Source organism: Capra hircus, chromosome 7 (assembly GCF_001704415.2).
Source record: "Capra hircus breed San Clemente chromosome 7, ASM170441v1, whole genome shotgun sequence".
NCBI lineage: Eukaryota > Metazoa > Chordata > Mammalia > Artiodactyla > Bovidae > Capra > Capra hircus.
The window spans coordinates 38,006,548-38,577,499 of NC_030814.1; the positions used below are offsets into that span (position 1 = coordinate 38,006,548).

The 570,952-nt window shown below is 42.0% G+C and overlaps 1 protein-coding gene and 1 non-coding gene across 3 annotated transcripts; one reads left to right on the forward strand and one right to left on the reverse strand.

The window, feature by feature from the left end:
* ATP10B (ATPase phospholipid transporting 10B (putative)) lies at nt 47,492-379,827 on the forward strand. Of its 2 annotated transcripts, XM_018050084.1 has the most exons (23): nt 47,492-47,549; nt 238,770-239,064; nt 240,463-240,657; nt 259,493-259,697; nt 287,973-288,058; nt 291,936-292,042; nt 296,027-296,158; nt 299,908-300,035; nt 302,300-302,552; nt 303,702-303,940; nt 321,861-322,052; nt 323,458-324,058; nt 326,790-326,899; nt 329,680-329,806; nt 332,893-333,077; nt 340,860-341,181; nt 343,469-343,545; nt 344,843-344,968; nt 357,386-357,586; nt 358,926-359,006; nt 360,316-360,420; nt 369,957-370,144; nt 376,707-379,827. In XM_018050084.1, the coding sequence occupies exons 2-23, from the start codon at nt 238,790-238,792 to the stop codon at nt 377,149-377,151; spliced, it is 4,380 nt and encodes a 1,459-aa protein (XP_017905573.1). In that variant the 5' UTR covers nt 47,492-47,549; nt 238,770-238,789; the 3' UTR covers nt 377,152-379,827. The 2 variants fall into 2 exon arrangements, with proteins under 2 accessions (XP_017905573.1, XP_013821194.2); XM_013965740.2 differs by lacking the exons at nt 47,492-47,549; nt 238,770-239,064; nt 240,463-240,657 and adding an exon at nt 241,819-242,430.
* MIR146A (microRNA 146a) lies at nt 514,592-514,690 on the reverse strand. Its single transcript, NR_129594.1, is given in 1 exon segment — nt 514,592-514,690. It is a non-coding gene; the product is annotated as a microRNA 146a (primary transcript).

Below are 570,952 nucleotides of genomic sequence, written 5' to 3' on the forward strand. Positions count from 1 at the left end.
TTCATACTCCACCCTGATGGAAGCATTTTCCTCCTGTTAAAGCATGTGCATTCCTCAGTGGGGAAGGTGTGGGCTTGTGGTTTCAGGAGCCTGGCTCAGTCAGTTGCTAGCTGTGTGACCTTAGGTAAGTTTCTCAAACACTCTGTTTCACATTTTGCGTCTATAAACAGAGATATTACTAAACTCTTCCCCTAGATGTTGTGGGCATTGTCTAAGTGAATACATGTAACGGGCTGAAATGGTGCTTGGTATGAAATGTCGTCTCAAAGTTGCTGTTGCAGCTGCTTTTGCCTCAGCCCTTCTGTGAGTGACATCCTCTCATTCCCATCCTGCATGTGTAGAAACTGATGAAGAGTCAGGTCACACAGCTAAAATCAGGATTTGAACCCCCAGCTGTGTTCATCCCAAGCCTTCCCTTTTCTTTGTCCTATTTCCTCAGTAAATCCTAAAAGAAACACACATTCCTCTGAGAACTCAGTTTGACAGGAATCCATACTCCAAAACGCAACCTACATTCTCTCCATACATGTAGCTACTTAAGTCATCTTTAGGATGGTGAGTGAAGTGTCCTGTTGCAGATGTCTTAAGCTCTGCCTCTAGGCTATCATCAAACCAACCAGAATTAATTCTCTCCTCTATTCAAGATTTGGTCTCTGGGCAGGCAGCCACACTAGCCTTGAGGTGGTAAGTTTGCTTATTAAAGACAATCAATGACATTCCTCTTCCCTCAGACAGCGTGCTGACCTGGCCAGTGAGGGGCCTTCCTCCAGCTCTGTGATAACATTGCTCTGTGCTGGCTGGCTGAAATCTGTGGCTACACAGTCTCTTGAGTTAGCATCTGTGTTGGCATAAGGGACCAGAAGAAAACAGTCCAGGGCTCTGTCCTGAGCTGGTCAAAGACAGATGCCAGCCCTTGTGCCCTTTTGACCATGGTACCTGGTTGGATATTGGAGTTATGTATGGGTTTGTTCTCTCTCGGTGAGGACTCGCTTCTGCAGAGTCCCAGTATATAGTGAGAGAGCATGAGATCCTGGGAAGTCCTCCTCCTTCCACTGCCAGCGCTGAGTATGCCTGGCTCCCAGCTGCCTCCCAAATCATGACTGTCATTAATAATGAACAGCTTCCTTTCATTGAGTACTTGCTATGTGAGAGTTCACGGAATCTTACAATACTCTTAAGCAGGTTTCAGTATTATCCTATTTTAGGGAAGCGGAAGATGACATCAAGGGAATGCCTTGGTCAAGGGCACCCAACTGAGTGGTGCCACCAGGATGTGCCCCCAAACCTGTATGACTGAACATGTGCTCTTCACCTCTGTGCTCGTCAACCCCAAACTCCTCCTGCCTGAGTCACCCTCTCTGAGATGCTGTGATAACACATTCCCCATTAGCTATGGAAAAACCAGTCCTGCTGGGCCAACCCCATGGGGTATATAGACAAACCCGCCTCACCGGGTTTCCCTGGGCCATGAGCCTGCTCTCTTTTTGCTGCATCTTCTCCAGACACAGTTGAGTACCTTAACCACTCCGGTTGGCTTTCTCCCCATAACTGTGTGTGTGTGTGTGTGCGCGCGTGTGCGTGCGCCCTCAGTCACGTCTGACTCCTTGCAGTCCCATGGACTGTAGCTCACTGGGCTCTTCCGTCCACAAAATCTTCCAGGCAAGAATATTGGAACAGGGTGCCATTTCCTACTCCAAAGGATCTTCCCAACCCAGGCATCAAACCCATATCTCTTGCATATCCTGCATTGGCAGGCAGGTTCTTTTCCACCGTGCCACCTGGGGTTCATAACTCTGTAGTCACTGGAATATCACAGTAGGAGAGAATGAGAGTGGAGTTTCTCTGTCTGCCAGTCCCCCTCAGTACCTATCCTTTTGAAGAGTAAACCTTCTGAGCTATTCTAACTTTTTTGTCCTTCTTTGCTCACTTTTCAGCTTGGTTTAAGAGCAAACCGAATTGGATCAGTTATAAAGCATATTTTCAGTGCTGCAAGGTAACTCGGTAATTGGCATCTTAGCCTGAGGACCGGCCTGTGAATTGTGTTATTTGCAAAAGCAGACAAAACAGTATGCTGCACAGTGGCTGCCTGTCAAGAAAGCGTCATCCCTCGAAAGTGGTGCCTGTACAGCTGGGCTGTTAAAAGGAGTAAATGCAGGAAGGAGCTGGGAAATCTAGTTAAATCTTAGACATCGTGACCTTTTGCTATCCATGTGATCTTGCACAAATTAGTTATTTTCTGCAGTAGCATAACACTGCTTTCATTTTGCTCAGCTCTGCCTACATCTAGTAATAAGATTTCTACAGTGTCCCAGGCATTATACTGACCCCTTTATGTGTACCATTTCCCTTAATTCACTCCATCAACCTAATGAGTTAAATAGTGTGAACATCACTTTACAGATTAGGAAACAGGTTTGTAAGGTTAAGTACCTATTAACAAAGTGGTGGAGGTGGGGATTGAACCAGTTCTTTCTCTTTTTTTAGCTTTACTTATTTTTGATTGAAGGATAATTGCTTTACAATGTTGATTTGGTTTCTGCCATACATCAACATGAATCAGCCATAATACACATATGTCCCATCCCACCCCATCCCACCTCTCTAGGTTGTCACAGACCTCTGGTTTGAGTTCCCCCAGTAATACAGCAAATTCCTAGTGGCTATTTTACATATGGTAGTGTAAATGTTTCCATTAATGTCAGAATCTGTCCCCCAGACTTGGCTACTCACTCCAGTATCCTTGCCAGGGAAATCCCATGGACAGAGGAGCCTGGCAGGCTACAGTGCATAGGGTTGCAAAGAGTCAGACATAACTCAGTGATTAACACTTTCACTTTCATCCCCCAGACCAGCATAATGCCACTGGTTGATGGTGTGATATTAAATTCTTCCTTTTCTGCCATGAGAGCATGCCTAAGTCTTTCTCTTGAGTGCAGTCTGCTTTTGCAGCTCATGCTAAGGACTTTTTCCAGGCCCTGTCTCATGACACTGCTGCTCATCTGCCAACCTCCCGATCAGTGACCCATGTGGCTCCAGCCCAAGCCCGGCCATCACTCATTACCCCTGCTGCTCTGCCTGCTCTCCTCACCACAGAAAGATATCTCATCTATAAGCATGAATCTTTTCAGTTTCTTAACATTTGAGAGAGCCTCCAAACAACTACTTGTGGTTACCTCTGGGAAGCCATCCATTTTTCCTTTCTCTGCATGGCAGAAGGACCCCCCAGATCCCACTGCCTTTCCAAGACACTCAGAGAGAAGCAGGGGTTGTGTGTGGGCAAATTGAATGCGCCCTGGAGTCAGGGCTGGGAGTGAACCCGGCAGGATGTATGCCTATCAGTGCAGGGGGCTCCATCCTGTGTGTCGCTGTCCCCAGGACCCAGTGCAATTCCAGGCACATAGAGGGGCTCAAGCGTTTATTTCCTGAATCACTATGTTAGCTTCAGGGAAAAAAGTACATGTTTATTTCAGACACTTGTTTGTTTTGTTTGAATAGGTGCTTAGCACTCAGTCATGCCCTACACTTTATGACTCTTTGGACTGTAGCCTTCCAGGCTCTTCTGCCCAGGGAGTTTTTTAGGCAAGAATATGGGAGTGGGCTGCCAGTTCCTTCGCTTAAGAAGAAACAAAGAAGGGAGAGGGTTAAGCATTGGGTCAATGGAATGACTACATTTGGGAACACATTTTCGTCTCTCAGCTTCTCGGAGTGTTTCTCCGCTCAGCTACTTTTTGAGTTAGTCTGGACTCTATTTGGGAGTGGAGCTCATCATTTCCATCCCACTAATGGTGCCATTTATCCCTCACGGCTCACCTGGGAGGCCCGTCACACATGCTCCGCCTCTTTCCATCACAGGTGGAAGCCTGGCTGAGCGGTGACCACATGAGTGTCCCTAGGCCCCAGTCTGCCCCACATCTCCTTTAGTTCCTCTTCAGGAAGAGTCCAGGATGATAAGCTTTTCAGGTACTGGGTGCTAACAATGTGCCAGGCTCAGTGCTAAACACCTCCCTGAAAAATAAAAGTGAAAGTCACTCAGTCACGTCCAACTGTTTGCAACCCCACGGACTGTGCTCCATGGAATTCTCCAGGCCAGAATACTGGAGTGAGTAGCCTTTCCCTTCTCCAGGGGATCTTCCCACCCCAAGGGTCAAACCCAAATCTCCCGCATTGCAGACAGATTCTTTACCAGCTAAGCCAAAACACCTCCCTACTGTCTCATTTCACTGTCACAAGACCTCTACCTCACCATATTGCACTGAACGAAACCCTGCCACTGACAAGGTGAATTGACCTGCTGGAGGTCACAGTGCTGGTGGCTGGTGAGCCCTGGCCTCCATGCCAGGACTATGAGTACCCAATCTGAGCTCTTTCCATCGTGGGCTGTACAGTGGATCCACCCCTGCCTTCAGCCATGGTCTATTAGGCACCCTACCATGTGAAACAGATGCTGGTCCTTCTCTGACTTCTCTCCAGCAAGAAATGGGCACTGCGTGTGTGCGTGCTCACTCAGTTGTGTCTGACTCTTTGCAACCCTATGTACTGTAGCCCACCAGTCTCCTCTGTCCATAGCATTACCCAGGCAAGAATACTAGAGTGGGTGGCAATTTCCTACTCCAGGGTATGTTCCCAATCCAGGGACTGAACTCGAGTCCTCTGTGTCTCTGGCATTGGCAGGTGGATCCTTTACCAATAGTGCCACCTGGGAAGAGAAAATGGCACTAAATTCTAGTAGGGCAATCTCCTATTGCTTTAGTGTAAGGAGCCGGGATTGTGTTCCCTATTTGCTTCCTTTTTTTAAACCGTGTGTGTTATATTGGGGTATAATTGACTAACAATGTTGTGTTTCAGGTATACAGCAAAGTGATTCAGTTATATATATATATGTATTATTCTTTTTCAAATTCTTTTCCCATTTAGATTGGTATAGAATATTGAGCACAATTCTCTGCACAATGTAGTAGGTCCTTATTAGTTACCTATTTTAAATATAGCAGTGTGTACATGTACATTCCAAATTCTTACTATTTCTCCTCCCAACCCTTCCCCCTGGTAACCATAAGTTAGTTCTCTAAGTCTGTGAGAAATTGTGGTGCATATATATACCATGGAATATTATTCAGCCATTAAAAAGAACACTGGGCTGGATGAAGCACAAGCTAGAATCAGAATGATAACCTTAGATATGCAGATGACACCACCTTTATGGCAGAAAGTAAAGAACTAATGATCCTCTTGATGAAAGAGAAAGAGGAGAGTGAAAAAGTTAGCTTAAAGCTCAACATTCAGAAAACGAAGATCGTGGCATCTGTTCCCATCGCTTCATGGCAGATAGATGGGGAAACAGTGGAAACAGTGTCAGACTTTATTTTTTGGGGCTCCAAAATCACGGCAGATGGTGACTGCAGCCATGAAATAAAAGACACTTACTCCTTAGAAGGAAAGTTATGAGCAACCTAGAGAGAATATTAAAAAGCAGAGACATTACTTTGCCAACAAAGGTCCATCTAGTCAAGGCTATGGTTTTTCCAGTGGTCACGTATGGATATGAGAGTTGGACTATAAAGAAAGCTGACCGCCAAAGAATGGATGCTTTTGAACTGTGGTATTGGAGAAGACTGTTGAGAGTCCCTTGGACTGCAAGGAAATCCAACCAGTCCATCCTAAAGGAGATCAGTCCTGGGTGTTCATTGGAAGGACTGATGTTGAATCTGCAACTCCAATACTTTGGCTACCTCATGAGAAGAGCTGACTCATTGGAAAAGACCCTGATGCTGGGAAAGATTGAGGGCAGGAGGAGAAGGGGACAAAAGAGAATGAAATGGTTGGATGGCATCACTGACTCAATGGACATGAGTTTGGGTAGACTCTGGGAGTTGGTGATGGACAGGGAGGCCTGGTGTGCTGTGGTCCATGGAGTTGCAAATAGTCGGTCATGACTGAGCGACTTAACTGAACTGAAAAAGAATTAGTTTCCCTCTTTCTTGCAGAAGGAAGGTCTGCTACAAAACTGCCTATAAAAAACTGCCTTTGGGTACATGAGGCCTTAAGGGAAGACCAATTTCCCAGTTAGTGTGTGGAGAGAAAGGTCATAGGTGGCAGCTCAGAAAGGGGTGTCTTGTGCTTCAGTTCTTCTTGAACTGCAACTTTCTGATCTGGAGCAAAACCAGGAGCAGCCTTGGCTAGGTACCCTGACCTAGCTAAAGCTCAGTAGACCTCATTATTCCAATGGAACTTTGGTTTATTTAGAAGGGAAATACTTTAAGTGAAAAATCAATATTGTTCATCACAGAAGGTTGTTTCTGTTGTGTAGTTGCTAAGTCATGTCTGAGTCTTTGTGATCCCACGGACTATAGCCCACCAGACTCCTCTGTCAGTGGGATTTCCCAGGCAAGCATACTGGAGCAAGTTGCCGTTTCCTTCTCCAGAGGATCTTCTTCCCAACCCACTGATTGAACTCAGATCTCCTGTTTGGCAGGCAGATTCCTATACCACTGAGCCAGCAGGAAAAATCAGTGCTATTTATCACAGAAGGTAACGATAGTTAAACACACTGAATGCAGAGCACCGCGAGTAAACTCCTGTCAAACATCACTGTCTTCTATAAGCTCTGGCCCTAGACCAGTTCTTACTTTGTTTCAAAGGAGAGTTAAATATTACCTGGCACCATTTCATGGGTGTGGAGTTTCAGTTTGAGATACTCTGGAGACGGGTGGTGATGATGGTTACACAACAATGTCAATGCATTGGATGGTAAATTTTATTATATATATATTTACCTGTTAAAAAATTCAGCAGCTCTTTATGTTACAGTTAAGAAACAGTGTTCAATGTGCATTAAGTGAAAAATGCAAAGTGCTGAACAGTGTGACCTGAATGCTGCCATCTCTGAGTTGTTTTTAAAGGAATTATGTACATATACATGTATCTAGGCGTGTATATGCAATGATCCCTCTGGAAGGATATCAATACTGGATTCTGTAGAGGGAATGAAAAATAGAGAGGGAGGGTCATTGCTATTTGATTTGTGTTCCACATGCATATATAACTCAGTCTAGTTTTTTTAAACATTTAAAAAGCTAGGCACCAAAATGAAATTCTCTCCTTAAAGCAACGCTTCTCAACCTTGCCTCCACCTAGACTCCAACTGCTCAAAGTCAGGTACCCTGACCTAGCATCGTTATCCCCTGTGAGCTTGTAACTTGTTAGAAATAGAGGATCTCAAGGCCACCCAGATGCGAGGAATCCAAATCTACATTTAGCAAGGTCCCCAGTGCCTTCCCTCATGGCTTAGATGGTAAAGAATCTGCCTTCAATGCAGGAGACCCAGGTTTGATCCCTGGGTCAGAAAGAGCCCCTGGAGAAGGAAATGGCAACCCACTCCAGTATTCTTGCTTGGGGAATTCCATGGACAGGGGAGCCTGGCTGGCTACAGTCCATAGGATCACAAAGAGTCAGACACGGCTAAACAATACTTGCCCGTTCACTTTTCACCAGTGGCTCACAGGACATAAAAGTGTGAGAAGTAAGGCACAGGACTTACTAAATCAGAATCTCTGAGGTGAGGTTTGAGCCTTGGAGTTCATTAAGGTGGCCAGGTCACCCCGTGGAGACAGTTAATACTGCCAACTTCAGATTTAATGCAATAGTTTCTATATTAGCCCTTTCATTTTTCCCAATAGTCTTACTACATGCTTCAGTCTTCTTCATTGTGGGTTCCATGTGCCCCTTAGAAATCATTATGTGTCCCATACTTCAGAGCACCGGCCAGGATGACTGTCTAGGCCACGTGAACGTCACACAGGAACATAATGTTCGATTCCCCTGAACTTGACAGGCAAGATGTTTCTTCCTCATATAAAATAGACTATAATTTTTCATCAAGACACATAACAATGACAAGCCTTCTTTAATCCATGGGTGGAGCATAAAGTCACGCCTTTTAATTTATTTATTTGATAGTTGTTTTATTGTTTATTCATTCCTTTGGCTGCACCAGGTCTTCGCTTGGCACGTGGGGTCTTCCGTCCCCATTGTGGCATCTGAGATCTTCAGTGTCATGTGTGAACTCTTAGTTGCAGTGTGTGGGCTCCAGTTCCCTGACCAGCCTAGGCCCCCTGCCTTAGGAACACAGAGTCTTGGCCACTGGACCATCAGGGAAGTTCCTGTCAGGTCTTTTAAAATCAGATTTTAGAGTTAGAAATATAGGGAGTTGAATTTACCTCTCTGAGCACTAGCCAAATGGGCTTAACACCCGCCTTATAGAGCTGCCATATTTAAATAAGATGATCTAGGTGCTTGATCATTTTTAGGCGATAATGATGGTTATGTCCACTTCCCTTCCCTTCCCCACTTGTGCTGGGCTCCTCTCACTGTCACACCTCCCTTCACATCTGTTTCTTCTGCTTTGAGTGTCTCACATACAGATGATATTTCTCACATTGCAACTGAATGTGAGAAAGTTCAAGTTCCACCTCCCCCATCCCTTGACAAATAGTACAAACTCTGCTGTCTCTTAGCAAATTATCTGACACTTTTCTAAAATGCAACTGAAACCTCATTACATGGATGAACAGCTTTCCATCAGCTCATTCCTAGCTCTGATATTAATATAATTGTTGCCAAGACATTGCAGTTGGCCTAGAGGCACTCAGCAAGGCGTCATGGTTAGTAACCCGAGATGACTGCAAGTGCGAAGAGCTAGTGGAAACTGCTAGGGTTTCCGCGTGGCCAGGTGATGCTTGAGAGTGGTTTCCAAGCTTCCTTTCTGTTGCCAGACAGGTGTGAGATGGGGTGGGGGGAGGTGTCCAAATCAGAATAGCTGACCCCCTCTGACAGCATCCACCCCAACAGTACCTAGAATCATCTTCTTCAAATGTTATTCTGAACATGTTTAGAACTGCTGTTTAAAACCCTTTGAGATGTAATTTCAAAGTGTAATATGAAATTATCTGATTTTTGTAACAAAGGCACAGGTACCACTAATACTACTGTGGTTTGTTGACTACATTTAAAACTCAAAGAAATGCTATATTTCAGTTAGTGACTAGGGAAAGGAAAGATATATCTTGTCCAAAAATAAATAAAACCTTTGCAAATAAAGACCAATGCTCTAAACAGGGTCTAGAGGGTCTGGCTTCTAGATTCTTCTCCCAGTCACCTCCCCAACTTTCAGTGGTCTGTTTATTGGGTTGTCTTTCTCATCTGATTGAGTCCTTGCTCTGTGTGAGTCCAGATTCCCAGGCTATAGACTAAGTCTCATTTTGTGCAGTGTCAGCCCTAGGGTCTAGTTTGTAGCAGTTGCTCAATAAATATTCATTGAAAAAATAAATGCATGCAAGGATGTCATACAAAAGCTTCCTGCCTAGTCTTCCCCCCTCTGCTTGCAATGTGTTTCTCGGTAATGCCGAAATGCTCCAAGTTGCCTGCACAGGTACCAGGCTGTGTTCTACCTTTCATCTTTTGGTTAATTTTACCCCCTGCTTAAGATATCATTGTGTTCCTCACTCAATCTGTGTAGGAAATTGTACTCTTAGATGAGTATTTTCCTCCCATTAACTTCCATTGTCTCATCAAATTTCTAGGCTATTATGGCCCTCCTTTATGTCCCCATTATGCCACACACAGGGACTTCCCAACTGGCGCAGTGGGTAAAGAATCCACCCACAATGCCAGAGATGTGGATTCGATTCCTGGGTTAGGAAGATCCCCTGGAGGAGGGCATGGCAACTCACTTCAGTATTCTTGCCTGGAAAATCCCACGGACAAAGGAGTCTGGTGGCTACAGTCCATGGGGTCACAAAGAGTCAGACACGACTCAGCATGTAGAAACACACACACACGTGCCACATAGATGATCTCTGATCTCACCTAACACTTTCATATTTGTGTCTGCCTCTCTAACACCTCGCGAAAGAAAAAATGAGAAAGTGTAAGTGTGTGGTGTAGCAGGTGATGATGAGTAAATAGGATGTGTACATGTAAATACATGTGTATATGACGGGTCACTGATATTTCATGCTGAATAAGGAAGTATGTCTGATAGCCTCAGTGCTTTTGTACTTGGTGTTCCCTCCATTTTGGATATTCTTCTTACCTTTTTTCCTAGTCATTTTACCTGCCCTGCAGACCTCAATTCATATATATTACTGCCACAGACAAGTTTTTTTCCTGCCCCAATCAAACCCACAGTTTTATGTTCTAGCTCCTTATGTTTCCTTTATGAAGGTTGCTATCAATTATAATTAGTGACTCTATTATCTAATGTAAGTTTGCCTCCTCCTTTATACCTGAGGCCTCATGAGGACTGTCTGTCTTCATTTCCCCCCAGTATCTAGCAACGTGCCCAGCATCCTGTAGGTGCTCTCTGGAATGAATAGCTGATGATCTGCAGCACTTATTAGAACCTCGAGTCTGAAAAGAGAGAGTAAGCAGAAGGGGAGGCCTGGCCTCCCTTCTCTCAGTGTTCCTGGAGGGTGAGCCTCCACTGCCTACATACAGAAACTCTGCCCAGTCATTCAGTATCATGGGGACTTGCTGGGAAGCACTGTGGCTGCTGGGTCCCAGCCTGCCCCACGGTGCTCCCCTCCCTGTTTAAATCAGGCCACAGCTCTCCTGCAAGCTTGTTCCTTGCAACACTGAGCTGGGTCCAGATGCCAACTGCTGAGGCAACAGAGGATTGTGATCGCAAATCCAGAAGGGGAGGCAGGTGGAAGGGAGGGCAGCAAAGTTGTCTTGTAAGTAGGTCTGACATCCCAGACACGTTCTGTCTGGAAAAATGAGTCTCACCAGAGTCTGTGGACTGGTGGAGGAGAAGTGTATTCTTCCCCTGATACTGACTACCTCACTCAAAGTGGACAAATAGTGTGATGTAATTTGAATATAAGGAGTTTTTTATGTGAGCCCCTACCCCACCACTTGGAGCTGACCATTTTCCTGTCATTGACACTCCTGATATTACCAAGGCACTCCAAAGCTTTTCTTCCATTCATCCTATCCTTGAAAGTGTTTTGGTGATTGTTCCCGGATAGCTTTTAAGTTCAGTTCAGTTCAGTTGCTCAGTCATGTCCGACTCTTTGCAACACCATGAACCGCAGCACTCCAGGCCTCCCTGTCCATCACCAACTCCCGGAGTCCACCTAAACCCATGTCCATTGAGTCGATGATGCCATCCAACCATCTCATCCTCTGTCCATCCCCTTCTCCTCCTGCCCTCAATCTTTCCCAGCATCAGGGTCTTTTCCAATGAGTCAGCTCTTCGCATCAGGTGGCCGAAGTAGTGGAGTTTCAGCCTCAACATCAGTGCTTCCAATGAATACCCAGGACTGACCTCCTTTAGGATGGACTGGTTGGCTTTTAAGTTAGAAGCATTCAAACATCCAGGCAACCCAGGGAGAGGCTTGAAGGGATAATGGAGTGTGTTTGTCGTTGACTAGTAATAACCCTTTGGCCATGAGTTGGGCAGTAACCTGGTAGCAAGGAGATCAGCAGACAAGAAACAGTGCACTGGGATGAACAATTTGTGCTGGGATCAAGAATTTGGGGGCACACCCGGCTGCCTGCTCCTTGGGCTCCATGTTACCCGCTGGGAGACAGAAGGGCAGGCAAGCCGAGTGATCTTCACATTCTGTCTCTGAAGCCATAGGGTCCTGAAGCGATAACTTGGAGCCACTGTGGAGAGCAAAAGAGGACTTTGAGACACTCACACTTCCCCTTCACTGGCCCCTACATCTCTCACACAGGCACACACACTCCTACATACACTCATACCCACTGCAAGCACTCCCGCTCTTTCTTCTCGGACGCGCTCATCTGTTTCATGCACCAGCGTACCGTGCACATGGCACCGCAGGTAATAAGAATAGGGTCCAGTCGAGTATGAAAAAGTTAGGAAGCCACTGAACCAGATGAGCTCTGCGCTCTTTCAATCCTTTGAACTTTAGGCTCTCACACTGGGAGGCACAGTCCTGTTCCACATGTCTGTTGGGAAGTAACAGATGTGTAGTAGTTTAAGAGTGTGGACTCTGGAGCCAGACTGCCTGGCTTCAGAATCTGGCTTCTGCTGCTTACTGTGTGTCCTTAGGAAAGTTACTTAACTTCTCTCAGCTGTGATTTACTCATCTTTAAAAGGACTATAAATGAGTACCTATCAGAGTTGTTATGAGGACGAAATGAGCTAAATATATAAAATGTGTAGAATAATACTGAACATTACAATGCATTCATAGATATCGGCAGTTTATGATTTTATAGCTTAGCATTGCTAAACTAGTGATTCTTAACATATTGGAGGATGCTGGATCCCTCCATAACTCTATTAAAGCTATGGCTCCAGGGCTTCCCAGGTGATGCTAGTGGTAAAGAACCCACCCGCCAGTGTAGGAGATGTGGGAGACTCGGGTTTGATCCCTGGGTTGAAACGATCTCTGGAGGAAGGAATGGCAACCCACTCCAGCATTTTTGCCTGAAGAATCCCATGAACTGAAGAGCCTAGCAGGCTACAGTCAATAGGGACGCAGAGAGTCGGACATGACTGAGCTGACTTAGCACACACACACGTATAGTCATGGCTGCTTATAGCCTTGCATTTTTCATCTAGTTCACGTTTATATGTCTTAAGTCCCCAGTTTAACTTGTAAGGTGTCCCTGAGAGTAAGGCAGTATCATATAACCCCTTTGCCTTTGGATCCAGGACACTTTTGAACATAGAAGAAAACTTAATCTAACAAAGTTGCTTTTAAATCTTCAAAAAAAATTTTTAGTCTAACCAAGCAAAACACAAAAGTTTGCTTAACTTTTTTCATAAATAAATACATATGGTATAACATTCCTGACCTATGTGCATACATGTATATTGAAGTGACACATAGCTTGCCTTTTTTGAACTATTTTGGTGATTCAACCTGCCAAACAATAAACAATTAGGTAATTAACAGATCTTGATAGATGATAGCTAATTAAATTTTATGATACATGGAACAGAGGCCATTCATTTTGATATTTGAAAGAATCCAATATGTCTTTCAAATTGCTGCAAATCTCTCAAGCAAGGTATACATTTACTTAAGCACTTTCCAGAGGGACTTAGTTTCAGGGATTGCAATTTACTAAGAGATTGGACTGGGTATTTCCACGACAAATAATTCCATTTACATTATACTCAGCTCCAGTAACACTGCATGCCCTGAATAACTCATTGCTATCAATATGAGGCTTCCAACCCTGTAAAAATTGCAAAAGCATAAATGATACATAAAAGAGATAGAACATGCAGGATCTTTACATTTTTCCAGTCTCTTCCTTTTTTTTTTCCTTTTGCCAGCACTTTTGTCTTAGAAGCCTTTAGATGGGGGAAATGAAAGACATGAGTTGCATAAACAAATTGGGATGGGAGATTTGGGCCAAGAGGGTTGAGGTGAAGCAGATAATGGATGGACAGAGAAAAAATGAGCTCAAAGAGGCCAAATTGTGAATGCAAACACTAGGAATATACATGCAGCTTTCACTTTGCTAAAGCTGGTTTTATAAGGCTGCAGGACCAACACCTCTGGTGGCAACGCAGCCTCCATAAATCTGGTAAAGTTCTGATGGTGGAGAGGAAATAAAAGGAGACAGAAGGGAATCCCCTAGCCATCAATCTTGACTCCTTGGATTTCAGAAGGAGGTCACCAGAGACTAGTAAGTCCCACTGAGTTTTATTAACATAGTTCAGAGTTCTGCCAAAGCTGCAAAAAGCATGGAGCTAGGATTGGAAAATGCATATGCTAAGTCGCTTCAGTCATGTCCAACTCTTTGCAATGCTATGGACTGTAGCCCACCAGGCTCCTCTGTCCATGGGATTCTCCAGGCAAGAATACTGGAATGGGTTGCCATCCCCTCCTCCAGGGCATCTTACTGACCCAGGGTTTGAACCTGCATCTCCTCCGGCTCCTGCATTGCAGGCAGATTCTTTACTGCTGAGCCATCAGGAACTGGAACTGGAAGCATGTATCTCTTAATTCCCATTCTGGTGCTAATTTCATGAAAGATAAGGAAGAGATTGCTTACCTATTTATCTACCTGGAGACTTATTAAAAGGAATTTTTTGGGGTGTGTGTATGTATGGTTCATTATTAACTTGAAATATAATTAACACAGAATATATTAGTTTCAGGTGTACAACATGGTATCTGTATATATTGGGAGATTAGAATTAGTCTACTAAGTTTTGATGTATCTTTTGGCACCCAAAATCATGTGTTACAGAACAGAAAGAGGCACAGAAAACAAACTTGTGGTTACCAAAGTGGAAAGTGGGTGTAGATAGATGAGTTTGGGAATAACATATACACGCTGCTACTATGTATAAAATAGATAATTAACAAGGACTTACTGTACAGCATAGGAACTATAAGGGAAAGAATCTGAAAAGTATACACATGTCTATATATCGCTATGCCTTACACCTAAAACTAGCATGATATTGTAGACCAGCTATGTTGCTGTTGCTCAGTCATGTCTGACTCTTCTGCGACCCATGCACTGTAGCCAGCCAGGTTCTTCTGTCCATGGCATCTCCCAGGCAAGTGTACTAGAATGGGCTGCCATTTCCTTCTCCAGGGGGTCTTCCTGACCTAGGGAACAAACCTGTGTCTCCTGCATTGGCAGGTAAATTCTTTACCACTGAGCCACCAGGGAAGCCTTTAAAATCAACTGTACTTCAATTAAAAAAAAAGAAAAAAAAAAAAAACAGATTAGAAGTGACCTTGAAAGGCATCTACTTCAGCCTCGCACTTCCAGCCAACTCTGTACTTAGGCACCCTGGCTACATTTGCAGAAGGGAAGCTTTCTTCCTTGTGATTCATTTCATCCTTCATTCTCAACTTCTAGGTCAACTGAAGCTCAATTTTTTTTTTTTTTTTGAATTTTCAAGATACAGCACAAGAGTTAGTTTTGAGTTGTATCTCCTTTGTCCTCTGAGCCTTGAAAAGGTACCACAACCAGATAATGCTGGTCCTGGGTGTTTAACCTAAAATACAAAGACACCAGAAGTTTAAACATCAATTTCTACCACTAGCTTCCTTCAGGGTTTGGGGAACGTTTCTTCCTCATTTTTAAATAGTTATAATGATGTTATCTTAATTCTAAGTTACACATTTTTTTATCATCAATGTTTCTTAAGCATATCCAGCCTTATAAATTATAAATATAAAATTATATATAATATAAATACATATAAATATATATTATATATAAATAAATATATAATATATAAATATATATAATAAGTACTTATAAATGTAAAATATATAATTATAAAACACATTCAATGGAATGGTTTTTCCTTTCCCCTTAAAATCTTCCAAATTATAAAATTAATTATCTTATCACACACACACAAACACAAATCATCTTGGTATTGAAATATAATAATTCTTAATTAAAAGAATAGTAATATCTCGATAAGACTAAACTTAAAAACTATAGAAACCTTATTATCCAGTTGACTACTAGATATTTACCACCCATACACTATGAACCAATGGGTGGGCTTCCCAGGTGGCACTAGTGGTAAAGAACCCATCTGCCAGTGCAGAAGACAAAAGAGATTTGTTTGATCCCTGGGTTGGGAAGATCCCCTGGAGAAAGAAATGGCCACTCATTCCAATATTCTTACTTGGAGAATCCCACGGATGGAGGAGCCTGGCCGGCTGCACTCTGAGGGGTTGCCAAGAGTTGAACATGACTGAAGCAACTTAGCACTTAGCACATGTACCAAAATTTGTTATTAGTCTAGAGGTTGCGTGCATGTATACTAAGTCGATTCAGTCGTGTCTGACTCTTTGTGACCCTATAGACTGTCGCCTGCCAGGCTCCTCTGTCCATGGGACTCTCCAGGCAAGAATGCTGATTCCCTTCTCCAGGGGTTCTTCCCGACCCAGGGATCGAACCCAGGTCTCTTATGTCTCCTGCTTTGGCTCATGGGTTCTTTACCACTAGTGCTGCCTGGGGAGCCCCGAGAGGTTAGAGCAGTGGGACAGAAAACCTGAAAGTCCCTGCTCTTATGAAGCTTTCCTGCTCTTAGGAAGGTAACAAGAATTATACACACAAGCAAGGGAGATTATAGAAAGTGGGAGATCCTATGAATAAGACAAGGTAATATAACAGTACTGTGTGGAGGAGGATCATTTTAGCTAAGAGAGTCAGGGGAAGCCTGTCAGAGTTGAAACCTGAATGTCAAAAAAGATATCTGTCTCCTCTTGAAAGGAAGAGGATGGGAAAACAGTGAAGGCAGAAGAGGAAACACAAAGGCCTTGGTGCAAGTCCTCAGGAGGGGAAACAGAAAGCAGAGAAACGAGCCAAGGCTGGATCGTACCCACTGTCTTGGGTTATGAGAATGAGTTTGGACTTTGATTTGTCCTGCCCCTGCTTCTCACTAACTCAGGAACTAAAGCGCAGTGACTTGTTCAGTGCCACTGAAACACTGGATGGTTCTGGAAATGAGATGGTCTTGCTTCCTTACAGCTGTTCTGTTTTATCGAGCTGCTTGCAGAAAGTGGCGTCCGTTGGTCAGCTAAGGCCTTCAAGATGGAGCCTGACACTCTTCTGCACTGCTGTGATTTTTCCCAATTTTTTCTAATTTATGACTTTCCTCCTAATTAGAGATGAATATATTCTTATCACTTCACTGTATTATAAGCAAAAACAAGAATAGAAGTGATTCCAAACCTTTAGGGTGTGTGTGTATGTATACTCAATCCTGTCTGACTCTTTGTGATCCCATGGACCATAGCCTGCAAGTCTCCTCTGTCCAGGGAATTTTCCAGGCAAGATTACTGGAGTGGTTTGCCTTTTCCCAATCTATTTGGTTAACTTCTAGCTTTTCAAATACTGAATTAGTCAAGATGGAGACAAGAACCTGGTGAGTGACTCTGCAAACCAGCTCATCTATGTGGTCTCTCTGGCCATTCCACCAGGAATATTACAGTGACATGCCTAACGAGATCCTGTTCTTATTTTTTAATAAGGTCTTTATTTTTTTTAGTTTTTATTTATTTATTTAATTTTGGCTGTGCTGTGCGGGCTTTTATCTAATTGCAGAGGGTGGGAGCTACTCTCTAGTTGGCAACGTGCGTGCTTTTTCTCATTGCAGTGGCTTCCCTTGTGGAACACTGGCTCTAGGCACATGGGCTCAGTAGTTATGGCTCCCCCGGGCTCTAAAGGTCAGACTCAAGATTTGTGGTGCATGGGCTTATTGTTCCTCAGTGTGTGGGATCTTTTCAGGTCAGGTATTGAACCCAGGCCTCCAGCACTGACAGCTGGATTCTGTACCACTGACCAACCAAAGAAGCCCGAGAGCCGCCTCTTGGTCTAGGACACTGACTGTCTCGAGATGAGCCTGCTGATGCTATTTGTAGTCCTCTGCCAAGTTCCTCTGCTCTCCTTATAGAACACTGACCTGGAACTAAGATTATGTATCATCAGAGACCAGCCCATGTTAGGTACACCCAGCAGGGAAACCAGTGTTCTGTGTCATAAGACCAAGACTCTGATGTCACATTTGAATTTGAATCATGCTCCAGTGCCGTGTTATTTTTCTTCATCTATTAAATCAAGTTAATATTACTCAGTGCTTCCCTGGTGTCTCAGATGGTAAAGAATCAGCCTGCAATGTGGGAGACCCAGGTTCGACCACTGGGTTGGGAAGAACCCCTGGAGAAGGGAATGGCAAACCATTCCAGTGTTCTTGCCTGGAGAATTCTATGGACAGAGGAGCCCTAGAGGGTGGTTATTGTAATGAACCTGGACAATGAATACAAAACAATATTTTGCCTACATAAAGTATGCAAAGAGAAAAAAGTTCCTAACAAACTATCTGGCACAGTGTCCCTTCTCTTCCCACAGAATGTCTTAGAGTCAAAGGCTCTTAGTGTCCCAGATCAATCTACCTTTTTCTGTTGTTGTTCAGTTGCTCAGTCATGTCCAGCTCTTTGTGACTCCATGAACTGCAGCTTGCCAGGATTCCCTATCCTTCACTATCTCCCAGAGTTTGCTCAAACTCATGTCTACTGAGTCGGTGATACCATCCAACCATCTCATCCTCTGTTGTTCCCTTCTCCTGCCCTCAGTCTTTCCCAGAATCAGGGTCTTTTCCAATGAGTCAGCTCTTCGCATCAGGTGGCCAAAGTGTTGGAGCTTCAGCTTCAGCATCAGTCCTTCTAATGAATATTCAGGGTTGATTTCCTTTAGGATTGATTGGTTTGATCTCCATGTAGTCCAAAGGACTCTCAAGATTCTTCTCCAGAACCACTATTCAAAAGCATCAGTTCTTCAGTACTCGGTCTTCTTTATGGTCCAACTCCCACATCCATTCATGACTACCGGCTCATGCATGATAATATTGGTCCCAAAACTATTTAATAAGCATCTGTGGGATGCTTTGAATGTACCATATACATCCATTCAATCAATATTTAAGAAGTGTCTACTAAGTGCCCTTCAGTGAACAAAACATTATGAAGTCTTTAAGAGATATAATGAAACATAGTTTCTATCTCAAAGAGTTGAACACTTATAAGGAAAATTTCCAGATAGAATGTTCTTTAGGATTTAAAAAAAATATTTATATATTTGGCTGCTCTTGGTTTTAGTTGCAGCATGTGGAATCTAGTTCCCTGATCAGGGATAGAACCTGGGACCCCTGCATTGAGAGCACAGAGTCTTTGAAACAGGACCACCAGGGAAATCCCATAGGATTTTATGCTTAAATTTTCCAAATTCCAGAAAATGTGTTCTTGGGAGAAAGAGAGGGGAGAGGGATGCAAATTACAACAACCAGAAGGCTTCATGGAAAAGAATAAGTGGAGAAGGAGGCTTGAGCTGGGCAGAATGAGGATAAATGAAGTGAAGTGGTGGTCTTTCTGGCCAGGGGAGGCAGGGTGAGCATGGCCCGGGGAGAGGATGGTGAGATGACAGTCCCTGCCCCTACCTGGATGAGATGCCTTGGAGGAAACGGCCTTTTTAGAGAGTTGGAGACAGAGACATTTTGGGGGGACACTTGGCTACCAGCTCTGCTTTGTGCGTTTGATGATAATGTGGTCTTGTCGTTACAGAGCTAAGGAACCTGGAGAGACTGATACTGCACCTATAAGTATCCTAGTTCTTGCTTCTCCCAGAATGTGAGCGTAAGTCCCAACCAAACTTGAAAGGGCAGTTTGAGTGGCAGAAACCTCTCTATCCACACTGTGTAGAGAAGCTCCCAGCGTTACATGCCCTGTTGGGGAACTGAATTCAGGAAGAATAGCCAGCATTTGGTGCCTCTCAACCTAACACTTCTGTTCATGTTTTAAATTCTTGGCAGAATCACCTGACTCCTTATAATGCTGAGGACACCTTCCTGGTAGTCTGGGTGCAGTGCCTCTGCTAAAGTATTTAGAGCCTCTTCGGCTTCTCTCATCAGAGCCCTCATCACACTGTATTGTGATGGATTATCTGTGTCTTCCCGCCACCCCCAACCCCCTCCCCCTCCCCCCTCCCTGCCCAGGAGACCATAGACCATTTGATGTGAACAAGTACCATATTTCTTTCATGTCCACCATTCAATTCCCAGACCCTGGCACAGTATCAGGCATATAGTAGATACTCGATTAATATTATATTGTGTTGAATTAAGATCAGCTTTCCTAGAGGAAAGGGTGGTGGGTGGGAAATAAGGGAGCTGGGCTCAGAACTTGCAGAGCAGTAACCCTGAGGGAGAGTTGGGTTTGATGAGAGAGCAGAAGGAGTGTTCACCAAAAGAATAAAAGAATAATAAGCATCAAACTGTACTGCCTGCTCCCCTCCCAGCAGAGCAGTGGGGATAAATGGAATCAAATTAGCAAAATCATTAGCTTGATGATAGCCAGAATCCCCTCATGCTGGGAGCTGGGAGGTAAGCAGAGGTGTTTTCTGCTCGCAGCCTCCATGCCTTTCAGATCCCTGCTCCCTTCCTGCTGAGGACAGAGGAAGGGATGCTCCAACACAGCTGGCCTCAGGGTTCTCTCTGAGATGAGGTCTCTGCGGGGGAAAGAGAGGGAAGGCATGAAAAAGTAAGCATTGTCAGCTGATTCCAGTCCTTCAGAAGCAGATGAGCAGTCAAACTTAGAGGACACTGAGATGTGGAGTCTAAATGTGGGCTTTGAAATCTGAACTTCCAGGGTGTGAATTCCTATCTGCCACCTACTAATTCCATGGCCAATGGCAAGTGAACACTCAAAGAACAGAGCTAGTTATTTCCTTATGTGATCACGGTCATCACTGCACTAGAAGGAATCATACTGGCACGCATTCAAGGCAGGAAAAGAGAAAGGGAACATTCCCAGAGACCCAGGCTAAGACCAAAGAGCTCCAATAGGATTGTTTTCAAATAGGTGTCTTTTCTATCTCCTCTTTCAGTTCTATGTTGTTTTTGTTAAAAGATAAAACAGAGAGAAGTAAACCAGAAGTAATTTCAACTCACTCTGCACTGGGCAGGACAGCTAACTTGAAGTGCTCAAAAACACATCTTGAACTCTCAGTGGCTTAATGGGCAACAGTTCTGTTCTCTCTAATGTCACAGCCCTGTGTGGGTTGCGAGCCCATCATTGCACCTGCAATGAAGCCATCCTCAAAGGCCACGGAGGCAGGGAGTGAGAACAGGGACGATGCACCAGCTCTCACCGGCTTCAACCTGGTAGTGTATATGTCATGGCCACTCAGGTTCCATTTGGTCAGTCCTGGTTATTTGCCAGGGCCCCACCTAAATGCCAGACGGCTCAGTAATACAGAATAGCAGGTGGATGTTAGGTGAGTACTAGCTGTCTCTGCCACAGCTACACCCTTGCTGTATGACATTGGAGAAATCGCTTAGCCTCTTTGAGTCTCAGTTTCTCCAACTCTGCAGTGGCCTCACAGTTTCTACTCTATGGAACTTTGTAAGAATTATATAGGATACTGCAGGGGAAGGCTTTAGCATATTACCTCACAAAGAGTAGATACAAAGTGTTAATTGCTCAGTCATGTCCAGTTCTTTGCAACCCCATGGACAGTAGCCTGCCAGGCTTCTCTGTCCATGGAATTCTCCAGGCAAGAATACTGGAGTGGGTGGCCATTCCCTTCTCCAGGGGATCTTCCCAACCCAGGGATCAAACCATTATTCAAACTTTTTTGTGTCTGTCCCAGAGGTGTGTGTGTGTTAGTGTTAGTCGCTCAGTCATGTCCAACTCTTTGTGACTCCGTAGACTGTAGCCAGCCAGACTCCTCTGTCCATGGATTTCTCCAAGCAATTGCTGGAGTGGGTTGCCATTCCCTTCTCCAGGGGATCTTCCCAACCCAAAGATTGAACTCTCATCTCCTGTATCGCATGCAGGTTCTTTACCACTGGAGCCGCCAGGGTAGAAACAATTCAATACCAATGTTGTTGTAGAGATTAGTATGCATCAAGAAGGACTCTTGGGCTGCAGGTGACAGAAACAGGTTCTAACTCACTTCAGAAAATACATAATTTAGTGGAAGGATTTGGGGTACCTTTTAGAGTTGGAATGAAGACTGAAGGACCAGCTGTAAAAGACAGGCAACTGAGACTCTGTGGTAGGAAACACTTAAAACTCTGACTTGGTGCCATCCCCTTGGCAGACCCAGGGCTAGACATTTTGACAGCTCCTCTCTGGGGAAGAAGTAGTTCTTTAAAAGGAAATCTGTCTCCTGCTGCAGAAGAGAGGAAGTGGAGCCTGAGTAGCCACAGATGAGTAATATCCAGTCACTATATGCGTTAGGGGTAAGTCATATACAAATAAGATGCAATGGCAGTGTAGAGGGAAGCAGTCCGGTGCTGATGCAGGGACTCAGTGATGTCCTCCGAGCCCCATGCTCTCTACCCTTCCTCCTTGTTTCCTTAGCCCATCACTCTCGTCCCCATTCCTACAGTCGCAATAGGAGGAAGGAGAGTGTTACCAGCAGACCTCCACTCCACCTCCCTGGACAAACTGTGACACAGAGCTAACCCTAGCTGCAAGGGAACCTGTGAAATTCTGATTTTTTAAGTACCCTTTGGAAGATTTAAGGAAAGAAGTTGTTGAGCCTGGAAAAGGTGTGCTAACCTATCACATCTGTCAAACGTCCCCAGTTGAACATCAGTGTTACAAGAGGGAGTGGGGAGGAGGTAACAACTGACCTGAACCTGAAGAATTCCTTTCACTGACTCTGCTCTCCATGATGCTTATAAAAAGTAGAAAGGTGTGAACATTGTTCCATGGGATCTGCAGAGACCCTTCCTGGCCCAGGAGAACTTGAGTAGTATTGGGTATGGAGAGTGGACTGGTTGATAGATGTTTTTCCAGAGGCTATTTCTGGATAGATCTCTCGGTTAAAGCCTCTTTCTATAGTAGGTCAATTATTTCTCAATAAAACTGGAAAGAAAAGAAGCAAGAGCTCCTTCTGTAATGAAATGTCTCAAAGATCCCAGGACAGTCCTTTTCTGTGGTCATATGTTAAAAGGAAGAAAAACGTTCTAAACCTTCAGCACAGTGCCTGACCCATTCTAACTTCTCAAAAAAATAGAGGCTATTTCCCAAGTTCCTTCAGAACTTACCTCACCAAGCTTTAGATTTTCTAAAGCTGAAAATCTAAATCTGAACATCAGGTGCTGAAACATCCCGAGATAGCAACTGGAACAGGATTCCAGCGTAAGGGCAATAAAAGGGAGGGAGGGAAGGTACATCTTGGAGAGTTAAGTCCTGCATAAATTGTCCCACCTCTTTCTTAACCCTTTCCCCACCCCTACTCTAACCACAAATGCTTTTTTTTTTTTTAATTCCAGTGAAGTGAGGTAGGCTTGAGAAAAAAGCCCAGGCAGAAATGCTTCAGCTTTTTAATACTTTAATGAAACATCTTACTTTTCCATCATTTAACAGCCAGATTTTATTGAATGTCGGGCAGTGTGTCTCCTGCTGTAACAGGGTCTCATATACATTGTAACTGTAATATTAGCTGACCTTTAGGAAGTGCTCACTGAGCTCCAGCCTCGGTGCCAGTGCTTTGCATAAATGATCCTCTTGATTCATCATGAGAACCCCACCAGGTTACAGGCGCTCTTTCTTAACTTGTTTTACAGATACAAAAATTGAAGATCCAGGCAAGTTGAGACATTTGTCAAATATCACAGCTACAAGCGGTCGAGCTGTGGGTCAGACTGGTTCTCTTAATCACTAGACTGTGCTGCTGTAGAATTTTCTCAGCAGCCCATGGGACACAGGTTGTCTCACCTTACACCCAAGGAACCCAGGGCTTAAGGAGGTTGGTGACTTGCCCACAGTCAACTTCAGAGCTATAAAATGGCAGGACTGGGTTTGAACCTGGGCCCATCTGTCTTACATACAAAGCTGGACTACCTCCCAAGGTGTTTTATCATTGGCTAAACATATCTGGTGGCTTCCCTTCCCTGCTGGCTCAGTGGTAAAGAATCCACCTGCCTATGCAGGAGATGCAGGTTCGATTCCTGGGTCAGGAAGATCCCCTGGAGAAGGAAATGGAAACCCAATCCAGTATTCTTGCCTGGGATATCCCATGGACAGAGGAGCCTGGTGGGTTATAGTCCATGAGGTTGCAAGAGTCAGACACGACTTTGTGACTACACCACCACCACCAAACATAACTAATGCCCTAACCCCCTACCTGTAACTCCACCATCAGGATTTACTCACACAGGGTGGTGAATTAGTCAAGAACATGGAGCCCTCTTTCATTAAATTTCCCCAACTCTCTAAGCCTCAGCTTCCTCATCTGTAAAATGGGATTAATAACAGTAACTAATTTATAGGTTTGTTGGCAGGACTTGATATAATAATCCAAGGTTACTGTTCAATAGCTGTAATTTTTTCTTTCCTACCTTGATGGAATTTCATTCATTTTCAGCTCATTGTTTAGCTATGAGGAATTTTCTCCTCTCTCCAGGTCTCATTTGTGAAATAGGAGGGAATTATCTCAATGTTCTCCATGCCTCCTTCTGTCTGTCATTCCATGCTTTTCACAGTTCATTCAGGTGCCAAGGGCAGCTAAACTGTCTCACAAGGAACCAAAGAAAAGCACAAGCTCTCCTAAGAAAAATCACAAGGCTTACTGTTGGCACAGGAGTTCCAGCAGCCCCCCGAGTCTCAGGATAATAATAGCTCTTATTCACAGGGTACTTGCCTCATGCCAACTGCTCTTCTAAACATTCTAGATACATCATCGTATGTCATTGAAGAGTCTGTTCATCCTTTTCCTCCTCTCTTGCTGATGTTGGCAAAATATATATTTTGTCTTAAATTATCTATTGCAAGTTGGGCAAGCAGACTTGACCAAGTTATCACATTAACTAAATATATGTGTGTGTGTATGTGTGTCTATACACACACACATACATATATGCCAGTATGAGTGCCTACACAAATCAGTATTGAGTGGGAGAGGCTAATGTGATTCCCTGGTGAGGACTGTCTGCCCATCCTGCTCTCTCTAGATGGTGAAGACCCAGAACAAGAAGAGCTAACATGTATTGGGTAACAACTGAGGTTCAGACGTTGCTAGAAGCACTTCACATGGGCTGCCTCGTCTGCTCCTCACAATAACCCTGTTGGAAAAGTACTGGGGATATCTTTATTTACAGATACACACATGAGGCTCAAAGAGATGAAGCAGCTTATCCCGTTAGGAAGTGGGAAACCTAACCTGCAGTGTAACTACAAAGCCTTGGTACTACCACCACACACAGAACTTTAGTTTCTTTTTCTTTTTTAATTGTCAGACATTATGCTTTATAAGGTATGCACAGAAGTTCAAGCAATAAATAAATACATTAGTTCAAAGCCTTACAATAGCTATGCAAAGCAGATGCAAAAAAGCAGATTTGCTGTTACTTAAGCCCCTTTAACAAACAAACGAAAAAACAGGAAACTATTTCCAGCTTCCTCAATACTAAAGTCCTGAGAGATCTCCTGGTGCTGTGGAGAAGAGTCCAGGCGTGGTATCCTCAGCAGGGAACTGAGAGCCTCAGACCTAAAACCTTTGGTGATGGAAACTATCAGGTGAGATTTCCCCATGGAGATCCTGACCTCCCAGAAGCCACCAGGTAGACACTCACTTCAGGGCCACTAGTCAAGGATGACCTTCTGGTCCAGAAAGTCTGGTCCCACCCTCCATGACCTGGGGAGAGTGTAGAGTGCAGCTTCTAGCCACTTAGCACACCTGCACACCTTTCTGAACAAGGGAAATAGGAGGCTGGCAGGCAGGCAAGCAGGGCCACACTCTGTTCCTGTTTCACTGTTGTCGGATGTGGGAAACCTGCAGGGAACAACCAGGATAAAACTTGTCAAGCATGTGGCAGAGGCGCCTCAAATGACAGCCGGGATCATCCTGTTGTCAGCTAAATGGGATGACAAAAAGGATATTAAAATGATATCAGCGCTTCTGTGATATTTCATTTGCAGTAGACCATCAAACACTTGGGTACTTAGTGTTTTGTGTAATGGGAAAGAACAGATTCATGTTGTTACTTGTTTTCCATTTACCGAGGAGATGCTGGAAGGCGCTGGTCCCTTGATGGCTCTGTGAAGCCCATTTGCCATGCAGAAAATGCAGTGGGCCTTGGAGAGCCTGTCTGCCAAAGCCTGCTAGAAGCCCCTCTGCCTGTATTCAAGGCATGGAGAGCTGTGGACCACATATAAGCACCTTCAAGCCCCGCTGCCTGCCAGGGCCTCAGCATCACTGCATTGGGAACAGGGACAAACTTCTTTGAGACCCAGCCTAGCAATGTAAAAACTTCAAGTCATCAGACCAAGTTCTGGTCTTGGGACTCACATCAACAAGCTATGTAGCCCTGAGCAAGGTGGGCTTCCGGAGCCTCAGTAACGCCATTTGCAGCAACATGGATGGACCCAGAGAATATCATATAGGGTGAAGTAAGCAGACAGATAGACAACTATTGCATGATATCTCATACATGGAATCTAAAATGAAATTATACAAGTGAACTTATTTACAAAGCAGAAAAAAGATTCACAAAATCAGAGATTGGACTTACAGTTGCCAGAGGGAAGGGATAGTTAGGGGGTTGGGACTGACGTGTACAAACTGCTATATTTAAAATGGATAACCAGCAAAGTCCTTCTGTCTAGCACAGGGAGCTCTGCTCAATGTCATGTTGCAGCCTGGATGGGAGGGGAGTTTGAACAGGAGTTGATCCATGTATACGTACGGCTTGAGTCCCTTTGCTGTCCAGCTGAAACTATCACAACATTGTTAATCAGCTATATTGCCAATACAAGATAAAAAGTTTAAATTTAAAAAAAAGAGTTTTAGACTATATGGTCTAAGACACCTTCACTTTTAAAAGGTCACACGACCTCTCAGCCATTCGCTGTTTTTGTTAATAGTTACTTGTATTATTAACTTCTGAGGCAAGGTAATTGATCTCCTAGGTTCTTGGTTCCAAGAGGCAGATGTGTCTTGTCCAAGATTCTGTCTCCACTGTTCAACAATGCCTGACACAGAATAAGTGTAAATAAATTAATAAATGTCAGATGGAGGGTGGTAGGATAGGACCAGCTTATACTCTGAACTGCCTGCCACGGACACTCGTGGTGTGTACTCACACCAACCCATCAGAGAGTAGACTCGCCCTCCTGTGCGTACTTCAGCGTGTGAACTGTGTCCATGCCAGCTGCTGGTGACAGATTGCTGAGGCCTACACAGTGGCTCTCTATACTTATCGGACTTTGTCTACTTCTTACTTTTTAATCATTTATTAGTCAACCTGTCTTTGTAGTAAGCATCCTTTCCATCTCTGAATGTTCCAAATTATTGAGCAGTCAATGAATCACATACTATGTGCTGGGGCCCTTGAACAGGTCCTGATTATTGTTCAGCCACTAAGTCACATCTGACTCTTTACAAGCCCATAAACTGCAGCCCTGCAGGTCTCCCTGTCTTCCACTATCTCCCAGAGTCTGCCCAAATTCACATCCATTGAGTCGGTGATGCCACCCAACCATCTCCTCCTGCCCTCAATCTTTCCCAGCACCAGGGTCTTTTCCAATGAGTCAGCTCTTCATATCAGGTGGCCAGAGTATTGGAGTTTCAGCTTCAGCATCAGTCCTTCCAATGAATATTCAGGGTTGATTTTCTTTAGGATTGACTGGTTTGATCTCCTTGCAGTCCAAGGGGCTATCAAGAGTCTTCTCCAGAACCACAGTTTTAAACCATCAGTTCTTCAGTGCTCAGCCTTCTTTATGGCCAACTCTTATAGCAAAAAAAAAAAAAGGAAAGGAAAGGAAGGAAGGAAGAAATAGGCACTACCATCAGGAAGTCTATGGCTATTTGGGAAAACAAAAAATGTTCTCATTTTTCTGTCTGTCACGTTCTGTTCTTGTCCTGTTATTTCTTTTTCCTCCATCATGAGCTCCATTCCTTTCTCCCAGAGCAGACTTCAAAACTAGGTTCTCTTCTACTATTCTTTATCCCACTTTGACCCACTTGTTCTCACCCATACATTTGCCACAGTCCCTCACATTAGTGTGTTTACTAGCAAGGGTGTCATCAAGGACTCTGAAACAGAGAGATGTGGATTTATTTCTTGAAGATTATGTAGCAAATTCCTCGAAAAGCCAATCCAGGACACAGGCTCATTCAGTCCATGAGTTCCTGAACCTGTCATAGCATCATTCTCCTCTTCTATGAAAGAGGAATGGTTGATGGCAGTTGTTCCCTGGGGTGGTTTAAAGGATAAAATAGAATAATGTAAGTGGAGAAGTTGGCTGCATAGTGTTCAACCAATGTTAATTTATTTTTACATTTAAAGAGGGGATAGAACAAGAAGAGAAAGGAAACATGAGCAGAGTAAAAAGGAAAGAAAAAAGGCGTGGTGGGGAGAGATGCCTTGTCCATAAACAGGAAGGGTTCAGCAGGTGAAGGTGAGCTGGGAGATGGAAGGCAGCCCTGAGAGAGGAGAGGTCGATGTCTGTGTGGGAAATGATGGGTTTTCTACAGGAGCTGCTGGTCTGTTGTCTGAACTCCTCACTGCTTTAGGCAAAAACAAGACACAGTAATGGCCCAGCTTGCTTCTTGTCTGGGCTGGAAGGTTCCCTCTGAATGCTGGTGCACATGACAGTCCTGATTTTACTCCCCCAAGGTGCCTCTTTGAAGATAGAGATGAGGCCTGGACAGCAACCACTGCGCCACAAGGGCTGTTCTGTCTCTCTTGCATCTGCAAAAGGGACCCCACCAGTATCCCATCCCCATATTCCCAGAACAAATGGGATGCATTAGCTGTATCTTCAGAAATGTAGACTCTGAAACTAATCAGCCTGAGAAAATTCATGATGCTGTTTTGTTGTGGAGATTATTGTTATTTTTTCTCTAATCTTGTTAATGTTTTGAGTAGCCTTCAGTTTAGTGCCATCACTCAGTCATGTCCGACTCTTTGCGACCCCATGAATCACAGCCCCCCAGGCCTCCCTGTCCATCACCAACTCCCGGAGTTCACTCAAACTCATGTCCATTGAGTCAGTGATGCCATCCAGCCATCTCATCCTTGGTCGTCCCCTTCTCCTCCTGCCCCCAATCCCTCCCAGCATCAGGGTCTTTTCTAATGAGTCAACTCTTCACATGAGGTGGCCAAAGTATTGGAGTTTCAGCTTCAGCATCAGTCTTTCCAATGAACACCCAGGACTGATCTCCTTTAGGATGGACTGGTTGTATCTCCTTGCAGGCCAAGGGACTCTCAAGAGTGTTCTCCAGCACCACAGTTCAAAAGCATCAATTCTTCGGTGCTCAGCTTTCTTCACAGTCCAACTCTCACATCCATACATGACCCCTGGAAAAACCGTAGCCTTGACTAGATGGACCTTTGTTGGCAAAGTAATGTCTCTGCTTTTCAATACACCGTCTAGACTGGTCATAACTTTCCTTCCAAGGAATAAGCATCTTTTAATTTCATGGCTGCAGTCACCATCTGCAGTGATTTTGGAGCCCGCAAAAATAAAGTCTAACACTGTTTCCACTGTTTCCCCATCTATTTCCCATAAGTAGCCTTACTGAGGTATAATTGCCATACAATAAACTGCACATATTTGAAACATTAGATGCAGGTTATGGCACATGGATTAACCTGTGAAACCATCACCACAGTCACCTCAATGAACACATGTATCACTGCAGTTTTTTTGTGCCCCTTTGTAGTTCTTCCCACTACCCTTGCCCCTAAAAGCTTTCTACATGACTATACTGTTTTTCCACCTTATTTCCAGTAATTATAGACAATTTGATGTTATCAGATCCTTATGGTTTTGTTTGCTTGGGAGTGGGAGCTCACAGTATTTTTCTCAGTATTCCTCTAAACACTCTGATGTCATTCCCACACCCCCGCCCCCTACCCTGCCCTCATGTCAAAGCTGCTTCCGTGAAGGCAGACGCATCTCTCTGTATATGTCACTGCAATTGGGAATGATTTTTAAAATTGACCCTTACTATCACTCTTGCTCTCTTTATGGAATTGGAAATAAGGCTCACCAGAGATGATTTTGGCACCAGGGTGGAGGAGAAATTATGGTTCCATTCATTCAACAAAAGAGAGGCTTCTCTGTCTCGGTGATTTGTGTGTGAAGGGCAAAACTGACCAGGCTCCTTGACTCACGAAGCTCACAGCTTAGCCGGGTGCACTGACCACCTCTAGGTAAACAAATATTAAAGGAAAATAGAAAGCATGCAGTGACAAAAAAATTTGTGATTTTGTTTCTATCTTTAACATCATGTATAAGGAATGAAAGGGAGTTAAGGGAGTTGATAGCAGTTTCTTTCTTACCCTAAAGCTTGGGGAAGCCTGGGAGATAAATTTGAAGGCTGCGTCATCAGCAGATGCTAAGGACCTAAAGCAGGAAAGAAGCTGGAGCCTCAGGGGCACAGCTACCCTACAAGGCTAGAGCCAGGCTTGAGGCCTGCTAGGTTTGAGCTTGAGAAAAATGGAGACATGTCAGAGAATACAGCTAGAGGGAAAGGTAAGGACCAGATCAGAAGGCCTTGGAAGAAGTTTGGATTTTATTCTAAACACAGTGAAAAGTCATAGGAAGTTCTCAGAGGAAAGTGAAAGTGTTAGTCGCTCAGTCGTATCTGATTCTTTCGCAACTCCATGGACTGTAGCCTGCCAGGTTCCTGTCCATGGGATTTCCCAGGCAAGAATACCAGTGTGGATAGCCATTTCCTTACCCAGGAGATCTTCCCAACCCAGGATTGAACCCAGGTTTCCCATCATACAGGCAAATCCTTTACTGTCTGAGTCACCAGGGAAGCCCAGGAGCACATTTAACTGTTTAAAGATTATGACTTCTCGCTAAAGAACTCATAAATGAAGAAAATATCAACCTTCTGATTAAAACAAATAACTAGGAATCATTATAAAAATGATATTTAAAATAATTATAATAATGAAATTCTCTCTCTACTATGGCACCTTAGCTTGGATAAAAATAACAGATGAGTATTTTATAATGACGCATGATGTCTGCTGGGCACAACTCCAAGCTTTGACCTATAGTTCTCATTTGCCTCAATAAAACAAGTATCATTCCTATTTTACAAATGAGAAAATTGACTCAGAGGTTTAATAATTTTCCCAAGTTTTTAAAACTTGGAAGACTAACTTACCAAGGTAAATGAATAGAGCAAAGAGAAATGTCATTTTCTGTTGAAACTCATCTGTAACTTTTTGCTGCAAGGGCACATTTCAACCTGTTTCCTAGGCTGTGCAGAGGCTGATGGCTTTTAGAAAGACAAATAGGTCATGTACTGAAAGGCGGTCTTAGCTTCAGGAGTAAGATTCTCTTATCAGCTGAGCACTCTGGCCCCTTGATTCTGACGACCCTGTTGTTGTTGAGTCGCTAAGTTGTGTCCAACTCTTTTGAGACCCATGGGACTGTAGCCTGCCAGACTTCTCTGTCTGTCCAGGCAAGAATACGGGAGTGAGTTGCCGTTGCCTTCTCCAGGAGATTTTCCTGACCCAGAGATTAAACCCACATCTCCTGTATTGGCAGGCAGGTTCTTTGCCACTGAGCCACTATGGAAGCCCTTCTGACCACCCTAGCAAGAGATTAAATGGTCAGAGGTCAAAGGGTAGGGGAAGCTTCCTTCAGTGAGGAATGTTGAAAGTCTGGAGTCAGCTGACAGGTTAGTGCACTTGCTGAGAGCATTACGCTGGTGTCCAGGGACCAGGATTCTGCTGCAGGGCTCTTATCTCGCCACGAGACCTAAATGTCTCTCCATCTCTCTAGTTCTCCATCCTGTTAGGGAAGTAAATAATGAACTTGACCTAGATGATTTGATTTTATCTAATGTGCTAATAGCAACTGATTTATTTGAGCCATTGTGACAAATGGTTACTGTGTTAGGAGTATTAAATCAAACCACTCAATGAATTCAGCAACACTTTTAATAGGATTCATATCTCATTGTTTCCAGGAACACCCATGTCTCAAAATAATGTGTATTTATGTGTATATATATGTGTGTGTACACATATGTACATGTATATGTACATGCACATATATATATATCTGATATTTATTCACTCTAATGATAACGTTTGAGTGAGTGAGTGAAGTCGCTCAGTCGTGTCTGACTCTTTGCGACCCCGTGGACTGTAACCTACCAGGCTCCTCCGTCCATGGGATTTTCCGGGCAAGAATACTGGAGTGGGTTGCCATTTCCTTCTCCGGGGGATCTTCCCAACCCAGGGATTGAACCCGGGTCTCCCGCCTTGCAGGCAAACGCTTCAACCTCTGAGCCACCAATGATAATGTTTAGTTCTCATGAATTTTCAAATCCCTGGCACTAATTCCATGACTTCATGAGTTAGGAGCTGCTGGAATGAAAAAAAAAAAAAACATAAAAGATCATAATCTTAGGAACAAGGGAAAACAAAGCTGATTATAGAAGAGGAAATGAAATGACTTCACAGCCTAGTTGATTGAACTGCGTACTTCTGACCCCTCCCCTCTGCTTCCTAATCCCAGACAGGTGATTATACTTAACACCCTGGCCTCCTGCAAGAACAGTCCCCCAGACTGAAGAAGCAGATTGCCTTATTCCCCTTGTCAGATGAAAGATTATTTCCCCAGCATGCAGATCCTGGGCTGGTTTCTAGAATGGCTCACAAAATGAGGAAAATTCAAAGAAGCTGCCTGGGTGTTGGAGATTTCTGTTGGCTTCTTAATGAAGGTTATCTGAGAAAAAACTTCTGGATCTTTGAAGCGGAGAAACCCAGTTCTAGAAACTGGTATTGCCCTCTCCCTTGCCTCTGCTGTGTTTGTTTCTCTAACAGATTCCTTTGTCAAAAGCACTGATTTTCTGTTCTCCAAGCTCATTAATTTCTCAGCATTAATATGTTTACCATATCCTCTAATTAGTGCCACCTCTCACATATTTATGGTAGTGAAATGCCCATGAGCAAGGGTTGCCCCTTTCTGTACACAGAGGGCAGTCCCCACCTGTGGTCTCTGCTCCTACTGTATGTATGAGCAGTGTGGTACCACTCATCAAGGGTGACTCACCAAAGGGTCCTTTGCCCACAGGCTTTTATTCAATACATTAAACAAATATTTGAGCAACTGCTGCATTCCAGGTACTATCCTAGATGCCTAGGAGTTTTGCAGAAAACACAGCACAAACATCTCTGTCTCCTAACCCAGGTAAATTGTATCATAGGTTAGCAGTTAGTAGATGCCTAGGAGGGAGAAGCAGAGACTGGAGTGACAGAGGCTGGGAGAGTTCAAGCGTGGCAATGGGGTGGGATGTATTTGTAAACAGGGTGTTGAGAAGTTGGCTCTCTTTCTTGCATAATTTTATTTATTTATTTATGGCTGTACTGGGACTTCATTGTGGCATGGGCTGCTCTCTGGTTGGAGTGAGCAGGCTTCTCATTGCAGTGGCTTCTGCTGATGCTCAGAGAACAGGCTCTAGGGCTTGAGGCTTCAATAGTGTGGCTCAAGACAGGCTCAATAGTTGTGGCACACAGGCTCTGCAGCATGTGGGGTCTTCCCAGATCAGGGATCAAACCCATGTCTCTCCTGCATCAGCAGGCAGATTCTTACCACTGAGCCACCAGGGAAACCCAAGAAGTTGATTCTTAATAGGGACTTGTATCAGGAAAGACTTAGCCATGCACATATTTGGGAGAAGAGAAATCCAGACATAGGATAGTGAGCAAAGATCGTTAAAAGGATGCATGACTGATACATCCATTCAAAAAATAGTAAGGAGCGATGTGGCTGAAGTTATAGGAACAAGGGGATCACAGGTTGAATTCAGAAAAGGATTGGAGGCAGGTGATGTGAGTCCTTGGTGGCCTCTGTAAGAAGCTGGGTTTTAGAGTGAAAGGGGCCAATGCTGAGTTTAGATCAGAGGAGCTATGAAATCTCACTTTTGTTTTGCTCATTACGTGTCTACAACGTATTTCCATTCACCAAATAGGTTTAACACCAGTTGAAAATTCTTGCCTGAATCAATTACATGAGAGCTTACAGACATGTTTTCTAATCTTGTCACTCATTCTATCTTATCAGCTGACATTCCTTTGTGAAATATAGCTTTCTCATCAATTCTAGGTATTTGATTGCACAGGAATACATTTCCTGCTGAAAAGTAAAAATAAACACTTAAATCACTCCCTTTAAGGGCATATGTTCAAGGGAAGCTTTACAAAAAGCAATTAGCCTCTCAAATTGAGACAAATGTGGCTTGTGCCATAGAAGGATGCCCACACTGTTTCCCTCTTGTGCTGTCCTTACTTACTGGGATGAAATTCCAGCAGGGAGCCATTCCTTGAGTCTGCTGTCATCTTCTGGAGTCCCCTTTTGGATATGCACCTATGATATCAGGGAGGAAAAGAATGACCTTGGAGGAGGGGGCGTTACTAACTCTCGCCTAAATTTGTTGGTCAGATGAGCTAATTGTTGTGTCCAGATCCTAAAGAGCAGCTGAGATTTTTCACGTTCCTGCTCCATGACCTGCATTATTTAGTTAACTCCAAATGGCTTCAGTGAGTTCTTAAGACTCTGTGAAATCTGTGCCCAGATGGCCTTAACTCCTTGATTCTTGCTCTCTCTTTGTCCTTTCTTCCCACTTCTTTCTCTCTCCTCTCTCTCTCTAACACTTGCACACACACACACAAACATACACATCCCTACGTTGTAAACATTATTATCGCCCCTCTAAACGACCCATCACCCCTCCCCCAAAAAACTGTTCTATCCCATCTCAAGATTTTGTCTGGGATATAATCTTCCCTTGGGACATCCTTCTCCAGTGTTACCTACACCTGTTAAATTTCATCCTTCAAAGCTTTCAACAAATGCTCCTTCCCGGATCTCCACCCTCAGCAATCCCCAAACTGATTCCTCTTTCTCTGTGCACCCACACCCCTTTACCATATCTCCCTCTCTCTTTGTTTCTCCTGATCTCAGTTGTATAAATGTTACTAATGTTCATGGCAAATCAGCCTCAGGTCTACAAATGTCTTTACAAATGATGTTGTTGTAAAATTTCCCCCAGTGAAAAAGTTGTCTGGTTCATGGTAAGCACTCAAATATTCATGGAGAATAATTTAAACAGCAGCCGTAGCAATTTTCAAATGTCTATTTTCATTCCTCATTTCAATTGCTCAGTCGTGTCCGACTCTTTGCCACCCCATGGACGGCAGCATGCCAGGCTTCCCTGTTCATCACCAATTCCCCGAGCTTGCTCAGATTCAAGTCCATCGAGTTAGTGATGCCATCCAAACATCTCATCCTCTGTCATCCCCTTCTCCTGCCTTCAATTCTTCCCAGCATCAGGATCTTTTCCAGAGAGTCAGTTCTTCTCATCAGGTGGACAAAGTATTGGAGCTTCAGCTTCAGCATCAGTCCTTCCAATGAATACTTTAAGATAGACTGGTTGGATCTCCTTGCAGACAAAGGACTCTCAAGAGTCTTCTTCAACACCACAGTTCAAAAGCATCAATTCTTCTGCACTCAGCTTTCTTTATAGTCCAGCTCTCACATCCATACATGACTACTGGAAAAACCATAGCTTGACCTTTGTTAGCAAAGAAATGTATCTGCTTTTTAATATGCTGTCTGGGTTACTGAGCATCTGTTGTGTCTTAAATAATGGGTACCATGGGACAACAAAAGTGAATCAGGAAACAGATCCTACCTTTGGGCAGAGTGCAGTTTAGGAGAGAGGGAACATACATGTAAAGTTCTATGTTACAAAGGAAAGTGAAGTGAAAGTGTTAGTCACTCAGTCGTGTCTGATTCTTTCAACCTCATCGACTGTAGTCCACAAGGCTCCTCCGTCCGTGGCATTCTCCAGGCAAGAATTCTGAAGTGGGTTGTCATGCCCTTCTCCAGGGGATCTTCCCAACCCAGGGATCAAACCCTGGTCTCCCACATTGCAGGCACATTCTTTACTGTCTGAGCTACCAGAGAAGCCCCATATTACGAAAGAAGATGTGTTGAAAACTAGAGCCAAGAACAATAGGTTTAATTCACTCATATTTCTCTTTGCTCTGCAACAGATGTTTTTCTCCAACAGCCTATGAATCTTCCCATCAACTAGGATGAAAACAGCTTCCACATAGACACCAGGGAGTTTCTCTTGTTCCCCCAGAAGAGCTTTCAGTGTCACACTGATGGACTTCCTGAGCAGAGAATGAAGATATGGCATGTTGTCTCTCTCTTATTAATTCAGGCTGGATTCCCTCTCAGATGGACTTTTATCACTTTCCTTTCCACCAACAACCAGGATTTTATTTTCATGATTCCTGTAAATTAGGATCGATACGTTTAATCCGAGATACAGTGAAGGTGAACATCAGCTTCAGTCTCCTCTGATTGCCTGAAAAGTCATTTCTGGATCCATCTGGGATTATCAGGCAGTCCTCCAATGCATCTAGAGAGAAGACAAACAATCGCTAAGGGGTGTTTTCTCTAATTTCCTGCCTATTCAGACCCCATGTTTCCCTTCTGGGCCATGCATAGTGCTATCTTCCTTGTTAGAATCACAGTGTACTCCTTGAATCAACTCTCCTTATTAAAACAGGAGAGCTAAGAACAATCAGAGCTTTGCAAATTCTTCCTCTTAGTCTCTCTGTTTTCTCTGTTAACTTATTCACTTATGTATTCATTTATTCAACAAATACTGATTAATCACCTCCCTTTTTATATACTCTGCCTATTCCCAAAAGGAACAGAGGTGGCTTTTGGCATCAAGCATAATGCAAACCAGATAAGCTGGGATGAAAATAGAAAGGAAGAAAGAGGGCTTGCCACCAGCTCCTAAGGTGGTTGGAATTTAGTCCTTGCTCTATTCCAGCAAGAAAGAGATCTGTTGGATTTCCCTGTTTTTGCTTTCTGGCCAACCAAAACATGCCAACTGGGTGTGGAGGACACCTTTTTCCTGCAACTGAATGCATTTATTGAGCATCCAGTGGAATGTTTTGTTCGTCTATGCAAATGCCTTCAGGTAAAAGAAAGAATCATTAGTTCCCATATTTTAGTTATTTGCATGCTATCTTTCAAATGTTTGTCGAGCTTCATGACTCTTACTTATTTCATAGTTTCTTTCTAAAAAATTGACTTTTAAATTTATTTTTAAAATACTTTTTAAAAAATTTTAAGGGAATACTTATATCAAATACCATAGTTAGATAATAATGTTAAAATAAACATAATTAAAAATAGCATCACATTCTAAATAAACAAAACTAAAACTCAGAACTATGGTATCTTCCTCTGCATTACGAGGGAGATTAGGATGTATTAATAATTAAAATCACACTAGCACCAGATTGATAGCCAATTCTTTTGATTATTCAATACAAAATGAAGCTAAAAAAGAATAATCTCAATGTGAACATCAATGTCACATTACCACTTTCAAGAAGCATCCTCACTTTGCTCAAAACCCTTTTGAGTATTCTCCCCCAACCATGGAAAACATTGGTCAATTAACTGAAGCTGAAATTTGTGTGGGAGAGATTTTTTGGTACCTGGAAGCTATGAAAGCTCTTGGTTCGTGTTCATATTAGGTTGACTTTTTTTAAAAAAGTAAAACATCAAGTCCCATAAAAGTAGAACCTCAAGCTACCCACCCCTACACCCTTTGTTATCAGCAAAGAATTGTTGCAATATAGTTGGCCCCAAAATAAAGCATGTGTATCTCTGGGAGGAATTAATAATTCTGATGAAGCTAGGGTTTTGGAAGACTTGCTTAGGTTCAGCAACAGTGAATTACACTTATTTAATAATATAAGGCTGCTTATAAACAATATTCCAGAAAGAAAAAGGAACTATTAGTAAATTTGAAAGTCTTATGAAATCAGGTATGTTTCCATTCCCTGATTAGATGTCCTAGTATCAGTGTGCTTGGACTTGGATCTTAATTTCTTTCTCTCATACTCTGAAGTACTCATATGCCTTCTTTCATATCACTGGGCTTCCCTGGTGGCTCAGTAAGTGAAGAATATACTTGCAATGCAAGAGATCTGGATTCAGTCCTTGGTTCAGGAAGATCTCCTGGTGAAGGGAATGGCTACCCACTCCAGTATTCTTACCTGGAGAATTTCATGAACAGAGGAGCCTGATGGGCTACAGTCCATGGGTTGCAAAGATGAATATCAGTAAGCAGAATCATCTACATGGTAGATAAGAAAACTGCAAAAAGTGCCAGTGACATTCAACATGTATACCAGCAATGACACCTATTTTAAAGAGTATCTAGCTAGGTTTTGTCTACTTTGACAGGTTGGATGGTTTGCTCTACCATTTCAGAAGCAGTACGTTCTCTTCTGTCTTGCTAGGTTTAATTGCGTCTCCCCCAAATTCATGTGTGAGGTCCTAACGCCCAGTACCTCAGGAAGTGACCTCGTTTGGGAATAGTCTTGCAGATGTAATGAAGCTTTGATGAGGTCGTTCTGAAGTAGGTGAGCTCCCAAGCTGATAAAACATGCTGTTATACAAAGTTGAGATATGCGTGTAGAGACATGCGCAGAAGGAGAATGCCATGTGAACATGGGGGCAGAGATCTAGGTGACGGGTCTATAGGCCCAGGCACATCCCGGTTTGCAGCAAAACACTGAAGCTATGAAAGGGGCACGAACCAGATTCTTTCCTCACAGCCCTCAGAAAGGACCAACCCTGCTAACAGCCTGATCTGGGCTTTTAGCCTCCAGAACTGTGAGACTATAAAGTTCTATTGTTTAAGCCACCCACTTGCGGTACTTTGTTATAGCAGCCTTAGCAAATTCAAAACTCTCTCTTTTTCCACTCTCATTGTAGGAGTGAAGGCTTGGAAACAGCATCACTTTACTTTCTAGAAACTACTGTTCCTTGCTGAAATAACAAACCTTGTCCCCTATTATTTGATATACCACATGCCCAAATGTACACTTGGAAGAGTCTTCTGGCAATCTGAAGAAAATATGGTCTTTCTATTAAAGAAGTTGCTATTGATTTGGGTATAGTTATTTTTACTGATGAGTTAATGACAATTTTATATAATTTCAGGGACAAGTAAAAGGTTTGTCTCTTTAATATCTTCCTCTCACTAATCCTTTTCAAGTTGCTTTTCCCATTCTAGTATACTGTGGTTTACTGCATTTGTAGCAGTTTTTGTTTTCCCTTGATGTTGCTTCCCAGTTCTATACCAGTTATTTGCAGGAGGTTTTTATGAAGGAGGTTCTAGGAAAAATTTTAAATGGAAGGTTTTGTGAGTAGGCTTGTTCAGACTTTTCTTTTCTCAACTGAAAAAAAGAGGCAATTATACAACTATTTTCTGTCCCACAGGCACTATTTCCTTGAAATTAGACATTTGTATGATTTTTATAGTTAATCCTACTCTCTCAACTTCTCTTAAACAAATAGAAAGTGAGGGTGAACTGATAAATGATGGTATCCTAGGAGATGAATTTCATTGTCTGTTTCTCATATTGATAGGAGAAACGAGAGCTATTAGAGTATTTGAGTTTACAGTTGGGTTGGGTACAGTACAGTGATAATGAAATTGCCATTGATTACTCATTATGCCAAATATATATATGCAAACACATTGGATAGATATATATAGAGAGACAAGGGGGGTCTCTTATAATCATGTTAAGTAGCTATTATTTTGCTTATTTTTCAGAAGAAACTTAAGGCTAAGAGATTAAGTAGTTTTACAAGGTCAAACAACCAGGGAAAGGTGGCAGAAGTGAAATTAGAACCAGGTCGGTCTGTGTGAATCATTTTCAGTGAACATTCATAATCTCACTGACTCCTAGTGGTTAATACATATTTAACTCTTACAGGAATCACTTGGCTTCCCTGCTTAATTAATGCAATTGAATAATTGTAGATTGGGTGGGTAATAATATATCCCTGGCTTCATAAACTAATCAGGGCCCCAAATCTTGATTCTCCCAATCTGTATAGGTATTGTGGTGTGAACTCTAGGATTCTCCTCACCAAGCATTCCTGGAAATTTAAATCCATGTGTAAAGATTAAATCCCAATAAAAGCTAGCTAGTCCTTACTAATCTGTGGGTCTTAGAAAAAGTCATTTGCTTTCCCAAAGTTTAGGGCAGTATCATGTAGTTGATTCGTTGAGGAGAAAAAGATTTCGTTATAAGCATGATAATTCAATCTCTGGCATTCAGATTAGAGAGACACATATAAGTAAAACAGCAGATTTTAGATGGTGTGTCTTCATATTGGGATATGAATTGTTATCATATGCTTATACGCCTTAAAATGGGGTTACTGGAAAAGATGCCGTGTTTTGGTGGGGTTTTGGTGTCCATGTTTTTGTCTAAAGAAAATTATAAACTTCATAGCAGTGGTTTCAACAAGTAAAATGTTGAATGCAGATAGGGAAATGAAGTAAAGCCTCATTGTGAACCCTGGAATGTTTACTTGTAAATTTAAGTATGAGAAAAAGAGTAAATGGGATCAGATGAAACAGTTTTCCCTGAGAAAATAACCATCTAGTCAACATGTTTACATTGATTGGAATGCCAAAAGAACTTGAGAAAAAAGTCAAATAGGCACTCTTTCTGTGTAAAATTAGCTGCTATTCGACCCCAGATGTGATGATGTTCTGACTGCTTCTCCTGATAAGGAATGGTTGTTGTTGGTTTTGTACAGAAGCTTAGAGGGCAGGCCAGACACATCTGTGCAAACCAGGCTCAACACTCTTCTAGCCTGTGATGCTCAGGATTTGGTTGCCTTTCATAGTTCTTAAATTTATCACCCTTTAGCTCTGTTAAATGGCATGCATTCAGTGAAATAAAAAACCAAAGCCATAAAGTGTACTTGAGAACCTCTAGTATGAGATGTTCACAAGTCAGATCTAATCCCTTGAATCTGTTTGTCACAGGATTATATCTGATTTGTGAGCTCCAATACATTGGCCCCTGATGCAAAGAGTCAGCTCATTGGAAAAGACCCCAATGCTGGGAAAGATAGAGAGCAGATGGAGAAGGGGGTGACAGAGGATGAGATGGTTGGATCGCATCACTGACTCAATGCATATGAGTTTGAGCAACTCCAGGAGCTAATGAAGGACAGGGAAGCCTGCTGTGCCACAGTCCATGGGGTCATAAACAGTAGGAGATGACTTAGCAACTGAACAATAAAATATGAGTAGTCATTTTAACCTTGACGTTTAAGATGCAATCAATTATATATTTCTTTATAAATTTAATGATAGCATTTGGAGATTAAATATCTCATTAAAGGTGCATATCAAGTGTAAGAGGCACCACAATTTCAGAAACATTAGAATGTGAAAAAAGTGAGAATATGTATAGTAATAGAGCTTTGATCTTATGAAACTAATCTGAATGGATCATTCCCACAGACTTTCTTGGAGCAGTGAAAGATACCAAGGGTAGTGGAATATTAGTCACTGCTGAAGTTGATGGCAAATCAGACATGGGCCTCTCATCCTATACTCTCTGCCCTGATTCAAACTTAGTTGCAGTGGAGAATTGTGGAGAGAGCCATTTATTGACATACAGTTGAGGAGTTTCTATATGATGTTACTGATGTGATTGTAGAGATGGGATTTGTACCCTGCACAGGCACCAGAGGTCAAGGCAGATCCTGGAAATCAGAAACAAGACTGACAATATAACAAAGTGAAAGAGACAACAAACGGAAGAGGCAGTGAAGGGACACCAAGATATGGGGATTGCTGACTATTGAGGAGTAGTAGAAAGGAGAATAATTCTGGCATTGTTGAACAAGGTTTTGAAAGTCTTTCCCAAGGCTATTTGTATAAAAAGTGTCCTTAGCAAACATTTGGTGCCTGGGTTTTTCTTCCTGTTAAGGCACAATTTGAGATACCCTTACATCTGATACTTCTGCCTTTGCCATCCTATTAAGGAGATGCAACAAGGAAATATCAAATTGAATGCTTGAAACTACTAAAAATGTAAACTGCTCCTGGACCAAAGTCCCAGGAGACACTTTATATACCACTGTTTATAATCGTCGTTTGAACATTCCAGCCTTTAGCCAAACCATAAAGCTAAAGATCACAGGTAAATTATCAGAAAGTCCATCCTCCATTACCTTTCTCCTTCCATATCTTTGATAATAGAAGAATATTAAAAGGTAATAGAAATAAGACATAGATTTATTTCGGCCCTGTGAGCAAGTGAATAATGATATGAGATTTATGGACCTTAGACACGTCTATACCAAAGGGAAATGGCAAACCACTTCCGTATTCTTGCCTTGAAAACCCCATGAACAGTATGAAAAGGCAAAATGATAGGATACTGAAAGAGGAACTCCACAGGTCAGTAGGTGCCCAATATGCTACTGGAGATCAGTGGAGAAATAACTCCAGAAAGAATGAAGGGATGGAGCCAAAGCGAAATACTCAGCTGTGGATGTGACTGGTGATAGAAGCAAGGCCTGATGCTGTAAAGAGGAATATTGCATAGGACCCTGGAATGTCAGGTCCATGAATCAAGACAAATTGGAAGTGGTCAAACAGGAGATGGCAAGAGTGAACGTTGACATTCTAGGAATCAGAGAACTAAAATGAACTGGATGGGTGAATTTAACTCAGATGACCATTATACCTACTACTGTGGGCAGGAATCCCTCAGAAGAAATGGAGTAGCCACCATAATCAACAGAAGAGTCTGAAATGCAGTACTTGGATGCAATCTCAAAAACGACAGAATGACCTCTGTTCGTCTTCAAGGCAAACCATTCAATATCACGGTAATCCAAGCCTATGCCCCAACCAGTAATGCTGAAGAAACTGAAGTTGAACGGTTCTATGAAGACCTACAAGACCTTTTAGAACTAACACCCAAAAAAGATGTCCTTTTCATTATAGGGGACTGGAATGCAAAAGTAGGAAGTCAAGAAACACCTGGAGTAACAGGCAAATTTGGCCTTGGAATGTGGAATGAAGCAGGGCAAAGACTAATAGAGTTTTGCCAAGAAAATGAACTGGTCATAGCAAACACCCTCTTCCAACAACACAAGAGAACACTCTACACATGGACATCACCAGATGGTCAACACCGAAATCAGACTGATTATGTTCTTTGCAGCCAAAGATGGAGAAGCTCTATACAGTAACAAAAACAAGACCAGGAGCTGACTGTGGCTCAGATCATGAACTCCTTATTACCAAATTCAGACTCAAATTGAAGAAAGCAGGGAAAACCGCTAGACCATTCAGGTATGACCTAAATCTAATCCCTTATGATTATACAGTGGAAGTGAGAAATAGATTTAAGGGCCTAGATCTGATAGATAGAGTGTTTGAAGAATTATGGAGTGAGGTTCGAGACATTGTACAGGAGACAGGGATCAAGACCATCCCCATGGAAAAGAAATGCAAAAAAGCACAATGGCTGTCTGAGGAGGCCTTACAAATAGCTGTGAAAAGAAGAGAAGCGAAAAGGAAAGATGTTCCCATTTGAATGCAGAGTTCCAAAGAAGAGCAAGGAGAGATAAGAAAGCCTTCTTCAGTGATCAATGCAAAGAAATAGAGGAAAAGAACAGAATGGGAAAGCTAGAGATCTCTTCAAGAAAATCAGAGATACCAAGGGAACATTTCATGCAAAGATGGGCTCGATAAAGGACAGAAATGGTAGGGACCTAACAGAAGCAGAAGATATTAAGAAGAAATGGCAAGAATACACAGAAGAACTGTACAAAAAGATCTTCACAACCCGGATAATCACGATGGTGTGATCACTCGTCTAGAGCCAGACATCCTGGAATGTTAAGTCAAGTGGGCCTTAGAAAGCATCACTATGAACAAAGCTAGTGAAGGTGATGAAATTCCAGTTGAGCTGTTTCAAATCCTGAAAGATGATGCTGTGAAAGCGCTGCACTCAGTATGCCAGCAAGTTTGGAAAACTCAGCAGTGGCCACAGGACTGGAAAAGGTCAGTGTTCATTCCAATCCCAAAGAAAGGCAATGCCAAGGAATGCTCAAACTACCACAAAATTGCACTCATCTCACATGCTAGTAAAGTAATGCTCAAAATTCTCCAAGCCAGGCTTCAGCAATATGTGAACCATGAACTTCCTGATGTGCAAGCTGGTTTTAGAAAAGGCAGAGGAACCACAGATCAAATTGCCAACATCCACTGGATCATGGAAAAAGCAAGAGACTTCCAGAAAAACATCTATTTCTGCTTTATTGACTATGCCAAAGCCTTTGACTCTCTGGATCACAATAAACTGTGATCCACAATTCTGAAAGAGATGGGAATACCAGACCACCTGACCTGCCTCTTGAGAAATCTGTATGCAGGTCAGGAAGCAACAGTTAGAACTGGACATGGAACAACAGACTGGCTCCAAATAGGAAAAGGAGTATGTCAAGGCTGTATATTGTAACCCTGCTTATTTAACTTCTATGCAGAGTACATCATGAGAAACGCTGGACTGGAAGAAACACAAGCTGGAATCAAGATTGCTGGGAGAAATATCAATAACCTCAGATATGCAGATGACACCACCCTTATGGCAGAAAGTGAAGAGGAACTCAAAAGCCTCTTGATGAAAGTGAAAGAGGAGAGTGAAAAAGTTGGCTTTAAGCTCAACATTCAGAAACGAAGATCATGGCATCCGGTCCCATCACTTCATGGGAAATAGATGGGGAAACAGTGGAAACAGTGTCGGACTTTATTTTGGGGGGCTCCAAAATCACTGCAGATGGTGACTGCAGCCATGAAATTAAAAGACGCTTACTGCTTGGAAGAAAAGTTATGACCACCCTAGATAGTATATTCAAAAGCAGAGACATTACTTTGCCGACTAAGGTCCGTCTAGTCAAGGCTGTGGTTTTTCCAGTAGTCATGTATGGATGTGAGAGTTGGACTATGAAGAAGGCTGAGCACTGAAGAATTGATGCTTTTGAAGTGTGGTGTTGGAGAAGACTCTTGAGAGTCCCTTGGACTGCAAGGAGATCCAACCAGTCCAATCTGAAGGAGATCAGCCCTGGGATTTCTTTGGAAGGAATGATGCTAAAGCTGAAACTCCAGTACTTTGGCCACCTCATGCGAAGGGTTGACTCATTGGAAAAGACTCTGATGCTGGGAGGGATTGGGGGCAGGAGGAGAAGGGGACGACCAAGGATGAGATGGCTGGATGGCATCACGGACTCGATGGACGTGAATCTGAGTGAACTCCGGGAGTTGGTGATGGACAGGGAGGCCTGGCGTGCTGCGATTTACGGGGTCTCAAAGAGTCGGACACAACTGAGCGACTGAACTGAACTGAGAAGATTTTAAGAGGAGCTTTTGTCCCAGTCCATGTATCTATAGTAACTGTATGTAAGTCCAGTTCTAACTTAATGTAAAATAGTCAAATTTCACTTCAAAGAGATCACTTCAAAGAGCAGGAAATGATGTTCCTTTCCGTGGTCAGTCCATTGTCAAGTATTTACTGATTTCTTATACTAAGCTCAGGGTGATGATATAGAGACTGTAATTTCCACAAAGAAGCTGCTTAAATTTCAGTTGAAAAGAATACTATGCAACAGTTTATGTTCCAAGCAGTCTGTAATTAGTACTTAAACTGTGTTTGTGAAACAAGCCTTATTCCTTGTTCATGTATTATTTGCCACTCTGTTCTACGTTATCCTCACTCCAGAACTCTCAACTGACAGCATCTCTGCATTTTGGAAGGTTGGTGGTCATGTTAACAAGGACTGAACGAGAGAAACCACACACGTGAGCTTAAGTGCTTCCACCTGGAAGCACACGGGTCACTTCCACTGTTACATCAGTGTCGTGGCCACGCATTTCTTTAAGGCATGGGAAAGGCTGATCTTCATAAATGCCCAAAAGTACAGTACTGGTGGGCTTCCCAGGTGGCACTGGTGGTAAAGAACTCACCTGCCAATGCAGGAGACACAAGAGATAACGAGTCTGATCCCTGGGCCAGGAAGATTCCCTGGAGGGCGGGCGTGACACCCCGCTCCAGTATTCTTGCCTGGAGAATCCCCAGGGACAGCGTAGCCTGGCAGGCTACAGTCCATAGGGTTGCAAAGGGTCAGACATGACTGAAGCAACTTAGCACGCATGCGCAGGAGATGACTGTTGGTGACCAGGAGCGGTGACCACCACAGGATGCAATCACAGAAGCGGAGAGAACAGCAGGGAGCAGGCAAGAGAAGATGTAGCCTGGACTCAAACAGGAGAGACGGAAGAAATGAATAGATTTTAGAGACAAGCAGCAGTCACAGAGAATTCTGTATCTGCTGGCAATCTGTCTTAATGTCTTATTCTTAAAAAAAAAAAAAGCTAAACAAACAATCAAAATAATCAGACAAAATGGAGAGAAGTTGGTCAAATGGTACAAACTTCTACTTATAAGATGAAGAAATTCTGAAGATTGAACTTACAGCATGGTGACTGTAGTTAATAATATATTATTAATTACTTGAAAGTCACCAGGAGAGTAGATCTTAAGTGTTTTCACCACACACACACAAAAAGGTAACTAAGTGAAGTGATGGGTATGTTAACTGGCTTGGTTATGGTTATCATTTGTATATGTATATCAAATCATTTTGTGTACCTTAAATATAGACAATTTTTATTTGAGGTACAAGGTCAGTTGTACCTCAAAACTATTTTTAAAAAGTGATTATAAAGAATCCAAAAGGAGGTGGACAAATGAAAACAAAGAAATGTGGGAAGGCTTCTTGGGAAAAATATAAAAATTGTCTATCTGTAAAATCAGCGTTCACAAACAAATATGTGCATTTTTATTTTGTGCTTGCAAACTGCAGCAGATGCTATTTCTGCTCTTTATTTTATTGCCCATAAATAAGCTACTTCGGATTCTCCAGGCAAGAACATTGGAGTGGGTTGCCATTTCCTTCTCCAATGCATGAAAGTGAAAAGTGAAAGTGAAGTCGTTCAGTCGTGTCCAACCCTTAGCGACCCCATGGACTGCAGCCCACCAGGCTCCTCCATCCATGGGATTCTCCAGGCAAGAGTACTGGAGTGGGGTGCCCTTGCCTTCTTCAATGGCTATCATAATAATGATTAAGCTGTATTTAGAGTTCAAAGAGTACCATACCCTCTACATGCATTACCTATGAATTAGATAATGGTGCTGTCCCACATTATAGATGAGGTCATTAAGTCTTATTGTGTAAACTAATTTGACTAAGACCAGCCAGCCCACTCCTGTGTTCTTGCCTGGAGAATCCCAGGGACGGGGGAGCCTGGTTGGCTGCCGTCTCTGGGGTTGCACAGAGTTGGACACGACTGAAGCGACTTAGCAACAACAGCAGCCAGTAAGATGGTAGGATTTGAACCCAGAACTGTTTAAACAGTCCTGTCTCCTAACTATGATCATACTCTGCCTCATTGATCTCCAATGAAATTAGACAGGTGACAGTTTCTTAACAATTTGTGCTTCATTTAAGTCTGTGGTTATTCTCGAGTGACATTGTAGAAACCTAATTTTACCAGATGACAAAATTTGAGCTATAGTCGTGAAATTCTCAGACATAATAACCAAAGTTCATGTCAATTGAAATTAAGAAAGAAAATCTGAATAATAGAAATTCCACTGAAGTATAAGGAGAATGGGGAATATGTGCTGTGAAATCCCAGAGCAAGTGGCAAGTCATTCTGGAAATTGTGGCATTCAAAAGCTCAAACATTGAAAATCAAAAATATGGAACAGCGTATAGCCCATGGTGTCTTTCAACTGAGACTTCATGACGTGAATGACACTGTCAGTGTGTGGTGATAGAAAGGTGATGCACAAATCAAGCTCTGTATTGTATGTGTGCAAAGAATGAGAATGAGCATTCACTGAATGCCAGACCCTGTGCAGAGAATAGAAAATATTGTATGTTGAGTGTGTATAAAAACAATTATTATGATGTAAGCCATAGTGAATCAATCCTTCATCTCCTGAAATGAGATTTTTATCTTTGTCATTACAGAAATTGACACAAATTATTTAAAAGAAGAAAAGCAACACCATTACCATAGTTGACGTCCTGTGTTTGGTAAGCTTCTGTTTTTAGATATTTCTTTCCATATGGTTTTGTTTTAGAAGTACGTTTATAATATATAGCTGTTAATATAATTTTATAATATATATTTGTTGCTTGCACCTGTTTTTAAAATCCCTGACTTCTTTTTAATTAGATAATCCTCTTTTCTGTGAATAATATATTCAGTGTGGTTTAAAAGACGTTGGCACAGAGAATGTATTGCTGTATGAGCTGGTGAAGTTGGGTACCCAATCCAGAATGAACCAATCAGAGGTTTTCCTGAGACTTTGACAAGATAAAATGTGTCAGGAAAGACTTTCTAATGAGGCTTCTGAGTTGAGTCAGTATGAGTCTGGAGTTTACAAAGGCCATCTGGCCACCGCATGGAGAAAGCCTGCTTAAAACATGCAATGGAGCCCTTGGGTCTCAGGACATTCCAGTTCTCTGAGCCAGTAAATTTTTCTTTTTTGCTAAAGTAGATAGGTAGAAAACAGCTGGGTAGGAAGACAGTGGTCATGTGACCACATTGAGACAGGGTGAAGTGGCAAAAGTACATTTGATTGAAAGTTACAAGATACTCCTGGTGGAAACCTTGATTCATGACCCTACTTAACTTCCCTGAGTCTTTGTCTCCTTTATCTGTGATATGCTAACATTGGATTACTTAAAACCTAAGGCCTGTTTCATTTTAAGTTGTTATTCCAAGTTCATTGCTTTAACGCTATTTTGTTTACCCATTCTATGTACTGTTTAATAGTTTACATCTGCTAATCCCACACTTCCAATCCATGCCTCTCCTACCTACCTGCTTGACAACCATATCTGTTCTCTATGTCTGTTGAGTCAGTTTCTGTTTTGTAGATAAATCCATCTGCATCTTATTTTAAATTCTACATAAAAGTGATATCATGGTATTTGTCTTTCTCTGTCTGACTTGGCTTAGTATAATAATTTCTGGGTCCATCATATTTCTATTAATGGCATTATTTCACTCTTTTTAATGGCTGAGTAGTATTCCATTGTATATATGTACTGTATATTCTTTATGCATTTATCTACTGGTGGATATTTAGGTTGCTTCTCTGTGTTGGCTATTTTAAATAGCGCTGCTATGAACATAAGGATGCATATATCTTTTCAAATTACAGTTCCTCGATATATGCCCAGGAAAGGGCTTGCTGAATCTTAGGGCAACTCTATTTTTAGCTTTCTTAAGGAAACTCCATATTTTTTTCCATAGTGGCTGCACCAATTTGCATTCCCAACAACAGTGTAGGAAGGTTCGTTTTTCTCCATACCCTTTCCAGCATTTTTCATTTTTAGACTTTTTAATGATAGCCATTCTGACCGGTATGGGGTGGTGACTTATTGTAGTTTTGATCTGCATCAAAAATAAAGATGAAACATCACACTAAGACTGAAAATTGAAAGATGTGTTTATTACTTATTGGATACAGGCATAAAAAGACTAGTGCTATATTAACAAGAAGAGTGCTTGTTCATATATTGTGACCAGTGCCGTGTATTGGCAAGTGAATCCTCCTATTAACCTACTAGTCTACTTACCTGTCGTCAGCTGATTTTACTGCCAGCATACCCAGATATTAACATGCGGGTTTCCCTGAATGTGAATAGCCACCATTTGTAAGCTCTGTAGATATCACATATCCAGCTATGTTTCTCTCTTAGAAGATCCTAGACGTACACAAAGATGTTTATGTGTCTTGTAAGCAGTTTTGCTTTTTATTATTAGCCTAGACTGGTGCCTCCTTAGCAGTTCATTTCCTGGGAACCTCTAGTTAATTTGCCATGTAAGCAGAGAGAACTTGAAAATGTAATAGGTGTGTCAGAAAGTTGACAATCTAAAATTTGCAACTTTCAGCTTCTAACATTCTCCCCTAAATCTGACCAATGATGTACTGAATTTAAACATGCTTGCAAAATTTTATACAGTTTCTCTTTTCCCAATTATGCTTAAAAAGAGAACTTTTGCTCCTATTTAGAATAATGAAATGCAAAAGTCCAATCTGTTGTGTATTGGCTGATCCAGTGGAAGGAGCGGTGGGCTAGAATATTAATTACCCCTGTCACTTCTTTGTGCTTGTACTATTAAAGTAATTTCCTGATTGTTTTGGCTTCAATATTTCCCTTTAATGATTCATTCTAACTAGCATCATATATATTTTCAAAATTGACAGGTGTCTCCCTGTCACCATCCCAGTTAAAAGCCCCCCATGGGCTGCATACTGCCTCTAGAATTAATAATAATTGCAGTAGTAACATTAATAATCATGGCAGTCAACACTCACTGGATTTACTCTATGCTAAACACTATGTGATGTACTTTATATGTACTTCCTTAATCTTCACAGTAACTGAAGTTCATGGTTGTAGAAACTGGGGCCAAAAATGTTAGGCAATTTACCCAAGATCATATAGCTAATGTGTGATGTAACTAAGACCCAAACTCACATCTGTCTGACTAAAGTTTATTCTCTCAGTCATGATATTATTCTGCCTCTTCTTCCTACCGAAAGACAGACTCCTTGGCAAGTCTTTCCTAGAATGGAAGCCTTTCATTTGTTCACATAACTCTTGTATTAGTCTTGGATACACACTCTTGTCTCCAGTTCAGTTTCCTCTTTTTTAAAAGCCATAGTCCTTCTTTAAGCTCTTTGGTTTTTTCATTTCTCCAAACTTTCTCACTTTTGCTCTTTGTTTTCATGTCTGGATATTGCACCATCCTTGGCATCCTCAGTCATTCAGTGAACAGGTTATTATTACTAAGCACCCGCTGGTCAGTGACTATTCCTGTCTTCCATAAATTCACTGAGTAGTGGGAGCATCAAATATATGCATAGGGGATCCATTCCATAATGGCAGTAGCTGAAAAAGATGAAAACAGCCCTATTCCAGAGCCTGGTACTTAAAAATTATTGGTAAAGAATCAAATTCCTAATCTCATTGAATCTCATACCTTTAGGAGTGAGTAATCTTATTCTACCGGGCACATTATAAGCTGCTTGAGCATTAAACAAAGCCCTATGTTTCTTTAGTATCACTTTTTTGTAGGAAACCAACTTAAAGGTTTTAAGTCCCATCTACTTTTTCTAAAGTATTTCTGTGTGGTGTGTGTGCATTAAGTAATATGACTGTCTAGATCTGTGTTGTTGTTCAGTCGCAAAGTCCTGTTCAGCTCTTTGCAACCCCATGGACTATCACACACCAGGCTTCCCTGTCCTTCGCTATCTCCCAGAGCTTTCTCAGGCTCATGTCCATTGAGTCAGTGATGCCATCCAACCATTTCATCCTCTTGTCACCCCCTTCTCTTCATGCCCTCAATCTTTCCCAGCATCGGGGTCTTTTCCAATGAGTTGGCTCTTCACATCAGGTAGCCAAAGTATTGGAGCTTCAGCTTCAGCATCAGTCCTTCCAGTGAATATTCAGCATTGATTTCCTTTAGAATTGACTGGTTTGATCTCCCCGCTGTCCAAGGGACTCAAGAGTCTTCCCCAGCACCACAATTTGAAAGCATCAGTTCTGGGCTCACCCTTTTTTGTGGTCTAACTCTCACATATGTACATGACTACTGGAAAAACTATAGCTTTGACTGGAGGGACGTTTGTCAGCAAATGATGTCTGTTTTTTAATATGTCATCTAGGTTTGTCATAGCTTTTCTTGCAACGAGCAAGCATCTTTTAATTTTGTGGCTGCAGTCACCATCTGCGGTGATTTTGAAGCCCCAAAAATAAGTCTGTCACTGTTTCCATTGTTTCCCCACCTATTTGCCATGAAGTGATGGAACTGGATGCCATGATCTTAGGTTTTTGAATGTTTAGTTTCAAACCAGCTTTTTCACACTCTTTTTTTAACCCTCACCCTCATCAAGAGGCTCTTTAGTTTCTCTTCACTTTCTGCTATTAGTGGTTTCATCTCCATATCTGAAGTTGATATTTCTCCTGGCAATCTTGACTCCAGCTTGTTATTTATCCAGCCCGATATTTTGCATGATGTATCTGCAGGGAAATTAAATAAGTAGGATGTCAATATAAAGCCTTGACGTACTCCTTTCCCAATTTTGACCAAGTCCATTGTTCTGTGTCTGGTTCTCACTGCTGTTTCTTGACCTACATCCAGATCTGTGTGTATACTTGCAAACATATTGACAGTTATTTTGCTGAAGGATAGGAGTACTGGAATTGTTGCTGTTGTTAAGGATCGAGACTAAGAGCCTCTGATGGGTATGTGAATTTAATAAACATCATCTCTGGGGATAGAAATAATGATTTCTGCCTTTTACTTCATAGAATTATTCAGTTCAGTTCACTTGCTCAGTTGTGTCCAACTTTTTGCGACCCCATGAACCATAGCATGCCAGGCCTCCCTGTCCATCACCAACCCCTGGAGTTTACCCAAACTCATGTCCATCAAGTTGGTGATGCCATCCAGCCATCTAATCTTCTGTTGTCCCCTTCTCCTCCTGCCCCAAGTCCCTCCCAGCATCAAGGTCTTTTCCAATTAGTCAAGTCTTTGCATGAGGTGGCCAAAGTACTGGAGTTTCAGCTTCAACATCAGTTATTCCAGTGAACACCCAGGATGGACTGGTTGGATCTCCTTGCAGTCCATGGGACTTTCAAGAGTCTTCTCCAATACCACAGTTCAAAAGCATCAATTCTTCAGCACCCAGCCTTCTTCACAGTCCATCTCTCATATCCATAACAGACCACTGGAAAAACCATAGCCTTGACTAGATGGACCCTTGTTGGCAAAGTAATGTCTCTGCTTTTGAATATGCTGTCTAGGTTGGTCATAACTTTCCTTTCAGAGAGTAAGCGTCTTTTAATTTCATGGCTGCAATCACCATCTGCAGTGATTTTGGAGACCCCCAAAATAAAGTCAGACACTGTTTCCACTGTTTCTCCATCTATTTCCCATGAAGTGATGGGACCAGATGCCATGATCTTCATTTTCTGAATGTTGAGCTTGAAGCCAACTTTACTCTCCTCTTTCACTTTCATCAAGAGGCATTTTAGTTCCTCTTCACTTTCTGCCATAAGGGTGGTGTCATCTGCATATCTGAGTTTATTGAGATTTCTCCTGGCAATCTTGATTCCAGCTTGTGCTCCTTCCAGCCCAGCATTTCTCATGATGTACTCTGCATAGAAGTTAAATAAGCAGGGTGACAATATACAGCCTTGACATACTCCTTTTCCTATTTGGAGCCAGTCTGTCATTCCATGTCCAGTTCTAACTGTTTCTTCCTGACCTGCATATAGGTTTCTCAAGAGGCAGGTCAGGTGGTCTGGTATTCCCATCTCTTTCAGAATTGTCCACAGTTTATTGTGATCCACACAGTCAAAGGCTTTGGCATAGTCAATAAAGCAGAAATAGATGTTTTTTCTAGAACTCTCTTGCTTTTTCCATGATCCAGCAGATGTTGGCAATTTGATCTCTAGTTCCTCTGCTTTTTCTAAAACCAGCTTGAACATCAGGAAGTTCACCATTCACGTATTGCTGAAGCCTGGCTTGGAGAATTTTGAGCATTACTTTACTAGCGTGTGCTGCTGCTGCTGCAAAGTCGCTTCAGTCATGTCTGACTCTTGTGACCCCATAGACAGCAGCCCACCAGGTTCCCCCGTCCCTGGGATTCTCCAGGCAAGAACACTGGAGTGGGTTGCCATTTCCTTCTCCAATGCGTGAAAGTGAAGTCGCTCAGTCATGTCCGACTCTTAGCGACCCCATGGACTGCAGCCCACCAGGCTCCTCTGTCCATGGAATTTCCCAGGCAAGAGTATTGAGATGAGTGCAATTGTGCAGTAGTTTGAGCATTCTTTGGCATTGCCTTTCTTTGGAATTGGAATGAAAACTGACCTTTTCCAGTCCTGTGCACACTGCTGAGTTTTCCAAATTTGCTGGCATATTGAGTGCAGCACTTTTACAGCATCATCTTTCAGGATTTGAAATAGCTCCACCGGAATGCCATCACCTCCACTAGCTTTGTTCACAGTAATGTTTCTAAGGCCCACTTGACCTCACATTCTAGGATGTCTTGCTCTACGTGAGTGATCACACCATCATGATTATCTGGGTTGTGAAGATCTTTTTTGTATAGTTCTTCTGTGTATTCTTGCCACTTCTTCTTAATATCTTCTGCTTCTGTTAGGTCCATACCATTTCTGTCCTTTATTGAGCCCATCTTTGCATGAAACGTTCCCTTGGTATCTCTGATTTTCTTGAAGAGATCTCTAGTCTTTCTCATTCTGTTGTTTTCCTCTATTTCTTTGCATTGATCGCTGAGGAAGGCTTTCTTATCTCTCCTTGCTATTCTTTGGAACTCTGCATTCAAATGGGAATATCTTTCCCTTTCTCCTTTGCTTTTCACTTCTCTTCTTTTCACAGCTATTTGTAAGGCCTCCTCAGACAGCCATTGTGCTTTTTTGCATTTCTTTTCCATGGGAATGGTCTTGATCCCTGTGTCCTGTACAATGTCATGAACCTCATTCCATAGTTCATCAGGCACTCTGTCTATCAGATCTAGGCCCTTAAATCTATTTCTCACTTCCACTGTATAATCATAATGGACCTGATTTAGGTCATACTAAATGGTCTAGTGGTTTTCCCTACTTTCTTCAATTTAAGTCTGAATTTGGCAATAAGGAGTTCATGATCTGAGCCACAGTCAGCTCCTGGTCTTGTTTTTGCTAACTGTTTAGAGTTTCTCCAACTTTGGCTGCAAAGAATATAATCAATCTGATTTCGGTGTTGGCCATCTGGTGATGTCCATGTGTAGAGTCTTCTCTTGTGTTCTTGGAAGAGGGTGTTTGCTATGACCAGTGCGTTCTCTTGGCAAAACTCTATTAGTCTTTGCCCTGCTTCATTCCACATTCTAAGGCCAAATTTGCCTGTTACTCCAGGTGTTTCTTGACTTCCTACTTTTGCATTCCAGTCCCCTATAATGAAAAGGACATCTTTTTGGGGTATTAGTTCTGAAAGGTCTTGTAGGTCTTCATAGAACCGTTCAACTTCAGCTTCTTCAGCGTTACTGGTTGGGGCATAGGCTTGGATTACCGAGATATTGAATGGTTTGCCTTGGAAATGAAGAGAGATCATTCTGTCGTTTTTGAGATTGCATCCAAGTACTGCATTTCGGACTCTTCTGATGATCATGATGGCTACTCCATTTCTTCTGAGGAATTCCTGCCCGCCGTAGTAGATATAATGGTCATTTGAGTTAAATTCACCCATTCCAGTCCATTTTAGTTTGTTGATTCCTAGAATGTCGACGTTCACTCTTGCCATCTCCTGTTTGACCACTTCCAATTTGCCTTGATTCATGCACCTAACATTCCAGGTTCCTATGCAATATTGCTCTTTACAGCATCTGACCTTGCTTCTATCACCAGTCACATCCACAGCTGATTATTGTTTTTGCTTTGGCTCCATCCCTTCATTCTTTCTGGAGTTATTTCTCCACTAATCTCCAGTAGCATATTGGGCACCTACCGCCCCAGGGAGTTCCTCTTTCAGTATCCTATCATTTTACCTTTTCATACTGTTCATGGGGTTCTCAAGGCAAGAATACTGAAGTTGTTTGCCATTCCCTTCTCCAGTGGACCACATTCTGTCAGACCTCTCCACCATAACTTGTCCATCTTGAGTGGCCCCACATGGCATGGCTTAGTTTCACTGAATTATTTCATAGAATTATTTTGTTAAGCCAATTGGGTAACTGACATCAAAGACTTTATAAAGTATATCTTATATCAGTGATTCTCACAGTGTGGTGTGAGGACCCCCAAGAGCGTTCCTGTGTCAGAGTTCAGCCAGAGGAACAGAACCACTATGTTTTATACGCACACATAGACACACACACACACATGCACACACACACACACGCACACACACACACAGAGAATTTATTGATTTATTGCAAGTATTGGCTTACATGATTGGTGGGCTAGCTATGCAAGTATGACATTCATAGGGAAGGCCATTAGCTGGCCTGCTGGAATTCTCAAGTATGAGTTGAAACTGCTGTTTATAGATGGCATTTGTTCTTCTGAGAAGACACAGCTGTGTTTCCTAGTCCTTTCAACTGACTGAATCAGGCCCTATTTTGGATGGACTGATTATGGGCTTTAGTCACGCCTACAAAAACACCTCCACACCACCTAGACTAGTCCCTGGTTGAATAAACAGACACTGTAGCATAGGCAAGTCAACACATAAAGGTAACCACAGTTCTCAAAGCTCTTTTGGGGGCCCATGAGTGCTCCGCCTTATAACTATGTATAAGGCTGGATTTTCTTGGATTTCAAGCAAAACAACGTGATGCAACAGAACGAGTGGATAAATGTATGTGAGAATGCAGATGTCTTCTATGAATCCAAACAACTAATAAGATTTAGAAAAGTTCTCACTAATTATTTTAAAGAAATGAATAAATAATTTGGATTTTTCTAATTTTAAATTTCTAATACAGTAAGTGTAGATGGATATAGCATGCATAAACAAAAAACCCTAAATAATTTTTAAGAGTATAAAGGAATACTGGTTCACAAGCTTCTTTTGTGACCTTCTAATGACTTGATCTGACAGTATAAAATATCTATTTGAACTTTGTTTCTCACTTTCAATATCACTATGCAGTATTTTATTCTAAAACTAATTTTATATAGATCTCAGTAAATTATGCTTACCAAGTTTCCTTAAGTGATGGTCAAAATATTTGTTTGGGAACTATTTTATTCATGTTTTATGTATCAAAAATTATTTAGCTAACAAAATGGGTAGGACAGGAATTGTGGTGGCTTTCCATCCCAGTGGGTTAACAGTGAGTCATTTTTTACTATTTAGTCACCTTTTGAGTAACCAGAAAAATTGAAAGAAAAAGAAAAACAAAGTCATCCAAAAGTCATAATTGTAATTAACACAAACATAGCCAAAAGATGGTGCAAAAGTGACTGAATGAAAATCAATCTAGGCAACACTGCATACATTGCAAAAGACACTATCATTATATAGGGTCACCCTAAAGAGGAAAGTAAAAGAAGAGTATGAATTTTTTTAAGACAGAAGTTGCAAGCTAAGATTGTGATCAGGACCAGACAGGTAATATAACCTCCAGAAGCAGTTCAGCTGAGGAATGGGGCGGCTCATGTCCTGTCCAGGCAGCACCATTCAGCAATGGACAGCTCTTGACTGATGAGAAACAACCCACAGTTGTCAGTTCTTTGGCTAATTGAGTTCCACAAAAAAAATAATAATAATAATCTGTATTACCATGAGAAGCATCCCAATGTTTAACACTGCCAGTGAATCTAAAATTTAACTCTGTGCAGACCAAATGAAATATTTGTGCAGGTAATTACCACTCTGTCGCATCTGGTTTAGGAACACTGCATATCACATAAATTACTTGATGACAAATGACCGAGAACTCATCATCCACTGAGGTTTTCTGTAGTTTCTGCTGTTTTACAGCTGAGCCTGCCCTTGCCCCCTCAATACTTCTTACTATAAAGGCTTTTCATCATTATTTTGTCTTTGCTTTTGAAAATTATTTCAGAAATCAAATTAATTGCTAGCAACCCAGCCTAAGACTTCATACTCCTTCAAAGTGCTCATCTTTAGAAGTTTGTTCAATAACTGTCTAGAGAAAGAGCAAAGCCTAGGTTGCAGAAAGGTAAACAAGACTCACCAAACTCATTTAGTCAGTGATTCAGTTCTGTGGTTAGCTTGACCCAGCACCTCAGGAATTTAGGGAACAGTTTTGTTTTTTTTTTTTAATTTAAATGTACTTCATTTTAATTGGAGGATAATTGCTTTATGACATTCTGCTGTTTTCTGCCACATATTGACATGAACCAGACATAGGTAAACATATGTCCCCTCTCTCATGAACCTCGCTCCCACCCCTCCAGATTGTCACAGAGCACCTGATTTGATCTCCCTGCTCAGAGAACATTTAAGGCAGAATTTCTCAACCTCAGCACTATTGACATTTTGGGCCCGGTAATTCTTCATCATAAGAGGATGTTCTGTGCAGTGTCAGATGTTTATCAGCATCTCTGGGCTCTGTTCACCAGATGCCAGTGGTTTCCCCGTCACAGTATGATGGTCAAAGATGTCTCCAGACAGCGCCGAAAGTCCTCTGTTGGGGGGAGGGGGTGGGTAAAGTCGCCTCTCTTTGAGAATACTGATTTAGGAGGAGTGTCCATGCCTGGCCCTTGAGGGCATCTCACCTCGTTCTCAGGCTGCTTGTACTGTATTCTTCCCAAGGGGAGAGCTGGTAAATGAACCATGTTCCATCATGTTACGTCTCCAGAGATGTAACTGTCCCGGGCTACTGCCCTGTGGTCCATCCCCATACTTCAGTCCTGAAGGCACTAGTTTCACAGCTAGTCTCTCCTGTAACTAACTCCTCCTCATGATCTTGTTATTACTCAGTACTTCTTCCAACGCTTGTTCATTAGTCCTCAACCAGTGTTGCATCTGGTTAACCAGCTAAAAGGCCTCAAGTTATTTTCCATTCCAAGCACTTAAAACATTACTCGGCATCTGGTCCCATCGCTTCATGGCAAATAGATGGGGAAACAGTGGAAACAGTGTCAGACTTTATTTTTGCGGGCTCCAAAATCACTGCAGATGGTGATTGCAGCCATGAAATTAAAAGATGCTTACTCCTTGGAAGAAAAGTTATGACCAACCTAGATAGCATATTCAGAAGCAGAGACATTACTTTGCTGACTAAGGTCCGTCTAGTCAAGGCTATGGTTTTTCCTGTGGTCATGTATGGATGTGAGAGTTGGACTGTGAAGAAGGCTGAGCGCTGAAGAATTGATGCCTTTGAATTGTGGTGTTGGAGAAGACTCTTGAGAGTCCCTTGGACTGCAAGGAGATCCAACCAGTCCATTCTGAAGGAGATCAGCCCTGGGATTTCTTTGGAAGGAATGATGCTAAAGCTGAAACTCCAGTACTTTGGCCACCTCATGCGAAGAATTGACCCATTGGAAAATGCTCTGATGCTGGGAGGGATTGGGGGCAGGAGGAGAAGGGGACAACAGAAGATGAGATGGCTGGATGGTATCACTGACTTGATGGACATGAATCTGAGTGAACTCCGGGACTTAGTGATGGACAGGGAGGCCTGGCGTGCTGCGATTCATGGGGTCGCAAAGAGTCGGACACGACTGAGCGATTGAACTGAACTGAACTTAACTGCTTGCTCAGTGATGATTTGTCTAGACCTTTGACTTTCTCTTGACTAAAATCAAGACAAATAAGCACTGACTTATCCAAGTGACTACAAGATTTTTCCCTGCAACTACTTCTGTTAACATATGAAGAATTTTATGAGTTTTTTTTTATAGGAATCATTAAGTCAAACTGTTAAGGATATTCAGGAATTAAAAGAGTCTAATTATGTAGATTACTTACCCCAGTGCTTGGCACAGAGTAACCACTCATTAATAGTTACAGTTACCACCAGTAAAATTTGCACAGCATGGAGTAAATAATGGGCCTTAAGCATATGAAATTTATCCTGGTCGTGTGGTATGGGTGGGTGGGAGATGAAGAAACAAAAGTTTCTGTCAACCACTGCTTCTTGCTTTGACAGATGGATACTTTACCACTGAGCCACCTGGGAAACCCCAACTATTGCCTCTTAGTTGGTGATTTGGGGCTACAAGAATATAAGGGCTAAACCATGACAAACTCTAAAAATTACACATGAAGAGCATGATACATCCAATGAGAAATCCAGATACAAAAATGATTAATTCACTTAAGTGTAGAAAAGTTGATGGCAGGCAAAAGGAACTACATAAAATGCTGTCATGTGTGATCTTTTAGTGTGATTTATTGAGAAATTCCAGCAGCCAGATGAAAGAAATATAGCCTCTCTAGCAAAAACTGAACAGAGTCTCTGCTATCTATTACTTGTCATTAGGGTTCCAATTAGCTGGACAGAGATATTTAATTTCAACTTCATGATGCAAATAACTTGGCACATGCCTGTTAGTATCAATATTTACAGTTTCTAAGTAGCTTGGAAAATGAGCTTATGCTTTGAGTACTCTGTAGCCATTGGTCCCCATGATTATCAAGAGATTGATATGCTAAATCTTCTCATCCCAGCTTTGTGCGCACCTCTCTGTTCATCGGGGAAGTGGTGAGAGGAAGAGCACTGGCTTTAGAAGTGAGGAGATGTGGTTTGTGGCCTGTCTCTGTTTCCTGTGTGCCTTGAGCAGATTTGTTAACTTCTCTAAGCTTCAGTGTCCTCTGCCACAGCACAAGGAAGCAGAGCCAAACAACCTCCAATTCTGATGCTAACACTCCGTGATGTACCAAATCTGTGAGTCCAGGTCATGCTAGTGCCAAGAAACCATGGAGCTCTGAGAAAAGGGAGAGAAAGAAACCAGGACTTGCAAAGCATTCTTCTTTTTAGCAGATGGACAGCTGTGAAATGTCAAGTGCTTTCTGAAAATTTTCTAGACTGTCTCAATTGTTAGGCAGATTTTATGCTCTCAAAAGTTGCTAGCTTGTACCTTACAGCTATTTAAAGTTTAGATGTTTCGGATGTTTCAGTCCTTCTAAAACGTTTCTTGTGTCCATGTTTCTTCTTAACAGTTTCTAATAGGATCCAACTGTACATGTAAGTTCACAATTAACATGGACACCTTATCTTTGACAAAGGAGGCAAGAATATACAATGGAGTAAAGACAATCTCTTTAACAAGTGGTGCTGGGAAAACTGGTCAACCACTTGTAAAAGAATGAAACTAGATCACTTTCTATCACCGTACACAAAAATAAACTCAAAATGGATTAAAGATCTAAATGTAAGATCAGAAACTATAAAACTCCTAGAGGAGAACATAGGCAAAACACTCTCAGACATAAATCACAGCAGGATCCTCTATGATCCACCTCCCAGAATTCTGGAAATAAAAGCAAAAATAAACAAATGGGATCTAATTAAAATTAAAAGCTTCTGTACAACAAAGGAAAATATAAGCAAGGTGAAAAGACAGCCTTCTGAATGGGAGAAAATAATAGCAAATGAAACAACTGACAAACAACTAATCTCAAAAATATACAAGCAACTTCTGCAGCTCAATTCCAGAAAAATAAACGACCCAATCAAAAAATGGGCCAAAGAACTAAATAGACATTTCTCCAAAGAAGACATACGGATGGCTAACAAACACATGAAAAGATGCTCAACATCACTCATTATTAGAGAAATGCAAATCAAAACCACAATGAGGTACCACTTCACACCAGTCAGAATGGCTGCAATCCAAAAATCTGCAAGCAATAAATGCTGGAGAGGGTGTGGAGAAAAGGGAACCCTCCTACACTGTTGGTGGGAATGCAAACTAGTACAGCCACTATGGAGAACAGTGTGGAGATTCCTTAAAAAATTGCAAATAGAACTACCTTATGACCCAGCAATCCCACTGCTGGGCATACACACCGAGGAAACCAGAATTGAAAGAGACACATGGACCCCAATGTTCATCGCAGCACTGTTTATAATAGCCAGGACATGGAAACAACCTAGATGTCCATCAGCAGATGAATGGATAAGAAAGCTGTGGTACATATACACAATGGAGTATTACTCAGCCATTAAAAAGAATTCATTTGAATCAGTTCTGATGAGATGGGTGAAACTGGAGCCAATTATACAGAGTGAAGTAAGCCAGAAAGAAAAACACCAATACAGTATACTAACACATATATATGGAATTTAGGAAGATGGCAATGACGACCCTGTATGCAAGACAGGAAAAAAGACACAGATGTGTATACCAGACTTTTGGACTCAGAGGGAGAGGGAGAGGGTGGGATGATTTGGGAGAATGGGAATTCTAACATGTATACTGTCATGTAAGAATTGAATCGCCAGTCCATGTCTGACGTAGGGTGCAGCTTGCTTGGGGCTGGTGCATGGGGATGACCCAGAGAGATGTTGTGGGGAGGGAGGTGGGAGGGGGGTTCATGTTTGGGAACGCATGTAAGAATTAAAGATTTTAAAATTTAAAAAAAATTAAAAAAAAAATAAAAAAAAAACTAAAAAATAAAATAAAATAAAATAAAATAAAAATAAAAAGAACTGGAGAAAAAAAAAAAAAAAACATAGCAACCAACCAAGGGCAGGTGGAAACATTTTCATGAAATTGGTATGTTGATTTTTCATCTCCTTTTATCCCCAAGCTTCTTAGTATTTCGTTATTGCTACCATCAACAAAGGCTTGTTGCTTGCTTTACCTTCTTCTTTATGGGCTCACCAATAACTGTCCATCAGTGTGACACCTGGTTTATAGCTGCTGCTGCTGCTAAGTCACTTCAGTCGCGTCTGACTCTGTGCGACCCCATAGATGGCAGCCCACCAGGCTCCCCGTCTCTGGGATTCTCCAGGCCTGTAAACAGAAAACTCACTTTTAAAAAATGTTATACATGAAAATCTCCTTTTCAGGGAGTGACTCAAATCTCTCAATAAGCCCATAAACAATTCTGATTTTCTGTATGTCTGAAGAATTCACATGATCCATAAGTACAATATTCTGGTCCCACTTTCCTTATTTTGTATAATCAAACAGTAATCAATAAGAACTACAACTACTGCAAAATGGGACTTCAGAAGCTTTGAGGGTAAATTCATCACCAGCATGGATATAACAGTCACTGCAGAGAGTCTTTTCTTCCTTAAGTGCCCTTGAAACACAGCAACTAAATTATATTTCAAATCCCCAAGGAGAGGTACAAGGTTATAATTGTCTCACACTTAATTTGTGCGTTGCAAAAGGTAAATGGACAAAGTCATTTTTGTTCCATGTATAGAGAATAGAATCACTTATGAATTTTTATATTGCTGGCTCAGTGATTCACAGAAAGCAGAAATTTATGCAGGAGCCATATCTAACAGTGATGGTGCTGTGTGAATGCGCAGCCGAGTTGAGAACACTGCCTTCACTGTTCTGTTACTGGGCCCCACACTCAGAGTCAGGTCATTCTTCTCTTTCTCACAGGGCTCTAGTGAGGCAGCTTATTTGTCTCCTTCTTTTATTGGTCAGAGTTGTTTCTTTCCAGGCCTCCTCCTTTTCTGAATTTCCAAGGGAGTGTTAGCTTAAGGCCTCACGTTGACACCATCAGATATAATCAGAGAAATGAAAAATGCAATAGGAAAGAGAGGTGATATTTTAGCCAAGCAGCACAAGAGAAATATGCCGCTTTCAAGCCCAGTTTTCCATAGTTTCTAATGGAGCCCGCTCAGGAGAGACGTCATCTTTGCTGGGGTGAGTAAAAGCAACTTGGCCCTTCCGTATAATAGGGAAATCATTGCCTCCTCTGGTCACTAATTCTAACTTGTGAGTCATGCCCAGCTCATAACTACTTTTCTTTTTATCACCTTGGAAACTGCATTTGGTTTGCTGAGTGTGAAATCCACATTTCTTTCGTAACAGAATGTTGTATTTTTCTGCAATTGATTTCATTAGGATAAGCTACTTCCTCATGCAATAAAGCTTGCAGTTTGAATGGACCTGAATATGTTTTACGATAATCTATCCCTCTCTCAGCCATTGCAGCCTGAGGAAACAGATGTAGTTTGTGTCTGCTTCTCAAAACAGTGAGAAAATACAGCTTTGAGGAAGAGAGTGAGACCATTATGTGATTTCCCAGTTTCATCTCGATACACCCTGAAGCTGCCACATTGCAGTGGTTTTCAACTATAGGTGGCAACACCTTGTTTTCCTTTGAGTTCAAAAGAGAAAATTGATGCTTAAAGAAAAATACATTTACTCCCTAAATTATTAACTACTACCTGCCCGCCCCCCTCAAAAGAGCCTCTTGCATACGAGTAGTTTCATGATGCGTACCTTTAGTAAAAATCCTACTGTGGCATGCCTTCAGGGCTGGGGTAACACATCTCCAACCACAAGGTGCAAAGTAAAATTTCTGCAATCTCTCTGAGAAGCTAGTTGGTTAGCCTGCAGAAGTTCATATACCTGGTAGAGCTCATTTATCCTCTGAATTAGCTATATAATTCTGGTCAAGGTAGCCAGAGGTGAGTCCAAAATTCTCAGGAGGAACTTAACCACCAATAACCAATCTGGAACCCTGCTCCTTTCTTTTCCACCAGTCCTTTCTTTATTTCCAGATCTTGCAAACATACAGTCGAGATCGCCAGGAGTGTTAGTCCATTAACAGATGCCCTGATACATTAAGCCATTAATCAGGCAAATCACAGATGTTGTTTTCTTTTCAGATATTGCCATAATTACTCCTAATAACACCTACTGAATTTGTCATTTCATTGTTATTGATGACTTTAAAAATTAATCAGATAATTAAATTTCTTCTTCTTAACTTCTATTTATATGGATTTAAATTTTGGTTCTACCTTGGAGGATTCAGATTCTCTCTTCCAAGTTGTGCTATATCCCAAAGAATGTAGCAGGGTAACCTCACATATGGACAGATTAATAGGCTCTTGAAAGACGGTAGGCTGAAACCCACTGCTGAGTTTGCAATCAAACCATATTCCCATTATGCTGAAAGAGGAGCATAATCATTTTGAAGCGTATGGTGCTAATAAATCCAGTTGAAGGAGTCTGCCATTCTGAAAGGGAGAATTAAGGGAACTTGGGCCAGCTGCTTGGTTTACAGATGGTGAACCTGGGACTCAGAGAAATAAAGCGAGAGTTACTGAGACAAAACAACAATCAGAATTCAAGGCTCGTGGGTCTCAATCCAGTTTTGAATGTTCTACCACAGTTGTCCTCCAAAATGGCCCTTAACATATCAGAAGGGAATAAAACCCTCCTCTTGACTCGAGTACACTAAGCCAGGTTGGATTTCTGAAACTGGTTCTACACACTTATTCACTCTCCTAAGAAGAAAACTTTGACATTCTTCCATCCTTGAAACTAGGGAACTCTATCTCCATTGCTGATTAAATATCACTGATTTCTCTCTTCCAGTGACATTGTTTTAAAATTTTCTTTTAAAAGTTTCAAGCATCTGGAACCCTTTCTCCTTATTTTTTAGTTCTCTATAAAATACAGTTTTATTAAGAGATTGATTAAGAGGGGACATACATATGTCTATGACAGAAACATTAGCAATGTTGTAAATATGCTTTAATTTAAAATAAATTAAGGAAAAAGAAATTGAATAGTAACAATAGCATGGTATGACCTTAGATAAGTTACTTAGCCTCTCAAACCCTCGCTTTGAGAGTGAATGAGTGAGTGACTGAGGGTGCGTGTGTAATTACCTAGTACAATGCAATGACTGATTCAAAAATGGCATTTTACAATTATTCATCATTACTATTAACTGCAACCAAAAGAGAGGGAATATTAGCTGTCATAGCATTTATTAATATTATGTAACATCTTAACATGTGGAAGAAAGAAGGAGAGTCTCATGTTTTGCTTTTGAGATTAATGATCACTGGTTGCTGTTAATGCAAAGAGCCTTGCAGATAGTAAGTTGCCTGGAATTGACCTGAATTGTTGTATCTGGGGGAAGTACTTCCATCCCTCAACTAATACTACCTCAGACTGCTCAGATGTGGCATAGTGTCAGTGTGAGCTCATTGGACTGAAGAAACCACACAGGAACACAAGAATGTATTGTTTCTTGGCTGCATCTGCCTATTTCAATAAAAATACCAGATCCCTCCAATTACTATCAAACTTTTGGTGAAATTTGCACACACGTGCCATTGTGTATTCTCTGCCTGCTCCCTGCCAAGTACAGCCCAGAGCAGTGGTTCTTAAGATGTTGTTCCTGTTTGGATTGTTTCAGCAATAATGAGGAATGTGTTAAAAATGCAAATTCTCAGGTTCTACCCCAGACAACCTAAATCAAAAACTTGATAAGACTCAAATCTGTGTTTTTAACAAGCCTCCTGACTGGACAAACTTGCTGACTGGAGTTAGAGTATCATGGTCTGCAGAACCTGCCCAGATGCTGTAGGTATATCAGTTTTTTTAAAGTGAGAAGGTACCAGGATGGTACTCAAAATGATCTGAGATAGAGTGAAGATGACTTTAGGAGACACTGATGTGGCATCAAACAGCTGAATCACGTAAAGAAAGTTTTCTGTCTTGCTTGTCTTTCAAACCTTAAATCTCAGTTTGGTGTTGCTGGGCCCTTAACATCTCTGTAACCAAAGACTAGAATGCAAATCCAATGTAAGGAGCAGCAGAGTCTAACTAAAGTTTGTTAATATTTTTGCTGGTTTGTGTTTACTTTTATAAATATCTTCTGCTTATAGCACATGAAATTTGTTTTACATTTAAGTATGATAAAAAGCTTCCTTTATAAATGCTTAGTCTATTTAAGGAAAAGGTTAAGAAAACAGTAATCCATTTGGTATGTGGATATAGGAAAAAAACAAAACAGGGATATGGAGGTGAGTGCATTCAGAGTACTGAAAGGAACCCAGATATATCAAACCTTTAATTCCATTTATGGTCATTGTTAGTTATACTACTTTCTTAATCTCAGTTTTTTCATCTACCAAATGAGAATGATGATACCAACATCATAGAAATGGTATGAGAATTTATGTACAGAGAATGCTTGCTGCAGTCCTCAGAATATGATAAGTGCTTTCTACAAAGTTATTTCCCCAAGCTTTGTTTAGAAGCCAATTTGCTTCATAGCCTTCAGAATAGCATTTCTTTCTGGGCTTCAGAGTCTTCATTTACAAGACAACAAAATGAGACTTGATGATCTCAAAGGCCCCTTAGTTAATAGCTAAAGAATGTGTACATTGTATATGTGCATATATGCATATATATACATATATAATAACTTCTGTATTCCTTACCTTTATGTAAGCATGGCACATTGCCCAGACATAAACCTTGAATGCTTGAGAATAATATTGAGAGTGGATGAGCCACGTTGGTAAAATAAAAACTCAAGTCATGAGGAATCTGTAAGCTGATGTACATTTCAGAGCTCAGATGTAATTTCATTGTATTTTATTATCATCTGTCAAACTTAAAGCAATACTGAGACTAGAAAATAGATTGTCACAGAGGTTTCTAAGGAAAATGGTTTCCATGAGTTGGTGTAAATATATCCAGAGAGACTTGTTCCTACTTAATAATCCGCGTTTTCCTTCTGAATTGCTGATGCATTTGCTTATAGCATGTGAAAGACAGCTTGTCCTTTGCTGCCAGATGAACTTGATAGAATAATAGAAATTTCTGAAAAATTCAGTCAGATCTTGTTGCTTCTCAAGGGAATTTCTTGACTACTTATTCTATTTGAGAAGAAACGACAGTGTTTCTTAGGTCTTGTACAAAATGCTGACCAAGTTGAACAGCTTGGGTTCCAGGCAGCAAGTGCCACATGGAGTTTTCCCTCCTCAGCATCTGGAGGATGATGCTGCTGGGGTTTGGGGGCCCTTTGGGACGTGAAAGAAATACTTATGGGGTTACTACAAGATTGCACTATTAGGAAATCGGAGGTGGTAACCATTACCTTGTATATTGCTTACAGCATTCTTGTCCATCAGGAGAGCTAAAAACAACAACAACAAATGGTGACATTAGTTTCTCTTAATAGAATATGAAAAAAGCTTGCACTGCTTTCACATAACTGACTATTAAAGAGTCCCAGATGCTTGATCTGCTCAAATATTGACAATTCTGCTGAAACACCCCAATGAGGTTATTTGATTGAACTGTCACTTAATTGAAAATTGCTCTGTAAGACATATGTAAGGGCATGTGCTTGAACTCAGGTGGCCAAAAGTTCAAACTGGTACCTTCTCTTAAAGCTCTGTTATCCTCATCTATAAACTGAGGATAAAATGTTCCTGTTTCACAAGATTGTTCTGAGATTATTTCCAACATCATCTCCTTGATTAATCAGAACAAGTAATACACACTAAGCACTTACTTCCTGCCAGGTGCTCTTCTAAGGGCTAGGATTGTTTAAGCCTCAATAAATATTAATATCTGAGGTTATTATTATTAACTTCAGGTTAGGGATGTGGGGACAGGCCCCAGAGAGAACTTACCAAACATCATGTACTCTGGCTGTAGATGCCTCTTCTTTAAGGCATAAAAACACATATGAGTTAAACCATGTGAAATTATGGACATGACAGTTTTTTAATATATAGATAGCCATTTCATGTGGTTGTGGCTATTAAGCACTGAATATGGATAAACAGTAGCTACAGTAGCTACTGCCAATAATGGCAGGAATAATATGCTGATTTTATCTTTGAATCTTTTTGTTAATATTGGGAATGTTGATGGCATTGTAGTATAAAGACCATTAACTTGGCAATCAGGAGCTGGGTAAAATCTACCTCTTAGTTTCCCCACTCATAAAATAATGAGGTTGGTCTTTTCCAGCTCGAATAGTCAATGGCAGAGCTTTAAAAACTATTCATGGAAAAGGACCAGTTTTTTTTGTTGTTGTTATTCAATCCATCTTCAACCCATAACTAATTTTACTATGAATGACTAGAACTTAATTCATGTCATATTGCAAACTTAATCACATTGCAATATCTTAGTAGGGTTTCTCAACTGAAAAAATAGGCGCAACCTAAAAGTTGCAAGTTATGTTTTATTCAGTGGAAACTTTTAGGACTTAAGTTGGGGAGAGAGCAACTCAAGTAACCCTGAGAGACCTGCTCCAAGGATGTAGGGATTGGGGGAGCCAAGTTATATAGAAATTTTGCAACAAAAGACAGTCAGTCTGAATGTCAAAAAATGATTATAAATTAAAGAAAACCAGATACCTCAAGTTAAGGAATTTAGGGCTGCTCTCTGTATGGGAAGATACAAGAGCCTAGGCTCAGTGAAATCATTCCTGTGATATCATGTCAACTACTGGGGCCAGTATCCGGCTATCATACCCTGCTTTCCTCAGGACTCAGTTTGGGAGCGGCTACAGTCTGATGGCTGCTGGATGGCAGATATTCCTCTTCTTCCTGCGTTCCCTTGGGGCTCACTGGTTCGCTGTCCCTGGTGGCTGCAATTGCTGATAACTGTGACATCCTTTGTTTACTGATATGGCAGGAAATACTCCATTTTTCAGAATATATTGATATAATCCAGATTATATTATGTACTTGTTTCTGAACATACATTCTCAATTTCTGTACTTAACTTGCTGTAAACCAGTAATCGACAGTTCATGGACTAGTACTGGTCCATGGACTGTACTGAGTAGCATTAGAACTTTATAATAACATAAATTCCTTAAAAGAGAATGGGGGTATGTCAGCATGCAATGGTGGTGTTTAGCCGCTAAGTCATGTCCAACTCTTTTTTGTGACCCCATAGACTGTAGCCTGCCAGGCTCCTCTGTCTATGTGATTCCAAGGCAAGAATACTAGAGTGAATTGCCATTTCCTTTTCTAGGGGATCTTCCTGACCCAGGGAGAGAACCTGCATCTCCTGCATTGGCAGACAGGTTCTCTACCACTGAGCCACCAGGAAAGCCCTGGGTGTGTGTATCTATCCCTTTAAAATGTATTCTTTGAAGATGATAAATGATTATTATAAAAACAGGAAATTTTAAAAAGGAAAGCCGCAAATGTATTGTGATACATACAGCATCATTCGGGGCATTTGAGTAAGACAGAGAAAAGACAGCAAGTAAAGAAAAAGACCTGAGTTTATACTTTTATTTTGAACAATTGTTTTTCATTTCAAAATGCTTAACCGCCTTCCATGTTGTCATGTTTGAAGCACTAGGAAATTAAAGATAAATGAGACATAGCCCCATCCTCCAGGAGCTCACATTTAGCCAGAGATGCCATTGATAATTGCATAATTATACACCAGTATGTAAAGCTCTAACAGAAAACAAAGGATTTGACTTGGGAATCAGAAGAGGTTTCATCCTTAAGGGGTAACTTCTTTTATTTTGCTGCTTAGATTGTTTCTTTCTGTATTAAGGGCTTCTGTATTAAAATACCATTTTATTCATGTATAATTTATATATACACAGAGTGGATTAATCTTATGTATACAGGTTGATGAATTATAACAAAATGAACACTTCCACACAGTAACTTGATTAAGAAGCCACCACTAGGTCAAGAAATAGAATGTTTTTAGGAGCTTCCCAGAGATTCTGATGTGCCATTCCCAATCATGGCCTCTCCCCTCTTCACCAAGATAAACATAATCCTAGTTTCTAATATCAGGGATTATATTTGCCTGTCTTTGAAATCTTATACAAATGGAATCACACACATATGCCTTTGTGTTTGGCTTTTTTGTTTAGTGTGGTGTCTATACTCATGGGTTCCCCTAACTATGTACCAAAGCATTGCAGAGCTCTGCAGGGTATTTTTACATTTTACAGAAACATGACAATACTCAACACCTAGGGGACAGTGAACAAAACTATAGTTCATGGCAGTTTAGTTTCAACAATAAGTTGTGGTACATTTCTTTGCATGATTTCATACCTTTGCAGACATTCAGAAGTTTATTCAAGCTGTAATTAAAAGCAAATATGTGTAAAAATCACCGTAGAACAAAAAATGAGGGTGGCAGTTTCCAATCTGACTTCAAGATTTGAGAAGCTGTACAATATCTATCAGGTATATACTTCCCTTTAGTAAGATACTATGGTTATTTAAGGATGAAATAAAAGTACTAATTTGTTTTCTTTCAATTTATGTGTATTTTTTAACATGGCTGCAGTCACTAAGTCGTGTCTCACTCTTTTGCAACCCATTGGACTGTAGCCCACCAGGCTCCTGTGTCCAAGGGATTTTTTCAGCAAGAATACTGGAGTGAGTTGCCATTTCCTTCTCCAGGGAAAATCTTCCTGACCCAGGGATCGAACCCAGATCTCCTGCATTGCAGGCAGATAGATCCCTGCTGAGCCACCAGGGAAGAAGGTGAGGAATGCGGCTCAGATGGTAAAGAATCCGCCAGCAATGTGGGAGACTGGGCTCGATCCATGGACAGAGATTCCATGGACAGAGATTCCATGGACAGAGAAGCCTGGAGAGCTACAGTCCATAGGGTCACAAAGAGTTGGGCATGAATGAGCAACTTTCACTTTTATTAGTACATAAATAGTAAGTTTGGGGGACCTAACTACTTAATAATCAGACCTGTTATATTTTTCTTTTGGTGTGGTGACAGTTTAAACTTTTTGCTGAGGTAATAAGTAACCTGAAGAGGTTTGTAAAAGTCTGGTCTATGAAATTCATTTATATTGTGTGCAGCAGTCATTTATTTTCATTTGTTTGGTTTTCTACTGTGAGTACACAACTTATTTATGTATTTTATCAATGGAAATTTGTACTGTTTCCAGTTTGGAGCTATTGTCAACAGCGCTCCTATGCACTGTTTTGAACATAGATTTCAGTACACATATGTGTGTTTCTGGTAGGTATATGTTTTGGACTAACTGACTCATAGGTTACGGGTATTTCAACTTTAGTAGATACTGCTAAAAAGTATCCTAAAGTGGTCATTCCAGTTTATACTTCCACCAGGATTGTATGAGAGTGTAAGTTTTCCATATCCTACAAACATTTACTATTTTTAGTAATTTTAACACAAGCCAATTATAGTAGGCACAAATCCAGACTTTGTGCTGTCTGATGGTTAGTTCAATTTGGAAAGTCTGATCCAAGGAAGAAAATAATTTATAAATACAAATTAAGAATGAATAATTATTGACTAGAAGAAAATAAATCCCAGCAGATCTTAAGATTTAAAATTCAAGGAATAAACCCAAATACCATTAAATCAAGAAAAATTGTGAAAAATCATTTGAATTCACTGCCCATCACATCCCCTACAATTTTTCATTTCTGTGCTTTTAGATGCTTTTTTCAGAATTACCCCTTCATAGGGTAATAATTTTGCATTTTCACTTTCTTTAAAGAAAATAAAGAGAAAGATTTTCTTTAATAAAAACTTTTAATACAGGTAGTTTATAAAAGTGTATTTAAGTTCAAAAATTTGTCAAATTTGAGGACTGTCTCAGGTTCTTTTTCAAAAATGAACTGCAGTATTTTAGGATGTTGCAGGTTGTACGGTAGGTAGTCTTAAATAGTCTTTAAACTGATGAAACTTACTATTTTCTTTGTCATCAGTTTCCTGGTTGTGGTGACTTATTATGTATTGAATCATCAATAGATCATCCTATTTGTTTTGAATTGCTGTTGAAATCCAGCATAGCAGACACAATGTCTACGTGGACGTCATTCCTGCTCTAAAACAGCTAGCAATTAATCATTCAGTTTCAGTTTCAGTTGCTCAGTCGTGTCCGACTCTTTGTGACCCCATCATTGCTAGCTATTAATTATATTATATAATTCTATAAAAATATATCACTAAATCTAAACTACAGGTACCCTCAATTTGTCCATATCTCACATACACCCATATCTGCTTCTGTTGAAGTGATCATATGACTTTCCTGCTGCCCCTCAGCCCCTCAACTACATGTTGAAACAGTCCAGTTACTTTTCTAACTTAAAACCACCCTTGCATTCCTATGCAACCTGATCATGATGTATTTTCCTTTTTTATAAATCTCTAGGTTTTGTTGGGAATCTTTGGTTTAGGATTATTATTCTGTGATCATAAAAGATCAGTCAATAGTATTTACCTTTTTCCAACTTTCTTAAGGTAGGATTAACAAATAAAAATATAAGATACTTAAAATGTACATTGTGATGATTTGATATGCTCACAAATAAATACACTGTGAAAGAGTTCCTCCTGTCTAGTTGGTTAACATCTCCATCACTTTACTTACTCATTTCACTCAGATGATGTTGACTGAAAAAAATAGATGTAAGCTGAAAGTTGAGTGTTATGCTTTGTTTGTCGGAAATTTTTAGGACTTAAGCCCAGGAGGGAGCATCTCAAGTAACCCTAAGAGAGCTACTCGGAGGAGGTGAAGCAGGGAGCCAGGTTATACAGAAGTTTTTCAACAAAGGGCAGGTAGTTTGAATGTCAAAAATTGATTGTAAATTAAAGAAAACCAGATATCTCAAGTTAAGGAATTTTAGTGCTTTTTTATGTATGGGAAGATGTGAGAGACCCGGCTCACTGAAATCATTCCTTTGATACATACTTCAGCTATCGAGGCCAGTACCCTATTTTCTTATCCTGAGTTCCTCAGGGCTCTCCATAGGGAGTATGGCTGCTAGATGGCCGGCATTCTTTCCCTTCCTGAGTTCCTTCAGGCTCACTGGCTCATATTGGAGGGCTGGGATCGCTGATGACTGTGACATTCTTATTTTCTGATATGGCAGGAAATGTTCCATTTCTCAATGAGAGCATTCAAGTTCTACTCTCTTAGCAAACTTCAACCATACAGTACAGTGTTATCAACTATAATCACCTTTTATACATTAGATCCTCAGAACTTATTCATCTAATGGCTTAAAGTCTGTACTATTTCTCCATTCCCTCCCTTTTCTCTCACTCCCTAGGCTCTAGCAGCCATTTTTTGTTGTCTGTTTCTGAGTTTGAGGGGCTTTTGTTCAAGATTCTTCATATAAATGATGACATGCAGTATTTGTGTTTCTTGTATGGCTTACGTCATTTAGCATAATGGCCTCAAGGTCCATCCATGTTGTCACAAACTGCAGGATGTCCTTCTTTCTCATGCTGAACTACATCCTATTGAATACATACGCAATACATTTTCTTTATCCATTTATCTCTTAATGGACACATAGATAGTTTCCATATCTTAGCTTTTGTGAATAACGCTGCAGTAACTATGGGAATGCAGATATGTCTTAGAGGTTGTTTTCATTTCCTTTGGATATAGACCCAAAAGTGGGAATTCTGGAACACATACTAATTCTATTATACTCTTTTTTTATAGTGGTTGTACCAATTTGCATTCCCTCCAACAGTGCACAAAGGTTTCCTTTTCTCCACATCCTCCTCAAGACTTATCTCTTGTTTTCTTCATTACAACTGTTCTAACAGATGTGAGGCAATACCTCACTGTGACTTTTATTTGCATTTCCTTGATAATTAGTATGTTAAGAACATTTTCATATACCTGTTGGCCATTTGTGTGTCTTTTTTGACAAATGTCTTTTCAGTTCCTTTGTCCATTTTTAAATACGATTGTTTTTCTTTTGCTATTCAGTTGTGTATGAGTTTCTTTACCCATTTTGAATATTAACTGCCTAATCAGATAAATAATTTGCATATATTTCCTCCCATTCAGTAGGATACCTTTTGTTTTGCTGATGGTTTCTTTTGCAGAAGTTTTTTGATTCGGTGTTGTTTTTGTTTTTGCTTTTGTTACCTTTGCTTTTGGTATCTAATTGAAAAATCATTGCCAAGACTATTAACAGGAAGATATTTTTCCTATGTTTTCTTCCAGGAGCTTTACAGTTTCAGGCTTTATGTTCAAGTCTTTAATCCATTTTGAGTTTATTTTTGTGTTTGGTGGAAGATAGGGGTCTAGTTTCATTCTTTTGGCATGTGGCTGTCCAGTTTTCCCAACACCATTTATTGACCGAGATTATCCTTTCCCCATTTTATATTCTTGACTTCTTTGTCATAAATTAGTTGATCGTATATACATGGATATATTTGAGTTCTTGCTTCTGTCGTGTTGATCTCTGTGTCTGTTTTTATGCCAAAATCATAGTTTTGATGACTATAGCTTTGTAATATAATATGAAACAAAGTATGATGCCCCAGCTTTGTCTTCTTTCTCAAAGTTGTTTTGGCTGTTCACATCTTCACAATTCCATTCACACTTTAAAATTCTTTTAAATGTCTGTGAAAAATACCACTGGAATTTTGATAGGAATTGCATTCAATCAATAGATCACTTTGATTAATATGGACATTTCAACAATTTTCTTCCAATCCATAAACATGAAATATCTTTATTTTTATTGAAGTATAGTTGATGTAAAATACTATGTAAGTTTCAGCTGTACACATAGTGATTCAGTTTTTTAAAGATTATATTCCAGTTATAGTTAAAAATTGACTATATTCCCCATGTTGTACAATATGTCCTCGTTCAGCTCAGCTGCTTAGTCATGTCTGACTCTTTGCAACCCGATGGACTGCAGCACACCAGGCTTTCCTGTCCATCACCAACTACCGGAGCTTATTCAAACTCATGTCCATCGAGTTGGTGATGCCATTCAACTATCTCATCCTCTGTCATCCCCTTCTCTTCCTGCCTTCAATCTTTCCCATCATCAGGGTCTTTTCAAATGAGTCAGTTCTTCGCATCAGGTGGCCAAAGTATTGGAGTTTCAGCTTCAGCATCAGTCCTTCCAGTTACTATTCAGGACTGATTTCCTTTAGGATTGACTCTTCTTGCTGTCCAAGGGACTCTCAAGAGTCTTCTCCAACGCCATAGTCCAAAAGCATCAGTTCTTCTGCGCTCAGCTTTCTTTATAATCTAACTCTCACATCCATACATGACTACTGGAAAAACCATAGTTTTGACTAGATGGACCTTTGTTGTCAAAGTAATGTCTCTGCTTTTAAATATGCTGTCTAGGTTGGTCATAGCTTTTCTTCCAAGGAGCAAGTGTCTTTTCATTTTACAGCTGAAGTCACCACCTGCAGTGATTTTGGAGCCCCCCAAAATAAAGTCTGTCACTATTTCCATTGTTTCCCCATCTATTTGCCATGATGTGATAGGATCAGATGCCATGATCTTAGTTTGCTGAATGGTGAGTTTTAAACCAATTTTTTCACTCTCCTCTTTCTCTTTCATCAAGAGGCTCTTTAGTCCTTCTTCAATTTCTGCCATAAGGGTGGTGTCATCTGTGTATCTGAGGTTGTCCTTTTCATTACAGGGGACTGGAATGCAAAAGTAGGAAATCAAGAAATACCTGGAGTAACAGGCCAATTTGGCCTTGAAATACAAAATGAAGCAGGGCAAAGGCTAACAGAGTTTTGCCAAGAGAATGCACTGGTCATAGCAAACACCCTCTTCCAACTGTTTTGTGGTTACCATGAGGTTTATGTATAGAAATATGTGTGTGTGATTCTTTTGAATTGCTCATCTCTTAATTTCAAATGCATTTTAACAATCCTACATTTGTACTCTCCTCCCCTCAAAATTACTTTTGATATCATGTTTTATATTTACTTGTTTTATGTATCTCTTTAATATCCTTATTATGGATATAGATGATTTTATTACATCTTTTAAACTTCCTACTGGCTTTGTGCATCCATAATGGTTTCCTTTATCCTTTAAACATACCTTTACTGTATGTTTTCCTTTATGAGATTTTCCTTTTGTAACTTTTGTGTTTCTAATTGTAGGCTTTTCTTTTTCACTTAGAGAAATTTCTTTAACATTCTTGTAAAGCTGGTTTGGTGATGCTGCTGCTGCTGCTAAGTTGCTTCAGTTGTGTCTGACTCTGTGCCACCTCATAGACGAGAGCCCACCAGGCTCCGCCATCCCTGGGATTCTCCAGGCAAGAACACTGGAGTGGAGAAGGCAATGGCACCCCACTCCAGTACTCTTGCCTGGAAAATCCCATGGACGGAGGAGCCTGGTGGGCTGCAGTCCATGGGGTCCGAAAAGAGGCAGACACGGCTGAGCGACTTTACTTTCACTTTTCACTTGGTGACGCTAGACGCTTAAATTTTGCTTGTCTGTAAAATTTGATCTCTCCATCAAATCTGAACAAGAGCCTTGCTGTGTAAAGTATTCTTGGTTGTGGGTTTTGCCCTTTAATCACTTTAAATGTATCATTCTACTCCCTTCTGGATTGCAGCATTTCTGCTGAAAAGTCAGCTGATAGCCTTATGGGAGTTCCCTTATATGTAACATCTTGTATTTTCCTTATTTCTTTTAATATTATCTTTTTATCTTTAAAAGTTGCCATTTCAATTACAATGTGAATTGACATGTTCCTCTTTGACTTAATCCTGTATGAGACTTTCTTTGCTTCTTGGACTTTGATGTCCTTTCCTAGGTTATGAAAGTTTTCATTTATTATATCTTAGAAAATTACATTATCAGTCCCTTTCTGTATTCTTCTTCTTGGATCCCTATAAATATGCAAATATTTATGTGATTGAAGTTGTCCCAGACAACTTTAGGACCAGTTGTCTTAAACTGGTCTCACTTCATTTCATTCTTTCTTTTTCTTGATCAGCATCAGTGACTTTTGGTACTGTCTTCCAGTTTGCTGATCCACGTCTTTGCATCATTTAGTCTATTGTTGATTACTTCTAGTGTATTTTTCATTTTAGCTATTGTATTCTTCCTCTCCATTTGGTTTTTCTTTTTATTTTCTAACTCCTTGTTTAAAAATCTTAACATCTCTGTGCATTCATCCCAGGGGATTCTAGGGCTGGTGCCTTCCCACTGGCAGGTAGAGTGTCCCAGGGTCTCTAGCTGGAGGGCCTTGGGGATTCCACGTCTAGGGTCTGTGCACTGGTATATGGGGGTGGCTCTTGGTCCCTCTGGAATACAGCACCATGTCCAGGGGCAGCTCTGGGTCAAGGGTTCTTAAGCAGCCTTTTTGGTAATGGGTGGGTCTGTGACCTTGCCTGATTAGTTGGTTGGCCTGAAACGTCCCAGCATTAGTGCCCACAGACTACTAGGCCTGGTTGGAGCTGGACCTTGTGGCTAATAAGCTAGAGAAAAGATTCCAAATGGTGCTTGCCAGCTGAAATCCATGTGGTAGAAGGAGCTCCCACAAGAGCTGCTGCCAGTGTCTATGTCCGCAGGGTGAATTGGCTCCTACCTCTTCAGGATACTCTCCATGGTCAGCAGGTAAGTATGACCCAGGCTCCTATCAACCTACAGTTTCTGCCCTGGGTCCCAGAGCATTTTGTGTATACCCTCTGAAAGTGAAGTCTCTCTATCCCCCAACCACATGGAACTTCTGAAAGTAAGCCCACTGGCCTTCAAATTCAAATGGTGTGAGTGCTTGTCTTTCCAGTAAAGGACCCTCCTGCTGGGGAGCCAGATGTGGGGCTGAGAACCCTCATTCCTATTCTCTTCTTTGTAAATCATCCACAAGGGGTATGGGTTTTGACTATATCACAACTCCATTCCTCCTATATATCTCCATGTAGGAAAGGTTCCTACATAGGAACCTTCATATGGAGGTTCCTTCTCTATATCTTTATCTGCAGAATATCTTTCCTACTAGGTTCTCATCTTTTTCATCCATAGTTGTTCTGTAAGTAGTTGCAGTTTTGGTGTTCCCGTGAGAGGAGGTGAGCTTAGGTTCTTTCTACTCTACCAGCTTGGGAACTCAGTATGTTTGGCTTTTGATTGGAGATTTCAGTCTACTTACACTTAAAGGAATTATTGATAGGTATGGACATACTGGACTTCCCTCGTGGCTCAGATGCTAAGGAATCTACCTGCAATGCAGGAGACCCAGTTTCGATCCCTGGGTCAGGAAGCTCCCATGGAGAAGGGAATGATTACTGCTCCAGTATTCTTGCCTGGAGAATTCAATGTACAGAGGATCCTGTTGGGCTATAGTCCATGGGGTTACATAAAGCCAAACACTAACTAATGGGAAAAAAATGGAGTTACTATTGACATTTTCTTCATTTTCTAACATCTTTGTAATTCCCTTTTCCCCATCTTCTTTTCTTACTTATTTTTTTGTGCTTTGATAATTTTCTCAAATGTCATGCATAGATTTCTTTGTGTTTATACTTTGTGTATCTACTACAGATTTTTGCTTTGCAACTATTGTGATGCTTACATGCAATGTATTATATTTCTAACAGTCTTTGTATTCTTCACCTCTGTGATTTCTGCTTTGTACTTTCTTATTTATTCTGTTTCTTTGTTGATATTCTCACTTTGTTCTTGCTTCTTGACCTCAGTGAGCATCTTTATGACTGTTATCTTGAACTCTTTATCAGGTAAATCACACATTTCCATTTCATTCATTAAGATATGATGTTGGAGTTCATCTTGCTCCTTTATTTTTGAACACATTTCTCTATATTCTTCATTTTTTTGGTCTCTATTTTGTTTTCTGCACATTAGATAAAATAGCTACTGCCTCTCCTAGTCTTGATGGAGATGTCTTAGTTAGGAAATGAATTGTTAATCGGCCTAAGCCCAAGCTTTTGGTTATTATTCTAACCTTTGTCATCTTCCAAGCCTCGTTTCTTGTTCTTAGTGGCTCCCAGTGGTTTGCCAAGACCTGTGCCTGTTGCAAAAGGGAGGGTCACAATGTCGACTGAAGAAAGAAAAAAAAAAAAAAAAAAAGCACAACCCAAAAGTTGAGAATTAAGTTTTATTCAAGGCATTATTGAGGTCTAAGCCTGGGAGACAGCCTCTCAGATAGCTCTGAGAAGGTGCTCTGCAGAGGTAAGGGAGGACCCAAAATATATGTAAACTATTTTGCTGGGAAATCCTCTAGTCAAGTGTACAAAGATTACTGCTAATAACAAAGAAGAGATATCTCAAGTTAGTTATTTTAGTGCTTTTCTATGTACGGGAACATGCAAGAATCTGGGGACATTTAAAAATTTTCCTTAGATAGACATCTTAACCATCTAGGGCTAGTATCCTATTTTTAACCATCCTGAAGTCCCTCCCCCCCCCCCCGACTGCCCCCGCCCCAGGGAGTACTGTTAGATGCAGCTGCAATGGCTGATGGCTTGATGGGGCAACATTTGTCATTTACTGAAGTAACAAGTCACGTTCTTTGTCCCCAGCAGGCCACAGCTAGATGCACGCTGATCCTCAGGCAGCAGGTGAGAGAGTCTGTAGCTAGGGCCCTGCTAGAGAGAAACTGGGAGATGGTCTTCTTCGCCTGCTTTTTTTCTGGCATGTGCTGGGTCTGGATGTGTATCTGTGCAGTCTACTCCTGAGCCTGTCAGTGACTCTTTCTTTGTTTACTACATTCCTGTAGGACTTTTGAATGCAAGCACCTTTGGCTCTCTAAGCCATGTGATTCGGGGGCCCATCACTTGGGTGCCTTCACCAAAGTCGCAGTGCCAGACCTGTGTGCCAGTACCTCCAGGGAGATGCTGTCAAACTGGAGCAAGCTTAAAGGTGTCCACATTCTTCCCTGTTGCCCAGAATGGGTCAAAGTCAAGCCCTAAATGTGTGCTAAATTAAAAGCTAAGCCTTCAGGCAGCAGCTTTTAAAGTATGCAAATAGGTGTCTTTCAGGGAAAGACTGGGAAATAGATATTTCTGTTTGCCCCCTCTCTGCTGAGCCCTGGAAGGGCTGAGCCAGGTAACTGTTGTTTCTTTGTTTACTACAGTCCTGCTGCTGCTGCTAAGTCACTTCAGTCGGGTCTTACTACAGTCCAGATGGACTCAAATACAAGCCCCAGGGGCTGTTGTAGCCAGGCAGTCCTAGGGTTCTGTCCCTTGGGCATCAGATGCAACAGCAGGAGGACCAGACATGTGTATAAGCTTCCACGGAGATGTTGGCAGTTTGCAGTGGACTCAGATGAGAAGCAGAAGGTGGTGTTGCTGGTTTCTCTGGTCCAGGAGGGGAGAGATTGTAGTCAGCCCCTAGAAACCTGGCTTTCAGGCAGCAGCTTTCAAGTATGCAAATAGATCTCTTTCACAGAGAATTTCTGTGGGAGATGGGAGTTTTGTGGAGCTTTCCTGGTGGCTCAGATGGTAAAGAGTCCACCTGTAATGCAGGAGACCTGGGTTCAATCCCTGAGTTGGGCAGATGCCCTGGAGAAGGAAATGGCTACTCATTCCAGTATTCTTGCATGGAGAATCCCATGGACAGAGGAGCCTGGCAGCCTATAGTCCATGGGTTTGCGAAGTCAGAAACGAGTGAGCGACTAACACTTCCACCTTCACTTTCTGTGTTGAGCAGTTTCTTTGTTTGCTTTGGTCTTGTGGGCACAAGTCCCATTGGCTTTGAGAGGTAGATGTTTTGGGGTGCCTCCCTCAGTTGGGAGTCTTACAAGCTGGGATGCTAAATGTGGGGTCCAATCCCTTCACTTCTCAGGGAGAAACTGGGAGGTGGGAGTTCTCTCCCAATTGTATGGGACTATGACTAGGGTCAGGATTACGGCAAAAGTGTGTCTCAGTCTTTCCTACCCATTTTGATATGGTCACACGGGTATTTCCAGCTAGTGGAGGTGATGGAATTCCAGTTGAGCTGTTTCAAATCCTAATAGATGATGCTGTTAAAGTGCTACACTCAATATGCCAGCAAGTTTAGAAAACTCAGCAGTGGCCACAGGCCTGGAAAAGGTCAGTTTTCATTCCAATCCCAAAGAAAGGCAATGCCAAAGAATGCTCAAAATATTGCAAAATTGCACTCATCTTACATGCTAGTAAAGTAATACTCAAAATTCTCCAAGCCAGGCTTCAGCAATACGTGAACTGTGAACTCCCTGATGTTCAAGCTGGTTTTAGAAAAGGCAGAGGAACCAGAGATCAAATTTCCAACATCCGCTGGATCATGGAAAAAGCAAGAGACTTCCAGAAAAACATGTATTTCTGCTTTATTGACTATGCCAAAGCCTTTGACTGTGTGGATCACAATAAACTGTGGAAATTTCTGAAAGAGATGGGAATACCAGACCACCTGACCTGCCTCTTGAGAAATTTGTATGCAGGTCAGAAAGCAACAGTTAGAACTGGACATGGAACAACAGACTGGTTCCAAATAGGAAAAGGAGTATGTCAAGGCTGTATATTGTCACCCTGCTTATATAACTTCTATGCAGAGTACATCATGAGAAATGCTGGACTGGAAGAAACACAAGCTGGAATCAAGATTGCTGGGAGAAATATCAATAACTTCAGATATGCAGATGATACCACCCTTATGGCAGAAAGTGAAGAGGAGCTAAAAACCTCTTGATGAAAGTGAAGAGGAGAGTGAAAAAGTTGGCTTAAAGCTCAACATTCAGAAAATGAAGATCATGGCATCTGGTGCCATCACTTCATGGGAAATAGATGGGGAAACAGTGGAAACAGTGTCAGACTTTATTTTTTTGGGCTCCAAAATCACTGCAGATGGTGACTGCAGCCATGAAATTAAAAGACGCTTACTCCTTGGAAGAAAAGTTATGACCAACCTACATAGTATATTCAAAAGCAGAGACATTACTTTGCTGACTAAGGTCCGTCTAGTCAAGGCTATGGTTTTTCCAGTGGTCATGTATGGATGTGAGAGTTAGACTGTGAAGAAGGCTGAGCACTGAAGAATTGATGCTTTTGAAGTGTGGTGTTGGAGAAGACTCTTGAAAGTCCCTTGGACTGCAAGGAGATCCAACCAGTCCATTCTGAAGGAGATCAGCCCTGGGATTTCTTTGGAAGGAATGATGCTAAAGCTGAAACTCCAGTACTTTGGCCACCTCATGCGAAGAGCTGACTCATTGGAAAAGACTCTGATGCTGGGAGAGATTGGGGCAGGAGTAGAAGGGGACGACCCAGGATGAGATGGCTGGATGTTATCACTGACTCGATGGATGTGAGTCTGAGTGAACTCTGGGAGTTGGTGATGGACAGGGAGGCCTGGCGTGCTGCGATTCATGGGGTCGCAAAGAGTCGGACATGACTGAGCGACTGAACTGAACTGAACTCAGCTAGTTTCTGGATTTCTTCCAGAGGAAACTGCTTCATTATAAGCCTGTGGATTTGGAGTGTCTGTGGAAGGAGGTGCATTCACAAGGTTCCCATGTCACCATCTTGGATCAGACCTCCAGTGATAGTCTTCTGTTTGTCTTTCATTTCATATAAGATGTCCATCTAGCCCTGGTATCAAGGCTCTGTGACCTCATAAAATAAACTGAAAAGTGTTTGCTATTTTCTAATTTTTGAAACAGTTTTTATAAAAATCAGTGTTATTTATTCCTTAAATTAAAAAAAAAAATCACCAGGAAAAACACAGGTCCATAAATTTTCTTATGGGAATGTTTTAAATGATGAGTTCAATTTTTTAAATAGTGATAGGATTATTCAGATTTCCTGTTTCTTCATATGTCAGTTGGTAGGTTTATTATTTTGAGAATGTCCATATCACCTTAATTTTATTGGTATAAAGTTGCTCATAATATCTTCCAATGATTTTTTGTCAATGAAATCTTTAATGATGTTCTTTAATTTCCTTTGGGGCTTCCCAGGTGGTGCTAGTGGTAGAGAACGAGCCTGTCAAAGCAGGAGATATAAGAGAGGTGGTTTCGATCCCTGGGTCAGGAAGATCCTCTGTAAGAGGGCATGGCAACCCACTCCAGTAATCTTACCTGGAGAATACCCATAGACAGAGGAGCCTGGCGGGCCATAGTCTATGGGGTTGCAAAGAGTCAGACACGACTGAAGCAATTTAGCATGCAAAAATTTCCTTTACATTATTGGGTTTTTGTGTTTTCTCTCTTTTTTTTCTCTTGATTAGCCTTTCCAGAGGTATATAAGGTTTGTTAGTTTTTCCTAAGCCACCTTTTGAAAATTTAAAATTCTATATACTATACAGTACAAAATTGTATTAACTGTCTTCAATTTACAGTCTTTGGGTTTCATTTGCTCTTTTCCCTACTTCCTTGAGAAAGCTACTTTGATAAGATTTTTAGAATTTCCTCTTTTCTAGTATTTGCACTCAAGGCCATAATTTCCCTCTAAGCACAGCTTTAGCTGTATCCCACAAATTTTGAGATGCTGTATTCTTTACTCAGTTCAAAATATTTTCTAAACTTTCATAATAATTTCTTCTTCTTGGCCCATGGATTATTTAGTAGTGTATTGCTTAGCTTTCAGATTTGGGGAAATCTTTTCTAGATATCTTCTTTTATTTAGTTCTAGTTTTATTCACTGTGGTCTGAGACTGTACTCTCTCTGATTTAAATCCTTTGAAATATGTTGAGACTTGCTTTATGGCCTGCAAGGGTACTATTTTGGTAAAGTGTTCCACATGCACTTGAAATCTTGTGCAAGACTGAAAGTATATAATCAAATACTCTTGTTCATAAATTAATTGGATTTGTTCTTTCTCTCCTTCCATTTAGCATGGTTATATTATTTATTGGAAATGCAGTTGGGTTCATTTGTTTTCAATTTGCTTTTGCTTAGAAATTTTCTTCCTTCACATCCTTATCAATTTACTATTTTAATATGAAGAACATTAATATAATTCTAAAAATCAAACCTATGCAAACAAGGATACTCAGAAAAGTACCATTTCCTCCTGTATTCCTACCTGTCTTCATCTAGGTAACCAACATTATCATTTTGTAACTTATTCTTCCTCCGTTTTTTTAAATGATAAGTAGTTGTACATTGTTACTTTATTACCTCTTCTTTCTTTTATGCAAGGTTGCATGTAGCTCTTTCACAGTTTGCCTTTTTCATTTAATAGTATCTCCCAGAGATTACTCCACTTCAGTTTATAGAGATCTTTCTCATTTTTTGTTTACACATGGAAGTATTCTACTGAACATATCATCCATATATTCAATCAGTTTCTTGTGCTTAGACATTTAGGTAGTTTCCTAAAAATAATACTGTAAGTAATTGCTTTGTGCTTATGTATTTTTGTGTTAGTTGCTCAGTCACGTCGGACTCTTTGCAACCCCATAGACTTTAGCCCACTAGGCTGCTCTGTCCATGGGATTCTCCAGGCAAGAATATTGGAGTGGGTAGCCATTCCCCACCCAGGGATCAAACCCGGGGCCTCCGGCCTTGAAGGCAGATTCTTTATAGTCCAAGTCACCACGGAAGCCTTTTTTTTTTTTTTTTTTAACTGTTGTGGGCTATATCTTCAGGATAAATTCTTGGAAGTGGGATTGCTATACTGAAGGTTAGATGCATAAGTAATTTTATTGCTGCTGCTGCTGCTAAGTCGCTTCACTCGTGTCTGACTCTGTGAGACCCCATAGACAGCAGCCCGCCAGGCTCCCCCGTCCCCGGGATTCTCCAGGCAAGAACACTGGAGTGGGTTTCCATTTCCTTCTCCAATGCATGAAAGTGAAACGTGAAAGTCAGTCGTGTCCAACTCCCAGCAACCTCATGGACTGCAGCCCACCAGGCTCCTCCATCCACGGGATTCTCCAGGCAAGAGTACTGGAGTGGGGTGCCATTGCATTTGCTGGTGCCAAATTGCTCTCAGTAAGGGTTTTACATTCATACCCTTTTGCATTTCTTCCAACAATGTATGAGAGAGTCTGTTTTCCACAGCCAAGAAACAAAGCATACCAAGCTTTTGAGTTTTTGCCAGTTTGATAAGAGAGATACAGTATTTCAATGAGTATTAACTTGGATTTATCTTCATATGAGTGAAGTTGAATATATTTTCAGATGTTCAGAGCTCATATTTATATTTTTTTATAAACTGCCTCTTCAGGTCTTTTATCCATTTTCTATTGAGTTATTAGTATTTACTTTTCTTCAAGTGTTAAAGGTTTTTGTTTATTAACAACACTGGCCCTTTTCTGTGATATCCACTGCAAGCACTTTCTCTTAGTCTGTCATTTGTACTTTAACTTTGCTTATGATGTTTTGTTTTGTTGCCATATATTTCAATTTATCAATTGGTTGTTTACAACCTGGACTTTTTAGTTACAATTTGAAACATTTTCCTAAATCTAGATTATAGAGTAATTCACCCATACTTTCTTCTTATTACTGGTAAAGTTTTATTTCCTTCACTTACTTTTCTAAATTTAGAGTTTTTTCTTTTATATGACATGAGGATTGAGTCATTTTTTTTTCACTTAAAAAGTGTTAATCCAATTATTCCAAGATTATTTATTTATAAGATCATTGTTTCCCCAATAAGTGTAGATACCGCCTTTATAATATACTAGATTTCTGTTCCATTACATTCTGTCTCCTCATGAGCCCAATACTGCACTGTTCTAATTATAGAGGCTTAGTAGCATTAACAGCCAGAGGACTAGATCCCACCCCCATCTATAGCTCTTCCTTTTCACTCTTTATCTACATATCCTTGTATATTTGTTTTTCTTTTATAGCTTTATTGAGGCATAATTGACAAAATTATAAGATATTTAAAGTATACAATGTAATAATTTGACATCATGTGAACTTTAGTTTCAATATGTCTGGCTTAATAATAAATTGTGTCAATATTTCTGTTCGGTTACATTAAATTTGCAAATTAATATAGTAGAAATGAGATTGCAATTATGTTGAGGCATCCTAAGCAGTAGGATTATTTTCCTACTTGTTCATATCTACTTTTATGTCCTTCAGGAGCATTTATACTTTGCTTCATATAAAGTTTTATTTCTCATTATGTTGGCTTCTAAATGGTTTATCTTTTTTATTGCTATTATTATAAATAAGATTTTCTTATTCATTCTGTCTTCCACCTATTATTTATGTATATGAATGCTAAGGAGTTTTGTTACATTTATCATTGAGAAATATGGCTTTTAACATTATAAAATGTCATCAGCCTCATTTTATGCTTTGGGCTTCAATTCTACTTTATTATGAAATTTTCAATTTCTGACTTACTGTTTTCGTTTGCCTGTGGTTAATCTGTGCATATATTTTTAGCCTTGAATCACTGCAGTTTGGCTGCATCTCTTACATTCAACACTGAATTTAGATTTTCAGTACTGGATAAACGTGAGAATCATATTATTTTAATAGATGAGTTAAGCTCTTTCATGTTTATTGATATGAGTTATGTTTGGAGAAGGAAATGGCAACCCACTCCAGTATTGTTGCCTGGAGAATCCTATGGACAGAGGAGCCTGGCAGGCTATAGTCCATGGGGTTGCAAGAGTCGAACATAACTTAGTAACTAAAGAGAGAGAGCAATGTTTGATGCCAGCTGTGATTTATGTTGCAATTTCTGTGAGCATCATATTTTCTCTCTTCATTCACAGTATGGTCTTTGCTTTTATTTTTTATTGTTTGCCTTTGGCTATTTATGAAGTTTTATGTTACTCTTGTAATGTTTAACCTGATATTTATAATAGCTTTGATTCCTTTTTTCTTATTTAACCCTTTATTATCTCAAAACGTTTAGCGGTTCCCCAATCTCAGAATAGACTCCAGTATCCTTGCTATGACCCACAAAGCCTTCCATAACCTTCTTTTAAACTGTTCCTCTGAGGTTTTTTCTTATGACTCTCCACGCACTCACTGAACTCCAGTATCATGACTTTCTTGATCTGTCTCAAACATGTTCTCATCGCAAGGCCTTTGCAGTTGGGTTACTTCTTTCTGAATGCCCTTCCTCGAAATTTTTATACTATTTACTCTCTCACTTCATTCAAGTCTAGAATCATATTTTTTTCTCATCATCAAAAGAATTCCTGACCCTATATTTAAAAATCACTACTGTATTGATCTCTAGACCCTTGTCCGACATGATTTCTCTTCAAAGCACATGCCACAACTTGCCATTGTTAATAAAAGTCACAGATAGATACTAAAGGCTAAAGAAAATATTTGAATGTTCCCTTCAACTAAAGAACATAATTCTCATGGCATCTTGGCATTATTAAAATGCTGCCCAGCTAAAGTTCTAAAACTCAAAATCCTGGGTCAAGTATATTGAGGGTCTCAAATAGGCAACAATACTAGAAACACACTTGGCAATGGCTTGATGCTGCCTAGCCACCAGATGAGAGCCCTGTTGACGTTTTTCTCTAGGCTGTTTCCATATCACAAATTGGAACTTTTACCCACATCTTGTTTTGATTGAACCTGTGAGCCTGTTTTCTTTCATTCCCTCAACCATTCCAACAGGAATCTAGAATAAGAGTAATTCTGAACCCTAAAACTAACAGTGTGAGACCCTCCAGAATGGAAGCCTAGCACCAGCTGCCCCATTTTCCAACTTCATGCTACATAAAGCAGAGAAGAGAGGCAGGTGGAGTTGATGAGGTATAGCATAGTAACCCAAGGCTTCAAAATGTGTGCCAGATGAAAAGGCAGTTGGAGTGGGCTTCTAAGTACCAGCATAATCTTGTAATTCTGGCAAAAGTTTGTGAGTGAAAGATAGCCCAGTCCCAGATGGTTTGCCTGTGGTCTGTGGCTACACTGTAGAATCCTGTCATGGCAGAATCTGGTTCTCATAACTTTGTTCAAACTTCCGTAGGTAATGAATACCTTTCTAAACAGTAGTGGTTATTGTATACCAGTGAACTAATAATAAGTATAGGAATATCTCCAGGGCAAGGATAGGCTGGAGAATGGGTCATGGGGAAATAATTTTTAAAATGGTTCTCCAGGACTAAGAGATTGAACCAGATGGCACTGTATTTGAAAAATGCAGGAGAACAAATTATAGCTATTTACATTTCTGCTCTGAAGGCAAAGCTTGTGTTTTCTGTAAAAGGGCTTCTTGCTAAGGACTATTAACTTGAGGGGAGATTTACCACCAAATGATAGTTTAATGGCCAGCATCAAAACTGTGTTACTTTGCTGTGATTTCATGGAAAAAATAAATGTATCTCAGTAAAGAGACCTTAGTCATATTTTAGAAACTCAGGCCTTTCTCATGATATAAAACAGTGATGACATTTTAGGAAGAGAAACACTAACATGGATTCCCCTTTTAGAAACTATTCAGTTCAACAAGTGTTTAATAAGCACTTGCTGGTTCATGGCACTCTACTAAGTACCAAGGGGGTATAAAGAGAAATAAATATATCCCTTTATCTCAAAGCATTTGTAACTTTGCAAAGAATATTCCAACAGCTAAATTTTCTGCTGTATACGGTAAGAGAGAGTAACCATATATAAACGACCCACCTCACCCACATTTATAGTAGCTGATTTTTTATCCCTGCTTCAAAAGGACCTTTCTAGTTGAAAAAAGAAAACCCCACAAAATGATCTCTTAGAACTGCCAAACAACTTAGTATTAGACAAATATAATCAGCAGTGATGAGAAAACATGATGGACTGACTGATGAGGTGGAAAGATGTTTGATTGCTGGATGTGTGATAAGACAGTGAATCTGTATGCCTAGAAGCCAAATAGTGATTTCCCCAAAGGGTTGTTATACTTTTAAACTCCTAAGAAAAAGAAAATTGAAACATTAAAGACATTTTCAGTTTGAGCAAGGGAGTATTTGAGAACTCGAGGAGTTGAGTCTATTGACAGGACCTCATAGTTCTGGGAAAAATTACAAGAAATAATAGCATTATGTAATGTAAGGAAGAGGAAGAAGAGATGGCCAGGGATGGAGTATAAGTAAAGATCCTTGGCGGAGGTGGCATTTAATTGCAGCTTGAAGATTATGGTTGGATCAAGTCCTTGGGAAAGAATGATTGAGTCAGGGGGACCAGGGTGAGCAAGCACGAATCTCTGAATTTGCTAGAAATCTTGCGTGGAGACATAATTTGTCTGTTGGGTTGGTAAGAGCTGAGGAAGCAAAGAGTTTGCAGCTAGTTCACTGAGTGTGCTCATTTGAAATTGATTGAATACGCAATGAAGGAAATGTAAGATGTCAAGAATAATGTGACAAAATTAGGATTTTGGAAATATAACTTGGATAGAGTAATGTGAAAACAGACAGAGTACATGTGACAGTCAGCTAGACCAGAAAGGAGAACACAAGGACTCTATCTCAGCTTGTTTCCCGCACATTAACTAGCATGTTGCTGAGCACCTGGTACGCCTTCCAGAAATCCTTCATTCACTCAGTACTGAATTACAGAATGTTGTTGTTCAGTCGCTAAGTTGTGTCTGACTCTGGCCCCATGAACTGAAGCACGCCATGCTTCCCTGTCCTTTATTATCTCCCAGAGTTTGCTCAGACTCATGTCCATTGAGCCAGTGATGTCATCCATCCAACTCATCCTCTGTCACCTCCCTTCTCTTCTTGCTCTCAGTCTTTCCCAGCATCAGGGTCTTTTCCAATAAATTGGCTCTTCTCCAATAAATTGGCTCTTCACTTGAGGTGACCAAAGTATTGGAGCTTCAGCTTCAGCATCAATTTTTCTAATGCATATTGATTGCCTTTAGGATTGACTGGTTTGATCTTGCTGTCCAAGGGACTCTCAAGTCTTCTCCAGCACCACAGTTTGAAAGCATCAATTCTTGGGCACTCAGCCTTCTTTAATTAAAGCCTCAGTTCAGTTCAGTTCAATTCAGTTGCTCAGCTGTGTCTGACTCTTTGCGACCCCATGGGCTGCAGCACACTGGGCTTCCCTGTCCATCACCAGCTCCAGGAGCTTGCTCAAACTCATATCCATTGAGTCGGTGATGCCATCCAACCATCTCATTCTCTGTCGTCGCCTTCTTCTCCTGCCTTCAATCTTTTCCAATATCAGGGTCTTTTCCAAGGAGTCAGTTCTTCACATCAGGCGGCCAAAGTATTGGAGTTTCAGCTTCAGCATCATTCCCTCCAAAGAAAACCCAGGGCTGATCTCCTTCAGAATGGACTGGTTGGATCTCCTTGCAGTCCAAGGGATTCTCAAGAGTCTTCTCCAACGTCACAGTTCAAAAGCATCAATTCTTCGGCACTCAGCTTTCTTTATAGTCTAACTCTCACATCTATACATGACTACTGAAAAAAACCATAGCCTTGACTAGACAGACCTTTGTTGTCAAAGTAATGTCTCTGCTTTTTAATATACTGTCTAGGTTGGTCACAGCTTTTCTTCCAAGGGGCAAGCATCTTTGCATTTCATGGCTGCAGTCACCATCTACAGTGATTTTGGAGCCCAAGAAAATAAAGTCTCTCACTGTTTCCATTATTTCCCCATCCATTTGCCATGGCTATTAATTATAATTTATCTATTAGTTACAGAATGGCTACCACATTTAAGCATTTCTAGAGGATAAAGAAATGGAAACATACCATTGTTTCCTAGAAACTTAAAATCTTTATTGATTGGTTATGAATTCAAATGTTTTAAGGGTTATCCAAGGTTCAGTTGCCCAGGTGTTTTGACATGGATATCAAAACACTCTCCAGGATATCAGTAGTCAGGACTAAACCTCAAGAATTAGTTAAGCAAAAGATTATAAACTGCGTGAAACAAGAAAAATTGGCTCTCTTTTTATTTCTATATTGTTCTTGCATTTTTTTTTAATTGAGATTGAAAGGATATCTAGGAAACCAGAATGGAAAATATTGGATCTGACTACAGGGGACAATCAGGAACCCTATGAAAGATTGTGTTTCTTAAGGCAGGGTTGTATATTTCCAATGCATTAAAAAAAAAAAAAATCCCTCTCTTAGCCAAACTCCTAAGCCAATGTCCAATTTGCTTCATAGACATTATCCAAATATGTATAATATAGACAATAGCTGCTTGACAGATAGGACTTTGCAATCAGGACGAGGAAGAGACTTTGTGGTTGAAAATATAATGGTAATCTTTATTTTCATAATGCTGAGCATGCCCATGGCTTGCCTTCATCCTAACCCCTGAGGAGAGAAATAACTGGACTCAAGCCAGTGGGTCAAGATCCAGTGTAGCACACATGCTTATTCCTGATGTAGGTAGGAGGTCCCAGAGAACAGCATATTCCGTAAAACCTTGGGCAGCAGAGAGAGATGACCATATGCTCTTCTTACCACAACTACTAGTCATTTTCCACTCCTCTTCCCCCTGCAGGTGACTGACAATCAGAAGTTTAACATTTCTTCCAACAAAAAGCCACCACAAGCAATACAGCTCAGCTTGTTTTCCAGCAAGCACTGTTTCTGAGCCAATGTTTGGTGTTAGAAGTGACAAGTCAAACCTATGATGTTATTTCCCTCTCCCTCAATCACAATTTTTTTTTTTTTGGTCACATCTTAATCCAGGGTGTTAGAAACAGGACTCTCATAGAATGAAAAAAAGAAAAAGTCTTGCTAAGGAATTCTGTCTCTTTTTTGCATATTCTCCCACTGAACATGTGTTCAAAGGAACTTCTCACCTCATCAGTAATCTGTATCTCAGCTATCACTTCATTTTAAGGAAAAAAACTTTGATTTCTTTCATTTTTTTAGAGAACACACACAGTCTTGTAGGAAGTGAGAGAAGGAAGCAATCACAAATTCTATTCAAGGATGCACTGAGATATACTAAGCTTGTTGTGGTCATTACCTTTACTGAGAAGAACTGAGAAAGCTGAGGTTTTACAGATCCTTAATCCTCAAGGAAAGATTTATCATAATATCTATGTTTGGACTAGGAAGCGTGTATTAAAACCTCTGAAATGTATACCACAAGGATCATGACCAAAGAGCTTCTCTGCTTGATGAGAGTTTGTGTGAGAATCTGGATACATGCTGTAAATTGAGAAGATGCACCATCACTAAAGCCCCCAGATTAAGGTTTCATTTAATTTAGTGTTAAACATGGTTCGTCCTATTGCCAATCACTCTGCCTATTTTTCTGTTCCATCTGTTTTTATCTCCACCAATAACATTATATAAAGAATGTTGCCCTGAAAATACAATATCCTTTCATACAGATTAATCAAATCTTTTAGAAATGAACACATATTAGCTTCTGCCACATCCAGCTTAGACTGAACTTGACCATCATGGACAGCATGCCCATTACTCTGTAATAGCATTATGCCTATGACAGCAAACGAATCTACTGTTACTTCTTAAAAAGATGAAAAAGTTCTTCCCAGAGAAAGCAGTGATTCTCCCTCTCCCCTCAGGATATTGTTTATCTTGGAATCATACTGCTGGGATTGGAAAGTCTACCTCCGATACATAGGCTTTTAGAAATACTGTTGATGTGGTCACTATTGTAATGTCTAGATGTCCATCTAGAGACCTTGATTCTTTGCCTCCAAGTATGGTAGAACCATTATTGCCAATAAACCCCAGTGCATAGATCTTCATTGAAGGTTTTTTTTTTTCCATAGAATTGAGGTTTCCCTCTAAAGTGTTTCAATTATGCTTGAGCCATTTCACATGGAAAGAGTCATAAACTTGTTTTTAAAGTCACTTAAAAAGATTTTTAAATGTCTTATCACTGCCCAAATGTAAAGGATAAAATGCATACAATGTAAAAATATGGTTCTTTCTTAGTCTTCATTTTTTTGCTTAAAATTCTCTCTGAATTTTTCACTTTCCTCCAAACTAAATTCTATAACCTATTTATTACATTTAAAGTCCTTGTCTTCTGATTCCAACATCTGAACTACTTCTACTGACTGTTTTTTCTCTTCATTGTAAATCACCTTCTCCTGTTTCTTTGCCCATCACATAATTCTTGGTTTCATGCTGGACATTGTACATAAAAAAAAAAAATAGAATGAAACAAACATTAACTCCTTGAAAAGAGCATAACCTTTGTCTTCAGACTGCTAGTGGAAAAAGTTGAGTCAGTTGGATCAACTAATCTATAACTGAACTGGATTCGGGATTTGTTGGAACTTTTGTTAAATTCAGTTTACCACTTACTTCAAAGATTTGAGGGTAAGATTGGAGCTTTGCCTTCCTCAGGGCTTAGGATTTCATTATTAGTGAGAATCTTGAGTTTCCTCTGCATTCTATCATCAAGCTGTCAGCTCTTGAAATTGGTGGAGATCCTCTTGTTTTATGATACAGCCATCAATCTTTTAGGCTTTTGTGCCTTGTGAAATCTCCCCATCATATGACCCTGCCACAAGGTAGCCACCTGCCATTTGGAAGACTAATGCCTTTAAAAAAAAATTAAAATGAAGCATTATACTTGATGAAGGCCCATGCTCCTTAAAGTAAGTCTCTATCAGATCTCTTGGCCCCCCCCACCACAGATTTGGGCACTCTAAACCTGCACACTTGATTGAAGTGCTATAGTAAAGAGTTGACAGGTGAGAGTATTCTTGCTTGGGTTTGGATTTGCTCAGGATTCTAATCTATCATGCCATTCCATAGCTGGCCATGGAAAGATTACTACATATTGTACTTGTTTCTCCTTGCCCCCATCTGTGGCAGGTTTCCTTCTTTTTCTACCATGTCTTCAAAAGTGAAAGGAGTGGTGGTATTCTTTTCTCCTAGGAATTGCTTATCCCTTTCTGTTTGTTTTATTTAGATTTCTTTGCATCCTCAACTCTCCAATGACTTTTTTTAGAAATAAGATTTTATGACCTATCTAGTTTCATCTGACTGTCAGAGTGGGAGCAGCAGTCTCTTAAAACATTCTCCATTCTAACTGGAAGCAGAAGTTATACATAAAAAATGGAAAGTTGTCTTTCTTGTTCCCCAGGTGCATCCATGAGAGTGTGTCAATAAACACACACACTTTATTCATTTATTAATTCATTTCTTTCTCTCTGTCATAAGTATTTAACTTTTAAAATAAATGTATAGTCTGCCATGCATATGCTCTACAGCAGTCTCTTTTTTTTCCCCAATAGTATGTTATGTGTATATTTCCCTACCAATACAGGTGAAAGTACTACATTCTTTTGAACATCTGTTTTCCATCATATAAGATGAATTATAATTTATCCAAGCAATTTCTTACTGATGGACGTTTAGTCATTAAGTGTTTTAATATTATAAATACTGTTTTTGTGAGCAATCTTTAAAATGGTATGCAGGGTTTTATGAGCATTTCTAAAGTTGAATTTCTCAAACTAAAATAATTACTTTGAAGGTGTTTCCTACTTCTAAAACATGACATTAATTAAACACAATCTAATTTTTCCAAATGGCTCTGTGATGTCATTATGACTCTATCCCCCTCTACAGTGAGAGATAGCCCTCTACTGTGATTCCCTTATCACTTGTTGACAAGTGTTGGACTGTTTGACCAATATGAAAGCCAGAGGTCACAATAACCCCAAGTATGCTCTATGGAGTAGTGATATGAATATTCCATTAAAGGGGGTTCTGTGATCAAGTTAGATGGGGAAACCCAGTATACACTAGCTACACACCCTTCTTTCTTAGAGATTCAGAGTATATTTCAATATACTACAGACTTCGTGAAGCCATGAAGAGGAATGATGATCTTTTTAACATTATTTAACCTAGTGTTTTCCACACCTATTGATCAAGTAACTTCTCATTGCCTATTATATATTTACATCCTATAAAAAGAATGCAATATCGGACATACTGCTCTAAGTAATTGTTTCCTTTAAAAATAAATCCAAATGTTCTGTTTCTTCTATCTCTTTCCTTGTGATTAGACTTTGAGCACTTTTCATAATGAGTTACCTGTTTTTCCTAATCTCTGAGTCACCAAGTCCAGAAAGACTACTCCCCCTCAGAGATGAGTACACGTCCTACTTGTTAGAATTGTTTATAAACTAAAAATAAGTGAACTTTAAAATCAGAGGACCTGATGAGCTCTCCCATGAGTCAATAAGGAGAACTCTAATACCTAAACTCTACCAAACTTATTCGGCCTTCCCACAACCCTTCTTTTCTTCTTTCATGTCAGTCATCTGTATTTTCCCATAAGTGAAGCATGATGTACTTGCTTATCCCCTGAATTCCTGATCTAGGCTGTTCTCTTGCATATTAAAGTCTTAAATAGAATGTGTGTATCCAACAGAAGGAAAATTCAGTAATCTTATTTGTAATAAGGTATCAGAAGAAAGTTGTGGAATTAAACAAGTGAGACTATGTGCTAGGCAGTCAGCATTAACTGCTTAATCCCAACCGTGATGCTAAGAAGTGCCCCTGAATCATCTTACTGACTTCACTCAACAATAGACCAAGATAATACTATTTTTGTCCGAACAGATAAAGAACCGAGCACCAAGTGAAACTAAAAACAAATTTAAAAAAAAAAAAAAAAAACCCAGTTCATTTAAAGTCACAAAGAAAAACAACCAAAAAAAAAAAAAAAAAATGTGGCAGGACTGAGATCTAAATTTGTGTAATTTCAAAGACTGTCTTCAACCACTATAATATTCTGTCTGCTGAGATGATGCAAGTGTGAGAGAAAGACAGAGATGGAGAAGGAGAACAAAACTAGCCAAAGTGTCTTTCCTAATGTGTCAGATTCACTAGAATGAGAATCAGAGACTGGAGGCCAGATCAGCAGGGTTAGGATGTCCACTGTGAGCCATCCATCTGGATCCCATTGCATACATTGCCCCATTTCTCCTCTGGAGCTTCCATTGACATTATAGACTCAACAGTAGAAATCTGCACTGCAGATGAAGGCAATACAGAGTGTCTCTGAGCTAAGGGAAAAAAGGTCCAGAGGGTTTCACACATAGAAATTTGGCTTGATTCCTAATGAATTTGGATTATGTGAATTCAACACTGTTTTCTCTGTGGATAACCAATCAATGCAAGTATAAAAGAAGGCTTAGGTTAATCTTCAGCTGCAATCACACTTGACAAAGCAAAGCACGGGTTTTCAGGGCTCAAAAAATATTAGGCCTACTTGGTCTAGTGTTATGATAACCATTTGTCACATGCAAAAAGCATATTTATTCAGCAAACATGTATTGGGCACTTCACTTTCAAGCACCATGTCAGTTGTCACAGTGCTTACACACACACTCAGTCATTGAAAAAAATTAAGGAACTAACTGCTTGAGTGCTTCTGGGAAGATTATTTTTTTTTTAATGGAAGATTAAAGAAAATATAAAAATATGTAAAATATATATATATAATATAGAAAGTTAGTATACTACTAACTTTTGACTTACAAATAAACATTAGCAGTAAGTAATGTAAATGGCATCAGTGAAATAAAATTTTACATTAGAAATCTCATATTGATCCAACAGATATTTGCTGAGCAATTCCTACATGCTAGGTATGTGTTTTGGGGGAATATGGGGGATGTGTAGGACAATTTTCAACCCCAAATAGCTTACTGCTCAGTGGGGAAGAAAGACAAAAAGAAAAAGATAACCACATAAGAGGTATAATAGTGGTATAAATCAAAAAAAGTGAAGAAAAGTCCTAAAGAATTAACCTTTCTAAAAATGCATAAAAGCTAGTTGACATCTTATATTTAGTCTTTGGAAATGTTAGTAAAAATTGGAGAGATCACAGGTAAGGGTCCTCTCTTGCTGCTGCTGCTAAGTCACTTCAGTCACGCCCCACTCTGTGTGACACCATAGTCGGCAGCCCACCAGGCTCTTCTGTCCCTGGGATTCTCCGGGCAAGAATACTGGAGTGGGTTGCCATTTCCTTCTTCAATGAATGCATGAATGCTAAGTCACTTCAGTTGTGTCCAACTCTGTGTGACCCTATGGACAGCAGCCCACCAGGCTCCTCTGTCTACGGGATTCTCTAGGCAAGAATACTGGCTGCTACTGCTGCTAAGTCACTTCAGTCTTGTCCAATTCTGTGTGACCCCATAGAGGGCAGCCCACCAGGCTCCCCTGTCCCTAGGATTCTCCAGGAAAGATCACTGGAGTGGGTTGCCATTTCCTTCTCCAATGCATGAAAGTGAAAAGTGAAAGTGAAGTCGCTCAGTCATGTCTGACTCTTAGTGACCCCATGGACTGCAGACCACCAGGCTCCTCCATCCATGGGATTTTCCAGGCAAGAGTACTGGAGTAGGGTGCCATTGGTGGGCCGTCATTTTCTTCTCCAAGTGTCCTCTCTTACCAAAGAGGAAATCAGGCACAGAGGGAGAAGGTAGTTTGCTGAGGAAAGTCCTTGACCCCCAGGCTAACGCCTTAATCACCCTTTGTTAGAGACAGTCAAAGAAGGCACTTGTCCTCTGGTAGACTTCTCACCCAGGAAGTTGCTGTATCTGATTTTCTACTGCACATCTTCTGAGGTTGGGGTGATCATTTGTGAGCAAGACCAAGTACTTACCTGAAATCAAAGGAAAATGCAAACAGTTAGAAATAAACAATTACAGAATATAACAGAGGGTACTTTCTTGAAAACTGTTTTACATTAGAACAACCTGCAGAGTGGCAACTGCTGGCATTGACTGAAAGCCTCCCCTCTTCTTGGCATAACTGGAATGAAAAAAGCAGCTGCTCTATTTCTGCCATGTCACTGCTCAGAGGTTTGTTCATGTACCTCTTGTTTGTGCTGGACATATCTCTAGGTCACTAAGAGCTACTATCTTTTCCAGGAATTAGTTTAACTCTCTTTATTATTCATAAAATAATGAAACCTGGAAAACCAATATCCAGCTGCTATTCAGTCTGAATCCCCTTTCAGTTTTAGTCATTAAACTACAAGATAAAGAGACAAGAAAGTTGTAGAAAGTAGATGGGAATCCTATTAAACAGGTTTGTGAATTTCAACCCCAAAACTATACTTCTTAAAGTTTATCTGGAGAGGTTACTCAAAAAGAGAAAATATTCATTGTATTAAACAAACTTGTAAGACAATAAGTTATAATAATAGTAAAAATCATGCAACCATCTTAAATATCAAATATTGGTAAGTTAGATCAACTTTTAGAACATTTAAAAGCCATTAAGAATACTAATGAATAACTCTATAATTTCATGGGAAATTGTTTAACATAAGGTTTGTTTTCTGACGTAATGGCCAATAAGCTAAAAATTTTGTAGACAATGTAACTACATACTCTGAAAGTCACCTAGAAGTGAAAATATTACAAACACGCTTTTAGTGCTAGCTAAGCACCCAGGAGAGTAAGGAAAATCCTAAAGGGTCAAAACCAAAAATGTGACCAAAGAGAAAGCATGGGTATTAGTCTGAGTGCCTGAAGTGAGATTGAGGAATGGGATGCAGCTGGTAGTCTCTATAACATAAAAACTTGATTTTTAGTGTGCAGAAACCAACATCTTGAGTCTCAACTATTTGAGGAATTTTGAATTAAGCTCTCTGTATAAAACCATGGGGTCGCAAAGAGACAGACATGACCGAGCAACTGTACTGACTGACTGATATAAAACCAATAATTTCAAAAGACTCTAACTTCAGTGAAAGGCTAGAATTGAAGGGAAAAAATCTGCCCATCAAAAAAGGGACACTGGAAGTTTATGTATTATACAATGTCCTAAGCTCAAGGAAAATTATATATGTGAAAAAACAAAAAACCTCTGAAAACTCATAATGAATCTGTCTTCACTTGTGTTTGGAGTTCAGTTCTTTTTAGAGCTTTATTTGGCTGCATTGGGTCTTAGTTGTGGCATTTGGGATCCTAGCTGTGGCATGTGGGGTTTTTTATTGTTGTTGCGGCACCCTGGGGTTCTCTTTTGTTATGGTGCGCAAGCTCAGTAGTTGGCATGGACTGAGTTGCCCTGCGGCATGTGGGACCTTAGTTCTCTGACCAGGGTTCAAACCTGTGTTCCTTGCATTACAAGGCAAATTCTTAACCACCAGACCACCAGGGAAGTCCCTGGAATTTGATTTTTATACCATCTGCTTGGTCCAGGAAACAGGAAGCTGTAACATGCACATACGCAAATGGTCTTGGGATCTTCTGTTTCTGATCATGCTGGAGGAGCCAAACTAGACTTGCCTCACTCCATGAAAGCTCAGAAAATTGGGCAAAATACACAAAACAGTTCTTTTCAAACAGTGAACACAAAGTAGTGTAGGCCTATGGTCCCTAATAGAAGGGAAGAAAATGAGGTAAACTTTTGATTCCTCTAACTTCTGCTTGTAGGCATTTCCTAGACCACAGAGGAGGGAGAAAAAAACACCCAAGCAGAACTCAACACACTCAGTGATTGGAGTAGACTGAAATAAGGGTTCAGGAAGGCTAAGGCGAAAGGAATTTGTGGGCTAGGGCACCAGAGAAGAGGAAACTACAGAGAACGCATTCCAGAAGGTTTCACAGGGGTCCCTCTGATTGTGTTCGTGTGTGTGTGCATGTGTGCTCAGTAGCACCCGACTCTTTTGCCAACCCATGGACTATAGCCCACCAGGGTGTTGCTAAATGTCAAAGTGCACATGTGCAGGATGAAACTACATGAGACCAACCAAAGGAAAACTTGGGCATCAGAAGCTGGCCCATTCAGAGCACATACAAGGCTGGGAAATAATACTGTTCTGAAAACTTAGAGGAGAGTAAGCGTTAGACCCTGAGTGTACTCGGTAGCAACCCCATGAGACCACACCTTACACCCTTTAGTGGGTGAAATAACTTAGCACTAGAGTAAAAGTTACTTTAGCCTATAAAGAATTTTTAAAATATAGTCCAGAAAAGTAATGTGACCTGCAACTAATTAGCTGACTGTTAGAACAAAGTCCAACACTCTTTAAAAGGACAAAAATAATCCAGATATCCAACAATGCATAATATTCACAATGTTGAGCATTCAGTCAACTCTAATAGAGTTAGAATTCAGTACGATAACAGGACCCATTTCCAGGAGAAAAATCATTCTATAGAAACAGATCCAGAAATGACAAGAGATCATGGAATTGGTAGGCAAGGTCCTTAAAATAGCTGCCATAAATATCCTCAGTGATCTAAAGGAAATTTGAACACAGTGAGGAGAGAAATAAAAAATATAAAGAAGAAACATAATTTTATAACTGAAAGTACATTATATTAAAATAAAATATGCACTAGGTGGGAGTAACAGCCAATTTTATACTAAAGAAATGATTATGAAACTAAAGTCAAAAGAGTAAAATTATTCAAACTATAAAGCAAAGAGAAAATAATGGAAGGAAAAAAGAAAGATTCTGTGACCTGTGAGACAGTAATGAGTCAACTAACCATGTATACTTAGAGTTCTAGAAGGGGGAACCTGCAAAACAATGTTTTGGATATTTTTTAGTTGATGAAAACTATAAAGCTAAAAATCCAGTTAATGAACTCTATGGGGAATATATAAGGAAAATCACACTACAGCACATAAAAATTAAATCTCTAAGAACCTATGATATAAAGGAAAATCTTAAAAAGCATAAGAAAAAAGATATATTACCTAGAAAGGAATAAAGATAAATTATGAAGCAAAGAAAAGAGGATCATGTACTGGAAATCCCTCAAAAAAACTACTATAAGTAAATTTAGGAATGTCATATATAAATATAGAAAACTCATTTATATTTTTAAAAATTGGGAAAATGCTTAGAAATAAAATTTAAAATACTGTTTACAAAGATCAGAAAAACCCACTAAACAAAATTTTACCTAAAATCTCTGCTGAGAGAAATTTTTAAAACTCTAAATAAATAGAAAGACATATTAAAGTCATTAATTGGAAGACTCGGTGTTGTTAAGATGTTAATTCTATTGGAATTTGTGTGTGTATTCCAAACAATCTCAGTGAAAATCCAATCAGGCTTTATTATAGAAATTTGGCTAACAAACACATGAAAAGATGCTCAACATCACTCATTATTAGAGAAATACAAATCAAAACCACAATGAGGTACCACTTCACACCAGTCAGAATGTCTGCGATCCAAAAATCTGCAAGCAATAAATGCTAGAGAGGGTGTGGAGAAAAGGGAACCCTCCTACACTGTTGGTGGGAATGCAAATTAGTACAACCACTATGAAGAACAGTGTGGAGATTCCTTAAAAAATTGCAAATAGAACTGCCATATGACCCAGCAATCCCACTGCTGGGCATACACACCGAGGAAACCAGAATTGAAAGAGACACATGTACCCCAATGTTCATCACAGCACTGTTTATAATACCCAGGACATGGAAACAACCTAGATGTCCATCAGCAGATGAATGGATAAGAAAGCTTTGGTACATATACACAATGGAGTATTACTCAGCCGTTAAAAAGAACACATTTGAATCAGTTCTGATGAGATGGATGAAACTGGAGCCGATTATACAGAGTGAAGTAAGCCAGAAAGAAAAACACCAATACAGTATACTAACACATATATATGGAATTTAGAAAGATGGCAATGATGACCCTGTATGCAAGACAGCAAAAAAGACACAGATGTGTATAACGGACTTTTGGACTCAGAAGGAGAGGGAGAGGGAGAGGGAGAGGGTGGGATGATTTGGGAGAATGGCATTCTAACATGTATACTATCATGTAAGAATCGAATCACCAGTCTATGTCCAATGCAGGATACAGCATGCTTGGGGCTGGTGCACGGGGATGACCCAGAGGGATGTTGTGGGGAGGGAGGTGGGAGGAGGGTTCATGTTTGGGATCACATGTACACCCGTGGTGGATTCATGTCAATGTATGGCAAAACCAATACAGTATTGTAAAGTGAAATAAAGCAAAAATAAAAATTTAAAAAAATAAATAAATAAAATAAAATAAAATGTGGTGTCAAAAATTGTATCAAAATGCAAAGATCTAACACTGGCAAAGAAACTTTTAAAATTAATAATAGAGTTGGAGAACATGTACAATCTGATTTCAATAATTACTGTAAAATTGTTGTGATCAAGATAGTGTGGTATTGACATACATGTGAACATACAGACCAATAAAACAGATGGTCAATTGTTTTTTGAAAGTCAAAGTATTTCAACAGCAACAAAAAAACTGTCTTTTCAACAAATATTTCTAGAAAAATATGACTATACAGGAAAATAATGAACCTTGAGAAATGAACTTGAATAAAGTGAACTTACATCAGACATAAATCTGAAAAATTTTCAAAGGAAACATTCTTCTGTGTTTGAAATGTTAAAGCTTAAAAATTGTGACAACAATTTATCAAGAATAAAGTTTATTAACACAACAAATATCAGAATTAAACAAGAACTTCAGATGATAGAAGGCAAAGGTTATAAGATTAAAAAGCACAACAGAAGGGACTAAAAAAATATATATATATATACACTCATATACACACATATGACCAGGCAGATATATAAAAAGAACCAAATAGAACTTCTGAAGTTAAAAACAAACAAACAAACAAAACAATGATTTTTAAAACTAATTGATGAACTGGAATGGAGAAGTGAACCAGAATATAGTTATAAAGACATTACCCCAAAAACAGTGAGTTAATGAGATAGCAACTACAGGGTAAAAAAAATTAGACATGAAGGAGAGACAGAGAAAGTGAGAGTGAGATCACTAAAACTGTTGTTTTAATATTTCACATTAACTAGAATGAGATCAGAAATTAAAATGCCATATTTAGATAGAAAATAGACAAAAATCTCAGAAAAACATTTAAATATGTATATTATCTGCAAAGAAAGATTTCTCATTATAAAAAGACTATAAAGAAAATGGTGCTACAGAAAAATAACTTAACCTCAATATATATACAGCTAGTGTAGTATTTAAAAGTGAGAATAAGATTGCTTTGGCAATTCGAGGTTTTTTGTATTTCCATACAAATCTTGAAATTATTTGGTCTAGTTCTGTGAAAAATATGGCTGGTAGCTTGATAGGGATTGCATTGAATTTGTAAATTGCTTTGGGTAGTATACTCATTTTCACTATACTGATTCTTCCGATCCATGAACATGGTATATTTCTCCATCTATTAGTGCCCTCTTTGATTTCTTTCATCAGTGTTTTATAGTTTTCTATTTATAGGTCTTTAGTTTCTTTAGGTAGATATATTCCTAAGTATTTTATTCTTTTCATTGCAATGGTGAATGGAATTGTTTCCTTAATTTCTTTTTCTACTTTCTCGTTATTAGTGTATAGGAATGCAAGGGATTTCTGTGTGTTGATTTTATATCCTGCAACTTTACTATATTCATTGATTAGCTCTAGTAATTTTCTGGTGGAGATGGCTGCAATCCAAAAATCTGCAAGCAATAAATGCTGGAGAGGGTGTGGAGAAAAGGGAACCCTCATACACTGTTGGTGGGAATGCAAACTAGTACAGCCACTATGGAGAACAGTGTGGAGATTCCTTAAAAAATTGCAAATAGAACTACCTTATGACCCAGCAATCCCACTGCTGGGCATACACACCAAGGAAACCAGAATTGAAAGAGACACATGTACCCCAATGTTCATCGCAGCACTGTTTATAATAGCCAGGACATGGAAACAACCTAGATGTCCATCAGCAGATGAATGGATAAGAAAGCTGTGGTACATATACACAATGGAGTATTACTCAGCCGTTAAAAAGAACACATTTGAATCAGTTCTGATGAGATGGATGAAACTGGAGCCGATTATACAGAGTGAAGTAAGCCAGAAAGAAAAACACCAATACAGTATACTAACACATATATATGGAATTTAGAAAGATGGCAATGATGACCCTGTATGCAAGACAGCAAAAAAGACACAGATGTGTATAATGGACTTTTGGACTCAGAAGGAGAGGGAGAGGGAGAGGGAGAGGGTGGGATGATTTGGGAGAATGGCATTCTAACATGTATACTATCATGTAAGAATCGAATCGCCAGTCTATGTCTGATGCAGGATACAGCATGCTTGGGGCTGGTGCACGGGGATGACCCAGAGAGATGTTATGGGGAGGGAGGTGGGAGGGGGGTTCATGTTTGGGAACACATGTAAGAATTAAAGATTTTAAAATTTAAAAAAAATTTAAAAAATATAAAATAAAAGTGAGAACAAAATAAAGATGTTTTCAGACAAAGACTAGAAGAACTAGTAAGAGACTCCACTGAAGCAATTAGTAGAGACATTAACCCAGTAGGGGAAAAATGGAATAAAAGAAAACTGCTGAGCAAAAGTTTAAACATTCAAAAAATTTAAATAAATACTGACCATATGAGAAAGCAATAGCATTTATTTAGAAGTAGTAAAAAACAAAGGTAGAATTAAATTCTGGGTGGTGGTGGTGGTGGTTTAGCCACAAAGTCGTGTCTGACTCTTGTGATCCTATGGACTGTAGCCTGCCAGACTCCTCTGTCCATAGAATCCCAGGCAAGAGTATTAAAGTAGGTTGCAATTTCCTTCTCCAGGGGATCTTCCCCACCCAGGGTTCAAGCCCAAGTCTCCTGCATTGCAGGCAGGTTCTTTACCAACTGAGCTATCAGGGAAGTCCTAATTTCTGGGTAACAACTGGTAAGACAGATGGGATGGGGGCAGAACAGAGATGAGCAGAGTCAAATAAACCTAAATTCCACAGCGGACATAAATACATAATTAATTTCAACTTTTTATGTATCCATGTTAGATTTTTAAGAATAATCGTTGAAAAAGATAAAAATACATTGAATAACATCCAAGTCAGTAGAATACAAAAACTAGAGACATAAGAAGAGCAAATGTTTAACTAGAAAGTACTGAATAAAGTGGAAAAATTAAAAAGTGTGTCAAATCACAAAAACATAAGTTAAACTTGCCTTATAGGCAAGTTTAGATAGACTTAACATACTGGATTAAAATTGCACACATCAATCTAAAGCTCTTGATTTTTAAATTAAGGACATAAAGTGACTGAAAGTGGAAGAATATAAAGAGATTCTAACCAAAAGAAAGTTGCCACAGCAAGATCACATAAAATAGACATTAAAGCAAAATTATTAGAAATAAAGAGGCTCACAACACTGGAAAAGTTACAATTCACCAGGAAAACTCAAATTTTCATACAACTAAGGGCATAGCCTCATAATAGGTATAAACAAACTTACAGAATCTTAAACCACAAACTTTTCATTGATTTATACAAGTATAGTTGATTTTCAATGTTGTTAATTTCTGCTGCACAGTAAAGTAACTCAATTATACAAATATATATAGTTTTTCATATTCTTTTACATTATAGTTTATCATGGGACATTGAATATGGTTCCCTGTGCTATACAGTAGGACCTTGTTGTTTGTCCATTCTATATATAATAGTTTGCATCTACTAATCCCAACCCCCAAATCCATCCTTCCCATATGCCCCCCTCCCAACGATGCAACCCCTGGACAACTGCAAGTCTGTTCTCTATAAGTCTGTTTCATAGATAGGTTCATTTGTGTCATATTTTATATTTCATGTGTGAGTGATGTCATATAGTATTTGTCTTTCTATTTCTGACTTACTTTACTTAGTGTGATAATCTCTAGTTCCATCCATATTGCTGCAAATGGCATTATTCCATTCTTTATGGCCAAGTAACATTCCCGTGTGTCTATGTGCAACACCACATTTATCTGTTTATCTGTCGATGGATGTTTCGGTTGTTTCCATGTCTTGGCTGTTGTGAATCATGCTGCTGTGACCATTAGAGTGAGTGTATCTTTTTGACTTAGAGTTTTCTCCAGATATGTGCTCAGGAATGGGATTGCTGGATCATATTTTTTGTTGTTGTTGTTCAGTCACTAAGTCATGTCCAACTCTTTGCAACCTCATGGACTGCAGCACTTCAGGCTTTCCTGTCCTTCACTATGTCCCCAAGTTTGCTCAAACTCATGTCCATTGAGCTGGTGATGCCACCCAGCCATCTCATCCTCTGTGTCCCCTTCTCCTCCTGTCTTCAATCTTTTCCAGCATCAGGATCTTTTCCAATGAGCTGGCTCTTCACATCAGGTAGCCAAAGTATTGGAGCTTCACCATCAGTCCTTCCAATCAATATTCACGGTTGATTTTCTTTAGGTTTGACTGGTTGGATCTCCTTGCTGTCCGAGGGACTCTCAAGAGTCTTCTCCAGCACCACAGTTTGAAAGCATCACTTCTTCAGAACTCAGGTTGCCTTATGATCCAACTCTTACATCCGTACATGGCTACTGGACAAACCATAGCTTTGACTCTGTGGACCTTTGTCAACAGAGTGATGGCTCTGCTTTTTAATACTCTGTCTAGTAATACTCATCACTTTCCTTCCAAGGAACAAGCATCTTTTAATTTCATGGCTGCAGTGACTGTCCACAAGGATTTTGGAGCCCCAGAAAATAAAATCTGTCCCTTTTTCCATTTTTTTCCCCATCTCTTTGCCATGAAATGATGGGACTGAAATGATGCCTGTTTTTTTGATGTTGAATTTCAAGCTAGCTTTTTCACTCTCCTTTTTCACCCTAATCAACAGTCTCTTTAGTTCTTTGCTTTCTGCCATTAGAGTGGAAAAATCTGCATATCTGAGGTTGTTGATATTTCTCCCAGCAATCTTGATTCCAGCTTGTTCTTCATCCAGCCTGGCATTTTGCATGATATACTCTGTATAGAAGTTAAATAAGCAGAGTGACAATATAAAGCCTTGATGTACTCCTTTCCCAATTTGGAACCAGTCTGTTGTTCCCTGTCTCGTTCTGTTAGTTCTTAACCTCATTTGGTAGCTCTATTTTTAGTTTTTGAGGAACCTTCCTACTGTTTTCCATAGTAGCTACACCAGATTACATTCCAACTAACAGTGTAGGCGATAAAACCACAATCTTGATGGGATATTATTGTTTTTTTCTAATTAATTTCCACCTGAAGCACATAAAAATTTAATAGGAACATATAAAGATTAGGGCTTCCCCTGTGGCTCAGCGGTAAAGAATCTTCCTGCAATGCAGGAGCTACAGGAGACACAGGTTTGATCCCTGGGTCAGGAAGATCCCCTGCAGAAGGGCATGGCAACCCACTCCAGTATTCTTGCCTGGAGAATCCCATGGACAGAGGAGCCTGGTGGGCTACAGTCCATGGGGTCGCAAAGAGTCAGACACGACTGAGGTGACTTAGCACGCATGCACATAAATATTTGAAGAATACGTTTAGCAAGCTTGATGAAATGAGCACACAGAGAACCCATCACCTCAATTAGATAAGAGATATCTTCTTTAAGAATACACAGTTACTTAAAAAATGTTCCATCCCCTAAACATAAAATAAATCATAATAAATACTAAACAATTGATATCATATTCATCAATTAGAAAAAATTATTAAGCAGTTATTTAAAATAGCATTAACATTTTAATATTTGAACAGAAACTAAAAATAGGTCAAAGAAGAAATAATAATAGAAATGTTTAGATAATTAGAAATATGAAGTAGTAAAAATGCTATGTATTGAATTGTAAACCTTTAAGAAAAACTAATGACTGAAATTTTCATATTATGAAAAATGGACATAAAAATAAGCTAACAGAAGAGTTAGTATAATAGGAGGAAAATAGGGAAAAAAATTTTAAATAGCTGATAAACTAAAAATGAAATGGGACAAAAAGTCAATAGTTGGTCTTTGAAAAGACTTATAATAAGCCATACGTACTTCTAGGAAAGTTAATACAGAAAAGAAATAGAAAATATGTAGAGATTAAAAAGACATACAAAATATTACTTACACCTTGAGGTCAATAGTTTTCAAGGTTCTCAATTACAAGATCAATTTCTTTAAAAATATAATTTATCAAACCTGATTAAAAAGAAAAACAGAAAAGCTGAATGATCATCAAAAATCCTAATATACAATGAAAGATCTTAACCACTAATGAAAATGGAATTAACAGTTTAAACTATCTCTTTTCCCCATCCCCAAACCCTTCTATTCATACCAAGTGAGTTTTTCAGGTAAGTTTTGACTGGATGTTCAAGGAACAGATAATATCACTGAACACTTCCAGTTTATATTCAAAGCTAATATAAGCTAGAAGTCAAAATCAGACAAGTACTGGAAGAAAGAAAAATCACTGGCCATCTCACAAATGAACATAGACTGGTAATCTGAATTAAAACAAATTAAAACTGTCAGTGAGTTTTGAAAAGATATCTCAAAAATTAAAAAGCAAGTCACAGACTTGGAAATTTATTTGAATTTCATCTAACCAACCAAGCATTATTATATAGAATAATAGATACGAAATAATTGTACGAAATGTACAATTGTATGCATATGTACAAATAATACATAATAATTGTACATAATAGTACATTTATATTTAATTTAATAATTGTATGAAATGTACAATTGTACAAATATGTACAGACAGTACATGATAATTGTACATAATTTGTACATAATAATGTACAAATAATTGTACAAAAATGTACAAATTAGCAACAATAAGAGACAAGCTAACAGAAATGAAGTCCAATTGTATTGTGTGCAAAGCACTTTGGTGAATACTCAGCTTACAGAAGGGAAGGAAAATGTCATCTCTGCCCCCACGATGCTCACAGTCCAGTGGAGGAATAAGAAACAATAAACAGGTAAACAAATAAATCAAGTTGAATATATTTTATTATGGATTGAATCATGTCAACCAAATTCATGTGTTTAAGTCCTAACTCCCAGTACCTCACAATATGACCTCATTCAGAAGTAGCATCATTGCTACTTCATCACTGCTAATTAGCTAAGATAAAGTTATTAGGGTGGGCCCTAATCCAGTGTGACTGATGTCCTGATAAAAAGGGGAGACTTGGATACAGATGCATACAGGTAGAATATGTTAAGATGAAAACAGAACTGATGGTGTGATGTTTCTACAAGCCACAGAACCCCAGAGACTGTCAGCACACCACCAGAAACTAGGACAGAGGCAGGGAACACAGCCCTCAGCAAGAACTTACCCTGCCAGCACCTTGACCTTGGACTTCTAGCCTCTAGAACTGTGAGACAGTGCATTTCTTCTGTTTAAGCCACTCAGGTACTTTGTCACAGCAGCTGTGACAAACTAATACACATTGATTTAGGGATAATAAATGAGGAAATGTATTGGAGAACAGTGGAGAATCTTGCCTGGATAAATGGTCAAGGAAAATCTTCCAGAAAATGTCATAGTTAAGCTGACATCAGAAGGAAAAGAAGGATGCAAACTTGCTGAGAGTTTGGGGCAGGACATCCCAGTGAGAGAAAACAATGTAGCCCAAGCAACTAAGGTAGAGAAAAGCTTATTTACAACAGATTAAAAGGAAATAGGATTGTGGAGGCAGTGGCAGGAATTGATGATAGAATATAGGTTCTTGGGCCTTAGCCTTTTGAAGGATAAATGACCCAAAATAGAACACTCAAAGTCAAGTTTGTTCTCATCTATTTGGGAGTCTCCAAGGTCATGGACACCCTATAGGATCCCCTGACCATCCTTAGACAGAGATAACATGCCATCCTCAAGGTATTTTCCCCGTAGGGAGTATGGTGGAAGTACCACTTCCAGGGACAGGAGTATAGTATAATCAAAAGTCATTAGAATACCTCCAAGCCCCAATCTACCCTCCGAAGTATCTTTACACCAGCTCTGGTATCTTTAGTGTCTATTTGAATATTCCTTGTCCACTCACCACCTCAAAGTACAGTCCATTCTGTTTCTTAGCTCTAGCTTAAAAGTTCATTTCAACTAGGTAATACAAACACATGGCACAAAGGTTAAAAAGATAAAAAAAAGTTTACAGTGAAAATTACATCTCTCTCCTCCCCTGCTCCCTTCAGAAGTTTCCCTTACAGAAGCAATCACTACTACCAGCAAAGTCTATGCGTTGATAAACATACATGAATATTTTATTTTTGTAACATAATTAGAGCAATTATACACCCTCCTGCCTGGTACTTTTTCTCTCATAGCTTCCATATTGGTAACTAGAGAACTATTCTTTCATAACAGGTGTATGTATAGTTTTCTTCTGTGGTTCTAATTTCTTAAATTTTCTCTTTGACTGAATCGAACTCTCATCTCCTTATATTTTTCCTCATCTGTCTGTTCTCTGAAGTCCTTGAAAATGGGGCTAATCTCACTTGTGCTCTACTTCCCTCTTGAAGTAAGGAAAGTTTCCCTGTACAGTAAGTCCCCTACACGCAAACCTTGAAGTTTCGAACTTTAAAAGATGCCAACATGTATCAGGCATGAGAGAAACTGCAGCTTGCTCTCCATCTCCTATTGCTGACAATCCCTTAGCTCTACCGTCTCCCGCCTCCTGTCCCTCCTCCAGTCAGTAACTCTTCCTACCTGTTCACTCAGTACCAGCCCCTGTGTGCCAGCTGTCATACTATACTTGTACTTTTCAAGGTAGTGCATTGTAAGACTAAAAATGTTCTCTTTATTTTTTGTTTGTTTGTATTATTTGTGTGAAAAATACCTATTACAGTACTATATGGCTGATTGTGTTAGTTGTATATCTAGTTAGACTTATAAACAAATTGCACTTACAAGCACACTCTTGGAGTAAACTCCTTCATATGCAGGGGATTTACTGTACTATGTGGAGACTGATAGAGTACTCTGCTGCCATAAATAGCTATGAAAATGATGAATTCCTGAAGACACTATAGATATTGGTTAAGACAGGCTGTTTTCAAATCTGGACCCTACCACTTGCAGCTAAGCAATCTTGGACCAGTTACTCTAACTCTGTGTCTCCTCAATTTCTTCAACTGGAAAATGGAAATAAAAATAGCACTCAAGAAGACAGAGTTGTTGAGTAGATTAAATGATGTTTGTCAAATGTCTAGCACGTGGTAAGAAATCAATCAATGCTAATTGCTGCTGTTATCTCCATCTTCCTTAGAGGATAAAGATCGACTTCCCAAGACCTCTTAGATGATGCTCAGAGAAAAAGACAACAATGAAAGGAAACCTCTGCTCTCAGCTAGCATCTCTGTCTCTTGAATGTTATCTCTGCAGGGGATAATTGTGTGTGGGTATATGCACATTGTTATTAAGGAAAGATGGCAGTGCCAGGTTGCCCTTCAAAACTCTGGTAGCTTGTTTTCAGATCCAGTCCTTACTGACACCAAAGGCAGTTGACTTTGGCCTGTGTCAGGAGAGTGTCACTGGACTTGCAACTATCTTCCCACAGAACTGCCCCCACCCCACCATCTCAAACTAGGGGCATCTGCTCACACACACAGCTACAGGCTCCAGGGACCCAGAGAAATTATCTGAGGCCCTTGGGGCTATGGCAAGCCCTACACAAATGCACCCTATACTTGACTTTGCCAGAGTCTTTGCAGGCAGCAAGACAGGTTTCTGGCTCTGAAAAATGTGGGTTAGTCCCAGGTGGCCTTTAGGTGGTTAGGTAATATTTCTGGGTGGCTGCACTAACTGGGTAGAGTTAGCGTAGTCATCCAGAAATACCCTTGTGTGCTTGCCAATCCTCAACTCAGCAGCATTGCAGGCAGCTTTGGTTTGACTTCTAAAGTGAGCAGGCAACTTGAAACCTCGATGATGATGTAATGGTTTCTTAGAGATACACTTAGCAAGACAGCTCAAATCAATAAGATCCTGCTAAATACCAGTGATTGTTTGAATGAATTTGTGGAGGTGCTGCCATGTAGAAAATGCACATTCATATTAATTACTGTTAAGAGATTTTCATCAGTAGCATTTAAATTTCAACATTTCTTGTCAAATCAGAATACTTATGTGCAGAATCCTAAATATAATATAGAAGCAGTAGTAAATGTTCTGTAAAGCCATTTATCTTCATAGATGAAGATAAAGCCATCTTTCTTCATAGAAAGAGAATAAAAGTGGGTATGTGGCCACATATGATATGCCAAGCTCTAAATACTTTGCAAATAATACAATTAACCCTCACAATAACACCAATGAAATACTATTATTTTTATCTCTGTTTTACATATAAATAAACTCAGGTACAGAAGGGATAAAGGACTAAAGATCAAACTCCTTTTACGTGAAGGGTGATGGATCCAAGATTTGAACCCAAGTTGACTGACTCTGGACCCCACATGCTTTACTGCTGATTGTAACGTCTCCCACATGACTGCAAATTTGTAAATATCTAGTTTTCAAATTCTAATCTAATACTAAGGGAACATGGGGCTTTGGATCCAGATGAGTCTGGGCTAGTATCCTGACTCGACACTTACTAGCTGTGTGAAGGTGAACTCCTAAACCTGTTTCTTTATCTGCAAAACATTAGCACCAATGCATCCCACACGATAAGATAATACAGGCAGAATGTACAGTAAGATGGTGCTTCCAGGCCTATCCTGTCCCATAAATTCCAGTTTACTCACTTGACTTATTTCTGGAATGATATATACAACACTGTGTTAAACACCGGTCAAAAATTATCAGCAAAGGCTGTTCAACATGGTTCACATTCTTATCACACATATAATGCAGACTGGACATTACTGAGTCAGGAGGTACATGCTGCTGTGAGACTATATAAAAGGGACTTTTTCTTCTAACTTTTTGTTTTATATTGGAGTATAGCTGATTAACAATGCTGTGATAGTTTCAGGTAGACAGGCAAAGGACTCAGTTGTACATACACATGTATCCATTCTCCTCCAAACTTCCCTCCCAGGGGGACTTTGACCAGACAAAAAAAGGTTTCCCTGAAGAGATGAAGAACACTTGTAGCTTCATCATTCATAGAAGTAGCTATTTAGCCCAACAGATTTGTGTCTCTGCATGGTCATGGGTGTAGGACATTGGGTGTTCTTTCTGCTGTGAATCTGAGCACTGGCACTCAGGAGGCCATCAGAGAAGAGTAGGCTGGTTCAGGGACTGTGTTAGAAATTTGATCTCTACCTCCCCATGAATCCTGCAGGGACAGTGCTGGAGAAACCTCAGTGTGACCTTCTCTGGGACAGTCTGTAGCACCTAAGAGCTGCTCAGTACATATTAGAAAAGTATAAAGAAGAAATACAAAGTGCAGAGGGGAAATTCTGGGATTTACAGAGTACCTCACTTTATTCAGAGTTCTTTCTCTTTATCAGTAAGGCAGAGCTCAGTGTAAATTACCAGGTTTGAATGATTCCACTATAGGCTGCCTGATCTCGAGCAAGTTCGCTCTTTATGTGCCTCAGTTTTAGTTCAGTTCAGTCGCTCAGTCGTGTCTGACTCTTTGCGACCCCATAAATTGCAGCACACCAGGCCACCCTGTCCATCAGTTTACTCCTCTTAAAAATAGATTATCAGTTCAGTCGCTCAGTCGTGTCCATGTCTGACTCTTTGTGGCCCCATGGACTGCAGTGCGCCAGGCTTCCCTATCTATCACCAACTCCCAGAGCGCGCTCAAACTCATGTCCAGCGAGTCCGTGATACCATTCAACCATCTCATCCTTTGTCATCCCCTTCTCCTGCCTTCAGTCTTTCCCAGAATCAGGGTGTTTTCCAATGAATCAGGTCTTTGAATCAGGTGGCCAAAGTACTGGAGTTTCAGCTTCAACCCTTCCAATGAATATTCAGGACTGATTTCCTTTAAGACTGACTGGTTTGATCTCCTTGGAAGAAAAGCTATGACCAAACTAGACAGCATATTAAAAAGCAGATTTTACTTTGCCGACAAATGTCTGTCTAGTCAAAGCTATGGTTTTTCCAGTAGTCATGTATGAATGTGAGAATTGGACTATAAAGAAAGCTGAGCAAGGAAGAATTGATGTTTTTGAACTGCGGTGTTGGAGAAGACACTTGAGAGTCCCTTGGACTGCAAGGAGATCAAAAATAGATTATGGTGATAATTAAATAAGATAGTGTGTAAAACACGTAGCACAGTGTTAGCATATGGTAATCTTCATCACTGTGTTAATGGAGTGGTCAATGGCAGATGATGTTTTGTTTTTTCTTTTTTAATCCATGTAGCACAACTAAAATGATTGGTCACAGCATTCTCCTTTTACACAAAAGGAATACCTGAGGTTCAGAGGTCTAAAGTTACGCAGCTAGTCAAACCCAGGTCATCAGGATCCAAACCCAGCAACCCAGGTGAACCAGCAGAAGCCTTTAGAGCAGGCCGGTGCCACTGGGAAATCATCAAATAAAAACCCCCCTCAGGGAGCAGGCGCAGAAGCGTGAGGTCAGCTGAAACTAGTTCCTTCTATCTAAGCAAGTGCGGAGCACACTTAAAAATGTTGAGCCCTAGTTATTTCCCCTCCTTCCCTTTTCTGGAATAGGGTGAAGGATGCCGAATTGTCGAACTGGAAAGAGACAGATTTCACTCCCATGAGCTCAGCAGGGAAAAGGTGAGACACCAGGCAAAGGTGTCCCCCTCTCACAAGACTGTGCTACCCTGAGTGTGAGGTGGTGAGCAACACATGTTCAATTCATTCCCCCATAGTTTACCATTTAATGGGACTCTGGCTCCTGCCACAATAGAGGCTGAAATTCTAAACTCAGGCTGCCCCCTAATGTGCGAATGCCACATCCAGGAGGCTGCAGCTGGGAGAGTAGAGATGATGTTGCCTGAGCAGCCGACGAAAAGCAGGAAGAGAGGGGAAGGACCCCGGTACAGCAGTGGGCTCTGTGTGAATTCAGTGTGTCACTAGCTCTGTGTTTGATCTATGCCAAGGATTCTCAGCACTAGTGATTTTGTGAGCCGAATAATTCTTTCTTATGAGGGATTGTTCTTTGCATCCATTGTAAATGTTTGGCACTATCTCAGGGATAATGCTAAAAAGATATTTTATTGATATCTTTTCATTTAGACACTAGTTAAAATCTTCAGCCGTGACAACCAAAGATGTCTCTGGACATCGGCAGAAGTCTTCTAGGAAAAAACTGCCCCCAGTTGAGAACTAGTACTTGACATCTGACTTGCAAACGGACCATGGCTGTGGGTTTGGCATACTCCTGACTTCATTTAAGGACGCAGCCAAGAGTTCACGGCCAGACTGTGCCTAAACAAAAAGTCCTGCATCACTGGGAGAGATATTTTTGTTCTGTCTTTGCAAATTGAGGCAAATCAGGAAGCATTTGGCTTATACCCTTGTCTCCCATGGAAGGAAGCAGTCATGAGGCACTTAGCTTCCTCAGCTAATTTTCAGCTTTCTAAGGCCCACCTATATTTTTAGGAAATAGTTTCTCAGCACCTGATATTCAGTGGTATGAATCATGTCCAGAGAGGTGAACTGAAGGAAAAAGTTGTTGCAGAAATCCCTGCCGCGCCTCCACCTCCACACACAGGGCTGGGGAACAGCAGCAGATCAGTAACAATCTAGCAGATGTTCATCTTGAAAATCATACTTAGCTCTATCCCACAAGTATTTCTTGGCCCAATTTCTTATATTAGGCGTTGTGCCAAATAAAGTGGAAGGTGCTGAGATGAAAGAAGCATTGCCCCCAGATCCAAAGCTTCCAATCTATTTGGAAGGACCACATGGGCTACATATCTTCTAAATTCAAGACCTGCAGTTTGAATCCAGATTTGGATACTATCTGATCACCTTGTAAACTTGGAGTATGCATTATTCCAGGGGCCAGAATGTGAACAATGTGAATGTGTGGGCTCTTTCTAGATATTGATTTGCATTAGATCCTCTGTCTTCTTTGTCTGAATCCTTGGTTTGGAAAAACAAGGGTTCAGGAGAACAGAACAGTCATTTATTCACTCAATTCCTATTTATTGATCACAATTATATTCAAGACTGTGCTCCCCTGAGTGTGAGGTGGTGAGCAAAGCTTGTTCCATTCATTCTCCCGTAGTTTACTATCTAATGGGGAAGACAGACATTAGGCAGAAATGTCACAAAATAATGTGTATTCACCATTAATAATAGCTACAATAGAAAAGATCAAGTATACCCCTATGTCTGAGCCTGGTTACAGTCTGAGAATGATGGGGAAGGTATTACAAGCAGTGGTGTTAAGCAGTGGTGTTAAGCAGTGGCTGTTAACATGGGCTTTGTGAGATGAGATATAAGCAGGGTGACTGCAGGACCAGTGAGACAGGGAAGTGACGAGTTGCATTTCTGTAGAGGAAACAGCACCATGTTAGTTCCTGGTGGGGTTTGTGCTTAGGAAGTTCCCTGGGCAGGGAATGTGTTCACAAAGAGGATCCTGGGGTTGGGTTGGTGGTTAAATACATCTCAGTGGATTCTTGGGCCCCAGAATTCAAGGAGGAGGGGGCCAGAATTGCACAAGTTCCTGTGAAACTCCCCCAAGGATTCCTGGAAGTAACTCTGGGACATTCTGACCTAGGGCTGACCAGGGCTTTACAGTGTGAAAGTGGAACCAAAAGTCTTCAAATTACATCACAAAGTTGTTTAATAAGAGGCAAAGGAAAGGCCTGGGCTCTGAGGGCCTTGTAGCAGAGGGCCCTCCAGATGACAGGGAAGTTTTGAAGATTCCTGAAAGAGGAAAGGCTTTACCTGAGCCTGGAAATATGAATGTTTTAAAAGTATTTCTTAAACTGATGTCATCATTCCCAAATATTATCTGGAAAGTATTTTCTGCTCAGACTGAAGAACTACTGAGATTCAAAGGGGAATGCCCTCTCTCTACAGAGCACAGTGGAGGGAAAAAAGAAGCCAGTTGTATTAGGAACCTAATTAAATATGTGGGCTAAGCCATTTCAGTCGTGTCCAACTCTGCAAACCCATGGACCCATGAACCCATGAACCCACCAGGTTCCTCTGTTTATGGGATTCTCCAGGCAAGAATACAGGAGTGGGTAGCCATTCCCTTTTCGAGGGGATCTTCCCAACTCATGGGTCTCCTGTATTTCAGGCAAATTCTTTACCCTCTGAGCTACCAGGGAAACCTAAATGGAGGTTACTAAGTGAGATCCAAGAGTCTCCTCTGGAAGGAATATATTGCCTGTAATTTATCAACCTACAAATATTTATCTGGCATGTACTTGTGCAAACCAAGAGTAATGAGAACTCTAGATCACAGTGCTAACCATGGATCAAATCCCAGCTCTACCATGTTTTAGCCATGTGATAAAGGGCAAGTTTATTAACCACTCTACTTTTTAATTTTCTCATACATGAAATAGGAATAATAATATCAATGTGTAGAAGGATGCTTGGCATATAGCAAATACTATACAGTTGTTACTATTATCTTTTTAATTTTAAATCATCACCATTATTGTAATAGGCCAGACTATATTACAGGAATCCATTTAGTCCTCATAAAATACACAGTTTTATTGTTTCCATTTGTTTACAAAGCAAGAAAACTGAGGCCTAGAAAGATGAAGCAGTTAACTCACCTAGCTACTGAGTCGCAAGTCAGTATTTCAATCCAGGGTGTTGGACTCCAAGTTCATACTCCCAACCACTACCCTACAATGACAGGACTATAAGAAATAATGTACATGAAGTACCAACCAAGATTTTTGACACTCAATAAATGACAGTTATTGTCATTTTCATCCTTATCACTGGTGTGTGATTTCCTTCTTAAATGAGATAGTGGATATACAGTCTTTGGTGCAATCACTGGCACACATTCAGTGTTCCAACTCAAAAGGCTTTATTCCAGCTGGCAAGGAGTGAGGTTCAAATTCCTAATCAGTAAGCTTTGCATCTTGAATGGAGGAGAACTATGGGTGAACCCTGAAAAGGATAAGCCTGCAATGCAGAAGATACGGGTCTAATTCCTAAGTCAGGAAGATCCCCTGGAGAAGGGAATGGCTACACACTCTAGTATTCTTGCCTGGAGAATTCCATGGACAGAGGAGCCTGATGGGCTACAGTCCATGGGGTCGCAAAGAGTCAGACACGACTGAGCAACTAACATGTTCACTTTTCACCATTAGTTGTAAGGGAAAAAGAAAATTATTTTCTCCCAGGTGCTAAGAAACTGAGAACTCCAAATCTTATCAGGTTGCAAAAAGCTGTGAACTCCAGAACTTTCTGGTTTATGCCCTATTTTCCCATTTGACCATTCTCATCCCCAATGCATGTGTTTTTCCACAAGCGTCAGACAGCCAGCACTCATGAATTGCTTAATTCAAACTGTAATTGGGCACCTGAATCCAGCCATGCATTGATTTTTAGGCACATACTGAAAGTTGTGTTCAGAATTAGAAGAACCCTTCATCCCTTAAATAAGCACTTTTTACAGCAATGTCAGCAAAGCAAACATCAGCTTTAATTAACAGTGACTTTGCAATGTGTGATGTTTTCCATTAGATCTGAAGGGGGTTGGAAGGAGGAGGGGAAAGGACAGCACATGTCATCACCACATGTCCAGAGAGAAAAGGAGATAATCCAGAACATAGAAGTAGACCCCAGTTTGCTTTAAAATAGAGGGGAAATGTTTAGAAACCTCAAGTGGCTAATGGTGGAGATGGTTAAACAGATGACTCATCTCCCAGAGTGCCCCATCATGCATGGTCAGTGGTATCAGTGCTGTGGGCATCTCAGCTTTTAGGGAATTGTTCTGAGCATGAGGACTTTTCTCATTCATTTGATGTACCTTTATAAAATACAAATCTGAAAAAAAAATCAGTTCTTATTACTGTTTAATGCTTTTGAACTGTGGTGTTGGAGAAGACTCTTGAGAGTCCCTTGGACTGCAAGGAGATCCAACCAGTCATTCTGAAGATCAACCCTGGGATTTCTTTGGAAGGAATGATGCTAAAGCTGAAACTCCTGTACTTTGGCCACCTCATGAGAAGAGTTGACTCATTGGAAAAGACTTTGATGCTGGGACAGATTGGGGGCAGGAGGAGAAGGGGACGACAGAGGATGAGATGGCTGAATGGCATCACTGACCCGATGGACTTGAGTCTGAGTGAACTTCGGGAGTTGGTGATTGACAGGGAGGCCTGGCGTGCTGCCATTCATGGGGTCACAAAGAGTTGGACACGACTGAGCAACTGAACTGAACTAGACATTCTTTGATGAATCTCTATTTCATTGATAATAAAATGTAGACTTTCCCTTACCTCCTGTATTAATTTCCTAGGGTTACCATGGCAAATTCCCAGTTTTGGTGGCCTTCACCTATAGAAACTTATTCTTTCATGGTTCTAGAGCCTAGTTGCCCAAAATCAAGGGGTCAAGGTCTTGGGAAAGATCCTTCCTTGCTTCTTCTCGAGCTTCCAGTGATGGCCAGTGGCCCCAAACATTCCTTACCTTCTAGATGCAGGACTGTACTCTCTGCCTTTGTCTTCCTGTGACCCTTTTCCCTGTGTGTCTCTCAGTCTGTCTGCTTTCTTTTCTTCAAGGATAACACCCACTGGAATAGGGCCCATCTTACTTGTGATGTTGTTGTTCAGTCGCTAAAGATATGTCTGACTTTGCAGCCTCATAAACTGCAGCACACCAGGCTTCCCTGTCCTTTACTATCTCCTGGAATTTGCTCAGATTCATGTCAGTGATGCCATCCAACCATCTCATCCTCTGTTGCCCCCTTCTCCTCCTTCCCTCAATCTTTCCTAGCATCAGGGTTTTTTCCAGTGAGTCAGCTCTTTGCATCATGTGGCCAAAGCATTAGAGTTTCAGCACAAACACTTCCACTGCATGTTCAGGGTTTATTTCTTTTAGGATTGACTGATTTGTTCTCCTTGTTTCCAAGAAACTCTCAAGAGTCTTCTCTAGTACTCACGCAACTTCATTGTAACCAATTACATCTGCAAAGACCCTATTTCCAAGTAAGGCCGCATCTGGGGTGCTGGGAGGACCTGAATTTTAGGGAAACCCTTCAACCCAGTTCATACTTCATCCCACTCTCCACCTTTACCAGCTGAGACTCAGCCATAGTAGCCGCCTCTCAATTCTCTGAATATGTCAAACTCTTTCCCACCCTTTGAGCTTCTGAGTACTCTCAGCCCAGAATGCTCCCTGCCTGCCATCTCTTCACCTGACTAGCTCCTTCACACCCTCACATCTCAATTTAAATGTCACCTCCTCTGAGAAACCTGCCCTTACCCACCTGTCTAATCTCCCTGATCCCATCAACTATTCTCAGTCACTATATATGTTTCTTTTCTTGTATTGGTATTTAGCATCACGCCAGTGCTCTGTGTATTTTCTTAGCCTTCTCACTGAAAGTCAGCTTGTCCACAAGTAACTTGTCCCCTCTGAGCTTGTTCTCCCAGAACCAAACAGGGCCCTGTCACCAGATCAGGTTCCAAATGGAGAGCTGATCATTAAAGAAACAACTTGGGTATCTATTCTGTGCAAGACCAGGTGTTGAGGACTTGGGGGACATGGAATATGTGAAATATAACTTGTGCTTTCAAAGAACTTAGACTGGGGGCACAATCAGATACCCAAAACTCTAAGATAGGATATATTAAGTTCAAGCAGAGAGGGACTGAAAAAGTACCATAGGGAAAACTCATTTTAGCAAAGCTGGCAGTCTCAGGGGAACAGAGGGACACAGGTGGGGAGAGACTTAGACAGTTGCTATCAGAGCAAAAGGGAGCTGGTATGGATGCAAAAAGTGAGAGTAATTCAGGATGCACGTACCTAAGGGAAAGCCCCAGGGCATCAGGTGCATTTGCAGGCCTGGCCCAGGGAGCCAGGTGGAGTCATGAGTGAGCCCAGCTGCTGCAGCAGACAAGGCAGTCAAGAAGAAGGCACAGCAGATGGCGCCTTCCCAGCCCTGGCCTCCAGCGGCCTGGTGCCCGGGCCTCCAGGGGCCCGGAAGCCATACCTGTTTAATGAGTCTAACACACACTGGAGTCTCAGGGTGAGTTTTGCTCCCCACCCTTGGGTGCCCCTCGCAGCTGGGGCAGGTCCCCCATGACAGTTTTCTTTAGATCTCTTTCTCCCCCCCGTCCCTCCCCTCCAGGTGCCAACCTAGAATGGTTCATTTAATCCCCAGGTGAAATGAAATCCCGATGCTCCCAGAGTAAATGGCACTCCACTTTTAGTACACTAGACAGCTGGCTTAGAAAGAGCTCCTTTCCTCCCTTTTCTCCTACTCCTTCTGGACGCCCTTCTGGTCCCCTAGCTGCAGGTGGTGGTACCTGGCTGAAGTGTTCATGCTCATGGTCTTCACTTCCTGTGAGAGTCTACAACAGACAACCTATCAGAGAACAAGGTGATCCTTAATGTCCAGTGAATATAAAAATGTAGTTTCCTCTGCAGTCTGCCAGTCATAATCAAAGGTCCTTCTGGAGGAATTATATCATTCAGAAGGGCATGTGTAAACATGAAGCAAGACAACTTAGGTAACCTGGGATACAGTAGTGGGCCTTGAATATGGTCTCCTGAGTTGTAGACAGGTCCTTTACTGTCTGAGCCACCAGGGAAGTCCAAATACATTTACTGACCGTTGTTCAGTTAAGTCGTGTCTGACTGCAACCCATGAATGGCAGCATGGCAGGTTTCCCTGTCCTTCACTCTCTCCCAGAGTTTGCTCAAACTCATCCACTGAGTCAGTGATGCCATCCAACTATCTGATCCTCTGTCACCCCCCTCTCCTCCTGCCCTCAATCTTTCCCAGCTTCAGGGTCTTTTCCAGTGAGTTGGCTCTTCACATCAGGTAGCTAAAGCATTGGAGCTTCAACATCAGTCCTTCCAATTAATATTCAGGGTTGATTGTCTTTAGGATTGACTTGTTTGATCTCCTTGCTGTCCAAGGGACCCTCAAGAGTCTTTTCCAGCACCACAGCTGGAAAGCATCAGTTCTTTTTTTAAATTAATTTGTTTATTTTAATTGGAGGCTAATTACTTTATAGTATTGTAGTGGCTTTTGCCATACATTGACATGAATCAGCCATGAGTGTACATGTGTTCCCCATCCTGAACCCCCCTCCCGCCTGCTTCCACATCCCATCCCTCAGGATCATCCCAGTGCACCAGCCCTGAGCACCCTGTCTCATGCATCGAACCTGGACTGGCAATCTATTTAACATATGATAATATACATGTTTCAATGCTATTCTCTCAAATTGTCCCATCCTCACCTTCTCGCACAGAATCCAAAAGTCTGTTCTTTACATCTGTGTCTCTTTTGCTGTCTCACATATGAGGTCATCGTTACCATCTTTCTAAATTCAATTTATATGCGTTAACGTACTGTATTGGTGTTTGTCTTTCTGACGTTCTTCACTATAATAGGCTCCAGTTTCATCCACCTCATTAGAACTGATTCAAATGCATTCTTTTTAATAGATGAGTAATATGCCCCTGTGTATATGTAAACAGCTATAAGCATCAATTCTTTGTTGCTCAACCTTCTTTATGGTCCAACTGTCACATCCATACATGACTATTGGAAAAACTATAGATTTGACTATACAAACCTTTGTTGGCAAAGTGATGTCTCCACATTTTAATGCACTGTCTAGGTTTGTCATAGCTTTTATTCCAAGGAGCAGATATCTTTTAATTTCATGGCTGCAGTACCATCCACAGTGATTTTGGAGCCCAAGAAAATAGACTTTTTTTGTTTCTATTTTTTCCCTGTCTCTTTACCATGAAGTGATGGGACTCGATGCCGTGTTGAGTTTTAAGCCAGCTTTTTAACTCCTCTTTCACCTTCATCAAGAGGCTTGTTAGAGGCTAGTTCCTCTTAGCTTTCTGTCTTTAGGGTGGTATCAGCTACATATCTGAGGTCACTGATATTTTTCCCAGCAATCTTGATTCCATCTTGTGCTTCATCCAGCCTGGCATTTCACATGATGTACCCTACATCTAAGTTAAATAAGCAGGGTGAAAATATACATCCTTGATGTATTCTAATTCAAACTCCTAGTTTGAACCAGACAGGGAACAGCAGACTGGTTCAAAATATTGTTTCTTGACCTGCATACAGGTTTCTCAGGAGGCAGGTAAGGTGGTCTGGTATTCCCATCTCTTTAAGAATTTTCCAATGTCTTGTGATCCACACAGTCAAAGTCTTTACATAGTCAATGAAGCAGAAGTATATGTTTTTCTGGAATTCCAGAATTTCAGAATATTTTTACTAGAGAATTCATTTAGGAGGTCCTGATTTTGGAGGCTGAAAGAGACAATACATGAAAAATACTTCACACCTCGGTTGCACACGGTAAACAACCAGTTAGTGTTAGCTACTATTACCCCTGTTATTACTGATACTATTCATGTTTTCGCATCTCTTATGGAAGCGGAAACCTTCATAGCACCTAATAGAAGACTGACCCCTCCTCAAACACCTGATGCTGTGTCATCTGAAGGGAGTTGGAGAGGGAGTGGGGATGAAGGAGAGGAGAGAGATGCTATATGACTGAAGGTGGCTAGAGAAGAGAGGTCCCAGGGAAAAAAGGGAGAAGTAGCTGCAGTGGGAGATAGAATGTGAAAGTTGACTATTTAAGGAGACTGCGGTGTGATGAGGATTAGATGGTTCCCCATATCTCTTTTCACTGGACTATACATCAATTTTTAAGCTTCTAGAGTGGATCTAGTGGGGTTACTAGATGTGATGAGATTAGAAACTTGGTTCTGGGCTACAGAGGCCCAGGGACCATCAGTCACAACTGGGCTTAGAGATGAATACTTTGTTAATTTCCTAGGGGTGCCAGAACACATTACAATAAACTTAGGAACTTGACAAAAATGTGTCCCTTCGCAGTTCTGGAGGTCAGAAGTCCAAAATCCTGCAGGGCCACAGTCCCTCTAGGGGTTTGAGGGAAGAATCAATTATTCACCTCTTCCAGCTTTTGGTGACTGTTGGCATTCCTCAATGGATGGCCACCTCACCCCGTCCTCTGTCACTGTGGTCATATAATAACCTTCTCTATCTCAAATCTCCCTCTGCCTTTCTCTTATGAGGACACTTGTCATTAGATATAAGGCCTGTCTTCATAATCCAGTATGATCTGCTCATTTTAAGATCTTAAGTGAATAACATCTGCAAAGACCTTTTTCTAAACAAGGAAACACTCGTGGGTTCCAGGAATCGTGATGTAGGCCTATCTTTGGGAGGCTCTCTGTCCAGCCCACTGTATGTATCCTAGAGCTGAGAGGGATTAGGTGATTTGCTGAAGATCTTGGCAATAGCACATAGAGGAGCCCAATGCAGAAATTTGAGGAACAGAGACAGAAAATAACTTAGCCAGGATAGTATGGTAGATACCAGAATCAAATCTTCTCTCCATACCAGTCTTCAGTGGTTTTACCCAAAGATATGAATAATATGGGTATTTTCTGCAATATTTAGAAGTTTTTTTTGGTCTGGGTAATAGAAACTTTAAGCAAGATTATTTTACTACTAGATAGCCAATCTGAGATTCAACTCAAATCTTATTTTGTAATAAAGATTTAAAAGGATGGCTTGTAATCAGATAAAGGAATGGACTGGCCAGTATATCATGTCAATGTCAAAACAAAAATGGGATGATTTCTGTATAACATAGATCCCCATCGTTACCATCAGTGAGAAACATTCCTCTGTTCATACACTCTCTTGTTTATTTGTTTAGCAAATATTGAGGCAGTGTGCTTAGGGCTAGGGAGACAATAGTGAACAAAATGAACATCCTCCTTGTATTTATGAACTACAATACAATATGGGAGAGACAGACAACAATCATAAAACAAAGGAGTGCTTTTTTGAAATTTGGGAAATTGCTAGGAAGGAAATAGAGTCCTGTGAGAAAGTCTATTGCTGAAGATGCTACTTTAGAGGAATTAGAGAGGGTCTCTGTGAAATTGAGGTAAGATTTGGAGAAACCCTGTCTGCAAAGAGGCTAGAGAAGGCATTCCCTCCCAAACACAATGCCCTAAGGGGCCAGGGAACTTGGCATGTTCCGGGAAAACACTTATGACCAGAACTTAGAGCTGGATGAGGAAGGTGAGTGGTATGAGATGGCAGGTGGCATTTTTCACTTTGTAGGCCTGGGAAAAGGTGTGAATGACATTCAAAGTATGATGAAGTGATTTATGTGTGTGTGCGTGCATGGGGGAAGGATCTAATTTGCGTTTTTCAAGATCTCTGTATGGAGGAAAGATTATGGGATGGTAAGAGGGAAACAAGAACCTTTTTGGAGTCTATCAGTTTTCATTTGAATCCCAAGGAAGGCAATGCTAAAGAATGCTCAAACTACCGCACAGTTGCACTCATCTCTCATGCTAGTAAAGTAATGCTCAAAATTCTCCAAGCCAGGCTTCAGCAATACATGAACCATGAACTTCCTGATGTTCAAGCTGGTTTTAGGAAAGGCAGAGGAACCAGAGATCAAATTGCCAACATCTGCTGGATCATTGAAAAAACAAGAGAGTTCCAGAAAAGCATCTATTTCTGCTTTATTGACTATGCCAAAGCCTTTGATGGCGTGGATCACAATAAACTGTGGAAAACTCTGAAAGAGATGGGAGTACCAGACCACCTGACCTGCCTCTTGAAAACCTATATGCAGGTCAGGAAGCAACAGTTAGAACTGGACATGGAACAACAGACTGGTTCCAAATAGGAAAAGGAGTATGTCAAGGCTGTGTATTGTCACCCTGCTTATTTAACTTATATGCAGAGTACCTCATGAGAAACGCTCGGCTGGAAGGAGCACAAGCTGGAATCAAGATTGCCGGGAGAAATATCAATAACCTCAGATATGCAGATGACACCACCCTTATGGCAGAAAGTGAAGAGGAACTCAAAAGCCTCTTGTGAAAGTGAAAGTGGAGAGTGAAAAAGTTGGCTTAAAGCTCAACATTCAGAAAACAAAGATCATGGCATCTGGTCCCATCACTTCATGGAAAATAGATGGGGAAACAGTGGAAACAGTCAGAATTTTTTTTTTTTTTGGGAGGGGGGCTCCAAAATCACTGCAGATGGTGATTGCAGCCATGAAATTAAGATGCTTACTCCTTGGAAGGAAAGTTATGACAAACCTAGATAGCATATTGAAAAGCAGAGACATTACTTTGCCAACAAAGGTCTGTCTAGTCAAGGCTATGGTTTTTCCTGTGGTCATGTATGGATGTGAGAGTTGGACTGTGAAGAAAGCTGAGCACTGAAGAATTGATGCTTTTGAACTGTGGTGTTGGAGAAGACTCTTGAGAGTCCTTTGGACTGCAAGGAGGTCCAACCAGTCCATCCTAAAGGAGATCAGTCCTGGGTGTTCATTGGAAGGACTGATGCTGAAGCTGGAACTCCAATACTTTGGCTACCTCATGCGAAGAGTTGACTCATTGGAAAAGACCCTGATGCTGGGAGGCATTGGGAGCCAGAGGAGAAGGGGACAACAGAGGATGAGATGGCTGGATGGCATCACCGACTTGATGGACATGAGTTTGGGTAAATTCCAGGGGTTGGTGATGGACAGGGAATCGTGGCATGCTGCGATTCATGGGGTCACAAAGAGTCAGACATGACTGAGGTACTGAACTGAACTGAGCACCATTCTAGGCCGAAGGTAGTGAAGATTTTTTTTAATTTAATTTATTATAGTTATTAATTTATTAAAATTGTGTTTTATTCATTTTTGGCTGTACTAGATCTTTGTCACTGTGTGGGCTTTTTTCTAGTTGCAGCAACTGGGGACTACTCTTCATTGCAGTGCACAGGCTTCTCTTTTGGTGGCTTTTCTTGTTGAGGAGCATAGGCTTGAGGACACATGGGCTCAGTAGTTGCAGCTCCCAGGCACTAGAGCACAGGCTCAGTAGTTGTGGTGCACATTTGCCCCGTGTCAGTTACTCCACAGCATGTGAGATCTTCCTTTACCAGGGATCGAACCTGTGTTTCCTGCATTGACAGGTGGATTCTTTACCGCTGAGCCACCAGGGAAGCTCAATAGTGAAGCTCTGAACTTGGGTAGTGACTGCATATAGAAAGAGAAGAACGGATCTAAGGTATCATTTGGAGGTAAACTCTATGAGACTTGGTTGATGTACTATATATTTGGCATCAGGAGGAAAAAATAGATCAGGAGCCATCTAGGCTCATCAACTGTCCATCAGATCCTTGGGAATAGGGATATGGTCTGTTTTGCTCACCACTGGATTCCCCATGCTGAAGACTGTTCCTAGGATACATTGACTCCTCCAAAACTGTCTGTTGCATGAATATGATGACATAAAAGAATGACACTTTATTATTTGGTAAAACATGATTTCCATTATAACATACATCACAATGGATTACTAAATATTATTTTTCTACTACATCATTGTTGAGGACTGTTGATCTAGGGAGCAGGAATACTACCACTTAGGCTATATAACTTAGCAGGTTTCCTTGATGATTAAAGCTATTACGTTGTGAAAGGACTTTGAAAAGTATTAAAACAACATACGAATACAAGGCAATTTGTTGTTAATAGCCAGCTAGAAAATGAACACTCAGTGGAATTGTCTGAACAGGCTCTTAAAAGGGTATGGGAAGAAAATGGGACTTTGTAAAGAAAGTTTCAAATGGCAAGCGATACTTATGCAGCAAAAGACAATTTTCCAAAATGATGGGTTTGAGAAGAATGAATCAGCAATGAATGTCAGTGCAAAACATTATTTAGCAAGTCTGGACATACTTCTGATTAAAGATATTTTCCAGAGTAACTCCAGCAGAAATAATAAAATGCTAGACTGGAACCTATTCAGTTAGCTCTCCTAGCTGACCAGAATAAGAGAGTTGGACTCGCATCTTATCAAGTGCCCTTGGCTACTTTTAAGGCATGGTGTATGTACTTTCAGTACTTTAGGTCTCATTATTTTAGGCTACGTGTCACACTGCTGGTGAAAGACAATTGGAAAGGAAGCCAGACTATATCCATAGGGAAAGAGCCTAGTTCCATTACTCATGGGAATGAGCTATGGCACAGATACACTGCTCTGATGAAGATCAAATATAGTGGCTTAGAAGAGCAAGGTTGTGTATCCCTCCCAGTTTAAAAGTAGGGCAGCAGGCTAGGGCCGGTAGGCAGCCCCATGAAGTCACTGAGCCACAGGCTGGCCACTTGGCTCTGCCCTCCTCCACATGTGGCTTCCATCTCTCATTCCAAGGAAGCTGCTGTACTGTTTTCCAGCCAACAAGAAAGGGTAGGAGGAAGAGTCCAGGCAAGTAGATATATCTTTATATAGATGACCCAGAACTTGTAAATATCACTCCAGCTCATATTCCATTGGTCCTTAGTCATATGGTCACACATAATCCCAAGGAAGACAAAGTACTGAACTGTCTAGTCGTATGGCAATGTACACAGCTAACACTTAGGGCCAGGAAGGGTGGCTGTTTCTAACAAGAAAAGAGGACTATGATCCTGAGGGACACGCTAGCATTCTCTGCTGTATCATGTATGTATTGAGTTTGTGCTGTGTTTGAGACTGTCAGCTATGAGTAAGACGATGGCCTGCATTCCAGAAGGCAAGAGACTCTCAGATACAGCAGTAGCTCTCACATTGCATGGAGTGTGACAAGGAGTAAATAGAAACCCAGTGTTAGGAAAGTTTAAAGAAGGTGGAGAATTAACTTTCCTTGGAGTGAATCTTAGGAAAAATTCTTAAGAGAAGGTAAGATTTGAAATGGGCCTTTAAGATTGGATAGAATTAGCGCAGCATGCAAATGAAAGTTAGGAAGAAGGACTGAAAAAAGGAGAGAAAGGACTGTAGTTAGTGTGGAGGGAAGAAATGGCATGCCAGCCAGAGTTATTTGCATAGCTGGGGGCTTTTGAGAGCCATCTGCTAATCACCAAAAAAAAAAAAAAAATGAAGAAAGATATTCTTGGTTCTCTCTCCAAATCCATTCTCTCCTGTTTCCTTAATGACAGTTCTAACTTTCAGTTGAGTATATTGTCTGCCTCATCCTTATTTAGAGTGAGTTATATGTGATCATATGACCAAGTTTTGACCAAAGATAGATGAGTGGAACATTGCATGCAAGTACAGAAAAGTGTTGTCAAGGAAGTAGCTTTCCTTCACACTCCCTCCAGCCCACTGCCCGGAATTCAGATGTGACAGCTAGAGCTCTGGAGGTCATGTTGGGTCAGAGGAAGGGCAGCCAACCCTGGTGGGAGCAGAACAGAAAGTTGGAATCTGCCCACCTTCCTGATGTCTCTATAGAAGCACCTTAGTGGGAGGCCCTGGACTGCCTACCCTCAAACTTCTTTAAAGCCCCAAAATCAAGTTAAAAATCAAACACAAAAGATATGGGAGATAGATTCAGGAGATCTCAGTAAACTATAATAAATGTTGGAAGAAGTTGCTGATATACATGCAAAGAACTCTAGGGTGTAGAGAAAAGGGAGCCCTCTTATACTGTTGGTGGGAATGCAAAGTAGTACAGCCACTATGGAGAACAGTGTGGAGATTCCTTAAAAAACTGGAAACAGAACTGCCTTATGACCCAGCAATCCCACTCCTCGGCATACACACCGAGGAAACCAGACTGAAAGAGACACGTGTACCCCAATGTTCATCGCAGCACTGTTTATAACAGCCAGGACATGGAAGCAATCTAGATGTCTATCAGCAGATGAATGCATAAGAAAGCTGTGGTACATATATACAATGGAATATTACTCAGCCATTAAAAAGAATACATTTGAATCAGTTCTAACGAGGTGGATGAAACTGGAGCCTATTATACAGAGTGAAGTAAGCCAGAAGGAAAAACACCAATACAGTATACTAACACATATATATGGAATTTAGAAAGATGGTAACAATAACCCTATATGCAAGACAGCAAAAGAGACAGATGTATAGAGCAGTCTTTTGCACTCTGTGGGAGAAGGTGAGGGTGGGATGATTTGAAAGAATAGCATAAAAAAAAAAGAAAATAATTTAAAAAAAGAACCCTAAGCTATGCTTAGTCACATTTCAACCTCACTTCAAAAAGCTGGAAGAACTTTGAAGTGCCATCTAATCATTGCCTTATTATCAAGAAAGGCTGCCTTATCCAAACCCTTTACAAAGACTTCACTAATAAAACAGTCTCAATATAGACATCTTAAAAGCCTGGGGGAAAGGCACAAAAAGGTACACATACCTATTAAATATTTTTTAAGTAAAAACCAAAAAAAGCCTTTAGGTATTTAAGCCATTGTTATTGTTGTATGCCATAGTCACACCAAGTCCTAACTAGCTTTCAAACCTCACCTGGTACTATATTAAATGTAACAATGAATGGTAACCAAAAGTCAGCTTATTAGTTTTCTGTTACTACCATAACACATTATCACAAGCTCAGAGATGCAAAGCAACAGAACTTTATTTACTTATCTTGCAGTTCTCTAAGTCCAACCTGGGTCTCACTAGTGTGACGGCAGAGCTGTTTTCACTCTGGAGACTCAAGAGAAAATCTGTGTCCTTTCTCATTTGGCTTGCTGGCTAAATTTAGCTCTTGCAGTTGTAGGACTGAGGACTCCCCTTTCTTTGCTAGCTTTTAGATAAGGACCATCCCCAGCTTTTAGAGGCTGCCTACATTCCTTGGCTTATGGCCCCACAGTCCATTTTCAAATCAGCAACAGTGGATTGTGCATGCTTGCTAATTCTCTTCAGTTGTATCCAACTGTTTGAGACTCTGTGGACTCCTGCCAGGCTCCTTTGTTCATGGGCTTCTCCAGCCAAGAATATTGGAGTGAGTTGCTATGCCCTCCTCCAGCGGATCTTCCTATTCCAGGTATTGAATCTGCATCTTATGTCTCCTGCGCTGATAGGCAGGTTCTTTGCCACTAGTGTCACCTGGGAAGCCCCAGCAGTGGGTCAGATCTCCACATTTCAAATCTCACCTACCTCTCCCTCCATAATTGCATATATCTGGTCAACCCTTCTGTCTTCTTTTACCACCTTTTCAGACCCATGTGATTACCTGGGCCCACCCAAGTGATCCAGGATTAACTCTCTGTCTTATCCTTAGATAAGGTCTGTGGTCTGTAACCTTAATTCAAAGTTCCTTTTGCTGTGTAATGTTACATATTCATAAGTTGCAGGGATTAGACATGGACATCTTTAAAAGAGACTTAGTCTGTCTACCACAGCTGGAGAATATGAAGTTACCTCAATGCCCTCAGTTTCCTGTCCATTTGAGATCTTGTTTCAGCTGTCACCCTCATTTACAGCTATAATGACCCAAGGGGCAATTTTCCCTGGAGGCTTGGGGACCTTTATAGCCTCGACCCAGTCAGGAGTCCTGGCCTCCTCTAATTCTCAGAAATAATGCAGTATCTTTGCCTGATCTCTGGAAAAGCTTGGGGTGATATGTGAACTTGATGCAAACATCTATTAGATGTTGGTGGGGCCAGGTTACAGTCCAAGTCTGGTGACTGCTGGTTTTTTCAGGTAGGGGTGGGGTGAGGACCACAAGTAAGACTAGGTCAGTCTCTGACTTTGCTCAAAGCCAGAACCTGAAAGACCCTGAGCAGTTCTGCAGAAGGACTTAGGTCTATTCAGTGGGCTGTGAAGAGGAAGTTCTTTATAGAAACTTTCAGGTTAAATTTGAGGAAAAAATTGAACATAGATGCAACAAACCAAAGGTGAGAAGAGAATAGAGAGAAGAAAAAAGAAAAGAAGGAACAAATGCCCCACAAAGAAAATGTGGAGATGGGGTACCATCCAAGTTATCTAAGTGGAGCTAGGGAAAGGTCATTTGATTGACAGTGTTCTCTTATGAGAACCATTATGCCTTGATCTTTGTACTTTCTCCCTCATGCCTTTGGAGAATGGAGTCACTCAAGTGTGAGGTCGCTAGAATGTATGCTCCAGGAGGACAAGGGCCTTGTCTGTCCTGCTTTCTTTAGTCCCAGCTTTCAGAGTATTCTTCTGCAGAGTACTAACAAATATGCATTTCTATGAATTGGTGAATTAATGCATTATCTTTTGAGATATTTTTGATGGGGACTGTTTTTAAAGTCCTTATTGAATTTGTCATAATACTGCTTCTGTCTTATGTTTTGGTGTTTTGGCCATGAGGCATGTGAGATGTTAGCTCCCTGACCAGGAATCAAACCCACACCCCTTGCATTGGAAGGTGAAATCTTACCCACTGGACTACCAGGGAAGTCCCAAATTAATGCATTATTGAGTAATTGGTGGAACTCCAAGTCCTTTTTTAGTCATTTTCCCTCCAGGCAGAGCAGTCTCATACCTAAAAGCTTATGTTTTGAAGCCACATGTGGATCCTGGTCCCACCTCTGCCATTTATCCCACCGATGTGTTCCTTGAGAACTTACCTGAGTCTGGTTCCTGTCTGTAAGCATGTACGCAGAGAAGTACTACTCTGTGAGATCTCACTGTGGTCATAGTTAAAAACTGCTTAGCACTGTTCCCAGTAGTCAATGAGTGTTAGTTCTTAATGTCAGTCTAGGCCCTCTGCTGTAGCCAGTGTCTCCCCTTGATCATCAAGCTTGATTTCCAGTCTACATGCCTTTGTCTGGATCAGTTATCCTGTCCCGTTAGCATGTTGTACACATGTATGGGCATGTGTACATATACATGCACACACACGAATATCACAGGGGACCAAACCAGTTGAAATGTTATCTTCTCCATGAAGCCAACCATCATGGTACTAGTCAAGAAATCACCTCTTCACTTTAGAATTCTTAGATGCTGATTAAGTCACTTTCACATTTATGACATACCATTGTCTAGCACAATGTCTGGCATATAATATAGAAACCTAATACACCTAGGATGGATGGATGGATGGGAAATTAACTTATAGTCTCTGACAGCTCCGCAGAAATTTATTTATCTTTATATTCACCTGAGTCAGCCCAGTGCCTTACCTCCAGTAAGGGCTCACTAAATGTTGGTTGGATGGGGATAAAAGGGAAGAAAAATTGGGAAAAGTGAAAATCAAGACCAGTGCCCACCTGGATTCATTCTTCTTTCAGGACATCCTGTTGAAGGCATTATTGAGAAGTGAAGCAGGGAGTTGACAGGCACTCTCTGGACTCTCTCCCAGGGCCTTTTTAGAACAGGAAAGTTAATTACAGAACCAGATTAACAGTTTCTTTTTTGATACAGTCAAAGTAAAACCAGCAGGATGCAATTTAGCTCTTCCCCACTTTCCAAATAGCAGCAAATTTTCATACAAAACAAAGAGGCACTTGAATTGCAAATTACTTAGAGAATCAGCTAGCAACCCCAACGGAAGAATATTTCTGCTACTTTCAAAGCCTGGCTGTTGCCTTTTCAGGATTAACTATGTAGTGGGATCTTCACAAAGACCTGGGCGTCTTGCTGTTTCAACTCTGGGCCAAGTGGGAAGTGGTGACCCATTAAGATTTGCTGAAATTCTGAAGCATGGTCTCTGCTCAAAACATTTTTCTTTTCTCCAAATCATGTCTAACCCTTAGATCACTAGTCTCCACTTGCAGAATGGGGGCTGATGGGTCCCTGGAGGTCATCTCATTCAAGGGTAGCAAGACCAAATGCCTGAGGAGAGGCAGGGCTGTAAATGAACTGCTCAGGCAGTGAGGGTGTGTGTATGGCAACTAGGAAGTGGGTGAGGATTGAGGTGAACTCAGAGCCTTCATCTTACCATCATGTCATGCAAGGATACCACCCCATTGTTGATCATTTCTAGATAATTCTGAGAAGTCTGTCATCTGAATAATCTGGGTTCCTACTTTAAATATGCTTCTTTTTAGCTGCTAGCATATAATTAATAAAAGAAGACAATGCCATCTATTGGCTGAATATGAGTTGTGGGCCACCAGCTTAAAACTTCCCATCTAGCTCAACTTCCTTTATTGACAGATGAGGAAACTGAAGTAGAGAGAAGGAAATCATTCACAGAGTAACAGAATATTCTGACTTCTCATCACATGCCTTGTTGATTACACCACACCACCTCCCTCCAATGCCAATGTCGTGCAAGACACAGGCCAGCTTCATTTTACCAGAGTATTTATGTAAAAAATTTTTTTTCTGATTTAAATACATGATTCTTGTTTTTTAGCAGAGAATTTGGAAGATCTAGACTCAAAGATAAGGAAACATAAAATAAAATCACTGTGATGCCCTTGTGATTTTATTTCTGGAGAGACTGGAGTCTTGGGTGGGGCATCTGGCTACAAACAGGCCGTTTCCAAACACAGCCACTGGAGGGCAAGGTGGCATCTCAGCTGGGTTAGCACCAACAGGTGAAGGAAAGTTTAGACGGTTGAAAGTGCGTGTGCTCATAGGGACCAGGCAGGTGGCAGAAGTGAGTTGAAAATAAATAAATAAAAGCCAGATCCCTGATATGGTGAAGAAAGGAAATATGTCTAAAGAGGACTCAGGAACCCCCTGGATTCAGCCCATGTCACAGTATGGGAGTACATACAGTGTTGACAGGCCTTTTAATTGTTTTTTAAGTGAAGCATAAAGTCTTAAGTTTTTATGTAAAAACTTTCAAACTTTTAAATGTAGCTCCATTTTTTTTTTAAGTGAGTCATAACACAGGAGTAGGATTGGGTTGTGCGCTTCCTTTCTTGTGACCTCTGCTTAGTGACTCTCTGCGAGTGGAAGGGTCACTGGGCAGGTCAAGCAACTGGGTGGAAGGTTTGTTTGTGATCAGTTCAGTCACAGACCGGCAGACACGAGGCTGCGGAGATGACAGGATCAGGATGATGAGACAGGGAGTAGAGACAATCTGTAGACTTAGGGCATCAGTCCCCTGGGTTTCAACGAGTGACAGTCTGCAGCCTGGGCAGATCCCAGGGCAATGATCTTTTATGCGAATCTAAGGCACCTACTATGGCCTTTTGTACTTTAGGGGTGAGTATGTGTCACACATGTAACAATCTCTACTCTGCTAAGGTCACATAAATAATCTCCCTTAGTAACCCAGTGGAAGACCCCTTCATTTTCTCTAAAGCAGAAATATTTGAAGTCAGTAAAGATAGACGTGGCTGTGTTGATTCCTTCCACTTTACTGCAATGAATCACTGAATGAGCAGGCAGCAGATAGAATGGCTGGAGCCCTTGGGCGAAGATCTTAAATCTTCCACCCTGAGTTTTCTCTGAGCCTCCATTTCATACTTGGTAAGGTGAGGATTATGATACTTGCCCTCCCTTCTCTGTTTTAAGTGAGATTGATGATTGGAAGAGACAGACAACCCAACTGTCTTAAGCAAAAAATAATTACATATTGGTTCATGCAACTGTAGAGTCCGGGCATTTCAATCATAGCTAGAGGCCAGCATCCGCATACCATCAGGGCTTGGTACCTTTTGCTCAAAACTGCAGTCTTGATTTCTCATGTTGGCTGCCAGCGGCTCCAGGGGTGGCATCCCCACTCTCCTAAGTGCAGTTGAAAGAGAGCTACATTTTCAACGCAAGTTTCAGGACTGATATACGTTGGCCTGAATCAGATCCTGTGCCCATCCCTGAACCAGTCAATGTGTCAAAGAAGATAAAATGCACTGGGTGGCTGAGCCAATAAATGTTTCATAGAGCAATTAGCTAGAGTGTGTGGGAACAGGATGTGCACCCGGAGAGCTGCAGATAATGGGGTAGACCCAGTTCTTTAGTAGGAATAAACCACTCCTGTTAAAAGAACTTCCTGGGGAAATGTCCAGTCTGCTCCCTGGAGTTTAAAGTTGGAGCCATTCAGATGGAGAGAAAAAAGCAAAATACTTGATAACTACCTGATGCCAAAATGAGATTGTATATTTTGTGTTTTTTTTTCTTTTCTGCATCTTGCAGACTTGCTTTGATAGGACTAGGACTGACACTTGTTTCAGTGAAAGCAAGAGTGTGAATAGTGAATAGTTTTTCCTTTTTATTGCTTAGAGGATATGGATTCCTTTATGGTGTCAAGATGAGCTTTATTAAATTACCATTCCTTCCTCCAACCAGTTTAAACAAATATCCATTAACTTATTGGTAAACCAGATGGCAAGCATATGGCTTAACTTTTCAGATATACATATACATATGTATATATATGAAAATATGTATATATGGATATATATGTATTCCCCAGAGCAATTTAGGAACTGTCAAGGTGAAAATCACTTAAGATGTATTCTTAGCCACAAGTAACAGAAAACACAGACTCAAGTTGCCTTAAATAATAAGGAAAAGATTATTAGTTCTCATAGCAAGATATCCTAAAGTAGGATAGGTCTATGAGATTGTAGATGAGTAGCTCAAAATGGTCATCATGATCAGGGTTCTAGGTTTCGGTTTCTTTCATTTATATTTTTACAAACCTTTCCAGAAGTCCCCTGCAGGCTTTTACTCACATTCATGAATCAGAACTTTGTCACATAACCTTGCTTAAATCAGTCCCTGGCAAAGCAGATGGGACTACAGTGATTAGCTTAGACCAGTCATTCATCCCTTCCGGAAGCTAGGGAGGGGACCCACATGCTCTGATGTGAATGGTCATGCAGAGGAAAGTGAATATCTGAACAAAATTCAAATCCTGTTATAAAGCAGAAAGGAAGATGAATGGTTATTGTTAAGGCTACAAGGTGATACTGTGCACACCTCAGTGGTACTTCCTCCACGACACAAACTTTTACAGGTACCCAGTCTCCAAGGCATCATATACTCCATCACTAAAGAAAGAGCAGGCCCCCAGCCTTGGCTCACCTCCCCCCACGTCATGGATAAAACTGAAGAAATATTTAGACCTACTGTTGACTCTGGATATAAAAGCCAAGGCATTATCATTGTACCATATGCAGACTGTTTCTCCAATTTGCATAATTATAAACTCCCCCTCAAAGAGTAAACATTGCTGCCAACTTAAAAAAAAAAAACTACAAAGCAGTATTAAATATGCATTGCTAATTTGACTTTTTAATTTGTCTGGGATCTCACAGAGACATGCACAATTCTAGATACTGAGAGCTTAATAAAACCTTCCACCTGCCTGAAAGAACTCAACAGCAATAGAAAATCTAAAACTCAAAAGTTTTTAGCTGAAGAATATGAGTTGATGCCTGAAAATTACAAGTAGGAGTTAATTCTATTAAATTGATTCTCAAATTCATTATTCTGGACATTGACTACCATCACTCATGTTTAGGAAATTGCTCTGTGCAGCCAGAGGAAGATAACATTCCTCAGATGTCTTCATCTGCATTTGAGTCACTTGTGAGCTGTGTGTGGTCTTAAATTTAAACATTTATGAGAAGTGACTGAAGAGGGGCAGAAAGACTTTCCTGGCCCCAACTCTCTCTCTTATTGATCTGCCTAAAATCCCTGACTTAGATCTCAAAAGTTCTCAGCTACAGTATAGATATGCTTTCTGGTCACAATGCAATATTAGGCTATTCTTATACACCTCAATTTAAGCATATCCCTTAGCCCCAGTGACTACTGAGACACACGATACCAATGTGTTTATACATAGACAAAAGTCCTCCTGGATCTATAGTAAAAATTAAATACACACACACACACGTGACTACTTACATACAATGGAGATGCATGTTACGTTTAAACATGCAACGCACACACATACAATGTTACATAAGTGAGTTTCTTTCTGCAAGTCATTCTATAACCTACTTTTTAAAGTCAGAAATACATTATAGACATCTTTCCATTGCATTGTGCGTGTGTCCACATTTTTGTTTACCACTGATGTATATTACATCTCAGGAGTGAAAGCTAAATTTTTTACTCAATCCCCTATTAAAAGATATAAGTCCCTACTTGCTAACAGTTTTACTATTTTACAGTATACCAAACATTCATGTGCACGGAGACCTTTCTCCACACATATGGTTCTCTGTTCAGCCAAGTTTCTAAAAGGGTGATCATTGGGTCAGTGAGAGACCAGACAGCTGTGTTAGGCATCATAAAGGACTAGGATCTCAACAATGCCGTGAGTCACCAGAGCATGGGCCCTCATGGGGTCATTGGATATGCCTGTGAGGTTTGGGTTCCTACAGAAGGGAGAGGTTAAATGACGAGGAAGAAAATGAGGGCAAAGTGCACCAACTGTGAATTTTCCTAATGCCATATTTTTATCTTGTCCTACTATGGAACTGTTAGGGGATTATTGTTATTACAGGCAAGTATATTCATTTTTATGTTTGAGTAATGGTCTGTCCATCGTCTGTCTAGACTGTAAACTCCCTATAGGTAGAAACGAAGTCTGGTTTTCTTTTGTTGTCCATGAATACATATTGAAAGCCCAACATTATTTGCAGTACATTGCTGGGTAAATGTGTTTTTGGGGTTTAAGAGTGAATTAATTACATAGAAATATTTCATAATGGAAAGAAGTTCCTAAAGAGTGAAGTGTCTGGAGAATCTATGCTCTTCTTAATCTCACCTGGACCTCACCATCACTTGTTTTATTATAATCTACATTCCAAAACAATGGAAATGGCTATGCAACTCCAGGTATTCCTCTAGTATTTTAGAGCAAAAGACGATTCTGCCTCAGAAAGTATTGTATAAGGAGCAGATTGTAGTAAATGACCTTAGGGATCAATCTATTTTTATAACCAGCATTTGATTTATTTTTACCTTTCTCATTCTAAACAAGATGTGGTTCTATGAGGTTATGAAAAATCAAAGGGATGGACTTAGAGATGTAACTATACACACAGTTCTATCCACTGTAAAATGAATGGGTTCTGTAATGTTGTACCAGTTTGATTTTCTCCAAGACACATCAGAAAGATAAGATTTTTTTCTCTTTCCATAAATGATATTTATTTGCCTTTTCTGTTTTCATAAATGTCTCCTGCCATATAATTCAAGGCTTTATCTGAGATTCTTTTTTTCAATCTTTTACATTGGAGATAGTTGATTAACAATGTTGTATTAGTTTCAGGTGTACAGCAAAGTGATTCAGTTATGCATATACATGTATCTATTCTTTTTCAAATTCTTTTCCTACTTGAAAGTGAAAGTTGCTCAGCCGTCTGACTCTTTGAGGCCCCATGGACTATATAGTTCATGGAATTCTCCAGGCCAGAACACTGCAGTGGGTAGGTAGCCTTTCCCTTCTCCAGGGGATCTTCCCAACCCAGGAACTGAACCAGGGTCTCTTGCATTGCAGGCGGATTCTTTACCAACTGAGCTATCAGGGAAGGTCCTTACAAATGATGGCAGCTGTTTTTATTTTATATACGTTCATAGATCCATTCTGATAATTTATAGTCTCTCATATGAAAGACTTGGTTTTCCATTAAAGGCTTGTAACACAAGAGGAAGAATGAAGAGATAAGAAATATTAATCAGATCAGAGTTTGCCAAAAATTTCATCTTAATTGCTCTCCAGGAGCAATTAATAGCTTCCTGGAGATCTGTTAAGAAGGATTCTGAGGCTACATTTGGGTTCATCAGAAAAAAATATTTTGTGATCAATCAGATGTCTGCTATAGTGAAGTGAGTGAATGTTGCTCAGTCGTGTCTGACTCTTTGCGCCCCATGGACTATACTGTCCATGAGATTCTCCAAGCCAGAATACTGGAGTGGGTAGCCTTTCCCTTCTCCAGGGGATATTCCCAACCCAGGGATCAAACCCAGGTCTCCCACATTGCAGGTGGATTCTTTATCAGCTGAGCCACAATCACTATTAAAACGTATGGAACACTTCCGTCACTCCAAATATAGATGTCTGCTATGGGTGTGGGATAAAGGCATACATCAGCACATAATGTTCCATACCAACATTTACTAAATCTTTGTATGTCATGTACTGTCAAGCTACTTGCATGCTGTCTTAGTTGTCTATTGTTAAATAACTAATTGTCCCCAAATTTAATGGTTTAAAAGAATAATATTTGTTATCTCGTATTTTCTGTGCATTGTGAATCTTTGAGCAGCTTTCCTAGTTTCTCTGTCTCAGGGTGTCCCGCCAGAACACACTAAAGGTTTTGGCCAGGGCTACAGGTTTCTCAGAGTCTTGAAGGGGGAAGGACCCACTTCCACGTTCGCATGGTAGCCTTGAGTTCTTCAGCACTGTTGCACTAGGGTCTCAGTTCCTCAGCAGCCATTGTCCACAGCCTGTCCTCTGTTCCTTGCCTGAGTGCCCACTCCACAGGACAAGGGTGCAAGAAGAGAGAGAGGATGCCAGCAAGAAGGAAGGCACAGTCTTTTGTCACATATCCCCTCACCTTTGCCTAAATATCAGTCAGTTTGTCCACTCAAGGGGAGGAGAGGATACACAGGGAATGAATACTAGGAAGTGGGACTAATTCCGAGCCCTCTTATAAGCTGCCTACCATACACGCTTTACTCTGTTTAATCTTCACCTTGACTTCTTAAGATAGGTACTATTATTATCCCATTTTTAAAAGTCAGGAAGCAGGCATCGAGAGGCAGTCATATTTATTCAGCATGACATAGGGACAGAGCTGGGATTTTGACCGAGGTCTATCTGGTTTGAAAGCTGATGTTATTGTCACTATGCCTTTTGCCATCTCTAGAATTATGTGTCGGAGAAGGCAGTGGCACCCTACTCCAGTACTCTTGCCTGGAAAATCCCATGGACGGAGGAGCCTGGTAGGCTGCAGTCCATGGGATCACTAAGAGCCAGACACGACTGAGCGACTTCCCTTTCACTTTTCACTTTCATGCATTGGAGAAGGAAATGGCAACCCACTCCAGTGTTCTTGCCTGGAGAATCCCAGGGACAGGGGAGCCTGGTGGGCTGCCGTCTATGGGGTCTTGCAGAGTCGGACATGACTGAAGTGACTTAGCAGCAGCAGAATTATGTATAGAATGGACTTCAAAATGTTTTGACCATGAACTCCTACTAGCAAAAGCTTTCAGAACACACCTTTACTATATGCATATGTATTTATAACATGCCTCATAATGTATAATTAAATATGAGTTCAGTTTACTGCAAAAAGGGATTAGATATTTCTTTTATCCAAAAAGTGATTAGAAATACTTTTATCCACACTACAGAGCATTGTTTTGCACTCCCTGAGGCCTCTCCCACGTTGGAGACTACCAAGATAACTCTGTTCCAGCTGCGACATCCTGTGAGCCACGACTCTCTAGTGAACATCAAGGGGGGTGATGAGACATGGCTGAAAGCCTCTGCTACTCAACCACTGAAAATGGAGAAATTGGCTGTCAGCCTTCTCCTCCCCTCTCTGATGAGTGTTAGGAGGAATATTGAATGAAGGAGTTTAGACAATTCCTTCTTCTCGCTCAGTGTCATCAGATCACTTAAGGAAGGATACTGCAGGATCTGAACAACTTTCTCCCAGCCTTGGAGCCCTAAGGCTTCATTGTGGGAGGGAAAAAAAGATGCCTTTAAATCAGCCTCCTAATCAAGCTTGAAAGTGAAAGTGAAAGTGGCTCAGTCGTGTCCAACTCTTTGCAACCCCATGGACTGTAACCTATCAGGCTCCTCTGCCCGTGGGATTTTCCAGGCAATAGCACTGCAGTGGATTGCCATTTCCTTCTCCAGAGTGGATTGCCATTTCCTTCTCCAGCGGATCTTCCCGCCCCAGGGATAGAACCCAGGTCTCCCGCATTGTAGACAGACGCTTTACCGTCTGAGCCACCAGGGAAGTCCAATCAAGCTTGAAGGATAGAGAAAAGTTGAGATGCAGTTTCCAAGTGAGGCTCTATATTTTATAAAGACCTATTTATTGCTGTCTAAAAATCATGTATGTGTTTATTTGAGATAGGTAATTCACGCACATGGTAAAATATGTCTAAAGCATTTTGGATATTTAGTGACAAGTAAGCTTTGGGCTTCCCTGGTGGCTCAGATGGTAAAGAATTTGCCTGCAATGCAAGAGACCTGGGTTCAATCTCTGGATCAGAAAGAACCCCTGGAGAAGCAAACAGCAGCCCATTCCAGTATTCTTGCCTAGAGAAATACCATGGAGAGAGAAACCTGGTGGGTTACAGGCTACAGTCCATGGGGTCGCAAAGAGTCAGACACAACTGAGCGATTAACACTTTCACTTTCTTTCACAAGCTTTGTATAGAGCTTGCCTTCAACTTTTCTGCTCTCCTCTCCTTAAATAATCACTTTGTGTGTGTGTGTGTGTGTGTGTGTGTGTGTATCCTTCCAATGAGAATCTCTATTCAAATATACATATGAATACCCCTTATTTTTTCTTTTTGTAACCCAAATGGTATACACACTGATCTACACCTTGGTGTTTTTTCACTTATTGTTTCTTGCTGATGGTGTTATATTGGTATACACAAAACCTGCTTATTCTTCTTAATGGGCACATAACAGTTTGTAGTATGAATGAATCAGAATTTATGTATCAGTCTCCTATGGGTGGATACTTAGATTTACTTTGATCTTTTGCTCTTATAAACAAAGCTGCGATAGATACCTCATTTAGAGAACTGTTTTGGAAAGCATTTGGCTTTTAATGTTGGTGTCTAATAGCTTTTGCTGACCACTTAAGAACCATATCATCACTGTTTGAACCAGGCTGAGGGAACAACACTGAGTAAGAGTGACATATAACCACCTTCTGGACTTTTCCAATGTAATTCTCTGAATTACAGTGCTCCCCTTGCTCTGATACTTAGTTCCTTAGCTAAATAAGCCCACAATGCTGATAAGAGAGAAAAGTCCTATGTGACTTTCCTGAAAGACGTGAGAAGCTAAGATGCCTCTCTCCATCTCTGGATTTTGCAGTACAATCCTAGGAAACAAGGGTAAAAACTCCACTCCAGATTAGCTAATAGGGTTTTTCCAGGGAGGTATGGGTGGCCTTGGGCAGTGGCAGGACGGTGTGGTAGGAGAGCACCAGTTTCCAGGTCAGTGTGCTTGGACTGCCCAGACGGTTTGCCCAAAACAAGATGTTTAGTGCTGGGGCACAGCTTTCTTTGGGGAACCTCCTGGGTGTAATCCAAAACCTCCTCTTCCCGCACCCCGCTCCCCGGGCAGGGAGAGATAATACAGATGGAAACCACTCCAGGTTACTAACTGGCTATTTAAGCAAAGAAACTTACTTATGAGTTTTGTCTTGAGTGGCTGCAAAACAAATGGATTTCCTTACCCATCTGCCAAATCTTAAAAGTTTATATAGAGGCCTCAACTGGATTCTGTCATGTACGCAATCCGAATGGTCTCAACAGCATATTACTATCTCAAGGCTGTGTCCTTGGACAGCTTCTGTCAGCAGGAAGGTAAGAAGACCACACATTCCAGGGGCAGAGGTGGGGGTGATGAGCATCTGACTGCCTGTGTCCAACTCACATATAAAACTGGTGGTCACGTCTTATTGATAAGCTCCGCTAGCAGATACAGTCACCAGAAAATGGAGGATTGGATACTAGCCAGGCACAAACCATAGATGCCAGCCCTAGGGGTTGTTTAAGCAGACCCTTCATCAGTGACCCTGTGTCAGCATCCTTCCTGTAGCTCTGATCCTCTCTGCCTCTCTGGTCCTCTTTTCTGAGCGAGACTAGATGACCTTTGAGGTCATCCATCTTTGGCTTTCCCCAGATTTGTGATTTGCTGTCACACGTGGCACGAGAAGTCAGGCTCAGGCATCTGCCTTTATTTGGTTGGATGCCCATCTTGTCAGCTCACTCGGAATTCCCCAGCTATGGAAATCTGCCCCTGTCTCTTGCCTTCCTGACCAGCTGTATATGGGAATGACTCACAGTTGCCCAACTGAAATGCCTTTTGAAGACACATGTTTGCATTGATTTTCAAATCAGTATTCTGGCCAGGGTGACAGACACACACACTGAAATCCCAGCCTCTGAGTTCTGACTGAGCAAGATTTTTCACATGTGGACAAATTGCTATAAGCATACAGATGACTAGGCTGACTGTATCCTTTCCTTCCACCAAGTGTCATGGAGGGAAAATCCTTAATAATAGCAACAGTAGCCCCTACGTTTGAGTTCCTATTTTATGAGTTTATATGAGACATGGAGCATCAGGACGGATAGTTCAGGACCTGGTGTCAGCTTAACTGATCTGGACTCTCCTCTCTATCATTCAGTAGCTTATTTCACTCAGCACATTTCTTGATCACTCAGTACATCATCTGTAAAAACAAACACACACATGAAAAACACCAGTAACCATACTTACTTCGAAAGGGATATTGTAAGGATCAAATGAGGCAGCCTATGGAAAGTACTCAGCCCAGTTTCTTAGTGCATAATAAACACACAGTACCAGTTAGCTATCTTTTTCTAGCTGTCCCTATAAAATTTGTTGTTGGTCAGTCACTCGGTTGTATCTGACTCTACGACCCCAAGGACTACAGCATGCCAGGCCTCCCTGGCCTTCACCATCTCCCTGAGTTTGTTCAAACTCATGTCCATCGAGTCAGTGATGCCATCCAACCATCTCATCTTCTGTCGCCCCCTTCTCCTGCCCTCCATCTTTCCCAGTATCAGGATCTTCTCCAATGAGTGGGCTCTTCGCATCAGGTGGCCAAAATATTGGAGCTTCAGTTTCAGCATCAGTTCAGTGAATATTCAGGGTTGATTTCCAGGTTGATTTTCCAGGATTGACTGGTTTGATCTCCTTGCTGTCCAAGGGACTCTCAAGAGTCTTCTCCAGCACCAGAGTTCGAAGGCATCAATTCTTCAGCACTCAAGCCTTCTTTATGGCCCAACTCTCACATCTATACATGACTACTGGAAAAACCGTATCTTTGATTATACAGACCTTCATCAGCAAAGTGATGTCTCTGCGTTTTAATATGCTGTCTAGGTTTGTCATAGCTTTTCTTCCAAGGAGCAAGCGTCTTTTAATTTCATGGCTGCAGTCACTGTCCACAGTGATTTTGGAGCCCAAGAAAATAAAATCTGCCACTGTTTCCACATTTTCCCCATCTCTTTGCCATGGGACCAGATGCCTTAGTCTTAGGTTTCTTTGAATGTTGAGTTTTAAGCCAGCCTTTTCACTCTACCTTTTCACCCTCATCAAGAGGCTCTTTAGTTCCTTTTCACTTTCTGCCTTTAAGATTTTTTCTCCCCATTTCATAAATATGCAAACCCAGAAGCAAAGAAGGTAAAAAAAAATGCCCAAGATAAAAGTGGCAGAACTAGAATGTAAACTTAGGTCCACCTGTCTAATTATTCAGATAGTTATAGGATGTTTGCTGTGTTCCAACCGCTGATGATAAAGCAAGCAAGGCATGGTCATGGTCCTCACGGAGCTGAAAGTCTAAAAGGATGTGATGGATCCTTCACTGCCTCCCATCACTGCCTTTGCAAAGCTGCCCCAGGATACTCTTGACAGTAACTGCAATAGCTCGTGTTTATTGGGTGCTATTTTGCTCATTTAATCTTCTCAGTAGCTCTGGGAGGTAACTACTATTATTATCATCATTTTACAGATTAGCAATCTGTGGCTTGCAAAAAGCAGAATACCTTGTCAAGGTCATGTAGCTTAAAAATGATGGAGCTGGGATTGGAACCCAGGCAACATCCTAGCACAGTTCATTATGTTATTTCCAAGGAGGCATTACCAACTCAATGGACATAAGTTTGCACAAACTCCAGGAGATAGCGAAGGACAGGGAAGCCTGGTGTGCTGCAGTCCACGGGGTCACAAAGAGTCAGACATGACTGAGCAACTGAACAACAAAAAGGTGACTTGACACTGGGGTGGGAGCTAGGGCTGATGTTACTGATGTTATTAGATGTTACTGATGTTATTAGATGTTACTGATGTTATTAGATGTTACTGATACAGCCCACATCTAATCACATGTAAAATATATCTGCTTTTCTGTGCTCTGAGCTCCTGCAGTAAAAAAAATTCTAAATTTTTTTATGATTAGCCATGAAACATATCAAGTGCAATATAATTAAAATCAGGGAGTGGGACTTAAACCCACTTTGCTCTCTTAGGCTACCTAGTTGCATTTTCAAGGATTCTACATCAAGAGAAAAGCTCCTTTAGTTCAGCCAGTGGTAGATACTGGCCATCTTCGGCACATGCAAATTAAGTGTGACTTGGGGGGATGCAGACACGCATGGAGACACCCTGAGGAGATGGGTGCAGGGGCAGAGCCCGCCGTCTGGCTGATTACCACAGCCTGCCGATTTCCACAGAGCTGCTGCAGATCCCGGAGAGGGCTGTATTCAAGACTAAGCAACTTCAGATCTGCCTCTCTGATTTGGAAGATCCATCTGAGTCTCCACAGGTGCCTCATGGGTCCAGGAGCCAGTGATGCCAACAATAAGTAAAATGCTGCCAGTGTGATTTCCCCCATTGGCTCCCTTTATTCATGGCTCACAGTTACCAGCCAGCGAGGGAGGGTCTGCACACCCCGAAGGCACTGTTAAGATTGTTGACAGAAGTGAAAACAAGGCTCTCTGCAGAAAACAAAGAGGCCTTGCCCTCCACAAACAGTCACAACCAAACAATGATAGAGCCTGAGCTCAGAGCTGAGTTACCTAAAAAAGGGAACACCCAGCCAAAACAGACTAGATTTGTAATCTTGTTCCCAATATGGAATTAAGAATCCTAAAACACCATGGGGTCTCAAAGACTCAGACACGACTGAGGGACTGAACTGAAAGCAGTGAGTCCTTCATGCACCGACCCCAAACCTGCCTCCTAGGGTGGACAGTCAGCTCAGGGATATGAAGAATGCCCCAGGGGTGCCGAGGAAGCCCAGCAGAGGTGACCAAGCCAGGTATTGGCCAAGGGTATTATCCCTTCCCGAGGCCTTGCTATTCAGGAATCTCCTTTGAGCCTTGTGGCTCCAGGGGGGAACACAATGTTTTCACTTGTTTTATGCCCATGCAGACTCTGAATATCCAGACAGGTTATGAGATCTGCATGCAGTCATACTGTGATTTGATGAAAGAAACAGAGCCAGCTCCAATCTCTCTGCTCCTGATGCCACTTAGACCTCAGCTTCACCTCCAGAGAGATGTGAGGGTACAGGCCAGGCGCTTGGCACAGCCAGTGCAGCCTGGGAAGCCCTCAGACCTGATTAGCTGTCATTAAGTGGCCAGGACCTTGAGTAGCTCTTCCCGTGGGGCCAAAATGAAGACCGATGTCGTTTAGTTTGTCCACCTCCTGGGGTTAGGCTGGCGAAGCTTCTGATGAATCACAGTAGAAGAACACATCCTTCTCAATTAAAACCATTAAGAAAGCCTGCTACATCATCCTACCTGCAGAAGAAAACACTGAATTGCGAGTCTGTATATGAATAAACATGAGAAAAAGTTGTATCTCTGATGATTCACAAAGCTAACAGGAGGCTTTACAATGGCAAATGGCCCAAGAGACTTCAGGCCCACCATATTGGGTTTTTGTAAAGTCGTTTTCACTGTTGCTAATGGAAATACCATGTTGTGACCTAGATGGAGTCTGCAATTAACCATCAAACAAACTGTGAGTTCAGGCCGCATGGGACAGGACTCTCTGACTGCCAATCACATGACTGCTCGCTCAAATAGAGGAAGATGTTTCTGGTGCCCTGAAACCCTCCCTCCCAGAGCTGGCGACTGTACTGGTGAACCATAAATGGCTGCAGAGAGTCAGATAGAATGGGATTGGAGGCTATGTGCCACTTTCTAGCTGTGTGACACTGGGAAAATATTAACTGTTCTGAGTCTGAAATTTCTGAACTATAGAATGGAACCTAAATGTTACCTAACAAATGGCATATACAGTATTTAGCTGAATAAATGGGCCATCTCAGAAACTATAGAGCTACCATTCTAATAGAGTGGTATTAGATACCATCAATACCTTTCTGGAAATAACTCCAGAAATAACCTCCCACAGAGGTTCCTAAATCTGCCTGAGCATCAGCATCAAGTGTGGTGCTTTTGAAAACTGTAAAAATAGGCTGGACCCCAGACATTTCGATCCCATGCAGCCTGCTTTTATGCTCTAGCTTTGGAGAATTCCATGGACAGAGGAGCCTGGCAAGCTACAGTCCATGGAGTTGCAAAGAGTCAGACACGACTGAGTGACTTTCACTTTACTCACTTTGTAGACCTCCCTGCTCATTTGATATGTGATGACAGAGTCTGTTTAGGACAAAAGTACAGTGTTTCCCATGAGCAAAGACTACTTTTCAAAGTCTAAGAATAGGGACCAGGCTTCTGTGTTTTGCAAAGCTTCTTCAGCAATCAGGTGAACATGAGACCTTAAAATGACCATGGGGCACCAGTGACTTAAGCCCTAGAGAGACTAAGAAACTGCTGGTCACAGAACTATTAGCTAGATAATAATAACAACAAAAACAAAAGACAACCTCAGTTTTTCTGATTTCCGGCCTAATAAACTTCTCATCAACTCAGTACAATATAATTAAGAACAAGATGGTTTTTGTGGCTGATTATCTCAGGTGTGATCCACGAGGTCCTGGTATCCACTGTGTCAGCAACTGTTGAGAGCTATCAGCCACTTCCTCACTGAGGATTCACTGGGGATTTCTGTCAGAGCCACAGACCCAGGGATATTTGAGGATCTATTTAACCATCACTGACTTGCACCAAGGAGAGCTGGCTGTTTAGGACACAAGGTCACAGCCCAGATATCCAAGCTCCATCTACAGATACTACTGCCAGGTGACTTCCTGGATGATAGACCATGTGTCCAGCAGGAAATGAGCCAATCAGAAGCAAAGTTGGCATGCAAACCTGTAGGGGGCGGCATGTATTGCTCATATAGCCTGAGGATATGCTAAGTCACTTCAGTCCTGTCCGACTCTGTGCAACCCCATAGACGGCAGCCCACCAGGCTCCCCCGTCCCTGGGATTCTCCAGGCAAGATCACTGGAGTGGGTTGCCATTTCCTTCTCCAATTCATATTTGTTATTTTGATGGTGGTAGAGTTTCACTGGTATGTTAAAATTGATCACATGCTGCATTTTAAATAAATTCAGTTTATGGTATATCAATTATACCTTAATAAAACTATATTTAAAAAAATATTTACATTTAAAACCTTGAGAAAACCTACTTTTCCCTAAGCTGACCATGTGCCAAGTATCTGATATAACTTAATGAGCAGTCTTAGGAGGTGATACTCCTGATTGTCCTTTATTCTTATTTATCCTTACTTTTTTTATGGTTTGTTTTAAATTTAAATATTTCTTAAAATATTGTTTATTAAGGTGTAATTGATATACCATAAACTGAATTTATTTAAAATGCAGCGTGTGATCAATTTTAACATACCAGTGAAACTCTACCACCATCAAAATAACAAATATATTTATAGCTTTTAGAAGTTTCTCTCAGTCCATCCCAAACCATTATATTTCTGTTATTTCTTGGTCTGACTTTTTTCATTCAGTATGATCATTTTAATTTTATCCATTTTGTTACATGCATCAATGTTTCTCTTTTTATTGCTGAATAGTTTTCCATTGTATGAGTGTACACACATTTATAGTTTATTTATCATTGGTAGACATTTGTATTGTGCCTGAAAGAAAATGAAAGTGAAAGTCACTCAGTCGTGTCTGGCTCTTTGCGACCCCGTGGACTTATACAGTCCACGGAATTCTCCAGGCAAGAATACTGACGTGGGTAGCCTTTCCCTTCTCTAGGGAGATTGAACCCAGGTCTCCCACACTGCAGTCAGATTATTTATCAGCTGAGCCACCAGGAAAGCCCAAGAATACTGGAATGGGTGGCCTATCCCTTCTCCAGTGGATCTTCCTGACCAAGGAATCGAACAGGGGTTTCCTGCATTGTAGAAGGATTCTTTACCAGCTGAGCTACATGGGAAGCCCATTGTATCATGCCTAGCTTTTGGTTATTAAAAATAGACCTGCCCATTTTATATAAATATTTGTAAGAGTATATATTTTCTTTCTTTCCTCTTTTAAAAAAAATAGCAATGAAATGTCTGGATTATATTATAGATTATAAGTTTAACTTTTTAAAGAAACTGACAAACTGTTTTCCAAAGGGTTGATATCATTTTAACATTCTCACATTCCCTGGAGTATTCTAGTTTTTCCTTATTTTCGCCCAAATTGGATATCATCTTTAAATTTTAGCCTTCCTAATAGGTGTGTATTTTTATCTTGTAATTCCCACCTCCCCATCTATATGCCTTTTCTTTCTTTTCCTTGCCTTAATGCAGTGCCTGAGACTTTCAGTGTAACGTTAAATAGCAGTGACGAGAGAAGACATCCTTGCTTTGTTCCTGCTTTAAAGCAAAAGCATTCAGTTTTTCTCTATCAACTGTGATAGGAGATATGTGTTTTTTAGATATCCTTTAAAGGAGAAGGCAATGGCACCCCACTCCAGTATTCTTGCCTGGAAAGTCCATTGGATGGAGGAGCCTGGTGGGCTGCAGTCCATGGGGTCGCTAAGAGTTGGACACGACTGAGTGACTTCACTTTCATTTTTCGCTTTCATGCATCGGAGAAGGCAATGGCATCCCACTCCAGTGTTCTTGCCTGGAGAATCCCAGGGATGGGGGAGCCTGGTGGGCTGCCATCTATGGGGCTGCATAGAGTTGGACACGACTGAAGCAACTTAGCAGCAGCAGCAAAGGTTAAGAGATTTTCCTTATATTACTAGTTATTGAGAGTGTTTATTTTGAACAGATGTTATGTTTCTTTTTTGGTACCTATTGAGATGATCAAACATTTTTCTTATTCAGTCTGTTAATGTAATGAATTGTAATGATACTGAACCAGACTTGCCTTCTTCTGATAAACCTTTCTTCATTGTGATGTATTATTACTCTTATACATTGCTAGATAAGATTTGCTAATATTTTAGTGAAGATTTATTTATTATCCTTGTAAGGATGAGGATACGTAAGCTTGGAGGTTGAGGATCACAGGTCTGAGATGAGTGTAAAGGCATATAAAAAAGAAAGATGGAAGATTCCTACCTTTACTAATGTAAGCAAACTTTGTTTTTAATGCCATAACTGTTAATAATGACTTTGCCTTTAAATAATAGAATATTTGTTACCCTTGATATGTCTCTAAGCTCCAATATCCTCAGTTGTAAAATATGGATTCATAATGCACCTACTTCTTAAGACTGTAAAGATTAAATGACTTAATACATAAAAAGCACTTAGCACAATGAATACGTCATGGTTGTTCAATGAATGTTACGTATTGTTGTAATTACTGTTATACTATGGATTTGGTCTTTATAAGCAGTAAATTTACTGAAATCTAACAGTAGAAAGCACAGTAGGTAACTATGTTGAATGCATTTATATAGAGAGTAATATCCAGACAAGAATACTGGAGAGGGTTACCATTCCCTTCTCTGGGGGATCTTCCCAACCCTAGGATAGAACCTGGGTCTCCCACATTGCATGCAGATTCTTTACCATCTGAGTCACTAGAAAAGCCCATACATAATAATAACATTACATTTATATAATATGAATACCATATAGGGCTTTACATACAGTATCCACTTAAAAAAAGAATTCTGTGTAACACATTCCCAGAAACATAGCCTAAAGCAGCATGTGTTTAGCATGTCACAATTTCTCTCTGTCAGAAGTCCAACAAGTCATGGCTGGGTTCTCTCCTCAGCATCTTTCAAGGTTCAATCAAGGCTTCATTTGGCTGTGTCCCTTTCCAGAGGCTCTGGGAAAGACTCTCCTTCCAAGCTTCTTCATATTATTGGCCAAATCCAGTTGCTTGCCATTGTAGTCCTGTAGTCCCCAGTTCCTTGTTAATCATCAGAACTCTTAGAGGTCTCCAACATTTCTTACCCTTCTATCCATTTTCAAAGCCAGCAATGGAAAATCTCTTTCCCATCAAATCCTTCTCACACTTTGAATTTCTCTTGCCAGGAAGAGCCCAGTCCCCTTGAGGGACTCACCTTGTCTTTCACACACCCAGGATAATCTGTCTTAACCCGTCAGCTGCTTTAGGACCTGAATTATAACTGCTGAGCCTTCTCTCCACAGTCCCTAAGATAATATTTGATTAGACGGGAGACTGCAAATGTAGACCTGCGGCCAGGAATCTTGGGCACCATCTTATAAGTCTTCATACCACAGATACATTTCTCATCAACTGTGACTTAAAATAAGATGGCACTATAAAATAATGAGAGTGACTTTCTTTTAATGTGCAGCTTGTAAAATAATTCATTAAAGATTATTCTCATTGTTTTAAAATTATATCCCATATGTGGGCCATCTAAGCCCCTTGGCCGACATTTAGCAGATAAGAGGGTTAAAGATGCTAATGTTAATGTTTTATTAGACCCTCTAGGAATAATCTCAATAATCTCATCACTGTCTGTCACTTAACCTTTTTATGCCTGTTTGATCACCTGTCAAAGACAGAGATGAACATTTACCTAGCAAGGCTCATATGAGAGTTTAAGCATCTGTTTTATAGAAATGGTTACGCTGATAAACAGTTGTCATTTCTTGCAAGTTGACCAGGGGCAAGTGCTGCACATCAGGGCATTAAGGTGTAATTGAAGGTGTGTGGCCCCAGAACTGTGTGGCCCCAGACCCAGGATTCAATCCCTTCCCTATCTGCTTGGGTAAATTTTTAACCACTCAGTGCCTCAGTCACTTTAGGTCTTAAGTAGTCATAAAAAGGATGGAACATGGATGATAATAAATGACAATGGTCCACCACACAAATGTGGACCAGTCTTGGCATCCATATATGGCAAGCGTGTAAATATGGACCTTGTGGTAATAACCATTTGCTTCCAAAACTGCACTAATTCAAGCACCACCTTCATATTTTTTGTCCTAAATGCATGGCATCTATTTGTACTACCTGCATACCATACATTCTTGTAAATCAACTTTTTTTCCTTATCCATGAGATCATGGTTTTGATGAGCTTGTTTCCATTTTTCCCTAAGCTCATGTTAAAATAAACACATAACTGTTAAAACTGCACTGAACAAAACTGCCATGTACATCACAAGAGATAAAAATATTGCAGGTTGAGCAGCAATGCAGCAAAGATTGAAAGGCCCCTTCTCAGGGAAAAACAGTGCCCACTGAGGCCCCTGAGAAAGAAAACTGAGAGCTACCCAGATTTTAAACAACTTGATTTTGTTTTTTGAGAGAGTCCCTTGAAATTGAATTCATCTGATGTTTAAAATATGCCTGGGGAATAGAAAAAAAATGTATATTTACTTAAAATGAAAATAGGCCAGGGCCAGAATTTATACTCACATCTAGTTCTAAGGTCCACTTTTTTTTTTTTTTTTTTTTTGCATCACAACCAGAAATGAAGCCATTGGGAAGGAGCTGAAGGGAGGGGGGGTGGAGGCAGGGGTTGAGGAGTGGGCACAAAAGAAGAAAGATAAAAATGCAGAAAAAGAGTGACTTGCAAGTTAGTATTCAGAGACAGAAAAAAGAGACAGGGAACTTTAGGGAAGTGGGGGAAAGGATTTGGTAAATTATTAAGTGACTATAAACCTTTCTTGTAACTCCAGTTACTATTTGTCTTTGTATGTTGTTTAGGTGATTGATAGCTCTTCAGCTTTCGTTTCTCTTGAAGACTTTAGAATCCCTTTCAGAATCCACTCAGTATGGCTGCCCACTAAGGCAAAATTGTGACCTGTACAAACATGTTCGTAATCAGGGCACCGTGACTATGGAATCTGAAAGTCAGGCTGGGATCCTAAACTCTGAATCTCTCTCCTTGATCTAAAAAAATCACCATGCTAATTATAGTATGGTAACCAACTGAAAACGCTATTGAACATGAGAATGAGATGGTTTCAGTGCTTCTTTTTACCGTTCCACTCCTTGCTAAGTGGCTCTCTGGAGGTGAATTTCTTGCCGCTATTTGCTTCAGCAACTGGAATTAAGCGTTCTGCCTTTGCCACTTCCTGTCCTGAGAAGTACCACAGCGCTGATGGCCCAGTACCTAGGGAAGAGCACTTTTGTTTTATCTTTTAATTAGGCCCTGACATCTGGTGTGGACTGTGAGTGCTTATTTGCACACCTGCTGGCTACTGGCTAGAAAGGAGCCCAGCCTATCTGGAGATTACTAGTGCAGATGGAAACTGCTGTCATTTAATTTAATAGAGCAATTGTGTGGGCCTTGTAGAACGTGCCACCCTTGTGAAATGGAGCCTGGGTCTCAATTTCAGGTACTCTGAGCGGTTCCTTCTGTAATGCACACGTCACCTCTTCTGTCAATCTCCATAACCAATATAGTCAGTTAGAAGAGGAGCTTAGCAACCGAGCCATCTTGGAAACCTTTTGGGGGAGAAGAGATGGTGGGGCTCAGGGGAAGGGATTTGACTCATAACGACAAGGAAATTTGCCAAAGATTTAAATGATCGTCATGCCGCCTCTGTTAAACAGATGTGTTGTGCACCACCTCATCTAACAAGCCTCAGTCTGCCAAGACGCTGCAGGAGGGACACAGCTGTGCTGAGACAGAGGCAGGTGTGACAGGTCTTCAGGGTGGCCTCGTGGGCACTTGTGTCTCTGTGCCCTTGCGGATGGTCCCTTACTTCCCCACGATGGAGTGCCAACTCAAGCCTGAGGCTTCGGTTTTATGCAACCTCATCTGTAACATGTGTTTGTTTCCCGGTGTATCCCCAAGACCTGTCTCAGAGTCCAACACAGTGTATGTGCTCATTAAGCCGTTATGGAAAGAATGAATAACAGCTGAGATCGCACTGCCAGACCACTGAGACCCACTAACTTCCTGAATGTCTCCTCCTCAGTGTTCTCAAAGCTCTGCGCCCACCCTGGGTACCTTGCTGCAATATTCCACCTGTCAACATGGTCACTGGCTATAGGGATGTTCTTGCTTGGCTTACACTGTTTCCTAATTATCTTATGTCCCAGTGGAATCCCAAGTGGTGTACAGTTTAACAGAAGAGACAGAGCACTTGTAACTTAGTGACAAATGATACAAAACAGACTAATGCCTAACGTATTGGCACTAATTCAGTATTGGAGAAATTGAGAGAATTCTCTTTTTTTTAACTTATTTGTTTTTAATTGAAGGATAATTGCTTTATAGTATTGTCTTGGTTTCTACCAAGCATCAGCATGAATCAGCCATAGGTTTAATTACCCATGTCCCCTTCTACTTGAACATCTCTCCTACCTCCTTCCCTGTTCCATCCCTCTAGGTTGTTACCAGGCCCTGGTTTTAGTTCCCTTAGTCGTACAGCAAATTCCCATTAGCTATTTATTTTACATAAGGTAATGTATGTTTCCATGTTACTCTCTCTATACATCCCACCCTCTCCTTCCTCCCCCACCAGTTGTGTCTGTAAGTCTGTTTTCTGTCTGTCTCCATTGCTGCTCTGCAAATAGGTTCACCAGTACCATCTTTTCCAGATTCCATATATACACATTTATTTTTTCTCTTTCTGACTTCACTCTGTATAATAGGCTCTAGGTTCATCCACCTCATTAGGACTGATTCAAATGCATTCCTTTTTATGGATGAGCAGTACTCCATTGTGTATATGTACCACAGCTTCTTTATCCATTCATCTGTTGATGGACATCTAGGTTGCTTCCAGGTCTTCGCTATTGTAAATAGAGCTGCAATGAATATTGGGGTACATGTGTCTTTCTCAATTTTAGTTTCCTCAGAATATATGCCCAATAGTGGGATTGCAGGTCATATGGTGGTTTTATTCCTGGCTTTATTCCTCTCACTCTTTGAGAAGAGAAAGAATTCTTGTGGTCCAAAAAAAAATGAGACAGACTTTGCTATAGGACTTGAGTGTGAGCATTCAGAGAAACTGTGGCAAGTTTTCTAGATAAAGAGGCAAGGACACATAAAGCAGTTAACAGCATGGATTATGGACAAACGTTGCTTACATTCTCAGCTTGACCATTCACCAGTGAACTAAATTTGGGTAGATAGCACAATCTGTCTAAGTTTTACTCTTCTCTTTTTAAAAATGGGAATAATTGTGGCTATGCCACATACATACCAGAAAAAAAATAGGATTAAAGGAGGCAATATGAATACAGGATTTAGAAAAACTCAAGAAATATAGAAAATGCTCAATATTGGGTTGACCAAAAACTTCATTCCAGTTTTTCCATAATATCCAGAAGTCCAAATGATTTTTTTTTTTGTCCAACCCAATAAATAACAAGGATATTGAAAGGAAGGGAAAGAAGACCATAATGATGATGTCAACAATAACTAAGATCTCAAAGTAGAAGATTTGTCTGACTGGAAACAAGGAAGGAGACAAGTGCCCGGGGAAGGAATTTGAATGAAAGAGGGCTTGGGGGATCCAACACAAGGAAACCTGGGAACTGGGAAGGGACAGAGTACTGAGAAACAGACATTCAGGACAGGAAAGAACAAGTTTACTTGCAGGGAATGCATGGAAGCCGCTGTCCAACCGCTGAAGTTCATGTGCACTAAATGCAAAACACAGGTGATTATAGGAAGGTACCCCCAAATCACCAAGCTAACAAGTTCACGTTTGTCTGTTCAGGGTGGAAAAACAGTGACGCACTCATGGAGTTACCATATGTAAAGAGGTCAGGGCATCTCCATAGACATCAGCTTAGCAATATCTGGGATTAAATTGCTTTGTGAGGGTTTCAAGGCTTACGTGAAATAATCAGTGTTCTGATATATTGGGGTTCAGAAGCAGGCAGGGTAACCTGTTATTTTGGAGGTTTTCTGAGAATGAGGTCCCCTCTTCTCTCATATTAGGAAGAAGAGTGTCCAGTTTTGTTTCTACTGAAGTAAGAAGTGAAGTGAAATTCACTCAGTCATGTCCAGCTCTTTGCGACCCCATGGACTGTGCAGTCCGTGGAATTCTTTAGGCCAGAATACTGAAGTGGATAGCCATTCCCTTCTCCAGAGGATCTTCCCAACCCAAGGGATCAAACCCAGGTCTCCCGCATTGCAGGTGGATTCTTTACCAGCTGAGCCACCAGGGAAGCCCACTGAAGTAAGAGCTGTAATCTGTTTCATGTGCTGTGTGCTTAGTTGCTCAGTTGTGTCTGACTCTTTGTGACCCCATGGACGATACAGTCCATGGAATTCTCTAGGCCAGCATACTGGAGTGAGTAGCCTTTCTCTTTCCCAGGAGATCTTCCCAACCCAGGGATCAAACCCAGGTCTCCCACATTGTAGGCGGATTCTTTACCAGCTGAGACACAAGGGAAGCTACTTTTCATAGCTACACATATTTAATTCCAAGTTAAGGATTTTGGTGTCAGACATAGGTCCAAATCTCAGAATTACTGTTATGAATTCATACAAGTTACTTAATCGCTCAGAAGCACAGTTCCTTCATTTGTTTAAAAAAAAGAGGGGATAAAAAATACCTCTCTTATTTCTTATTTAGAGATTAAAATATATGTAAGGGCTCAGCACGGTGCCTGATTCAGGAATCAGAGAAAACTAGTCTTCTCACATTGCTGAAAGCAGTGCTTCCTCAGCTTATCCTTGTACCTTAGGAAAAATTATTCAATGGTGAGAACATTGACCCAGAGGATCCTGGGGGGTACCCCGCACTTCCTGGGTTACCTTGGACAATTGCCCAGAGACTGCGGGGGTCTGGGGTGGGGGTGGCAGGTGTCGAGTTCCATCTGTCTTTTGCTCTGTGTGAATGTGTTTGCATGTATGAAACAGCACCAGTATTGTCCTCAAATCAGTCTTTAGCAAAATGAAAAAAAAAAATTAAGAATATATAATACATTTTGTATAAGGTTAAATTTATTTAACTAAGGGATTATCATTTATTCTAACAGCATGTCCTTCCAAATCTTCTTAGCATAACAAAAGCATGGTAAGAGTGAAAGTAGCTTGGGTTTTGGTTTTGATTTCATTGAGAAAGTAAACACTTGACCATCATAGAAAGAAGAAAGATAGCGCCAAATCATGTCCGACTATCGTGATCCCATGAACGGTAGCCTGCCAGGTTCCTATTTCCATGGGATTTTCCAGGCAAGAATACTGGAGTGGATTGCAATTTCTTTCTCCAGGGGAACTTCGCGACCCAGGAATTGAACCCAGGTCTCCTGCATTGCAGGCAGATGCTTTACTGACTGAGCTACATGGGAAGACCATCATAGACCAGCTCCCAGAATTTCTTTAGAAACGTTGTCATATCATATACTCCAAAAGGATGGGCACGCTAGTCTGGGAAGTAGAAAATCCTCATTTGGCTGACCAGGGCAGATGAGGTGATCGCAGTGTGTCTTTGGGTTTCAATAGGCAGCAAGGCTTCCTTGGGAAAGAAGGATTTTAACCTGCTCAGTTATTGATTATTTGAAGCTGCAACCACACAATTTAAAACCCAGTCACACCTCTTTTCACCAATACTGCTGTTCTAAGTGTTTGCAAAGTGCTTGTTAGCAGTAAGTAAGTAGAGATATTGACTTGTGTGCTGAAGGTAGCAGGTGCTGTGATAGCCCAATTTGCCTAGAATAAGGATGGAAGTTCATTTCTCCCTTTACATTTAAAATTTTGGAAACGTATCCTAAAACTGCTGGTACTGTCTTCTGTTATCCAAGGATGCAACTCTGAGAATGTTCATGAAAGAGCTGCAGACTAGGTCTGAATGCCTCTGGGAGTGGCCCGGATGCTGCCTCTGCAGTTGTGGCTGTGGTAGTGACGTCAGTAGATGTGCAAAGATGCCAGAATTCTAATTGACAAGCAAAGTCTAGGACAGAGTCAGAGCAAGCCTGGGGATGAGTGACTGTATTCACCCCGGAAACAAAGTTGAAGAAATTGGTGCAACATGTGGATTTCCACTTCAGAGAAATCACTTCTAAGAGATAAAAGAGCCTGCCTTTGGAGAGGGGGGAGGATACAGAAGGAAATGTTTGCATGAAGACAGTGAGTAGAGATAGAGATGGGGGGAGGGCTCAGGCAAGAGCAGACAGTTGGATATTCCTTTTGGTGCAGACATATTAACTGTTCTTACACTGCCTATTGCCAGAGTTGTCTATAAAACATGCACTCTGATGTTTGGGAAGTCTAAATAGAAAGAACTCGAATGTTCACCCATGCTTTACTGAGTTCAGTAAAACACAAGAAATTACGATTAAAAAAAAAAAAGATTCTAACTGATTTATTTTCTTGTTGTACATTCAGTGAAAGATAATTAGACACATCATTCATGGGTGACAAAACTATTCTCTTATTATCATGTTTAGAGTGTTTGAATAAGCTATTTGATGCTATATAAGCTATTAGAATGCTCACCTGTGCTTCTGTCATGAAATAATTTAAAACTAAGGTGTTATTCAAGAATGAATTATCATCCCATAAGGGGTTTTGAAAAAAAAAAATTGTAGGTTGATCTACTAGACAGATACCAGGCAAGGTTTTTCTTATCAGGAAGGATGCAAAATATTTGAAGGTTCCCAGGTGCCTGGGCTTCCCAGGTGGTGCTAGTGGTAAAGAACCTGTCTGCCAATGCAGGAAGCATAAGAACCGCAGGTTCAATCCCTGGGTCAGGAAGATCCCCTGGAGGAGGGCCTGGCAGCCCATTCCAGTATTCTGGAGAATGCAGTGTACAGGGAGCCTGGCAGGCTGCAGTCCATAGGGTCCCAAAGAATCAGACACCACTGAAGTGACTTAGCACACACACACACATGCCTAGAACTCCATGCATGTCAGAGAAAAAGAGCTTAAAAGGACCATGTAAGGCAAGTCCAACATTCTTTCCCAGATTCTTGAATAAAAAAAAATTTATTGGTCAAAGATACTCTAAATTATTATGGATTGAATTAATGATTTGATGGTTATTTTTCAGTCCAGAAATCTAAGAGACCCAAATCCAGCTCTACTAATTAGCCTGCCACTTTATAGATTCCTCAAGAAAATTGTGTACAATGGCTAATAATAAAAGTGTTGCAAAGTACTACATCATCGATAGCTTTGGGAGTAAAAGGAATAGGCTGAGTCACAGGACTTACTCAGGACTCTCTTATTTTTCTTACCTGCCTATCTCTCACTTTCTCTGTCTCTGTGTCTGTCTTTCTCTCTCTCCTTCCCATCTAAATCTTGACCTGGTATTCCAAAATATGCTGGAAGGAAAGAGAGGTGACCAGACCCAGGAGAGGTCCAAGTTCATTCACTTATCTGGGGACACAGGATCAGAAAAAGAAGAGAGGCTGGAAACCAGGGGATAGGACTGCCTACATCTGCTTACCATGCAGAGACCAGAAGGCAAAAGTGCAAGAAAGAGACTAAAGCTTATCAAGGTTCAGTGACCTTGACAACTAGTGCTCTCCTTGTCAGTTCTTTGATCAGTCAGGTAAGCATCTTCGCTTCCCTCCCAGAGGTCCTTGGAAGAGAAAGGACAGAGAGGCCCAAGCTTTCCCATGTAGGAAAGTACTTCTGGAGTGCAGGTGTTCCTGCCTCTATAATAATAACAACAATACTCACCGTGTACTAAGCATGTACTCTGTGCTGGGTGCTATTCTATCTCACTTAATCATTACAGAGCCCTGTGGTGCAGGCAGAATTTTACCCATGTTACAGAGGAGAAAACCGGGATTGAGAAAGGTCAGGCTTTACCTCCTTTGAGTATCTGTTTATTATCTAAATGCCCACTGTGATTAGCCACCTAGTGTTGACATATTTTAGAAAATTCACATTCACCACCACCTCCAGCACAGACAGCTTGCATCTCCCATGATTAATTCTGACCGTAGTGAAGTCCTTTTGCTATTGAAAATGCTGTCTCCCTGCAGCTTGCTATACTGAATACCATTTGTACCTTTTATGGCAATGGTGCTCAACCACATTGATTTTTTCCCTCATAGACAGTTGACGATGCTGCACACATTTCTGGCTGCTACGCTTGGGAAGGGAGTGCTACAGGCAGTCCACATAGAGTGCCAAGGTTCTTGCTAAATACTGTATACAGGATAGTCCCCAACAGCAGAGAATTGTCGGGCCTAAAAGGTCAGTAGTGCTAAGACTGAGAAATCAGATTCTGTTGCCACATAAAGCAAGCTGAACTACTTTCTGTGTTAGCCATTAGACTGTAAAGAGAGCAGTAACATCGGGTCTAGCCACCCCTTCACACACTAGCATCCTTACTGCACTGACTCTCAAGTCTTCTGTTACCTTCCTTTTTTTAACAATCCCCTTTGTCCAGAAATGGAGGTTTAGAAGACTAAATGAGCTACCCAGGATCAAATACTAGTGAATGACAAAGCCAGAACTAGACCAGATGACCTGATTCCTCTTTCAACCATATTCCAATGACATCATGTACTAATCTTTCAATTAGTTCATCAGGAATAGAGTGAATACTACCCACTCCAGTATTCTTGGGCTTCCCTTGTGGCTCAGCTGGTAAAGAATCTGCCTGCAATGTGGAGACCTTGGTTCAATCCCTGAGCTGGGAAGATCTCCTGGAGAAGGGAAAGGCTACCTGATCCAGCATTCTGGGCTGGAGAATTCCATGGACTGTATAGTCCATGGGGTCACAAAGAGTTGGACACAGCTGAGGAACTTTCACTTCACTTTCAATAGAGTGAATAATACATTGTCTCTATTCTCACAAAGCTTATATTCCAGTGAACATCAGCCTAATATATTCCCTGAAAGTGTTAGTCACTCAGTCGTGTCTGATTGCGACCCCATGGACTGCAGTCCACCAGGCTCCTCTGCCCACGGAATTCTCTAGGCAAGAATACTGGAGTGAGTAGCCATTCCCTGCTTCAGGGAATCTTCCCAACCCAAGGATCAAACCCAGGTCCCCCACACTGCAGGCAGATTCTTTACCATCTGAGTTACCAGGGAAGACCAGCGTGTTCCCTACCCATTTTTAAATCATCCCCTGTTATCATTTGATTTGGTCATATCTTCTTTTAAAACCAATAAAAAGATTCTAACAATCAAGACCCTTGGGGAAAGCATGACTACTTTCAAGTCAAATGTGAGTCTGTGCACATAGATTAATAAAACAGAAGAGAGAGCCCTGTCTATTTAGGTTTTCTGCCCATTGTTTGATTGAGTTGTTTGCTTTTTTTATATTGAGCTAGATGAACTGTTTGCATATTTTGGAGATTAATCCCTTGTCAGTTACTTCATTTGCAAATATTTTCTCCCATTCTGTGGGTTGTCTTTTCATTTTGTTTATGGTTTCCTTTGCTGTGCAAAAGCTTTTCAGTTTATTTAGGTTCCATTTGCTTATTTTTGTTTTTATTTTCATTAGTCTGAGAGATGGCTCCAAAAAGATATTGCTGTGATTTATATCAGAGAGTGTTCTGCCTTTGTTTTCCTCTAAGACTTTATAGTATCTTGTCTTACATTTAGGTCTTTAACCATTTTGATTTAATTTTTGTGTATGGTGTTGGAGAGTATTCTATTTTCATTCTTTTAAATGTAGCTGTCCAGCTTTTCCAGCACCACTTATTGAAGAAACCGTTTTTTCTCCAATGTATAGCTTTGCCTCCATTGTCATAGATTAGTTGACCAGAGGTGCATGGGTTTCTCTCTTGGCTTTCTATCCTGTTCCTTTGATCTCTATTTCTATTTTTGTGCCAGTACCATACTGTCTTGATGACTGTAGTTTTATAGTATAGATGCTAGAAAAAAATTGTATTGTCATATGCAAAATAATCTTTCAACCTTACTTACACCCTAAACAAAAAAATCATAGTTGATTATAAACCTAAATATGAGACCTAAAATTATAAAACTTCTAGAGAAAAAAATACGAGGAAGATCTTAGTGACGTTGGGCTTGGCAAATATTTCTCAAATATGACACAAAAGCCTGAACTGTAAAAGAAGAAAATCAAGAATACAGATTTCACAAAATCTAAAGCTTTATACTTTAAAAGACATTGTTACAAAATTAAAAAGCAGTCTGTAGACTGGGTGAAGATATTTGCATGAAATATATCCAACACAGGCCTTCTATCTAAAATATGTACAGAACTCCTGTAGCCTATCTTCCCTGGTAGCTCAGCTGGTACAGAATCTGCCTGCAATGCAGGAGACCCCAGTTCAATTCCTGGGTCAGGAAGATCCTCTGGAGAAGGGATAGGCTACCCACTCCAGTATTCTCGGACTTCCCTGGTGGCTCAGCTGGTAAAGAATCCACCTGCAATGTGGGAGACCTGGGTTCAATTCCTGGGTTGGAAAGATCCCCTGGAGGAGGGCATAGCAGCCCACTCTAGTATTTGTGCCTGGAGAATCCCCATAGACAGAGGAGCCTGGAGGGCTGTAGACTATGGGGTCACAAAGAGCTGGACATGACTGATCAACTAAGCATGCACCTGTAACCTGACAATGAGACAAACAATCCAGTTTTTAAAAGGGAAAAGATTTGAACTGATATCTTACCCCTTAAAAAAGTTTACTGGTGGTAAAAAGCACATGAAAAGCTGTGTAATCTTTCATCGTTAAGGAATTGCTAATTAAACTGCAATGGTATACCACTATGACCCACTAGAATGGTAAAAAAAAATTTTCTTTTAAAGACTAATCATAGCAAGTATTGTCCAGAATGTGAAGCAACTAGAAATCTCACACACTGCTGATAGTAATCCAAGATGGAAAAATCCCTTTGTAAAACACTCCAGCAGTTTCTCAAAAAAAAAAAAAAGGAAAAGAAAGAAATTAAACATACACCCACTATTCAACAGAGCTATTCCCTCCTAAGAATTTACTCAAGAGAAAAGAGAAATATATCCACACATGTAGATGGGTGTTCAGAGCAGCTCTTATTTATAATAGCCCCAAACTAAAAACAACCCAAATGTTCATCAACAAGTAAATAAATAAGTATATTGTGGCATATCCATGCAGTAGAAAGTGACTAATGATTGATACACACAAGATATATGAATATCAAAATAATTATGCTGAGTAAAACCTAGGCACATACCCCCACCACTATCAAAATACAAACAAAAATATATACGGTGTGGTTCCATTTATATAAAATTGTGAAGATTGTAAATCATTTGTAAGACAGAAAACAAATCAGTGGTTTCCTAAAGGAAATGGATGGTAAGGCATGGAGACCTATAAAGGGGCAAAAGGAAGCTTTGGGGATGGTGGACATAGTCATCATCTTGGTTGCAGTGATGCTTTCATGTATATAGACTATGTCAAACTCATTACATTGCATACCTTAAAAACACATAGTTTATTGAATATTAAATCCCAATAAAACTGTGGAAAAACTAAATAAATAAAATGAGTATCAGTTCTATGTACTTTGGCTCTCTTTTCCCATTTGAGAGGCTGCCACCCAATAAGTCGCATCTGTTTCTGTCCCTGTAGTGCTAACAGGCTACAAGACTGCCTGCTTCCCTTAGGGACAGCCAAGTGTGACCTTCCGGCCTCTGTCGTCTCTAGGGCAGTTCTGCTGGTGCCTTCATTCAGTGGCCAGCCCATCCACAAAGAACTGAAAATGCACACTTCCTTAGAATTTGCACATCAGTGACCTAATCTTTGTCACAGAGTACAGATTGAGTTACACCAATCATTGTAAAGTCAAGGCATAGCTTGGAGGTCACACAAGACCCAATCTGCTAAAACACAGTGTCTGAGCACATCTTTCTCTTCCACAGACACTTGCAACGCATCATCCTGGAGTTTCACTTCACATCTTTATTTGTACCCCTGATTACATGTCTTTAAAAGCTTCCCTGTTTTGACTTTTCATCGTCTCTTTCCTAAGCTGGAAACAATAAAATCCTGAGCCAGATTAAAACCACAGATCATCAAAACATTTATTTCCTAGCAACTTTCTTCTCCGTTAAACATGCATTCCATAATTAGGAATTGACATGATGGCATTCAGAAAGATGATGCTGATGCTCTCTGATAGATTTTTGTCATCATACCATCAGTTTTCTCCATGTCTGTATGTATATAAGAGAAAATGGCTATAAGGTATACTATACATGAGAGACTACAGTAGAAATTACCGCCAATTTTGGATTGAAATGTGAACTCAAAGCCCATTTGTATAATTTGCTAGTTACATGACTTAATGGCAAGTGTTTTATCTTTTTGTGAACTTCAATTTTCTCTTCTATAAAATGAGAGGATTGTTGTAAGGGTTTACTAAGATATTTTCTTTAAAGAATTTTATAAATTAAGCCATAGTATTTGAAACAACTTAATCTAGCATAGTTATCTTAAATTTGCAGTGATCTATGTTTAAAAAGCAACTTGTAGCAAAAGGAACTACTTGTAACAATGTCTCCTGAAAAATACCCCTTAACTTCCTAATGACTTCAGGTAAACACCGTCTTTCTCACAGCACCCTGTTGTTTTTGGCTAGTCTCTAGGACAGGGAGGCCTGGCGTGCTGCGATTCAGGGGGTCGCAAAGAGTCGGACACGGACTGAGCAACTGAAATGAACTAATTATAATATTCAGATTTCCTGAAATTATCTATGGTAAAACTAGTTATAGAAATTTTATAATATAAGGATAATATTGTTATCTTCAGTCTTATATAATACTGTAACTTGCTTACAGCCTTCCCTAGATTTGGGGCAAAATACTCAATAATATTTCCACTGGAAATAACTGAAAGTTTGTTAGTTGTATAGTGTCCAGTGAAAAGCATTACTGTCTTAATTTTGCAATATACTGTGTTCGCTGGTGCTATTTTTATACAATGAAGCAAATAGCCTTTAGGAAAATAAGAAACAGTTTAATAACAAAATATTCAACTTCTTGAAAAACAAAAGAAACCAGAGTGCAGTCATTCACATCACAGGATCTGAAGTCAGTCTACATTTCAACCCTGATCTTGCCACTTACTTTGTAATATCTTATGCCTTGATTCCTTCATCTGTAAAAATGAGGGTCATAAGAGCACGTATAAGGCTGGTATGTGGGTTAAATTAATTAATACATATATATATAAATGTTTACTCTAGTACTGGCACAAGAAGACTCAATAACTCTTAGTTGCCATCAGCCTTATTCAGTTATTTGTGATGATCTGTTCCATTTAATAGGTGTTGGATCAATGGTAGGCATCATCCATTTAAAATCCTCTGTCTCTTTCAGTTTTCAAAACAGCTTCTCTATCCTACAGCTATTCCTGAAGTGCTCCCAAGAAAGCTTTAACATTCTCCAGATCACAGTATGAATAGCACTTTTTCTGTGTGTGTATGTGTTGCTTAGCAAAGCAAATAGAATAATAACTAATGTGAGATTTTAATTATTGTGTGTGTCAGTAGTGCTGCTTTGTAAATCAGAGTTAATTAATTCTGAGTACTACTTCTTCAATCCTCCTACCAGCTCAGGAGCAAGCGTGCTATTTTCTATGTCAATAACGAGGGTGCTTCTAGAAAGAGTATTCAGAACAAGCAGGGTGCCATCTACATGAGAGCAATTTCAAGACTGGGAATATAGACTTGTCATCAGTTCAACCTAATGTATGTTTCCCAGAAAAGGACAAGCTGTTTCCTCACTGTAATGTTAGATAAGGGCACAGCCTCCCCCGGCAGCTCTCTTTCACCTTTTCCTTCAGAAATTGGTCCAAAGTTTTTGAATCAATTATTTTGTCTTAACAATTCTTTAAAGCACTCCTTCATATAAATGGATCTGGTTATTTATTTGGCTGTATGTGCAATGGTACTGTCTTTTATTTACCTAAATGCATGATTTTCAAACCTACAGTGTTTACGAACAACTAAATTTTGCATGGAAACATAATTCATAAAGCAGAAAAATTGAGGAGCTAAGGAGCGTAGATTGAAAAATGAAACCAGTGGCCACCCAGCCAAACCCCACACACACTCCTGTCCCCTACAGCTGCCCCTGCAGTATTTCCAAGAAACCCCATATTCTTTATATCACACTTCAGAACTTTTCATCCTAAACTACATTTCTTCATTAAGTTTTCAAGAAAACTTTATTGCTGTATTTGTGTATTTCATGACAAGCCCACCATTCCTTGGATTCTCTTGATCATGCTTCTGTCCATTTCAGTCAGGTTTAAAATACATAGAACCCTCCTCCTTTCCAAAATGATAAACTTTACATTTTTTCAATAAATTTTAAAAAAAAACTTCTTTCTATCCTACCATCATTCTTCTTACCATTGTAATGATTAAGAAAAAGAAGAGAGACTGAAGGATTCACAATTCTTCAGTATGGAAAGATACAGCAAGCAAAACTTTGGAATGACTGAAGTCTATGAAATCATCATGGATCTGAAAAGGAGGATTTTTTTTCAGCCAATTTCTCGCTTGGTTAGGTTGGGGGAGAGGAGGGAAGGGTTTTCCTTGTAGCTTAACAATAAAGATCCACGGAGAGTAGAATTTATTGCTGAGGAAACTATAGCTCAAAAATAGAAATCGCTTTGCAAGAAACTGAGTGAATAAAATAAGATAAGGCTATAAACATTCATTACTCATCAGCCTGGCGATGGCAAATCTATGGCCCGTGTGCCCCACTCTCACCTCTAATGCCCAAGGTACGGATCCCTGATGATCATGGCATAGGTGCAGCCTCAGGATCCTTCATAACACAGTGTTCCAGGCAACCACTACATATTAATTAATCAGCATCAGCATGTGGCTTGAAGTCTCTCTGCCAATACTGATCTAGTCCAACCACCAGATTTCACATATAAAAACAGAAGCCCAGAGGGTAGACAATTTGCCCAATATCACACAGCTAATTAGTGATGGATAGCTATGCCTTTCACCAGCACAACCCAGGGCCCATTATGCTGAACGTCTGAGAACAGTTGTTGAGCTCTGAGAATTCCTGTGTTCTTACCCCTTGAGTCCATACATAGGGAGCTCTCCTAGTTTTTTGTTTTCAGTCCTACAGTTGTCTCACAGTGTTTGTTCCACTGTAGCCTTTCAAAATTGATGTCACTTATATCATATGTGAGAGACAAAATCTAATAAAATCCAAGAGCAGCGGCTTTGCCTGCCCAACTCGATTAAGGCTGATAGTTGTGCTTTGCTATTTTACGTGCTGCATGAGCTCCAGAATGCAGTCTAATCTATTGAACCTCAGTTTCATCCTGCAGAGAATAAATATCTGCAGAGGATAAATGTCCATCTTGCAGGGATGCTCTGTGATTAAACCAGATACTGAACGTGACAGTGCCTAGCATCAGGCCCAGAACGTGGTAGGTAAATATTTATCCATAAGAATTTTCCTTTCTCCCCTTACGCCTTCCATTTTCCCTTCTCTTCATATTTGGTTCTACACATTATTAACTCCTTGACCTTGGGCAAGGTCCTTAACCTTTTTGAGTCTCTCTATATATATTGTTAAAACAGGATTGCTTTAGTACTGACCAAACTGTCTTGCTGTGGAGAGTAAATGGGGTTAGAGCATCAGCAGCAAACTCAATTCACGATTTGAGTATAGACTCACAATATGAGTACAGAGAATCTTCTAGAAGACTCTCTAGTTTTCTTGCAATTAAATGTCTTGCCTCAGAGACTTTTCCCATGAATATTTATATTATGGCCAATGAAGGAGGTGACTACTGTCAGAAGGTCCAGCTCTCTCCTGAAAGGGTGTCCTTTTATGATGGGTAAGAGTCATTGAATTTCAAATTTAAAGCCCTGAATTTTCATGGAGCCTGTCACGAGCTTGCTCTTTGACCTTCAGTAGGTCATTTAGCCTCTCTGGACATCAGGGCAATCCACCGTGCCCACCTCATTGCATCAGCAACCCAAATGTGAAATGACCCAGGGAAATCTAAAGGCCATGTGGAAGTAATCAGATTTTCTTTTTTTCCTAGAACAAAAAAATGAGGGGGACCTGCCCCCTGGAGTTTGAACTGGCTCAAGTGTATCTTTATTTTCTTGTATGCACAAATGACTTTTTATGTAAAGATCTTTTTCTTTTTAATGTAAGATTGGAAATGTGGCTGCCCTACTTAGAGTCTAAGCTGGCTCTGAGCAGCCGTCTTTAACTCCTACACATGTAGCCAATTAGAGGATATGCACTGATCCTGGGCCTCCAAGAATCTTCTTCTGATCTTTACAGTTAAGCCTTCATGTTTAGAGAGCCCCTGAATTATTAGGTGAAATGACCTAGTTCAGCCAGGACAAAAATGCAAAACACATCCTCCCTTCTACCGGTTCCCCCAACACAAACACACACACACACACACACACACACACACACAGGCATGTGTGCACACACATGTACTCCTTGCTCCAGGCCCCTCTGCCAAAGAGTTCAGAATTCCTCCAGCCAAGCCTTTGAGGGGCTTCAGAGTGACAACCAAGGGGATGGTACCAGTGACAGTATCAGTCCGGATGAATCATTCTGATCAGCAGCCAAGAGTTTCTGGAATGGAATGGAATGAAAGCACCAGGTAATTGAGGATAAGTCCTCTGGGCTATTAGGTATCTAGTAGATGGTAAGATAAATCCTCATCTTTTGCTAGTTATGGAAAAAGAAATATAGTTTTCCCCTGCAAAGAAAGTGGAAGGACGAGACAGTTACCGGTTACCATGGCAACTCAAATCCATTCCGTGCTCAGTTCATCCTGTCACTATGGAAGACTCAAGTAAAAAAGAAAACAACACTAAGCTTCTCTCTGTTTTTTGTCAAATGTTTTGAAGTGGCATGAGCCTGAAACAACTTTTTCTGAGTGGAAAGGACAGGAGAACGTGAGAAGGAGATAAAGGTGGGATGGAGTCTGAAGGCCACTGGGGACATGTTAAGAGGAGCTCGCTATTGCCTGAAATGGTCAGTACCAGTGAAGCTGAGAGGGAAGGAAAAGAAAGCACTAAATATTTATTGAGTGCCCACCACATGCCTGGTGCAGGGCTTGATAATGAACAGTCTGCAGCCTCCTAGAGCTCTCTGTCTGGAAAAAAAAAGACAGCTAAACAAGCAATTAAAAATGTAAGGGGTAGATTCTTCCAGGGCATAAGTACAGGGGCAATGGGAGTAGGTGGCTGATGGTGCCGACCCAGGTATTTTTGAGGGGAGAAGGGACAGTAACAGGGTTCTTCGTGTGCTACCACTCCCAGATACTTCTTCTCCCACATGGATAAGACAATGAATTAATAAACTCTCCCCTGTACTTTCACCATTTGTCAATCCTCTAAGGCAGCCTTGAGCACAGAACCTGAATATGTTTACTTAATTTATGCTCCCTCCAGCCAGTGCCATAAATTACTCTTGAGGAACAAAAGGAACATGGATTTGGATTCAGATTACCTGGAGTCAGCACTGATATTTACTAGGTGTGCAATCTTGGTTCAGTCATTAAACTTCTGAGAGGGTCTACTTCCTCATGTTCATTTGTCTGGAAGATTGATGAGAAGCCATGATAGAGGGTTTGGGGATTTTTGTTTTGTTTCGTTTTATTGAAGTATAGATGATTTACAATGTTGTGTTGATCTCTGCTATACAACCAAGTGACCCAGTTATACACATATATGCAATTTTTAAAATATTCTTTTCCATTATGATTTATCCCAAGTGGTTGGATACCATTTCCTGTGCTTTAAGAAAATTTGTAGCATAATCAGAATTAAGCTGGCAACAGAGTGCAAGAAGATTCTGGAATCCAAGAGTAGTAGTGGAGGGAATGAGTGAAACATAAAGACAAGAGTGTGGGTGATGGATTAGATAAGATGAGTGCCCGTGGAGAGGTACGGATGTGTTCCAGGAATTCTGTAAAGTAGAACCAAGAGAAATTATTGAGCATCAAAGGGGTAGAGTGGAAAAATGAAGCCCAAGTTGTTGGGCAACTGAGTGAATGGCAGAACCATTCACTAAGTGATGAAGGCATAGGTTTAGCACCATGTTGGTTGGTTAGAAAGAAGCCAAGTTGATTAAGTCATCTGAAGCTTTTAGAATGGCACTTGTTAAGCTTTTGTGTGAGACTGGTCTGTAAGTGTGCCGCAAGTTGGAAACAGGCCTGGAAAACTATGAGACACTGATACTTTTAGCTTAAGACATGATGAGGGATTCTAGGATGGGATTTTATGTAGACCCCACCATCAGGTGCATAAGAGCAACCACAGCAGAGCAATTCAGAGCATCTTCTTACTCTTTCTTTAATAACAATCTACATTCCTTCTCTGCCCTCCATTCGGGCTACTGGCACATAAAAGATCCGAGCTCATCTTGAGCCTTGGAGGAAGAAGGAATTTAATTCCCATGTTGCTATTTGCACCGATACCCAGGAACTTAGCCTTTGTGAAGTTCAACATCCTCAGTAAGCTTTGAAGGGTGCCAAAGGCAGGGCATGTCGGAATGACATAGAATGTGCCCAAGTTGGGTTGTCTCTGGTAGTAGTCTGCCAGGTGGCTGGCTAGAGGCTGCCATCTGTGACCCTCGCATGTGCTCACTTATGCTGTATTCTCTCTTGCAGCAAACCCAGTGCTGAACTCATCTTTTTCCGGTGGTCAATAGCCCTATTTCAAAGCAGCACTCATTCCTTCATCCAGCTCTGCAGGATCTTGGCTTCTGCCAGGAAAGTACATGAAGTCAAAGGGTGTGGATTTGGGACCCACTGCCACAACTAGCTGAGATGTTTATCTTGAGCAGCTTTCTTCATTCTCAGAGAGTATCCTTCTCTGTGTGGCAGGGATAATAGTGACAAGAGAGAGCCCCACCCCACCCAGCGGCAATGAGGAATAAATAAGGCGTGGCGCAGGAAAGAGGTGTGGAACTGAAACAGGAGTTGGGGTTTGACTCTTGCAGCGTGGAGAGGGCTGCTGGATTGTAGAAAGAGAAAGATTCAACCTCCTGCCACCTCCTTCCTGCTGTCACGCAATGAGGAAAGCATTGTCTCAGGGTGACCTTGAATCTTAGGTGGAAGGGCACTGAGGTCTGAGAAGATAGAATTCTATGTAGATAGTGGGGCTGCTACTCCTAGGTACTTCTTCTCCCTCGTGGATAAGACAATGAGTAAATAAACTCTCCTCTGCACCTTCACCATTTGTCAGTCCTCTAACGTAGCCTTGAGCACAGTCCCCAAGGCTGTGGTTAGGTACTTTGCACTCCCTCCAGGCAATGCAATATGTCACTCCTAGAGGAACAGAAAGAACATGGCTTCAGATTCACACTACCTAGATTCAGTCCTGACATTTACTAAATGTGCAGTCTTGGTTAAGTTGTTTAACTTCTGTGCATGTCTATTTCCTCATCTGTATCAAAGAGCGATTATCCTTCCTAAATGTTCTTACAAGGATTAGAGGTAATTTCTGTAAGGTTCCAAGCACAGGGTGGAGCTCACAACAGACACTCAATAAGCAGTAGCTATATTCTTGTATTTACACCCACTTATAATAATTAAAAATAAGAGGATATACTTCTGCAGACCCTCAGCCCACTGTCTCTCAAACTTTCCATCAATTACTATGACTGTATAAGGATTTCTCCCTAGTCAGAGGGCAGCATCCAGATTCAGTGCTTCATGAAACCAGTTGACATCAGAGAGGCTTAGGAAAAAAATCCTGTCTCTGACTCTATCCCTGTTCATAAATCTCAGCTAGCACTGTTCCTCTGGCTTCTAGAAGTCACTCCTACCTCTCCTGGCACCTCTGCAGGAGCCACGTCCCATGAGAAGGGGCGGCATGGGATGGTCAGACAGAGATGGTCAGAGGCAGGACAGCTGGAAATTCATGTCTATCTGGACCCCGGGACCATTGCGTACCCAGTGGCTGTATAAAGGGTAGATGAAGGATATTTGGTTTTAATTGGGAAATGCTATCAATTGTCCTAGGCTCATTTAAAAATCCATTAGTATCAGGAAGTGGACGGATTAAGTAATGAGGAAGGGAAAAGGGAAAAAGCTGTCAGCACGCTGCTTTGCAGGGACCAAACAGCCTGTCTAAGCTTCACCAGCGAGGGCTGCGCTGAATGCTAAGAAGCTACTAGAGTCGATTTTGAGATACTATAGAGGGAGAGGTGTCGGGGCCAATTCACACAAAGTCCTGGGCAGGCCTGTTGTTTTCACAGCTTCCAAAGGTGGTACTGCAGTGATCAGTGCTGGGATTTCAGGCTCCCACAGCTGTTTCTGGCAGCCTGGAAACTGTGCCGCCCAGCAGTAACCTTATCAACACCCACAGATAGTCCCTCTCCCATGTCACCTCCCCACCTGCCAAATTCAGAACTGCATCCAGGGTCTTTTCATCCTGGGAGACATGAGTCAGGTTCAGAGTCCATACTGGACCTGAGATAGACAGGGAGAAGGAGGATACAGGTGTCCTCCTGGAGGATGGATGAGAGAGACAGGGAAGCAGAAACGAAGGAGGACAAAGATGAAAGCAGGCTCTGAGAACCGGAAGTGAACAGGATATGTGACAAGGTTGTGTATTAGTTTCTTAGGGCTGCAGTTCACAACCTGGCGGACTTAAAGCCACAGACGCTTTACTCTCTCACACTCCTGGAGGCTAGAGGTCTAAAGCCGAGGTATTTATGGAGCTGTTCTCCCTCCAGAGCTTCTAGAGCAGAGTCCTTCCTTCCTTCTTCCAGCTTCTGGTGGCCCTAGATGTTCCTTTGTTGCTTCGTGTGCGTCCAGCTTTGCATGGCCGTCTGTCCTCTGGGCCTGTACCGATGTCTCTGCTCCTCTTTCTATTTTTTTTTCCTCTTAAACTTTTTATTTTATATTGCAGTGTAGCCAATTGACAATGTTGTGATAGTTTCACGTGAACAGCAAAGGGACTCAGCCATACATATACATGAATCCATTCTCCCCCAAACTTCCTCCATCCAGGCTGCCACATAACATTGAGCAGAGTTCCATGTGCTATACAGTAGGATCTTGTTCGTTATCCATTTTAAATAAGGACACTGGAATAGAGTCCATCCTAATTAAAGATGATCTTATCTTGATAATATCTTCAAGGGAGATCCTATTCCTAAATAAGGTCACATGCAAAGGCCCTGGGGATTAGGACTTTAACATATCTATGGGGATTGTGGGGGAGGACACAGTTCTACCCATTAGAGGCTGTTTTGTTTGATTCATTTAGTCCAGTACCCTAGAAGGCCCTGGGGAAGGCTGGAAAGACCCTGGTTGTAATTGTACAGTCACATGTTCCAGTGTAACATAATACTTAAGTAGCATAATAAAATTAGTTATGCAACAGGCTGCAGAATAGGAACACTGATGGTTGTCCCTTAGCCTTGGGATGAGGATGAACTAAAGTCCTTGCCCCAGATAAGGGTAAAGGCCCCTCGGCTCCATCCATGGTTGCTCTGTGGGACTGAGGCCCAGGGAGGCCAGACCCTCCAAGGAGCCAGGAATCCAGATTTCCATGTGAAATTTTTTTTAAACTTTAACAACTTTTTTTTTTTTTAATTTTGGCAAATAATTTTTTCCAAAATGTGATGCAGGCCAAACTAAGCCCATCTGCAAACTAAGGACAGTCATGAGCAGCCAGTCTGCCCACACTGGCAAAGAGCCTTAGGTTCAAGTCCCAGGCTTGTTACTTACCATGTGACCTTCAGTGATTCCTCTCTGTACCAGCTGCCTAGTGGGGCATGAGGCAGTCTCCAACACCCCACATGGTATGGTGATAGGTGATGGTGAATATTTCAAGGCATGGGGTACCAGGTGCATGCCAGAAACATACAGAGTAGTTTGAGGAGCAGGACTTAAACACTGGGAACCTGAGTGACCTCCTGAGTTGCTCTGAGGATTATGTAAGTGGATCAGTTTAAGTCCACTGGAAAGTGCCTGCCCCAGCCTCACACTGAGTAATTCCTCTTCTCATGCTATAACCCCTCTCAGGACTCCTCTCTGAGTCAGACTTAGTGGCTGCTTTAGTGGTTTTAAATGCACGGATTCCAAATGCAGAGATGTGAGGGAGATATAACTTGAGTTGCTAGGAGAGAAAGTCCTAGAGTGGAGACAGAGAGAAATATTTCAATCCCTGCTTTCATGCTGATGATAATAGCTCACTGTGCAGATTCTACATGTGAGGGCCTGTGCTCAGAGCTGCTGGGGATTATTTGCAGTCCTCATGCCAATCTTCAGAGGCAGATGTTATAATGACTTCTATTTCATTGACGAGGAAACAGAAGCAGTAAGTCCAGAGTTTCGGGTGAAATCTCCCAGTTCCTTTAAATTGTGGCAGCCCAGTCAAATATTTTTCCAGACTAAGCCCATCTGCAAACTGAACCTAGCCCCATGGCAGCCTTTGCAATCTTTGGTCAAGAGTCTTGGATTCCAGGTCGAGTTCTGCCAATCTCTGTGTGACCTTGGGTAAATCACATAACCACTCTGGATGACGGCTGCAAGTTACTGATGCTCAATAACTTGCAGAGGTCACAGAGCTTATAAGGGGTAAAGCTCAGGATCTGAACCCAAGCCGTTCAAGATCACAGAATGTAATCACTGTAAATGTAAACAATCTTCAATATGTGTCCCTCTTACTCTTCTAAGACCCTCTACTAACCGAGTTACCAGTTCTAAGTGATGATCCGGTTCTAAGGATGATGACCTCGTTGCATTGGCTAATACCTTTAACATATTCCACTGATGGACAGTAAGAATGAAAGTGGATAAATGAAGGGTTGCATAGACTTCTTTCAACGTGAAGGGCAAAGAAGAGGTGGGAACACTCCCGTCAGTGCCGCATCATTTGGCCTGAGATTGCATCCTTGAGCAATTTTTTTCCTCATCCACGTGACACTCTTGATTCATGCTTCAGAATAAGAAGAGTCTGGTGTTAATATTGGGTGTCATTTAGTCTTAAAAGCTCTTGATGTGAAAATGAAGCTGTCCACTGGTTTTTCAGTTTTATTTTTAGCAGAAAACCTTTAAAAAAAAATGAAACCTTATATAGAATGCCAGCACATAGAACAGAATCAGCTGGTGTCCATTATGTACTGCTCCAGCATAATAATGATGATGAAGGTAATAATAGCAGCAGCTAATCCTTGCTGAGAATTTGTTGTGTGCCAGGCACGATTTATTATAAGACCTGACCCTGGGGCTTCCTTGGTGGTCCAGTGGCTAAGACTGTGAGCTTCCAATGCAGGGGCCCTGGGTTCAATCCCTGGTCAGGGAACTGGATCCTACATGCCGCAACTAGGAGTTCAATCAAGGATCCCACATGCCACAACTAGGACCTGGTGCAGCCAAATAAATAAATAAATATATTTTTTAAAAAAAGAAAAAAGACCTGACCACAGTACCTCATCAAAGCCCTACATCATCTCTGTGAGGAACTGAGATCCACAGATGTTCAGTAATTTGCTCAAGGTCACAGAGCTCAGCCTGGGAGCTAGGCAGACTGCCTCCAAGGCTCACAGCCTTTCCCACCCTACTGCTCTGCTCTCCACCCTAGTTAACTCCAGATGCACCCAAGTAAGAAGATGCTTATTTCAAAGGAGAGCCACAGTGACACAGAGCCATGCCTTTGCCCTTATGATCCTGAGTCATTGAAACCCCAGCTTGATTTTACCATCCACAGGGTCTTCATCTGTGGGAAATATTTCTCTTCATTGACAGTTACTAGGCCTGTCCTTGTACTCAGTCTTAGCTAATTTGTCTTTGAGATGCCCCAACAGATCTTTCAAAGAGATAGTCATGTCTGCCTCAAAAAGTAAATTAGAAGTCAGAAACACAGACACAGACACAGACACACAGACACGCAGACACACAGACACAGACACACAGACACGCAGACACACAGACACAGACACAGAAACACAGACACACACAGACACACACACAGACACACACAGACACACACAGACACACACAGACTCACACACACACACTCTCTCTCTCTCTCTCTCTCTCTCTCTCTCTCTCTGTCTGGAGTGGTTAGAAACAGACAGACCCCAATCCACTGGATTTATAGAAATAAAAGAGGATATGCAGTGATCGCAGGAAGAGGGTGGCCGAGAAGCCCAAGAGGCTTCTTCAGGGAACCTTGGGTTCTGGGAACACAGAACAGAAAGCCGTTAGACAGGAAGAAACAGACTTGTCTGAACCCTGGCTTCTCTGGGACCTCCCAGAAGGTATTTAATTTACATGATTAGGCTGGGGCTGATGGCGTGATTAGTGATAGGTTAGACCTCCCTGGAGCTTTATTTTCTTTACAGTTTACTAATAAAATGTAACTTTTAAATATGGATCTTAAACATTAAATTTCTAGACAGTTGAGCTAAAACAGATTCCTGAGTCCTAGTATTATTGATATCTAAGGCTGGATGGTTCTTTGCGGTGGGAGCTGCCCTGGGCACTTGAATATCTTTAGAAGTGATTCTGGCCTCCACCCTCTCTGGGCCACTAGCATGACCCATTGGTGACCATCAAAAATTGCTCCTCACGTTGCTAAATATCCCCTAGTGAAAGTGACAGTGTTAGTTGCTCACATTAGTTGTATCTGACTCTTTGCGACCCCATGGACTGTAGCCCACCAGTCTTCTCTGCCCATGGGATTCTCCAGGCAAGAAAATTGGAGTGGGTTGCCATTTCCTTCTCCAGGGGATCTTTCCAACCCAGGGATCAAATCTGAGTCTCCCACATTGCAGGCAGATTCTTTACAGTCTGAGCCACCAGGGAAGCCCAAATATCCCCTACAGGCCAAAATAAATTCCAGTGAGAACATTGAATTAGGGAATTTCAGAGATGCCTTTTCGTTATCTAGTTATTTAGCTCTATGATCCCTTTGATATTTGAGATCAGTTTTAAATGAAAAGTTTGGCTCAGTGTATTTTTTCCTACTGCTAAATGTGTCCTTTGTCTGGAGGTCCTGGTTCATAGGTTGAGGACAGCATCATAGTGGTTTGCCATCATACCAGCTGCTCTTACTAAAAGTTAACAAGTCAGTTACTTAAAACATACCGCTTAACAATCCTGCACAGATCAACCTCACCACCTCGTGTTGCTTTCACCTCCCTTCTTTCATCCTATCTCCTTCTCTCACAAATGTGAAACTAGGAGACAAACAAAAATAAATGTCAATTGTTTTGGCTGAGGCAGCCTACCTCACCCCAGACAGCCTTTCTCATATCAAAGGGCATTGTTTATTTTTTACTTTATCTTTTTCTGTTGTCTTTTTAAATTTTCCTAATAGAGGATAACTTCTGCCATACATCAACAGGAAACAGCCACAGAGATACATATGTCCCCTCCCTCCTGATCCTCCCTCTGTATCCCACCCTCTGGGTTGTCACAGAGCACTGGGTTGAGTTCCCAGCATCACACAGCAAATTCCCACTTGCTATCTACTTTACACATGGTAATATATGTTTCCACGCTCTTCTCTCTGTCCATCCTCCCTCCACTGTGTCCGCAAGTCTGTTTTCTATGCCTGTGTCTCCATTGCTGCCCTGCAAAGAGGAGTCTAGAAAGATGAGATTCCATTGTCTTTTTTCTCCAGTAATTACTACTCAGTCATTTAAGGGCTTAAGTCATACTCTCTATATAGGTGTGGGTGTTAAAAGTTCAAACCCCATAATTAGAGCATAGCCCACGTTTGAGTCCTGGCTCATCCATCCATCCACTAGTTTCAGGATGGTGGGTAAGTTTCTGAAGCTCTTAACTGCAGTTTTAATATCTGCAATATGGGGACAAGTAATAGTGCCGGCCCCACACGGTGGCTGTGAGCATTTAATAAAATACATATTTGACATCTTCAGCAAAATGCTGTGCATTATCAAGCATTCTGTACATGTTCTTCCCACTATAATCATCACCATTATAATTATTTTTAATGATCACTTCATTCCCTATCCTCCTATCTCTGCTAGAAGTATCTGGAGGTAATGACTTCAGGCAGACAGAAGATTGCTTCAAAAACTTTTGAAGAAGAAACATTTTTCAAAAAGCAATTAAAACTTACCCCTTGTACCTTTCTATAGCTCTGGGACCACAGCCAAAGTGACCATAGGATATCTGCAATGAACTCAGCCAGAACCTGAAACCAGGAAATGCCTAAAGTGAAGTGAAGTCGCTCAGTCGTGTCCGACTCTTTGTGATGCCATGGACTGTAGCCCACCAGCCTCCTCCCTCCATGGGATTCTCCAGGCAAGAGTACTGGAGTAGGTTGCCATTTCCTTCTCCAAGGGATCTTCCCGACCCAGGGATCGAACCTGGGTCTCCCGCATTCCAGGAAGACACTTTAACCTCTGAGCCACCAGGGAAGCCAGAACCTGAAACCAGGAAATGCCTAAAGACCCACGCAAACGTCCCCCAAATCACCCTCCCCATTTTCTTTCCTTAGGCACTTTCATAGGATCTCCTCCTACTCCCTCACCTTTCCTTTTCTAAAAATCACTCCTGCCATCATTTGAAGTGGCTACACTTGAATTCAGAATGACAGGAAAGAAAACATCTTGTTCCTTGGTGATATTTATTTGCTCAGCAGGTGAAAAGCAAAGACTTGCAAGAAAGAAGTGAATCTATGATGCAGCTGAAGTAGCTATAACCCCTTTCTCACCACCAAGCATTAACTCCTTATTCTCTGAGTGCCCAGCATGAAGGAAACATTCCTTTGGGATTTAAGGATTCAATAGACTTACTGACCTTTTTTCTTAATCAACAAAGATTGAAGTGTTTACCCTCAAGTCCTCTTTTTTCTGAGTAGATAACCAGCAGCAAGAGGTCTGGGTAATGGTTTTTTCTAGGTGCTTAGCATGACATGTAGCATCATGTTTACACCCTCAGTCTGGAAATGCACATGCCTGGATTTTCATCCCAACTCGGCTGTTTACTAACTGTGAGAAAAACATTGTCACCTCACACATACTAAGGCATTCTCTTCGCCATAAGCACAGATGGTCCCTGTGCTAGCTAAGCCTTGGGAGACCAGGAAGAGATATTATTAAACTCTGAGGCAGGTTTCCAGTGGCTTGATATTACGTATCAGTTTATATTAATATGTCTTGGCTTAGAGAATAACTCTGTTATCTGACCTGTATGAGCTTCAGATTTCATTTCTGTATTTCTTCTTCACAGGGTTATTCTAATGATTCAATTTATAAACAATGTGACAGATGGAACTCAAAGCCTGGCATCTAATAGGTACCCAATTAATAGTTGTGAAAATAATGGTTATTTAAATGAAGATAATGGGGGTCCATGCAGAGCAGTATAGCCCAGCATTAGCAATTAGGAGACCTAAGCCCCCAGATTTGTTCCTAAATATTATCTTGTACAGCTATCTCAACCGCTGATGCACAGTTTCCAATCAGGTTAAAATGGAGTTAATATTATTTGCCTATAATTGCTTAGAAAGATGGTGAGAGGCTCAACTGAGCGTTAGGGAAGAAAGAACCGTGAAAAATGTAAAATGCAAAATAGATTGAACTGCTAATAATTTTTTCATTCTTTGCACGCTGTTGCTGCTGTGGTTGCTTTTCATCCTGGTGGTGGCATTTGACAAGTTCACTACTCATAGGCACTTCTAGCACATTCCTAGATAAGGAGAGACTGCCAGAAACCATTGCTCAAGCTAACTCAAGGCTGAATCAGGATCAGGACCCAAGTCTGTGACTTCAGTCTGGTGTCTTTCTCCTTCACAGAATGGGAGTGTCCTACAGAGACTGGACCTTGTACAGAGGCTGGAATTACTGACAAATGGCATTTACAGAATGAGAGGCATTAGACGATCCTGTGTAACTTTTCTGTTTTCTAAACTTACAGAAGCATTTCTTCAGAGCTAATTCTCTTTCCTTCCTTTTCTAGCTCTGCAGGGTAGAGGAGTATTCAACTGTTGACAGCTGGTGATGTGCTTACCCTGGGAACAGTTCATAAAGACTGCTTCCAGAGAGCCCAGGAGAGGGCTCAGTCCACTAATGGAGGCAGTCAAGATTGCCTGAAAAATAAATATGTAGCTTCTTAAAGATCATTACTAGACATTGACTAGCTCCCTGATGGAGACTGGGCAAAGGAAGTAAGGACTGGGGAGGTCATGTCATGCCAAGTCATGCCATGACTTTATTAAGACCCACTGAGGTGGGAGCCAAGTTGGTTAGAGAGCTGGCCAGAGATGGTGACCTCCCAAAGCATATCAGTGACTTGCCAGGGATGGGGACCAGGCAAAGGTCCAGAGACTTACACTCCTGCTACTCCTTCCTATAGCGCTCACCTGGGAAAATGTAGCAAGTGCAAGAATTCTTGATATTCTCAGGCTTCCTGTACCTGGCAATGGCTTAAGTTGTTAAGTCACTTGAGGACAGGCAGTGCCAAGGGGCCTTTGTCTAATTCAGCCATGTTTGGGGTTGAGGCCACACGCCACTGCTGTACTGTTACAGAAGGGAACAAAAAATCCCGTGCTAGAACTGTTTCCTTGCTGCTGTTGTTGCTGTTCGGTCGCTCAGGCATGTCTGACTCTTTGTGACCCCATGGACTGCAGCACACCAGACTTCCCTATCCTTCACTGTCTCCTGGAATTTGCTTAAACTCATGTCCATTGATGTACTATGTAGAGTACATCATGAGAAATGCTGGGCTGGATGAAGTAGAAGCTGGAATCAAGATAGCTGGGAGAAATACCAATAACCTCAGATATGCAGATGACACAACCCTTATGGTAGAAAGTGAAGAAGAACTGAAGAGCCTCTTGATGAGAGTGAAAGAGGAGAGTGAAAAAGTTGGCTTAAAGCTCAACGTTCAGAAAATGAAGATCATGGCATCTGGTCCCATCACTTCATGGCAAATAGATGGGCAAACAGTGGCTTGACTTTATTTTTCTGGGCTCCAAAATCACTGCAGATGGTGACTGCAGCCATGAAATTATAAGATACTTACTCCTTGGAAGGAAAGTTATGACCAACCTAGACAGTATATTCAAAAGCAGAGACATTACTTTTTCAACAAAGGTCTGTCTAGTCAAGGCTATGGTTTTTCCAGTAGTCATGTATGGATGTGAGAGTTGAACTATAAAGAAAGCTGAGCGCTGAAGAATTGATGCTTTTGAACTGTGGTGTTGGAGAAGACTCTTGAGAGTCCTTTGGACTGCAAGGAGATCCAACCAGTCCATCCTAAAGGGATCAGTCCTGGGTATTCATTGGAAGGAGTGATGTTGAAGCTGAAACTCCAATACTTTGGCCACCTGATGCAAAGAGCTGACTCATTTGAAAAAACCTTGATGCTGGGAAAGATTGAGGGCAGGAGGAGAAGGGGATGAAAGAGGATGAGATGGCTAGATGGCATCACCGACTCAGTGGACATGAATTTGGGTAAACTCCAGGAGTTGGTGATATACAGGGAGGCCTGGTGTGCTGCAGTCCATGGGGTTGCAAAGAGTTGGACACGACTGAGCGACTGAACTGAACTAAACTGATGTCCATTGAGTCAATGATGCCATCCAACCATCTCATCCTCCGTCATCCCGTTCTCCTCCTGTCCTCAGTCTTTCACATTGTGAAGATCTTGTCCAGTGAGTCAGCTCTTTGCATCAGGTGGCCAAATTATTGGAGTTTCAGCTTCAATATCAGCCTTCTAATGAATATTCACTGTTGATTTCCTTTAGGATTCACTGCTTTGATCCCCTTGCTGCCGAAGGGACTCTGAAGAGTCTTCTCAAGCACCATACTTCAAAAGCATCAGTTTTTTTGTGCTCAGCCTTCTCTGTGGTCCAACTCTCACATCCATACATGACTACTGGAAAACTATAGCTTTAACTACACAGACCTTTGTCAGGAAAGTGATGTCTCTGCTTTTTAATACACGGTCTAGGTTTGTCATAGCTTTTCTTCCAAGGAGCAAGCATCTTTTAATTCTGTGGCTTCAGTCACCACCTACAGTGATTTTGGAGGCCCTCAAAATAAAATCTGTCACTGTTTCCACTGTTTCCCCATTTATTCGCCATGAAGTGATGGAACTGGATGCCGTGATCTTAGTTTTTTGACTCTTGAACTTTAAGCCAGCTTTTTCACTTTCCTCCTTCACCTTCATCAAGAGGCTCTTTAGTTCCTTTCTGCTTTCTGGCATAAGGGTGGTATCATCTGCATATCTGAGGTTAGTGATATTTCTCCCAGCAATCTTGATTCCAGCTTGTGTTTCATTCAGCCTGGCATTTCACATGATATTCTCTCCCTAGAAGTTAAATAAGCAGGGTGACAATACATAGCCTTGATGGACTCCCTTCCAAATTTTGAACCAGCCCATTGTTCCATGTCTGGTTCTAACTATTGATTCTTGACCTGCATACAGGTTTCTCAGAAGGCAGGTAAGGTGGTCTGGTAGTCCCATCTCTTTTAGAATTTTCCACAGTTTGTTGTGACCCACACAGTCAAAGGCTTTAGCATAGTCAATGAAGCAGAAGTAGACGCTTTTAATATTAGAAAAAGATAAATAAATAGAAGACAAGAGATGAAGCTGATACCCTTCAGGTATTTGAAAGAAAGGAAAAGATGACAATTTTTTAACCTGGCTCCATAAAATAGAGCCAGGGCCAGTAAGTGGAGGTCATGGCAAGGTGACCCACATTTAGAAAATTGACAGTTCAGTGGTCCAAAATGGAGTAGTTTTAGTATTAGTAAAAAATAAATAAAAAGAGATGAACCCAATACCCTTTAGGTATTTGAAATAAAGGAAAAGATGACTTTTTTTAACCTGGCTCCATAAAATAGAGCCAGAGCCAGTAAGTGGAGGTCATGGCAAGATGGCCCACGTTTGGAAAATTGGCAGTTCAGTGGTCCAGAATGGAGTGGAATGCTTTGTGACATGACAAGTTCCTCACTTGAGGTGTCCAGGCATAGACTGGTACTATTCTGTGTATCCTTAGGGTTCTCTTGAGGTTCAGTAAAGTCACAGCATACATAGAAATCAGCCTTGAAATTGGCCCTGAACCAAAATCATAGTTGGCCAGAATTACTTTTGAGAATCCTTGAAAGTGAAAGTCACTCATTTGTGTCTGACTTTTTGTGACCCCATGGACTGTATAGACTATATGAACTGTATGGACTATATATATGAATTCTCCAGAATACTGGAATGGGTAGCCTTTCCCTTCTCCAGGGGATCTTCCCAAACCAGGGATCAAACCAGGGTCTCCTGCATTATGGGCAGATTCTTTACCAGCTGAGCCACCAGGGAAAACCAAGAATACTGTGTTGAGTAGCCTGTCCCTTCTCCAGGGGATCTTCCCAACCCAGGAATCAACCCAGGGTCTCCTGCATTGCAGGTGGATTCTTTACCAAATGAGCTATCAGGGAAGCCACAGCATACGTATAAATCAGCATTGAAATAGGCCCTGAACCAAAATCATAGTTGGTCAAAATTACTTTTGAAAATCCTTTAAATTGTCCATAAAAGCTGTATATAAATATGATTTTAATTTTCACCCTGGACAGTTAAGTTGCGTCTAGGAACCATATTGATCAAAAGGGGTCTTCACAAACTGGAGTCACTTTTAGTGGGGTTAGGTGCTTGAGGATTAGGAATTGTGGCTGTTCACCTCTTTCATCTGTGCTCGTGCTCAGTGAGTGGGTGGAAAGGCAGGGGGAGCCACTCAATTATTTAAATTAATGTATATTTATGTGTACATGAGATATGGTGCATATAGTTGATTGTGCCAATTTAAAATTAGATATGCTGCTTATTAATCTCATAGGATGAAAGCAGAGATGAAATCTGGACCCACCTGTCTTGGTGGCTGAGATGGTAAAGAATTTGCCTGCAATGCAGGAGATGTGGGTTCCATCCCTGGGTTGGATCCCTGGAGAAGGGAATGGCTACCCACTCTAGTATCCTTGCCTGGAGAGTCCATGGACAGAGGAACCTGGTGGGCTACAGTCCATAGGGTTGCAAAGAGTTGGACACAACTGGATGACTCACAGTTCTGTAACCATCACCACCAACAAGACATAGAACATTTCTATCACCACCAAAAGTTTCCTTGTGCCCAGGCTCCTTTGCACTCAATCCTTTCCTCCTAATCTTAGAAACCACAGATTTGATTTCTGTCTATATAGTTTTCCTTTTTTATAAATTGCACATAAATGGAATCATATGATACCTAACAGTCTTTTGTGTTTAACTTCTTCTCAGTATGTTTTGAGATGCAATCACATTGTTGAGTTTATCAGTAGTTCTTTTTTATGGCTGACAATCCATAGTATCAATATATGGCAAGCTTTGGGATGATTTTTTTTAATTTTTATTTTTACTTTATTTTGCTTTACAATACTGTATTGGTTTTGCCATACATTGACATGAATCAGCCACGGGTGTACATGAGTTCAGATGATTTTTTATTAAAGTATAGTTGACTTACAGTATGTTTCATATGTATATGAATTATACATATGAAATTATATGTATATGTGTATACACATTATATGTATATGTGTATACTTTTCAATTATACACACACATATACATATATGTGCATATATATACACATACATATGTTATGTATTCATCAGCTTCTCTTCCCTTATAGGTTATTACAAATTATTGAGTATAATTTCCTATGCTATACAGTAGGCCTATGTTGGTTATCTATTTTATACATATTAGTGTATATACATTAACCCCAGCATCCTAATTTATCCCTCCCCACCCTGACAACTTTATCTACTCATCTGTTGATGGACGTTTCAGTGGTTCCCAGTTTTTTACTATTATAAGTAATGTTACTATAAATATGGGCTTCCCTGATAGCTCAGTTGGTGAAGAATCTGCCTGCAATGCAGGAGACTCCCGTTCAATTCCTAGGTCAGGAAAAGCCGATGGAGAAGGGATAGGCTACCCACTCCAGTATTTTGGGGCTTCCCTGGTGGCTCAGCTGGTAAAGAATCCATCTGCAATGTGGGAGACCTGGGTTAGATCCCTGGGCTGGGAAGATCCACTGGAGAAGGGAAAGGCCACCCACTTCAGTATTCTGGCCTGGAGAATTCCACGGACTCTATAGTCTATAGGGTTGCAAAGAGTTAGACACAACTGAGTGACTCTCACTATAAATATAAGCATTCAAGTATTTGAATGAACATGCATTCTTTTTAAATTAATTTTTATTGTAGCATAGTTGATTTACAATGTTGTTAGTTTCTGTTGTACAGCAAAGTGAATCAATTATACATCTGGATATATCTAGTCTTTTTTAGATCCTACTCCCATATGGGTCATCACAGGGTAGTATTGAGTAGAGTTCCCTGTGCTATGCAACAGGTTCTTATTAGTTATGTAGTTTATGTACAGTAGTGTGTATATATCAGTCCGAGTCTCACAGTTTATCCCTCCCCCCACATTCCTCCTTGGTAACCAGAAGTTTGTCTTCTACATCTGTGACTCTGTTTCTGTTTTGTAAGTAAGTTCATTTGTACCATTTTTTCAGATTCCACACATAAACAATATCATATGATATTTTTCTGACTGAGTATGGTAATCTCTGGGTCCATCCTTGTTGTGACAAATGGCATTATTTCATTCTTTTTTATGTCTGAGTAGCATCCATTGCATATATGGACTATGTCTTCCTCATCCATTCCTCTGCCAATGGACATTTAGGTTGCTTCTGTGTCCTAGCTATTGTAACCCATGCTGCATTGAACATCGGGGTGCATGTACATTTTCAAATTATGGTTTTTTCCAGATATAATATGCCCAGGAATCGAACTAGTAGTCCTATCTTTTTTTAAGGTTTTTAAGGAAACTTCATACTGTTTCTTTATATTCCCACCAACAGTGTAGGAGGATTCCCTTTCTCCACACCCTCTCCAGCATTTATTGTTCATAGATTTTTTGATGATGGTCATCCTGACCAATGTGAAGTTATTAGTTTTGACTTGCATTCCTCTGATACTTGGGCTTCCCTGGTGGCTCAGCTGGTAAAAAGTCTGCCTGCAATGTGGGAGACCTGGGTTTGATCCCTGGGTTGGGAAGATCCCCTGAAGAAGGGAAAGGCTACCCACTCCAATATTCTGGCCTGGAGAATTCCATGGACTGTGTAATCCATGGGGTTGCAAAGAGTCAGACATGACTGAGAAACTTTCACTTTCATTTTTCTCTGATTCTTAGTGATGTTGAACATCTTCTCATGTACTTTTTGACCATCTGTGTATCTTCCTGAGAGAAATGTCTATTTAGATCTTCTGCCCATTTTTTGATTGAGTTGTTTGCTTTTTTATATTGAGCTGCATAAGTTGTTTATATATTTTTGAGGTTAATCCCTTGTTAGTCACTTTCTTTGAAAATATTTTCTCTGATTCTGTGAGTTTTCTTTTCATTTTGTTTATGATTTCTTTTGCTTTGCAAAAGTTTTCAAGTTTAACTAGGTCCCATTTGTTTATATTTGTTTTTATTTTTATTACTCTAGAAGGTAAATCCAAAAAGGTACTGCTATGATTTATGTCAGAGAGTGTTTTACCTATGTTTTCCTCTGAGACTTTTATAGTATCTGGTCTTACACTTTGTCTTTAATCCACTTTGAGTGGATTTTTGTGTATGGTGTTAGAAAGTGTTCTAATGTCGTTCTTTTACATGTAGCTGTCCAGTTTTCCCAGCACCACTTACTGAAGACACTATCTTTTCTCCATTTTATAGTCTTGCCTCCCTTGTCAGAGGTTAGGTGACCTTAGGTGTGTGGATTTATCTCTTGGCTTTCTATCCTGTTCCTTCGATCTCTATTTCTGTTTTTTGTGCCAATACCCTACTGTTTTGATGACTGTACTGTAGTCTGAAGTCAGGGAGCCTCATTCCTCCAGTTCCATTTTTCTTTCTCTGAGTGGTGTTCAGGTCTTTTGCATTTCCATACAAATTTAGAAAGCTTTTGTTCTAGTTCTGTGAAAAGTGCCATTGGTAGTTTATGTATTACATTGAATCTTTAGATTGCTTTGGATAGTATAATCATTTTGACAATATTGATTCCTCCAATCCAAGAACATGGTATGTCTCGCCATCTGTTTGTGTCATCTTTGATTTTTTTCATCAGCATCTTACAGTTTTCCAAGAACAAGTCTTTTGCCTCCATAGGTAGCTTTATTCCTAGATATTTTATTCTTTTTGATACATTGGTAAATGGGATTGTTTGTTGAATTTCTCTTTCTGATCTTTCGTTGTTAGCATAGACAAATGCAAGGGATTTCTGTGTATGAATTTTGTATCCTGCAACCTTATCAAATTCATGGGTGAGTTCTACTAGTTTTCTGGTAGCTTCTTTAGAATTATCTGTTTATAGTATCATGTCATCTGCAAACAGTGACAGTTTTACTTCTTTTCCAATTTGGATTTATTTCTTTTCATTCTCTGATTGTCATAGACATTTCATGTCTCTGATTGTCAAAGCTATGTTGAATAAAAGTTGCTAGAGTGGACATCCTTGTCTTTTTTCTGATCTTATAGGAAATGTTTCAATGTTTTACTGTTGAGAATGATGTTTGCTGTGGGTTTGTCATATATGGCCTTAATTTTTTTGAGGTAGGTTCCCTCTAAGCCCACTTTCTAGAGAGTTTATGTCATAGGTGAGTACTGAATTTTGTTAAAAGCTTTTCCTGTATTTATTGAGATGATCATATGATTTTTGTTCTTCAGTTTGTTAATGTCATGTATCATATTGATTGATATTGAAGAATCCTTGCATCCCTGGGATAAATCCCACTTGGTCATTGTGTATGAGCTTTTTACTATGTTGGTGATTTTTTTAATTTTTAATTTATTAGTTTTTATCCATTCTGACAAATTCTACATTTAGAATGTTAACTTCCTTAATATATAATATAATTTTTATATGATTGTATTTTAGCCTAGCATTTTACTATTTTCAACATGAACCCTTTGGTTTGGCTTTGTTGTTCCTCTGTTTCTAGGGATTATTTTAATAATATTGAAAATTCCATTTTATTTATTTCTCCTGGGTTTTTTCCCCCACACTTCTTAATTTTTTTCCATGGTTTTTCTAAGTCTTAAAATCCTTAACTTTTATTGTATTTTAATGTGTAACCTAGAGTTAATGTGTACCACTTCACGTAAAATGTACAAGCTTTGAAGTCGTGTAATTCCATTCTCCTACTTCCAATTTTATGCTACTGTTATATTTATGACATCCACTTACATAAAAATCTCAGAAGGTACTACTGCTATTTTCCCTTTATACAGGCACTTGTATTACAAACAAATTAAGAAGAAAAGGGCCAAAAAATCATGTTTTTCACATTTACATAGATATTCACCACTTCTGATACTTTTTATTCCTTTCTGGGGATTTGAGTTTCCATCTGGCATCATTTTGCTTTAGCCTGCAGAAGTTACTTTAGTGATTTCTTATAGTGCTTATCTGATACTAGCAAGTTCTCATAGTTTTCTCTTATCTGAAAATATCTATTTTGCCTTTATTCTTGAGGAATTATTTTTGCTGCTTGTATAATTCAGCTCTATTTTTAAAGCTCTTTAAAGATGTTTTAGTATTTTCTGACCTTTAATCAAATCAAAATTCTTATATATGTATTGTGTCATTCCTTGGCTTCTGATAGTAATGGACGTATTATGACCTGATAGTCTTTTTCATATTTATTCTGGTTTATTGAGATTAAATTTATTCTGGCTTATTGAGCATCTTGAATATGCAAATTTGTTTCTTTTTTCAAATTCAGGAAATTTGGGGCCACTATTTATTTACATATTTTTATATACCTTCTTTGTTCCTTCTTGTCCTTCTAGGGTTTCAATAACATGTACTTTAGATATTTTTTTATATTATTCACAAGCTTCTGAGACTCTGCTCATCTTATCTTTGTTCTTCACTTTGGATAATTTCTATTTCTCTATCCTAAGATTCAGTAGGTTTTACCGCTGTCATTTTCATTTTATAGTTATATCTGTCTAGTGAATATGTTATTGCAGATATTTTAATTTTGGTTGTAGAATATTAATTTTTATACATTTTTATTGTTCCCATATTTATGCTAAGATTTTTACTCATTGCAAGCACATTATTTTATATAGTTGAAGAGGGTTATCATAACTGTTAAATTTCATGTCTGCTAATTCTAAAATCTGGATCATCTTGAGACTCATCTTAGTTGATGGCCTCTTCCTTTGAGAACTGGCCACATGTTCCTGGCTCATATATATTGACTATCCTATACATTGTGAATGTTAAGCATGGAGACTCTGGATCCTATTATTTTTATACAACATGTAGCTTCTTTTCTTTTACAAGACATTTAACTTGGTTGGAATTAGACTACAGAGTTTTCTTCTTGGGAAGCAGCTTCCGTATCAGTTCAGCAATTTTTGTTTGTTTTTAGTCGATCTTCTTGTGTCTGTTCCATGTGTGCATAGTTCAAGGGTGAACCAGAGATGCGGGAAGACAGCTTAAGGAGCCCCTCTCTGGCTCTTTCCCTTCTGGAATTACTCCTCTTTCTTTCTGTGTTGAGCATGAGTTCCCCATTCTTAGTCCCTACCCATGCCACAGAAACAGAGTTTTTCTCACTAGCACCCCCACCAGCTGAACAGGTGTCTTCCAACAAAACCTCCTCCACTTCTGTACCTTATCACTTCAGTGTTAAAGTTCTCTCCATTGATAGAGAAACTTGTTGACACATAAAGTTTCTATTCGTCTTGAGCTCTCCTAAGGTTAGATTTGCCAACACTCCATTCCTCTATCACTCACACCTTTCCCTTCGTTACTGAGCTGCCTCTCACTCTGAGCGCCTTCTTCAGTGCATCTTTGTTATCCACATCCTACCATCTAAGTCCTAACTCAGACTCACCATGAAACCATCATCCATTCTATTTGCAGTTAACATCGTTGTCTTCAAGCAAAGTTTTCTTAGAATTCCAGTGGTTACATCACATATAGTGTCTTAGATCATTATTTACTTTTTGAATTAAAGATGGTTTTTTCCTCACAATTGGCTTAAACTCCATGCCACAAGAAATATGTCTTAGGCAATTAGCTTTTACCCTCCATGATAATTAAGGGCAGATAGATCAAGATTAGATCTAGATTATGCTATGGATTTACTATATATTTCTGACACGATACCTCTGTAACTTCAGCATCCTAATATTTTAAGTATACTTAATAATACCTGATTTATGAGGCTATTTTAAGATAAAATTATTTCCCTAGCACAGACACTCTCCTGTTCTTCTTTATAAGTGTTTTATAACTTCTTTTTCCTCAAATTCCCAGCTCCTTCTTCCCCTTCTTCATTTTCAACCAATGAATTTTTGCTTCTTGTTTCACTAAGAAAACTGTGAACTTAGTAGCAATCAGAAGGAAACTTTCACACATTTCCCAACTAGTCTACCTCCCCACCTACATCTGTGCCCATTTTCTCTATTTTTCTTCTGTTAAATGTCAGTGCTCCTACCTAAGGCAGTTCCTTTACTTTTGTATTTAATGTCCTTACTACTCAAGGACATTGTTTCTGCGATATCTTACTCTCTCCTAGGTCATCAGTTTTCCACCTCTATTCAGTCATCACCATTAACATACCACCATGCTATGACAACTCCCCTGCTTAAAACAAATCAGATTTCTCCTAACCTTATATACCTTCCATTGTTCTACCCCCTATTAACAGTTTTCAAGACTTGTCTGGACTCACTCTTTCATTTCCTTACCACCCATTTTCTACTCAGTCAGTGTAATCAGGCTCTTACATCTATCATTCAGTGAGCATATTTCTTGTTAAGAGCTCCATAATGGCAAATCCCATCCTAGTCGTGAGTCTTCATTCTTAACTTCCTTCACTGGTTTTCAGAACCCTATTCTCCCTTGGTTCTCCTCCTACTTCATTGGACACTCTTTCTCAGTGTCCCAGGATTCATTTCTTAGGACACTTCTCAGCATCCACTATATGGATGATCTCATATTATCCCATGGCTTGAAATGTTACCTACACATTGATGACTTGAAAATATATATCTCCAACCTAGATCTTGCCACCAGATTCCAGATTCTATTTGAATCAAATAGTTATTAGTTAGGCACTCAGTTCTCAAAAGGTCACCTCCACTTTGATAATTAAACCTACATAATTTTTACATATGTAATTAAACCAACATAATTAAACCTCAAACCTACATATCCAAAACTGAGTTTCTGTCATCATCTTCCAAGCCAGTTCTTCGGGTAGCCTTCTCCTCTCAGTGTTTAAGAAATCTGTATCTAATTGCTTGTGACAAATACTGCCCTCTGGTCCTTGACTTTACCTTCTGTCTTACCCCACATGGAGTACATCAGGAAGTCCTTTGGGCTCTTCTGAGTATATCTGTAATCTGACCATTTGTCAGCTTGGGTTTCAGCAAGCTCTGGGAGTTAGTGATGGACAGGGAATTCTGGCATACTGCAGACCATGGGGTTGCAAAGAGTCAGACACAACTGCCTGTCAGAACTGAACTGAACTGAACTGACCATTTGCTATTTCCATTGCTTACTAATCTGAACCATAATAATCTCTCAAGTGACAGTATTATTTCACTAATTCCAAATTGTACTTCCTAGTTCTATTCTTCACTCCAGCTACACTGGCCACATTTTTCTAAAAAATGCAAGTGTGCTTCTGTTTGGGGGCATTACACTGGCATTTTCCCTTCATGGAATTCTCTTCTGTTAGGTATCCCCATGGCTTTACCCATTTACTTCTAGTCTCTGTAAATGTCACCTTGTCCTAGAGGCTTTCCTGATCTTAATGTATAAAATAGCAACCATATACCCATTACCTAGTTCTGTTACCCCACTTTATTTTGCTTCATAGCACTTATCACTGTCTGAACTATTGCATAGCTGTTTCACACACACACACACACACACACACACAAGGGACAGAATTTTGTTCTGCTTTGTTTTTACAGCTATAGCCCTAGCACCTAAAGCAATGCCTGACATATAACAAGAATTCAATAATTGTTATTGGGTGAATGGGTAAAAAATACAAACTGAAATCTTATCACAGTACCTGGAGTTTACAGTTCAGTTCAGTCGCTCAGTCATGTCTGACTCTTTGTGACCTCATGAATCGCAGCACGCCAGGCCTCCCTGTCCATCACCAACTCCCGGAGTTCACTCAGACTCATGTCCATTGAGTCAGTGATGCCATCCAGCCATCTCATCCTCTGTCGTCCCCTTCTCCTCCTGCCACCAATCCCTCCCAGCATCAAAGTCTTCTCCAATGAGTCAACTCTTCGCATGAGGTGGCCAAAGTACTGGAGTTTCAGCTTTAGCATCATTCCTTCCAAAGAAATCCCAGGGCTGATCTCCTTCAGAATGGATTGGTTGGATCTCCTTGCAGTCCAAGGGACTCTCAAGAGTCTTCTCCAACACCACAGTTCAAAAGCATCAATTCTTCAGCGCTCAGCCTTCTTCACAGTCCAACTCTCACATCCATACATGACCACAGGAAAAACCATAGCTTTGACTAGATGGACCTTAGTCGGCAAAGTAATGTCTCTGCTTTTGAATATGCTATCTAGGTTGCTCACAACTTTTCTTCCAAGGAGTAAGCGTCTTTTAATTTCATGGCTGCAATCACCACCTGCAGTGATTTTCAGTTCAGTTCAGTTCAGTCGCTCAGTCGTGTCCGACTCTTTGCGACTCCATGAATCACAGCACACCAGGCCTCCCTGTCCATCACCATCTCCCGGAGTTCACTCAGACTCACGTCCATTGAGTCTGTGATGCCATCCAGCCATCTCATCCTCGGTCGTCCCCTTCTCCTCCTGCCCCCAATCCCTCCCAGCATCAGAGTCTTTTCCAATGAGTCAACTCTTCGCATGAGGTGGCCAAAGTATTGGAGTTTCAGCTTTAGCATCATTCCTTCCAAGGAAATCCCAGGGTTGATTTCCTTCAGAATGGACTGGTTGGATCTCCTTGCAGTCCAAAGGACTCTCAAGAGTCTTCTCCAACACCACAGTTCAAAAGCATCAATTCTTCAGCACTCAGCCTTCTTCACAGTCCAACCCTCACATCCATACATGACCACAGGAGAAACCATAGCCTTGACTAGACAGACCTTAGTCAGCAAAGTAATGTCTCTGCTTTTGAATATGCTATCTAGGTTGGTAATCACTTTTCTTCCAAGGAGTAAGCGTCTTTTAATTTCATGGCTGCGGTCACCATCTGCAGTGATTTTGGAGCCAAAAAAAATAAAGTCTGACACTGTTTCCACTGTTTCCCCATCTATTTTCCATGAAGTGATGGCACCAGATGCCATGATCTCCGTTTTCTGAATGTTGAGCTTTAAGCCAACTTTTTCACTCTCCTCTTTCACTTTCATCAAGAGGCTTTTTAGTTCCTCTTCTCTTTCTGCCATAAGGGTGGTGTCATCTGCATATCTGAAGTTATTGATATTTCTCCCAGCAATCTTGATTCCAGCTTGTGTTTCTTCCCATCTCACATTTCTCATGATATACTCTGCATAGAAGTTAAATAAGCAGGGTGACAATATACAGCCTTGACGTACTCCTTTTCCTATTTGGAACCAGTCTGTTGTTCCATGTCCAGTTCTAACTGTTGCTTCCTGACCTGCATACAGATTTCTCAAGAGGCAGGTCAGGTGGTCTGGTATTCCCATCTCTTTCAGAATTTTCCACAGTTTATTGTGAACCTGGAATGTAGTTAGCACTTAATAAATCACAAGTTTTATAATCATGCACTGGATAAATATGTGTTGATTGAATGAATGAGTTTGTTCAAAAGTAGCAAAAAGAATTTTATCTATATTGAGCTAAGATCAAGATCTTGATCTTGTGTCTTACCTCCTGATCACTTCACCAGGCTCTACATCCAGATGTTAGGTGCCCAGGGTTCAGAAAGCCATTGCATTGTGCTCATGAAGGATTCTGACTTGGAGTAAGATTACCCTAAAAAATACTTGCAAAGGTGTCAGCAACAGCTACCTGCTCACTTGACAGACAGAAAACCCTGAGCAAAGCCAAATTCACCCACAGAGAATCATTCCAGATACAGTCATTATAACAGACGGCTGGGTCAGGACCACATGGCTGCTCTGAACTTACATTAGAAGCATTTTTACTCCCCATGTTTTTCCAAGACCTACAGACAGCAAACAAGGTTGGATCATCTCAGTAGGTGACCTGAGTTTATGACCAATATTTTAAATGAACTGAAAATAATAATGAAAGTCACTAATGTCACATGAAAAAGTAGCTTCTGCATCTTCTCTGCAGATTCTGTAGTCAAAATCTTTTGGGTTTTTTGGGGGGTGGGGGGGGGGATGGCGCGGAGGCTACATTTCTTTGGTTTAGCTTCCTTCAAACTAGAGAAGATGTCCAAAAGGCTTTTATGAGAACGTTCATGAGGTCTCACACAGAATCCAAAGCATGGCTGCACGCAGACCTCAGGGAGGGCAGGGCCTGTGGCAGCCCAGCAGCCTCAGCAGTGGAGGTCCAGGACACCCTCCACCAGTGTGCTGCCATTTGAGGGACTCCCTGTCATTGCCAAGTCATGAAAGAATTTGATTGGCCTGGCTGATTTTGAGAATGCACTCAGGTCCAACCAGTTGTTCCAACCAAATGGCTAGACAGTGGTTCATATAGTAGAAACCTGAGGTGGGGGTTAGGGGGGTATAGTTTTCATAAGAGGAATGATAATTGGGAAAACACCATTGTAAGTGTCTAGAAGACCTAAGGGAGAGTGCAGGGCAAATTCGGCACCCTGAATATGAACTGAACTGAACCACACAGTTATGGGCACCACACAGCATGAAGGAGAAAAATGCCTTGAGGACTCACTCATCCAATTCAACAATGAAAAAAATGTTGATTTCTCCCAGCAGCTCATTCAGACTTAAACATGCAACAGCTATGCACGCTCTATGTACCATGTGTCGTTCCAACTACAGTCAGGTGAGAAGAAAGTGCATTATGAAGCCAAATAGATAACTTCCATTCTTGTTGTGTGGTCAGTTGACTCTGACTCTTTGCAAACCCATGGGCTGTATAGTGCTAAGTTTCTCTGTCCATTGACTCTATGTCCCCAGTCCCTTGCTAGGCTTCTCTTCCCGACCCAGGTATTGAACCCATGTCTCTTGCATCTCCTGCATTGGAAGGCAGGTTATTTACCAACTGTGCCACCTGGGAAGCCCCTTGGGCTTATGACTTTATCTTTATTCATTTCAGGATCCTCATCTATATGGCAGGAAGAGTAGCATATCCCCACACAGGATAAGAATGAAGTGAGATAGTGGGGCAGGGCAGGAGTCAGGACAGACTTGAGTCTGAGAGATGAGGTCAAGGCTAGCTCTGCTGTCCATCAGCTGTGAGGCCCTGTGCAAGCTCACTTTCTTGGACCTGCATGCTCTGTGTCTCTAAAACAAAGACAAGTGTGCCCATCCTGGGCTTTGGCAGCATGAAATGAATTATACAAAGCACTGCATTCAGCCTAACAGTGTGAGGGCTTAACATTGTGCTTCTTAAAATCTGTTTTTAAGTAACGGTGCTTTGAAAAATGTAAAATATCTACAGGTGTACACTGTGATTTTTTTTATATTATTAATGTCACCACTACTATCATCAGTATAGCCACTGATTCAAGAATGCACAGTAGAAATAAAGATAAATATAGTTTCAAAGGATGAGCTTATCCTTCCTTCTTCAGAAGGCTCTTCCTTGCTACCAAGTAAGGTAAAAATGCTTTGACAGACAAGACCATTCATTCTCCAGTCTCTGTCCTTCCAACCTCATCTCTTGCACTTTCTCTCTCTCTTGCTTGTTCCTGCCGCTTGCCCTGCTATACTTCATCATCCAGGCTATGAGCTGTCCCTAGACGTGTTCTGTACTTAAAAACTCTGTGTCTTCATTCTTGGTGCTTTCTTCTCTTAGAAAGGTCATTTAACCAGTCGCTGTCCATTGGAATTCTTCTCATTTATTTGGCTGTGCTGGTTCTTAGTTGTGGCATGTGGGATCTAACTCCCTGACTAGGGATCAAACCCAGGCCTCCTGCATTGAGAGCATGGAGTCTTAGCCACTGGACCACCAGGGAAACCCTCCACTGAAGTTCTTATTTCTAGTTTCAATAAAACTTCCTAGTAGGCCCTTGTTACAGCTACTAGTCCTGTTACTTTTTGAGATATTTGTTCACCCTTTCAAATTTTGCTTGTCTGTCTACTATTTAGCCCTTATTTTATTTAGCTTTTCTGTGAAGTTGTTCGTGTGACCCAACACCACACCTTATTAAGGTTCCCTTTAGGGCAGGACTGTGTCATGATCATCTTTGGGGTCCCTGTTGGCTAGCACAGTGACTGACATAAAATTGGGACATTAGAGTTGTTAGAAGGGAGAGAGGGCAGGGAGGCAGAAAAAATGGCACTCCAATCTGCTCTCTGTGGACCTCAATCTGTGATCATGATAAGTATTAGCCCTGTATTCTAAGCAACTGAAGTTCCTAGCTTTGCAAGAATATCCAGAAATGGAAAAATGAAGTCCTCTTCTAAGCCTGCATAGAGTTGTTACTTTTTCCATGCTGTCAGACTATAGAATCTCAGAAAATCATAAGCCTTAAAGGACCTAAGAATAGCAGTGTCTCCATATTATAGTGTCTGTGACACCATGTCCAGACCAGCCTTTCATCAACTCCTACCTGCCATTTCCGGGTTTTCCTTGGCTTTCACTTTCTTGGACTTGACCACTGACTTCATGTCCCCAGTCCCTTGCTAGCCCAACCCAGTGTGATAGTGGCTCATTCCAGGATTTGTTGCTGAGAAAAGAGAGGAACATAGACCAAAAGAATATTGCCAATGCAAGGAGTGAGGGAACCCACAAAGTTAAAGGGAGCACAGTCCATCAGCCCACCCCCTCCTCTCATACCAACTGCAAGTTTGGAGGTTCCCAAGACCACCTTCACTGGCAGGACTCAGAGTTCACTGAAAGCTGTTACATTCAAGGTTGTAGTTGACAGCAAGGAAAGGATACTGAGGAAAATCAGCCAAGGAATCATGGGGCAGATTCCAGGGAAGTTCCAAACGCAGAGTTCCCATTGTCCTCTTCCCACGGAACTGTGGTCAGCATTACTTCCCCAGTATCGACATATGACAACATGCACAGAGTATTGCCAACCAGAGAAGCTCCCTCCAGCCTTGTGTCCAGAGTTTTTACTGGGGCTCCATCCTGTAGATACAGCTGTCTGCCCACATGGCTGAGCTAGGCCCCTCTGGACACTGAGCTGACACTACATGACCCAAAGCATCCACCCTAGATCATGTTGTTAGTCTCTCTGACATGACCCAACATCCCCAGGCAAACAGAAACACTCACACATGACATTCCGAGACCTTCAAGATAATTTCCCAGAAGCTGAGGACAAATAGCCGACCTCTTTGGGGCAAGGGTAAATTCTGCACTCTGCAGAGCCCAGCATAGACACCCTTCCTGACTGTCATTACCCCCACTTCAGCATGCTGGGAAATGCATGAACTTTGAACCAGACAGGCCTGTGCTGGCTGGCCATTTATCCTTGCGTAACCTCACCAGTCACTCACATCTCTAAGCCTCAGTTTTCTCTTTTGGAAAATGGAGGTAAAAATGCCTGCGCCTCACAGTATTTGAAAGGATTGGAACTGATGCTTTTAGGGAACTTAATATAGTTCTGATGTGTAGTAAGTGCCCAACAAATGTAATAACCTTTTCCTGCTCTTCAATTCTTTTTTCATCCTCCCCCTCCTCTTTCTCTTTTTTCTCTTCCTCTCTCCCTCCTTCCTTCCCTCTGTCCCTCTCCTTCTCCCTATGCTCTCTCCTTTTCCACCCTTCCATCTATTCTCAGGATAGCAGAATGTGACTTCCACTTGCTGTGACTAAGGAAATGCCACCTCAAGGGACCCTGGTTTGCGCAGCAGCTTTGGTATACCCTGCTGATATCTGCTGATCAAATCTAGCTGTCCTGGGCTGGAATAAATAGGACCTAACACATTGTAATGACTTAGCTCCATTCCAGATCTGGTGTAAACTGAAGATGAAAATGTGTTTTCTAAAAATACCGAGGCTGCTACAGATGTCTGGGCCTGTTTCACCTCTGGTTACACAACAGTCCTGCCTGGGCATCTCTACTGAGTTCACGTGCCAGGAAACTACCCTAAGGACAGCCCTGCCTCCTCACTAGTGTTAGCACCGCCCACCCACCACATAGAGAGGTTAAAGCACCCAAGACGGACACTAAGCGAGTTATGAAGCAAGGTCTTAGTGAGACCAGAACTTGCATCATCTGAGTTAGGCATGTGTGACTCTCAATAGCTCTCCTGATGTTGCCTGGAATTGTTCTGTGGTTTTGGAAAAGCCAGACCCTCTCCCAAACCTCTATTCTGTGACTGAGATCACGCTTCCACATACACTATCCCCCCAGATACCTTCTCCTACAGAGCTACCATCATGAAGAAGAATGTCCTGGGTTAGGGCCTCTGTTTTCAGACTGCTGAAGATCTGAGTCACAGATCTTGCCAGTTTCTCTCCCTGCACCTCTCCCATGAATGTGGCATTGGGAATGGCCATTGATAAGCTGCCTGCACATTTGCTCCCTGAGAATCCCGTGATCAGCCTGTGACATAGCCCCAGAGATTAGAGCTGCATACGATAAATGCTGCTGCATTGACCTTATTTTCCCTGCCATGTTTAGAGAGAGAAAGTCACTTCCCTGAGTTCTCAGGCATTTTTAGTGAGCAGAGAGACTGATGAGGGTAATCCATGAAGACTGAACTGCAGAGCATGAAAGCAAACATTTTGCTTTCTGTACCTGCAGGCTATGTTTATGCCTGACTCTTGTTTAGTGTCAAAGTCAGCTTCCCCTGTAAATATTTCTTCCTTCCTCATCTTGTCTGCAAACATTCCTCCTGTTCTTCCTCTTCTAGATCAAGCATCACTGTCCTTTTCAATCTTGATTTCTTTTGAATGATCAAGCCAGAGGAATAGGTCCTCTTCCTTCATTCATTAACTCAATATTTACTAAGTGCCTCTTACATACAAAGAACTCTTCCAGGCAATCTAAAAAATGAAATGGACAGAACAGGCAAAAATCCCTGCCTTCATGTAGTTTATATTTTGGTAGTGGGGAACAAGTAATAAGTGAATAAAAATTAGTAAAAACATGTATCAATTGATGATAAATGGTTTAGAGGAAAATTGTAAGGAAAAATGATAGATTTGGGGCATAGAGGGCTTGTGGTTTTGAATATTAGATTGGTCAGGGAAGTCCCAGTGGAAAGATGACATTTGAGTAAAAACCAGGGGAGGTGATCAAGGGAGCCCATTGGGGCTATCAAGACAGAGTCGTGGTCTTTGAGATGTTCTATGGCAGGAGTGCCTAAGAACAATTAGGAGGCCAGTGCGGCTAGAGCAGAGTGAGCCATGAGGGGGAGGGGGCTGAGAAAGGTGATCAGAGGGGAGAGAAGAGGCCAGAATACACCGGGTGTGTTCAGCAGTGATGGCAGATGACTAAGGAACACAAGCACAGAGGAGTTAGTAACTTTTTTCTCTTTGTTGTTCAGTTGTCAGTGTATCTGACTCTCTGTAACTCCATGGACTGCAGCACGCCAGGCTTCCCTCTCCTTTCCTATCTCCTCGAGTTTGCTCAAGCTCATGTCCATTGGGTAGGTGATGCCCTCCAACCATCTCATCCTCTGTTGCCCCCTTCTCCTACTGCCCTCAATTTTTTACTCTGGCCGTATGGAAAGCCACTGAAGAGTTTTGAGTGGAGTTGTGAAATAATTTGATTTCTATTTTTCAGAATGACTATAACTACTATTTCTAGAACAGACTCCAAGGAGTCAGAGTATAAGTGTAACAACTTGGGAGCTTATTGCAATAAGCCAATTGAGAGGTGATGGTGGCTTAGGCCAGGGTGTATCAGAGGAGATGGAGAGAAGTGGTCAGATTCTGTAAATACAGTTGACCCTTGAGTGACACAGGTTTGAACTGTGCAGATCCACTTATACATGGGATTTTTCAATAATAAATACTACAGTACTACGCCATCCACAGTTGGTTGAATCTACCAATATAGAACCACAAATACATAGGAATCACATACCCCAGGGGCCCGTTATTTGACTGCAGGAAGGGACAGTACTCCTAACCCCTGCTTTGTTCAAAAGTCAATTGTATATTGAGGTAGAGGTTTCCTGATTGACTGTATGTGCGTGCTCAGTTGTGTCCAACTCTTTGCAACACCATGGACTATAGCCCACTAAGCTCCTCTGTCCATGGCATTTCCCAGGAAAGAATACTGGAGTGGGTTGTCCTCTCCTTCTCTAGAGGATCTTCCCGATCCAGGGACTGAACCTTATCTTGTGCTCTTGCATTAGCAGGCATATTCTTTACCACTATTGCCACCTAGGAAGCCCAACTGATTGTACATGATTAGATAATAGGGTATAATAGAGACAGAAAAGAAAAACAAGAGAAATAAGAATGGCAAGCATTTGGCCAACAGCTGGAGGGATAGAGTTGTAATTTGGGAACAAATTATGGTTTGTTTTCTCATCTGCCAAATGGGTAAATTAACTAAAATGTGAAAGGTTGTTATAAGCACATGGCTTAGAATCATTCCTGGTATGTAAAACTCAAGTGTTAGCTACCAGCTTAGGATTATCCTCCTTTCCCTGCTTGCTTCCTTCAGAGAACTAAGCACAGTCTGCTAGGATCTTGTTTATTTTTCTTTGTCATCCATCCCCTCACCAGAATGGAAGCTTCATGAAGGCAAAGATCTCATCTGCCCCAAGTTCATGCCATATCATCAGCTTCTACAAGTGTTTCAACTTTAATATATGTTTGATAAATACTTACGAGTAAAAGCATGAAAGGATTCAACACTCAGACAACCTGCATTTCCCATGATATATCTTGGCATCTGTTTCTTGCGTTCATACTGGTCCATTTATGACTCAGACAACCTACATTTCCCATGATATATCTTGGCATCTGTTTCTTGCATTCATACTGGTCCATTTATGACTTTAGAAAATGGCATTAAGGAAGGGCTTTCTAAAAGGTGGATCAGGGACTTTCCTGAGGCTCCAGTGGTTAAGACTTTGCTTTTCAATGCAAGGGGTGCAGATCTGACCCCTGGTTAAGGAGCTAAGATCGAATATATCTCATAGCCAAAACACCAAAAAGCAAGACAGAAGCAGTATTGTAACAAATTCAATAAAGACTTTAAAAATGGTTCGCATCAAAAAAGAAATTTTAAAATATAAAAGGAAAATTAAAAGTGGATCATGCAAAGGTTAAATAGTTTATTCAGAAAATCCTCTCTGTACTATGCCCTGATGAAGGAAAAAGTTCTAAGTATCGCGATCAACAGGAGCTCTGAGATTCCAGACACCACAATCTATGCTCCTCCTTCGGAAGCTGAAATCAGTGCATTCCGTTCTTAATTAGCAGAGCCGCTGCCCTGCCTCCACCCCCTGGTTCCGCTGTCAAGATGTCGCACATCTCTGGGTTGGCTGCCCATCCCAAGACAGTTCAGCTCTCTGTGCATGGCTGGAGGAAGGCAGGAAAAGGGCAAGGAGCCAATTATATTGAAATGGAATCTGGTCTTTGGAGGCCCCCTGTCAGGGTGAAGAGTTTTGGATGTTCCCAAAGATGACAGATGTTTCTTTATTTGAGTTGCTCTCAGAGGTTAGAGGTCATTTGTAAATAAGATTTGCTCCATTTGGTATGGCAAGTCATGTTCTTCGAGTCTTATTTTTTTTAATCCCTGAGTCTTTTTCTCTGTGTTTTGACATGCTCACTGCCCGCAGAAAGGCTCTTTGGTCTGGAATGAATATTTCATGTCCTTGGGAGCAGCTGAAGTAGCAATCAATTTCAGGGAGGGTACCAGTGATGAGCTGACATGGTGCTAAGACAATCCAATGGGAAGGATAAGATAGAGCAACTGGGGTGATGGATGACTAGATGAATGAGTGAAGGAGTAAATGAGTGAAGCCTCAAAATTATTTCCTCTGATTTTAGCTGGCAGGAGAAGTAAGCTAGATTCTATTGTTTAGTCTTTACTTTGATGTCCAAGAAAGTTTGTATTTGTATAGATGATATTCCATGGAATATTATCTTCAAGTAAATAATAACCCATTCAGAATATAAATACAAATTTTAATGCAAATCAGGGAATTTTTTTAAATCGGGTCAATGGACTTATAAGTATCCATGAACTGTATGAAATATGTATACATTTATATATTATATATATATATATGTTAACCACTTTAAAAGGAAACACTTGGTATGGGGCAGTCATTTCTCTAATATTTTTTTAACTTTTTATTTTATATTGGAGTAGAGCCAATTAACAATGTTATGATAATTTCAAGTGGACAGCAAAGAGACTCAGCCATGCATATACATGAATCCATTCTCCCCCAAATGCCCCTCCCATTCATGCTGCCACATAACATCGATTGCTCTAATGTTTTAGAAACTGTTTTTCATGTAATCCCCACAACCCTAGGAAGGAGATGTTGTTATTAATACTACCCCCACGGAAATAATGTTACTGAGATACGGAAAGGATAAATAGGACTCACAACTAAGAAGTGGCAGCGCTGGGGTTTTAATTTTGGTAGTCTGGCTTTAACTATATACACAGTGTCATGGTAGGGCAAGGAGAAAGCGTGGATGTGGAGTTGTTTTTTGGTTTTGATTTATTAAGGAAGTTATATTGAAAGAAATCAGAGCATCTCATAGACTCTGAGGGCAAGAAAGCAACTACCTTCACAGGAATTAGAACCAGAGTTCAAGTCATCAGGAACGTCTACAGCCATCTATCTGGTCTCTTAGATTTTCTGTGTGTTTTATCTGTAACACTGGCCTGTGAACCCATCCATCAGCATAAACATGGCCCATTATAACTGATCAACACACAACTTGAGCTTCTTAGCCTCTTCTGTCTGGATGTCATATTTACCTCTCATCTGTGACTCTGAACATACTAATGAATAGTCTAAATGGACAGAGTTTGAAAGTTTAATCTCCAGCAGCTTCATTGGAAATTTTGAGTTGCCCTGCAGCAGCCTGTTTGGAACTCTCCATTCCATGCTCCTTCCTTCATGCCATGATACTTATGGCAATAGACTTGGGCCAAGATGGGGCAAAATTATGAGGTTTAACCCAGGGATGACAGTGTTGAAGGTCCAGCAGAATCCGTTTTATATCTTGAAACCTCATTTCAATATTCAATCAATATTACAAATCAGGTCAATATCAACATAGTACCTATGAAGGCTCCTTAATCAGAAGTGTTAATATTTGGTGGGGAGAAGAATATGCCACCTCCAGAATGTGCATGAGGATTATTTTGAGTTGCAGACAACTGGAACCCACAAATTTAGAAAGAGCATTTTACCTCCCCCTTAACTGCCTGATCCACACAGTCAAAGGCTTTGGCATAGTCAATAAAGCAGAAATAGATGTTTTTCTGGAACTCTCTTGCTTTTCCGATGACCCAGCAGATGTTGGCAATTTGATCTCTGGTTCCTCTGCCTTTTCTAAAACCAGCTTGAACATCATGGAGTTCACGGTTCACGTATTGCTGAAGCCTGGCTTGGAGAATTTTGAGCATTACTTTACTAGCATGTAAGATGAATGCAATTGTGCAGTAGTTTGAGCATTCTTTGGCATTGCTTTTCTTTAGGATTGGAATGAAAACTGACCTTTTCCAGTCCTGTGGCCACTGCTGAGTTTTCCAAATTTGCTGGCATATTGGGTGCAGCACTTTCACAGCATCATCTTTCAGGATTTGAAATAGCTCCACTGGAATTCCATCACCTCCACTAGCTTTGTTCGTAGTGATGCTTTCATAGTGCTTTCATAGTGATGCCCACTTAACTTCACATTCCAGGATGACTGGCTCTAGGTGAGTGATTCCCACCATCATGATTATCTGGGTCGTGAAGATCTTCTTGTACATTTCTTCTGTGTATTCTTGCCACCTCTTCTTTGTATCTTCTGCTTCTGTTAGGTCCATACAATTTCTGTCCTTTATCGAGCCCATCTTTGCATGAAATGTTCCCTTGGTATCTCTCATTTTCTTGAAGAGATCTCTAGTCTTTCTCGTTCTGTTGTTTTCCTCTATTTCTTTGCATTGATCACTGAGGAAGGCTTTCTTATCTCTTCTTGCTATTCTTTGGAACTCTGCATTCAGATGCTTATATCTTTCCTTTTCTCCCTCGCTTTTCGCTTCTCTTCTTTTCACAGCTATTTGTAAGGCCTCCCCAGACAGCTATTTTGCTTTTTTGCGTTTCTTTTCCATGGGGATGGTCTTGATCCCTGTCTCCTGTACAATGTCATGAATCTCAGTCCATAGTTCATCAGGCACTCTATCTATCAGATCTAGTCCCTTAAATCTATTTCTCACTTCTGCTGTATAATACGCCAAAGCCTTTGACTGTGTGGATCACAATAAACTGTGGAAAATTCTGAAAGAGATGGGAATACCAGACCACCTGACCTGCCTCTTGAGAAATCTGTATGCAGGTCAGGAAGCAACAGTTAGAACTGGACATGGAACAATAGACTGGTTCCAAATAGGAAAAGGAGTACGTCAAGGCTGTATATTGTCACCCTGCTTATTTAACTTCTATGCAGAGTACATCATGAGAAACGCTGGGCTGGAAGAAACACAAGCTGGAATCAAGATTGCTGGGAGAAATATCAATAACCTCAGATATGCAGATGACACCACCCTTATGGCAGAAAGTGAAGAAGAACTCAAAAGCTTCTTGATGAAAGTGAAAGAGGAGAGTGAAAAAGTTGGCTTAAAGCTCACCATTCCCTTGGAGATCCAACCAGTCCATTCTAAAGGAGATTAGCCCTGGGATTTCTTTGGAAGGAATGATGCTAAAGCTGAAACTCCAGTACTTTGGCCACCTCATGCGAAGAGTTGACTCATTGGAAAAGACTTTGATGCTGGGAGGGATTGGGGGCAGGAGGAGAAGGGGACGACAGAGGATGAGATGGCTGGATGGCATCACTGACTCGATGGACGTGAGTCTGAGTGAACTCCGGGAGTTGGTGATGGACAGGGAGGCCTGGTGTGCTGCGATTCATGGGGTCGCAAAGAGTCAGGCACAACTGAGCGGCTGAACTGAACTAACTGCCTGAAAGAATTTCAATAGGAGGCCTGTACCCAGCAGAGAGGGCTTACCTGGTGGCTCAGTGGTAAAAAATCTGCCTGCCAAGCAGGAGACGTGGGTTCAGTTCCTGGGTCAGGAAGATCCCCCGGAGGAGGGCATGGCAATCCACTCCAGTATGCTTGCCTGCAAAATCCCATGGACAGAGGAGCCTGGCGGGCTACAGTCCATGGGGTCACAAAGAGTCCTTTATGACTTAATGTCTAAACAGCAACAATCCAGAAGAAAACTATTAATATTAATATTTCCCTTCTGAAAACCCAAATCCCTGCCCTCTTCTCCTTAGCTCAGGATGGTATATAAGCCTCAATTACCTGACTGTAGTGAGTCTCATTTTTATGGGCCTTTCATAAGTTTAAAATTTATTTTTCTCCTGTTAATCTGTCATATGTCAGTGCAACTATTAGACCAGCCAAACAACCTAGAAAGGAAGAATGGGAATGTTTTCCACCCCTACACATTCCATAAGAATGAGCACCATTGTTCATGAATCCCTAGGTGTTCTGATGCATTCCTATCCTGTGATTCAACGAGAGCCCTGTGTGTGCTCTGCCTCACCTTACAAGGTCCACCTGGAAGCTTCTCACATTTATACCATTCTTATCACGTCACACACAGAAACACTTCTCAGCACCCACGACTTGCGTGTTAAAGTTGGCCTGCTTGCTTACTACAACAAATGTAGTCATTCAGGCCAGTTACCCACTGAGTGAACTGACACCAACAATAATTAGAAAAGGCAAAGAACCCACACACCTACAGTCAGTCTTTGACAAAGGAGGCAAGAATATACGGTCAGAAAAGGATAGTCTCTTCAGCAAATAGTGTTGGGAAAGCTGGACAGCCACATGTAACTCAAAGAAGTTAAAACATTCTCTTAACACCACACAAAAAACTAAACTCGAAAGGACTCAAAAACTTAAATTTAAGTCATGACACCACGAAATTCCTAGAAGACAATATAGCCAAAACCCTCTGACATAAATCATCTATATTTTCTTAGGTCAGCCTCCCAAGTCAATAGAAATAAAAACAAAGTAAACAAATGGAACCTAATCAAAATTATAAGCTTTTACACAGCAAAGAAAACCATGGGCAAAAGAAAAGACAACCTACAGACTAGGAGAAAATATTTGCAAGTGATGCAACTGACAAGGGCTTAATTTCCAAAATATACAAATAGCTCATACAACTCAATAACAAGAAAAACAAACAACCCAATCAAAAAAATTAGCAGAAAACCTAAATAGATATTTATCCATAAAGACATAATCAATAGGTACCTGAAAAAATGCTCACATGACTATTAGATAAATGCAAATCGAAACTACAATGAAGTATCGCCTCACATTGGTACAAATGGCCATCATTAAAGTCTACAAATAAATTCTGAAGAGAGGTGGTTTTTTTTTTTTCCTCCTCTCTCCCTAAGAGAAGGGAACCTTCTTACACTGTTGGTCAGAATATAAGTTGGTACAGTCACTATAGAAAACAGTATAGAGGTTCCGTAAAAATTAAAGATGGACTTACCATGTGATCCAGCAGTCCCAGGGAAAATTCTAATTCAAAAAATATACATGCACCCCAGTGTTCACAGCAGCACTATTTACAATAACAACTCATGGAAACAACCTAAGTGTCCGTGGACAGATGAATAAGGAAAATATATATCTTCTTTATAGTATATATATGATGAAATACTACTCATCCATAAAAAGAATGAAATAGTATCATTTGCAGCAACATGGATGGACCTAGAGATTATCATACTAAGTGAAGACAGAAAGAGAAATACATATGCTATATGACATCACTTACATGTGGAATCTAGAAGTATAACATAAATGCACTTATTTACGAAAGAGAAACAGACTCACAGACATAGAAAACAAACTTAAAGCTATCAAAGAAGAAAGGAGATGGGGGGAGAGGTACATTAGGAGCTTGGGATTAGCAGATATGAACTATATAAATAAAACATAAACAACAAGGTTCTACTGTGTAGCATAAGGAACTATATTCAATATCCTGTGATAAATCATAATGGAAAAGAATATAAAAAAAGACATAATAGGCTAAGTTATTAGGTGGAATTGGAGAAGGCAATAGCACCCCATTCCAGTACTCTTGCCTGGGAAATCCCATGGATGGAGGAGCCTGGTGGGCTGCAGTCCATGGGGTCGCTAAAATTCGAACATGACCGAGTGACTTCACTTTCAGTTTTCAGTTTCATGCGTTGGAGAAGGAAATGGCAACCCACTCCAGTGTTCTTGTCTGGAGAATCCCAGGGACGGGGGAGCCTGGTGGACTGCTGTCTATGGGATTGCACAGATTTGGACATGACTGAAGTGACTTAGCAGCAGCAGCAGCATGAGGTGGAATAATTTTTGATCACATGGCTTTATGTGCAGATATGCAAATCATACACTTCTCCACCAAAGCTACACTTTTTTACCAAGACAACATTTCTCTGAAAAGCTGGCAGCAGATGTGATGAAATACCAAAGTTTCCAACTGGAGTTTAAGAATAGTTTGAGATGTTCAAGAAGGCCATAAACTTAGTGGTGGTTTAGTCGCTAAGTCGTGTCCAACTCTTGTGACCCCATAGACTATAGCCTTCCAGGCTGCTCTGTCCATGGGATTTTCCAGGCAAGAATGCTGGAGTGGGTTGCCATTTCCTTCTCCAGGGGATCTTCCCAATCCAGGAATCAAACCCAGGACTGCTGCATTGCAGACAGATTCTTTACCAACTGAAACTCAGGGGAAAATAAAAATGCATAAAAGAGCTAAAACTCTTGAAGAAGACAGTCATCGCAGAGGATTTTATGTCATAAAACGAGGATCAATATTGCCTGGTCAAAGCCTGATTGCAGAAGTTTTCAGGCATATTGACTCATAGGAAAAGTTTAAGAGTTGACTTTAATCTGAATTCAGTTCAGAGGACCCTAGAGCAAAAAGAGAGTGCTTAAGAAGCTTGTTAGAGGATATTTGCCAGAAAAAGAAGCCAGCACTTTCATTTCAGACTTCATTGCTCTCAGATTTTTGTAAATTCTGTTCAATAACAGAAAGAAAGTACAATGCAGTCTTTAGATTCCCTATTTGATTTTTGCTTCTTAATAAATGTTTGCAAAACACATATTTGAAGGATGCCAAGAACCGACTCATTGGAAAAGACCCTGATGCTGAGAAAAATTGAAGGTGGGAGGAAAAGGGGACAACAGAGGATGAGATTGTTGGATGGTATCACCGACGCGAGGGACACAAGTTTGAGTAATCTCCAGGAGTTGATTATGTACAGAGAAGCCTGGTGTGTTGAAGTCCATGGGTTCACAAAGAGTCAGACACGACTGAGCAACTGAACTAAACTGAAGGTTGCTTTGTCCCTCATTTATTTTTACTACTAGTGTTGTTGGTATTTTAGGTATGCCAGGTTTCCATAGGGTAATACCAGTTCACAGCATCCTTCCCATGGGAAATAAGGGCTCACATTAAGTCAACTAGAGTTGCCAGCAGAAAACAATTAGGTTAGGAGCTGCACCTTAAGTATATTCAGAGAAGCCATAAGATCACAGTGCCTCAGGAGTAGTTACAGGATCTTTCCTCAAGAAGCAATGTAACTTTTTTTCTGCCATTCTTTGGAGCCGCAATTCAGTCTGGGAAAGGGGGCAGGCTGGCCACCTCACTAGCAGATGCACAGATTTTGAAGCCCAAGACACCCACCTTTAAATCCTAATTGGGCTCCTTGTGATATATTTGATCTTCAATAGGTCACTTAACCTTCTGGGACTGGGTCTCTTCATTGTGAAATGGCAAGAATAATACTTCCCTTGCAGCATGATGGTAAGTTTCAGCGATAATCTACTTAACAACACCTGGCACATAGGTCAGACCAAACAAATGGTGTCCATAGTTATTTTGGTTTTGATGATGAGATTAATGAAGTTTTTATTTGAGGTATGGGATCATTTTTAAGCAGCAGTTGCTGGTACTCATTCTCTGTTCACTGGTGCCAAATAGAAATGTGGAGACAGGGTTTTGGGTGAAATAGAAAAGAGTAGCTTTTATTGCTTTGCCAGGCAAAGGTGGCCACAGTGGGCTGATACACCTCAGGGTGTGACCCACCCTGGAGGGGGTAGTGAGGAGTTTTACCAGTGTTCAGGGAGCAGGGCGTGATTAGCTCATGGACAATTCTGAGACTGGTTGGCATCAAGTTGAAGTTCCAAGTATCACCAACCATCTCGTGTCAACCAATCTAGTCTATGTACTTGTGGTCAGCAGTTTTTATCTGGAGCGGGATCTGCTTCCCATAAAAGCAACTCAGGAGTGTTTGTGTCAGGCCTTTATCTGTATCTTTCAGGGAACAGTGAGTTTGGCAATTCTGCTACATGGCAGATTTATAGTCTAAATTGTTACCAGTTGCCCAGTCCAGCAGCTGTTCTTTGTCTTTACATCTTCATGTTTCCCGACTATTAACCCTTGAGTCTGCATTTTACTTCAGTGGACCAGCACACAGGATCATACATGGTTTCACAACCTCCCGGCTCTTTAATCTGTGGCTCTCTGAAATACCCCCATACAATTCCAGCCCATTGTTATAAATCCCTGTATTTATTTGATCGTTCCTCTCAGTTCTGTTCAGCTCTTCAGCAAGAACTGTGTGGGCAAAGTGCTGGGGCAAGGTGTGCAAACATAAATAATGCATTGCCCTCAAGGAACTTAAGCTATATTTGTGTTTATTGTGCTGAGCACTCAGTCCCAATTCAGAGGGCACCAGTGAAACTCAGTCCTCTTGAGGTTACTTGTTTATGTGTTCATTTGTTTTTTTAGCAGACATTTTTTTTCCTACCGTGTCAGATCTTGCCCCAGACAGTCTCTGTCCTCAGGGAGCTCTCAGAGGGGCAGCAGAGGGAGCGGGCAACGAGCGCTGGGCCCATTTAAAGCTCAGGGAGGAATGACAGTAGGGAAGTTAGTGTCTGTACACTCTTCCTGGCCAGAATTCCACCCTGTGTGCCTGGCATATCCTAACCCCGCAGGGATAACACTGCAACTACTAAAAGCTCCTTGGGAAACCCTTCTTATGTCTTTAGCTTCCAGACCAAGGCCCTGCTCTGAGAAAATTGCTTTCTCCTTTGCCTCAGTCTGGCCCTCTGTGGCCCTTCCAAACTGAGACCCCCACCAAGCATACGATAACACAGCCTGTTTTCCCATGCCTGTCCCAGCATCCCACCTTATCCTTGGCATCTTGTTTGGATACATCCCAAGGAACCCTTCTTAGAAGTTTTAGCAGGAGATGGGGCAGCGATGTCAGACACAAGTGAACAAGAGAAGAGCTGGTTACTAGCCCAGGTCCAGAGGCCAGACTCGTGTGGCTTCCCATCTGGACGGTGGGATCTTCAGAAAGATATTCAATCTCTCAGAACCCTATTTTCCTCTTCTGTCACATGGAAATAATAATTATTCTTGGATCCCAGGGCTCTTGCGAAGATTAAATAAGTTAATGCTTGCCTAGGTCATAGCTTAGCGCTTGACATTTGATAAGCTCTCAACCAATTTATTCCCACTGAAGCAGGCGCACTCCAAAAATGTTGCAATTTGAAACCAACTGCCTTAAGATCAGTGAGGGCTTGAGCTTTCAACAGGGGAGTTGGCTCTGGGGAACCGTTCCCTACGAAACAAGAGGAAAATGAGAAGGAGCAAATAAATCACACCAAAGAAGGAGAGCATTGAAAATACACATAACACACCCCAAAGACAAACGAGGCCTTACCCTCCACCCAAATGATCACAATTTAAGTCATTTTTGCTTCAGGTTGTTTTTTAAAGTTGAGATACAGTTGAAGTTTATTATGTAGCCCTCTCCTTCTCCAAACCTAATTACTGCTCTAAAATTGATATTATTCCAATGCACATTTTTATATCATAATCAGTTCACTTCAGTTATTCAGTAGTGTCCAGCTCTTTGCAACCCCATGAATCACAGCACACCAGGCCTCCCTGTCCACCATCAACTCCCGGAGTTCACTCAACTCATGTCCATTGAGTCGGTGATACCATTCAGTCATCTCATCGTCTGTCATCCCCTTCTCCACCTGCCCCCAGTCCCTCCCAGCATCAGGGTCTTTTCCAATGAGTCAACTCTTCGCATGAGGTGGCCAAAGTACTGGAGTTTCAGCTTCAGCATCAGTCCTTCCTGTGAACACCCAGGACTGATCTCCTTTAAGGTGCACTGGTAGGATCTCCTTGTAGTCCAAGGGACTCTAGGAGTCTTCTCCAACACAACAGTTCCAAAGGGTCAATTCTTCGGTGCTCAGCTTTCTTCACAGTGCAACTCTCACATCCATACATGACTACTGGAAAAAAACCATAGCCTTGACTAGAAGAACCTTTATTGGCAAAGTAATGTCTCTGCTTTTCAATATGCTACCTAGGTTGGTCATAACTTTCCTTCCAAGTAGTAAGCGTCTTTTAATTTCATGGCTGCAGTCACCATTTGCAGTGATTTTAGAGCCCCCAAAAATATAATCAGCCACTGTTTCCCTATCTATTTCCCATGAAGTGATGGGATCCAGATGCCATGATCTTCGTTTTGTGAAAGTTGAGCTTTAAGCCAACTTTTTCACTCTCCTCTTTCACTTTCATCAAGAGGCTTTTGAGTTCCTCTTCACATTCTGCCATAAGGGTGGTGTCATCTGCATATCTGAGATTATTGATATTTCTCCTGGCAATCTTGATTCCAGCTTGTGCTTCTTCTAGCCCAGTGTTTCTCATGATGTACTCTGCATAGAAGTTAAATAAGCAGGGTGACACTATACAGCCTTGACATACTCCTTTCCCTATTTGGAATCAGTCTGTTGTTCCGTGTCCAGTTCTAACTGTTGCTTCCTGACCTGCATATAGGTTTCTCAAGAGGCAGGTCAGGTGGTCTGGTATTCCCATCTCTTTCAGAATTTTCCACAGGTTATTGTGACTCATACAATCAAAGGCTTTGACATAGTCAATAAAGCAGAAATAGATGTTTTTCTGGAACTCTCTTGCTTTTTCCATGATCCAGCGGATGTTGGCAATTTGATCTCTGGTTCCTCTGCCTTTTGTAAAACCAGCTTGAACATCTGGAAGTTCATGGTTTATGCATTGCTGAAGCCTGGCTTGGAGAATTTTGAGCATTACTTTACTAGCGTGGGAGATGAGCGCAATTGTGCAGTAGTTTGGGCATTCTTTGGCATTGCCTTTCTTTGGAATTGGAATGAAAACTGACCTTTTCCAGTCCTGTGGCCACTGCTGAGTTTTCCAAATTTGCTGGCATATTGGGTACGGCACTTTCTCAGCATCATCTTTCAGGATTTGAGATAGCTCCACTGGAATTCCATCACCTCCACTAGCTTTGTTCATTGTGATGCTTCCTAAGACCCACTTGACTTCACATTCCAGGATGTCTGGCTCTAGGTGAGTGATCACACCCTCGTGATTATCTGGGTCGTGATGCTCTTTTTTGTACAGTTCTCATGTGTACTCTTGCCACCTCTTCCTAATATCTTCTACTTCTATTTAGTTCAGTTCAGTCAGCCAGTCATGTCTGGCTCTTTGAGACCCCATCAACTGCAGCATGCCAGGCCTCCCTGTCCATCACCAACTCCCGGAGTTCACTCAGATTCACGTCCATCGAGTCAGTGATGCCATCCAGTCATCTCATCCTCTGTCATCCCCTTCTCCTCCTGCCCCCAATCCCTCCTAGCATCAGAGTCTTTTCCAATGAGTCAACTCTTCACATGAGGTGGCCAAAGTACTGGAGTTTCAGCTTTAGCATCATTCCTTCCAAAGAAATCCCAGGGCTGATCTCCTTCAGAATGGACTGGTTGGATCTCCTTGCAGTCCAAGGGACTCTCAAGAGTCTTCTCCAACACCACAGTTCAAAAGCATCAATTCTTCAGTGCTCAGCCTTCTTCACTATCCATATCTCACATCCATACATGACTACTGGAAAAACCATAGCCTTGGCTAGACAGACTTTTGTTGGCAAAGTAATATCTCTGCTTTTGAATATGCTATCTAGGTTGATCATAGCTTTCCTTCCAAGGAGTAAGCGTCTTTTAATTTCATGGCTGCAGTCACCATCTGCAGTGATTTTGGAGCCCCCAAAAATAAAGTCTGACACTGTTTCTACTGTCTCTCCATCTATTTCCCATGAAGTGATGGGACCACATGCCATGATCTTCGTTTTCTGAATGTTGAGCTTGAAGCCAACATTTTCACTCTCCTCTTTCACTTTCATCAAGAAGCTTTTGAGTTCTTCTTCACATTCTGCCATAAGGGTGGTGTCATCTGCATATCTGAGGTTATTGATATTTCTCCCAGCAATCTTGATTCCAGCTTGTGTTTCTTCCAGTCCAGCGTTTCTCATGAGGTACTCTGCATAGAAGTTAAATAAGCAGGGTAACAATATACTTCTATTAGGTCCATACATTTCTGTCCTTTATTGAGCCCATCTTTGCATGAAATGTTCCCTTGGTATCTCTAATTTTCTTGAAGAGATCTCTACTTATTCCCATTTTTTTTGTTTTCCTCTATTTCTTTGCATTATTCGCTGAGGAAGGCTTTCTTATCTTTCCTTGCTATTCTTTGGAACTCTGCATTCAGATGCTTATAGCTTTCCTTTTCTCCTTTGCTTTTCACTTCTCTTCTTTTCACAGCTGTTTTTAAGGCCTCCTCAGACAGCCATTTTGCTTTTTTGCATTTCTTTTTCTTGGGGATGGTCTTGATCCCTGTCTGTCTCCTGTACAATGTCATGAACCTCATTCCATAGTTCATCAGGCACTCTGTCTATCAGATCTTGTTCCTTAAATCTATTTCTCACTTTCACTCTATAATCATAAGGGATTTGATTTAGTTCATACCTGTATGGTCTAGTGATTTTCCCTACTTTCTTCAATTTAAGTCTGAATTTGGCAATAAGATGTTCATGATCTGAGCCACAGTCACCTCCCAGTCTTGTTTTTTGCTGACTGTATAGAGCTTCTCCATCTTTGGTTGCAAAGAAAATAATCAATCTGATTTTGGTGTTGACCATCTCGTGATGTCCATGTGTAGAGTCTTCTCTTGTGTTGTTGAAAGACAGTGTTTTCTATGACCAGTGTGTCCTCTTGGTAAAACCCTATTAGCCTTTGCCCTGCTCATTCTGTACTCCAAGGCCAAATTTGCCTGCTACCCCAGGTGTTTCTTGACTTCCTACTTTTGCATCCCAGTCCCCTATAATGAAAAGGACATCTTTTTTGGCTATTATTTCTGAAAGGTCTTATAGGTCTTCATAGAACCATTCAACTTCAGCTTCTTCAGCGTTACTGGTTGGGGCATAGACTTGGATTACTGTGATATTGAATGGTTTGCCTTGGAAACAAACAGAGATCATTCTGTCATTTTGAGACTGCATCCAAGTACTACATTTTGGACTCTTTTTTTGACCATGATGGCTACTCCATTTCTTCTAAGGGATCCTTGCCCACAGTAGTAGATATAATGGTGGTCTGAGTTAAATTCACCCATTCCAGTCTATTTTAGTTCGCTGATTCCTAGAATGTCAACATTCACTCTTGCCATCTCCTGTTTGACCACTTCCAATTTGCCTTGATTCATGCACCTGACGTTCCAGGTTCCTATGCAATATTGCTCTTTACAGCATCGGACCTTGCTTCTATCACCAGTCACATCCACAACTGGGTATTGTTTTTGCTTTGGCTCCATCTGTTCATTCTTTCTGGAGTTATTTCTCCAGTAGCATGTTGGGCACCTACTGACCTGGGGAGTTCCTCTTTCAGTGTCCTATCATTTTGCCGTTTCATACTGTTCATGGGGTTCTCAAGGCAAGAATACTGAAGTGGTTTGCCATTCCCTTCTCCAGTGGACCACATTCTGTCAGACCTCTCCACCATGACCTGCCTGTCTTGGGTGGCCCCACATGGCTTGGCTTAGTTTCACTGAGTTAGACAAGGCTGTGGTCCATGTGATCAGATTGGCTAGTTTTCTGTAAACCCATAAATACTATATCATATTCTTTTAAACCTTATCCAAATGGCATTTACGAGAGAAACTTCGTTGCCTACTCAGTATTTGTTTATTAGCTGGCTTACTTCAATATTCTTTTCTTTGCAGAACATGTAGTGTGTTCTGGGCAACAATGCCTCCAACTCAAGGCCTTCATTTCCCACCTTCACTTCTGCTAGAGAGGTAGCCAGTAAAACAAAGGTGAAGGTCATTGGCCAGGGCTTCTGGGATGATCCTTTTTAGGGACTCATTTGCCAAGTGTAGCATTGCTCGTATTCCCCTTTTCCTCCCTCCTACCTGGAATATGACTGAGGTGGATGAAGCTCCAGAGGTTTTCAGTTCATGACACCCCTGGAGGTTGGACGCCAGTGGTAAGCAAGGTGGAGCACAAAGGGCTGAGTCCCTCATGACCTTAGAGCCTCTGCATCAGCCAGTCTTGCACTACCTGCCTCAAGGTGTGTCTTGTGTCATAACTAAATATTGTAGTTAAGGCATGTTTTCTTCCTGTGATTAAAAGCAGTTGAAGCTAAGCCTAAATAGTAATGAATCATACTATATGTATCATCTTCCAAAATGAATCTCTTTTCAGGATTATATTTTCATTGCTCGGCATTCTGTTTATCTTATGAGGCAGGTTAGGGCTTAAATCACCAGTTCTAGAATTAGACTGGCTGGGTCACAGCCCAACTCTGGCATTGACAGTTATGTGAGACCTTCGATAACAGCTTAAACTTCTCTATCTTCATTGCTTGTCTATAAAATGGGGATGATCATAGTACCCATCACAGGATTGGCAAGAGAATGAATTGGGTTAATATTCACATGTAAAGTGCTTAAAGTTGTACCTGCAGCAATATCATAAGTAAACCTATAGAGACATACTATTATTTTGCTGCTTATCTGTGATGATATAGTTCCATTTTAATTGCCATATAATATTCCATTTTATAGACATGCTCTGATTTTTTTTTACTCTCTGTTTGATGCATTTTTGTTTCTTGTTTTTAGCTTTTACTGAACGGTGATGCATTGAACATTCTGAACATGTCTCCTTGTTTATCCCCATATGAGTTTCTCCAGGACATCTACCTAGAAGTAGAAATGTTGAGGCTAGGGGCATGTGAGCTTTCCACCTGACTCAATAAAGCTAATTTGGTTTGCAAAGTGAAACACAGCAACCTGTGTAAGAAAATCCCCATTGAATCTCATTGTTCCCAAATCCCAAGGTAATTCGACTTCTTGTTTTTTGCCATTCTGATATTGTAGCAAGGTATCACTTGTTCTTGTTTAAATTTGCATTTCCCTGATGAGTAGGGAAGCTGGAAATAATTATATGGTTTGGAGCTATTTGGATTTTGTCTTCTGTGAACAACCTGTTCCTATCATTTCTCATTTTTCTTCAGGGTTGTTTATCTTCCCCTTTTTGAATTTGTATCTGTAATAATGTTACAAACATCTCTTCCAAATCTGTGACTTGTCTTTTCCCATCTTTGGGGGCATAGATATTTTAATTTAGTCAAATTGATCAAACTTTAATTATTGATATCTGTGCCTTAAAAGAGTTCCCCCTCAACCTCAAGGTCATAGGGACTTTCTCCTCTATTTTGTTTTATTTTTTTTTAATTTTAATTTTTACTTTATTTTACTTTATTTTTTTTTAATTTTTATTTTTGCTTTATTTTACTTTACAATACTGTATTGGTTTTGCCATACATTGACATGAATCCACCACGGGTGTACATGCGTTCCCAAACATGAACCCCCCCCTCCCACCTCCCTCCGCATAACATGTCTCTGGGTCATCCCCATGCACCAGCCCCAAGCATGCTGTATCCTGCATTGGACATAGACTGGCGATTCGATTCTTACATGATAGTATACATGTTTCAATGCCATTCTCCCAAATCATCCCACCCTCTCCCTCTCCCTCTGAGTCCAAAAGTCCACTATACACATCTGTGTCTTTTTTGCTGTTTTGCATATAGGGTCATCATTGCCATCTTTCTAAATTCCATATATATATGTGTTAGTATACTGTATTGGTGTTTTTCTTTCTGGCTTACTTCACTCTGTATAATCGCATCTCGGCCTTTTGGCTAAGATCAAGTGTAGTATTTTGTTTTAAATTTCTCTCTCCAGGAAGGAAGTCTTGACTGCAGCTGGGATATATTTTTTATGTGCAGCATGAAGTAGAAATTTGTTGTATCTATCTGAGCTAACAGTGATCTCAACACTATGGATTGAGCAGTCCGTCTGTCCACCCTGATTTGTAAGGCGACATCTGTCACGTATTAAGTCCCCATATGTACACGAGTCTGTTGCCCAGCTCTCTAGTGTGTATCATTTGTCTGCTTGCTATCCTGGTGCCAACACACACTGCCTGAGTCTCAGTCTCTAAAGGGTCTTTAGTCCGTGAGAAGCTTGGTTTGTTGGCATCATGCAGATAAATCAAATCATAGGATGGGTTTTCCCCTGACCAGACAGCTCTTCCAGCATTATGTAGGACAAGTCTCAGGGCCACAGGGACATAGCAGAAGGGAGAGAGACATTTACTTCAACTTGCCTCTTCCTTCTCTTCTCACTATATGCCCTGTGGTGTTTCAGACTGCAAAACCCATGCAAACATCTTGCCACCACCAAAGTTGGCTCTATGTGATGCTATCCTCAACAATGCTGAATAACAAAGCTATTTTGTCTCTCTAATGGTCCAAAGGAAGGGAAAGTTGCCTAAATGCAATATTTATAGCCTGGATAGTTATGGAAGCACTTGTGAGAGAAACCATTATATTGGAGGTGTAAGAAGTCACCAAATCCCCACATGCACAACTCTAAAAAGATTGAGAAAATTAGAAATAGATTATCCACTCACCAGATGGGGTGTTATCTCCTTGGCTTGTTCATGAAAGGACAGAATGAAGTGATTAGGAGGTGGGAAGGCAGCTGAGTGTAGCTACCTACATGTGTTAATTTGCTTTTATCTCAATTTTCTCTATCAGAATAATATGCCAAACAAAGGGCCCCAGAGAGAATGCTGATTTTGCTTTATTACTCAGATAACAAAGCCCCTGCAACACCCTAAGTAATGTTGAAATGGTTGCCAACCCCCTTGGGCACCAGGAAATGTCAGTGGGTCTCCCTCCACAGAATGCAATCAGAATTCAGACAGAGCATAAAAAGCAAGGCCCAGTGGTTTTCTCTGAACATCCAGGATCTCTCACCAAGGACTGAAGTTTAATGAAGAGGGGAGAATTGGGCCTCAGGGACCAAGTCTTCAGCAGGGGTAAATTTCGTGGAGGCGTGTGCAGCCCCCAAGCTCCATCAGGCAGTCCCGCCAGGGAGCATCACTCTGCCATTCTCCTTCAGGCTGGCTGTGACTGATGGATTTATCATTGGGCTGCAGCTCCCCTGCCTCCCAAATGGCTCAGCAGTAAAGAATCTGTCTGCAGTGCAGGAGACACACTGATCCCTAGGTGGGAAGGATCCCCTGGAAAAGGGAATGACAACCCACTCCAGTATTCTTGCCTGGAAAAATCCCATGGATAGAGAAAGTGAAGTCGCTCAGTGGTGTCCGACTCTTTGTGACCCCATGGACTGTAGCCTGCCAGGTTCATCCAACCATGGGATTTTCCAGGCAAGAATAGTGGAGCGGGTTGCCATTTCCTTCTCCAGGGGATCTTCCCAAGCCAGGGATTGAACCCAGGTCTCCTGCATTGCAGGCAGACTTTTTACCATCTGAGCCACCAGGGAATCCCATGGATAGAGAAGCTGGCTACAATCCACAGGGTCGCAAAGAGCTGGACGTGGCTAAGCACACATGTTGCTCCCCTGTCTCCATGGGCCTTTGTCATTTAAGCCAGACAATATTTAAACATCTGTGAAGCCTGTTTTCCTCCTTTCTTCCCATTTCTCTTTTGTCTCTTTTCTCTCCTCTTCCATCTCTGGGATTGTGGTCTTACCATAGGAAACCACAGTCATAGTCTGCTTTACAGTCTGTTATTTTTTTCTTTTGGCCTCATTACACATCATGTGGGATCTTAGTTCCTTGACCAGGAATTGAACCCGTGCCCCTGCAGCAAAAGTGCAGAGTCTTAACCACTGGGCTGCTAGAGAACCCCCTCTGCTTTACTGTCTGGTAGACCTCCATTCAGTCATCTGATTAATGGGAAACAAACATTAACAACTGTGTCTGTTATTCTCCAGAAAGCCATATGTAGATCTGTGTGTCCCTATCCTGAAGATAAACTGTGTATATTACGAAAAAGGAAGAAGAGTATGTGATGTTGTCACGTGCAATTGTGAAGTCTCTTTCTAGAAATTTGCTTGCCTGCAGTTCAGTTGGCCATAAAACAACCAAAGAACCCTTCAGAGTCCAAAATGAGGCAAGAACCTAGTGATCCGTGATTGGCATGGGTCCAAAGTTACTGCCCTGAGGAGCTAGCCCCCTGCCCACCCACACCAGCTCAAAGCTCTTCCTGAGTGAGTAAGATAGGAGTGTGGGTCACATGAGAAAGTCACTTAGTATCACTTCAAATGGGAATAAAGGACTACGAAAACAATCCACAAACCAGTGTGTAACTGCTTGAGTCTCTTGCTGCCAATGATCAAGTTATTGTGGTCCTGGGGTTCGAGTCTGTACTTCTTTCTAATTTGAGGTGCTTTGTGATTTGAGAAGTTTTAAAATGCCAAGGTAAAACAAAAATAAAGTTTATAGTTTAGTTAATTGTATTGGACACTAATTTCTCATTATGACAAATATTTTCTCGTATTGTAAGGGTAGGAGAATCTCAGATGAAGGAAATCTCTGTACTACCTTTGCAACTCTTCTATAAATCTAGAATATTCCAAAATCAGATGTGTATTTTTAAACAAATAAACCAGGGTAATCACAGGTGTCTAAAATTACAGGAATAAATATAAATGGCTCACACTGACTTAGAAAAAACCAAAAGCCAAGTTCTCCACCTATACATTAGGAAACTGATGTGAACTCTACCGCTGATAATTTCCGTGACCTTGAGCAAGTCACCTAACCCATTGTCATTTAATTTATTATTCCAGAGAAAAAGGGCAATCAGATTGATCTGCAAAATATGGAAAAGTTCAGAATTATCCATAGTCATACTCTCCAAGCCATGATTTCACCAAATACAAAAATTCAGTAGAAGCAGATTTACTTCTGCATATCTTCTGGTTAACCCAGGCAATTTCAATTTCAGTATATGCAATTATCCTGTCATTTCTAAGAGAACAAGTAACTAAAGAGTTAGGAATGAAGATGATATACTGGAAGTAAAGATCGGTGTGACACAATATGGAAGGATAAGGAATATTGAAAGCATATAACTTATGATCTTAGAACTGCACCCTGGGTTTGTAGGGAAAGCTTTTGCCGAGAGGTGTGAGAGCCTTTAGTTAAAAGTACTTTGGTCAGAATTCCTCCTGAGCAAGGTTAAGGACATGTAACAATCTGTCATGGGAAGGAAGTTTCAGCAACACTTCCCCCAGTAATTTGCACATCTCAAAAATCCAGTCATTTAGAGTCTCTGAGATCTGAGGAGCCAGAAATCAAAAGCTCTGAGTCATAAATCAGAACAATTTTGTTTTCATGCTTCATAACAGATGTTAGTGACAAACAAAATTAATTTCAAGTTTCTCATCTTAGGGGAGGCGAGCATTAAAATGCTGTAGGGAGCAGATTCTGAATGAAAGTGTACTGTACCTATGGTTATTTTAAAAGGTAAATGTCATTGATATTGACACTGTGTAGTACAGTACGTTGATTGCTTTGTTCAAAATATTTTGTATTACACTCTCAAATTTGCTCACAAGGAAAGGGAACTTCTATGAGTTCTAAAGTTCCTTAACCACAGATTTACCTGAATGGGTGTGCTGAGGAGCTTAACACCTACAGCTGGGGAGAACCACTGTGGTACAGACCTAGCCTACCTCAAAGGACTGTTTGAAGGTAAAAAGGAATACAGTCATGCCTCATCTTACTGCACTTCTCAAATACTGCGTTTTTTTATAAGTTGAAAGTTTGTGGCAACCTTGCTTTGAGCAAGTCTATAGATGCCACTTTTCAAACAGCATTTGCTCACTTCATGTCTCTGTGTCACATTTTGGCAATTCTACCAGGATTTCAAACTTTTTCATTATTGTGATATTTCTTATGGTGACCTGTGATCAGTGATCTTTGATGTTACCATCGTATTTGTTTTGAGGTGCCACAAACCACACCCATATAAGACTTTGAACTTGATTATTAAAATGACAACAAATGATTTAGAACATTACATAAGCTTAGCTGATAAAGCAGTGGCAGGGTTTGATAGGATTGACTCCAACTTTGAAAGGCATTCTACTGTGGATAAAATGCTATTAAGCAGCATTTCATGCTACAGAAAAATCATTTGTAGCAAACCTACCTCATTGTTGTTTTCTTAAATTGCCACAACCACCCCAATCTTTAGCAAGCACCACCGTGATCAGTCAGTAGCCATAGACATACTGCAACGGCACACTTAATAGGCTACAGTGTACTATAAACATAACTTTAAATGCCTTGGGAAACCAAAAGATTCTTGTGACTCACTTTATTTTGCAACAACATTCACTTTATTGTGGTGGTCTGGAACTGAACCTACAATATCTCCAAGGTACACTTGTAATAGAGTTGAAGTTCTCTGAATTTTTTTTAAAATATTAATAATATTGATATATAAATTTTTTATTAGAAAAATCAAGCATGTCTTGGTGCTTATTACCGCACTGGGAAAGGAGGTATAAAGTGCTGATTGCTTCCAGGACACACTGGTGGATAAAGTGGTGATGGATGACTCTATAGAGATACTCAATGCCTACAAATACAAAAGTTTAATATACAGAACTAGGAGCTAAGATGGGATAAGGTCAGAGTACTATGAGGTGAATGAGTAGCTCATCAAATGAAATTATTTTTGAAATGTTGTATCTCAAATATATAACAAGACAAAGGATGGCTTTCTGGGGGAGGTGACATCTAAGTCCTAAAAAATGAATGGAAATTAGCTAGGCTTTGGGGGGATGGGAGCTGATGGTAACAGCACTGGTGTGACAGAGAAAGACAGACACAAGAGGAAATAAAATAATTTCCTTTGGCTAGAATAGAGCATAAACAAATGAGAGATTAGCAAAAGATGAGGCTACAAAGAGAGGCCATCTCTAGTTGATGGAGTTAAGGAGTTGTAAGTTATGTTACAGTTTTGTTCCTTACCCTGTCTGAGGGAAATTGAAGCCAGAATGGGTTTTGAGCAAGGTTATGACATAAATGAATTGACAGTTTGATGACATCTTTCTGACCTCACTGTGGAAAAACAGATTAGAGGGAAGAAAAATTGGAAGCATAAGGACAAACTGTGATAAGTAATCAAGACAAGAGATGAGAGTGGCCTGGACTGGTATTGTGGTAATCAGCCCAGAAAAGACAGGACAGAACCGCCAGATGTATAGAAGTTACAACCAACAGAACTTAGTAATTAGGCACATTGAATGAGAGAAGAATCAAAAACTTGAGAAATGAAACTGTAGAATTGCCATTCCATGGAGCTAGGAAATAGGAGGTAAGAGCAGATGTAGGAATAAAGATAATGAGTTTATTTGGAGGCAAGCTGAGCTTGATATTCTCAAGAGATGTCCAAATGGTGATGTCCAATAGACGGATGGATCTTTCCTGAAGTTCTCCCTACTTTGAGAATCGAAGTTTGGAACATATGGAGGCCTTTTGAGAACCTTGTCCATTAATATATTAATCTAGTAACAGAGGAGAAATAATAAAAGGAGAGCATTAGTTATAATAAGAGAATATCTTTGGAAATAAGAGAATGTTCAGTCCAACACATGTACAAGAGAGTAACTCAGCCAAAGCAGATAAGAAAGCTCCATTTCTGAAAGGAGAAAAGATCAGCCACTTAACAATGATGTGCTGTGAGGTCACTTCCTTTTATGGATAGGCTGGCATCTGAGGAGGAAATAATCTGCCATCTCTCAAGATCACTCATCAGGGTCACTCATACCCTTGACTTCAGAAAAGGCACAGTGAACCAAAGATAAAGTGAAAGTGTGGGAGATATACATGGGCCATGCCATTACTGGTCCAATTCCTCCATTTTATAGAGAAAAGAATTAAGATTCAGAGTAACTGACCTGCCCATGGTCACACACCTGGTTAGCAGGATCTGTAAAGCCATATGTCAATGGCATCTTACTCTGCCCTTTGAAATCTACATGAGGTCAAGTTGAACCCCATCCCATATCCTATGGAAAACCCTGCACCATCACTTCCACCCTCCTCGACTTCTGTGAATTCCTGTGGGACTGATGTTTCTCCCAGTCACCTCTAGTTCTCCTTTCCAGCATTTGCCAAGTTTCTCACTCTCTTCTTTCTTATGGCTCTTTTAGCTTCTCCCCTTGTCACTGAGCCAAATATGGGGATGACTCCTCCTTGACTTCTAGACCCCTACCTGCAACCAAATGATACCAATCAGTCAAGGCCACTCTGTGTTGTAAAGTTTTACTAACAATTTTAAAGTAACTTGGATGGATAGTATATCATATTATAATATCGTACATATTTGTAAGTAAATATTGTTTAAAGTACCATTTATACAATGACATATTATTCAGCCATAAAGAAATAAGGAAATCTTATCATTTGTAACAACATGGGTTATGCTAAGTGAAATAAGCCAGACAGAGACAAATGCTGTATGATCTCACTTACATGTGGAATGTAGGCAGATTAGCAGTTGCTAGAGGTGGGTGTGAGGGGGTGAAATGTGTTGTTGTTTAGTCACTAAGTCATGTCTGACTCTGCAACCCCACGGACTGCAGCTCGCCAGGCTTCCCTGTCTTTCATTATGTCCCAGAGTTTGCTCAAACTCAAGTCCATGGAGTCGGTGATGCCATCCAACCATCTCATCCTCTGTTGCCCTCTGAAGAGGGTCAAAAGGTACAAACTTAAATTAGGTCATGGGAATGTAACATACAGCATGGTGACTATAGTTAATAATACTGTATTGCATATTTGAAAGTTGCTGAGACTACTAGATCTTAAAAGTTCTCATCACAAGGGGGAAAAAAAACCATTTTGTTACTATATATGGTAATAGATATTAACTAGACTTCTTGTGCTGATCATTTTGCAAAATATACAATTATAGAATCATTATGCTATACATCTGAAATACATAATGTTATTTTGATATGTCCATTATACCTCAATTTTTAAAAATAGCCCCTCTGCCTTTTTTTGACAACCAAGAACCAACCTGCTCCCAGCTTAATCTCATTTCTCATGCTTTTGCCTACTGAGTCTCCCTCCTTCCTTTTCTCTTTTCCACTTAATTCTTGTCCCCTTGCCATTAATCCCAGGTGCTAATCAGGAGATGTTCCCTCCCTAAGGAAACTCTGGAACCACTTGTTAAAATATTCATTTTTCTCACCCCACTTAACAAATCCGGTCCTACATTCTTTGCATATGCCAGATGACTAGTCCATTTGACCTTGTAGAAGGCTCCTCCCAAAATTCCCAGGGCCTGCTCCCTGTCTGCCCCCACCTCAGGCTTTCCTGTGCTTGCTAGTCAGCATGCAACTCACATAAGCATGCATGTGTCTTGAGTGAAGTGAACTGAGCCCATCAGTGTGTACTATTGTCTTTTAATTGCTTTTAGACCTGCAGACTTGGAACAACTTTCTTCACCCTTCAGCTCAGCACTGATTTATTCAGCTTCTGTGAGCAATTTATTCACTTTTAATTAGATCCAAGTTAATTATTTTGTCAGTAAAACAAACCAAAAGAATCTATAAAACAACTTTTAAGTGAAATCACATTCCTGCCTGGGGGGATATAAAAAATGAAATTATGCATCTCATTTTACCTGCCTCTTGCAAAGACAAGGTTGCCCACATTGTCTTTTTATTTTCCAAAACGTTTTGTCTTTCATTAAGGAAGAGACATGAGAAATCAGGCTTGGAATACAGAGGAGAAAATGGAAAAAATTATTTTCAATGGAGAGCAGGTATGGGAGTGCATAAGTTAAGTGTTAGTTGCTCAGTCATATATGACTCTTTGCGATTCCATGGACTGAAGCCTTCCAGGCTCCTCTGTCCATGGAATACTCCAGGCAAGAATACTTGAGTGGGTTGCCATTCCCTTCTCCAAGGAATCTTCCCAACCTAGGGATCAAACCTGGGTCTCTTGCATTGCAAGCAGATTCTTTACCATTTAAACCACCAGAGAAGCTCCCATACATGGGAGTGCATAGGGCAGGGCTTCTCCAGATCTGCTGTTGGCCAACCCCTGTCCTAGAATGTTCTGGGAACTGTTTAAGAGAGCAGGTTTCCCACCCCAGCCATGGAGCTTCTGATTCATTAGGTCTGAGAGGTGGGGGTGAGAGATGGGGCTTCTTTTTTCTTTTATTAAATTTTTATTTTTACTTTATTTTACTTTACAATACTGTATTGGTTTTGCCATACATTGACATGGATCCACCACAGGTGTACATGCGTTCCCAAACACGAACCCCCCTCCCACCTCCCTCGGCATAACATCTCTCTGGGTCATCCCCATGCACCAGCCCCAAGCATGCTGTATCCTGCATCGGACATAGACTGGTGATTCAATTCTTACATGATAGTATACATGTTTCAATGCCATTCTCCCAAATCATCCCACCCTCTCCCTCTCCCTCTGAGTCCAAAAGTCCGCTATACACATCTCTGTCTTTTTTGCTGTCTTGCATACAGGGTCATCATTGCCATCTTTCTAAATTCCATATATATGTTTTAGTATACTGTATTGGTGTTTTTCTTTCTGGCTTACTTCACTCTGTATAATCGGCTCCAGTTTCATCCATCTCATCAGAACTGATTGAAATGTATTCTTTTTAACGGCTGAGTAATACTCCATTGTGTATATGTACCACAGCTTTCTTATCCATTCATCTGCTGATGGACATCTAGGTTGTTTCCATGTCCTGGCTATTATAAACAGTGCTGCGATGAACATTGGGGTATATGTGTCTCTTTCTATTCTGGTTTCCTCGGTGTGTATGCCTAGCAGTGGGATTGCTGGGTCATATTCCAATGAAAAGAATAAAATACTTAGGAATATATCTACCTAAAGAAACTGAAGACCTATATATAGAAAACTATAAAACACTGATGAAAGAAGTCAAAGAGGACACTAATAGATGGAGAAATATACCATGTTCATGGAACAGAAGAATTAATATAGTGAAAATGAGTATACTACCCAAAGCAATTTACAAATTCAATGCAATCCCTATCGAGATGGGGCTTCTTACTTGCCTATTCTCTCAAATTCTGAACTCATGCCTGCTTCTGGACACCCAAGCCCTCATCTTCACTAACTGGCCACTTCTGCTTCTCCAGGAGGCTTTCCTTGTCCTTTCTATTCAAACAGCTTTTCTTCTATCTGTGACAACTACCACAGCTTGCTGTCTGCACTTATTCAGTTCCCTATTGATAGCCTATGCATTCCCCTGTCCTGTGTGTACATCTCATCTCTATAATTAGTTTGTCAGGTCAGGAACTCTCATTACAGATCAGTCACTCAGCACTGAGCCCAGTCCCCTGTCTGCACTCTTGGGCTCCCACTACCACACCAGTATTTCCAACCTTTCAGAGCCCAAAGATCCCTTTTGTCATCAGAGAACTTTACAACCTCTACCTGAAAATTGCTGTAATTTTAGTTTTTGTGTGACTTCCCTGGTAGCACAGACAGTAAAGAATCTGCCTGCAATGCAGGAGACCTGGGTTCAATCCCTGGGCCAAGAAGATCCCCTGGAGAAGGGAAAGGCAACCTACTCCTGTATTCTTGCCTAGAAAATTCCATGGACAGAGGAGCCTGGCGGGTTACAGTTCCTGGGGTCACACAAAGTCAGGCACAACTGAGCAACAAACACTTAGTAATCATGGATTGAGAAAATGCATAGTAGCAAAATCCTATTGTGAAATCAGTAATGACTTTAGACAAATTTATAATATATCTATCTTAAAAGTAACTGCCACAACTTCCCTGGTGGTCCAGTAGTTAAGACTTTGCTTTCCAATGTGGGGCATTTTCATTTGATCCCTGGTCAGGGAGCTCAGATCCCCCATGCCTCATGGCCAGAAAAACCAAAACACAAAACAGAAGCAGTATTGTAACAAATTCAATAAAGACTTTAAAATTTATCCACATCAAAAAAATCTTAAAGTAACTGCTGAACTTTAGAGACTCGCATGCAGCATAGAATGTGTTCCATCTACAGACTATGCCAGGAGGGCATTTAATACTCTGACCTTTGCGTCAGTGGCCGAGCTCAGGGGAAAGTATAAAGACAAGAGTTTAGGGGCTATCTCTTGGCCTCAGATTTGAAGTATGACACCCAAGTAAAAGGTGTCAGGGTGTTTGGAAAATGTAAACTCTTTTTTCAGCTAACAGCAGTAATGACAGGTCTGACCATGTCATGTTGTCCTCTTCCACATTATTCCAATAGCCTTCACTGGATTCATCTGTTGTTTAACTCTCCAACTAAATGTCTTTTAATTTGGGACCTGGCAGAGAATGGCTAATACCCACCAAAGATTCTTTGTGCTTCCCAAGTAGCCCAGCTTCCTTTGCAGTCAGAGTGAGGCTGTGTGACTGATTCTGGCCATTTGACTCTGAGCAAACTAATGTTATTCACTTATGGTTTCTTGTTATGGCTACACTTAAAGCCACATGTTGAGATCATGATGTGGACAGGGAGTCTGGATCCATGAGTCTCTGGATGGGAGCAAGTTATATGGACCTCTAGACTCTTTGTAGGTTGTGTTAAACCACTGAGATTTGGAGCCTTATTTGTTTCACAAGCTAGCATAGCTTTTGTTGCTGTTGTTTAGTCACTAAGTCATGTTTGACTCTTTTTGACCCCATGGACTGAAGCTCACCAGGCTCCTCTGTCCATGGGATTTTCCAGGCAAGAATACTGAAGTGGGTTGCATTTCCTTCTCCAGGGGATCTTCATGACCCAGGGATTGAACCCATGTCTCCTACATTTGCAGGGGGATTCTTTACCACTGAGCCACAAGGGAAGCCCCTCGCATAGGTTAGCCTGACTAATATATAAAAGTGAAAAAAGAGCTTTTAAGGAACTGCTAAATACCTAGAACCATGCACCTAGAAATAAGAGGGAGAGAGAAGGAGAGCTTGGGTATTTGAGAATACTAAGCAGGAAGGAAAGAAGTAGGCAGGAGCTGCATCATATGAAGAAATGTAGGCCACAATGAGAAGTATAGGTTTTGTGCAAAGGCAACCATAAAGAGCATAAGAAGAGAACTGACGTGATTTAATTTGCACTTTAGAAAAATAGCTCTGGCTGCTGTGTGAAGGCTAGATTGGAAAGGGAACAAGCAAGACTGTAGGAGCCAGTTAAAAGTTTGTTGCAATTCATCCAAGACAAGAGATGTTAATGCCTTTTATTAGAAAACAGTAGAAATGTTGAGAAGCAGATGGATTTGAAGAATATTTAGAAGACAAAAATGGATACGCCAAAAAGAGATTGGCTGTAGCAAATGAAGCAAAAATCAGAGGTAATGACTAGATCCTTTGACTAGGTCCTAGTGGGAAAATCACTAGGCCATTCAGGTAAGGCCTAAATCAAATCTCATACAATTGTATAGTGGAAATGGCAAATGGATTCAAAGCATTAGAACTGATAGAATGCCTGAAGAACTATGGATGGAGGTTTGTAACACTGTACAAGAGGTGGTGATCAAAACCATCCCTAAGGGGAAAAAGGCAAAATTGTCTGCAGAGGCCATACAAATGGCTGAGGAAAGAAGAGAAGCTAAAGGCAAAGGAGAAAAGGAAAGATATACCCATCTGAATGCAGAGTTTCAAAGAAAAGCAAGGAGAGATAAGAAGGCCTTCCCCAGTGATCAATGCAAACAAATAGAGGAAAACAATAGAATGGAAAAGACTAGAGATCTCTTCAAGAAAATTAGAGATACCAAGGGGACATTTCATGCAAAGATGGAAAGGATAGAAATATAGGACAGAAATGGTATGGACCTAACAGAAGCAGAAAATATTAAGAAGAGGTGGCAAGAATACACAGAAGAACTCTACAAAAAAGATCTTCATGACTCAGATAACCACAATAGCGTGATCACTTACCTAGAGCCAGACATCCTGGAATGCAAACTCAAGTGGACCTTAGGAAGCATCACTACAAACAAAGCTGGTGGAGATGATGAAATTCCAGCTGAACTATTTCAAATCTTAAAAGATGATGGTGTTAAAATGCTGCATTCAATATGCCAGCAAATTTGGGAAACTCAGCAGTGGCCACAGGACTGGAAAAGGTCAGTTTTCATTCCAATCCCAAAGAAGGGCAGTGCCAAGTAATGTCCAAACTACTGCACAATTGCACTCATTTCACATGCTAGCAAAGTAATGCTCAAAATTCTCCAAGCTAGGCTTCAATAGTACATGAGGCAAGAACTTGCAAATATTCAAGGTGGATTTAAAAAAGGCAGAGGAACCAGAGATCAAATTGCCAACATCCACTGGATCATACAAAAAGCAAGAGAACTCTACAAAAACATCGACTTCTGCTTCATTGACTACGCCAAAGCCTTCAACTGTGTAGATCACAACAAACTGCAAAATTCTTAAAGAAATGAGAACACCAGACCACCTGACCTGCCTCCTGAGAAATCTGTATGCAGATCAAGAAGCAACAGTTAGAACTGGACATGGTACAACAGACTGATTTCAAATTGGGAGAGGATTACATCAAGGCTGTATATTGTCAACCTGCTTGTTTAACTTACAAGCAGAGTACATCATACAAAATGCTGGGCTGGATGAAGTACAAGCTGGAATCAAGATTGCTGCGGGAAATATCAATACCTCAGATATGCAGATGACATCACCCTCATGGCAGAAAGCAAAGAAGAACTAAAGAGCCTCTTAATGAAAGTGAAAGAAAAGAGTGAAAAAGCTGGCTTAAAACTCAACAGTCAAAAAAACTAAGATTATGGCATCTGGTCCCACCACTTCATGGAAAATAGATGGGGAAACAATAGATATAGTGATAGACTATTGTCTTGGGATCCAAAATCACTGCATATGGTGACTGCAACCATGAAATTAAAAGATGCTTGCTCCTTGGAATAAACGCTATGGCCAACCTAGACAGCATATTATAAAACAGAGACATTACTTTCCTGACAAAGTTTCCACTAGTCAAAGCTATGGTTTTTCCAGTAGTCATGTACAGATGTGAGAGTTGGACCATAAAGAAGGCTGAGCACTGAAGAATTGATGCTTTTGAACTGTGGTATTGTAGAAGACTCTTGAGAGGCCCTTGGACTACAAGGAGATCCAACCAGTCAATCTTAAAGGAAATCAGTCCTGAATATTCATTGGAAGGACTGATGCTGAAGCTGAAACCCCCGTACTTTGGCCACTGAATGCAAAGAGCTGACTCATTGGAAAAGACCCTGATGCTGGGAAAGATTGAAGACAGGAGAAGAGGATAACAGAGGATGAGATGGTTGGATGGCATCACCAACTCAAAGGACATGAGTTTGAGCAAGCTCCAGGAGATGGTGAAGGGATAGAGAGGCCTGGTGTGCTGCAGTCCATAGGGTAGCAAAGAGTTAGACATGACCGAATAGCAATGATCCTTTGGGTAATTGAAGGTGCTATTCATGAAAATAAGGACTGTTGTAACCAAAATGAATTTTGGGAAGAATCCAAGACTTCTAGATATGTTAAAGTTGTGATACCCAGCAAATCAATGGAGATGGCAAGTAGGCAATGGGATCACCCCCGTCCAGTGCCCATGAATGAGGTTTGAGCTCCATATACACTGAGTGGGAAATCAACTTGCTATATAACTGGTGATACCATAAACACTAATGAACTTGGGGGATAATAACGTTTAACAAGACAGACTACAAAAATAATCTCATCTGTTTAAAAAAATAGTTATCCTTGAAAGTCTGTTGGAGTAAGGCTTTCATGGACTTAGAAGCTAACAGAAAATCAATCAGGTACAAAAGCATCAACTAGACTTATGATGAATTCTGAGCGGGGCATGTTATGATACCTAAGTCTTGTAAAAATCTGTCTTTGATTATTCCTTTCCCACACAGGTTCATCTATAAGGATTTCATTTGTCAAGTATTTTCATTATCTTCAACAGAGTGGTCCACAACCTTTTCAGCACCAGGGACTGGTTTCATGGAAGGCAGTTTTTCCGTGGACCAGGGAGATGGGGATGGTTTTGAGATGATTCAAGGGCATTACATTTATTGTGCACTTTATTTCCATTATTATTGCATCAGCTTCAATCACAGATGGAAGATCAGGCTTTAGATCCTGGGGATTGGGGAACCCTGTTCTACAGAACTGCATCCCTTGCTTAATTTTAATATTTAAGGTGATTGCTGTTTCTTTCTCACTCCCCAACTCTTTTCACGCTAGTCCCCACTTTCACCACCCTCTAAAGGCAGCCATCCCCACCCCACTCTATGCAAGGTTCTTCAGACTCAGTTCTTATTCAGTATTGCTTCCTCTCTGGAGGAAGGCAGCATCTGGCATCCTAATTATAGGACACGTTTTGTAGTCTGTGAATGAGGCACAATCACAGCTCTTGCCCTTCCCTTTAGGGAGGAGAGAGCACGTCCGGTGCCTGCAGGAACTGTGAGCACACACCAGCTGTATGTAAACTCCTGTAGCTGAGTGCATGGCCAGTGAAGGCTCTGAAGTTGAACTGTCCTCGAGGCTTCTAGCCTAGCTGAACTCTGCTGCAGGATAAGGTCTCCCTTGTGACCATTCTCCCCTTTGACCATTCCTTTCATAGGAAGCTTTACTGAACTTTCCTGGGCAGGTCCCAGAGCTAGAAACCTCAGTGAATGGCTTTCAAACCATGATTTCTGTTTTCTGGCCTGCAACTAAATATATTTTCTTGAATCAAAAATGCTATCAATTGAATTATATTGTGAGGGTAAAAAGAAAAAAAAAGAAACATAACTATATATAACCATATCAATAATGTGACATAAAGAAGTCCCTGGTAGTCCAGTAGTTAAGACTTCATCTTCTAATACAGGGGGTGCAGGTTCAATCCCGGGTTGGGAAACTAAAATCCCACATGCCTTGTGGCCAAAAACCAAAACATAAAACAGAAGTAATTGTGTTGTGACAAATTCAATAAAGACTTTAAAAATGGTCTAAATCATAAAAAAAACTTAAAATATGACATGTCCTGGGTTCAAAATACTAAAGTGTGTGTGAGAGAAGGTGAAGGGATTATATCTTGGATTCTAGTAATTACAGGTTTTCCTGAAAAGGAGTAGAAAGAAATGACAGTTTCTATGGAGACAGTATTCTATTTCCTTTATTTTTGTTTCTTCATCTGTAAAATGGGTATGAGTAACGTAGGTAGACAACTACATAGGGTGAAGGCCATTTCCTCAAGCAAATCCAATCAAAATAAATGGAAAAGGCAAAATGAATAAGAAATTCATAAGAGTGTTTATTGAAAATCTTTCCTTGATCTAGCAAAATGTTTGGGGAATGGATAGGGATGTGGTCAGTAGATTTTTTCTTTAATTCAAGGCTGATGGAAAACCTTTTGTTGTTGCTTTTGTTGTTTTGAGTTTTGTTCCCCAAAACTTCTATAGGGAACAAACACCTTACAAAACATATTAGCAGCCTTTCCTGCAGTAGTTGGTAAGCTTCAGATAATGAAAATGACTGATGCTCAGTGATTGGTGATATTTCTGAACCTGATTCCCAGACACCAGACAGAGGTATAGATGGCCTGGAACAAATGTAGTAGTAACAGTCCAGCAGTTTTCATTTTGATAAAAGTAGGTCTTAAATTAGTATCTATTAAAAAAATAATGTGTGTCAAGCCCTAATTTCTAATATTAATGTTTTAGCACAAAGCCAAAAGTGATTAAGCTTTTTAAAAGTGAGTTGACTTAAAATATACTGCATTTAATAAAACAAATAATATTACGGTACAGCAAGAATCAGAAAGGTGACTCAAGAATGTTTGCAATTTGGGGAAAACTGATGTAATTAAATGATTTAAAGACACATTAACCCTAGACTATTTCTTCTATGGTGGTTATTGTTTAACTCAGTGTCTAACAGGAAATTATTTTTGTGAGTTTATACTATTTGTCCTCAGGGTGGAGTGCTTTAAAAACCCACCAAACCTTCTTACATTCTAATTAATTCTAATGTCAGGATAGTGTACTATTTATCAAGAATCTAAGTGTAGATTAAATTTAGTTTTATAGGATCCCCCCTCCCCTGGCCCTGACCAACTGATATGCTTTGTAGAGAACTGTACGTGAAGGGAAAATAATTCTCTAGTAACCAATTTTCCCGTTTATAGTCCCACTTGGGTCTTCTTTCCATTTTTAAATTCAACATGTTTTCTGTAGCTGCAGGAAGTTTGCATGTGTGACTTCTTGCTAAGTTGCTCACTTACTTCCAGACACATACACATGTATTTACACACATATAACACACGCTCACTATTTCATCCAGTTACCTGTAATCCCTAATCTCAGCTCAATGAACTCTACCTGCTCAGGGACAAGGTCATATCCTTCTGTCTTGCAGTCACACAGTACCCTCTTCTCTTTTGTGGCCCTTATCCTGATTAGTGAATATGTACCTCTTTCTATCAGTGTGTGCTTAAAATCTCTCAGCTAAAGTTTAGGAATTCCCCTAAGTCAATTAAGAATATGTCCATGATATTAGAGATAGGAACAATTTCTTAAGTAGAATGCAAAAAGCAGAAACCATAAATAAAAACTAATTAATGGGTTATTAAAAATAAATAAATTTTAAAAATAATAGTAGAATAAAATCTCTCAGCCTCACTAGAATGCAAGCTCCAAGAGGAAAGAGATAGATGTCTAAGTTTTACTCACCTGGTACAAAACAAAAAGTTCAATAAGTGGTTTTTTTGTTTGCTTGTTTCAATGAATAACTGTTTGAAAAGTAAAAGTGTTAATCACTCAGTCGTGTCCGGCTCTTTGCAACCCCATGGACTGTAGCCCACCAGGCTTCTGTTTAATTGACCCTTATAATAAAAATGCAATTTTCTAAAGATGGGGTTTAGTTGAGTTCATTAAAATGTAAAAGAAAAGAACTAGAGTTAATTGAAAATGTGAGCCAAGCAGGAAGGAGTAAATTTGGGAATAAGAACAAAATTTGTTAACAAACTGTAATTAACCCAGTATTTTAGACCCATGATCCACCATAGAAAAATGGTCCCTCCACACACCCCCATCTAGAGGAAATCCTGCCCAGTGGAAAAGTGATATTAATACCCGAGAGGATTACTGCTACAAGCAGAGGTTAATTAGCAAAATAAATAATTCCCAAGTTTATTGTTAGTGGGAGGTGCCATGTTGAAAAATTAGAATGAGAGAGAGATTTTACAATTGGAAGAACCTTGGAGAGTTGTTTCAGATATGCCCCTCCCTTTCTGAAAGCAGTTAAAACCACACCTCAGATAAAAGGATTACACAACCCCCCTTTGTTTCCTGTTCTACTTTTGGAAGGAAGTAACTTATCAGGAGCAAGGGGGAAGCAGTGGGTCAAGGAGTTTGTCCATCTTGCCCCCTCCAGCCCGTTCCTTGGTGCTTCCAGCAGAGCACAGCCTGGGGCCCACAGCTCTAGTCCCTGGGTCCCTGAGGGACAGTCTCCAGGGCTTCTTCCTCTCAGCATCATAAATAGCCTTAATAGGCCACCTGGCCCTTCTCATCTCTACACCCTCGCCTTTTTCTGCTTGTCTCCTACTTCATGGCCTCTATGGGAGAGTCCTGTGAATTTTGTTTCTAGAACCAGTTCTACCTGGAACACCCTCTTACAACCTTCTACCTAACTAATAGCGTCTATATACACATACACATACACATATATGTATACACACACAGACAAACATATTTTTTTCTTAAAAAAAAAACAAAAACTAAACTTTATTTTGTATCAGAGTATAGCTGATTAACAGTTAACTTCCTACCTACCTCCCCTGATCGACCTGGGCTGGTGGAGACAGGACTCTCATCACTCCAGCCATCCAGCACCTCCGTGCCTGTTTGCATTTCCTCCCTGTGACTCTTGCCTTTGCCAGCAGCCTGGACAGCTTAGAAGCTGACCTCTGGTGTCATTGCAGTTGGTAGTCAGAGAAGACAGTCTGAGGACTCTTCCCCAAAGGATGGTATTTTTTTCCTCCCCAAGGGTATAGCTGATTAACAATGTTGTGATAGTTTCAAGTGAACAGCAAAGGGACTCAGCTATACATATGCATGTATCCATTCTCTCCCAAACCCCACTCCCATCCAGGCTGCCACATAACATTGAGAAGAGTTTCCTGTGCTGCACAGTAGGTCCTTGTTGGTTATCCATTTTAAATATAGCAGTTAAGCGTATTGTTTTCTGAATCATTGAAATGTCTTGCCCCTTTACCCATAACTACTTTAGGATGGATTTCCTACAAAAAAGAACAATTTCTTATATAAGCGCCATATATTTATCATCATCAGAAGAGTTAACATTATTAAAATCCTGTTTCTAATCCACACTTCATGTTTAAATTTTCTCCATTGTCCAGTAATATCTCTTTGATCTCCCCCTGTCCAGGAGCCAATCCAGGATCTCACATGACATTTTAACCTTCTTTAATCAGAAACTGTTCCTCTGCTTTTCTTTGACCTTTGACATTTGAAAAACCTAAGCTGGTTATTTTGTAGACTAGCCCTCAGTTTGAGATTTTTCACTGTTTCCCTGTGACTTCCACAGAAGCGATGTCCTTCTCAGTATATTGTGTCAAGGGGCTTAAGATATCAAGTTATCCCCAAATAGGTGATATTTGCTTTGATCTCTTGGAGAAGCTGGTGTCTGCCACATTTCTCTACTACAAAGTACTTCTCTTTTTTAAAACAATTGTAATTAATAATTTGAAGGAAAGAGTCTTTGAAGCTATGCAGATATTCAGCTCCTCATCAAGTTTTCATCTACTAATTTGACATCCATTTTATATCTGCTTTATTTTTGTGGAAGCTTAGTTAACATTGTTAATAAAGAAAAAAAGGAACATGATATGATAAATGGACTTTCTAAATTACCTTACCTAAAATACCTGCATCTCCCATATCAATCCAATCTTCCGTTATGAAGATCTTATTACATAAAACTGAGAGATGTCTTATGGCATTAGCCAAGACAAGATTTCTCATTTGCATTTTCTATTCTATTCATGAATGATCTTTTCATTTCCTTTTCTTTTACAATAATAATATTTTATAAAAAAGAATCCACAAAAGGGACATTTATTTTAATAATGAGGAAAAAGATATATATTATTATTTCAATCTTATTAGCTGTCAAAATATTGCTTTTGGTCACATCATGATGGGCATCAGTAATTGCATTTACTTTTTCATGCTTGATACAAGGGCGCACTTAAATCTCCGAAGAGCTTCTTACAGCCTTGGGGTCTATGAATTGGAAATCATTTGGATTGATTAAAGTCATGAGGAGAATTAGGATAAGGGTCAGATCATAGGAGCAACAGGAAGATAAAATATTACCATTTAAACAAGAAATGGAACTTTTTCTCCTTTAGTGAATCCCATTTTCAATGACAGATGGAGTTGGTCACTGTGAGATTAATAATACCTGACATTCACTCATCCATTTATTCAAAAGAAAATCATCCTGCAAGCCTACTAGGTGAGAAGAAAACTCTGTACAACTTCTAGCCTTATAAATTATGTATTTTAATAGATTCTTCTGGATCTCTAAGCAAAATATGGCCAAAAGGAACCTTGGAAGCTTGATTATAGGTTCTATTAACATGTTATTGACTGGGGGATTTTTGCAGAAATTAACACCTATGGCTAGTCATTTGTTATGTAAGTGAATATCTCTGGTCAATAATGTTCAGGTGAAAAAGATGTATTAATTTGTCTCTAGTCAATAAGTTGTTAGAAGAGCTCAGAACCTGGAATACCCTAGAAAAAACAGCCTGCTTCCTCCATCTCAGACTAAGCACTCAATTTTAGAAACCACCAAATGGAAAGGAGAGAAAGAAACCCCCGCCCCTGACAACCAAATCAGAAAAACCCCGCATGTTCATAGAAGCACATTTAGTGAAGTCCACTCACCTCAGGCCCAAATTTCCTAGAAATAAACTTTCTCCTTTGTTTCACCAATTATTCTTGTGAGGTTCTGACCACAGATGAGGTTCTCTTAAATATCATCAGTATCAAAAACTTTAGAGAGAGAGAAAACCTAAAGAATAAATATCTTTCCCCTTAAGACACATCTCCACTTACTTCATATACTGTCTAATTTGTTCCTCACAAAAAGCTTGTGAAAAAAGTTGAGTAAGACTGCTGCTGCTGCTGCTGCTGCTGCTAAGTCGCTTCAGTCATGTCTGACTCTGTGTGACCCCATAGACACCAGCCCACCAGGCTCCCCCGTCCCTGGGATTCTCCAGGCAAGAACACTGGAGTGGGCTGCCATTTCCTTCTTCAATGCATGAAAGTGAAAAGTGAAAGTGAAGTAGCTCAGTCGTGTCCGACTCTTAGCCCACCAGGCTCCTCCGCCCATGGGATTTTCCAGGCAAGACTAGATCTCCTCATATTCTGGTGAGGAAACTGAACACCAGAGAGGTGAAGGGACAGTTTGGAGTCAGGCATGAATCAGAGCTAGAATTCTGATCCCTGGGGCCATAGCCCTCCTGGCTATGCTTTTGCCCCAGTGAGTATACTTACTCCCCATACCACCCACCAGCTTAAGTGCTTTCATAGTACTTTTATTTATGTGATTTTTTAAATTATTTTTTTATTTGGCTGTGATGGGTCTTTGTTACTGCTCACAGGCTTTCTCTGTTGTAGCGAGCAGGGGTTTTTCTCTAGTTGCAGTGTGCAGGTTTATCACTGCAGTGGCTTTCCTTGTTGCGGAGTGCAGGCTGAGTAGTTGTGGGGCATAGGCTTAGTTGTTCCCCGGCATGTGGAATCTTCCTGGACAAGGGATTGAACCTGTGTCCCCTGCATTGACAGGTGGATTCTTAACCACTGGAAGACCAGGGAAATCACTATTTATGTGATTGTTTGCTGAATGTCTCTCACTCTATCATATAAGGATTATAGGAATTAAACCTCTTTTTCTCACCTTATGTTCCACAGCCTATCTTGGTTTTGGATAGACACATGGATGGGCCAATATCCCAGCTGTTTCTTTTAAGCATAGCCATGTCTTAAGCTGACACAATACATATTTCTCCTGACCACGGTAACCTCCTGTGTCCTTTTTCAGACCGGAGCTTGCTACCAGACATGACCCTCTCAGTGGACTCGTCTTGGCATCGGTGGCAGCGGCGCGTCAGAGATGGCTGCCCCCAGTCTCCATCAGAAGCCACGCCGCTGCTGCTCGCAGAGAAGGAGACGCGGAACTACAACCCCGCACAGCAGCGGGTTGTGTTCCCCAACAATCACGCGTTCCACCAGGACTGGGCGAAGTTCTCCAGGCGATACTCCAGCAACAGAATCTGCACAACCAAGTACACCCTCTTCACCTTCCTGCCCCAGAATCTCCTAGAGCAGTTTCACAGGTACACGACCGCCTGGCTGAGCGCCGTGTGCTTTAACCTTGCATTTGCCACTTGGGTGAATTCAGAAGTGCTGCTTTCTGGGCTACCTTTCCTTTAGTATCCAGATGCATGTGCCTTGGGAGGCTTTGTCATTCGTTCACTTGCTCATGCAATGTTTATCAGTTTCTACTCGGTGTTAGACTCTGATGCTGGGAGGGATCGGGGGCAGGAGGAGAAGGGGACGACAGAGGGTGAGATGGCTGGATGGCATCACGGACTCAATGGACATGAGTTTGAGTGAACTCCGGGAGATGGTGATGGACAGGGAGGCCTGGCCTGCTGCGATTCATGGGGTCGCAAAGAGTCAGACATGACTGAGCAACTGAACTGAACTGAACTGACTCGGTGTTAGGTCTCTTGTGTTGTGTATTAGAGATATATGAGGGAGACACACACACACACAAAAAGACGCATTGTCCTGACTATGTTGGCTAATGAAGGAAACCAGATGTTAATTTTAGGAATTATATGCATGCTAAGTCACTCCAGTCATGTCTCTTTGTGACCCTGTGGACTGTAGCCTGCCAGGCTCCTCTGTCCATGGGATTCTCCAGGCAAGAGTACTGGAGTGGGTTGCCATTTCCTACCCTGGTGGATCTTCCCAACCCAGGGATTGAACCTGTGTCTCTTATGTCTCCTGTATTGGCAGTCAGGTTCTTTAGCACTAGTGCCACCTGGGAAGCCCAGAAGTTATATAAATTGGTGTAAGCTGTAATTCAGATAGGCACTTCCAAGGAGAGGTAGGTGTTGCTGTTAGAATGAATGCAAGAGAAATCAGGCCTAGTTAGGAAAGTCAAGGAAGACTTCTAGGAGGAAGGGACAGTAGAAGTCTAATCTGAAAGAAAAGAATGCATTAACCAGGTGGAAAGAGGCAGAGAGAAGTCAGAAAAGGGAGCCGGAAGAATGTTCTTTCAGACAGACCTTTATGTGTGGAGGCCCTGTGGCTAGAGGGAGCAAGATGTACCTTGGAAAGCTTAAAACTTGCAAGTCATTGTTTTGAGATAATATAGGCAAAATTACATTTTAATTATAAAGCAAAAGTATGCATCCAGACATTATCCTAAATTTTGTAATTGTTAGCACCTACCATTTATCGAGCAACTACTATACTCTGGAACCCTCTATTGCATACATAGTAAATATCTTCCCATGTAATATGTATAGGAAACCTATAAAGTACATAGTACTGTCTTCACTTTAGATGGATTTGACTTCAAAGCCCTTACCGTGACATTCAAGGTGACACTGAAAGAGAATGTCATATTAGTTAGTAAGAGCTAGTAGTAGGGAAGAAATAGTGTATCAACGATATTTTTTCGTCTCCATAGTTTTCACTCACACCTTTCTTGCCCTCTCCAGATGGGCTAACCTCTATTTCCTGTTCCTGGTGATTCTGAACTGGATACCCACCTTGGAAGTCTTCCACAGGGAAATCACCATGTTACCATTGGCCATCGTCCTGTTCATCATCATGGTCAAAGATGGCCTGGAGGACTTCAGGAGATACCGCTTTGATAGACAGATAAACTGCTCCAACATCCAGATATATGAACGGTAAGGGCAAGTATTCCTCTGTTTTCTTTATGGCAAATGGATTGTGTAAACTTATTAGCATCCTCAAAAAGCTGGTCTCTCTTCTCACTTTCATTTTTTTTAATTCACTTAATTCAGTGATACTCATCCAGGGCTATTTGCCTATGCAAGGAACTTCTGAAATATTTTGGAGACATTTTTGGTTGCCATATTGGGAAGGAAGGAATCTGGTGGGTAAAACCAAGGATGATGCTAAACATTTTACAATATACAGGAAAACCTCCCACAACAAAGATTATGATCCTGCTCAAAATGTCACTAGTGCTGCGATTTAGAAACCTTAATTTAACTATGTAAACACCATATTAGGCCTTCCCTGGTAGCTCAAACAGTAAAGCGTCTGCCTACAATGCGGGAGATCCGGGTTCGATCCCTGGGTCGGGAAGATCCCCTGGAGAAGGAAATGGCAACCCACTCCAGAATTCTTGCCTGGAAAATCCCATGGACTGAGGAGCCTGGTAGGCTACAGTCCATGGTGTCGCAAAGAGTCGGACACAACTGAGTGACTTCACTTTCTTTCTTTATAAACACCATATTATTAAACCTAGGATGTTACATTATCAAGAGGAGGATAGAAAGCTCAGGACTTAAACTCTAGGGATTTCCATTGTGGGCCAGAGGCTAAGACGCCATGCTCCCAGTGCAAAGGACCCAGGTTCAATCCCTGGTCAGGGAAGTAAATCCCACATTCTGCAACTGAAGATCTTGCATGCCACATTTGAAAGTCCCAAGTGTTATATGAAGATCTCAAGTGCCTCAACTAAGACCTGGCACAGCCAAATAGTAGACAAGAGAGATAGATAGTTTTTTTTTTTTTCTTTAAGAATTAAACTCTGAAATTGACTGAATCATCTCAGGAGACCAACTTCAGGAATAGCTCTTTGAAGACTCATGAGAAATGTCTCCCAAACCAGAAAATATGTACCATTTTTAGAGCATCTGTGGCTCTTGGCTGTAAATCCTTGCCTTTAGAACTTAACCAGGTAGGTTTTAGGACCCAGAGTTGGCACACCCGTTCTGGGTTGCCTGGGGTGGAAAAGGAAGCTACCTGTGAATGACGTCTGCATTCCAACAGGTGGAGTCTCAACAAGTAGAAGGAAGTAACCAGTGGATACACACCTGTTCTCTGCAAGCTCTTTCCTGTCATCCTTCTCCCTTAGTGTTTATATACCGGCTTTTTTATTTTTAGTTTTCCTTCTGAAAGTAGAGAAAAATTTTCAGCCAAGAAGGCAAGTCAAAGATGTCATCACTTGCTGGCAGCTGAACAATGGAAATGATCAGAAAAGAACCTCTTTTATGGGAAACTCGAGTGTCCTACTATAAGAATTAGAGACAGGACTGAGCAGAGATGAGAAAGGAAGGCAAGAAAAGGCGGAAAAGGAAAGAAGACAAGAAGCGAGTGGTGGTTTCCAACCTGCTCTTTGAAAGATGGGCCCACAAAGAGAACCCCAACAGACATTATTGTGGGAATCAAATCAAGACCAGCAAGTACACTGTGTTGTCCTTTATACCCAAGAACATCTTCGAGCAGCTGCACCGGTTTGCCAACTTCTATTTTGTGGGCATCGTGGTTCTGAATTTTATCCCCGTGCTCAATGCATTCCAGCCAGAGGTGAGCGTGATACCAATCTGTATCATCCTGGCGGTCACTGCCATCAAGGATGCTTGGGAAGACCTCCGGAGGTACAAATCTGATAAAGTGATCAATAGCCGAGAGTGCCTCGTCTATAGCAGGTAAAGCCAAACACCCGGGGAAGTCTTGACCCCAGCTCTGATCTTTCTGTGGCTGCTGCCACCGCAGCAGCTGTTTATGAAAGGATGGGGTAGGGAGATAGCATTGTTTCATTGTAGTGAGGCTGTTTGATTCTCCACAATGGGGAAAAACAGAAAACAAAAGAAATTGAGATTTGAGTCCATCATTTATTAAAACTAGGAGATCTTTATTTATGTGACATTTCCTTTGCTGTGTAAATGTGTTAGGTGTTTAAGAATCTTGCATAAATTCACATTCATATTGGTTAAGTGTGGCCATGAGCATGTTGGAGCATGTTTAGAGACCCTCAGAGAAAAGTGGCATCACTGTTTTAGAGGGGAGTAGTAGGCACAGTATTAGAGAATCAGCCCCGGACACACTGCCCACATTGAACTCTGTCTCCATCAGTCATTAACTCTGTGTGACCTTAGGCAAGTGACCTAACCTCTCTGAGACTCATTTTGTCATCTGTAAAACTGGAACACTTCCTGAGGTGGTCATGAGAGTTGAGTGTAATAATCCTTATAAAGTACTTAGCACTGCTCCTGTTGTACGATAGTCAGTGTACAAGCTGTCGTGGCTTTATTTTTAGAATGTAAAACTCATATTAGCTTCATCAAGACTGCCCTTAAGCTCCCTCTCCAATGTCCCAACCCAAACAAAAACAGTTCACCACTTGTCTTGCCATGCTATATAACATAATTTTATATATGCTGTGGTTTTAGAAATACTCCATTGAGTCAATAGCCAGGCTGGGTTGTTGGGAAAAGGACATGCTCCCAATCAGTAAGGGAAGATAGTCGAATTATCACGTATCTCAACTTTATGACAATTCCTGTAGCCCAGAAAGAAGCAAGGGAATGGAGTCTGGGCTTGCAGTGAGATTTCAGTGACAAAGAGTGCTTTCTGGTCTGGCAATGAGACGCCTTAGATGAGTCAGTCAATTGCAGCAGGTGAGGGCTTGACTTTCTGCCAAGTAAGAATAAAGTCCATCTCTCTTGAGAAGCACCGTCACTCTGACTTGTTCCCTCTGATACCATGGATCCCAGTTTAGCAGAAGTTGGTACTGTCACTCTGGTCCTTCTTGGGGTGAAAGGAGCTTGCTCCAGGGTATGCCTCACAGCTATTCAGGGGCTGCTGCTTTCTAAGAAGCCCTCTTCCCTGGGGAAAAACATGTAACTTATCGACTTAGAGCTGACTGATGAGAGGGTTTAAAAGCCAGACTCCACTCAGAAAGTTGTAGCCTGGGGAAGCTTCTCAGGAGATCATGTAATGCAAGGGACTCAGCTGTCCCTCGGGCACCCCTAAGAGAACCTCCATACCCTCCCCTCAGCAAAAGATGAGCTTCTGCTTCCTGTGCCCGCAGGGCCACAGTTGCATACCTAAGAATATTAACCTGAAGCCTTGATGTTCTCACCCCTCCCCCCCGCCTAGATCTAACTGTTGAATGTGATTAGCACACTGAATACCTAGAGTTGAGATTGAATCATTCCTCAGCTTTGAATAAGGAAATTATTAAGAGAGAAAAAACAGCTGTTGCAGTGTGTCACTTTTCCCAAGGAGACGTTTTTTTAAAGAAAGCATTGTCTCTGTCTTGTCACCATTCAACACCCTTCCCTCCACTGCCCCATTACCTTTGGTTTTGGGCTTTTTTTTTTTTTTCCCTGTCTTTCTCCTTTGTTTCCTTTGTTGTTTTTCCCATAGAAGATGCCCTGTGAAGCAGGGACACGTGTGGACCTCAGTCAGCTTGGTCCTGCTCTCCCTGCTCTGTTCAGAGCATCCCATAAAAATGGGCCTGTTCTGGGGTAATTTCAGCATCAGTCAGACTGACCTGTGCTGCGTGCTGGCCTGATACAGGCCAGGCTGTTGTCATTCTGCTCTCAAAATAACTTCTAGAAGAACAGCAATAAATGGAGGTGATAACAATCCAGAGAAAAAGACCTTTATTCCCAGGCTACTGGTAGAGAGGGACATAAAGGTTTTTCTTTTTTATTTTTTCAAACATATAATATCATTTTATTTTTTTCTTAATAATATAATTTCAGAGGTATATTCTCAAAATTGTTACACATCAATGTTTAGTAATAATAATGGGTTTGATCATTCTTAATTATTTTAGTGAATCATAGTTTAACCCAGAGAGTATTTGAAAACCAGAATCTAAGTTCAATTTATTTCAATACTTGATTATCATAGTTGTCAGGACTTAAAAATTACTTTGGGAATGCTTATATCATGCTATATGTACTGGGGAAGACTTTTTGGTTATTGATAATATAAATACAAATTCTTATTTTTTTCAACTGAACTGTAGTTGAACTATAGTTAATTCACAGTCTGTTAGTTTCAAGTATACAGCAAAATGATTCAGTTATACATATCTATGTATTCTTTTTCAGATTCTTTTCCATTTATAGATTATTACAAGATGTTGAGTATAGTTACCTCTGTTATATAGTAGGTTCTTATTGTTTACATAAGGGGGTTTTGTGGTAGTATTTCCCAAAGTGTGTTCAGTGGAATGATAGTGACAAGAAATGGTCTCTGGGAAAAAAAAATTTCATGAACAGAGAAATGTACACTGGCCTTCCTAGACTCCACATGGTTCATGAAAGACTAAGAAAAGATTACAACAAATCTGTTCATCTTTGGTTAACTCAGTGTTATTCCAAACTTGTAAAATCTTGGAAAGATTTTATAGTATCTCAATTTGGGAAATTTTAATTTTACCAGTATTATGAAGTAATTGACTATAAGAACCAGGCAAGTGATTGAATGGAATAGACTAGATATAAAAAAAGAAAGCAATATTATTGACGTACTGATTGATGGCAACTGACACTTGACATCAATGCTAGGATGCAACAGTGAGTGGTGGGAACTGTGGCAAACTGAGACGGGGCACGCATTCATCTTAGGAGACAGAACTGGCCACTGAGCTCCAGCTGCTTACCATGTGGAAAAACAGGCCTAATGTTGCCAGATTGTTTGAATGATATTAGGGGGAGCTAGAATGGCACCCCACTCCAGTACTCTTGCCTGGAAAATCCCATGGACGGAGGAGCCTGGTAGCCTGCAGTCCATAGGGTCGCTGAGGGCTGGACACAACTGAGTCCAACCCTCAGTTGGACTTCACTTTGACTTTTCACTTTCATGCATTGGAGAATGAAATGGCAACCCACTCCAGTGTTCTTGCCTGGAGAATCCCAGGGATGGCGGAGCCTGGTGGGCTGCCATCTATGGGGTCGCACAGAGTCAGACACGACTGAAGTGACTTAGCAGCAGCAGAAATTAACAGTTTTATTTGAAATAGCCTGATTTTTTTTGGGAATGGGGGCTGTCCTGTGACTTTGTTGCTTTGTGCTAAGTCTTTGTTGCTTTGCATAGGCTTTCTCCAGTTGTGCCAAGCAGGAACTACTCTTCATTTTGATGTGTGGGCTTCTCATTGCAGTGGCTTCTCCTGTTGCAAAGCACAGGTTCTAGGGGCACAGGCTTCAGTAGTTGCCGCCCACAGGCTCATAGTAGTGGCTCTGGGCCCTAGAGCGTGTGGGCTTCAGTAGTTGTGGCACATAGGCTCAGTATTTGTGGCTTGTGAGCCCTAGAGCACACAAGCTTCAGTAGCTGTGGCAGACAGACTTAGTTGCTTCTTGGCATGTGGGATCTTCCCTGACCAGGCACTGAACCTGTATCCCCTGCACTGCCAAGTGGATTCTTACCACTGTGCCTCCAGGCAAGTCCTGAAATAACCTGATTTGTTAACTGTTGACAACTGATACATTTTTAAAAACTTCAGACCTATTTTATTTGACCTAAAATTCTTACTTTGCCTTTGAGCCCCCTAATTTGTAACTTTCACTTTACAATATCATAGGAAGTTAGAATCGCTGCAAAAGAATAATTAGATTCTCCTTTTGGAGATTTATCTTCAGTGAGGGAACATCTCTGTAGAGAGGTGGTATGAACTTGAAGCAAGAACACAGGCCTTGGTGTCAGAAGGCCTATACTCTAGGCCCAGATCTGTATCTAACTACTAGTGGTAGCTTAGAAAAGTCCTTGAAATCTTTGGGTCTCAGCTTCTACTTTTGTAAAACCCAGAAGTCACACTAGATCTTGTCCTGTGGGATGAACTTTGAAAGAACAGAACCCACAGTCAATTAAACCTGGAAAATAATAATTACTTTATAAATCTCTTGAGTCAAACAAATGAACGTTAATAATAAAGATTCTGGGAGAACCTTCAGTAAGGAACTATCCAGCTTCATTGAACTGTTGTGTCAGCCGAGATACTCTTTACGGCAAGAAATGGAAACCTCAGCTCAAACACTTTTAAACAATGAAGAGATTTTGTTTCTTCAGTTCAGTTCAGTCGCTCAGTCACATCCGACTCTTTGCGACCCCGTGAATCACAGCACGCCAGGCCTCCCTGTCCATCACCAACTCCTGGAGTTTACTCAGACTCATGTCCATCGAGTCAGTGATGCCATCCAGCCATCTCATCCTCAGTCGTCCCCTTCTCCTCCTGCCCCCAATCCCTCCCAGCATCAGAGTCTTTTCCAATGAGTCAACTCTTCGCATGAGGTGGCCAAAGTACTGGAGCTTCAGCTTTAGCGTCATTCCTTCCAAAGAAATCCCACGGCTGATCTCCTTCAGAATGGACTGGTTGGATCTCCTTACAGTCCAAGGGACTCTCAAGAGTCTTCTCCAACACCACACTTCAAAAGCATCAATTCTTTGGCACTCAGCTTTCTTCAGAGTCCAACTCTCACATCCATACATGACCACTGGAAAAACCACAGCCTTGACTAGAAGGGCCTTTGTTGGCAAAGTAATGTCTCTGCTTTTGAATATGCTATCTAGGTTGGTCATAACTTTTCTTCCAAGCAGTAAGCGTCTTTTAATTTCATGGCTTCAGTCACCATCTGCAGTGATTTTGAAGCCCCCAGAAATAAAGTCTGACACTGTTTCCACTGTTTCTCCATCTATTTCCCATGAAGTGATAGGACCGGATGCCATGATCTTCATTTTCTGAATGCTGAGCTTGAAGCCAGCTTTTTCACCCTCCTCTTTCACTTTCATCAGGAGGCTTTTTAGCTCCTCTTCACTTTCTGCCATAAGGGTGGTATCATCTGCATATCTGAGGTTATTGATATTTCTCCCGGCAATCTTGATTCCAGCTTGTGCTTCTTCAAGTCACTACAAATGTCCTGAGGTGGGCAGGTGATCAGGCATAGTTCAGTCAGTCAATCGGTGGTATGCTAGCTGCAGCACTTAGCTGTCCTTTTCATTTGGTCCCCCTCTATGCCATCTTTACCCTTAAGCAGATTTCCCTCATGGTAATGAGATGACTGCAGCAGCTCCAGCCTTCACGTCTACATGAAATAACCCACAAAGGGAGAAACAAAAGGACTTTTGGAGGCATTCTCAGAAGGTTCAGGAATTTTACTCCCCAGATCTTCTTTACCTCTTAGTACCTTCTAGAACCCCAGTGGATCATATGTCCATCCCTTAACCAATCCTTGTGAGCAGGAGCTGAGATTATTCTAATTAAGTTATACCTGAGTCACAGAGCCCAGGAAGAAGGTTCACCTCCCTGAAAGCATATGGGCTTCCCAGGGAAGGTGAAAAATCCTAACGAAAACATGAGTTATTTCCAAGAGAAGGAGGAGCAGATGTTGGAGAGACCACCTCCAAGTCCTCAATACTGTCACCTTAAAATATTTCTGAGCTTCAAGTCCTTGTGAATTATTTTCCACATATTAACAGTAACAGACACACTTTGAAACATTCTGTAATATAAATCCCTAAAGTTCTTCCAACCCTGAAGTGGATTAATTCTCTGAAAGACCCCAGAATAGCAAGCCAGAAAATGTTAGATAAATAACTGATGGTGAGGAGCATTCACTTCTACCATTCGATGGTATATGACAGAATTTCAGGCAAAGAATACAAGATCTGAGAGGACATTTTTTTTCTCTGAGAAACACTATAAAAGCTTATATCTCAAGTACTAGTTCTATCCATTTTGTCTCTGATTCACGCATTTGAAGAACTGATGTCAAATGTCTTCATTTTTGTGCAGTTGAATACTAGGACCTTTAGAATTTTGCTCCCCCTAATCCCATGCATCATCCAGCCTAGACTTATTTATACTGTGAGCAAATCTTTTTGCAAACAGCAGAATCCTTGTTAACAGAATTACAATCCTGTTAGAGCATTTTCTTTTAATATAGCCACTGTGCTTGTGGTCTTAAGGTGACCCATTAATCAGATTTATGGAATGACTTCAAGGAGAGATTAGCTTCAGAATTGTATTAGCTTAGTTTCTCCCAGGGCTCAATTTAATGAATCTAGAAACCATACCCAGCAAGAGATTTGTAATTTTCCATCGAGCTTAATACATTTTTATTGGTATTCAAGAAGGAAGCAGAAGTGGGAAGCAAAAATATCCGTGAAGGTTTTTGTCACCATATTGTAATGCAGTAAAAGCCTTTCAGTGTTTCAGCAACCAAGCACACACTTATTCATCTGTTCAGCAGTCTCAAGTAGGGACCAAGTGCATGTGCATGGACATGAAGACCCTTTGAGCCTCGAAGGGCTTTCGGTCCATAGGTCATGAGGAACTGGTAAACAACTACAGGGTCCCCTGCCTGTGGATAGAGGGTCACAGTCATGCATGGGCTACAGGGACACATCTGCCTGCCAAAAATTTCAGAGCCAGCCAAGGGAAGCCTTCCCTGAAGAGGTGACATTTCAGGAGGTCACTGAAGGATGAGCAACTTTCAAATAGGCAGAGAAAACATGTCAGTTCACAGCCTGACATGTCACCCAAAAGTAGTACCTGTGACTTATTCTGGTACCAAAAGACCAGGATCAAGAGATGTCAGGAGCTTAGGTGAGAAATTGTTCCAATTAGAAAGTTTTACTTCATTTTATTGGCCACATTCATGCAAGCTCCATGATTTGGTGATGACAGAGAAGCCTGGCGTGCTGCAGTTCATGGGGTCGCAAAGAGTTAGACACCACTGAGCAACTGAGCTGAACTGGCCATGCTGTGCAGCTTTTGGAATCTTAATTCCCTGACCAGAGATCAAACCTGGGCCCAGAACAGTGAAAGCTCTGAGTCCTAACCACTGGACTACCAAAGAATTCCCTGCAAACTTTTAAATTCTGACTTTTTACCGAAACTTGGAGATGCTCTTTTCTGTCAGTTGGCTTCTATAACATAAAAAGAATTGCCAGTGCTACAGGATTGTGGCCAGTCTTCTGAAGCATGGTCATGAAGGCTCCCAGCCATGGTGAGCTCTGTTGGAGAAGGCAGATGCCTGGCCTGCAACCTGGTTTTATTTGTATGTCAGTTTCCTTCCATGCTGGAGACCCCTGGAAACCCAGAGAGTTGAGGAGACCAGAGATCCTGATACTAGGTCTGTTGCTATTAACTCCATGACCTACTTAGGCAGTCGTGGCCCCATTTGTCTCATCTCCAGTGATCATAGTCCCTCTACGGTACATTTTGTGAAAAGATGACAGGTGAGAGAGCTTGAAAGTAACAGAGCTATAAAAACAACCAGACGGTGCAGTTCCAGAGGAGGGCGCATAAAGTGGCCTCCACAAGATGTTTAAAATGTGACGTCTTACTGGACACTTGGAGTCAAGGACTTCAGTGTCACACCGGGGCTTGTTTCAGAACTGCCACTTCCTAAATGCATGGACATTTGTAGTTACATGATCCCTGCAGCCTCCATTTCATCTTCTGTAAAATGGGACCAGTATTAGCACCTGTCTCCCAGGGTCATGTGGATTGAATGAAATAATCCTTATAAACTGTTAACTCAATCTCTGTACTATAATTAGCACTACATTGTTATTTTTTTATTTCCAGTCACTTCAACTCTAATTTTTTCAAAGCCAGGTCCAACCTGAACCTTCATTTTCCTTGCTACACTCTCCACCCATGCAAGTGAGGAATTGCCTGTTTTATTGGCATAGGTCACAGGCATTCACTGAATCACATTTTCCATTGGGCAAGGTAACCATGTTTTAAAAGCAGAACCTGTGTTCTGTTCTCTCATTTCTTTTTTATGTGGCAGGACTTAAAATCTGAATTTGGGAAACCCTTCTAGAACCTAGACCTCTCTCTCCCAAACCCATTCCATAGCACTCCTGAGTACACGCAGACTGAGATTTAGATTATACAAGGGATTTGGGTGAAAGAGATGGGAATACTAGACCACCTAACCTGCCTCTTGAGAAATCTGTATGCAGGTCAGGAAGCAACAGTTAGAACTGGACATGGAACAACAGACTGGTTGCAAATGGGAAAAGGAGTACGTCAAGGCTCTATATTGTCACCCTGCTTATTTACCTTATATGCAGAGTACATCCTGAGAAACCCTGGACTGGAAGAAACGCAAGCTTGGAATCAAGATTGCCGGGAGAAATATCAATAACCTCAGATATGCAGATGACACCATCCTTATGGCAGAAAGTGAAGAGGAACTCAAAAGCCTCTTGATGAAAGTGAAAGAGGAGAGCGAAAAAGTTGGCTTCAAGCTCAACATTCAGAAAACGAAGATCATAGCATCCGGTCCCATCACTTCATGGGAAATACATGGGGAAACAGTAGAAACAGTGTCAGACTTTATTTTGGGGGGCTCCAGAATCACTGCAGATGGTGACTGCAGCCATGAAATTAAAAGACGCTTACTGCTTGGAAGAAAAGTTATGACCAATCTAGATAGTATATTCAAAAGCAGAGACATTACTTTGCCAACAAAGGCCCTTCTAGTCAAGGCTATGGTTTTTCCTGTGGTCATGTATGGATGTGAGAGTTGGACTGTGAAGAAGGCTGAGCATTGAAGAATTGATGCTTTTGAACTGTGGTGTTGGAGAAGACTCTTGAGAGTCCCTTGGAGTGCTAGGAGATCCAACCAATCCATTCTGAAGGAGATCAGCCCTGGGTGTTCATTGGAAGGAATGATGCTAAAGCTGAAGCTCCAGTACTTTGGCCACCTCATGCGAAGAGTTGACTCATTAGAAAAGACTCTGATGCTGGGAGGGATTGAGGGCAGGAGGAGAAGGGGACGACAGAGGATGAGATAGCTGGATGGCATCACTGACTCAATGGACGTGAGTCTGAGTGAACTCCAGGAGTTGGTGATGGACAGGGAGGCCTGGTGTGCTGTGATTCATGGGGTCCCAAAGAGTCAGACACGACTGAGCGACTGAACTGAACTGAACTGAGGTGGCTTCATCTATCCTAGAGCCCAGACCAGTTATCCCAACCCAACTTCTAACACATGGTATTCTATATTAGAACATCACGTTCGTGTGGCTCTTAATACTAATGGCTATTTAATCCCCATGCTATTATTATTTTCCTCCATATACCATCCCTCTGGTAAACCCAAATGTGACGGAATGATGGACAGAATTGAGGCTTTACCAGGGCCATCCAAACATCAAAATACACTCATAAATTTTTCACCCTAAAGCTACTTTCCTGGGTTTGCTTCAAGTGTTATATGACGTAATGCATGTAAAATGCTTAGTATAGTGGCTGGCATTCAGTAGCCATCAGCAAATGTTGGCTAAGATATTACTAAGGATAGTTCTATAACCTTGATAGCCAGGAGTCACCATAAGCTTGATCCAAGTGAGGTGAGAGTCAGTCGTGTCCAACCCATTGCTACCCCCATGGACTGTATAGAATTATCCAGGCCAGAATACTAGAGTAGGTAGCTGTTCCCTTCTCCAGGGGATCTTCCCAACTCAGGGATCAAACCCAGGTCTCTCACATTTCAGGCAGATTCTTTACCAGCTGAGCCACCAGCGAAGCCCAGGGGAGTAAGAAAGATGGACCATTGGCTGGGGATTTGAACTGCCTGGAAGAAGACAAACTCTTTATCATAAAGCTTGAATCCAAGCTCTAATAACAAAGCAAAATAGGTCTGCAGGAAGAATCTGAAAAATGCACATAACAGAGAAACATAGTGTCATTTGAGGCACGACCATTAAACGTGCCACTGGCTGGAGTTGACAGACCAGCAGACCGCTGCATCCACCCTGAGGCTCTTTGCTCTGCATTTGGCACCAGCCAAATAGACGCCCTCTCTGAAGCATTGGTTTTGCAAGGGCCCACCCCACTCCCACAGCCTCACCCTGCACTCACAGTGGGTCATAAACTATTTGGGCCAATTCAGCTTATCATGTCAGGTTTGAATGCATTAGGTTCTCCCCCAAATTCAATGGGTAGAAGAATCATAAAACAAGAATCCCAGTGTCCCCAAACCTCTGGACTCCTGTCAACAGGCATGATTTGCATCTGAGCGGATGACGATTTATAGCCTCTGTCTCGCCATGATGGAGCTCACAATTCCAAAAGCTGAGGCTCCTGTTCTCAACCCCCGTTCTTGGCTTCATTTATGCCACCAGAGGCTGAGGCTTCATCTGCTTTGTATTCACTCTCCAACAGAACCAAGAGACCAGGTGGAGCCAGGAAGCCCCCACAGCTGTCATTCCTGTGTCCTGGTAGATGTACCTGTGTGACCTTACACAAGTTGGATAACCTTTCTGGGCCTAAGTTTCCTCATCTATGAAACAGAGATAGCAGTAATAATAGAATAAAAGTAGGCACTTAAATGGTAATATAGGTTAAGTGCCATAGGCCTTAGTTTTTCAGGAAACCAACAAATTGTCTATCAGAGTGGCTGTTCCATTGTACCATTCAAAATGGCTGTACCATTCCTACAAACAATGTATGAGACTGCCTGTTGCTCAGCTTCCTCACCTGTTTGTTCGTTTGTTTTTTTTTAAAAAAGCCTTTTTGGGCTTGGGGAAAATGTTTGGATTTTTAAAGTTTCTTTAAATGTGTTTGCACATTATGTGTCCGAACCCAATTCATGGAATGTAATCACAGACATAAAGTGGGCATCCCAGTAGCATGAAGAAGAAAATGCTGTGTTGTTAGTGTTCAGAATTTGTGTATTCAAATAGGGATGTACGATATCTCATTTTAATTTGCATTTCTCTGATGACATATGATGTGGAGCTCTTTGTATGCCTATTTGACATCTGTATATCTTCTTTGTTGAGGTGTCTGTTTAGGTCTCTTGTCCGGTTTTTAATTGGGTTGTTTGTTGTTATTGTTGAGTTTTAAGAGCTTTCCTGGTGGCTCAGATGGTAAAGAATCCGCCTGCAATGCAGGAGAACCTAGGTTTTATCCCTAGAGAAGGGAATGGTTACCCACTCCAGTATTCTTGCCTGGGGAATCCCATGGACAGAGGAGCCTGGTGGGCTACAGTCCATGGGGGTCGCAAAGAGTTGGACACTGAGTGACTAACCCTTAAGAGTTCTTATATGTTTCAGATAACAGTCCTTTATCAAATGTGTCTTTTGCAAAACACATATTTTGTCCCAGATAGTGGCTTGTGTTCTCATTCTCTTACCATCATTTTTCATATAACAGAAATTTTTGATTTTAATGAAATCCCACTTATCAATTACTTCTTTCATGAATAGTGCCTATGGTGTTTACTTGAAAAGTCATCATCATACCAAAGGTCATCTAGGTTTTCTGCTATGTTGTCTTCTTGGAGTTTTATGGTTCTGCATTTTATGTTTAGGCCTGTGATCCATTTTGAGTTGATTTTTGTGAAGAGTACAAGATCTGTGTCTGGATTCTATTTTGTTCTTTTTTGTCATTTGAATGTCCACTTGTTCCAGCACCATTTGTTGAAAAGATTATCTTTGCTCAGTTGTATTGCCTTTGCTCCTTTGTCAAAGGTCAGTTGACTATAATTATGTGAATCTATTTCTGGGCTATCTATTCTGTTCTATTGATCTATTAGTCTGTTCTTTGGCCAATACTGCACTGTCATGATTACTGTAGCTTTATAGTAAGTCTTAAAGCTAGTTGGCCTTTTTTGGCTCTTTATATATAGAACTATTCATAGTTTTTCAACATCCTCAAAAACTTGGTGGGAAGCCCTGATTTTAAGGATATACATTTCTGAGAATTTGCCCAGTAACCAGCATTCAGAGTCCTTAGTCTTCCATAGGCTAAATTTGGCCCTTCTTTTTGGGCTTGGGGAAAATGTTTGGATTTTTAAAGTTTCTTTAAATGTGTTTGTACATTTTGTGTCTGAACCCAACTCATGAAATGTAATTACAGGCATAAAGTGGGTATCCCAATAGCATGAAGAAGAAAATCCTGGAGCAACAGTGGTGGCTAGCCCTCCCCATAACATTAGCAATCATTGTCATCAGCAGCATAAAAGCAGCTTGTATTTAGTGAGTCCTTACTAAGTGCAAAACCAAGCTCTCAGTCCCTTACATGGGTCATCTCACTAATCCTTTTAAACACCCTCTGAGGCAAATACATGTATTGCCTTCAACTGAAGATAGTCTCTGAAAGATTAAGTTACTTCCCCAAGGTCACGCAGGTAGTAGTGGTAAAGTTAAGATTCAGGCCCACTCTTAGTTCCTATACTGCACTCATTCTCACTGGCTTCCCCTTTCACCCTGGGGTAATGACACGGACTCTTTGGGGCATGACATGCCAGCTTCTTGAAGGACAGTCCAGGTCAGCTCATCCTATACCAGGTGGGAAATCCTGCAGACAACTAAGCTTCTTGATAAATCCCCTCTACTCTAGTTCCTTAAAACATAAGACCTTCATGTGTGTGCATGCTAAGTTGCTTCGGTCATGTCCAACTCTTTGCAACCCCACCAGGCTCTTCTGTCCATGTGATTCTCCAGGCATGAATACTGGAGTGGGTTGTCATGCCCTCCTCCAGGGGATCTTCCTGACCCAGGGACTGAACTCACATCTCTTGTATCTCCTGCATTGCCAGGTGGGTTCTTTACCACTAGTGCCACCTGGGGAACCCCAAACCCACATAGTACTTGAGAAATGGGACCTTAAACACCCTCTCCTCCTCCATTCCCCACCTTTCACCTGCTTCCCCACAGGATCTAGTTGTTTACAAACCTCTCATGCTGTTTATTTACCTCTTAATAAGCCCTAACTCCTCTCAGAAAGCCATTTAGCACTGCACCACTTAATTTCTCCCCGAGGCAGAATCTGCCAGATGGAGTCTTTGTCCACAGCCATGTTGATTTGTCTTATTTTTAAACAGCAGTGAACATGCCACGAAACTAAAATAGCAATCAGTTCCCAGGTGTGGACTCACTGAGCATGTGGGAAACGATCAGGAGCGTGTGGATGTGTCCACCCGGGGCATCTGTTCCAAATGGGCTGGATTAACCAGGGAATGACTCCCGCAGGTGGCTCCCAGCCAGCTGCTGGCCACATCTGGGCATCCCTCAGTGCAGAAGCACACCACTTTTCTGCCTCAGTGGGATTCAGCCACTCAGCACCTCCTGGGGCTGGATCCCAGGGCTGTGCACCCTTGCCTTTTCCACAGTTATATTCTAACATTTGAGGAGACAGAGTGGGTCCCCAGGGGATCAGAAAATCAGCATAGAATAACCCAGTGCAAGAAGGAAATGTCTCCAATGTCACTTTTTTTAATCCCCAAATTCCTATAAAATCTAACTCCATTTCTATAACATTGCTATATTTGGGTCAATCGATATAAATGTAATTCAAATTCTATACCAGCTAAATTACTAAATTATGTCCCCCCCAAAAAAAATTTTAAACACCCTCCCCCAAATCTGTTGCTTCCTTAGCTTCTGTGCTCCTGGACACATGACAGGATATATGCCTGCAGGTGTATGAGCCTCTGTTTGAGCAGCATGACCTGGAGATGGGCAATCTCTGTTTGGGGGAGGGTAAGCCTACAACAGGGACTGAAAGTGTTCTTCAGCACTGCGTGTCATCTTAAGGAAGAGAAGATTACATCTAAAGGAAACACAGGTGATCGTTACCAGGACAGCAGTACTGAACAGGACCTCCCTGGGATCCAAGGAATGATGGAATAAAGTTAGAGACCAGCCTGGTGTGTAGCTTCCTGTGTGGTTCCATTGATCTTGCGATACCTATCATCACCATGGGAACTGACAAGACAACACTCCAGCCTAACTCACAGAAGTGACTCCTCATGATTATCTATATAGATATAGATATTTATGTTTCATAATTCATCTGCATAACCATGGAATAAAGTTAGAGACCAGCCTGATGTGTAGCGTCTTGTGTGGTTCCATTGATCTTGTGATACCTATCATCACCATAGGAACTGACAAGACAACACTCCAGCCTAACTCACAGAAGTGACTCCTCATGATTATCTGTATAGATATAGATATTTATGTTTCATAATTCATCTGCATAACCTCCATCTTCCATTCTCTTAATAACTCACAACTCATAATAAGTAATGCATGTGTGCTCAGTTGTGTCCAACTCTCTGCGACCCTATGGACTGTAGCTCTCCAGGCTCCTCTGTCCATGGGGTTTTCCAGGCAAGAACACTGGAGTGGGTTTCCATTTCCTCCTCCAGTAATAAATAGTGGAGTCCTTTGTTAGAAGGAAGAAGAATGAGATTCAATATTGATGGGTGGAGGTGTGCTGGCCTGCCTTTGGTATGTCTATGTATATGGCACTCACTCCCAACTAGCTTTTGCAAACCTCCTGAACCATCATTCTCTGAAAGTACTGGCAGTTAGAATATTGCTCAGAGTCAGTGCTGTTCTCATGAAATCCCATCTCAAGTACCAAGCAGAGTGCTGAGGTCACCTTTGGGAGTGGGCCATTCCCAAAGGACAGAAGTCAAAGGCGGGAAGTGGAGAAGAATATAGACAAGTTGAATGGCAATCATTTGGAGCAATTTTGCTGTACTATTCAAGAATTTTTTTTTTTAAGTGCCCTCTCACAAAGGGGGAGAAAAAGAAAAAACAATAGAGAAAGCCCCCCTCCTTCACCACGTAAGATCCTTTTCCCATGGAAAGTATCTGCCATTCCAATTTCTTTAAGTAGCCCTAAATTTGGACATTTAACAGGTGTTCCCAAGGCTACTCTAAAGAAAAAAGTTTTCCCGAATCAGCATATAAGTGTTTCTCTGAAATGGCAGTGAGAAACAAATCTGGGAAAACTCTCTCTATTCTTCATGGTGAAAAAAAATTAAAAATAACATGGAGAAGCAGGAGAGCATAAAACAAGCTGAAGGAATGAAAAGGGCTTAGAAACCTACTTTTTCCATTAAAAGAATTATTGAAGTGCTGCAGATGCACTGCCCTCAAAATGCTCGGAAGTGGTCTCCATTGGGACAATATTGCCCACCAATTAGTTTAACCAGTGGCTGCTGCACTGTGGGCACTTCCGAAGAATTACATGGGTCTTGAGAGTTTTAAGACTGCTCCCTAATTGCAATTCCTGATTATTTTATAGACTTTGATCAGATCTTCTCTTGGATGGCCTTCCAAAAGGCTTCCAAAGGATATGCATCTATTTCAGGAAAGTGGGGGGAGTCCTTCACAGAGATCTTTTATGACAAGAAAGATGCAGTCTTAGGAGGGCTTGCTCAGGGTTTTCTAGAGTCCCCCAAAGAAAGGAGAAAGCTCAAACCTTTATCTTCAGTCTGAGGAGAAAAGTGACTTTCCAGTCACATATCTCTGCCTGTGGAAGAGTGGTCTTGTCATGCTCAGGGCAGCTCAGATTTCTACAGAAACAGAAGCAACAGCATGCCCAGAGGGGCTCAGCATCCATGGAGAAAAACAGCAAAGAAGAGCTGCCTTTCCAGGCCTGGCTGGGCTCAGAGATGTTCACCTGCAAGCCAGCTGAGCCTAATTCAAAAGAACCACATCTGGAATATAGGTTTGGTCCCAAATCTCACATTTAAAGAGATTTCTAAGCAGTCTTAAAAGAGCCCTCACTTCTGGACAGATCTGGAAACTATGCCACCCATAATAATTGAGAGTACTTAGAAAGTTAAATTTGACTTGGCAAGTCCAAAAGGCTTCAGAGCATGCCTGATGACTACTTCAAAATATTTCTTAAATGGTAGGAGATGGAATAAATCAGATTGCCTGGGAGAACGGAATGAGTTCAATATTTGGTTAATCAGAAGGAAGAATTTGTAAAATGAGGGTTCTTGGAGATGAAATGTATTGCCTTGGGGAATAATGAGTCTTTTTGCTGGGGTTATAATAGCTGACGCTGCCATTTCACTGGAGAAGAAAGAGGGGAATGTCTTCGAGGAGGTAGGATACCTGTGCAGCAGTGAAAACTGGGTTTGGAGTCAAGGTGGACCCAGACTCAGGGTCCAGCTCTGTTTTTGTAAAACTTTGGGAAATTTCCTCTAAACCCTCCATTCCCTCTTTGTGAAATGGGTATAATAATATCTTCTTCAATAGATTATTATGCAAGCAAATGAAATACTAATTTATACCGGTGCTTGGCATGGTAGAAATGCTAGATTCACAGTTGTTGCTGCCCTGATCATTGCGTAAGCTCTGATAAACTGGATGGGAAGAGCAAGTGCATCATTTCTCAGACTTCTTTAGCCCTCTGACCCTGTGATCGGTGTGGGGCCCATCCTGTCAATGTTCCTGGTGCCGTCTCCCTAATTCCCTGTTTCCTATTTCAGCACCCTTCGGATCTTCCTAGACAGTGGGCTATATTCTCACCTTTCTAATGCCACTCTCCACCTATAATCAGAAGCCCTATGTCCTGTGCTCCAGTCTGTTATAGCCCTGCTTTCCTCAGTGATAACTGGGTATTCTGGGAAGTGAAGTTTATAAAGAATATGATGTTAATATGAATATATGGTCCCCTTCTCCTTTAAATTTTTTCTCCTGCCAGGATGCAAGGGCTGAGCACAGTAACCAGTCAAGAGCCAGCAGTCAGTCAAAACTCCACATGGTCATCAGGAGAGATTCTTACTAGTGGGATACTATAGATCATGCTTAGCTTTTCTAGAGATGATGCTAGTGGTCATTTGGGGCACATAGAATACACAGCAGTCTTGTGACAGGTTGATTGGGGGATATTAGGTACGGGAAGGGGGACTTTTCTATTCATTCATTTATGTTCTGAGAACCTTAACATACACTTTGACCCCTGTCTTTCTCCCACCCCAGGAAAGAGCAGAGCTACGTGCAGAAGTGCTGGAAGGATGTACGTGTGGGGGACTTCATCCAGATGCAGTGCAACGAGATCATCCCAGCTGACATACTTCTCCTCTTCTCCTCGGACCCCAGTGGGGTCTGCCATCTGGAAACTGCCAACTTGGATGGAGAGACCAACCTCAAACAGAGGCGGGTTGTGAAGGGCTTCTCACAGCAGGTAGGGCTCTTTCTAAGATAAGGTCTTTAACTGGAGGGCCAGGGGAAGATGTCAGCCAACTCTACTTGGAAATTGGGTTCAATCTGGTGGGTAGAGGAGAAGGTAGTAGATGCCTCCTTTCCCAAGCATTTCATTGTTTTCAGTCACTGATTCATGCCCGATTCTTTCTGACCCCATGGTCTACAGCACGCCAGGGTCCACACCAGGGTTTGTATCCTTCAGAGTTTGCTCAAATTCACGTCCTTTGAGTTGGTGATGCCATCCCACTATCTCATCCTCTCTCAGCCCCTTCTCTTCCTGCCCTCAATCTTTCCCAGCATCAAGGTCTTTTCCAATGAGTCAGCGCTTCACATCTGGTGGCCAAAGTATTGGAGCTTCAGCATCAGTTCCTACAATGAATATTCAGGGTCAGTTTCCTTTAGGATTGACTGGTTTCATCTCCTTGCTATCCATGGAACTCTCAAGAGTCTTCTTCAGCACCATGGTTCAACAGTATCAACCCTTTGGCACTCAGCCTTCTTTATGGTCCAACTCTGACATCCATATATGACTACCATAGCTTTGACTATATGGACTTTTGTTGGCAAAGTGATGTCTCTGTTTTCTAGTATTCTGTCTAGGTTTGTCATAGCTTTTCTTCCAAGAAACAAGTGTCTTTTAATTTCAAGGCTGCAGTCACACAATCTTTCCAGAAACTCTCTGAGATAAACATCATCCCCTTCTCACAGATGGGGAAACTGAGGCTTGGGAAAGTAAATAACTTGCTGAAACCCTCAGAGTCCTTAAAAGGGGACCCATGTGTTTTGTTGAAGAAACTGCTCTTTGCTCTAAACCAAGGAGTCTAGTATCTGCTCAGTTGCTTTTGAGACCAGCCCATTTTTCTGTGCTTATCCGATCCCCACTCATCCTGTCCAGATCAGCTCCAGCAATTTCTCCCTCGATGAATTTTTTCTAGTACTCCTTTGATACCAGCATAAAAGCAGCAAGGTATCATGAATGGTTTTTCCATTTTGTATGTCTTACCTTCGTGACAGTACTGAAATCTCTTTAAGAACAGGGAATGATCGTCAACATTTTAATTTAATCCCTGCTTATGTGTATGATACCTTGGACATCATGGAGAAATCATGATTGTTTTGTGGTTAAGAACCCAGGCTCTAGAGTCTGGCAGAGCTGAACTCAAAACCCAACCCTACCATTTATTAACTGCCTCACCCTTTATTCCCTCATCTGGAAAATGGACACAAAAATAGTATCCTCTCTATAGCATGCTTCTGAGGACTGAATTGTTACTGAACCAAACTTGATTCTGCTTGTCCATGTGCTATAGAGTCAATCTACTGATGCTGGGTCATAGTGAAGGAAAACACAGCATTTATTCTAAGGCTTCATACAAGTAGTCCAGGACAGCTAGAGCTCAAAAGGCCCAAATTCCCTGATGGGTTTCCGGATAACATTTTTGTTTAGTTAATTTTTATTGGTGTATAGTTGCTTTACAATGTTGCGTTAGTCTCTACTGTACCAGAAAGTGAATCAGTTATACATATACATGTATCTCCTCTTTTTTAGATTTCCTTTTTATTTAGGTCACAATAGACCACTGAGTAAAGTTCCCTGTGCTATACAATAGGTTCTGATTAGTTATCTATTTTATACATAGTATCAATAGTGTGTTTGTCAATTCCAATCCCCCAATTCATCCCACCCACCCCTTCCCCGCTTAGTTTCCAGACGTTTGCTCTCTGTGCCTGTGTCTCTTTTCTGCTTTGCAAATAAGATCATCTATACCATCTTTTCTAGATTCCACATAGATGTGTTAATACACGGTGTTTGTATGACAGTCTCTAGGTGCATCCACATCTCTGCAAATGACCCAGTTTTGTTCCTCTTTATGGCTGAGTAATATTCTATTGTATATATGTACCACATTTTATTTATCCATTCCTCTGTTGACAGACATTGAGGTTCCTTCCATGTCCTGGCTACTGTAAATAGTGCCGCAGTGAACATTGGGGTGCATGTATCTTATTATAGTTTTCTCTGGGTACATCCCCAGTAATAGGATTGCTGGGTCATGTGATAGTTCTATTTTTAGTTTTTTAAGGAACAGAATGGCATTTTTAAAGCCTAAGTAAGGGAAGGGGGATAGGGTATGTGATCAGCTTATGCACAATTCTCTGATTGGTTGGTGGTAAGATAACAGGGCAGTATCACAAGGGTTATCAATCCACAGTGCCCTGGGCTATGTGCTGTAGACCTCGGGGCTATGTCCTCATGGTCATTAAGCAATTCACATCTTCCGTTTGGTGGGGGCTTTCATGTCAACAACTCAGGAAATGTACATCAGAAACTATTATATAGGTAGTTCAGTTCAGTCGCTCAGTCATGTCCGACTCTTTGCGACCCCATGAATCTCAGCACACCAGGCCTCCCTGTCCATCACCAACTCCCAGAGTTCACTCAAACTCACATCCATCAAGTCGGTAATACCATCCAGTCATCTCATCCTCTGTCATCCCCTTCTCCTCCTGCCCCCAGTCCCTACCAGCATCAGGGTCTTTTCCAATGAGTCAACGCTTTGCATGAAGTGACCAAAGTATTGGAGTTCCAGCTTCAGCATCAGTCCATCCAATGAACACCCAGGACTGATCTCCTTTAGGATGGACTGGTTGGATTTCCTTGCAGTCCAAGGGACTCTCATGTGTCTTCTCCAACACCACACTTCAAAAGCATCAATTCTTCGGCACTCAGCTTTCTTCACAGTCCAACTCTCACATCCACACATGACCACTGGAAAAACCATAGCCTTGATTAGACAGACCTTTGTTGGAAAAGTAATGTCTCTGCTTTTGAATCGGAGAAGGCAATGGCACCCCACTCCAGGACTCTTGCCTGGAAAATCCCATGGACGGAGGAGACTGGAAGACTGCAGTCCATGGGGTCGCTGAGGGTCGGACACGACTGAGCGACTTCACTTTCACTTTTCACGTATGCTATCTAGGTTGGTCATAACTTTCCTTCCAAGAAGTAAGCATCTTTTAATTTCATAAAAAATAAAGTCTGACACTGTTTCCACTGTTTCCCCATCTATTTCCCATGAAGTGATGGGACCGGATGCCATGATCTTCTTTTTCTGAATGTTGAGCTTTAAGCCAACTTTTTCACTCTCCTCTTTCACTTTCAACAAGAGGCTTTTTAGTTCCTCTTCACTTTCTGCCATAAGGGTGGTGTCATCTGCATATCTGAGGTTATTGATATTTCTCCCAGCAATCTTGATTCCAGCTTGTGCTTCTTCCAGCCCAGCGTTTCTCATGATGTACTCTGCATAGAAGTTAAATAAGCAGAGTGACAATATACAGCCTTGATGTACTCCTTTTCCTATTTGGAACCAGTCTGTTGTTCCATGTCCAGTTCCAACTGTTGCTTCCTGACCTGCATATAGGTTTTTCAAGAGGCAGGTCAGGTGGTCTGGTATTCCCATTTCTTGAAGAATTTTCCACAGGTTATTGTGGTCTACATAGTCAAAGGCTTCGGCATAGTCAATAAAGCAGAAATAGATGTTTTTCTGGAAATCTCTTACTTTTTTGATGATCCAACGGATGTTGGCAATTTGATCTCTGGTTCCTCTGCCTTTTCTAAAACCAGCTTGAACATCTGGAAGTTCACGGGGTACTTCAGAAAGGAACTAAAGCAGAGGATATGGGGTAAGGGTTGACCCCAGTATGACCCCATAAAGTCCTGCTCAGTTATAAAATGATAGGTACATGAATTACTTAGCATGAACTAGGCACATAGTAAGAGACCAATAAATAGTTGGCAGTAAATATAAGTGGCATTCATAGGCAATATGTGTTGACTAATTGAAACTGGGTGTAGAAAATTCCAAGTTTTTATTAAATTCTGGGAGCAGAGCAGTAAAACTTGTATGCATTTACAAATCTCCCTTCAGGCTGCCTACCCCAACAGCCTCCCCACAAATCTGAGTCCTTTTACTCTCTTGGGTAGTTGTCTAGTGTCGCTGCTTCACCCAGTTACTTCTTTTGTTTATTGTTGGCAGCAGCCCCAAGCTGTTTCTTATGTATTAATTAGCCTGATGGTTTGGGATTTGACCAGAATGAAGAGCTGGATGAAAGGGTCATTCACACTCCACTGCTATAAACCAGCCAACTCAATTTAATCACATCTCTCAAACTCTAACCCTGACTTCTCTTAGGATACTTGATGTAATGATTTACAAAAAAATAAAATTCATTTGTAAAGGGTATAAGATTTGTTTGATCTTGAAAGTTTTCAGAATTCTCTATTCTATTTCAATAACTGACTCTCCCTCTCAATTTGCTTAAGTGTGCTCTTCTATTTATATAAGAACAGTGATAATAGCACTACTAATAATGCATTCTTAAATTAATCTTTATTGGAGTATAGTTGCTTTACAATGTTGTGTAATACCTCCTGTACGGTAAAGTGAGTCAGCTATATGTACACATATATCCCCCTCCTTTTGGATTTCCTTCCCACTCAGGTCAGCCCGGGGCATTAAGTTCCCTGTGCTCTACAGTCGGTTCTCATCAGTCATCTATTTTATACATAGTTAATCCCACGCCCCCTCCCCCTTGGTATTTATGCATTTGTTCCCTATGTCTGTGTCTATATTTCTGCTTTCTAATGCACCTTTTTAAAGTCCTTTTACGCATAAGACAGATGAGGCGCAGAGAAGTGAAGTAACTTATCCAAGGTCATCGAGCTGGGAAGTACTGGAATCACAATCCAAAGCCAAGTTTGTCCAGTCTCAGCTTTTAAAATGTGTAGTAGCTCTTTTCCCTGGTCCTTTGGCTCTCACTCAGCTTCTACCCAGAGTTGCTTACTTAAAAGCACACATGTGTCATTTTCAATATTTCTTTCCACTTATAAGTAACAAGAGGCAGGAATGGTAAAAGCAGACCTAGCCAGATCCCAGGGGAGGAGGAGTTTTAGCTGCTCTTTGCTCTCTTGCTTCTCCCTTATGTCTTTAATGCAAAAAGATTTCTGAATATGGATAGAATTCTCTTCTAACTCTATGTATAATATGTCTCAAATATGTTGAACAAAGATGTCCGTGAGAGTTGCGAGAAAAAATACATATTGCCCTGTCAAGTAAGATCAGGTGACAATAGGTTTCAAGTTTTCAAATAGTGTGTATTGCAGACCTTCTCAGATACTTTAATAACCCCCAAGGAGGAGGCATCAGGGAAGGTTCTAGTATGTAACATTTCTAATTATTTAACCACAGAAACCTTTTATTGCAAGAACCATATACCAGGACTACTGTAGGAGAGGTGGGATCACAACTTAGAGATTTGCCTTAAATGCACTGAAGGTGTTTCAGATGTATCACAGCCATCACAGGGAGAAACATTTTCATATATACATATATCCTTCCCCTTTATCATCACCAAATTATAATTCATGGGATCTGGGCATGCATACTTTTTAAATGTTCTCCCAAATGATAATATGAACCTACCACCACTTCCTTAAAAATCTATATAAGAAAAGGAAGGTGCTACTTCCAAAAAAATTTCATTGTAATAATGAAAATAAAGCCATCACCTATAGACATCTTACATGTGCTAGCATTTTTGTGCCCATTTTCTTTTGTCCTCGTGACCACCCTGTGAGGTAGCCGTTTCTCCATCTGACGATGAAAATCGGGGGGTACAGAAAAGGCAAATTGCACCGCTTGTCTCAGAGAAGACTTTGAACCTGCAAATGTGGTTTGTTTGGAAATTTAAGTAATTAAAGTCTTCTGTTAGCTTATTATTCCTATTGGCTATGAGACTTTTATCTTTTCAAAAGGGAGTGTTTACTAATTGCAAAGATTTCTAGAAACTCCCAACTCTACATCATATACTTACACCCATTTTCACCACTGAGTTCGGTTAATTCAAAGTCAGTAAGACAAACTTTGTCCCAGCTGCCCTAGATCAGCATTTCTCAAGGTGGAGTCTGCCAAACCCTATCTCAAGAGACAGTTCTTAAAAAACAAGGTCCATGGTCAAATCTGATTGGGCGGCCCATGTCCTGTCAACCCCTCGTAGAGGTTCCATTGTCCAGAATATGTTAAGATCTCAGAGAAGGCCTGGAGGGAGGAGGTCAATTAATCTTTCTTTAACTCTAAGCTTTCCAAACTAATTTAACCTCAGAACCATTTGGGGCACAATAATTTTTCTCCTTCCTATGGAAGCTGGAGAAAAATATTAATCTACAGTGTGGGGAACCACATGATCACGTCAGCTGAAGAGTGACACAGAGGCCAACCATCGTCACAGCTTAGGCAGCTCATCCTTGCCTTTCCTGTCTATGTTCAGAGAAATTATAAACATGAAAGAGCTTCTCTAAAGGATCTTCCTTCTGTGACACAACACATCATCCTCAAGCCTGCCAGAGAGTTAGTTTCAAAATCCTTTTCTCAGAATGCAACTTGGACCAACCAAGTCAGGGTATATAGAACATTTACCAAAGCCAAGGAATCAGAAATGAATTCTTCCAATTAGTACTTCGAGCAATTTGCTAGTTATCCTTTATCCAAACCACTGAAGACCAAAGTCCGACTGAAGTGCCTGTGAGATCATTTCCCAGTGACACAGAACTTACGAAACCCAGTAGACAGGAACCAGCCTCTTCAGCACCGCCTGAAAGCCTGCCAGATGCAAAATTTCAGGCCCCATCCCAAACTGAACCAGAATCTGAAGTTTAAGAATTTCTAGGTGATTCAAGCGCACATTAAAGTCTGAAAGCAGCGGCCTAGGGCATCACTGATTAATGTAATTAATAATTGTGCTTATCTTTTTCATTGCCCAGGTAAAGATTCATGACTGAGTGACTTTCACTTCACTTTCATCTTTGTTATGCCTAAAATAGTGGCTGCTGTGTCCATGCTCTAGTCGTGTCTGACTCTTTGCAACCCCATGAACTGTAACCCACCAGGTTCCTCTGTCCATGGGATTTCCCAGGCAAGAATACTGGAGTGGGTTGCCATTTCCTTCTCTGGGGGATCTTTCTGGCCCAGGGATGTGATCAAACCCACATCTCTTGTGTCTCCTGCACTGCAGGAAGATTCTTTTCCACTGGGCCACCTGGGAAGCCCGAAATAGTAGCAATAATTCCTTAATCTCAACTTTTAAGTCAGTGTTCAGTATTTTCAGTTTGCTTGAACAAGGATCAAAATAAGGTCAAATACTAAGATTACTCTCTTAAATCTTTTACTTTATAGTTTCTCTTCCCAGCTTTCTCTTTTTTCCCCCTTGCATATTTAGTTTTTACTGCTGAATAAACCAAGATGTTTGCCCTGTAAAATTTCCCAGTCTGGATTTTGCTGATCTGCTTGTGATTTCATTTAATATTTTTCTGTCCGCTATATTTCTATAAACTGGTGGTTGAATTTAGTGCCTAAATCAGACTCAGTTTAGACTTGTGTTTGTGTGCGTGTTTATGTCAACATTACATTATAGGGAAAAAAAACGTGCTACCATCTTGAGGCACAAAATGTCTAATTGTCTTTTTTCAATGTAAGTAGGCATTGATGATTATTGTCCATATCCATGAACTCAATGGGATTTGCAAAATGGTATTACCCTAAGTCATGTATAAAAAGGAATTTCCCCTCATGAAGTATTCAGTTACTCCCATGGCTGATTCATGTCAATGTATGGCAAAACCACCACAATATTGTAAAGTAGTTAGCCTCCAATTAAAATTAATTAATTAATTTAAAAAATATTTGGTTACTATGAGGTTATTGCTGTTGTTCAGTCATGTCCAACTGTTTGCAACCCCATGGACTGGAGCATGCCAGGCTCCTCTGTCCTCCACTGTCACTGACAGTTTGCTCAAATTCATGTCCATTGAGTCAGTGATGCTATCCAACCATCTCATCTTCTGTCGCTGCCTTCTTTTCCTGTCCTCAATCTTTCCCAGCATCAGGGTCTTTTCCAGTGAGTCAGAGCTTCACCTCAGGTTGTTGTTCAGTTGCTCAGTCCTGTCCAACTCTTTGCAACCCCATGGACTGCAGCATGCCAGGCTTCCCTGTCCTTCACCGTCTCCTGAGCCTGCTCAAATTCATGTCCATTGAGTCAGTGATGCCGTCCAACCATCTCATCTTCTGTCATCCCCTTTTCCTGCTTTCAATGTTTCCCAGCATGAGGGTCTTTTCTAATGAGTTGGCCCTTCACATCAGGTGGCCAAAGTATTGGAGCTCCAGCTTCAACATCAGTCCTTTCAATGCATAATCAGGGTTGATTTCCTTTAGGATTGACTGGTTTGAACTCCTTGCTGTCCTCAAGAGTCTCCCCCAGCACCACAGTTTGAAAGCATCACTTCTTCATTTCTCAGTCTTCTTGATGATCTAACTCTCCCATCTGTACCTGACTACTGAAAAAACCATAGCTTTGACTATACAGACCTTTGTCGGCAAAGTGATGTCTCTGCTTTTTAATACACTGTCTAGGTTTGTCATAGCTTTTCTTCTAAAGAGTGTCTTTTAATTTCATGACTGCAGTTACCATCTGCAGTGATTTTGGAGTCCAAGAAAATAAAATCTGCCACTGTTTCCACTTTTTAAATGCAAGATAAGTGTTTGATCATTTCCTTTTATTTACCAGTTTTAAAATAATGAGGTGATTCCTAAACATTCTGCAAAGTTGACCAATGAGATTTTCTTTTTAGTATCAATATGAGCTCTTGGATCTAAGCATATTTGATATATATCAAATCAGCGCAGTTATTATATTATCTTTATTGATTATCCCACCTTTAGCCAGTGGGAACTTCTTCAAATTAGCTTCCAAGTTCTTTGGCCATGACCTCAGTAGTCCTAGATTGATCTGGTCCTTTTTGATAGAAAATGGCATTTAGAAATCATAAGTACATGCTAGAGGTACTTTTTGCTATCGGATTGATCATTGTTTGTAAGCCATCTAAGTAAACAGAACTAGGACTTTTTTTTTTAAGAGTCTGTCATACAGATTGAATCAAGTCAGAGAAAAACAAATATAGTATATTAATGAATATATATATATGAAATCTAGAAAAATGGTACAGATGAACCTTTTTACAGGGTAGGAATTGAGATGCAGACATAGAAACATATGGACATGGAGGGAAGGAGAGGGTGGGACAAATTGGGATATTAGAGTTGATATACGTGCACTACCATGTGTAAAATAAATAGCCAGTGGGAAGTTGCTGTGTATCACAGGGAGCTCAGCTCAGTGTCCGTGATGACCTAGAGGGAAGGGTTGGAAGGGTGAAGAAGATCCAAAGTAGGGGGGCAGAATATATGTATGCATATATCTAATTCACTTCATTGCACAGCAGAAACTAATGCAACATTATAAAGCAATTACACTCAAAGATTAAATACATCAGAAATTATGCTGATACTTCAAATTCAGAACTAGAGAGTTTTGTTCAATCTCATCAATATTAAACATATAAATCCTTCTGCCACATGAAGCAAAGTCCTTAACCACTGTACTACACAGCTCCCTTTTGATAGTTGACAGTCAATATTAGATTAGAAGTGGAACTGGCAACATTTTCAAGATGAAGAAACAATTTCAGAGAGATTGAATCTTATCAAAGATAACCGAGCTAATAAATATAGTGTGGAGACAGAAATGGAGCTCAATTCTGATGTACCTGATTATTTTTCTCATGGCTAAAGTAAATTTTAAATTCCTTTATGTGTATTTTCCATTTCTCAAGTGATTATAATTTTTATATATATGAAAATATTAAAGTGTTATAAGTTTTAGTTATAATTATTTATAATAATACTTAATTTGACTATGACAGACACAACCCTACAAAAGAACTGTTACTTTCATTTTTATAGCCCTCAGACTTCCTTTTGGTGACCCTCTCCTCCATAGTCCTGCTAGGGCATGAGTACACACACACACGCACACGCACACGCACACGCACACGCACACGCATACGCACACGCACACACACACACACACACACGATCCCCTCTTCCAATGTTAAAAGCACTGTTTGCACATTTCTATTAATAATTCTTTTTCCATTTTTATCTCTGTAAGGCCTCATGAGGAAGCTCTGCTAGGTTGTGTGTGAAAAATATAACTTCATTTAGGTGTTTCCTGGTGGCTCAGATGGTAAAGAATCCACCTGTAATATGGGAGACCTGGGTTCAATCCCTGGGTCAGGAAGATCCCCTGGAAAAGAGAATGGCAACCCACTCCAGTACTCTTGCCTGGAGAATCCCATGGACAGGAGCCTGGCGGGCTACAGTCCATGGTGTCACGAAGAGTTGGACACGACTGAAACTCTCTTTCAAGGTGTTAATAGATGAAAGCTTAAAGGTTTTCTCCCTCTCACTCTCTCCATACCCTATGATAACATATTTATATTGTAATAGTGGCCTTCTCTGCCTTAACCAGTATGGATAATTGTGGGTATTTTAGGCCAATGTGAAAAGTATTTAGTTTCTCAAAGGAAAGACATTCTAATCTAGTATATGGATTAGTCAAGACTCCTGGTTACATGTGAGAGAACTCCAATTTGAAGTAGCTTGGACAAAAAGGGATCTTATTGGAAGGATATGGGATGAGATGCACCTTAGACTCAGGTGGAACTGGAAATTTCGATTCATCTCTACAGTCCCCGTCTCTTTTGTTTGCATTTCTCTCTGCATTTGGTTTCAATCTCTCAAAGCAGTTTCCTTCATGTGGAGGAAAATTGGTACCAATAAACCTACCTTTATGCCCCACCCCCAAAGGGGACTAGGGACCTTCCCAGTTGTCCAGTTTGAAAAGCATGCCAGGGACAAGGAGTGATCAGTCTGGCTGGAATCATGTGTGCACAACCCTCGACCAATTCACTGCGGCCAGTGGCGAAGGATTCTGTCCTTGGCATCCTCTAATTCACCTTCATGGGTGAGACTGCCCTGTGAGGCAGGAGAGTACTGAGCAGCACAGCAATAAACAGTCATTGCATCTATTCTACATCAGGGTTAGATAAGCCTAACTTAGGTACAGCCAGGGTCATCTATGCTGAAGGAGAGGGGCCCAGTGTCCTCTCTCCTAAATGTCCCAGTGGCATCCTCTCTTCCCCGAAAGCCCTTTCCTGCCTGCCCTTTCTCTGCCAGGCAGCCTTCTCTGTCCAGGCAGTATCCGGGACAAATCCCTCCTTTCTCTGTGCTCCCACAGACTTCAGTCTTCTCACTCCCAACCACTGCACATACCTCTTTGTGCTTCATTTAATAAATTCGTTTACTCAGTCAACACACGATACATTATGGTCATATCTTCCGTGAATAACTGAATATGGACTTTCTCAAACTGGAATTCATACTCTCTTCTTTGTGACCTCTTTTATGCAAAACATGAGGTACAGAATTTTGGATCTCACGTCATTTTCTCGCATCTCAGTTATCCACAGTGAGAAAAATGTGTACAGAAAAGAGTTTCTTTGCAGCACTCCCTTAAGGCACCACTGCCCATCTGGTGGCAGCTGCCCGTGTTTCCAGCATCGTGCACTCATGCTTTTGTTCACCAAATATTGACTGGATGCCTTCTGTGTGCCAAGTGCTATTGTGGGTCCAGGTGTAAATAAGAGAGATACAGGTTTAAGGGGGAATCAGACAGACAATTGTTAACAATTCCACAAACAATTGATTCCTTTTAGGAATAATAGGAGAAATCATCAATTTTTCAGGACTTGCTTCACACACCAAACTCATGCCTTTTTGGCTGGAAAATGTCATGGGAAGGTTTCAAGAATAAATTTAATCTTAACCCTGAATAAAAACCAGAGAATTTATTCACTTTAAAAAAGGGAACATAGACCATAAAGAACTCTTAGCAGTCCTGTTCCCACAGCCCTCTAGCCTGTTCTGTGTGGGAATCGCTGGGGCGGGCAGGGAGCCCCGGGTGCTTGTACGTGCAGAGCATATCTTCATCCAGAGTTAGAGACGAAAGTATCTGCCAGTCACTCTGTTGCAGATTATCTTGAAAAGGACTCTGACCAGGAAGCAGGAAGGTTATCAAGCACTGGTAAATGTCATTAGTTTTCAGATAGAATTCTCAGCAAGCACAGGGCTAATTTGCATGCCAGAGGGTAAATCTTTATCACCTGACTCAGCAGCTGGGGCATAAAGGACATTTAAGTCTACCATTTATCCAAGCTAGTTTGCTTAAAAAAAAAAAAAATTAACCACTCTAAGTAGTACCCTTCTAAGGTTGCAGTGTATCTCTTGTGTAGCTGCCCAGGTTGATGTGGTTTGTGTAGCCCATAACCCCCAGCCCTTGCAGAGTCCCTGTGAGCCCGTGAGTCCTCGCAGAGAACAGAAATGAATTACTGATGCTGCTTTGTCATTCTCCCTCCCCGTGTGGAGTGGGACTGACTCTTCTAGTCATCTAACCTGAGGGTTGTATAAAAACACACTCTGAGAGCATCACAGAAGCTTGATGATCCCTAGTTCAACTCTTCTTTTTCACATACATCTCTGGCTTATGGTAAAAGCTCAATATATAAATGCATTCTGTGTTGGAGGAAAGAAATTAGCTGTTTCTCTTTCTTCAACCAACAGAATCTTTATTTTTTAATGCACTTAGCTCTTTATTTTTTGTTTTTTATTTTCTTTTTCTTTGAGTATTATTGAGATATAGTTGACATACAGCACTTTTTTTCAGTTTAATGTATAGAATGTAATGATTTGACTGACACACAAAATGGAATGATTACCACAATGAGTTTAGTGATCATCCATCATCTCATACAGATACAAAACTTTTAAAAATATATGTTTTTCCTTATGATGAGGACTCTTACACCTTACTGTCTTAAAAACTTTCATATATAACATATAGCAATGATATTCATGTCAGCAATGTTAATCATATTGTACATTCCATGCTTAGTACTCCTTTATCTTATAACTGGATATTTGTACCTTTTATTGCCTTCATTCAATTGTTTCCCCTCCTACCTCTGGTAACTATAAGTCTGATTTCTTTTTCTATGAGTTTGTTTGATTGGTAAGCTGGTATTAAAATAGAATTGACCAGTAACACTATGTTAGTTCTGGTGTAAAACATAGTGATTCGATATTTCTGTACATGACAAAATGATCACCACACCATCTGACATCATACAAGGATATTACATTATTCATGACTCTACTCCCTAAGCTGTGTGTTTCATCCCAATAGCGCATATATTTTTTAACTGGGAGTTTGCTTTTGTTTCTTTTTCCTGAGGAACCAGATCCAAAATAGTACTGCTAAGACTGATGTTAAAGAGTATACTGGCTATGTTTTCTTCTAGGAGCTTTATGACTCAATCTTAAGAGATTGTGTGTTGCTAGGAGTTTATCCATTTCTTCTGTCTTGTCTCTTTTATTGGCATATAATTCTTCATAGTAATCTCTTCTGGTCTTACATTTAAGTTTTTAATTCACTTTGAATTTATTTTTGTAAGTAGTGTGATAAAATAGTATAGTTTATTTCACATGCAGCTGTCTAGTTTTCCCAGCACCGTTTATTAAAGAGACTGTCTTTCCCCATTATATATTCTTGCTTCCTTTGTCATAGATTAATTGACCATATAAACATGAGTTTATTTCTGGTCTCTCTATTCTGTTCCATGGATCTATGTGTCTGTTTTTATGCCAGTGGCATACTGTTTTGATGACTGTAGCTCTATAGTATAGTTTTAAATCAGAGAGTATGATACTTCTAGTTTTCTTCTTCCTTCTCAACATTGTTTTCACTATTCTGTGTCATTTGTGCTTCCAATCAAATTTTAGAATTATTTGTTCTAGTCCTATGAAATTTAACACTGGTGTTTTAATAGGGATTACAATGAATCTATAAAGTGCACTGGGTAGTCTGGTCATTTTAACAATATTATTTCTTCCAATCCATGAGAATGGTGTATTTTCCATTTGTTTGTGTTGTCTTTGATTTCTTTTATCAGCGTCTTATAGTTTCCCAAAGACAGGTCTTTAAACTCCTTAAATTTATTCCTAGGTATGATTCTTTTTGGTGCAGTTGTTAAATGAAATTGTTTTCTTAATTTCTCTTTCTGTTAGTTCATTGTTAGTGTATAGAAATACAACAGGTTTCTAGGTATTAATTTGTATCCTGCAACTTCATGAAATTCAGTGATGGGTTCTAGTAATTTTTCTGGTGACATCTTTAGGATTTTCTGTGAACAGTATTATGTAATCTGCAAATAGTGACCTTTTACTTCTTCCTTCCCTATTTCAATGCTCTTTACTCCTTTCTCATGTCGTGTTGCTATAGCTGCTGCTGCTGCTAAGTCACATCAGTCGTGTCTGACTCTATAGCTAGGACTTCCAATAAAAGTGGTAATAGTGGGCATTCTTGTCTAGTTCCTGATCTTAGAGGAAATGATTTCAGCTTTTCACTGTTGAGTATGATGTTGGCTGCAGGTTTGTCTTACATGGCCTTTATTATGTTTAGATGTATTCCCTGTATGCCCACTTTGTTGAGAGTTTTTACCATAAAAGAATGTTGAATTTTGTCAAAAGATTTTTATGCATCTATTGAGATGGTCATATGATTGTTTCTTCTTCAGTTTGTTAGTGTGGTATGTCACATTGATTTGAAGATTCCTGCATCCCTGGAATAAACCCCACTTGATCATAGTATATGATCTTTTTAATATATTGTTAGACTTGGTTTGCTAATATTTTGTTGAGGATTTTTCCATTTATATTTATCATTGATATTGGGCTGTAATTTTTTTGTGGTGTCTTTGGGTTTGGAATCAGGGTGATGCTGGCCTCATAGAATGAATTCGAAAGCATTTGTTTTCAATTTTTTAGGAATAGTTGAGAAATGTAGAAGTCAATTCTTCTTTAAGTGTCTAGTAGAATTTACCTGTGAAGGCATCTGGCCCTGGACTTTGGCTTACAAGTAGATTTTTGGCTACTGACTCAATTTAATTAGTGTTATTAGTCTGTTTATATTTTGTATTTCTTTCTGACTCAGTCTTGAGAGATTGTATGTTTCTAGGAGTTTATCCATTTCTTATGTCTTGTCCATTTTATTGGCATATAATTGTTCATAGTAATCTCTTCTGATCCTTTGTATTTCTTTGGTGTCAGCTATAGCTTCTTTTGTTTCTGGTTTATTTTATTTGAGTTTTCTCTCTTTTTCTTGATGAGTCTGGCTAAGGGTTTATCAGTTTTATCTTTTCAAAGAACCAGCTCTTAATCTCATTGGTCTTTCTTTCTTTTTTTTTTTTAGTCTCTCTCATTTATTTTCACTCTGATATTTATTTCTTTTCTTCCACTCACTTTTAACTTTGTTTGTTCTTCTTTTTCTTGTTACTTTAACTATAAGGTTATGTTGATTATTTTGAGAATTTTCTTGTTTCCTGATTAAGCTTGTATCTCTATAGCTTTACTCTTAAAATTGCTTTTGAACATAATGATTAAAAATCTATACAATACAGCAAATGCAGTTTTAAGAGCAGTGTCCTCTTTCATGAGGGGCCGGGGCCCAGGTCCCAGCTCTAAGAGGCTAGAAGGAGGACTCCAAACTGGCAGTTGCCAACACCAGCCTCATCATGGTAGAATGAGCTTCTAAAAATGACTGCCACCAGCCTCTCCCAGAGGGAGTCCCAGCTGTCTCTTGCCACTCTGGAAGGGTCTCCAAGGTTAGTAAGTTGGTCTGATCCAGGTTCCTTTCAAATGACAACCTTTGTTCTGGGTCTCGGAGTGCATGAGATTTTGCATGTGCCTTTTAAGAATGAAGTCTTTGTTTCCTTCAGCTCTCCCGTACACAAGCCCCACTAGCCTTCAAAACCAGATATTCTGGGGGCTTGTCTTCCTGGTGCAGAACTCCTGGGCTGGGAAGCCTGATGTGAGGCTCAGACCCTTACACCCTGGGGAGAACCTCTGCAATTGTGACTCTCCCATTTGTGAGTTTCTTACTTGTAGGTGTGGATCTTGACTATTACTACATCTCTACATCTCTGTACCTCCTACTCAACAACTTGTGGTTCCTTCATTATAGCCTTCATTTTGAAAAATCTCTTCCTCTTGTCTTCAGATCATTCTCATTCATAGTTTCTCTGTAAACAGTTATAATTTGATATGCCCATGGGAGAAGGTGAGCTCAAGGTCTTCCTACTCTGCCATCTTGCTAGAAGAATCTTTCTTTAATATTTCCTAATGGCCCTTGAGGGGTTTCAAAGTGGTCTAAGACATACTTCCTGTCCTTTAAGAACTTAGGACTATGGGTCCCTATTTTTCTTTAACATAAAGACTCTCAGTGACAATCAAAAAATTTTTATTAAGAAATATTTTTATAATCCTTGTGTCCCAGTCCCTTTTCTCTGAAAGTAGTTGTCTTTTCAGCATCTATTAGTTAAGAAAATAAATTAAAATTAAAATCTATGAATTTGGTGACCTTTAAAAATAAATTTGTATTTATTGACCTCCGAAATTCCTACAGAAAATTGAAAATCACGTTATGTGTGAGAGTTATTTTTACTCTGTCCACAGACAGCATTTTGGTACACATGGGGATTTATAGACAAGTTGCTATGTTTCATCTACCAGTTGGCTTATAGAAATAACTTGGTATTTGACAATTAAAAGTATAAAATACTTCAAGTTCTAAATGGGGGTATGGATATTGCAAATTGTCTAGAATCAAAGAAAGGATAAATTGCTGTGATCTGTGGTGATAGATGGGTCTTTAAGAGGTAAAACCTTTGAGCTTGGCAATGAAGGTTTAAGAGAATTGGAAATATGGAAAACTTGCAAAGAAAGCATGAAAAAGGCCCAGAGGGTTTGTTGTGTAAGAAGACAGCATTAAGTGCTTACATCCAGCAAAGAACAAGCACACACTTTAGAATGAGACAAAACTGGATGCTCATGAGCTATGTGACCTGGAGCAAGCTACTTAGCATTACCAACACTCAGTTTTCTCTCCCAGAAAATGAGACTAACCTGTCCGGAACACTTTACAGGATAGTTGGAAAGATCAAATAAGATTAAGCAAATGAGGGACAGCATTTTGTGAAGTGTGATTTTACCAAGTAAGTAAACATCGTTATTTTTTAAAGGCTCAGAGATGCCCAATAGATTGAGCAGACCACTGTGTTGACTGGAAGTCTTAGTTTTCAAGGAACAGAAATGACTCTGGCTCACTTAAGCAAAACAAGATTATTACAAAAATGTGCTAGGAGGTGAAATAGGAGTGAAGTACACAGTGTGATTCATAGAATCTAAGGAAATATGAAGTTCAGTTCAGTTGCTTAGTCGTGTCCAACTCTTTGCAACCCCATGAACCGCAGCACGGCAGGCCTCCCTGTTCATCACCAACTCCCGGAGTCCACCCAAACCCATGTCCATTGAGTCGGTGATGCCATCCAACCATCTCATCCTCTGTTGTCCCCTTCTCCTCCTGCCCTCAATCTTTCCCAGTGTCAGGGTCTTTTCAAATGAGTCAGCTCTTTGCATCAGGTGGCCAAAGTATTGGAGTTTCAGCTTTATATGAAGACCCAGGCACAAAAACAAGAACTAGTGCAGCAGGAGAATACTGGGAGCAGCAATTACTTAATAGTCTCCTTTGTTTTTCCTTCCTTGAGTTATTCTACTCAAGTCAAAGTTCCACAGTGAGATAGGCTAGTGGGCAGGGCATCTTGATTTATAGTCCCATGAAGATTATGAGCCAGGGAGAAAAGGTAATTTTCCTAAAGGAAGTTAAAGGATTGTTTAAAAAAAAAAGGAGAACAGGACAGAGAGTGAGAGAACAGAAAACAAATTTCAAAAGAGCATTCATACATTTATATAATCACATTTATTGATCAACATGAAGAATACTGAAAAAATAAGCCTAAGAAAGTAAAAGTTGAGGCTAATTCAAGGGGAATAGCCTCTTCTGGATATAGGAATATATCTCAACCTCTTTGCTTCACCTTGACTTTCCTGGTGGCCCCAGGAGGCTTATTGTATATAAGGCATAGGTCAACGAGAGTACCTTAATCCCAGAGTCATTACACTCTTAACTCTTGGCTCACTTTCCTTTGCTTTCACAGATACTACAATTGACACACCAGACTAACCTGGGAACTTTGAGCTGTTTTATGGCTGCAATAATTGAGTTGTGTCAATAACCTTTTCCTTCTCTCTGATTCTCTCTCGCTTCTTCCATGGCCCATACATTATGAATATTCAATAAATGCTTGAATATGTGGATGGATAGGAGACTAGTCTGTTGGGATCTAGGCCCATGTTGGGATCTAGGACCTTGACTCCTTTTTCTTTTTTATTAGTTGAGCCAAAGAATTAGATTTTCTTTTCTTAGTTGAGCCACATTTCCTTGCAAGAGCAATCTTATTCCCATGAATCAAAGTTAACATTTGTACCTGGAGCTTTTACAGGTCTTTGCAGAGGTTTTCATTGTTGTCTCCTCATCCATCACCTTTCAGTATTTAATGCCCTAATATTCATCTCTCCAGCTAACCTTACCTTTACAAATCTTTATGTTGTTGTTATTCAGTTGCTAAGTCATTTCCAACTCTTTGTGACCCAATGGACTACAGCACACCAGGCTTCCCTGTCCTTCACTGTCTCCTGGAGTTTGCTTAGATTCATGTCCATTGAGTCAGTGATGTTATCTAATCATCTCATCCTCTGCCATCCCCTTATCTTTTTGCCTTCAATCTTTCCCAGCATCAGGGTCTTTTCCAGTGAGTCAGCTCTTCACATCAGATGGCCTTCCAATGAATATTCACAGGTTTCCTTCAACCCTGAATATTCATTGGAAGAATGAATCCTAAAGCTGAAGCTCCAAATCTTTATAGTATGCCTGTTAACACAAGGTATCATGAGAGGTGCTCTAGAGGAAGCTGACAGTTTACTTAAAAACACAGAGACCTAGATACACCAGTGTTAAATGGAGGCATGAGAGTTTATGTGGAAACATGTTAAAAGAACAGTTCTTATTGACTGAGGTGAAACTGTTTTTTGGATAGGTTTCATAGAAGAGGTGGCAAATTAAAAAATCTCAAATGTTAAAAATATGTGTATAAAACTAATAATTCTCAAAGAATATTCTGTATCTAGGCAGTTTTGTGTCTTAACCTCTACTCTTTGAAAGTACCCTACTTTAAATTGCAAATATACTTGGAAGAAGTAACACACTGCATTGTTTATTAGTTGTAGTAATTTTCATATATTTTCTGTGTGTGTGCAAGTATGCTTATTTACTCCATCTACTCTTTGCAACCCCATGGACTGTAGCCCACCAGGCTCCTTTGTCCATGGGGATTCTCTAGGCAAGAATACTGGAGTGGATTGCCATGCCCTCCTCTAGGGGTTCTTCCAAACTGAGGGATCAAACCCAGGTCTCCCACATTACAGGCAGATTCTTTACCATCTGAGCCGCCAGGGAAGCCCATGAAAACTGGAATGGGTAGCCTATCCCTTTTCTAGGGTATCTTCCCCACCCAGGAATGAACCAGAGTCTCCTGAATTGCAGGCGGATTCTTTACTAGCTGAGCTACTAGGGAAACCCATAAATTTTCTACAATATATAAAAAATATATTCATTTTTTCCCTAATCAATCTCCTTTTATCTTTAACCATAGGATAGTACACATATTACAAGTGACCCAGCCATGCTTATACAGTAGCTTTTATAGTATAGGATGATATACACAGATTTCTCTTATTACAAGTTATTATAACCTAGGCCCCCACCACGCTTATATAATAGTTTCTATTGTATAGCATGATATATATGGATTTCTATTATTATAAGTCATTATGACCTCCAGGCATAAAGCCTAATATTTTTTCCAATAGATGAGAAAGAAAATAGAAAAATTCAGATCATGTCCTTTCTTAATGGATGGATAGGATAGAGAATCCTTGTAACTTCACCTCGTGTTAACTTGGAACTTCTTTGAGAACAATGTTTAGTTCTTTCCCCACTCCCCAAGGGACATTTGGAAATGTCTGTGAACATTTTTGGTTGTCACAACTGAGGGGGAGAAAGGGAGGGTGCTACTGGCAACAAGTTGGTAAAGGCCAGGGATTCTGCTAAACATCAAACAATCATCCAGCCCGAAATGTCAAGAGTGACAAGGTCTTAGAAACACCTTGACCTGCCAACCAACCGGGTATCTGTGTAGATACTAGAAAAAAACAATGAGTGCACCCTTTCATGAAACATAAAAGTAAATCTTTTAGAAACAGAGTAATACAAAAATGTTAATAGCAGTAAGTCAAAGGTCAGCATGACAATATTATGTATTTTAGCTTTTGATTCTTCCTTATTTGACCCAAGTTAAGAAGGGTGGTAGTGATGGTGGTAATGATGATGATTTCTAGACATTGGAGTTTGCTTATATTTTTATTAAGATATAACTGACATATAACCTTACGTTCAGTCTAGATATATAGCATAATGACTTTTTATCTGTATATATTGTGGAATGATCACAAGTGTAAACAAATACTGATCACCATACATATTTACTTTCTTTTCTTTTGATCAGAACTTTGAAGATCTACTCTCTTAACAACTTTCAAATATGCACTGTAGTAAATATTAATATAGTTTCCATGTTTACATTATATTTCTTGACTTATTTATCTTTTAACTGGAAGCTTCTAACTTTTGACTTCTTCATCCATTTCACCCACCCACCACTCCCTGACTCTGGCAATAGCTTTTTATTAAAATTTAGATTCCACATATAGTTACCTCTGAATAACACAGAGGTCAGGGATGCTTAGTGGATGGTTATATATATTTGTATATAACTGACTATTTGTAATTTATAGTCAGTCCTCTGTAGTCACAGTTCCACATCTACCAATTCAACTGACCACAGATCAGGTAGTACCATAGTGTTTATTTAAAAAAAAAAAAAAAACCTGTATAAGTGGATCCACACAGTTCAAACCCATGTTGTTCAAGGGTCAACTACATGTTGACCTCATTCATCATATCGGGTACTTTGATCATAGGAAGTGGAAAAGGAACATAGGAAAGGAAACAGGACCGAAAGGAGTTCTTAAATGATCATATTTCCTTTGTGCGTCAAAATAGCACTGTGGTTTAAGAGGGTGGGCTGTATGGCATCAGAAATTCTGAGGTTGAAGCCTGTCTTCTGCTCTGCTAACTGTGTGCCATTGGGAAAATTCACTGACTCTCCCTAAGCCTCAGTTCCTTCTTCTGTATTATACAATAGGGTAATAACAGTGCCGATCTGATCAGTTTATTGTGTGACTTCAAGAGAGGAGCATGTGTGAAATATTTAGCTGTTCTTGACACTTAGTAAGCATCCAATAAGTGCTGTAATAATAATCATAGAAAGAGAAAATAGAATAGATGTAATGTATTGATGATGATGGTGACAGTGATAACAATGACTGTGGTGATAATGATGACTGGCTTTAGATTCCGATGTTGTAGCTTGCAGGGCTGGCTCTGTTACTTGCCAACCATAAGACAAGTGCTTTATTGATTTGCACTTCTATCCACACCTCTTAAGGTTACTGTGAAAACTTAATGACTGAAACACAGTAAATGCCCCACATCATTGGGTCTGACCTGAAGAACCACACACGATGCTGTCCTCTACAGAAGGGGTTTATCTTTTCCTGTACCCTGATGGCTATTGCTTTCCTCAAGAGTGGTGCCTTCAGTAATAGGCTCGGTCAGCAAGAAAAGGTGGTTAGTGGGCTTTATCCCCAAGGTAAGAAAAGCTAAGTGAGCCAGAAGTGGATCAGAAACTCTAGTAGGGAGCTGCTGTGTAGCTCAGGAAACTCAACTCAGTGCTCTGTGAAGACCTAGGAGGGTGGGGTGGGTGAGGGGAGAGGGAGGGAGGTCCAAGAGAGAAGGGATATATATACACATGGAGCTGATTCACTTTGTTGTACAGCAGAAACTAACAACATCATAAAGCAATTATACTCCAATAAGTAAATTTTACAAGCTCAAAAAAGTAAATAAAGGCCCCTGACAGATTTGTGGGGCTTGACAGTCCCCCACCTCTGTGGTCCTTGGGTTCTCCTAGCAGCTGCCTGGAGTGAGTTACAGCAAAGCCAGGGAAAGCAGCAATCCTGAGGGGCTGTCTGGCAACAGTGGGGCCCGTGTGTCCTTCTCTACAGCCATCTAGGGAAGAATGGAAAGAGCCCAGGGGACAGGGAGCTAGGAAGGGCAAAATCACCTCTCCCTGTGGACAAGGAGACACAGCGAGCACCCAAGACAAGTGCCCAGAAGAATAAAAGAACACAGGACACTTCGGAAGGAAGGTCACTGGGAAGCCCCGCTGAGGGACAAGACAGCCGGGGATCCCTGGGGATGATTAAACAGGCGACGGGCTCACTGCAGTGTGATCATTAGCTTTCAGACCCGCTGCTGCAGACATCTGAAATGAGTTCGAATTCCAAAAGCCAGCAGTGAGGCAAGTGGTATGGATCCAGAGGGAAGCACATGGCTTAATCAGGACCGCGAAGGCAGCTGACAAATCACGGTGTTATTTGTCATCATCTCAGAACTCAGCAAGTGTTTGTCCCTGAAAAAATCAATACCTGGAGGGGAAAGGGCTGTATTTTTAGAAACTCCTGGATGGGTAATTTATTTCAAGTGAGCAGAGAGTTTATTTATGTTGGCATCCCCACAGAACCAATGGACAGTATATTTACACCAAGCCAGAAGATGCTGTCATTTCTTCTAATCAATTTACCCCTTTGAACAGTTGTACCTTGCAGCTTGGAGTGATAAATTCACTACTCAGGCTAAAAGCTCTACCCAGGGAACCAGTTCCAACACCACCGTTAGCACCACTTCCTTCTATCGCATGGCCTGTTACATCTTTCAAAACTTTCCCACACAAATTCTGTCTTCTGAGGCACAATGGTGTTCAGTTCAGTTCAGTTCAGTCGCTCAGTCATGTCCGACTCTTTGCGACCCCATGAATCGCAGCACACCAGGCCTCCCTGTCCATCACCAACTCCCGGAGTTCACTCAGACTCACGTCCATTGAGTCTGTGATGCCATCCAGCCATCTCATCCTCGGTCATCCCCTTCTCCTCCTGCCCTCAATCCCTCCCAGCATCAGAGTCTTTTTTCCAATGAGGCAACTCTTTGCATGAGGTGGCCAAAGTACTGGAGTTTCAGCTTTAGCATCGTTCCTTCCAAAGAAATCCCAGGGTTGATCTTCAGAATGGACTGGTTGGATCTCCTTGCAGTCCAAGGGACTCTCAAGAGTCTTCTCCAACACCACAGTTCAAAAGCTTCAATTGTTTGCCGCTCAGCCTTCTTCACAGTCCAACTCTCACATCCATACATGACTACTGGAAAAACCATAGCCATGGTGTTAGCCCCATTCTATAGATGAGAAAACTGAGGCTCAAGGATTGAATGTACTTTTAGCCAATGTAGGGTTGAATTAAAAAGCAAGATCTCCTCACCCCTAGTTGTATTTTCCTCAGGTTGGACTTTAAGAGATTGTAAACTAAAATACCTAACAAAAGAGGAAAAATAAAGAGTCAAGAATGTGTTTTATGCTTGGCTACAAGAATGTTTGCAGGGGTAGGGGGTGGGGGACAGTGTGTTGTACAAGTAAGAACAAAGCGTCGGCAGTCAGACTTGGATTCAAATCCTAGTCCTGATATGACCACAGGCAGCCTCTTAACCCTTTTGAATCATAGTTTTCCCATCTCTCAGTTCAGTTCAGTTCAGTCATTCAGTCGTGTCCGACTCTTTGCGACCCCATGAATCGCAGCATGCCAGGCCTCCCTGTCCATCACCAACTCCCAGAGTTCACTCAGACTCATGTCCATCGAGTCAGTGATGCCATCCAGCCATCTCATCCTCAGTCATCCCCTTCTCCTCCTGTCCCCAATCCCTCCCAGCATCAGTCTTTTCCAATGAGTCAACTCTTCGCATGAGGCAGCCAAAGTACTGGAGTTTCAGCTTCAACATCATTCTTCCAAAGAAATCCCATGGCTGATCTCCTTCAGAATGGACTGGTTGGATCTCCTTGCAGGCCAAGGGACTCTCAAGAGTCTTCTCCACCACCACACTTCAGAAGCATCAATTCTTCAGTGCTCAGCTTTCTTCACAGTCCAACTCTCACATCCATACATGACCACAGGAAAAACCATAGATTTGACTAGACAGACCTTTGTTGGCAAAGTAATGTCTCTGCTTTTCAATATGCTATCTAGGTTAGTCATCACTTTCCTTCCAAGGAGGAAGCATCTTTTAATTTCATGGCTGCAGTCACCATCTGAAGTGATTTTGGAGTCCCAAAAAATAAAGTCTGCCACTGTTTCCACTGTTTCCCATCTATTTTCCATGAAGTGATGGGACCGGATGCCATGATCTTTATTTTCTGAATGTTGAGCTTTAAGCCAACTTTTTCACTCTCCTCTTTCACTTTCATCAAGAGGCTTTTGAGTTCCTCTTCACTTTCTGCCATAAGGGTGGTGTCATCTGCATATCTGAGGTTATTGATATTTCTCCCGGCAATCTTGATTCCAGCTTGTGCTTCTTCCAGCCCAGTCTTTCTCATGATGTACTTTGCCTAACAGTTAAATAAGCAGGGTGACAATATACAGTCTTGACGTACTCCTTTTCCTATTTGGAGCCAGTCTGTTGTTCCATGTGCAGTTCTAATGGCTGCTTCCTAACCTGTATATAGGTTTCTCAAGAGGCAGGTCAGGTGGTCTGGTGTTCCCACCTCTTTCAGAATTTTCACCATTTTATTGTGATCCACATAGTCAAAGGCTTTGACATAGTCAATAAAGTAGAAATTAAATGTTTTTCTGGAACTCTCTTGCTTTTTCGATGATCCAGCAGATGTTGGCACTTTGATCTCTGGTTCCTCTGCCATTTCTAAAACCAGCTTAAACATCTGAAGTTCACGGTTCACGTATTACTGAAGCTTGGCTTGGAGAATTTTGAGCATGACTTTGCTAGCGTGTGAGATGAGTGCAATTGTGCAGTAGTTTGAGCATTCTTTGGCATTGCCTTTCTTTGGGATTGGAATGAAAACTGACCTTTTCCAGTCCTGTGGCCACTGCTGAGTTTTCCAAATTTGCTGGCATATTGAGTGCAGCACTTTCACAGTATCATCTTTCAGGATTTGCAATAGCTCTACTGGAATTCCATCACCTCCACTAGCTTTGTTCGTAGTGATGCTTTCTAAGGCCCACTTGACTTCACATTCCAGGATGTCTGGCTCTAGGTGAGTGATCACACCATCGTGATTATCTTGGTCGTGAAGATCTTTTTTGTACAGTTCTGTGTATTCTTGCCACCTCTTAATATCTTCTGCTTTTGTTAGGTCCATACCATTTCTGTCCTTTATTGAGCCCATGTTTGCATGAAATGTTCCCTTGGTATCTCTAATTTTCTGAAGAGATCTCTAGTCTTTCCCATTCTGTTGTTTTCCTCTGTTTCTTTGCATTGATCACTGAGGAAGGCTTTCTTATCTCTCCTTGCTATTCTTTGGAACTCTGCATTCAGATGCTTATAGCTTTCCTTTTCTCCTTTGCTTTTTGCTTCTCTTCTTTTCAAAGCTCTTTGTAAGGCCTCCCCAGACAGCCATTTTGCTTTTTTGCATTTCTTTTCCTTGGGGATGGTCTTGATCCCTGTCCCCTGTACAGTGTCATGGACCTCCGTCCATAGTTCATCAGACGCTCTATCAGATCTAGTCCTTTAAATCTATTTCTCACTTCCACTGTATAATCATAAGGGATTTGATTTAGGTCATACCTGAATGGTCTAGTGATTTTCCCTACTTTCCTCAGTTAAAGTCTGAATTTGGCAATAAGGAGTTCATGATCTGAGCCACAGTCAGCTCCTGGTCTTGTTTTTGTTGACTGTATAGAGCTTCTCCATCTTTGGCTGCAGAGAATGTAATCAATCTGATTTCGGTGTTGGCCATCTGGTGATGTCCATGTGTAGAGTCTTCTCTTGTGTTGTTGGAAGAGGGTGTTTGCTATGACCAGTGCGTTCTCTTGGCAAAACTCTATTAGCCTTTACCCTGCTTCATTCCATATTCCAAGGCCAAATTTGCTTGTTACTCCAGGTGTTTCTTGACTTCCTACTTTTGCATTCCAGTCCCCTATAATGAAAAGGACATCTTTGGGGGTGTTAGTTCTAAAAGGTCTTGTAGGTCTTCATAGAACCGTTCAACTTCAGCTTCTTCAGCATTACTGGTTGAGGCATAAACTTGGATTACTGTGATATTGAATGGTTTGCCTTGGAAACAAACAGAGATCATTCTGTCATTTTTGAGATTGCATCCAAGTACTGCATTTCAGACTCTTTTTGTTGACCATGATGGCTACTCCATTTCTTCTAAGGGATTCCTGCCCACAGTACTAGATGTAATGGTCATCTGAGTTAAATTCACCCATTCCAGTCCATTTTAGTTCGCTGATTCCTAGAATGTCGACGTTCACCCTTGCCATCTCCTGTTTGACCACTTCCAATTTGCCTTGATTCGTGGACCTGACATTCCAGGTTCCTATGCAATATTGCTCTTTACAGCATCAGACCTTGCTTCTATCACCAGTCACATCCACAACTGGGCATTGTTTTTGCTTTGGCTCTTTCCCTTCATTCTTTCTGGAGTTATTTCTCTACTGATCTCTAGTAGCATATTGGGCACCTACTGGCCTGAGGAGTTCCTCTTTCAGTATCCTATCATTTTGCCTTTTCATACTGTTCACGGGATTCTCAAGGCAAGAATACTGAAGTGGTTTGCCATTCCCTTCTCCAGTGGACCACATTCTGTCAGACCTCTCTACCATGACCCATCCATCTTGGGTGGCCCCACGGGCATGGCTTAGTTTCATTGAGTTAGACAAGGCTGTGGTCTGTGTGATTAGATTGAGTAGTTTTCTGTGAGTATGGTTTCAGTGTGTCTGCCCTCTGATGCCCTCTCGCAACACCTGTCATCTTACTTGGGTTTCTCTTACCTTGGACGTAGGGTATCTCTTCACGGCTGCTCCAACAAAGCGCAGCCACTGCTCCTTACCTTGACAAAGGGTATCTCCTCACAGCCACCTGTCCTGACCTTGAACATGGAATAGCTCCTCTAGGCCCTCCTGTGCCCGTGCAGCCACTGCTCTTTGGACGTGGGTTGGCTCCTCTTGGCCACCACCCTGTCCTTGGGTGGGGGGTAGCTCCTCCCGGCCGCTGCCCCTGACCTCGGAAGCCAGTAGCTCCTCTCGGCAGCCGCCCCTGACCTCCGACGTGCGGTAGCTCCTCTTGGCCGCCGCCCCTCGGTCATGGGGTCCTCCCGGCTTCTCCCCCTGACCTCAGACATGGGGTAGCTCCTCTCTAGAGAGGCGATAATCAAGTTCTTACTTCATAGAAGAATTGTAAGCTTGAAAAAAAAATAGCATTTCTAAAGTTCTCATCACAGCATCTGACAGAAGTAAGAGTCCAGTAAATGCTACTTATTTTGTTTTATAAGCTATTATTTTCACAGCATTTTTGCAACAGCCAACAGTTGAAACCAAGTCAGTGTTCAGTAATGAAATATGGTGGCATTTATACAATAGGTTTCTATCCCGGTGTTTAAAAAGATGTAGAAAAATGTAACAATGTGTAAAAATGTTCACTGTATATGACCACTAAGTCTCATTTTTGAAATGCATAAATGTGGGTGTGTGTCCATACATAAATGTATGTAGGTGTATGTACATACTTATTTAAACTCTGGAAATTCTAAATACACAAGAACATTGGCTAGCTGTAGGTGGTGTGATTTATAATTTCTTCTTTTTGATCATCTTTTTCTGCACTGCCCAGTTTGGTAGCCACTAACTCCAGGTAGCTGTGTAATTAAAATTAAATAAAAGTTAAAAATCAGTTCCTCAGTCATACTACCATATTTCCACAGCCACACATGATGTGTGGCTTCCACTTTAGACAGTGCAGACATAGAACATGTCCATCATGGCAGTAAGTTCTACGGGGCAACTTGAGTCTAGAGACTGAAATCCGGGCCAGAAAAAGCATAGTCAGGACAGGGCCCTCCCTTTGCCAATCACTCAAGTTCTCATCTGCATCTACTTCTTCCTCCTTAATGAGGATGTTAGCTGTGTTTTCTAACACATTACAATTATCATGGTGCAACAAAGCAGGGATTACCTTATTTGCAATGGTTCTAACTGTGATTAGCTCTCCCAGTGATCCTATTAAAACGAGATCTCTCTGACTTAATAACCTCACAGCATTCCCTCTCTCACAGGAGGTACAGTTCCAACCAGAGCATTTCCACAACACCATCGTGTGTGAGAAGCCCAACAACCACCTCAACAAATTTAAGGGTTATATGTAAGTATTTGCCACCCGTGTGTTGCTTATAAATATTGCCTTTGCAGCTAGAAGTTTTGTCTCGAAATGGCCAAACAGATACATATCTGGGTCCTAAGAAAGTTTATTTCTTTTTATCTTAAGAAAAGGCTAGAGAAACCTAACTAAATTGAGAAACCTTTTCCAGTCTTTGTTGCTGATGGAGTGACATTTAATTATCTCGCAGGTTTAAATTCACTAATAGTTTTTTCAGAACTCTGTGAAACAGCATCAAAATCGAGACCACACTCTGATTCAGGGAAAGCAAGTATGATTAAATTTAGACAAGATTTCTGAAGGAGCCTTTATTGCACTGCAGGTAAGAATGGGGACTTTGGAGTCTGACAGACCTAGATTCAAAACCAGGCTCTATCGCTTACAAGCTGTGTGACCTTCAGTAAATTAATTAACCTCTCTGGGCCTTCATTGCCACTTCTGTAAAATAAAGATTACATCACAGGAATTTTCTTGTCTGAGAGTTGATCATATATAAAGCATGGCAACAGGCAGAATAGATAGTTCATGGTGTTACTGCTGTTGCAATTACTATTGTTATTATTTCAGTTTTGATTCAGCCTGAGAGTTTTGCTGTAATTTTGCTCCCACATTTGACAACCGGTCTTAATGCAAAAGGCCAAAAAAGAGAGCAGTGGTAAAAGATGTGAATAAAGGCCTTATTCAGGGCTTTAAGACTTTCAGAGGACTTTCTCAGAACATCATCTCATTTAATCTGCAAAACAACCCAGGGAAGTGAGAATTCTGATTCCCAGTTTTCAGATGGGAGATCTGATGATAAAATTTTTCAGGATTCCCTCAGAGGCATACAGCAGCTACAAGGCAGGGCCAGGACTTCCATCCTGTCTTTTCACTCTAACCGCTGAGTTTTGCACTGTGTGCACACAGACAATGAACGCAGACACGTTATGGCAGCTTCTCTGCCAATAGGGTTGCAATGAGACTTCAGAAGTTTTCTCAGGAGGCAGGTGTTAGGGCTTTCCCTCCAACCACTGTTTCCCAGGCCATATTAGATGGAGCGAGATAAGTGGGGGAAAAGCAAGAACAATGCAATGGCAGATTTTCAGTGCAAATTACTTTTTAAAAAATTAAAGAGCACAGATGGAGACAGACAGAGAAGGGCGCAAGTTCCTGGAGGAGAAGAGGATTCATAGCAGGCATCTGGCAAAGTGGAGCTTGCCACCTGCCTGGGCAAGAAGTCCTCCCCTCATGCACAAGTTTTATGGATTTGGTTCATCCCAAGGCTCCCATGCCTTGAGTCATTCTCCATCCTCTTGAAGAGCAGCCTCATTGCTGGGTTTCTATTTGTAATCCTTTCTCCCTAAAACAGCTCATGCCAGCAGCCAGCCTTTCTAAGCTTCAGCCTGGGCTCCTCTCAGAGAGAACTTTCCCAGCTCCATTCAATCCCCAGAACCTCCTCTTCCTGGTCACTGCCTCTAAAGGCAATTTCCCCCACCTGCCCAGGGCTCCTGGGCGAGCCTGGAAAGTCCAGTTGGTCAGTCTAGCAGCCAACCCATGGGATGCTGGCAAGTTCTCCACCATGCTCCCACATCTCTGCTGAGGCCCAACACCCACAGATGATCTAAGCTCTCTTGCTGAGCAAACCACAGGTCTGATGCCTCCAGGTGTCCAGAAGCTTCTTTGGGCCTCCTTAATGTAGGAACTCTCTTGGGGCTACCCAGGCTGGCTAGAAACTGAGTAGTTTTTAATGCTTTGAATATTAGGAATGTCAGATTTGATGATGCAATTTTTAAGCAATAAGATCAGTCCAAAGCAGTGGTTCTCAAACTCCTTTCCCTCCTCTATCAGAGGACCTTTATGGTGTCTGACACGTCGTTGATTATCACAACTGAGACGAGGTGCTGAAGGCATCTGGTGGGTAGGGGTCAGAGATGCTGCTCAGCATCCTATAAGGCACAGAACAGACCCACAACAAAGACTAATCCCACCCAAATAGTCAGTAGCATCAAGGTGGAGAAATACTGCCGTGAGTCAGTTAAATAAAGCATCCCTGTAAACAGTGCACTAAATAGAAGGGCTATGAGATCGCAGTCCCTTTGTACTGAAAAAGGAACATTATGACCGGGAGACAAGGAAGATGCTGTCATAGCTTATCACCTTAGAGCATCATAAAAATGCCCTTTAAACCACTAGCTACCAACAGTGAATCATTCAGTATTCTATCTGCATCAGCTACCTCCATAAGGACAGGTGGGTCTTCAACTTCAGCCATTCTCAGAGCACCTTTATGATCTGTATCACATTCATAAACACTATCTATTAGAAAATTTTAACTGGCTTAATTTTCTCTTAATTCATTTCAGAAGAAAAAGTTATGTTACTGGCACTATGGGCAACTGGAATCGCTGCTATATATAGCTTGCCATAGATTTATGGCAGTATTACTTTCCATATATAAACTTTATAACAGTAAAATTAGTAAAATGAAATCAAAACTGTTATTTTACTCTAACTACAGACCATTGCCAAAACCTCCTCTGTTAAAAAACTAGATAAATAAGTGCTAGAAAGGATTAATAGAGATAAACTAAGATATTTCCTTGTTAAATTCAAAAGAATTGCAAATGGAAATGACTGATTCAATGTAAATTAATGGGGTGCTACTTTAAGAACTCCAATGTAGTGAAAATCACATGAGGCTTGGCGTTGGGAACTGGGTGCCCAAGTCCTGGGATGTCCTATGTCCTGGAAGTGTGTCCTTGGAAAGATCTCTCACCCTCTCTGAGTTTCAACTTTCTCATAAGCAAGGATAATCACCCTGCTAACTTCCCAGAGCTGTGAAGAGTCAAATAAAATCATGTAAGTAATATAGTTTATAAACACAGTAAAGAATTATTCTGAGTGTATTGAGTGGTATTGTAGCATTCTGGAGCCAGACTTCCTGGATTTGAATCCCCTTTCTGCCATGTACTATGATTGCCTCGGTTTCCCCATTTTTAAAATGGGTATGAAACATGACCTACCTTCTAAGCTTGTCATGACCATTATTTAATACATAGGAAACATAACTGGACCTAGAGAGATGAAGTACGAAAGAGCTAGAAGGAGAGAAAATCCATTAGGGTTCAGATGATTACTGTTCTGTTCTCCCCAATGTTGTGAGGAAGTTATATTTAAAGTTCCTATAAATGCCAGAGGGGGAGGGCATCAGGACTGAATGAGGACTAGACACCAAGTCAACCCTGGTGTGAGTTGTCTCAGAAGTGTCTAGAGTGAAGTGGGAAATTGTGATGCCTCCTGAGTCCAGAAGAAGGGAAGAACTCTGTGGATCTCCTAATTGAGAAGCTGCCTCCCAGGATGTTGCACAAAGGCAACTGGTCCTCCTGCTGTGAGGTCTGTTTATTTTATGAGGATGGAGCAAGAGAAGGATAGCACAGGCGAGAGGCCAAGAGGGAGCCTCTGGGCTGCCCTTCCTCCTCATCTCATGATAAGAGAGGTGTGTGGGTGCAGACCCAGCAGCTGGTGATAGTGGGTGTGTGAACACTGCCTCAGGGAGCACAGCACCTATCCTTGCAGGGTCAGAAGCCAGGTCCCCAACAGTTTGCCCCTAAAACCATTTTGAATCTTCCAAATCGGAGTTCTGCCTTTTAGGCCAAATCACATCCTTAGGGATGGGTAATTCCCCTCTAATGGTCCAGTCCCCATTAGGTGTCCTAGGACCAATGAAGTCTTGCATTTAAACATGGGAATTAGTTTCCAAGTTAACACTGCTCTTCTGAAGAAGAGGGAGAAGAGGGATCGTGTTCACTCACCACTTCTGAGACACTAACCAGTGAAAGTGTGGAGATGCCACCAAACCGTTCCCGTCTTTCATCATCTCCAGGGAACATCCCGATCAGACCAGGACAGGCTTTGGCAGTGAGAGTCTTCTGCTTCGAGGCTGCACCATCAGAAACACTGAAGTGGCTGTTGGCATTGTCATCTACACAGGTTATTGTCCCTGGACACTTTCCTACATCCCTGCCCTTTCTCTTCCTTCCTCCAAAACCTCCTCCAAATTCATCTTTAGTTGGTAGGAGCTCACATCTAAGGGGTAGAGGCATGTGATTTCCTGTTTCTCAGCTAAGCAAACTGAGGCTGGAATCACAGCAGCTCACTTGGTCCATAGGAGACATAATTCAATTCCGAGTCGCTGTCACTCATCTGGATAACACAGGGAGGGGGGCTCATGCATCCCTAATGGTTTTGTGACACTAACCGTAGGTGGGATGAAGAGCATCTTCTTGAGCTTGAGGAATAACCTCACCAAACTTAGCAACATCACCGTGTGTGCCTCAGTGTCCTCATCTGTACAGTGGGAATAACATCTGTGTCTGCCTCATAAAGCACTCATGAGAGTACAGTGACCCAGACATAGAAAGCACCCAGTGCCGTGTGTAGCACATGAGGGCACGGTGAGTCTTGGTGGTTGTTTTTGTAGTTGTTTTTATTATAAGCTTTATTTATTTTGTGGATCTCTATATGGTGGTCTGTCTCTTCTTTGCACTTTGATTTTGCTTCCCCTTGAAAAACGGTAACAGCAGCACTTCTCATAATGAGATTTGGAGGGGGTCTTGGGACGGCTGAACCCCCAGTATCTAGTACCTGGCACTCCATGGGTGCTCAATACATATCTGTTTTCACTTGAACAACTGCAAACATCTATGGAGGTAACACAGTCTCCCTGGAGTGTCTACCTTCCCTGGAACTCTCCAGAAGTTTCCCTGGCTCTTGCACTCACTGAGACACCTTGTAATATTTTGTTTACTTTTGGTTGGTATGTTTTGGTGCATAGAATCCAAACTTTGTTAGACTTGGAAGAGCACTAACACATCAGTCTACCCTATGACTCCCTTTGGCAGAGTATGAGAGAAAAGTAGGGATTTTTTTTAATAGTGTCACAATCTAGCTGGCTTTCCCTAATTTGGGGGAGGGATGTTATATTTGTCAACACAGGTCACTGCTTTCAAGGGTCTTTGACAGTGGAGTTCAGTGCTGTCGGGCAGACTTACTAAACACGACCCCTTCAGTAATCCGTGCCAAAAAACTCTTATAAACACTGAGTTTTCTTCTCTGCCTGAGCAGAAACAAAGCTCTGAGTGGGTGATGGAAGTGGCCTATGAGAGCGCAGACAGAGAGGGAGTTAATCATGGTTCCCTGGCGTCAGACTGCCTGGGGCTAAACCAGCCCTGGGCTTCCCTAGAAGCTCAGCTGGTAAAGAATCTGCCTGCAATGCAGGAGACATGAGTTCAGTCCCTGGGTTGGGAAAACCCCCTGGAGAAGGGAACAGCTACCCAATTCAGTATTCTGGCCTGGAGAATTCCATAGACTGTGTAGTCCATACAGTCGCAAAGAGTCAGACATGACTGAGCGACTTTCACACACACTAAACCAGCCCTTGGCTGCAAGTTCCTGAAAAGCTGGTCAAGCTTTCCACACAAAAGGCACTGCTAACCTGTTCTCATAGGACTGTAAGTTTCAAATGAGATGATCTTTGAAAAGGGCTTAACACTAGCCTGGCACACATCAGGGTCTCAAAAAATGTGAGCAAGATGGTACGAATGGTGTTCAGTGTTGTCATCTAGAGCAGGGGTTCTCAACCTCAACACTGGTGACCTTTGTCCCAGATTGTTCTTTGTCGGTGGAGTGTTTAGCAGCAGCCCTGGCTTCTGCCAACTAGATGTCATTAGTGCCACCTCCTCAAAGATGATAACCAAAAATTTCTGAAGACTTTGCCAAATGTCCCCTGGGGAACAAAGTCCCCTGCAGAGAATGACTGGTCTGGAGCTGTACTCTCTGCCTTGGTGGTATAGATGGACACAACAGGAGCACCTCAGGATCAAAGCCAATAAAAGCCAAGTGGAGTTTTCCAAGAGGTAGAAATTCCACGTGGAGGTGTATGCTTCTCACTGCAGACATTTATTGAGGCCCTACTGTGTACCAGAAACTAGTTTAGGTACTTTATATGTATCAGTTCATTCCCTTATGCCAGAGCACACAACCATAACATCTCCTTTTGCAGATGAAGGAATTGAGATACAAAAGGATTAATTCCACCAAGGTCACATGTCTCCTGAGATTAATTCCCTCCAGCCCAAGGTCAAGTGCCTGAGAGCCAAGCTCTGTCAGACACTGGAGCCCACATTCTATCCACCACACCATGATGCCTCCCCCATGAGACCACATTTTGCCAAAGGGACAGAAGAGTCTTAGGAAGTGAGGAGTGGGTGAAGGGGGTGATCCCAGGACCCCTTGCAAAGGGTGAGCCCAGGGCAGGCAGGGACCCCAGCTGTGGCAGCCCTTGAACAACTGCAGCAACTGGAGTCTGACATGATAAGCCCAGAGCGTACTCACTCCTGCGGTTTCACTGCCACTTTAAATCCACAAGGCCACCAGCTAAACAGCATTAAACCACTCGCTGCTAGAGCTGATGTATTGGTTCTCTTTCATTTTGCACAGGAAACATGTGACTGGTGTCTTTTAATTTGTCTTCTGAGGGGTAAGGCACAGTAATTAAAATTTAGCAGCCCCAAAGGAAAGGCTCTGTTTAAAGACAAGGCTTAGTTAGACTGTCAGCTCTTAGCTGGGTGACTTGGGTACCAGGGGTCAGTGGAAGGAGAAATAGAGTGGGAATCAGCATCCTGGGTTCTCCATGAGGCTCTGACATTCATGTATCCTTTCACTTGGAACAAGTCCCTTCTATGCTTCTGTCATGGGATTCTCCAACTGGAGAAAAGGGGCAAGTGACTGGATAAGATCAGTAGTTTTTAAATTTCATTATCTTTTCTTTGAACAAAATTTTATGCAGAACTCCAAGACAGGAGAGGAGCTGCCCAGAGTTAATGCTGGGGTGGAGGCCTTTGGCCACTACGCTCTTGCACAAGCAACAAGCACCTTAGCAAAGAAGCAAGCATGAAAATGACTGGCCTCAAGTACGGTGCTGCCACAGGGCCTTGGCATGTACTGTTCTCCAGCCCAAAGCCCTTTTCTACCAACTTTTCTCTCTCCATTCATGTCTCCCTTAAATGTCACCTCCTCTGAGAAACCTTCCATGACCATGCTCTCTAACGGCATCTCTTATTTTGTTAGCCCTTATTTATTGTTTACTTCCTGGGACTTATCACCAACTGTAATGACCTTGTTTGCTTGTGTGTTTTCACCAGCATGTGAATCATCTGTCTTAACTACTGTATCCCACCACTAACCCACAACAGCCCCTTTGAGCAAATTGGAAGACAGCCTCCTGTCATTTGCTAGAAATGTGTCCTAAGAGGCTTACAAATTGATGACAGCTACAAAGTAAGGGCTACCTCTTGAGTTGTGTAGGACATAGCCTGTGCACAGGGGCCTGATCTATGCCCCCTGCCCCCCCCCATGTCCGGCAGGTAGGAGGTGTTCCGTAAAAACCTGCTGACCAATTGTGTGAGGTCTCTCCAGCTGCTCCCAGAACCTCCCTATGCCAGGACACATCCAGGTTAGAGAATGAAGCCTCTCTTGTTTTTTTAATTTTTTTAAGTTTTTTTTTTCAGTTGGAGTAGAATTGCTTTTACAGTGTTGTGTTAATTTCTGCTATACAATAACTTGAATCAGCCATTTGCATCCACATATATTGTATAATATATCCCCTCCTTCTTGAGCGCCCCCCTCACCCCCCCACATCCCACCCCTCTAGGTCACCACAGAGCACTGAGCCGAGTTCCCTGTGCTGCACAGCTGCTTCCCACTAGAGATCTTGTTTACACACGGTAGTGTACACATATCAATCTTATTCTCCTGTTTCATCACACCACCACTCCAAGTCCCTTCCCGTGTCCACACATCCATTCTGTCTGTCTGCACTCTGTCCCTGCCCTGCACGGAGGTAAATCTCCTGCGGGAAGAGCCAGAGGCAAATGGGGGGGGGCAACGACTGACGATCTTACTTCTCCCGCAAAGGCCATGAGACGAAAGCCATGCTGAACAACAGCGGCCCGCGGTACAAACGCAGCCAGATCGAGCGGCGCATGAACAGAGACATCTTCTCCTGCATCGGCATCCTCTTCCTCATGTGCCTCATTGGAGCTGTAGGTATGGAATGTTCTGGAAAGAACAACCCCACAGGCATCTTCTGTTTCTTTTGTGCCTCAACACAGAGCCTCAGTTTCCTTATCTACGAAAAAAAGTTAATAAATGAAAGCAAGCCTGCTCTGTATTTAACAGGGGGCCCATTCAGCCAAAAATGCAAGTGACATTGTTCTGAAAGTTGTATGTGCCCTAAATCGTAGGAAGAGCATCTGTTATGTGTCTATTCAGGAAATACTTCCTGAACCCAGGCACCCCCTTACCCAGAGAGGGTAACAGATGAATCAATCACAGGACTGTCCTCAGAGAGCAGGAAGGTCCTCAGAGTCCAGCAGGAACAAGTCCAGCCTGAGAACAGAATCAATAACACCATCTGTCGCATTCAGTGAGGGCGGCACCAGGTACTGTGTGTGTTTCCTAGAGCTGCTGTAAAAGGTTAATGCAAATTGAGTGGTTTAAAACAACACTAGCTGATTCTGCTACATATCCGGGGTTCAGAAGTCCAAAATCAATTTCACTGGATTAAGACCAGGGTGCCTGCAGGACTGGCTCCTTCCGGAGACCCTGGGCGGGGAAAGTGGCCCCTTGTCTTTTTGGTTTCTACTGGCCACCTGGGTTTCTGCATTTGCGGCGTTGGGGGATTTTCAGGACTTCCAGGTGGCAAAGAATCCGCCTGCCAATGCAGGAGTCGTAGGAGACTCGAGCTCCGTCCCTGGGTCAGGAAGATCCCCTGGAGAAGGAAATGGCTCCAGTATTCTTGCCTGGAAAATCCCACGTACAGAGGAGCCTGAAGGGCTACAGTGCAGAGGGGTCACGAAGAGTCAGACACAACTAAGTGAATGAGCACACACACACACCTACCTTCATTTTCAAAGTGCCTTACTTCACATCTCCCTCTCCTTGTCTGTGGGCATATCTCCCTGTGCCTCCTTTTTATAAGGTCATTGGTAATACCATCATCAGGCCCACCCGGATAATCCAGGCTCCTCTTCGCCATCTCAGGGTCCTTCACTCAATCCTGTATGCAAAGCCCATCTGCATATTCACAGGGCCCCAGGTCGAGTACACAGACACCTTAGGGGCCATCATTCAGCCTGCTGTGGGTGTTATGGGAGCATCAAGGAAGGAAGTCTTGCTGAAGCTTATTCTCACCAGAAGAGGGAGGTGGCAGGGACAGGATGGGGCCAGCAGCTGTGAAAGAAAAGAGAGGACGCTTTACCCCAAGGACAGCACAGACAAAGCAGAGTGGCAGGAGGGAAAATCATTCTTTTGCAGAGGAGAGTTTGGCTGTTTGGCAAGAGCAAGGCCAGGAATGGAACCCTGAACAGAAGCAGGCTGAGGCCAGGGTCTACTACAGCCAGTGTAGGCCGCTGTGGGAGGAGTGATCCGGAGTTATTTCAGTCGATCCTTGGAGAATAGGCAGGGCAGTGAGTACGATGCTCGTTCTTACTCTCCCCCTCTATGGCTTAACACTAAGGATGGTTCTTGACACCCTAAAGGAGGCCTTAAAAGAAGCAGGGAGGATCAAATTGAAGGACTTATATGCTGAGTCCAGAGACCCCTGCTGACTCTGCACCAGGGAGCAGCTGTCTCGTTTGCTCTTCACTTGCTTCTATCAGAAATCGCACCCATCACTGTTGTTATACTTTATTTTTTAGAACCTATTTCTTTTTAATATTTATTTATATATATTTATTTGACTGTGCCAGGTCTTAGTTGCAGCATGTGGAATCTATTTCCCTGACCAGGGATCTAACCCAGGCCCCCTGCAATTGGGAGCACAGAATCTTAGACACTGCGCCACCAGGGAAGTCCTCATCACTGTTTTTAAAAGACAGCATCCAAGGCCTAAAGCATTGCTCAGCCCACAAAGTTCTTATGTGTCACCACAGTGAAGACAGTGGGGTTTAGTCTTGTGCATGGTCTGGAGTTTTGAATGAATGCGCTTCCCAGGTATATCTCACGGCACTCCAAGAGGGGCTCAAAGCTGGAAGGGCAGTACCTGAAGCCAGCAAACAAGAAAACCACCCATTGGTTTTGTGGTCCATCTGTGTCCCCAGAGATGCTGCAAAACTCTTGGCTCTGTTTGGGGAAGGATTTTTAGGGACCATCAAACCTGGAACGGACACTGAAGATCATGTCATTGTGTCTCTAGAGAAAGGAAGCTAATGATTAAACGGTCACAGAGTTAGACAAGATTTAGGCAAACCAGAAGCAGCTTGGTAGATTGCCCCAAATAAGAAATACTTTGAGAAAGGAATGGGGAGGGGCAGGATTCTCTTGTCTGAGAATAACAACTCATAGAGTGACAGGCCTCTGTTGGCACCTAACTAAAGTATAGCTCCTGTAGGAGATGATGGCTCCCAGATGAGCACCATTCCAGGGTTATTTATTACACATTTCTTTACCAGGCTTCCCTGGTGGCTCTGCTGATAAAGAATTCGTCTATAATGTGGAAGACCTGGGTTTGATCCCTGGGTTGGAAAAATCCCCTAGAGGAGGAAATGGCAACCACTCCAGTATTCTTGCCTGGAGAATCCCATGGACAGAGGAGCCTGGCAAGAGAACAGCTACCCACTCCAGTATTCTGGCCTGGAGAATTCCAAAGACTGTATAGTCCATGGGGTCGCAAAGAGTCAGACACAACTGAGCGACTTTCACTTCACTACTTTAATGTATGAAGATGGAATTTCTTTTTTATTTGTCTGGATTGTCTTCCCCAGGCCTTTCTGATCACCCAGTACCCACCTGGGCTTCAGAATCCTTCTAGGCCTCCTCCTACAGGCAGCCTGCTCTGATTTCTTTTATGATCTCTAGCTCCTCTGAAAGCCAGTGATCCTTACTCTGTACCATATATTTGGCCCTTAACCTCACATCTATAAGTCTCCTTTATTCTGCTGTGTATGATGGTATTTGGGCCAACCTCTTGGGCAAAGAAGTATCTTAGGGGCAGGGTGGCATCCTTTTTGCCTTCTATTCTCTATAGTTTCTATCCTGGAGCCAAGAGCATTATACACATAGGGCGATCCTGCTCTCACAATAACCCCATGGGAAAGGTACTATTACTAATTGATAGATAAGGATGCTGAGATTCAGAGAGCTCAGTGCCAGTTGCACTTATCAATCTGCACTTGATGGGTGTTGCTATCCCCATTTATAATTAGAGAAACAGAGGGTTCAGTCCGTATCTGAGGCTGTTGCTATGGGCTCTTATAACATTCCAGGATCTAGCTCATGCCAGGTGAGATTTGCATCTTTACATCAGACTCCATGACTTGGTAGGGAACTCCTCAAAGACAAGAAGTAGGACCAACTCCTTTTTGAATTAATAAATTTTGGATAAAGAGAGGGAAGGCGAGAGGCAAGGAGGAGTGAGTAAACAGAGTTGATGGATGAGTGGGTGGGTGGATGGATGGATTGAGGGATAGATGATTGGATGGGTGGGTGCATGAGGGAGAAAAGAAACAAACTCTTGCCCCTTTTTCTATTTCCAACTCCTGTATAATAGGACTTAAACAAGATCTAAATAATCACCACGCTAGTTTCCTCTGCTAGGAGGAGAGATTGAAATGTAGGGTATGTGAAAGGCCACCTTAGAGCTAAATGAATACACACACACACAGTGTCATATAGAACAAGGATGTGCTCCTCCAAAGCACTGATTTCTGGCAGTAGGTCAGGGATGGGCTGATGTAATTGACCAATTTAAGATTAAGTGGAGATTTTGTCTCATGCTTGGCTTTGCCTCCTCTCAGGTCACGGCCTCTGGAATGGAACCTTCACAGAGCACCCTCCCTTTGACGTGCCAGACGCCAAGGGCAACTACCTTCCCCTTGCTCTTGGGGGCTTCTACATGTTCCTCACCATGATCATCCTGCTCCAGGTAGGAGGTCCTCCCCAACTCGGGGCTCAAAAGACCTACAGCCAACACCTATACAACTTTGCAGAAAGAGAAAAAGAAAACTCAGTACTGACCTTAAGAAAGAACTAACTGGACTGAGATGAGAAAACATTTAGTGCTTCTTATGGGTCTTTGAAAGTATTCATATCTGGTATAATGTCAGGACCAGCCCTGCCTTGAGGAGAGGACCTTGGCCTCAGATAATAACAGAGGGAAATATTTATCAGGCTCTTGTATTTAAAAGTAAGATTGCAGCAGAGACCCACGAGTGCCTGTCCTGCTGCCAGATCTAGAACTGGTGAGCCTTCTGACCTGAGAACCACAAAGATAACACAGCGCAAAGAATGACAGAAAACTTTCAAGCCCCAAGCATTCAGAGAAAGAAACACAAGTTAGCGTTTTCATATTTGTTAGATTGAAGAAGAACCAGCACCATACATAGGAGAAAAGAAGGCAAAAGACAGAGCACCTGTAAGAGAGAGGTAAGAAAGGCCCCTACTTATAGGTAAACACCTACAGTGAGGTATAAAGAGATTTAAAAGAAAACCTCAGGCCCAATAAGAATTACGGTCTATGAAAAGATAGGGGAAGCTGTAGTTTTGTTTTGACAAAACCCCGTCTGTTTGAGATCTTACAGTACTTGAGCATGTTTCTCTGGCAACTTTTTTCATTCATTAGTTCATTCACTCATGGAGCCAAGTAACCCTTTTTAAATGTGAGGAGGAAGTTATGCTCTTCCTCTGCCCTGAACCTTCTGATGGTTTCATAACCAAAAGTGAAATGAATACAAGGGAAATACAAAGTTCTGAGGCGACCAACAAGGCCTAAGTGATCTGGCCCCGCTCCCTCGGGGACCACATCCCTGAGCTGTCTCCCACACACTGGCACACACGCCTGCTGACTCTCACCCTGGCCCTGCAGACACCCAGCTGCCGGCCCGTGCCCTGCCTGCAACATGCCTCCTCCCACAGATAACCTCAGGCTCACACCCTCATTTCTTCAGGTCTCAGCACAAAGGTTGTGGTTTCTGAAATATGCCCTCCCAGCCTTCGCTTTTCATTTTATTCTTTTTTTTTCCATGAGATTTGCCACCACTCAATATAGGTTTTTTGTTTGTTTACTGGACTGGGAGGTCTTCAAGGCCAGGGCTTTTGTTCTACTCATTACCATTTGAAGGACCTAAAACAGCACTCAGTATTTGTGTGTGTGTGTTAGTCGCTCAGTCATGTCCGACTCTTTGCGACCCCATGACTGTAGCCCACCAGGCTCCTCTATCCATGGAATTCTCCAGGTGAGAATACTGGAGTGGGTTGCCATTTCCTTCTCCAGGGGATCTTCCTGACGCATGGATTGAACACAGGTCTCCTACATTGGAGGCAGATTGTTTACCATCTGAGCTACATCAGTGGGCAGTGATCAACAATAAATCTGAATAGAAAACAGATTTAGGATTACCAAAGGGAAAAGAGAGGGAGAGACATAAATTAGGAGTCTGGGATTAGCAGAAACACACTATCATATATCAGAGAAGGCAATGTCACCCCACCCCAGTACTCTTGCCTGGAAACTCCCATGGATGGAGGAGCCTGGTGGGCTGCAGTCCATGGGGTCCCGAAAGGTCAGACACAACTAAGCAACTTCACTTTCACTTTTCACTTTCATGCATTGGAGAAGGAAATGGCAACCCACTCTAGTGTTCTTGCCTGGAGAATCCCAGGGGTGAGGGAGCCTGGTGGGCTGCCATCTATGGGGTCGCACAGAGTCAGACACGACTGAAGTGACTTAGCAGCAGCAGCAACTATCATATATAAACCAGATAACAAGAATCTACTGTATAAAGTATTATCAATGTCTTGTAATAAACTGTAATGGAAAAGAACATGAAAAAGTATATACAATGTTATATAGAGAGAATGAAATCACTTTGCTGCACACCTGAACCCAGCATGACTCTGTAAATTAACTAGAGATCCTTACTCCTTCCAGCTCAGTCATTAAACAAGCAGTGGTGAGTGTCTACCCCATACCAAATACTCCTGGCTCAGGAAGGCCTGTTTTTTTCAGATTCTCCTAAGGATCCCAAGGCAGGCATGAGGTCACTGAGCTTTAATTTCTCAGAGAAAACCCACTGCGTGAGCTGACCTGAGCTTTTCATGAAATGCTTTTGCTAATCCATCACTCAGGAAGGTCCTGAGATGGCAGACCAGCCTCTTTATCTGACACAGTGGGACTCCATCTCCCCACAGATACTGATCCCAATCTCCCTGTACGTGTCCATTGAGCTGGTGAAGCTCGGGCAAGTCTTCTTCCTGCACAACGACCTTGACCTGTATGATGAAAAGACTGACTTGTCCATTCAGTGTCGAGCCCTCAACATCACTGAGGACTTGGGTCAGATCCAGTACATCTTCTCCGACAAGACAGGAACGCTGACCGAGAACAAGATGGTGTTCCGGCGTTGTACCATCATGGGCCACGAGTATTCTCACCAAGAAAATGGTACGAGGGGGCTCCTGGGGGCCCCATCCTTCTTATAAAGAAATCACCCCTGCTCTCCTAAGACAGTGGTGATTAAAACCCATTCTCCTGGCTCTTGCAAAGGCTTAGTGGCTCTGTGGGAAGTGGCTTCCTGTATCCCTGCAGCCTCCTTGTCACAGATCAATGCTGTTCTTATCTCTTGTAAACTTTCATTTGTTCCTGAAGGCTATGGGTAATCTCCCGTGTGGTAGCCCTCCAGCTGGTTGATCTTTGTCCTCAGTGGATCTTTGCCTGGTGTAATTGACACAGAGGATTTTTATCTGTCAGGAATGCACTGAGAAGATGTCCAAATTATGTTCCAGTCCTGCAACCAAAGTTTAGGAATTTTTCAGGTTACCTTACCTGACAGGACAGGCCCAGGTGGAAGCGCATGGTGGGATGGGATACAATCAGGAAATGCCCTCCATGCTAACTGACCTCTTGGGGTTCACTGACACAAAGCTTTGCCTTAGGGGATGTGGCTAGGAAATGCCTGGGTTGTCATCTTGCATAGACTGAAGGTGGCTGATACAGCTGACTGATCCCCTCAGTTCCTTCCCCCCACAGCACACATGTGCACGCGCACACACACATTCACACACACACACACGCACACACACACACCACTTCCTTCATTCTTCATTCTTTTGTGGGAGGGATTAAGAAAGAGAAAAGAGAAGGTACTATAGGCAGTCCAATCCCCTTTGCCACAGTGATAACCAGGTACATGGGAGTTTCTAATCTTAATAATTACAGCTACCATTACCAGTACTTAGAGTATGCTTATCACTTTTATATTGTTATATATTGTCTTTTATACATACCATTATATCATTAAGTCTTCAAAACAATGAGTTGGATAGTTTTTATAACCCCTAATTGAGGAAGTAGAGGCGTGGGTTATGCGAAGCTCAAAGTCACATAGATAGGAGGTAGGAGGGCCAGGATTTGAACCTGTGTGACCAAGTTGCACTCCACTTTCACCAGTCAGGGTAACCAGCTGTCTGGTATCTAGAGCAGCATAATGTTCTTACACCATGCTCTTTTAGCTTCACCCCCAAAGTCTAGCATCTCCCAACCATGATATGGCCAAGGTATGACTGATGCAATAACCAGATTCCTTTCTTGCAGCTAAGCGACTAGAGACCCCAAAGGAGCTGGACTCAGACAGTGAAGAGTGGACCCAATACCGGTGCTTGTCCTTCCCAGCCCGAAGGGACCAGGGCCCAGCAGCAATGAGGGGCCAAGGAGGGTCCCAGCCTCTGAGGAGGAGCCAGAGTGCTCGTGTACCCATCCAGGGCCACTCACGACAGCGGTCTATGGGGCGCTGTGAAATCTCACAGCCCTCTGTGGCCTTTAGCAGCTCCATAGTAAGTGCCTGCCTTTCCCTCTTTGAATTGCAAGTGACCTTTCTTGAGGAGAGATATGGGATGGTTCCATGCCATGAAAGAGAAGGGTATATAAACCTGAATTGCTCTCAAAATGGCAGCCCTTGGTCTTGTTTGTAATCTGAATGGGTTTTGTTAGGCATGTACGAGTCTGTTAATTTCAAATGTTCAATGTCTTAAAATTGAGAGATTTCGAAATGGAATTAGAAAAAGTCTCCCCACTAAGCCAGTGTTTTCCTGTGGTGATAACTGGGTTGAATTAAGAAGTCCCTGCTCCCCAGGCTGGGTGTGCCATCTGCAGCTCATCGTGTCCCCCACCCCCTCTCTCTATACCCATCCCTGCGCTGAGGCCCAGCAGCAAGTTCACTATGTACATTTTTCTAAAATACAGTTGATAGGAAAGAGAGATATCTGACATGTCCATGTTTCTATAAAGTAGAAAAATGGAAGATGAACCTATAAGGCTTACAGGTTTCAAGAAAAATGGGAGAATGTATTTACTGTGATAATCAGAGAGTCTTAAGTTGTTATGAAGCAGAGGACATCTCTGTCAAATTTACCCAGTCCACCTCCGTCCCTTAGGCTAACTGCTTGGCTCCTAGGATGTTGAACTTTGCAAATATGGGGTTTTCTGCTAATGGTCCCTTCACATTTGATCCACTGAGAGAGTTACCATTAAACATCTAGGAAGCAGGTGAAGAAACTGAGTTTGTTACCCAAGATGAGGCAGCATGCCCTAGAAGCCGAGGCCAGAGCCACGGCCTCTGACTCCTGTCCCACTGCACTGTCCTCGGCATCTAGCTCTTCCTCTAGAGAACACATCATTCAGGGTCTTCTATAGTGCTGCATTCAATACGCCAGCAAATTTGGAAAACTCAGCAGTGGCCACAGGACTGGAAAAGGTCAGTTTTCATTCCAAGCCCAAAGAAAGGCAATGCCAAAGAATGTTCAAACTACCACACAATTGCACTCATCTCACACACTAGTAAAGTAATGCTCAAAATTCTCCAAGCCAGGCTTAAGCAATACATGAACTTCCAGATGTTCAAGCTGGTTTTAGAAAAGGCAGAGAAACCAGAGATCAAATTGCCAATATCTGCTGGATCATCAAAAAAGCAAAAGAGTTCCAGAAAAACATCTATTTCTGCTTTATTGACTATGCCAAAGCCTTTGACTGTGTGGATCACAATAAATTGTGGAAAATTCTGAAAGAGATGGGAATACCAGACCACCTGACCTGCCTCTTGAGAAATCTATATGTGGGTCAGGAAGCAACAGTTAGAACTGGACATGGAACAACAAAGTGGTTCCAAATAGGAAAAGAAGTACGTCAAGGCTGTATACTGTCACCCTGCTTATTTAACTTCTACGCAGATTACATCATGAGAAACACTGGGCTGGAAGAAGTACAAGCTGGAATCAAGATTGCAGGAGAAATATCAATAACCTCAGATATGCAGATGACACCACCCTTATGGCAGAAAGTGAAGAGGAACTCAAAAGCCTCTTGATGAAAGTGAAAGAGGAGAGTGAAAAGTTGGCTTAAAGCTCAACATTCAGAAAACTAAGATCGTGGCATCTGGTCCCATCGTTTCATGGGAAATAGATGGGGTAACAGTGGAAACAGTGTCAGACTTTATTTTGGGGGGCTCCAAAATCACTTCAGATGGTGACTGCAGCCATGAAATTAAAAGATGCTTCCTCCTTGGAAGGAAAGTTATGACCAACCTAGATAGCATATTGAAAAGCAGAGACATTACTTTGCCAACAAAGGTCCATCTAGTCAAGGCTATGGTTTCTCCAGTGGTCATGTATGGATGTGCAGAGAAGGCAATGGCACCCCACTCCAGTACTCTTGCCTGGAAAATCCCATGGAGGGAGGTCCCTGGTAGGCTGCAGTCCATGAGGTCTCTAAGAGTCGGACATGACTGAGCAACTTCACTTTGACTTTTCACTTTCATGCTTTGGAGAAGGAAATGGCAACCCACTCCAGCGTTCTTGCCTGGAGAATCCCAGGGACGGTGGAGCCTGATGGGCTGCCGTCTATGGGGTCGCACAGAGTTGGACACGACTGAAGCAACTTAGTAGCAGTAGCAGCAGCAGCACGTATGGATCTGAGATTTGGACTGTGAAGAAAACTGAGCGCTGAAGAATTGATGCTTTTGAACCGTGGTGTTGGAGAAGACTCTTGAGAGTCCCTTGGACTGCAGGGAGATCCAACCAGTCCATTCTGAAGGAGATCAGCCCTGGGATTTCTTTGGAAGAATGATGCTGAAGCTGAAACTCCAGCACTTTGGCCTCATGTGAAGAGTTGACTCATTGGAAAAGACTCTGAGGCTGGGAGGGATTGGGGGCAGGAGGAGAAGGGGACGACCGAGGATGAGATGGCTGGATGGCATCACTGACTCGATGGATGTGAGTTTCAGTGAACTCCCGGAGTTGGTGATGGACAGGGAGGCCTGGTGTGCTGCGATTCATGGGGTCGCAAAGAGTTGGACACGACTGAGCGACTAAACTGACTGACTGATACTTACAGAGAAGGCCTCAGGGACCCCCCAGTAGCTTGAACAAGACACATATACTCACAGAGGGACTGAAAGTGCTATCATCCTGTTATTAGAGGATTAGATTTTCAAAATGACCATTTTGGTGAATTTCATTCCACTCTTTTCATTCCCCTCATTATACACACACACCTACTCACACACACAAACTCCATGTGTTAACATTTTTTGCAGTCATCATGCACATAAATTATAGCTGCTGCTTTTTCGGATTCTGACATGATATCAAAAGCCTTTTCTACATTGCTACCTAGTATTCATTACCCAGGACTGTGTTTTCTGACTGTGACAAGAAATTCTGTGAGTCTGTATCTTCTGGGTTGTTGTTTATCTAATTTAAGTATGTACAGTTAACTCACGTACTTATTTACTGCATGTAATAATGTACATTCTGTACATGTATGTTATTATCATGCACATAAACACAACAATAGCAAGGATGAAAAATAGCAATGTGTTAAGACATATGATACTTACAAACCTACAAAAATAATGATCCATTGATGACTCTGGGAATATTTTGGTTTTTATTTTTCTTTTTGATTTTCCCAAAAGAAGTAACAATAGGATATGCATATTGTCAAGTCTTTCTCTGATTTTATTCCGTCCCCTCTCAATGGAATGCTCTTCCCCCAGCTCTTTACCTAAATGTTTGGACAATGAGTTCAGTGAGTTCTCTTTGGGCACGGGGACTAAATCTTGCGCTACTGGTGTCTTTTGGTTTCTTCCAGTTCTGGATACCACAGGCATCCTGTGTATCTGAGAATGTCTCCTCCAGGAGAAAAAGGAGGCTTTCCTGTGTAGATATCAGTTGGGATACACAGATTCATTGGTCCCTGTTCAGTTTGACAAATTTCAGAGCCCAGGGAAAACTGCGGCCCTGATTCACTCAGTATAACTTTTATTCAGGGCCCTTAGCTGATGGTCACTGAAAGGGGCACATGCACCTATGAGCTATTTCCAGCTCTTGAATGTCATCAATTTGCCCTGGCTGGCACATTTGAAGTCCAGTTCTAGGTAAATTCACTCAGGAAGAATAAGGAAATTGACACAGTAATATCCAATTCTTGTTGCCTGGGCAGGGGAAGATGGTAATGTGTTCCTTCTATGAACTGCTAAATTTTCAGACTGAAAATCTGGGGTTAGTCAGTCAATAGCACCCCAGCTATTTGTTTGGGGGGTGTGGGCACCGGGCCTAGAGTCAGGAAACGTGGGCTCTGGTTTCAACTCTGCCGAGGTTTGCTGGATGGTCTTAAGCAATATGCTCAACCTCTTTCTGTCCCTGTTTCATCTCTCACTGGCTCTTCTAAAAGTCAAAGAATATGACGCTTGTGCTGACCAGCAAGGTCGCTTCCAGCTGTGAATTAGGCACGCTTGGGGTCACATGCCCCCAGGTGTTCATCTCAGCTCCCCTGTGTATCAGATCTGTGGCTTTGGTCAGTTCACTGGGTGGAAACCTCAATATTCTTACCTCAAGAAAGGATTACTGTTATGCCTCGTGGGTTGGTTTTGAGGATTTAATTCTTAAAATACTGTGTTCTAGACAGAGGGATAGGTAATAGAAGTTTTCAATGACATTTTAAAGGAAAGCTGTCTGCCTTGGACAAATGTTCACCTAAGTGATGACAGGGAGAAGAAATGGGAGTTTTCAAAAAATACGTGGAATCCTCCCCCCTGGTATTCTGGACTATTTGGTCTAGGGTGGGGCCTGAGTATTTATATTTTGATTTCTAATGATTCTACTGAGCAGCCACTAAGAACCTCTCTAAGCACACTATCACCCCACTCAGAAATATTCATTTGGTTCAAATAGGTGCCTTCTACAACTTGGGAGGCATTGGCTGAAGGGGGTGATTTAAGCTGCCTTAAAGGGGTCTGATACTAACCTGTATACTCTCTGTGACTGGAATATCAGATCCTTGAATTTGTCTGTGGAGAACGTCTGTGGCAGCCCCAGGAAGATGCCCTGGCTCCTAGCTCCTGACTCCCACCCCCACCCACTCTTGGCAAACTCTATGCTGTCTCCTCTTCCACCTGCCCATCTGGCATCCAATCTAGTCGGACAATCTCTTGGCACCAACAGTGCTTTACCTTTCCTTTGTAAACCCAGCCAGAACTTGCCTCTGAAGCCCTAGAGATGCCAGGTCATGGCAGAACACCCAGCCCCCTTCAAAGAAGCCCATTGTTGGCCTCCACGGCCCTTTGCTCTAAACCGAAAATAAAATGTTCATCAACAATAACAACCACCACAACAAAAGCTGACTTGTTTCTTTTACTACAAAGAACGAGGTAGCATTGGTAATTGTTGTCTAATTGGCTGCCGTCATATGTGAGACTTTAGGGTGGGGTAATATATCAATACTTAGGAAAGTAAGGAGTCCTTAGCCAGTATTTAAGAATCCTGGTAGATGGGAAATGAAATACCCTCCCCGCCCACCCCACCCCCACCCCCAGTCTGTGAGCAGCCAAGATTGGAGTACAAAGTCTTTGTTTAGACATGCCACTTGAAATATGTTTTCCAGTCATCAGACCAAAAACTATCTTCCTAATCATAAAGTTTTCATCAGGGTGGGTTAGGCTCCATACTTCACCACCTCTCCCTTCTGTGGGCACAGCCGCACCCATCTGTCTGGAAAGAATTCAATGGAGGAAAAAAAAGAAGGCTGTCTTTGGCCCTCTGCCTTCTTTTTTGAAACTTGGTCTTCCTTTCCTTCCTGGGAAGATGCTTGTGCCACACTTGTCTGCTCTGGGACAGCCCACATGCGCACACTCCCACAGCAAGGTTAGATAAGAGTCTGGATTTAACTGACCTAGCGTGCAAAATCCTTTAGGAAGTGACATGACTACGCAGGGCAATAAATGGATGAGGCCTGTCTCAGCTTGGCTTCCCTTAGCTCCCGGAGTCCCAAATGGGGGCCCACAGCCCTATTCTTAAGAACTGGGTCTTACCAGCAAAAGAGGCACAGATATAAAGAACAGGCTTTTGGACTCTGTGGGAGAAGGCAAGGGTGGGATGCTTTGAATAGCATTGAAACATGCATATTACGATATGTGAAATAGATAACCAGTCCAAGTTCGAAGCATGAAACAGGGCACTCAAAGCTGGTGCACTGGGATAACCCAGAGGGGTGGGTTAGGGATGGGAGGTGGGAGGGGGGTTCAGGACGGCAGGGGGGACACATGTACACTCGTGGCTGATTTGTGTCAATGTATGGCAAAACCACCACAATATTGTAAAGTAATTAGCCTCCAATTAAAATAAATAAGGAAATGGCAACCCACTACAGTATTCTTGCCCGGAAAATCCCGTGGACAGAGGAGCCTGGTAGGCTAAAGTCCATGGGGTTGCAAAGAGTTGGACACGACTGAGCAACTTCACTTTCACTTTTCAAAATAAAGAAAGAACTGGATCTTGCAAGATCAAGGAAACTCCCTTCCTTTAAAAAAAAAATTATTGAAGTATAGATTTTAAATTTTATTATTGGATTAGAATTGCTTTACAATGTTGTGTTAATTTCAGCTCTATAACGAAGTGAATCAGTTATGTGTGTACATATATCCCCTCCCTCTTGGGCCTCCCTCCCACCCCATCCCCGCCGCATCCCGCCTCTCGGAGTCAACACAGAGCACGGAGCTGAGCTCCCATTGTTTTCAGGGAACGCCCACTGGCTCTGTGTTGCCCACGGTAGGGTACATATGTCAGCGCCTCTCTCAGTGCATCCTACCTCCCTGTCCCTCTAGGTGCCCACATGTCTGTCCTCTGCATCTGCGTCTCTATTGCTGCCCTACAGAGAGGTTCATCGGTGCCGCTTTTCTAGATTCCATATATATTTGTTAATATATGATATTTTTCTCTATGGTGAAGACCAGCTAATTTACAATGTTGTGTTAGTTTCTAGTGTAGAGCAGTGATTCATGTATACACATATATATTCTTTTTCACATTTTTTTTCCATTTCGGTTCATTACAGAATAATGAATATAGTTCCTTTGCTACACAGTAAGACCTTGTTGTTTATTTCATATATAGTAGTTTGTCTGTGTTAATCCCAAACTCTTAATTAATCCCTCCCTTCCCCTCCTTTCCCCTTTGGTAACCGTACATTAGAGTTCTGTATCTGTGAAGCTAACACTGTTATGTATATAGTTCATTTTTATCACTTTTTTTTTTTTTACTGTGTGGTGTATCATATTTTAGATCCTACCTATAAGTGATAAAATATGGTATTTGTCTTTCTGTTTCTGACTTATTTTGCTTCATATGCCAATCTCTAGGTCTATCCATGTTGCTGCAAGTGGTGTTCTTTTGTTCTTTTTAATGACTGACTAGTATTCCATTTACACCACATCTTTATCCATTCATCTGTCAGTGGATATTTAGGTTGCTTCCATGTTTTGGCTATTGTAAACAGTGTTGTTATAAACATTGGGGTGCATGTATCTTTTTGAATTAGAGTTTTCTCGGGATATATGCCCAAAAGTGGGATTACTGGATCACTTGGCAACAGTATTTTTAATTTTTAAAGGAGCCTCCATACTGTTTTCCATAGTGGCTGCACCAACTTACATTTCCACCAACAGGTAGGAGGGTTCCCTTCTCTCTGCACCCTCTCCAGCCTTTGTTACTTGTAGACTTTTTAATGATGGCCCTTCTGACTGGTGTGAGGTGATAGCTTATTATAGTTTTGGCTTGTACATCTCTAATAATTAGTGTCTTTGAGCATATTTTCATGTGCTTATTGGCCATCTTAATGTCTTTGGAGAAATGTCTTTTTAAGTCTTCTGCCCATTTTTTGATTGGATTGTTTCTTTTTTGTTGTACAAACTGTTAATACGTTTTAGAAATTAAGACCTTGCCAGTCATATCATTTGCAAATATTTTCTCCTAGTCCATAGGGTATCTTTTTGTATTTCCTTTTGCACAGCAAAGGAAAGTTTGATTAGGTCTCATTTGTTGTAAGTTTGATTAGGTCTCATTTGTTTATATTTACTTTTATTTCTATTGCCTTGGAAAACTGACCTTAAAAAATATTGTTATGATTTATGTCAGAGAGTGTTTTTCCTATGTCCTCTTCTAGTATTTTTATGATGTCATGTCTTATATTTAAGTCTTTAAGCCATTTTGAGTTTATGTTTGTGTGTGTTGTGAGGGAGTGTTCTAACTTCATTGATTTACATGCAATAGTCCAGTTTTCCCAACACTACTTGCTGAAGAGACTGTCTTTTCTGCATTGCATATTCTTGCCTCCATTGTTGAAGCTTAATTGACCATAGGTGTGTGGGTTTATTTCTGGGACCTCTGTCCTGTTCTATTGATCCATATGTCTGTTTCTATGATGATTCTATGTTGTTTTTATTATTATAACGTTATAGTATTTTCTGAAGTCTGCGAGAGTTATGCCTTCAGCTTTGTCCTTTTTCCTCAGGATTGTTTGGCAATTCTTGGTCTTTTATGGTTCCTATAAATTTTAGTATTATTTGTTCTAGTTCTGTGGAAAGTGTCACTGGTAATTTGATAGAGATTGTTTTAAATCTGTGGATTGCTTTGGGTAATATGGCCACTTTAACAGTATTAATTCTTCCAATCCAAGAGCATGGACTTTTTCTCTGTTTCTTTGTATCATCTTCAATTTCCTATATCAATGCATTATAGTTCTCAGAATATAAACCTTTCACCTCCTTGGTCTGGTTTATTCCTAAATATTTTTTGATGTTATTTTTAAAGGGATTGTTTTAAATTTTCCCTATCTGATATTTTATTGTTTGTTTTAAAGAAACACAACCAGTTTCTGAATGTTAATCTTGTATCCTGCCACCTTGCAATTCTAGTAGTTTTTGTGTGGAATCTTTAGGGTTTTATACATATATTAGCATGCTATCAACATACAGTGACAATTTTATCTGTTTCCTTCCAATTTGGATGCCTTTCCTTTTTCTTGTCTGATGTTTGTGGCTAGGACTTCAAATGCTATGTTGAGTAGAAATGGTGAGAATGGGCATCCTTGTCTTGTTCTAGGTTTTAGTTGGGAAGGCTTTCAGTCTTTCACCATTGAATATTATGTTGACTGTGGGTTTGTCATAGATGGTTTTTATTATGTTCAGACATGTACCCTCTATACCCACTTTGGTAAGGGCTTTTATAATGAATCAATATTGTAGGGAACTCTCTTTTTGCCAGTCCACCAAGTTTTTCCCTTGGAGTTTCTGTTCCATTTGGGAAAAGCTCACCTTAACAATCCATGTGCTTTTATTTTAGCAAATATTTACTAACATTCAGTTCAGTTCTCCAGTTCTCTTGTCTGGAAAATCCCATGGATGGAGGAGCCTGGTGGGCTGCAGTCCATGGGGTTTTGAAGAGTCGGACACAACTGAGCGAGTTCACTTCAATTTTCACTTTCCACTTTCATGCATTGGAGAAGGAAATGGCAACCCACTCCAGTGTTCTTGCCTGGAGAATCCTGGGGACGGAGAAGCCTGGTGGGCTGCCGTCTATGGGGTCACACAGAGTCGGACACGACTGAAGTGACTTAGCAGCAGCAGTTCAGTTCAGTCACTCAGTCGTGTCCAACTCTTTGCAACCCCATGGTCTATAGCACACCAGGCTTTCCTGTCCATCACCAACTCCCAGAGCTTCTCAAACTCATGTCCATTGAGTCGGTGATGCCATCCAACCATCTCATCCTCTGTTGTCCCCTTCTCCTCCTGCCTTTAATCTTTCCCAGAATCAGGGTCTTTTCCAATTAGTCAGTTCTTCGCATCAGGTGGCCAGAGTATCAGTCCTTCCAATGAATATTCAGGACTGATTTCCTTTAGGATTGACTGGTTGGATCTCCATGCAGTCCAAGGGACTCTCAAGAGTCTTCTCCAACACCACAGTTCGAAAACATCAATTCTACAGTGCTCAGCTTTCTGTATGGTCTAACTCTCACATCCATACATGACTACTGGAAAAACAATAGCTTTAACTAGACAGACCTTTGTCAGCAAAGTAATGTCTCTGCTTTTTAATGTGCTCTCTAGGTTGGTCATAGCTTTTCTTCCAAGGAACAAATATCTTTTAATTTCATGGATGCAATTACTAACACTGGACTCTCCCTATTCTTCACCCAAACTCAATATCAAGACCACAACCTCAACAAGGGCAAAAACATCACTACCCTAAATAGTACTTCAGCCTTCAACTTCCCAGCAACCGAGAAAGTTTATGTCCACAATAGGATACAACCACATGGCTAAGTACTCATAAGGAACCAAAGGGCAGATGGGAGGGTAAGCCTCCTTCCCTCCTCTGTTCCCCACCACTCAAAGACAACCATTATTTGAACTTTCCTGTGTCCTTCCCAAAGGTGCTTGTAGCTATATCTTGCTGCTGCTACTGCTGCTAAGTTGCTTCAGTCGTGTCCGACTCTGTGCAACCCCATAGACGACAGCCTATGAGGCTCCCCTGTCCCTGGGATTCTCCAAGCAAGAACACTGGAGTGGGTTGCCATTTCCTTCTCCAATGCATGAAAGTGAAAAGTGAAAGTGAACTCACTCAGTCGTGTCCGACTCTTCAAAACCCCATGGACTGCAGCCCACCAGGCTCCTCCATCCATGGGATTTTCCAGGCAAGAGTACTGGGGTGGGATGCTATTGCCTTCTTCAAGCTATATCTTAGGTTGGCCAAAAAGTTTGTTTGGGTTCTCATATGCTCTTATGGAAAAACCTAAAGGAACTTTTTGGAAAACCCAGTAAAAGCATGCAAGTGGAATATACACATAAGCACACCCTTTCCCACAAATAAAAGTGCACCATGCACTGTCTTGGACTCGGAACTTCTCTTCAGCCTAATGAATCTTGAGGAATATTGCATGCATGTAAACAAATGGACAGATATTCAGTGGAGAGCTGCCTTGTCACTTTTTAAATGGCTGTTAAAATCTGTTGACTGGTTGAGCCATCATCTGTTTCTACAGGTATATAAGGTTTTTTTTTAATAGATTCTTAGAGCATGACCGCTAAATTGAGATTTTGTGCATGTTTAAAATTTGGAGTGATACTACCCCAGTGGTTGTACCAGTCCAGACACTCACCAATAGCAAATGGAAGGGTCTGCTTCCTCTTCATCTGTCAATTCTATATATTCTCAGTATCTACGTTTCTTGGACTAGCCTTTCACTTATTGTCTGTCAGCCAACAAATACAAAACAAGCATCTACACTATGGCAAGTACCATTCTAGCCACTGGGGATATAAAGTCTAATGGGGCATCATCCCTGTTTTCAGGCATTTGCAGTCCAATGAAGGGGCAAGAAGAACCCCAGTGACACTGCTCTCAGGCTGGGATATAATGGGGCAGAGGTGCATAGAAGCCCAAAGGAAATGCACTTACATCAAACTAGGAGTCAGGGGAGCTTCCTGAAAGGGTTAGCATCAGAGCTGAATTTGAGACAAAATTAAAGGTTAACCAGAGCAAAAGAAGAAACCATCTAGTGGTGGGATTGCAGGTTTTTGTAGGTTAGACCTTCCATACAAGCCAATGGAGACTTGCGGTTCTAAACAGTAGCTGGAATGAGGCACAGGTCATAGAGAGGGGAAGAGGAGATGGAGGCATGGGAGGAACGAGGCCACAGTTTGTTCCAGGCCTGCACACCAGGGCTCCTGTTCATTTCCACCGCTGGCTCTGCGGGTTCCCACAGCAGCAATCTGCTGCACTCAGTCAATGATTGTCAGCAAGGTGACTGTGAATAAACTGTCATTTAAAGTGAGAGGAGAGTAGTGGATTGGAGCTTGGCCACCTCCTCACAGCTTTCAATGTCGAATGCTCCCAGCCGGAGAGGAAATGGGAGCAATAGGGCAGCCATATCGCCTAGAACCTTGTACTCAAACTGTGGTCCTCAGGCCCACAGCAGGCAGGAGCCCCCTTGGGAGCTTATAGAAATGCAGATGCTTAGGCCTCACTCCAGACTTGCTGAATCAGCATCTGTGTTTAAACAAGATGCCTAGCTGATCCAGGTACATGTTAGAGTTTGGGAAGTACTGGCATCATTTTTAAGGGTTTGGGTCCAGCGTCAGCAGAACTGGGTTCAGGACTGAGCTCTTTTATTGATTTTGAGATCTTAGACAAGTTACTTATTTGCAGTGAGCCTCACTCACTTCACTAATAAAATGGGAGAATGATAATAGTTATTTAATGCTGTTATAATGACATAATATACATGGAAGCCAGGCTTCCCAGGTGACATTTGTGGTAAACTTGCCAGACAATACAGGAGACATAAGAGACGCGGGTTCAATACCTAGGTTGGGAAGATCCCCTGGAGGAGGCAACCCACTCCAGTATTCTTGCCTGGAGAATCCCAAGGCAAGCTACGTGGGATCGCAAAAAGTCAGACACAACTAAAGTGACTTAACACATACATGGAACCACTTAGCATAGCATTCACTTTGCTGTTAGTTGTCAATAGACACAATCCAGTGATAATAACAGGATCCTTGAGGGTGTGATGTGAGATCAGAGAGCACCTTCTTCAAATAGGAAGCCTTGGGGGTTCTGCTATAGAAAGAAATCCAACCGATTGGGTGCCTGGTTGCCACAAAGCTCTAATCTGAACAACCAGTAGCCCCACAGATGTGTATTTCTCTTCCTTCAGAGAAATAGACTAGCCAAAGGGCCCAGAGGTGGGTAAGGGGCGCTGCTTTCTTGCTAAGTGTCCTACATGCCAAGTTCCTAATGTTAACAAACCAGATAGGAAACCAATGGGCTGTGGGCAAAGGGAACCAGGAAGAAGCTGCCCTGCAGAAACAAGTCTGTGTGAATGGATAAAGCTGCCGTGACATCTGCCGTTGACACCTGCAGGCTGGGCCTGCTGCCAGTGCCAGAGACAAGTAGGCCCTTCGCCGAACTTCTTTTAATGCATTGCTGTATGATTGGAAGGAAATACTAAGAAACAGTTTTAACAAAGAGCCCCTGTGAGTTCATCGGTGGTGAGGTAGTGTCTTGCCCTAGATAGGAGTCAGGCAACAAAGGTTTGAGCGAGTGCCTGCAGGCTGCCAGGCACCAGGACACATCGCAGTCTCTGCCATCATGGCACTTAGAGACTAGAGAGTAAATGGACATGCAATAAATGTCCATTAAATCATTTTATCTGTGTCACCGTTTGGAAATACATAATGCATAGCTTGGAGCAAAGCAGTGTGCTGTTGGGCTGAAGTCAGGTGGTGTGAAATCTGTCCTAGTTCTGACCCTGATTCAATGTGCAGTCTTGAAAAGTTCACTTCCCTCCTCCCTGGCACCCAGTTTTATCATCAGGAAAAGAGGGGATTTGGCTGTGATGACATCCAAGCTTGTTCCCAAGTCTGGGTATCTGTGGTCAGGGTTAAAAGCATCCCATTTAGGTACCCTCACCAAAAAAAAAAAAAAAAAAAAAACAAAGATAAAATATTTTCTGGAAAAGATCCCCATAATCCCCTTTATAATCTTGTGGACTGTCTGCTGAGCCCTAAGGATTAGATATGCAAGCTCACTGAGATGCCAGACACTAAAAATGCCAGCAGTCAGCAAGCAAGAATCAAAGGCTACTTCTTTCTCGTGAGGGATCTTGCCTGGCATGGGGGTTAAAGAGCATAAATTCTAGAGGTGAACTTTCTTGAATCAACTGACTATATGACCTGGACAAGATGCCTAGTCTCCCTGGGCAGCAGTTTCTTCATTTGAAATGCAGAGGTAATTGGGAGAATAGTAGTTGTTCAGTCACTCAGTCATGTCCAACTCTTTTCGACCCCATGAACTGTAGCACATCGGGCTTCACTGTCCTTTATCATCTATCTCCCAGAGATTGCTCAAACTCATGTCCATTGAGTCCATGATGCCATCCAACCATCTCCTCCTCTTTTGTCCCCTTCTCTTCCTGCTTTCAATCTTTCCCAGCATCAAGGTCTTTTCTAATGAATCAGTTCTTCTCATCAAGTGGCCAAACTATTGGAACTTCAGCTTCAGCATCAGTCCTTCCAATGAATATTCAAGACTGATTTCCTTTAGGATTGATTGGTTTGATCTCCTTGCTGTCCAAGGGACTCTCAAGAGTCTTCTTCAACACTACAGTTCAAAAGCATCAACTCTTCAACACTCAGTCTTCTTTATGGTCCCTCTCACATCCATACATGACTACTGCAAAATCATAGCTTTGACTAGACGGAACTTTGTCAGCAAATAATGTCTCTGATTTTTAATATGCTGTCTAGTTTGGTCATAGATTTTCTTCCAAGGAGCAAGCATCTTTTGATTTCATGGATGCAGTCACCCTCTGCGGTGATTTTTGGAGCCCAAGAAAATAAAGTCTGTCACTGTTTCCATTGTTTCCCCATCTATTTGCCACGAAATGATGGGACCTAGACAGCATATTAAGAAGCAGAAACATTACCTTGCCAACAAAGGTCCATCTAGTCAAGGCTATGGTTTTTCCAGTAGTCACGTATGGATGTGAGAGTTGGACTGAACTGAGTGCCGAAGAATTGATGCTTTTGAACTGTGGTGTTGGAGAAGACTCTTGACAATCCCTTGGACTGCAAAGGGATCCAACCAATCCATCCTAAAAGAGATCAGTCCTGGGTGTTCATTGGAAGGACTGATGTTGAGGCTGAAACTCCAATACCATGGCCACCTGATGTGAAGAGCTGACTCATTTGAAAAGACCCTGATGCTGGGAAAGATTGAGGGTGGGGGAAGAAGGGGAAGACAGAGGATGAGATGGTTGGATGGCATCACTGACACAATGGACATGAGTTTGGGTAACCTCCAGGACTTGATGATGGACAGGGAGGCCTGGCATGCTGCAGTCCATGGGAAAGAGTCAGACACATCCAAGCAACTGAACTGAAGCGATGGGACCAGATGCCATGATCTTAGTTTTCTGAATGTTGAGCTTTAAGCCAGCTTTTTCACTCTCCTCTTTCACTTTCATCAAGAAGCTCTTTAGTTCCTCTTCACTTTCTGCCTTAAGAGTGGTATCATCTGCATGTCTGAGGTTGTTGATATTTCTCCAGAAACCTTGATTCCAGCTTGTGCCTCATCCAGCCCAGCATTTTGCATGATGTACTCTGCATATAAATTAAATAAGCAGAGTGACAATATACAGGTCTTGACTTACTCTTTTCCCAATTTGGAACCAGTCCATTGTTCCATGTCTGGTTCTAACTGTTGCTTCTTGACCTGCATACAGGTTTCTCAGGAGGCAAGTAAGTGGTCTGGTGTTGCCAGCTCTTTAAGAATTTTCCACAGTTTGTTGTGCTCCATGCAGTCAAAGGCTTTAGCATAGTCAATGAAGCAGATGTTTTTTCTGGAATTCTCTTGCATTTTCTATGACCCAGCAGATGTTGGCAATTTGATCTCTGGTTCCTCTGCCTTTTCTAAGTCCAGCTTGAACATCTTGGATATAGGTAACATGCTCCAGGGATGCAGTGAGATGACAGATGTACGGACCATCAGAAACACTCCACAGATAAGCACTCTCATTACTGTTAGGGTAAATCGGCTCAGAGTTCTTTGAACAGTGTTGGTAAACTGATGACAGGTACTGGAGGGACCCTGAAATAAGGTTAGAGGACTCAGCATGGGAGTATTGAGAAGGGAGCATACTACTTTATTATGACCACAGAAAGGAAGACCCTAGATGCACAATCAAGGGGTCTGATGTGCAATTCTGGCTTACACTGACTCCTTGAGTGGCACTGCTCAAGTCAGCCCATCCTTCTGGCTTTCAGCTGAGATGAGTTTCATCTCTGGTTGGGGCTGTGAGAACCCAGTGAGATGCGTAAATGACCCTGTTGGAGAGGTAGGATGAGCTCCATCACTGTGAGCTCTTGCTGTGACAACCGCACTCAAAGGCACAGAGGACAGGTGGTCCTTGCTCCTTCCTAAGCTTTCTGAAAGCACAGACACCATATGGTGCGGATGGCCCACCATTCCTCACTACAGGGCAATGAGAGGAGATGCAGGTGATGCAGTGTTACTAGCACTCCTCCTTTTCATAAACAGGTTCTTTGCAGGAAACTCTCCTCTTAATATGGGATGAACAAGATGGAAGTGTAGGTGCTGGCTCTGTGAGAGTCCTCCAAATGAAGGTTAGAGCTCTTTGGAGCGTGTGCTCCACATCCTATCCACTTCCCCTGATCAACTGTGCAGGTGGAGACCAGAATCTCATCCCTCCAGTACCTCCACGCCCGTCTGCATTTCCTCCCTGTGACTCTCCCTGTGACCTATGCCAGCAGACCAGGGAGCTTAGAATCTGATCTCTGGGGTAGTTGCAGTTGGTAGTCAGAGAAGACACAGTCTGAGGACACTTTCCTACAGGATTTTTTTTTTTAATTTTTCATTTTGCATTAAAGTATAGCCTATTAACAATGTTGTGGTAGTTTCAGGTGAACAGCACTGGAACTCAGCTGTACATACATGTATCCATTCTCCCCCAGTCTTCCTTCCCATCCAGCCTGGCACATGTGCTACAGTAAGACCTTGTTGGTTATCCATTTTGAATATAGTAGTGTGTACATGACCTTCCCAGACTCCCTAACTATCCCTTCCCTCTGGCAACCATAAGTTCATTTTCTAAGTCTGCCCCACAGGATGTTTTTAATTTCAACTTGGGTTCTAGTTTGTAAAACTTGCCGTCTTATTGGCCCTCAGTCTTCTCTCTGCATGTATCAGTCAAAATTCCCTCAGTGCATCTTTTTCAGTCATTGACTCTTCTAAACTTGAATGAACCTGTGAACTCTGAGCATTGATAGAAATGGCTGTATGTAAAAATGTCTTTACAGAATGGCTTTTGTCATATCTATGAAGAGCTGGTGTTTATTGAACTTCTGCTTCACATCAGGCAGACGTGAAGTTCCAGAAGAAACTTTGGAGTTCCAGAAGATACAACTTCATAGAAAAGGCAGTCCATCTTTCAGGCTCTTGGTTTATCTCTAGGGAGATTAAACATGGACATAAGAAAATTTAATTTAAAATATAGGCAATATGTAGTGAATTCTAGAGGGATGGAAGAAGTGGCAGTTTCAACAAAGATGTGAAAAAATTGGAAATCCGTGAGTCAGATCCAGTCCACAGAGTTTCTTAAAAAGAAATTTAAAAAAAAAAAAAAAAAACAGAAACAGTCCTTACATCATTCTCTACTTTATCTTGAAAAACGCAGAGATTTAGCAAAATGCACCAGCCTTGGAGCATTTTACTAACAGAAGAGTCACCCCCTTTTAGATGGGGTGGGACTTGCCAGGTCTCACAGCCCCACTCCCCCAGCCCATAGTGTCCTCATCTGTAACTCGGCCATCTTCCCTCATTCACCTTACTTGCCTGACTCCTGTGGATATTCTCAGCTCGAGAAGCTGCTGCTGAAGCTTCTGCCTCAGAAGGCAGATTACTCACTGTGGCTGAGTCAGATCTCATGAACCCATGGAGTTTTTATGGTTATGAAGTCCAGGTAGGATTTGGGTACACGGGAAAGGACTTCCAAAAGAGTGTGATCAGAGGCCTAGCAGGGGAGTATACCCCCAAGAGGCAGCTACCAGACCACCTGGCTGAGCTGAAGGACCACGCGCAGAGTGGTGGGAATCAACAGGAGAAATGCAAACTGGGAAATAATTTAGATGCCAGACTGAAATGATCATGTTCACAGTGAAGATCTGAAGATTTTTTAGTCTCAAGAATACCTTGAGGGAAATGGTGTCTTAGAAGGATGTATGGGAGATATACATATGAAGGGTTTGAACTAAACGAGGTGAAAGGCAGTCACGTCACTTTAAAGGCTGAATTGGAAATCCAGAGGGCTTCCTGGGGGACTCAGTGGTAAAGAATCCACCTACAATGTAAGAGATGTGGATTCGATCCCTGGGTTGGAAAGATCCCCTGGAGGAGGGCATGGCAACCCACTCCAGTATCCTTCGCTGGAAAATCCCATGGACAGAGGAGCCTGGTGGGCTACAGTCCATGGGGTTGCAAGAGTCAGACATGACTGAAGCAACTGAGCATGCATGCACAGATGCATGCATGTGGAAACCCAGGCTGGAGGGCTAGAGGGTCTGAGCCTGGCTGGAAGCATCAGGAATGAGGGGTAAATGGTGGGAAGATGCTGCGGGGGCAGAACCACCAGAGCCTATATAACTGATGGACACATGGGCTTGAGGGAAGGGAAGGAACCAAATCAGACTCTGAGGTGAGCAGGCCCAGGTTAGGGGAGACATGCTGGGTGCAGGATGCAGGAAGGACTGTATCAGCCTTTCCCGGGCATGAGTGAATCTGCTGCAGGGGGCCTTCCTCCCCAGTCCCTTCAGAAAAGACTCTGACCCTAGCCTTTCTCTCCCAGGAGAAAGACGTGACTCCAGATAAAAATCTCCTGTCCAAGGTGCGAGACGCAGCTCTGTGGCTGGAGACCCTGTCAGATGGCAGAACCCCCAAGCCTTCCCTTGCCACTGCCTCCTCCATTGCTGACTTCTTCCTTGCCTTAACCATCTGCAACTCTGTCATGGTCTCCACGACTACCGAGCCCCGGCAGAGGGTAAGGACCAGTGATGGTGTGGCTGGGATGGATGGGAGGAGCAAAGGCGTGAAGGGGGTGCCCTGCACAATAGCACAAAACACTTGGGTCCTTGTCACACTGTCACCGTGTCATCACTGTGAGACCTTGAACAAAGCTCTTGTCCTCTCTGGGCCTCAATCTCCTTATGTTTTAAATACAATATAAGAAGTTTCATATGAGTTTTCTGTGTCGATTTCACATTTTGTGTCTGTCTGCAGGGTAGACGTTAAAAGTTAACATTTACTGAGCGCTTGCTATGTGCAGGGCTCTATGCCAAACGTCGCCTGCACTACCATTTAATCCTGATGGCCCAACAATCCTGTGGGGTATGTCTTTGGATTTAGCAAGTGAAGAAACAGTGGCTCAGAGAACTTGAGTAACTTAATGGAGGACATATGGTGAATACGTGGCAGAACCATCTGTATGATTCTATCATAATATCACGGTTTACTGGTATCTGATTTTTAAAGGGGGGGTTAAAAAAATGAACACCTTGTGTGCGGTTTCGCTAAGTTAGAGATAACACAGCTGGGTGGCCATTTGTAAAAGATTATACTTGGAGTTATTTTTCAGTACTGAAGATCGATTTATTTTGATTATCCACATCCTCTCACCCAAGCTCTCTTGTAAGTGATGAATAAGAATAATGGGTGTTACAACACTTGGCCGCAAAAATCAAGAAAAAGAGGGTTCATCCAGGCACCAAACCAGAGCCCCTATTATTACACCCAGGTTCTAAACTACCCTGAAAAGTCAGCAAGTAATCAGAGGTCTGCAGGGAACTTTGGGAGGCAGGAAGCTTTATGTGAGAAGTTCTATGTTCAAGAAAGAAAGAAGTATACCCTCCAGTTCTCAATTTTCAAGCTAATGGAAGGCTGCAGCTGGCAGGTAGCTCAGAAGCCCCTGGAGTCAGACAGACCCAGATGTGAGAGCCAGCTCTGCCACCTACAAGCTGGGTGATCACAGCCCACTTAATCTCTTTATGCCTTGGTTTCCTCATCCAGAAGTTGGGATAATGATAGGATCCCGTAGCCCTGTTGCTGGGAGGATGAAGTGAGATGCTGCATGCAGAAATAAAGCAGGCAAGGTGATGATAAGGGTTCAGGGCCCGTGAACTGCAACCCTGAGTCTGGCTTTTGTCTCCTTTGCTTTGCTTGGCCCATGATCAAAGTGGGGTGTCACCACCAATCCCTGGGAAGTCAGGGCTGGAAGGAAACCAGTGGCCTAACCCTCTCACGTTTTAGTTGGCTCACAGAAGGGGGAAGGCTTGCCCACTATCATTGAAGTGGATGACTGCAAAATGAGCTTCACATTCTGCCATAAGGCAGCTCGATAGTTTTCCCAACCTGGAGAGTCATGTTCTCCTTTCCTCTTTTGCCTCAAGGTCACCATGCCACCCTCAACCAAGGCTCTGGGGACATCCCTGGAGAAGATCCAGCAGCTGTTCCACAGGTTGAAGCTTTCAAGCCTCAGTCAGTCCTTCTCATCCACTGCACCCTCCGACATGGACCTAGGGGAGAGCTTGGGGGCCAACATCCCCACCACGGACTCGGAAGAGAGAGATGACGGGTCAGTGTGCAGCGGTGGCTATTCCACTGACGGCGGCTACAAGAGCAGCACGTGGGAGCAGGGCGACATCCTGGGGGCAGGGCCGGGGGCCTCCCTGGAGGAGGTGCTGCAGGCCCCAGCCCTCAGCCTGGCTGGTCCCGAGCTCTGTTATGAGGCTGAGAGCCCTGACGAGGCTGCCCTAGTGCATGCTGCCCGTGCCTACAGCTTCACACTGGTGTCCCGGACACCCGAGCAAGTGACCGTGCGCTTGCCCCAGGGCACCTGCCTCACCTTCGATGTCCTCTGCACCCTGGAGTTCGACTCTGTCAGGAAGAGGATGTCTGTGGTCGTGAGGCACCCGCTGACCGGTGAGATCGTCGTCTATACCAAGGGCGCCGACTGCGTTATCATGGACCTGCTGGAAGACCCGGGCTGCAGTGAGTCTGTCTCATTGGGGTCTAAGAAGAGGGGGTTCTGGTGTTTAACTGGTGGCAGGGAATGGTAACTGGGGGGCTTGAGTTACGGTGTCACTCAGTCCAGCAGGTCCCAGCTGGAACACACGCCCTCGAGATGTTTTCCTCATAGCATCTTCCTTAACACACACTGCTCCCCACATCTCCATGACCTGGAGAATTACAGAGCTTGTTAAAGGCATTTAAAAAAGAGGATCCTCTTTATTTATCCCAGTTTCTAATTTTCCAAACTCATTTAAACATGGGTGCTCCATACACAAATTCCTCCCCACCCCAGGACATCCGTCAATATACCCTAGAAAATACTGTGGTCCTAACTCTTAGTTTTGGGGACAGGCCAACTGAACCTGAAGAGGGAAGTGACGTAAAAGAAGAAGCTCAGCCAACTAGTGGTGAATCCTAGTGGAGGTGTCCTAAATCCTGGTTCAGAGCTTTTGTCACACCACCAGAATTTTGCACTGGGCTCGATTTGCTCTGGGAAACCTCAAGGGATGCTCTTTATCATCCCTTTTCCCAGCCTCCCCGACATGGATTTTCATTAACTTGCTCCAAGCCAGAAAAATGTTCCAAAGTCCCTACATTATCAGTGTCCAATTTTGGAGCAGCATGAATTAGCGTGTAGCCACTTCCTGATTGCTAACAAGGAGAAGACAGTTATGGGGCTATGATTCTCCCAGGACAGGAGATTCCAGCCAAGTTTCAGAATTGCCCAGCCAGCCCTGTGCCTCCTGCATTGTCAGCTATGGATCAGAGCCAAGAGGTTCATGGGGATTGATGAGTGTTTAGAATGGGAAGGGAGCTAATTAAGTGTCTTCATCCCCAGACTCTGGCAGGCAAGTGGATTCAGTATTTCGGAGTCAGGGGAGCCACAGCATTCCATTCCTGAACAACAGCTTTCCACACTGCCCTGGAGATATTTCTTTGTTCCTCACCTGATTCCAAAATGGATGAGAGATGCCTCCAATAAAAGATACATATACGATGTTACCAGGAGATTTAAGAAGCAAAGATTTCAAAAGCAGGGGGGAAGATAATCTCAGGTTTAGCATATGTACAATGTTAGAACAGTCAATTTGACCCTGAGGTCCCTGGTAGCCTGAGCAATAAAGTAAACTCAGAAGTACAGAGGTAGAAGGCAAAAGGTGTTTTTAATCTCAGGAGCAGATGTCTTTGAATATAAAACATCGTAGATAGTGCTCCAAAAGACAAGGCACAAAGATTGTGCTTAAGGCATCTGGAAACCAGTAACATCTGAAAAATAAGGAAATCATCTTTGAAGGGGTTTTATACTGCGTAAAAGCAGGCTTAAGGTAGTATCGGGAAAAAATCAGAGCTTTGTTGGACTTCCTTATACTTGTCTTACTGTAAAGAATTGTACTTTTAATTTTGCTTTATATGGAGGCATGGATACAGGGCACGAAATTTGTTTACTGCTTAGGGTTACTAAAGATCTCAAGCCAGTCCTGGTAAAGAAGAATTCTGATGCGTTTTTCAAGCTTAGACTTACAAAGCGCTGCCACTGATTAGGGATGTCTGTGATATCTCAGATGAAGGAAGTGGTGATGGCATCGATCCTGTCCGGTAAACCACCAGCCCAGGCTGAAAAAAATCTTTTTTATCTGATAGATAAAAGTACTGGAATTTCAAATGAAAAAGATAAATTTCTTCTAAGAGAAATGTATTATATAGGACTTCAAACAGGGGACTTTGAGCTACACAATGAAATATTTTTCACACTAGATTTACAGGAATCCAAAAAATATTTTTTTGAAGCCTAACTCAGCAAACCCAGTATCGTAAGGAACTTAGCAGTGAGATTTAGGTCTCTCTTCATCTTGGAAGCAACTTGCCATAAGGACTAAAGTAGATTACAGAGCAGGTGATGGATAGCATTTTTAAGACTTAGCAAACAGCTGGTTGGAGCTTCCCAGGTGATGCTAGTAGTAAAGAACCCTCTTCCCAATGCAGGAGACTGGAGTTTGATCCCTGGATTTAGGAAGGTTCCCTGGAGTAGGAAATGGCAACTCACTCCAGTATCCTTGCCTAGAGAATTCCATGGACAGAGGAACCCAATTGGCTATAGTTCACAGGGTCCCAAACAGTCGTACACGACTGAAGCAACTTAACACACATGTAAACAGCTGGTTATTCAGGGCTAAACGAGTCACAGGGAAGACTTCTTGTTCTTTGATTCAGCAGGCCTTCAAATGGCCCTTCAACTGGCCCTTCAAGTCTCTACTATTTAAGTTCCCAGGTGATTCTGATGCAAACAGGTGTTTGCGTTTTCCATGCTTTTTTTTTTTCCTGCACAGTATACAGGATCTTAGCTTCCCAACCAGGGATGGAACATAGGCTCCTGCATTGGAAGCACAGAGTCTTAACCACTGGACAGTCAGGGAATTTCCACAAACAAGCATTTGGGAATAATACTTGAAGCCACCAAACTTCCCTAAATAGTACTTCTCTCAGCCAGACTTTTGATGATCGGATATAGAGAGCAGACAGTTTAAGGACCCATGGAGTTACCACTTCGCAGGGCAGCCTGGAAGAGCAGCTTCGTGTTTGTGACAGGGGTATGTGTGTGGGGGTGGGGGTGGTATTAGGGAATTCCTCCTCTAAAGACTGCGGGGTGTTAGAAACAGGATCCCAGAGCATTTTGTCCATGACCTCATGGGGAACAATGACTATTTGACAGTGAATGACTCTGATGTGGAAAAGAAGATGAGGAAAATCCGAACCCGGACCCAGAGGCATCTAGACTTGTATGCGAGAGACGGCCTTCGAACACTGTGTATCGCCAAGAAGGTAAGAATAAATTCTGCGTTTAGTGTCCAAAAGGCTCCGACCCTGCTTGTGTCTTTTCTGTTTCTTGTTAGAAGATCCTCAATATTGGTTCTTCTAGTATTTTCAACATTGGCTATCCTGACCACACAGACCCACAACTCTTGACAGTCTTGCTGGGACAGAAATCTGAGTGGTAAGGTTCCTTATCAGTGTGGCCTTGTGGTTCCCTGCTTTTCATTGTCTATGTAATTGTTAACCTATAACTCATGATTTTTTAATGTTGTAATTTTGCCTTTAAATATCCTCTTACCTTTTCCATCATTTTCTGAGACCTAGAAGTTGGGAGATTTTATGTGATCACATACAAAGCTAGATTTCTGGTTTCTCTTGAAAACGTAGAGGATCTGGAAAACTGGATTACCATTCTTGGATAGTTTCAAATACTATAGCCAGGTAGCAGCAGATTCCTGCTAAGGAATACATTCTTCTGCGTTCCGGGGTTGGTCACAGTTCCTACTACTCTCTATCGCATTGCCCTTGGACCAGCTAGATTCAAGAAGGTTACCTTCCCTGGGCCCTGCAGGTCTTTCAGTTTGAAGCCCCTACAGGAAAGGCAAGCTAAGAGCTGTGAATCCCGGAGCTGGAGTACCTAAAATCAGATAGGGGAGCTACAGTGGGCATGCATTTCAAGACAGTTAGAAGTGATTCATGCGTTTGAACTGTGGTGTTGGAGAAGACTCTTGAGAGTCCCTTGGACTGCAAGGAGATCCAACCAGTCCATCCTAAAGGAGATCAGCCCTGGGATTTCTTGGAAGGAATGATGCTAAAGCTGAAACTCCAGTACTTTGGCCACCTCATGCGAAGAGTTGCCTCATTGGAAAAGACTCTGATGCTGAGAGGGATTGAGGGCAGGAGGAAAAGGGGACGACAGAGGATGAGATGGCTGGATGGCATCACTGACTCAATGGACGTGAGTCTGAGTGAACTCCAGGAGCTGGTGATGGACAGGGAGGCCTGGCGTGCTGCGATTCATGGGGTCGCAAAGAGTCGGACACGACTGAGCGACTGACCTGACTGAACTGATAATTGATTTATAATGTTGTTAGTTTCAGGTGAACAATGAATCAGTTATACATATACATATATCCTTTTTTTTTAGATTCTTTTCAAACTTAATGGTTATCAGGGGGTAATGGGGGAGGGATAAACTAGGAGATTGGGATTGATATACACACTGCTATATATAAAACAGGTAACTAATAAGGACCTACTGTCTAGCACAGGGAACTCTACTCAGTATTCTGTAATGGCCTATATGGGAAAAGAATCGAAAAAAGAATAGAAGGGGTTTCTTCTCCATAAACCCCAGAGCTCTCCATCTCTTTTGTGGTGCTTAGTGCACCATAAAGTTCAAGAGCACCCACTTTAAAGCCAGGCCTGGGGCAAGTCCCAGTCTCACCATTATCAGTGATGTGACCTTGGGCAAGTTTCTTCACCGCTCTCGGCTTTAGGATGTTCTTATCTGTAAAACGGTGCTAGTGTTCCCTACTTCATACAGTTGTCATGGAGATTCACTAAGATAACACAAGTAATGCTGGGACATTGACTAGCACTTTCTACTCTATAGATTGTAATTAAAACCTTACCACTGTCTGTATTTTATTGAAATTATCTATTTCTATTTCGCCTCCTCTGATAAGACTGTTCTTCCTCAAAAGTAAAAGACCTACCTGTACCCCTTTGTTTTCCCCACAGTGCCATGCATGGGTTGGAAATTAAAGAATATTTGATGCTTAGACAAAGGAATCATCTATTACTATAACAGATAGTGTGCATATAATGCCAACAGAGAGATCTAAAATGCTATGGACTCCAGAAGAAGAACTATATCCTCTGGTGGTGGTTTAGTCTCTAAGTCATGTCTGACTCTTGCGATGCCATGGGCTGTAGCCCACCAGGCTCCTCTGTCTATAGGATTTTCCAAGCAGGAATACTAGAGTGGGTGCCATTTCCTTCTCCAGGGGATCTTCCCAACCCAGGGATTTAACCCAGGTCTCCTGCACTGTAGGCAGATTCTTTACCAACTGAGCTACCCGGGAAGCCCCCTGTGTCCTCTAGTTGGATTTTTTCAGCCATTGGACACCTCCAGGAGCTAGTGGAATAGTCTACCAGGCTACACAAGACCTGTCTGCTACTAACTTTTCCAGCCTCATCTCTGGTCCTCTCCATCTGGCTCTCCATCCTTAAGCCAACTGCTGAGTTCAAGGAACAGAAAGAAAGCCAAGTTCACTGCTGTTTCACGGCCTTTGAACTTGCCTTTCCCCATGACTGAACACTTCTCATCATTGGATTTCAGCCTGTACATCACCTTGTCTAAGGGTCCTGGCGACCCAAATAAAAATAACCCCTCTTCCCACAGCTATCCCCCTATCCAGTTGCATGCTGTTTGTCTTCTGTATAGTCCTTGGGATGGTCCATTCTTTTAAATTATTCACTTAGATAGTGTCTCTCACCCTCTACTAGCACATCAGCCCAGGTCTGTAGGGCTCTTGTCTTTCTTGATCTCTACTGTATCTACAGTACCCAGAGCACCACAGAGGGCAACAGACATTTGATGATAATGGAACATGAAGATCAATCCTTCATCAATTCAAGAATATTAAAAAAAATTTTTTAAATCATTGAGGGGAAAGCCCCATCTAATTGTATAGTGAAGCTCAAGTTGGCCTGTAGGAGTTCCAGCACAGGGGCAGGGGAAGGAGACACCCAGAGTTGTGAACAAGCCTCTTCCCATCTCATAGGTCTTGAGTGAAGAGGACTTCAGGCGATGGGCCAGTTTCCGGCGTGAGGCTGAGGCATCCCTCAACAACAGAGATGAGCTTCTCATGGAGACAGCACAGCATCTGGAGAATCAACTCACCTTACTCGGTAGCTAAAAATAAGTTTATTGTTACATTTTTAAAAGGAATGCTACAAGTTGGAAACGGCGTTCACAGCCTCGATTCTGACACTATTACCAATGTGTCTCAATTAGGAGCCTCCCTGGGGTGCCCTTCCAGGCATTTGGCACCAGTGAGCTGTGCTGAAATCCTACCAGACTCCACACCCTGCTTCCCGAGGATGCCCAGGAGTATTCCTGCACTCCCTGCTGGAGGAAGCCTGGTTGCTTCTCCTCCAGTCATTCAAATGTTTATTGAGCACCTACTGTATGCCAAGTAGCACACTAGGTCTTATGGCTACAAGAGCCACGGACGCTGCCCTTGATGATTAAATAAGTAATTTCATCAGAGTGTGGCAAGAGTGGGACTGGGAGATGTAGCTGGTGGGATGGAAGCACAAAAGGAGAAGGTGGCAACCTAGTGCAGAGCCAAGGAGGGCACAGGAGGGCTTGAGCTGATTGGAGAAAGGGAGCTCATCAAAGTGGGAGGGTGTTCCACGAGAGGGAAGGGCCTGAATGAAGGTCTGGAGGTGAGAAAGCCTGGGCTAGCCGGAGACTTAGAGGTCTGCCTTGCCTGGACCATGGAGTTTGAGGGAGACACTTGAGGTAAGAGAGGTCAGGAGGATGTAGGTTAGGAAGGGCCATGTAAGTCGTATGCTAAAGGTTTGGAAAAGGGGAGTTGAAGCAGGGACAGATTTATGTTTTACAAAAATCACTCTGACTGCTGCTATATAGAAATTAGATGGCTACCCTGGGGGAAAGATGGAAAGCACCAGCTAAGAGACAGCAGTGGATTTCTGTTGAAGGAAAAGAGTTGCCAAGGGAGAAGGGAGAAATTCCTTTTTCAGATTCGTCTCCTCACAACTTGGGAACAAGATCTAGGAAAGGCAATGCCTGCACAGCATCCACATACTGGCCACGTGGCCACGTGGAAACAGCCTCCTTTGGGAGGCAGTGCTGACCTGGGGATGAAGGCCACCTCTTGGCCCCTGCACCCCTCTGAGCCTCTCTGCCTCCTCTAGATAAATGACACTCCATCTAGCTCAGCCAGGCCGGGGTGAAGGGGAAGACCTAGGGTGTTGCTGTAAGATGACGGTAAAATCTCTCTATACTTAAAACGTGGCAGCAAGATTTAGTGGGATGAGTGGCGAGCCAGGGGAGGCAGTTTTGCACCATACCTCCTTCAGCCTTTTGTTTCCTGTGTTTGGACTGCAGAGGCCTTTGTCTGCTGTCTCACGAGACTCCCTGGAAAGCTGGTCTGGAGAACTCACTCTAACAGGAACCAGGGGGTAGCTAGTCCAGACAGCTCCAAGTACACCAGGCCACGTAATGAGTCATCCCATTAGGGCCCCTGACTCCTGCACACCTTTCCCCTTGTTTCAGGGGAGCCTTCTGGCCCCAGCTGGTGAGAAGCGCCCCTGAGCCAGTTCGGCATAAAAGAGAACACATTTGTTAGGACCTGTCGGCTTCCCTGGCTGAGAAAGGCTCTCACCACCTGTTCCATTTTCTCTCTCACACCACTAAATGTGTTTTTCCTCCTCTCTCCACTCTTCCTCCCTGTAATACACATCAGCTTCAGTCTCTCACCTTCCAGGTTAATGCTTGGAGGAAAAGATGAGGGTCAAGCGTCATTTGTCATGGGATTGTTCTCCAGTGCACTTGGGCCTGAAATACAAAATGGGCCCATTTCAGGATGGAGAGGTTTATTTTTCTTCCCTCACAGTGGCTTAGGATAGAGCAGACTGGGGCCGGGAAGAGACTTCATCCTGCCACCAAGAAACTGCCTTGCCATTCGGAAGCTACATTGCATTCACACCGGCTCTCCCAGTACAAAATGATCTTTTCAATATGCATCCAGCGTGACTGCATTGCCAACCTATTGTCACTCGGGATTATTAAAAGAAACGGCATGCTTCACTCCTGCCCAGAGTGAAATGGACAGCCATTAGTCTGTGGTCTGAAACGAATCTCAATTAAAATGCAGATTTATTTTTGCTTAATCACTTGGCAACCATTGCATGTTTGGGTATAATTCATCAAGGTTGGCTCAAAGCTTGAGACCATTCAGAAAATGATGTAACTCACATCTTTAATTCCCTCTAAGAATAGTATTTTAAAAACCCAGCTCTATTAATTCTGTGGTGAGCCCTTGCAGAGGAAAGACTTTAGTGCCCCCGTGTCTTTCCACTCCTATTGTGGCTATGCCGGTCCAGCCACACCCGCTTTCCTCTGACTCTTAGCCCTGAGCTTCATCCTGCTTCCTCCACCCTCCAATCCAGTCTCTAGAATGATCTTTTTAAATTTCAAAACTGTCCATCACTCTCCAACTTAACCCCCTTTAATTTGCTACCAAGTAAATGCCAAATCCCTTCATGCCCTGATGGGCTCTCCATGACCCAGCACCTCCCCTCCCTGCCTCATCTCTCACCCAGCTCTGCCTCCCTTTTTGTGTCATCTTCAACTCTGACCTCTGGACTTTCACTCATTCTGCTTTCTCTGCCTGGAATTCTCCTCCTTCCCCACCTTCAGGGTTTATCTTCCATGTCTGAGATTGAATGGCACTTGCAACTTCCCTGGTGGCTCAGACGGTAAAGAATCTGCCTGAAATGCAGGAGAATCTGGGTCAGGAAGATCCTCTGGAGAAGAGAATGGCAACCAACTCCAGTATTCTTGCCTGGAGAATCCCTTGGACAGAGGAGACTGGTGGGCTACAGTCCATGGGGTCTCAAAGAGTCAGACATGACTGAGCAACTAACACTTTCACTTGTTTTTCTCCTTCAGCAAGGCCTCCCCTGATCTTCTAGATGAAGTTCAAGTCTCCGGGTATATGGTTGCCTGGCACTCTGGGCTTCTCTCCTCCCATCACTCAGTTGTAAATCCTTATTCAACAGGCCTTTGAGTGCAGAGAGGGTGGGGACCAGCTCTGTCTCTGTTACTGCTGGATCCTGGGTGCTTAGCACAGCCTAGAACATGGAGATAATCAATAATCACTGCCTGGTTTGATAGGGCCTTGGGGAGATTAAGCAGCTCCTTTTCCCAACAGAAATGTGAGCTATGCTGTCTTTCCTCATTCCAGGAGCCACTGGGATTGAAGACCGGCTGCAGGAAGGTGTTCCAGACACCATCGCTGCTCTGCGGGAGGCTGGGATCCAGCTCTGGGTCTTGACTGGAGATAAGCAGGAGACTGCGGTCAACATCGCCTATGCATGCAGACTCTTAGACCAGACGGACACCGTTTACTCCATTAACACAGAGAGTCAGGTGAGGCCAAAGTAGAGCCCAGATGTCCAGGTGCAGAGTGACACCTAGGCCAACAGGAGACAGGATTACGGGTACCCAGGGGCAGCACCACCCACCCCGCCCAAATCTTGGCCCTCCAGCAGTCCTGGTCCTCTGCTTCATCCCCACACATGGTTGACAGGTCTATTTATATTCGTCTAGCAAAACATAGTAGCAAGGTGCAGCTCTCCCAAATCCCACACTTCGCCTGTCTCCCCATTCTGAATATGAGAAACTGAGGCCCACAGAGGGGCTGAGTCACTGCCCAGGGCCACCATCTGGTCTCTATAGATAGACTAAGCCTCGAGCACCCTTCTCTGGCCAGGCAGTGCTGTTTGCATCATTCCAGACTGTCTGCTCACAGAGTCTCAGTTGTTAATTTCTTATACTTTGGATTAACTCATCCATTGAAAAACCCTACCTAAATTGACATGGTTCTGAGTTTAAATTTTCGGCTCCAATTTGTAATACCAAACTGGTTGCCACAGAATGAAATCTGAAGAAAATAGTACACAAGACCTGTATGCTTTGATGGGATGGGAGAGAGAGAAAGATAAGCCAAGTTCAAAAATTGCAATTTTCAGCCTTAATAGGTTGTGAGTGGCAGGGAACAATGTTTGGAGAAAGAGGGCTGTGTAACGTCTAAAGAAGTGTATTTAAAGTTGCAATGGTTTTTCTATTTAGGAGGAAAACTCTATTTTCAGGAAGTAAACTGAAGAAAGTAAAATTTCACTAGCTCCTTGGCTGATGAACATGGAAGTAGGTGTTGGCTCAGTTGCCTCTATCAAAGGGAGTAGTGCTGGAATAGATGTGGAGTTGGAACAAGAAAGACACTGGGTTGTGGGGGTGGTAGGTGGAGGGCACTGGAGACCTAGAACATTCCATGGGGAGAAGGATGGAGAGAGGGAGGAAGATGAGAGATGAGAAGAACAGCACAGAGAGGCAGGAAGGATGACAGAATCTCACTCCTTCGCTTTTGCCTGAGGCTGATCTGGACCTGAAACAGATGCTTACAAGTTTCAGTTTGGTTTTCATTCAATGAAGAATCCATGTAATTTTTTAAAAAGAAGTGGTGTATCCTAATAAAAAATGCCAGAGACCCTAAAGTGGCCTAAAGATGAATTAGGAAAATCACTTACTTTCTTGTCAGGTGCACAGACTATGCTATGATTAGATGAAACCCTGGTGAATTTTCAAGATGAAAATAATCTCAGGGAAATCTTGGCATTAATATTATGCTCAAGAAAGAAAATAATTTGCATCTTGCTTGAGTGCTTGATCCCTGTAACAGTGTAGATGTCTGCCTGCCCAGCTTGCAACGGCAATTCCATTTGCAGTGATCATTTCACTTCCAGGAGGAGGACATCAACATGCCTGTGAGTCCTCCTGAGAGGGGTGGAGTGGTTTTCTGTAGATTCTGTTAAATGCAATGCCTTCCTGTAAGAAGCTAAGGATGTTTGTTGATTAATTAGCTGAAGTTCCCAAGAAACAGCAGCTCACACCCAAATTGAGCTCAGTCACTGTTAACCATTTTAAAGATGTCCCTGACCCTCCAAGGTGGTACCTGAATGTTGAGCACTGCCCACACCCCTGGGCCCACTAAAGCTGAAAGATTAGGCTTTCTCATCCTGTTGAAAAAGTCATGAGTACAGAGATAGCACAGAGTCAGCATCACTAACTCAAACGTCATGAGTTTGAGCAAACTCCAGGAGATAGTGAAAGACAGGAAAGCCTGGCATGCTGCAGTCCATGGGGTCGCAAAGGGCTGGACATGACTTATGACTGACCAACAGCAACAGAGAGATGTTAAGACAGAAATGGGGGAAATCCATTCTAAAGCTGACTTATTTATATCCCACTTTAATGTAATTACATATTCTGTACTCATTTTTTCCGATAGTTTTAATCTGTTTGATTCTATATACATTGATTTCAGTTCAGTTCAGTTCAGTCACTCAGTCGTGTCCAACTCTTTGCGACCCCATGAATCGCAGCATGACAGGCCTCCCTGTCCATCACCATCTCCTGGAGTTCACTCAGACTCACGCCCATCGAGTCCGTGATGCCATCCAGCCATCTCATCCTCGGTCGTCCCCTTCTCCTCCTGCCCCCAATCTCTCCCAGCATCAGAGTCTTTTCCAATGAGCCAACTCTTCACATGAGGTGGCCAAAGTACTGGAGCTTCAGCTTTAGCATCATTCCTTCCAAAGAAATCCCAGGGTTGATCTTCAGAATGGACTGGTTGGATCTCCTTGCAGTCCAAGGGACTCTCAAGAGTCTTCTCCAACACCACAGTTCAAAACCATCAATTCTTCGGTGCTCAGCCTTCTTCACAGTCCAACTCTCACATCCATACATGACCACAGGAAAAACCATAGCCTTGACTAGACGGACCTTAGTCAGCAAAGTATTGTCTCTTCTTTTGAATATACTATCTAGGTTTGTCATAACTTTTCTTCCAAGGAGTAAGTGTCTTTTAATTTCATGGCTGCAGTCACCATCTGCAGTGATTTTGGAGCCCAAAAAAATAAAGTCTGACACCATTTCCACTGTTTCCCCATCTATTTCCCATGAAATGATGGGACCGGATGCCATCATCTTCATTTTCTGAATGTTGAACTTTAAGCCAACTTTTTCGCTCTCCTCTTTCACTTTCATCAAGAGGCTTTTTAGCTCCTCTTCATTTTCTGCCATAAGGGTGGTGTCATCTCCATATCTGAGGTTATTGATATTTCTCCCAGCAATCTTGATTCCAGCTTGTGTTTCTTCCAGTCCAGCGTTTCTCGTGATGTATTCTGCATAGAAGTTAAATAAGCAGGGTGACAATATACAGCCTTGACATACTCCTTTTCTTATTAGGAACCAGTCTGTTGTTCCATGTCCAGTTCTAACTGTTTCTTCCTGACCTGCATACAGATTTCTCAAGAGGCAGGGCAGGTGGTCTGGTATTCCCATCTCTTTCAGAATTTTCCACAGTTTATTGTGATCCACACAGTCAAAGGCTTTGGCATAGTCAATAAAGCAGAAATGGATGTTTTTCTGGAAAAGAAATGCAAAAAAGCAAAATGGCTGTCTGGGGAGGCCTTAAAAATAGCTGTGAAAAGAAGAGAGGAGAAAAGCAAAGGAGAAAAGGAAAGATATAAGCATCTGAATGCAGAGTTCCAAAGAATAGCAAGAAGAGATAAGAAAGCCTTCTTCAGCGATCAATGCAAAGAAATACATTGATTTAGGACTATTGTTTCTTTGTTATGTATCTTAAAGTGATAAGCAAGTTACGAGACCTTTCAAAACTTCAGGGTTCTCATCCATAAAACGAGAGAATTACCAACCCATCACTGGAAGTGTTAATCTGTCAAGGAATTTTAGAAGGGCCTATATAGTATTAGATGTTGTTGCTTAGTCACTCAGCCACGTCCAACTCTTTTGTGACCCCATGGGCTGTAGGCCACCAGGCTCCTCTGTCCATGGAATTCTCCAGGCAAGAATTATCGAGTGGTTGCCATTCCCTTCTCCAGGGGATCTTCTTGACCCAGGGATCAAACTTGTGTCTCCTGCATTGGCAGGCAGATTCTTTACCACCGAGCCACCAGAGGAACCCATAGTGTTAGATAGGAACTAGTAATAGCAACTATTATTATCACAACAACATATATTGAAGACTTATTGTGGTCCAGATACTATACTTCGCCAAACTTCAGTCTTCTCATCTGTAAGATGGGGAATTAAAAAGTTTTATTTCAGAGGCTATTGGGAGGATTAAATAAGATCATAGAAGAAAAATAGTTATTAACACAGGATGTGTATGAGCTAACAAATTACCCCTAAACTTAGTAGCTGAAAACAGTGGACACTTATTATCCCACACTGTTTATGAGTTAGGAGTCCAGGAGCACTTAGCTGGCTACCTCTGGTTCACGATCTCTCTTGAGGTTGTAGTCAGGGATGTGAGCTCATCTAAAGGCTCAATGGGATGGGTCATTTGGGGATGGGGAGTCCTCCTCCTTCCAAGTTCATGGAAATGATTGTGAGTAGGCTTCAGTTCCTCTCCATAGAGATGCTTCACAACATGGCAGCTGGTTTCCCCCAGGGTAAGCCATTCAAGAGAGAGAATGAGAAAGAGTGCCAAATTGTAGCCACAGTCTTTTGATAGACTGATCTGGGAAGTGACAATCCATCACTTTTGCAAAATTTTCTTCATTAGAAAGGAAATATTAGTCATAATGACAATCAAGGGTTGGAGATTACACAAAGAAGGACATGACTATCAGGAGGTATAGGGATCACTGAGAACCATCTTATAGACTGCCTGTCTCCACACCTGACAGATACTAAAGGTTAAATGAATGGTAACAATTGTGATTATTATGTAGACAGTTTGAAGGAAGTACATTCAGAGACTTTATTTTGAAGCTTCTGTTTCTAATGATTTGCTGCAGTCATATATTGGAGGAATTTATAGGCATACCTCATTTTATTACACTTCACAGATACTGTGTTTTTTACAAATTGAAGTTTCATGGAATTGAGCAAGTCTGTTAATGCCTTCTTTCCAAAAGCATTTGGTCACTCTTGGTCTCTGTGTCACATTTTAGTAATTCTCACAGTACTTCAAGCTCTTTCATTATTATTGTATTTGTCATGGTGATCTGTGATCAGTGATCTTGCTGTTTTAGGGTGCCACAAACTATGCCTGTATTAGATGGTGAACTTAATCAATAAATGTTGTGTGTGTTCCGAGTGCTCTACCATCCAACTGTTCTCCATCTCTCTCCCTTTCTTCAAGTCTCCTTATTCCCTAAGACGCAACAGTATTGAAATTAGGCCAGTTAATAACCTTCCAGTGGCCTCCAGGTGTTTAAGTGAGAAGGAAAGTACACCTTTAGCTTTAAACCAAATGCTAAAGATGGTAAAGCGTCTGCCTACAATGCAGGAGACCTGGGTTCGATCCCTGCGTGGGGAAGATCCCCTGGAGAAGGAAATGGCAACCCACTCCAGTACTCTTGCCTGGAAAATCCCATGGAGCAAGGAGCCTGGTAGGCTACAGTCCATGGGGTCACAAAGAGTCAGACACGACTGAGCGACTTCACTTCATTTCACAATGAAGAAGGCATGAAGAAAGCCAACAGAGTCCAAAACTAGGCCTCTTGTGCCAAACAGTTAGCTAAGTTCTGAATGCAAAGGAAAAGTTCCTGAAGGAAATTAAAAGTGCCACTCCAGTGAACACACAAATGATAAGAAAGAGAAACAGCCTTATTGCTGATAAAGAGAACGTTTTAGTGATCTAGAGAGATCAAGCCAGCCACAACGTTGCCTTAAGCCAAAGCCTAAGCTAGAGCAAGGCTTTAACTTTCTTCAATTCTACGAAGGCTGAGAAAGGTAAAAACCTGCAGAAGAAAAATCTGAAGCTAGCAGTGGTTGGTTCATGAGGTTTAAGGAAAGAAGTCATCTTCGTCACGTAGAAGTACAAGATGAAGCACTGAGTGTAGAAGCTGCAGCAAGTTATCCAGACGATCTAGCTAAGATCATTAATGAAGGTGGCTGCTCTAAAGAACAGATTTTCAATGTAGACAAAACAGCCATGTATTGGGGAAAATGTGCTGTCTAGGACTCTAGTTAGAAAGAACTCAATGCCTGGCTTCAAAGGACAGGCTGACTCTCTTGGACTAATGTGTCTCCTGACTTTAAGTTGAACCCAGTGCTCACTTACCATTCCAAAAATTATAGAACCCTTAAAAATTACGTTAGATCTACTCTACCTGTGCTCCATAAAGGGGACAACAAAAGACCAGATGACAGCACATCTGGTTTACTGAATTCAGTAAACATTGTTTACTGAATACTTTAAGCCCACTATTGAGATCGACTGCTCAGAAAAAAGATTCCTTTCAAAATATTACCACTCATTGACAATGCACCTGGTCACCCAAGAGCTCTGATGGAGATGTACAATGAGATTAATTTTGTTTTCATGCCTGCTGACACAACACTCATTCTGTACATACCTGTACGCTTTTTTAGATGTAATGTTACTGTATGCTTAATAGACTGCAATATAAACATAACTTTTATTTGGCCTGGGAAACCAAAAAATTCATGTGACTCACTTTATTGCAGTAGTCTAGAACCAAACCCACGATATCTCCAAGGTATGCCTATATATAAATTGTGCTAACCCCAGCTTCCAGCAAGGACTACTTTGCTCTCTTTCCCAGAGAAATGCTTCAGCTGTAATCACCTACTTCTGAACTACTTCCTGTGGCCCCTCTGGGTCCTATGCATGCCCTATTGCTTGCAATGCTCAGTTTAGCATCCCCTAAAGGAAGGCCCCAGAATAATGAACTGCAGTTCTACTCACTTCAGAAGAAATTATTCCAAATAGTCTTAGAAGCTCCTAGATCAATGGTCTTCAAACTTGCCATTTCAGAACAAACCACAATTTTTGTCTAAATCCATATAATACCTATACTGTTATTTATTTAATAACTTCACTTAAATAGACTGAAATTTTTTTAATTTCTTTTTAGAAGAATTTTTTAGCAGCACAATAAATGAAATATCATCTCTTGCCATGGATAAAAGAACACTGCTAAGTAAAGACCCTGTGAACAAAACAATGCAATTTAAATTGGTATTCCAGCTGACTGTCACAACTTTTCTCTATCTTTATTTAAAAGTGATGTTTACATAAATGAAAGAGGTATTAAGGATATGTTTAGGTCCAAATCTGTCTTTATCTTTGATACAATCAAAAGTAGTGGAGAAGAATTGATAAGAGAAAATAGCTTCTTCCCCATATTTCAAGATAAACATCAGAAAAAATAAGTTTCTTTAAACCAATAAGACTCATCAGTTCAGTTCAGTTTAGTCACTCAGTCACGTCCAACTCTTTGAGACCCCATGAATCACAGCACGCCAGGCCTCCCAGTCCATCACCAACTCCCAGAGTTCACTCAAACTCATGTGCATCGAGTTGGTGATGCCATCCAGCCATCTCATCCTCTGTCATCCCCTTCTCCTCCTGCCCCCAATCCCTCCCAGCATCAGGGTCTTTTCCAATGAGTCAACTCTTCGCATGAGGTGGCCAAAGTATTGGAGTTTCAGCTTTAGCATCAGTCCTTCCAATGAACACCCAGGACTGATCTCTTTTAGGATGGTATACATGGTCAGTTTCAACCAGTGTGACCAATACATTTGTACCAATGATAAATAAACAATGTATTTTTTCAATTACAAAGCCACAAGTTGAATCATAATGATCTGCCTCCACTACTAAATTGGATGACTTTGAACAACTTACTAAGGATTTCAGTTTCAATTTCCTCATCTCTAAGCTAAAGTCAGTATTACCCACCCTACCTACCATACAGGTATGTTCTGAGGCACAAAGGAGAAGGGAAATGATTTGTAAGAAATGAAAAGCCCAATACCAGCCTAACGCATTGCCATCATTTACCATCTCATCAGTATCATTTATAAATGATACCATCCCTGTATCAGTCCCCATCTTACTGAGCTCTCTTCACTCTCATTCCCAAGCTCACTCTCTCTTTGGGCCATTAATGTGGCTCCAAGTTATTCTTGCTCTGATGCTGTTTGAAATACTGCAGAGAAATGTCAAAATCAGAGAGTGATTCCCAGGCCATCTCTATGGTAGTAGAGTTTTATAACTCTTTTACCAGAGGATAAAGTGAGGCTTTTAACCTATGTTTCCAGTGTTGCTTACTAACACCAAACTGATTATTCTGCTCTTTATACTCTTTACAGGAAACGTGCAACTCCATCCTCAACTTGGCACTGGAAGAGGTAAAGCAATGCCATGGACCTCTGAAGCCAGGCGGCAAGCTCTCTGGGTTCCGTCTACCTTCTGCGACACCACCCCCCGCCTCAGGAGCTCCGGCTCCAGATGTTGGATTGGTCATCGACGGGAAGACGCTAAATGCCATTTTCCAGGGAAAACTGGAGGAGAAATTTCTGGAGTTGACCCGGTATTGCCGCTCTGTCCTGTGCTGCCGCTCCACCCCGCTGCAGAAGAGCATGTTGGTCAAGCTGGTGCGGGACAGGCTGAGAGCCATGACCCTTTCCATAGGTACCTGGCATGTAGGGATGGGAGGGGGAGGGGGACTGGGCAAGGCCACTCTGACATGACACCTGGACCAGAGCCGGGAGGTCAGGCGTCACAGTCAGGATGCTGAGGCTGAGGGCGCTGTCAAAGTGACAGTCAAGGCATGACAGCAGACAGACAGGCTGAGCAGAACGGGAGAGCAAACCCAGGTTCTCTGCTAAGGAAACGTCAGGACTTGGATGGAGGCCAAAGCCAAGTTCAGAACATCCAGGTAGATCAGTATACACTCATGTTCCCTCAGTTCTGGGATGCAGACCATGCCCCCTTCAATTCTAATGCCATGCACACCGGTGTCTGTGGACTTGATATTCTGCTGAATGTGGGGAGATTTTAAAAGTGGAGCCTGCCCCACATTTAAATGAATGTATATACATTCATTTCTAAATACAAGACTCCGCATAAAGCATACCCTCAATAAATGGTGGCTTGTAGGTTGATGAAAAATTCCTTATAGGAGATTAAATTTTAGTCGTGGTTGAAGCAGAGAAATTAAAACTGTCCTTACTTCAAACCTTCCAGAAACATCCAAACCTGGATTATAAGAATCTTTGTGATCTGGATTCCATTACCTCTCCAGCTACGTGCCTCCCCCCGACATTCAGCCGTAGGAAGCTGCTTACCATTCTCCAGGATCCTCATTCTCTCTCACCTCCTGGCCTTTGCTCAAGTCATTTCCTCTGTAAAACCTCCTCTAATCACACCAACGTTCCTTTACTGTACACTCTGCTGGCTGCACAGCACTGTTATGACTTGGCGATGGGCTGCCCAGGAGACCACGAGTTCCTTGAATGGAGGGACAATGTCAGTCTTACTTAATTCCATCCTGTACTCAGCACACACCAAGCACATGGTAAACATTGCTTTCATTTAGGGACATCCTAACAGATGATTCAGGTTTTCTTCCTCCTACACAGATATGGAAAGAAAGTTTCTTTCCTGGCATTTCAAATAAGAGACCTACTTTACATGGTTATTGGTTTTTTGTTTTTTCACGGGGGTACAGGGTTGGTTTTTGGTTTTTTTCCCTCTTGGTCTTCAGGTAAAAGCAGTTCAAAACCAGGAAAAAAAAAAAAAAAAAGGAGGGGATAGGCAGAAAGAATACAGGGAGCAGAGTTTTACCAACTGCATCCTAATTTTAATCCCTAAATTGTCCTCTTGAAAGCTTCAGACACATTTAAGGCAATAGCCCAGGATTACTCCCTGAAGTAAAGGGCTGGCTTCAGTGCCACCACAGCAGAAACAAAACCAGCAGGGCAAAAAATAGGATTCCACACCCCTCTTCCCCTGGCTTGCCAACAGAAGAGGTTAAAGGGCAGGTTTGTTCTGCCACGGGGGAGAGGAAAAGTATGCACTGCTATGCTAGCAAGGAAAACATCCTTACAAGAGTAACAGCTAGTTACAATGGCAGCATTTTTAAGATTAATAAATTTTGTTGCTAGACAATTAGGAGAAAATTCTCTCTCTCAATTGCGTATTCTTTATAATATCATATATTTCCACACTATTATGAGACCCTACTAGAAAAACAGGCGGGGCCAGGAGAGAAAGGAAGTCATTTCAGTCTATAAATTGTGGCCCTCGGGCTGAGTTTAGCCCACTGCATGTTTCTGTAGAGATGCTAAGAATGGATTTTGTGTTTTTACTGGTAAAATGTGTAAAAATCTGTTTGTCATTCAGAAAGAACACTTGTTCAGTATTGCATCTTGGCCCACAAAGCCTAAAATATTTATCATTTGGCCCTTTACAGAAAAAGTTTGCTCAACTTTAGTCTGAAGGATAAGGCATTGGAAAAAGCCAGGCTTGTGAAAAAGATCTCACGGTTGACAGAGTTGTTCTGTCCAAAATGGTTGCCACCTGCTATGTGTGGCTATTCAGTGTTACACTTCAAACTAAACAGAAATTCACCATTCACATTTCAGCATTCATAGGAGGCTAATGGTTTTCAAATTGGACAATAAAGAACAGGACATTTCTATCACACAGAAATCCATTTGACAATGCTGGTATGAAGGTGGCATGTGAAGGTATGTATTTGTTCAACGATAAAAGAAAAGTAGGGTTTCTTGTCCAAAGAGGAAAAGACATCTCTCAGGCTAAGTGACTGTAAGGGTGGCTTCTCCAGAGGACTATTCAAAGCAACATTAAAAGGATTCAATTATGTGCAAACGGAGACAATCTAGAGCCACTTGTATAAAGCTTCTCATTGTCTCACAGCAGTTGGACCAGGATCTCACGACTACTTTCCTTTCAGGTGATGGAGCAAATGATGTAAGCATGATTCAAGCTGCCGATATTGGGATTGGAATATCTGGACAGGAAGGCATGCAGGTATCAGTGGCTTCAACTCTTCTTGTTACTTTCTTACTCTCCTTTATCCTTGTTGGTGAATTATTCCCCCTCAGTGTTGGAGGAACTCCTAAAGAGCTTTGCAGAATTTTCATCTGAGAGGCAGGGGGCTTCCCTGCCCATACATAACCTCTATCACCACATCCCTACTGGCCAGTCCTTCAGAATAGAGATCAAATGATGCTTGGCTTTTTACAGACAGCTGACTATACCTGTATGCTAAAGCCAAATAGTACTCAGCCATTCAGGAAAAACTAAGTTTCCCCCTGATTCCATGTTTCCTCCCTGCAACCCCTACCCACATCAAGGTTGCAATACCCTTTGTGAGCAACTGGAAAACAATTTTCAATTGCCATTTTAGCTGTGATGGCTAGATGGACCTACACATTGCTTGTACCAAAATTACTCAAAATTCAGCCTGGAACAAGCATACCAACTTGAGCTGCTGTGTTCCCCATTAAGACAGACCCCACTTGGTAGTTTTGAACCATTAACAACTGTGTTCCCACCACCAGCACAGACATCAGGTGTTACCTAAATTTGTTGGTGAGGAGGAACGAACATTGTCACTTTTTGAGTGTCTATCATAGCCTAGCACTCTATTTGCACTTCGCATTTATTACCCCAGTTTCTGCAGTCACTACCACCCTGTGTGTTAGGGATTGTCATTCCACTTTTTTCTGATGAGGAAACAGGCTGAGAGAGGTTAAACACCTTGACCAAGACTCTGACTAGGATTTATAACCAGGCATGTCCAAACCTCTTACTCTGAAAAGTAATATGAAGTGGGTCTAGTTCTGAGTCATCCCAAGGGCAGAAGACACATTTTGGCTCTGCAGAAAGAAACAGCTATCCCACCAGCAGCTCCACCTGAGACTGGAGTGGAAGGCCTGCCTCGGGAGGTGGCCAAGGGTATCGAGAGGTTTGAGGATAATTTGCACGGAAGCCCCCAGTCTCTGCTCAACCATCACGTGCCTAGCATGGCGCTCAACACACACTGGTTCATAGTAAATGCTTGTTGGATAAGTGGAAGGAGGGGAAGAGCCAGACCAGACCACTGGTCCCTTCTGGCCGCCCTCCTTGGATTCTAGTGAGATCCAGATTTCCCAGAGGAGGGGCTGGGGAGTGTCAGAGTCCAAAAAGTCATCCAAGGGTGTGACAAAGGGTCTTTCAGGCCTTACCTACTGCAGACCTTAGAACAGAGCACCACCCTCAGGGGAGCCTCTTTGGTCCATTAGCAGCCGTGGACGGAAGCCGATATGTCTGCTCTGCCTCTCAGGCTGTCATGTCCAGCGACTTTGCCATCTCCCGCTTCAGACACCTCAAGAAGCTGCTGCTTGTGCATGGCCACTGGTGTTACTCACGCCTGGCCAGGATGGTGGTATACTACTTCTACAAGAACGTGGTAAGTAGCCTGGCTGCAAGCTCCCACCCTGCTCCCAGGCAGACAGAGCATCTCAGCATAAGGGAATGAGTCAGGCTGACCTGGATTTTGAATCCTGCAACTGTCCCTTAGCAGCTCAGTGACCTTGTACTTATGAAGTCTCTCAGTCATGTTTGACTCTTTGCAACCCCATGGACTGAGGCCTACCAGGCTCCTCCATCCATGAGATTTTTCAGGCAAGAGTACTGGAGTGGGTTGCCATTTCCTTCTCCCAGAGATCTTCCCGACCCAGGGATCGAACCCAGGTCTCCCATATTGCAGGCAGACACTTTACCATCTGAGCCACCAGGGAACCTTGGGCAAGACAATTCAGTTCTCTGGGCCTCAATTTCTTCTTTGATAAAATGAGGCCAGTACTATTCAGTGAGGTTATTGTGACTAGCAATGCTATCTGGAAAGCAGGTGGCGCATAAGCAGTACTGTGAGTAGTTCCAAGCATGCACTGGAGTCAGATCAGATTTGATTCAAATAGAGGTTCCTATATTCAGCAATGGCTTCATACCTTCGTTTTCCCATCTGAAAAATGGGGATGATGATAGTAGCTTTCTCATATGCTTGCTATGAAGATGAAATGACAGCTTGTGTAGAAAGTGATTGGCATGTAGTGATCACCTCTAAAATTAGCCATTCTTTTTTTATCATTGGTACTGCTATTGTAACTCTCAGAGGGACTCCATAATTGAGCTTTCTGACTGCAAGGAGGAAGGACTGGAAGATCAGCTAGTGTGTCTTGTAGCTTAGGTTTCCTCCCCAGATAGAGACAGACCAATGCAAGAGCCCCATTCTGCCTCTTGGGAGAGTGAAGAGAAAGCTTTAGGACTGGAATCCTGGGCTTCCACCCAAGACCCTACATATCACTTCAGCATTGCCAGCCTTCCCAGCCAGGACTTGTCATTTCTTTAGGGGTCCAGTGATTAAAACTCTGTACTTCCAGTGCAGAGAACATGGGTTCAATCCCTGATCAAAGGGAGAGATCCCCCATACTGTGTGATACAGCCAAAAATAATTTTTTTTAAGTATCTATTTGCAAAAATATTTAGAGTACAGTGATCATCTGGGTTTTAGTCTGGCCTGACTTTAATATGCTGTGTGAACTTGAGTTACTTAACTTCTCTGAGCCTTGATTCCCTCATCAATAACATGGGGGACTAGGACTCTATCTGTCCTCAGAGACCATTATCAAGAGGCTTTATCATCAGAGCTCTGGTAGCATGTAGCACTACATAAATAGTCATTATGAGCTATTATTGATTCTCTAAAAAAAAACGTGTATTTCTGTCTTGTTGATAAGGGCCCAAAGCAGGCACACACCAGCTGAGGTATTAAAACTGTCGGAGGCTGTTGTTTGCAAAGCACGTGATTAACAATGGGCATAGGAAGAAGCCAGAGCACTGCCTTACTAAGTGAGGAAACAGGGTCTGCGTTTCCCATTATCCAGTTCAGGGACCTTTAAATAATTCCCAGGAGACTCCAGATAGAATCCTGTTTGCATAAGGAAAAGGGGAGGATTAAGACCAGAGTGATGGAAAGGAAACGTATCAGGCCAATAGAAATTACAAAATGGCATATATCTGTTCTCCCAGTCCTGCTTTCAGGCACCGTCATAGTTACCCTGACTCGGGAATAAGCATTTCTGTGCAGAGTTCAATGTATATGTAAATAAGCAGCATGACAACTAATAATGTAAATTTGAGAAACTGTATGGCACCATGATTTCAACAAGTCTATGCAAACAAGTCTCTGACTTGAAAGACTGCTTATTTAGAATTTAAAATTCCCCCATTTAACGTTTTTTTCTCCTTGTCTCCAAAAGAATCATTCTTTTGAATAAGCACAACTTCTCTGCATTAAATTTGTGAAATAGAAAAGGAAACGTTTCCAGCCAGCCATGCTTTCAAAGCTTAAATGATATTTATTTCCAGCCCGATGCCGTGCTTGAAATTTCAATACCGATGCCGTATTATCTCCCCTTTGCAATTAGAGGGTGGAGAACTATGACTTCCACATCCGAAACCAATTTCAGAGGGGATTAAAACTCTGCTTGCTCTGAAATGTGAACAATGAATTAATTATGCACTGTAGCTTCTTGGGAGGAAAAGCAGACACCCAATCTCAGCCATGCCATCTGCCATCACGGAGTTCAGCACTCTCCCCTCGGGGTGCAGGGATTTCAGCCAGGCAGAGCAAGTAGAATCAAGCAAGGTCCTAACATGACCTGCGGGGGAAGGAAACACACTTTCATGTTCAAACTCCAGGTTGGCTGTTAGGACAATAGAACTACCAAGATGTAATTCGTTTATTCAGATAATTATTGAACAGTATCAGGCATTGGATATGGAGCAGACATCTAGATAGATATGTTCCCTGCTCTCGTGAGGTGTATGGTCTAAATCAGGGCTTAGCAAACTTTTTCTACAAAGGGTCTAATCATCAATATGATCTGCTTGGTGGAAGTACAGCCTCTGTCACTCTGTTACACCAGCTCAGCTCCACTCTAGCTGCTACAGACAATATGCAAATGAATCACTGTGACTGTCCCAGTAAAACTTTATTTATGGCTGGACTTGACAAGCAGAATGTAGTTTGTCACCGCCTGGTTTCAATAAATCTTCTCAAAATGTGGTTCTTGGATCAGCAGCATTAGCATCATACTGATGCTTGTTAAAAATGGAATCCTTGGCCTGCACTCCAGGCCATCTACCTTGGAATCTGCATTGTCAGAAAGATCCCTGGGTGATCCTAAAGGAACCTTAAAGCTTGACAAGCACTGGAACAGGGGGAAAGAAATGAAAACTTTTAAAACATTTTCTTGGTGTATCTCCCCTAGAGGAAGATCAGGGTGCCATGAACATATTGCCAGAAGACTTTAACCCAATCAATCCAGAAGAAAGTAGCATTTAAGCTATTGCCTGAAAGACAAGATGCAACTATGAGTTACTCCATTCCCTGACAAAGGAGGAGACGTTTGACAACCTCAGTCCTTACAGGAAATATTTCAGGAAGTTTACTCATCATTTCATAACGTATGTTTTATCTAATTCCAAAACGAAGCATAAGTGACTTTCAGTAAAAAACGCAAGGCAGTAAGGAAGTTATAAAGGAAGCGTAAGCGTGTAGATCAGGAACCATAAAGGGAGGAGTTTGGTCACACCTGTAGCCTGGGATACTGTGCCAAGTATTTAAACACATGTTCAAATTGTTTGTTACATTCAACAGACATGAATGACTCTGTCAGATTGCTTATATAAGTTTCTAAAAGCTGACTTTCACTTTTGTATCATGGACCAGTAACAGACATTCCTGGGTCAACACAGGCCCAGCACGGAAGCAGCACTGGTGCGCTGTGCAGACGTGCACGTGCGCTCACTCGCGTTGGACTCTGACCCCATGGACTGCAGGCCACCGGGCTCCTCTGTCCATGGGACTTCCCAGGCAAGCATACTGGAGTGGGTTGCCATTTCCTACTCCAAGGGGTCTTCCCGACCCAGGGATCGAACCCATGTCTCCTGCATTGGCAGCTGGATGCTTTACCACTGAGCTATATGGGTGTACTGTGCATATGTCTCTAATTGAAAATCCCTGGTGGAGCAGTAAAATGATATGGTAGTAACAGTCCAAGAGAGAAGGTCAGAAATCTTGAATTCTTTTTTATATTTAGATTTAGTACAGCTTCACATTTTTATGTTAGATTCAGTTCAGTTCAGTTGCTCAGTTGTGTCTGACTCTTTGCGACCCCATGAATCCCAGGCCTCCCTGTCCATCACCAACTCCTGCAGTTCACTCAAACTCATGTGCCTCGAGTCAGTGATGCCATCTAGCCATCTCATCCTCTGTCGTCCCCTTCTCCTCCTGCCCCCAAACCCTCCCAGCACCAGAGTCTTTTCCAATGAGTCAACTCTTCGCATGAGGTGGCCAAAGTACTGGAGTTTCAGCTTTAGCATCAGTCCTTCCAAACAACACCCAGGACTGATCTCCTTCAGAATGGACTGGTTCGATCTCCTTGCAGTCCAATGGACTCTCAAGAGTCTTCTCCAACACCACAGTTCAAAGCATCAATTCTTCAGTCCTCAGTTTGCTTCACAGTCCAAATTTCACATCCATACATGACAACTGGCAAAACCATAGCCTTGACTAGACTGACCTTTGTTGGCAAAGTAATGTCTCTGCTTTTGAATATGCTATCTAGATTTGTCATAATTTTCCTTCAAAGGAGTGTCTTTTAATTTCATGGCTGCAATCACCATCTGCAGTGATTTTGGAGCCCAAAGAAATAAAGTCTGACACTGTTTCCACTGTTTCCCCATCTATTTCCCATGAAGTGATGGGACCAGATGCCATGATCTTAGTTTTCTGAATGTTGAGCTTTAAGCCAACTTTTTCACTCTCCTTTCACTTTCATCAAGAGGCTTTTTAGTTCCTCTTCACTTTCTGCCATAAGGGTGGTATCATCTGCATATCTAAGGTTATTAATATTTCTCCCAGCAATCTTGATTCCCGCTTGTGCTCCTTCCAGCCCAGCGTCTCTCATGATATACTCTGAATATAAGTTAATAAGCAGGGTGACAATATACAGCCTTGACATACTCCTTTTCCCATTTGGAACCAGTCTGTTGTTCCATGCCCAGTTCCTACTGTTGCTTCCTGAACTGCATATAGGTTTCTCAAGAGGCAGGTCAGGTGGTCTGGTATTCCCATCTCTTTCAGAATTTTCCACAGTTTATTGTGAACCACACCATCAAAGGCTTTGGCATAGTCAATAAAGCAGAAGTAGATGTTTTTCTGGAACTCTCTTGCTTTTTGCATGATCCAGCGGATGTTGGCAATTTGATCTCTGGTTCCTCCTCCTTTCCTAAAACCAGCTTGAACATCTGGAAGTTTACGGTTCAGATACTGCTAAAGCCTGGCTTGGAGAATTTTGAGCATTACTTTACTAGCATGTGAGATGAATGCAATTGTGTGGTAGTTTGAACATTCTTTGGCATTGCCTTTCTTTGGGATTGGAATGAAAACAGACCTTTTCCAGTCCTGTGGCCACTGCTGAGTTTTCCAAATTTGCTGGCATATTGAGTACAGCACTTTCACAGCATCATCTTTCAGGATTTGAAATAGCTCAACTAAAATTCCATCACCTCCACTAGCTTTGTTCATAGTGATGTTTTCTAAGGCCCACTTGACTTCAGATCCCAGGACATCTGGCTGTAGGTGAGTGATAACACCATCATGATTATCTGGGTTGTGAAGATATTTTTTGTGTAGTTCTTCGGTGTATTCTTGCCACCTCTTCTTAATATCTTCTACTTCTATTAGGTCCATACCATTTCTGTCCTTTATTGAGCCCATCTTTGCATGAAATATTCCCTTGGTATTTTTAATTTTCTTGAAGAGACCTCTAGTCTTTCCCATTCTGTTGTTTTCCTCTATTTGCATTGATCGCTGAGGAAGGCTTTCTTATCTCTCCTTGCTATTCTTTGGAACTCTACATTCAGATGCTTATATCTTTCCTTTTCTCCTTTGCTTTTCACTTCTCTTCTTTTCAAAGCTATTTGTAAGGCCTCCTCAGACAACCATTGTGCCTTTTTGCATTTCTTTTCCATGGGGATGGTCTTGATCCCTGTCTCCTGTACAACGTCATGAACCTCCATTCATAGTTCATCAGGACGTTCATAGTTCAATCTGTCTATCAGATCTAGTCCCTTAAATCTCTTTCTCACTTCCACTTTATAATCATAAGGGATTTTAGGTCATACCTGAATGGTCTAATGGTTTTCCCTACTTTCCTCAATTTAAGTCTGAATTTGGCAAGAAGGAGTTCATGATCTGAGCCACAGTCAGCTCCCAGTTGTTTTTGCTGACTGTATAGAGCTTCTCCATCTATGGCTGCAAAGAATACAATCAATCTGATTTCAGTGTTGACCATCTGGTGATGTCCATGTGTAGAGTCTTCTCTTGTGTTGTTGGAAGAGGATGTTTGCAATGACCAGTGCATTCTCTTGGCAAAACTCTATTAGTCTTTGCCCTGCTTCATTCCGCATTCCAAGGCCAAATTTGTCTGTTACTCCAGGTGTTTCTTGACTTCCTACTTTTGCATTCCAGTCCCCTATAATGGAAAGGACATCTTTTTTGGGTGTTAGTTCTAAAAGGTCTTGTAGGTCTTCATAGAACCATTCAACTTCAGCTTCTTCAGTGTTACTGGTTGGGGCATAGGCTTGGATTACTGATACTGAATGGTTTGCCTTGGAAATGAACAGAGATCATTCTGTTGTTTTTGAGATTGCATACAAGTACTGCATTTCAGACTCTTGTTGACCATGATGGCTACTCCATTTCTTCTAAGGTATTCCTGCCTGCAGCAGTAGATATAATGGTCATCTGAGTTAAATTCACCCATTCCAGTCCATTTTAGTTCGCTGATTACTAAAATGTCAGCCTTCACTCTTGCCAGCTCCTGTTTGACCACTTCCAATTTGCCTTGATTCATGGACCTGACATTCCAGGTTCCTATGCAATATAGCTCTTTATAGCATTGGACCTTGCTTCTATCACCGGTCACATCCACAGCTGGGTATTGTTTTTGCTTTGGCTCCATCCCTTCATTCTTTCTAGAGTTATTTCTCCACTGATCTCCAGTAGCATATTGGGCACCTACTGACCTGGGGAGTTCCTCCTTCAGTATCCTATCATTTTGCCTTTTCATACTGTTCATGGGGTTCTCAAGGCAAGAATACTGAAGTGGTTTGCCATTCCCTTCTCCAGTGGACCACATTCTGTCAGACCTCTCCACCATGACCCACCCGTCTTGGGTGGCCCCACATGGCATAGCTTAGTTTCATTGAGTTAGACAAGGCTGTGGTCCATGTGATTAGATTGACTAGTTTTCTGTGAGTATGGTTTCAGTGTGTCTGCCCTCTGATACCCTCTAGCAACACCTATCGTCTCACTTGGGTTTCTCTTACCTTGGACATGGGGTATCACTTCAGGGCTGCTCCAGCAAAGCACAGATGCTGCTCCTTACCTTGGACGAGGTCACCCCTCCTGACCTTGAATGTGAAGTAGCTCCTTCGGCCCTTCTGTGCCTAGATAATCTAATAATATAGTAGATTATTTCTTTTTAATTTTTGAGTATAGTTGATTTATAATGTTTATAATTTTATGTTTATAAATGTAAAATTATGTCATTAGTTTCTGTTGTACAGCAGTGATTCAGACATATACATATATCCTATCCACTCCTTCCCAAATTTTCTTATATATATTGCTGACTATTGAGCAGAGTTCCCTGTGCCATACAATAGGTCCTTGTTGATTATGGATTTTATATAGAGTGTACATGTTAATCCCAGTCTCCCCCCACCTTTCCCCTTTGATAACCTTTCATTTGTTTTCAAAATCCATAGGTCTATTTCTCTTTTGTAAGTAAGTTCATTTGTATCATTTTTTAGGTTCCACATATAAGTGATCTATATGATATTTATCTTTCTCTTGACTTTATTTAGTATGATTATCTCTATTACCATGTTGCTGTAAATGGCATTATATCATTGTTTTTATGGCTGGGGAAACATTCCATTGTGTATATATATACCTCATCTTCTGTATCCATTCATCTGTTGATGGACATTGAGGTTGCTTCCATGTCTTGGCTATTGTAAATTGTGCTGCAATGAATATTGAATGCATGTATCTTTTTCAAGTTATTTTCTCTGGATGTATACCCAGGAGTTGGCTTGCTGGATCATACAGTAAGTTCTATTTTTAGTTTTTTAAGGAACTTCCATACTGTTCCCCATAACAGTTGTACTGATTTACATTCTCACCAACAGTATTGGAGGTTCCCTTTTCTCCACACCCTCTCCAGCATTTATTGTTTGTAGACTTTTGATGATGGCAATTCTGACTGCTGTGAAAGTGAAAGTGAAGTCACTCAGTCACTGCTATAAGGTGAAACCTTATTATAGTTTTGACTTGCATTTCTCCAATAACTAGTGATGTTGAGCATATTTTCCTGTGCTTTTTGACCATCTGTATGTCTTCCTTGGAGAAATGTCTCTTTATATCTGCCAATTTTTTGACTGGGTGGTTTGTTTTTTTCATATATATTGAGTTGAGTTTCATGTATTTGTATATTTTGGAGATTAATCCCCTATTGGTTGCTTCATTTGCAATATTTTCTTTCAGTTCATAGGTTGTCTTTTCGTTTTATGGTTTCTTTTACTGTGCAGAAGCCTGTAAGTTTGATTAGGTCCCAGTTGTTTAGTTTTGCTTTTATTTCTAGTGCCTTGACCTAAGAAAACATTGGTATGATTTATGTCAGAAAATGCTTTACCTATGTTCTCTTCTAGGAGTTTTATGGTGTCATGTTTTATATTTAAGTCTTTAAACCATTTTATTTTTGTATATGGTATTAGAGAATGTTCTAGTTTCATCCTTTTACGTGTAGTTGTCCAGTTTTCCCAGCACCACTTATTAGAGAGACTGTCTTCTCTCCATTGTATACTCTTGCATTTTTTTGTCGTAGGTTGACCATAGGTGTGTGGGGTTATGTTGAGGTATGTTCCTTGTATGCCCACTTTCTGGAGAATTTTTATATTAAATGGGTGTTGAATTTTGTCAAAAGCTTTTCTGCATCTATGAGATGATCATATGGTTTTTATTCTTCAATTTGTTAATGTGCTATAACGCACTGATTAGCAGATCTTGAAAAATCCTTGCATCCCTGGAATCGATCATGATCCTTTTAATGTGTTGTTGGATTTGGTTTGCTAGTCTTTTGTTGATGATTTTTGCATCTTTAGTGTTCTTGCCTGGAGAATCCCAGGAATGGGGGAATCCCGGGAACGGGGGAGCCTGGTGGGCTGCCGTCTATGGGGCTGCACAGAGTTGGACACGACTGAAGTGACTTAGCAGCAGCAACAGCAGTAGGGCTTCCCTGGTGGCTCAGAGGTTAAAGCGTCTGCTTACAATGCAGGAGACCTGGGTTTGATCCCTGGGTCGGGAAGATCCCCTGGAGAAGGAAATGGCAACCCACCCCAGTATTCTTCCCTGGAGAATCCCATGGGCGGAGGCACCTGGTGGGCTACAGTCCACGGGGTCGTACAGAGTCAGACATGACTGAGTGACTTAACTTTTGTATCTATTTTCATCAGTGATATTGGCCTGTAATTTGTGTGGGTGGTATCTTTGTCTGATTTTGGTATCAGAGTGATGATGGTCTCATAGAATGAGTTTGGGAGTGTTCCAATTGTTTGGAACGGGTTCAGAGGGATAGGTGTTAGCTCTTCTCTAAGTGTTTGATGGGATTCGCCTGTGGAGCCATCTTGGGAGACTGTACCTTTCTAAGCATCTGTCTATTTCTTTGGCATATAGTTGCTTGTAGTAGTCTTCCGTGATCCTTTGTGTTTCTGTGGTGTCTGTTGTAACAGGTATCCTTCTTCATTTCTAATTTTATTGATTTGAGCCCTCCCTTTTTTTCTTGAGAGTCTGGCTAAAAGTTTATCAATGTTTTTTATCTTTTCAAAGAACAAGCTTTTAGTTTCATTGATCATTTTATTGCTTTCATCTCTATTTCATTATCTCTACCCTAATCTTTAAGATTTCTTTCCTTCTATCCTTGGGTTTTGTCTGTTCTTCTTTCTCTAGTTGCTTTAGACATAAAGTTAGGTTGTTTCTTTGTGATTTTTCTGGTTTCCTGAGGTAAAATTGTGCATGTATGTTTGTGCTCAGTCATGTCCAACTCTTTGGGACCCCATTGACTGTGGCCCACCATGCTCCTCTGTCCGTGGGATTTCCCAAGCAAGAATACTGGTATGGAAATAAATACATTTCCTGATCTCAGGAATCTTACTAACTCAGAGATTGAACCCGTGTCTCCTACATTGGTAGGCAGATTCTTTACCACTGCGCCAGATTGGAAGCCCAAGATAAGATTGTATTGCTATAAACTTCCCTCTTAGAACTGCTTTTGCTACATCCCATAGGATTTGGATCATTGTGTTTTCATTGTCATTTGTCTCTATGTATTGATTTCCTCTTTGATTTCTTCAGTGATCCATTGGTGTTTTAGCAGCATATTGTTTAGCCTGAACATCTAGGTCTTGTACTTTGTTACTTACTAGTCTGTAACCCTAGCCATATGACTTGACCTCTCTGAAGCTCAGTTTCCTCATTTGTAAAATGAGGATAGCAGTGACTGCCTCATAAGGCTTGTAAGTGGACTGAATGGGTCAGTACAGAGCCTGGCACCTAGGAAGTGCTTTAGGAGTCTCTGTTGTTATTGCTGCCATTGCTATTCTTGGCCTCGTCTGTAGATGGGTCACTTCCAGCCCCGGCATCCTAAGATTCTACAACCTCAAGTCACAATTCCAGCCCCAACTGGCCGAGGAACTTTAGTGTAGTCAGTTACCCCATCTGAGCCATTCAAGCCACCTGTGTGTACATGGAACTAAGACTGAGTGTCTTTCTCAGTCAGCTGGAGAGGGAGAAGCAAGGTAAGGTGCTCAAAGAGCCAAGAGACAAAAACCAAAGCCCCATACGATTGCTAAACACTAGTATCAAGGAGACTTTACCACTTTGGTTCTTCTTAAAGCCACCCTGTCAAGGGTATAAATGGTTGATGTTGTTTTGGGGACTCAGAGTCTGCCCAGGAAACAGAGCCCTCTCTGTTGAGGGCTTTCCTTCCCAAAAATTGAGCCCTCTCCTTCCCAAATCTCTTTCTCTGAGAAATAACTTTATCAAAAACTGATAGCAGAAAAGCCCTTTAAGTATCATGGGACTAGAGTGGGGAGAGGTGACCTGAAGCCCCAGAGCAGCAATGGAGGGGACCCTAGCCCTCCGACAGAGAAATGCAAGGTCCAGTGTGTCTAAGAGCACCAGGGTCTCTTTCAGACTCCCCACTAGTCATCTGGGCAGAAAAGCCAAAGGTTGGAGCTTCTTGGATGAAAGAATCTGGGTCAGCATTGTTATGGCATTATCCAAAGATGGGACTCAGGGCTTGGAGTGGTTGAGGAAAAAGCTTTGAAAACTCAGGGGCTAGTTGTGCCACTTCCTAGCTCCGAACATAGGCAAGGGATAAGTGAGTATATCAGAGCCTCAAATTCCTCGTCTGTAAGTAATGTTAAATATTATTTAATAATACATAATATAGTACTATTATATTATTAGCAATAACATTATCTTGCTAGGTTGTTGGGACAAATTATGTATATTGCATATCTACTAATGTGCTGCGTGCATGCTGAGTCATAGCCAATTCTTTATGACCCCATGGACAGTACCTTGCCAGGCTCCTCTGTCCATGGAATTTTCCAGACAAGAATACTGGAATGAGTTGCCATTTCCTTCTCCAGGGAATCTTCCCAACCCAGGGATTGACCTCCTGTGTCTCTTTCGTCTCCTGCATTGGCAGGTGGCTCCTTTACCACTGTGCCATCTAATGTGCTTTATACTAATATACTGTTACCACACACCCATCACAAACAGAAGCTCAAATAGTAATTGTAGTATTAATAATATGAATGTTAATATTACTACTAGTAGTAGTATAATAAACAGAGAGCCTCTTAAAAGTAATGCTGGCCCAGTAGTTAGTGGATGAGAATACTAGCTTGAACACAAACCTGCAGAATGATTCCTTACATTAAAAACCCTTTACCCCTCTGTGCCTCAGCCACATGGACCTGAGTTCTAGTTCTAACGCCAGGACCAGCTGTTATCATGACCTTGGTCAAGTCACCAAGCCATATCACAATATGTTAGACAATACTTGTGACCCAGCCCTTCTCCAGTGAGGAGGTCTTGAGTGGAAAGATCTTTAGAAAGCATAAAGCAACACTTCAGCATAAGATTTTATTCTTCACCCTCAGAGTTGTGTGACCATTAGGAAAGGGTTTTGAGGTCAACCTCCTCATGAAGTTCTCCTCCCACCAGCCATCCTGCCCACGCTCCAGTCTTTCCTCTTACTGCACTATTAACCACAACTACTTGCTGCCTTTTGGTTTCACGGGCCATGGTCTATATACTGCTATTCCCATACGAAAGGTGGCAAGATGACATTCATAAAGGTTAAACAATTTGTCCTAGGTCACACAGCTAGTACATGACAGAACTGAGGATTCAAAGCCAGTCCTCCCTGCCTCCAAAAACCACCATAGTATACTCTACAAGTTGATAGAATTCCCTTCAGATCCTGAAGAAGGTTAGTAGTAATAGTAATAGCAGAATCTATGGATGAGAATTACCTCTAATCCTTAGACAACCCTGCATGTAACAAGTGAGGGAACTGAAGCTCCAAGTCCGAGCAGTTATTTGTCAGCGCTCCTAAGCAGCGTCTGGTGATGGCTGCCCTCGGGTCCTCACTTCCAAGGCCACGCTCTCTGCCCACAGTGCTACGTCAACTTGCTCTTCTGGTACCAGTTCTTCTGCGGCTTCTCTGGCTCCACCATGATTGACTACTGGCAGCTGATCTTCTTCAACCTCTTCTTCACTTCCTTGCCTCCTCTTGTCTTCGGAGTCCTGGATAAAGACATCTCTATGGAAACACTCTTGGCATTGCCCGAACTGTACAAGAGCGGCCAGAACTCCGAGGTAAGGGGATCGGGCGGGCAGGGGGACTGGGAGGTGACCCTCAGCTCGTCCCTGGAGGTGTCAGAGAAGGAGTACTGGGCCAGAAATCCTGTGTTCTGGTCTCCACTCTGCCACTTCCCTCCCATGTGACCCAGGAAGTCTGCTCCCTGTTCCTGGCCTGTTTCTCATTTGCTGTTTAAGGTGATGGACCAGGTGGATATTTTTCTTTTTAGTTATTTCTTAATTATATCACACATTAATATGGGGCTGTGCTAGTTAAAGGGGAGGAGGGCTTACAGAAAGACTGCATCACTTTTACCTGATCTTCGCAGGCCTTCAACAGAACCCCCAAGGCTTGGTTTGGGAATCCCTGGGGCTAAAAGCCATCAAAATAGTTTCTTAGAAGGCACAGAGGCCATGCTGATGGCCTAAAGGATTTGGGAAGGTCCTACAGCAGGCAGTCTGACCAGCATAGACAGGCTGGGAACCTGGATGCAGGAGGCAGCGAGGGAACCTGATGGCCTCAAAGGAGGAGCTCTGGGAAAAGGGATATGCACTTGGGTAGCTCTATACCTCAGATAAGGAGGGCAAAGCCAGATGTGGTGCTTGAGAGCTGGTGAAACTTTGTGGACAACGAGCGAAGAACCAAGCCCCATATTCACCCAGAGATAGGTGGAGAACAACTTAGCAACCCCAGCCCTTCAGGAAAGGGAGACGTGGAGATGACGCACTACATCCTGGGCCCTTCTCATTGTCCCCTTCCCATAGGTGAGTTGGCTGCATAATGTATCCCTTTAGTATCTAACATTAAAAAAAGTTAATGTAGCAGAAACATACACTGTAAATGGTTTCACTGTTCCCAGGGAAGAAAGCACAAAATGAGAATGCTCATCTGCGAAGCCACTGAGCTGTCTCTTGGGAACTCGTGATCCTGGGCTGTGACTGAGAGCTCCTTTTCAGATGCTATTCAGAATCTCTAAACTTACCAAGTTTGTATTAGCACTAGTATTAATGATCATTATCAGCCGAGCCCTTTCTAGGTACCAAAGCACAGATGTATTTAGACCTCTTGAAACTCAAGGAAATCTAGCCGGTGTTGTTTTTATCTACTTCCTATGGAAGAAGAAACAATTCCCAAAGTGGTTTAGTGACTTTCACTAAGGTCGCACAGGCCTGGAACTTGACTTGAGGTCCTGTCACTCCCAGGTCTATGCTCTTGATCATTCCATTGTATTGCCTCTAGGGTAAGAAACATTGTAAGTGCCACGTTGTCGGTCCCAGCCATGCACAGGAAAGCTGCTTACAAGGAACAGAGGCTTGCTCGGATGGTGGTAACTGTCGATGTGTTCTTTCCTGGCAGTGCTATAACCTGCTGACTTTCTGGATCTCCATGGCGGATGCGTTCTACCAGAGCCTCGTCTGTTTCTTTATCCCCTACCTGGTAAGGTGTATGGTCCCATTCTAACCATACAAACAGCAGGGTAGAACTGGTCCCGTTAACATGAAATCCCAGACAAATAGTATCTTTCTGGACACTTCAGAGCAGAGGCTCCAAATAGGAGGCCTGCAGACTCCACCCTACCCAGCATATTCAGAAAGTCAGAATACTGTACCAAAACATCTTAATTTCTGCCAGATTCAGAAAAATTAAAAGCGGTTATTACACTGGGTCATGGCAAAATCCAGGGTTGACTCACCACCCTGCTTAGATAGGGCACCTGTTCTCTAGTTTGTCATAGTCCCCACCATGCCCTTTTGTGTCATGCCTAGCCATCTTCACTCGCTCATTTACTGCTTCTTACTTGAACATTGAAGGTATTTGAGTTTACACCTCTTGATTTGTATTTACATTTGTGCTTCCAAGTTCTGATAATAAGAGTTACTACCTTATCTGAAATAAAATAAGAATACAGGGAGCACAGGATACAAGCCCTATCTCAATTCAGTTCCCCAGTTTAAAGAGTGAGAATGTATGTAGCATAGGACATCTGTATTCTTCCCAGACAAGGAGTTCAGATGTAGAGTAATTTGTGCCGGAAAAACAGTGGTATCTGCCTAGTCTCTAGATCACATTCTTTTGCAAACAGCAACATGATGGATATTGAGGAGGCAAGCATTTCGTGCTTTCTCAGAATTTCCTGGTTTACAATACCCTTCCTAGTCAGGCCTCTTTTGCCCTTACTAGATGATCAACAGACTTACCGTTTAGGACTATTCCATCTAGGATGATTTGGACTTTTCACCCTCAGTTTTGGCCTCTGCCTGATCTGCCTTTTCTCTCTCCTTTCAAGAAAACAATTCCCCTTACTACAGTCTCAGCTGATTTCTCATCTCTACTCTCAAAATGCCTTGTACTTGGTTCCATTTTAGTATTTACACCCTTAAACTATACCACATTTGTCCTGCCTAGCAGACTCTAAACTCCTTGAAAGTGGACACAGGAGTATCTTTAGCAGTTGGCATTGTGCCTGGTAGATACTCAATTTTTTGTTTACTCATTCTGCAGAGCTCTGGGATACTCTTCATGGCTTCCTCTGCAAATGCATTTTGAAGAGTTTAGTCCTATCAACTCACTCCTCCTCCTGTCTGTCCCTGCAGTCAGTTCCACATGATGGTAGCTGGACAGCTTCTCCCCATTCCGTCCCCTCCCTTGACACCTGCCTTCATTGATGGTTTACAATCACTTGGCCAAACTAAGGCCTTCAGTCCATGGGGGCAGCTGACACTGCCTGTTTGTTTCTACTCTGCAGACCTACAAGGACTCTGATATCGACGTTTTTACCTTTGGGACACCCATCAACACCATCTCCCTTGCCACAATCCTCTTGCACCAGGCAATGGAAATGAAGACCTGGGTAAGTGCCCCCAAGCCCTTTGGGCCTAAAAATTGTGTTCCTCTCCATCGACTGCATTCAGATTTGAGCTGCTTTTCTCCTTATCATTGTCCACTGAATACACACATGCTGAACTCGTACCTATGGTCCACTTTGATAAAGTAGAGAAGATAAAATTGCTGGCCTCAACTTGCTCACCATCTAGTCAGGATGAAAAAACTAAGACATATAATACAATGAGGCAGTGTATTGCCCAAACAGGTACTTTTGATTTCAAAATTCATGGGTGTCTGAGAGACAAGGAAAACATCTGACTGACCATACTTGAGGCAATGTTACAGAGGAGTGCTGTCCATTTAATTTGGGGGTAAAAGATTAGAAGATTGTCTCCACATAACATCTCAAGTATGTCCAAATATCACTTTTTAGTAATTCAAAATGGTAATGCTAGCTTTCTTATTAAATTCAACCAGTCAATGATAATTATAAAAAAACATAGAGCTTAAAATTACATGCCAGGTATACACCTGTATGATTTTAATGTACTTTCTTACTTAACTTCCCAAAGCCCATTAGATAGGATTTTTTTTTTAATTAGATATGATTGACACAGCACTGGATAAGTTTAAGCTGTACAACATAATGACTTGACATACACAGTTGATCCTTAAACAATTTAGGGTTTAGGAGCACTAATCCTCCACACAAGGGAAAATCCACGTGCAACTTGACAATTGTCCCACCATATCTGAAGTTCCATATCTGCAGATTCAAGCAACAGTGTATCATGCAGTACTGTAGTATGTATTTAGTGGGAAAAAAATCTGTGTGTAAGTGAACTTATGCTGTTCAAACCTGTGTTGTTCAAGAGTCAACTGTATTGCAAAGTGATGGATGTTTACTAAACTTATTGTGGAAATCATTTTGCAACATATGCACGGGTTAGGTATTTTTTTTTTAATTCCCATCGTACAGATACAGAAATGAGTATAAAGAGGTTAAACTTTCCCCAAGCAGTGCAAGACAGAAGCAAGCCTAAACCCTAGCTGGCTGACTCTTGACCTTTTAACCTCTGTGCCAATAGTGTGACGAGGTAAGATTGATGGGTTCAGGGGGACCACTTTATGGAAAGAACCATTTCAGCTTGGCAAAAACCAAATCTTTCTGAGAGCATTTGTATTAAATGTTTAGAAACGTCCCTAAGTAGGCTTAGGGTATTCCCAACCTTCTACAGTGGAACTCCTTCCCTTCCCCCTACTGGCCCAAGCTAGACCAAGCAGTGGCTGATAACAGCCACCCAAGGGGGCTTCCAGATCACAGAGTTCCCATCTTGAAAACCCCTTAGTTCCAATCCATGCCATGACAGATAGAACTAAGTGATAAAAACAAAAAGGCCTAGTCAAGCTTAAATAAATTTCTTTCAGAACCACCGGAGAAACCACTTAGTTTCAACAGAAACTGTGAAGAAGGCAGTCATAATTTTAATACTAGGAACTGAACCAAGCTAAGGAAATATTTAGAACTCTTGAAAATGCAAAAAGTTTGTCACTGAAACTAAAAATGCAATTTGTGGAATCCACTCTAGACTGGACACTGGCTAAGAGTATACTACCAAAATTGGAAAGGATTGTGTACTCATGCAGAATGCCACATAAATATGAAAATGTAATCAAGAGGAATGATATTTGGAATACATGGTTCCAACAGCCACTAATAGAAGTCATAGAATAACAAGGAAAGAATGCTTAGAGAAGTACTGAAGAGGTCATCATTGAGAATCAAAATAAATCTGGATATAGTGCCTGGTAGTAAAACTGTACAGTATTAAAGAAACAGTCTTAAAATCTGCCAGAGACTATGGACAAATTACCTGAAAATTAACAGCAATTAAACAATAGAAACCAAAAAAATAGTGGAGAAATTACCTTCAAAGACTTAAGGCCAAAAAGCAAACAGTTACACTATTTGTACACTATCACTACACTTAAGTGATAGTTCACTTGAGACTGATAAATAAAAAGATTCCCAAGGGAAGTACACCCACCCAACCAGTGGAGAAACATTGATTTTAATTCTCGAAGAGGGCCACGAAAATCTCCTGGGTCATTACTATATTCATTCAGTCAAGAGAAAATGATTTATCAAACAGAAGAATCAAAGGCAAATAATACAGCTGTATGTTTGCTTTTTTCCCCTTCTTACCTGTATATAACATGTTTCTGTCCCTTCTTAGTAGCCTGTGGTTAAAAAAAAAAAAAAGACATTTTTAGATAAACTCTATAGACCCTCACTAAAGGAAGAAAGAAATACGCAAGAACCTGAAAGAAAATAAAAGCTAAAACTGCAAGAAACAACAAAATGGTAAGGAAAGTCTATTCAGTAGGTAATTTATGCTGAAGTCTCCATTGTATGAATAGGACGAGAAATACACAACCATAAATTGTTCCATAAAAGTCTAGCACCTCCTAAATCTTAAAGTATCTTAATACTTACAATTCTTAAAAACTTAAGATTAAACATAAAGGAGAGGAAAGAAATTAGAGGAATATAGGAAACTAGCAATTCCTCAGGCTGTAGGGAAGAGGAAAAGGTAACAACAAAGGAAATGATGGCCAGAAGTATCAGACAGGACTTTCTCATCCTGTGAATATGAAGAGAAATGGAAAAAATTACAATTCTAGAATGATGTTTTTATAGAACTCTATCAAAACAGACACGGATCAAGCTTTGAATAAATTACCATACTTGACCTAATGTAGTTAGCCCTAATATATAAAATCTTGCTCTAAACAAATACTAAAAATGCATCTTTCAAACACATCTGACCATATACCCAAAATTTAAAGACCAAATTCTAAATCACAAAGGAATTTGAAAGAAATCAGCATCATAAAGAACCTATTATCTGATAGTAATGCATTTAGATTAATAAATACAAACAATGAAAGTACAGCCTAACATGCGTGGAAATTTAAAAATGCACATCTAAACATGTCATTCAGAAAAAATAAATAAATAAACATGTCATTCAGGAGGTCAAAAGTAAATCATGATGGAAATTATACTTATTGCTGCTGAACGTGAATGTGAAGTCGCTCAGTCGTGTCCGACTTTTAGCAACCCCATGGACTGTAGCCTACCAGGCTCTTCTGTCCATGGGATTTTCCAGGCAAGAGTACTGGAGTGGATTGCCATTTCCTTCTCCAGGGAATCTTCGCAACCCAGGGATCAAACCCGAGTGTCCCACATCGTAGACAGATGCTTTACCATCTGCAATTTCAGCCAAAAGGCCAAAAAGCAATATTGCTGCTGAATGACTATAAAAAATATATATGCAAACTTGTGGGATGCAGCTGAAGCTTTTACTATTAAAAACAAAAAGATTATTTAAAATTAAGTTAAAATTTCAACTTAAGAAACTTTAAAAAAAATACCATGTAAACCTAAAGAAAATAGAAAAGAAAAAAAGATGAGAGAAAAATCAAAGAAAGGTCAATAAGACCAAAACTGAGCTCTTCAAACCCTACTGAAAACTCACCTCTTGGGACTTCCTTGGGGTCCAGTGGTTAAGACTCCATGCCCCTAATGCCAAGGGCATGAGTTCAATACCTAGTCATGGAACTAAGATTCCCACATGCTGCACAGTGCGGCAAAAAATGGGGAAAAACTCACCTCTGACAAAACTGATCCAAAAGAAGACAGAAAGAGAAGGCCACAAAAACAGTACTAGAAATGGAAAAGACTGCAATTCCTGGATACACAGTTGTCTCAGTACCTGTAGGGGATGGGTTCCAGGACTCATGTGAAGACCAAAATCCACCGATCCTCGAGTCCTTTATATAAAATGGTGTTGAGCCCTCTGTTCTCGTGGATGCAGATCTCATGTATACAATGGTCAATGGAATCAACATTTTTAATATTTTTCTGAAAAGTTAAACCAAGTTAAATCCTTTAAATATTAAATTTACCAAACTATAGTCAAAATCATTCATCAAGGCTGAATAAGCCAATCACCATTCTAGAAACCAAATCAGCAATCTTATCCCTACAGTTACAAAGCCAAAGGATTGTAAAAGTGAGTTTGACCAAGTTTATAAGGGACAGATAATTCCTATGTCATACCAACTTTTTCATGGATTCAAATCCAATTTTCATGGCTAGAATAATTCTGATATCAAAATGAGCATGGACAGTCCTAGGAAACAAAATTATAGAGCAGTTTCCTCAATGAACATAAATGTAAAAATTCTAAATAATATATTGGCAAATTAATTCAGTAGTGTGGGTTAATACTACTATAGTATATAGTATAGTATATACTATAGTATGATATGTAGTATAATAGTACTGTAGTAGTAGGAGTTAATACCACTTCATTAAAGATAATAAAGCCTAACCTAGGAACTTTCATACTCTGTTGGTAAACTGTAAACTGATAGCACCACTTTGGAGAAGCAATTTGAAAACAGCTAGAAGAATATGTTAGAAGAGTTAGCTAGAAGTATTCACATGCTGTGACACAATTCCACTTCTAACTATGCAACCTGGATGATCCTTTTACACATGTAACATAGGCATAAATAGACATATATAAGATATTACATCATTATTCTTTAAAGCAAAATTTTAAAATTGGAAACAGCCTAAATGTTCACCAACAGGAAAGCACATAGTAGCATAGTCATACACTAGAACAGTTAAAATGAATAGAACAGCATTTAGCAACAAAAATAAATCTCCAAAGCATACTGTCTAGTGAAAAGAATTCAGGATATCTACATGATAAAATTTTAAAAGTATCCACTAACACGGATGCATAAACATGTACATATAAAATACACATAAAAATGATGAACATGATTTATTTTCAAGATGAAAATGCATTTGCAGGGGATACATAGTGGTTGAATTGTATCTGTAAGGCTCCTTTTAATAAAATCTGAGGCAAATGTGTGTAGAGGAAGAAAAACTAATTTTCTCTCTACCCTTCTAGGTCTCAGCTTAGACACTCCTGTAATAAATGACAGATTAATGGGAGAAAAACAAACAAAAGTTTAATCAGTATTTCCTATACACATGAGAGAGACCAGGAAACTATGGCCCTAGCCACCGCCTTAAATACTATCACTAACTAAAGACAAAAGAAGCTTTGGGTTTAGGGGAGGCCAGATGTGGAAGTTGATAAAGATTTTCTAGAAATTTAGATGTTTCTTTTTCCTGGTACAGAGAGGGAGACACCCTTACAAATGGAGATTTCCCTTATAAGTATAAACGTCTCTTACAAAAAGAAAACATCTATTCAGTTTTCAGAGCTTCTCCTCTGCTGTTTCTTAAAAAGCAACCAGCTCAAGGTAATCCTGATGCCAGAGACACATTTTGGAGTGATAGATTCTGCTCCCATACATATGGCATAAGGTTAAAACTGGTAAAGCTGGACATCGCATGCATGAGATTTGTTGTCTGTGTGCTTGAAATATTTCACAGTAATTACATTCTTTTTTAAATTGAAGCACAAGATATTTCACAAGAGGGACTCTTCTCTCCATGACCTTCTTAACCATTAGATATTTTTTTAACCTTTCAAAAATGCCCTGTAAATAATCAGACCGCAATGTATATTAAGTGAGTAATGACTGGTTATTCCACCTTCTTTCTCAGAGCACTGCATGTTTTAAAACAGAGAACTTGTTCCTTTCACTCACCATTCAGCACTATTAATCCACCTAATGCATCTCTAGACCAGGTATCCTGGTAGTCACTGGTGATTTTTGTTGCTGCAGGGAAAGGAGTCAGCTACTACCATCATTATGAAGAAAGTATTTCCCTTTTTCAAGTGCTGGAAGCAGAGAGAGGGAGTCTTTCTTCCATGGGTAGATATCAAACATGAGGTTTTTTTGGCTGCGCTGTGCAGGATCATAGTTCCACAAACCTCTGCCCCCTGCATTGGGAGCAGAGAGTCTTAACCACTAGATAGCTAGGGAAGTCTTAAAATTGAACATAAATTTTAATAGCTGTGTCAGCTTTCACAGTCCTCACCTAAGTGACTGAAAAATGTTAGCTGTTTTCTTCTCTAGGAAAAAGGGCTAGGATATTTCAAAACATCTCTTCCACTGAAAAAAAATGAATTTGTGTATATATACATTTTAATATATTATATATAAACATATACAAACATATACAAAGAGTATGTGTATATATATATGTATATATTTTAAAAGTATAAAAAGGCTGATAGGATAATTAAAGACCAAAACCTCTGGAAAAGTGGGATTATAGTAAGCAAGCAATGCCAAAGTCTATGTTTTCTTGAGAGTGTTTGCAACCCTGCCTAAAATGAACTTTTTGGCAGACTTCATTGAATATAATATTTAGAAATTAAAACCCAGGCTCCTGCAGTGACAGTCTAATAAGAGATCACATTACATTAGGGCCCCAAATGCTCTACCTTCAGAGTAAGGGTACACTTACCTGCACTCCTCTCCCCAGCAGGGACTGTAGGGATTGTCCCCACTGTGCTGAACAGATCAGGGAGACTCAATATAAAGGACTCATCCTGGGAAATGGATGATATATATGTGACTAAATCACTGTGCTGTACAACTGAAGCTAATACAATACTGTAAATCAACTCTACCTCAATTATAATAACCAACAGTAGACATTAAGATATTTGCACTATACAACAACTGATTGTATTAAGAAATTTAAGTAACTCTAAAATTTTTTCTTAACTCATTTGAAACACACACACAAATAATGAAGTTCAAATGAAACAAGGATTCATCACTACGGATCACAAGCACATACATCGGTAACAAATATTTAAGGTATTGAAATTATCAGAAATAACTCATAGAAAAGGTTGGTTTGCTATGTTTAAAGACGAATAAGCTTTAAACTATCTCCAAGAATGTATAGTAAGCCATACAAAGAAACCTAGAAGATTTTCTTTAAAGACCAAGTAAAAGTTTTAAAAATTAAAAAATCCAATAACTAATTTAAATTTCAATGGCTGGCTTAACTGCAGATTAGGCAGAGCTGAGGAGAAAATTAGTGAATTGGTCAAATCATCCAGAATATAAAACAAAAGTAGAATAATGAAAATTATGGAAGAGATATATAAAAGATAAGGTGGGTATCTTAAAATATCTAACATACATTTGATTAGAGTCTTGGAGGAGAAAGAGAGACCGAGGTTATATTTGAAAAGATAGTGACTTGAGAATTTTGCAAAAGTAACAAAAGACATCAAGCCACAATGTCAAGAAGTTTAGCAAAACTCAAGCAAGATAATATTTTTTTAAAACGCCACGCTTATAAGTAAACTACAGAACACTAAAGACAAAAATAAAGATCATAAAGCAGCCAGATTTTGACATAAATGTTTCCTTCTAAGGAACAACATTTTGCTAACATCTCAGTAGCAAAACTAGAAGCCAGAAATTAGTGAAAGTTGGTCCCTCAGTAATGTCTGACTCTTTGTGACCCCATGGACTGTAGCCCGCCAGGCCCCTCTGTCCGTGGAATTCTCCAGGTAAGAAAACTGGAGTGGGTAGCCATTCCCTTCTTTAGGGGACCTTCCCAATCCAGGGATCGAACCCAAGTCTCTCACATTGCAGACATATTCTTTATCATCTAAGCCACCAGGGAAGCCTCAAGAATACTGAAGTGGGAGCCATTCTCTTCTCCAGGGGATCTTCCCAACCCAGGGATTGAACCTAGGTCTCCTGCATTGCAGGCAGGTTCTTTACTGTCTGAGCCACCTGGGAAGCCCAGAATACAGTGAAATGCTGTATTAACTATACTAAAAGAAAATAACTTCCAAAAAAGATCAAAAATATCTTTTAAGAATGAGGATGAAATAATGAATCAGAAAATATAACATCAGCAGACTTCCACTAAAGAAAAATTCTGAAGGATGTATAGCCATCCTCAGTATCCACTGGGGACTGGTTCCAAGACCCAATGCAAATACCAGATTCTGTGGATGCTCAAGTTGCATCATCAGTCCTCTGTATCTGTGGATTCAACCAACCATGGATCAGGCAATACTGCAGTATTTTTGAGAAAAATCCACATGTAAGTGGACCCACATAGTTCAAACCCCTGTTGTTCAAAGATCAACTAAAAGTACAAGGAAAGATACCCCAATGTTCACTGCAGTGCTCTTTACAATGGCCAAGACATGGCTATTGTCTTGATTGAATAGACATGTCCAGTGAATGTCCGAATAGAGGAATGGATGAAGAAGATGAGGTACATATATACAATGGAATGTTACTCAGCCATTAAAGAGAGGAAAATAATGCCATTTGCAACAACATGGATGGACCTGGAGATTATCACACTAAGTGAAGTCAGGCAGAGAAAGGCAAAGATCATGTGATATCACTTACATGCAGAATCTTTTAAAAATGATGCAAATGAACTTATTTACAAAACAGAAGCACAGACTTAGGAGAACAAATTTGTGGTTACCAGGGGGAAAAGGGTAGGTGATAGACTAGAAGTTTTGGATTGACATGTACACAGTATTATATTTAAAATAGGTAACCAACAAGGACTACTATTTAGCACAGGGAACTCTGCTCAATATTCTGTAGTAACCTAAATGGGAAAAGAATTTGAAAAAGAAAAGGTACTTGTATATATATATAACTGAATCACTCTGCCATACACCTGAAAATAATGCGACATCGTTAATCAATTACACTTCAATATAAACTTTTTTTAAAAAGTAAAAGAAAATACAGTTCAGATGGAAAACCCAAAATCCAAGAGATAATGAAGGCATAGAAATTGTCAAGCATGTAAGTAAACCTTAAAGACTATTGACCATATTAAACTGTTATAATAACTTGTGTGATTTACAAAGATGATAGAATTTAAATATACAGTAGCAATAAGATATAAATCAGGAAGAAGGTAAACAGAGTTAATTTATTCTAAAGCCCTTGCATAATTTAGGAGGAGGGAAACATATAAACTTTATACTACAGTAAGTTAAGATTGCTTACTGTCATTTATTGAGTAATCACTGAAAGAATAGAAATGAAATACATAACTTTCAAACTAGCAGAGGTGGAAATGAAATTATATGAAATCATCAGTAAGTTTACAAGAGGACAGGAACTGGAAGAAGCATAAAAGAGGCAGGACAGAATGAGATCAGACTACAGAAGACTGCGCTGCTTAGAAATGAATAACTGACAGCCACATGTGGAAGAGATGGATTCATCACACAAGCATAACATTAAGGAAAAAAGACAAAAGTCACACAAAATATAACTTTTTTTAAGATTAAGGAATATCACGAAAATTATCACAAAAGTCAAGGTGATTTAGGGGTGTCTGGAGTATCTGTGTGCAAATTCTGGGTGGTAGCAACATAGGTATTTACTTTATAATAAGCCATTAAATGGCACACTTTTAAAACAGTTTATATGCATGTTGCATTTCCAAAAAAGAAAAGTTTAAAACAAACTTAAAGTAGCATGAGTGCATACCCCCCGATCTAAACCATCCTCTCAGCAGTGTTTTCTTCTTTCCTTCCGCAGACCATCATCCACGGGCTTGTTCTCGCAGGCAGCTTCCTGATGTACTTTGTGGTGTCCCTTGTGTACAATGCCATCTGCGTCACCTGCAACAGCCCCACCAACCCCTACTGGGTGATGGAAGGCCAGCTCTCAGACCCCACGTTCTACCTTGTCTGCTTCCTCACACCGGCCGTGGCTCTTCTCCCAAGGTTTGAGCAGGGGGTGCTGTTCCCTTCCTAGAACTACCCCTCTCCTCCATCAGCCATTCTCATAGCCTAAGAGTCAGGAGTTTGATCCCAGCTGGGAGGCCTGAGGCTCTTGTTCCAAAGGGAGGGAGCTAGGACAGAAAGAACCATAACCTTGGAGGCAGATAGCATGGAATCTGGTCCCAGGTCAGCCACAGAGCAGCAGAGTCGCCGAATCTGGCGTGGCCTCTGTTATGGCACCTGTAAAATGAGGGTACTAATTTCTCCCCTCCTGCCATACAAATCTTGTTGTGTACAAAGAATCATTTTGAAAAGCTCTTGGAGTACTTTGTTCATCAGCCCAGGAGTCTCACTTTCAAATGCCTTCAGGGACAGGTAAGCAACGGGAGCAAGCCAGGTAAAGTACAGGCATCGGGGAAGGAACTTCTAAGCTTCAGCCTATCACTGCCGCAAGGAAAGATCAAGACGAGCGCTTCAGAGCTTTAGATTTTTCCCACAAATTTTAGAACTATCCGAGTTTTAAATACTACTCAAATTTGTTAAAACACACACAGACTCATACACATACATACACCCTATATTAGCCAAATAAATCACTTCCACAAAGTGACAATTTCTAACATTTCTAGTCTGTAGCCTCTACAGTCAGCTTTTCAAAACAAAATGGCAACAACAATGCCTCACATGTCCTTGGAGTTTACTCTTGACACGGGCTTTTCTATCTAGTTCATTATTTTGCTTTTTCAAAATCACCTAAGAAATTAGACAGAGCTGTGGTTGTAGCCCCACTTGTTCATGGGACTGCTGAGGTCCCAAGAGGAACCAGAATGTGTCCACCAGCTCATCACCAATCACAGGGGGAGTCTGTTCTCCCAACTCAGAGGCCAATGTTCTATTCTCCAGCCCACACTCTATAGTCAGAGTATTTGGTGAACTTAATGATGCTGTACCCAAAGGCAAGACCTAGCCCCTCTCCATCCTCAGGATCTTGTCACTGTGAATCTTTGAAATTCAGCTACTTTACCATTATAAGCCATAGTCAAGAGGCCATCGCAACACTGTGGAGAACTTTTCCTAATCCAAAATTAAGCAGGAAGTCATTAGCACACTTTGGTTCCTTTAATGAGTTTGGCAGCATGCTTAACCTAGTTTGGGCTCCCTTTCTTCTTCCTAAGACACCTCAGAACCTTGACATCTGATGCAGGGTTTAGAGGCTGAACATATCAAGATGACAAACACTCCTGTAAACTCAACCGATGGCTGGGTTCTAAGTATACACAGTCTCCCTGCTTGGCCCTTCCTGGTCTCCACAGCCTTATCTCCCTAGTCCCTGCCTCAAACTTTGGGCTCCACATCACCGTGCTTCTTGGACTTCCCTAAAGTCTGCATGCCCTCTCGTCTTCCTGCCTGTGTTCATGCTGACCCTTCTACTCAAAACGTCCTTCCTGTTACCAGACTTCCTCATCCTTTGACATCATTCCAGGTGTGACCAATGCCTGAACCCTTCTGTGACTTCACCTACCACCCTCAAGCCGAAACAGATCATGTGTTCCCGTTACCTGGTTGTATCTGTCACTACCTTTATCCCACGTATTATCTGTTTTATCTGTTTGTCATGAACTCCTAGAAAGAAGTATCCTCCTTGTTATCATTATATAACCCACAGTTAGCATAGTTCTCATCACAAAGGCTGCCCTCGGAGATAAATGAGAAAAAAAAGATGCTAAAGAAACAGAAAGATGAATAAAATAGGGCTCTTTCTCTCAAGAAGTCTACCATCCAGTAGACAGCTCAGACATATAATACAGGTAAGAGTGAGCAGCACTAATCAAGGGCCCTGAGACTGAAGACTGGGAGGCAAGGAAGCACAAGCCTCAGAGGACATATTTCCCACCCCGCCTTGGGAGACAGATCCTGGGAAAGACCTTGAAGGTCCTGCCCTTGTTGGAAAAGGATATCAGGTGTCTGTGTTAAATGCTTTCATGCACACTTTTGGGGTTAAATATGGCTGTGATCACCTCTGACCAAGGACTGACCTCTTCTGTTCGGTGTCTTATTTGGGGTAGAGGAAGAGTTCATCGTCTACAAAGAGTTCTGGTTCTTTGTCTTATTCTTGGTTAGACGACACGCTTGTAGCCAGAGGCTACCAGCTTGATAAGGATGGTTGAAAAGCACCGACATTCTTGGAAAAGACAAACACTCACCATTATATCTTGTTGAACAGATGAGGGACAAGCTAGGGAAAGTTAGCAAATATTTTCTTGCCAGTTACCATTGCATGCAAATTAAATCTCTGCTTATTCTAGATCATCATAAACTTGAATTCCGTCTTAATTCTGTTTACTAAAAAAGGCAAAGAGATTTCCTTTGACAGAGAAAGGATTATTTTAATAGCTCCAAGGACTGTTAACTTATAACCTTGGAACGATTAATTTTTGTTACAGAAATCTACATGGCAGAATGTTTGCTGTAAAAAACTATTTGTTCACTTAAAGATGCAAGCTGTGTTTATAATAAGATTGATTTCACTCACCAAGCCTGTGATAATTAGCCAGTAACCATGACCTCACTAATTGTAGTCTAATTAATTCAACCAGTATAAAGGAACTGTATGATTCTCTTAAACTGAGAGCAAACTTCTTTTGTTTTATCTGTAAAATTACTAACACACAAACTTTAAAACACAATGCAGCATAATTAGCTACACTAGGCCCCAACAGTCCTTGTACACTTCATTTGGCTTCAGTAACACAACTCTCTCTTGGTTTTTCTCCTACCTCTTGTTTCCTCTGCTGGTTCAAAGATGACATGGTGTACGTCCTAGGTTCTTTTGTCTTCTAACTTTAGTTCTTTCCATAAACACAGCAACCATTATTGTGAAGTTAAATGTCATTTTTCACAGATGTATCTCTAATATAAACTCCCCGCCCAGATCTTTCTCCAGAATCCCAGATACATCCTTCTAGCTAACTGTGCCTCACCAGCACTGGAAAGGCCACATCTGAGAAAAGTGGCAGGCCTCTATAACTTAATTCCTGATCCACCTTCTATCACCATCATCCTCCCAGAAACATGGCTCTCTTCCAAGTTCCTTCCATCCACTGTTACCCATTGAGGATCAAGGCAGGCCCATGAGAATTATCCTTGACACCACCCACCACCACATGGCCCTCTCTTATCCATTGCCAAGACCTGATAGTTTGATCTTGTTAAATAGAATCCATCTGCTATTTCCATTTCTACAGCCACCATCATAGTGAATGAAAGTGAAGTCGCTCAGTTGTGTCCGATTCTTTGCGACCCCATGGACTGTAGCCTACCAGGCTCCTCGGTCCATGGGATTCTCCAGGCAAGAATGCTGGAGTGGGTTGCCATTTCCTTCTCCATGGGATCTTCCTGACCCAGGGATTGAACCCAGGTGTCCCACAATGCAGGCTGATGCTTTAACCTCTGAGCCACCAGGGAAGCTACCACCATAGATAGGTTATAATTCTTTCATTCCAAATCATTTCAATAGTCTCCTATTGGGTTTACTCCAATCCATCATCATTGTGTCAAAGCGTGATCATGTCATGTTTGTAACTTCCCAAGGGCTTGCCAAGGTCTTTACAATAATGTACAAAACCCAAGACATTCCCCATGGTCCTTGCTTGCTCTGGCCTTACCGACACCTGTGACCTCTCACCGCACTCCTACCCTCAGTCTCCACATGGCAGCTATCGTGCCCGGAATCTGGCTCTCACCCCCTCTTTGCCTGGCTCCCTCCTGTGCATCCCTCAGCCCTCAGCTTTATTGTTTCCTCCTCAAGGAAGGTCTCTAAATCAGATCGTGTGTGTGACACACTCACTGTTCCCGTGGCTTCTAACTCTGGTTCCTGTGCTTTCTGACAGCTAGAATCCTGTCAGTCTGGTTCACAGCTTAATCCCTTGGGGCTTGGCCCATTGTAAGAACTTGACAGTTATTTGTTCACTCAATGCACAGAGAAGGAAATTTGTAGCTTGGGGGAAATGTTTAAACTGTGGAAATTCTAGTTTGCGGGCAAAAGTTGAGTCTTTCCTGAGAAACATAGGCATGGCCACCTGTACTGCCTCCCTGAGTGAGATGGGAAAGAGTGAGGGAAAGTTTCTGATTCCATAGGATCTATTGTGGTCTTCAGAAACCCCTGCTCACATTGAGGTCATCCAGAATCTTTTAGACATAATAGAAGGATAAGAGCGTCTCTGCTTGTAGTAGGTTTAAAAAAAATTAAGGATTATTTTTGGAAAAGACCTTAGATGTCCTCTGGACCAGTTGGATTACTTTTTATTTTTTAATTGAACTATAATTGCATTCAGTTCAGTTCATTCTCTCAGCCATGAACTGATGGGACCAGATGACATGATCTTAGTTTTCTGAATGTTGAGCTTTAAGCCAACTTTTTCACTCCCCTCTTTCACTTTCATCAAGAGGCTCTTTAGTTCTTCTTCACTTTCTGCCATAAGGGTGGTGTCATCTGCATATCTGACGTTATTGATATTTCTCCCGGCAACCTTGATTCCAGCTTGTGCTTCATCCAGCCCAGCGTTTCTCATGATGTACTCTGCATAGAAGTTAAATAAGCAGGGTGACAATATACAGCCTTGACGCACTCCTTTTCCTTTTTGGAACCAGTCTGTTGTTCCATGTCCAGTTCTAACTGTTGCTTCCTGACCTGCATACAGATTTCTCAAGAGGCAGGTCAGGTGGTCTGGTATTCCCATCTCTTTCAGAATTTTCCACAGTTTATTGTGATCCACACAGTCAAAGGCTTTGGCATAGTCAATAAAGCAGAAGTAGATGTTTTTCTGGAACTCTCTTGCTTTTTCCATGATCCAGCAGATGTTGGCAATTTGATCTGTGGTTCCTCTGCCTTTTCTAAAACCAGCTTAAACATCTGGAAGTTCACAGTTCACGTACTGCTGAAGTCTGGCTTGGAGAATTTTGAGCATTACTTTACTAGCATGTGAGATGAGTGCAATTGTGCAGTAGTTTGAGCATTCCTTGCCTTTCTTTAGGATTGGAATGAAAACTGACCTTTTCCAGTCCTGTGGCCACTGCTGAGTTTTCCAAATTTGCTGGCATATTGAGTGTAGCACTTTCACAACACCACCTTTTATGATTTGAAATAGTTCAACTGGAATTCCATCACCTCCACTAGCTTTGTTCATAGTGATGCTTCCTAAGGCCCACTTGACTTCACATTCCAGGATGTCTGGCTCTAGATGAGTGATCACACCGTCATGATTATCTGGGTCATGAAGATCTTTTTTGTACAGTTCTGTGTATTCTTGCCACCTCTTCTTAATATCTTCTACTTCTGTTAGGTCCATACCATTTCTGTCCTTTATTGAACCCATCTTTGCATGAAATATTCCCTTGGTATCTCTAATTTCCTTGAAGAGATCTCTAGTCTTTCCCATTCTATTGTTTTCCTCTATTTCTTTGCATTGATCACTGAAGAAAACTTTCTTATCTCTCCTTGCTATTCTTTGCAACTCTGCATTCACATGGGTATATCTGTCCTTTTCTCCTTTGCTTTTTTCTTCTCTTTTCACAGCTGTTTGTAAGGCCTCCTCAGACAGCCATTTTGCTTTTTTGCATTTGTTTTTCTTGGGGATGGTCTTGATCCCTGTCTCCTGTACAATGTCACAAACCTCCATCCATAGTTCATCAGGTACTTTGTCTAACAGATCTAATCCCTTGAATCTATTTGTCACTTCTACTGTATAATCGTAAGGGATTTGATTTAGGTCATACCTGAATGGGTCTAGTGGTTTTCCCTACTTTCTTCAATTTAAGTCTGAATTTGGCAGTAAGGAGTTCATGATCTGAGCCACATATAGAGACTTCTATTCCAGAGTCCACTACAGGCAGCTTGGCAGGAGAGAGGAACCATGAGTTAACCATCAGGGAGATCTGTCAACTTCTCAGGAGACCTTAGGAAATCCAGCTCATCATTTGGGGCCTCGATGGTATTGTCATCTAGCAAATAGTGATAATGTACTGATGCTGTGAAGTTGGCATAGCCCATGGATTCAAGAAAAGAATATGTATTGGGAAACTACTTAAAAATTATTAAGTTCCGCAAAGATTTGACACTTCAAAGCAAATAAATTTGCCTAAATTAGAACAGCCCAGAAATAGAATGGCCACATGCATTGTAGGTGAGAGGAAAGCATCAGAATCCAGGGCACTGGGTCCTGACCACACCTCGACCACTGTATGGCTCTGGACAAATCATTCAGTCTCTTAATGCCTCCAGTTCCATGTCTGTACATAGTAGGAAACAAAAGTACCAACTGTTTTTGATTTGGGGGAGAATAACATGAGTTATGTATACAGTACATAACAAATGTTTGCTGTTACATTTTGTTGCTGAACTCCCCCAGTATCAGAAGTGCCTGGACATAGATTTGATCCATCAGTTAACAGAGCAGCAAAGGGGATCCTCTGCTGGGTGGGGACTTGGATTCTAAGGGTCCTTTCAATGCTGAAATTCGAGACATCAGAAGTCACAAAATATCTTTATTCTGTTATTTCCCACCAGGTACTTTTTCCTGACTCTTCAAGGGGCATATGGGAAGTCTCCAATCCTAAGAGCTCAGAAAATTGACAGACTCCCTGTGGACAAAAGAGAGCTGGAAATCCAGAGCTGGAGAAGCCATCAGAGGCCGGCCACCATCCCTGGAGAGGCCCATCCCACCAACCGTTTGGGGTCACCTGCCTCAGGTCAGAGCTTCAGAAGCAGCACCCCAAAGAATTTGAGCCCTGCCGAGCGGAGGTACAAGGAGGACTGGGTACTGCCTGGAGAAAGATGCAGTAGAGACCACACAAGGGACGACCCATACTCAGGGGACTCCTGGGCTAAATTCTCATCTGGGGAGCACCTGCTCTTGGAGCCTAGTAGGATGATGGCATCCGGACAGACTAACTCGAACCGGCCCTTCAGCCGGGGCAGCCACCGCCGATCCCAGAGCTCACTGACCATATGAGGGGCCTACAGACATCTGTATACACTCAGAGGAGGCCACCTGATCAGTGGCTTAATTAACCGTGACTCTTCCTCAAGGAGGAAAGAATGTGCCAGTCTTACTCTCTTCTCCCCACCCTTAGAGGACGTGCTGGCCCAAGGAGTTTAACAAAAAAGAACTGGAAATCAGTCAACCTCTAGTTTTGTCCTGCTGCCAGGCAGCACATCTTGTAAATGGTTTTTTATAAGGAGATTATATTTCTATTGCATTGAGTTTTTTCATTCTTTAGCCTGGAGAGATTCTCTGACCCTCTGGATAATGACAGCCTACGAACCAATGCAACTGGGTTGCATCAGATTCCAAGATGCCAAGAAGTGTCTTGACCCAGCTGATCTCTCAAGATCTGGAAGTTTCTGGCCTTCTCAAACCATCACCTTGTCCCTTAGTGCCAAGAGTCCAAGTTTCAGAAGAGTCTCATACACACAAGTGCCTCATTTCAAGAGTATCACAGGAACGGTCATGTCAGGGTTAACATCTCTTCCATCCTCAGAGTTGGGTCTGCTCTAAGCCAAAGAAAAGGACATCTGAAGATTACAACCAGATTTGAACTCGGAGCCACAGACACTTCCAAAGGTGGTAAGGCCACAGCTAGTGTAGGAGCAGCAAGAAAACAAGCACGTGAAAGTGAACAGGGGCACTGGTAACCCCATGCTTTAGCTAATAGGCCACGTGTCCCACGGTCTGGGGAATCCACCCAGAGGACATAGGCAGCACTCTTCTTTAAGATATGTATTTTATTTATTTTTAAATAAAAGTAGAAATATCCCCAAGTTCTCCAAAGTCTGCCTTACACCATTTCCCTTTAAGGAAAAACCTATATTAGTACCGATTGTTGTAACCAAAAGAAATCCAAAGAGAATTTTTCCTCTTACCAAAACAAAGGCAAAAAGAGCATTCAGCATTCATTTTGCAGCCAGTGGTTAGAGGTGCAGGCTACCTCTACCCAAGCATTCAGTGGCGCTGCCAACCTCCTTCCCTGGGAACTGCATAGCACCTCAGAATCAAACTGCCATAGCTTTGAACTCTGTCTGAGCATCTGTGCCTTATCTCAATTTATTTTGTACATCTGTTAGCAAGATATATCCTAAGGTAACTGCTTCTTTGTTTATACCATTTCAGCTTATGAAATTTTTCATAGTAACGCTCTACTTTCAGACTGCAGGGGAAACCTGTACCCATCCTCATTCTGCTCTCAGAAAAAGGCAAACTCCAAGATCAAACTTTTGCACAGCTGAACCCAGAGTAGACAACCCAGATGAGAGAGCAACTCTGAGCCCAAACAACAGCATCTGAAAGAGTAGAACCAATGTTAAACCCCATTCATCCAGAACATCACGGGCTTCAGCTGAACAAGGGAGAGCCAGGGGAAGTCTCACTTCACAGGAAAAAGAAGAACTACATAGACGACTTGTATGGAAAACAGTGTTGGGATAAAAGAATGGATGATAATATTCTAATGCATTGTCAAGAGAAGCAAGCTCTACAATGGGCAAGGATAGCCTGTCCAAGGATAGCCCAGCCTTTTAAGGTGAGTACTCGCCTTAAGGTGGTACCTAGATACTGAGCAAAAAGTATTGATACAAGGGTGGAAACAATTGTGGCAAGTCACAGCCACCCCATGAATTGACGTCACTTGAACAACTTCTTAGCAAAAGCACCCAAAAAGAGCTCAGCAATCAAGCCAACAGATGGCAGAGTGAGCTGGTCTCCTGACCATCCTGCTGGCAAACCTTAACTGGAAGGGCCATTTGGGGCATCATCCTGAGTCAATACACTGGATCTCTCTCACTGACTTTGCCACATAATGGCGCCAGCTCTGGCCAGCTGGTGGGGCTTCAGGGGAATCCTTCATGAGGACGGCTCAAGGAGGAGCAGGTGAATGTATCAGGCAAAGCAGTAATAATATAAATTGTCCCAAGTGAGGGGACTGAGCCAAAGCTTGGATCTCAGGATCCTTGCTTTTCCTTTATGATTCCTGTCTACTCCTGAAAGCCAGATGAGACAGGTGGGACATTTCAGAAAAGCACAGAGTAGTGAAAAGAGCGCTGCCCTCAGGAGATGGAGATGCGAGCCTTTTCTCTGCCCCATATTCTCTAGGGGCCAGGAGCATTGACGGGGCATGCTTCCCCTGTCCTGCCTCCCAGACTCGGCGTAAGGATCAAGTGAAAATTCCATGGGGTTGTTCAAACCCTTTGAAAGCTGTGATATCCTTGATAATAACACAGGGATTTTTATTTGAGAGCTAAGAGGAAGAAAAATCATGGAGAAAAGTTGAGAAAACAGCACCTGTACATAAATGCCAATGCACACCTGACACTCTCATCCTGCTCGCTCTCTTGCATAACTAAGCATCCCAGTTTGCCTGGGCTTTTCCGTTTTAGCACTGAAGGCCCCACAGCCTGGGAAATTCCTCAGTCCTGGGCCGACCAGGCCAACTGGTCACCTACTCTTACCCTTTTTTGTGAAGCAAACCAACTGTGTCCGTCCAAGTGCCATCTTAGGGGAAAAGGTTATAACAACTATTTCTCTGTAACATAATGCTAATGATTGTAATTAATACATTTTTATACATTCATGACCTTTTACAGATTGACTGGGAATATATTATCCTTTATTAAAAGAAAAAATAAACATGGTTTCCCATCATTGCCTACAGTCTGAGTACTACTGCCCCTCCATCTTTCTTGACATCCACTCATTCATCCATCCATTTATTGATCCAGTAAACCTCTGTTAAGCCCCTACTAGATGCCTGACAATGCGCTTGGGGTTGTGAGAAACCCATCTCTTTCCTAAAGATGCCCATATCCTTGTTGGACATAGGGTATCAGGAAGATAATTGATCCAACAAAGACTGTGACACAAACCTAAACAGCTGTAAGAATTAGAAGCAGTATACACAATCCTGCCGCCCCCCCACCCCAACCTCTGAAACTCCAACCTGGATCATCTCCTCTTCCTGGAAGCCTGACACCAACCTCAAACTCATACTGATTAGGTGCCTCTTTTCACCCATTCATTGAACAAACACCAAGTGAGTTTCCACTGTACACAGCAGTGTGGTGGGTAGCAAGCATACAGGCCCAGCCCCTGCCCTCAAGGGATTTAGTCTAGAAGGGGACCCAGACAATATTCAAGGAATCAATAAATATGATAATGACGCACAATGAAATGAAACAAGAATGGAAAGGATGGGAGGCAGGAGGTCTCGGGGTAACCAGAGAAGGCTTTTTCAAGGAGGAGACCCTAACCATGAAAACAAGGTACCAGGGAAGGACCATTCTGAATGGAGAGAATTAAGTATGAAAGCCCTGAAAAAGGTGCAGTTTGATATATAATAAAGGAGGAGGAAGGAGCAGGGGAAGGAAGAGGGAGAAGAAGAGGAGGAGGAAGAAGAGAAAGGAGGTCACTGGGACTAGAACCCAGAAAGCAAGAGGAAGTGCCCCATGATGTTGATGGTAACAACAGTATTCACATATTGTGTGCTAGGCGCAGATCTAAGTGCATATTATCACGTAAACCTCACTGCAACCCTTCAACGTAGATACAGCAATCCCCCCTTACTCAAGGGGATTATATTCTAAGACCTGCAGTAGATGCCTGAAGCCACATATAACAGTGAAATATAAATATATATTTATTATATATATATATATATATATATAATATAAATACACACACACACACACACTTTCCTGGTGGCACAGCTGGTAAAGAATCCGCCTGCAATGCGGGAGACTTGGGTTCAATCTTGGGTTGGGAAGATCCCCTGGAGAAGGGAAAGGCTGCCCACTCCAGTATTCTGGCCTGGAGAATTCCATGGACTATATAGTCCATGGGGTCATAAAGAGTCAGACACGGCTGAGTGACTTTCAGTTTCACTTTGTACATACACACACAATGTTTTTACCTATACACACTTACCTATGATAAAATGTATAAATCAGGTTCAATAAGAGAATATCCAGATTGCTGGCATCACTACTGGTGTGTGCTAAAGCCATTATTAAGTAAAGTAAGGGTGACTTTGGCCACAAGCACTGTGATACTGCGACCACTGATCTGAAAACCAAGACCAGAGCATGCTGAGCAGTGGGGTTGCACATGCTATGTGGACATGCTGGACAAAGAGATGATTCATGTCCCAGTGGGAGGTATAAGATTTCATCAAACCACTCACAAAAGCATGCAATTTAAAACTTATAAGTTATTTCTAGAATTTTCTAGTATTTTTGGACCAAGATTGACGACAGGAAACTGAAACTATGGACAGGAAAATCATGGATAGGGAGAGGCTACTGCGCTGTTCTCTCCTATTTCAATCAGCTTCTGCAACATAACCACCCCAAAACTGACTCACATACGATGCTGCAAGTGGGCAATTTGGGCTGGGTGGCTGGGGTCTCCTTCCTCACTGCCTCACATCCTCAGTGACATCAGCCAGCCTTGTTGCCCGGCAACAATGTCCTGAAAGAACAGAAACCACAAAGAACTTGGCTCAGAACTCACCAGAGTAGTTGGAAAGATCACCCAGCAGAACTTTCCATTCTGCACAGAGAGCCCCCGAAAGAAATCAATCACACAGGAGTGAATTCTTCCAGGTAGCCAGCAAACCGATCCCCAAGGCATCTGGGATGGGTTCCCTGGATGAAGGAGATGGGACTGGGATCTGCGGTGGCCCCCCAGGCAGCCAGGCCTCAGGAGGGCCTCAGGAGAGGAGAGCGCTCAGCCAGAACTCCAGGCCGCCCACACTGAGGATTCAAACATTTTCAGATAGAAGCTAGACGGGAGCCTTTCTGTTCCAAGGCGTGCTGGTGCCACCTAGCATCTAGCGTTGGCGGAGGAGCTGCTGCACCTGAGGCACGGCTGCATTCCTCAGGAATAACAGGACCTGGGGGAGCTGAGCCGGAAGTCAGAGGACAGACCTACCACTCCAGCTCTGCCCACAGTTTCTGCTGTGACTCTGGACAAAGCTTTCTCAAGTTTCAACCTCAAAGTGAGGTTCGCTCAGACTACCCAAACGCTCAGGACAGGAACTGGACTGGTTCCAACATCCTGTGATTCTAAAAACTACTTTGGGGAGGCTGGTTACAGTAAGGGAAGGACCCCTGGTAAATCAATTTACTACTAGTGAAGTTGTTTGAGTCTTGTGCGTGTGCAACACACACACACACACACACGAAGATACCACAGGGAGGCAGTCTGTGATCTTCTCTGATGCAATCCCAGGGCTTGGCACATGGCAGAGCCCAGCAATATGGTAACTCTTGCTGTTGAGGAAAATCACAGATGGGGGCTGGTCTCGGGGTGAGTGTCAAAGCAGGAGGGCAGCAACCATTTGGGACAATAATGGATACCCTAAGCCTCACTGAGGCCCCAGGTTGCCTTTCTCAGCTAAGTAGGTACTAAAGACTTGCAAACACCCAAGGAAGGGGCAGGGCAGCGCCATTTCAGCTGTCAAGAGGGAGCCCGAGGCAGGACGCCTCTCCTCACTGCTGTCAGCTCACTCCAAGTGCTAACGGATGGACAGAAAGGAGCTTCACTCTCCTGGAACTTCCATCAGTACCTCCATGCTTCTCCATAAACACAACTGCTTACTATATAAAACAAAACACCAGACAAGCTCCAGTACCATGTGCACCACTGCCCCATGCCCCTCCTCTGCCCACATTTAAACAGCCACCAGCTCTCCCCTGACTCTCAGGCTGCAAGAGGAGCCAGCTCCTTGCAGGTCAGGCTTGGGGAAAGGTGATCTCAGGCATGTGAGGGATGCTGACCTGGGAGGCACCAGGGAGGCACCTCAGAGCCTTCTTCAGATCCCAGTGCAACAAACGGAGACTGCCTGACAGACACTTGACTCAACTTTGAGGAAAAGTGATTTTTCTTCCGTGTCATGAGCCCTTCCTATCCCAGCTCACCTATGTTCCCACACGATAAGGTGGGAGAGATTCCTGTAGATGCGGATGACAAAACTCAGATGATTGATAAGTGGCTCTCCCCAGGGTCACCCCATAATTTGGAGTTAGAACAGAGACTGGAATTGGGGTTTCCATTCTGAAGGAGATCAGCCCTGGGATTTCTTTGAAAGGAATGATGCTAAAGCTGAAGCTCCAGCACTTTGGCCACCTCATGCAAAGAGCTGACTCATTGGAAAAGACTCTGATGCTGGGAGGGATTGGGAGCAGGAGGAGTAGGGGACGACAGAGGAAGAGATGGCTGGATGGCATCATGGACTCAATAGACGTGAGTCTGAGTGAACTCCGGGAGATGGTGATGGACAGGAAGGCCTGGCGTGCTGCGATTCATGGGATCGCAAAGAGTCGGACACGACTAAGCGACTGAACTGAACTGAACTGACACTCCCCAAGGAGGACTCTTCAACCAACAGCAAGAGATTAACTGGCAGTCCTTTCCAGGACTGCTTGGACATTTAAAAAAGAGAAGAGTAACCCTAAAGGGTAAAATTTTAAAAAATCAGACCACACAGCAGGTGAGCCAGCCTAGATCCGTTTGACTACGGAATCAGTCCAGAACTCTCCATATCACTGTGTTTGTGAAAGGGCAGCCTGGGGTGAAGGATGGGCCTCTTCCAGTGAGAAGGCACCTCTGAGTTCTCTGGTCCTCTGAAGCCCCGCCAACTGCAGCTTCTGAGCCTCAAATCTTGCCTTTAAAAGAACTCACATTCTCCTCCCCATCCCCTCAATACACACACAAAGTAGCATTTGTCCCTTTTACTGGATGCAAAAGACAAAAGTGTAAAGAGAAGTGCACGTTTGCTTTCCCCATTTGTAACAGATTAGCAGGACTTCCCTTGTGGTCCAGTGGTTAAGAATCTGCCTTCCACTGCAGGGGATGAGGGTTTGACCCCTGGTTGGGGGAACTAAGATGCCACATGCCTCAGGGCAAATAAGCCTGCACACCACAACTGCTGAGCTTGCATGGCTAAGCCTGCAACACCGCAACTCTGCTCTGGAGCCTGCTGCCATGTGCCACAACGGAAGAGCCCACACACCGCAACGAGGATCGCACACACCACAACCAAGACCCAACGCAGCAAATAAATACATAAATATTTACAAAGACTATCAGGGAGACTGAGCTTTCAAGAAGAGAGTACAGGGAACTTAACGCTTGCTAGGTTTCTAGCAAAGTCGTCCTCTTTTTAAAGAGCACGGAACCAGAGAGGGATACAAGGCCGAAAGAAGAAACGTGAACTTGCTAGAGGTTGAGAGTCACCTCTGCTGCCCTCAATTGCCCCTGGTGGCTGGAGTACAGTGACTAGAAGATCTGTTCCATGTTGAAAATGGACCTCTCAGGTAACCGTGTACCCTCAATGGGTGATTTACCAAATGGGTCCATGGGGCCCTTCCACCCAGGTCCTCAGGTCACCCTCCTAGCCTCACCATCCATCAATCGGCTCAGGATAAATCGGAGGATGTCATTCAGACCACAGTATTAATGAACATCATGACCTAATGTGAGATCCCGTCTTGTTAATTCATCTATTTTAACAGCAGTTTGGGGTTAAAACAGAAGAAGCAACAGACCCAGGAGTTCTTCATGCAGGGTGGTAAGGCACAGGGGGAGATGAATACCTTTGGCCAAGAGGCTGTTTCTTTAAAAGACCCTTACATCAACCCTTGCCTACACATCAGACAGCTCTTGTAAAATAGGACAAGTGGAATATATACCCTTTTTCTTTTTGTTCCCTGCAGATAACAAATTGGCTTTCTTGTCCCATTTTAAAGGTGGATAAACTGAGGCTTTCCCCAAAGTCAACAGGCAATTATGTGGCCAAGAGCCAAGATTCAAACCCAAGACGCCCAATTCCAGGGCCCAAAATGTTAACCTCTAGGCTACATTCCTTCTACAACCCACTGCAAACGCCCTGAATGAATTTAGAGACAAGAGATCTGGTTCTGAAAACTACAAGTTTCTTACTGGGAAACTTTCTTTCCTCTTATTCTCTGTGTATGAAATAAAGAGGTTGGCCAGGAGATATCTCAGGTCTTTACATATTTCCAAATAGGTGATTCTCTTCTGGAAGAACATGTACTCATTTGACTCCTGAATGCTCTTGAAGCTTTCACTCAAGCTATCAATAAGAAATCTTTTTTTGAGTTGATGTGTTTGAAACCAGGCCAATCAGCTCTTCAAAAGGATAATTAAAGGGCTTCCCTTGTGGCTCAGTGGTAAGGAATCCACCTGCCAAAGTAGGGGACTTGGGTTTGATCCCTGGTCCAGGAAGACCCCACGTGCCTCAGAGCAACTAAGCCCATGAGCCACAACTTCTGAGTCTGTGATCAGGAATCTGGGAGTGTAGTGACTGAAGCCCACAAGACTAGAGACTGTGTTCCACAACAAAAGAAGCCACCACAATGAAAGACTGAAACCTCAACTAGAGAAAAAGTCCACACAGCAGTGAAGACCCAGCACAGGCAAAAATAAATTAATTAATTAAATTATTTTTTTAATGGATTGAAAACCTACTGACTAGCTAAGTATTAGCAAACCACAAACATAGTTGGAAGGTGGGGGACAGGGAAAGTAAGCAGGTGGCAGGGAAGGAATCTGAAGGATAAGATACTAAAGTCTTTGACTATGGATCACAACAAACTGGAAAATTCTGAAAGAGATGGGAATACTAGACCACCTGACCTGCCTCCTGAGAAACCTGTATTCACGTCAATAAACAGCTAGAACCAGACATGGAACAATGGACTGGTTCAAAATTGGAAAAGGAGTACATCAAGGCTGTATATTGTCACCCTGCTTATTTAACTTATATGCAGAGTACATCATCCAAAATGCCAGGCTGAATGAAGCACAAGCTAGAATCAAGATTGCTGGAAGAAATATCAATAACCTCAGATATACAGATGATACCACCCTTATGGCAGAAAGCAAAGAACTAAAGAGCCTCTTGATGAAGAGGAGAGTGAAAAAGCTGGCTTAAAACTACTCAACATTCAAAAAACTAAGATCATAGCACCTGGTCTCATCACTTTATGGCAAATAGATGGAGAAACAATGGAAATAGTGAAAGACTTGGGCTCCAAAATCACTGCAGATCATGACTGCAGCCATAAAATGAAAATACATTTGCTCCTTGGAAGAAAAGCTATGACAAATCTACACAGCAAATTAAAAATCAGAGACACTACTTTGCCAACAAAGGTTCATATAGTCAAAGCTATGGTTTTTCCAGTAGTCATGTACAAATGTGAGAGTTGAACCATAAAGAAGGCTGAGCGCTGAAGAATTTATTCTTTTGAACTGTGGTGTTGAAGGCTCTTGAAAGTCCCTTGGACTGTAAGGAGATCAAACCAGTCAATCCTGAATATTCATTGGAAGGACTGATGCTGAAGCTGAAACTCCAATACTTTGGCCACCTGATGCGAAGAACTGACTCATTGGAAAAGACCCTGGTGCTGGGAAAGATCAAAGGCAGGAAGAAAAGGGGTCGACAGGATGAGATGGTTGGATGGCATCACCAAATCAATGGACATGAGTTTGAGGAAGCTCTGGGAGATGGTGAAGGACAGGGAAGGCTGTCATGCCACAGTCCATGGGGTCACAAAAAGTTACACACAACTGAGCGACTGAACAACAAAGGAGATAAGAAAGAGCTATGTGCTCAATTTATGCCCCAACTCCTGAGCTAGGCATTCACTGTGCCCCCATTGCCTGCCCATGACCTTCCTCACCAAGCTCAGAGCCTGCGACTGAGGCAAACAGGTTTCTTGCCATCCTAAACACCCTCTGTGCCTTTGGCCAGGCCACATTCTCTACCTAGAACACCTGCTCAAAACCCAAAGTTCAAATTCAGATCCCTCAACCACTTCTTCCATAAAGATTTCCCTAGTCATGGCACTTTTAAATCTCTTTGCATACCACTTACAGAACTCAATACAGACTCACCTCTAGGTTCTCAAGGTTTTCTTTTTTCTTTTTCCAATCATTCCTGACAGAATATCTGAGCCTGATAGCAGAGGTCATGAAGGATTCAACTTTAGGTCATTCTAGGGTCAGTGACAGTAGCAGACTAGCTCATAAGAATGTTCTACCTCCTAATCCTGACTATAAATCTAGGATGCAGAGAGAGAGGGAGTATTTCTTCTGCCTCTCCCATACCATGAGGTCTCTGTCTTGTCTTCCCACTCTTGCTTTCCCTATAGGTAAAGACCAGAGGATGATCCAAACGTCAAAGTGCCAGACAAATCAGTGGTTCTTGAGGGCCTATGTCCTAAAGGAGATACAGTCTCTCTCTTGCATTTCCTCCTTCCATGAGATCAGCCAGCACACTAAATTGAGGCTTACCTCATGGAGAAAGCCAACCTCTCATTTGTTCCCTTTTCTTTCTCCTACTTTGGCTCACGGGGCTCAGTTATAAATAAGTTATCCTTGTTCCCATCCTGCTAATGCTCCTCGTGGCACTAGACTAGGAGAGCAGAGTAAGGGAATTGGGAAGTGGAGGCCCACGAAGGGTAGAAGTGATTGCCCATGTGGGATGCAGGCATTCCTGATTTCTATGTCCATTATACCAAAATACCCAACTTAATTTGTATTTGTATTCCCATTTTATAGATAAACAAACTGAGGCTCAGAAAAGTTAAGCCGTCTCCCCAAAGATGCACTGTTAACAAGAGACTCAACTAAGTATTCCAAACCCAGATCAGATTCCCAGTGCACTGTAATTAATAACCAAGATAACCTGGTCTCTGGGAATGTGACATGCAGGGCATATGATTTTCCAGAACACTCCTGTCTCACAAACTCCCTCAGAGTCTCAGGTTGTACCTCCAGCTACTTAAACTTTCCAGCCTCCTCCCCTTCCAGTTCCTCCACAGGCACCCCGTCCAAACACTGACACAGAGCCTAGGAGAAGAACTGGCTGCCACGCTGCCACTGGCCCCACTCTAATTATAGCTAAACAGCCTGCACCAAGCCTGTAGACAAACCATACCAGAGGCTCATCAATCTCTGCCCTAGCTAGCTCCCACCATGGGCACGTTCACACTACTGTGCCCAAAGGGGCCCTACCTGAACCCCTGATGTGGGAGGAATGCACCCAGCCCCGTCTCACTACTTATTTTTAATTAGAAGTTCTATTAAAACCACTACAGCAATGAGGTGCACCCCAGGCTACACACTTCAGAACAATTAGCACACCCCTTGGTGGCTAAAATGGCCTCAGTCCTGGTCCGGGCAACCTAATTGCACCAATACATACAGCCTACCAGGAGGCTCCCAATTTAAGTGGAAGAAACAATTAGCTACACAATCTATGGGGCAGTTAGAGCTGTAGGAAATTCTTCAGTATACATAATTTAAAAGTTTACCGGGGTGGGATGAGATATATGGACATTATCTATTGCCTATGGCTCAGTCAGCAAACCTCTATCCCCCATGCCATTAATACTGTGTGCGTTGGGGTGGAGGCGGGAGGGAGGCTAAGACACCTGGTGCATTAAAGGGACCTGTTATATTGGGTTGGCCAAAAAGTTCATTTGGGTTTTCCTGTAACATGCTATGGAAAAACTTGAATAAATTTTTGGCCAGCCCAATAATTCCATGTCTGGTTCACTGTGGACCCGAACATCCCATTCCTGGAATGTGGGAAATAATCAGTGGGGCAAAGAGGTTAGAGAGTCCCCACCTACATTGCTGCCACTTTCAGAATCCCCAAGTCACTAATTAAAACCTACCCCTAAGATACCTCCTGGCTGAGTCATCCTGGTGAGTCTAAGGAACAAATAAAATGAGCAAATGAGAAGACCAGAAAGACCTCTCTGAACACCAGGAGAGCTACGGAAAACCACCAGAGGCTCCCTGGTCTCTGTGTGAAACCACACTTGGATTCCATAGCCAGAAGCATCTCATCTGCATTGCGCCTTCCTCGGGCCGGCACTGCCGCTATAATTAATATTCAACTGGCATTTCCACTGCACACTCAAAGCCTGTTCTCTCAGCTTTTTCAAATCCAATTCAGACCAAAGTCATCTTTGCCCTTGCATTTCAGTTTGGGCGGCAGTGATAGGATTCCCGCTTATGGTTTATTAGCATTTATTGAACAGCCAAGGAGCCCTGCATGAGAGCAGTTGTCATAGGTCTCTGACTCCCAGACTAAAATTAACAAGCCAGCAGGACACCAATTCTGGGGCAGGAAGGAGGCCGTTTCAGTGAGAATTATTATTTATGATTTTTTCATGCAAAATTATGGATGCAGTGGAGGCTTCTGAGGCTTTGAAAAAAGGGGCAGTCAGACTAACAGCAGGCAGCCACTGTTTGATCACTCACTTGAAAGTCTCCACAATCACCCTTCCAGGTTTCATCATTTGTGGATCTAGAGGCAGCGGTAAAGTATAAGGAGGACTTGATTCGAGTCCTGAACTAATCCACTACACAACCTTCTGCAAATTATTCCCCCTCTTGGGGACTCAGCCTCTTACAATCAAGAGGAGAGTTAAATGGGATCATGGGTGGTCAGTCCATCACCCTGGGGAGATGTGGTCAGGATGGGGACGGCAGATTCTCTCGCCTGCATTACCCACAACAGCTATCATTCTACCTGATTCATGTGGCAGGCTCTCCCCCAAGATTCTGTTGAAAGAAAATTCTTTTTGATCTGTAGACTACAAATTTGAAGCTACTAGGTGATACCTAAAATCCTTCATAGCTGTGGAGCCTATGAAGTAGGAAGAACTGAAATGGTGTAAGGAAACTGCTATGCCAGAATAGAGCAGCTGTATGTTTTGAGTGATGAAAGAGACATGAGGGCCAAGGAAAAGGATCAACATGGTGCCCCAGAGAGCAGAGAAAACACCCAGAGATGATATTAATGACTGCAGATACAGAAACTCAGAGTGCAGAGGAGCTGAGAACTGATTTGAGTGATGTGCAGGTGTTCTTTAATAACTAAGATAGCTCAGCATCATTCTATGGCAGATTTCCTGGGCAGATGGAAGGCCCCCTGGTCCAGGCTGACAAGTCCAAACTAATAAGACTTTCTACCCCTTCTCTCTCGAATGGGTGCATTGATCACACATGCAAGCATTGAAAATAGGGAAAGTGTCAGCTGCTTGACTGAAAATCTTCTAAAGACAAAATCTGAAACCTAAAAGAAATCTCTATAGGTCCTCCAAGATGAAAATAAATGATTCTGGTTAATGAAAGCCTGATAGACCCACATAACCAATGACAACAGACAGTTATTTAACTTTTGAAACATAAAAAGAGAATATCAGCTCAACTTCCAATTAAATGAGATGAATTGACATACATATTTATCTCCACTTTCTCCTAAATTCCCACTAGAATATGAGTTAAGAGAGTAGAAAGGTATAAATCCTCAAGAACAAATCAAAAGGGAGAGAAATAAAGCCAAATAACAGTCAACAAAACTTAAGAAAATGGAAAGGAAATAAAGGAAGGGTAACTGGATTACATTTCCGCTTTCTTCTTTCTGCTAAGGACCTGCAGGGTGAGAAACCAACATAAATCCAGGCAGTATCTACTAATAGCCCTCAGAGGCTTGGGAATCAAAAGCACCAAGTAACTCTGAAAATGGGGGTCCACAGAGTAGAGCTGAAAACAAGGTGTTGCAAAGTCTGAGCCAGGTCCCCTCTCACAACCAGTGCAGACATGAAACTTCCATTCCCCAAACCAGGCAGGAGTTGAAGATTCTGCAAGAGGTAACATGAGCAGAGAACAGGCTGAGAACAAGGTCCTCCCTGATCAAAAGTTTAGGCTCTTAGTTCTTAGAATATAGGCAGCTCCAAAACCAAGCACGAGATCAGAGAACTCTTTTTTTGGAAAGCTGATTAGTCCAAGAGAAGAGATTCTTCAGGTACTACCTCAAAAGAAACCAGGCAGAAGATATGGAGGCAACAAGTGTCCATCAACAGATGACTGGGTAAAGATCATGAGGGGGATATATATACATCTGATCCTTTGTGGCCCCATGGACTGTGGCCTACCAGGTTCCTCTGTCCATAGAATTTTCCAGGCAAGAATACTAGAGTGGGTTGCCACTTCCTACTCCAGGCATCTTCCTGAGCCAGAAATCAAACCTGTGTCTCTGGTGTCTGTTGCATTGGCAAGCAGATTCTTTATCACAAGCACCACCTGGGAAGCCCCATACACATATACACACACCCACAATGTAATACTACTCAGCCGTAAAAAAAAGAAAAAAAGAACAAAATTTTGTCATTTACAGCAATGTGTATGGATTTGGAGGACATTAGGCTGTATATTGTCACCCTGCTTATTTAACTTCTATGCAGAGTACATCATGAGAAACGCTGGACTGGAAGAAACACAAGCTGGAATCAAGATTGCCTGGAGAAATATCAATAACCTCAGATATGCAGATGATACTACCCTTATGGCAGAAAGTAAAGAGGAACTAAAAAGCCTCTTAATGAAAGTGAAAGTGGAGAGTGAAAAAGTTGGCCTAAAGCTCAACATTCAGAAAACGAAGATCATGGTATCTGGTCCCATCACTTAATGGGAAATAGATGGGGAAACAGTGGAAACAGTGTCAGACTTTATTTTGGGGGGCTCCAAAATCACTGTAGATGGTGATTGCAGCCATGAAATTAAAAGACCCTTACTCCTTGGAAGAAAAGTTATGACCAACCTAGATAGCATATTCAAAAGCAGAGACATTACTTTGCCAACTAAGGTCCATCTAGTCAAGGCTACGGTTTTTCCAGTAGTCATGTATGGATGTGAGAGTTGGACTGTGAAGAAGGCTGAGCACCGAAGAATTGATGCTTTTGAACTGTGGTGTTGGAGAAGACTCTTGAGAGTCCCTTGGATTGCAAGGAGATCCAACCAGTCCATTCTGAAGGAGATCAGCCCTGGGATTTCTTTGGAAGGACTGATGCTAAAGCTGAAACTCCAGTACTTTGGCCACCTCATGAAAAGAGCTGACTCACTGGAAAAGACTTTGATGTAAGGAGGGATTGGGGGCAGGAGGAGAAGGGGACAACAGAGGATGAGAAGGCTGGATGGCATCACGGACTCGATGGACGTGAATCTGACTGAACTCTGGGAGTTGGTGATGGACAGGGAGGCCTGGTGTGCTGTGATTCATGGGGTCGCAAAGAGTCAGACAGGACTGAGAAACTGAACTGAACTGAACTGATGCTGATAAAGGTCCATATAGTCAAAGCTTGGTTTTTCCAGTAGTCATGTATGGATATGAAAGTTGGACCATAATGAAGGCTGAGCACCAAAGAATTGATGGTTTCTAACTGTGGTGCTGGATAAGACTCTTGGGACTGCAAGGAGATCAAACCAGTCAATCCTGAAGGAAACAACCCTGTCATTGGAAGGACTAACGCTGATGCTGAAGGTCCAATACTTTGGCCAACTGATGCCAAGAGCTGACTCATTGGAAAAGACCATGATGCTGGGAAAGATTGAGGACAGGAAGAGAAGAGGCTGAGAGAGGGATGAGATGGTGGTATGGCATCACCAACTCAACAGACATGAGTTTGAGAAAACCGCAGGAAATAGCGAAGAACAGGGAACCTTGTATGCTGCAGTCCATGGGGTCACAAAGAGCTGGACACAACTGAGTGACTGAACTGCATGCTACGTGAAGTAAGTCAGAGGAAGACAAACACTATGTGATATCACTTCTATGTGGAATCTAAAAGACACAACAAACTAGTGAATCAAGCAAAAAAAGAAGCAGACTCACAGATATAGAGAACAAACTAGTGGTTACCAGAGAAATGGCAGGGGGGTGGGGGGGAAAGTACAAACTGTTGGGTGTAAGACAGGCTCAAGGATCTAGGTACAACACAGAGAATATAAAAACTGTAAATGGAAAGTAACTTTTAAAATTGTATAAAATAGCTTAATTTAAAAAAAAAAAAAGACAGGCAGGTCATAATTTTTAAAGCCCACTGTGTTTAAGACCCACTGTTTCCCTCTGCCCTAGAGAGTCATAACCCAACCCCTTTCTATTTGGAATTCCACCACCATCACCAGCTAGACTCCACCAGGAATATGGTAAATGGAGACCTTAATTGAGTCTACCCCCATCTCGTTGGCAGGGGAGGATGAGGGAAACCAGTAACACATGTTACTATGCTAGGTTTTGCTGAGTGTAGCTGCACAAGTTTGCCTGGAAAACCCCATGGATGGAGGGGCCTGGTGGGCTGCAGCCATGGGGTCGCGAAGAGTCAGACATGACTGAGTGACCTCACTTTCACTTTTCACCTTCATGCATTGGAGAAGGAAATGGCAACCCACTCCAGTGTTCTTGCCTGGAGAATCCCAGGGATGGGGGAGCCTGGTGGGCTGCCGTCTATGGGGTCGCACAGAGACACGACTGATGCGACTTAGCAGCAGCTGTGCAAGTACAGAGTGAGGGTGAAATGTTACAGAGTAAGAGAGTCTTTTTTTTTTTAATATTGGAGATTTGTGGTTTAAAAAAAGATACAAAAGGTGGTTTTCAAGGAAGAATTACTCTAGGGAGAAGAACAAGATGTATAAAGGCATGTCTCCCTTCTAATTGCCAAGGACAGTCTTCAGTTAAAGGTCACTTCTCCTGGACACTCCCTGGAGCTGTATCTACTCGGGAAATGGACCAAACTTCCATGTCCTTCCTCAAAGGGGCCTCAGGAAAGAAGAGAGGCTGCCATATCCAGAATACCCAGTTGTTTGTCTGTATCCCACCTGCATGTCTTAGTTGAGAATTGCTCTTTTTTAAAATGGTCAGGGACTTCCCCAGTGGTCTAGGGGCTGATAGTCCATGCTCTCCAAACAGGGGACATGAATTTGATCCTTGGCCAGGAAACTAGAACTCACATGCCACAGCTTGAGAGTTTGCATGCCACAGCTAAAGATCTTACATGTCACAACAGAGACTGAAGATCCTGCATGCAACAGTTAAGACCTGGCACAGCCAAGCAGATAAATAAATAGATTTCAATGGCCAAAATGACTACCTTCCCATGAATGGAACCATTTGCCAATAACCACCATGGACACACCAGGGCCTTGGCATGCAGTGCAACAACTCTCTGAGGCATTCTATGAGGAGACAACTGTACCCCTTTTCTTGCATTTTAAATTAGGACTAGGCAACAAATGTTTGCGAGGATGTGGAGAAAAGGGAACTCTCACTGGTGAAAATGTAAATTGGCAGAGCCAGCACTTGCCTGGTGGCTTAGTGGTAAAGAATCCACCTGCCAATTCAGGAGGCTTGGGTTTGATCCCTGGTCCAGGAAGATCCCACGCACCGTGGGGCAACTAAATTCGTGCACCACAACTGAGTCTGTGCTCCAGAGCCCAGGAGCCACAAATACTGAGCCCCCATGTGCAGCTACTGAAGCCCGTGAGTCCCAGAGCCCATGCTCCGCAACAAGAGAAGCTGCTGTAATGAGAAGCCGAGCACCAAAACTAGAGAGCAGCCCCCGCCCACTGCAGCTAGAGAAAGCCCATGGAGCAATAAAGACCCAGCACAGCTGAAAACACATACATAAAATTATGGGGGGAAAAAAATTGGCACAGCCACAGTGGAAAACAGTAGGGAGATTTCTCAACAACCAAAAATAGCACTACCATTAGTTCAGTTCATTCGCTCAGTCGTGTCTAAGTCTTTGCGACCCCATGGGCTGCAGCCTGCCAGGATTTCCTGTCCATCACCAGCTCCTGAAGCTTGGTCAAACTCATATCCACTGAGTCAGTGATGCCATCCAACCATCCCCATGAACAGCACTATCATATGACTGAGCAATTTCTTTCCATGATATATATCCAAAAACATAAACATTAATTTGAAAAGATACATGCACCCCAATGTTCATAGCAGTACTATTTACAATAGTCAAGATAAGGAAGCAACCTAAATGTCGAGTGATGGAGGAATGAATAAAGAAGATGTAGGAAACCTGAAGGAAAAGAATAAAGCAGAAGGCATAACCTTCCCAGACTTCACACAATACTACAAATCTATACCAATGAAAACAGTGTGGTATGGCCACAAAAACAGACATATGATCTATGAAACAAAATACAGAGCGCAAAAATAAACCTGCACACCTGGAGCCAATTAATCTTTAACAAAGAAGATGAAAATATACAATAGGGTTAAGACAGTTGCTTCAGTAAGTGGTGTTGGAAAAGTTGGTCAGATGCATGTAAATTAATGAAGTTAGAACACACCACCCACCTCTTCATGGATGACAGCCTTGTCATGGTGAAGGGGCTTGGGCAATGAAATGAAGCTGTGAACCATGCTGTGCAGGGCCTCCCAAGAGGGATGGGTCATAGTGAAGGGCTTTGAAAAACATGAACCAATGAAACTGGAGCCTATTATACAGAGTGAAGTAAGACAGAAAGAAAAGCACCAATACAGTATACTAATGCATATATATGGAATTTAGAAAGAAGGTAATGATAACCCTGTATGCGAGACAGCAAAAGAGACACAGATGTATTGAACAGTCTTTTGGATTCTGTGGGAGAGGGCGAGGCTGGGATGATTTGGGAGAATGGCATTGAAACATGCATATTATCATATGTGAAACAAATCACCAGTCCAGGTTTGATGCATGATACAGGGTGCTCGGGGCTGGTGCACTGGGATGACCCAGAGGGATGGGATGGGGAGGGAGGTGGGCGGGGGGCGGGGGGGTGTGGTTAGGATGGGGAACACATGTACACTCATGGCGGATTCAAGTCAATGTATGGCAAAACCAATACAATATTGTAAAGTAAAATTAATTAATTAATTTTTTAAAAAAACATGATCCAAGAACCCCATAAACAGTATGAAAAGGCAAAAAGATACAACACTGGAATATGAGCCCCCAGGTTGAAAAGTGTCCAATATGCTACTGGGGAAGAGCAGAGGGCAATTACTAGTAACTCCAGAAAGAATGAATAGGCTGGGTCAAAATGGAAATGACACCCAGTGTCTGGTGGTGAAAGCAAAGTCTGATGCTATAAAGAACAATATTGTATAGGAACCTGAAATGTCAGGCCCATGAATCAACGCAAATCGGACGTAGTCAAGTAGAAGACAATAGTGAACAACAACATTTGGAAGGAATGATGCTAAAGCTGAAGCTCCAGTACTTTGGACACCTCATGCGAAGAACTGACTCATTGGAAAAGACTCTGATGCTGGGAGGGATTGGGGGCAGGAGGAGAAGGGGACGACCCAGGATGAGATGGCTGGATGGTATCACCGACTCGATGGACGTGAGTCTGAGTGAACTCCAGGAGACGGTGATGGACAGGGAGGCCTGGCGTGCTGTGATTCATTGTGTCGCAAAGAGCTGGACACGACTGAGCGACTGAACTAAACTGAACATCTTAGGAATCAGTGAACCAAAATGGACAGGAATGGATGAATTTACTTTGGGCAAGGATCCCTTAGAAAAAATGGAATAGCCCTCATAGTAAACAAAAGAATCTGAAATGTAGTACTTGGGTGCAATCACACAAAGGACAGAATGATCTCAGTTCATTTCTAAGGCAAACCATTCAACGTCACAATAAACCAAGCCTATACCCCAACCACTAGTGGCAAAGAAGCTGAAGTTTAACTGTTCTATGAAGACCTATAAGATCTTCTAGTGTGTACATGCATGCTAAGTCACTTCAGTCATGTTCGACTCTTTGTGACCCCATGGGCTGTAGCCTGCCAGGCTTTTCTGTCCATGGAATTCTCCAGGCAAGAATACTGGAGTTGGTTGTCATGCCCTCCTTTAGGGAATCTTCCTGACCCAGAGATTGAACCTGTACCTCTTGTATCCCTTGCATTGGCAGGCGGGTTCTTTACCATTAGAACAATCTATGGAGTTAACAGGCAAGTTTGGCCTTGGAGTACAAAATAAAGCAAAGCAAAGGCTAACAGAATTTGGTCAAGAGAACACACTGGTCACAGTAAACACCCCTTTCCAACAACTCAAGAGATGACTCTCCACATGGACATCATCAATACCAAAATCAGATTGATTATACTCTTTGCAGCTGAAGATGGAGAAGCTTTACACAGTTAAGTGAGGGAACTCAGCCCCACCTATCAGCAGAAATTTGGACTAAAGATTTACTGAGCATGGCCTTTCCCACAAGAGCAAGACCCAGTTTTGCCACAGACAGTCCCTCCCATCAGGAAACTTGCACAAGCCTCTTATCCTCATCCATCAGATAGCAGACAAAATGAAAACCACAGTAAAAAAAAAAAAAAATGATCACATGGATCACACCTTTGTGTAACTTAATGAAACTATGAGCTATGCCATGTAGCGCCACCCAAGACAATGGGTCATGGTGGAGGGTTCTGACAAAATGTGTTCCACCAGAGAAGAGAATGGCAAAGCACTTCAGCATTCTTGCCTTCAGAACCCTAGTAACTGTATGAAAAGGCAAAAAGAAACAACACTGAAAGATGAACTTCCCAGGTTGGTAGATGTCTGATATGCTTCTGGGGAGGAACAGAGAAATAGCTCCAGAAAGAATAAACAGGCTGAGCCAAAGTGGAAATGACACCCAGTTGTGGATGTGTCTGGTGTTGAAAGCAGAGTCCAATGCTGTAAAGAACAATATTGCATTAGGAGCCTGAAATGTTAGATCCATGAATCAAGGCAAATTGAATGTAGTCAAGCAGGAGATGGCAAGAGTGAACATCAACATTTTAGGATGGACTGGAAGAGGTGAATTTAAATCAGATGACCATTATATCTACTACTGTGGGCAAGAATACCTTAGGAGAAACGGAGTTGCCCTCAAAGTCAAAAAAGAGTCCAAAATGCAGTTCTTGGGTACAATCTCAAAAATGATAGAATGATCTCAATCCATTTCCAAGCCAAACCATTCAATATCACAGTAATCCAAGTCTCTGCCCCAACCACTAATGCTGAAGAAGCTGAAGTTGAACCTTTCTATGAAGACCTATAAGGACTTCTAGAACCCACACCAAAAAAAAAGAAGTATTTTCATGATAGGGGACTAGAATGCAAAGGTAGGAAGTCATGATACCTAGAGTAACAGGCAAGTTTGGCATTGAAATACAAAATGAAGCAGGGCAAAGGCTAACAGTTTCATCAAGAGAATGCACAAGTCATAGTAAACACCTCTTCCAACAACACAAGAGATGACTCTACCCATGGAAATCAACAGATGGCCAATACCAAAATCAGATTGATTATATTCTTTGCAGCTGAAGATGGAGAAGCTCTATACAGTCAGCAAAAACAAGACCTGGAGCTGACTGTGCTCAAATCATAAACTCCTTACTGCAAATTCACACTTAAATTGAAGTAGGGAAAACCACTAGACCATTCAGGTATGACCTAAATCAAATCCCTTATGATTATACAGTGTAAGTGACAAACAGATTCAAGGGATAGATCTCATAGACAGATTGCCTGAAGAACTATGGATGGAACTTTGTAACACTATATAGGAGGTGGTAACCAAAACCATCCCCAAGAAAAAGAAAAGCAGCAAGGCAAAATGGTTGTGTTAGGAGGCCTTACAAAGAGCTGAGAAAAGAAGAGAAGTGAAAGGCAAAGGAGAAAAGGAAAGATACACCCATCTCAATGCAGAGTTCTAAAGAGTAGCAAGGAGAGATAAGAAAGTCTTCTTCAGTGATCAGTGCAAAGAAATAGAGGGAAACAATAGAATGAGAAAGACTAAATAAATCTTCAAGAAAATTGGTGATTCTAAGGGAATATTTCCTGCAAAGATGGGCACAATAAAGGAGAGTAACTGTAAGGACCTAAGAGAAGCAGAAGAGATTAAGAAGAGGTAACAAAAATACACAGAAGAATTGTACAAAAAAGGTCATAATGACCTGGATAACCATGATGAAATGATCACTCACCTAGAGCCAGACAGCCTGGAGTGTGAAGTCAAGTGGCCCTTAGGAAGAATTACTATGAACAAAGCTAGTGGAGGTGACAGAATTACAGCTGAGCCATTCCAAATTCTAAAAGATGAAGCTGCTAAAGTGCTACATTCAATACGCCAGCAACTTTGAGAAACTCAGCAGTGGCCACAGGACTGGAAAAGGTTAGTTTTCACTCCAAAAGAGCAATGCCAAAGAATGTTCAAACTACTGCACAACTGCACGAATTTCATATGCTAGCAAGGTAACGGTCAAAATCCTTCAAGTTAGGCTTCAACAATACATGAACCAAGGACTTCCAGATGTACAAGCTGCATTTAGAAAAGTCAGAGGAACCAGAGATCAAACTGCCAACATCATTTGGATCATAGAAAAAGCAAGAGAGTTCCAGAAAAACATTTACTTCTTCATCAACTATGCTAAAGCCTTTGACTGTGTGGTTCACAACAAACTGTGGAAAATTCTTAGAGAGATAAGAATACCAGACCACCTAACTTGGAGAAATATCAATAACCTCAGATATGCAGATGACACCATCCTTATGGCAGAAAGTGAAGAGGAACTAAAAAGCTTCTTGAAGAAAGTGAAAGAGGAGAGTGAAAAAGTTGGCTTCAAGCTCAACATTCAGAAAACGAAGATCATGGCATCCGATCCCATCACTTCATGGGAAATAGATGGGGGAACAGTGGAAACAGTGTCAGACTTTATCTTGGGGGGCTCCAAAATCACTGTCGATGGTGACTGCAGCCATGAAATTAAAAGATGTTTACTCCTTGGAAGGAAAGTTATGACCAACCTAGATAGCATATTGAAAAGCAGAGACATTACTTTGCCAACAAAGGTCTGTCTAATCAAGGCTAATGTTTTTCCAGTGGTCATGTATGGATGTGAGAGTTGGACTGTGAAGAAAGCTGTGCCAAAGAATTGATGCTTTTGAACTGTGATGTTGGAGAAGACTCTTGAAAGTCCCTTGGACTGCAAGAAGATCCAACCAGTCTATTCTAAAGTAAATCAGTCCTGGGTGTTCATTGGAAGGACTGATGCTAAAGCTGAAACTCCAATACTCTGGCCACTTCATGTGAAGAGTTGACTCATTGAAAAAGACTCTGATGCTGGGAGGGATTGGGGGCAGGAGGAGAAGGGAATGACAGAGGATGAGATGGCTGGATGGCATCACTGACTCGATGGACACGAGTTTGAGTGAAGTCTGGGAGTTGGTGATGGACAGGGAGGCCTGACATGCTGCAATTCATGGGGTCACAAAGAATTGGACACAACTGAGCAACTGAACTGAACTGAACCTGTCTCCTGAGAATCTTGTATACAGGTCAAGAAGCAACAGTTATTAGCGGACATGGAACAAAGGACTGGTTTAAAACTGGGAAAAAGAGTATGTCAAGGCTGTATATTGTCACCCTGCTTAGTTAACTTATATGCAGAGTGCATCATGCAAAATGCCAGGCTGGATGAAGCCTGAGTTGGAATCAAGAATGCTAGGAGAAACATTAACAACCACAGATATGCAGATGACACCACTTTAATGGCAGAAGGTGAAGAAGGCGATAACACAGGAAGGATGGTTGAATGGCGTCATTGACTCAATGGACATGAGTTTGAGCAAACTTCAGGAGATAGAGAAGGAAGGGAAGGCTGATGTGCTGTGTAGTCCCTGGGGTTGCAGAGTCAGACATGACGGGGTGAATGAACAACAACAAGATCTGGTAGACAGAGTGTCTGAAAAACCATGGACAGAGGTTCATCACATTGTCCAGAATGAGGTGACAAAAACCATCCCAAAGGAAAAGAAATGCAAGAAGGCAAAGGGGTTGTCTGAGGAGAATTTAAAATTAGCTGACAAAAGAAAAGAAACAAAAGGCAAGAGAGAAAGAGAAAGATATACCCAACTGAATGCAGAGTTCCAGAGAGTAGTGAGATATAAGACCACCTTCTTAAGTGAACAATGCAAAGAAACACAGGAAAACAACAGAATGGGAAAGACTAGAGATCTCTTCAAGAAAATTGGAGATATCAACAGAACATTTCATGGAAGGATCGGAGAGACAGCAACAACCTCAGAAATGCAGATGATGCCACTCTAATGGCAAAAAGTGAAGAAGAACTAAAGAACTTCCTGATGAGGGTGACAGAGGAGAGTGAAAAAGCTATCTTGAAACTCAACATTCAAAAAGCTAAGGTCAAGGCATCTAGACCCATAACTTCATGGCAAATGGAAGGTGAAAAAGTGAAAAAAATTACATATTTTTTTCTTAGCTTCAAAATTACAGCACCTGCAGCCATGAAATTAAGAGACACTTGTTTCTTGAAGGAAAGCTATGATAAACCTAAATAATGTATTAAAAAGCAGAGACAGCACTTTGTCAACAAGGGTCCGTATAGCCAAACCTGTGGTTTATCCAGTAGTCATATATGGACATAAGGGCTGGACTATAGGAAGGCTGAGTGCCAAAGAATTAATGCTTTCAAATTGTGGTGCTGGAGACAACTCTTGAGAGTCCCTTAGAATGCAACATCAAACCAGTCATCCTAAAGGAAATCAACTCTGAACATTCATTGGAAGGACAGATGCTGACGGTGAAGTTCCAATACTGTGACCACCTGATGCGAAGGGTCAACTCATTCGAAAAAACCTTAATGCTAGAAAGGACTAAAAGCAAAAGGAGAAGAGGGCAGAAGAGGATGAGATAGGTAGATAGCATCACTGACTCAATGGACATGAATTTCAGCAAACTCCAGGAAATAGTGAAGGACAGGGGAACATGTTGTGCTATAGTCCATGGCATCGCAGAGTCAGACAAAACTTGGTGAGTGAACAAGAGCAACAACACACTCCACTCACTACACAAAAAAATAAACTCAAAATGGCTTAAAATGTTAAATGTAAGATATGACACCATAAAACTCCTAGAAGAGCTCATAGGCAATACATCCTCTAACATAAATCCTACCAATATTTTCTTATGTCAGTCTCCCCAGGCAATAGAAATGAAATCAAAAACAAATTCAGGGTGAAGGGAGGCAAGATAGCAGAGGAATAGGTGGACATCGAGTTCATCTCTCTCCATAAACGCATCAAGAATACATCTACAGATGGAACAGTTCTCACAGGGCACCAGCTGAACACTAGCCAAAGACCTTGGACACTAGAGAGGACAAAAAATATCCCCAAGTGACCAGGTAGGACTGAATGAAGAAAAAGGGGAAGGAGGAGGAGAGTAAGTGAGATGGGCCTCACACCCCTGGGGGGTTGATGGGACCTGAAGAAGTAGAGAGGTTCCCACATCCCAAGGAACCCCCTCACCAACAGGGAGATCAGCTGGGGCAGAAGGAGAACATCTGGGGCTGTTGGAAGAGAGTGAAACAGCTGGTCTGTGGCCGGCAGGACAGACAGTCTATGCCAATATCTGTGAGCCCCAGCCCACATGTGTCTGCCATTATGCATAGGGGCTGGGTGCTGGAACATGAGGACTGGAGAGCAAACCCAGGGAAAGGACAGCTGCTGGATGTGAGGAAGCAGCCTGAGGGGATGGGAGTGAGGAAATCCACAACCAGAAATGCTAGTGGAGGAAACCTGACTGGCCGTAGAAGGAAGGCATCATTACTGACCAACATGCAAGGGCTGGAGCCACCATTTTAACCTCACTCCCAAGCACCAACCCTGCCCTTTCCCCAGGGGCTAGGAAAGGCCACTACTGAGGCTAGGTCTCTAATGCTTGTGGCCAGAAGCTAAGAAAGGCTTCCACAAGGGTCAAATCTCTCATACCCACAGCCACTTCCCTCCATGTCTTGCCACCTGCAGGAATACCTCTCTTGCAGCTGCTGACTCCCCAATGCACCAGTGGCCACTAGGGCTCTCAAGACCCCAGCAGCTTTGCTATCTCTATGCCCTGTCCTCACCAGGGCAGGCCCAGGTAATCCATGGAAGCCTCAAGAGCAGACCCCTGTGGGTGGCCCCCTACAGATGTAGAGGTAAAAGCACCCCTGAGCCCTAGAGGCCATGCAACTAAGAAGAAGAGCTGAAATCTCTACTTGCAGCTGAACAAACCATGAATTGATACCCTCATGATCAGCTTACTAAAAACTCAGCACCTACAAAATATATGAATGAATGAGTACTCCAGCAGTACTCTCCTCTTAGCAACTGTGTACATTGTGGGGCCATATACATGGGGGTTGGGCCAGGCTAAAGTCACATCCGCCTCCATAAGACCTACAACAGGTCCAGATCCGTGGTTACTGCAATCTTGGGACCTGACTTCAGGATCTACTCAGGTGACTGAGCGAAAGCAGAGTCTGGCAGATACCAGGGCAAGTAACAGGCATACCAACAGCTAAGGTGCGGCAAGAGCAGTGCCAAAGTCATTATGATCTGAAAGCTCACACAGAGGGTGAAAGGTGACACAACAGAGCACTCCCACAAGTGAACAGCTCCAGAGGAGGAATACTCAGTAGCTTCCCTCCCAGAGGGAGTGCTCTAATCCCATCTACCTCACACTGTTGTCAGAACCACAGCTAAGAAGCAGATCTACGGGTCTCTACTCCAACAACTAGGGAGCAGACCCTGCCCTAACAGGGCAATGAAAGCCACAGAGTAAAGGGAAGGTCCTGCCCAATATCCAGAGCAGGCTCTGGTCACCACAACACCACTCAAAACCCGTCACAGATCTGGCTTTAATAACTATGGATTCTGTTATCACAGAACATGGGGGTAGGGCCAGACCAGAGTTTGAGCTGCCTATAAAGCTCCCATAGAGGGTCCAGATGCACAATCACTCCATTACTGAGACCTAACCTCAGCAGACCTGCATCAGTGGCTGATTGATAACAACAAATGAGAGTCACCAGGGCCATTACCAGTATGTGTTTGCTAAGTCACTTCAGTCATGTCCAACTCTTTGTGACCCTATGGATGAAATGCACCAGGCTGCTCTGTCCATGGGATTTCCCAAGCAAGAGTACTGGAGTGGGTTGTCATTTTCTTAACCAGGGGATCTTTCTGACTCATGGATTGAATCCATGTCTCCTGTGGCTACTGCACTGCAGACAGGTTCATTACCACTTAGCTACCGGAAACCCGCAGTTAATGCAGGACCAAAAGCAGTTCCAAAAACAGTGTAGTTTTTGAGGCTTCACAACAGTTCACAAAGGGGAGACTACTGAGCACAATCACAGGCGAACAGCTCCAGTGGAGGAAAACTCAGTGGTTGATCTCCCAGTGGGAGTGCTCCAACCCCTCCTACATCACACTACAGGTCCAAATCACAGCTAAGAAACAGATCTGGGGGACTCTACTCCAAAAACCAGGGAGCAGACTGCACCCCTCACAAGGCAAACACAACCGCAGAGCAAAGGGAAGGCTCCACTCAATATCTATGGCAGCTCTGATCAACACAACACCAATCAAACCCCCTTTCAAGGGGATAATACCACAAGGGTCTGGACAAATCTCATCCACCAGGGGACAGACACCAGAAGCAACAGAAACTATGATCCTAGAGCATGTGGAAAAGAGACCACAACACAATAAATCTGACAAAATGAGAAAACTAAGAAATGCATTGCAAATGATGGAGCAAGAAAAAACTTACAAGAACAACCAAATGAAGAGGAGATAAGCAATATATCTGAAAAAGAATTCCAGTAACATTAGTAGAGATGATTCAAGATCTTGGAAACAGAAAAGTCATACATTCAGAAGATATAAGAAAAGTTGAGCAAAGACCTAGAGAAACTAAAGAACAAGCAAACAGAGATGAACAAGACAATAACCCAAATGAAAAATATACTAGAGGTAATCAATAACAGAATAACTGAGGCAGAATTAAGGATAAGTGACTGGGAAGACAGAATGGTGGAAATCTCTGCTGCTGAACAGAATAAATAATAAAAAGAAATAATAGCACTGTCATAGAACTCTGAGACAACATTAAATGCACCAACATTCAAATTATAGGGGTCCCAAAAGAAGAGGAAAAAGAGAAACAGCCTGAGAAAATATTTGAAGAGATCACAGTCAAAAACATCTCTAAAATGGAAAAGGAAAAAGTCAGCAAAGTCCAGGAAGCATAGAAATTTTCATACAGGATAAACCAAAAGAGGAACACACCAAGACAAATATGAATTAAACTAACAAAAATTAAATTTAAAAAATATTGAAAGAAACCAGGGAAGGGCAACAAATAACATACAAGGGAAACCCTATAAAATTATCAGCTGGCTTCTCAGCAGAAACTGCAGGACAAAAGGGAGTGGCAGGACATATTTAAAGTGATGAAAGGGAAGAACATAAAGCAGAAGTACTCTGCCCATCAAGGCTCTCATTCATATTCAATGGAAAAATCAAACACTTTACAGACAAGCAAAAAGGGCACAGTTCAGCACCACCAAACCAGCTTTACAACAACTGTTAAAGGAACTTCTCTAGGCCAAAAAAGAGAATAGAGAGAGAGAATAAAAGAGAATGTACTCATCATAGCAAACATCTGCTTCCAAAGACACCAAAGAGGACTCTGCCCATGGGCATCACCAGATAGTCCTACTGAAATCAGATTGATTATATTCTTTGCAGTCAAAGATGGAGACGATCTATATAATCAGCAAAAATAAGACCTGGAGCTGACTGTGGGTCAGATCATGAACTCTTTATTGCAAAATTCAGGTTAAATTGAAGAAACTAGGGGAAATCACTTGGCCATTAAGGTATGACCTAAATCAAAGCCCTTATGATTATACAGTGGAAGTGACAAATAGGTTCAAGTGATTAGATCTGGTAAAAAGAATGCCTGAAAACTGGGACGGAGGTTCATAACACTGTACAGGATGTGATGACCAAAACCATTCTCAAGAAAAAGAAATGCTAGAAGACAAAGTGGTTGTCTGAGGAGACCTTAAAAATAGCTGAGGAAAGAAGAGAAGCAAAAGGCAAAGGAGGAAGTGAAGTGAAAGATATACTCAACTGAATGCAGAGTTACAGAGAATAGCAAGGAGAGGTAACAAAGACTTCTTTAGTGAAAATGCAAAGAGAGAGACAAAAATGATAGAATGGGAAAGAATAGAGCTTTCTTTAAGAAAATTCGAGATACCAAAGGAACATTTCCTGCAAAAATGAGCACACTAAAGGACAGAAATGATAAGGACCTAACAGAAGCAGAATAGATTAAGAAAAGGTGGCAAGAATGCATAGAAGAACTGTTAAAAAAAAAAGAGAGAGAGAGAAGGTTTTATTGACTCAGATAACCACAATGGTGTGCTCACTCACCTAAAGCAAAACTTCTTGGACCGAGAAGTCAAAAGAGCCTTAGGAAGCATTACTACAAACCCAGATAGTGGAGGTGGTAGAATTCCAGCTGAGCTGTTTCAAATCCTAAAACAGGATTCTGTTAAAGTACTGCACTCAATATGCCAGCAAATTTGGGAAACTCAGCAGTGGCCACAGGACTGTAAAATGTCAATTTTCATTCTAATCCCAAAGAAAGGTAATGCCAAAGAATTTCAAACTACCATACAATTGCACTTATTTCACATGCTAACAAGATTGTGCTCAAAATCTTTCAAGCTAGGCTTCAGCAGTATTTGAACCATGAACTTCCAGATATAAAAGCTGGATTTAGCAAAGGTGGAAGAACCAGAGATCAAATTGCCAACATCAGCTGGATCATAGAAAAACATCTACTTCTTCTTCATTAACCAATCTAAAGCCTTTGACTGTGTGGATCACAACCAATTGTGAAAAGTTCTTAAAGAGATAGAAGTTCTAGACCATGTTACCTGTTTCCTGAGAAGCCTACGTGCAGGTCAAGAAGCAACAATTAGAACCAGACAGGGAACGATGGACTGGTTCAAAATTGGGAAAGGAATACATCAAAGCTGTATATTGTCACCCTGCTTATTTAACTTATATGTAGAGTACATCATGCTAAATGCTGGGCTGGATGAATCACTAACTAGAATAAAGATTGACGGGAGAAATATCAACAACCTCAGAAATGCATATTATACCACTCTATTGGCAAAAAGTGAAGAGGAACTAAAGAGGCTCTTGGTAAGGGTGAAAGAAGACAGTGAAAAAACTAATTTGAAACTCCAAATTCAAAAAATGAATATCATGGCATACAGCCACATAACTTCATGTCAAATAGAAGAGGCAAAGCAGAGACAGTGACAGATCTTATTTTCTTGGGTTCCAAAATCACAGTGACTGCTGCCATAAAATTAAAAGACACTTGTTTCTTGGAAGGAAAGCTATGATAAACCTAGACAATGAATTAAAAAGCAGAGACTTCACTTTGCCAACTAAGGTCCATATAGTAAATGCGTTTTTCCAGTAGATGTATACAGATGTGAAAAGTGGTCCATAAAAAAGTCTGAAGGCCAACAAACTGATGCTTTCAAATTGTGGGGCTGGAGAAGACTCTTGAGAGTCCCTTGGCTGGCAAGGAGATCAAAATAGTCAATACTGAAAGAAATCAACCCTGAACATTCACTGGAAGGAAAGATGCTGATGCTCCAATACTGTGACCACCTGGCATGAAGGACTGAGTCATTGGAAAAGAACTGATGCTGGGAAAGCTTAAAGGCAGAAGAAGTGGGCAGCAGAGAATGAGATGATTAGATAACATCACTAGCTCAATGGACATAAATTTGAGCAAGCCCTGGGAAATCATGAAGGACAGGGAGGCCTGGCATGCAACAGTCCATGGGATTGCAGAATCAGGCAAAAATTCAGGACAGAACAACACACCCCTCTCGCCATACACCAAAATAAACTCAAAATGGCTTAAAGAATTAAATATAAGATATGACACCATAGAAGAGGGACTTCCCTGGTGGCCCAGTGGTTAAGTTCCATGCTTCCAATGCAGGGGGCAAGGATTGGATTCCTAATCTGGAAATTAGGATCCCACATACAGCATAGTACAGCCAAAATATATTTTTTTTTTAAAATTCCTAAAAGAGATCACAGGCAATACATTCTCTAACTTAAATCCTACCAATATTTTTTTAGGTCATGGATGGAGGAGCCGCGTAGGCTACAGTTCATGGGGCCGCAAAAAGTCAGACACTACGAAGCGACTTCACTTTCACTTTCAGCCTCCCAAGGTAATACAAATAAAATAAAAAATAAAAAATTGGAGGTGGGAGGAGGAAAGATGGCAGAGGAGTAGGAGGACATCGAGTTTCATCTCTCTCCATAAATGCATCAAGAATACATCTACAGATGGAAAGGTTCTCACAGAGCACCAGCTGAAGGTTAGCTGAAGACCTTGGACACTGGAGAGTACAAAAAAGATCCTTGATGACCAGGTAGGACAGAAGAAAGAAGAAAGGGGAAAAAAAGAAGAGAGGAAGTGGGATGGGACCCATGCCCCTTGGGTTTGAGGGGACCTGAAGAAAACAGAGATGTTCCCACATCCAAAGGAACCCCCTTACCAACAGAGAGATCAGCTGGGCAGAAGAACATCTGGAGCTGTTAGAGGAGAGTGAAATAGCTGGTCTGTGGCAGGCAGGACAGATGGTTGGGACCACATCCCTCTATGCTGTAGCCTGGGACATGTGTCTGCAGGTACACACAGGGACTGGGAGGGACTGCGTGCTGGAACATGGAGACTGGAGAGCAAACCCAGGGAGAGGACTGCTGCTGGATGTGAGGAAGCAGCCTGAAGGGACTGGAATGAGGAAACCCAAAAATGTTTGGTGGAGGATACCCGGACTGCAGTAGAAGAAAGGCACTATTACTGACCAATGTGCAGGGGCTGGACCCGCCTTTGCAACCTCTCTCCCCAAGCACCAGCCCCTGCCCTCCACCCAGGGGCTAGGAAAGGTCTCTGCTGGGGCTGACCCTCTGGTACCTGCTCTCTGGCATTAGAAAAGGCCCCCACCAGAGCTAGCCATCTCATGCTGGTGGTCAGGAGCTAGGAAATGCCTCCACCAGGGCCAGATCTCCCATACCTGTGACCAAACACTAGAAGAATGCCCCACACATACATGCTGCCAGGAACAAGGAAAGAGCTGACACTTACATGCCTGCTTCCAGGCACTAGAATAGAAAAGGCTCCCACCAAGGCTGGCTCTGACATGCTGGTCATTAGGAGCTAGGAAAGGCTCCCACTAAGGTCAAATCTCTCATGCCCATGGCCACTTCCCCACATCTTGCCACCAACAGGAGCAGCTCTCTCGTGGCCACTGACTCCTTGCATGCATCTGGGGCTGCCAGGGCTCCTGAGACTCCAGCAGCCATGCTATCTCTGTGCCCTGTCCTCACTGGGGCAGACCCGAGTTCTCCAGGGCAGTCTCAAGAGCAGACTGCTATGGCTGGCCCCTCACAGAGGTGGGGGTAAAAGCACCCCTGAGCCCTAGGGGCCATGCAACTAAGGAAGAAGAACTGAAGTCTCTCCTTGCAGCTGCACAAACCGTGAATTAATACCCTCATGACCAACTTGATAAAACTTCAGCACCTACCAAATATATGAACTCCAAGATGGACCTAGCTTTAGCAACTATAGACTTTGTGGGCCCATACACATGGGGGTTGGGCCAGGCTAAAGTCAAATCTGCCTCCATAACACCTGCAACAGGTCCATATCCAAGGTTACTGCAATCTTGGGACCTGACTTCAGTTCATCTACTCTGGTGGCCCTAGTGAAAGAAATATCAAAGTTAGTTATAGGCACACCCACAGTTACAGTGTGGCCAAAAGCAGTGTCAACATCATCATGATCTGAGAGCTCACACACTGGATACAAGATGACACAACAGAGCACACCCACAGATGAACAGCTCCAGAGGAGGAATACTCAGTAGTTTCCCTCCCAGTGGGAGTGCTCCCATCCCACCTACCTCACACTGCGGGTCAGAACCACAGCTAAGAGGCAGATCTGGGGGTCTCTACTCTAACAACTAGGGAGCAGACTCTGCCCCTGAAGGGCAGTGGCACCTACAGAGCAAAGGGGGAAGTCCCGCTAGATATCCAGAGCAGGTTCTGGTCACCATAATACCACTCAAGTCTCCTTTACAAGTCTAGCTTTAGTAACTGTGGGTTCTGTTAGCCTGTAACATAAGGATAGGGCCAGACCAGAGTTTGAGCAGCCCTACAAGTCTCTCTCAGAGGGTCCAGATGCACAATTACTGCATTACTGGGACCTAACCTTGGTGAACCTGCATCAGTGGCTGGGTGATAACAACTGAGAGTCACCAGGGCCCATTGCCAGCATACCCACAGGTAAGCAGGGCCAAGAGCATTTCCAAAAATCGTATACTTTATGACCTTTTACAATAGGTGATATGGGAGAAAACTGAGCACAATCACAGGTGAACAGCTCCAGTGGAGGAAAACTCAGTGGCTAACCTCCCAGTGGGAGTGCTCCAACCTCACCTACCTCACACTACAGATCAGAATCACAGCCAAGAAACATACCTGCGGCCTCTACTCCAACTACCAGGGAACAGACCCCACCCCTCAAAAGGTAGCAACAACCACAGAGCAAAACAAGTCTCTACTCAACATTCAGGGCAGTTCTGATCCACGTAACACCAACCAAACCCCTATCAATGGGATAATAGCACAAGCATCTGAATCAACCTCACCCACCAGGTGACAGACACCAAAAGCAAGAGGAACTATGATCCTATAGCATGTGGAAAAGAGACCACAAACACAGTAGGTCTGACAAAATTAGACAACTAAGAAATATGTTGCAGAGGAAGGAGCAATATAAAAACCTACAAGAGGATTTCTGGTTCAAGATGGTAGAGTAAAATGACATATGCTCATCTCTTCCAGCAACAGCACCAAAATAACAACTAGCTATTGAACAACCATCACGTAAGAATGTCGGAACCCATCCAAAAAAAGATACCCCATGTCCAAAGACAAAGAAGAACCCACAGCAAGATGGTAGGAGGGGCACAATCATGATACAGTCAAATCCCATACCCACCGGGTGGGTGATCCACAAACTGGTGAACAATAACACCAGAGAAGTTCTCTCACTGTTGTGAAGGTTCTGAACCCCATGTCAGGCTTCCTAGCCCAGAGATCCAACAAAGGGACAGGGAATCCCCAGAAAATCTGACCTTGAAGACCAGTGGAATTTGATTATAGGACTTCCACAGGACTGGGGGAAACAGAGACTACAGTCTTGGAGGGCACAAACAAAATCTTGCATAAACAAAGACCCAGAGGAAAGGAGCAGTGACCCCACAGAAGACTGAACCAAAACTACCTGCTAGAGTTGGAGGGTCTCCCGTGGAGATGTAGGTCAGCAGGGGCTCATCACAGGGATGGGAACACTGGCAACAGCAGTGCTGGAAGGTCCCCCTTGGTTTAAGCCCTCTTCAACTCTCCATTAACCCTACCAGAGAGTCTGTAGACTCCAGATCTGGGTCACCTCAGGCCAAACAACTACCAGGGAGGGAGCACAACCCCAACCCATCAGCAGGTAATTAGAGTAAAGCTTTACTGAGCAAGGCCCTGACCACCAGAGCAAGACTCAGTTTTTCCCACCACCAGTCCCTCCCATCAGGAAGCTTACACAAGCCTCTTAGCCTCCTCCATCAGATGGCAGACAGAAGAAGAACCACAATCCCACAGTGGCTAGAACAAAAACCACATTACAGAAAGTAAATCAGGATGAAAAGGCAGAAAGTTATGTCCCAGATTAAGGGACAAGATAAAACCCCAGGAAAACAACTAAATGAAGTGGAGATAGGCAACCTTCCAGAAAAGAATTCACTATAATGACAATGAAGGTGATCCAGGATCTTGGGAAAGCAATGGAGAAGATGCAAGAAATCTTCACCAAAGAACTAGAAGAATTAAAAACAAACAAGTAGAGATGAATGGTACACTAGAAGGAATCAATAGCAAATTAACTAAGTCAGAAGAATGGGAAAAAAAAAAAAAGGCAGCCTAAGGAACCTCTGGGACAACATTAAATGCACCAACATTCATACTATAGGGGTCCCAGAAAGAGAAGAGAGAAAGGACCCAAGAAAACATTTGAAGAGATAATAGCTGAAAACTTCCCTAACATGGGAAAGGAAATAGTCAACCAAGTCCAGGAAGCACAGAGAGTACCAGGCAAGATAAACCTCAAGAAGAACACACGAAGACACACAGTAATCAAACTGACAACAATTTAAGACAAAGATTAAAAACAAGGGAAAAAGGACAAATAACACACCAGGGAACTCCCATCAGACTATCAGCTGATTTCTCAACAGGAATTCTACAAGCCAGAAAGGAATGGCATGATATATTTAAAATGGTGAAAGGGAAGAGCCTACTACCAAGAATACTCTTCCCAACAAGACTTTCATTCAGATTTGATGGAAAAATCAAAAGCATTCCAGACAAGTAAAAGTTAAGAGAATTCAGCACCATCAAACCAGCTTTACAACAAATGCTAAAGGAACTTCTCTAGGCAGGAAACTCAAGTGAAGGAAAAGGTCTACAGAAAACAAACCCAAAACAATTAAGAAAATGGTAATAGGATCATGTGTGTGTGTTAGTTGTTTCAGTGGTGTCTGACTCTCTGTGACCCCATAGACTGTAGCCCACCAGGTTCCTCTGTCCATGGGATTCTCCAGGCAAGAATACTGGAGTGGGTTGCCATTCCCTTCTCCAGGGGATCTTCTCCACCCAAACCTGGGTCTCCTGCATTGCAGGCAGATTCTTTACCACTGAGCCACCAGGGAAGCCATGGTGATATGTATGGTAGGATCATACATCACTGCAGATGGTGACTGCAGCCATGAAATTAAAAGACGCTTACTCCTTGGAAGGAAAGTTATGACCAACCTAGATAGCATATTCAAAAGCAGAGACATTACTTTGCCGACTAAGGTCCGTCCAGTCAAGGCTATGGTTTTTCCTGTGGTCATGTATGGATGTGAGAGTTGGACTGTGAAGAAGGCTGAGCGCTGAAGAATTGATGCTTTTGAACTGTGGTGTTGGAGAAGACTCTCGAGAGTCCCTTGGACTGCAAGGAGATCCAACCAGTCCATTCTGAAGGAGATCAACCCTGGGATTTCTTTGAAAGAATGATGCTAAAGCTGAAGCTCCAGTACTTTGGCCACCTCATGCGAAGAGTTGACTCATTGGAAAAGACTCTGATGCTGGTAGGTATTGGGGGCAGGAGAAGGGGACGACCGAGGATGAGAAGGCTGGATGGCATCACGGACTCGATGGACGTGAGTCTGAGGGAACTCCGGGAGATGGTGATGGACAGGGAGGCCTGGTGTGCTGCAATTCATGGGGTCACAAAGAGTTGGACATGACTGAGTGACTGAAATGAACTGAACCTTAAGTGTAAATGGATGAAATGCTCCAACCAAAAGACAAAGGCTGGCTGGGTAGGTGAAAACATGTGCATGTATGCACTTTCACTTACCACATCACTCTGCTTGACCCCCTAGATTGTATGCATTTCGTATTGTTAGGTTAATCATGTTCCTATTAAGGCTTGCAATTGTAAGTATCTTTTTTTTTTTTTTGGTCTGGCTATTGATTGTGAAAACTGATAAATATCTTTTACTATCATGATTATGTAACCATTGAACCACTGAACCTAATACCATTGTATTACGATTGGTCAACAGAAAAATAATAGAATTCTATATCACAAAAACTACCATTTTATAGAAAAACTTGTAATCACTTTTTAAAATCCAGAAGCATATCAAAATTATTTCGGAATTTTTTGAAAAATACAAATACCCAGGTATTGCTGTTTTTCTCCAAAGCTCCAGATATGCTTCTAATGAGCAGCCATGTTTAAAAACAACTGGACTATATGATAATCTTTTACTTTTATCTTGTTTGTTTCACTTTATCTGTTTCATATTCAGTGCTCCCATTTCATTTATGTTTTCCAGTTTCTCCATTTCTTTTTCTTCTGATGTTCTTTCTCAAGCTTTTATCAAGTGTAATAGAAAAGCTTTTGTATACATATATATAAAGAGTAAGTATAACAAATATTTTAGAAAATTTATGAATATTTGCCTAACCAAAAAGAAAATGACATTTTGATTCCATTTATTTGGCTTAGCATAAATAGAATGCTAGATTTCTAATTTTAAAAAGTAGATATGCTACAAGCAACAAAGGTTTACTGTATAGCACAGGGACCTATAGTCAGTATCTAATAATAACCTATAATGTAAAGTAATCTGAAAAATAATATGAGTATGTATATAACTGAATCACCTTGCTGTGCACCTGAAACATTGTAAGTCAACTGTAATTCAGTAACATATATATTAAGGAAAAAATACACACAAGATACTAAATGAAGAGAAAATAAGCAATATATCTGAAAAAGAATTCAAGTAGTGATAGTAAAGATGATCCAAGATTTCAGAAACAGAAGCAGCATGGATCCACAAGATAAAAGAAAAGCTGAGCAAAGACCTAGAAGAACTAAAGAACAAGCAAACAGAGATGAATAAGACAATAACTGAAATGAAAAACATATTAGAAGGAATCAATAGCAGAATAACTGAGGCAGAATAATGGATCAGTGACCAGGAAGACAATGGTGGAAATCTCTGCTGCAGAACAGAATAAAGAAAAAAGAATGAAAAGAAATGAGAGCAGTCTTAGATGCCTCTGAGACAACATTAAATGCTCCAACATTCAAATTATAGGGGTCTCAGAAGAAGAAGAAAAGGACAAAGGGCCTAAGAAAATACTTGAAGAGATCATAGTCAAAAAATTCCCTAACATGGGAAAGGAAATAGTCACCAAAGTCCAGGAAGCACAGAGTTTTATACAGGATAAACCAAGGGAGGAACACACTGAGAAAATTATTAATCACACTAACAAAAATTAAATACAAAGAAAAATATTAAAAGCAATGAGGAAAAAGCAACAAATAACATGCAAGGGAAATCCCTCAAGGTTATCAGCTAACTCCTCAGCAGAAACTCTGCAGGCAAGAAGGGAGTGGCAGAATATTTTTAAAGTGATAAAACAGAAAAACATACAACAAAGAATACTCTATCCACCCAGGCTCTCATTCAGATTTGATGGCGACATCAAAAACTTTACAGACAAGCAGAAGCTCTGAGAGTTCAGCACCACCAAACCAGCTTTACAATAATTCCTAAAGGAACTTACAGGCAAAAAAAAGAAAAAAAAAAAAAATCATGAGAGACACACAAAAGCAAACCAAAAATAATCACAAAAATAACAATAGGAATATACATATCAATAACTACCTTAAACATAAATGGGATAAATACCCCAACCAAAAGACAGACAGGCTGAATGGATAAAAACAAACTTATATATATGCTGTCTAAAAGAGACCAACTTTGAATACTGGAGTGGGTTGCCATGTCCTCCTCTGGGGGATCTTCCCAATGCAGGGATTGAACCCAGGTCTCCCACATGGCAAGCAGATTCCTTGCTGCCTGAGCCACCAAGTAAACCTGAATGCCCAACCAAAAGACATCAGACTGACTAAATGGATAAAAAATAAGACTCATATATATGCTGTGTATGAGACCCACTTCAGACCTAGTGATACAAACAGACTAAAAGTGAGGGGATGGAAAAAGATATTCCATACAAATGGAAATCAAAAAAGAGCTGGAGAAGCAATACTTATATCAGACAAAATAGACTTTAAAATAGACTGTTACAAGAGACGAGGATGTAAACTGCATAATGATCAAGGGATCAATTCAAGAAGAATATATAACTATTGTAAATATTTATATACCCAACATAGGAGTACCTCAACACATAAGGCAAATGCTAATAGCCATAAGAGAGGAAATATACAGTAACACAGTAATAGGGGTGGACTTTAACATCCCAATTATACCAGTGGACAGATCATCCAGACAGAAAATAAGGAAACACAAGCTTTAAATGACACATTAGACATAATAACTGATATTTAATAGGATATACCATCCAAAAGAAGCAAAATACACCTTCTTCTCAAGTGTACACAGAGCATTCTCCAATTTAGATCATATTTCAGCTCATAAATCAAGCCTCAGTAAATTTAAGAAAACTGAAATCATACCAAACATGTTTGCTGACTACAGCACTAAGACTAGAAATCAATTACAGCGGGGGGAAGAAAAACTATAAAAAACACAAGCACATGAAGGCTAACCAATACGCTACTAAATAACCAATGGATCACCGAAGGAAAAAAAAAAAATACCTAGAGACAAATAACGGCAAAAACACAATGACTCAAAATCTAGGGAATGCAGTAAAAGCAGTTCTAAGTGGGACACTTATAGCAATACAATCCCACCTCAAGAAACAAGAAATATATCAAATAAACAGTCTTACCTTATACTTGAAGCAATGAGAGAAAGAACAAACAAAGCCCCAAGTGAGTATAAGGAAAGAAATAATAAAGATCAAAGCAAAAATAAATGAAATAGGAATGAAGAAAGCAATAGAAAAGATCAATTAAACTAAAAGCTGGTTTTTTGAAAAGATAAATAAAATTGATAAGATTTTAATTGATAAATAAAATTGATAAAGAAAAAATAGACTCAAATTAGTAAACTTAGAAATGAAAAAGGAAAGTTGCAACAGACACCACAGAAAAACAAAGGATCATAAGAGACTACTACAAGCCACTATTGGAGAAGGAAATGGCAAGAAAGCAACCCACTCCAGTATTCTTGCCTGGGAAATCCCATGGACAGAGGAGCCTGACAGGCTACAGTCCATGGGGAAGCAGAGTCAGATACCACTGAGCGACTTCACTTCTTCAAAAAACAAGCAACTATATGCGAACAAAATGGACAACCTGGAAGAAATGGAAAAACTTTTAGAAAGGTAGAATTTTCCAAGAGTGAACAGGAAGAAACAGAAAACAGATCATGAGCAGCATGATATTGCTGCTGCTGCTGCTGCTAAATCCCTTCAGTCGTGTCCGACTCTGCAACCTCATAGACGGCAGCCCACCAGGCTTCTCTGACCCTGGGATTCTCCAGGCAAGAATACTGGAGTGGGTTGCCATTTCCTTCTCCAATGCATGCATGCCTGCTAAGTCGCTTCAGTCGTGTCCTACTCTATGTGACCCTATGGACAGCAGCCCTCCAGGCTTCTCTGTCCACAGGATTCTCCAGGCAAGTATACTGAAGCGGGTTGCCATGTCCTTCTCCCACTGGTATATTGAAACTGTGATTAAAAATCTTCCAACAAACAGAAGTCCAGGACCAGATGGCTTCATAAGCGAATTCTATCAAGCACTTAGAGAATAGCTAACACCTATTCTTCTCAGACTCTTGAAAATATTGCAGAGAGAGGAACACTCCCAGGGTCATTCTGTGAGCCTAGCATCACCCTGATACCAAAAGCAAACACAGATATCATACCAAAAAAAATTATGGGCCAATATCACAAATGAACACACACCAAAAGTCCTCAATAAAATATTAGCAAACCAAAACCCACAACACTTTAAAAGGATCATACACCATGATCAAGTGGAATTTATCCCAGGGATGCAAGGATTCTTCAATATACACAATTCAATTAATAGGATACACCATATTAACACACTGAAGAGTAAAATTGTATGATCATCTCAATAGATGCAAAAAAAGCTTTTGCTAAAATTCAATACCCATTTATGATTTTTAAAAAAACTCTCTAGAAAGTGGGCATGCAGGGAACCTATCGCCACATAATAAAGACAGTATATGACAAACCAATAGCAAACATCTGTCTCAATGATGAAAAACTGAAAGCATTTCCTCTAAGATCAAGAATAAGACAAGGACGCCCACTCTCACTACTACTATTCAACATAGTTTTTTAAGTCCTAGCTACAGCAATCAGAGAAGAAAATAAATAAAAGTAATCCAAACTGGAAAAGAAGTAGTAAACCTGTCACTGTTTGCAGATGACATGATACTATACATAGAAAATCCTTAAAAGGCCACCAGAAAACTACTAGAGCTTATCAATGAATTTGGTAAAGTTTCAGGACACAAAATTAACACACAGACATCTCTTGCATTCCTATACACTAACAACAAAAGACAGAAACAGAAATTCAGGAAACAGTCCCATTTACCATTGCAACCAAAAGAATAAAATACCAAGAAATAAACCTACCTAGACAAAAAACCTGTACTCAGAAAACTATAAGATACTGATGAAAGAAATCAAATACAACACAAAGAGATGGAGAGAGACATACCATGTTCTTGGACTGGAAGAATCAATATTGTGAAAATAACTATACTACCCAAAGCAATCTACAGATTCAATGCAATCTTTATCAAATTATCAATGGCATTTTTCACAGAATTAGAACAAAAACTTTTCACAATTTGTATAGAAATAAAGACCTGGAATAGCCAAAGAAATCTTGAGAAAGAAACATGGAGTTAGAGGAAGCAGGCTCCCCAACTTCAGGATATACTACAAAGCTATAGTCATCAATACAGTATGATACTATGGAAGACATTAGTTTCATACCTGGTCCAGGAAGATTCCACATGCCACAGACCAACTAAGCCCCTTGTATCACAACTACTGAGCCAGCACTCAGAGCCCATGAGCCACAACTACATAACCTATGTGCCACAACTATTGAAGCCTACATGTCTAGAGCCTACATGCCCCAACAAGAGAAGCCATCCAATGGGAAGCCCACACACCTTAATAAGAGTAGCCCCTACTGGCTGCAACTAGACAAAGCCCATGGATAGCAACAAAGACACAATGCAATCAAAAATAGAATTTAAAAAATTTTAAAGCAAGTGACAACTTTTAAAACACTGATGAAACAAATCAAAGATGACACAAATAGATGGAGAAATATGCCATGTTCATGGATTGTCACAATCAATATATTGAAAATGAGTAGACTACCCAAAGCTGAAAGGTTGTTGTTGAATTACGACGCCGAGATTCTTGGCCCCCGGAGGAGAAGAATTCAATCCAGGGCCAGAGACGAGGCTTGATAGCTCAGAGCTTTTGTGTAAGAAAGTTTTATTAAAGTATACAGGAGCTAGAGAAAGCTTCTGACATAGGCATCAGAAGGGGGCAGAAAGAGTGCCCCCCTGCTAGTCTTTAGCTGGATGTTATATAGTCACCGGCAGTCTGTTAATGAAAGAAAGGAATGTCTCAAAACTTAGAATGGCACCAGGCCCCTCACCCATAAGATGTATTTTGGGATAATCTTGGCTCCAAATGGTTTATCTTGGGCCATAAAAGGATTAACTTGAATCTTGAAGAAGGGCAGAGCACCATACAAATAGTGTCATTTATATAGATTAGAGGAACAATATCAGAGTATAACATACTGGTTTATCAAGTAGGTTCTGAGCCCAAAAGGCGAACCGACCTGAAGACAGAGTTTGGGGTAAATGCATAGTACATTAGCATAGTTTAAGATAAACATTTCCAAAAGAAAAAGGCATTGGTTAACTTCAGGTTAAACCAGGTGTCATGGCAACACAGAATTTTAAGGGAAATCTTTTAAATTTGTATAGAGAAGGAAAAAATATCCCTAGTTTGTTTCCTCTTGCTAGTTTGTTTCCTCTTGCAGCTTAAGAAAGATAAAAACGTCTGACACTTGCAGGCTATTTCCTCCGTTTGGAGACCCCTGGCCTTCCTGCCTGTTACCCTCTCAAAGCAATCTATAGATTCAATGTAATCCCTATCAAGCTACTAACAGTATTTTTCACAGAACTAGAACAAATAATTTCAAAATCTGTATGGAAACAAACAAACAAAAAAATTCAAATAGCCAAAGCAATCTTGAGAAAGAAGATTGGAACTGGAGGGATCAACCTTCCTGATTTCAGACTATACTACAAAGTTACAGTCAAGACAGTATGGTACTGGTACAAAGACAGAAATATAGATCAATGGGACAAAAAAGAAAGCCCAAAGATAGATCCATGCACCTATGGATACTTTTATCTTTGACAAAGGAGGCAATACAATGGAGAAAAGATAATCTCTTTTAACAAGTGGTGCTGGGAAAACTGGTCAACCACCTGTAAAAGAACGAAACTAGAACATTTCTAACATCATACACAAAACTATACTCAAAATGGATTAAAGATCTAAATGTTAAGACCATAAACTATAAAACTCTTAGAGGAAAACATCGGCAGAACACTCTCTGACATAAACCACATCAAGATCGTCTATGACACACTTCCCAGAGTAATGGAAATAAAAACAAAAAGTAAACAAATGGAACCTAATTAAACTTAAAAGCTTTTGCACAATAAAGGAAACTATAAGCAAGGTGAAAAGGAAGCCTTCAAAATGGGAGAAAATAATAGCAAATTAAACAACTGACAAAGAATTAATCTCCAAAATATACAAGCAGCTCAATACAGGAAAAATAAACAACCCAGTCAAAAAGTGAGCCAAAGAACTAAACAGACATTTCTCCAAAGAAAACATACACATGGCTAATAAACACATGAAAAGATGCTCAATATCATTCATTATTAGAGAAATCCAAATCAAAACCACAATGAGGAATCATCTCATACCAGTCAGAATGGACACCATCAAAAAGTCTACAAACAATAAATTCTGGAGAGGGTGCACAGAAAAGGGAACCATCTTACACTGTTGGTGGTAATACAGACTAGTACAGCCACTATGGAGAACAGTGTGGAGATTTCTTAAAAAACTGGAAATAGAACTGCCATATGACCTAGCAATCCCGCTGCTGGGCATACACACTGAAGAAACCAGAATTGAAAGAGACACATGTAACCCAATGTTCATTGCAGCATTGTTTACATTAGCTAGGACATGGAAGCAACCTAGATGTCCATTGGCAGATGAATGGATAAGAAAGCTGTGGTACATATACACAATGGAATATTAGCTATTAAAAAAAAATACATTTGAGTCAGTTCTAATAAGGTGAATAGAGCCTATTATACAAAGTGAAGTAATTCAGAAAGAGAAACACCAATACAGTATATTATTTATGCATATATATGAATTTAGAAAGACGGTAACAATGATCCTATATGTATGTAAGGCAGCAAAAGAGACACAGAAGTAAAGAACAGATTTTAGACTATGTGGGAGAAGGTGAGGGGGGGATGATTTGAGAGAATAGCATTGAAACATGTATATTACAATATGTAAAATAGATAACCAGTGCAAGCTAGATGCATGAAGCAGGGCAATCAAAGCCAGTGCTCTCAGACAACACAGAGGGGTAGGGTGGGAAAGGAGGTGGCAGGGAGGTGGGGTTCAGCATTGGGGGGGGAGCATTTGCACCCATGGTTTATTCATGTCGATGTATGGCAAAAACCACAGTATTATAAGTTAATTATCCTCCAATTAAAATAAATAAATTCTTTAAAAAAAGAATGAGTTTAAAAAAAAAACTTACAAATAATAAATGCTGAAGAGGATGCAGAGAAGAGAGACCCTCCTACACTGTTGATGGGAATTGGTACGGCCACTATGGAAAACAGTAAGGAGGTCCCTCAAAAATTATACTACTATGTATAAAAAAGATAACTAATGACCTGGATAATCACAATGGTGTGGTCACTTACCTGGAGCCAGACATCCTAGACTGTGGAAGTCAAGTGGGCCTTAGGAAGCATTACTATGAACAAAACTAGTGGAGGTGATGGAATTCCATCAAAGCTATTTCAAATCCTAAAAGATGATGCTGTTATAGTACTGTACTCAATATGCCAGCAAATTTGGAAAACTTAGCAATGGCCACAGGACTGGAAAAGTTCAGTTTTCATTCTAATCCCAAAGAAGGGCAATGCCAAAGAATGTTCAAACTACTGCACAGTTGCACTCATTTCACATTCTAGCAAGGCAGTGGTCAAAATCCTTCAAGTTAGGCTTCAACAATACATGAACCAAGGACTTCCAGCTGGATTTAGGGAAGGCAGAGGAACCAGAGATCAAATTGCCAACATTCGTTGGATCATAGAAAAAGCAAGAGAATTTCAGAAAAAAACATCTACTTCTGTTTCATTGACTACACTAAAGCCTTTGTGTGGATCACAACAAACTGTGGAAGAGTCTGAAAGAGATGGGAATACCAGACCACTTTACTCACCTCCCAAGAAATCTGTATGTAGGTCAAGAAGCAACAGTTAGAACCAGACATAGAACAACAGACTAGTTCAAAATTGGGAAAGGAGCAAGACAAGGCTGTTTATTGTCACCCTGCTTATTTAACTTCTATGCAGAGTACATTATGAGAAATGCTAGGCTGGATGACTCACAAGCTGGAATCAAGATTGCCAGGAGAAATATCAATGACCTCAGACATGCAGATGTTATCACCCCAATGGCAGAAACTGGAGAATTAAAGAGCCTCTTGATAAAAGGAAAAGAGGAGTAAAAAAGCTGACTTCAAACTCAACATTCAAAACAAGATCATGGCATCCAGTCCCATCACCTCCTAGCAAATAGACAGGGGAAAATGAAAAAAAGTGACAGAAGCCATTTTCTTGGGCTCCAAAATCAATGTGGACAGTGACTGCAGCCACGAAATCAAAAGTTGCTTGCTCCTTGGAAATAAGCATGACAACCTAGACAGCATTAAAAAGCAGAGATATAATTTTGCCCACAAAGGTCCATCTAGTCAAAGTTATCTATGGTTTTCCAATAGTCATGTACAGGTGTGAAAGTTGGACCATAAAGAAGATTGAGCACCAAAGAACTGATGCTTTTGAATTGTGGTGCTGGAAAAGACGCTTGAGAATTCCTTGGACAGCAATAGCAAACCAGTCAATTCTGAAGGAAATCGACCCTGAACATTCATTAGGACTGATGGTGAAGCTGAAGCTCCAATACTTTGGCCACTGATGCGAAGAACTGACTCATTGGAAAAGACCCTGATGCTGCGAGAAATTGAAGGCAGGAGAAGGGGATGACAGAGGATGAGATGGTTAGATGGCATCATTGACTCAATGGACATGAGTTTGAGCAAACTCCAGGAGATGGTGAAGGACAGGGAAGCCTGGTGTGCTGCAGTCCATAGGGTCACAAAGAGTCGGACATCACTTAGTGACTGAACAGCAACGAGAACCTACTGTATCACACAATGAATTCTACTCAATGCTCTATGATAGCTCAAATGGGAAGGAAATCTGAAAAAGAAGGAATATATGTATACATATAGCTGATTCACTTTGCTGTGTAGCAGAAATTAATACAACATTGTAAAGCAAGTATACTCCAATAGAAATTATTTTTTAATATAAATTCATTTATTTTAATTGGAGGCTAATTACTTTACAATATTGTATTGGTTTTACCGTACATCAACATGAATCCGCCCTGGGTGTACACATGTTCCCCATCCTGAATCCCCCCTCCCACTTCCCTCCCCATCCCATCCCTCTGGGTCATCCCAGTGCACCAGCCCCGAGCACCCTGTTTCATGCATCAAACCTGGACTGGCAATTCATTTCACATATGATATTATACATGTTTCAATGCCATTCTCCCAAATCATCCCACCCTCTCCCTCTCCCACAGAGTCCAAAAGACTGTTCTATACATCTGCATCTCTTTTGCTGTCTCGCATACAGGGTTATCGTTACAATCTTTCTAAATTCCATATATATGTGTTAGTATACCATATTGGTGTTTTTCTTTCTGGCTTACTTCACTCTGTATAATAGACTCCAGTTTCATCCACCTCATCAGAACTGATTCAAATGTATTCTTTTTAATGGCTGAGTAGTACTCCATTGTGTATATGTACCACAGCTTTCTTATCCATTCGTCTGATGGACATCTAGGTTGCTTCCATGTCCTGGCTATTATAAACAGTGCTTCAATGAACACTGGGGTATGTGTCTCTTTCCATTCTGGTTTCCTCAGTGTGTATGCCCAGCAGTGGGATTGCTGGGTTGTATGGCAGTTCTATTTCCAGTTTTTTAAGGAATCTCCACACTGTTCTCCATAGTAGCTGTACTAGTTTGCCTTCCCACCAACAGTGTAAGAGGCTTCCCTTTTCTCCATACCCTCTCCAGTATTTGTTGCTTGTAGACTTTTGGATCGCAGCCATCCAGACTGGCGTGAAATGGTACCTCATTGTGGTTTTGATTTGCATGTCTCTGATAATGAGTGATGTTGAGCATCTTTTCATGTGTTTGTTAGCCATCTGTATGTCTTCTTTGGAGAAATGTCTATTTAGTTCTTTGGCCCATTTTTTGATTGGGTCATTTATTTTTCTGGAATTGAGCTGCAGGAGTTGCTTGTATATTTTTGAAACTAATTCTTTGTCAGTTGCTTCATTTGCTATTATTTTCTCCCATTCTGAAGGCTGTCTTTTCACCTTGCTTATAGTTTCCTTTGTTGTGCAGAAGATTTTAATTTTAATTAGGTCCCACTTGTTTATTTTTGCTTTTATTTCCAATACTCTGGGAGGTGGGTCATAGAGGATCCTGCTGTGATTTATGTCAGAGAGTGTTTTGCCTATGTTCTCCTCTAGGATTTTTATAGTTTCTGGTCTTATGTTTAAATCTTTAATCCGTTTTATTTTTGTGTATGATGTTAAAAAGTGTTCGTTTCATTTTTTTTTTTTTTTTACAAGTGGTTGACCAGTTTTCCCAGCACCACTTGTTAAAGAGATTATCTTTTCTCCTTTGTATATTCTTGCCTCCTTTGTCAAAGATAAGGTGTCCATAGGTGCATGGATTTATCTCTGGGCTTTCTATTTTGTTCCATTGATCTATATTTGTCTTTGTGCCAGTATCATACTGTCTTGATGACTGTGGCTTTGTAGTAGAGCCTGAAGTCAGGCAGATTGATTCCTCCAGTTCCATTTTTCTTTTTTAAGATTGCTTTGGCTATTCGAGGTTTTTTGTATTTCATACAAATTGTGAAATTATTTGTTCTAGCTCTGTGAAAAATACCGTTGGTAGCTTGACAGGGATTGCATTGAATCTATAGATTGCTTTGGGTAGTATACTCATTTTCACTATATTGATTCTTCTGATCCATGAACACGGTAAATTTCTCCATCTACTAGTGACCTCTTTGATTTCTTTCACCAGTGTTTTATAGTTTTCTATATACAGGTCTTTTGTTTCTTTAGGTAGATATATTCCTAAATAAATGCAAAAGAAACAAAAGAGATCTTAGCAAAATTCAACAAAGCCAAAAGCTGGTTCTTTGAGAGGGTAAATAATATTTACAAACCATTAGCCAGACTCATCAAGAAACAAAGGGAGAAAAATCAAATCAATAAAATTAGAAATGAAAATGGAGAGATCACAACAGACAACACAGAAATACAAAGGATCATAAGAGACTACTATCATCAATTATATGCCAATAAAATGGACAACATGGAAGAAATGGACAAATTCTTATAAAAGTACAACTTTCCAAAACTGAACCAGGAAGAAATAGAAAATCTTAACAGACCCATCACAAGCACGGAAATTGAAACAAGCACGGAAATTTCCACAATGGTGCAGCCATTGTGGAAAACAGTATGTTATGTTACTCAAAAAACTTAAACTGGAATTGCCATATGATCCAGCAATCCTATTCCTGAGCATATATCCAGACAAAACTAATTCAAAAAGACACATGCACCCCTATATTCATACAGCACTATTTGCAATAGTCAAGACATGGCAGCAAACTAAATATCCATTGACAGATGAATGAACATAGATGTAGTGTGTATATATACACAACAGAAAACTACTCAGTGATTTTAAAAAAAAGTAATGCCATTTGCAGCAACATGGATGCAACCAGAGATAATCAACCAAGTAAGTGATAAAGAGAAAGACAAGTACCATATGATATCATTTATATAGAGAATCTAAACTATGACACAAATGAACATGTCTATGAAACAGACTCATAGGTATAGAGACTAGACTTGTGATTGCCAACAGGGAGGGATGGAGTGGGAGGTTGGGGTTAGCATATGTATAGTATATATAGGGGTAGTTAGGGACTTTGGGAAGTTTATGTACACACTATTATATATATCATAGGATATTGAATATAGTTCCATGTATATATAATAGCTTATATATAGGATGCATAACAGCTTATATATATTGGATGGATAAATGAGATCTTATTGTATAATACATGGAACTATATTTGATATCCTCTACTAAATATCTCATTGTGTACATGACCTTCCCAAAGTCCGTAACTATCCCTATATATAACTATATTTAAAGTGGATAACCAACAAAAACTTATTGCATAGCACATGGAACTCTGCTTAATGTTATGTGCCAGCCTGAAAAGGAGGGATGTTTAGAGGAGAATGGATACATGTATATCTATGGCTAGGTCCCTTTGCTGTTCACCTGGAACTACCACAATATTGTTAATCAGCTATACTCCAATATGTTTTTTTAATTTTAAAAAATCTATGTTAAACTATAATTTTAAAACATTAAAAAAAGATATAAATATATATATGTTTAGCTGAATCACATTGCTATACAGCAGAAATTGACATTGCAAATCAACTATACTTTGTCAAAATAATTAAGAAACATGATATAAATGCAGATATATACATGCACAATAGAATACTACTTAGCCACAAAAAAAGAATGAAATTTTGTCATTTGCAGCAACATGGCTAGACTTGGAGGGTATTATGTGAAGTGAAATAAGTCTAACAGAAAAAGACAAATAGTTTATTTCACATGTATATAGAATATAAAAACACACCATGATCAACTAGTGAATATAACAAAAAATAAGCAGACTTACAGAACAAACTAGTGTTTATCAGTAGGGAGAGGGAAGGAGGGTGGGACAATATAGGATTAGCAGAGTAAGAGATACAAACTATTAGGTATAAAATAAGCTACAAGAATATAGTGTACAGCATAGGAAATATAGACAATGCTTCATAATTATAAATGGAATATAATCTTTGAAAATTGTGAATCATTGTGTTGTATACCTGTAATATATATTGTACATTAGTTCAGTTCAGTCACTCAGTCGTGTCCGACTCTTTGCGACCCCATGAATTGCAGCACGCCAGACCTCCCTGTCCATCACCAACTCCCAAAGTTCACTCAGAGTCACGTCCATCGAGTCCGTGATGCCATCCAGCCATCTCATCCTTGGTTGTCCCCTTCGGCTCCTGCCCCCTATCCCTCCCAGCATCAGAGTCTTTTCCGATGAGTCAAGTCTTCGTATGAGGTGGCCAAAGTAGTGGAGTTTCAGCCTTAGCATCATTCCTTCCAAAGAAATCCCAGGGCTGATCTCCTTCAGAATGGACTGGTTGGATCTCCTTGCAGTCCAAGGGACCCTCAAGAGTCTTCTCCAACACCACAGTTCAAACGCATCAATTCTTCGGTGCTCAGCCTTCTTCACAGTCCAGCTCTCACATCCATTCATGACTACTGGAAAAACCATAGCCTTGACTAGATGGACCTTAGTCGGCAAAGTAATATCTCTGCTTTTCAATATGCTATCTAGGTTGGTCATAAATTTTCTTCCAAGGAGTAAGCATCAAACATACATAGAATTACCAAGTAAACTTTACCCAAGTAAAATTACCCAAAGAATTCACCTGGACATTAGTACTACAATGTTGTAACTCATACATCCATAACGTTTGCAATAATCTAAAAAATTCTACCTCAAATTGTTAAGCCAGTTTTTCATCTCACTGAGTGTCAGGATCTGTGTGAGTCACTCTGAATCCAGAGGTGAAGGAGACAGTCACAGTCCCTAGCTTTGAAGGTTAACTGACTAATGAGATATCAGTTCAGGTTTTCTGGTCACAAGCAACAAATGTGAGCCTGAGTAATTTAAAATGAAATGTGTTGGCAAAATACTGAAATGTTGATAGGATTGAAAGACCAAGAGGTCAGCCATTTTTCAGAAAGGCTGGAAACCAGAATACGTACAAGAGATGCCAAGCTCAAGTTCACCCTCTGAATTCTTGTAACTTTGTCCTGGATGGAGCTCTGGCTTAGGCAGTTTTTAAAACTTCCCCACTTAACGGACCTAGAGATTGTTATACTGAATAAAGTAAGTCAGAGAAGGAGAAACAACATCATATGATATCCCTTATATGTGGAATCTAAAAAGAAATGATACAATTGAACTTACATACAAAATAGAAATAGACTCACAGACTTACAGAATGAACTTACGGCTGCCAGTCGGGGGAGGATGGCAGGGGGAGGAATAGTCAGAGAGACGGAGATTGACATGTACACACTGCTTTACTTAAAATGGATAACCTACAAGGTCCTACTGTATAGCACAGGGAACTCTGCTCAATATTATGTGGCAGCCTGGATATGAAACAGCAGTTTTGGCAAGAATGGGTACATGTACATGTATGGCTAAGTCCCTTTGCTGCCCACCTGAAACTATAGCCAATATGTTAAGTTGGCTATACTCCAACATAAAATAAAATTTTTTTAAAACTTCCCTTATGTTTCTAATTTATAAGCATGGCTGAGAACTACTGCTCTGGTCTCTTCAACAGAGTTGTTTTACCTTTCAGCGTCATTCTGGTTTTTAGTAGATCACTAGCTCTTGATAAAGTTAAAATAAACTTTCAAAAGCCTACTCCAATTCCCCCACAGAGTTTACCAGATAAACAACAATATATTCCATGTCTCCAGCACTCACTTTGCCTGAAAGCATTCTCAGAAGTCCCAGGTGAGTTTCATGACTGCCCCAGGAGTTGATGACACAATGTTACTATTTCTCCATAAGAAAACTGAGGCTGTGGTAAGGGATAGGTCCAGGTTCTCATGGCGAGTAAACAACAGAGGTGAGACTAGACCCCCAGATAGCCATAGGACATCATTGCCAACTTTAGAGTGACTAAGATGCACCCGAGTACTAGCTCCAATGCAGCCTCTTTGACTTCAAGCCCAGAGGTTCTGATCCATTATGTCTTAAGCAAGGCACAAGTTCCTACAGTATCACCCATGATGCACCTGGCCCCAGAACCTCAACTGGACAAACACCACCAGTAAGGAAATCATTCTGTCCATGGCTTTGAATACGATCCTGTCCAGAAGCAAGGAAGTGGATCAGCTGATTAATCCATGATGCGTTCCAAACCAATAGCATTTCCTTTGCTTTTCCCTACATCTTCTTATTATCTACTACAGTTAGCTTTTCAGAGAACAAAGACAAACTATAGATCAGCAATGGTCAATGAGTTTCAGTCAACTCAGATCAATCAGCAATGGCTTCTTAGAGCCTTGGATTGAGAAATAATGAGACTGTACCACGTGAAGCAGGAAAATGTTCTGTGATCAATCAGTGATGTCTGTCAGGGACACAGTGAGGACTCCAAGCCTATCATTGATCTAGACAGGACTTTATCCTGTTTTGTATTATTACTTTTGTAGAAAGAATATGTGTACAAAAAGAGACTTTGTTTTTAACTACAGATAATGAGAAATGATTTTTTAAAACTGCTTCCATGCTGCCCATAAACTATGGGTTGTACTTGAGACATTTTAGATGTCATGATTCAAATGCAAATATCCCCTGAAATCCATCACTGTCTGGGTAGCTGATTAAGCACCATGCACTATAATAGTGTTCCCTTTTCTGATCTTCGGGCATTTTTTTATTTTTGTGAGCTGATGTATTACAAAGACGAGGGTACTTTCTCACATATTCTGCTCATGGTAACAGATGAGGTGTGAAATTGATTCTGAACACCTAGGAGGGTTATGATTTATCATCATACGTTAGGCCCTGTGGAGCTTTACAGGATGAATCCCAACTACACTCAGAATCCAACCACACTCTGGAAAGAGGACACTTACTTACTCATGATACATTAAGTACAGCTATTTCACAGCTGGCGCCAAACAGGGGGCTTCATTTCATTCAGTCAGCCAGCAAATATTTACTGAGCACCTAATATATGTCAGGTACTGTTTCAGGAGCTGCAGATACCACAAAGGGCAAGAAAGACTCACTTATACCTAGAGTTGGCTTCTCTCCCTGATAACTCACACTCACCATTGGCCAAACACACCAACAACCTGGCGCCTGGAGATCAACACTTGAGATGGCCTGAACTGAACATCATCCTACAATTTTACTTGGAGGAACCAACCTGTCTATAGCCAGTGCTACACCTTCAGTGTTATTACTCTTTGCACAAAGGAGGGGCCCATGGAAATCTCTATTGAGTGAGGGGTTACAGCTCATGAGCCCCTCAGGAAGTTGCTCAGTAAAGACAGGACTTTACAACCTAAAGGTCCATCAGCAGGAGAATGGATAAGAAAGCTGTGGTATATATACACAATGGAATATCACTCAGCCATTAAAAAGAATACATTTGAATCAGTTCTAATGAGGTGGATGAAACTGGAGACTATTATACAGAGTGAAGTAAGTCAGAAAGAAAAACATCAATACAGTATACTAATGCATATATATGGAATTTAGAAAGATGGTAACAATGACCCTATATGGAAGATAGCAAAAGAGACACAGATGTATAGAACAGTCTTTTGGACTTTGTGGGAGAGGGCGAGGGTGGGATGATTTGAGAGAATAGCATTAAAACATGTATATTATCATATGTGAAACAGATCGCCAGTCCAGGTTCGATGCATGAGAGAGGGTGCTCAGGGCTGGTGTTCTGGGATGACCCAGAGGGATGGGATGGGGAGGGAGGTGAGAGGGGTGTTCAGGATGGGGAACACATATACACCCATCGCTGATTCATGTCAATGTATGGCAAAAATCACTACAATATTGTAAAGTAATTAGCCTCCAAATTAAAAAAAAAACGACAGGGCTTCAGGGACTTCCCTGGTGGTCCAATGGGGCCCACGTCTGATTCCTGGTCAGGGAACTAGATCCCGCATGCCATAGCTGAAAAGATCCCATGTGCTACAACGAAGACTGAAGATCCTGTGTGCTGTAACTAAGAACGAGCACAGCCAAATATCAATCAATAAGTATTTATAAAAGGTGGGGTGGGGGCTTTAGGCAAAAGCCTTACCTAACTGAAAGCATGTAAACCTCTGGAAAGAGTTCTCTCTCCTGCTAATCAATGCCTAAAACCATATCCTTACTCAGAACTAGGCAAGATAAAAGGGAGACAGGACATCAAAAATGCCTAAGCAGGTGGTGGTGGTTGTTAAAATACACAGAATTCTGCCTCTGAAGTTCTGGGCTAGGCTCCAGGCAGATCTATAAAAGCACCCATGGGTGATTCTGATGAATCTAGAAAATACTTTCTTCAAGCTTCATTTAGATACAGGGCTCACCTCTGTCAAAATACAAGGTAGAAATTATGGTAAAGAGAATAAAAACTCATCTGACTGGGAATCAGCCAGCTTGAGTTCTAGTCCCGATTCTGTCTTTAATCAGCTGCATGACCTCAGACCAGCTATGTCACCTTTCTGGGCCCCAGTTTCATTACAGACACAATGAGAGGAGGAATAGATGATTTCTAACATGTCTTAAAGAGCTAAGGTTAAGTAGTTATCTTTTTTCACATTTGCAGTCCAATTTCAAACACTAATTGATTAAGCCTCAGTATAAATAATCAATGTTAAATAGTTCTTAACAGGAAAGGAATACATATTTAAAACACATTCATGCCAGATCAGTCCATTACATATTTAGATGTCTTCAGAATCCATAATTAAGCTTCTGCAGTGTTCAGTGTGGAATTTTTATAAACGCCCCAGTAGCAGTGTCATTCTTGTACTATTTGTCACCCTGCCTGTGCCTTCCTGACCCCTGCCCCATCCTTCAGATGTCCCCTCAGCTGCCGTAATTAGTCATTATCTGACTCTCAAGTGGAAGCTACCAGATTTCTCTAATAATATGTAAATTCTCTCTTCTAATTAGAGAATCCAGAATTTTAACTTCTTACAAGTCTGACTAGATTACTATTCTTGTACTTTTTCATGCTGATTGCCTGCCTGTCTATACCCCATTCACTCATGGCATCATGCAAATCCTCTGTGCTGATGGCTGAGACCACTGGCCAAGCAACTTCTCAGAAGACAAACAACAAAATTTTTGTTATCTGTTACTTCTCCATGTGGCTTCCCAGGTGGCTCAGTGGTAAAAAAAATCTCCCTGCCAATGCAGGAGACACAGGAGACTCAGGTTCAGTCCCTGGGTCAGGAAGAGCTCCTGGAGAAGAATATGGCAAACCACTCCAGTATTCTTGCCTGGAGAATCCTGCGGACAAAGGAGCATGGTGGGCTACTCCTTTATGGGCTATAGTCCATAAAGTCACAGAAAGCCAGACATGACTTAGCAACTGAGCATGCACATTGCTTCTCCATACAGATAACCTCCTTTGATATAATGATGAATGAGACCAAAATCTGACTTTCTTGACCATTCACCATAATTATCTTGTGAATACCCCTAGCTCCAGCCTAGTTACAGGTCAAAATCACCAAGACACAGTTGACTGAGCCAGTGTCTGTCTTTGGGATGAAAAACTACCCCCCTAGAATCATAGCATGCTAGAGCAATAGATCTCATACCCGTAATGTGATAAGAATTCCACAGGGAACTGTGGAACTGTGCAGTTGTTTTCCAATCTGCTCACAGCCCCACACTCCCCTTTCAATCTCCTACTGTATACTGCCAGGCCTGGAAGCATGCTAGGTTTTCCAGAGATTCTCTTTTCAGTGGCTTTTGGTTAGGTTCATTCAATGTGAATCATTGGCATCTGAAAGAAGTCACCCTGGTCCTAGCAGAGGCAGTATCTCATAAGTAATTCAAGCGGTGGCATGGCACACCTCCCTCCAAGACCCCAGCGCTGCTTGTTGACACAGTATTGCTTTTGCTATCATTTGTCAGCCAAGCAAGCTGTAAGGCCCACCCAGACTCAAGAGATGGAGAAGACTCCACCTCCTACAAAAGAGCAGTCCCATTAAAATCATATTTTAAAAGTGCTATTCCTTAGCACATTCCTTGTTCCTTTCATTCCTCCGGTTCTCCCAACCCTATTATTTTTATGATAGACAGTATGCAAAATGGTCCAGATTAATCCCTTCTGACTGCCTATTCCCCTTTGCAGTATGACTATAAAGCTCCTCCCATCAACAAGTAATATCTTTCTCCACCTCTTGGATCTAGGTTGGACCTATGACTTGCTTTGCCAATAAATAGTAGCAAAAGCAATATTACAGTTCTGATTATTTTTTATATTGCATATATTTATTTCAACCCAACAACCCGTGATCAAGTGGGATTTATCCCAAGGATGAAAGGATTCTTCAACATATGTGCATCAATCAAGTCCAACACCATATTAACAAACCAAAGAATAAAAACTATATGATCATCTCAGTAGATGCAGAAAAAGCTTTTGACAAAATCCAACACCCGTTTACAATAAACACTTTGGAAAGTGGGCCTACTGGGAACATATCTCAACATAATAAAGACCATACGCCACAAACCCACTACCAGTTCTGATTTTAGACCTAAAAACCTTACATGCTTTCTTCTGGAATCCCACTAAGCTTCTGCATGAATGAGCCTGAGCTGGTCTGCTGAAGAATGAGACCTCACAGAGGAGAAACAAAGTGCCCCAGCCAACACCCATCAGATGTCAGGACCAGAGGCACCTTGCTGACCTGACATCCGCCACAGACACACGATTGAGACCAGCCAGGATCAGACAAGCAGCCCAGTTGTCCACTAGACTGAGGAGCAGTAACAAACAGTTGTTCCTTTAAGCCACTAGTTTTAGGGTGTTCTGTAACCTCCCAACAGATAATCTTATAATAATGGATCCCTTTCATTCAATGGAAGACATTGCTATTTCTCTGACTAGATAATGACTAATAAAGAAAGCTTGTTAAAAATGCAAAACCCCAGTTGAAGCACCCCAGTCATTTTGATCTTTACCAAACACAGATTTCAAGGAGTTGTGGAAATTATCTTGTCAAAACTCTCACCTCTCAGGTGGTTTATCAATAAGATCACCTTTAGGCAAAACCTCAGTCTGATCAAATACTTGGTAATCAATTCCAGTGTCCAGGGAACATCACCATACTGTCAGGGATCTTTTTTTCATTCTTAGCTTCATTCCCTCAAGCTGCAATTTTTGTCTTTTTCCTCGTATTTCTTTCTGAGACGAAGAAAAAAATACGGGCTGGCAGATATTCTCTACAACTAAAACGTGTTTTACCCCTTAGGTTAAATAGCTGCAGCCAAATTCTTTAAGTTTTCATTCTGGCTGTTTGGAATTTAAAAAGAAAAATTTAATTAGTGCCTGATGAACAGCATAATGATCTGAGATTTCTATATATTACAAAATGATCACCACAATAAGTCTAGTTACCATCTGTCACCACACAGAGATATTACATTACTATTGACTATATTCTACTTGGTGTACGTTTCAGCCCCGTGACTTATTTATTTTGTAATGGAAATTTATACTTCTACTGGAGAAGACTCTTGAGAGTCCCTTGGACTGTAAGAAGATCAAACCAGTCAATCCTAAAGGAAATCAAGTCTGAATATTCACTGGAAGGACTAATGCTGAAGCTCCAATACTTCGGCCACCTGGTGTGAAGAACTGACTCCTTGGAAAAGACCCTGATGCTGGGAAAGATGGAAGGCAGGAGGAGAAGGGTATGACAGAGGATGAAATGGTTAGATAGCATCGCCAAATCGATGGACATGAGTTTGAGCAAACTCTGGGAAATAGTGAAGGACAGGGAAGCCTGGCATACTGCAATCCATGGGGTAGCAAAGAGTTGAACACAAGTTAGAGACTGAACAAGCAAACAAACAAATCCCCTTAATATATTTCACTCATCTCTCTGTTAGGCAGGAAGTTAGCCAAGAACAAGAGGCAACTGCTTCAGCTAAACATCCATGACCCTGCCATGCTACAAAAGAGGAGACTCATTTTCTTTATAATATGGTCTAGACCCAATATCACCTTTGGGTCTGGGAATCCTGGCCCCTAAATGGAACCATTAATTATAACACTATTCTCCAGTTAGACCTATTTTGCAAAAGGGAGGGCAAATAGTCTGAGATCCCATATAGACAACTTTCCTTTGTCCTAAGGAATAGCCAAGATTTCCTTACAACTTGTAAACTTCCCACCCTTGCAACCCTGCTGCTTAAGGAAAATCCCTCAGTTCTACCAGCCACATCACATCTAGTTCTGCCCCACCACCTTACGAGGGACCTCTGTTACCTCCATCAGCTAAAGTCTACCCCTTGGTGGAAGCACCAGGAGGCAAATTTGGCCCACAACTAGTCCATAAGCCTTTCTCATTGGTAGAACTAAAACGGATCAAGGCAAAATTGGGTAGCTTGTCAGACAATTCCACTAAATATATCCAGGGATTCCAACATACCACTATGGCTTATGAAATGACCTGGAAAGATATCACCATAATCCAAACCAGACCCTTTCTGATACTGATATAGAATGAGTTGAAAGAGAGGAAAAAAAATTTGCTGATGAACTCCACCTTTCTGGTACTCCCCTCTGGGGAGACGGCAGGCCCCAGCATTGATCCGGAATGGGACTGCAATCAGAAAGAACATCAGTGGGAAAGAAACAATTTTATCATCTGTATCAAAGCAGGCTTTAAGGCAGCCCAACATTAAGTCATAAACTACTCCCATGTAATAGCAATCAGCTAGGAGCTCAGGGAAAATTCAATAGCCTTCCTTAACAGGCTGAGGGAAACATTCATTAAATACACCAATCTAGATCTGGACCCATATGAGGGACAAGTTAAATCAGCTCCTGATATTAGAGACAAATTATAAAAACTAATTGAAGATCTAAATGTCACCTTAGATGCACTAGTGAACAACACCTCAGTCGTCTATAACCGTGACCAAGAGACTGAGGCCAAGGCCTGGGAGAAGGAAAGAAGGAAGGAATCAAGACATGCCCAGATGATGGCTGCCCTAAAGGGTCAAGCTGCCCCCAAGAGTACCCTGAATTTACAGCTCAAAAAAAGGCAAACGTCACATTTGTTGCCAGATGGGCCATTGGGCACAGAAGTGCCCCAGTTGGGATAAACCTAAGACTGCTTGCTATAAATGCCAACAGTTGGGAAACTGGGCAGCCCTTTGCCCCTTGATCCAAAGAGACCAAGGACCAGAGGCTCCTACCCAGATGACTGCCCAAGACTGAGGAGGGCCCCTCCAGCTGGCCCCAGTACAACAGATTCACATCACTGGAGTGGAGTCAAGAGCACAAATGGATGTGGCAGGTAAGTCAATCATTTTCTTACTCAGTTGGGGGGCCACCTATTTGTCTTGACTTCCTTCTCTGGACCCTTCTCTTCATAGACCTGCACCATCATGGGAGCCACAGGCAAGCCATTCAACAGGCCTTCTACTATACCCCTCTTCTGTGTCTGGGAGGGATCTGGATTCTCCCACAGTTTTTCACAAATGCCTGACTGTCCTAGATGACTCCTGAAGAGGGATGTACTACAGAAATGGAATGCCATTCTGGACCCTATCCAGGGTGCAAACTCTGGGAATCTTTAGGAACTCTCCTAACTAATGAAGATATCAAAAATTCCTCTGGGCCATACCAGCTACAAGTCAACCCACTGGCCTGGGACCCGAGTGTCCAAAGAAAAGCTAAAAATGCAACACTGGTCACAACAGCTCTAAAGGACCCACATAAATTTCCCCAAAAGACATAATATCCCCTTAAGTCCAAAGCCCGCATGGGACTTCAACCCATCATATCCAAATCCACGATGTCTCATGGACTCCTTATCCCCACAAATTCACTTTGCAGTACCCCAATACTAGCAGTCAAGAAAAAGGACAGCACTTACCACCTGGTCTGTTACTGCCTCATCAATGACTTGTGAATCATTAATGAGGCAATAATTCCCATACACCCAATAGTCTCCAAGCCTTACATATTTTTGGGAAAGCTACCCCCAGATAGTAGTTGGTTCTCAGCCCTAGATTTGAAAGATGCTTTCTCCTGCATCCTATTGGCCCCAGAATCACAATACTTGTTTGCATTAGAATGAGAATCTCTATTACAAGCACCTCAACAACTGACCTGGCCTGTTCTGCTGCAAGGCTTTAGGGATAGCTCCCACCTCTTTAGACAGGTGCTAGCCTGAGATCAGGGCTTCCCTGATGGATCAGATGGTAAAGAATCTGCTTGCAATTCTTTCAGTTTGCAAGGAGACTTAGATTTGATCCCTCGGTCAGGAAGATCCCCTAGAGAAGGAAATGGCAACCCACCCCAGTATTCTTGCCTGGAAAATTCCATGGACAGAGGAGCCTGGCAGGCTACAGTTCATGGGATCGTGAAGAGTTGGACACAACTGAGTGACTTCCAGTCCAGGATTTACAATGTTTAACACTTGGGAGGGGAGCTTTCATACAATATGTAGATAAATTCTTGATTTGTTTCCTCTCTCAATCCTAAGCCATTCATGCCAATCAGGTCCTTAATTTCTTGGCCAAGTGGGATTATAAAGTGTCCAAATCTAAGGCTCGGCTAGTACAACAATAAGTTTCCTATCTCAGAACAATACTGACAGGTATACTAACAGGCACAGCATTTTGGCAGACTGTATAAAAGCTATCTATATCTGACCTACAGACTCCCACCACCTGTAAGCTGCTACAAGCATTCCTGGGCCTAACCAGGTATTGTATTCAGATACCCAATTATAGTTTCATTGCATAGCCCATATATGAAGCCCCAAAATGCAGAGATTATTAAATACCCCTTGCATGGGGGCCATCCCAACAGGAGGCCATAGAAACCTCCTCTTTGCCAGAGCTCAAGCTTTAAAATATCTTTGCCAAAAGAGATTTGGGGGAAAAAAAAAATCTCTCTACCAGAGCTCCAACTTTAGGATTACCCAACCCTGCTGAGCTATTCCAAATTTCCACCTACAAAAAAGGGGGTGTTGCCTTAGAGATCCTCACCCAAAGACTAGGAGAAACTCAAAAGCCAGTAGCCTACCTCTCCAAACAGTAGGGTCCCACTGTGAAGGGCTGGCCCCCAGTCTTAGGGCACAGGAGTACTATCCCTCCTAAGAGAGGAGGCCCTTAAATTCACCCTGGGAGCACCCATTTGGGTTCTCACTACCCAGCATGTACCACATTTACTTAATAACTGGCTTCAGCCTGGCTTTCAGACAATAAGATCCTCAGATATCAAATCCTCCACCCCTCTCCCGGTTATTTTTTGTTTTTTTTTGAAAACCCTCAGATATCTTGGGTATTTGTAGGACTCTAAATCTAGCAATCTTGCTCATACCAGGGGGTAAAGCTCCTGCCGATTTTTGTTCCAAAGTCTTGACAATTTTCTTAAATGCCCACCTGGACCTCTCAGATCAACATTTGGCTGATGCTGACCACGTTTGGTTCACCAATGGAAACAGTAACACAGCAGAGGGAAAACACAAGGCTGGATATGTCATCATATCCCTCCATGAGGTCACTGAGGCCTGGGCTTGCCTCAGTGCTCATCCCCATAACTTGCCAAAGTCACTGCACTCACCTGAGCATTAGAATTGGCCAAATCAAAAAGAGCCACAATTTAGACTGATTCTAAATATGCTTTCTTGATCCTACATGCCTGTGTAGCCATCTGCAAAGAAAGAGGATTCCTAATCTCCAGAAACAGCCCCGCTAAATATGACCCTCATTAATCAGCTAATCCAGGCTATCCACCTGCCTACAGAGGTAGCCATGTGTGTGCGTGTGTGCTAAGTAGCTTTAGTCATATCCGGCTCTTTGCGACCCTACGAACTGTAGCCCACCAGGCACCTCTGTCCATGGGCTTTTACAGGCAGGAATACTGGAGTGGGTTGCCACATCTTCCTTCAGGGGATCTTCCCAACTGAGGAATTGAACCCACATCTCTTATGTCTCCTGCATTGGCAGGCAGGTTCTTTACCACTAGCACCACCTGGAAAGTCCAATATCATTTATATGTGGAATCAAAAAAAAAATGTACAAATGAACTCACTATAAAACGAAATAGTCACAGACATAGAAACAAACTTATGGTTATGAAGGTGGAAAGGGAAGGGGGGCAAAAATTGGGAGATTGGAACTGACATATACACACCACTGTATATAAAGTAGATAACTAAATAACACCCGCTGTATAGCACAGGGAGGCCTACTCAGTACCCTGTAATGATCTGTATGGAAACAGAATCTACATGTAACAGATAACTTATTCACTTCGCTGTACACCTGAAGCATTGTAAATCAACTATACTCCAAAAATAAGTTAAGAAATTTTTAAAAATAAACAAAGAAAGTCTTGGTTTCACCAAATATCCAGACTCGGAAATCATGCACTTGGTCTGAACCTTCCAGTTTCTAATGCCTGACTATGGCTCTGTGACCAGCAGTTGTACCTAGAGAACTCTGGATCTGAAGTTCTTTTATGATCTTCAATTAAAATAAATTTAATGTTTTCTCTCCCTCCAAACACAGCTTGATTCCTTACCTCCAAGTTTGGGTTTTACACCCTTCTTCTCTTTTTTGGTGCATCTCTGTTATCCTATTTTTGTAATTGCCCTGTCCCTCCTATAAACTGTAAGTTCCTTGGGAACAGAGACATCGTCTTACTCATCTTTGTATACTGCTTCTCTAAAATGCATGCACAGTACATGCTCAGTAAATTTTCACTGATTGAATAAAGAAAAATGGTCTTTACTCTCAAAGGAAAAAAAAAATTATTGGGACTTTCCTGGTGGTTAAGAATATGCCTCCCAATGCAGGGGACACAGGTTCAATCTCTGGCACAGGAAGATTCCGCATACCACAGGGCAGCTAGGCCCATGTGCCACAACTACAGAAGCCCCCACACCCATAAAGCCTGCGCTCTGCAACAAGAGAAGCTACAGCCATGAGAAGCCTGCCCACAGCAATAAAGAGTAGCCCCCGTGGGCAGCTAGAGAAAGCAAAGATGCAGCACAGCCATAAATAATTCTTTTAAAAAAAGAAAAAATTAAAAATAGAATGACCACATGATCCAGCAATCCTGCTTCTGAGTTTACATCTGAAAAATGAAAATAGCATCTGAAGAGATATCTGCACTCCCATAGTCATTGCAGTGTTATTCACTGTAGCCACAATATCAAAACAGCCTAAGTGGTAGTCAACAGATGAATGGATAAAGATGTAGTATGTATTTTATGTATATACACACACAAACACATACACACATACACAGTGGGATATGTTCAGCCATGAGAAAGGACATCCTGCCAATTGTGACAACATGTATCAACCTTGAAGTCATTACACTAAGTAAAATAAGTCATTCAGAGAAAGACAAACACTGTAATATCACTAACATTTGGAATCAAAAAAACTAAATTCATAGAAACAGATAAGAACTGTGGTCACCAACAGCTGTGGGAAAGGAGACATTGGTCAAAGAATACAAATGTCCAGTTATAAGATAAAAAGGTTCTGGGAATCTAATATACACCATGGTGATTATTAGCACTACTATATGATATACTTGAAAATTGCTAAAAGAATAGACCTTAAATCCTCTTACCACAAAAAAAGTTACTAAGTGATGTGATGGAGGTATTAACTAATGCTATGGTAGTTATTTCACAACTTATAAGTGTATCAAATCAACACATTGTATATCTTAAACTTATATAATGTTATACCTGTCAGTTGTGTATCTTAAACTTATAACATGTCAATTATATCTCCATAAAACTGGAAAAAATCTAAAAAAAATGACTTGAAAATTAGAATGATTCAGCAATAATATGCACTAAAACTTATATTGTTTGCCAAGTGGTCTTAAAATATATATAGTATATAAGAATTAATCTCCAAAATATACAAGCAGCTCATGCAGCTCAATACCAGAAAAATGAACAACCCAATCAAAAAGTAGGCCAAAGAACTAAACAGACACTTCTCCAAAGAAAACATACACATGGCTAATAAACACATGAAAAGATGCTCAACATCACTCATTATTAGAGAAATCCAAATCAAAACCACAATGAGGTATCATCTCACACTGCTCAGAATGCACACCCTCAAAAAGTCTACAAACGATAAATGCTAGAGAGGGTGTGGAGAAAAGGGAAGCCTCTTACACTGTTGGTGGGAATGCAAACTAGTACAGCCACTATGGAGAACAGTGTGGAGATTCCTTAAAAAACTAGAATAGAACTGCCTTATGACCTAGCAATCCCACTGCTGGGCATACACACTGAGGAAACCAGAATTGAAAGAGACACATGTACCCCAGTGTTCATTGCAGGACTGTTTACAATAGCTAGGACATGGAAGCAACCTAGATGTTCATCATCAGAAAAATGGATAAGGAAGTTGTGGTACATATACACAATGGAATATTACTCAGCTATAAAAAAGAATGCATTTGAGTCAGTGCTAATGAGGTGGATGAAACTGGAGCATGTTATACAGAGTGAAGTAAGTCAGAAAGAGAAACACCAATACAGGATATTTATGTATATAGATGGACTTTAGAAAGACAGTAACAACAACCCTATATGCAAGACAGCAAAAGAGACATAGATGTAAAGAACAGACTTTTGGACTCTGTGGGAGAAGGCAAGGGTGGGATGATTTGAGAGAATAGCATTGAAACATGTATATTACCATAGGTAAAATAGATGACCAGTGCCAGTTCAATGCATGAAGCAAGAGCACCCAAAGTCAGAGCTCTGGGACAACCCAGAGGGATGGGTTGGGGAGGGAGTTGGGAGCGAGGTTCAGAAATGGGACACATGTATACCTGTGGCTGATTCATGTCAATGTATGGCAAAAACCATCACAATATTGTAAAGTAATTAGCCTCCAATTAAAATAAATAAGGGCTTCCCTGATAGCTCATGTGGTAAAGAATCCGCCTGCAATGCAGGAAACCTGGGTTCGATCCCTGGGTTGGGAAGATCTCCTGGGGAAGGGAAAGGCTACCCACTCCAGTATTGTGGCCTGGAGAATTTCATGGACTGTATTTTGGGGCTTCCCTGGTGGCTCAGACAGTAAAGAATCTGCCCACAATGTGGGAGACCTGGGTTCGATCCCTGGGTTAGGAAGATCCCCTGAAGGAGGGCATGGCAACCCACTCCAGTATTCTTGCCTGGAGAATCCCCATGGACAGAGGAGCCTAGTGGGCTATAGTTCACGCAGTCGCAAAGAATCAGATACGACTGATTGACTAAGCACACAAAATAAATAAATTAATTTAAAAGGGAAAAAAGAAGAATCAACGAACCTATATATGCATGTGCTCTCCTTATCATCATTATGGCTTTGACACCACTCCAGGGAAGCCTCTTGCTTTTTCATCTTAATCCAAATATCCCTCTACTCAGATGGCCTTTCCACAGCCAGGAAAAGAACCTGAAAGAGCAGGAAGTGGGAAATGAAACAAGATGACAATTGACTCTCATGAGTAACAAAGCTTGTCTAGAAACCCCTACGAATACAAATGACCATGACTTTAATGTCTGCTGGCTCCAATGCCAGGGTGACTCTGGGGCAGTAACATGGTTGCTAAATTACTTGCAATATAGGGCTAGAGAAACCAGGCCAGTGCTCAGATGTGCAGTTCACAGCAGCCTGCACAGGACCCTGAACGAGCCTGCTGCTGGATCAGCAATATCTTGAACTCTCATTATTGGCCAGGGAGCACTTTTCATCAAGAGCCTTGTATACAGAGACCAGAACTCACCACTAGCAAAACATTCCAACAACAAAATTAGGGAAGAAAAAAAAAAAAGCTATAAGATTGGTAAAACCCCTCACCATCTGGGGAAAAAAAAATCATGATTGTAAAGGTGAAAATGCCTGGAAAATATGATTTAAAGAAAGCTAGCATAACCCAAGCGCTTTCCATGTGGCACAGTAGTAAAGAATCCACCTGCCAACACAGGAGATACAAGAGACAAGGGTTAGATCCCTGGGTCAGGAAGACCCCCTGAAGAAGGAAATGGCAACCCATTTCAGCATTCTTGTCTGGAAAAATCCATGGACAGAGGAGCCCAGCAGGCTACAGTCCATGGAGTCGCAGAGTCGGACATGACCAAGCAAATGAGCATGGACCAGTGCCAGTTCAATGCGTGAAGCAGAGCACCCAAAGTCGGGGCTCTGGGACAACCCAGAGGGATGGGGTGGGGAGGGCATAACCCACATGGAGCATAACCCAGATGGAACTAGGTCTTCCAATTCCTGCTTCTCTGTGTGGGGTTATGTTCAAAATAAACACAATTTGGAGTCTCAAGCATCAAAGAATTTAGCAATTTTTAGCACAAAAGAGGAATTGCACTCCCCATTAGAGAACAAGATTGAACTCCTAAAAATCTTCCCAGACGATCCACACCTCCTTCTCCCCAAAGGTGTCTTCTCCTCCCTCACAGCCTCTCAGTTGTGTCCCATCCAGGTCCTGTCTCACTGGTGGCCTAGGGCCCTTCTCCTGCAGAGTCACACACCTCCTGGCGCTTTGTTCTGTCCTGAGGCTCTGTCCACTGCCTCAGTCAGCACTGCAGAGGCAGGCAGCTGAGCACCACTCATTCCTTAGCAGCCAGGAATGAGAGACCAGGCAGTTACATGTTACTCTTTTCTCCTCCAAGAAACCATTTTGAGGGCCATTAAGTATGTTTGGGGGTCACAGTAAAGTTCTAAAGTTTGCACCATCACAAGCATCGGGGGGGAAAAAAAAAGTATAACAAGTCATTTTGTGAATCACTTTCTTCTATTGCTCATAACAGATCACTACGGTTTGGGACTCTAGGCAGATTCTCCTATAATGCATGGGCAATGCAATTCTTCAACAGACTGCTCTCTTCTAAGGTTTTAGAGGAGCCTCTGCTGGCTTGAAATTTTATCTTTTTGTCTTTAATCTCCCTTGTTTCATCTTCTCAAGCTTCAGCTGAATGCTTAGGAACCACATGGCCTTTCCTCAAACTTCATCATTTTTTAAAGAGTTTATTTCCCTAGATCTGTATTTCTATGAATAACAGAGAGTGAATGTTTCTTAATTTAAGCCACAAAAGTACTTTAGTTCTCCGGGAGGGGCCAGTCATTCTGTTCTCATTTTAAAGAGGCTACTCTGAATTATACTACTTAAAAATATTTTATTTTTATACAGTTTACAAATAAAGAATTATGTTATGTCCAAACCACAGTGTTTCAGGATTATGACATTTTTCAGACACATCAGGTCCCCAAAGTCCTAAGATGTCTAAGGGCAAAAAGCCTTTGCCTTACCCCTGAGTTCTGTTTATACATATCACAAATGTGATCATACTGTAGGAGAAAGGCCACAAGCCCTGGAGTTACAGAAGCCTCATTCAGGTTATGCCCTGACTCGCATGAACTCTGGGACCTTGACCAAGTGCTAGTAAAGGATTAAATTCGCTAATCTCCTAATAAATATAACTATGCTTTTACAGCTTTTCTCATCAACATAGGGAGTTTCTCCAACCTTAGGATCTTTGCTGGCCTTGAGACTTGCTTTGACAAATAAAATGTGGTAGAAGCAACAGCCTTGCAGCTTCTGTCTTCACCACCTTGGACTGCTTTCCTGAAACCTCCAAGTGAGGAAGCTCATCTAGTCTATGGAGGAGGGGAAGCCACGAGGGGGGGAAGCCACGAGGGGGAGAAGCAAGGCATCATAGCCCATAGCTGACATCAACTGCCACATACACCACCAAGGTCCCTTGGACCCTCAATCCAATGGACCCTCCAGCATCTTGAACCTGGGCAAAACCAGCAGAGAGGCCATCCTGCCAAACTACAGAATCATGAAGAAGTCGTTACAAATAAACGTCCTTGTGAAACAGAAATAGACTCACAGTTGTAGAGAATAGATTTATGGTTGCCAAGTGCAGGGGTGGAAGGGAGGAATGGAATGGAAGTTTGAGGTTAATAGATGCCAACTAGTATATATAGGATTGATAAACAAGATCCTACTGTATAACACTGGGAACTGTATTTAATATCCTGTGATAAACTGTAATGGAAAATACATATATATAACTGAATCACCTTGCTGCATACCAGAAATTAACACAACACTGTAAATCAATAAAAAAAAATTTTTTAAGAAGTCATTGTTGCTTTCAGCTACTAAATGTCAGGGAAGTCTGTTACCTAGCAAAGAGTACGTTTCCATTTCCTCATTTAAATAGGACAATAATGCCTATTCAACTATTCATTTGTTTATTCAAGAGAGTTAATGACTTACCGCATAGAATCTATAGAATATATAATCATATATAATTGAGAATCAAATGAGACAATGAATGTTAACGTACTTGGTAACATTAATTTTATTTTTGTTACTAACACCTCCTTTCACGGAGCTCCCATGTTTCTTAAGCTCTTAAATTCACTTTGATAGTCTCAGAGGCTCAAATAGCATTGTTTTCAGCCCTCTATGAGGTTGCACAGAGTCGGACACGACTGAAGCGACTTAGCAGCAGCAGCGGCCCTCTCTGATGGCGCTGACCCTTCACACCTGCCCTTCTTCTACTTACTCTCATTAGCAGAGAAATCAGCCCTTAAATTAAGGACCACTGGAACTTTCTTTTTAGGGGCCAGAAACTGACTCATTACAAGGAGCCATAAAGCACTAAAGATGGAGAACCTTCCCATTACCATCCCAATAAGAGCTTTAAAAAAACAAATAGTTAACAACAACAATAGCTAAAATGTATTGAGGTACAGTACTGTTTTTTAGTGAACTGTAGCTGGACTCAACAGCACTCTGGGGTAGGTGGTGTTATTATCCCTACTTGGGGGAAAGGAAATTTACACCCCAGCAATGGTCATTTTAAATCACTTGCCCAATCATCATGAGATACACTAGGATTCAACCCCTGGGTAATCTGAGACCAGATTGTGCACCCCTCCCCCTTAACCTCTGCCCTGACCTACTCATTTTTCCACACCAAGTTTTTCTGTGGCTCCCAATACTCATCCAGAACAAAGATTGTGTCTTTTTCAAGCTGAGTTCATTGGAGGTGAAGCTCTGTGACCTTGGCCAAGTCATCTCCTTCTTTAGATCTCTGCCCACACCAGGTAAATTATGCATATTAATTATAAGTTATAATATATAAGTTTTATATATATAAAATGTAGAAAATCCCTTCCAGTCCTGAAAATCCAGATAGTAAATTCTTCCCCAATACCTTTTTTATTATGAATTCTGTTCTCTTTTTTACTAAGGCAACTAAAGAATATTAGGCAAAGAAAAGAAAAAGCAGATGCTATAAAAGTATGTTTATTAACTAATGCAAGGAAATGAAAGGGCAACAGAGGAGATTCTATTTATATCTGCCTGGAAGATTATGCCATCATCTATACTATTTGATTTCTTAATGCATTCATTCAGAGCTGAGACTCTGTAGGGTGCTCTTTAAGCCTGACATTGAATGAAATAATTTAATTAAAATAGACTTGAGGCTTTTGCAAGGTATTAAACTCCCTGAAAAGATTTAAGACTTGCTCCAGCCCGCTTCGGAGCCTGGCAGGCTATAGTCCATAAGGTTGAAAAGAGTTGGACACGACTGAAGTGACTTAGCACATAGGCACACACACCAGGCAGTTTTAGCACCGCACTGGTGAACCCACAGGAAAGCACAAGATGGGCTCAGCAACGGAGAAGGCAATGGCACCCCACTCCGGTACTCAAAATCCCATGGACGGAGGAGCCTGGTGGGCTGCAATCCATGGGGTCGCGAAGAGTCGGACACGACTGAGCAACTTCACTTTAACTTTTCACTTTCATGCATTGGAGAAGGACATGGCAACCCACTCCATGTTCTTGCCTGGAGAATCCCAGGGACGGGGGAGCCTGGAGGGCTGCCGTCTATGGGGTCACACAGAGTCGGTCACGATTGAAGCAACTTAGCAGTAGCAGTAGCAGCAGCAACAGGTGTTTCTGGAGACATTGGTGGAGGAGAGTTCTGGGCTGCCTAGAAAAGGGGTTGTCAGAGTAGATACTGTAACTCGGGGAAAACACTCTGCCCAAAAGCTTCCCAACAGCTCACTAGAGTCTGACATTCATTTCATCATATTGCCCCGGATGAAACCTATCCTTCCATAGCAAGAAGTGAAAGTTAATAAATAACAATCATTAATACATACCATTCATTGAGTGCTCTCAGTAAATACCCTCAGTATTGACCAATGCACTTTTCTTGCATCATCTTATATAGTCTTCATAACTGTATGATGTTAACCATCATCAAGCCCATTTTATAGATGAGAAAACTAAGGTGCCAAAAAAGTTCCATGATTTTGCTCAAGGTTATATGGCTAGCTGGCTGCAGACAAACCCTCCTCTGTAGTGCCAAACCAGTGCTGCTCAGCACTTAAAAATGCAAGTGGATGAGAAAAACATAATTCAAAAAGACACATACCCCAATGTTCATGCATGCTTAGCTGCTCAGTCATGTCTGATTCTTTGCAACCCATGGACTGTAGCCCACCAGGCTCCACTGTCCATGGAATTTTCCAGGCAAGAATACTGGTGCCATTTCCTTCTCCAGAGGATCTTCCCCACCCAGGGATCAAACCCTCATCTCCTGCATTGGTAGGCAGATTATTTACCACTGAGCCACTGGGGATGTTCATTGTAGCACTATTTACAATAGCCAGGACATGGCAGCAACCTAAATGTCCATTGACGAGGAATGGATAAAGAAGTGATACATATAAGCAATGCAATATTACTCAGCTATAAAAAGGAACAAAATTGGGTTATTTGCTGTGATGTGGATGGACATAGAGTCTGTCCACACAGACTGCTGTAAGTCAGAAAGAGAAAATCAAGTATTGTATATTGACGCATATAGGGAATCTAGAAAAATGCTACTAATGAACCTATCTGCAGGGCAGGAATAGAGACACAGACATAGAGCATAGATTTGTAGACATAGTGGGAGAAGGAGTGGGTGAGAATGAGTAGCATTGACATATATATACTACAATGTGTAAAACAGATAACTAGTAGGAAGCTCGGAGAAGGCAATGGCAACCCACTCCAGTACTCTTGCCTGGAAAGTCTCATGGATGGAGGAGCCTGGAAGGCTGCAGTCCATGAGATCGCTGAGGGTCGGACACGACTGAGCGACTTCACTTTCACTTTTCACTTTCATGCATTGGAGGAGGAAATGGCAACCCACTCCAGTGTTCTTGCCTGGAGGATCCCAGGGACGGGGGAGCCTGGTGGGCTGCCATCTATGGGGTCGCACGGAGACACGACTGACGCAACTTAGCAGCAGCAGCAGCAGTAGGAAGCTGCTGCCTAGCACAGGGAGCTCAGCTGTGAGCTCTGTGATGGTCTAGAAGAGTGAGATGGGGGTCGGAGGGGAGGTTCAAGAGGAAGGGGATATATGTACAAGCCCCAGTACTTTGGCCCCTGAGGTGAAGAGCCGATTCACTGGAAAAGACCCTGAAGCTGGGAAAGATTGAAGGCAAAAGGAGAAGAGGGTGGCAGAGGACAAGATGATTGAAAGCATCACTGACTCAATGGGCATGAATTTGCGCAAACTCCAGGAGATAGTGAAGGACAGGGAAGCCTGGCGCACTATAACCCACAGGATTCAAAGAGTTGGACACAACTTAGCAACTGGAAAACTACAATCGCCGATTCACCTTGCTATACAGCAGAAACTAAAACACTGTAAAGTAACAATACTTCAATTAAACAATTGACAAATACAAGTGGCACGTTATTACAGGAGTCTGAACTGGAGAAGTATGTGCATAGGAAGAAATAAAGACCCAGCCGCTTTCCTCAGGTGCAGGCAGTCTGGTAAGCAAACATGGCTTATTCTCAGAGTAGCTCAAACTAACTTACAAATGACCGAGGTCAGAGCCAAACGTGAGAGTAGGTTTTCACACGGGCAGAGCAGAGAGAACTAAATTACAGGAAGAGGAGGATATAAAACAGGCAAGCTTAGGACCTAAATCACCCTGCACAAGTCTGCCTGAGGCAGGCACAGTTTAGCCACATTTTTTGTTTAAATTTTTATTTTGTATTGGGGTATGACTGATTAACAAACAGCGTTGTGATAGTTTCAGGTGAACAGCGAAGGGACTCAGCCACGCATATACATGTATTCAGTTCAGTCGTTCCGTCATGTCCGACTCTGTGATCCCATGAACTGCAGCATGCCAGGCCTCCCTGACCAGCACCAACTCTCGGAATTTACTCAAACTCATGTACATGTATTCATTCTCCCCCAAACCTCCCTTCCATACAGGTAGCCACTTTTTTTTTTAATGTGGGTAAATTTCTGACTCCACTTCCAATGTGTGATGGGTCCTTTCCCACACCAAGCAATTCTCCAGCACCACCTGGATGTCCTACAATTCAACTCAAATCTGATACTGTTTACCCAGAGGTAGCATCATATCCCACAACTTAAGGGCTCAGCCCCACAAGACTGCTCCCCACTTTAGACACCAATGGAAAGCCCAGGTTTTATGACTGACCAAAAATAACCAAAGGTTTAAAAGACCCCCTGCTTAGGTTCAATTAATACGCTAGAGTGGCTCATAAAACTCAAAAGAACATATTACTTACCAGACTGCCCGAAAAGACGGGTGGAGGGTGGGTTGGGGAAGCATCCATGTCCTCTCCAGGTGCAACACCCCTCCAGGGCCTCCATCTTCCCCGGGAAGTTCTCTGAACCCAGGCCTCCTGGGCTTTTTAGGCCACTTCATTATGTAGGCCCACTTGACTAAACATTGGCCACTGGAGATCAAACTCATTGACCATCCCCTCTGCCCTGCTCTGAGGTCAGGGGGTGGAACTCAAAGTTGTAATCACAGGATTGGGTCTCCTAGCAACTAGCCTCCTTCCTTAGGTGTTGTCCAGAAGTCACCATTAACACAACAAAAGACACTTTTAATGCTCTCAACACAGAAAATTCCAAGGGAAATTCCAGTTTTGGAGGTCTGTGCCAGAAGTGGGGACAAAGACCAAATATACATCTATTATAAATCAATATGACAGCTGGGAATTCCATGAGCTTAGGAACTGTGTTTTCCTTATTAAGCTCCAGGAAATGTTGGGGAAATTTCCTCCATTTTCCCAACACCAACATTTTGTTGGGAGAATGGAAGAGTACCTGATAGAATAAAAATAAAATACATAAAATTAAATAAGCTAAAGACAAGAAACCTCAACCCTAAATCTAACCTCTTCTTAAGAGGGGAAGGAGAAAAAGGAAGGCAGGTGAAAGAATGCCTAGGAAATGGAAGGGGAGAATTTGAAAGACCTGTTGGGTCAGTAAGTGAGGTCAACAGCTGAAATGACCACCCTGAACTGCTAGCTGTGGATCAGGACTTATGAGCACTTGAGTGTGATGAGAATCACCTGGGGAGCTTGTTTAAACACAGATTGCTGATTCACCCCCAGAGTTTCTGATTCAACAGATCAGGGAAATTTTGCCTTTCAAACTAATTTCCAGGTGATGCTACTGATGCTGGTTCAAGGTCTCGCCCCTGAGAAGCAACAGCATTCAATTTTATTACACATTAAAATCACCTGGGGGAGTTTATAAAAATACCTAGGCCATACCCTTGACCAAATTCATCATAATCCCTGGAGTGGAACCAGGTTATACCTATTTGTTTGTTTTTTAATTAGGTACTTATTTTTGGCCGCCCTGGGTCTTCATTGCTGCCTGCAGCGTTTTCTAGTTGCATCGAGCAGAGGCTGCTGTTCATTGCCGTGCTCGGGCTTCTCATTGTGGTGGCTTCTCTTGTTACAGAGCACCGGCTCTAGGTGCGCAGGCTTCTGTAGTTGTGGTGCTCAGGCTTAGCTACTCTGGGGCAAGTGGGATCTTCCTGGAGCAAGGATCAAACAATACACTGGCAGGAAGATTCTCAATCACTGAACCACCAGGGAGGCCCCTGCCTGTTTTTTAAAAGTAGAACTAGGTCATTGCAATGTGCAGTCAACCCAAGATGAAGTAATGTAGGTACATGTGTGGACTTGAAGTTCACACATCATTAAAACGACAACTAATATTTACTGAGCAATTATCATGTGATAGTCTGCTGAGTACATTACTGCATGATTTCATTTAATCCACACACAAACCTTCAAGTAGGGACTAAAAGTAATTTGTCCTAGGCAATAAACTAGTCATTGAAAACCGAAGTATCCAATTCAGGTCTATGTGCAAAGACTCCTAATCCCTGGGAGTCTTTAGGCCCTTCCCCAAGGCACAATGCTCTGGCCTCTGACTTAAATCTTTAGTATTTGGTTGAGTCCAAATGCCAACAATCTGGTCTGGAACAGTTGAAATCAACTTCATATCTGGGATTATATAGATAGATTAATAGATATCTGTATTCATAGATACACATATTTTAAAAATGCAAATCACAGAATGATTTCTTACTGAATTCAATACTATTAATATTTAAAACTGGACATGGAACTGGAACATGGACATGGAACTGGACATGGAAAAACAGAATGGTTCCAAATAGGAAAAGGAGTATGTCAAGGCTGTATATTGTCACCCTGCTTATTTAACTTCTATGCAGAGTACATCATGAGAAATGCTGGGCTGGAAGAAGCACAAGCTGGAATCAAGACTGCCGGAAGAAATATCAATAACCTCAGATATCCAGCTGACAACACCCTTATGGCAGAAAGTGAAGGGGAACTCAAAAGCCTCTTGATGAAAGTGAAAGTGGAGAGTGAAAAAGTTGGCTTAAAGCTCAACATTCAGAAAACGAAGATCATGGCATCTGGTCCCATCACTTCATGGGAATGTAGATGGAGAAACAGTGGAAACAGTGTCAGACTTTATTTTTGGGGGCTCCAAAACCACTGCAGATGGTGACTGCAGCCATGAAATTAAAAGACGCTTACTCCTTGGAAGGAAAGTTATGACCAACCTAGATAGCATATTCAAAAGCAGAGACATTACTTTGCCAACAAAGGTCCGTGGTCATGTATGGATGTGAGAATTGGACTGTGAGGAAAGCTGAGCACCAAAGAATTGATGCTTTTGAACTGTGGTGTTGGAGAAGACTCTTGAGAGTCCCTTGGACTGCAAGGAGGTCCAACCAGTCCATTCTGAAGGAGATCGGTCCTGGGTGTTCTTTGGAAGGAATGATGCTAAAGCTGAAACTCCAGTACTTTGGCCACCTCACGAGAAGAGTTGACTCACTGGAAAAGACTCTGATGCTGGGAGGGATTGGGAGCAGGAGGAGAAGGGGATGACAGAGGATGAAATGGCTGGATGGCATCACCGACTCAATGGACGTGAGTTTGAGTGAACTCCGGGAGTTGGTGATAGACAGGGAGGCCTGGCATGCTGCAATTCATGGGGTCACAAAGAGTCGGACACGACTGAGCAATTGAACTGAACTGAATATTTAAAAATCCAGCCACTGTCCTGCTTATACTCCTTCAACAGCACATAACCACTTTCAAGAAAAGCTCAGCCTCCAAATATGGCATTCAGGGCCCTTCATGATGGGACCCCTGCCTCAGACTCTCCAGCCCCACATCCCTCCTCCTCTATTCTCACCAGCCTATTTTCTGTTCCCCACATCCAATCATGCCCCAAGCCTTTGTCTGGGCTCTTTTTTTCTCCTTCCTTCCTCCTCATCTGCCTGGAGAACTCATACCCATCCCATAGACTCAGGTCAACTGTCGCCTTCTACCCAGAACCCTCCCACCTGCCTTTCTCTGAGCAGTTACAGCAGCATGTGTATCCCATTCCATTCTAGGGTTACTATGTATCATTCTCTCTCCCTTTACTCTGTTGGCTGAATTTCTAAAGGGACCTTTTTAACAGAATCCTGGCTTCGCCCTGAGAATGAGTCTTTTCCTAAAGATTCCCCCCAGTAAAAACTACACTCTCTCCATCCTCTGGAGAGGGAGTATCCATCCTTTCCTCCATTCTCCTCTCTTCCTCTGTAAAACCTCTGCAGCTCTGAATCTTGTGTTCTCAGACTATACCACCCAGCAACTTTTGTTGGCACAGTCCTTTTCCCAGCGTCACCCCTTTTATCCCTTGAATACTTAGCTCCTGGCTTACTGTCCCTCTCTGCAATACCAGATCAGTCCTAATTACTGGTGATTCTGGTATCTATTGTTGACCCTTCCAATATCCTGTTCACGCAGTTCCTTGATTTTCTCACCTCTGATGAGCTTGGTCTCTACGCCACTCCCCCAACCTCTCCCACGGTCTCACCCCAGACCCTAGACCTTGTTGTTACCAATCACTAAAACCCCTCCAAAATCTCAGCTTTCAAGCATCCCATTCTCCAAGTGAGGATGTGGCATGGGGGAGGAGGAGGGACAGTGAACAGAGGCTTAGGTTCCCTGCCCATTGTTATCCTTGCTCCCTCTTACCCAATCCCCTGGCCTCTTCTCACTTTGTCAGACTCACTTGGCTAAAACACACATTTCTCAGTTAAAACCAGGTCTCTGCCTGTTCTGTCCCCATACACTGAGAGGTGAAAGGGGCTGGAGAAAAATATAACCACACCGACGGGCCACCGTCAAGTCATGACCGTGAACATCAGTGGCTCCCGTTGCTAGTCCACTCATCTTCCACCCACAATGAGACTTCTTTCATGCTTCTGCTCCTCACTGAAAGCCACAAGTCCCCATCCCCATTTTCAGCATTTGACTTTGCTTCTCTAAATCATTAGAAAACAGAGGCAATCAGATAAGAACGTCCACAAATTCCCACCCCATTTCACTCAGGTGCACTGCACCCAGCTCTCACCACCCTCCTGAAGTCAAGAGGCAGGGGTCCAGAGACCCTCCCCTGGCCACCCAGGGATTCCAGAGGCTGCAGCACCGCCAGAGTGAGCCAGTTCGCTTCTCTCCTTGTGCCACATCCTCCCTAGGTGGGGAGATGCTGCCAAGACAGAACAAACTGTGCTGGGGGTGCAGATCTCTTTTATTTTGTTAAATTGGAAATTTAAATTATTCTTTTGTGCTTTGTACCAAAGTAGAGGATAAAGCCCTTGATATGCAATTATTTCAACAAACAAAAGGCTGGGCATCCCTGTATTATTCCTCCAGTGGATGCCTATTTATCTGGTTCCTACTTATTTCAAGTACAGTGACCCACAGAAGACAAATAAAATAGGATTTGAAGATTTGAAGTCCTTAATGTGTTGTGTATTTACTTGGATTTACAAAGACCAATTGTTCAACTCAATCAGTAAAAATGAAATCTTATTCAGTCTTTTCCCTTGTAATCATCAGAGGAGGACCTCAAAAGTGAATGGGAAGTATGTGTGGGGGAGGGAGGCAGATGGGTGGGAATGCGATTTTCAGTCAACTGCTTTGAGAAGTCTTCACTTGCCCCAGAAAATTTTTTGAAAAAGAGTGTAGGATTGTTCTCCCCTCCCTTTCCAGCCCAGACTATTGACAATTAAATTCCCACTTCCATAGTTCGTTAGTTAAAGCCATAGGAGAATCTTCTTAGAGTATTTCTGTTTTAATTGACCTTGAGAACCTACCATCTGCCTTGGCATTTGCAAGTGCTTTATGTCTGATATTTGAATCTTTAAGCTTCATAGGACAGGTAGTATTGTACCATCATCCCCATTTACAGACTGGGAAACAGAGGCTTAGATAAATTCAGAGGTCAGCCTAAGGTCTGTAACTACTGAGTGAGGGAGCTGAGAACCAAACCCAGGCAGTCTGACTTCTGGGTGTGTGTACAACAGGTGTCACAACACTTTCCATTTTCCTCTCAGAGAGACTCAATCCTTTATATTCTACATTTGAAACAGGAGGAAGGGGGCAGGGCACAACTTTTAAAAGAATGACATAACCCAAGGGTCTCCAGCATTGTAGGCAGACGCTTTACCGTCTGAGCCACCAGGGAAGTCTAACCCAAGGATACAACATAAACCAATTAGAACGAAATGGGTCCAAGAGGGCGAACCAGTCCACTTTGACTAGACCTTGATCCTCAATCAGCAAGCTAAATGACACACCCAGAGGGGCCAAGACAGTTCCAAGGCACTATCAAAAGACCAAAAAGTGAGCAGGGACCCAACTCCTAAAAATCTCCACTCCTTCCCCAAAATAGTTGGAATAATCCTCCCACTCATTTGTCTATGAAATTACCCAGGCCTTAAAAGCTAACCAACCACATTTCAGGGCCCCCCACTCGCCCTCTGCACTGGCCCACATTCTGTCTGTGGAGTGTGCTCCTCTCCGAATCTGAGTAAATCCACTTCTTACCTATCACTTTGTCTCTCACTGAATTCTTTCTGCGAGCAGATATTAAGAACCTGAGCTTCATCATGTCCTGAAACCAGGTACCCTGGGTTTTGGCTGGGTTCAAGTCCTGGTCACATGGGTTTGACTCCTGAACTGGGTTTTGGCCGGGTTCCAGTCCCAGCACATGGGTTCAAGTCCCAATCTGAGGCAAATGATTTCACATTGGATATTTTAAAGGGAAATGGGGGACTTCCATGATTGTCCAGTGGTTAAGAATCTGCCTGTCAATGGAGGGGACGTGGGCTCAATCTCTAAAGTCCAAGAAGATCCCACATGCCTTGGGGCAAGTAAGCCCATGCACCACAACTGCTGAAGCCCATGGGCTGGAGAGCCAGTAATTCACAACTACGGGGCCCACATGCTGTGCTTACTTAAGCCTGTGCACCAGGAGCCCATGTTCCACAACAGAGAGAAGCCACAGCAATGAGAAGCCTGTGCCGCACAACTAGAGAAAGCCTGCATGCAGCAACAAAGACCCAGTGCATTTTTTAAAATGCGATGAACGGAGTTAAGTTTCACTGAGAAGATAAAAGATGAATTACGTCATATAGAATGGACTGCCTTACTGAGGAATAGAAGTAGCAGTCAAAATGTAAATTCTGCTGATGGAGAGGTTGCATTTTAAATTCTTGATGGCTAACATACTGGCAAAGACAGTGACTCCAGTCTCTAAGTGGCTAAGGGAGGTAGTCTAAGGTGGTGGTTTCTGGAGTGAAAGCTGCCGAAGTTTAAAGCCAGGCTCTTCTTACTGTGCAATCTAGGGCAAGTTACTTAACCTCTATGACTCTCAGGTTCTTCTACGTAAATGGAGATGACAATAACAGTAGTTACTTTCCAATCAAGTTGGCTCCAAGTGTTCAGCAAAGAAGCACCATAACGTTTTGAATGCAAATGCAGCGTAACAGACTGAATACACAACAGCCTGTGCTGTGCTTAGTCCTCAGCTGTATCGACTCTTTGCGATCCCGTGAACTGTAGCCTGTCAGGCTCCTCTGTCCATGGGGATTCTCCAGGCAAGAATACCAAAGTGTTTTGCCATGCCCTCCTCCAGGGGATCTTCCCTACCCAGGAATCAAACCGGGGTCTCCAGCATTACAGGTGGATTCTTTACCAGCTGAGCTACCCAGGAAGCCCATAGAACAGCCTGCTGCTGCTAAGTCGCTTCTGTCATGTCCAACTCTGTGTGACCCCATAGATGGCAGCCCACCAGGCTCCCCCGTCCCTGGGATTCTCCAGGCAAGAACACTGGAGTGGGTTGCCATTTCCTTCTCCAATGCATAAAAGTGAAAAGTGAAAGTGAAGTCACTCAGTCATGTCCGACCCTCAGCGACCCAATGGACTGCAGCCTTCCAGGCTCCTCCGTCCATGGGATTTTCCAGGCAAGAGTGCTGGAGTGGGGTGCCACTGCCTTCTCCATAGAACAGCCTAACCCTATGTAAAAATAGAACTCTAGCCTACTATCTCAACCAGCCCTAGAAACCAACTCATTATCTAGGGAGTCCATGAATGCATCCCACTTATTATTTATAAGGCAGACTTGTACAAAGTCAGACCACTATCTCTAGAAAAAAGTTCCACGAAGCCAAACAACAGCTCCTGTCACTAGCAGCCCAAAACAGGCAGAATTGATTAATAACTGGCAGCTTCATTAAAGTTTGTCCTTGCTTCCAACTTAGAAAACCAGAGAAAGCCAAATATGCACCCTTAACCAATCACATAAGATGTCCTATCTCTAGCTGCCCCCTCCTTGAGAACTTCCCCACACTAACAGCATCCAGTCAGGGCAAACCTAAAGTCTTCTCTTTTCTCCACTACAAAATCTTCCCATTTCTCTGCCTGCTTTTAAGTCTCAGCCAAAACCCAAGTGATGGCAGTTGGCTCCCTTGTTACAGCAAGCGGTGTACAAATAACCTTCACCTGTTCTCACCAGGTTGGTCTTTATTTCCATAAACATTAACTGAACTCATTCAAGTTATAAATGATGGAGACTTAGACCAAGCTGTAACAGTGAAGATAGTACTAGGCATATACCCTGAGGAAACCAAAATTGAAAAAGACACATGTATTGGAATGTTCATTGCAGCACTATTTACAATAGCTAGGACATTGGACATAGGAAGCAAACTAGATGTCCATTGAAAGATGAATGGATAAAGAAGCTGTGGTACGTATATACAGTGGAATATCATTCAGCCATAAAAAGGAATGCATGTGAGTGAGTCCTAACGAGGTGGATGAACCTAGAGCCTATTATACAGAATGAAGTAAGTCAGACAGAGAAAAACAAATACCATACACTAACACATATATATGGAATCTGGAAAGATGGTACTGATGAACCTACCTGCAGAGCAGCAATGGAGTCACAAACATTGAGAACAGGCTTATGGACAGGGCTGGGGAAGAAGGAAAGGATGGGATGTATGGACAGAGGAACAAGGAAACATATATTACCATATGTAAAACAGATAGCCAATGGGAATTTGCTGTATGACTCAGGGAACTCAAACAGGGGCTTGGTAACAACCTAGAGGGGAGGGATGGGCAGGGAGGTGGGAGGGATGTTCAAGTAGGAGGGGACATAGGCAAACCAATGGCTGATTCATGTTGATGTTTGGTAGAAACCCACACAACACTGTAAAGCAATTATCCTTCAACTAAAAATAAACAAAAAAAATTTTTAAGTGATCATATTAAGAAAAAATTTTAAGGGAGAACCTTCAAAATGTAAGCAGAAAAGGAAAGTGAGAGTCAAGGTCTAGCCTAAATATTCAACTAGGTAGGCAATAGTGACAAGTGGAAAGCTGGAGAAAGCTGGAGTATATACATTCTCAAATAGGAGAAATAAGGCCTCGGGTTCATGTACTCCCTGCACACACAGTAACATGCTGCTGCTGCTGCTAAGTCACTTCAGTCGTGTCTGACTCTGTGCGACCCCATAGACGGCAGCCCACGAGACTTGCCCGTCCCTGGGATTCTCCAGGCAAGAACATTGGAGTGGGTTGCCATTTCCTTCTCCAATGCATGGAAGTGAAATGTGAAAGTGAAGTAGCTCAGTCGTGTCCGACTCCTAGTGACCCCATAAATAGCTCCAAAAATCTTCTCTATCTCAGAGACCATATCTGCCAGCCCAACATGTGGACAGAAAAGCATTTCTTTGGATGGAGATGCCTCTACAGTGTTAGTTCATGAATATCTATGAACTCCTACTGCCCCCTCCCACCCCATCAACTTCAAAAAAGAATTGTTTACAATCCCCTAACTGATTCATGAAATTACACCCTTGAAATTGGCTTCAATCACAATTAAAAAGTTAATAATACAGTTGAATCTCAGTTTTTCTTTTTATGTATGTGTATATCTGGAAGCAAATATAGCAAAATGTTAACCACATTTGTTATCCCTGGATAATGATATTCTAGGTGATTTAAATTTTTTTTTTTAATACATTTTTTAATTTCCTAAGACTTTCAAAATGAACAAGACTTTTCTTATTTTAAAAAAAAATACATGTCTTAAAAATAAGATCTCTGTAAATCAAGAATGCTTCAATTTTTAAAAAAAATGAGACCTCAGGGATAGTTAACAAATTAAAAGCTGTCAGTCGTTTATTCCTTGGTATGAAGAGATAGTGTGTTTATCACCATTCTCTTGCGGTGTGTAGGAGATATGAGAACTGGGGTGGGAGGTGTCAAAGGCATCCCCCTTTATGCCTTAATAGGGCCAAAGGCACAAGGAGGAATGTATTCCCCAAACATTCCACAACATGATCAAAGACAGCCATGCCTCTGTAGGTATGTGAGAGAAAGTGGACACAGAATTCAGCCCAGAGACAGGAGCTGAAAGATACAAATATATGCAGCATTTCCAAACTGTTTCAGTGGGGTCACTGCCCCGCCTAAGAACAAGGAACAAACTAGTTTATAACTAAATAATTGAAGCATTTGAAATGCAAACAGAGGCAAATTGAAAAGTAGACACCCAAAAGAACATTGACCGGGGCAGATTCAGCCCTGACCAGACCTCACGGACAAGTCCTGGACTTGGAGAATAGCCAAGATATGTGGCCAGATTTTGTTACCAAGGTGAGAGGAAGTGAAATGATTTCAGACACAATTCCCTTCTCACAAAACAGAAGGGGAGAAATGTCATTGCCCAATGCCCACTCCCAATTCAACAGGTCTTCTGCTTCAGGAAGTTTAAATCTTCACTTATTTTCACTCATTCTTGGCTAAACTGACAACTAAATCTGTTTACTCTGGCATCTAACAAAGAGTGAGTCCCTTCTGAGATCAGGCTTTCAAATCCTCAGCAGTTTGGCTGGTTGATACTGGGAGGTTTGATGTTATGGAACAAGACTTCTCTTTCCTAGGATAACTTCCTCTTGCAGTGTATACATAGGAAATATACAGATGGATGGACCCTCAAAGAATCAAGGACCCAGAACACTCCAGAAACCCATATTCCTTCTAGATAGTAACAATTGAGGAGTACTTCAGACTTCTTTTTTTCCATCACATTCACATACTAAGCCAAATTTATCCAACTTGGAAATAAACTACTGCGATAAAGGTATGTCTTTTCAGTATCATTGTTTTTAACAGACTCGTCAGAGGAGTATTAATTCAGACTTTCTTTGATTTTGCCATTCTACTTGTTTAGAGAACAAAATTGTGAAAATAATGTTAACTTGCAAATTTCTATCCCAAAAGTTACAATTTCATTGGCCTGTAGAACATTAAACAATTTTGTATCTCTTAGCAAATTCATTTCCAGGTCCATTTGACTAACATACTATATAAATGTTTCTTAAATTTTCTTTTGGAATCAATTCTATCTTCTTTGTATAAAATCTTTAAATGTTTTTTGTCTTTTGTATAATTCATGTGTCATAGAGAAAAATATTTCCTTGACCCTCTTATATTCTGTTCTTGGGGGCCTGCAGATTAAGCTCAAAAGAACGGATTGAGAAGAAGAGAAGAAATAGATTTACTCATAGAAGTTCATAAAAAATGATGCAACCTCTTCTTAATCAGGGAAGAGGAGGAGAAGGGCACTTCTGGGGAAAAATGACTTTTTAGAAAGAGAGGGAAGAAAGGGCACTTAGATATGGGGGATAGAATAGTTTTGTAGCAATGTCTGCTTTGGTGTGGTGCCAGCTTTACATCTCCAAGAAGATTAGAGAGTTGTTCCCAAGGAGGGGATTTATGACAACTGAGCTCTTAGGCAGATAAGCAATTTCAGGATCTCAAATGCTTCAGCGCAAAATAAACTTTATGCAACAACGGTATACTCTAGACTTCTTCATCCCTTCCTATGTTTTAAATTTTCTGAAATTTATTCCCAATATTGTAGGACAGCAGAAGAGCCACACTTCACTGGGATCAGAGCCAGACTCTAAAGCCGGTTCTGACACTACAGTTCTTCCCACACTGCCAACCTAAACAACTGTGTGACCTTGAGCAAGTCACTTTTCCTGTCTGGGCTCAGCTTCCTTACATATAAATTGGGTCATGTGGAAGAGATGATCTCTACAGTTTCTTCTAGATCTAGCCATTTTTGCTAAAGTTTATTACTTGGCAAAATGATAAAAAAAAGAAAAACAAATAGGCCTCATTGATCTTCAAGTCCTCTTGCCATTCCGCCCCCCTTCCTAATAACGTCACCTCATTCGTGAGGCCTTTTCTGCCCAGGCAGAAGCCCAAAGTCATGAATTTTCTCTCTTCCCACCAACACTAAACTAATCAATGTCCTGTACACCAGGAAACCTTTCCAGCAGGGAACCTACTTATATTATGAACTATAAAGTAATCAGTAGTCAAGGCACAAAGCTATTAAGAGGGGACGTTCTCACATACAAATACATACTCTCTTTTAAAAAGATATCCATGTTTCTGTTTCAAGAAAATAAAATTTTTACTCAAGTGAGTGGTAGAATCTCAGGCAGTGTGATAGGGGGTAGACAAGAGGGGTAGGCTTGTGAAAGCAGGAGAATCTTAATACCACTTTATCAAATGTATTTGGAGGGCTGGTTTTTGGTCAAAACAGACCAGAACTATGTCCTGGCTAGCCCCAGGCCCCATGCTACACCAGCTGTTGTACATTTTGAATATCACCTTCAGTTTTTTGGCTTGATGCATAGCCACATCTGCCTTTAAGGACATACAACAGTGACAAAAATTTCTGCATCTGTTGCTAGTCAATCATCTTCTCTGACCCAGAATGTAACATTTGCACTTGAACACTGCTGTTAAGATGATTAGACTTGATTCTCATTATTTTTCATTAAATAGAAAATAGACACTTATGTGTTTTTCTTTTCACTTATTAATCTGTCCTAATGTTTCTACACTGCAGATTTCTTTGATACTAGAATTTAAATTATGAAAACAACTGAACTCAGAAACTCTATTAAGGATAAGGAACGAGCCACCGTCCTGATTCTTGCAATGAAGCTTGTCTTTTTAATGCTCATTCCCTCCTCCCTGGTAATTAAAAGACAAGCATTTACACCAGGAAAGGCTAGGGGTGCGCATGTTTTCGAGCAGAGGAGAACCAGCAGGACACTTGTTGCCGCTGCCACTGCTGTGATAACACAGCATGTCTTGACTTGTGGGACAATCATTTCAGCATCATTTTTTACAAAGATAATGATGAGTCTTCTTCTGGGTTAGCATCGTATCTCTAGGGACTCTCCTGGCCCAGGCAAGACACAGCACACACGGTCAAAGATGCATGTACAACCGTGACTCTTAGCCCCAGTCTGCACATTAAAATCACCTGAAGACCTTTTTAAAAATGTTCATGCCTGGGCAGCACTCAGGCCAATAAAATCAGAACCTCGGGTAATGAGATCCAAGTACAGGAGAAGAAGAGCTGATTAGAAAAATACTGAGTGCTAGCTATGCCACGTTCGAGGCCTGAGGCTGGGAGTGGACGACAGCACTGCCTGGACAATCTCATCACCATTAACACTGAGGAACTGGGGGGGTGGGTGGCGGGAGTGGGGAGACTTTGCATTTCGTACTCCTGATGATAGAAGAGAATAAACCCTTTATATTCAGGGAGAACAAAACAAAATAGGAGAGGTGATTCTAACATGCAGTCAGAAGTGTAAACACCTGAGACAGAGGAGTATTCACTGAAGCTTTGCTTGTAGAAGGAAAACAATACAAACAAGTTAGATTTGATTGATTGATTGATTGGGTGTGATTAATTATGACCCATTCACACAATGGGTCATAATCCAGTCATTCAAAAAAAAAAAAAAATAAGGCAAATCTATAGGCATTGGGTGGGTTTCCCAGGTGGCTCAGTGGTAAAGAATTCCCCTGCCAATGCAGGAGACACAGGAGACATGCATGGGTTTGATCCCTGGGTCAGGAAAATACCCTGAAGTAGGAAATGGCAACCTGATCCAGTATTCTTTTTTTTTTTTTTAATTTTTACTTTATTTTACTTTACAATACTGTATTGGTTTTGCCATACATTGACATGAATCCACCACGGGTGTATACAAGCTCCCAATTCTGAATCCCCCTCCCACCTCCCACCCCATCTCTCTGGATCATCCCCATGCACCAGCCCCAAGCATCCTATATCCTGTATCGAACATAGACTGGCACTTCGTTTCTTACATGATAGTAAACATGTTTCAATGCCATTATTCTTGCTGGGAAAATCCCATGGACAGAGGAGCCTGGCGGGGTCCAAAAGGGTCAAACACATTTGAGTCACTGCGTACGCATAGGCACTGGGCAAAACCATTCTCCCCACCAGTGATTTGGGCACAATAATCAAGGCCTATAAGTCTAGGGGAGGCCTATAAAAATGTTAGAGACCTGAAAAAAATTGTTGATTACAAAATACAAAAGTAAAACTACAACGTTACAATGAGTGTTTATAATATCATGCCAACTTCAGCAATTATTAGGTTTAGCATTCATAAAATTAATTACATTTGAAAACAGTTGGTAAGCTCTATTTTACCTCAAGAATTCCCAAGTAGGCATGGTCAATGATTCTCAAAACGCGATTTCCAGGACAGTGACATCAGCCTTGTCGGAAAACTTGCTAGAAATACAGACCTCTAGTCCTCACCTCCAACCTATCAAATCAGAAACTCTGGAAATGGAGCCCAATTCTCTGTTTGCACAAGCCCTTCAAGTGACTCTGATACAAGCTTAAGCATGAGAATAACTGTGCTAGGTGATTACCAAAGTAAAAGGATAATAATCTTACAGAATAAAATTTAAAATAACCAGTCATAAATAATAAATACCAATCATAAATAATAGTCAAGCAATTCATGAAGCACAATTTGAAAATTCTTTTAAAATTTTCTTCTGAGAAAAATATATATAACCTCAAAAAGTTAAACATAAAATTACCACATGATCCAGCAATTCCACATCTAGATATATACCCAAAAGAATCCAAAGCAGGGACTCAAACACATATTTCTTTATCAGTGTTCACAACGGCATTATTCACAGTAGCCAAAAGGTAGAAATAACTCAAGTGTCCGTCAACAGATGAACTGCTATCCATACATACATGGATATACACACATATATATGTGTGTGTGTGTATATATATAATGGAATATTATTCACCCTTCAAAAGGAATGAATTCTGATACATGCTAGAACTTGGATGAACTTCAAAAACACTATGCCAACTGAAGTAAGCCAAAAACGAAAGGAAAATTTTGTATGAGTCCACTTATACAAGGTATCTAGAATAGGCAAATTCATACAGGCAAGAAGAAGAATAAAGATTACCAGGAGAAGGGAGTGGGGAAGAGGCAGTTCCTGCTTAGTAAGTACAGAGTTCCTGTTTGGGGTGATGAAAAAGCTCTGGAAACGGCCAGTGACATGGTGGAGGTGCACGAGTGGTAGAAAAGCCGCCTGCCAATGCAGGAGATGTAAGAGACACAGATTTGATCCCTGGGTCAGGAAGAGCCCCCAGAGGAGGAAACGGCAGCCCAACCAGTATTCTTGCTAGGAGGGCAGAGGAGCCTGGTGGGCGATAATAGTCCATGGGGTTGCAAAGAGGAGGACACGACTGACCATCTGATCTGAGCACAGCACATGGTCATACAACATTGCAAATGTACTTAATGGCACTGAATTGTGCACTTTAAAATGGTCAAAATGGTGAATTTTATGTTGTATATATTTTACCACCATAAAAACTGCAAGCTGGAAAACCAGGAAAGCCAGTAATAGAATTCAGTCTGAAGGACTGAGAACCAGGAGAGCCCAGGGTTAAGTTGCAGTCCTAGTCTGAAAGCCTGAGAACGAGGAATGCCGATGTTTAAGGGCAGGAGAAGACTGATGGCCCAGCCCAGGAAAAAGAACAAACTTGCCCTGCCACCCGCTTTTTGTATTAGATAGGCCCTCAATAGATGGGCGATGCTCAGTAGTATTGGGGTGTGGGGGCGATCTTTATTCCGTCTACAAAACCAAATGCTAATCTCCTCTAAAAACACCCTCACAGACACCCAGAAATAATGTTTTACCAGCTGTCCAGGCATGCCTTATCCCCGTGAAGTTGACACATAAAATATACCATCACAGATGGTTTACTTCCCATCTGTAAGCTTGGTCTATAAAATCCTTGAGGGTAGGAATCATTGTTCTTGAGTCTCCAAGACCTAACAGCACCTAGATTATAGCATTAGCTAACAGTAAATGAATGAACCAGTGAATAAGTGATGAGCAAGTAAATGAATAAATGAGTGTGTAAATAAACGATTGCCTCGTAAGTTGTTAGGTCATCACATCCACTGAGATTATGTGCAAAATTCTGTGCATACATGAATTTCCCAGAGAATGGGTTTATATCCATTATCATATCAATGGAATCGTATCAATGGAATGCATGACCCCAAAATGCTCAAAACCACTGGCGTAGAGATAGGATGAAGATGGAATAGAAGATTTCTCACAGATGGCTGCTGGCATGTATTTCAAACAGATCAAATGAAAGTGGGCCAGGGACTTCCTGAGAGATCCAGTGATTAAGAATCTGCATTCCAATGCAAGGGATATAGGTTCAATTCCTGGTTGAGGAAATAAGATACCATTTGCCACAGAGCAACTAAGCCTGTGAGCCACAAAGGGTAAGCCCACGTGCCCTGGAGCCCGTGGCCCACAGTAACTGGAGAAAAACCCATGTGCTGCAACAAAAATCCCCACACGCCACAATGAAGATCCTTGTGCTGAACTAAGACTCAATGCAGCCAAATAAACAAATAAAAATGTTTTTAAGTGAGCAGCATACAAGCCGACAAGATGACATATCACACTGAGAACAAACAAGAGTGTAGAAATCAGAGTTTACTGAGTGGAACCTGTCATTAGATGAACATTCCTCTTTGCGTCCTTGAAGTTCACCGATTTTCTGATTTCACAGAAAAAAAACGCACTTGTCATTATCCTGATTGCAGTGCTGGCAAACACTAGCTAGACACAGATGCTTCCAACTTACAGAAATTTCAAGAAAAAGTTGTATCTGGAACACCTCAAGCCTCTGCTGTAGGAAGAGCCAGGCACTGAGGTAAAGAAGAAGATCCTACTGGGTAACAGAGGTCAAATACACACACATGATTATTCCTCAGCCTCTGGGGAGCTTACAGTTTCATGGACAAGATAATCTTCTGCTCAAATTCCAGTAACAGTGAGAAACCTCGGGAGACTCATCAGATGTTCCGTGAGGATATGGGAGAACGAGATCTTCATGGAACTAAATAGCTAAGATCATTCTGGAAGGCCCTGAGCTCACCGTGTAGCCTATCCAACGTTACCCCAGGGTCAGTACACCTTCCCTCAGTTCAGTTCAGTTCAGTCACTCAGTCACGTCTGACCCTTTGCGACTCCATGGACTGCAGCACGCCAGGCTTCCCTGTCCCTCACCAACTCCCAGAGCTTGCTCAAACTCATATCCTTTGAGTCAGTGATGCCATCCAACCATCTCATCCTCTGTCGTCCCCTTCTCCTCTTGCCTTCAATCTTTCCCAGCCTCAGGGTTTTTCCAAAGAGTTAATTCTTTGCATTAAGTGGTCAAAATATTGGAGCTTCAGCTTCAGGATAAGTCCTTCCAATGAATAATCAGGAGTGATTTCCTTTAGGATTACCTGCTTTGATCTCCTGGCAGTCCAAGGGACTCTCAAGAGTCTTCTCCAGCACCACAGTTCAAAAGCATCAATTCTTCAAGGGTGTTCAACTTTCTTTAGAGCCCAACTCTCACATCCATACATGACTCCTGGAAAAACCATAGCTTTGACTAGACGGACCTTTGTTGGCAAAGCAACATCTCTGCTTTTAATACGCTGTCTAGGTTTGTCATAGCTTTTCTTCCAAGGAGCAAGTGTCTTTTAATTTCATGGCTGTAATCACCAAGAAATGATTTTGGAGCCCAAGAAAATGATTTTGGAGCCCAAGAAAATAAAAAGAAAATAAAGTCTGTCACTGTTTCCATTGTTTCCCCATCTATTTGCCATGAAGTGATGGGACCATGATCTTCATTTTTTGAATGCTGAGCTTTAAGCCAGCTTTTTCAGTCTCCTCTTTCACTTTCATCAAGAGGCTCTTTAGTTCCTCTTCGCTTTCTGCCATTAGGGTGGTGTCATCTGCATATCTGAGGTTTTTTATATTTTTCCTGGCAATCTTGATTCCAGCTTGTGCTTCATCCAGCCTGGTATTTCACATGATGTACTCTGCATATAAGTTAAATAAGCAGGATGACAATATACAGCCCTGATGTACTCCTTTCCCAACTTGGAGCCAGTCCACTGTTCCAAAGCCAGCTTTAACTGTTGCTTCTTGACCTGCACACATATTTCTCAGGAAGCAGGTCAGGTGGTCTGGTATTCCTACCACCCACCAATCTAACACCCAAGTATATACCACCAAGAAATTATCACATCGATTCCTAAGAAGACAAAGCTGGGAAAGTTGTTCTCCAAGTTTCCTAAAAACCCCAGCTGCTCCCTTTTTGACTCTTGCTTACAGGGAACATGTTGGAAATATTAGTTCATTAAAGTTGTACCACAAGGAGAGAATTCAAACATAAAGCCTGAACCTAGCCTCACCACCTACCCTCAAAATTCCCATCTTGAACCACTGAAGGTGTGTAATTTCTATTTGGGGAGGTTGAGGTGGGGCTGATTAGAGGGCCACATGTCCCCTGGATGCTGAAGACAGAAATCTATTCAGAAACATGGTCTTGGATGTAATAGGTGTCTGGCCACCACTGTATGAGAAAATAGAATGAGAAACTTGGAAATTAATCTTACTAGGTCATTTCATCTAGTCCTCTGCCTCCTGTGCCCTGCATGATTAAAGCAGCCTCAAGAATGCAGATCTAGAGAAATGATTTTCTGATTTTTTTTCCTAAGACTCTTTAAAAACTTTGATTCAGGATAGGTATGAACTCTTGAATAGGGGATGAAAAAACTCAAGGGAAAAACTACAATGGTACACAAAAGTTTGAGACTGGGACCCAAATAGGAGTACTTCATAAATACTTTTAAAATATCAGCATAGTTAAAACTCACCAGTAATGTGCTGAGTTGCTTAACAATCTCAGCAATCTCAGTTTCTCTACAAGGATTATAGTAGAACTACCTCACAGGGTCGTGGTGAGGAATAAGTGAAATCATAATTATGAAGCATTTATCACATTTTAGATAGCCCAACAATATCAACCATTATTCACAAACATTCCCTTTATTTTCTTAGCCAATAAGATGTGTTAAGCCCTTTTGTGTTTACTGAACTAGACCTTGGGAGAAGAGACTGGACATATGATTTTTGAAAGCTGAACAATACATTAGATATCATTCATTTTTCCTAAATCGAACCTTAATTGTAACACCCAAAAAATAATAATAATAATTAAAAACAGAGTTTCTATGATTTGCCAATATTTGCTCACCTTTAAAATATTCTGATGTATGCATGATATAATGTAAAACATTGCTTATTTTTTACTTGACTATGTTATTTCAACCAAATGTTGTTATTGCTGTTTAGGCACTAAGTCATGTCTGATTCTGTATGACCCCATGGACAATAGCTGACCAGACTTCTCTGTCCGTGGTGTTTCTCAGGCAAGAATACTGGAGTGGATTCCATTTTCTTCTCCAGGGGATCTTTCTAACCCAGGGATGGAACCCATGTCTCCTGCATCTCTGGCATTGGCAGGCAGATTCTTGACCACTGAGCCACCAGGAGAGCCCCATTTCCACCAAATACCCATATTCAAGTCTCAATGTTTTGTTTATACTGTGTGTAACCTAATCACTGACTACCATGAGTTTAAAGGTCTCTTGGCATTTAAAAATTAAAAAATTAAAAACAGAGCTGCTGTAGTGGGAGAAGTTGTAGAGAGCTGCCCTTTGGCCCTCCCCAGGGAACTCTAAGGTACTGAGGAGTACAGTTTGCAAGTCACAGTTCATCCAACCTCTTCATCGTACAGATGAGGACTATGGGGATTACTGGCCTAGTTGCTTGCCAAAGATCACACTGATAATCAGACAGCCTGGGCTAGAAGCTGGATCTCCAATATCAAAGAAGATACCAACTAGCTATGGAAACTGGATATATGCTTGTCTGGATGTGATAGAAAATTGGGGGTCATTTTCTTCAAGTTGCATTAACAAAGCCTGGACCTTAGCCAGGTCCCATGCCCTTTGGGTTTCAGGTTCTCCACTCAACTTTTGGTTCTGAATAACTGCTACCTTAATATTCATTAACATGAAAAGAATGGTCATTTATATGCTCAGTGACGTACCAATTTTTCACTGAATTGTTTTATAAGTTTATGGATTTATTAGAAATGTATTCTCTAAGTAAAATACAAATACGTTGATGTTGTAATTAAGGAAAATCATTTTGAATAAAACATCCTTATGTAATCTGAAAATACACAGATTAAAAATTCAGAAATTGAACATTAAGTCTGATTTCTATTATTTATCTTCTCTGTGCTTCAAACAATGAAATTTATATGACTTTTAGGGAGAGGATTTATTTTTTAACACTTACTAAGAAATGTCAAATATACTAAATAAGATCTACTTGCTCTGACACCTGATTTTGAGCAAGGCAGAGTGACAGTGAAAAGAAACGCTTTGCTAAAATGCAATTCCTCCCTAATGGCAAAACTAAAGATTAAATGATTTGGGGTGTTTTATATTGTATCACTTCCTACTAGGGTGTGAACAACCAAAGAGAAGTGGAACTTCTTTCAATGCTCTGTCCCACTACCCGGGGTTGGCGGTAAAATGCTCAGCGCCCTCCAGATTCTCCTTTAAATTTCTCTCATTGCCACATTAGCTTTCCTTGTGAAAACCCACAGACATCCTAGCCTATGCTTTAAATCCTACTTCAAAGGCCTCAGATGGAAATAGGTAGGGGCTTCAACTAGAGAACAGAGTAGATGAAGTGAGGTTCATTTACCCTCCACCAGCATCCCCTCCTACCAACAGCCCTGGACAGATAATTCTTTTTTTTTTTAATTGGCATATAATTGCTTTACAATGTTGTGTTAGTTTCTGTTCTACAACAAAGTGAATCAGCCATATGTATACACGTATCCCCTCCCTCTGAAGCCTCCCTCCCAACAAGCCATTCTTCCCCAACGCATACACTCAAAACAAAGGAACACGAGTGCCCAGACCCTGCTGACAAGGTTTATTGTCTCAGTCAGTCAGTTCAGCCGCTCACTCATGTCTGACTCTTTGCGACCCCATGGACTGCAGCACACCAGGCCTCCCTGCCCATCACCAACTCCCGGAGTTCACCCAAACTCACGTCCATCGAGTCCGTGATGCCATCCAGCCATCTCATCCTCTGTCGTCCCCTTCTCCTCCTGCCCCCAATCCCTCCCAGCATCAGAGTCTTTTCCAATGAGTCAACTCTTCACATGAGGTGGCCAAAGTACTGGAGTTTCAGCTTTAGCATCATTCCTTCCAAAGAAATCCCAGGGTTGATCTCCTTTAGGATGGACCTCCTTGCAGTCCAAGGGACTCTCAAGAGCCTTCTCCAACACCACAGTTCAAAAGCATCAATTCTTCGGCACTCAGCTTTCTTCACAGTCCAACTCTCACATCAATACATGACCACTGGAAAAACATTAGCCTTGACTAGATGGACCTTTGTTGGCAAAGTAATGTCTCTGCTTTTGAATATGCTATCTAGATTGGTCATAACTTTTCTTCCAAGGAGGAAGCATCTTTTAATTTCATGGCTGCAATCACCATCTGCAGTGATTTTGGAGCCCAAAAAAATATAATCAGCCACTGTTTCCACTGTTTCCCCATCTATTTCCTAAGAAGTGATGGGACCAGATGCCATGATCTTTGTTTTCTGAATGTTGAGCTTTAAGCCAACTTTTTCACTCTCCTCTTTCACTTTCATCAAGAGGCTTTTGAGTTCCTCTTCACTTTCTGCCATAAGGGTGGTGTCATCTGCATATCTGAGGTTATTGATATTTCTCCCGGCAATCTTGATTCCAGCTTGTTTCTTCCAGCCCAGCATTTCTCATGATGTACTCTGCATAGAAGATAAATAAGCAAGGTGACAATATACAGCCTTGATGTACTCCTTTTCCTTTTTGGAACCAGTCTGTTGTTCCATGTCCAGTTCTAACTGTTGCTTCCTGACCTGCATACGGGTTTCTCAAGAGGCAGGTCAGGTGGTCTGGTATTCCCATCTCTTTCAGAATTTTCCACAGTTTATTGTGATCCACACAGTCAAAGGCTTTGGCATAGTCCATAAAGCAGAAGTAGATGTTTTTCTGGAACTCTCTTGCTTTTTCCATGATCCAGCGGATGTTGGCAATTTGATCTCTGGTTCTTCTGCCTTTTCGAAAACCAGCTTGAACATGTGGAAGTTCACGGTTCACATATTGCTGAAGCCTGGCTTGGAGAATTTTGAGCATTACTTTTGGCAAACCACTTCAGTATTCTTGCCTTGAGAACCCCATGCACAGTACATGGATGTTAAAAGGGAACAAATGTTTCAGCAAAAGATGTCTGGTACCAAGTGAGTAGAATAAATTGTAAATCGTCTGGGACTTTACAGAGAAATCATTGCTGGTATTTAGAAAAGACTTTGGCATAAAGATATGGACCATGAGCTAAGCCTTAAATAACAAGAATCAGATGGACAAGAAGGAGGGTGTTTCAGGTCGGGATGTTTTTCCGGATATTCTTGTGTATCCACAATTATTAAGGTCAGCCCAAAATGGATACTGTTGTGCAGAATGAAGTTGAGGTAAGACCTCAGAGCCCACTCATGAAAGAGATGAGGGATCTTAAAACCTGATCATAGCAGTTGTGTTTATCTTAACCTACTGCTTTAGTGAGAACTTGTTATTTAGTGGCTAAATCGCGTCTGACTCTTTCGTGATGCCATGGACTGTAGCCCTCCAGGCCCCTCAGCCTATGGGATTTCCCAGGCAAGGAGTGAGTTGCCATTTCCTTTTCCAGGGGATCTTTCTGACTCAGGGATGGAACCTGTGTCTCCTGCATCTCGTGCACTGGCAGGTGGACTCTTTACCACTGAGTCACGAGGGACGCCCCTTAGTGACATCTACCCAGTACTCAAAACCATGCAGCCCACACCTGCCAGTGACTCTCAGGGCAGATCAGCCCTCACTGGCAGCTTCTCATCCTGGTCTCTGATCTCCCTGTCTCTAATTTTCTGAGCTGTTGGAAGCCCTTCATCTGCTTCCCTACCATGCTCCTGGGGACAATGGGGTTTGTCGACAGACAGAGCAAATTTTTTTTCTTTTTTAATTCTTCCTATAAATGCAAACAAGCGACCAGCACTACAAGAGCTTTCATGTTTGCAAATACCCCAGGGTGCTTCACAAAAATCAATCTGACCAAAACCCATAAAATATAAATCCACCTGCTACAAGCACAGGATGACTGCAGGAATTCCTACCCCCCACCTCCACCTTACACAGTGTCCATACAGATGATGGTGGGATCTGCGCCAATTACCAGAGCCATGGGAAGAAGCTCAAGGTCAGGAGCATTTGCAGGGGAAAGAAAGCAAATGAAATGCCTCTTTAAAGAGGTCCCTTACAAAAGAGTCTACTCCGAGGCAGGTTTGAGCAAAAGTAGATGATTTGAACAAGAAATTTGCCACCTTCCCTTTGTGATGTTGCAACTCTCTGAGAATCACAGCCCCAGCATCCATTCCCAGAGGTGTTCCTAATCTGAAATCTTTGTGATGTGCTTCTGCTACTGGAGAAGAGGTGAGGGTTGTGCTGGGCATGGGGGAAGGCAGCCGGGAGGGGCAGAACTGCTCAATATTTAAACACATAAAATGTTTATCTTTTCAATTATAAAAAATGCTTCTTGTTGAAGCGTTACTTCTTGTTGAAACTTTAAAAATACAAGGGAAAAAATGTCACTCCTCATCCCTTTCTGGGCTTCCCAGGCAGCGCTAGTGTAAAGAACTCCCCTGCCAACGCAAGAGATGTGAGGCATGAGTTCGATCCCTGGGTCAGGAAGATCCCTTAGACGAGGGCATGGCAACCCACTCCAGTATACTTGCCTGGAGAATCCCATGGAGAAAGGGATCTTCCAGGCTACAGTCTATAGGGTGGCAGGGTCAGACACGACTGAAGCAACTTAGCACACACATCCCTCTCTAACCATCGCTTGGCAGTACATCAACCAGCACAGTCTCCCAGAGCCTGCAGCAGAATCTTCCTGTGCACACACAAAATCGGACTCCCAGGCCTGCCCCCTACATCTGCAGAATCCAGATTTCTGAGCATGGATGAGGCCCCAGCACCTGAATTTTGAAAAGCACCCCCAGCAATTCTTACGACGACTTCCTTTTGGAACTGCAAGCACTGCCAGTGGAGATATTTGGGCTTCTTCTCTTCACTGTTTTATTCCTGAGCCTGCCACATGGGAGGTATTCAGTAAACATGCACGGAATAAAATATAAATTCTTTTTTGTTAACCACATACGCTTTTCTTTCTTTTTCTGAAACATGTCCTCATAGTTTCAGTTAACGATAGATGAGAGATTTACCATGTACTTGTCACTGTCCTGAGTTGTTCAAGCATTATTTCACTTATACTAAACTCATTAAGCAATCATAATTTATAATCCCTATTTCAGATGAAAAATCCTAAACACAGAGAAACTGTGTAATTTTTCCAATGCCACACAGCTAGTAAGTGATGGAAGCAGGTTTAAACCTCAGAACTATAGAAGACTGGAGCCTTCATGTTTCACGTTTGGATCCATTGAGCCTTTTCTCAGGCTTTCTACATTTTTATGTGATTGATTGACAAGAGCTTAATTTCCAAAATATATAAAAAGTTACTACAATTCAGTAACAAAAAACAAATCCAATCAAAAAATGGGCAGAAGACCTAAAGAGACATTTCTCCAAAGAAGACATACAGATGGCCAAGGGGAACATGGGAAGATGCTCATCACTGCTAATAATTAGAGAAATGAAAATCAAAACAGGAATGAGCTACCACCTCACACCGGTCAGAAAGGTCATCATTTAGAAGTCTACAAATAGTACATGCTGGAGAAGGTGCGGAGGAAAAGGGATGCTTTTACACTGCTGGTGGGAATGTAAACTGGTTCAGCTGCTATGGAAAACAGTATCGAGTTTCCTCCAAAAAAAACTAAAATTAGAGATGCCATATGATCCAGCAATCCCACTCCTAAGCATATGCCCAGAAAAAAAAAAAAAAAAGAAACCTGTAATTCAAAAAGACACATGCACCTGTACATTTATAGCAGCCTTATTTATAAAAGCCAAGACATGGAAGCAACCTAAACGTCCACTGACGGGTACAATGGACCATTGCATGCATGCAAGCCAAGTTGCTTCAGTCATGTCCAACTCTTTGCAACCCTATGAACTATAGCCCACAAGGCTCCTCTGTTCATGGGATTCTCCAGGCAAGAATAGTGGAGTGGGTTGTCCTGCCTTCCGCCAAGGGATCTTCCTAACCTAGTAACTGAACCCTTGTCTCTTACATCTCCTCCATTGACAGGTGGGTTCTTTACCACCAGCACCACCCAGGAAGCCCACAATGGACTATTATGCAGCCACTAAAAAGAATGAAATAACCCCATTTGCCAAGACATGGATACAACTAGAGATTATCATACTAAGCAAAGTAAGTCAGAAAGGAAAGACAAATATCATATGCTATTATTTTCATGTGTAGTCAAAATATAACACAAATGAACATATCTATGAAATTAAAATAGCCTCACAGATATAGCAAACAGACTTGTGGTTGCCAGGAGGTAGATAGGGGAGAGAAAATTAGGAGTTTTGGATTAGCAGATGCAAACTATTATATATAGGATGGCTAAACAACAAGGTCCTACTGCATAGTACAAGGAATTATATTCAATATTCTATGATAAAGCAAAATGGAAAAGAATAAATATATTGTATATATGGATGTGTGTTTAATTGAATCACTTTGTTGTCAAGCAGAAATTAACACAACATTGTAAATCAACTATATTTCAATAAAATTTTTTAAAAAGCAATATCCATTTTTTTAATGGTAATATGGTATTGCACTTACACATTCACTAGAATTTAAGAAATTAACGAACAGTTCCTCTCTATTTTTACAACACTGTTCCAGAAGCATGTTAACTAAATTTTTGCACAATCATACTTTTTCTTTTAACCATTTCCTAAAAGTGGAATTGTCAGGTGAAAGGATATGATCACTTTAAGACTCTTGATTCATGCTGACTGTTGTCCTCCTAAAATGTTTTAATAATAAGACACAGATCTACCAGCATTATAAAGGTACCTATTTCTTCCATTAAAAACATAGAAACTTTGAATATCATTTAAAAATATTTGCTTATGCAAGTCAAGATTGGGGGCTTGTTCTAATTCTTCTTTAAAAGGGGGCACTTCTTACAGGGCAGGACCTTGGAAGTACCAGATTTAGGCAGAGAAACACAGTTCATCTCCAAACCTCTGGTAACACCTGTTTGGGGGTTTGCTTTCTGTTTTTATTTTATCTTGTTTGACCTCTGTGCCTTGACGGATGTTACACCCCCAGCTGCCGGGGATGTTTTCATTTCTGTGCATTCCACAAATTCACTCTGCCCCATTCCAGCTCTTGGTGACCCTGCTCCTCAGAAGATCTATGTAAGGTCTGCCGAGGGCCAGCAGAAACCTGGTCTCCTGTCATTGTCCACAGAGCACCGATAAAGAATTCCAGGCTCAGCTAGGCTGAGTAAGTTGACCAAGGTCACACAGCATGTGAAAAGGTAGAATGGGGATTCTTAGAGCTGGAACTCTTCACCATCGGCCCCCACTGCCCCTCCCTTGGCAACACTTGCCACTGGGAGAGAAAATCTGACTAGTGAATCAACCATTGCCAGGGTGGACTAACTTAGCAACCCTTCAGTCAAAAAAGAAATTACATCTCCTCGTGCAGAGGAAGTGAGAAGGAAAGAGCCCCTACCCGCAGCCCCAGCACTCCAAATATATGCATCACTCAGCCCAGAGACACAGGCTCCAAACCCTCGGCCTCTGGTGGAACTGAAATCATCATTGATCCTAAAGTGTTCTCTGAATGAGCTCACAGTCTACCTCAGCTGCCCGCTGGCCCGCCAGGTTCCTAGGAGCAGCTGCTTTCTTGGTCAGCTCTTCCAGGCTCATATTTACTCTGAGAAATTAGAAGTTAAAAGTAAAAGCAAATAGAGATGGAATTTAATTATATTGAGCAGATTTGCAACGTGCAAGGAATGCTGTTCTTCTCCTCTGAAAAGCAGAAGAGACAGCTGAGCTGGCACCCAGGCACCGCCTGTGCCGACAACTCCGTTCTCTTCCCTTCTCAGCATCTCTCCATCTATGGATTGCACGTAAGCTCCATGGGGGCGAGGACTATGTTCCCGTCACTCAACATACTGCTATCTGTTACTATAGCTTTCAGCAGGAAGTAACTGATAAAGAGGATGAGAATGTCTTGAACCATTCTGCACTGATTTTAAAAGAGAAACGCAGGGGAAGGCAGCCTTAGAGTTGGTTTGGCAGCTTAACCAAACCATTAGGATCCAGACTCTCCTATGCAGTTATCCCCCTTATCCGCAGTTTTGCTTCCTGTGGTCTCAGTTACTCCCCCATCCCCAGGTCAACTGAGGGGCGGGGGAGGTGAAGGTGGGGCGGGGGGGGGGGGGTGGGGGTAAGTGAATGCTGTCAAGAAAGAAAGTACAAACTCATGTCCACACAATTTGTATTTCCAGGCTGGTGACACTTGGGTTGCAAGTGAGCAAGCCATGGTTGGCTACAGTTTTCCCACGTGGGGAATGTGGCTTACCTAGATGCTCAGAGCAAGTGACACTGCTGGTGGAAAGCCCACCCGGGAAACCAGAGGTCAGTCTCTCTGTTAGGATCTGAGGATTCTGCAAACAGAACAGGAATCAGGCGAATGCTGGCAGCCAGGACCACCTCTGGGATGTACATGGAACCAGATTCACTGCTCTCTCACTGGGTCAGATGGTTCCGTGGATGAAAAAAGTTGCCTGCCATAACAGTAAACAAAGGCTGTTTCAGTCATCAAGCTACTACAGCCACCCCTGATGGTGAGCCCTGAGGAACTCAGGATGGAGACAGAGGGGCTGCCCACTGCCAAATCTTCAGCCATTGGAATCACTCCAACTGTGCAACACCGGATGGGAAAGAACAGGATGCTGGTTCTAGACAGCTGGGGTGCAAATGAATGGAATGGTTTCCGTGAGCCCAGACTCTTGCATCTTCCCATGCATAGAAAAGTACTAAATTCATTAACTTGAGATGTCTGGTTGTCTTTAATTAACGGTAATCTTTTAATGTTCCGACAAGCTGGTCTTGGTTGCAAAAACCTCTAATGTCCTGTCTCCTTCCTTACCTCTTCTGAGTAGTCCGTCAGTGCTATCTGAGAGGTTGTGTCCCAAGACCGAAGTCCTCAGAAAGTCTGCCAAATAAAAGATAATTCTCAATTTTTAGGTTGTTCATTTGTTTTAAGTCAACTGTCACTTCTCTTTTGGGGGCCTCAATTTCCTCATTTATAAGATGCAGGAGGAAAAAAAAAGAGGAAGAAATCACATTACATCTCTAAGGTCCTTTAACATTCATGTTCAATTTTGTTATAGAATCTACAAACAAGAAAAATGTTAAATCAGTGATGCAACAGAGGATATGAATAAAGATATGGCCCAACCATAACACAGTAAGATGCAATAGTTGAGAATCTGGGCTTGAGACTCAGCTGAACTTGGCCTCAGTGCCAAGATCTGTCACTTGTTTTTAAGCCCAAGATGAGTTTTCCTTGTCTACAAAATGGAGACAATAATAGCAATCTCATGAAAGAGCATTGAGAATTAAATAATATACTCATGTTGCCAGGTAAAGGACCAGGCACATACTAGGTGCTTCATAAACTTCACTCTCAACAAACGAAAAAGATAACTCCTTAGGAGTGGTGTCTGACTCTTTGCGACCCCATGGACTGTAGCCCACCAGACTCCTCTGTCCATGGGGATTCTCAAGGCAAGAATACTGGAGTGGGTTGCCATTCCCTTCTCCAGAGCATCTTCTCGACCCAGGGATCGAACCTGGGTCTTCTGCACTGCAGGCGCATTCTTTACCATCTGAGCCACCAGGGAATGCAGACTTCCCTGGTGGTCAGGTGGTTATAAATCCACTCTGCCAGTGCAGAGGACACAGGTTTGATCCCTAGTCTCGGAAGATTCCACATGCTGAGAGGCAGCTAAGCCACAGCTATTGAGCCCGTGAGCTGCAGATACTGAAGCCCACTCACCCTTGAGCCCATGCTCTACAACAAGAGAAGCCACCACAATGAGCAGCCCAAAAGCCACAATGAAGAGTAGTCCCTGCTCTCCACAGCTAGAGAAAGTTCATGCACAGCAACTAAGCTCCAGCAGAGCCAAAAATAATTTTTTTAAGCTTAAAAAAAAAAATGAATCCTCAATTGATAATCTTCCTTTAAGACTTTAAAAATCTCCATATCTTAGTTTTGGATTCCAAATCTTTGTTCCAAAAGAACCATCCTTTTTTCTGATTGCCAACTTTGAGTTCAAGGAAGGTGCTGGGACCATCATTCTTCCTGAAAACTGGATGATTATGTGTTTTATAAAGAAGAATGCCGGGCTTCACTGTAGACTCAGGGAGGTGTGCAGAGGCCATCTATTCTGGCAAGGGTCCATCTTTCTTCCTTTCATGGGCCTTGTCTTGTTGGATAGCCAAATAAAAGGTTCTGCCCACTCACATTCAAAAATCTATTCATTAATGGGATGTAATTCACATTATGTGCCACTAATTACCCTAGGAAAGCAGTAAAAATTAATAAGGAACTACAGTTTAATTGTTTGATAACGACAGGGAGTTCCAAAGTGGTCTCCTGAGTAATAAAATTAACATTTAAACTAGTTCAGTCAAAGAACCTTCCCTTAAATATAACTCTTCACTATTAGTGTGGCTTATTTATTTCTTTATTATCTCTTTGGCAGCTCTAAAATATCACAAATATTTACTGAACATTGAGAATCTGCTCAGTGTTCCAGGACAGTGGGTAGCCTGTATGCAGAGTTTCAGGTGGACTGTGGGTGGTCCCCACCACCCACACACACAAACACACACACACACTCACAAACACACACACTCACAAACACACACACAGTAAAATCAGATTGTTCTATGTTTATTTAACCAGGGTTAAAGAAGCTTCTCAGAAACTAAGGCATTTTCCCAAAGGGAGATGGGAGCTGGGAGAAGCTGCTAAAGCTGCCTAGAGTAGGCCCTACAAAACCTCAGAAACGAAATTTTTGCTACAATGTTATTCTTTTACATTGGAGTGTATACTTCTATTCCAGGATACTCTCTGGGCTTTTAAGGGAACGTGGTAGTTTTAAAATATGCCTATAAGAACTGGAGTCTAATTTCCTCCCCCTTGAGAATGAGGAGGATTTAGTGCTTCTAACAAAATGTAGCAGAAGTGAGGTTGTGTGACTTGAAACTAGGTTCTAAAAGGGGTTCAGCTTCCACCTGGCTGTCTCCTGAGATGCTTGCCCTTGGAACCCAGCCCCAGATTGTGAGGAAACCCAAACACAAGGAAAAGCCACACATGCATGTCTCGGCCAACAGACCCAGCTAGGCCCCCAGCCTGCAACGGCATCAACCGCAGGACTCACACTTGAAGGAGACCTTAGATCAGGGACCTCCAGCCCCAAGCCATGGACCAGCACCCAGTCCGTGGCCTGTTAGCAACCAAGCCGAGGTAATGAAGCTTCATCTGCCACCCCCCATTGCTACCCATCACTCACATTACTGCTTGCCCCATACCCCCCACCCCTATCTTCCTGAAAACCAGTCTCTGGTTCCAGACTCCAAAAAGGTTGGAGACCACTGCCTCAGATGATTCCAACACTCAGCCTTTGACCCTTCCTGCTTGTCGCATAGCTGAGGCCCAGAGCTGGTACATCAGATACAAAGCATGCCCCCTGTGCTCTAAATTCCTGACCCACAGAACCTGCGTGCTGTGCTGTGCTCAGTTGCTTCAGTTGTATTTGACTCTTTGTGACCCTGCAGACTACAGCCTGCCAGGCTCCTCTGTCCATGGGATTCTCCAGGCAAGAATACTGGAGGGGGTTGACATGCCCTCCTCCAGGGGATCTTCCTGACCCAGGGACGGAACCCAGTCTCCTGCGCCTCCTGCAGGGCAGGTTGATTCTTCACTGCTGAGCCATCGGGGAAGCCCACAGAAACCATGTGAGAAATTCCATGATGATCATTATTTTAAGCCACGAAATTTGGAGAGAAGCTCTTACATGGCAATAGACACATACAGAAAATTGTATAGACATGGGCACTCTTGGTTCTGGAACCAAAACCTTAAGGCCAGCAAGGCATGATTCACACGGGTCGGAGGGGAATGAAGAGAAGGGCTCAGTGTTGCTGACCACAGCCGCAGCCCCCAGCCTTTCAACATATTCATTACCTGCTGAATGATATACCTCAACAGAAGCTCTGTAGTTCTGAGCAACTTAAAGACTGAAGGGTTTGCTTATAATTCACAGAGATAGGACTAAGTACTGTTTATCCACCTGGAATGTTTGCTTTCCCTGAAGAGTTAAGGATTGGCATTGATGATCCCTTGAAAGCTGGCTTTCAGAGAATCCCATCATGTTGTAGCCCATTTTACACTTGCCTGAGAGAGAAAAAGCCAACAAAGAAATGGCTGTGCTCTGAGACCAGTCATGCCCACTCCTCCACCCTCAACTCAGACTCCATGCCCGATGTCCATTCTCTCACACCAGCATTGCTATCTTCCCAGGCCAGGCCAGCTGTCTTCTTATTCATTCATTCATTCATTATGTATCTAGTGCCTACTGCATCAGGGGAGACAGACATTAAACACCTAATCATACACACAAAGAATTCTACTCGGGACTTTCCTAGTGGTCCAGTGGCTAGGACTCAGCACTCCCAATACAGAAGAGCTGGGTTTGATGCCTGGTCTGGGAACTAGATTCCACATGCTGCAACTAAGATCCAGGGCAGACAAATAAATAAATACTAAAAGAAAAAAAGAAGAATTCTTTTTGTCCTAAGCACTTAGAGGGAGAAGTCCTCTGGGGAGGTAGGGATATTTAAGCTGAGCTGTAAAAAATTAAAGAATGAGTGAGACAGACAGAGGTGGGGTGGGGTGTAGGGAAAGCATTCCAAACAAAATGCTGCTCTGTAGGGAGACAGAATGTGGTTTCTGGGGACTTAAAGACCAGGCAGGATGCCAATCAGAATTGGAGGAAGCAAGAGAGTGCCCCCAGAAAAGTCTGGGCAAGGAGGGAACAACTGGATCATGTGAAGCAGTATAGAAAGATCTTAACTATATTCTAACAACAGGCAACCCCAGAAGTGTTTAAAGCAGGACAATGGCTGGGTCAAATTTCATCTGTTAAAGCATCTCAGTCCCCTAACCCCACCATTTCCCTTCTATGTGTACACCTCTGTACAATCCAGATCACATTATATTAGTTAATTGTTTGGGTATCTTTCTCTCCCACAGTGCTTATGGGTCTCTTACCATATCTTATTCATATTTGTAATTCCATTAGGCTTCCTACTGGAATTGGGATCAAAAGTAAACTCCTTCTGCAGCCTGCAAGGCCTTGTGCCATTTGTCCTTTGCCCACATCCCCAGGATGGTCCTGAGTCACTTCCTTTGCACTTCAGTCATTCATCATGGTCCAGTCACTCTGAAAGACCTGTCACATCCTTCCAAGATGCCCTCGCTGGGATAAAGCCCCTGCTAAACACTCTCAGAGCAACCAACTCTTCTCCAGCAGAGCACCTAGCTGTATTCACATCACCACTCATACACATTATCAATTTAGTATCTGACTCCCCTCCTAAACTGTCAGTTTTATGAAAGCAGAGACCTCATATGCCTTGGCCACTATCACATCTCCAGGACCTGGCACTTTGACACTTATAGTTGGCATTCCACAAAGAGATGTTGAATGAGAGAATGAAGGGGTGGGAATGCATGAATGGATGATTTCATGTATGATCCCAGTGGTCACCTAGGCCAATGCAACAGCTGATGCTGGACACCTCTCTCTGATCACCATTCAGGTCCTTCAGGGACATCACCTCTCTGCTGGCCTCACTGACTCTTCGCTGGAAGAAGCCGATGTTAGTGAAGGCTTTATGGAATAAATGGAAAGTAGAAATGTATAGAGAAAGCAAAGAAGGCATTTCTGGCAATCTCTGAGTAGCTATTATCTTAATCCTTCTGCCAAGCAAGAGAGGAAAGCTGGCAAACACCCATGCTCAGTCACCAAGTCCGTGTAAATGCTGATGTGGATGGGACTTCGGCTGTATTCATAAGCTTTCCAAATCCAGAGCACTTCAAAGTCCTTTATGGGAACTAATGGGGTCAAATACAGTCCTCCAGGTCAGTGCTTCTCAAACTATCTCTGGTAAAGGGCCAAGTTTTAATTTCATTTTCAATCCATCACAGATCAATACTTTACAAAGATAACAGGAATTAAATACTTAGAGGAGGCTGCAATGTCAAATTTCTACAAAAGTTTCCATATGCTTACTGACCATTTCTGTACTCAATTCCTCATGGGCAACAAATATTTGAAGACCTGCATCCATCTGCGAATCACACTTTGAACAGCACTGATCCAGGTCAGTACTTGCACGCCCACTGCCTCATTCCTCAGCCACAGCAGACATTGCTAATCAATCAACACACATTTCCCCATGTAGCCCATGTTTGGGTTTAAAATCTTCCTCATCCCAATGTTCAAGATAACCACTACCCTTCACACCTGTTAGAATGGCTATGATCAAAAAGACAAGAAATAACAAGTGTTGGTGAGGATGCAGAGTAAAGGGAAACTTCATGCACTGTTGTGAGAACGTGAATTGGTGCAGCCACTGTGGAAAACAGTTTGGAGGTTCCTTAAAAACTCAAAATACAACTATCATTATGATCCATCAATTTCACTTCTGGGTATTTATCAGAAGAGGACGAAAATACTAACTCCGAAAATACATGCACCCCCATGTTCAATGAAGCATTATTTACAATAGGTAAGATATTGGAAACTACCTAAGTGTCTATCACTCAGCTTTCTTCACAGTCCAACTCTCACATCCATACATGACCACTGGAAAAACCATAGCTTTGACTAGATGGACCTTTGTTGGCAAAGTAATGTCTCTGCTTTTATATGCTATCTAGGTTGGTCATAACTTTCCTTCCAAGGAGTAAGCATCTTTTAGTTTCATGGCTGCAGTCACCATCAGCAGTGATTTTGGAGCCCCCAAAAATAAAGTCTGACACTGTTTCCACTGTTTCCCCATCTATTTCCCATGAAGTGATGGGACCAGATGCCATGATCTTCGTTTTCTGAATGTTGAACTTTAAGCCAAATTTTTCACTCTCCTCTTTCACTTTCATCAAGAGGCTTTTTAGTTCCTCTTCACTTTCTGCCATAAAAAAAATTGATGCTTTTGAACTGTGGTGTTGGAGAAGACTCTTGAGGGTCCCTTGGACTGCAAGGAGATCCAACCAGTCCATTCTGAAGGAGATCAGCCCTGGGATTTCTTTGGAGGGAATGATGCTGAAGCTGAAACTCCAGTACTTTCACCACCTCATGCAAAGAGTTGACTCATTGGAAAAGACTCTGATGCTGGGAGGGGTTGGGGGCAGGAGGAGAAGGGGACGACAAAGGATGAGATAGCTGGATGGCATCACTGACTCGATGGACGTGAGTCTGAGTGAACTCCGGGAGTTGGTGATGGACAGAGAGGCCTGGCGTGCTGCAATTCATGGGGTCACAAAGAGTTGGACGTGACTGAGCGACTGAACTGAACTGAACTGAAGTGTCTATCAACAGATGAATGAAACTGTGGATTATATAACTACAATGGAATATTTTTTCAGCCATTAATAGAATGAAACCTTGACGTTTGCAACAACATAGACAGATCTCAAGGGTGTGATGTTAAATGAAATAAGTCAGATTGAGAAAGATAAATTAGAGTTATGATATCTCTTATATGAAGACTCTTTAAAAAAAAAAAAAACTTATAGATACAGAGAACAAATTGGTGGTTGCCAGAGGGGAGGGATTGAGGGGAGAAATGGGAGGTAAAAATTAGAAGTTTTTAAAAGAAAGAAACCCTGTAAACTTTACCTGTCATCTTCCTATTCTTCCTTCCTCTACAATCCCAGGGCTAAGCAATCACTAATTTACTTTCTGCTTTCTACCTTTCCTATTCTGGACATTTTATATGTCTGAAAAATAAACAAAGTCAGCCACAACCATGTACACAATCGGGGTATGATGGGAAATTACACTTATTTACCATCCATACTCTCCATCGTCCACAGGCTTGGCCATTTGTCATATGCACACCCAGGAAAAGGAAATGTCTCTATTTTTGTTTCCAGTTTAATGAAAAGTTCATGAAGAATGACCATCTAATCAAAAGGAGTCCTTCCTGATCATTCAGTCCATTAACAACCTCTTTGCAACTTGCTGCTGCTGCTGCTAAGTCGCTTCAGTCGTGTCCAACTCTGTGCGACCCCATAGACGGCAACCCACCAGGCCCCACTGTCCCTGGGGTTCTCCAGGCAAGAACACTGGAGTGGGGTGCCATTGCCTTCTCCGCTTTGCAACTTGAGAAGCCCTTAATTAACACACACTAAGAGAAGATACAGCAATCGATACTATGAACAGAAACTTCTGGCATGTTCTTAGATGTAAACTATATGGATCGCATTTGGGAACCCGAAATCACTAGCCCTTTACTGCTTTGACCCTTTTCTCCCTCAAATTCTCCATCCCTATGGCTCACCTGCTTCTACTTCAAGCTGTCACAGGGCTCATTCACAGTGAGTTATTTTCACTTCTCAGTACACTTTTTAACAAAACAGTGAGGTTTTCATTCCTCCCACATTCATTCTTTTCCCCAAGCAAGATTAAAATTCCTGGACCTTTCTTGGGTCAATATAAGGCTGTAAGTCAACCTCCAGTCATAGTCACTGAGAGGACAGGGGAAAAACAGCCACAGGGTGGAGAGAATTGATCTGCTGTCTCCCAGCTTTAGATCTGAAACTCACTCTTGAGAAAGGCAAGTTTCACTTTGAAGCTTTTCTCTCAACCTTGCCTTTAAAGTTCTCTTTGAAAATATTTTGCAACTTCCTCCTGATCCCTGCAAACCACAGAATCACAGACTGTTGGTGCTAGATACGCCTTAAAGGGCCTCTGATTCATCCAAAGTCCTCTTGTGAGTAGTGGGGGAAAACAGTGAGGTCAGTGTGAGGAGTCAGCAGACGTGGCCCCCTTGCTAACCACTGATGTCCTCAGAAGAGTTAATCCACGTTTCCGAAACTGTTTCCAAGAAAGACAGATAAGATCCCTAAAATGAGGTGATTGTGACCCACTCATGGGCCTAGTTGAGAATAAAATCAGATGATGTAAACAAAGTTGCCTTGAAACGAAAGCACCATATGAATGCTAGGATTTTAACAGTCCTCAGCATCATAGTAAACTAAAGGCCAACATCAGTGTAGAAGCATAGGGAGGAGAAAGAGAGGGTGAGCCGAGGTGCCTTTTGCCAAAGATCTTTTTTGACCTGGAATTAATTTAAGGAAAGGAATTGGGGTGTTTTGGACCATCTTAGTCCAAGCAAGAAAGGAAAGTTGGTTGTAATTTGATCTAGGATGGTGGTCATGATAGAAAAAAATGGACAAATTCAAAAACATTTACGATGTAAAATTATCAAGCTAAGTGCCCAACAGCAGGTGAATGGATAAAGACAATGTGAGAGAGATATACACACCATGGAATGTTATTAACCATGAAAAAATTTCATGAACCATTTGTGACAACATGGGTATTCCTTAAGGATATGATGCTAAGTGAAATAAGCCAGGCAGAGAAAGACAAATTGTGTGTGTGTGTGTATGTGTGTGTGTGTGTGTGTGTAGATCTTATATATATAAATATAGAATCAAAAAAAAAAAAACACAAATGAAACCAACTCAAAAAAAGAGAACATGTGTGTTTACTAGAAACACAGTTGGGGTGTGGAGGAAATAGATGAAGGTGTTCAAAAGGCACAAACTTCCAATTATAAGGCAAATAAACTCCAGGGATGTCCTGTACAACATGGTGACTACAGTTAACACTGCTATACGATATATATGAAAGTTACTGAGCTGAAATCCTATCAGTTCTCATCACAAGGAAAAAACGGTTTTGTAACTGTAAGAGATGGATGTTAACCAAACTAATCATTTTGTACTATGTGTGTGTCATTATGCCGTGTCCTTTAAACTTACACAGCAAGTCATTATGCTGTATGTCCATGATATCTCAATAAAAATGGCAAAAATAAAAAATCATCAGGGCTAGGTGATGGATTGGATACAGGAAGAGAGAGGGAGAGGCTTATTTAACTGGAGATAAGAAAGATTAGAAGAGCTCCAGTTGGGTACAGAAGGGAGATCACAGACTTGCTTTTGCACATGTTGAGTTTGACTCACCTTTGGGATCTCCAAGCAGATATGCTAAATAGGCCATTGGAGCTGAGAGACTCTGTGTAGCTCAAGATATAAAGGGTAAAGGATACCCATGTAGGTGGGAATTGAAGTAATTGGCTAGGATGAGAGAATACCAAGGGAGAGAACACAGGGTGGGAAAAGAAGGGGGCCTAGGACAAGTCTGTGGAAAAGGGACCTTAATATTTAACAGCAGAAGAGGATGAACCTTAAGAGAAATTAAGGAGAGACCAGAGACAGACGGAAAAGCAAAATAGTGTTTTTAAGAAATGAAAGAACATAATTTAAGAAGGAAGAAAAGGGACTCCCCTGGTGGACCAGTGGATAAGAATCTGCCTGCCAACGCAGGGGACACAGGTTCAATCCCTGGTCCAGGAAGATTCCACATGATTCAGAGCAACTAAGCCCATCGCCACAACTATTGAGCCTTCATGCTGCAACTACTGAAGCCTGTGCACCTGGAACCTGTGCTCCACAAGAAATGCCGCTGCCGTGAGAGGCCCACGCACCACGACAAAGAGCAGTCCCCACTCACCACTGTAACCAGAGAAAGCCCGCACGCAGCAACAAAGACCGAGAGCAACCAACATTAAATAAATATTAAAAATTAAAATTAAATAAAAGGGAAGGAAGAAATAAATAGCCAGTGGCAGCAAGTACTGACGAGGATTCATTTAAGATAAAGATAGAGAAATATCTATCAGAAATTGAGGTGCCCTTTCACGATAGCATCCCATTTTGGGTCCTTTCCAAACACAGGTTATGACTTGTCCCCATGACCATCCAGGGTTCAAAAGAGACCTGAACTCTCTGGGAAAAACCAACCATTTATGAGATCCTGAATACTAGGGCTGTTTTCAACATGACAGTTTGAGGCTTCAGCTAAGCCTGTAACTTTCTGGAGCCACCACTACACCCTACATACCAAGAAATCCTATCTCCTGAGATTGGTTTCCTCTAGATCACAGATGGCAAGTATGTGGCATGTCTATCCACACCCATCAAACCTGGGTCCACATCAGTTCAGTTCAGTCACTCAGTCATGTCCAACCTTTTGTGACCCCATGGTCTATAGCATGCCAGACTTCTCTGTCCATCACCAACTCCTGGAGTTTGCTCAAACTCATGTCCATTGAATCAGTGATGTCAACCAACCATCTCATCCTCTGTTGTCCCTTTCTCCTCCTGCCTTTGATCTTTCCTAGCATCAGGGTCTTTTCAAATGAGTCAGTTCTTCACATCCGGTGGCCAAAATTTTAGAACTTCAGCTTCAGAACCCATCCTTCCAATGAATATTCAGGACTGATTTCCTTTAGAATGGACTGGTTGGATCTCCTTGTAGTCCAAAGGACTCTCAAGAGTCTTCTCCAGCACTACAGTTCAAAAGCATCAATTCTTCAGCACTCAGCTTTCTTTATGGTCCAACTCTCACATCCATACATGACTACTGGAAAAACCAGAGCTTTGACTAGATGGACCTTTGTCGGCAAAGTAATGTCTCTGCTTTTTACTATGCTGTCTAGGTTGGTCATAGCTTTTCTTCCAAGGAGCAAGCATCTTTTAATTGCATGGCTGCAGTCACCATCAGCAGTAATTTTGGAGCCCCCCAAAATAAAGTCTCTCACTGTTTCCATTGTTTCCCCATCTATTTGCCATGAAGTGATAGGACCAGATGCTATGATCATAGTTTTTTGAATGTTGAGTTTCAAGCCAGCTTTTTCACTCTCCTCTTTCACTTTCATCAAGAGGCTCTTTAGTTCCTCTTCACTTTCTGCCATAAGGTAATGTCTCCCAGCAATCTTGATTCCAGCTTGTGCTTCATCAGGCTCAGCATTTCATATGATATACTCTGCATAGAATTTAAATAAGCAGGGTGACAATATACAGCCTTGACATACTCCTTTCCCAATTTGGAACCAGTCTGTTGTTTCATGTCCAGTTGTAACTGTTGCTTCTTGACCTGCATACAGATTTCTCAGGATGCAGGTCAGATGGTCTGGTATTCCCGTCTCTTTAAGAATTTTCCAGTTTGTTGTGATCCATACAGTCAAAGGCTTTGGTGTAGTCAATAAACCAGAAGTAGATGCTTTTCTGGAACTCTCTTTTTTTTTTATGATCCAACAGATGTTCGCAATGTGATCTCTGGTTCTTCTGGCTGTCCTAAATCCAGCTTGAACATCTGGAAGTTCTTGATTGATGTACAGTTGAAGCCTAGCTTGGAGAATTTTGAGCATTACTTTGCTAGCATGTGAAATGAGTGCAACTGTGTGGTAGTTTGAACATTCTTTGGCATTGCATCAGACATCACTAACTGACTAGAGGTCCCCACTGAAAAATGTGTCTCTGGGGGTCACTATGTCTACATGCCATGTTCCAGGATGGAGGCACACCTCTGAACCCTGGACCCCGGCCCACCTTATTGTCCCCCACTCCCCATCCTCTCCTAAGGAGATGGAGATGAGACACGCCACGTCTCTCTGTCCCTGACTGCACTCAGCTTCAGCCAGACTGTTGCATCTGTTCCCAATACTGATGTGATCTGCAGTTATTTGCTTTGGAAGTCAAAGCCCGAGGACTGTCAGCTTTATCTGGAGAGCAGGGCCTGCTCCTCAGAGAAGGCAACAGCTCTGTACACAGCAGAGTCGTGTCTGTTTGGTTTGTCCTGGGGGACATGAATACCCACCGGATCCTGCCCCGCACAGACGAGGCACGTGCCTCCTTGCCAGTCTGATTTGGGAGGATAATAAGCTAAACAAAGGAGCAGACGATCATGGAGGTTTATTTGCAGTGTGTATGGTGTATATTTAGCCATCTTGTGACTACACTGCTAGCGCTGTGTGGCAGTCGCCCTTGGGAAATTCAATCCTGGAGAGCGTAGAGGTGGGACAGATCTGGGAGAGAGGAAGGAAGGGCTTAAAATGCCACTTGCAGGCACAGGAAGAAGAAGCAGACCAAATTTGTCCAAAACGCAAGCAGCCAAGGACAGTAACATGGAATAGACTGTAAAACTGTGTAAGAAGGGACATTTTTCTTAACCATCTGTAAACAGCTAGACGTAGGAGTGTGAAGTCCCCTCTTCTTCCCTTCCTGGCCACCTTCAATAAGCCTGACAGGGGCAGCAACCCAGAAAACCTGAATTCTAGCCCTGGTTGGCCATCAGCTGGAAGCCAAGTCTCCGCTCTACAGAACAGAAGGGCTAGAGAGGATGAGCCCTAGGATGCCATGACCAACCGCTCAAGATGAAGAGAGGCAACACAGGGGATGTGCGATGGGTGCCTGAGATGGGTGGTGAGCTGCCAGCTGAAACGGTGGGGGAGGGAAAGTCCCTGGAGTCTGGTGGTTAGGACTCTGCTTCCACTATAGAGGGCACAGGTTTATCCCTGGCTGGGGAACTAGGACCCCCTCAAGCTGCACTGTGTGGCCAAAAAGAAAAATTAAAAAAATCTTAACTAGAACATTCTGCAATCATTACAAATTATGGTACTGATGTCACCCAACAAAAAAAAAAGAAAAACTTTCCCTAAAATGTAGTAAAACATGAAAATAATCTTTAGAGAAGCACAAATCACGATGCTAATCTATATTAACTGAGAGTGAAGGTATCTATCACATCCTGTGGGAATTCAGCAGCCACTCGAGGCAGCAGCTTGCTGTCAATCAGGTAGCCGTGGGAGGGGTGAGACCATCACCCAAGGGGGAAATGAGAATCCAAGCCGGGCCTCAATGGCTCCTGAGTACCCCTCCCACCCTGTACTAAGAATCCCAGAAACTGGTGCTGCCAGAGAAAGGAGGTTTTTCTATAGGGTTTTTGTTGTTGCTGGTTTTGATTTGTTTGGGTCTTTCACCTCTGGGATGGTCCACCCCAGCCCGAGGCATCAGGGGGTGAGTAAGGACACCACAGGTCCTCTGGTGGCCAGTCCCGGGGGGTCCCCCCTCTTAGAACAAGTCTGCAGCTTTAGGCAGAAGCCCGACTTCTTAGTGGGGCCTCCCAGAGACAGTCTTGTCTGACCATAAACTTCTAACTCTAGAATGCAGAGGCAGAAAGGGGCCTTAAAACATCCCTCAATCCCAGAGCAGTCCTGTTTCCACCAAGTTTTCTTTTTAAGTTGGTAGCCCCCTGAGCTATTTCAGTAAGGCTCTGGATTCCAGGATCATGGAGGGTTTGAGTTTCAGGGAGAATCTTGCTTCTTGCATGTATTCACTCAGTCTCCCATATCAGAACCAAATGCCTCATCCCTATCAAAAGGCAAAGAGGATTCTGACTGTCTTGGTGTGATCTGAAAAGAGGATCTCGCTCATCACTTGCCAGAACTCCGCCCTAGCTCTTCATTACTTTGTGGTAAAGTATATTCTTCTGTAAAATGAAAGGAGGTATCAGTCAGGAAAACAGAACTCCCTCAGGGGAAAAACCCCCTAAATTAGGCATCTGAGGGGGGGCAGTTCTCCACTCTTAACTGTCTTCACCACTTGGATTCTTCCAATCAGAAGTGACTTTTCACATTGTATCATCCTTTGATAAAAGAGCAGTTTAGACCCAGAGAGTATGTTCTTAAGCAAGATCACACAGCACACTGAGAACCAAGACTGGGGCCCCCTAGACTCTCTGCACATTTTGAAGGGCTCTTAAAGCTTAAATTCTAATCCAAGATTCCATGCCTTTGTTTTACAAGGCAATACGAACCACCCCCACCAGAAGCTCACTTTTAAATTTTCTCTGCTGGCACTAGCACCTGTAGCAATCAACTCTGTGCAAAAGGGAATCATCATTGTAAGCACACTTGGTGTGTCCGAATCGAGACACGCAGAGCTTGGGCTTGGGAGCTTGACGGGTCCCACAGCCGCGCAAACCCTGTCCGACTGTTAAGCATGTTACCTGCGGGCTTCGTTTGTTTTCTTCACGGAACTTAGTCCTTTGCTTTGGCGCTCCTGCCCCCTAGTGGCAGCAAACTTCACTGCAGCCATATTCTTCAGACAAACGAAAGGGAAATTGAGTTGAGACTTTTCTGAAGAGGAATAGAAGCAATACGTATCCTTCTCTAGAAGAGAAGGCTTGGTTATGATAGTGGGATTTCTTAACCTCATACACAAAAGCGTGACTAACTAGACGTTAGCCTGCAGCGGATCTGAATCTGCGGAGACGTGAGGCCAGAGCACCAAGGATCCTAGGTTGAAGATAGGTTATATAACTGACTCAAGGACTCATGAGCTCTGAGAATCTGATGGGGCAGGAATAAAGGGACCTAAAATAGCAAAAGAGAGGAATATTGGCACATGGTACTCCCAAAATAACACTGGCATGAATGAATTCAAAGTCTTGCCCCCTAACTTTACCCAAGCTTTGTCCAATATTCAAATTCAAAATACTGGTCCCCATTCTGCTTACTAATGCCTGCTCCTTTTGCCCATCTCTGCTCAGCACTTCCCCTGCCTCAGCAGATGACATGGTCCTCTTTATATGCTGTCATAGCTCTGTGTATGTATCCTTCATAAGAACTTTCACAGTCCCTAAGTCTGTGTTTCTCTGATTATTTTCATGCCCACACTAAAGCGTAAGTTCCATGAGGACAGTCACTGAGGCTATCTTGTTGACTACTGAATCTGTCTGAATCCGTGCCCCTAAACTAGTGAGTAACACAGAGGAGGCCCTCAATTAATGCTTTTCAGTAAAATTACCAAAATCACAAGTGCTGGTTGAATGGCTGAATGATAGCTGTTTACAGAGTTAAAAAGTAAACCTCAATGGAGAAAGCAGGTGAGCTACTTGGGTTTTCAGGGCTATGCAGTGCAGGCTATGTGATCGATCAGTGCTTTTCTTGACATGTCTTGGGATCCCTCCTAACCTATAAAAGGCACAAAAATCTTCTGAGAATAGAGACCACCCTTGACTATCACCCCAAATGGTCACCATCACCCTTGGGGCAGGTAGGTGGGCAGGTGTCCTTACCGTAATTACACTTAATGTTCCAGCTCAGCTTTCATTCCTGCCATGGGGGGAAAACCAGCCCAAGAACAAAAGACCAGCAGACTAAGTGGCTACATGGACATCAGAAGACCTGACCTTCAGAGCTGCCTCTCTGTGTGACCTTGGATGGTGCCTTTCTTCACAGGCTCTCTGTTGTCCCATTTCCAAAGTTTTGGGGTATGCAGCATCAAAGCCACTGGTTCTCAGGTGTCAGAAAACCCAACCTAAACTGTCCTAAGGAGGCAAAAGACAGATACATATTACTCATGAAATCGAAAAGTCATGGATTCAGAATTGACTAGTCCAGGATATCAAGCAACTTCCTCCCAGCCTGGTCTCTCTCCTCCGTTCTTCAGCACTGCTTCCCTCCTGTGTTGGTTCCCTGTTGGTTCCCTTTCTGGAATGTTCCTTATATATGGGGATCTCCAGCAGCTCCAGGCTTTCATCCCCACAGCAGAAAAACAGAGGGGCTTTCTCTGGACTGCCTCATGGGTGCCCTTGGGCCACATGCCCACACATGAGCCAGCTGCTGTGGTCAGGAGAAGTTCTGGGCCCCACCAGAATCACGTGGATTGACACAACCAGAGACCAGGCACCCTCAGGGGTGATGAAGGAAGTACTCTCAGAATGTGAGCGAATAGTTGCTAGACATGCAGAATCAGAAATGGCGCTGCCGAGTAAGTGATCTGGAACGCTTTGACTAACCTTATGTGACTCTGATTGGATGACAGGGAAACGGAAGGGAGAATAAAGCCATGGACACGCTCTAGTGTTAGCCCAGCCTCAGACTGTTTCAGAAAGCTGAAATGCCAAATAAGACCCCTCACCCATTCTGGACGGAGAGAAGGGGTGATGTTAGCAACCCCTGGAAAGCAAGGAGTAATGATGACCCTCCAGAAGCCAAGGGGCAGAAAATGAATGGCATTGATAACACGAAATGGAACATTTCTATTTCCCAAAAAGATAGACGCTGTCAGTGAGATTCATAAAATAAAATAAAAAAATCTTATTAAACTTTCCGTTTCACTGCTTCTTTGTATCTCTGGTTGAAATGGAGCAGGATGCAGGTTGCCATGGTGACAGCTGAATTTTTAAATAACAGGGCTCTGGAGCTCTGGCTGCTGGCTGTACCCAACCCAGGCAGGAAACAGTGGGGAAAAGAAGAGAAGCAAAGTGAGAAAAAGATGAAAGCTCCTGGGCTCATCCCAGGACATGGTAACTTCTCCAACTTGTTCGCCTTGTACTAAGGATAAGGCCCCCAAGTTGCAGACTCTGGCTTCTTCAGAGAATAAGAGAATGTAGAGCCCAAATGCCTGAGGACAGGACCTCAGAAGTTACTCTGTCCATCCCCTCCCTGATTTTCTCTTGTGACAAAGGGATTTCTCCTACATTTACACTCCTTCCATGAGCAACAGGCCCGGCCCAGCCCAGCCCATCCACGCATTAGATGGGCCAGTGGAAAACTGACCCTAAGAAAAATGTTCAGAGACATCCTGAGATCAAGAACCCACAGGACTTTTAAGTGAAAGAGGAATTTGAGGTTAGGAGCCCAGTAGCTGCCAATTCAAAACAGCCCTGGCCACAAATTCTGGTTCTGCTCTTCTCTCTCTAGAACCATCTAAGAATGAGATGGAGAGATTCCAGAAGTGGTGAGTTCCCCATGCCCGGACATACTCAAGCCTGCATAGTCCAGCAAGGAGCTAACTGACAGCGATGTTTTTAAATAGTTCCAGGCATCAGAGAGTCAAGATGCAGCTGAGGACAGCGTCAGTGAAGCAACACAGCAAGGCCTTCACAGAATCTTTTAAACTCCAGGCCAAGGAAAGGGGAAGCCAGAAACTAAGCCTGGAAGAGCAACCAGGAAGCACAAAAATCTGCTCTGATGGTCTCAGCGCAGAGAGCCTTTCTCTCTGCCCAGCTGACCCTGGAAAGGACTGTATTTTTGGCTGGCCCCATCCCTTGTCTCCTGACCAACCTGGCAGGCTACCAAGGCCATGAGGTGTTTGTCAGAGAACGACTTCTAGAAGCTAAATAATAATAGTAACAATAATAATAATAAATACTAAGTTTGTTCCTCTAAGCTAGGAAAGTGTCAGGATTACTAAAACTGAGTGAGTCTGATCTTTCCCCCAGAAGCTGGCTGAGCAGAGGCCCCAAGAAAGGAGAAGAGCCAAGGAGTTGGGACCCCCTGGGCCTGCAACCTGTAGATCTATGATCTGAATCCCCACCCCTGTCCTGTACTGCAGGAGTGATGATCCAGCAGCTTGGGGTCCAGCGGTCCCCTTCAGATTTCTTCCCCAAGAAGATTGGAAGGAGCAGAGGGAATGAGAGCACCTTATGAAAGAGATAAAAGCCAGACTCAAAGCGAGGGAGGTGGTTTCACATTTATACCTCCAGGCCACCCTCCTGCGCCTTCAAGAACAGGGCGAAGAACTGGAAGGCCCCCAGCCCTGAGTCCGGCCAAAGGAGGTCACCCGGCACTGGCCCTGGGTCACCTTGGCACTTCCCAGACCTACTGAGGGCTTCTCTGGTGGCTCAGTGGTAAAGAATCTGCCTGCAATGCAGGAAACAGAGGTGACTCACGTTCGATCCCTGGGTTGGGAAGATCCCCTGGAGGAGGATATAGCCTCCCACTCCAGTTTTCTTGCCTGGAAAATCCCATGGACAGAGGAGCCTGGTGGGCTACAGTCCATGGAATTGCAAAAGAGTTGAATACGACTTAACTAAATGGCAACAAACCCACTGGCCTCTCTTTCTAAGGGCAAGGTTAGATTCCAAACCCCTACATGCCCTCATAAGCCCTCCTCCCATACACACACACACACACACACACACACACACACACACACACACCCCTGGAACTGGAGACAGAAACAGCATCAGGCCTTAGAAATAGTGCCCAGGGATCCATATAACCCTGGTTTGTCCACATGTGAACCAGGTCCTGGAGGATGCCCAGAGTCCATCAACAGAAAGGGACTGGGAGACCAGAGGTTAGTGGCATGGAAAGACTTATTTTTCACCACATGCCTTTTTGTAGAATGTTTCTCACATGTGTATACTGCTTTTTTAAAGAACTAATTCTGCTCTCCTTTCTGGAACACAAAAACAGACTCTGTTCTTTGTCCTGGCCTCGTGAAGTCAGGAAAACTAATTTCTAGTTCTTTTCTGCCACTAATACTGAAGCAGTGTGATGTCAGCCTGGTCTTACCCGTCCTGCACTGTGGTTCCTTGGGCTGTAAAATGGGGGTGATAAAACCTACCCTACCCTACCTACCCTACCCTCCTCATAGGTAATTAAGCAGTTTGATGAGATCCAACAGTAATAGCAGTGATAATAATTAAATATATTGAATGCTCATCATGGATTATCTCAACCCTGAAACAATCCTATGAGATGGCAACTAATATAAGCCTCAATTTAAAAGAAAGGGACTTCCTTGGTGGTCCAGTGGCTTAGACTTCTCACTCCCAATGCAGGGGGCCTGGGTTCGATCCCTGGTCAGGGAACTAGATCCCACATGCCAACCCTTAAGATCCCACAAATCGCAGTTAAAGTTCCTATGTGCAGCAACTAAAACCCGGCGCAGCAAATAAATAAATAAATATTGAAAGAAAATTAAAACTAATAAAAGACAATAAAAATACAGCAGAGAGAAGGAGCCTTGCTCAAGTCATGCAATTACATATCCAGCCATCTGATTCCAGAGCCAACCTTTGCATCCACTAAGCGAAATGTGACAGTTTGATATTGGCATTCATTATTCTAGGTGCAGCTGCCTGTCCCAAGCAAGAGGTTTGGGTGAGTGAGTGATTAGATTGCCTCCACATGTCTGCCCCAATATCAGAGTCTCTGCCTTTGCCTAAGACTATTTAATGAAGAGCTAGAATTTAGAGATAGGGATATTAGGCAAATTCCCAAGTAGACTCCCGGTCCTAGATGTTAGGACTTGTTTTGTGACAGAGACCAGGATTGTGGATCTGCCCCTAACAGCAAGAAGCCCCCCCTGAAACTCCTATACACACGATTGTCTTATTACTGCCCCAGCCCCACTGTCACCATGGCAACAAGGGACCCAGGAGGCCAGTCCTCAATTGCTGTTCCTGATTTACAGAGTCTTCCTAATTCACACTTCCTCCTTCAGTCTCCTCTTCTCCCTCCTGTCGACTTAACCCCTTTACAATATCTATCAACTGGATAGTCACATAGCTTCCTCCTTGAACACCACCAGGGACAAGCAGCTCACTACCCAGCAGACACAAACCATTCTCAAACCACACTAACTGCTTGCAAAGTCCTCCTTCTCTTGCCCTGAAGTCTGTCTCCACATTTTGTCCAAGCTCTAGCTTCAGTGCTGCCCTCGAGGGTCTCATATCACACCTCCCCTGACAGTCCTTCAAGTAATTAAAGATGGTGCTCATATCCTGTGTGGTCTTCTCTAGGCCAGTGGCTCTCAAACTCAAGCATGCATCAGCTGTAAAGATCTTGCTAAACCACAGAGTGCTGGGCCCCACCCTTAGAGTTTCTGATTCAGTAGGTCTGGGGTGGGCCGAGAAATTTACATCTCTAAGATGCCGATGCTGCTGACGCTGCTGCTGCTTGGGAATCACACTTTAAGAACCACTGCTCTGAGTGAACACTCCTGTGCCTTTGAAAACGCCTTCGGTGTGAGACTCCCAGACTTCTTTCCCATTCTAGTCTGTCTCTCTTTGGGACCTGCTCTGGTTTGCCAGTATGGTGCCCAGAGCTAGACATGGAATCTTAAGTAGATGTTTTGGGTTTCAAGGAACAAAGATTCCCTCAGGTCACCTCAAGCAAGAGGAGGTGTTTATAGCGGACTTCAGAAAAACAAGAACCTCAAGTTTCTGGCCAGCCTGACTGGACACCAGGCTCATGAGGCCTCTTGGGAAAAATAGAAATGGCAGCATAGCTGGATCTCCAGCCCAGGGACGAGAGACCTTGCTAATCCCTTCGCAGCAGGGTGACATTTGCCTTCAGGACTTTCTGCCCCTTCTTCCACCACTGTCGCTGCCACCAGCCAAGTCCTTATCCCCCTCCTCTTGTAGATTTTCTCTACTTCATAGCTTCTGCTTCCTCGTTCTTGCTTCTGTTTTCTTATGTTCCTTATGCCCCCCTTTGGCCTCTACAATAGCTCCCTGGCCTGCTGTCCAACCTCCTGACGTGATCCCTTTTCCCCCAGTTCAGACTTCCAGAAGAATCAAAGTGAGGGAACTTGTTCTGGTTTGGATAAAGCTCTTTAAACAGCCTATGGATTGGCAGACCTTGAGTCTATATCCAATCCGCTGTGGCCAGTAAAATTCTGGATTACATGATTTAAGCATAATGATTGTCCTTGGAAGGAGACAACGGGAGGAAGCCTGCAGTCCATTGGCTACCAACAGGTTTCTTCTTGCATGCCAACTCCATTCAAAAAATGCTGGCTGGGGACTTCCCTGGTGGTGCAGTGGCTGGGACTCCATGCTCCCAACGCTGAGGGCCTGGGTTTTGGTCCCTGGTCCAGGAGCTAGATCCTACATGCTACAACTAAGACTCAGTGAAGCCAAATAAATAAAGTTAAACATTAAAAACATATATATATTGGCTGGACTTTCATGGCAGTCCAGTGGTTAAGTCTCTGCCTTTCAATGCAAGGAGAGCAGATTGGACTGCTAGTCAGGATCTAGGGTCCCACGTGCCATGGGGTGTAGCCAAAAATTAAAAATAATAAAAATATTGACCACCTTAAAGACCTGTTGAGAAGGATTCAGAGGTTACCTCTAAATGCAGTGGAATATGATGAATTAGAGTTATCTGCTGAGGCGTGCAAACACGAAGCCTCAGCCTGCATGCCAGTTACTCACCATCCTCATATTATAGCATGTGATATGAAAGAAATGAAAGTGTTAGTCATTCAGTCATGTCTAACTCTTTGTGACCCCATGGGTGTAGCCCGCCAGGCTCCTCTATCCATGGGATTTCCCAGGCAACAGTACGGAGTGGGTAACCATTTCCTCCTCCAGGGGATGTTCCCGACTCCAGAATTGAACCCAGGTTTCCTGCATTGCAGGAAGATTCTTTACTGGCTGAGCCACCAGGGAAGCCCACGTGATCTGAGAAGGCAGACTAAGTGGAGGCATCGCTTTCCTCATCCTGAGTTTACAAGGACTTTAGAAGGACTAAGATTTAATTTGCCTAATTAGACAGCTGGATCACACTACAGCTTCACAGTGAACTTCAGCCACATAAAACCCAAGCCTTTTTCATACCTGCTATTAAATCTCACTTCTCCCATTCTGTATTATGCAAATAAAGAAAAAGAACCAAACAGTTGAATTTTATACATTCCCCTAATAAAGGTCATCTTGCTTAATTTAGCCTACCACTCCAGCCTACTAAAATCATCTTACCATGTTTTTTTTCCTTGGCCTATTTGATAAATCGCTCATACTGTATGTATCTGCAGGCCTCTGTCCATGAAATGAAGGTTAATTGTTTACATTAACTCCTTTACAAGAGTGACACAAACATGAATTTAGATTATTTGTTTTCATGGACCTACTTTGTACCCCTTGGGATACAGTTGCTCAATAATTTCAAGAAATTATTTTGGGCTAACAAATCCTTTGCATCTTTGTCCGTTGTGTGTTCAGTGAGAATAAACAAAGACAATTACGTTACTTCATGGAAGTGGCTCCTTTCATAGAATAATTGCTGTCACTCACTGAGTATCAGTCTAGGTCATGGGTTGTCTAATACATTATTTCTAACCCTTACAACAACTTTAAGAGGTAGGTTTTACTATCCCTTTGGGGGAGGGGGAGGCAATGGAGATATAAAGCACTGAATTATTTTCCAAGATCGCACAGCTAGGGCATGGTAGGGCTGAATCCCAGTCCCAATCTGCCTGACCCCAAATCCTGCGTCCCTTCACAGGACCACATGCCTTCTTCCTGTGCATGCCTCTCTGAAAGACAGCAACCCTTGCTGGAAATGAGAGAAGGCAGAGATCGGGGCAGAGATGAATATAGAATAGCTACCCATGGATCACATTTTTTTTAAGTACCACTTTTTCAGGTCTTTAAAACATGATCTAGCCATGCTTCAGAATATTACACAATTGCTGAAAAGAATGGGGTAGATCTACATTTTTCTCATAAAAGAATCTAAAGATGTCCTGTCAAGTATGTCTGTTCAAGATCATATTTTGTAAACATCATATTAACATAGTTTATATACAGACTTTATTTTCTTGGGGCTCTAAAATCACTGCAGTCAGTGACTACGGTCATGGAGTTAAAAGATGTTTGCTCCTTAGAAGGAAAGCTATGACAAAGAGTATTAACAAGCAGAAACATCACCTTGCCCACCGAGGTCCATAGAGTCAAAGCCATGGTTTTTCCAGTAGTCATGTACAGATGTGAGAGCTGGACTACAAAGAAGGCTGAGCGCTGAAGCACTGAACTGATGCTTTCAAACTGTGGTTCTGGAGAAGACTCTTGTGAGTCCGTTGGGCAGCAAAGAGATAAAAACCGGTCCATCCTAAAGGAAATCAACCCTTAATATTCATTGGAAGGACTGATGCTGAAGCTGAAGCTCCAATACTTTGGCCACCTGATTCAAGGAACTGACTCACTGGAAAAGACCCTGATGCTGGGAAAGATTGAAGGCAGGAGGAAAAGAGGGCGATAGAGGATGAGATGGCTGGATGACGTCACTCAATGGACACGAGTTTGAGCAAACTCCGGGAGATACTGAAGGACGGTGAAGCCTGGCATGCTGCAGTCTGTGGGGTTGCAAAGAGTCAGACACGACCGAGCAACTGAACAACAATGACAATTAACATAGTAGGTAGGAGGTAGAGAATTATAGGTGGCTTCCTGCTTCTTTTATTTTGCTTCCAGTTTTATCGGCATATAGCACTGTATAAGTTTAAGGTATACAGCATAATGATTCAACTTACATACATCATGAAATGAGGACAATGAGTTTCGTGAATATCCATCTCATATAGAAACAAAACAAAACAAACAATGCTTTTCCCTTGTGATGAGAACTCGGGATTCACTCCAGTTTCTATTTTTAACATTTCTGTTTTGATTGAAGTTTTACATCTATGTACAGTAAACCCCCGACATACGAACCTACATATTGCAACCTTCAAGTTGAAAACTTTCAAAGACGTGAACATGTGTTCCATCAACGTCAGGCATGAGTGACATTGCTGCTTGCCCTCTGCCTCCTATTGCTGACCATGCTTCAGCTCTACCATCTCCCATCTCCCCTTCCTGCTCCAGTCAGCAACTCTCCTTGCCTGTTCACTTGAGGCCAGGCCCTGTGTGCCAACTGTTTTACTGTACTACTGAACTTTCCAACTGTACTGTAAGATTTAAAATGCTTTCCTTATTTTTTGTGCTTGTTTTTATGTATTATTTGTGTGAAAAGCATCGATATTATAAATCTATTACAGTACGGGACTATTAAGCCAATTGTGTTAGTTGGGTATCTAGACTAACTTTGTTGGACTTATGAGCAAATTGAACTTGTGTTCTCAGAACAGAACTTATTCATGGGTAGGCAGAGCTGAGCTGCCTGTGTCTGTGGTGTCAACAATCAGAAATGCATTGTCTCACATAAGACCTAAGTTAGGCTAGGACTTGGGTCAGTGAATCCAGTGGTTACCCGAATTATGACATCCTGGAGCATCTTTGCACTCTCCCACCCTCAGCATTAGCTCCATCCATATCATCACCTGGTGCCGCAGCTGCCACTGTGATACTATCCAGTAAAAGAGAGGCAACTATTTCTTTCTGTGTGACTCTTTTTAGCAATAAGAAGAACCTATTCAAGAACTATCCACAGCAGACTTCTCACATCCTATTAGGCCTGCATTCCATGTCCCTGCTAACCCAATCACTGGTAAAGGGGACAAAGTTATTCAGCCTGGAATGGGCAAATAATTTTTTCCCTAAGACTGGAGAGGCACATGGCTTGCCCAGTCTCTGAACAATACTGGAGTTCTATTAACAAGGAAAAAGAGGGAGAAAAGCTCATAAAAACATAATCAATGGTGTCACAGCTGTTCCCTAAATTAATTATGATACCATTGCTCCTCTTACAAATGTTCTCACCCAGCCATTCTATGTCCCTCCCTGAAACTATGTCTTTGCAGAAGTATATGTGTTTCTGAGCCACAAATACTAGGTTTAAGGACTATTTGCATTGTTATGGTATTAGCTAAAGTGCTACTGATTTTGTTACTGTTACTTATGCTGAGAGGGATACTCATTAACCTCTGTGATACTCATAAACCTATGGGAAATGTCACTGTAAAGATGATTGAAAATCCACTGAAGATCCAAAACCTTGGTCTAGTTGATTTCAGAAACAGAATTCTGAAAGCATGCAAGCAAATGATTTTTAGTAGTGGTAATATTTGGCTCAATTTAGCAGGATATACAGTGTTTGACAAGGAGTATTAAACTGAATAGCTTTTAGAGGAAAAATTTTAAAACAGACAGATCAGTCTTGAATGTTTGAAGATACAACTTTCTACAACCCTAGGGTTCAACGAGCTCTTCTACCCTTGGGAAAACTTAGAAGAAGGTAGCTCCCTGCATTGTTCAGCCTTTTGTCCATTTGGAAGAGTCATCAAGACCAAAGTCTCAAGCCCCATGTTACAAACGTGCGGAATCTCTGACATGGAATCAATAACATTTCTAGTAGGCAAGGTAGCTAAGCATGACTGACAGGGAGAGAGAAGGCGAAAGAGATTTCCCAGCCCCATCAAAGCTGGACCTTCCATCTCCTGACACAACAAGATTAAAAACAAAAATAAATAAATGGGACCTAACACCACCCTTATGGCAGAAAGTGAAGAGGAACTAAAAAGCCTCTTGATGAACGTGAAAGAGGAGAGTGAAAAAGTTGGCTTGAAGCTCAACATTCAGAAAACGAAGATCATGGCATCTGGTCCCATCACTTCATGGGAAATAGATGGGGGAAGAGTGGAAACGGTGGAAACAGTGTCAGACTTTATTTGGGGGGGGGGGGGGCTCCAAAATCACTGCAGATGGTGATTGCAGCCATGAAATTAAAAAACGCTTACTCCTTGGAAGAAAAGTTATGACCAACCTAGACAGCATATTGAAAAGCAGAGATATTACTTTGCCAACAAAGGTCCATCTAGTCAAGGCTACAGTTTTTCCAGTGGTCATGTATGGATGTGAGAGTTGGACTGTGAAGAAAGCTGAGCACCAAAGAATTGATGCTTTTGAACTGTGGTGTTGGAGAAGACTCTTGAGAGTCCCTTGGACTGCAAGGAGATCCGAACAGTCCATCCTAAAGAAAATCAGTCCTGAATATTCATTGGAAGTACTTATGCGGAAGCTGAAACTCCAATACTTTGGCCACCTGATGCTAAGAACTGACTCATTTGAAAAGACCCTGATGCTGGGAAAGATTGAAGGAGGAGAAGGAAACAACAGAGGATGAGATGGTTGGATGGCATAACCGACTCGATGGACATGAGTTTGAATGAACTCTGAGAGTTGGCAATGGACAGGGAGGCCTGGCATGCTGCAGGTCATGGGTTGCAGAGTCAGACACGACTAAGCGACTGAACTCAACTGATAGCAGGAAACTAACACAACATTGTAATGCAAACTATATTCCAATAAGAATTAATTTTTAAAAATCTACAATGAGACACCACCTCACATTAGTCAGAATGGCCATCATTAAAAAGTCAACAGATAACAAATGCTGGAGAGGGTATGGAAAAAAGGGAACCCTCCTATATTGTTGGTGGGAATGTAAGCTGGTGCATTCACTGTGGAAAACAGTACAGAGATTCCTCAGAAAACTAAAAATAAAATTACCATATGCTCCCGCAATCCTACTCCTAGATATATATCCAGACAAAATTTTAATTCAAAAAGATGCATGCACCCCTATATTCGTAGAAGCATTGTTCACAACAGCCAGGATACGGAATATCCATAGACAGATGAACAGAACCAGAAGGTATGGTATAGGAATTCTCTGGTGCTGCTGTGGATAGGAATCTGCCTGTCAACACAGGGGACATGGGTTTGATCCCTGGTTCGGGAACTAAGCCCATGCACCACAATTGCTAAGCCTCTGCTCTACAGCCCGAGAGCTGCAGCTACCAAACCCTTGTGCTGGAAGCCTGCTTGCCTAAAGCCTGTGCTCCACAACAAGAGAAGCCACCACAATGAGAACACCGCACATTGCAACAAAGAGTAGCCCCTGCTGGCGACAGCTAGAGAAAGCCCACGCAAAGCAATGAAGACCTGGCACAGCCAAGTATAAATAAATAAACAAACATGCAAAACAATCATTTAAAATATAAAGAAGATATAGTACATATAGACAATGGAATACTATTCAGCCATAAAAAGGACAAAATAATGCCGTTTGTAGCAACATGGATGCAACAAGAGATTATCATACTAAGTGAAATAAGTCAGAAACAGAAAGACAAATACTATATGATATCACTTATATGTGGAATATAAAATATGACACAAATAGGGACTTTCTTGGTGGTCCAGTGGTTAAGACTCCATGTTTCCACTACGGGAACACGGGTTCAGTCCCCGGTTGGGGAACTAAGATCCTGCATGTCACATGGTACAAGCTCCCCCTGCAAAAAAGTAAAATATGACACAAACAAACCTGTCTACAAAATAGGAACAGGATCACGAACATCGAGAACAGACTGGTGGTTGCCAAGGGGGAGGGGTTTAGGGGAGGGGTGAAGCAGGAGGTTGGGCTTAGCAGGTGGAAGCTTTTATATATAGAATGGATAAACACCAAGGCCTCACTGTATGACACAGAGAACCATATTCAATATCCTGTGATAAGCCGTAATGGAGAAGAATTTTTTTTTTGAGAATATTTTTAACAGTATATATATATATAATGTGTACATACATAGATATATGTTACATATAACTGAATCATTTTGCTGTACAACAGAAATTAACACACTGCAAACTAGATATACTTGAATTTAAAAATATACTGGCAAAACTAAAGCAATGTTGGACCCTGAGTTCAAATGATCTTCATTTCTTCCCCTAGCCATCATCGCTCTGTCCCCTAAAATGCCCTTGGCTTGACCGGCCCCTGTGCCAGGTGCCTTTGCTTGCCCCTCCTGAGCCACTCCCCTCTGCTCTCCACCCCGCTCTGTTGTAGCCCCAGGACGCCCAGATTGGAAGGATGCATCAACTGACTCCTCATCCTCTGACCTCCAGTTGAGTCTGTCACTGGTAAGTGATCAGTGGGAAGGAGTAGAGAGAACTTGGGAGATTTATTCTCCAAGTTTCCTCCCAGTGGGGTCCCCAAGGGCCAGCTGCATTCTAAGGTCTCAGCTCAGCTATGCAGCCTTCTCCACAGTCCTGTCTCCCCAGCTCCATTAGCCCACTCTGTCGCCTGCCCTTAGAGGTCTCAGAGGGGCAATAGAGGCCCACTACTACTAATCTGGAGCTCTGCACTATGCCTTGTGGTTTCCCTACCCTTTGCCCACACTTTCGTAAATAGTTTCTTTATGAACACTTCTTGAGTTCTCCTAATTTGAGGTGCCACCTGTTTCCTGCTGATACCTCTAATTTGATCTTGTATAGGCTGGATGCTTTTGCTTGCTGATATATCTGTGTTCCTGACTCCCGAATCACTGCTGTGTTCGGTGGCAACAATCTCAGCCTCCAAAGTTGCAAAGAACCCACTCTACCTTCTGTAGCCAGAAGACTCCAGGCTAGTCACTTTATCTCTTTGAGCATCAGTTTCTTCATCTGCAAAATGGCAATAATAATAATAGTGGTATCCACTTATAGAGATCCCGTTAGGATCAAAAATCACAGTAGGGAGTGATGGGAAGCGTGACAAACTCATACCTCAACTAAAAGGAGATACCAACTCCTTAAATCTGAGTGACAGTTGTCTTATGGGAAAGCCTGCTCACAGTTATCAGTTCTTCCGATACTTTGAGCCAAAAATCCAGATTTCTATATGAAATCTCACCTTTACTAGAATATCAGTACCATGGGGACAATAACAACTATTTTATTCATTATGTATCCCTAGTGACTGGAACAGTGCTGGGCACACAGAAGTGACCAAAAAATATTTGGTAAATAATTATCCCACTTTCTAGACATTAGTAACTAGTGAGTTACTTCAAACTGTGGGGCTGGAGAAGACTCTTGAGATTCCCTCGGACAGCAAGGAGATCAAACCAGTCAATCTTTAGGGAAATCAACCATGAATACTCATTGGAAGGACTGGTGTTGAAGCTGAAACTCCCGCATTTTGGTCATCTAATGCAAACAGCTGACTCATTGGGAAAGTCCCTGATGCTGAGAAAGACTGAGGGCAGAAAGAGAAGAGGGCATCAGGGGATGAGATGGCTGGATGGCATCACCGATGCAATGGATATGAACTTGGGCAAACTACAGGAGATGGTAAGGGGCAGGGAGGCCTGGCGTGCTACAGTCCATGGAGTAGCAAAGAGTCGGACACGACTGGGTGGCTGAACAATGAACAACTACACCAGTAAGGACAAAATAAAACCGGGGCCATGCAAGTGATATGTGACCATGGGAGGGAACATCCCCTCAAATTTCGTATTCTAAGCACCTCACTCACCTCATCCCAGCCCTAAACAAAACATTCCTATTAATCGCTACTTTAGACTTCTGCTCTAGAAAAAGCCACAATTTAATAGTTCTAGTAAATGATGGATCTTTTTTGAGCCCCCTCCTAATTAGATAAAGCTGTACTTTCAAGAAGTAGGGTCCAGCCATAATTTTCAGCATTGCCACTATGCAGCCTCTAGCTCAGTTCACCTGTAGCCAGGCCCCTAATGAATATGGTCAGGGCTGAGACGAAAGTAATACAGCAACTTGTTTTAGCCCAAACAGCTCACAGATCCTCCTCTCCCTCTGCCACAGCCTGAGGATATTAACCCAGTGAGCTGCAGATTTGTTACCCAGTTATAAATGCCAAGAAGGTGGCGCTCCAGCAAAAGAATGATGCGGTAGACACACCGCAGATACATAATGTGTGAAAAACACTTCTATTTTAACAGCACTTTGCAGTGACACTAACATTGATGAAAATGTTAGCATGTATTAGATACTGTTATGCTCAGTGAAAGAGGAGGTTTGCAGGCTCCAGGCCACTTCTAGTCCAGCCACTTTTAGAGGTGTAAGAAAACATTCCCAGCTAATAGGTATTAGCCCTGTGTAAAACAGGCTGGTTGGATCACATAAGACCAACACTTGATCTTGGCAAGTATCTTGTGGTGGTCACTGTAGGTTAACTGACACACAGTCCTTGCCCAATCATTCTCACCTAGTCAACTTCCTCTCCAGAGGTTAATAAGTTTTTCCACAGACATCCTCTGTTTGGCAATGATCATGTAAAACACAGTTCATGAGTGGAACTCTGCTGAGTGAAAAAGGGAGTTCTGGGAAGAAAATGTGCTTTCCTGATAAAAGGGGCAGAAGCATTAAGTCATAACTTCCTGCTCTGAATTGGGATGTGATGTCTAGAGCAATCACACAGCCATTTTAAAACCAAGAAGGTGAAGGTGAAGGTGAAGTCGCTCAGTCGTGTCCGACTCTTTGCGACCCTGTGGACGGTAACCTACTAGGCTTCTCCGTCCATGGGATTCTCCAGGCAAGAATACTGGAGTGGATTGCCATTTCCTTCTCCAGGGGATCTTCCCAACCCAGGGATCGAACCCAGGTCTCCCGCATTGGAGGCAGACACTTTAACCTCTGAGCCACCAGGGAAACCAGGAGGCACAGGAAAAGAGGACTGCAGTGACAGCAGTCTCAAAGTCACTGAGCCTCCAAACCAGTACCAATAGCTGCTCATGTGCAGACTGTTCAGTTCAGTTGCTCAGTCATGTCCAACTCTTTGCAACCTTATGGACTGCAGCATGAGAGGCTTCCCTGTGTATCACCAACTCCCGGAGTTGACTCAAACACATGTCCATCAAGTCGGTGATGCCATCCCACCATCTCGTCTTCTGTCGTCCCCTTCTCCTCCTGCCTTCAGTCTTTCCCAGCTTCAGGGTCTTTTCCAATAAGTCAGTTCTTTGCATGAAGTGGCCAAAGTATTGGAGTTTCAGCTTCAGCATCGGTCCTTCCAATGAATATTCAGGACTGATTTCCTTTAGGACTGACTTATTTGATCTCCTTGCAGTCCCAAGGGACTCTCAAGAGTCTTCTCTAACACCACAGTTCAAAAGTGTCAATTCACTGCAGACTGAATACATAACTATACATAAGGTTCTATAAACTGACTATGTTGTTCAGTACCAGTGAGTGCATTCTGATACTTATCTTAACCCCTCTGTGCCTCTGTTGTATCATCTGTATGACGAGAATAACAAACGGTAACTTTAATGAAATCTGTTCAAAGTCTTAAAACAGAACTTGGATTTACACATATGCACTATTGATGCCATGTATAAAATAGATAACTAATAAGAACATGGCTTCCCAGGTGGCACTAGTGGTAAAGAAGCTGCCTCCCAATGCAGGAGACATAAGAGATATGGCATGGACGGGAAAGATCCCCTGAAGGAGAGCACGGTAACCCATTCCAGTATTCTGTTCATGGAGAACCCTATGAACAGAGGAGCCTGACGGGCTATAATCCACGGGGTCGCAAAGAGTGGGACGCAGCTGAAGCAACTTAGCATGCACGCAGTGGGAACATACTGTATAGTGCAGGGAACACTACTTAATGCCCTGCAGTGACCTGAACGGGAAGGAAGTCCCAGAGGGAGGGGATATATGAATGGCTTACTCATTTTGGTGTACAGTGGAAGCTAACACGGAGAAGGCAATGGCACCCCACTCCAGTACTCTTGACTGGAAACTCCCATGGAGGGAGGAGCCTGGTAGGCCGCAGTCCACGGGGTCGCGAAGAGTCGGACATGACTGAGCGACTTTACTTTCAATTTTCACTTTCATGCATTGGAGAAGGAAATGGCAACCCACTCCAGTGTTCTTGCCTGGAGAATCCCAGGGACAGGGGAACCTGGTGGGCTGCCGTCTATGGGGTCGCACAGAATCAGACACGACTGAAGAGACTTAGCAGCAGAAACTAACACAACATTGTAAAGAAACTATACTCCAATAAAAAACTATTTTAAAGAAGAAAGAACTCAGTACATAGTAAAACCTTAACATTAGCATTTTTGCACACTACTAATTAAGAAGCTACTAGGCTTTTTTTTTTTAATACTAAGGTCATCACAAATAATGCCTGAATCAATGTAAGCAAAAGGCTAAAAGGAAATAAAGCAGATATGTGTGGGCGGGAGAACAGCAGATTTGGATTTAGAAGATCCAGGTTCTAAATGTCCAATAAGAGGGGAAGATAAACAAAAGCACAGGCACTCTACAAACTACATATGCAGCCATTTAAAATGCATGAAAATCGCTTCTCGGCCTTTTGGCTAAGATCAAGGGTAGTATCTGTTCTTATCAGTTTAAAATGCATGGGAAAGATATATAAGGATATGAGGAAATGCTTATGACAAGATGTTAAATAACAGGAAAACAGAACCGACACACAGACATATTACATTTAAGTAACAATCCCAACTGTATTTTTTTAAGTGAAAATGAAAAGGCGTAAGCCAAACTAGACATAAACACACACTTATTCACTCAGTCATGTCCGACTCTTGCAAGCCCGTGCACTCCTCTGTCTCCCCACCAGGCTTCTCTTTCCACGGGATTTTCTAGGCAAGAATAATGGAGTGGGTTGCCATTTCCTCCTCCAGGGGATCTTCCTAACCCAGGGGTTGAACCAGCGTCTCCTGCATCTCCTGCATTGCAGATGGATTCTTTACCAGCTGAGCCATCAGATTAGCCCCCAAAATAGACATCTATAAGCTTATGGATAGTTTTCTGCTTTACGATTTTCTGAATTTTCCAAATTTTCACTTTAAAGAATATTTTATTGCATAGTAAAATTTTTTTATAATTTAAATTTTTTCTCTTTCATACTTTTCTCCATTTTCAGAATTCCTTTGCAGTAAACTTATACAATAAAATATGTTACTTTTTTTAAACAAGAAAACACACTTGTTGCCCAGAGGCAGATGGAATCCGACTAGTGTTTGTCATATGGCAAGACCCAAGGCAAAAAATACATTACGGTTTCTTAAAAGCTACCAACAACATAATTTTAATATATTTTAAAGTATAACTGTGTTGTGGAGGGTGGAATTAATCGTGTACAAGGGCTCACTCCTGCTTACCAAAGACATAGGCAGGTGAATTAGGGTGAACCTCTACGTACACTAGTCTGTTTTCAGTTACACTAGAGAAACTGAGGCAGGGGTGCTCTTTCTGTATCTTCCAAGAAGCTTATATGCTTCCTATGAATATTTTTAGAATAAAAGTTATCTTTTTATTTGAGATTTTGGACTTGTGGCCCAGCTTCACTAGTTACTAGCTACATGACACAGGACATAGACAAGGTGTGAAACCTTTGAAAACTGCATTCCCCATCTCTAAAATTATGGCTATATCTACTTCACTGGGGAAAGCTATGGCCAGCAAATAAAATAATGTGTGTTAAAGTACTTTATAAACTGTAAAGCCCAGTACAAACTTTAGTGAAAAGAACATAGGCTCAGATTAGGCAGCCTTGATTAACAGTAAGTGACACTTACTAGTGTGTGATGTTTCAACAAGGTATATAACCTCCCTGGGCTTAAGTTTTCTCATCTAGACATATTTCTTCATCTATGACACCTGGAGCATTGCAAACACATACTATAAGAAAGTTGTAATTATACTGTAGCCATTTCCTAGGAATAACTGAAATAGCTCTTCTACTTGTAAGGGCTGCCCCAGGAGGTAGGAGTAGGACTGCCTTCCAAAACAGTTCCTCAAAGCACCTTAATGCCAAAGAAGAACAAAGAGGAAGAAGCAAGGCGCTTGGTTTCCCCCTCCCACACCCCAGAGCATTTTACATCCAAGCTCTGAAATATTATTAGAAAAGAGGGCAAGATAATCTAGATGTGAAGAAATATGGAAAAGGAACTGTGGAGGTTAATGTCATGTGTCAAATTGACTGGCTCACAAGGTGCCCAGATACTTGGTCAAACATTGTTCTGGGTGTATCTGTGAGGGTGATTTTAGATGAGATTAACACTGGAATTGGTGAAGGGGGTGATGGGATGGATTGGGAGAATGGGATTGACATACAGTGTGGTGCTTAGTCGCTTCAGTTGTCGACCAACTCTTTGCAACTCCGTGGACTGCAGCCCTTCAGGCTCCTCTATCCGTGTGATTCTCCTGGCAAGAATACTGGAGTGTGTTGCCATGCCCTCCTCCAGGGGATCTTCTTCACCAGGGATTGAACCAGACTCTCCTGCACTGCAGGTGGATTCTTGACTGCTGAGCCACAGGGGAAGCCCCACACTATTGATATTGTGTATAAAATAGATAACTAATGAGAATCTACTGATTAGCACAGGGAACTCTTCTCAGTGCTCTGTGGCACCTAAATGGGAAGGAAATAAGAAGAGTAGATACATGTATATGTATAACTGATACACTTTGCTGTGTGGTAGAAACAAACACCAGGGCTTCCCAGGTGGTGCTAGTGGTAAAGAACCCATCTGCCACTGCAGGAGACATAAGAGATATGGGTTCAATCCCTGAGTGGGAAAGATCCCCTGGAGGAGAGCATGGCAACCCACTCCAGCATTCTTGCCTGGGGAATCCCTTGGACAGAGGAGCCTGGTGCGCTACAGTCCATAGGGCTGCCAAGAGTCAGACACAACTAAAGTGACTTAGCATGCACCCATGCAGACACTGACGTCACACTGTAAGGTAACTATGTGCTCAGTTCCTATCATGTCCAACTCTGTGACTCCATGGACTTTAGCCCACCTGGCTCCTCTGATCATGGGGTCTCCCAGGCAAACATACTGGAATGGCTTGCCATTAAAATTTTAAAAAGAAAAAATGGAATTGGTAGACTGAGTAAAGCAGATTGCCCTCCCTGGTGTGGGTGAGTCTTAACCAATCAGCTGATGGCATACCTAGACTAAAAGGCTGAACTCCTGGGATTAAGATGGAATACCTCCTGTTGCTGAGCTGGGACTATTTTGCCCCTGCTTTTGAACTAAAAATGAACCATCAGCTCTTTCTGAGCCTTAAGCTTGTTGGCCTTTGGACTGGAACACCACCTGGTCCCTCTGATTCTCAGGTCTTGAAACTCAGACTGAAACTTCACCATTAGCGCTCCTTTTGTCTCCAGCCTGCTGACTAACCCCACAAGTGGGATCCATAATCATGTGAGCCAATTCCCTATAATAAATCTCAATGTATATATAATCCTATTGGTTCTTGTTTCTCTGCAGAACCCTAATATAGGAATCTTCACCTTAACTAACAGAGGTTTGACAGCTGGGAGGACTCAAGAAACTACTGTGTCCCTAAATCACCAAGTCTCAGTAGCCTCGTCATATGCATAGATAGCAACTACTGAGTGTGTGTCCAGCTACCCACTGTGTCCCATCAATGCAAGCTGATAAATCATGGCCTTTCCCTTTTATCTGAGGATCGCAAATCAATACTTCCATTAGCATTATTACTCCCAAAGCACCTCCCCAACAGCATCTGACATGTCCTCTCCCAAGAACAGAGCCACAAGGATGATGAATCTACCTCTGAGATCCCATTGATCACAGCAGGAAGGGAGAGGATGAGAAGGAGAGGAAAAAAAAATGCAAGGAAGGGTACAGGGGAAATAAAGAGTCTGAAAAAGTCAAAAAACACTGCTTAAAGTGTTAAAGGTGGACCCTGAATTTACACTTTGAACAAGTTCTCAGGTGATACTGATGTCACATGTCCAGGAAACTCACTTGAAAACTACTGGTTTACACAATGGATGGATTCTTAGAAAGTAACATATATACATTGAGAATGCTTTTTCTTCTTATTTGGGCAGGAAAGTATAAGTCAAGAAGAGAGAAAAATCGCCTGCTACCTCACCACCCACGACCCACTGGATTCCACACAGACACACACACCCATACACATGTACACTTCCCTCTTGAAAAAAAAAATCACACTATACGTTTTTCTACACTCACCTCCTTCACTGAACACATCAGGAAGCTTCCTCCATGTAACTTCTACTAAATGCATAGCACAAGCATTTGTCTAGATTGATCACAACTGTGTGTGAAATCTTCTTCAGTAACTTTATTGTTTTAATTAAACATGTTCAGTGTAAGAATCAAACACTAGAGGAAAATACAAAGAAAGGAAAACCCATCTTAATTCCCACCACTCCAGAGGTAATCCTTGTTGATAAATTGATGTATATTTTCAATGCACATATTCCTTTATGCATTTATAATTTTACATAAATTGAATCATATAATCCATGCTGTTTTGTAACCTGCTTTTTCCACTTACAGAAAATAAGTTTTGATACAGCAAATACAATCTCAAAAATCCTTGGGAAATGTATTACATAATGGAATCACCTCTGAATTTTAAAAAAGTCCTCTTATGAAAAGAAACATTCTTCATATAGTAAATTTTTGCCTACTATTCATAAATCTACTTCATCATTGTTTAAAGTGTGTATGTGTACGTGTGTGTGAATTCCATATTTCATTTACCAGGTCTGCTTTAGGAAGAGTTCACCTGCATTAAGGATTAGCCTTTCGCAGTAAATCAGAATCTGTGGTCTAAGTCCCTGTTCGCAACACAGATGGTCAGAAACTTGGAGCATCTAAAGTTTCTGGAGTAAATTCTGGATTTTCTCTAGCATCTAGGACTAAAGACACTGATCTCTGATCTCATTTGAGTTTCACCAATGTTCTGGTTCTAAAATGAGTCACTGGCTAAAGGTCTAGTAAGCAAAAGGCGGAAGTGGGCAGACTGGGGGCGGGGCCTTGATACCATCGATATAGCTCAGAGAGCACACCCATGTCCTAACACCCATGCAGGGGGGCCTTCACAAGAACCAAGCATTCCTTTGCATCACATAACATCACTACACTTTTTTATTTGACATCTTTTGGTTAATTTGTCCTGTTTCCAGATAACCCTCGATGTGAGATTCATTGAGATCATGCACAAAACGCACTGAGCCCAGTGCCCAGCATGTAGCAGGCACTCAGTAAGCATCAGTGTCACTGAAAGGGGTCTCCCACTTTGGGCCTGCCTTCCCTCACTGGGCCAGACCACACCTGCATTCTGCAGACATTAAGAGATGCACAATTTAGGACACCAAGACCCTTAAAGATGAGTTTCCAAAGGATGGGAATGCCCGGTTCCCCATCAAATCTAAAGCCTAACAAAGCCCAGATGTTACTTACACAGAACACAGCCCTCTGCCTAAAGGAGGAAATCACCATCATCGCAGCAAACGTGACTTTCAGAGCAGACCTAGCTGGCCTAGGACATAGGAGGACAACACATGGCTTCACCCATAGCATAAAGCTGGCAAAGGGAGGGAGCCTTCAAAACCCTCATATTCCTTTGCCCCAGAAGAAGCTGGGCACCATAGTAAGGTCTAATCACATCCTCCTTTTGCCTAGTTTGTAATACAAAAACACAATGTAGCCCTAATGTATTTATAGAAGGCAAGGAAATAGAGATTCAAATAAAGGGAGAGGGGGACCACAAGAGGGATGTATCCATGTGTCTCATTCTAAAAAGGGATCAATTAGCGCAGCAGTTCATGCTAAACAATACTTGTCACATTCTGTTAATTCCATCTGATGCCATGCAGAGGGGAAAAAATCATTGCATGGCAGTGCCAGGCATCTCAAGCTTCACTAAAGCGATTTTTCCCAGGAGTCTCCTCTAACAGCATGGAAAGCACTTGGTACAGTACCTGGAACGTCATAAGTAATCAATAAATATAAACTAGTAAAAGCGGCAGCAGCAAGAATGACTTGCCTAGAGCATCCATTTAGCTAGTTGGAACACTGCTCAGCTAGAATCCAAGCCTTCTCACAATTAAATGAGAGCTCCTCCCGTGAACCCTCCCTCACCATTGCTTCATTGCCTGAGACTTGGCCCTTGTGCCTCCAGTCTTCCAAGTTCTCCAGCCGACCTTGGATTTGTTCTCTCCAACATCTCTCGAATCCAGGATGATAGAGATATCCCAGCTAAAGAACTAAACTTCACAGGTCTGACACTGACACAACCTATGGAATTCAGTTCTCAAAGCTGAGGATACACATAGGCTTTCCAGAGTCTCGCACAAAGACCCCTCGTCATGGTCCGGGTCCATCTCAACCCTGTAAGATACAAGAAGAGCAAAGTCAGGTGAACCCAGAGCAGCCGCCTCCCTGGACCAGGTCTAGTTCTGGCACCTGTGAGTCCTAACCACCTGGAGGATGTGCTTCACAGATAGTATTAGTCACTCAGTTGTGTCAGACTCCAAGACTCCATGGACTGTAGCCTGCCAGGCTCCTCTGTCCATGAAATTCTCCAGGCAAGAATACTGGAGTGGGTAGCCATTCGCTTCTCCAGGGGATCTTCCCGACTCAGGGACTGAACCCGGGCCTCCTGTGTTGCAGACAGTCTTTACCATCTGAGTACCAAGGAAGCCCACCTCTCAGACATGCACGTCATTAAGCATGGTAGCTGGCCTTTCCTGCCTTCTGGCCCTCCCACACGCTCTCCCCCTGCCTGGAAAACTCTTCCCTTTCTCCACCAATTCGTTCTCAGGTTCTTACCTTCAATGTCACTGCCTCAGAGAGACCATCTATGGCAGAAACTGCTCATTGTTTACCCTACATCTCTTCTCCCCTCCTTCTGAGTAATAGGATCTCCAAGGTTATAACAGAGCCCCTAAGGGCACATGACATCCGGCATATGACTTCCTTTCCCAGCCTCATGTGATTAAGCCTTGGATATGAGCAGAAATGAAGAGCTTTCCAGGGCCCCCTCCCTCTCTTAGTGCTGGACTATAGACAGGGTGGAGAATCACCATGGACCATGCAGATGAGGACAGCATCCCTCTCTGGGGAAAAAAGAGCAACATGCCAGGAGATCCCTGAAACTGTGGGCTTCCATATAAGGCCCAGACTGCTTACACCTGTGCTACTGTATGAGTGAGAATTCAACATCTACCTTGCTTGCTAAGTCGCTTCAGTCATGTCTGACTCTTTGCAACCCCATGGACTGTAGCCCACCAGGCCTCTGTGCCCATGGGATTTTCCAGGCACAAATTCGGGAGTGGCTTGCCATTCCTCCTCCATGGGATCTTCCCAACCCAGGGATCGAACTTGTGTCTCTTTCATCTCCTGCACTGGCAGGCAAGTTCTCTGCCACTAGCACCGCCTGGGAAGCCTCTTCTACCTGGCTTAAGCCACTACCATTTGAAGATCTCTGTTGGAACACTTGAATGTTACAGTTTTCCAAATACCTCTTCCTTAACCCCCAATAACTCCTGCTAGTCTCTGTCATAAGATTTGGCTCTTTCCCTTCATAGTATTTACCAAAAATGACTAACTACAAAACTTTTTGTATGGTTATTTAAGCAATATTTATCTCCCCAACAAGATTATGTTTACCACAGTGGCAGAGCTCATGCTAGGCTTTTTTAAAGTATATATAATAGTTTTATTGAGATACAATTCACATATCATACTATCCTATTTAAAGTGTACAACTTGGTTTTTAGTATATTCATTGAGTTATGTATCTATCAACATAACCAATTTTAAAACATTTTCTTCAAACAATCCAAATGGATCATTTCTACTTTTTGCCTATTATGAATAATACTTCTGTGAACACCTGTGTAAAAGCATAAGTGTAGACCTATATTTCCATTTGTCTTGGGTATATCCCTAGGAATAGAATTGCTGGGTCATACGGTAACTCTATTCCAAACTGTCCTCCAGGGTCGTTGCACCATTTTACAGTACTACCAACAGTGTGTGAGGGCTTAAATTTCTCCACATCCTCCACCAAGACTTGTCATTATCTTTCTTTTGATTATAGCCATGCTACTGGGTGTGAAGCGATACTTCATTGTGGTTTTGATTTGCATTTGCCTGATGACTAATGATGTGGAGCCTCTTATTTGCTGGCCATCTGCACGCCTTCTTTGGAGAAAAGTCTTTTCAGATCCTTTACCAAGTTCTTAATTTGGCTGTTTTTCTTTTTATTACTGAGTTGTAAGAGTTCTTTATATGTTCTGGATACAAGTCTCATGTGTATGATTTGTAAATATTTTCTCCACTCTATGGGTTCTTTCAACTTTTCTGACGCGTGTGCGTCTGTTTTCCATAACATTATTTCCAGCTTCCAGCATAATGTATAGTTCATGTAGGCACTGCAGTGATTTGGGAGAAAGGAAAGAAAGGGAGGAAGGGAGGAACTTTTAGGGACCATGTGGTTTAATTTCCCTGTTTTACAGATGGGGAAACTGAAAGCCTTGAGACATTAAGATGCTGCACAATGAGATAACAAAAACAAAGAGCTAGAAGTTAGACCTCGGAGAAGGCAATGGCAACCCACTCCAGTACTCTTGCCTGGAGAATCCCATGGACAGAGGAGCCTGGTAGGCTGCAGTCCATGGGGTCGTGAAGAGTCAGACACGGCTGAAGCGACTTAGCAGCAGCAGCAGAAGTTAGACCTGGGTTCTAGTCCCAGCTTGTGAGAACTAAGCAGGTCACATAATCTCTCTGCACATCAGAGAACTCCTCCTTCCAAGCAGGCACTGGAAGGAGCAAAGTGAACGAACGCATAAGAAAGCACTGCTTGAACATGAGTTATAACTCTTGAGGCCCAAGATCAAATCGCTAAATCAGTCAAGTCAAAAAAAGGTGGCAGATGGCCCAATTTCTGGTCTGGGTGCATGCTGGGGTGTTATAATGCATTTTTCAGATTGTTGCTGATTCCCATCATCAACTGGGGTATCTTCTGGTTCAACATAGGGAAGTATCTATCCAGAATCAAATTGTGAATCTTCCTAGTCACTGAGCGTCCCAGACAAGACGTGATGCTTCTACTAAGTACAGTCCCCGAGCAAGGCTTGTGTCTCGTTCTCTGAGGAACCCTCAGTACCAAATACTGTGCCAGGCCCACAGCAGATACACAGAAGCACTGTTTAGTGAATGAGCAGCTGAGTGAACGAATGAGCACATGTAGCATGAACCTCTATCCCACAACCTTAATGAAGCAGATGGGGAGGAATTTTTATGGGGTAGAAGGATTCTGAGGTAGCATCTGGGCTGTAAAGGACAAGAATTGATAGCATGCTCTGGTGTTTGGTGACCAGGTTCTAATCCCAGCTCTGCCACTGGCCAGCCTGGAGACCCTGGGCACATTACTGACCACTCTGGGACTGTTTCCTCCTCTGACTAGGAGGATAATAGACCCACCTCTCTAAGTTGATGCGGGAGTAAGCAAGATGACGAGCATGGAACACAGTGCTTGACTTGCAGTAAATACTCAAGTAATACGAGCTTTACATCAGAATCAGGAATGAACGCTGTGACAGATGAACCAAGTCTGCCACGAGTACAAAGAGGGAAAGAGGCAGCCACATATTTTGATCTCTACTTAAATGTACATCTGTTTATATCTATCACTGTGCTACACCCATGCCTTCCACTGCTGTTCCATGCCAGGCTTCATGCTCTGTTCATCCATGGCCCTAAGCCAAGGCTCCAGGCATTTTTCATTCTGGTTGGATCCACACAATTTGGTGATTACTATATAAACACCACGTATTGCTCACACTGCAGCATCAGTTCTGCTTACTGTAAACAATCCACTTGGCACTCACTTCCCCCGGGGTAGTGTGGAAAGCCTTCTCTACCATCCTCAACTCAACCTGTCACACTTAGAATTCAATGTCATGTACAATGCAAATATCCAGATTTGAGAAGCTCCACTGATTCACTGCTTCAGTAAATCTCACTTCCTCCCTTTTTTATGAAGGAAACCCAAGAACATGGAAGGGGAAAGGGGGATACCCTTACTGCCAAAAGCTCCAACTTAAATGACTCTGAGATATAAGAGGTAGCGACACAGGAATCTAATGGGAGTCGGGGAGGCACACAACGTGAAAACCACCAAAGCACCAACCGCTTGCCAGACCCACACAAGGCACTTCACATGCAAATCGGTAGGAAGTAGAGACTGTTGCCTTCTCCACTTTACAAAAAAAAAAAAAAAAGAACTTGAGGAGGAAGAGGAAGAGAAAGGGAAAGAGGATAAAGGCTAAGCTGTTAAAACCCTCACCCTAGTACACACACAGAACAACAACAATTGTAACCACTCTGCCTCACTGGTTGCCTCTTGGAAAAGGTTCCTTCCCTAAAGCAATGTAAAGATTAGGTTAAAAAATAGTATATAGATTAAAAAAAAAAAGTAATTGTAGAAGGCTGCTGCTGCTGCCAAGTCACTTCAGTCATGTCCGACTCTGTGCGACCCCAGAGACGGCAGCCCACCAGGCTCCCCTGTCCCTGGGATTCTCCAGGAAAGAACACTGGAGTGGGTTGCCATTTCCTTCTCCAAGTACATATAATATATGCTAAGATAGGCTCATGGATATATTGCACAACATGGGTAATAAGCTAATATTTTGTAATAACTGCAAATGGAAAGCAGCCTTTAAAAATGCATAAAATTTTTAAATTTTTAATTCAATTTTTTTTTAAAAAAATAGGAATTCCCTGACAGTTCTGTTGTTAGCACTCCACGTTTCCACTGCAAGGTGCACAGGTCCAATTCCTAGTCAGGGAACTAAGATCCTGCATGCTGTGTGGAGCAGCCAAAAAAAAAAAACACAACGAAATCTATATGCTAATCCTGGCATCAGCAAGAAAGGACCTTGAGCTGGTAGAAAGAAGACCTCACTCTAGGAATGGTTCCCAGGAAGGCTCCCCTCACAATCGACCTTGTCTCCATAAATGGAACCCAGTGCCTGGGCTAGACCTTGGCTTACCTGACTCCTCTTTCTTTCTCACCCTCCCTTCCATCTCTCTGCAAAGCCTGTGAGCTCCATCTTCAGAGCACACAGGAGCCTTGCCTCTCTCTCACCCACACCATCACCTCCCACTGAGGACCTGGCAACAGCCTCCTCGCTGGGCCCCTAATTCTACTCCTGCCCCTGCTGCCCATCCTCCAAACAGTGGCTGGGAAGAGCCACTCCAAAGGCAAACCAGCTCAGCCACTGCCCTGCATAAAGCTTCCAAATTCTCTCAAAGCAACACCCAGCCCCCCAAGCACAGTGTATAAGGCCTGTGTGATCTGGTCCCTGTCCCATCTCCAGCCTCATCTCTCACCATCTTTCCCTCACTCATCCATTCCTTCCCACCTGGCCTCCTTGCTGTTTCCAGTTCCTTCATGCTGCGGCCTTTTCCTGGGACATTCTTCCCCCTTCTTCCAGAGTCTCCTCAAGTGTCACCTTGTCTGAGTCACCAGAACATCTCCCCTCACCTAAAAAAAAAAAAACATACACACACCCACAGTCACCCCCAAGGACTCTAGCTCTATGCCTGCTCTTTTTTTCTTTATAGAATTTCTTCCTATTTGACAGTTACAGCTACTTATTTGTTTATTGCCTGCCCCACAAGAATTAAAGTTCCCGGAGGATAGGCACCTTGACCATAATAATGCCTGACAAGGAGCAGGTCAGTTCTCTACCTTTTTTTTCATGATCATCTCTCAAAAGAGCCTTTTTAGAAATTTTTCCTAATCATCTCCACTATGAAATTTTAATACCATAGATATGTCATATATTGTTCATGTACCATATGTATATCTGTGCTTTACACACAAAAGGAATGAAACTGTTCACCTCCCACAAGCCAATTTTTGTGCCTTTGAGGGGGTGATAGTTCCCCTGTTGGGAATGCAGAGAACAGGTGCTTGATAAATATTTGTAGAACAGATAAATCGCCTGAGGTGGACAGCAGGCTAAAAGACAGACATTATTCAAGGTATTAAGTTCAGGTCAGGAAATTCCCAGCGACCTCGCCACCCAACCCTCCAATCTGCAAAGTGAGTACATCCTGTCAAGCGGTGTCTGGTGACTATGTGGTATTTTTCTAATTCAGGTTTTCAGCTGTTTTTAAAAAAAAAAAAAAAAAAAAAAACCCTAATCTTATTCTGCATCCCAACTCTTACCATTATTTTGGATGCTTAAATTCACTATTCCTTCACCTCAACCCCAGGCATGCTTTAAAACCCAGATAAGTGCCACCTACCCCCAATTCATGCACAGTAAGTACATTCTTCATCCATAAACCTTCATTGGTTTCTATGTTAGCCAGATTCTGGAGATGAAAAGACAATCATGATCCAACTCCTGCCCTCTGGCAGCTTTAGGCATGTGAGGGTAGGCAAGATGTTTAATATAATACAAAACATACGAGGAGGGACAAAGTGCTTTGAAAGGACAGTGGAATCTCTCCATCTACATCCAGCTATCCATTCGTCCATCCCTCATTCACAGAGCACCTGCTATGTCATGATCTGGAGCACGATGCTAGGGGTACAGCAGGGAACAAGATGAGCATAGCTGCTGCTCTGGTCTTCCTGGAGATGACCAAACCACAGGAGAGACTGAGGTCTTACTGATAATCTCACAAAACAAGTGAGCTCAAATGTGAGACACGCTACCAATGGAAAAGTAGACGATCCTATCAAGTACCTGGCAGTTAGGAAAGAGTGACGTTTAAGGAGAAGTCCTGAAGGATGAATAGGCTGTGGCCGGGAGTCCAGGCAGAAGGAACAGAATGTTCTGACACTGTGAGACAGGACGGGAGCAGGCACACAAGTGGGGAGTGAGAGGGACCCCTCTCCTGGGGAGAGTGCCGAGACCAGGGATGACAAGGTCATCCTAGAGGTGAGGGAGGCCCAGGCAGCCAAGATCCAGTTTATATCACCCTTTCTTAGGAATTAGGGAAAAACAGAAGCAGCACAGAAATGATGTGATCCTGACTGCATTTTTTAAAACATTCTGGCCAGATGCGATGCACAAGTAGGGGAAGGGCATGAAATAGTCCCGTTTAGCCAGCATCTGGTCATGCAATGATCCGTGGGTTCTTGTATCCATCAGTGCGTGTTTGTGAGACCGAAATTCTCAAAAACAGGTGTCTATTGCACATGATAGACAACCACAAAACATTTCTTGGGTAATGATTCTGTGATAACAAATTCTATGTCTTTCTTATAACGAACAACTCCTTGCCTCTACCCTCTGAAAGATTCCCTCCTGTCCCCAACTGCCCCACGCCCTCTGCCTCTGTTACATTCTGGTTCTGAAGACCACCACACCTTTCAGATAACCTCCTCACAAGCTCTCTGAACATTCACTGCATCGCCCGGACAGGGGACATAGGAGTCACCCAGAGCCTTCAACCTCTGGTTCTTCAGAGCCTCTATCACCAATGAGGCAGGAGTTCACACCTGTGCTGCTGAAGGAGGCCACAGTGAACTTCAACTCCACAGCTAGAACCATTTCTCAGCCGAAATGGAGAACAGGACAGAGCAACTCAGCAAAGTAATTGCCTCCTATTTACCAGGACGTACTCTGCACTGTGAGATAGTTTATCAACTTCATGAGATTTGCAGTCAGCACACACTGAAATGAAAGAACAATACGAAGGCCTTTTAACCACTGACTGTTTACATTTATCAACACTCCTGTTCTACCCATTATTAGCACTTCCCCAGGACAGAACCCAGGGGAAAAAACTGAAGTTGTATGAAATCAATAAAAACCTGAATTCTCCAGGTACACAAGACAGAATTCTGTTGTATAACTCTGTTGGGTAAATGTATGCAACTTATCCTGTGGAAAGAAACCCACACCTGACCTGATCTTGATGTGTTATGGTAGATGAACTCTTCATTTCTTTTTCCAAGAATTCATACCCTTCTCCATCATGCATTTTCCCTATTCTTTGAGGGAAAAATAAAAACTAACCCAAAAGTTGTCATAAATATGATCTTGCCCCCCAAAATTACCACCATGGCACTCTGCTCTGGCTATATACAGTCAGAATATAGGAATGAGTGTCTAGCATGTGAGACTTTGAGGAGAGCTACTAACTAATCTAGTATAACTTTGCAAACCTAAAATCCTTTCAAAGCTAAATGAATCCTGGTCTTCCAGTTCGTTTCCAAAAGGTGTAAAGGAGAGGCATCCAAATTGCTTTATATGCTCTCCACTAAAAAAATAATCCCTTACATAGCACTTTTTTTTTTTAAACAGTCTGCATAATTGTCTTGTTTAGGTCTCCACACACAGCCTTAGAAGGAAAGCTGGAGCAGACACGGCCAAAAAGAAACAGGGTCAACAAATCTTTGCCAGGAAGAAACTGCAGGGTTAGCCTCCAGGGTTAAACTTCGTTAGCCCTTTGTATAAAACAAAATCCTCTTATAGACATGTAGCAAGTTCTTGGGAACAAAAAAGAGACTTAATAAAACACAACTCACCAAACAACTGATTGTGGCCCATGTATGGGAAAGGGGTCAGGGAGGCACCTCAAGGCTCTGGGGCCCAGTCGGCCAGGATTTAGACAGAGCTTGCTGCATAATAGGCCTAAAGCTGCAAAAACTGATGGCTGGATTCACTCAGCAGAAGCCAGCAATACCTCTCTCTCTGGTAGTCTAGCTTATCCACTTCAAAGGAAATTGATTCCTATTAGGGAGGGGGAGGTGATGGGGGAGGGGGGTTCTAAGTTCCCAGTCCTGTTTCCAATGGCCTTGACCGTCTCTCCCTCAGTGCACAGGCTCTGCCATATCCAGGGTCCATGCCCTTGCGGTTACTAAGGTACCAATTTCTGGGGATTTTTCTGACTCTCTCCCCCTTCCCCAGGCTAGCATGCTCACCTGTAGAAACACAAATTTCCAGGGCCTTAAACTCTGTGGATGCACAAAACGTAGAATTTGACCTGCCAGAGGTACTCCCTGCCCCTGGCACAATGACTGGTTCACAGAGGGCACTCAAATAAATGATAACTATAACAATTACCATAATATCTAAGATATATTAAGTGCTTATTATGTGCCACTTGGCTAAATGAAATATTTTACTTAAAATTCACAGCAAAGCTGTGAGGTAGGTTCTATCATGTCATTTTATAGATGGGAAAAAGTTCAAGTGACTTGCCGAAGGCCACATGGTCAGCAAGTTAAGGAATTGGGATTTCAACCTAATCATTCTGATTCTTGAACCCAGGTCCCCTACAGCCCAGTTGCTCAGGCTAAGTGAATTAACCAAGTTTCACCAAAGCCAGCAAACTAAAGAGCCCCACCTGGCCTACACCCTCTCCAGCTCGAGCCAGAGCAGTCCTCTCCTCTTCAAACTATTCCTCGTTTCACTGGAGGAAGTGAGCCCTTTAGACAAGGGTAGAAACAGCTCACACCCACCACGTCAGCCAGATTTTCTTAAGATACTAGAAATAATCATCCCCATGAGAGGGGTTCTTGGACAAGCTTCATAGCAAACACGGTTTTACAAAAGCTGCTGTTACAAAAGGGAAAAAAAGCCCTCTGGGTGACAAAGTCACATGAATGGGTGGACGACAAGTCTTTCATCCAGCCCTCTCTGAACTGCAAGACAATGGTGTGTTTCAACAGTAAATAACACAGGGTTCCCAAAGACACCAAGTGAACAAATCAAGCAAATCCTCAGTCTTCTCCTCATCCCAGATTTCTCTTTTCCCACTGGCATTATCATCTTACTTAGAAAATCCTTTCTGGGCCCTTCTGCTCTACAGAGCAAGATTGTCACTTAAAAGCCTGTTCACTAAGTGGAATTGCTCTTCTGTGGCTGCAAATAAAAACCACAGGCAGCTCGGATAAGTTTATCATGGGAGCTGATTAATTAGCAGTTACAGAGCCCTGAAAATAGAATTTCATTTCATTAACACAGATATGTAACTTCGGAGTGAACACTGTTATGATTTAAACACATTTGCTCCATAGTGGGGAAGCTATGGAGGTAGTAGAAAAATGGGAAGTCTGTGTGTTTATTCGAAGTGTGAGAAAAGATGAAGGGTTTTTTAATAATGGCATCAATAATAGCTAACACTGAGCTAGGATCTGTCCCACCCATGTCTGTTCTGAGTGTTTATGTGTATCTGCCTGATTGGGCCTCAGGACCATCCTAGGAGACAAACACCATTATTGCTTGCATTTTACACAGGACAAAATAGAGGCCCATGGCCACTGAATGGTGGAGCCAGGGTTAACAGTCAGGCAGGCAGAACCAGACCAGTGGTTCTCAATTGGAATGACAGTGGGCATGGACGTTGGCCTCCAGAAGTACGTGCAGTGTCTGCACATAATTTGGATTGTCATGAGTAGTCTGGGCTGCTAAAGGCATCTGGTAGACAGAGACCAGGGATGCTGCTAAGCATCCTACAATGCACAGGACAGTTCCCAAAGCAAAGAATTTTATCAGTCCCAAAATATCGATGGTACTTGGGAGGAGAAATCCTACTCCAGAGCCTCATCTATGTGTCTTAGGGCTATGCTCAGGAAACAGGGCTTCCTATACAAGAGGCAGGTCTGCAATAGTGACCCCTTCCCTATGTACTAGGGAGGTACACGTGCTCCTTCCTGGCCAGCCACCTCGGCAGCAGCAACACCCATACACAAGGCTAATGCTACCTACCATCCTTGCCTGAGGTCTGGATGTGACCTCTTGAAAGCCTGTGAGATTTCAGATTCCCTATCAAGAGCAATGAACTCTCTAGAAATAATATTAATTAAACATATGCCGTGTGGGGCAGAAATAGCCAAAGCATCAGTAGAATGAAAGTAAAATTCTAAAGAGACATCTGTGTATATGTGGGAATTTAGAGCCACATGAAAATATCCTTTCAAAAAGCAGCTGAATGAGGTTTACCAGAATGCTCTATACTCTCTATGCAACTTGTCTATACAGCCAAAACTACCCTAAAGTTAAAAGTTTATTTAAAAAAAAATAAACAGCAGAGGGGAAAACTGGTTATCTATAGAGGAAAATATTAACATCAGATCTAACACTTTATGAAAATATGCTTCAACTGGATGAAAAAGTTAACTGCAAATAAACAATGTGATAACAATTTAAACTATAAAAGTTTCATAAGTAAATATAAGAATAAATCTTTAAAGCCTTCACTTGAGAAAGGCCTTTCTAAACAAGGCACATGGACTTCCTTGGTGATCCAGTGGTTAAGAATCTACCTTGCAGTGCAGGGACATGGGTTCAATCCCTGGTCCAGGAAGATACTACATGCTGTGGGGCAACTAAACCCATGCATGTACCACGACTACTGAGCCTACACTCTAGAACCCCCACTCTACAAGGGAAGCTACCACCAGGAGAAGCACATGCACTGCAATGAAGAGTAGCCCTGGCTCGCCCCAACTAGAGAAAGCCCGCACACAGCAATGAAGACCCAGCACAGCCATAAATAAATGAACTTTTTTCTTAAGGCAACTAAACCAGCAAGGGAAAGACTGGCAGGTTTGAGACCACCTAGGTGGCCAAACACTAGGTGGCCAAACACTTGCACACTGAAGACAGAAGGAGTATCAGTTCAGTAGAGAAGGAAATCAGAATTGCTTTTACAGCTTTCCTCTGGGAGAAATTTCACAGCCAAAGCTCTGAATCTCCGATTACAGAAGTCAAAGCGAAAGGGGCTGGGGCAGACTCCTGCTGGCATTCCTCTCTAACAAGCATTAGATTTAGAAGGGAAATTCTCTTTCCTGGTGTCTCGGGGCTGGAGGAAGTCTCTGGCAAGCAGATGGAGTGTTAGTGAAGCATAGTGCAACCCTAGAGCCTAAGTCTCAGCTCTGAGAGAACAGGGGGCTCTTCCCTTGCTATTTTAATATCCAAGTTGATCTGGGTGGCAGTTCCTCGAGCAGTGCAAGCAGCGGTCACAACTATTACAGGCCAGGCAACCTCTGGTCCCTGCACACGAGGCCCCTGGCCAGAAGGGTGGCACTGCCTACACCTCCCTGTGCCTCAGGAGACAAAGCTGAGATAACTTTTCAGCTACACACCCCAAACTCTGGTTTTAGTTTCCCCTGTGATCTGTGCAGCTTTATGGCTACAGTTCCAAGAAATACTACAAATTCAGGATGGTCATTTTTTCAGTATGACCTATATCGCCAATAAGAAATATATCCAAATAGTCATGATCTTAAAAGATACAAATTTCTGGCAGAGTAAAGGACCTAAGAAAAATCTGTATAAAGAGATAGGGAAACTCTCTGCCATTCTTTGATAGTATAACCATCCATTTGCATTTTCTAGGTATCTTTTCTTTAAAGAATCAAAGACATTTTCCAAGAGAAATAACAACAAATATCATGCAAAACTCTGTATCACAGCCAATCTGGACTGGAAAAAAAATCAGAGGATCTGAGTTGGAGTCATTCCTGGGCAGTGGGGCCCTGGGTAGGATGTTTGAACTCTGCGTCTCAATGAGAAAAATCGATATAATTCATTCATTCAACAAATATTTAATAAGCTCCCATTATGTGCCAATTCTACTGTCTTTACTTATAGATAAGGAGAATTATATGAAAGCACTCATGAAAATGCTTTGCAAATTGTAAAAATACTTCCTTTAGTCATCGTTAACATAAAAAGAATGTCTTGTTGTTGTTACTGTTATTATTAAGATTGAAACCAGGACCAAAATAAGGAACTTTTGCCAGATTGTATTCGGAACAACCAGAGAGAGGAATCACCATTTGAATTTTTAAAAGTGCTCTTAAGAACCACACCCAAGCCTATAAAATGCTGATGCGGGGGGTGGGGGGGGGGGCGGGGGGTGGGGGGGGGGGCGGGGGGGTGTGGGAAGCATTGGCTACAGATTTATCCCAAAGAAGGTAGGACTCCACCAAGTTTCTACAGGGTCCTTGGAAAAAAATGGGATGATAGGAATTCAGAGATTAGAGGATGACCAAGAAATACCACAGGCCTTCAAGTCAGCACTGCACTCCATCCTATGCCTGGGCCTGGTGAGGTCCTGAAGAAAAGACTCCAACTCCACGCAGCCCACGTGCTACCAACCCAAGCAACTCCAAACTATCTGAACAAACCCCAAAGTCAAGGTTTCTCCTTTCTTCTCCCTCTGTGAATTCCACCATGAAGAGTGTGCTTATCTGTTCTGAGAAGTGCAATGCCTAAGGACAGCAAGGTGATTTTTATTAAACAAAGGAAGAGAAATCTTCTATTCAAAAACCCATAGTTTACAACACAGGGGCAAATGTCAGCAGTGCAGGGCAATCAGAAGAGTTTGGGGCAAAACCAAGGGGAATTCTGGGCAGGCAAGTGAAATAATGGACACTGATTGCAAAAGTCCCAAAAGACAAGAAAATGCAATCATACAGTAATTAAGCCTTCAGGAAAGAAAAGCTACACTATTTGCCCCCATTAAAGTCAGGTTCAGCATGTAAAAATTAAAAAAAAAGAAAACTATTACAGACTGAATAAGATCCAACATTATGTAACAACCTAAATGGGAAAAGAATCTGAAAAAGAGTGGATACATGTATGTGTATAACTGAATCACTATGCCATACACCTGAAACTAACCTGACTTTGTTACTTAACCATACACTTCAGTATAAAATTAAAAGATTTAAAAAATTTAAAAAAGATTGTATGAGATCAAAAATAGGAACAAAACTGACAAAATGGTCATAATTCCTCACTGCGTAGCCCCCAAGTTACACCATATGTACTGTGCAATATTTCCATGCTATTTTCACTAAAAAAAAGAAAAAAAGCTTATGACTTGCTAAATAGAGGCTACAGTCTACAATTCCAGGGTTTAAAGCATATTATTTTATCATCCCTATAGATTCTATACTATTTCCAGGCCCCATCCCACCTCACCCTGAAAATAACAAAAGGTTAAAAATATTTTCCTTGTGAAACTGGAGCCACATCTTAACTAAAGCGCTGGAAATCTCTCCAAGCCCCTGACATTTTTGTATTTATAGACCATGACAGAAGTCTCACCTACTTTAACTCATAGTGTCATTTAATATGCCTTAAACATCTTGATTATATCTTTAATGTGCCATTTACTCTGCAATAACCCACTGTACAAAAGCCAGCTGCCTTTCAGACAGAAGATAAGTACATAATAAATCAGCTTGCAATCATTCTTTTTTCCAGCTCATACTCACAGCGAGCTCCTAAAATTTCATCTTACTTTATCTTTCCAATTCAGCGGCCGTCCTCGCCCTCCTCATTCTGCTACTCGCTCCTGTGAGTCCAGCCCACCCGCCCTTTAGCCCAGCTCCTGGCCCAGGTGTTACCACTCCACTCGGCTCTGCTGCCGCCGTCCAGGGAAGGATGAGGGCTGTCAAGAGTCTTGGAGCAAGAGCATCTTTCTAGAGAAAGGCTCTTGCTCGCAGGGGTAGAAGAAGGCACGCAGGGGCCTATTTGCATATGCTTTTATTCCATTTCCACACCCTGCACGCTAACGCTCTCTGGAAAGTCCCTTCTCGAATCCCTCCTCGGCGCAGAGAGGGGGGAAGAGGCTGGGCCGGAATGGAAGGTTCCAGCCTGGCAGGGTCAGCCTCTCCCCGGGGAATAGCCTCAACCTGCCTCCCGCTGCCCGCTGGGTCTGGACCCTCGAGTGGGGGCCTGGAACCCTCTCCCTGCGCGCGATGCGAGCCGACGACGGCCCGGGCCTGCGCGCTCCGGGGAGTTCTGAGCGCGATGCTCTTGCTCTGCTCCAGCCTCCCCCGAGGAAGTTCTGGTCAGGCGCTCGGTCCCGGGCTTCCTGTCTGTACTCTCCGCGGCCCAGCGGGGAAATCCCGAGAGATTTATTCGCTGCCCAACGAGCCTGTTGGCTTTTCAAGTATGTGCAGGTTGAGTTTCGGTCCAAACCTCAATTTAACGTTAACCATAAATAAGTAAATAAATAACATATGTGCAAGGCATTCGTTTTAAAAAGAAAGAAGAAAGCAAAGAGAAGCAGCCTTTGGGGTCAGGATCGGGCAGAAAGCTCCTCTCCTTGCTGCAGATATACAAGGCCTGGATCGGTCTGAACAAATGGATGCTTTGAAATGTAAACTGGCTGCTTGAAGTGAGCGCTGATCTAGCAGGCAGTAGACCCAGAAATGTTAGTACTGTTCTCTGAAACGTGGACGTACAAAGCAGTTTCACTCAGCTAATAGCAATAATCGCTCCATTTTAATTGATTCTTACTATGCACTGGGCATCCTACTCAAATGTTTCACAGGCAAGATCGTTCCTACTCCCACAGCATCCTGGCAGGGAGCCAGTAAAATGAACCCCATCGTACTGATACGGGAATTTTATCTCCCAGGCTAGGGCAACTTGCCCAAAGTCACACAATTAGTAACTCCTGCCAGGAGTACCCTATCCTTTTCCCAAGCTGGAAAAGCCTTCCTAAACCTTTGGAATATGCCATTATAAATGAAGATTCCCAGACGAAATAACTACCCTTCCCTACACTGGGAATTTACCCATGGACAGAAAGGAGCCAATTTAAAGCTATTTACTTCCAAGTAGAGTTAGTCATTTCCCTGACCTCCCCGAGGTGTTCATTGCTCACTTGCTGGGCTCCCAAAAGATTTGTTTGAACTTCTATTATAGGTAACTTTTTAAAAAGCAAGTATTTATTGAGTGCTCATTACACACCAGGCACTGTACATACATACATACAATTCTTATTCAATTCTCCCAATCATGCCAAAAAGTAGATCCTATTATCCCCAGATTATAAATGAGGAAACTGAGGCTCAGAGAGGTTATAAACTTGCCCAAGGTCACACAGCCAGAAATGAGCAGAGCCAGGGTTTGAACTGAGGTGCGCTCTCCTCAGAGCTCTGACACCCAGGTGCTGCATAACTTAAGGGAGCCAACATCAAAACTGTGCTTCTGTGAGATTCTCTCTCGTGAAAAAGGAGTTCCTTGGGAGTAGGGGCCTGATGCCTGTCATCTGAGTCAGCTCTGAGCTGAATTTTAGGCATTACTTGGCATTTTTATTAAACACTGGATGGATGAGAGAGAGGAAGGATAGAGTGATCAGAAGACTTAAGGATGTTCTTAACCCATCTCACATTGAAGTAAGGACTAAGTGATCTATTTGTGAAGCTTTTATAAAAGGTTAAGAGCTGCATCATGTCAATCAGTGACAATCTTGTTTAAAGAACCATTTAGGCCCATTAACTGGAGCTTAATGCAAATGGATAAACAGAAGAAACCCAGGCCTGGCTGGTTTCCGCTAACAAGTTCATTACCCTGTTCCAGTCAGTTAACTTGGCTTCTGGGTCTGCATTCTTTAAGTCTCCATTGGTATGGTTTTCTAGAAACCAAGACGTGCATGGACAGAGCCAGGATTTAAATACTATATGCCACCAGCTGGGTCTTCCCTGGTGGTTGGGTGGTAAAGAATCCACTTGCCAATACAGGAGACACAATTTCAATCCCTAGGTCAGGAAGATCCCCTAGAGAAGGAAATGACAACCCACTCTAGTATTCTTGCCTGGGAAATCCCATGGGCAGAAGAGCCTGGCTGGCTATAGTCTATAGGGTTGCAGAGAGTCTGACATGACTTAGCTACTAAAACAGCATGCCACCAGCTGTGTGTACCTCCTAAATTTGAGCCAGGTTTTTATGGATAATATAAGAATTTAGCCTTTTGTAATCAAAATTCGTATCATTTTTATTTTATCTTGTGGGAGGGGTGACCTTAAATACCATTTATGGAATTTATATGCAAGGCAAAGTTCCAGGCACTTTAGCTACATTCTCATTTAATGCACATAAATTAGATGTTACCATCCCCATCCTACAGATGAGAATTTACAGACGACTGAGACTCAAAGAGGTTTCATCACTTCCCAGAGTTACAGACCCAGGAAGGCGATGCTGGGAGGAAAGGAATTTTTAAGTGAGCATGAATCTTGCTGGGTGACAAGAACACTGCCTTTCCTGATTTAGAGCCCCAATCTAACTAAAAGCTGTGCCATTCTTTCCAGGTGCTCACAAACACAAAAATTAATAGGATTACTGGGCTGGAGCTATTTTCTACCCAGCTACTTGGGAGGCAAAGGGTAAAATATCAATATGAAAAAATTTGATCGCTGCATTGTTTTAAATCCAAGCAGGAAAAAAATAAATAAATAAATAAATCCAAGCAGGGCCATGTTTCCTTTTGAATAATTCACTCACCCATCCCCCACTTTCTAAATATTACATATAAGGCAACCCTTGATTTTTCATAGTACTGTGTTAACTAAAACTAATGTTGGGTTAAAGTTCATAAATTCATACAATGTTCTGAGGAGGCAACATTATGCTGAGGAGGCATTTAATAGTTATTAACATTGATTTCGGAGAAGGCGATGGCACCCCACTCCAGTACTCTTGCCTGGAAAACCCCATGGATAGGGGAGCCTGGTGGGCTGCAGTCCGTGGGGTAGCAAAGAGTTGGACACGACTTCACTTTCACTTTTCACTTTCATGCATTGGAGAAGGAAATGGCAATCACTCCAATGTTCTTGCATGGAGAATCCCAGGGACAGGGGAGTCTGGTGGGCTGCCGTCTGTGGGGTAGCACAGAGTCGGACACAACTGAAGTGACTTAGCAGCAGCAGCAGCAACATTGGTTTTGTAGGATTTTTTCTGAATTTTGGAGCCAGTGAGTTCTTCCCCCATGAGCCTTGGAAAAGCACAGATAGTGTCCAGAGACTCTGATATATTACCTGGGTCCATGTGTAAGAGATAGCTTTGCTCCAAGATTCATGATACACTTACAGGAAGCCTGAGAAGCTTGCCACTCTCCACCTTAAATATCACAGTGTGGGTTCAGGGGTACAAAAAGGTCAGACTGGAAAGATGACCTCAAACGTGCCCCTGCCTGCTTTGGGGACATCTCTACCTAAGTAAGTTCTTTGGCCCCCAGACACTGTGATTTGGTACTAGGAAACTGTGGCATAGGTGGCTATGAAAAATACCCCCAAGTGTCATGATGATGCTTGTGTTTCCAGCCCACTAGGTTGCTGAGATGTTTGGGGCTCTTGAACCCAGGAAATCCCCAAATAAGACAGGCTCCGTAGGGGTGAGGGTTAGAGCTGGTGCCTCAAACAACTTATAGTTCAGCTGGAGCCCAGAATGAGGATTCAATTCATCCTCCTCTCTGCAGGCCCAAGGGAGGATTAGCTATGCCTGGTGGACTGCCTCTATCCAAAGGAAAACCCCATGTCACCAAGCGCCCTTCTGCTCGGGTGCCACCTACAGAGCCTGTGAGCAGCAGCAGGCCTCCACTCTGCCACATCCCAGCTTCCCCTCCCTCTGCCGTATCACAGGACTGTCCAGCATGCACGCTTGGCGCAATGTTTTTAACTTTTCGTTTGTGCACAACTGGTCTCTCCAACTTGACACCCTTCAAGACAACAAGGAGTAGTACAAACAGCCAGATGTTAAACTCCAGCTGAGAAAAACTAAGCTTATTGATTTCTAATATAATTGGGAATAACTCCTATCTCACAAAGTATGTTAAAGCTTAAATTTTTTTTAAAAAGCAGTTAAGTGCCAAATACAATACATAATCCTTGGCAGGCCCTGAAAATGACAGAGTAAAAAGATCACCTATTAAATAACTTTGTATTTCTTGAGTGGCCTTTCCCCAGGCTGGACCTCCAGAGAGGCAGTGCCCAGTGAAGAGATGATACTACACTGCGACAGAAACAGGCAGGAAAGTAACAAGGATGCCAGCCGTGTTCCTGCATTCTGAGAGGCCACTCCTGAACCCGAAAGCCATGCCCCGTCAAGGTGGGAACAACATAGTGGGCCTGAAAGAGTGAAAGAGCATCCTCACCTCTGGATGTGGAAGACTGAATAAAGCTGTCTTAACATCAAAACACTGGCAGCAAGTCTGTCAAAAATAGTGTAAAACAGATAGCTAGTGGGAAGCTGCTATATAACACAGGGAGCCCAGCCCAGCGTTCTGTGAGGACCCAGAGGGGAGGGATGGAGGAATAGGAGGGAGGCTCCAGAGGAAGGGGCTGTATACGAATACATACTTACAGCTGATTCATGTTGAGCAGCAGAAACAACATAACATTATAAGATAATTATCCTCCAATAAAATTTTTAAAAACAGGGAGTTGGCTAAATAAATATGGTATATCTACCAAAGAGTTGTATCCACTCTATTTAAAACGATGCTAAAGAATGCTTCATTGCAGCTTTCAAGATCTTCTAGATATTTTAAAAAGGGAAATAACACTATAAAATACATGTTTTCATGTAATTCCTATTTTTTAAAAAAGTGAGAGCAACACACTAAGAAAAGTAATGTACAAAACGGAGATGTAACTATGTGAGATGTTTCTTAAATTTTCTCATCTGTGCTTCTACATTTAAAAAATAATTCACATGTATTGCTTTTACAAAAAGAAGGAAAGTGTTTGAGAGAAAGAGAGAGAGAAAGGAAGAAAGGGGAGGAGGAGGAGAAAGAAAAAAGGAAAGGAGGTCAGCAAGCAGGGGCTCATAAACATCTTCCTACCAAGCTACTTCTCTACGAATTTTTCTGCTCTGCTTTCTTCAAAACCTCTACTGAGAAAAACACCAGCCGTGCTGCTACTGATGCTAGTAAAAGATTCTAGATAAAAGCCCAGGAACATATATCCCATGCATTAACAGAGAATAAACATTTACAGATCAAAGATAAATGGAATTTAACAGTAATTTTAAGCAAAAAAAAAAGTACTTTTTCTTTCCTATGTGCTCCTAAAAGTATGATGGGACCCTGAAAATAACCAAAAGCTTTCAACTAAGCAGAATGATCCAGAGCAAGTTGTAATATAATCTTCTTCAAAAAGCATCCTGAGAAAAAATACAGTTTATAGAAAATAGTATTAGGGAAGTGATTTTGCAGAGCAGAACTATTTGAGATCACAACCTGGGTCTGGTAAAAAAAAAAAAAAAAACATGGTGGAACGTTGAAGCAGTGGATCCAGAACCAGACTGCCTACATTGAATTCATGTGCTTTCATTTTTCAAGAAGGCAACTTCATTTCATTTGGTCTCTGTTGCCTCATCCTGGGATTGAAAAAAATAGCAGTCCTTCATAGGGTTTTCATTAGCACTGAGTGAGTTTGATGCATATAGAATGTCTACAACTGTAGTCAACATAGAGTAGGTACTCCAAACACACATAACTGAAGATTCTACTAGGCACTTACTACATACTGGCTGCCTAGCATCCATTTCCCTTCCAAACACGCCTTTGTGAAATCACTGCTCCCCAGTTCTCATCCCTTCTATTTCGAATGGAATTGATCCTACTCTCCCTTTCAAATGTGGTTGCTGACTGACTTAAACCACTCTTCTGAACAATGAAGACTGGTTCAGGAAAGGGCACATGACCCTATTCAGGCCAATGAAGGAGAAGCAATTCTGAGACTCAATGTTGTTGTTCAGTCACTAAGTCATGTCCGACTCCTCGCGACCCCAAGGACTGCAGCATGCCAGGCCTCCCTGTCCCTTGCTATCTCCTGGAGTTTGAACAAGTTTATGTCCACTGAGTCAGTGATGCTATCCAACCATCTGCCTTCAATCTTTCCCAGCATTGGGGAGACTCAGTCCAGAATCTCTAAAAGAGACCCTCTCTCCCCACCTGGAAGATGTAGTATATGCATATGGGTCTGCAGCTGCCATAGACATTTAGTGACCATAAGGGGGGTCTGGAGCTGCCAGAGGGCCTCATGTAAGAGCTGAAAATTAAGCCATCATTTAAAAAGCTCTTAATGATATCACTGGAGTCCCTGGACTGGTCCTTACCTCAGGCTAGCCCTACTACTAAACAACTCAATTATGTGAAGCAACAAACTGTGTGTTACTTAAGCCAGATTGCTTTGGTTTTCTGTAGCTTGCACATGAGAAGGACTAATCGATTCCCTTTTCTGAGGTAAACAGTCCTTTGCATTTCTTTCCCTAGAACCATGTTCCAGGCATTCTCTACATCAATTAAATTTAATTGAATCTCAGGCTATCATTCTATGAAGAAAATGAAAGAAAACAAGCCTTCAGCTTCCTTGATCCTTTCCTACCACAACTATTTCAACCCACCCCAATTTCCAAGGTACCCTCCAAAACCAACAACATGACTTGAAAAATGGTCCAGGTATTGGCAAAAAGAAAAACATAGAGAATAGTCAGAGACTTCCCTGGTGTTTCAGTGGCTAAGTCTTTACCTTCCAATGCATGGGGTGCAGGTTTGATCCCTGGTCCCGGAGATAAGATCCTACATGCCTCATGGCCAAAATGCCAAAATATAAAACAGAAGCAATATTGTAACAAATCCAAAAAGACTTTAAAAATGGTTCACATAAAAAAAAAACAAACTTCGAGTCAAATGCATAAAATTCTATGTTGTGTGTCTTTTAACGTGGTTAATTACCAAGAAGGAAAACAAGAAATATGCATATTGTGACAATATTCTTAACCACTTTGACAAAATTCTACCACAAAGTTGATTTTTCAGGATGTTTTGATGAGCTACTTGAAGGACAGGGCACGTTATCACTCAGCTTTGAATCGCCAGGGCACCCAGGCCATTGTCTCCCACAGAACAGATCCCAACCATCACGTGTCAAATTGAAATGCCCACCCTGTAGGCCACACCCTGTTCAAACCACAACTTCAACCATTTTTTTGAGTACCTACTGTTCACCAGGGGCTTTGCTAGGCAATTCACACATAATTTCTTAGATAATTTACTTCAGAGCGTATGTGCATGGGTAAATAGCAAACTTCCATTCCTATTTATAGAGGAGGAAACAAGGTCAGAAAATTTGCCCCAGGGGCCACGCAGGTAGTAAATGAGGGCACTAAGATTAGAACCCTAGCCTAATATGTAAAAGACACATCACAGTGAAACACACATCACATGAGTATCAGTAGAAGAACAAAAGGTCATGTGGTTACAAGATTTAAAGGTTAAGGGCAAAGACACTTCAGAGGCGAGAGGCAGCATGATGTAGAGGAAAAAAGGAGCACACACTCACACAGCTCTGCTATGATGGAACTTCATGAGCTTAAACAAGATAGTCCATTCATTTGTTTGATCAATAAATACTCTTTAAGGGTCTGTGGCCGTGCTCAGCCACTCAATCCTGTCTGACTCTTTGCGACCCTATGGACTGTACCCCACCAGGCTCCTCTGTCCATGGGATTCTCCAGGCAAGAATACTTGGAGTTGCCATTTACTTCTCCAGGGGATCTTCCTGACCCAAGGATTGAACTCCTGACTCCTGCAATAGCAGGTGGATTCTTTACCACTGAGCCACCTGAGAAGCCCTCATTAAGGGTCTACTGTGTGCTTAATACTCAGGAAAGAACAGTAAATAAAACAAACATGGTCCCTCTCCTTGTGGAATTTACAACTCCATGAAGATCCTAGAAGTGGAAAGGACCTTCAGGATCACCTAGTCCAATTCCCTCTTTGACAGATGCAAAGATTGAAACCCAGAGAGGGGGAGAGACTTGCTCAGAATTTACACTCAGTCAGTCAATGGCCAAGCTGGACTAAATCCCAGCTCTTCATAGGACCCACTGCAGTGCTTCACAAACAGGAAGAAGATTAACTGTCTTCCCTCACCCCATCGGATTCCCAAAACAGCTGAGATAAGAGTGTCTAAGAGCAGTTAAAAGACATAAAAAGATGTTCATTATGGCACTGTTAGAAGTAGCATACACAAAGACACATATACAAAGGCACACACACACACATACACTAAAAACAAATGTCCCCCAAGTAGTAAGTTAAATAAACTGTGCCACATTCATATGATGAATGCTTTTGCTATTAAAAATAATGATAAATGTTAATTTTATTGGCTTGGTCTACAGAATAGCCATGGTGCTTTATGAAGCATGGGGGAAAGTAACCTGCAGACTAATGAACATAATCCCATTTCTTGCTGGCTTCTTGCTTTTAAGGAGAAAACATAGATGGATTTATAAGTTTTATATACTCATGTTTAAACATAGCAAAATATGTAGAAAAGATATACATCATTGGTTTTCTTAAAGGGTAGAGATGGAAGACAGAAGGGACCATTATTAACTTTTTCTTTATATTCAAATTTTTTATCATCTGACTTGGTACAGACATGTATGCTTTTTATTTTTGATCATTCTTTTTTGAATAGGTAATATAATCACATGGCTCAAAATTCAAAAGAGACAAAAGCGTATAAATAAAGGATGTCCTCCTCTCGCCACCCTCCAGAGAATCCAAGTCCCCATGGGCTATCAGTTTCCTATGCATTTTCAGACATAGTTAACACAAAAACAGAGATCTACATGCTACAAATACTGCACTTTGCGTTTTTTTACTTGATACTATAACTTCTCCCACTCCAGTCCTCTTGCCTGGAAAATCCCATGGAGGGGGGAGCCTGGTAGGCTATAGTCCCTGGGGTTGTGAAGAGTTGGACATGACTGAGCAACTTCACCTTCACTTTTCACTTTCATGCATTGGAGGAGGAAATGGCAACCCACTCCAGTGTTCTTGCCTGGAAAATCCCAGGGACAGAGGAGCCTGGTGGGCTGCTGTCTATGGGGTAACACAGAGTAAGGCACGACTGATGCGACTTAGCAGCAGCAGCAGCAATATAACTTGTATATGCTATTGTCTCAGTCAACTCAGGTGGCTGTAACAGAATACCAGAGACTGGGTGGTTTAAGCAACAAACATTTCGTTCTCACAGCGCTCGAGGCTAGAAGTCAAAGATCAGGGCACCAGCAAGGTCTGGTTCTTGAAAAGGACCCTCCTCCTAGTTTGCAGATGGACATCTTTTTGCTGTATACTTAGGTGATGCGAGCAGAGAGAAAAAAGCGTGTTCTCCCTCTCTTTACTTACAAGGGCACTAATCTCATGAGGGCTCTACCTTTGTTACCCAATTACCTCTCTAAGGCTCTACACTGGGGATTAGGTTTCAACATACAAATTTTGGAAGGACATGAACATTCAGTACATTGCATATCCATACAGAACAAGCTTTCTTTTCTACAGCTGTGTTTGTTTAACCAGTTCCTTACTGATGGGCATCTACGCTGTTAACAATCTTTGTTCAAATGACCAATGCTAAAAAGACTACTTTAAATTATTATTTTAAAAGTACATCAGATCATGCTACTCCTTTACTCAAAAATCTCCACTGGAACCTGGTCTCATTTAGAGCAAAATTAAAATCCCTCTGATGGCCTACACAGCCCAGGGCAATGTGCACCCAACCCACCACCTCTCAGTTCTGGGACCTCATATTCTACCATCAGCCCTGTCCTCTCCAGTAGGTGACAAAGGCCTCCTCGCTGTCCCTCAGAACTCTCCTCTCTACTGTCTCCACAGCTCACTCCTTCACCCACCTCAAGGCTTTGATCAGCTCTCACCTTCTCAAGGAGGTGCCCACATGTTAAACAGCCCACACACTTCAGCACTTCCTGTCTTATCCACTCCCCACTATTTTTTCCCATACAATTCATCATCTTCCAACACACAACTTATTATCCTCATTGTCATCTGTCTTCTCCAAACAAATGTAAGCTCCTCAAGGGGAGGAATTTGCGTCTGTCTTGTTCACTGATGTCCCCAGTACCTTGAATATAGTCACTGGCACACAGGGTGAGTTTAATGAGTGTTCGTTGAATAAATACGAATGAATTGCACGTGTGTGTGAGCATCTTTTGTTACACATATACTTTCAACAATTAGAGGATATTAAGCTGTAGGAAAAAGGAAAGGCGCACTATTTGGAGGAGGGAGCAGGGGAGTCAAAGATATGAATATGCATAGAACCTAGCACATATTTCATGAGATCTGTGTCACTCTACACACATATCTCAGACAATCCTCACAATAATCTGTGACTTAAGTACTGTTGTTACCCCTTTTAGGGTTGAAGGAACTTGAGCAAAAACCAGCGCAGCGAGGTATCCACAGTCACACAGTGGGAAGGGGGAAGAATCCACTGTGGGATCCAAACACAGCAGCCTTGGTCCAGAACCATGCTCTTATCTCCCCAGCTTCAACTTTGATTTCCTCTCAGGCTAGAGGCCTTTGTAATGCAAGCGGAAGCCCAGAAAGCCACTAATAATCACCGAACTCCTTAACTTTATTTCCGCAGGTGCACTGGGAGAATCACACACCTGTCCAGGCTAAAGGCCCAAAGAGATTTAAGTAACTCACTCAAGCTCCCACTGCTCTGTGTAGTGGATGTGAGTGAAGACATTGCTTGTTCCTGAGCTTACCCTCTAAGCACCACATCACACTGCCCACACTTGGGCCAGAATGAAGAAAAAATAAACAGGAAGGTTGCATGCATGTGAAGACCAAGGAGTGCCCAGAAGTTTCCTTGTCCCCAAGGACTCACATCACCACCAAAGCCGCACTGCATGCTCGCTGGAAAGTTCTGACTTACAAGGTTCTTTCAACAGGAAATGTTGCCAGCTCAGATCTTACCTAGATCAGTGTGGTGTCTGGGAGTTCTCCAAGCTATGTCAACAGGGCACGAGACAGATAATACCAGGGCCAGCCTTGAAATATTATCTAAGAGACAGCTGACCAGACCATCCAAATGCCTGAATTATGGGCAGTGTCAGCACACATTAGGCCCCTGAGACCCACTGACTGTTGCTCTCCACATCTACCAGGATATCATAAATCATAGTTCTATCTGGGCGGCGCATCCTTTCAGGGCAGGATATAGCCAACATTCAACAGGACCTTGACCTAGAGTAGGTTCATGAGTCTCCTGATGCTGCCTGTTTTCACTTTGAAATAAAAATGAAGCATTGGGGCTATATTTGTTTACAGGCGGCTGCCTAGGGTTTCACTTACTTAAAAATGCCACTAGCCTGAGAGTTGGCTGCTGCTGCTGCTGCTAAGTCACTTCACTTGTGTCTGACTCTGTGCGACCCCGTAGACGGCAGCCCACCAGGCTCCCCCAACCCTGGGATTCTCCAGGCAAGAACACTGGAGTGGGTTGCCATTTCCTTCTCCAATGCATGAAAGTGAAAAGTGAAAGTGAAGTCGCTCAGTCGTGTCTGACTCTTAGCAACCCCATGGACTGCAGCCCACCAGGCTCCTCCGTCCATGGAGTTTTCCAGGCAAGAGTACTGGAGTGGAGTGCCATTGCCTTCTCCAGTGAGAGTTGGCAGACCTGCGTTAAGATGATATCAATTAGTTTCTGACAGTCACATGACATCTCTCCGAGTCCCAGTTTCTTCATCTGTAGGGTGGGTGGCTGGAATAAGGGCTAATTCAGGCTCTGTGTACTCTGAGCTCTGATCTTGGCCAAGCCCGGACCAGGGACCCCTGTTCTTCCTGCTACCCCATTCCTCATTCTGGCCACTATCAAAGCCCAGGTTTTGGGTTTCAGAAACGGCAGGGCAACCAAGAAAGGAATGTCTTTTAAAAAAAATAGTTTCTCCCCTCTGCCTTTAGAGCAGGAGCTATTCTAGTTTCAGTGGGAGGGCTTCTCATTGCAGTAGCTTCTCTTGTTGAGGAGCGCAGGCTCTAGGACACAGGGGTTTTGTAGTTGTGATGCTGGGCTCTGCAGTTGTGGCGCACAGGCTTAGTTGCCCCAAGGCATGTGGAATCTTCTGGACCAGGGGTCAAACCCATGTCCTTTGCACTTGCAGGCGTATTCTTTACCACTGGACCACCAGGGAAATCCAGGAATGTCTTAAAAGCAAAAGATAATTCAATAAAAACACCACAGTGAAAAAACATCTGAACATTTTTGTTATATTAAATAACAATTTTTACTAACGGGGGAGAAGCATTATCTTCCCATGTTTTTAACCTTCCAATTAAGGTTCTAAAAATGTAGAGGCTTCTGACTTCCTCCCTTTCTCCCTCCTTCCCTCTCTTCATTTGAGAAGATTCATAAAAACCTCTGTGTCTTAGTCTCCTATTTTTTAAAGGGAAGCAATTACCCAGAGTTATCTCATAAAGTATACATTTGCATGTAACGGGATACAAATCACTTACCATGAGGGTAAAGAAGTGTGTGCAAGGGTATTCTTCACAGCATTGTTTGTAATAGCAAAAAAGGGGAAATAAACTAAATACCCATCAATGTAAGTGCTCATCAAACCAAACCTGGCACATGCATTCTACAGAACACTAAAGTGCTCTTTGAGTGACCGCCACAGACCTGCATGTGAGGAATGGAATCCTCCAGAACCCATTTCTAAATGAAAACAACAAGATGCAGAGCAATGCACAGTAGGCTCCCACTTGTGTGTCTTTTAAAGAAACCCATATTCACATATGCTGATTTATACATGAAATATTTCTGGAACAATAAGCAAGAAACTGTTACTAGTGGTTGTCTCTGGGGATTAGACTAGGCAGCCTGACAGGGAGTGAACCTTCATTTTCATTCTATATGCTCTTGCACTAAATATTTTTTATTAGTCACATGCAGCACTTCTATTTAAATAAACAAAAGGCTCGAATTTATGTACCATATTGTTATCAATACTAATGGTAGAAGAAATGAAAGATTATAATGTCAAGACCAAGTGGAAAGCATTCATTTGAAAGATTGTTAGAGCATTCACTATGTGCAAAGCGACATATCTAGGAGCAGCTACCTACTCAGGTCCTTCTAGGCACCAGCTCAAGCTCTGAAGGGAGGTGGGGCGATTCCAGGTACACCAAGAATCTACCACTTCCTGGCTGGGCAACTGTGGGACAATCAAGTCACCTCTCTGAACCTCTTTCTTTATCTGCAAAATTAGGATATTTAAAGAACTTACTTCCCCCACTCACCTGCAAAGAGCTGTGATGAAGACTAAGGTAGATAAAGGCAGGTGAGATGCCCAGCCCTGGTCCTTGTTGATGGTTATGGTTATGACAGGTGTCTTTCTTTATCTGAACACCAGCCACTCACTCCTTCAAAGTAAGGAACCTCTTAGTTCTTGATAACCGACTGTCCCTCCCTGCCCAAAGATGATATATGAACTCAGAAACAGAACAAAACAGATTCAGAAAGTAAGGGATATCTTTAGTCTTAAGAAACTTAAAAGAAGAATCTGAGCTAAGCTTCACAAGATCAATAGGCAGATTCAATAGGTATGGGTGTGGGGTAGATTCCTTGCAAAAGAAGCAAAAAGGATGAAAAAATAAAGCAATAAAGATGCCTGAGGAATGGCCAAGAGCCCAGCATGGGTACCTCCATCACAGGAGCCCAGTGGACCCATCAGGGCAAGATTTCATATGCTGTGATGAGGAGATTCCAGTACAAAGTAGGTACTGCAACTTGAGAAGTGATGGATTTTCTTGGCCCAACACAGAGGTGATGAGGGTATCGGCAGTGATAATAGAAATGAGAGGAGGGACCCTGACAGATCTCAGACTTGGAGACCACTTAGATGTTTAGCTGGGGAAGATGAGGAAGAAGCTCAAGATAAACTCCAGATTTATGGTTAAGGCAATAAATCTGAGTGCTCCATAAGAGAGGGAGGTGGGTGGGTACATGTGAGCTTGTATAATGTTGCCAAACACAATTCACCCTTTTTGTTTTCATTTCCAAACTATCAAATGTGAGCCAGCTTTTCTTTAATTCATCCAATAAATCTTTATTGAGCACTTATTGTACATTAAGGACTATGATATAAGCCAGGAATATAACAGTAAAGTAAGTACAGCGCTTCATCTCACAGCCCTTAACATGTGCCATGGAGTGCAGGCAGGGTAACAGCCCATCAAAACCTTGCTAGGCCAGGAGAATTCATGGCACATTGGCATTTCAGGTAGGGACATCTACTCCAAGCTTGGGCGGCAGTGAAGGCTTAGGAAGTGACTTCAAAGCTGAGAACAGAGAGAAAGAGAGGCAGGATTTAAGAAGACAAAGAACCAGGAGAGAATGTTCTAAGCAGAGTAGACAGGAAATACGATGATCACCAGACCTGGAGGAAGTGAAGAGGTGCGGCATGGCTGTACAGAGATTGGGAAGAGGGGTATGGATAGAGACGAGGCACAGTGGGACCAGATCACGACAGAAGGTGTTATGCCTGCACGCAAAGGCATCACTCCCTGGGCATTTCTCAGCACCAGCTTCACAGAGCACAAACCCTGCTCCTAAAGCTCCAGTCTCCAGTCTGGGAGAATTGCCTCCAGGTACAGGGCTTGGGAGCGCCTACCAAAGCCTATGCAGAAGCACTAGTCTGGCCAATGAGTTAGAATCAAGTCTGGATTTGAGAACGATGACTTTGCCTTTTGCATCAGATTTCTAAATAGGAATTTTTCTCAGCCCCATCAATGTCATGTGCACTGAGTTCCCCCTTTCACTCCCTTAAAAAAAAAAAAACACCTCAGGCAAAATCCACATGAAGGTGGATATCCTGGTGTGATGAGGTGGGATATTCATAAGTATACAACCTTGTCTGCAGAGTTCTCCCATCCTTCATCTGACAATAATAACAACCTCCAAGGCCCTGACAACATTATCTCAGTCTCAGGATACAGAATATAAGAGCCATTTAATTTGATGTTGGTTCTGATACTGGAAAATATTTTTCAGCTTGCTCAAAGTCGTCCAGCAATTTGTAGATCTAAAGGCAGAGCAGTTTGATTTATTCCCTTTTTCTACCTATCTTTCCTATTCTTCTCACCATTCACTTTTTTCTTTCCTTTCCCATTCTCAGTAGCACATAATAGAGACATACTCGTTTGCCTTAAGCAGTGGGGGTAGGGCAGAAAGTCCAAGGGAAATAATAAGGCCATTCATATTGGGGAACTTAAGACCTACAGCTAGGCAGCAAGAAGAGCTGGAGCATTCCACACACTGGCCCTGGGTCCATGGAAGCCCCTCGGAGACTAGCAGGAAATTCTTGCCCACCCCCACCCCCCCGCCTCCCCCGCCCCCGCCCCCCTCCACCCGTCCTGCCATTCCTCAGCTTCAGCTGTTTTCAGGAAGTGTATTCCCTCTCCTCCCACTACCAACCAGTTTTACAGTAGTGTTTTTCACATTTTGACCCTTGGGTCATTAAAGAGATAGGACAAGCAGGTGGAATTCATGACCTCAGGCAGATCCCAGGATGGATATAGAATAACTATAAGAACCCGGAGAGGAGGGGACCTATGTATACCTATGGCTGGTTCATGTTGATGCTTGGCAGAAACCAACACAACACTGTAAAGCAATTATCCTTCAATTAAAAATAAGTAATTTTTTTAAAAAAAGAATAGCCAGAGAGAACAGAATATGGACTAAAGATGAGGTGACAGTATTGTTGTATCAATGTTACATTTCCTGAATTTGATCACTCCACTGTGGTCATGTAAGAGAACAGCCTTCTTTTAGGAAATATGCTCTGAAGGATTTAAGAGTAAAGGGGCTTGGTATAAATTACTCTCAAATAGTCCAAGGGAAAAAAGCGCGTGTGTTTGTTGTTGGGGGGCTGGGGCAAATATGGCAAAATGTTTACAACTGGTTTAAATCTGGCTAAAGAGTGCTTGGAATTTTTTACAACTATTCTTGCAACTTTTAAGTTTGAAAATATATTTAAGTTATAAATAAAATTAATTTTTAAAAAGCCCCAAAATATGGTCCTGGACCAGATGCATCTGACTCTTCCAGAGACTGGTTTAAAAATACTGTACTGGCAGATGCCTCAGAAGGGGACCTCAAATACATGCAGAACAGTGTCCCATACAGACAGTGACAGCTGTCAGATGGGATCCACAGGTGGAGAAGGCCTTGCGCCTTCTGCCATGCGAACACAAGGACTGGGAAGATGAAAATGTAGGAGATGAAGATGATCGTGAGAGAATATAGGAGGCTGGAACCAGCCACCATGAACATGGCAGTCTCATTGACATAAGTATGTGAGCAGGACAGGACAAAGAGAGGTTGGTTCTCACAGTAAAAGTGGTTGATTTCATTGGGTCCACAGAAGGAGAGACAGAGCATCAGAATGGTCTGTGCAAAACCATTTGCAAAGCCATAAATATAAGGAGTGAGTGGGCATCCCTGGTGGCTCAGTGGGTAAAGCATCTGCCTGCAATGCAGGAGGTCCGAGTTCAATACCTGGGTCAGGAAGATCCCCTGGAGAAGGAAATGGCAACCCACTACAGTATTCTTGCTTGGGAAATCCCATGGGTCAGAAAGGACTTAGCGACTAAACCTACCTACCTACCTAATTATAAGGAGTAGCAATGAGAGAGAGACAGACACACTGAGACATTTTACTGCCTTAAAACCAGGTTTTGCAGATGGCCATGTAGCGGTCATAAACCATCACTGTAAGCATATAACAATCTGTGAGCCCCAAGGAAATGAAAAAGTCAAACTATATAAAGCAATCAAGGAAGGAAATGGATTTCCTTTTGGATAAGAGAGAGACATTGGTGTCACTTCAGCATCTGACATCTAAGGAGTGACGTTAGCGGCATTACAGAGATCTACAAAGGAAAGGTAGCTGAAGTACATTGGAGTGTAAAGTTCTGAGTCACTTCTGATTAACAAAACCATGCTCACATTGCTGATGACTGCGATCACATAGATGACTAGGAAGATCACAAAAAGAATAGGCTGCAGCTCAACTCAATATGTCCCAGGAGCAGCACAAACTCAGTCACCTCTGTGTAGGGTTCTTTAACATTGGGTTTGCTCAGCTTCTAACGAGGTCTTAAGTAAAGAAAATAAAAATGAAAAAAAAAAAAAAAAAACACACTGTACTGGCTCCCAAGCCCCAACCCAGGACACTGGAACCTACATCTCCAGGGCTGAGGTCTAGGAATGGCCTGTCAAGTAAGCGTTGGGAAAGAACGAAAAGAGCGTCAGTGAGTTATAAGTCCCCAAAGCAGGCGGAGGGAATGGGGACAGGAAGAAAAAAACTAAAGAAATAATGGATGAAAATTTTCTAAATTTGACAAAAACTATAAACACAGAGATCCAAGAAACTCAGCAAACCCCAAACACAACAAACATGAAGAAAAACACAGGAAGGTATGTCATAATCTAATTATGCAAAATCAGTGAGAAGAGAGGAGGGAGGAAGCAGCTAGCAAAAAAAAGACATTACCCACAAGGTGACAAGGATAAGAAAAATAGCACATTTCTCTTTATTGAAGAAAAGAAAAACGCAAGAACAGAAGACAGTGGAGCAGCACTTTTAAGCACTGAAAGGAATAGACCTGCCAACCGAGAATCTGGAGATAAAGATTTTTTCCAGAAGTACAAAAGCTGAAAGGATTCATCATCTGCTGACCCAGGCTACAGGAAATTCTAAAGAAAGTTCTGCAGGCAGAAGGGAAAAGATGCCAGGCGGCAATCTGGATCTACACAAAGGAAGAGCACTGAGAAAAATAATGTTTTCTTGTTATTTAAATCTCTTTAGAAAATAATTGACTGTTTAACAAAAATATTGACACTGTACAATAGGGTTCATAATATATTAGAAAGCACAAAATTATGACACCAACAGCACAAAGGGAGGGTCAGGAGAAATGGCAATATATTGTTCAAGGCTCATACTATATATGAAGTGATATATCACTTGCAAGTAAATGGTGATAAGTTAAAGATGTATACTATAAACTCAGAGCCACCACTTAAAAAAGTTATCGAAAAAGTCCATTTTAAAAAAATTTCTCAATCCAAAAGAAGACAGAAAAAAGGATCAAAGAACAGATGAAATAAGTAGAAAACAAATATTAATAGCAAGATAACAGACAATCACCTCTACAGAAAAGTTGCAAGAATAGAGAACTTAAGTATACTCTTCATACAGATTTACCAATTTTTAAAGTCATTTCATATTTGCTCTATCACTCTCTCTACATATATTTTTTTCTGAACCTTTTGACACTATATTATAGACATCATACTTTTTATGCATAAACACTTTCACATATATTTATTTCCTAAGAACAAGGAAATTCTCCTACATAACCACAGTCAAGTTACCAAACCCAGGAAATTTAACAATGATGCAATACTCTTACCTTTAAAAAAAAGGTACGTTACAAAATTTCATCATTGCCCTAGTCGTGTTCCTTAGAATAGCTTTTTCCCAATCAGGGTTTTGATCCCAATGACACATTGCATTTAATTGTTATATATCTTCAATGCACAAATTCAATATGCAGCCCTTTTTTGTCTTGCTTGACCTTGCCATGTTTTGAAGAGTACCGGTCAGTTGGGTGTTATTGCTGTTGTTTAGTTTGGTTTGGGTGAAGAACCTCCCTCAAACTGTGGCTCTCTGATAAAAATAATTTTCTTTTACTCTAAATCATGACACTGCTTCCTACTGAATTAAAAGCCTTGGAAGGGCAGGAATTGTATGTGTCTTATTCACAGATGAGTTCTCAGTACCTAGAAGGTACCCAGCACATGGTACATATTTTTGGAAAGAACAAATGGAGAAAGGCAGAGGGTGCCAAGAAAGAGAAAGAGAGGAGAGAAATGTAGAAGAAACCCTGGTGATATCACTAACACCTGTTGAGTTCTCCACATGCTAAGCATTCTTCTAAGCACTGTGTGAATGCACCAGCTCACTCATGGGATGGTCAGAATCTTAAGTCACTTAATTTCTGAGAACCTGGACAAGGAGGTGTGTCAAGGTTATCTGAAGGGACCTCCACAATGAGGGAGCCACGTAGAACAGCAGAGACCCATCTGGGGCAGCCAGAATAAAGGTAAGAAGTGGGTGGAAGCCACCCGTCATAGTGAATGCCAAGCTCTCCTTCCAGGCAGGGACCCTTAGAGCCACAGTTGGGGCTAAAAACACCCCATTTTTAGTACATGACACTACCTCCTGGAGCAAAGATGCAAAGGTGAAGTGAGTACTGTGGACATAACATGTCAGAAAGCAGAGAGAGAAAATGAAGGAGGAGCCCTGAGCAGCAGAGATAAGAGCTAGAGGAAGTGTTCCACGGATGTTCAAGTTCCTGGTTCCAGGCCATTGAAAGTCTGGCTTCCCTCCTGTCCTTACTTTCACAAAATGCCCTCCAGCCTTCAAGAGTTCTTTTTACTGAGGCTAACTCTGCTGGTTGCTGTGTCTGCAGAATGTCTGTTGATTTGGGAGGGCTGCCTGCAATGGTTTGGGGAAGTCCCCCACTTAAGAGTCTTGGTGGGAAACAGAGAAGTTGAAAATGGCAGTCACTCACTCTCCCAGGACCCTGCACAGCTGGGATGGTCAGGCACATGATCCATGTGCAACCAACCAGATGTTACATGCAATGAAATGGAGCCCTCGAGGATTCATCTTAGTGGTTGGTGACAATAGCTACACCTTCCATCCAGCATCACCAGTGGCAGCGAGGTAAGCTGGGATTGCTTGAAGGCAGTAGCATCCATGCTAGGCTGGGGCTGCATCATCACTCAGACCACTATTCTGGCTGAGGCCTCACCTCCATTGTCACTGCTCTGCATCTCGTGCCTGTTCTGTAGCTTTCCTGACATTTCTGTGAACCGCCTGACATGCTTCTAATACATCACCTTCCTGCTTGAGTCAGCTGAATAGGTTTCTGTTGTCTGCAAACTAAGAACTCCAACAAATGCAGTCACTTTCCGCAAGAATCCTAACTCATTCAAGGATCTCAGTCTTGCCCAAGTCTTAAGTGCATATTTTGGTCTCTCAATGACCCCTCTCTCCAGTCACTGATTAATACTGTCTACTGAGCCAACACAGAGAGAGTCAGCCTCGGGTCAAGTCTTTGGGCAGAGAGTTTCCTGGACTTTATATTTTGGTATGCAAGTATATGTTGCAAAGACTACATTTGGCCCAGGTCCTACTTTAGTGTGAACAGGAAAAGGTGTGGCCATCAACTGGGATGACTTGTGCAGGGAAAAATCTGCACAGCTGCACGCAAAGGCCCTGGTAGCTCAGCTCCTTCATGCCCCTGCTGGGCTGAGGCTCTTTGCTGGACTGTGAGGGAGAGTATGCTAAACACACATTTGTAAATGGGCAGGTTCTTCATTTGCTTTAGGTTCAGCAGGAATGCCAACTTGGAAGGCATGGGCTTCATGGAAGCTTGCAAACTAAATAAAGCACAGAATCAGTGGTTTGCCACCTGGACTCCACGGAAGGATTTCCAGGGCTGTCTTGAAACAGCCTCAAATTTTATACAAAATGAGTGGGGACCTATGTTTTTTTGGAGACAGAATCTATATAACTCTCATCAGTTTGTCCAAAGGCTCTGTGACATCTACCCCACACATACACAAATAAGTTGTAACTTAAAAACCACGGGTATGATCTAACCTTTATTTTACAAATGAGGAAAGGAAGAAACAAAAGTGTTCAGAAAGGTCAGAGAGCTCATTAGTGGTCAGGACAGAATGAAAATCCAGGTCCACAGCTCTAATAACAGAACTTTCTATGCTTCAGGGAGTTGTCACATGATCATCCCCAAAAAATTGTCATCAGGAGAATTCCACCTGGTCAGGAATGTCCCAGCAGTGGCAGCAAGATCTCAAAGACAGCGATACTGCTCTTTCAAATGCCAGACTCTGCTGCCCCAGCCACCTTGCCCAGACCCACAAGGGCGAGAACAGGCCTGCCATGGTGACAGAGCAGGTCAGGGGCCATCAAGGGGAACTCTGTTCTTCTGCTATTCCCCACCTCACCGCGCCACACTCTCTCCTCGGTCCCACACGCACACATGCAGACACCTGCACCAAGGGGCCGGGCAGAGACGCAGGAAACCTGTGGGCTGGAAAGCCACAAGCTGCTCAGCTAAAGCTTTTAAAAAAAAAATTATTTTTTTCAAAAGTCCTAAAACCCACACAAATACACTTGGCCCTCATATTTAGCACCAAGGCTGTGTGTAAGTTAGACAGCCTTGTACACTCACATTCACTTTTCTCAGACTAGGCTTCCCCTTATTGGGAAACATTCATTTCAATAGTATTAAGATATTGGGGACAGGGCCACCAAACAGTTTCCCAGTGGCTTACTTCCAAGTTTCATTTAAAATAAATAAATCTTAGGAATTACCATAATAAATAGGAATCACTGCTGAGACATGGACCAGGCCCTGGAGTAAGCACCTAACACTATAATTTCATCTTCACAATATGGATAAATTCTATCACTGTCCCTACTGTATAATTAGAGAAATGGGGGCCAAAGAGGGTAACTTGCTCAAAGTTTCAATACATACATGCCGGAGGTACAGCAAGGATTTAAATGCAGGTATCTTGGACAGCTGAGCGCTGAAGAATTGATGCTTTTGAACTGCGGTGTTGGAGAAGACTCTTGAGAGTCCCTTGGACTGTAAGGAGATCCAACCAGTCCATTCTGAAGGAGATCAGCCCTGGGATTTCTTTGGAAGGAGTGATGCTAAAGCTGAAACTCCACACTTTGGCCACCTCATGCAAAGAGTGGACTCATTGGAAAAGACTCTGATGCTGGGAGGGATTGGGGGCAGGAGGAGAAGGGGACGACAGAGGATGAGATGGCTGGATGGCATCACTGACTCGATGGACGCGAGTTTGAGTGAACTCCAGGAGTTGGTGATGGACAGGGAGGCCTGGCGTGCTGCGATTCATGGGGTCGCAAAGAGTCGGACACAACTGAATTGATCTTGGACTCCAGGTTCTAAACACTCAGCTGTTCTGCTACGTTAGGTTAAACTGCCCCAAGGTAGAGACAGTGCTGGTCGGAATTTCTGGGAATCCGTGGTTTTCCCCAACCCCCTTCAAAGGTTCTAAACACAAAATAAAAGGATACCCACCTTAAGTTCTAGATCTCCTTCGGATGAGAATCAGGGCTTCAGAGTCTTCGACTATTAGATCCAGAAGAACTTTAGAGATCATCTCTTCTAAGCTCGTTTTACAGGTGAGGCCAGAGAGGCCCAGAGAGGGCAAGTGACAAGTTCAGAACACACAGCTAGTAAGTGGTCCCTTGACTTCAAGTTCAGGAAGCCATCTGCTATACCTGTCTCCAGAATGGGAAACTTTTTATCCACTGTTGTATGGTAGATGATTCTCAGGGTACACAGATAAAAGTTTAAATAATGTGGATTCTCTTAGTGAGAAAAATATTCCCTTTCACTTCTCTTTTAGCTCTCTGATTTCTTTAAGGATAGTCTTGGTTTGATATGACCGTGTCTTTAACACTTCTTAAGCTCCTTTTTTATAAAGACAATGGACTTTGGTGGGAAACCAAGATATAAATGAGAATGTAGTAATTTGGCTTTATTTCTTTGGGGTTTTGTTTTGGTTACCCTCTAGTTAAGCCAAGTGATATAAGCTTTAAATTTATACATTTATTTAAGGTTTCTATTTAAATATATGTATTTAGGTTAAAGAAAAATCCACTAGAGAAAAATATTAAATGTATAGTTGAAAAGTGAAAGTGCCTCAGTCGTGTCCCGCTCTTTGCGACCCCATGGACTAGTCCATAGAATTCTCCAGACCAGAATACTGGAGTGGGTAGCCTTTCCCTTCTCCAGGCAATCTTCCCGACTCAGGGATTGAACCCTGGTCTCCAGCATTGCAGGTGGATTCTTTCCTAGCTGAGCCACAAGGGAGGCCCCAGGTCCCTACCGCTTGCTATAATACAAAGTAACCTAAAAAATAATTTCAAAGAAAATAAAACAAACCTGTAGCTTCATGATCACTTTTTAAGCGAAAGATTGAACAACAGAAGTAAAACTTGAAAGAACATGACTCTAATCCTGGCGAGTTCACGTGACTAGAAATCTAGCACACCAACTTGGTGAGGTCAGCTCCATGCTCTGCGACTTCCTCTCTTCAGTCCCCACCCGCCCCAGACCACTTAGGAGCCATCAGGGAGAAAATCACGCCACCTCAGGAGGAGTGTGGCATGAGGCCACTGCGACGGAGAGGGGAGCGGCCCAAAGATAACGCACGCCGAGGACGAGATACACCGCCCCCTGCTGGACAGTTAGGGAATTTTGCCCGGTACTTGCCGTTCTCTGCTGTGTCACCAGCAAGCCTGCTACTCAACTGATAGGAAGTAATACTTTGCTTTTCTATTAAGTGTAAACATGTATGTAAACACAGATATGTGCTACTTTAGAATTTCACTTCAGGATAGTAAAATAGGTGTTACAAAATACTTTCTACAGAAAGGGGCGTTTGTGCCTGACAAGATTGAGAACCACCGTCTTGGAGCAGTAAGACCTGTTCCCCACTTTCAGGGCTCACCACTGAGGGCAAGCTCCACTGGAGACCGTTTCCCCTGCCCTGACAAGACTCTCCCTGGTCTTTTCCTTCTGTCCAGATCTTACCTCCCCTTCCAGCTCACAGCCATCTCACCCTCCTCTGCTGTTGGCACACTTCCTCTGGATTTGAATCAGCTCCACCACAGTGGACTTCACACAAGTTACCTAACCAATCAGAGCCCAGGCTTACAGCCATTAGAAATGAGTGCCCATAACCCACCCCCACCCCATGGTGGTGTTCTGAGAGTTCAGGAAATGTTGCAAGTGAGGCACCCAACAGGGCCTGGAATAGAGTCCATGATCCTCAATGTCAGATGAAGGTGGCGACACCCACAATCTCCTTTCCACCGACACCTTCCCTTCAGTTTTATTTAAAGTGAGTGAAAAGTGAAGGTCGCTCAGCCATGTCTGATTCTTTGCAACCCCATGGACTATACAGTCCATGGAATTCTCCAGGCCAGAATACTGGAGTGGGTAGCCTTTCCCTTATCTTCCCAACCCAGGAATCAAACCAGGGTCTCCTGCACTGCGGGTGGATTCTTTACCAACTGAGCTATGAAGGAAACCCCTTTATTTATTTAAAGAGGTCTCAATAAATCTGTATTGACTGATTAAAAAAAAAACAAGTCAGGATTTTCAGACAAAATTTAGCACATTCACAAAAAAGCTGTGAGTGTCCTGAAGACAAAACCCGGCAATTGCCACCCATCTCAGCTAGAACATTTCCAAATTAGAGAAGGAGCCAATGCATGAATAAGAAGGCAGAAGGTGCCCTCTGCTGGCATAGTTACTTATCTCCGGAAGAAAGGCAGGTTCTGAAAATGGAAAGCAGAAAAGGGCAGCGTGATTTTCAAGAAGGACAAATCCAACTGTTAAATTAAGTTCTGGGGACAGCAGTGCCTGGAAGATACAGCAGGAATTTATTGTCTCCTCAGTGGACTGTCACAATGCCTTTATCATCTGACTTTACCCACAGGACGTGGCTTGCTCAAGGTGAGGTCACTAGTCAAGGGTAGAGCTGGGAATTGAACTCGCAGATGCCAATTCCAAATCCAGAAATCTCTACCCTGTTGGGCAACAAACCTCTTCAGAGTAGGAGCTGTGACTTACGCCATTTTACATCCTGCCAGCACTTAGCAAAGAGTTATGTACTTAGTCAGTTGTTACGTGAAGTAGTAATCAACATTTGTGAAATGAGCACTCTGTACCCAAATATCACTGTGCAAAGTGACTTTAATACATTATTTCACTTGTTCACAACACTTGCCTGAGGTGGCCTAGTTCATAGACACAGACTCTCTAAAGTCTCAGAGAGGTCGAGAAACTTGCCTAAGATCACAAAGCCTGGATTCCCACCTAAGCATACTAACTCCAGAGCCTGGCCTCTTATCTATTAGTTCTCAGATTGTTGGATCCCAAGATTCCTTTACAATCTTAAAAATTATTAAGGACCATAAAGAGCTTTTATTTTAAAATCTTTATAATCTTTTATAATCTTATAAAGATTATATCTATCAGTATATACAGCATTACAACTCAAAATGGGAATCTGAAATATTTACTAGTTGATTTAAATATTGTAATAACCCCTTTAATGTTAACATATTTTTATTAAAAATATGTTCTCAACTGAAAAAATATTTAGTGAGACTGAAACTGTTCCACATTTTTGCAGATTTCTTTAATATCTGGCTTACAAGAAGACAACTGGGTTTTCATATCTGCCACCGCAGTCGATCAGCTGTGATGTCATACTTCTACAAAACTTCACTATATGCTTATGAAAAGGGCAAATAACATCTTAGCGTGATTACTGAAATGGTCTTAACCTCACACATCCCTAATAGAGACCCAGACACCCTTGGAGAACCACTGCTTTGTGACCACCCATCTCTAGGGTGAATGAGTCCCTTCTCCCAGTTCATTCCACCTGAAACATGCCTACTGACTTTTCAAACACCTTTTCTTTCTCTTTTTCCCTCCATTCTTGCTCTTCTCCTGGCAACTGCATGTCTTCTACTAAGTCAGCGTTTTCTCCCACGGTGCTCTGGATGTCGCCTGTCAAGACAATGATGAGCCTACAAGCAGTAAAGAGAGGCTCTGCCTTAATCCTAGATGCCTCTATCTGAAGACCAAGGAGCATAAATGATTAATTCCTGCTATTCCATTTTTCAGGAAAAGAACTTCTCAAAAACCCTCACTCAATTTTATCTAGACTAAGAAGCCTAATATTAAGAAGTTATAATCATTTAGGTTTTACTAAGTAGTCATCAACAGCAATATCCTAAAAGTCAGTCGCATTTCACAGCTAGAGGGGATCATGGCCCCTGGCTGCCATCTCTCCCGGGCTGCCCATGAGCATCAGTTAAGAGGGGGCCTCTAGATCCCCTGCTGCTTCCAGACCACATGCCCTCCCCTCTGCCCTGAAACCCCAGCTCGCAATCAATCTCTCATCATCAGAATACACCATCCATTGCCTGTTTTGTTGCAAATGCCTGGGTCAGTCCCTTCCCTGCTTGAAGAATTTAACTACTGGCTCATTGCCATTCTCTCTAAAACCACTCCTTCATTCTGTTTATCCCTTCTAAGACCCTGCTCTCAAAATTCCCATAGTTCTCTTCCAATGAGCTTGGCTTCCCCACTACCTGAGTCACTGACTGCTGTGGTCATCTCCTGGGTGATATCACTACCAATAACTTCAAACTGTCTATAATCTGATCCTCAGGCACCCCACTCTCCATCTTCTTAGCTCAGTGATACCCTGTCCCCAACAATCCTTTAGTCCCCCAGGGACCAACACTTCAGACCCAAACTCATTTCCTCAGACTCATGGCTCTCAAGATTCTACATGATTTAGTCGCTGCCTACCTCTCTGGCATTGTTTCCCACTCCTCTCCCTATTATCCACAACCCACCAGCCCTTCTGACCCCTCTGCATTTTCTCAGACAAGTCCATCCCTAGCTCAGGGCCTTTGCACTTGCTCTCTCCTCTGCCTAGACAGTCCTACTAAAGGCGCATGTCCTCAGGACTCCTCCCTTACCTCTTTTAAATTTTTGTTCATAAGAGCCTTCTCAATGTGACCATCTACAATCTATTTAAGATTTCAACCCACCAACCCAAAGGACATACACTCTCTTCCCTACTTTACTTTTTCCATGCCACTTATCACTATAGCATATGGTATAACTTACTATTATTTTGCAGATAGTGGAGGAAAACAGAATAGGATGAAGGTAGAGATTTGTATCCATTTTATTTAAATATATTCCTAGTAGCTAGAATGGTGTCTGGCACTTGCTGCTGCTGCTGCTAAATCACTTCAGTCGTGTCCGATTCTGTGCAACCCCATAGACGGCAGCCCACCAGGCTCCTCCGTCCCTGGGATTCTCCAGGCAAGAACACTGGAGTGGGCCCTAGTGACCACTCAATAGATATTTTCTACATGAAAAAGGAAATTGGATTAGGCAGATTTCAAACAATTTTTTAAAAGTTATTAAGTCATCTACATAAAATTTTAAACTGCAAAGCACCTACCAATTTTTCAGAATTTATCAAGAATCATTATTTGAAGTTTTAACAGGTTTAAAAGTGAAGTCCAAGTTATGTTTATGTCACTACCACTTAGCCTTGCCTCTTTAATGGAAACACCATCTGTTATGGGCTAAATTGGGTCTCTCCTAACCACACCCAAACTTCATATGGTGAATTCTTAACCCCAGTACTTCAGAATGTGACTACATTTGGAGAGAGGGCCTTTAAAGAGCTAATTAAATCATAATGAGGTCCTTAAGGTAGACTCTAATCCAATATGACTGGTGTTTTTTAGGACACGGACAACACCCAGCAGCCACTTGTCATACTTCCTGCTGTAACTCAATCCCACAAACTGATTGTCTACCCCCGAAAGAGCTGTGGACTTGGAGACTGCAAAGATAAACCACTCCTCTACAAGCAATCACTTGAGCTAGGGAGGAATGGAAGATCGGCCATTTCCCTGTTCCCATTGCTTGAGCACAAGGGGCTTAGGTCCCCAAAAGCCACCAAGCGCAGCATGTTCTAAAGTTTGTTCTGGGTTTGCTGAGAGATGTCAGAACCAGCCATTAACCATCAAGGAAGGAAAGCCTGATAAAGTTAGCTTTGGGGTGTCTGCAGGGAAAACCCAGGGCTTCCTTGGTGGCTCAGTGGTAAAGAATCCACCTGCCAATGTAGGACACCTGGGTTTGATCCCTGGGCCAAGAAGATTCCTTGGAGAAGGAAATGGCAGCTCACTCCAGTATTCTTACCTGGGAAATTCCATGGACAGAGGAGCCTGGTGGGCTACAGTCCATTGGGTCACAGGAGTCAGACATGACTGAGCAACAAGGGAAATCCTATGTCCATGATGGGAGAGCATGGTTCCTCCCCTCCTGTAGCTAAGAGGAGCTCTAAACAAATCTCATATGAAGACTGGGGGACCTGCAAGAAGGTGTCCCCCAAATGCACACCTGCTGAGCTGCAGAAATTATAGGCCCTCCTGGTGCCACCAACAGATCTGAGCATGGTGAGGAGCATCCTGAGTGTCTGAGAACGGTGGGTGTCCTTTTACTCTTCTCACTGCATCATCGGGACGGAGAGGGGATTGTTGACCTGTGGGGACATGAACTCAAACAATGGTGCTGCTCCTGGCCCAGAAATGGCCCACCTACCAGAGGAGCCCAGGACTACAAGGTCTAAAGAGCCTCTGATGTGATGTGCCTGAAAAACCTTCACCCCATCCAAATCTCTGTGGCCCTCGAAGGGCCCCATGGTTATTACTGTGGACCCTGGTGGTTATTAATGGAAGGGCAGAGCCCATGGATGGCCCTGGGTCCAAGCAAGAGGAGTCCCACAAGGGAGAAGTGTGGGAAGAGGCATGGCTGCCATTCTCAGGAGGGCAGGGATCCACAGGCATGGAGGAGCATGTGATCACACACACATACCCACACAGTGGTAGCCACCAGCACTACACAGAGCCAACACCCAGAGCAAAGCCAGGACACTCCCCATAACCAACATGCGGTCAGTCACACAAGGAGAATCTCTCTTTTTCCAGCTGCCCACCTCCCTCGCCCCCTAGCACTGGGCTGCAGAAGACCCATGAGGGGCTTGGCAGCTTCAGGGCAGGGGAGGGGGGTCAAGAGAAGAACATGCAGTGTTGGTTCAGTCCCAGTTCTAGCTTGTGCTGGGCCACAGGGAGAAGGCTTGCGATGAGTTTGAGACTGGAGTTTTTAGACAAATAGGATTGAGCCTTATATTCTAAGCTCCAAATTCATTTTAACCAAAAGTAACCAGAGAGCTATGGAATCTGTTGAAATTCTGTTAAGCATCACCTACCACCCACCCTAAAGGAAATCAACCCTGAATATTCATTGGAACGACTGATTCTGAAGCTTCAATACTTTGGCCACCAGAGGTGAAGAGATGACTCACTGGAAAAGACCCTGATGCTGGGAAAGATTGACGGCAGGAGGAGAAGGGGGTGACAGAGGATGAAATCATTCAATGCCATCATCAACTCAACAGACATGAGTTTGAGCAAACTCCAAGAAATAGTGAAGGGCAAGGAAGTCTGGCAAGCTGTAGCCCATGGGGTCATAATGAATCAGACACAACTGAGTGACTGAACAACATAAAGGCAAGGTCAACAAAACACCACTGGCAGTAATTACTGAAGAAAGAAAACCGGTTCACATTTCTACCCCGATGGCTGGGAACGTCTCAGAACACAAACAATCATCTACCAGGGCAGGGGGAGGGGAGGATGGAACGGGAGGTCAGCCCCCATGTTTGTGCTCTGCCCACACCTCTCTGCGGAAGCCTTTGATGAGGGAAGGCTCCTCAGCCCTGACTCTGCATGACGTTAACATTGGACACAGTGCAGTCACCAGATCTCCCTGGACACAGTCCCTCATTTCAGCAAATACTGGAACACCTACCACATTCCAGGCAAGACAGAAGATAGACCTCAGGCAGCTGCCGGGGTAGAAGAGACAGCCAGACACACCTTAGTCTGATAAGCACTAGAAGTCTAAGGGTCTGGGGCTAATTGAGCAAAAAGAAAGGAACCTAACTCAATATTAGGGTATTAGGAAAAGCTTCTGGTAAGAGAAGTTGTCTCTGTGGAGAGCTAAAAGATGGATGGGTGTGAGTTGAATCGCTAGGAAGAGATTTCCAGGTGATTCCTCACATCATCATGTCCCTGGGAGCCACCACATAACCTTGGGAGCCATGTAGAATTTATCCCAAGGGCAAATGGGCTTCATTAAAAAATAAATGAAATGAGGACTGACTGCTTAATGGGCAGTGAAACTAGGTAGTGGTCGTGGCTGCCTAGCAATGCAAATGTACTAAAAGCCACTGAATTGTACACATTAAATGGTTAAAATTTTTAAATGGTAAATTTGATGTATGTAATTTTACCTGGAAAAAAAAAAAAAAGAAAAGATGATACCTGGAGGGAACTTTTGATTTCAACCAAGTAAGATGGAACAAGGACCAATTTACCCACCTGCCAAAAACAACTAAAACCAAGACAAATCTAAGAAGCGTGGTTTCCAGGAGAATAGACATTGGGCAAGAAAAGACAGCAATCCCTGAGGAATGGGAAACAAATGAAGTGAGTTCTAGGACTGCCCCAGTATACTGCTTTATGGGCTTCAAGGCCACAAAGTGGCCAGCTCCCAAAGCAGAAACTCAGGGAAGACCATGGCAGCTAGAACACTAGAGAGGAAGAGAGAACCGTGAAAATCTGCAGAGGGTCTCCCTCCAGAGTCCACCACATGCATGCAAGAAACTGAATTAAAGGGAAGAATGCCAGAGCTCAGACAGAGCTGGGAATAGCACCGCTCCCAACAGCCAGGCTGTAAAACCTCATAATTTATGGAACAGCGAACAGACTACTAGGAGTCTTAACCACATTCCTCAAAAAATTAAAAACAGAACCACCATATGATCCAGCACACCTAGTCACATCCAGAGAATATGAAAACAGGATTTCGAAGAGATGTCTGCTGCATGTTCACTGCAGTAACATTCACAGACACAAAAACAACCTAAGTGTCCATCAGCAGATGAATGGATTAAAAAGCTGTGATACACATATATACAGACACACACAATGGAATATTATTCAGCGGTGAGAAAGAAGGATATCCTGTCATTTGGAACAACATGAATATACCTTGTGGACATTATGATAAGTGAAATAAGCCAGAGAAAGACTAATACTATATGTATGGTGTCACTTATATGTGGATTTTTAAAAAGTCAAATTTATAGAAACAAGTAGAGTGAGATGTTTGTCAAAGGGTACAAACTTTGTTATAAGACAAATAAGTTCCTAGGATCTAATGTACAGCATGGTGTTATGGCTAAGAATACTGTATTATACAACTTGTTGCTAACGGATCTTAAATGTTCTCACCACAGAAAAAAAGATGAACATGTGATGTGATGGAGGTGTTAGCTAACACTACAGTGGTAATCATTTTGTAATATACGTACCTCAGATCAACACAATGAACACCTTACACACTGCTCTATGTCAGTTATGTTTCAATAAAGCTGAAGGAAAAAACAGGGACTGGGGCCAGACAGACCTGAGTGCGACCCGGCTCCAACAACCTGTCACCACCTGTTTCACAAACTTTGGAAGCCTCACTCCCTCATTTGTAATACAAAGATTCATTTTAAAAAGATACATGGGAAAACACAGAGTAAAAAAGTTGTATCTCAGTACTGAGGGGAAATTAACCCTAGTCCTGTCTAAGATATCTTAAAAGCAAGATTCAAATGAATCAAACTGTTTCCAAGTATTAATAGCTTATTTATATCCTAGAACAAAGTTTAAGAATGTTTCTAGAAATGTAAAAACACTCCATTAAAAAAAAGAAAAGTAAAATTCACATCTGATACTTCATTAAAAACTGTCAAACGCAGTAGGAAAACATGAACTGTAAGAAGGGGAAAAAACAAACAAAAGAGTCAATTGAAACCAACCCAGAGTTGACACAGATGTCAGAATGAGCAGACAAGAACATTAAAATAGAGATTATAACTGTGTTCTGTATTTTCAAAACATTGATTAGAGAGAAGATATTATTAAAAAAAAAGACTGTAATCAAATTTCTAGAGGTGAAAACTACAGTGTCTGAAGTTAAATGATACCATAACATTCGCTGAGTGGGAAAACTTGTTCTGGGTGCCACTTGGAGAATGGTTTTAGGAAAATAATATTACAGTAGGAATAAGAAGCTGTTATACAGTGGAAGTGAGAATTAGATTTAAGGGATTAGATCTGATAGAGTGCCTGATGAACTATGGACGGAGGTTCGTGACATTGTACAGGAGACAGGGATCAAGACCATCCCCATGGAAAAGAAATGGAAAAAGGAAAATGGCTGTCTGAGGAGGCCTTACAAATAGCTGAGAAAAAAAGAGAAGGGAAAAGTAAAGGAGAAAAGGAAAGATATAAGCATCTGAATGCAGAGTTCCAAAGAATAGCAAGGAGAAATAAGAAAGCCTTCCTCAGCGATCAATGCAAAGAGAGAGAGGAAAACAACAGAATGGGAAAGACTAGAGATCTCTTCAAGAAAACTAGAGATACCAAGGGAACATTTCATGCAAAGATGGGCTCAATAAAGGACAGAAATGGTAGGGACCTAACAGAAGCAGAAGATATTAAGAAGAGGTAGCAAGAATACACAGAAGGACTAGAGATACCAAGAAAAAAGATCTTCAAAAAAGATCTTCACAACCAAGATAATCACGATGATATGATCACTCACCTAGAGCCAGACATCCTGGAATGTGAAGTCAAGTGGGCCTTAGAAAGCATCACTACAAACAAAGTTAGTGGAGGTGATGGAATTCCAGTTGAGCTATTTCAAATCCTGAAAGATGATGCTGAGAAAGTGCTGCACTCAATATGCCAGCAAATTTGGAAAACTCAGCAGTGGCCACAGGACTGGAAAAGGTCAGTTTTCATTCCAATTCTAAAGAAAGGCAATGCCAAAGAATGCTCAAACTACCCCACAATTGCACTCATCTCACATGCTAGCAAAGTAATGCTCAAGATTCTCCAAGCCAGGCTTCAGCAATACGTGAAGTATGAACTTCCAGATGTTCAAGCTGGATTTAGAAAAGGCAGAGGAACCAGGGATCAAATTGCCAACATCCACTGGATCATCGAAAAAGCAAGAGAGTTCCAGAAAAACAGCTATTTCTTCTTTATTGACTGTGCCAAAGCCTTTGACTCTGTGGATCACAATAAACTGTGGAAAATTCTGAAAAAGAATGGAATATCAGACCATCTGACCTGCCTCTTGAGAAACCTATATGCAGGTCAGGAAGCAACAGTTAAAACTGGACAGGGAACAACAGACTGGTTCCAAATAGGAAAAGGAGTACATCAAGGCTGTATATTGTCACCCTGATTATTTAACTTATATGCAGAGTACATCATGAGATACGCTGGGCTGGAGGAAGCACAAGCTGGAATCAAGATTGCCAGGAGAAATATCAATAACCTCAGATATGCAGATGATACCACCCTTATGGCAGAAAGTGAAGAACTAAAAAGCCTCTTGATGAAAGTGAAAGAGGAGAGTGAAAAAGTTGGCTTCAAGCTCAGCATTCAGAAAACGAAGATCATGGCATCTGGTCCCATCACTTTATGGGAAATAGATGGGGAAACAGAGGAAACAATGTCAGACTTTATTTTGGGGGGCTCCAAAATCACTGCAGATGGTGATTGCAGCCATGAAATTGAAAGACACTTATTAGCACATTGAAAAGCAGAGACATTACTTTGCCAACAAAGGTCCATCTAGTCAAGGCTATGGTTTTTCCTGTGGTCATGTATGGATGTGAGAGTTGGACTGTGAAGAAAGCTGAGCGCTGAAGAATTGATGCTTTTGAACTGTGGTGTTTGAAAAGACTCTTGAGAGTCCCTTGGATTGCAAGGAGATCCAACCAGTCCATCCTAAAGGAGATCATTCCTGGTGTTCATTGGAAGGACTGATGCTAAAGCTGAAACTCCAATACTTTGGCCACCCCATGCGAAGAACTGACTCATTGGAAAAGACCCTGATGCCGAGAAAGATTGAAGGTGGGAGGAGAAGGGGACGACAGAAGATGAGATGGCTGGATGGCATCACGGACTCGATGGACCTGAGTTTGGGTAAACTCCGGGAGTTGGTGATGGACAGGGAGGCCTGGCATGCTGTGATTCATGGGGTCACAAAGAGTCAGACACGACTGAGCGACTGAACTGAACTGAGAATATCCCAGGTGAGAAAAGATGGTGGTCTGCATAGGAATGACACGCACTGCAAGAAGCAGGCCTTTGTGAAACATTTAAGAGAAGGATTTGGCAGGATGAGGTAGAGTGCTCCGGTGTGTGAGGTAAGGAAGCTGAAGGTGACTATGTGAAATGTAAGATGATGGGAAGTGAGCAGCTTCTCCACTTGATGTGAAGTCAGAGAGCATCAACTGTGCCTTACATGGAATCAGCAATGGGTATGCAGTATGGAAATGCAATTCAGGAGTTATTAAAGTCACTCAGTTGTGTCTGACTCTTTGCAACCGCATGTACTATACAGTCTATGGAATTCTCCGGGCCAGGATACTGGAGTGGGTAGCCTTTCCCTTCTCCAGGGGATCTTCCTAACCCAGGGATCGAACCCAGGTCTCCTGCATTGCAGGCGGATTCTTTACCAGTTGAGCCACAAGGGAAGCCCTCAGGAGGTGTGCATGCACACTTCAGTCGTGTCTGACCCCACGTGACACTATGGACTTCAGTCTGCCAGGCTCCTCTGTCCATGGGATTCTCCAGGCAAGAATACTAGAGTTGGGTTGCCGTGCCCTCCAACAGAGGATCTTCCCAACCCAGGGACTGAACCGGCATCTCATGTCTCCTGCATTGGTAGGTGGGTTCTTTACCACAAGGGCCACCTGCGAAGCCCAATTCAGGAGGTATCTGCCCTGAAACCAGGTGATGCCTCCTGTGGGGGCCACACCGGGAACAGAACAGTGAACTCAAAAACTGAAAGATGGTACAGCTGGCTTCAGGGGAGAGGGAGGACAGAAAAGGGAGACACTGGAAGGCCAGGTAGGGCCCAGATCAGGCAGAGCTTACAGGGCCAGGGAGACAAATTCAGATGTTACCTGAGGTAGGATGGGAATCTACTTAGATTACAGTCTAAGCAGTGGACTGACAATTAGATTGGCCTTTTCAACTGTCACTCTAGTCGATGGTTTGAATGGACTGGAAGTGGCAAGAGCAGAAGCAGAATGACCAGTTTGAGGCCTTTGATTGTCATGAGAGAGAACAGCTTGCATTGGAAGGGTGGGAAAGAAGCGAGCAAACTAAAACTAGAAATGTATACCAGAAGCAGAACCATCACATTTGGTTTGAGATGAGTAAATGCCCTTTATGGAAGTAGAGAAGGCTAGCAAAGGGCAGATTTGGGAGGGGAGAACCAAGAGTTCTAATTTAGATGAGATCTAAGGTAAGCAACTATAGACAGGGGTCTCGGAGTTCAGGGGAGAGAAGTGGGCTAGAGACACAAACACAGCACAGAGGTGGGATTCCAAACCGCAGCAGTAGATACGGAGGTTTGTAGAGTCAGAGAGAGGCCAACACCGAGACCTTACAATGTGACATTTAAGAAAGATATGGAGATAAGGAAGGATTTTAAGGTGCAGTTGAGACGAAGTTGCAAAAATTAAATAAATAAAACAAAATGGAGAGGAAGATGATAACTGAAGAGGGGAAGTGACCCACAGCACACATGGAGACACTGGCCTATGATAGCAGGAAGGACACCTCTTTTGCAAGATTCAGGCAGCTTCTAGAATAAATGACTGTTGATGGGAGCCTTCCTTTGCTACACAGAGGTACACTACCTGAGAGGCAGGGGTGCTGAAAAGAAAGGTAAAAGTTTAGAGAGTGGAGAAGGTATAAATAATCCACAAGGACCTACTATATATATAGTACAGGGAACTCTATTCAATACACTGTGATAACCTGTATAGGAAAAGAATAGATATATGTATAAATAAACAACTTTACTATGTACCTGAAACTAACACAACATTGTAAAACAACTCCAATATAAAATAAATTTTTAAATAAAAATTTTTGCCACTTTAAAAAAAAGAGAGGAGGTATGAAAACAGTTGACTCAAAGTAGGAGGCTAAGTATGAGTGTAAAATTTGTCAGGCCATGTTGCGTGGAGTCGGCTTCCAAAGTTGGTTGATCCTGAATCCTTAGGGATGCTAACTGGCTGCAGAAGAAGGTTTTCTCCGGGAATGCTCTTCAGTTCTCAAAGACACTAACATACCACAGTACTGCATCCAATCCCTAGCCTCTTTTGAGGCTGTCCGAGAATCAGCTGCCCAATCTCCAACTTAAGTCACAAACTGGGTGTTCAGACATCCTACAACCTTACAAACTGGGTGTTCAGACATCCTACAACCTTCAGAGCAAGGCAAGGTCAAAACCTGACACTCCCAACTCCACAATGAGGTCAGTGGGTAATCAACAATAGGAAGGCAATCTGTCAAACCTCCAGGCCCTCAAGGTTCCAAAGGGAAAGGCATTTTCTTTCTTTCAATGGTATAATCCTATTAATATACAAATTTTCATAAGACTATGCTAATCTGAAATACATGTGCACATATACACACAAGATAATCCTGGTAAGAGATGAACACATAGCTTTACAGATATTTTCATACTTGATCTGGAAGTAGGGAGACCAATTTGGACTCTCTTGCAGATCATGATGATGATGAAGAAATGATCTTGAGGAGATGACAGTGGAAACAAGACTAAGGATTCAGGAGGAATCAAGGAGTTGGAACTAGAAGGATGACAAATGGTAGGAAGAAAGCATAGGAAAGAGTCAAAAATGTACAAGGAAACCCCTCATACAAGTATCCTCAAGTGTTTTTACAAGGATGTCTGCTGTTGCATAGTTTATAATTAGAAAATATGATACAGTTATACAATGGAATAAAATATGTTCATTAAAAAAGGATAAAGTAGATCTACATATGTAGACATGGGAAGACAATGTCCTTGGGCTGGAAGAATCATTATCGTCAAAATGATGATAGTACTCAAGGCAATCTATGGATTCAATACAACCCCTATCAAATTACTACTGATGGTATTTTTCACAGAACTAAAACAAAAAAATCTCAGAATTTTTATGAAGACACAAAGATTCTTAATAGCCAAAGAAACTTTTAGAAAGGAAAACAGAACTGGAGGAATCAGGCTCCCTGACTTCAGACTATTCTACAAAACAACAGTCATCAAAACAGTATGGTACTGGCACAAAAACACAGCTATAGGTCAGTGGAACAGGATAGAAAACCCAGAAATAAACCCACCTATGGTCACCTAGGCTATGACAAAGGAGGCAAGAGTATACAATGGAAAATGGTGCTGGGAAAATTGGAAAACTAAAGTAAAAAAATTAAATTAAAATAACCTTTAATACCATACACAATTACTCAAAATGGATTAAAGACCTAAATGTAAGACCAGATACTATAAAACTTTTAGAAAAAAACATATGCAGAATACTCCCTGACATAAATCACAATAATATCTTTTTTGATCCATCTATTAGAGTAATGGAAATAAAAATAAACAAATAGGATGTAATTAAGCTCAAAAGCTTTTGCACAACAAAGCAAACCATAAACAAAAAAAAAAACAAAAACCCTATAGAATGCAGAAAATATTAGCAAAAAATGGGACAAAGGATTAATCTCCAAAATTTACTAACAGCTCATGCAGCTCAATATGAAAAAAAAAAAATCCAATAAAAAACTGGGCAGAAGACCTAGATAGATAAATCTCCAAAAAAAAAAAAAAATACAGATGGACAAGAAGCACATGAAAAGATGCTCAACATCACTAATTATTAGACAAATGCAAATCAAAACTACCATACCTCACCTCACACTGGTCAGAAAGGTCATGATCAAACAGTCTACAAATAACAAATGCTGGAAAGGGTATGGGGAAAAAGGAACCCTCCAACACTGTTAGTAGGAGAGTAAATTGGTATAGCTACTATAGAAAACAGTATGAAGTTTTCTGAAGAAACTAAAAATAGAGGTACCATATGATCCATCAATCCCACCTCTGGGCATATATCCAGAGAAAAACATGGTTCAGAAGGATTCATGCACCCCAATATTCACTGCAGCACTGTTTACAATAGGCAAGACACAGAAGCAACCTAAATGTCCATCAACAAATGAATGGATAAAGAAGATATGATACATATACACAATGGATATTACTCAGCCATTAAAAAGAATGAAACAATGCCATCTGCAGCAGCAAGGATGGACTTGGAGATTATCATATTAGGTGAAGCATGTCAGAGAAAAGAAATATCATGTGATTTTACTTATAAGTGGAATCTAAAAATATATATATACACACACATAAACTTATTTATAAAACAGAAAGACTCACAGTCTTAGAGAACTTATGGTTACCAGAGGGGAAGGTAGAGAGAAGGAACAGACTGGGAGTTTAGGACATGTGTACACTGATATATTTAAAACAGATAACAAGGACTTACTGTATAGTATAGGGAACCCTGCTTAATACTCTGTAACAACCTAAATGGGAAAAGAATTTGGAAAAGAATACATATATATGTACAACTGAATCACTTTGCTGTACACCTGAAAGTAACAACATTGTTAATCATCTGTACTCCAATATAAAATAAAAAAAAATTTTTTAATGTATAGATTCCCTGGTGGCTCAGATGGTAAAGCGTCTGCCTACAATGTGGGAGACCTGGGTTCGATCCCTGGGTCGGGAAGATTCCCTGGAGAAGGAAATGGCAATCCACTCCAGTACTATTGCCTGGAAAATCCCATGGACAGAGGAGCCTGGTAGACTACAGTCCATGGGGTCGCAAAGAGTCAGACACGACTGAGAGACTTCACCAGTGCACCTTGGAAATAGTATACATGGTTTCTATGAGAGCAAAAGAATTTTTAAGAACTCAAGATGGTATACACAAAAGAGCATTTTTCATTATGGGATCCCTGGAACACTGCAGAACTGTTTCTATATTTCAAAGGGAAAATATTAGTGAAATTTCTATTTGCAGATATAAGAAAAAATTAAATGCATCAATAGTACAGAAGGATGATGCTCAAAGTGTATATTGATACAGAGGCAGCACAATTAACCACCCCATATATGCTCTTTTCAATAAGTGGATTTTGCTACATATCTTGTCAAAATTTCAAATTTTTCTGTATTTTTTTGTTTTATATACAGTTGAGGTATATGTATACAGTTTAAGATATATGTATATTCATTGCTGAAAATAGTTTGCTATGATTTTGCAGAAAAATACCATTAAATAAATGATAAATGAAAAACAAAAGAAAATCATTCCATGGCACCCAACGCCCCCATGCCAAACTCAAAACCCCTTGCACAGTTCAAATAGCCATATGGTCCCTGCTTCACTCTCCTTTGTTGGCAACCACACTGCTCAAACCTAAAGCAGGAAAAAAACAAAGGCAATTTTCATTTAACAAGCTGTGTCCACTTGCCTCCTGCCATTTGCAAAAGCTGTTCCCTCTGCCCAGAACACTTATCTTCCATCAAGGCTCCATCCACATGCACTTCCCCAGGAAGCCCTCCCTAGATTGGGCTGGGGAGTGTTCCCCAAGTCCTGGTCCTCCCCACCCCATGTGCACCTTCCTGCATCACAACGGCATTTGATACCTCTCCCCCCATTGGATGCCAGGCATCTGAGGGCATGGGCAATATTGTTATTTAACCATGGTAGGCTTAGTTCCTAGCACATTGGGACTAATAAATGATAAATGATTAAATAACTAGAAAGAACAAAGTCAAATTAGGATTTCCATCATAGTACTAACCCTTTTGGGACTTGGTATAGGGACTAACTTTCCTTACACAGGTTAGATCAGAATTAGTCTAATAGAGGGAGAAGGCAATGGCACCCCACTCCAGTACTCTTGCCTGGAAAACCCCATAGATGGAGGAGCCTAGTAGGCTGCAGTCCATGGGGTCGCTGAGAGTCGGATACGACTGAGCGACTTCACTTTCACTTTTCACTTTCATGCATTGGAGAAGGAAATGGCAACCCACTCCAGTGTTCTTGCCTGGAGAATCCCAGGGACAGGGGAGCCTGGTGGGCTGCCGTCTATGGGGTCGCACAGAGTTGGACACGACTGAAGCAACTTAGCAGCAGCAGTCTAATAGAGAATACTAACAACATATTTTTTAAAAATTCTAATTGTGTTCCTGTTGAAGGTTAATTGGAATTTGAAACCTGAAAAAATGCCAATACAAAAATAAGTTAAGTGTGGATAAACTTCACATAAGTAAGAGCATGCTTAAATGCAGTGTAGGGGAACAGTGGGATTGAAAGAAATAAACTTTAATTCTACATTTAGGACAAATCAGATTTCCAAACAAGCCTTCTCATAAGCTTTCTCTTAATGAAGCCAAACAACATGTGATACTTAGTAAACTGCTACAAATAGCAACAATACCCACAAAAAGAGAATTATCTATATTAAAGAAGCATCTGTTTAGAATTCTCAAAGTCAACAAATATTAAGCACTTTGAGCTCTGATAAACAGTGAACAGATCATTTGTGCTCAGGTCTGACCAAGGACCTGGTAAAGAACTGACCTCTTGCTCCCAGATCTTTGTTTCCTCCACCACAACAAACTACTTTCCAGAGTTTCTAAATGTATTGTAGGGTATGAAAGCCACTCAGAATTAGGGTTAGCTTTTCAAACTGGCCTGATTATTCCTGAAGATGTGAGGTCTAATCCTCTTCCTTAAAGTCAAGTGACAAGTTGTCTTATTTTAAAAATCTTCCTACTGATTTCAGAAATCCAGACTGTTTCAGTAATGTTTAGAGTTTTAAAGTCAGGACCAGTAACTGTGTATGTTCCTATCATTTCATGCCTAGTATCTTGTAGATTCCTCTAATAATAATGGGAAAGAAAGGGCTCACATTCTAACTTGCCTATGGATGCTACAGACATTTCAGGGGAAAGATTTCCTGTATAGGTTAGTATTAAGCAAGGATCAAATTCAGTTGACCGTCTGGCCAGGCAAGTTACGTGAGTTAAATAGGCTGGGTCACAGAAGAGACAGAGTAAGAGGAATACTTCAATTCTCCCTTCAGGCCATCTCACATAGGGTCTAGAAGACAGAAACCCACACTGCACCTAAAAGGCAGCCAGCACTCTATCACCACTCGACCAAGTGCTGGAAACGAGGGCCCACTATTTTACAGGCCTGCCTTTCACAGAGAATCTCTAAAATCAAATATATGTGAAACTCTAATTTAAAATAGTGGCAACAGTTAATCTTTTTAAATCATCATCAACCCTCTCTGCCCAATAAGAAAAAAAATCCAGAGGCAACCATTAGCAATCTGATATTTTGATTCTGGTATCAGTTATGGAATCAAAATACCAGTCCTATCATTTTCTAGCACGTCATGCCTTCGGCACATGAAGCTTCTTAACTTCAGTGTCCTCCTCTGAAAAACAGGATCATGAACACAAAACATAACGCTTATTAAAGACTTAAGAATAACTCCCAACACCGAGTTAGCAACTAAATAGAGTTTCCTATAGGTAAAGAGTGGATCTCACTACCAGTAAATTATCTGCTGTGGTCTTCAAAGAGCCCAGTTGAGGAGCTCAAGAAGGCAGAATTCTCAGGAGATTAAGTCTTTCAAATTTTGATCACTGAATACAGGATATTGAAGTCATTAGAAACTAGATAAAAACAGCAATAAAGAATTCCTAGCAATAGACACTTAATGAGCTGGAAGTGGCTCTTCTAATTAAGAGGTCTAATAACTGTCACCAGTTAATGGCCACAAAAACGGAGTAAAGTATACATGGAGAGGTGTATGTTTCAGGGAAAACAGTGGCAGCTTTTAAAGTAAGCTGTTAAATCAGAAGGTTTTAGGGTTAAGTTTTTCAACTTAGACAAACTTCTCATCACATTATAGACTCTCAACTTGCCTACTAGTTTTCACAGTTTTTATTACCAAAATACAAGTTGATGCACCCCACGCCCAGTGAGGCCAAGCAATACCAAAACGTTGGAGTATGGTACAGAAAAAGGTTCACTGAGGGCCATGCAAGGAGATGGCTGGCTCATGCCGTAAAACCCCCGAACTCGCCAAAAGCCTTCAGCAAAGCCCTTTTCTAGGAAAGGTGAGGGAGGGGAATGGTCAATTG

Excerpts from the sequence above, each read along its gene's own strand:
- ATP10B (XM_018050084.1), top strand. The coding sequence starts at position 238,790 with ATGACCCTCTCAGTGGACTCGTCTTGGCATCGGTGGCAGCGGCGCGTC. Across the intron at positions 303,941-321,860 it reads TGGCCTTTAGCAGCTCCATA|GAGAAAGACGTGACTCCAGA; the intron begins GTAAGTGCCTGC and ends TTTCTCTCCCAG. Across the intron at positions 360,421-369,956 it reads CAATGGAAATGAAGACCTGG|ACCATCATCCACGGGCTTGT; the intron begins GTAAGTGCCCCC and ends TTCCTTCCGCAG.